The 550,667-nt window shown below is 39.6% G+C and overlaps 12 protein-coding genes and 2 long non-coding RNA genes across 38 annotated transcripts in view; 7 read left to right on the top strand and 7 right to left on the bottom strand.

Annotated features, from left to right (window-relative positions):
* The first annotated feature begins 17,405 nt into the window (after nt 1-17,405).
* Nucleotides 17,406-137,040, top strand: LOC146695331 (ankyrin-3-like). Of its 18 annotated transcripts, XM_085477399.1 has the most exons (51): nt 17,406-17,697; nt 17,860-18,289; nt 77,013-77,114; nt 77,384-77,482; nt 79,672-79,770; nt 80,166-80,264; nt 81,617-81,802; nt 83,796-83,894; nt 85,171-85,269; nt 85,449-85,547; nt 86,128-86,325; nt 86,845-86,943; nt 87,116-87,214; nt 87,297-87,395; nt 87,493-87,690; nt 88,888-88,986; nt 90,595-90,693; nt 92,352-92,549; nt 92,799-92,897; nt 93,544-93,642; nt 93,760-93,858; nt 93,970-94,065; nt 96,019-96,091; nt 96,229-96,285; nt 99,990-100,113; nt 101,402-101,413; nt 103,512-103,614; nt 104,410-104,460; nt 104,999-105,108; nt 105,935-105,967; nt 106,844-107,068; nt 107,184-107,338; nt 108,017-108,228; nt 108,429-108,636; nt 109,837-109,933; nt 110,926-111,154; nt 111,267-111,392; nt 112,392-112,514; nt 113,052-113,078; nt 114,820-114,901; nt 116,172-123,425; nt 124,239-124,313; nt 124,690-124,821; nt 125,235-125,378; nt 129,552-130,983; nt 131,087-131,249; nt 131,553-131,630; nt 131,979-132,062; nt 132,176-132,289; nt 133,210-133,301; nt 134,952-137,040. In XM_085477399.1, the coding sequence occupies exons 2-50, from the start codon at nt 18,221-18,223 to the stop codon at nt 133,279-133,281; spliced, it is 14,028 nt and encodes a 4,675-aa protein (XP_085333525.1). In that variant the 5' UTR covers nt 17,406-17,697; nt 17,860-18,220; the 3' UTR covers nt 133,282-133,301; nt 134,952-137,040. The 18 variants fall into 18 exon arrangements, with proteins under 18 accessions (XP_085333525.1, XP_085333534.1, XP_085333533.1 ...); XM_085477407.1 differs by lacking the exons at nt 17,406-17,697; nt 17,860-18,289 and adding an exon at nt 43,467-48,245 and having other exon boundaries at nt 116,172-121,970; XM_085477406.1 differs by lacking the exons at nt 17,406-17,697; nt 17,860-18,289 and adding an exon at nt 44,223-48,245 and having other exon boundaries at nt 125,235-125,315; nt 130,896-130,983.
* A 2,392-nt stretch (nt 137,041-139,432) lies between these two features.
* On the top strand, nt 139,433-158,599 carry LOC146695330 (coiled-coil domain-containing protein 6-like). Its single transcript, XM_085477390.1, has 9 exons — nt 139,433-139,787; nt 140,885-141,034; nt 142,920-143,048; nt 143,634-143,737; nt 144,908-145,068; nt 148,992-149,148; nt 151,153-151,253; nt 152,447-152,568; nt 157,425-158,599. The coding sequence occupies exons 1-9, from the start codon at nt 139,533-139,535 to the stop codon at nt 157,626-157,628; spliced, it is 1,383 nt and encodes a 460-aa protein (XP_085333516.1). The 5' UTR covers nt 139,433-139,532; the 3' UTR covers nt 157,629-158,599.
* A 3,810-nt stretch (nt 158,600-162,409) lies between these two features.
* Nucleotides 162,410-170,098, top strand: LOC146695328 (monocarboxylate transporter 9-like). Of its 3 annotated transcripts, none has more exons than XM_085477389.1 (6): nt 162,410-162,751; nt 163,946-164,195; nt 165,961-166,104; nt 167,034-167,129; nt 167,578-168,456; nt 168,641-170,098. In XM_085477389.1, the coding sequence occupies exons 2-6, from the start codon at nt 164,003-164,005 to the stop codon at nt 168,823-168,825; spliced, it is 1,497 nt and encodes a 498-aa protein (XP_085333515.1). In that variant the 5' UTR covers nt 162,410-162,751; nt 163,946-164,002; the 3' UTR covers nt 168,826-170,098. The 3 variants fall into 3 exon arrangements, with proteins under 3 accessions (XP_085333515.1, XP_085333513.1, XP_085333514.1); XM_085477387.1 differs by lacking the exon at nt 162,410-162,751 and adding an exon at nt 162,953-163,216; XM_085477388.1 differs by lacking the exon at nt 162,410-162,751 and adding an exon at nt 163,700-163,825.
* Nucleotides 164,728-167,092, bottom strand: LOC146695329 (uncharacterized). Its single transcript, XR_014923567.1, has 3 exons — nt 167,029-167,092; nt 165,912-166,087; nt 164,728-165,586 (listed from the first exon to the last, which is right to left on the bottom strand). It is a non-coding gene; the product is annotated as an uncharacterized LOC146695329 (long non-coding RNA).
* A 292-nt stretch (nt 170,099-170,390) lies between the features above and the next one.
* LOC146695327 (protein FAM13A-like) lies at nt 170,391-190,601 on the top strand. Of its 5 annotated transcripts, none has more exons than XM_085477382.1 (22): nt 170,409-170,461; nt 170,572-170,692; nt 171,456-171,657; nt 171,792-172,001; nt 172,866-173,046; nt 175,614-175,779; nt 176,238-176,356; nt 181,527-181,565; nt 182,496-182,717; nt 183,029-183,143; nt 183,289-183,374; nt 184,063-184,135; nt 186,279-186,471; nt 187,083-187,332; nt 187,585-187,717; nt 187,957-188,038; nt 188,540-188,739; nt 188,847-188,930; nt 189,062-189,163; nt 189,454-189,671; nt 189,840-189,941; nt 190,403-190,601. In XM_085477382.1, the coding sequence occupies exons 2-22, from the start codon at nt 170,663-170,665 to the stop codon at nt 190,527-190,529; spliced, it is 2,934 nt and encodes a 977-aa protein (XP_085333508.1). In that variant the 5' UTR covers nt 170,409-170,461; nt 170,572-170,662; the 3' UTR covers nt 190,530-190,601. The 5 variants fall into 5 exon arrangements, with proteins under 5 accessions (XP_085333510.1, XP_085333507.1, XP_085333512.1 ...); XM_085477383.1 differs by having other exon boundaries at nt 170,435-170,451; XM_085477384.1 differs by having other exon boundaries at nt 170,391-170,692; nt 184,078-184,135.
* LOC146695326 (phytanoyl-CoA hydroxylase-interacting protein-like) lies at nt 189,983-206,581 on the bottom strand. Its single transcript, XM_085477391.1, has 5 exons — nt 205,778-206,581; nt 197,946-198,142; nt 196,377-196,551; nt 194,289-194,406; nt 189,983-192,852 (listed from the first exon to the last, which is right to left on the bottom strand). The coding sequence occupies exons 1-5, from the start codon at nt 205,881-205,883 to the stop codon at nt 192,309-192,311; spliced, it is 1,140 nt and encodes a 379-aa protein (XP_085333517.1). The 5' UTR covers nt 205,884-206,581; the 3' UTR covers nt 189,983-192,308.
* Nucleotides 206,582-213,127: 6,546 nt separating this feature from the next.
* On the bottom strand, nt 213,128-269,378 carry bicc1a (BicC family RNA binding protein 1a). The gene is made up of 21 exons (XM_085477380.1): nt 268,905-269,378; nt 253,352-253,398; nt 244,019-244,088; nt 240,414-240,493; nt 239,217-239,375; nt 237,877-237,930; nt 232,598-232,780; nt 229,230-229,481; nt 227,532-227,663; nt 223,940-224,144; nt 222,157-222,318; nt 221,761-221,933; nt 221,516-221,657; nt 219,579-219,732; nt 218,254-218,413; nt 218,097-218,136; nt 217,719-217,873; nt 217,367-217,529; nt 216,887-217,050; nt 216,466-216,565; nt 213,128-215,153 (listed from the first exon to the last, which is right to left on the bottom strand). The coding sequence occupies exons 1-21, from the start codon at nt 269,095-269,097 to the stop codon at nt 215,026-215,028; spliced, it is 2,916 nt and encodes a 971-aa protein (XP_085333506.1). The 5' UTR covers nt 269,098-269,378; the 3' UTR covers nt 213,128-215,025.
* A 1,455-nt stretch (nt 269,379-270,833) lies between these two features.
* Nucleotides 270,834-277,493, bottom strand: LOC146695324 (ubiquitin-conjugating enzyme E2 D4-like). Its single transcript, XM_085477379.1, has 7 exons — nt 277,310-277,493; nt 276,684-276,747; nt 276,535-276,566; nt 275,716-275,793; nt 275,374-275,479; nt 271,810-271,903; nt 270,834-271,730 (listed from the first exon to the last, which is right to left on the bottom strand). The coding sequence occupies exons 1-7, from the start codon at nt 277,331-277,333 to the stop codon at nt 271,685-271,687; spliced, it is 444 nt and encodes a 147-aa protein (XP_085333505.1). The 5' UTR covers nt 277,334-277,493; the 3' UTR covers nt 270,834-271,684.
* A 2,780-nt stretch (nt 277,494-280,273) lies between these two features.
* rgs7a (regulator of G protein signaling 7a) lies at nt 280,274-336,996 on the top strand. Of its 2 annotated transcripts, none has more exons than XM_085477378.1 (18): nt 280,274-280,518; nt 281,421-281,539; nt 307,925-308,021; nt 317,655-317,705; nt 324,377-324,483; nt 326,270-326,321; nt 327,313-327,377; nt 327,706-327,782; nt 328,003-328,084; nt 329,818-329,892; nt 330,048-330,146; nt 330,373-330,434; nt 330,817-330,927; nt 331,029-331,154; nt 334,121-334,307; nt 334,617-334,706; nt 335,847-335,883; nt 336,132-336,996. In XM_085477378.1, the coding sequence occupies exons 2-17, from the start codon at nt 281,462-281,464 to the stop codon at nt 335,865-335,867; spliced, it is 1,380 nt and encodes a 459-aa protein (XP_085333504.1). In that variant the 5' UTR covers nt 280,274-280,518; nt 281,421-281,461; the 3' UTR covers nt 335,868-335,883; nt 336,132-336,996. The 2 variants fall into 2 exon arrangements, with proteins under 2 accessions (XP_085333504.1, XP_085333503.1); XM_085477377.1 differs by having other exon boundaries at nt 336,127-336,996.
* Nucleotides 336,997-337,901: 905 nt separating this feature from the next.
* On the top strand, nt 337,902-344,587 carry grem2a (gremlin 2, DAN family BMP antagonist a). Its single transcript, XM_085477376.1, has 2 exons — nt 337,902-338,257; nt 343,285-344,587. The coding sequence occupies exon 2, from the start codon at nt 343,286-343,288 to the stop codon at nt 343,862-343,864; it is 579 nt and encodes a 192-aa protein (XP_085333502.1). The 5' UTR covers nt 337,902-338,257; nt 343,285; the 3' UTR covers nt 343,865-344,587.
* A 36-nt stretch (nt 344,588-344,623) lies between these two features.
* fmn2a (formin 2a) lies at nt 344,624-381,410 on the bottom strand. The gene is made up of 17 exons (XM_085477375.1): nt 379,190-381,410; nt 377,005-377,168; nt 373,624-373,776; nt 371,686-372,518; nt 371,027-371,168; nt 366,398-366,485; nt 361,537-361,598; nt 356,776-356,867; nt 356,555-356,684; nt 356,309-356,455; nt 355,648-355,707; nt 354,855-354,975; nt 351,491-351,583; nt 348,240-348,291; nt 347,082-347,231; nt 345,991-346,072; nt 344,624-345,748 (listed from the first exon to the last, which is right to left on the bottom strand). Exons 1-17 carry the CDS (start codon nt 381,408-381,410, stop codon nt 345,722-345,724), a joined length of 4,617 nt encoding a protein of 1,538 aa, XP_085333501.1. The 3' UTR covers nt 344,624-345,721.
* A 5,090-nt stretch (nt 381,411-386,500) lies between these two features.
* On the bottom strand, nt 386,501-465,777 carry chrm3a (cholinergic receptor, muscarinic 3a). Its single transcript, XM_085477374.1, has 3 exons — nt 465,556-465,777; nt 440,827-440,941; nt 386,501-389,687 (listed from the first exon to the last, which is right to left on the bottom strand). Exon 3 carries the CDS (start codon nt 389,666-389,668, stop codon nt 387,725-387,727), a length of 1,944 nt encoding a protein of 647 aa, XP_085333500.1. The 5' UTR covers nt 389,669-389,687; nt 440,827-440,941; nt 465,556-465,777; the 3' UTR covers nt 386,501-387,724.
* A 30,474-nt stretch (nt 465,778-496,251) lies between these two features.
* ryr2b (ryanodine receptor 2b (cardiac)) overlaps nt 496,252-550,667 on the bottom strand; it is an 82,750-nt gene continuing 28,334 nt past the window's right edge. Inside the window, exons 27-104 of the mRNA XM_085477372.1 lie at nt 550,044-550,218; nt 549,720-549,928; nt 549,406-549,598; nt 548,964-549,096; nt 548,724-548,838; nt 548,395-548,555; nt 548,038-548,197; nt 546,865-546,951; nt 546,439-546,665; nt 546,063-546,276; nt 545,345-545,959; nt 544,996-545,196; nt 544,736-544,847; nt 544,482-544,622; nt 542,597-542,873; nt 542,383-542,497; nt 542,049-542,181; nt 541,737-541,840; nt 541,331-541,466; nt 540,407-540,593; nt 540,069-540,177; nt 539,114-539,234; nt 538,676-538,845; nt 538,338-538,558; nt 537,586-537,676; nt 537,366-537,506; nt 536,210-536,373; nt 535,937-536,015; nt 535,701-535,790; nt 534,293-534,430; nt 534,123-534,200; nt 533,963-534,038; nt 533,707-533,830; nt 533,232-533,347; nt 532,571-532,647; nt 531,586-531,701; nt 531,333-531,382; nt 531,170-531,230; nt 530,520-530,767; nt 530,007-530,088; nt 529,570-529,700; nt 529,172-529,486; nt 528,833-529,070; nt 528,376-528,463; nt 528,176-528,262; nt 527,869-528,030; nt 527,687-527,749; nt 524,843-524,968; nt 523,660-523,772; nt 522,535-522,631; nt 521,348-521,478; nt 520,516-520,567; nt 520,099-520,149; nt 518,955-519,054; nt 518,514-518,593; nt 517,655-517,731; nt 517,422-517,495; nt 517,113-517,193; nt 516,815-516,903; nt 516,427-516,555; nt 515,974-516,078; nt 515,639-515,720; nt 514,276-515,552; nt 514,045-514,106; nt 513,431-513,572; nt 513,193-513,279; nt 512,740-512,952; nt 512,455-512,585; nt 511,074-511,116; nt 508,141-508,277; nt 506,207-506,267; nt 505,717-505,863; nt 505,369-505,503; nt 504,284-504,440; nt 504,092-504,156; nt 500,863-500,963; nt 498,838-498,889; nt 496,252-496,788 (exon numbers count right to left, since the gene is read on the bottom strand). Of these exons, the coding sequence (XP_085333498.1) occupies nt 496,693-496,788; nt 498,838-498,889; nt 500,863-500,963; nt 504,092-504,156; nt 504,284-504,440; nt 505,369-505,503; nt 505,717-505,863; nt 506,207-506,267; nt 508,141-508,277; nt 511,074-511,116; nt 512,455-512,585; nt 512,740-512,952; nt 513,193-513,279; nt 513,431-513,572; nt 514,045-514,106; nt 514,276-515,552; nt 515,639-515,720; nt 515,974-516,078; nt 516,427-516,555; nt 516,815-516,903; nt 517,113-517,193; nt 517,422-517,495; nt 517,655-517,731; nt 518,514-518,593; nt 518,955-519,054; nt 520,099-520,149; nt 520,516-520,567; nt 521,348-521,478; nt 522,535-522,631; nt 523,660-523,772; nt 524,843-524,968; nt 527,687-527,749; nt 527,869-528,030; nt 528,176-528,262; nt 528,376-528,463; nt 528,833-529,070; nt 529,172-529,486; nt 529,570-529,700; nt 530,007-530,088; nt 530,520-530,767; nt 531,170-531,230; nt 531,333-531,382; nt 531,586-531,701; nt 532,571-532,647; nt 533,232-533,347; nt 533,707-533,830; nt 533,963-534,038; nt 534,123-534,200; nt 534,293-534,430; nt 535,701-535,790; nt 535,937-536,015; nt 536,210-536,373; nt 537,366-537,506; nt 537,586-537,676; nt 538,338-538,558; nt 538,676-538,845; nt 539,114-539,234; nt 540,069-540,177; nt 540,407-540,593; nt 541,331-541,466; nt 541,737-541,840; nt 542,049-542,181; nt 542,383-542,497; nt 542,597-542,873; nt 544,482-544,622; nt 544,736-544,847; nt 544,996-545,196; nt 545,345-545,959; nt 546,063-546,276; nt 546,439-546,665; nt 546,865-546,951; nt 548,038-548,197; nt 548,395-548,555; nt 548,724-548,838; nt 548,964-549,096; nt 549,406-549,598; nt 549,720-549,928; nt 550,044-550,218 (11,424 nt within the window). The 3' untranslated portion in view covers nt 496,252-496,692. The remainder of the gene's footprint in view (nt 496,789-498,837; nt 498,890-500,862; nt 500,964-504,091; nt 504,157-504,283; nt 504,441-505,368; nt 505,504-505,716; nt 505,864-506,206; nt 506,268-508,140; nt 508,278-511,073; nt 511,117-512,454; nt 512,586-512,739; nt 512,953-513,192; nt 513,280-513,430; nt 513,573-514,044; nt 514,107-514,275; nt 515,553-515,638; nt 515,721-515,973; nt 516,079-516,426; nt 516,556-516,814; nt 516,904-517,112; nt 517,194-517,421; nt 517,496-517,654; nt 517,732-518,513; nt 518,594-518,954; nt 519,055-520,098; nt 520,150-520,515; nt 520,568-521,347; nt 521,479-522,534; nt 522,632-523,659; nt 523,773-524,842; nt 524,969-527,686; nt 527,750-527,868; nt 528,031-528,175; nt 528,263-528,375; nt 528,464-528,832; nt 529,071-529,171; nt 529,487-529,569; nt 529,701-530,006; nt 530,089-530,519; nt 530,768-531,169; nt 531,231-531,332; nt 531,383-531,585; nt 531,702-532,570; nt 532,648-533,231; nt 533,348-533,706; nt 533,831-533,962; nt 534,039-534,122; nt 534,201-534,292; nt 534,431-535,700; nt 535,791-535,936; nt 536,016-536,209; nt 536,374-537,365; nt 537,507-537,585; nt 537,677-538,337; nt 538,559-538,675; nt 538,846-539,113; nt 539,235-540,068; nt 540,178-540,406; nt 540,594-541,330; nt 541,467-541,736; nt 541,841-542,048; nt 542,182-542,382; nt 542,498-542,596; nt 542,874-544,481; nt 544,623-544,735; nt 544,848-544,995; nt 545,197-545,344; nt 545,960-546,062; nt 546,277-546,438; nt 546,666-546,864; nt 546,952-548,037; nt 548,198-548,394; nt 548,556-548,723; nt 548,839-548,963; nt 549,097-549,405; nt 549,599-549,719; nt 549,929-550,043; nt 550,219-550,667) is intronic.
* On the top strand, nt 506,591-507,581 carry LOC146695319 (uncharacterized). Its single transcript, XR_014923566.1, has 2 exons — nt 506,591-507,319; nt 507,405-507,581. It is a non-coding gene; the product is annotated as an uncharacterized LOC146695319 (long non-coding RNA).

Raw genomic sequence — 550,667 nt, 5'->3', positions numbered from 1 at the left:
GAAGAGGGTCTGAAATCTCTTGATCAAACTAATTTTAGTCATGTAATTCACATGAAACCTTATACATCACATTTCAGGATAAAGTGCAGGTGATAACGAAAGTACGCCCTCAGGTCCTTACAAGATCTTAAAATTAGGTCATTCCAACCACAGATGGACAGCAACACATGGCATAGCAGTGTGTGGAAAACTGAGTACATCCTCAATGCTTTCACAGTAATTACAAGGGTAAGTAGCAGCCAGGTGCTGCTAATCAAATCCACTTGATTAGGTGATCATCACAAATGTAAGCACCTCTATAAAGGTACAAGTTTTGGCAGTTTGCTGGCCTGGACCATTCAGGTGTGTGTTGATACTGTATCAAGAAGGAAAGACATTAGCAGTAATCTTACAGAAGACATTTTTGCTGCCCATCAGTGTGCGAGTTTGCAAACAATTTAAAGTCAGTCATTCTAGGATGGCAAAGATTACATAGAGGTGGAACATTCAAGACATTTACCAATCTTTTCAGGAGTGGATGTCCCAGAAAAGGTCAGATCAGGTAATGCTTATAGAAACTGAAACTACCACAGAAACAACTGAAAGAGAATCTGGGTTTTGCATTGTCATAGTCAGTCCAGACCTCAATCAGTGCTATGGTGGGACCTTAAGAGAGCTGTGCATGAATGCCCATAAACCTCAGTGAACCGAAGCAACTGTATTTTGGCCTAGTTTTTTGTTTAATAATGTAATATGTGGTTTTAGAGCCTGATGAGGACCAGATAATATTTTTATTAAGTGTAGGAAGTAGAGATGGCACGATACCACTTTTTTATGTCCGATACCGATACCGATATCATAAATTTGGATATCTGCCGATACCGATATGAATCCGATATAGTGTTTTTTAATCAACAAAACTGTTTTTTAAATATCTTGCTGCATTTTGTATAAGTTCATACTCAAGTTTAAAACAACAACTACACTAAAGCTATTCTGTTATACCTGTATGCAAAAAAAAATATTTCATAGTTCAGCAATACTGATCAATCTAATAAACTTAAACCTACACCATCCTCCCTATTCTGGTATTTTAAAGAGTACTTAGCATAAATATTAAGCAACCTAACTAATAGGGTTCCAACTCCCAGCAACAACAAAAATAAAAAAATAAAAAATAGGGAACCACCCCTCACGCTCCACCTCATGATGCTTAATCGACGTAATCAACCTTAATTTGATGCAGTGTGAAAAAAAATGCACAGAAATCAATTATTTTTCAAGAAATATTAAATAGATTCAACATCTTTCTTCAACAAAATTGCAGACTGCACAGATGGTACCTTCCCAAAGGGAAAAAGTACTATAGCTTACTAGGGTATATATATTAGACTTAATAGTTACTATATACAGTAATTGACTTCTATTCATTTTACATCAAATTAAAACTTTGGGTGTCAGATAATTATTTATTAAAAGCTCGACATTTTAAATGAGAATAAGAAAGAAAAGTATGTCTTTGTGCCCCCTTTTCCCTGTTAATGCCCTATCGGCCCCCCTGGCTAAACTTTGCTAGATCCGCCCCTGCACAGTTACCAGCGTCAGCTACGTAGAAAAAGATCCTGGAGTAGAAAGTAATATTAAATACATTCTAACAATAGCTGATCAAGCTTAAACGTGCTGCTGTTGTTCAGCCGCTGGTTTACTCTTTCTGGTGCAAAGTGGGCCAAAAACAAACTAGAGACACGGACTCGCGACAGAAAAGCCGATCAGCTGATCGTTAAGCAGTTTCATGATTGAAGTAGCAGCAGGAGAGGCAGTCGCTCCATATATCGCTTGTTAAGCTTAACGCAGGAATGCTTTACATTCAGAGATGGACTTACACACTTGCTTTACTTCTCTCGGGATAACTTTGTCGGAGATGAAATGCTGGGTTGCTAGCGAAGCTCCAAATGCTATCCAGACCACCGACAGGTCCCGCATGCCACAGCCGCTCTATCACGTGATGCATACTGCTCTGACGTGCTAACGTTCTGAGGTGAGTTATGGCGTGTTGCAAGTTTTGTGAGGTGCTTTCGTGATATTTAATGGATCGATTACATTTTTTATTTTTCTCCGATATCTGATCCAGTAATTTAGGTCAGTATCGGACCGATACCGATACGTAATATCGGATCGGTCCATCTCTAGTAGGAAGCTTAAAATTGAGAGACTGCGTACTCTATTTTTCACACGACTGTTTGCTGAGCGTCTTGATGCTCTTGTCACAATGAACAAGCACAGTGTGTGCAAAGACTGGACTGTGCTGAACGTGTAAACTCAGACCCTCCAGGTGGTGCTGGAAAAATGTGAAACTTATGAAATAGATTGACAAGTACATCACAAAACAAAACAAAAAACATGAAATACACAAATATTCACATAGATGTGTAGCTGAAGTGCAATGAGTTTCATTACTAACTTCAGTTTTCGCTCCTTCAGCAACATATGCAGGGTATTTTGCATATGCATATGCAGTTTGACCAACCCACAGGATGACAATGCAGTTGCTGGAGCCATGCCACTAGCATAACTGAAAAACAAAGTACAGTATAGACTAAATTTTCTTTAATGGGATGCCCATAGTTGTCCCACTTCTTATTACCATTGCAAATTTTAAAATCCAGTCACTGCTTTTATGAGATCTGATCTTTTTGGGCGAGTGAAATAAAGGGATTATTATTTTTAATGTAAAACTGAAATAAACCAAAATGTAAATAGTAATAATATTGTCAAGTCATGGCTGAATGAAACGTAGCTTTAAAATTTTTTAATATTTAATACACTACAAGCATGAAATCTCAAAATTAGACATTTTTTTCAGAGTATTGCTGGTCCCTTTTTCACATCTGTCTGCAGGAGTACTCGGACACTGTGATCACGTCACTGTTGGGACTACGATAACACAGAGCTCACAGTGTTCTTTCAGTCATGTTTAAACACAAAGAGACCCCCTCCCCATCTTCCGTTTTTAGTCTGTGCTGATTCACAACGGTCTGGAGCCAGCCAGCTCTGGAAGCTTGTCTCCATGGAGACAAGGGTAGGAAGGAGAGTGATGATGTTGCTGGCAGAACAGCAGTACCGAATCAACCATGTGTTACAATGTGTGTTTGTGTGTGGATGTGTGGTATACAGGAGACAAACAGACAGATTAGATTTTTTTTTCTTTTCAAAAGAAGGGTAATTTTATTGTCTAGCACTACGTGCCAAGGTGGCTTTTTTTCTGTAGCATTTAGAGGATCATGATGCTTCAAATCCGAGGTAAAAGACAAGCAGCTTGTATTGATAAGCAGTGCCATGCTCAGATGTGATTGACAGTACAGGTTATGACAAGCAGAGAGTGCAACCAACTTCATCTGACACAGATATTCTCACATTTTCAGATTATAGATAGCAACGCGTAAAAAAGACACACTTACAGAATGGCTCTCGAATGAAATGCCAAGAAAAGAAAAGGTTTGGCCTCATCTTTCATCTCCTTTAAATTGAATATTGGTAGACACACTGATTAAGTTGGGACAGTTAATAATAGTGTTCAGACCAGCCTATAGAAAAGGTGGAATCAAGACTTTGCATGTGGCTAAAGTAATTTCTCATCTGAACTCTAAACCACTAATTATGTAAATATCACATGCCATAAGTTCGCCATTGAACTCAGAGTTGGAGTGATGACAGTGATGATGATGTAGTTGCACAAGTAGCTGGTGAGTCAACATTAAAAGCGGCACAGGCTTTGACACTGAAAACACTGTTTTGGTGACCTACTGTGAACCCATCTAACTAAAATTAAGCTCAAAGCTTAATATGCCATTGTTATAGAGAGATGTTAATGGAAATTTTGTGTGGAGCGGAGGAGGACAGTGAGGGGAAGAGTGGTTAGTCATTGTTTGGTGCATGTTTATGGGACACAAGTGAATGGCTTTCATTTGCAAATGAAAATGGAGAAACTGGTTAATAGCACGAATATCTGTAACATAAATGTTACTTCTGCGTTCCATCGTTTTTGCATTTCACATCTTGAGTTATATATGCACGAAATGTTACATTATGGTGAAGCGCCTTCAGATTTGCAGCTTTATTGTTAAAATATGTAAATCTGTTTGCTTTCTGAAAGCAAAAGAGAACACTCAGAGCATGCAACTCTCACGGAAGGGCAAGGGCTATGCTAACTTTGATGTTTTTTGATGTTTTTATTACAATATGATGACATCTGTTTGTTAAGGCATCATTGTGACGTTGTAACGGTGGTTTTCCGAAGTTTTTTTTTTTAAGGACACCTTGGTAACCCTCCTGAGACCTAATATATTGTTGTGTGGTTTGAAGACAATCCATTAAAAATTGTGGGTAAGATAAAGTTAAGATAGAGTTTCACATTTGGATGTGCAGTGCAGGGGGAAAGAGGTCCACCAAAGCAAGTGAGATGGCAGGTAAAAAAACAAAAAACAAAACAAGAGACCACTTGGTTCCATGTATAGTGTTTTGACCTGTATGGATGCATGTTCGTATTTGCTAATATTATCACTTCTACAAAGTCCATAAAGACCAACTTAACCCAAGTTAATAAAAGCAGATGCTGGCCTGCAGGTAGAAGGGGGATTCTGCACATTTGTAACTCAGATGCAGTGTTTTTATTTTCAATAAATCAGTGTGATAGTGCCAAGATGGATAACACATTTTTACAACGTCCCCTGTGGTCATGAGGTATATGCACTGTCAAGACTGTGTATTAATGGACTCAAGACAAATGAAAAGTACAAGTTTAACAGAGAAAACTGTGCTTAACAGAGAAATAGAAAGTACCATGCAGGCTGGAGAAAATATACAAGCCCACCAGGTAACAGACTGAGCATGACACTTGAAAGGAGTGTTGCATTGTAAGTAGGATATATCTATTTAATTTTTTACATCTTTTTTAAAAAAAAACTTTAACGTCTTTTTTTGAGTTTTTGAGTTTTATTTGACAAAAGTGATGCCAAATATGTTCAAAGAGAGGCTGAATGACACATGGGAAATTGCCAGGATGAGCTATAAGTAAGCCTTATAATAATTAGCATTAGTCAGAAGTGCAGGGTAGTTTGTGGTCACAGTGTTGGCAGATAATAGGCTAGTCCTGTGAATGCTAGTGTTTTGTTTCGCTGTTGTTAATCTATTGAGAAACAAAAGCCTTAGTGCTGTAAATTGCAGCAGTGTCTCAGTTGTAAATCTATGCTAATGCTAACTCTAGATAATTTTGTATTCACTACATTTTCAAAATGCCTACAGATAGAATAACTGCTAGTAGCATAAAGTAAATAGTAGACATTTAACTACTACTTTAACAGACTTGAATATTGTATGTGTGTGTGTGATTAACAAAAAAAGGGGGAGAAAAGGTTTAATTAGCTCAAAGGCATTACAATCTTTGGGCATTCAAATAGTTGCAGGCATGCAAGAACAGCCCAGTTTCCATATATTTAGGTTTCTCAATACTAATACTTATCTTGGTTTCTGAAATTAAGATATAATGTTTGCATGATAAATAAACCATTTCATATACATGGGATACTCATATCCCACGTATGAAATGGGATATGAAGTCACACATCATTAAACACAATAATGATGTTAGACTGCTTAATTTACTCACCTTCAAATTAATTTTGTTCTAACTCAAAAACAATATCATTTTTCAGTTAGTTTAGGATATACACTGTGAGTACTTCTATTAATGAAGCCACTGAGATGCCAAGTTGGGCACTTTACTGAGATTCTGAAATCAACCTTCCTTTGTGAATGCTGATTTTATTAAAGCAAACAGGAATGACAGTAGTCATGAAGCAAGAGTGATGAGATAGTAAACAGAAAATATTTGAGCCCTACTCACCCTCTCCCCTGCATGCCAGGGAGTGACCAGGTAGGTAATGTGAAACCACACTCATTGTGCCCACTACTGCAGACTGATATCACCATAGTGACAAATGAAGCTCAAAACAATAAAAGGAAAAAAACCTAATACAATACAATCCGTATTTTGATATTGATTTAAATGGTCCTGTTTGTGATGCGAAACGTATGTAGTTGCACCAGTGTTTTTAAAACTAAAATCATGTTTAAAGATTCTTACCACATACTATAAGTGAGTTGTTATTACAGAAGCAGTTACTTTGACTCTGTTGAGCCTCTAACTCCCTGTTTGCCAAAGTGAGCATGTGTAGAGTTCTTAGCACAGCAACACAACTTGCCAAAGGGCCGCTGAGCGAGGGAACACAGCAGAATAAATTATGATGATACTAACCAAGGAAACAATGACTGACGTTTCCAGCTGGAGGGGTAACAGACTTCTAGTATAAACAGATTTCTGAACAGCCCAGTTCAATGTGGAACATACTGCTGTAGTGGCCTCAGGGGGAAACAGATTATACTTTAATGTACATTAAAATTCGTGTCTCATGTTTATAACACCTAAACAGCAGTCATTAACAAAGATATGAGTTACAAGTTGTCACTCCTAGGTTGAAATAAAGACCAAAGTACATCTTTTTGTGCGAGGGCTAGCTCACTTTTATCCTCTCATCACCTCACTATAAGTGCTACATTTGTTTTCACTCTCTGTGCCCTCCTTGGAAATGAGAGCACTTTCCATCCAGTTGTCCATCTCCTGGGAAGGCCATCCAGACATTAATGGACCATTTAAGCAGGTAAATGTAATTTCATGCTGATTCAAACAAAGTTACACTGTCTAAAGCTGTAATGGCATGTAATGCCGCTGCGTGCTGAGTCATAGAGATAAGCGTACAATGCTCCGATCCTAATGTAGTTTGAGCTTGCCATGACTCAGCTGTTATTATGGTCGAGTAAAACGAACCACAGAGCAGCACTGATTATCAGCTTTGTTTTGAACCACAACTGATCATTCATGTGACAGCAGATTAAAGCTATAAATCAGCAGATACATCCATCTAATAACAATAAATCTAATAACTATAATTAAGTTGTGCCAATTTTGGCCTTGTGGGTTTCTTTTTCATTGCATAGCGATTTTCTGTGAGCTATGGGGTAATTTATTTTTGACAAGAACGTAAGAAATACAAACAAAAATAATGTTATTAAAGATTTACTGGTGGTTTTCAGATAAATGTTTAGTCTCAACACTGTAAATCCTCCATTTAATGAGGTGTTTTTGTAGTTTAGTCAGAACTCCAAGCACAGCTTGATCTAACCTTTTGTTTCACTACATAGACAACAAAGATGAACAGCTGAGAAACTGGGTCAAAGAAGAAAGGTCATCTGGAACAATGGGAACTTGGCAAAGTAAATCCCTCATCACAACTACGGCACCTTAATTACTTGATTATTTTTTATTTTCAAGGTACAAAGTGTTACTTTTGGTATTTTTGTGAAACTGAGTAGAGTTGACGTGGAAGATAAACACAATTACAGGCCAAAGAAGGAGAGCGATGACAGTTTGAATTATAGATACTTTCCACGCTAACCTTAATTACATGAATGCAAGACAAAAACATATCAACACTTGAAGTTTAAAGTAAACCTGACTTCCATATCAGCCTGAGTAGTTTTTCTTTTGAGAGACATCATCAGTCATACTTGAGCACAGACACGCTATCGCGATCACAGAGGCACTTGTTTTTTTTGTCAAAGCCCTCTGGCAGTAGTTAACATTTCAGTGCTCCGTGGCTGTTTTAAGGGGATTCCTGTACAAGTTTCTTCAGGTTTCATCATACGTCAGAAAGAGCTGAAATGAAAGGAATTTGATTTTTTTTGCAGTCAAAAACAAAACACAGACAAAAAATACATGTTGAACCTCACCTGTAATAATTGCACTGTTATTGCTTTGCTCTGGGAATGGCCACTTTATCACGATTATAGTTCCTGTCATGGCAGAAGAATAGAAGAATTCTACCGTCTGCCTGTTTTTGTACTTTAAGTAACTCCCTTCTTTTGCTCTGCTCCTCCATAGCAACCTCAGCACACTGAGACTGGATTGACTGGAGAGATCGGGCAACCTCTGGACATTGCTGTGTCAGCAACAGCGAGGCAAGTGTAGACTCTCAGCATATCTACCATTCACACTGTGCTTGCTAGATATAGGCCAAGATGGATACACAATTTTCTCATAAGCCTTCTCTCTCACTGATACACATAGAGAAAGGGAAGATGAATACAGATATTTTCATTTGCATATGCGGCATATAAATGTATGCAGAGACACGGGGAAAGCCTGTCTCTGCAGCCCGGCTATAAACGTGCAAGACACCTCAAGAGGAAAATCAAAATGCTAAAATCAATAGCGGCCTCTTTGTCATGTTTGCATTGCAGGCAGCATTAATTTTCACAGAAGGCAGCCACCTGTGATGGGAGTGTTTGGCATGAAAAACACTATAATGAAAAATACAATACAACATCATTGATGGTTTTTCCTTGAATACGGCAAGCTGAAAGCACAATGAGTCTCTGCCAATTAAAAGACGTCATATTTATTTACTCTACAATCATAGGTTTCTATGAGCTCTGCGGTGTTTGCAGACTGGATTAAATGACTATGAGAAGGCAGTTCATTTGAATACACCTCCAACAAGAGAAACTTTTCCAAAATGTTAGAAATAATTACGCCGAATGTGAATTTCTCCTAAAAACATATGCATATTTCCAGGTGATAAATATCACTATAAACTAAAATAATTATAGGCATCATTCGTCCCGCGTGTCTATTTGGGGAGCTCAATCACATAAACCAAACTGAGGATTTTTAGATAGTTTCCGATGTGGACTACTGTCTGTTGGGTGCTACATGTTAAGTAAAATCAACTCTGGACAATGTCTTGACCTGATTCCTCCCACAATGTCTGCGATTGAATTGTGACAACAGCAAAACGCGAAAAGCAAAAATGATAATGAAACAGTATGTTGCCTAAATTTGGTGAAAAAAGTGACCAAATTGTTCCCCTTTCCTCTGCTTCCTTCTCATTCTCTTCTCAAATCACAATAAATCCTTATAAATTATAAATAAATGAAAGGTTCACTAAGTTGTAGCTCTGCTAAAGACAATCCAGTTGCTTGCTCTGCTCACTTGTTTATTTACATTATTTAGTAATGCAATTCACACCACAAACATTATAACCACCAGTAAAAGAGGAGCCCTCAATCCCCACACCTCTTTATCAGTCAGGGTGCACCTGTCTGGACCTGACCTGATTACTGAGGAAAGTAGGTCTGAATTTAACACTCATTGTTGTCAGACTACCCGAAAGGACAAAAGTAAAAACGAGCCCCTCACTCTTCCGTCTACAGCTTGGATACAGTTTCTGGCACCTATATTCTTGTCTTTGAAAGAGACGACATGTGGACAGTTTTGTAGATAGGTTGAATATTTGCTTTGTTTAAACCGTAGAACTTGACTGGAGTTATTGTAGGGTGCTTATTCGTTGAAGTAGATGCATGTGTATGTACACCTAGGTGCCCATTAAACACTTTATCCATGTTGGTGTGTGTGAGATGTGTTGATGTTTGACAAGTTTGTTATAGACCACAACTAGCTTGCTGGTATTGATTTAGATCATTTATATCTAATTGACTGACTAATTTAAAAATGCAATATCTGGGCTGCTCCTTTCTAGTTCTTAGAACAGTCCTCTGTTAGTTTTTTGAGGTAGTTCCCACAAGCACCAGACAAGGAACTAGCTGCCAGAAAGGAAACATAGCCCAGATAATAACATAATAACAATATGCTTCTATGGTGATTAACTGACAAAACAGATTTAAAAATTAGCTTTTAAGGTCTTGGTATAGGTGTTGTTAAGGTCTTGAAAAAGATTTTTTGTGCTGCAGGCACAGTTTGCTGCAAAAGGACAAGAGCTTAAAAGTTATTGTCATAATGTTAACCTTAATTCAAGATATTGGTTTCTCATACTGAAATGTGAGTTGAGATGATATAGACGGGGTCATAAATGAATGGATACTAAACATGACGCTATACATTGGAGGCTTGTTTTCATGGAAGGAGCAGCAACCAGCAGCAAACGTAATGATTGATTTTTTGCGAAGCATTGCTTAATTTGTATGGAGCTCTTCTCTTTGTGAGCCTGGGATAGGAACCCCCTGTAGAGCTGTCTGTCAGGCCCTATCTGGCCTCTGCATACAGCACATCGATCAGTGACGTTCAATTCAAAGCATGATGGATTTGAGAAGACACTTAAATGCAGTTGCTTGCAGCGTAGTTACATTTCAGTAGCTTACATGTCTGAATTACTGCTGTGGTCAAGCTTATGCCTGAGAGATGCATGGTCAATAACAGAGCCTAAGCCATGTCAGTGGCTCAAGCAATGGTTGGGTAAATGCTGCAATGTTAGCCTGTCGTCCATTCAGCCCCTCTGTTCCAACTGAAATATCCCTATAGCTTTTGGGTAGATTGCTATAAATTGTTCGTAAGCATTCATGATCCCCGGAGGATGAATTATGTTCACTGTGATGAACACCTGACACTACTTGCCAACATTAATTTTCTGTTTTTAAATTTATATGAAATGTCTTAAAAGCTATTTGATGGAAAGCCAATGCTTCTGGTCAATCATGATGTCTCCAGAGATCTCCATGGATTTATCGCTGTGTACTAAAATTGATGGGATTCCCAAGAGTCTCCAGTATCCACTTTTTGTTTAATTAAAGTGGCTAAGGGCAATATTTGCGTAGAATCCTGGTCTACTTGTCTTTTTGCAATCACACAGGAAAATTAATTGCAGTAATGTGGTGACGTAGAAACTCAATAATCTTTTCTCAACTTCAAGGCAAGTGACTAAAGGAACTACCATTGACAGCTCAGGACATGACTGATTGATTGACACATGACAGCATAGTAAGTATATTCTGTTATTACCTTGGCAACTGTAGCCTGGAATTTTAGGTAACAATCAAGCATGAACATAGACAGCTGCCGAAGCGATACAAGAGATTTGATTTGTGTGTGGATGCAGTTTTAGTGTTTTGATTCTTAAACTTTCCCACAGGGCCACTAGCATAGCTGTAAACTCTATAGATACTAAAGGGACTTCAGACACAGCCATACACTCAGACAAAAACTGGTTCATCCCAAAGACAAAACTCCCAAACACGAACTTATCAACGTAGTGTATGCTGTACAGTGCAGTGATGAATGCTCAGACCTCTGCATTGGAGAGATCAAACAGTCACTTCATAAACGCATGGCACAACATAGAAGAGCCACATCGATGGGACTCGGCTGTCCATCTGCATCTAAAGGACAATGGTCACTCTTTTGAGGATGGCAATGTTCACATTTTGGACAGAAAAGACAGATGGTTTGAATGAGGAGTGAAAGAAGCCATCTATGTCCACTGTGAACGACCATCTTTGAACAGAGGCGGTGGCTTACGACCAGAGATGGGCAGTAATGCGTTACAAGTAACACGTTACTGTATTCCGATTACTTTTTTAAGTAACGAGTAAAGTAAGGGATTACTATTGCAAAAAAGGTAATTAGATTACTGTTACTTTCCCGTAAGCACGCTGCATTACTGCGTTACTAAAACCATGATTTTTTTGCAAGAGTGTCTCATGACAATGACGTAAGCGAGTGCGACGTCCGTGGCAACAGCTGTGTGCAGATCAAGAATGGATAATATATCGAGTGCGGGAGAGAGTATGAGCGTGCAGCGTTTAAAGCGTGGAAGTACTGACCTTACTTTGAGTTTGATTCCGTAAAAAGTGACAAAAACATTAGCGTCCGCTGTTCACTGCGTGGGAAGAAAACTTATTTTTACAGCGAAAAAACCCCTTAACTTCCGAGCAAGGACCGAGTGCGCTGCCACGGAATGGGAAATTCACAGACAAACTTGCGGATTCTTCCAATGACCGCCGCAGCACACCTGCACCAGGGCAAACCTCCGCCTGCTATACAGGTGAAAATAGAGCAACAGGACCTCTGAGTCTTTGATTTTATTTATTTTCTGCTGTATTTCACTTTCAAAGTAACGGGATTACTTTTTGGGGGAAGTAATCAGTAATTAGTTACTGATTACTTTTTTCAAGTAACTTGACCAACACTGCTTACGACACCAACTGTGCCATCCATAAACCAGTTTTGAGATCCCTTCCCAGACGCTTTAATGCCCACTCACATTCTGGGCCATTTGACCTCAGTAAATCACATGATAGGGTCTGCAGGTTTCTCAGTGGGTTCACCTGAAATCTTGGCTGATTGCGACCCATACCCGTTTTCACACCTTGGCTAGTGTGATCAGGTAGAGGATCAATAGGGGGTCCATGACCCTCTTGGGGACACTCCCACAGGGCTTAAAATCTGAGACTCTCAATTGCTCTTAGAACTGAAGAAGCTTCTTGGATGAGAAGTGAAACGTCTTCAAGAAACCTAAAGAAGTCCAGACGCTTTTGTTTCCAAGCTCCTTAGACTGTGGTGACTCAGAACCTTCACAGACATACTAAAGGGACATTCAAACAGGAAGCATTTTCCTCTCTACGCATTGCTTTGCTGCTGCCTACTGACACCAGTTGCTTAGGTAACCATTTAATATATTTATATTCTTTGCTGTCACTGGTAGCTGCTTCAGTTGCTCAATGCAAAGTTGAGAAAAATTTAATTCAAGACCCATGCAGGTTTGTTTGTTTGTTTGTCTTTTTACCCTAATGAAAAAAAATGTCAGCAACATTTGGGCACTTCATCTACCCAAGGGGCCAAAATTAGGGTATAACTGTAACATCTGCTCTTTCCAGGAACAGTTTAATAACTGCGCGGTCACTGGGTGCCACGTTGCTGGGAATCGCTTCCTTTACACCAAGATACAGTTCCCAAAGCTATATGTGTTTATATTTTCATAACTGTTTTGTAGCTTTTGTTTCAGTTTCTCCGCATTGCCATGATGTTGAAACATCCTAGTATTTCTGCATCTCTCACTTCGGATGTCTCAAAGCAATAAGAGCAAAATTAGATTTCCTGGCATCACTTCATGTGTTCACTGTATGTGTAAGATCAAAGTCACAGTAATGACAAATCTAACTGCAGCCAAAAGATCACAGTCTGTGACATTGTCTGCACTTTGCCTCAAGGACAGGACACAGATGTGATCGGTAGATTGTTAATTGCCCAGTAAATATTGTTAGAGCCATATTTTTTTTTAAAAAAGGCTGAAGCATATTGTCTTTTAATGCATAAACAAACACTTTTTTTCTCCAAATAACTGTCACATAATCCTTTTTTATTAGTGCAGATTATGATATTAGTATGGAATAGTGAAATCTGCTACACCAGTCTCACAGCAAAATATGTATTATTGCTCCACAGGGAAGATATAGTCGTACCAGTGTTATTAACATTTTTTTAGACTTAGTTTTGTATTCAGTGTTGCATTTACTGTTTAGGTTTTTGCAGTTGCTGTGTGGTAATCGTTGCCTCTTTGTACCATTTTCACACTGTTTTCTGTTTAGTAGATTTAGGCATCAAAACATCTTGTTCTGGTTTATGCATGACATATTAATGCAAGACATATATCTGGCTTAGTTTGAAATAAACTCTTTGACAGGATTAATTATATATTGCAAAACTCCAACAAATTTCCATTTGTCTGCATTGCAAGGGTGAAGATCCATACCCCAAAAATGCAAAAACTAAATTAAAAAAAAAAGTTGCTGAATATTATACTGCACAGTCCTCCATTCCCTAAATATTACTAGTATTATTTTCTATATACTCACTGTTTTCTTCACTTTCTAGTTGCTAGCAGCTCATTAGGGTTTTACAACAACATGGTGACTATAAACAGTTTAATATGGATTGGTAATCAAGATGACTGTGATTGATAGCCCTAGAGATAACCTACTTACTATAGTAGAGATAACCTAGTGAGTGTCCTTACAGTGATAACCTGCGTGCGCTTGGACCATGCACGTATTCAGATACACACATCTGACTAGGAGTATATAAAGAATAATTACTCCACAAGGTAACAGAGGTGGATAAATGCAATAAGTGCATGCTAAAACAAATGGTGTTGATTAGTGAACATGGGGAGAAAAGGACCACCTTCTGTCATCAGCTGGTTATATTACAAGCTGTATCTCTTCCTCTCTTTACTTCTCCTGCCTCTCTTTCCAGACAGTGTACTGGGGATGTTTTGAGACATTTGGAGAGGATGTGACTTATTTAGTTGATTACTGCAAGGAGAGGAATATGTCTTTTGATATGGAAATCACACATCCCTTCCAAACTCGTATTACTCCATGCCTAAAAAGCACAGCAGGAATTGTGCATATGTTTAGAAGTTACATCAGCAGTTACAGGCACTAAAGAAGCTGAGCTAAGTGTGTCCTTAAATCAATTTCCAAGATTTGTCAGGCTGACATATGGCAATATATAAGCAAAAAGCTTAAAAAACAAAAATTAAAAACATTATATATATAAGATCTAGGCTTGTCATTTTACTGTGATGTTCTTATATGAATTTTATTGTTTTATTTTATTGTGAAACTGAGTATTTTTCCAGTGTGGTGTCTATATCCTGCTTTTAAGACAGAGAAAAAGATGTAAATAATTTACCATTTCTGTATGAATTTGTAGTGTTTCCCAGTGCAATCTGTGGAGCTTATAAATCGTAATAAATCCCTTGCTGATGGGGCTGCCTCCTGGCAATCAATAATAACCTCTGCTGGCAGACAGTCAGTGGAACCACGCCCTGCAACACACACACATGCACACAGACCAGCAGACAAATGCTTCTGCTGTAAGCATCCACATGTGCTCACATTCCCATCAGCTTTATTACATATACACATTAAAGTGAGGTTAGAGTGAAGAGAACATACCCGGCTACAGATTAAAGTGTGAAGCGCTGTGTAATCCTTCTCTCCTCTCACTCCGAGGACTGGAAGTTGTACATGGGGGATGCTAGAGTGATAAAAGGATGACAGAGAGGAGGAGGATGGTCTTGACTTGAGGACATCATATGTCACTGGTGAGAAAGCAAATAATCCAGTGTGAGCTCTCTCTGTGGCATTTAGGATATCTTTATTGAAAGTGACTCCTTATTCAAGATTCAGTCCAAATATTGCAAAGACTCCAGGAAAAAAAATTCACAGCTCTTTTTGATAAAATTTAATCTGACATTGGCTGCTTTTTCCACTATTTTTTTCATTTGTATCTGGCCACCTTCAGAGGATTTTTTAAAGACACTTGACAACTATGAATCATTCAAGCATAATAAAGGCCCCTAACTTAAAGGATGAGTCAGTGTTATGTCTACAGAAGACAGACAGCTTAGCAAATAACCTATTTTGAGGCTTTTTGCTACTAGCAGCCTGTCGTAAAAACATCTTATTTGGTCCCATTTCTTTAGTTGAATTTATGAAAATTGCCAAGGATAAGACATTTTATTTCGATAGGTATAAAATAGAATTTTGGCAGCAAAAAGGTGATTCTCAGAGAGCTTATATCACCGTGGTGTACTGTCTGTATGCCAAAGTACACAAGAACTGGACTGAAAATCAGTGGCACCATATCTTATGGAGTCCAAATTTGAAATTTTTGGCTAAAACCATCATCAGTATGTATGAAGGAGGTCATGAGAGCAGTACAACAGTAAGTCCTTACAGTTTGGAGCTGAATTTCACCCAGTGGTGTTGTGGATCTTTTCAAAATTGATGAAATTACAAATGGAGAAAAGTATCATAAGATTTTGATCCACGATGGATAGAAAAGATAGCTAGAAAGAAAAGCTTTGAATGTCCTTCAAGAAGCTTGGAGAACTATTCCTGAAGACTATTTAAAGAAACTACAAGAACGCTTACAGGTCCTAAGGTTTTCACACCTGCAACGTTTAGTCCATTTAACTTAAACTGTGGGTCATTTTCCCACTTGGTGAGACTCACTTGGGATGCAAACCAACACAACCTTTGGATGATGATCTCAGTCCAGTTCCAAACAAACTCCGGAGTGGTTTGTGACATTACTGAGCTAAACACCTTCCCTTAGCCATGTGTGCTCTCCATTCTGGGATGCAGCAGATGGGCAAAGGTCACTACAAGCTAGCAACTACATGTGAAATAAGAGTCAATTCTCAGTGTTTTCCTATTGTCTAGAACACAGTACCTTCTTCCTGTATTTACTTTTGATGCTTCCACCCAGACACATCTGGCAAATAAGCGAACTGAACAGTTTGTAGCTTTTTACTGAACATGTATGTTTGTACATGTTTGAGAAATTCACGATCAATATATCAAGACATTTCCACAGTACTAAGTAAGATAATTGATGAATAGCACATTCATTTTCTTTCAATTAGACTGAAATTTAACTAAACTTAAATTAGACTTAATGATATTAATGGCTTAATAATCAGCAACTCAGAGATTGCCCTCTAACTCTGTGATGTTATTATAGCCTGACCTGTATTGAAAAGAATAGCAATTAGGAACAGCTGATCTTTTTCTATGTTGTGTTTATATATTTAAAATTCAAGATATTTGACTGTATATATAAATATAAAAATATAGTGTGTGTGTGTGTGTGTGTGTGTGTGTGTGTGTGTGTGTGTGTGTGTGTGTGTGTTTTCAACTGAGTCATGTTTTTACATGGTTTCACTGTTGGTGAACAGCGTGATTGTGCTTGTCAGGAACAGGAGAGAGAAAGAGCTGGTTAACAGCAATATACACCCCAGAATAAAGAACCTGTTGTTTAGGGGGCAATCGTAGCAATCCCTGCCTCTCTGTGCCTCTGTCGGCTGCTCATTTGCTTTTTCATTTGTTCTTTCATTCTTTCTATGCCTCCCTGGTTTCACTGTTCCTCTGATATCACATTGTTTTTTCACCCTCCCTACCTTCCTCATTTCCCACTGTCAGTTTCTCTCTCCTCTCTGCGTCTCACCCTCCACTCACCCCACCCCTCCTTCTGATCTCTCATTCTGTGACACCCAGGGTTTTTTGTTCCCATTTTCTCCCCTTTTCTGTGATTCACTTTCTCTCCCCCTGCCTCATTAGCTGGATGCTTCATTGGTGGAGCGCTGTAGCTTGTTGAAGCCGAAAAAGGCGTGGTCTTCATGTCTTTTTGAAGTCTGTCTATGCCGAATCGTTACACGGATATTTCAGTGGTTACTGGTTGAATATTTTTTGGATTATGTCAAGCTTGCGTGCATATCTGTATACTTGTTTTTCCTGTCTCGTGCACACATTTTTATGCGCACACCTTAACTCAACCAGTCAGTCTGTCAGACAGTCAGGGCTTGGTACAGTTCTGTTCTGTTCCAGTTTCCAGTAAGCTGATCCTGTTGGCAAAGGCTAGTGGGAGACTTCCTTTTCTGGAAGGACCTGATGCATCGTGTTAATGATCCTCTCTCTCTTCCACCCTATTTCTTTCTCCCTCTCTCTCTCTCTCCCCGTCTCTCTGCTGGCCTGTTCGAGGAGAGTCTCATTTCATATTACAACGTCTGGGCAGGGAGCGACAGCAGAGATCATCCAGCCGGCAGAGTGAAGTGGATCACACCCCCTTTTCAACCTATTGCTCTCTCTCTCTTTCTCACACTTTTTTTACTCTCGTCTTTCTCCTACTTTACGCCTTAATCACTGTTTTTTTGTCTTTTCTTTTTCTGTCTCTCTTCCCATGTAGCATTTTTGTGTGTCTTTGCCTCTTTCTGAAAGTGTGCCTCTAGACTCCACGCTCAGGTAGGCAGCACGACACCAAGTCAGGAATACACTCCTTCAGTCTACTTCTCTATCTATCTTTTCTTTCTTCTTGCATCACATATATCAACATCCTCCACCTCTTCATCTTCCTTCTCCATCTCTATTTCTCCACTTTCCTCCTGCCTCCACACCCTGCCTCAGAGCGCGTTGGAGAGAGTCGCCAATTGCGCACAGAGAAGGCAGCAAGTGGGAGTGGACCTCAGTGAACGTGCTTGCAAGTGTGTGCGAGTGTTTGTGAACGTGGAGAGGAAGAGGAGAGAAGAAGAAGAGGGGGGGGAGGAGGAGGGAGTGAGCATCAGCACAGTCCTCCCAGTCTCTCCTCGCTTCACGCACACTCCCACTTTGCATGGAACAGTCCTTCTTTCACTGCTTCTAAATGGACATTTCTGTGGCAGCGTTTAAGCAGTGAAGACAGCAGCTGCTGCCACTCTACTCCATGAGCTCCTACATGCTGGATTAAAAAAAGTGAAGAGAGGGGAAGAACAGTGGGAGATCTCTGAATATGAGTGAGGAAGCTAAGGAGAAAGCAGGCGGCGGGAAAGGAGCCCATCGCAAGAAGAAAGGCAAAAAGGTATGAGAGAGGAAGCGGTTTCTTTGTCTTGGTGTGCCTGGCTTGTCACTGGATCATTTGCTTTAGGCTTAGCTAATTTTTTCATGTGGAAGTAAAAGGTGGCTGGATGAGGTGAGATTATGGGTGAGGTTCATGAACCAATTGCAAACGGAAAGTAAAGGTGTGTCTAACCACGTTGTTGAAAACGATCTTTTTTCTAGAGCAGATTTTTTCAGATGTTTAAGACTGAATATTATGTTAATTCTCCCATGAAGTGCTCACAGATTTATTTATTTTTCTACTGTCTACGACTCTGTCACGAGAGAGAAATGTTTGTTTAGCCTTACCTGGAATGCTTCCAAAGCCAACTGAAATGCGCCTGTCAGTCATTGGTTATAACCCTGACGTTGCAACTGGTCTGTCTGGTTGTTTTGCTGTGGCTGAGGGAACAGTTGTATGTAAAGTGCAGAGAGAATGTGTGTTATGGAAGAAAGGGGATGTCCTCAGGGGTTAGGGTGGGGGCAGTATAATGCACGGATTGCACAGGCATCTGTCGTAAAGCCAAACTCCTTCACAGCTGTGTATGTGCGTGTCTTTGTGTTACCGTGTGAATGTGTGTTTATCTGAGAGACATCTACGTAGTCATCCTGTTATGATCCGCTGAAGTAGCTATTATGGTTTTTGATTGAAGGTGTTCACCACAGAAACAGGTCGTGACTTATGAAATGTCGGTAAGTTTGTTTGCGCACATGTGTATACTTATCTTTGATTTTCCGCTTGTGGTTGGCAGTTAAATATCTTCAGTGTGTCTGTTGGTGGTGGAACCATTATTAAAACACTTCTCTCTTCTTTGCTTCCCATGCTGGTGTGTTAATGTTAGTAGCCTATGATGAATATGTTCTGGCACTGAAAGCAAGTGATCAGTGCAGAATACACACTTCGGGGCACCAAACACACAAATTGTTTTCCAGATTGTTTGAGCTGCTTCAGAGCTAATACAAGATCTGAGGTAGCCCCCAAGATCAGGGATGTAACAGAGAAGAGCTACAGCAGATTTTAGCTATACGTTTTACACAGTGAGCGTGCCTGTTGTTGAGAAGAAATGTATTCTGTGCTTCTCATTAAATAATTTATAGCTGCTGTAATATGTACCACCCTCAGTGGTAAAGCTGTCAGTCTGGCTACTCATGAATAGCGAGAGACACAATTTTCAAATTGCAGACTTCAGTAAATACAGTAGTGTTGAATGTAGAGAAATGGCATTTATCTATAAAATCGTGTATGGTTTAATGGTTACAAATTTGAATTACATATGGTAATACATCTTCACGAGGGCTAAAATGATAATTCTATTCGTTCTTATGGAAGCAAAACGTTACATTCTGCTGGGAAAGATGAGGCCTAGCATTCATGCAGATGTTAATTTGACAGTATCACAAGACCACCCGACTCCCCATCCCCCTGCCAATGGCAATGGCATTCCCTGACGGCAGTGGCCTGCCTCAACAGGAGACTCTGCCCCACCACACTGCAAAAACTGTTGAGGATCGGCTGGAGAAACACAACAGGAGCCCAAGGCTTTGACCTGGCCTTCAAACTTCAGATTCCAATCCAATTAAACATCAACCGGATGTGCTGGAACAGGCCATGTCTATGGAGGCCCCACCAGGACCCAAAGTACCTGCTTCCTGTGTCTGGGGGTCAGACACTACATGTTCGAACATGTTGATGTCCTAGCACATCAAAGCTGCTTTGGTGGCAAAAAGAGAAGATACAAAATATTAGGCAAATAGTTAAATGTTGTGTCTCAGTAGTGTGCCACAAGGTCTAAGGAAACATTAGTGATTATATTGTCAAACAGCCTCCCATGACATTTTCTGGAGGGCAAGAGGATCACTATCATCAGTAATGTTGCAAATGAGGGTTTTGCTTTTAATATCACCAGATACATACAGAATACATCATTTATATTACATAGAAACTGTGTCTCAGCTGAATAAGTTCAAGAATATCAGTTATTCAAATGAGCCTCACAAATACATGATGGGCTACACTCTTCTTCTTCACACGGAGAAATTGTGATTTTAAGCAAAATCGTAAATATCAGTTTGGAATATGCAAATATAAGGAAGAGTCTCCATCTCCAACTCCATTTCACAACGGATTAAGATAAAGCGCGTTTGGTTAAATTCACCAATAGGATTATGAGCGAGGCCTTAAGTTCTCTGTTGACATATTTTCCCCAACAAGACTCAGTCCATTATCTCTCTCACACAAGCTCCAGACTGCAGCCATGCAGCTGAAAACTGCACACCAAAAGAAGAATGCATATTAATGCTTTTTACATATGTATGCTGTTTAGTCGTTCTGCGAGCACGTGTGCAAGTGTGTGTTCGTTGGCTGTGCGTTTCTCTGCGTGAGCATGCGAACGCCAGATAAATATGCCAGATGTGTTAATGATTGTAGCCATGGCAACCAGTCTCTCTTCTAAGCAAAAGATGTCGAGGGTGAGAGCAGAGAGAGAGGAGCGAGGAGAGTGAGTGAAGAGGGGGTGGACTGGTGAACTTGGTGGCCAGAACAGAATTTATTTTTCATGAGGCAGCTGCTGTGACGGGTGAAGCTCAAGGATACAATCAAACATCTTTTGACTCAAGGTCCCCCGACTTACAGTGGGGCAAAAAAGTATTTAGTCAGCCACCGATTGTGCAAGTTCCCCCACTTAAAATGATGACAGAGGTCAGTAATTTGCACCAGAGGTACACTTCAACTGTGAGAGACAGAATGTGAAAAAAAAAATCCATGAATCCACATGGTAGGATTTGTAAAGAATTTATTCGTAAATCAGGGTGGAAAATAAGTATTTGGTCAATAACAAAAATACAACTCAATACTTTGTAACATAACCTTTGTTGGCAATAACAGAGGTCAAACGTTTACTATAGGTCTTTACCAGGTTTGCACACACAGTAGCTGGTATTTTGGCCCATTCCTCCATGCAGATCTTCTTGAGAGCAGTGATGTTTTGGGGCTGTCGCCGAGCAACACGGACTTTCAACTCCCGCCACAGATTTTCTATGGGGTTGAGGTCTGGAGACTGGCTAGGCCACTCCAGGACTTTCAAATGCTTCTTACGGAGCCACTCCTTTGTTGCCCGGGCGGTGTGTTTTGGATCATTGTCATGTTGGAAGACCCAGCCTCATTTCATCTTCAAAGTTCTCACTGATGGAAGGAGGTTTTGGCTCAAAATCTCACGATACATGGCCCCATTCATTCTGTCCTTAACACGGATCAGTCGTCCTGTCCCCTTGGCAGAAAAACAGCCCCATAGCATGATGTTTCCACCCCCATGCTTCACAGTAGGTATGGTGTTCTTGGGATGCAACTCGGTATTCTTCTTCCTCCAAACACGACGAGTTGAGTTTATACCAAAAAGTTCTACTTTGGTTTCATCTGACCACATGACATTCTCCCAATCCTCTGCTGTATCATCCATGTGCTCTCTGGCAAACTTCAGACGGGCCTGGACATGCACTGGCTTCAGCAGCGGAACACGTCTGGCACTGCGGGATTTGATTCCCTGCCGTTGTAGTGTGTTACTGATGGTGACCTTTGTTACTTTGGTCCCAGCTCTCTGCAGGTCATTCACCAGGTCCCCCCGTGTGGTTCTGGGATCTTTGCTCACCGTTCTCATGATCATTTTGACCCCACGGGATGAGATCTTGCGTGGAGCCCCAGATCGAGGGAGATTATCAGTGGTCTTGTATGTCTTCCATTTTCTGATGATTGCTCCCACAGTTGATTTTTTCACACCAAGCTGCTTGCCTATTGTAGATTCACTCTTCCCAGTCTGGTGCAGGTCTACAATACTTTTCCTGGTGTCCTTCGAAAGCTCTTTGGTCTTGGCCATGGCGGAGTTTGGAGTCTGACTGTTTGAGGCTGTGGACAGGTGTCTTTTATACAGATGATGAGTTCAAACAGGTGCCATTCATACAGGTAACGAGTGGGGGACAGAAAAGCTTCTTACAGAAGACGTTACAGGTCTGTGAGAGCCAGAGATTTTCCTTGTTTGAGGTGACCAAATACTTATTTTCCACCCTGATTTACGTATAAATTCTTTACAAATCCTACCATGTGGATTCATGGATTTTTTTTCACATTCTGTCTCTCACAGTTGAAGTGTACCTCTGGTGCAAATTACTGACCTCTGTCATCATTTTAGGTGGGGGAACTTGCACAATCGGTGGCTGACTAAATACTTTTTTGCCCCACTGTATACTGATTATGACAGGAGTCGTGAATCAACCCCAGATTCAGTGTGGTGTTTAGGGGCTTTTTCCCCCCTGATTGTTTTTACTTATCTGGGTGTATGTGGGTGTGTGTTTAAGTGTAGCATGTCTGGTGTGTGCGCTGAATATTTGTCAGCATGTTAGTGTAGCACTTTGATGTTCCTCCAAGTGCTCTATGATCTCAGAGAGGCTTAATGATAAGAATTCGATGTAGTGATAGAGATAATGAGGTTTACATAACATAAGCACACACAGTATTAAAAGGAATTCAGTGGCAAACATTTCCAGCACAAGGAAGCTGCTGGGTGTATGCGCGCACGGCGGGCGTGCACATGTGCACGCACACGCTCGTAATTGGACATCTGGTTTGAAGCGCTGTGTTGAGTTATCGTGTAGTTAGTTTAGCTGCTTAAACTACACATAGAAGGATTTTCTTATGCAGGAAATAAGGAAGAAAGATTTGCTGTGAGATAAAAAAGACCCCAGAGGACTTATATAGAAGTATGTCCCTTTCAGAATCCTAAAAAAACTAAAACTAAACTCAATAAAATTAAAAAAAGAAAGAAAGAAAATGATGAAAATACCCTTTTTAATCAGATTTTTTAGGCACAGACTTTGTACAGGTTACTTAAGGAACTGGTGTGGTTCGCAGTTAAAATTCAGATGTTTTGCAGTTTATGAATTAAAGCAGGGGTGCTAAGGATATCTGTGCATTTTGCCCACAGCAGTGGCTTCTCCATATAAATCTCCTCAGAAAAGTAAACATAACATTACATAAGAAATGTTCACGCTGAACTGAAGAAGCACCACAGTATGGGGTTATACCATCCAAAAATAAACTGCCTTAACTGCAAGATGTACTCTGTGTTTACACTTCCTGATGATTGTGTAAGGATCCATGGTGTTTCTGTCAGAAAAAACCTAAGGAGAGCTGCTCCTGTCAAAGCTTCTGACAGTCCAACATGCTGACAAGTGGAGACAGCTGAGAAGGTATCGGTATCACCGAAACACAAAATTTTGTCACAAACAAGCCGCTGCTGTTGATCAAATTTCCCCACTGTCAGTATATTCTGTCTCTGCTCCTCGCTGTGTATTTCATTCTCACAACGCAACCACAAGTGGCAGTAAGAGTTCATTCACTTGTTGCTATATCTTTTTGAAATGAAAGCTTTTAGGGCTGTAGCTGAAGCTTTCGTTGTGATATAGAAAAAGTAATGAGGACTTCAGCTCAATTTCTACCATCCTTCCACTTTGCACTGGGCTGCAAACATCCCCCTTTTGTCTCGCCTCTGTTGTCTTGTTTCTAATGAGACAGCCAGTCGGCCAGGCAGCAAAGCTCGGGCAGCTCTGTTCTTTGTCTTGGATGGAAAAACCCTGCCAGAGACAGAGAGCCCCGCGTCTGGAGGACTGGTGAAATAAGCCGTTCTGTGACAGTGCCTTCAAAGAGAAATTGCACATCACATCCCCCAGATAACAGCAGAGCACTGGTGAATGTGCTGATGGAAGATGTGAAGCGCGCGTGTGTGTGTGTGTGTGTGTGTGTGTGTGTGTGTGTGTGTGTGTGTGTGTGTGTGTGTGTGTGTGTGTGTGTGTGTGTGTGTGTGTGTGGAGACTAACGGAGAGCAAACAAAGTGCTGCTTTTGTTTTTCAGATTACACTAATGGACTTGGCACAGATAAAATCCTTAAAGAGGTGAAGGTTATGCTTCGTGGGTTTGGGAGAAAGTATGTGGTGAAAATTTAGAGGAAATACAAGTAAATACTGTATAATGCTTCTGTAAATAGAGGTGAGCTGGTTCATTTTTGGATTATGAATTAGTCACTTAGTCATATCTAAACAAAAAGCTAATGATTGTCCTTTCCCTGCTCTGCACCTATGGGAAGATTTGCTGTTTCTGTCACACATAATTAGACCCTAAACTGAATGTTTAGGGTCAGAATTTGGCTTTTGGATGGTATGAATAGAAAAATACTGAAAAGACGTGACACTGGAGTTCATTCTAACAGAGATGATTTACTGCCTACTAGCATTTTATTAATAATTATTAGATTAATCACAAAACAGCCAATGCCAAAATGACTTGCATATCAAAAATATAGCTAAGACTGAATGTTGAATTATATTCAGTTTTGCTGAAGTATTATATTATGTTTGTTCCAAAAGGTTTTTCAGTGGCGCACACACAGAAAACCCAAGAAAAATCTACTGAACCTGAATATTGATATTGGTATTGGGCCAAAAAACATGAGGTTCTTCATCACTTCACCTCCTTGGCATTCCTTGCTTTTGCTGTATATTCTAGGTGCAGCATAGAAATGTGATGACTTATATATAAAACCACACACACACAAACACACGTGCTGTTGGACTGTGGAGGTGTGCGCATGTGTGGTCCCTCGGTAGCTTTATAAATGTATGCATGCATGTGTGTAGGTGGGTGTATTCCTACCATTTCTGTGTGAATGTGTGTTTGGTTAGGTAGGCGTCACAGAGCCCGGGCACAGCTGTGCGCCCTGGGGAGAGGACAGTGGGATCAGCCTGTCAGAGTTCCATCACTTTCAGATGTGCTGTCTCTGGTCCTCTGTTTCCATTGAGGGAAGAAGAAAAGGATGTGGAGGAAAAGAGAGCAAAACCATGAAAGAGGGCAGCTATTGAGGATAGAGGAGATGGTGAAATAGAAGTGAGAGTGAGGTGTGAGCAGATGGAGTGACAGAGAAAAAGATGGAAAGGAAAGGGATAAGGAAGTACGGAGGAGGCATGCTCCTCTGTCAGTCCATTGTTCTGGAGCACTCCCTTAATCCCCAAACTGCTTCGCCGGAGGTTTGAAAGGGCATTATGTTATATCAGGAGTAGTTGTCCAATAATCAAGCTTCACAAAGTGTCTACCACCACAGTTTTCCACTGTCTCAAGTAGATGTGAAAAATATATTCATAAGCATAAGGAAAGCAAAACAATCGCGCCCACATTACAGCGATGGCACAGGTGGGTGAAGGTGAGAATATGCGTTTAAATAGAGACGTTCAGGAAGACTTTTTTCATTACCCCCCTTTTTTAAATGATTTAATGTTTGTTGTCATCTCCTCACCTGTTATAACTTCAGATCTGGCCTATTGGAATCTATCTTTGTCTTTAACCACGATTAACAAGCTGAACAAAGTTTAGCATAGCTTAGCCCTTATGAATCCAGCATAAATATGTGATTTGCTGTTTATTTGGTTGAGTCACTGACTGTTTAAAAGGCTGACCAGTTGTATGACTACAGTTTTAATCACATAATCATAAGTCAGCTTTCTGAGGCAGCTGTCAGTGTCAAAGAAATGCTTAAACTGACCTAAGTACATGCAAAAACAGCACACACACACACAGACTACGGATACAGATGGCCTTGGCCAGGTAGCAAGGCTGCTGAACCAGACCCAATTAACAAAAAAGGGACTTACAAGAGCTTGCCACTTTTCACTCTGTGTATCCGTCCCCCACACAAACCTCTCTCATCACCCCTCCTCCATCAACAAAAGCAAGCAATTTGAAAAAATGCCCTCGTTATTTTTTTTTTTTTTACGTCTGTCAGCGAGAGTGAATCAATATCAGTGAGTGCTCAGTGCAATTTTAAAAGAGTTTCTCTTCCCGCAAGAAATAGCAAGAGCCCGTGTTGTGCTGTAATCTCATATCGGAGCGCTTCTTATTACACACATGTGAAAACCTGGCTGTAATTATTAAAAAACAACCAGCCCTTAGTCAGAAAATTAAACTTCAGATCTCTGAATATTCTTTGGGGTGTGCTTTTAATCAAAAGACAGCAAAAATAATGACTTGCAGCAAAATTTGAATGTAAAAACACCCAACATTTTGAACCTGGGCTGCTTGGTGACCCAGACTGCAGTTGCTTTCAGACGTAGACAGTGCAATAATACATGTTTTCATATCCACTCTACTGGTATTTTCCTCTGCTGGCAGTCACAGTTCCCTGAACTCCGGAGCCAATTCCGTTCCCCACAGCTCCGTCCGGAAGGCTCTTTACATCTTACTCAGTTGTGCTCCTTCCATTCCTCTTTCCCGTCTTTTCTGTCTCCTTCAAAAGGCTCCACAATACGAGTCAGTCGTGGAAAACAGCAGAGGAAAAAGATGGTTGAATGCAGAGTTTCACTGTCAGATTTAGACACCTCTTTTATCAAGTTCGGGATCCTCCTTAAGCCTCTCCTGGCCCAGTGTTGCCATGGCAACTGTTAAATGCAACAGCACGGGATAACAAAAGCTTTTGTTCCATACCAAAAGCAATAACAGTGGTTTATGCTCACGGTATTGTCTGCCGACCCTGTAGTGACCGCTTCATTCTCCCACCTTTTTTCTCAGTTATTTGACATCAGTGGTTTTTACTATGGCACTGAATGAAAACAGATTAAAGTCCCTCGACTTTATTTTTAGTCCATATTCAAAAGACGTGAGTCACAGATTCTCTGGTTGTTAATTGTTCTGCACAGAAAAAAAATTGCACTACCGAAACTGATGTATGAGTTGTTAATAGGGTTTTGGTCATGATGCAGGGAATAACGACTGACAAAGATCACACTATTCCCACACTAATTCCCACAGTGAAGCAGCAGGGAAAAGTGTCATGTGATGTAAATTCCTGTTTATTATTTGATGTGCAGACTGATTGTGTTTATTCGCATAGCAAGCTGTCGTGGGTGCAAACAGATTTTAGTTTCAGATTTCAGAGCAGTGGCCCCACCGTGACCTGGACGGTGCCGTTGACAGTTACAGTACAGTGTTTGTAAGTGAAAGGACTTATTAAACACAATTTAATGAAACGGGAGAAGTAGGGGTCTGCGTACCTCTCCGTTCCTTTGGTTCTCAGGTGTTGTTTATTTAAATCGGATGATGTATTCTAGGATCAGGAATACATCCACAGTGGAGGCAAGCCAGATGGCTCACCCATGCTTCCTCCGTGGGATGGAAAATGACAGCTTGCTGGTGAATAAAATAGGTAAAGGAAATGAAAAGGGAAATGTGAGCAGATAGCTGCAGACTCTCTTAAAACTGTCATGTGCCAGGACCCTTCTGCTGTCTCTCTGCTTGAAGTTGCACTTAACAGCAGGATCTGGCTTCCACTGAAATTCAAATGTCTAACAGATAGCCACAAAACAGAGGCTGTGTTTTCAAATGTAGAGCAGATTGCCAGTTTAGCACTATTCATGCTAAGCTGTTTGGAAATCCAGGTGAGAGAGACGTCTAGAGACTTCTTTCTGTGTTATTACAGATGATTTTCATGGTGTAGCATTAGTGTTTTTAGTAGCAAGTTTTAGGCTATTCTGGCTTCTATAAATGTTGCTGGTTGTTTTGTTACTCTTTGATAGATATATAATTGCTGGCTCAATTATGATGCATTTTATTCTAGGAGCAAAGTGCAATGTCCTGTACCGCATCAAAGTTGAAAAGAGGCGGCTGAGAGGGATGGCGAGTGCAGAAAGTGCAACACTTTCCCTCGGGAGTTCACAGCCTGAGTCCTTCGGTGCTTATGATTAGTGAGCAAACACACTTTGTTTGAGGTTAAGAAAAGATTTTGGTTTCCTTTAAAGTGAGAATGTGCCTCACACTTCATGTCACTGTTGACTTTCTGAATATTAAGGTGACGTGGTTTTTCTGGGTCTGAGAGAAGAGCTTTGTTGAAATTAATCAGAATCATAGTGAGATAACATGTTGCCTTGAAAGGTTTAATTTACTTAAAATAGTGAGCCATTGTTCTGGACTTCTTGTCAAGCACCCATCCTGCTGAGAAACAGTAATTTTCTTTTCAGGGTCAATGAAATTTTGAATAACATTTGTCATTAAACCTCTGGTGGTAAATTTTGCAGGAGCAGTGGGATTTTCATCAGCCTTCAGTGGGGATTCCATAATGCTACAATTCCCTTATTCATAATTTTATGGTTTTCCCATGCTGTCTGGTGGGCTCTTGGATCGGCATAGGGAGGAGGTGCGGGGGTGGACTGAGGTATGCCAACTGGGGGGAGAGAGACCATGTTAAATGCGCCCATTTTTAGATTTCAGGTCAGGATTGACAGCAGCAAAATGTGAGCCCAAAGCAACACCACCTGAGCCAGATGGCTCGATAGCATTGGAAGGCAAGATTAGGCAGACAGAAACAGAGAAGGTGGAAGAATATGCAGAATGAGAGGCAGTAGAGGATCAGGAAAATGACATTTTTAAAAAAGAGTGAGGCGTAGAGATTCACGACAGGTGAAACCAAAAGGGAATTCTGTGATGTTGAGCAAAGGAAGGAACCTGTAGGAGAAGTGCACGGGGTTATAAATGTTTATAAGCGGATGTACACATGTACACCTAAAATAAACACCTACAGGCATGTATGAGATCTACATTTCCAGGGGCTTCAGTGACAGAGATGGCGCCACAGAGTTTTCTCTTTTACAGTATTATGTAACCCAAGAAATCATCCCCTCTCTTCTGTAGTAAAACTGTGACATTTGTCAGCTTTCAGTGCAGGAACAAAAATGTTAACCTCATCTATTCTCCAACTCTGCCTTCTGCTCTCTGTTTCTCATACTGCTATAGAGCTGAGGGGTCAGACACATGGAATTGGCTACATATTTTTATTGATAACTCAGTTATTGGTCTGTTGAAGAACAGACCCATCTTATTTTGAGTTGCTGATGTTCTGTGCTTAAGGGATGCAGCAAATGCCTGTTTTTTCTTTTTTTATTAGTCTGGCTCAGCTTTTGACCATTTCTTTTTGGACTTTTCCTTTTGACTTTGGATTTTGTGATCTAATCTTTTGCTGATGCAAACAGACATTATTAAGTTATTAATAATGAGAAAATTGTTACGCTGACAGCCTTCAGTGTATCTCTTACTGCATCCATCCATTGCATCATAAATTTTCCACATCAGTGACTTTAACGAGAAGCCGGCAATGGTTATATGCGCTTCACCACATTCCAAAACACTCACAAAAACACACCTCCTAAGATGTTATTGCCGTTTTTTACAAACAGCCGTGAGGCAAAGGCCCATTACATTAAAAAGCTGCGTGCCATTGGGCGTGTCTCATATTTTCTTCCAAGCCATCAAGTCTGTATGATGGCTGAAGGCTATCATCGCCACATTTTTGAAAGTACTGTCAGATGATTTGCATGAACCTTTAATAATGAATTGACTGAAGGCGATAATAGCTTCCTGATAACTGCCAAACAACAATTCCTGACATCAAGAACTTTGTCAGGAAGTTGGGTTCAAACTATTGCTGCTATGCACACTGACAAGTATATCAGAGTGCCTTAAAAGCTTCGCTTTCTTTCTCTATTTAATGTGAGGTGTTTTCTTCTCTGGGTATGCTTTAAATTTTAGTTTTCTCCCCTGCAAGGCATCGCTTTAAAATGGATGGTTACCTGGAAGAGAGAGGAAATTATAGATTTTGAAATTGGGCATTGATTATAGCCACAGTGAAAAGTGCCTTCTAGACACAGTTGTCATTGTTGTATACACATACAGTAGCTGAAATGTGTTTACCTGACTTGCAGTAAGCTGAGGCACGAAAAGTAGCATTGCCTAAGGCTTTGATGAAGCACGTGGGAGTCGTACAGTGATAACACGTGATTTTTATACCTTTCAGTATTGCTTTGTGTGTTTGTTGCCCCAGTGGTTGCAGAAGGTTGATGGGTGAGTTGTTTATTGCTAACAGTGACAGGGTTTCTCCTGCCCTGTGGTCAGTGTCAGCACACACACAATGTGACAACCTCCAGCTGTGAGGGTGTGAGTCTGCTAATGAGATACCCTTTCGACCTGCCTGTGTAGATCTTTGTGTGTGTGTGCATTTATTTGTTAGTGGAATAACCAGAACAACAACCATCGACATCTTACATGAAGCGCTACAGAGATCATTTTGTCATTTGCTGCCACATCACAATAATAATGATGCACATACATTATTCCTCCTCCAAGGTGAGAGCTGAGGCTGGGGAATATGTGTCAGTGCTGTTTGTCTGCAAGCTCGATAAAACAAAACCCATAAAGATTAATCTCATGAACCTTTTCGGAGAGGTGCCATTGGAAGAATACATTTAATCCTGGTGTGGGTCCTGAGGATTTTTTGAGGTGGCCTTTGTAGAAAAGTTCTCAGTTAGGCTGTGGAAATAAGAACTGTTGTAATAACATAATACAGAAAAAGTCATAATTAAAGCTCAAGAAGAATACTTTTTTTTTATTATTGCTGTTATTACAGCATGTGCAAGATATTGGTAGGAAATTTATGTTTTCTTGTGAATATTTTTATCCCCAGATGGAAACCATTATTGTATTCAGTAATTAGGAAGCTATCACCAGGAGCTAGCCCTAACTGGGATGGATTTGTACAAATATAAGCAAAGCTGCAGGTGAAACTCAATGAATTTCTGGTCATGTAGAGCAGCGGTCCCCAACCTTTTTTGCGCCACGGACCGGTTTATGCCCAACAATATTTTCACGGACCGGCCTTTAAGGTGTCGCGGATAAATACAACAAAATAAAACTAGTACCGGTACCGAAAAAAAGAAGATTTATTCATAACACACGTGAAAAGACCCAGGAAAGCCGAGTTAACGATAAAAACGCTAACAAAATAACGCTGAAAACCAATAAAAACCCTGAAAACCATACATTTCACACCTGAGCCTCAACTCTCGCGGCCCGGTACCAAACGACTCACGGACCAGTAACGGTCCGAAGCCCGGGGGTTGGGGACCGCTGATGTAGCACATTGATAACTAAATGAGCATAAAATGTCACACTTTTCCTTTAAAGTTATTTCCTACAACTCTTTCTTTCTTTTTCTTTTAATTTTTTTTGGGAAAATCAGTTTTGAAAAAAAATTGAACATATATATGTACATATTTTAAATCCATCAGTTTGATGTGATGATCCCACTGAAATAGCCTCTTTCCATATCCATGCACAGGGAGTGAAAATGAATTCCCCCTGTCTCTCATTGATTTAATGTGATTAATTTAAGTAGGCAGTAAATGAAGGGAGGGGAGGAGGAAAGTGGACAGTATGGTGAAGATACAGACTAAGAATGTGAGGATGATGTGAGGGAAAGAGGATGCTGAGGGAGTAGGGAGTGGAGAGGAGGGCTCCGTCATGAATAAATCACTGCTGAGATCTCCTTGCTGTCTAGCCCAGTGTAGACCAGTATCCTTTCATAGTTATAGCTCATCCCAGATGGCCTAGTTTACCCACAGAGAATAAGCCAAGTCGTAATTTACCAGCTGGGGATTTCTTATGATTGCTTCATCCATCATCAATTACCCAGCTCAAGTGAAGTATGAAAGGAAACAGTGTGGGCATCCCCCACTGTTTAATATTACCTGCATAAACAGAAAAAAAATGTTTGAAGGACAATAGATGTAGAAATTAAAGTCTTGTTTAGAAATTACAATGGATCCATTATGTGTACCCGAATCTTAAAAATGTAGTACCTTTCTAAAAATCACTGCCTTCTTTGATGCAGTCGCAGAGGAGGGTGTTATGTAAAAGCGAGTGGGAAGACGAGATCAGGGCCCAAAAAAACTGAGTCAAAATTACTCAAATGATGAAGTCTTGTCAGCTCAGTACAGTACCGCACACCCATACACAGTAATGGAGTTGTAAGGGAAGAAAAGGAACAATTTCCTGCCTCACTGTCATTAAACAATGGAGACATCCTCCTCGCTGGCCAGGACAGTAAGGGACTGAGTAAGTCTGGTAAGACCTATGTTCCACAATGGCTGTGACTGTGGAGAATCATTATGGATTGTGTGTGTCTGTGTGTTTCTTGTTTACAGGGATGTGTGAAAGACACAACGTGTTTTTTTTCTGTAGAGGAAGGAGTTTGTCACTAAAGCCTTTGTCTCTGGTAACTGACACCATCCTTAACATACACAAATCCAAATTTAACGCAAACATGCAATCCAGGATCATTCACTTAACATTCAACGCTATTTTACTTCTGCTTCAAGTTCTGGGCTTTATGTAGACACAAATCTCTCTTTTAGGTTTTATATATACTTTATTTGCCAATGCACCTTTCTTTAAGCTAACTTAACCAGAAGTAGTGCTTCACTAAAAATATAACTGGCCCAAGAAGAAACTGAACTTCAGTGTACAGTAAATCTACTTTGTAACACGTAGGAGGAGAAAGAAGTGGGTTAGGTTTAAAATCAAATAAAAAAAGGCATAATTAGGTGGGACTTTCCTTAGTGTACGAAAGCAGTGACGCTTTCATATTTGTAGAAGATGTTACTTTATTTTCTGGTAAAACTGTATCAATGCCGACCATCAAAATGTAGCAGGATGCTAAAAGAGGAATCAATTTGTAGAAAAAGCTGAAATCTTTGGTGGTGGGTCATAGTGCTCTTAGTCTGTATTTTATGCACAGATGGCTGATTTGGAGACAGCCTGCCTTAGAAACCTTAAATCAAAAAACAGTCTACTTATGGCTGTTAAGGCCCAATAATAAAAATGCAACATGGAAAAGACAGATTATAATACAGCTAGATACAAAACCAACACTAGGCATCTTTTATATAATTTAAGTACAATGAGGGTACTTGTAATCAGCTGTGCTACATAAATAAAATTGCCATTCCCATTTTTCATTACCCCATTTTGGGGTCTTCTTCCTCGTTTGATTATTTTGGAAATATAGAAGTATCATCACTGTGACCAAAGCTTAATTATTTTTCAAAGTTTTCAAAGGTCAAAGAGATGCAAAGAGATGATGTTAGTTAACACGTCTCTCCTTTATATTTACATCGTGCAGTGCGATTTACTATGCATTAATTGCACCATCTGGTATGTCTGACACAGACTGAATTAGGACTTTATTAGGACTCTCCTCCACAGTGTGACATGCCATGTAGGGTGGTTGTTCTCGCACCTGCCATCTATAGGCTCTTTTGCTTGACTCAGTCATCAGCTAGTCAGGAACTTGACTTACAGTGCTGGATTACATCCCTGTATGTAAAACATGAAGCTTGACGCATCCTCTTAAGCAACTGACATCTGAAGCGAGTCTCTAGGGTTCCCTGTGCGCCCTACTTCATTCGTCCAGATGGCAAAAAATTTTAAAAATGTATTACTTACCCAAAAAGTGTGGCCAAAGAGACATTTTAAGCTGCGGATTTTAATTATCAACATATCATATCAGCTGATCCTCTGTATTACCGTAGGCAATGAGAATACGCTGCAGGAAGTCTTTTTTTAAATCCCAAAATGTCACCATCCAAATGATTAGCACCGCTGTAATTCTCCAGTATGAGACCATCTACAGAGGGTGTTCTAAAACGTCCAATACATTTCAGAGAAAATATCATTTCCTAACTGAATATGACAGCTAATTGTCTTCTTTACCAGCAGAGTCACAGTTAGAATAGTATAGAGACAGCATTAGCATTGATTCTATATAAGCCTGTGACTGGGAAGTGCTGCAGAAATGTGGCGGCCAGTGCTGTAGACAGGGCCAAATAAAGTTAACATGACTTCTGCTCCACTTTGAAAATCAGCACTAGGAAATAAATGATAAATCACCAAAAAGAAAAAGAAAATTTAGACCAAGACAGAGAGATGTCCTTCTTGTGGCTCTTTTGGATATATTATATCCTTTTGGGGATGTTTTATCTCGCTTGCAGGGATTTTCTCTAATTTCATCTGGGATAAGACAGGAGAAGGTGAAGGATCTGTGTTCAACAGTGATACTTTACCTTACAATAGCGGCTAATTGGAGCTGTCAAGATGCTGATAATCTGTATTCGAGTATGCCATTCAAAAAGGAACTGCACAAACTCAACATTTCTAAGAGAGATGATTAAAGGATGTGTGTGTGTGTGTGTGTGTGTGTGTGTGTGTGTGTTAGTACATTTGGCAGAGAGAATGAAAAGAATTATGCAGCTAGCGAGTGAAAAGGGCAAACCCAGTAGCAGTTTGTCTGACAGAAAGTGTAATGAAATTGATTGGTAATTCGAGAATTCTCCTGGGCTCTCTTGACTTGTCTTTGAACAGTTTGGGAAGCTTTAGTTTTGCTGCTAAAGAAAAGGCTAAGATTTTTGATTAAACCTTGCAGATCCAAGGAGCAGACTATGACATTTTATTGTGATATCTTCAAGCAGAAGAAGCTTTAAGTGACCAAATTTTAACAGTAAGTTCTGTATAGAACTTTTAATCAGTTCATTTATTATCTTGCCTGCTTTAATCAATATTCATCTGCCCGTTCACCCACCCATCCATGATTTGTCATCTCTCAGATCAAAGGAGAACCTTCAACCTTGATGCATTCTCTGACTCTGACTCGGTGCAATAAAACATTATCAGCTGTCTGACCTCCTTTTCTTCTCACACTTTCTACCTCCTGTTGTACCTGTTTCCTCACTCTTCCCTCTTCAGTTTCCTCCATTTCTGTCAGTGTGCTTGTTTATTGCAGCTGGTTCATAGGGGCTGGAATGAACTGGGAAAACCGGAAGCAATGTAGAAATTTTGACTAAGAACTCAAATAACACACACACAGACAGACGCACTGTCTTGGCATCAAAGCTCTTGTCATTCTCTGCCAGCTGATAAGCCACGTCTCTGGGCAGGAAGGATAGCAAGGCAGAGGCAGAAGATGAGGTGAGCAACATAAGGTTGGAGAGAAAATGTGAATCAGACAGATCAGTGGTAACAGGCAGGCAGATAGGTCCATCACTGTGGATCATCTGTCTGTCTGAGCTTGAAAATGGTGTCACAGAAATGTGACCACACTTTAACAAGGACCCCTGTGTGACTGTGTGTGTATACCCCAACTTAAGCATCAGCCACTCCCTGCAGGACAAGGTGCCCAAAGTGCCCAATTTGTTGATATGGTGTCCAGAGCCTGGTCTGTATAGATCCTGAACCACATCACCAAAGATTCACAGAATCAGCTGCAAATGTTCCCATGCCAGATACCACAGAGTATGCATTCATAAGTCCTGTGTCCACACCACAAAGGATCACAGCTCTTCTGGAACAAAGAATAATGGTTTTAATGTTGCTGCTGACCGGTATATGCTTGTTACCGAATGTGTCTTATAGAAAATCCATCTGGATTTCAATAGGCTCAAGCATGTAATACTACAGCTTCTAATGTTGCATTGCTAAATGCTAAGAAATAACATTAACAACAATGGTGCAGTTCAGATTAAAAGGATGGCGTTTCCTGCTGTTGCTGAGGAAAGAGCTCTTTCTGGCTCTCTGTGTCGCTGTCTCATTCGCTCACCTTCACTGTCTGGGTCAGTTGCTGATACTTTATCATCTGCAAAGCATTCATCTCCATGTGTCCCTATAACAGCAGCATGAAACATGAAACAAAACACAAAATGGATTCAAATTCACTAATATTTGAACTAAAATGTGTGGTTTAGATATATGGCCTGTCATTTCCTTGCTTACAAATTTTTTTTTAATGAACGTCACAGTACAGCCACTGTTTGCATTTGCTTGACAGCAAGCTATTTCTCGCTTTTGTGGCTGCAAAGTTTAATAAACACTGTCTTTGTGTGTTTATAGCAGTTTACAGACGCTCTTTGTCGAAGTGTAACAGTTTCTTTATGGGAGCTATAACAGTCATGAGGACAGCCTATGTGTAATTAAGGCCAAAATGTATTTAAGTGGGTTATAATGTGAAGCATCTTTCTAAAACAAATTTCTGTAGGCTTAAAACGGGATTATAATGGCAGGCGGCACAGCCTTAAAGTAGATAAATATGCCAGATGCTGTTACATCTGACATATTTTTTTATCCAGGCAAAAGCCCGAGTTCTCTATGTTTGCTTTTAAGGCATAATTACAGACAAACAAGAACAGCAGGAGGCACCAGGTGTACACTGAGATGTTCTACTCAGAATTTGTAGCGTATAAATAGCGCTTTGATTTTGGTGGGTGTGAAAATCTCTGAAATTCCAGTAGCATGTTCCAGACGCATGTTTTTCTCCTTGTGACAGTCTCTTCGCAGCTCCCTTGTGTCTGAACGTTTCGCTCCTTGTTTCCATGGAGACCAAAAGAGGTGTGGAGAATCCTGAAACCCTTCTGTGGTCTCTGGCTTTGTCATACGTGCTGCCAGCCACTGCCTCTCACCTTTAATAGCCCTTCGTGCGCAGCTTCTTTGCAAAGGCATGATTACTAGACGATGCTTGTTAGAAAGAACGGGTGATTGTTTCGGTTAACCCCCATATTTAGTGGCCACAGTGATATTTTTTAGGATTTAAAACATCTAAACTAGCAAATATTATACTGTTAAGTCACAATTTGTCATGTTCAGACTTTAAATAGGATTCTCTGAGACAAAGATGCTGCTTGAACAATTAATCCAATGAAAATTCCCACTGCTCAGTGATACTGCTGCACACTCGACCCTCATTTTCATCTGAATTATGACAATAACTTTCTATCCTTTCTGTTCTCTTGCACAATGGCATTGACCTGTTCTATTGTCTGTGGGCTTGTGTCCTCCTTTTCAGCACTGAGCTCATTTGTTGATCTCTTAACTAGATTAGCATTTGTCTGATTAACTCCCTGTAACCCCTGCTGCCGCTTGTCGCTCAAGTGAGTTGGGCAAAGCTTCGCGCTGTTACTGTCCCCTCTCTGGTCGTTTCGTAGCCTCCCATTTGCTTTCACCTCTTTCGCACCTGGTGAACTTGCAATGTCAGGCAGAGGGATTAACTGAAGATGCACAGAGCTGGAAGGGTGAGTTTAATAACAGTCACATGGGTTTGTGTGTTTACCTACATGTCAGTAATTGTCTTCATGAAGGCTGGCCTACTTACCAAACAACAGCGTGTCTAACACCAGAGCTGACAGAGCTGTTGATTAACTAATTGAAGTACAGTGCTTACCAATTTATCTGCTAGTTGGATGACTCAGTTTGGATCTTGCCCACAGCCTTGTAAAAATGCATTGTCATAGTCTCCCTTTACTTTTATTTGTCCTTTATTTTTGCCCAGCAGTATGTTGGGATTATTAGTTTGCATACTTCTTAAAGTCTAAGCTAAAACATCGCATCAGTTGGAGTGCTGTGAAGTCTCCTGTGCCACCGGGAGCTTGACATTTTCAGCTTTATTGTTGTTCTTAATTAAACAACACACAGTCGGTTTTCAGAAGTATTTATACTGAACACAGCTTCCTATTGTATATTATTAACCTTTAAGATACAGATTGATAGAGGATCCATTTTCCCCTTTGACCTATCACCTTTTCATTCTGGACCCACACTGAGCTACTATGACAGGTTGGACTATAGGAACCAAAAGGTGAGGACAAAATATAAAGGGGGTTGGGGGAAGCGAGTCACAGTGGGGGTTTTGAGACAGAAAGATACACGCATGGCCAGACAAATTTGGCTTGCAAGCCATGAAGTTGAGGTGACAGCCATCGTGTGGGGACTGGGGACAATGGGCTGAGGGAGAATTGTATCTCTGTGTATGGTTTTTGCAGCAACACTCCCCACACTGTGCAATCACTCAGACCATCTACTGAAGTGACAGTTCAGGAAATTTCCACTGATGTGGCACTGGGGCCCCAGCTGTCATGTCGGAGCAGCGAGGACGGGTTGGGTGGGGCGAAATGAGTAGGGGAGAGAGCGGAGTTGGATGTTGCTTATCAGACTTGGCAAGATTTTGCAGCTTTATGGCTTATGGGAGAGAACGCTGATACGTTTCTGTCTTCCTTTCTTTCTCCGTCTTTGTGCGTTATTGCTTTCAGTGATAGAGCGAATGATAGCCTCTCTTTTGTGTTGGCAGCACAAGACTCATCTCGCAGAATGACACTGGTTTTGTGTTCAGCTACCTAAGATGAGATAAATGATGCTTGCTTTCAGATCCACATGAATGAAATCACATTGAAACCTGGCGCTCTGGTTGATTGGTTAGAAGTGAACGTTATCATATGCTTTGTGAAAGGACATGACATTTACACTGCCTCTGTCTTGTCCCGTCCTTAGGATCCCAACCATCCAGGGAGTGCTTGCGTGTGTTTATGCATCGTGATCATTGCTAAAGTGTGAGGAAGATGAGGTGATTGGATGTAGACTTTGTTTGTGTTGTATGTACTGCTAAGTATGCTTGCACATGTAACGTGCTGAGTTTGCTGCTCGGCTTTCACTTGGCAAACACGATTAGCTGATTTACATCCAATTAAAACTTCAATAAGCTCTGTCCATAACCTTTCCATGCTGTCTAATTTCCAGATACAATATCAGACAGCGTGTCGACCTTTTGGCATCACTAATACAAGGAGTGTAGGGGAGCTATATTTCCATTACTGTCTGGATAGCAAACATCTCTGGCTTAGAGTTAGCCTCTTCTTTTCAGTGACTGAAAATGAAGCCTGCAAGTGATAAAACGCCTTAGCTGTTACTAGGGCAGAGGGTACTACTGGAAAGTCTGGGCATACTTCCAGTTTGTTCCAGTAGACTTTATTTCTCTTTTCACCCTACATGTGTATATTTTGATAAGAAACATGTCCAGAAAGTAGCTCTAATTAAATAGAACAGTGACAGTGAAAATGCTGGTGGCTCTGTCTGATAGCCTTGAAGAGTATATACTACCTATCGAAAAGCTGCATTGACATTGCAGTTTCATTATCACTGCAAAACCGTCGTCGTTGCAAGATACACTTGGATTCATTTCTGGTTTATTTTATTATTATGTATTTAATTCTTTATTGGGACACTAGTAATTTGCAGTAAATATATCAAAGGTGGAAAAATACAGTAACTTAAGGCTGTAAACATTCAAGTTGTAGTTGACCTTTCTTTTGAAAAGACAAGCAACAGGACCAGAGTGTGCAAATGTATTTGTCTGTGCTTGGCCCTGTGTGCACTCACACAGCAAGACAAGACTTTGGGGTTTGCTAGGTCCACCAGTTCTTTCCAGGTGGTTGCTTTGTGTGTTTGTGTGTGTATGTGTGGTGATACTTTGATATGGGTTCGGCGTACTGCGTGAGAGTGAGCGAGGCTCCCCAGGCACAGCGCTTCTCGGGACATCTCTATGATCCCATCATGACAGGGAAACTCGACACTGGGGAAGATATTCCACTGCCTAGCAGCTCGGGGAGTTACAAGGCAGCACAAACACACTCCTGCAGTTCCAGTAACAGGGTCTGGTGAGGTTACGCCTGCACAAACACGCAGGGCTTAACACACTCCTGATCTTTGCCACTTCAGCACAGAATCCTGCGTATAGAAGTATCCAAAACTGCACGCAGATGCCATGCAAACGATATTTAGACATGCCCTGTACATGTGTATGTGCGTGCATGTGCGTATAGGTACATTTGCAGAGTCGCCCTAGGATTGCTCTAATGAACACTCCCATTGCTGAGCGGACAGTGAGATGATTGGCACAGAGAAGGCATTACACCAGCACTTTCAGGCATATGGCATGTAGACCCACTGATGGGCACACACATATGGTGCTGGTGGCTTCTGCCGCTTCACATGAGAGGAAGGCACTGTGCTCGCCTTTGATCAGACTCCAAATAACAGAGAACAGCACATAAAGTACAGCTCCAAAAAAAATCTATGTTTGGGTTGCATCATTTTACCTCATTATTTAAAAGTATATATATAATAATGCCTTCTTCCCTTCTCCCTTTCTTTATGAGTTCACAATCCCAGGTTATATTAAGAAAATTTCAAAAGTTTTCATTGTATTGTACTGTCTTCCTGTATAATTTGTAGTTCTTTTACAAACTTGTCAAATTGCACAAAAAGCACAGATGTCTCATAGAAAAGTTAATTGTGTGTAAACCTATACACTAAAACTATAGATGTGTTCCACATTTTGTTAATTTGTAACAATTTTTTTTAATTTTAGGGATATATTTGTTATTGTTTCATCTGATAGTGTAATATCATTGTAATACATATTTTTATCTCTTTATGTTGTTGATGAGAAGTGTGTCTGCAGTTGTAAATTTGTATTCTGGACCAAAAACATCTGATCCACATATAGCACACTGGCAGCAGCTGTAGCTCAGGGGGTATTGCTGGTTGGCTTCCATTCAAAAGGTTGATGGTTTGATCCCTGGCTCCTCCCTGCATGCCTAAATGTCCTTAGGCAAGACCCTATATTGCTCCCTATGCATCTATCTGTATGAATGTGTGTGAATGAGGCGTGTTGTAAAAAGTATTTTCAATGCTCAGTTAGATTAGAAAAACACTTTAAGTACCAGCCTGTTTACTATTTATATCTGAGCATTACAATAACAGTCATATAAAGGCTGAATTTCAGAGTCATAATTGCACTACACAGTGAGAGAAAACAACACATCCTCTCAAAAATCTATTCTGCCTAGAATACTTCTGTATAAACCATATTTGCTTTCACTACAACATTAGCTGTTACATTTTTAAAGGAAACTGTTTCATTCTTTAATATCCTCCTAGTTCTCGTCAGCAACGTCAACCTCCAGTTACCATGGCAGCTTTTGTTTTTTAGATGTTTCTTTTGTGTGTGAAGCCCCTGGAATATCCCACCACTTCGCCCACCAGAGACTTCCTGAGGATTTCTGACTATAACTGTTCAAGGACTAGAAGCTATTTCCCCTAATCTTATATGTGATCAACTGGAGAAACAAGGTCATGACCCACTGGACCATTTTCCTCTATATCCAGCCATCAAGAGGTTGCCACCGGTGGATACATTTAAAGTCTCATTTAATTTAACAGAGAGGAGAATTTTACAGCTTTGCAGCATAAATGATTAGCTGTTCTTTATCAGCACTCAGTGTTTGCATTTGACCCATTCTGAAAATCAGAAGCAGTGGAGAACAATGACCCTCTTATTAAAAGGCACCAGTGCTAACCACTGAGCCATCATTTTTCCTATGTAAACATTTAACATGTTTTAAAATGTTTATGCAGCCTGCGTGGTGGCGTGTGTCAAATTGCGCATAAATCTTTGGGAGTAAAAAATGAAGTATCAATAAAGTTTGAAAACTGTGCTCACATGTGATGCATTTTGCTTGACTTCAACACTAAAGCGGTAAAGAACTCTAAACTCAATCCTGCTTTGATTTGCACTTGACTGGCTTCTCCTGAGTGGCAACAGCTTATGAGGCCCATGGGTGTTGTAGCATTTAGAGCTGTCTGCCATGCCAAAAGGGTCAGTCCTTTGTTGCTCCATTAAAAATAATGGCAAAAATGAAAAAAAATAAAGGGGGTTTACAGAAGGAAGAAAAGCTTTCCTCTAAACCAGCAGGCCCGCTAACTTTGTAACTGTTTTCACCTGCTTCTCTTTGTCAGAGTAAGTCAGGGGAAAGAAACTGTCAGCAAATAACACCTTCATTTTTGTTGCCTTTCCTTTTTTCCATTGTTCTTCCGTTATGTTCAGGATATGAAAATAAAAGCTGGACAATATATCGCTAATGCTTACAATTAAAAACCACTCAGGCTGGATTATAATGGCTGCCAACAGGAAATGGTGTTTTATTAATGCCCTAATTGAAATTTCTGCGTAACCACAAACATAATCATTCTGCCCACAACAGATTTCCAGGACAACGAAATACAGTGAGGCTTACTGTAAATATGCAATAAAGCTTTTAGAATTAATGGAATAGAAACACGTGCTGGGAAAAATGTTACTTTCTTTTTTTCTTTTCTTTTTCTTTTTAGAAATATCGTGACTTTTAAATCAGTGCCTTGCATAGTTTGTATTACTGTTTGTGCAAAGGCAACCAGTCCAGTTCACGTTGCATACGATTAAAAAGCTGCCCGATGGCCTTGTGCCTTGGTGAAATTACATATTGTTGTACAATATGCTGATGAAAACGCCACCTTTGAATAAGAATACACTGAACGTGATTGCGCAAGTGTATTACTCTTACCAGCAGACCGTGAAATTGTTTATTCTTCTGCTGCCATTCCTGTGTAAAACAGAGAGGGGTTCACTTCCCCCTGCTGCACAACTGTCACAGTCAGACCACCACTTGTTTCGGCCAAGAAATTAACTCCCCATTGACTGACGGAAATTCCTAATCAAACAGTCAACTGTGTTTGCTCGTCTTGTTATTTACATACCCGTCTAAAAATTATTGCAATAGCCTGGAGCTTGAGAAAGAAAAACTATTGAAATGATTTATTAATTTTTCTCCCTTCTCCTCATACTGACATGTGTTTACTCCACAGCACTTCCTTCATGGTGGAATGTAGATTAAGTAGCATGGATGTAAGCCGTTTTTCCAGTATTTTCACATTGTTCTCGGGTAGCTGCTTTGGTTTTCAAATGCTTTGCTGCTCTACAGAGTCATGTGTAATCTGGAGACCTATAACTGATGGGCTTTGAATGCACACTGCTGCCGCTAGTGTAATAGAAACATAAATGCACTCACTTTTGTTTGTGTGAAATTTCCACTTCCCCGAGTGGTTTATCCTGGGGTGACATGATGTTCCACATCACCTCCTTTCATCTTTTTTTGTGCTGGAGAAGCAAAGAGCGTGTGTAATCCAGTGGACAGCAGATACACTGCCTGCATGAATCCTCATTTTTTTTAAAAACATTTTTTTGTGAGGATCTACTTTTGCATTGTGAGCATAATATCAGTGTTTTTTTTGTTGTTGATTCATTTGTAATGTGACTGTAACCTGTTAACATGACTGACATTATCTGCATTTGTAAATTAATTTAGTGCACAGCTCCCTTGTTTCTTGTCTTTCTACCTGTCACTGAATATGAATCAAAAAATTCCACAGTTTGAAAGACATACCTCCCTCCTTTTAATGTAATTTAACGATTTAAGACCCCCACCTCAAAGCCTCTGTGTGTGTGCAAACACAGCGTGTGTTAGCATGCCTATCACCTCCGCTCTGAATGTCTGTCTGCCCCTCAGTGGGGAAACCATGCAATAACATTTTGGTCTGGTTTGAAGGGGACTGCTTGGTCGTGACACACATTTAGGTAGGTTATTGGTAGCTAACTGGGTTAAAGCGCGTGTCTCATGGCACATTTGCTTATCCGGAGGGGAGACATTAGAATAATTTAGATGACAGAATAGCGGAACGAGAAAGGTATTAAGGGGAGGGAGAAAAATAGATGGTATGCAAAAAAGCTTGTGCATATGTGTGTGTGAGTAAAACCTAGTTTTGTGTTGACATGCAAATGATGAGGGTTAAAAAAATAAAACTCACCAAAACAACTACAAATCGCCTTCAGCTATGGCCGTAAATACACCCACTTAAGTATGACTGCAATACCGCTGGATATAAAGTGAGACTTGAGTAATTTGTTTACGTTCTACATATCCCGAAGGAATTGATGATTTTTCCTTTGGTTGTACTTGTTTCCATCCCTGCATTTTGGTGTTTTTTCACCTCTCTGTTCTTGTAGACTGTTACTTCATCCATTATTTTTCCTTTATTTCTGTTCTGTGGTTTTATGTCATGGCGTTTTAAAACACAATACCTTCTTTTCAATCCCCACCACCTCTACTCAGTACTTCCCCCCCCATGTTAGCCTTCAGGCCAAGTGTAGGTGGTATTTCTCTGTGTGGGTAGATCTATTTCTTGTCAGTCTGTGCCACTTGCCATTTGACCTTGCATTCTTTTCCTCTGCCCTTTTTCTTATTCCTGGAGGCATTTCCAGACCAACAAACAATGATTTCTTCCCAGCTGGAGCACAGCACAGGGAAGAGTATTTTGCACAGATGGATGTTATGGTCTTATATGAGCTGAATAAGGTTCTGTTATTTTATATGTAAAAGTCTTAAGCACAGAGGCAAAATCTTAAATCTTTAATGGCTGCGGTAGATTGAGAGAACAGGTGAAATTTGTTCATGTGTTGTAAATAGTAGGCAGCTATAGTGATTTCTTTATATATCCCTGAATATGTGGGTGCTTTTCAATCTTATCAAATTTTTATGATGTCAAATTTGCATTGCCTATGTTTTCTAAACAAAAACTCATTTTTAAAATGTCCTGTACTGCCTGATGAACTGTTAATGCAGTTGACCACTAGATGGCAGCAGAGTACAATGTATGTGTGCAGTCTGACTGGTCAAAATAAGCTCATACATTTTTTTTTTCTTTTTTCCAAAACCTCCAATCGGATGCAGATCATACATCACGTGCGAATTGGTTTAGTCAGTCTGACGAATATATATGAAAAATGGCGTGTAAAATAAGTATAAAATCACCAGTGCAAAGAAACACTTAATTTATATTTGGGTCACAAGTAATTACCTATTACACGGCCTGGTTAAAAGGGGCAGTAAAACCATTCATGTGGCTGGAGAAAGCGTCACCTTCCTCCCTCTTTTATTGTGTCGGTGTAATTATCTATTCTGTAACCTCAATGTGACTTCTCCAGCTGAGATACTCTGGATCCTGTCTGGGCTTCTGCCTGTTTTTGTTTATGTGTTAGGGTGCACTGTTGTCACTGGAGAGATCAAAGAGGCCACTGGGAGTCACGCTGTGATTGGACAAGCTGTATTCAGCTTGGGAGCTGCATAGGATACAGAGGCTCAGGACAAGGCAGCCTACCCCGGATATAACAACATGCTTTCAGGAATATCTGAAGAATACCGGTTACTATTGCTGCTTGTAGAATGATACTACAATAATGCGAAGAATAATGTTAATTAAGAATGATATTTATTCCAAAGTATTCCTTCACAAAGACCTTTGTCAATCAACAGCACAGACACAAATAAATTTGCTTTATTCTGATAAAAGACTTAGATGAGCACACAATATTAACATTTCTCTCTGAAACTGGATTAGACCATTAGCATTTCAGGAATGTTTAAGTACTGTGTCTCCATTGTGCCAATTCATGAACTTGCAGCTCTCCTAATAGCCACCAATTTAAAATTACCACCATAATAATGGACTAATTTAACGTTTATGTCTTCTGTAGCATGCTTAAACATTTTGTATGCAGTGTATTCTTCATTTTGTGTGTGATTTATCACTCTAGTGGTCTTTTTTTTATTTGGCCTGGCTTTATGTTTATGGCATGGTGCCTGAAGAACAGTGGAAAACGTCCAATAATCGTCCACTTCTAGAGTTCACCGGCCACCAGCCAACTCCACTCTATTGTAGTAGTTGTTATTTCCCTTTGCCTCCAAAATGCTGGTGTCTGAAATATAGGACACCTTGGCAGTAGCTTTTACTACAAGTACAACTGTGGGAGAGTGCACTCTTCTCTTGGCTATTAAAGTGCGATTAGGGTATTATTGATGAATGAATTGTGGAAAAAAAGGGGTTTTAGAACTGGCAGGTACTAAATGTATTTTTTTACACAGTTAATTTTTTTTAATTTTACATTTCTCTTTGGACAAAGGATTTTCTTTTCTTTCCACTCGGGTGATTTGTATATCATGTGCACATATGCCTCCATACATACACATGCACACATGTACCCACCCGCTTGCTCCCTCCCTTTCTAATCCCTCGTCTTACCTCTCCACACTCCTTATCCATCCATCCTGTCCTCCCCTGAGCCATCCCATTGGCCCTCACCTAGCAACCGCATGATAATTTGGCATAATGTGACACCCCCTGATGCATTATGGGGGCTGTAAGTCAGCTTCAGCCCCCCTTTTTGCTGTTGGCTGGCGTTTGTGGTTGAAAAGAAAGAAAAATGAAGTGGTGAGGATGAATAGATTTCTGCGGGAAAGAAAAGGGAATTTCACGCTCATATCGTTACATGACTGGTGTCCACCAGCTAAACCCGCTGTGTCTCCCAGGAGGGTTGTTCTCCTCTTTCACTAACAGCGGCGCCCGATCATCTCCTTTCCTATCCCCCACTTTTCCCCATATGGTTCCATGTTCAGTCCATACAGTTAGAGCTGTGAATGAACACAGAATTTGTTGAAAGCAGACAGGCATGTGATAAGGCATCCTCTTGGTGTCGACAGGACCCAACCAGACTCATGATTGCCTCTGACACGCAGGCAGGAAGGGAAAGAAATACAAAGATGGCTGCCGCATGCTCCATCTGCCTCCACGATGCCATGTGTGACGTGAGCGTGGTGGTTGTGAAGGACATTCTAAACAAGACGTTTTTTCCCCATTCTTCAGTCACCAAAATCAAACAGGGTCTTTTTTTTCTTTTTCTATGCAGATCTTCTTTACTGTCGCTCTGTCCTCCTCCTCCTCCTCCTCTCTGTTTTCAACAAAGACCCGAGAGATTTGGTGAAACAAAAGCTCCCCTGGTCCTGTTTGACCTCTCCATCATGATGTCAATGATCCCAGATGGGTTGACCACACAGAAGTTAGGGAAGCACAGGATTGAGGACTCATAAATCTTGGAAGCAGGCACTTACTTGTTAGATTTTGGATGTGTGCATTTATTAAATTATTCATTCATTTACTAAATCATTTATAATTCTGTGCAGATTAGTTAATTTACTTAATGGATGACTGGATTATTATTTCTTGCAATTTTGTGTCAGTCAAGAACATTGTTACAGTCTTCCTTGTGCATACATGTGTATGGTTGTGTGGTTGCATGAGCGTGGGGGTTGAAGTGTGTGAGCATCAGTCATTTACTCTCTCTTCCCTCCTGCATTGGCTCTACGTGTGTCCTCTGCATGTTCTACCATCCATTACTTGATCACCTCCAACTGGTAATGCGTGTATATATGTGTGATAGTAGATAAATGCTGTTTAAACACACACGCGCATACACACACACACACACACACACACACACACACACACACACGTATATAGATATATCTATATAAATACACACTCACCCATTCTGCTGTTGCTTCCTGCCACCATTTCCTCTCCTCTCCTTTCCTAGCCAATGTCTTTGCTTCATTCATGCACTCATATCTACTCACACACAGTTTATCTCTGTTGCGCACACACAGACACACACACAAGCGCCCTGTGGTGGAGCACCAGTTGAGGTACTGTACAACAGCAGCAACCAGAGCACAGAGACAGAGAAAGAAAGTGAAAGAAAAAGGGACAGAAAAAAAGAAGGAAAGATTTAAAAGAAACCATTAAAAAAAAAAGAGTGCGGTTACCATGGTAACCCCCACCCCCCCACACACACACCCTCCCTCCACTTCCATTCTCTCTCTCGCTCTCTCTCTCTCCTTTCTCCTCCCTCCCTCCACCTCTGTGCTGGTGATGCTCGTGTCTCTTTTCTCTCCATCCGGTTCGTCCTCACCTCTCCTGGACGTGCTCCTCTCACACTGCCAACGGATGACACACGAGGAGGAGGAGGAGGAAGAGGTGACGAGGAGAAGCTGCTGTCTCTTTTCTCCCAGCTTTCCATCACTTTAAAAAAAAGAAAGAAAGAAAGAGAGACCAGACCAGAGCAACAACCAAAAGAAAGGACACATAGGATATATATACATACATACAAAAGAAAAAGAAACCCTACTCTTCTCCATTCTCCTTTTCAAGGAGGGCATTTTTCTTCCCTTTCCCCCCCTTTCCTTTTCTACCCCGATTTTTTCCTCTGAGATCCTGGTTTTGTCAAATTATAGCCCCTGAACTTCTCTGGGATTTCAGGTGAGGCACGCGTGTGTAGTGTGTGGTGCTTCTTCGTTGTTTTTTTTTATTACCTATCATGGCTCACGCGGCCTCCCAATTGAAGAAGAATCGGGGGGAAGTGGATGTGAATGCAATAGAGGACGAGAAGGAGAAGCGGAGGAAGAGCAGGAGAACAGCATCCCGGGAACAAAAGAGAAAGGTAAAAGAGACGAGGGCTGGCTTGGCTGGCTGGTGGCTTCATCTGCTTTGCTCCACTAGCGTCGCTGGACCGTGACTCTGTGTGTATGAGCAAGTAGATGTGGACGTTTACCTCAGCTTGACTGATTAAATGAGCTTGGAGGTCTCGCATACATTCATTCATTCATTCATTCATTCACGTGTTCATATAAATCCAGATGTGGAGATTCTCTTGCTGTATCTCTTTACTCTGGTCGTGCTGTCCAATTCAAACAGCATCTGTAACTCTGTACTTTAAATGCATGTGTGATGGAGTCAGTGTTTATTGCCTCTATGCATTCTAAAGTGTATCTGAGTATGTGGGCATACATGACAGCGGAAAGTCAAAGATAATTACACCTGCTTGCGATTATGATCTTAGCTACCTGCCTCTGAATGAGGTAAACTCACCATGGACTTGTGCCTTTTGTTTTCTTATCCCATTCCAACTCTTTATGAGTCATATTGTCTGTCTTTAGTAAAACTACACCACACAAGGCTCCTTTAAACAATTCCATATCCATCCTTCCTCGTTTTAGTGAAGAACGGGCATTATGCAGAGTCAGGTTGTTGAGACTTTTTTATTTCTATCAAATTAAGTTTCAAGGAGCGTGAGGTGATGATTGCATGTTTTTAAAAAAAAATGCTATTAAATGGAGCAAACCCAGGCCAAGGTGCAAACCTCTCACATAGATGCACTTGACCACTGTATTGTAAATATAAATGATTACTTTAGTGAGTTTTTTAGGTTCTTGCATGTGCATGTCTGTGTTTGTACTTGGATGCACAGACAGCCATGTATAATGCATACATATCTGATTTATTGATGACAAAGCTTTTCATTTGAGAGAGGAGGAACAGAAATGCACGTGGGGTCTCCCTCCTCTTCCTCCTCTCGTACATGTTAAGTTCTTTACTTTGGAGACACTCATGCAAAAACTAAGGAGAACACAAGGAACTTATGAGCTGCTTCTGTTGAGAAAAAAACACAAAATCAGCAATGAATTCTCTGTCTGTCTGACCAGAACAGAGTTTAGAGAAAGCATGTATTTTCATTCTGCGTATTAATGCCAGGAGATTTGACCGTGAGAGATCAATTCAATAACAGTGACATTTACTGTACTTTGCGCCCATGGGTGCCTGGTTTTGAATTATGCTGCTGGCAACGTTATTTGACCTTAGCATAAACAAGAAGTGAGCTAGCATGGCCCAATCTTCTCTAAACAAACAACAAAACAAAGATTCTTGAGTTCAAGTGAGTTGGTGGAGTTCTTTGGAGCCAAATGTGTTTTAAGACTGTGCTCATGTCTGTTGGAGCGCTTTTTTTACTTTCTCCTGTGTTTGTGTGGCAAACTTATATGTGTCTGCAATGCTGATCTGTATTGGAGGTTTTATGGTCCTTATGAAGGGTCATGTTTCTTAGAAGAGAACAAGAGACAGAGATGGAGAGGAGAGAAGAGGAGAGGGTTGTATTGATTGGATTGTGCACAGCACCATCCATGAGAGTAATCAGCTTTTTCTTCTCGGCCTGCCCTGCGTCCTTCTCTCTGTCCTCACACCGATCTACTCTTCATTTCTCTGTCTGTCACTCTGTGTTCCTTTGTAGGGCTTTTTTTTTGCGTGTTTGTCTTTTGTCTTCTCCCTTTTTGGCTTGGTCTCTCTTATTCACATCATCCTGTCCAATCACGTATGGCTCTGTGACTTTTTTATTATTTGTTGTTTGGCTCACACTGCTAGCTTTTAATAATACTCTGTGACAAAACAAAGTCAAACACTAAAGTTAATTTGTTTGTCAGATGGTGAACTGTGGGCCGCTGCTGTCAGTCGCTCGCTCTCCCACACTTTACACAGTAGCTGCATTTCAAAATACACACACCGGGTGCTCTTATGTTTTCATTCCTATGGCTTTACTCCATGGCTGCCCTTGCTTGTGCATTGGTTAGTCTTGCTGGTGGCCTTCCAACTCTCGCTGTGTCTCATAATATAGACCAGGAGTTATCAGAGTCACAGACAGACATAACAAAAGAGTGACACATTCAGAAAAATGTGATAAAAGGGCATTACAGTCAGAGACAAAAATGAGAAAGAATAACAGAGAAGAAAATTAAAACCGTGATAATTTGCGCACAATGTATTTGAATTTTTTCCATCCCTTTAATGTTGTTAATGTTGTAATTGAACTTTTTTAGAAGCCATGGAGCCCAACTCAAGAAATCTCGCATCATTTCAAAGTTATGTTGTTATTTTCTCTTTATTATTCTGCCTGAAAACCCTTTATTTCTGTCTGCATCATATTGTAGTAAACGCATATGTGCTTGCTTAGGCGCAAATTGTGCAACAGAGTGTTTTGAGTCACTCCTTTCCCAGCCCTACCAATGCTATATTTAGTTAGCAGAGCAAGTACAAAACACTTTTAAATGCAGAGTGGATGCTTCGCTTTTTTTTGCATTAGTCACCAAGCAGGTGGATGACTGTATGTGTCATGAAATGCAGCAGAATGTTTTGAAATTCATACTTAATTTATGTTGCATCGATATTTATTAACTTTTCAAGTTGCATTCTCATACCACTTACTGTGATTGCTGGGGTTTCCTGTCTTGTTTGAAGTAATGTCGTATTATAACCCAGTGTGAAGTTCATTCAAGCATAGGCTGTGCCCTTAACCACTTCTTTGTTCATTTGATCACTACTTCCTAAATGCACCCAGTAAACTAAGCTTTTGGACATGTATTAATTATTCATTTGTGTTGATTTGAGCTAAGCAATTCTCATTTCGTCACCTGCAAAATGCAACTGGATTGTTGCGGAAAGGTCATTGTTGCATATGCCTTATCACTTAAGCCATCTTAACTTGTGTTAGTTATGTAAATCGCCAGGAAAGCATCATGGGAGGATGGAGGAGATGGAGTTTCTAGTGAGATGTTACGTGTGTGTTTGCATAAGAGCTTAATTTTCATGTGTTGTGTGACAGTTTCAGTGGAATCGGTGAAAACTTGGTCGCTGCAGTGGTCACTTTAATGGGAAACCCCCATTACGGTGTTACAGAAATGCTTCAAGCTGCTGTACTTCTAATGACATTATCTAGAGCCAGGAGCCCCCAATGGATTCCCAGAGAGAGAAAGGGAGAGAGCTAAGCAAAGCATGGGTTTCTTACTGTCCCAGTTTTGCACACCATTCCAGTACCCAGAATATGCATTGGTATGGTACTTGTTATTCTTCTTCCAAGGTTTATTTGGGTCACTTGGTCCTGTTTTGATAATGCTTCACCTTCAGTTGAAGTGTTGTGCCTATTTTATAGTTTTGTGCCTTTGTGCTTTGACTGTGTGTCGTTGAAGCCTCGTACTGCACCATTGTGTCTGTTACATTGAGAATGCTTTTACTCTTTGATCCACTTAAGTCTGTCCTCCACATCGGAGGTAAAGTTTGTGATTCATCACTATCATCACTGTTCATTAGGAGGTATAAATCTCGATAATAAGAGTGATGAATCTAAATAAGGGCTATGGGATGAGAGCCTGAGGGTAAGTTGGAGTGCTGAAATTGGATTCCAGCCCTGTGCTTCAGTGCAAGCTCATGGCAACAGTGGCAAGGCATGATTCTGTCCAGCCCCTGGAGCAAAAATAAACAACGGCGTAAAAAAAATCCTCAGGGGAACGTAATATTGGTGGAAATTAAGACAAATTTATCTCTTCGTTTTCTCTATTTTTTCTTTCCTACTTTATTGTATAACGTCCCTGCCATCGCTTTGGATGAAACAAAGCCGACACGCGTATTGCTCGCCTTCTCCTTCCCCTCCTCCTCTCCCCACCATCCCCTGAAAGATGGAGGTTAATGAATTCAGCGCCCATGCATGCCTCAGCTAATTGCACTGGCATTGGGAACTCCTCCCAGTATTACAAAACGTTTTCACCATCAAGATGGCCATCGACTGGACAATTGACAGACCTGGATTTAGGAAAGGCTGCTAAGCTTCAGTAATATAATGTATTATGTGCAACTATGTTTATCACGAAATCTGTTTTTTTTTTTAGTTTGTAGTATAAGTACTACACTGTTTGCAGGACACATTGCATGAGTGTGTGTGCATGTGTGCTTGTCTCAGAGAGGCAGTGGTCACCTGGTCTTAATGTCCAATATTTATATTGAACGAAACATCACGCTCTTGACTAGGGATGGGTATCGTTTAGGTTTTATCCGATACCGGTGCCAAATCGGTACTTTTGAAATGGTGCCAGTGCTCAAACGGTGCTCAAACCGGTGCTTAAAGAATGGAGAACACAAAATTGGTCCAAAAACCTCTCATGTTCAGCTGTTTTTTTGTAAAAAGATAACAATGTTAGCCTTTTCTGCAGCTATGGGGCATATATGGTATCACTCTTGGCTGGAAGCAGTGCTTAAACAATGGAAAAAACACAAACTTTGTCCAAAACCTCTCATGTTTAACTGTTTTCCACTTTTTCTTTGGTCATTTTAGCCTTTTTGGCCAGGGTGAAGGGAGTATCTGCCATCAAACAAGAAGACAGCCGCATGTAGCTATGATGATGTTTGCTAGTTCACCTTACATGCATTAATGTAATAACGTGGTTAGCCTACTCAACGTAAATTACACACGGACAACATTAAGCTACTCACGCAGAGAAGAACGGCTGCTGCTGCCACCATCATCCGTCATCATTTCTGCTACACTGGCAGGGCTAGGGGCCAGGACTCTCCTCTTCGTGTTTTTGGGGGATGTTGCATAACAGGCACCACACCCGCAGTAGATGTGCTCGGTGTGAGGTCTCGCAGCAAGCTATCATACGGCGCATTTCTGGGCTTTAAAAACAAACGCTATGCGTCGCCGGGTGTTTCATCGGATTTGAGGTGTTACCTCCTTTGACAGTATCACAGTATCAGCTTAAAGCACTTGTTGCAGGCTGCTGAGTTTGCATCTTTTGCTGTGAAGTACAGCCAGACTTTTGACCGCTTCGCATTGGGCATTTTTAATCTGTAGCTCTGCTCTAAAAGAACGCACGTACCTGGACCCGCCTACTATCATCGGAAACGTAAAATGATTGGCTAGAAGTGTATCACAGCTCAGGAAAAAAAAGCACCGAAATAAAGCACCGAAATGTGCGCTGCTTTTCGGTCTGGTTACTACCGTTTATGTCAGAACCGGTGCACCGGTACCCATCCCTACTCTTGACTGTACACGTACATATATATATATAGTAGCTTATATGCACTGACACTCTGAAAGGGACAGACATAGTTCAGTGAGACTTTCACTAAATACCTTGAAATTCTGTAAAAGCTGTGCCTTTTGATATGAGATTCCTACGTTGTCTCTGCTGGCATGAAAATAAGAAAAAACCATAAAAGATACTTTTAAAAAAACTAGAAAATCTGTTTGCTGGGACTTGATGAATCATATTTATTTAGTACCTCTTTGTATAGTTGATTTAGCTGGAGGTAGGTGAGTTGAATTCCTGTGCTGGTTTCTGATTGTTCACGGAAAAGTTGCACTAACGCTGTTTGATATTCACTGCAGTTTTATCAATAAGCATACCAACAATTTAGCTTTTTCTACCAGCTGTCTACTTCTTTGATAAATACAGTTTGCAGTAGGGCATACTCTGGTCCGCTTAACCAGTCTGATGTCTTTCTACATCAAATCAAATTTCATTCAGATGTGAGAAGGAACAACATTTCCTGAATCTTGACAGTGTGGCTGTGTGATGTTATGCATTCACATGTAGATCCTAGTATAGTAGCATAGAGTTCCATCAGTACACTGTAATCCTCACTCCTGCGTTTCACATGTCCGGAAACGTGATGGATTCCTCCAGCATTCAACGCGGCGTTCTTACTCTACTGTATCCTGCTATTGTTCTACATTAGCTTGAGTCTCTAAGGGAAAATGAGAGCATGTAATAAGGATTGTTCTAATTATTGATCCACCACTCTGAGGGTCCTCACTGAAAACAGCTGCTGGGGGATGGGGTGTGTGTGCGTGATTGTGTGTCCACATGTAAGAGAGAGAGTGGTGGTGAAGGGGTTTGTTAGGGAGCGCTTGTAATGGGAAACCAGTGTATGTGGGAATTTGTTTGTCCTGCCAACAGGGGAGAAAAAAAATCATGTTTTCTAGTTGTGTCTGTGTATAACTCCTAAGTGTCTTTTTGTTTTATGTGCAGCAGGTGATTTGGTTTTTATGGAAGATCAAAAATGATGACATGCTTGTAAAAGCCAGGTGGATGCTGACCATGGTGTGTGTGTGTATGTGTGTGTGTAGAAGAAGAGTGTTTGTCTATGAAGAATCATAGAGGAAAAAATCACCAGCAGGGGTTATAGAGGTAGAAGAAGAGTGGTAGAGATAAGGACTAATAGATCAAATGAGAGTAAGCGGGTGTGATGGAAAGGAGCGCAAGAGATTAGGAGAAATGGAGAGAATTAGAGAGGCAAGGAGTGAGAAATGATAGAGAGGGAGCGTGATCATAAGCCTAAAGGTCATTTGAAGGTCATTGTTGTCTTTTTTGCCACTCTTCCACTCCATGTATGTGAAAATCTCATAATACGGAGGCTTGTGGGTTCCCCAAAAGAGAACTGCTTATGTTATATCATGCAATATATGGTTTTAGAGAATAAGAAAGTGGTTAATTGTATTTAGAAATGAAAGAAATTTCTGCGTTAAGGACAATTTTTGTTGGTTTTTTTATACATCAGTTGGTCACAATATTAAAAACCTATTTAATATTGTGCAGGTCACCCTAGTGCAGTCAGAACAGTTTTGTTCTATTGGGGCACGGACTCTGCATTACAGTGATCCCTCGCTAAAATGCGGTTCAGTTTTCGCGGCCTCGCTGGTTCGCGGATGGGTTTTTTTGGAGCAATTTTTCAAGCTGTTTTTTTTTTTTTTTTTTTTTTTACAGCGCATTGTGTTCTGCATCCTGATTGGCTGTAGACCACTGTCAATCAATCTCGTGCTGTGTCTCCTGTCTCCTGCGTTCAGCTTGTCAAATTTACATAAATCTTCGAATGCTAGCAGTGTGACACTGAAGTGCTGTACTGTACTGTATGTGACAAACACAACAATGTCGACTAAACGTTTTGTAACATCTAAAGGGAACAACGGGCGCCTTTGGTTTCATTCTATAATACTGGACTTTTTTTTCCTACAAAGTTTTTAACTCTGAGAGTGTTTAAACAAGAGAGAAGTGTGAAAATGTGCATGCCTGTCTGAGATCAGATTTGCTGGTTGTACAGGGTTGGACATGATTAGCAACAATAAACAGACAGGCTGTGCTGTTTAAACCATTCTCAGTTGGTGCAAAGGGGTCCAAAGTGTGCCTTGAAACTATCCCACACACCACCAGCCTAAAGTATTGATACTAAGCAGGATATATCTATGCCAAATTCTGAGACTCATCAGGTCAGGCAGTGTTTTCCAATCTCCTGATGTTAAAAAAGAGGTGCACCCAGTGTGCTTTTCTGTTGCTGTAGCCCATCTGCTTCCAGGATTGACATTCAGTTTGACATCCAGAGATGCTCGCCTGTATACTTATGCTTGCAACAAGTGATTATTTGAGTTTCTGAGTCATGTAAAACACCTTTCTTCAGCAGGTCATCTTGACCATATCTAAATGTCTAAATGCGTTGAGTTGCTGCCTTGTGATTGGCTGATGAGATATTTGTTTTAACAAGCAATCGAACAGATATGCTTGACAAAGTGGCTGGCGATTGTAGTTACAGTGCTGAATGGTATGTAAAGGGAGGAGGGGTAAAGAGAAAAGAAAAGAGAGCAGAGGCTTGATAACGTAAGGACAGAGAGCGACATAAAGAGAGGGGGAGCAGGTGTTTGTGGCGATAAAGAGAGAAAAGAGAGAAGGGGGCAACCTGAAGCTGGCTATAAGAGAAAAAAGATCAGGGATAAGTGGATGAATTAGAGTTGGTGTTTGAAAGGGAGGAGAGAACTCAAACAGTGTGCACACATAATCTGACAGTGACTGATTAGATCTCCTTGTCTTTCAGCTACTGATAGTGTATTGCTTTTAAAAAGCATGATGCTACCTGCAGGCTCTAGCTCTTTTTTCATCCATTTGATGTATATGTCTGTCTCGGGGTCACTTGCAGCTTACTGTTCACTGAAGCACTATTGTGCATGAGTGTGTGTGAGTCGAAGAGGGGGAAGAGGGAAAGAAATGACGCCCCCACTCTTACAACATCACACTTATTAAACCCCTGCTGTGCGTCAGTGCCAGACCTCCTCCATCAGCTCTTAAATGCGCCAAATGGTGTGTCATGTGTGCGTTTGTGCATGTATAGCAGGTGCTCCTCATGCATTCGCTGATAAAGCTTACCCGTAGTGCTGTCTAGATTTCCTACATGTCTTGCAAACACCCACACACGCACACTCACACAAACGCTATTTACCCTTGGGACTCACGCCTGTATGGCTTGATAATTACTTTCATTTGCTCGCCCCCACCTGCACCACCACCCTGTTCCCCTGTCCTCTACTTAACCACCTGCCACTCCACCATAACATGCAGAGATAACTGGAATCATGCGACCATCACTTTTGTTGTCTGGCTTGATTTTATGAGTCAAGCCAAGCTCAGCAGAGATAATACTGAGAACCCCCCTCCCCTCCCCCCACACAAAGAAAAGGCTACCCTAATTAATACCCTAATCTCATATCTTATCAATAGTCCTGGATGCGTCATCCAGTCTTTTTACATTTTCTACCCCTAAAAACATCTGCACCTGGCCAAGGACAGGAGCATGTGGTCCTGGCTGGAGGAAATGGGCTGTGTTAGGACAGATCGATGGTAATCACACCTCCACACAGTTAGGTCTCTCACATGGAGTAGGGAGAGAGGGAGAAAAGGGGGTAGGGGTAAAAAGGGAAAGCAGGAGGTTAGGGGTGTATCAAGGGTCCCTTTGGGAACAGAAAAACGCCTTGATTCATGATTAGTGAAAAAATATCCACCCCACCCCTATCCCCTCCACCCATTCCAACTCCCAAACATGCATGCAGCCTACTTTCTGAACAAGCTCCAACCTCACTGATTGAATTGTTTTAGCAAGCTGATTTTGCTGTACATACCTAAGCTGCTCTGGTGGTGGTGTGCTGTATTTCGTCTTTGAAATGTGTAATATTGCCCTCTGTAGAACAGTAAAACAGTCCTGCGATGTCTAACTAAGAGACTCAACTTCAACACTGGCTCTTAAAACCACTTTGTCACAGTATAGACGCGGCATTTTTGTGTACTTTTAGCGCTGAGGGAAAGACTCCATTCCACCTTAAATCAGGTAATTTAGTGTGAAAAGGTTGCAGTGTGATCTTAGCATGGGGATTCTGAATTTTCACACAGTGTATGTGGTCTCGAGTGTACTGTGCAGTATAGTGAGATATAAAAGAAGCAGTTAAATGATCACTTTTGTCATCTCTTGGTTTTAAAACAACCTTGTGCAAATTGTAATCCAGCATAATGACAGCTGATGGGAAAAGGTTCATTGTAGCTCCAAGCTGGGATTGGTATTCTTTTACTGGTTATGTGCCAGATCACTGGAAAAACAGACCTTTAGACAGGGAGCATTACACATAAACACACACAGAAGTCTTTGGCTGCATGTTTTTATTAACAGTTGTGTGCACAGCCAGGATAGAGGCAAAGCATTCTGTCTACTTAATTTTGATAGTGAATTATTCACAGGCAGCTTTGCCAAACATGTTTGCACTCTGTTATCAGTGAAGACTCCCAGCATATTGCAGATTGGATATGTGATTTATCATCCCCACGAAGACTATCTGCTCTGAAAGATGACTAAGGCAGCACAAATTCTAACTAATAAAAGCACTGGATTTTGCCATAGAATACCTAAACGACAGCTTTAGAAAGGTCAGAGAAGGTTACACAGAATCCAAGTTGTACCCAGTTGTACTATGTCTGAAATTCAAGGATGTGGCTGGAACAGATCGCAAAAAGAGTGGATTCATATCATGCCTATATTTGTGCTCGCCCTCCCCCAAATGTCCTCAATTTCAAGCCCAGAGTCTACTGATTTTTTTCCCCTCTCTTTCATATTTTTTCTCTGTCCTCCTGTCCTCCCTTCTCGTCCTTTCCCTGGTTGTTCCTGTAGGTAACCAGAGAAGGGAATCAATGCCTGGGTGGCAGTTGTAAGCAAAAAAGTCTGGCTCTGTTATGACCTCCTATCTGAGCTAACATATTGGTCATCATTGCGGGACTATATTCTCATAAATTATGCGTTTAAGTCATTCATAAATGTTTAAAAAATTAGTTTGGGCCAGACTTTCAATATTTACAATAGGATTTGCTTTGGACTTATCTTTTAAGGTGTAGTACATTATAGTTATAGAGCAGGAGGGCATATTCTAGTTTATAGCTTTTATTAAAGTGGGCTTACATTTAAGATCAGCTTGAGCATCACAAAAGTCCTTTATTTAAAATTATTATATGGACTTACACATCCCTGTTTTTAAAGGCCCTTTGAAAGAATTAGTATGCTGCCTTAAATGGTGTTTTACTAGGATAGTTAGAAAATTGGTGCTCCAAGGGGCATTGTCTGTACACGTTGTGATGTAGATTTACTTGTGTGTCTCCAGGACTGATGCTGTGCTCTGTCTCTGTGTGTCTTTCAAATCCATCAGCCTACTACAGATCTATCGCTAACACTGTACAGCCAGGGCTAAAACAGGAAATGAGAAGAGTAGAACATTGAAACAAGAGCAGTAATAAATTACTAACCTATAAAAAAGAATCCATGGTTATAGATTCACAAATGTCAGTATATATGGGTGATTTAATTCCCTTTTTCTTAAACTAAATTGAATTGTGTTTAGGACAAGTGGTCCCCCATGTCTGTCATCTTATACAGTTTATCAAGTTATCAAGAAAATATTCCATAAGTGTTGTAGTAATGAAAATAACTCAGCTCCAACCTGAAAGAGATGTTAAACCTAAAGCAGTAATGAAGACTGTTCTTGAACTGATGATGACGATGGAACTTCATCTCTGTTGTATCACCTTTCACCTCATGCAATCATTTCATTACCAACACGTGAGCCGCCCTATTCCAGACATAACTGAGTCAATGCAGTGTCTCGAATTCACTGCGTTTGAAATCAGTTTGCTTTACAATTTCCGATTGCACAGCTAGCATGTTATTTTAACTCTCACCCTCTTCTTCCTCCTCTGCTGGTGGTCCTTTCTCCTTCGTTTCACTACAGCTCCTTTCACAAACACCCTGCGTGTTGAAAATAGATCAGCCCTACAGCAACTTCTAGCAATCTCCCTTGATGATGTGTATTGCCGCGTTGACAGTCTCACATCAGATATTTTTGGTTGTGTTTCTAGTTGTTATTTCAAATGCAGCTTGAGTCACAGACAACCCAAGTTCTGTATGCACTGTGTGTCATCTGTGAGCCCACCCAGTAGTCTCCTACCTGAAGGACAGTGAAAAGCATTACCCAGAGCTTTGTCACATTGTTACTGTTTTAGAACAAACGTACTGGGGCATTTATATGTAGAACTTTTTGTTTTTATTAGAAATATTTTGTTATATTTTATAACTTTTTAATATACTGTATTATTTAATTTCATTTAGTTAGTTACTATGACAATATAATTTCATCTGGAATTAATAAAGTACTCTTATTGTTATTCTGAAAGTACAACTTCAACTGTGAACTTTCATCATCCTGCCATCACTGTTGTGCTAAACCAGTAAGTTAAGCAGAAAGGTCAGATATTTGCTGTCAGACTGTGTATGCTGTACTTTGGTGGCTCAAGCTTGTTTGTAAGGTTTCCTTTTGCTTCAGTTGGTCACATTCACATTGGACTTTTGAAGTAACTTGATTTGCAGCTGCTGCATGCCACACTTTTTTTTCTTGATTTCCACATTCGTTTTTTAGGTGAGGGAGATGAAGCACTAGAAGAGACCCTAGAGGGGCCTTTTCTAAATTTATTTAGGGCTCCTCGAGGAACCATTTTAAGGCGGGAGGTGTTCTGCCCCTCTGCAACACTTCTTGCAGTGGCAGTGCGAAGCTCTTTTTGTGTTGTCTGGGCTTAAAGGCTACACCCGATGAGGTGCAATTAGTCATAACTTCGGTCAGCATGGAGGAGCATGATCATTCTTCTGGTGATTTATATATCAAGAATGATTGTTCAGTTCATCAAAACCTAATCAACAGATTAATCAACTATAAAAAATATCCACAGGTTATTTTAAGGAATCATATATCGCAGAATTTGAAAAAGGGAAGTGCTAAATCATTGTCCTGTTTATATAATTGCAGTTTGCTATCTGACAGACTGAAGGCTTGATCTGATACACTGAGACGGAGCAGTACGCGTCAGGTTGCTGTTAGTGGTGCTGCTGACTAGGTTGCTGTCACCATGTGCATTTGTGTGTGTGTGTGTGTGTGTGTGTGTGTGTTGCTGACTGGGATGCTGTCAGCTGTGTGTCAGCCATCTCGACACCTATAGTGCACTTTTAACTTTTTTTTGGGACCTTCCCTCTTGATGCCCAAATGTCCACCTCAGCTGAAGAAGGGCACGCACACATACACACACATACACACACATTCACACACAAGTTGCTGAAGTGACCAATTATAAGAAGTGTTGGAACTAAGCAGGAATGACACAGTCTAGAGAACAACAGGAAAAAAGCTGTGCTTGTTCTTCCTTTTAAAGGGTCAGCATGTGAAACGTGTAATTTTTAAGCCCAACTTGATTATATCCTACAACGTGTTGATTTAAATTTGATTTAAAGCTCTTTTAGCTGTTATTGATTAGTCTGTTGACAGTAAACTAGTAAAGAGTAAAACAGCTGCGCAGAGTCTGTCATCACATTACGTTTTGGCAGAATTAAGATTAAACACTTTGATTCAATCTCACCGTGACTCTAATAATGTTATGAGTCAGGCGCAGGCCATTTTACAATTGGTGCAGCGGGAAGCTGTCCCGCAAATGGATGATTGAATTGGTGAAGAGTAGAGAAGCATGTTTATGCATCTCAGTTTTTAAAAAATATGGATTTTTTTGTGTGTATTCTATTATTCTATTATAGAATTAGCAATACCTTCTGTTTGTTTGAGAACTGCTGATTGATGTTACAAAGAGGAGACACTTCATAGTGAGCTGAGTTATGGGTGGAGACTGCTCAGTTGCATTCTCCTCATAGGAGCACATACGACACTTAACCTAGTGAACATCAATTTGTCTGCTACGACTCTAGGAATGGATTAAGGAGTCCAAACAGTCAGCCAACATGTAGGGAGTTGCAAACATATCCTTAACTGAAATAACCTCAGTTACTTACGTAAACGCTCGCAAATGGAAGTTTAGTATTTCAGCTTGTTTGAAACACTTCAAATTTGTTTCTTTTCCTTTTATTGGCCAGTCTCAGGTTTGTGTTTGTGTTTGTAACTCAGCCCAGATATCCAACATTCAGCTGCCTCTCCACTGCTGATGTTGAAACTGGTGTTTTTTGGGTACCATTTGTAATCAAGCTGCCAGATAGGCACCTGTGAGGTGTCTGTTTCTCTACCTCATGACTTTGATGTACTTTACCTGCTGCTTAGTTTTGCACACCAACGTCTCTCTCTAGTTAGAGCCAGTTTGTGATGTTCTGTCAGGGTAGTAGTACTTGCAGTTGTGTGAAATCTTAAGGGTTTTTTTTTTAAGTTGCTTTGTTTATTTTGTGTTGTTTCCTGACATGGAATGGTTTTGTTTTTGTTGATTAAGAACAATGTGGAAAGTTGAGCTTTTTTAAGACTTGAATCAAATCCACAGATACTGATGCTCTGGACACTTTCAGAGTTATTAAACTTTTTTTTTCTGGACAAGAACAGGACATCTCTGCTAGCCTGAGTTAACAGATTATAAAACAGAAACAGTACAAAAGGAGAGATAAGACAAGGGTGCTGAAAAAAATGAAGTAAAATTAAGCATAGCAGATCTGAATCCACCAGGGACAGAACGATGTTGCAGAGAGCAGGAGGACTCTCGACTCACTCTGTGTGTGTGTGTGTGTGTGTGTGTGTGTGTGTGTGTGTGTGTGTGTGTGTGTGTGTGTGTTGTAGAGAGAGTAAGAGTGAACGTGTATACTGCTCTGTTGGCTGCTACAGCAATGCTGACTGTCCCTATCAGTCAAGGTTATGTCTTATTATAGGTCATTAGTCTCTCTGCTCAGCTGTGACCTTGGCGGTACCTGCAGGAGCATGTATATACACCATAGTAGTCAAAAAGCTGTGTGTGTGTGTGTCTCTAAGTGTTGTTTATGTATGTGTACCTAGGCTGCAGCCTTGATGAGCACTGAGTTCTGGCTATCCGTGTGATAGATGAGTGGACACACGGGGTCACAGAGGGTTAGCTAACACACCCATATGCGGGGGGCAGGGAATGGATGTCACTCACAGATTTAGTGCTACAGGACTGATGCTGGTCTAAAGTAAAAGTGCTGCCACCCACAATAAAAAAAATGTCTGCTGTGCAGGACAATAGCTTGTGTTCTAACTGCCAACAGACATTTACTGGTTGCTTTTCTTTTCCCATTCTGACAGTTACACTGAGACACGCAGACCACAACTGGCTATATCATCAAATTCTAACACACCTATTAGACTCATTTTTGTGGATTTAAAGAAATAATCCAGGAGTTTACGTGCCATAAAATAGTCTGGCACATACACTCCCACAAAACCACAACACTTTTACACTTTTTTATTTATGTCTTTCTTGTGTATTTGGTATTCTAATATCTGAAAAAAGGCAAAGCTTGGCAGTACTTAGTACATAGTACATAGTACAATCCATGGGTCTAACCACATATAATGGAAATATACAATATTATATTACTCATCAGAATTACAATTTTCATACACATTTTAATCCTCTGAGGGCCCAAGATCAGTGTGGTAGTTTAGTTCAGAGCTTGTTCCAAAATCGATGCTGTGCCGGTTGATTAGATATTTAATTTAGTATAATTTACCACTGTTCCACTTGTAGCTTGCTCTGACGGTGAACTGTGTTTTGGATGTTGTATAGAATCAGATTGGACATAACTGATCTAAAGCCAGTCTTATTTAATGGACTGAATAAATGTGAGTTTAGGAACTCTGAGATGCTGAAATGCATCGAATGTCCCGTGCTAAACAGCACAGATGTTAGAGACTCTGCTCATAAGCATAGCCAGCATTAAATAGCAGACAGCATCAGAGAGAGAGATTTTACATTTGGGGTTTTTTTTGAAGGTCACATGATATGTCTTTACATGGCATTGTTTGTGTGCACTGACATCTGCTGGTGTTATTAATTTAAATCAGTTGCTCTATGCAGAGACGCTTGGATTGCTATTCCAGCGCTCGGTCCACTTGTCAAAGCCTTTACAGTCTTTTGGTTTCCAGGATTAGCCTTTACTATTATTGTGATGAGTTTTAAATAAAACTAAATATAATTTAGAGTGTGCAAATTGTTTAAAATGCTTTTTGCTCTTAAAGAAATCAAGACGTTTCTGTGTATTAGTGTGTCCTTTGAGAAATGGACCACTTCAGGGTAACAAAACACAGGTGAATTTCTCTACACAACACACTCACATTGCCTGTCTTGTTGCCATGTTCAGGGAGCACTGCTATTAAGGATTTGGGCCTTACCATTCAACAGCCTATTACTTTGTGTTGCCTGAGGGGCAGCTGGCTGTTTCAGCACCTAATAGCCTTCTGTTTGCCAGAAAGAAATGCCAGGATATTATTCCAGTGTAAGAAACAGAATGTGTTACAGCTTCTGTATTTGCAGAAAAGAGTAGATATTTAAAAGGTATAAATGAAGGATAATCAGTTGTATTGGTGAGCAGGATGATGGGCAAATCCAGTGTAAATCCATGTTCACGCTCATATTTTTTCACATCACTTTGTTTCTTTCCTCTTCTCCTCGGTCAGAAATCCTTGGCCTCGTGTCAAAGGGGCGATCATGGAGAATTAGATTATAGTCCCGTAATTTTGACAATTTCTACTGAGCAATTCATGCTCGTGTATGTGTTTAGTTTAAGTGCTTGTTTGCACATGTGCGACTGTCTAACTGCATGCTTGTTTGTGTGCGCACTGTGTGGAGACTGGGGGGGCTCAGAGGGGACAGATGGCTCATGGTCTGTTCTCGTCTGGTGCTCTCTGTCTGCCAAAGATCAGGCAAAAACAGGTACAGCACTCTGTTTTTTTCAGCCCTGCACCGACAGGGGAAAAGCAGGACTTTTTATTCTTCCTGTTTTATAGATAGCTTTATGAGCTCTCATAATGTTACGGTCAAAACTACAGAAATGACATTTACAGCAGATTTTGTTGTACCTCAGTGTCAGACAATGAACGCATGATTTTCTTCTGTGGCTCTTTAATGTGGTAAATGTTTAGCTGGAAGACTGTAGCATACTTTTTGACTGGCACGTGTTTGTATTCCATCTTCCAGACTCTAAGACTTTAATAATTTATCAGGGGGATTTCTGAATTTGCTCTGCTGGGTTTTCTTAGTTCAAAGACATCTTGACTAAGTGTGTCCTGCATCAGACCGTACCCCCCTTTTTTACACGCTGTATTATTTGACTTTGAAATAACAGCTGTTTGCCACAGTGCAAGCAAGAAAATGAGCAAGAAAAGATTTTTAAATGATAAAAGTTATGCAAAAGGTTTACCATGCCAATGAGTACACGTTAACATACCAGCTGTGCATTTTGCTCAGTGATGGACAATTCACATCTTATTGATCTTTCTCAGCCATCATAGCCATTTGTGATAATGGGGATGGGGAGTTTTTATACTTGGCTTTTCCTCTTTTCCTATTTAAAGCCTTGGAAAGACCCTCTTGGTCTTCTGCAGGGGCCTTGGAGACGTATAACATAAATACATCTTATACAGAGACACACTGGCTGCACACGAAAACATAAAGATATTTTTCATACTTACCTATAGTACTTCAATTTGTTAACAAGATCAGCTAATTCCAATGTTTTTGAAGACCACTTGAACATCATAACCCATGAAGACTGAGACAAAGAAACATTAAAGGCCTCAAGCGTTTTCTAAAGTCAGAGGTTTTAAACAAACAGGATGTTGGAAAGATAAATGCACAAAAAAAACTGGCAACAAATCATACTACCTTAAAACTTGATTACATAACTCTGAATGTCATCTTGAATTCAGTTTCACCGTGTCCTGTTAAATTTAGGACTAGATGCCAGATGGGCATTTAGTGTCTGACACTATCCAGAGTACTTTCAGTTATTGTAGCAGAGCTGTGGTGCTGGGCTAGTTGAGCTAATGTGGAATTTACAAGGTGCATAGATGCTATAGTTAGCTTGCTGCTTACATACTAAGGCTAGGATTGTAAACCAAAGAAGCTCATTCCCTTTTTGACCTCAAGAATGAAATTGAGGAAGCTCAGTGAAGCAAGGGAGTAAAGATTTTCACTAACGATGTGTGCAGTTGATGAAGTGAGATCAGGAGCCTCTGTTCATCTTCCTTTTCCTCCAGATCATTGGTAGTAGCTTAAACAGTCCTTATAAACTGACACAGAGGAAAAAAAGCCAATTCTCTATTCAGACTAATCATGTCAGTTCAGGCTGCTCAATTTTATATATGCATGTTTCTCATTTACATTTTCTCCTCAGATCTTTCTTTTTGAGCGTTTTGTGAGTCATCACATTTGGGACTGTAAGCTTTTGTCTTTTTCAGGTCTTTTACAGCCGAGCTTCTTTCATGTGTTACCCCCACACACACTTTCAAATGTATTTATTTATAAGTCACATGTACCTTTTTCTCTAGTCCATATAAAGACACACACAGATGCACACACTAAAAGTTATTGCAGTTTCAGCTCCCACAGCTCATTACCTGCTGTTCAGCCAGGACTGGGTCTTACACTCATTACAGTCCATCTACCGGTTAGTCATTTGCATTTTTATGTCACATTTTTATGTCACAAAGAAAGGAAACTCACTCACATGAAAATGTGACTGTAGAGGACTGCCCCTTTTTAAACACAAAAGGTCTGTTAAAGTGGTTATGGGTTTATTGTTTCTTTCAAATTGCTTAACTTCTCACCAAGTGCACATGATAGGTTATTGAAATTAACATGTTGAAAACATGCAGTGATGAGTCCAAAAACCATTAGTCCTTGTGAGCAGCAAAATCACTCAGTGGTTAGTAGCAGCCTTACCTCAGAGTAAGGAGGTCTTGGGTCTAAATCTGCGCAGTGCTGCAAAGCTCGAGACTTCTAATTCCTGGTTAAAAACATTTCTCAACGCCAGAATAGTGTATCAATGGGGAAGCATCTTGTCACAGTTCACTCCAAACAAAATCTCTGACTGATGCATTGTTCTCTAACTGAACAACACAAACAAGGAATCTAAATGAATTTACGAATGCATTTCTACATTTTAACTTGTCCTTCTTCTGGATGTGTATTCTATCCACCAAAACACTGTTGGTGTTGACGATGCTTAGCTAATTCCACAGTGAGGTTTGCGATTCTTTGCACAGTTGTCATGCAGGAGACTGCCCACCAGAGTCCAGTGTTTGACTGCTCAGCAGAGTCTTCTGCAGGTCACACTGAGGTTAGAGATGGTGAGCTGAGGGAAAAAGAGGAGTTGTCTCTGAATTAAAGCCAGACTCTGATATGTTGTTTAATTTTCTTTGCCCTTTTAGCCCAGAGCCCTTTTTATCTGCCCAAAGTCTGTTTCCTCCTCGTGCCTGTGCGCAGCACCGTGTGACCATCGATCTTCTGGAGCCTGTTTTAGGATGACTTTTTGGCGCGACAGCTATCGATCGAGTATGGTGCACTTGTGTGTAGATTTAGCTATACAGGTGAAATCCAATGCGACATTATGATGTCACCCATGTCAGTGTCAGCGTTACTGGCCCTAGACAGCAGGGAGACAGGACATTTCATGTCATGTGCAACAGTAGTACTAACAGTAACATGATAATAGGTGATAGAAATGTTTTAATTACCTACACACGGCTGCAGCAGAATCAAAGGAAATACTGACACTTGATTATAAAATGTATTAAGTCAAATATTAAATGTATTAATCAGATATTTTTAAGATGATTTACTCCGGTCTGTACTAGTTTTTAAAAGCTAGATTATATTAGCCACGCTGCATAGTTGTAGTTGAAGCTTACTTATTGAGTGGTTCACCTACTTTCCATGTTCTCCTTTCCTTCTCCTACTCTCCTTTCTCCCCCTCCTTGCTGCCTTCCCAGCTTTCTCCCTCACTTCCCCTCCTAACCTCCCTCCCTAATGGTTTCATGTCCCAGGTGACACAGGGGAGCTGTGCCCTTGAGCACGCTTCACGCAGCAGGAGCATTAAATATCTGTGTATGTGCGCGTGTGTGTGCTTGTGGGGGTGTGTGAGATGTAAATTTTCAAAAGACTTTTAAGTATACACCCTGGAATAATGAAAGTGTGATATTTTATAGCCTCTGTGAGGTAGCTCAGTTCTCGTAAGTGTTTGTAAACTGGAAAGGAAAGCTGGGCAACAATTTGCAAAGACGTTTATTTTCTAGTACGACAAAAACCTCCAAGAACTGTTCGAGTACAGTGTGCTGAGCTGTATATCATGCTGGTAATTTTATTTGAAAATAGTTTGTCAATTGGATTTTCAGAAAATGCACTGCCATGTTATTACTGCAGGGTGGCAGAATATTTTTCCTCCCAAAACTTTTATCTCTGATTAAAGTAACGTGTTTACGTCCTGTTTAGATTTTAAGTAAGTGAAAGAAAGGTTGAAAAATTTACAGATTAACAATACTGTGAATTTAAATTAAAATAAAGTAAATAAAATAGATTCTGATCATCCTTTTTTTGCTGTGACGTATGGTTCTGCACTATACAAGGAAAAACCCTGACGTCACTATGTGTGTGTGTGAAGGTGAATAAATGGTGGAAGACATATTGGTTCTCTGTTTCTTGCAATTAATTTATGTTATTTTTTATTTCAAAGAATACGATTTAAAATAACACACACTAAAATACCACACAAATGCCACCAGAATATTAAATATGTGTGTATATATATATATATATATATAGTTTGTTTTTTTCCAAGTAAAATACTAAACCAGTGGCTGTGATTGCTGGCAGCCGCTACCAGTCGTGAGTGCCAGAAAAGATAATTTTCCATAAGTAGGCCCGACTCTCTTCCCCTTCTGTTGTGACCTCCCCCGTAACCATGGTAACCATGCCTTTTCCAAGGAAGGCTGCTTATTGCAGCGTTACTGTGAAGGGACCTGTGATCCACCAATCACATGTTCAGCTCGCCACTTCTGGTCCAGAGCATCTGTCACTCCCTCTGCCACTTCTCACGTGCACTAGTCTCCCTCTCTCTCTCTCTGCATTTAAATTTCCCTGACTCCCGCTGATTGTCCCCAACTCTCTTTATCTGTCGTCTGGCAGTTTATAGAGCTGGAAAATACCCAGAATGCAGTGGTGTTATTCATCCGGAATAGTAACAGAATGCACTGGCCTTTGCTGAGAGATGGAGTGCATGTGACTGACTATTCTGTCTGTGTTTACATCAGTGTCTGTGATACTCTCTGCTGCCAGGAGAGTCCCCAGTAAGAAAATAACAATTTATTGTCAAAATCTTACATGCAACGTATTAGGGATTTTCCATATGCTGGCATTTAACCACAGTATTTATTTAGATAATCTTTGGATTAGATTATCTTCCACTGAAAATAGTATTAGTAATATGTATTTTGGGGGGGTTTTATGCTCATGCTGGATTTTCTAAAAGCATAAAAACATTATTTTGTTTTACTTTTGAGCTTCAGTTCAGATGTGTTTATTTTACTTTTATAGCATCTTTTAACAACAGCACTGATCTCAAAGCACTTTAAATTTCTATAACCACGGTCTTTTCGCCCTTCGTTTCCTGTGTAGTTAACCGGTTGTGTATCTCATTTTCCCCATGCCATGGCCCTGCATTCCCACTTTAAATTTTTTTTACTTGATGATTTTCTTTCTATACTATGTACACAAAAGAAGCTTCATTCTCATTAAAGGAAATACTCTATTTTATCTATATGAGGGATGACACAAGATGCCCACTCACTGTGAATTTCCTGGACATTTCCCTGCATTATTCCCACATGGGTGCAGTTGGATTTTATACCAAGGAGCTGGCAGAGTGAAGTTAGTTTAATGTCCAATCTGACTGATCTAGACATTTGCATTTTCACGTACAGCTGTATCAGGTAGTGTCAGTGAGAGGTTCGGGGCTACAGTGCACAGTGTAGCACAGGAAATGGGACAAAAGGGCTAAGAAGAAAAAGAGAGAGAGAGATAAAAACCACCTAATCAATGGTGTTTTGGGGTCTTTTCATGCTGTTTGTTGACATTAAAAAGATACATGTTGATATGTAGTGTTATAATGGCTATTATCACATTGTCTTTCTGCTTTATCGACTGCAAATGTGCAGTTGGAGCAATGGACCAATCTTTTAGCTTTATAAACATGCAACTGAAAGCTATGTGAAAGCATAACAGCAGCGGGTGGTCTTGGAAGATGAATGATCAGATTGCATGCCACCCACAGGTGCAATAATCCTGGATAAAATATACACCTCACTAGTTATGCTGGATGTTATGCTTAACTTGCTCATACAGATAGTGATCAGATCCAGCTCTTCATGTAGAGCAGTGAGTTCACTTGGTTGCTGTCTTACTGTGTGGGGGGATTATCCAGCAGAATCTGCGAGGAGAAGTGGGGCGTGCCTGCTGAGGGGTGAGAGGTGGAGAGACAGAGGGTGTCCCTAATACTGACGGAAAAGCTCCTAATCCTCTGTTAAAATATCCCCATTGACCGTTGGGGGTGCCCCTCGGATCCACCTGCCCCTAGGATAGTGTGTGGTGTTATTGTTGTTGTTGTCTGTTGTTATTGGAATTATAAACCCCATAAACCACCCCCAGTAGGCACGCAAAGTCTCACTGCTGCTAGCTCCCATGTTCTCAGATCCCCCTGGCTCATTTTACACAACTAGGTAGAGCCGCCCCAGCCGGGACATTAACTCACAACACTCAAACTGGTCTTTTGTTAGGGGAAAATAGCTGATAAGCAGGATGACAATAAAAAGCCGTGTGCTGGCAGACCCTGTGTGAGGCAGGGAGAGTGAACCAGAGAGAATGAGTGGGAGGGAAAGAGGGCAAGTGGGTGGGATAACAAGAGGGGTTGAGGGGGGGTGGCATTTTAGCGAAAGTATTTGTTTCAGCTGCTATTTTCAGTTTGGCCCATGTCCATCATTGACTACCCAACCTTGGATATCAAGATAACGGTAGCAACCCCCACCTACCTACCCTGAGAGTAAATGAAGGTGAGAAAGAAAAGGAAGGAGGCAGAGAGGGAGGGAGAAGCCTCAGCTATTATGGTAAGTCAGGGTGCTCTTCCTGCACACTCCCTGATTTGAAGGTGCTTTCTGGGGCAGGGGCCAGCTTCTGTGAGGCAGCAGGGATTTACTCTTGTTGACATTTGATAAAAAAGACACCAAGAGGGGACAGGGAGGGAGAGAGGCAGCAGAGGGGATTTGGCATGTGTCCTTTCTACAGCGTGAAAGACTACGAGATGTTCAGTGCTTTGTTTACTCGCTACAGCAGTGCTGTGTAGACCTCCTCTCTAGTTTTTCCTCCTGACATCAATTTCCTTTACCCTCTGCAATACGTCTTCAGCTTCCCTCCATCCCTTTGTCTGGTGTGTGGGGCATCAACCAGGCAGAAGAAGGGGCTGCCTCCAATTACTCGTATGCTAGCACTTCTTAGTTTAAAAAAAATCCTTTGTTAACTGAACAAGTTGCACCTTGCTCTTTCCTCTGAGTGGATAGGATGGATGGTCAGGAGGCTGAGATAAGGGCAGGACTAACTAACGGACTGACTTAGCAAATGACTGCTTGGCTGGCTGGCCACTCTGAGCTCAGGTTTCACTGCTTGTCATTCTGAGGAGAGAGAGAAAGAGGGAAATAAAGTGATCATGGCGGTGGAGGAGGGTGCTGTCTTCCTAACCCAAGTGAGTAGTGCTAGAATTTCTGCCTGGATTAATTTGATTTATTTTGCAGTTTTGTTTATTGACTCACTCAGAGGTTAATATTGTGAATTTAGAACCATTTTGTGAACCATTAGAATGGTACTGGTCTCATGTCATTCATTTGTACTAGGCTGTGGCTGCGTATGAACATGGAAAGTCAACTGATCTTAATGAACAGAGCTTGAAGTGACTGTGTGATTGTTTGATCCTGCATGGCAATACTAGATCATGTTTTTGACTGGACTGATATTTGCCCATACAAATTGTACACATCCAAAATGTAGGTAAGTAAATATGTGAGTTCAGCTGAAACTTTTATTGAATTACTGTAGTGTGATAATATTCTCAGTAAAGCTGTTTCATTGTTGAACGCTCTGGATTAATGAATTTTTTCCAAAGTGATTTACTTTAGTTACTTGCTCATTCATTCATTCATTCATTCTTTTGCTTTCTAAGTCACACAGTGTCTCACTGCCGCTTAGCCTAAAAGCTTTATTAGAACCACTTGTCTGCGCCATGTGCTGATGGCTGTAAAGAAGATTAAAAAAATGTCACATCTCTTCATATAGATATCATGTTATCACTTAACATCCATGTCTCTAAAAGGTTTAATTAAGATTTTCTGGTGTGAGCTTGTTGACAGTGAAATGATGGATTAATCAGCAGCAGCTTTTCTGTATTTTGCATGGAGAAAAAGAAAGAAGTCAAGTTTCCATGGGGAAATAAGCAAGGCTGGGGATTTGGGAAGTTTGGCTATTTAGAGCTGAGAGGAATGGATGTTGTGGTTGCTGAGATGAGGTTCTTTGGCACTCATAGAAGATGTGGCCTGTTACTCAATGCCCCTGACTCTCTGCTTGTAGAGCTCTGTGAGTTTTGTGTTGTCAGGAGAGCAGGGGATAAAATCAAACAATACAGCTGCTGCTGGTCTGGCTCTCCTCTTCTAAGCTCCCTCAGTTCACACAGCGCCTACAGCGATGACATCAACGCGTGTGTGTCTACATTGTTTTTATCTGTGGTGCAGCGGTTAGTTCTGTCCCCTCATGCTATGAAAGGTCCTGATTTGAAGCACAGCTGGGGTCCTGCTTTGTGGAATTTGCACATGCCCACTTGGGTTTGTTTCAGGTACATGCGTGTTTTTAGACTCCACAGTCCAAAAACATGCATGTTAGGCTCATTAGTGATTCTAAATTGACTTCGGATGACTGGTATTTAAAGTGTATATAATAAAGCGCTATATGAATGCGTGGTTAAATGCGGCTTGTAGTCTAAAGTGCTTTGGATGGTCAGTAAGATTAGAAAAGTGCTATATAAATGCTGTTCCACTCAGTGTGCGAGCTTCTGCTTTGTTGTGAGCTTGGTATATAGTGCCAAGCTGACATCATTGTAGTCTGGAAAGACAGGATATCAGTTCTTTATACTAAGTACCTTCTATCCAGATAGACTATCACTGCGTTGATGTCATGAAGCGAAAAGGTGCCAATTACAGATTCAGCAAAAATGAAAACAAACAGCAGCAGCAACGGGTCGTGAAGTTCAAATTCAAGAAGTGAATGATGTGACCCACCCAAAATCTGACCGTTATGCCTTTACTAGCGTCTTGAGGCGACTTTTGTTGTGATTTGGCGCTATATAAATAAAATTGAATTGAATTGAATTGAACTTAATTTCATCCTTTTGTGTCATACTGTAATGCTAATTTTATTCTAATAGCTGGATATCAGATTTGCCTTTGGAAGGAAAGAAAACTCCAAGAACAACAAAAAAAAGAAAACAGATCTATTTTCTTTATCCAAAAATGTTACTGTGAGTAGATTCTCATTTTCCAAGTTTATTGTGGGAGAGTAGCATTTGTTGACACCACACATGCATTGTTACCAGCTTACAGTATATATCATGTGAGCAAAAACAGGGAATGTTTACTAGATATTTGAAATCTGTACTATCAAAATTTCAGTAGGGATTGTGCTTTGTTCCCATGCTTCCCTTTTTTGAAGAGGCAGATTGAACCTTTAAGGGTTTGTTCTTCTTCAAAGAGCGTATCCACTCTATGAAACAGGTGCTGTAGTGTTATCAAACACATGCATTTTGGTTCATCAAATGCCAGCACAAAGGCCTAGCTGCTTTTTATTCACATTTCTTTTTCTTCATTTTAAAGAGCATCTGCAGGCAGTGGCGACAGGGCTCTATTAATTTTTAACCCATATGGTTAATTCTCATTTTTATAGCATCTTACCTGAAAGTTAGCTCAATTTTTGACTCTTTCAGATGTTAATTTGGAGTGATGGCATAATTTCAGGCTTTTTTCGTTAGCACTTGTGTGCCAGATTTCGCTCTCGTCCTCTACTTTCTATCTAACATGAGATTAATGCTTTCCTTCAGGCTTAACCTAGTCTTTAATGGCCCCATTTTCTTTGAACCTCTGATCTGTGGAGGCTTAATAATATTTCTCTTACTAATCTCATACCCAGTCGTGTGTAATACTTCATTCACAAAGACTCCAAGATCCCTCATGTTAGACATAGATGGGGATGGCTGTGGGGCTGGACGTTTTGGTCACTGTATTAAGGGATAAACTGAAATCAGTAATAATGTAGATATGGATGTGGACTACTTAATCTGTTGCGAGAAGCAAAGACCACCATGTGATATTTAAAAGACTATGCAAGTTGTCATAGAAACACGTAAAAGCTCTTAATAAAGTAACTTTTCTGTAATGAAGTTTATATATTTTTTCTGTCTCATCTGCTGCCAACCAGTCATCCCTCATTTAATATCTGTATTAAACGATTAAAGGCTGCATTAGATATCATGTTCGACCTAGGTAATATTTGATGGTGTAAATCAAGCAGCAGTATTGGTGCATGCTGTCTTTCCACAGCAGTGTGACCTTTGCATTTCCATGTCAGGGGGTTTCAGAGCGGTCACGCATTTGGTTGCACTCAAGAGCTCATACATGGGTCAGACATTGCAGAGCATGCTTCACAGTGAGGACACATGGCAGTTAGTAGGAAACATCTTAGTTGGTGGGAAACACAAACATATGCTGCACAGATATTATAGTATGTGGAGAGACTTCAGTAAGTCAATAAAAAGGCAATACCCATTTAAGTTTTGGCAAATAAACATTTTATATGTTTCCTTCCCATCTTCGATATTGTTCAGAACCACTATAGTTAAAATTAGATTATTTCCATATGCAGTAATTTCCACTTTGTGATGTGACATGCCACTCTTTAAGTGTATAGTGATAACAGACATGACGCTGATTAAGACAGAAACAGCATGAAAGGACGAGTTGGGTTGGAAGTGAGTTGCAAAGAGCAGCTTTAAAGCATCTTAAATAGTATGAACTCTATGAGAACTACCCATAGGATGCATAAAAGAGTGTCTGATGAGCAAGTTGATGTAATCTGGAACTGAAGACAGATGATCTACAGGATTGTGGAATGTGCTCGACTTCAAGGCCTGCCTGAATTTATGCTGTGTTTAATTCTGCGGCGGAAAAATGTGTATGATGTTTTTTGGAGGGGAAAACGACATCATGGTGTTGCTTTTTTTATTTTTACAGCCCCCCTTCAATATTTAATATCAATATTTTCTCACCATTCCTGCATAGCCAGCACTTCTCACTGTAAAGAAGGTTGAAAACAAATGAAACGTAGACCTAACAGAAGACAGAAAATAAAAATGATGACAAGAAAGAGGGTGGCTGCTGACTGTGGCTGGGCCACAGGTTATCATGAAAGATCTACTCACTGTATTATGCTGAATTTTAAGTAAAGGTTATGCTTAATTTTAAGTTAATTGCTGTGGAGATTGTTTACATTACATCACGTTGTTTATAAAGCTATTTGGAGGTATTTCTCTGAAGAAGATCCAGAGCATAGCACTAGATGTTTAAAGGCTTTCAGTATCACAGCCCGGTACAATTCAGCAGTGCTAATGCTAAGTAATGCTAAGATAATCACAGCCACACACACTGATAGAGCATCAATCTTAAGAAAGAATCTCAAGCTTTTATTATGCCTCTTTAGACCTTTGAGACATTTATAATATTACCTCTGCACATGCATTTGATAAAGTTAAGAGCTGAATTTTTCTTTAATTGTTCTCGGTGCATGGCTCATTTTTGCTGTTTACTTATCATGCTGGTTCGGTACCACGCATGACTTTTTCTCAAGGCCACAAGAGCAGAAATATCATTAGTGATTCAGTGCTATCACACATTCCTCAGAGGGTTGGGGCTATGGAAAAAGGAAGGAGAAATCTCTAGATGTGGCTGCAGATATATAAGTTTTAGCTTAATGGTTTCTTGTAATCTTGTAATCAGGAAATGACTCGGGTTCCAGTTAACACTGCCTCATTTGTATTTAATTTGTTTGTCCACACATGTGTGCAAGAGCACAAACAGAAATATTTTCCTCTCAAACTTTTATACAGACTAGTGGAACAATCTAATACTGGTGTCTTGTTCCCTCACATTTTGGCAAAGGGTCAGATCCCTCTATGCTCGTCAGAGTTATTTCTGGACAAGCACAGTGGAGGGGGAGGCAGAGAATACAACATTGGATAACCACTTGTACCGTTGCCCTGCTGCGTTTATCCTACATGTCTCTGGATGCAAGCTAAATTTAGCAAGTCTGGGCTTTTGATAAATCAGGGGAATTTGGTTTTGTGCCCCTGTTATGAAGCAGCATATCACAGCATCTCTCCCTCCTGCTCTCAGCAGCACCAGTGCTGAGTTTTACAAAATGCTCTTTGCAAGGCTGCTGCGAAGAAGGGAGACAAAATGTGCAGAGTTTGCTGTGTGTCATTTTATGTCAGACCTAATGTCCTCTGAGGTAACATGAACACAGAAAAGAAACTACCTTCGTCTCTTCTATTTTCTTTTTTTTTTAAGCTTTCTCCTTCTCCTTCTCTTTTTCTTTCTTCTCTCTTCCTCCTTTCCATCTCGCTCCCTCCCTTTCTTTTCTTCTCTACACGCACATGCTCACCACATTTGTTATGGGGCAAAAAAAAAAAAATGCTTGCCTCATCATTATATTTTGGTGTGCAAAGCCCTATTTCTGTAGTGAAATAAAGGACAGCTGAGCAGAACAGCGGATGCTCTGCTTCTCATAGCACGGCAACGTAGAGTCATAACTGCTTTGCTGGTGGACAGAAAACATCTCAGAGGAAAAGAGGAGGTCTCTGTGGCAGCTGTAACGACCACCCGGTCACTGAACTTCTTTCACTGGGGAATCATGGACATTTGGATTTAACAAAGCTGCAATAACATTTCGGTGGGATCTGATGGATGATGAAGGATGATGTGAATTGTCGGGAAGATATGCTTGGGCTCTCTCATTTCTCATGGATTTACTTCTTGAAATGTTTGTGTTTTCTCGCTTTGAAGCACAAGTAGACTTTTTTTTGTTCGCAGTGTAAAAATGAACACATTGCATCTGTGGATATTAGCTTTGTTTTTTTGCCAAGATAAGATGTTTTTGGATGTCTGAGAAATTATGACAGAGTTCTACCTGGTACAGTAATGCACATGCTTTGTTCTACTGTGGGCTTAAAGATGTGTTATGTTTAAATCAAGACAGTGCTTAATTCGTCTCTCTTTGTTCTTGCTCTCTCTCTCATCTGCCTCTCGTGCCCTCTTTCGCTCTCTTTGTTTCCTCCTCCTCTTAAGTCTGATAGCAATGCCAGTTACCTACGAGCTGCCCGGGCAGGGAACCTCGAAAAAGTCCTTGACTACCTCAAGTCTGGGGTTGAGATTAACATTTGCAATCAAGTAAGTTTTTACCATTTAAACTGTCATGTCCTTATGCATGCTCATCGATTTTAGAATTAAAGAAGCATGTTAGGGTACGCATTAAGCTGCAATGCTTCCCAAGCTAAATTTAAGAGGACTACAAGATTCATGTATAACTTAATAAACACTATCTTACCATAAATAAAACATAGATGATTTTAGCCAACGTATCATTGACAATCAAACGTAATCTCATATTATCTCATCATGCATAAGACCCCTAACTCCTATAAATGTTTCCTTCCTAGAATGGTCTAAATGCTCTTCATCTGGCCTCCAAGGAGGGACATGTAGAGGTTGTTGCTGAGCTGCTGAAGCTCGGAGCCACTGTGGACGCAGCCACAAAGGTAAGACCAACTCCATCAGGTATAATGGAAGACTATATTTGGACCGAGCGCGGATCATGGCATCTCTGTAGGATTAAACAGTATGCAGAATCAGTACGACGAAGTGTGCAGCCTTTGTTAGTGTTTGATACTGGATCAATATTTAATGACGTCTATGGGGACTACTGCTGGAAGCAGACAAGGTAATTAGCCATACGAAAATAATAGAATGTGTGCTAGAATGAAGCAAAAGAGTGTGTTGCAAGAATTGTATGTATTAAACATATAGATAAGTAAAACCAGTTGTAGTGTTATTTTATGTATTGTAAAAACATGCATATATTTTAATAAGACAGGTTTTTGCTATGGACGCATCTCAATTCTGATCTAAAAGGAGTTCAGAGGAAGAGCCACTGAAAATGTTTTCCATATTTCTCCCCTGAAGCCTTTTACTGCCATTTAGTGGTCTGGCTCAGCCTCTGGGCCCCAGGCCACATGCCTAGTGCTGACATAAACATAAGACACAATAAAATATTCAAGATCAAGGAAAAAATCTTCCCAATTAAAATATTTCTGTATTGTGACCTGGAGGATGCTCGAGGATTAGTTTGATATGCCTGTGTCTGCTTGCATCCTAATGCCGATCAGTTTCCTCTTTAAGCAGCCAGAGGAGGCAACGCTATCGAGGATTCTTGTTTAGCAACAGCGTCTCTGTTTGATTCTAGTTATTGTTCATTAGCCCCTCCAACAGTGCTGCTCTCACTGTGGGAGAGTTAAACAAGAAGTCCTGTGTTCACTAATAGTCAGTGATACAATAACTGATCTTTTGAGCTGTAGTGGCATCGCTGCACTGGATTACATGAACTTAAATACGTGTCTTTAAAATGGTATTCATAGTGTTTGTTTAGCCAAAAATATTTGAGGGTTCTCAGCATGAAGGAATTTAAGGAGTATTTTTCTAATCATTTTTTAAAATAAGGCCAAGATCTTCACCTGCCTTTATCTGTGTGTTTTCAGTGCTCAAATGTACACTGTGAAAACATTGGCACATTTTTTCAAGCACAGGAGTTGGTATTTTTGCAAAGCTAAATAATGTAACTTGTCAGTTAGCTTCAAATAGTGCAGCCAGCACTTCTTTAACACTGCTGTTTAAGTGTTACCACTCATAAAGGCTACGATAGATCTGAATGAACACGATTCCAAACAAAAGCTGAAACGTTTGGCCTCAAACATGTAGTATTGTACTAATGTTGTGTCTCGTTAGACACATATGAATATATAAATATCTCTTCTCCCTATATATAATATATATCTCTATATATTTGTGCAACTTTTTTTTCATTTACAATTTTGATGGATATAGCTATGACATTTCTATATCTAGTGCGTAGAAAGAAGCTTTTCAATTTCTTTTACTGCATTTCTTGTGATTTATTTTGTTACTATGGCCTAATTACTTATATTTTGATGTATAGCAAGTTGAAATGCTCCAAAAAAAGGCCATTACAGCATGTAATAAAGGTATAAACATAAGTACAATTAGCCTGTCAACAATAATAAGGTGACTAAATGAATATTAAAATAAAGTGACAGCGTATCAAAACACAGATATTTTATAAATCTGTCAAAAAAAAATCATAGTGAAATAGAAGAAATCAGAGTTTCAACCATTAAACTAATTTTTGTATTCAGCAGTGCTTGCAAATAACTGTAATTTGGCATCTTTGGCAGCTTTGAGTGGTGGTGTAATAAACAAAAAGAAACTTGTCTGTTTGTTAGGAGCCATGGCTATCAGATTTCCCTGCTCCTGTATGCGCTATACGTGACTGATCGCTATTGTGCAAAAGAACCTTGTGATCAACTAGCATCAGGATCATGTGGCCATGAATCAGGCTGAGGGTCGACTCTGCCCTCACAAGGAACTGCACAGGTTCTTAAAAAGTCTCCACTAGTTTTATTTACCGGCGGGATAGGAAGTGACACATTGTTGGCACTGCATGCAGGGGGATGCCAGAGCTGGAATGCCAGCAGTACAAGCATGTGATCTGTGTAAGGGGATTCACAGGTGCACGTAGATACTGACGTGGATATATGAAGAGCATAGTGGCAATCAGTCACATTCACACATGCACACATACACACAAGCAAAACAGTGGGACAGGTGGGCCAGAGCTTAACACGCATTCCTTTGGTTGTTCCGTGTAATCCAGAAAGGAAACACTGCTCTGCACATAGCGTCGCTGGCTGGCCAAACGGAAGTCGTCAAAGAGCTGGTCACTAATGGAGCCAATGTCAACGCACAATCTCAGGTGGGATATACTCGAAATGCCTGCAAGTCAATGTCAAAATGACAGCAAGGTCTTGGTGGTCTGGCTTTAGGGTAGGTATAATTACACTGCTGTTGAGATGATCTATATCAGATAGTCGCTGACATACAGGGAGAAATCCTCACTGACAGAAACTGGCATAATGCCAACTAGGCCTCTGCCTCTTCAGGAAACTGCTTGTCCTTGCATTTCACATTTAACTCTATTAGATCGAAGCGAGAGAAAATATTCAGCCAGCTTCTTTCTCTCTGATAATGTCCAAAATAAAAAAGCAAGCAGAGGAAAAACTCTTTACCTTCAGACCACTGGAACATGTTTTGTTAAGATATACTCAGTGTGTAAAAGATTGTGTGTCTTTTGGTTCATGTTGTGTGCAGAATGGCTTCACTCCTCTGTACATGGCAGCCCAGGAGAATCACCTGGAGGTGGTGCGGTTCCTTCTGGAGAACAGCGCCAGCCAGAGTATCGCCACTGAGGTACTGTACGTGTGTGTGTGTGTGTGTGTTTCTTGTGCTCACATGTGTGTCCATTTCTCTGTAGTATGTATCCGTGCATTTTCTATGCCACTGTCGTATCTAAGGTTTTTTTATCTGTTGTACTAACCACCTCCATCTCCTCTCCTCCTTTGTTTCCTTCCCTTCCTCCCTTTTTCCTCCACCCCCCACCCCCCCATTTTGCCTCAGTCTCCATCGGTGTCTTCATCTTTTTGTCTCCTTTTTCACTTTCCTGTTTCTGTCTATTTCTCATCTTTTTTGTCTCACATGATCCCTCTCTTATCTTTCCCCTATTCTCCTCTGCCTGCCCCACCTCCTCTCCTCCTTCCTCATCTCTTTATGAGGGACTAGGCAGAACTTCATTGATTGGTAGTGTACGGAGGAGGTAGAGTGACCTTGAGCGGGTCACTGATGAGGTCTGCTCTGCTCCCTGCCTCCTCTCTACAGCTGCTGTTACTGCTCTGATTAACGTTGCTTAGTCTGTGGAACACACGTACACTTTCCAGTCACAGCACGTTCACACAAACACACGTGCACATACGCAGATGATACAATACCCAGTGTACCCTGTCGTCTGCAAGTTTACATTTATGGGCACGCATGCACAGTATCTACTCAAACATGATATAAGGTAATATACAGGCTGGTGACAAATTAAAGGAAGTGCCTTAGCACTTCCCCCAGGAGGGTTCAAACCCAATTTTCCAATTAAATAGTCCCTTGTTTAGTATTTTGATGATGGCGATGGAGAGCACTGCACTGTCAGTCTATAACCTCCCATCAGTGTTCAGCTGGGCTGAGTCACCCCTCATCTTGAAAGAGGCTTATCAGGACAGGAAAAAATGTGTGTATATATATATGTGTGTGTGTGTGTGTGTGTGTGTGTGTGTGTGTGTGTGTGTGTGTGTGTGTGTGTGTGTGCACACTTCTGCCCACACATACTGAGACATGCAGTATCAAAAACACAGTAAAATAAAATGGCAGAGCTTTTGGCTGAATTATGTATCATAAGAGCAATGTGAGTGGGAAATGCTGAAGATGTGAGCTGGAAATGTACAGTAACTTCTACATTATATGAAGTTATAATTAATTCTAAATGCTCCTCTAGGTCAAGCTGCCTCTATATCTTTATGAAAACACATCACTGTTATTGACATAGTTAACCTAGTTGCTTATTATAATAATTAATACCTTCAAATAATGTGAGCAGCCTAGATTCATCATTGCCTATAAAACTATTAAAAATCATTTTGCTTTTTATAAGCTGCGTTTAATTTGCTCTCATCATCCACGCCATCCAGCATTGGTTACTCATTTCTTCCCCTCCTTCGCAGGATGGCTTTACCCCTCTGGCAGTGGCCCTCCAGCAGGGCCATGACCAGGTGGTCTCCCTGCTATTGGAGAACGATACAAAGGGCAAGGTGCGCCTGCCTGCCCTGCACATTGCTGCACGCAAGGATGACACCAAGGCCGCGGCCCTGCTCCTGCAGAACGACCACAACGCAGACGTCGAGTCCAAGGTGAGCAAAAACGCTGATGCAGCCCATCTTTGGTAGTGAATGATCAGTTGATCTCTTTCTTTTTGCCTATTTGATTATTTGTTTTTAACACTGATTTCTTTGGTTTTCTTGATTGTCTTTTTTTTCCTGCTGCCTTTTCTCTTTATTGTTTGAATTTGTTGTTGATGCTCTTTCTTTCGGAAAAGAAGCAGAAGTACATTCATGTTTGTTTTTTGGCCAGTTTTATCTCTGAAAAGATTTGAGTTTGAGAATATCCTTCTCATTCTTAAAATCAAACTTCAAGTAAGAGCGCAGTCTGCACACCGAAACTTTTCTGCCGTAGATTATTTTTCACTGAGCTGCCTCTCCCTCTTCTGCTCCTCCACTTCATGTGAGTGAAGGCCCTTTTTAATTTGTTTTTTTTTCTCACTAATTGCCCGTTCTCTCCTCTCTTGGCTGACTCTGTAGATGATGGTGAATAGAACAACAGAGGTACACCTCTACTCTGTACATTATGTAGTGTTCATCCTATTCATAAAAACTCTGAAAACAACAACGACAATCACTTCAGTGCCCCTGACTTGATGCAGTAGTGTTTCTGCAGCCCTCTGTCACTCCCCCTTTTCCATTTTAGCTCAGTACTGCCTTCTTCCTTTTCATTGCTTCATCAATCTAGTGGATATATCTGGTCATTGAGAAAATCAGAGCTAAAGCGCATGCTTCACAAATACTGATTTAATAAATCTGAGGCTAAAGGCTTGGGTATCAAGGTTTTCCTTGATTCTAATGGTTTCATGGTGTCCAAAGCTGAAGTGTCTTATTTTTGGAAATCCCTTGTCACTGTTTAAAATATGTTGTCTTAATGTGTCCTGACTAAGTCCCTCCATGAAACTGATTAGCATGATAACCAGTGTACGCATGAAAAATGGTTATCATTCATTTGAAACCAGCAGTTTGTCCATAACTTGCATGGCAGTCTAATTCCCTTTACACTCTAAAGAACCCCTGCATTCTAGCATTAGTCAGGCTCTCTAATTTGTTTACTGGTGTATCCTTTATTGAGCTCTAGTACATCCAATATTCAACACTCACACCTAAAGCATTTTGCATGGGACCAAAGTAACAAGCTAGTGTGACACTGCGTCTGTGGTAACATTGGCCCCTTTTTTAAACCAAAACCAGGTGGCCACCTTCTGTGCGTGCCTGTTTTGGTTGGCATTGTCTGTGGTTTTGGCAGGCTCTGATATGATTCATCCAAAAATGGCTTTGATTTCAGACTTATGCATTGCGTTAAACAAATGTGTACTCAGATAGAAGAAAGACACTGTAATCTGTTTTATATGAATAGTGTGTTTTTTCAAGGCAGATATAAATCATTTTAATTTTGGTGAACTTTGTGGTACGATTTCTCAGTTCAGGATATCGGTGGGGACACGTGTCTGAATTACTGATTGACTTTTGGCTCTTTGAAATTAAAATTCCAGCAGTTGGATTGTTTAATGTAAGACATAAGGTCACAGATATTTTCCAGTGTCTTTTAGTTGCTCCGACAGCTAATCCAGGAGTTATATCAGGATACATCTCTCATTGAAGATGTTAACAAATGGAGATTAAGTTCATTTGCAGGGTGATTATTTGCAGCTAAAAATATCAGAATGCTGTAAATAGAATTAAACAGATTTACACCAGTTAGCTCTTGAGCTTTCAAATCAAGTTGTATATTACACTCATATCTTTGTAATTAGTTTTTTGTCAGTTAAATGTAAAATTGTTATATTTTAGTTGGGCCCATGTTTGATTCTAACAGTTTTAGAAAAAATAGACTTTTTCTGCAACTGTTAGAAAAGTCAGGTGTCAGTGTAGCAGTGTGCAACCAGTGTGTCCTTGTTTGATGTAGTGGGACTTTGTAAAGCCAGATGTTTGATCTTGTGTGAATGTTGCTCCACTGTTTTTTTAACATAGTGTGTCTATTTGTCTGTCTGCACGTGTGTTGTTGCATTTCTTCAATCCTCAGAGTGGTTTCACCCCCCTCCACATCGCAGCACATTATGGCAACATTAATGTGGCCACGCTTTTGCTGAACCGCGGGGCTGCTGTGGACTTCATGGCTCGGGTGAGTTTCTACTGCCCTCTGCTGGTTGGGAAAGGTGTAACCATTACACACAATAAATATGAATATGGTATACGGGTATATTTAATGGATTAAAAAAAAACTATGAAACGGTAAAACAAAGGTATAGCTTAGCTTTTATGGCAGAGGAAAATCACTTTGATTTCCCAAACATCTGTCACATTTATGCTCCTTGAAAGCAAAAGCAAAGAATAAACTTATATTTTGCATGTAAACCCTTCAGCAAAATAGGATGGACTGAAAATATTGGTGTCAAATGTGGGTTTTTTTTTTTTTACATGAATTCTGTTTGTGGACTTTTCATTGATAGGCGAATGCATATTTTGTTTACTCAAGGGAAAAAAACAACAGTGAAACCCAAACCACCCACACACAAACTTTAATGTCAAGTCAAGTAGAGTTTTATTGTCAACCCAACAATATACACTCAAGTATACAGTGGGACGAAATATCATCCTCTTGGATCAAAGGTCAAAATGTAAAAATCAAAATGAAATAAATTCAAATATGCATTTATACAACTATACAGAAATAAGATAAACTAAGAATAAATACAACAGTACTGGACTTGAATAGAAGAGAATGAATGAATAGAAAATAATGAGAATGAATATAAATAAATACAATAGTACACATACAGAATAGTGCAAGTATTGGAAGTAATGTTGGTACGATGAAGCCTAATGTATTTGTGTTCATTCCCATAAATATATAGGTATTCAGTGGTAAAGAGAAAGAGATTCCTGGATTAATAAAGACCCTCATGAAATGGGAGATTTTTTAGAACAATGGGACATTTGTTATATATGTATCTGTTATGTTATTCTCAGACTGAATTCATATTTTTTTGAGATATGATTAAATATAAAGACCTGGAAGAGATTTTATGTGACATATACAGAGTAATCTCAGTGATGTTGTCTTAGAAAATGGGTTTCCATATTAGATGTTTACTAATCAGAGTGATCAGTGGCCTATAATTGAATCAGCTAGTGTGTGAAGCGGTGTTTGTGTTTGTGCTGCTTTTATACTGATTACAGGTAAGGTCCAGAAAATTATCCACCAGCAGTGGTGGATGGTTAAACAATGGAGCTGGCTTACAGCTGTTTGCTTGAGAGCAACAAAGCATTACAGTTTGTTGCAGACTAGTCAATTTCATGACGAGTTTCTAATGAATTAATTCTGTCTAATTGTAGATATGTTTAAATGCATAATGTGAGAGCAGAAGCGTCTAAGAGTTTTCCACTTTTTCACTTAGAATGACATCACACCGCTTCATGTGGCCGCAAAAAGGGGCAACAGCAATATGGTAAAGTTGCTGCTGGACAGAGGGGCCAAAATTGATGCAAAGACCAAGGTAAGACTTTTTTCACAATTAGAAAGGCACTTGAGGCTGAAATATATGTTTTTTAGACTTACAGAAGTTTTTGTCTGTAGCAGTATTTGATTTTGCACAAACGGAAGTTTATTAAAATTATTTTACAGTAAAATGCAAATTTAAAAAAGTGTTTCATTTTGTTATTTTGTTCTTTTAAGGACGGTCTGACACCTCTTCATTGTGGGGCACGGAGCGGACACGAGCAGGTGGTAGAAATTCTTCTGGACAGAGGAGCTCCTATACTGTCCAAGACCAAGGTAGTTACTTGGATGATCAATTCAGGAGATGCTGCTAAGCTCAGAATAGGGAAGGAAAGAAAGTTCACAAACACATGACATCTTTTTCATTAAGTTAAATATAAAACAGACCAGAATAGATCACTATACACGATGTTAATAACACTGGAATACCTTTGTTTTCAAAATCAGCTCTCCTAACCACTCGGAGCTATTTAAATAATTGTCATCCACTCACATAGCAGGTCTGTTGTTGTTGCTGTAGTGTTGTCGCATTGTCTCCATAACATCTGTGCGACCTCTCCAGAACAGCCTGTCTCCGCTGCCTTCGCAGCCCTACAGTTTGACCGCGCAGGACGACCAGTGTAACAAAATAGACATTGTTGTAATGGCCTCGTTATAACAATGCTTCTGTAACCTTCTCAGCAACTTCCTTCGCAGTCTTTCTGTGCAGCGCATGGCCGCGTCCTAACTTACTGTGTCTGTCTGTCCATCTGTCTATGTGTCCGTCTGCGTGTGTGTTTGTCGCTCTCTTTCTTTGTCTGGCTCTCTCTTTCTCTCCCCTTTTCTCTCTTTCTTTCCCTGTCTCGGCCCTCTATAGAACGGCCTATCGCCTCTCCACATGGCCACTCAGGGGGACCACCTGAACTGCGTCCAGCTCCTGCTCCAGCACGACGTGCCCGTGGATGACGTCACCAATGACTACCTTACGGCGCTGCACGTTGCTGCCCACTGCGGTCACTATAAGGTGGCCAAGCTCATTGTGGACAAGAAGGCCAACCCAAATGCCAAGGCTCTGGTAGGGATAAAGCCGTACAAGGGGTGTTAAGAATGGGGGTGCAAAACAGAAAAGTCACGTGATCGTGACAAAAAAATCACGTTCAAGAAATACTGAAATGTTGATGTTGGTAGGTGTTAGTCACCAAAAGTTTTGCTTTTATGATTAATATTATACTCATAGAAAAAATAAATGGTTTGGTTTGGGTAGTGCAGAAGTCTTAGCACTATAATATAAAGTTTTACTGTGTCTGTCTATTTTCTGATAGTTTTGTCTGTGTTGGATATTTTGTTGTTGTTGTTGTTGTTTTTTAATGATATGGACTATTTTTGTGTGAAATAAATAGATATGTGCTGATACGAATGTTTAAAACAGGACTGAAAACAGGTTTATTCCTCATATTTACCTTTTCTTTACCACACATTTGCATCCTGGCACATCTCAGCATTCACTCATTTGCACATGTTTAGAGGCTGTGGGGAGTTTCTCAGTGATCGTACTGGAATACCAGCCTTAGCTTTACACTTTCTCTTCATGCAGAATGGTTTCACTCCGCTTCATATCGCCTGCAAGAAGAACAGAGTCAAGGTGATGGAGCTGTTGCTTAAACATGGAGCGTCTATCCAGGCTGTCACAGAGGTAATAGAGCATACTGGAACACCTTTACTCTTCTGTACCATTTAATACATAATAATTACTTGGAATTGATCTTATTGTTGTTTGGTTTTGATGTTCAGGATAAAACTTGGTTGCTGATTTGGTCTTTAGTGTTTTAATGTTTCATGTTGATCATCGTATCTATTATCTGCAGTCCGGCTTGACGCCCATTCATGTGGCAGCCTTTATGGGCCATGAAAACATTGTCCATGCGCTGACGCACCACGGAGCTTCGCCCAACACCACCAATGTGGTAAGTAGACTAATTTTAATGTACTACATGTCGATACAGATTAGCAAATCTCCCTTTTGCCAACAACCTTTGTATCTTCCAGCGAGGAGAGACAGCTCTCCACATGGCAGCCAGGGCAGGCCAGGCAGACGTAGTCCGATACCTGCTAAAGAACGGAGCCAAGGTGGAGACCAAGTCCAAGGTTAGAACACAGAGCGTCATTATCAATCACTGTGTCAAGGAGAAAACAAAAAGGGATACAGAACTGGGCCAAAAAGTCACTTCCCCTCTCTTTGCAGGATGACCAGACAGCGCTGCACATATCCAGTCGGCTGGGGAAGGTCGACATTGTCCAGCAGCTGCTGCATTGCGGTGCGTCTGCCAATGCTGCCACCACCTCAGGCTACACCCCCCTTCACCTGGCTGCCCGCGAAGGACACCATGATGTTGCTGCCATGCTCCTGGACAATGGTGCCTCACTCTCATCTGCAACAAAGGTATGTCTTGTGGAAGATTAAGCATTATATTGCAATGTAGATAATGTTCCCATTTTCCAGTATCTCCACTAGTAGGCATGGTTTTGTTTCGAGTGGCCTCCAAGGTTCTTGTCATATGAAATAAATGCCTAAATACGTCCTTCTCCCAGCAAAAGAATTCATAGTCTAAGCATACTAAACTGACTAAACTGACACACAGATCTGACTAATTGCATAAAAGTGCATTGCTCAAAGTATAAAATGGGTGTGGAAGATGTGAGTGTGATATGTTTCTGTGGACTGTCTTTGAAGGTGACTTCTGTTAGCAGAGCAGATTAATGAAGGGTAAACCCCATGGTGGGCTCTTACTTCCTCACACACACACATATAGCATCTTTTGGGACTTTACCTTAGTCGGCTTTTCAAGCAAATGATATCATATCTGTGTGAAAACAGAAAATTTGTGCCATCGAGCAGATTAATTGACCCCTTTTAGGTGTTTATAAAGCAGATTAAATGAATAGAAATTTAAAAACTGGCACGATTACTAGCTATCCCACAAATGAGGTCAAGTGTTTCAGAGAAAATGGGAATCTGTGGAGTCCCACATTCCTCTGGAAAATATGATCTAATGTCTTTAAATATCTTTGCAGACACACAGGAAGGAAGCCAAGTGATCACACTGGCAAATCAAACCCAGCATCACAGCAAAACGTGTAATAGACATGCATTTGCCTCAAGAGATAGTAAAGACCTTTGCCTTACTTTCTCAGTGTAATGAACCCCTATGGAGAGAAAATTACTCATGCACAGACAATACTCATTTGTAAGTAATTTTGCATTTGAGTCTTGTTAATAAAGTGAATCCCTCCTAATTTAAATATGGCTAAAATATAACTTTATTGAAAATGTTTTCACAATGTTGAACTTTTTAACCTATTTGGACTGCAATGTTCGGTGTCCTGTGTCTTATGAAGGAAAGAGATGTTACTCTTAAGATCAAACTTTCTGTTTTGTTCAGTCTGAATAACACAAAATCTTTGCTGCTGCTGTTTTGTTTTCATTTGTGACTTGAGCACTGAAAGACAGTGAGAAACTATGTTGCTTAAGGAAAAGCTCGATCCCACACCAGCCAAGTGGGACCTAAAATAATGCAAATATTCACTTCCTGTTTAAATACCCTCACTACTCCCTGCTCTCCCTTTTTTGGCCCAACAGAAAGGATTCAGTCCCCTCCATGTGGCAGCAAAGTATGGCAAGATGGAGGTAGCCAGTTTGCTCCTACAGAAGGGAGCTGCACCTGATGCTGCTGGAAAGGTGAGATGTCTGAAAAGGCGGAGAGTTTCTTGAGTATAAATTTAAGAAACAGAAAAAGATGACCTGTTTAAGACGAGCAGGCAGGTTCAGCAAGGAAATGACAGACAGCAAAAGTGCAGTATAAACCTGAAATTCCTAATTTCATGTCCTCATCTCTAAGATAGTCAGCAGGGCTGTGTTGTGTTTTCTGAGCTGCAGCTGGCCCAGATGCTGGGAGGTAGTAGTGTGGTGGAAGCAAGCTGAGGTCTGATCACAGTGCGACACATCAAACAGATGCTTGTCCTGTTGCAAAAACCTTGTAGGCAGATTTCTTTTATTCCACTGAGAGAGACTTAAATAGCTGAGACCTGCTGGCACTAGTCGTATGTGCATCTTTGCCACCATCTGAAAGCGTTTAACATAAAGACTGTCAGATATGATAATGAAACTTCCACAGTGTCTGGTGGTGTCATGCTAAAATCTGCCTCAGTGTCAGATACACAAAGAAGAAAATCAGGTCGTTATTATTATAATACATTTTATATCAAGATGAAAATAAAGACTTTAAGATATTATATGGTTTTTTTTATATCTTTTGGTAGAAATAATGAGTATGTCACATCATATGCCGCCCTGTTTGATCACTCTGCGTGTGCGTTTTGATGAGAAAACATTGTAAAACACTTTTAGAGCCTAAGATTATAAGGTACTCCATATATACAGACCATTATTTACACAATGCCTCCATCATCTAACTCTTATAGAAAGTATTAAGACAATGACATGACCTTGAAACTCTCTTTATGGAAGGTTGTTGTTAGTGAGCCACACTGTGTGGAGGCCTGGTTGGGCATTCACCTTCTGTGGGACACGTCCTATGAAAGAGTAATTGCGAGCACGGTTTTGGGGTTTAACATGAGTGATGCAGACCCTTTAATCTCCCACTTGTGTCGATGGATACACTGAGAAATCTTGTCTCAAAATATATAATTTGAACAACTAGTGGCAGATAAGCACATGCTTTTGGTTAAAAAAAATTATTAGATTCAGTTTTCTGATCACATTTTAAAATAATAACTAGACCTTGCTGCTTCTGCTGTTGGTAAACTAATACTAATCCTTCTTCTGCTGCTATAAAAATAATGCTTTAGTCACATCTTTGCTGGCCAGTGAAAAGTGTGTATCTTCAGTTTTGGTGCTTTTGCACACTTGAGATGACTTTAGCATGTTTTGACATGGCTATTGAATTCCAAATCAAAATACTGTAGCCGTTGTAGATAAGTGCTGCAAAGTCAACATTTTGAAGATACATTGAAATCTATCAGCAGGCCAGCAGGAAAATTCTCTCACTCAGTTTCCTAATAATGCCATCTACCTTTAGCGCATGAAGTTAGAGCTCTAACCGTCTCCTATACTTTGTATCTTTCATCGGTTCGATGCCCATCTCTAAAAATTTCTTAACACAGTTTTAATTTGGCTCTTTCATTTTACTTGTCAGCGTGTCTGTGCTTGGGTGTGGTCGGTGATCTTCTAATCCCGTGTTGTGTTGCATGCCTGTGTGTATGTGTTCCTGTGTGTGTGTGGATGTGTCTCTGCATTTGTACGTGTGTGTGTGTGTGGGTGTTTTAGAGTGGGCTAACTCCTCTGCATGTAGCTGCTCACTACGATAATCAGAGAGTGGCACTGCTGCTGCTGGATCAGGGAGCTTCCCCACACGCTGCCGCCAAGGTATCCACACAGACACATATCAATACACGTGTTAAGAGGAACTCACCTGGCTTATCACTTACGTAACATCCCATTAATAATGATTTATGTGTAATATTCATCCGTGTGAATGTGGATCTAATGCTCGCCCATTTCCTCCATCCGTTTCATCATTTATCAGTGAAAGTGTGAGTTTTATTTTGTGCTCAGTCAAGTCTTACAAACCACCTGACCAGCCTGAAATGAGGTCATGCTGGCAGCAGATTTGAGTTGCTGGTTTGCTACATATTGCAAGCAATATACTGTGTTTCTCCTAAAAAGAAGAAATGTAATTACTCCAGAGTCAGTAATAGTGCCAAACCACTAAAATTTCCTTTTTTTTTTTGTCTGTTCAAGAGTTGAGAAAATGATGTATTCCCAATAAAACCTAAAAAAAAAGCTGTTAAGTTAGACAGACAAACATAAGTGGTCAAGTCATGGTTTGTCTCCTGCCAGGCTTTAAGAGTCTGTCGAAACCGCAGAACGAGTGTGAGCAAAAAGCCAGAACCAACCAAAAATGTGGCAGGAAATGCCTGTTTTGCCTGGACTGTCAAGTGACATGCCACAAAGGGAGACCAAAGCTTGCAAAGCCACTTTGGTCCATCCTAGCTCTCTTTCTCTCCCTTAATCTGCGTCTGTCTAAATTTATTCCTTTGCCTTTCTTGTCGCCTTCCCACACTCATTCTGTCCTGCCTTCTTCCTTTCTCTCTTTCTTTCTCAAATTGTTTTTCATTTGGCTGGGTTCTAAAGTTAGTGTGCTTGATCTAATTTAAGTGCTTTTGGAAACAAATCAATCAGTGTGTACAAGAGGAGTTGTATAGAGGCGCTAACACAGATACACGAGTAGGGTTACTATTGCAGTTATTGCTGCAATAGTTCCCTGCAGTACCATAATCTGTGCTCCGTGTGTGATGTTTTTCTACTTAGTGATGGAGATAGAAAAAAATGGATTTTGACTTGAAGTATAAGTCTTGCTTTACACAGTGTAGTAAATTAAATCAAAGAAGGAAGCCAAGTTAGGCTCTGTAAATAGAGGCTCTTCCCTCTTCCAGACTCACCTTATCCTTTTACTCACTCTCATTTGAGCTAGAATTACCTTCTCCCTTGCAGACCTCAAGGCTACCCAGAGGTTTGAATGTAGCCCTCCTGCTACTTTGTAATGTTTTCTCTCAGGTCCTCTCCTCCACAGTAGCAAAAAGGAGGAAGCCAGGGTGGTGACTGTTCACGTTTAAGTTGCACTCCTGTTTCTACACTTTGTCTCTAGCACTTTCACTGTTGTGAATGTGTGTAACAGCTGAGGTCAACCTTCTGTCTGAGGTTTTCCCATCAGTTTTACCTGTGATACGTTAGGCTGGCCACACTAGCCTCATGACTGTCAATAAGTTGAAAGACCCTTGTGCTGTAAGTTTGTTTTCATGACAAACTGGATTATACGTCCTGATGCAAAGTTACAACATTTTTAATCAAAGCTGTATCCTGATTTTCAGCTGCATCTATCATGTAATAGATCTTTAGTTTTGTAGATAAAATGAAAATTACTTTTAGACACACCCTTCAGCCCTGCCCATAGTTTAAGTTTTACAACCATAGAAGAGCTCGGTCCAGCCTCCTAACCTCTACGCCTCTCTTGCGGACCTTAGAACGGCTACATGCCCCTTCATATCGCTGCCAAGAAGAACCAAATGGAAATTGGGACCACACTGCTGGAGTACGGTGCAGACACCAATGCAGTGACGCGGCAAGGCATCAGCCCAATTCACCTTGCAGCACAGGAGGGCAACGTGGATCTGGTGTCACTGCTGCTGACCAAGAACGCTAATGTCAACGTGTGCAACAAGGTAGAATCTGTCACATAGCTCTAGTATTTATACAGGAACTACTACAAATGTAATTAAGCTTACACATGTATATGGCCCACAATCCTTCTTACCCAGTAGACAAACACTTGTCATGATTTTTGCCATAACACATTAGACTTCTCAAACAAGTTTTCTGAAAAACACCCTACTTTTCATTCTTCTTCTGCACACCCACCCTAATAAATGTAATTGTGGATTTGCATGTTTTTCTCCTTTTTTCATATACAGAGCGGACTAACACCACTCCACTTAGCAGCTCAGGAGGACAAGGTCAATGTTGCTGAAGTCCTTCTCAATCATGGGGCTGATGTCAACCCACAAACAAAGGTACAGCTTTCTCAGATGACTTCTTGCACACATGGGAAAACTGTAAATACTTGAGTAGGCAGGTTTGCTGCATATTTATACTTTTTTAACTTCCATCAGTTAATTTGCTTTATGTGCTTATCCTGATTTTCCTCTTTAGCTTAACACGCTCATACACTCACTTGTCTGCCGACATCTCAGTTGCTGCATAAATAAAGGATTGTTACCTGAGTAGAAGGTGATCATGTTGTTATGGATGCAGCAAACACATTCATGCACATAATCACGTTCACTAAGAGCTGCAGTAGCTAAAGGTTGGGCTAACACAAGGTTATTTGTGGTGTGTTTGTGCTGACAGGACAGTTGTTTACAGCAAAGAGGTTATTCACCCACTGATCTCCATGATACACAAATACATAATTCATAGAGCAGATGAAATACGATGCAGTTTTAATTTAGGATTTAGAGAAATCCCATTATGTGAGAGGATTTATATATTTGCCTGGTAAATTTTACACTTAAAATATAAACTTTCCAAAATTCAGGCCAGCTCTCTAGTAAACTGTGATGTAACAAATTATAGTCTGCAGTAGGCACTTGTGAGTAATTTTCCGTCCTGTTTTAATTGAATTGTCTGTGCCTCTTCTGCCATCATTTGTCATTCCAGATGGGTTACACTCCGCTGCATGTAGCTTGCCACTATGGAAATGCAAAGATGGCAAACTTCCTGCTGCACAACCATGCCAGAGTCAATGGCAAAACCAAGGTAGACACACAGAATCACACACATACAGTCTTGTATCGCTGAAGACCTTCCTGCAATCCTGCAGTGTATTTGCATCTTTCCTGGACAAACTGATTGTGTTTGTCTGGCTGTGCTTAGAACGGGTACACTCCTCTACACCAAGCTGCTCAGCAGGGCCACACCCACATCATCAACCTGCTGCTTCAGAACGGGGCCTCGGCCAACGAACTCACTGTGGTTAGTACGCAAACACACGGGCTAGACAGCAGAGCTTAAGTTTGAGGAAATACTGAATGCTTTTTTCCTTTCTGTGTGTAACTTCCTCTGTGTGTTTTTGTCACTGGTAAGAATGGGAACACTGCCCTATCCATTGCCCGCCGTCTTGGTTACATCTCTGTTGTTGACACTCTGAGGCCTGTGACTGATGAAAACTTGGCCACTATGGTAAGACACTGACTTCTTGTCAATGCCATCTCACATGCTTTAAGACATACAATCTTAAGACATATAATTACTTCATACATCAACTGATGGATATTTTGTGTAACTTGACAGCTGGGCAAAGATTCTGTGCTTCTTATTGAAAGGTTTTAATATATGTTTTCTTTTTTTGGGTGTGTGAGACTGTGTGATTTTTATTGATGATTCAGCTTCATTAGTTTAAATAATAAACTGACAGCTATCACATTTTAGCAAATTAACATGAGCAAATCTCATTTTCCAGACACTGAAGGGTAAACTTCTATGTTTTATTTTCTTAGCAGCCATTTATTTTTATTAGGGTATTAACTATGTGGAAATCAGCTTTGTCACTCTGTGATACTTTACATTTTCATGCAGTTTCTGGTTTTAATTGTTGGTGCATTAAAGGATTTTCTGATATGTAAGATTTCAGAGTTGATTCCAATGCTTTTTGGGCTCTGACATCAGGAAAAACAAGAATATCGGAACTAAAAGTTGTACAGTGCATTAGAAATAGTATCACTTTGGTTGTTTGTTGGATTAGGAAGGTTGTGTTTTGCTTAAAAGCGAACATTAGAAATAAGGTTTTTTATTTGTCTGTGAAACTACTAGTGTTTTCTTACCGAGCAGCTAGCTCATTGCCAAAAATAAACCGTGGCCGTGGACAGCCAGCAGCACACTGTAAGTGGAGTTAAGGTGTGAATACTGCAAATGAGCTTGCAAGTCAGTCTGTCACGCTGTGTCACATGTGTGAAGTTGTCCTGCTTAAGAGAAAGGGACGGCTCAGATTGGAGCTTAAGGATTCCCCTCGTATAGCCAACGTTACTAACAGCAATACTAACAGCTGACCCTAATGATCAGATGAGTGAGGTACAGAAAGACAGGCAGTGATGTAGAAGTGATGAAGAAGTGACAAGCGTGTGAGGGGGACAGTGAGTGAAGAGCCAGGAAAAGGGGTCATTGAGGATCCAGCACAATCAGCAGGAAAGTGTATTCGTCATAAATGCTTCAAACCACAGGAGTGTGAATAAAAGATCAAGGTCATCTCCTCACACCTCAGTGTGCCTGATCTATTATTCACCGTACACAGACCTCTGCTGTTGTTTTATGTTGCTCTTAAGCCTACATCTGCAGCCTTTGGAACATTTGCTGATCGCTTATCTGGGTCAAGATGGCCTTCAGAAATACAGTATGGCTACTTCCTGGAGCCCAGTCTAAGGCCCAAATAAGGAAATATATGTGAAGCTTTCACTTTATTTGCAACTTATATCCTGAAGTTGACACCAGCTGACTACATTTATCAGAGCTTCAGCTGATAAAATATTTAAAGAGTGGGTAATAATCAAGATCATCTTTTCTTATGTTCCCTTTGCTGTCACGCATAAACTGACTTTCAAAATATCAACAACAATGTCACTATCAGTACTTTCTTTTAATATGTAGCAATGTGAAAGGCAGTGATTTCAAGTGATTATGTGACATATCATAATTTAAGAAAATCCATTTGTAACTGCTTAAAAAAACAGGTGAGGAATATACTAAGGGGGAACAACTAAGCTGTAGTGCCTCTTCACCTCACTGTACAATACCTTGTGCAATACTTTTTGTAAATAGTCAACAGTGCAATAGACTCAATACTTGAAATGTGCAATTCACTTGTATTTTTATTTTTTATTCCTATTTATTCTATTTATCCCCTTTGTATATTTTATTTATATTTGTCTCTGTATTTATATATGTGTGTGTGTGTGTGTGTATATATATATATATATATATATATATATATATATATATATATATAACAATTCTGTAACTGTAACTTCGGTCGTTGCTGTGCTTTTTGGAAGTCGAATTTCCCAGAGGAACCCACCCGAGGGATTAATAAAGTTCTATCTTATCTTATCTTATCTTATCTTATTTTTTTTGAATTTCCAGAGTGCATCCGAAAAGCATAAAATCAATGTCCCTGAGACCATGAATGAATTCCTCGATATGTCAGATGATGAAGGTATGTAAAAAAATGTTTTTAAATTTTATCACTGAGGCCTAAAATCAATGAAAGTGCATAATTCCCATATACTGTGTGCTAAGTGATGTCATTCTCATTAACGTGCATGTTTCACTGTATGTGTATCCAAAACACAGTCCAGGCCAATGTGCCAGAAACTCTCAGTGAGGAGTCTTTGTCAGATGTTGACGAAGGTATCGGTTTGAATCCTCTCTTCTATTTTTTGCTTCTTTTCCTTTAATACAACAGAGCTGCCTTGCCTAGAACTAACAGTGTCGCCTTTGCTGTACTGCTGTTCTGCTTTGCTGTTCATGGTAATGGGAACGTTTTCAAAGGAACTTACTCACTGACCAGAATACACACTGTCCACTCAAACTAAATGCTGTGGTTATTCTTTAGTTATTATGTTGTTAAGGCTCCATGGGTTGTGCATATATACTGTTTTATTGTATTTATTATCTTTCCTTAGTCTTTAATCATGCAGACAAACAATAAAGTCCAGCTGTAGCCATTTTATTTGACACAAAATTGTGTAGCTGTGAAAAAATGAAAGCAAAATCAATGTGACACACATCAAAATGCAGAGTTGGAATATGAAGAGGCCGGCATACATCGTGTCAAATCATTTTTCAATGTATGTAAAATTCAAGTTTCATAGTTTGCAGCAGAGTAGCTGCTTCAGGACTGCAGGCCAATGTTCTGCCAAGTTTATGGTACAGAGGACCGTCCACTCAGTCCTCTGTCCTTTGTTTTGGAACTACACAGCCAAGATTCTTGCAAAATTGATGAGCTCGTTCACAGGCTGTTGCTCGGGGGATGTTGGTCAAGGGGTGTGGAGTTTCTGTGTGAGGCGATACAGCTAGAATCAACAAGTATACACGCATATCAGGTTTTAGGAGATGAGTTTGTTCTGAAGATCCTCACATAGGAAATATAGTGCCCATGACTTAATGTCCCCCACATAAACGGTTTATACCATGCATGTATTTCATCAGCGTTGTACTTCTGTGGCCTTGATAATCACTTTGCCCAATAGCACCACCAGACTGGCTTCAGACAGCAGTTGTATTCAGGTCTGCACTCCTTCATTTTCTATAGGATGCTGTTGTTTTGCTCTATGTGGGTTTGTGTTAAAGAAGTAGCAGGAGTAAATGGAGACTTTCTTCAACTTGTTTTAATCCTACATGAGGGAAGCCAATCCTATTAAGCTGCAGGCTGGAGTGACTCTAACAGCTCCCCGTGGTTGCTGTTGTGTGTGTGTGTTTTCTTGTGTGTTATTGTGACCTGCCTTATGACTTCTATACATGACTACAGCCACTAATCTATAGAGAATAACTTAAATCTTTGATTTTCTCTGTTAGCGTCATAGTATAGATTTCTATAATTCCTATGGCATTGGCCTGCAATAGTTTCATTACTGCAGTTAACCGTTGCTGCTTTGCTTGCATTCTCTTACTCTTGTGCAAGTTGTAGTCACTGTGTGCAACACAGAGACAGAAGAGCTAGACAGAGAAATGTTGCTCAAAAGATTAAAAATTGCAAAATTATGTGGTTATTTCGTCATTATTGTAGCCCCACTCCCACTTTGACACACAGCCAAACTCCCTCTAGGATTTCCATCACAGAGGAAGAATAAAACCTCAGTGAAAGTTTCAAATGCTGACGTTCCCAGGCATTTGCTCAAACGACCTGTCAGCTGACTGTGCTCTCCACAGAGCGGTAAACACTTCCACCGCGGCCCCTGTTGACACTCTTCAACTGGAGTTTGTTGTGGATGTTGCTGAGCCAGAGACGCACTGTCTCTCTCTCGCTTTAAATCCAATGAGATGAGCTTTTTTTTGAGCCGCCTGCAAGAGATTTAACCCCGGTGTGGCCACCGATGTCAGGTGGCTTAGACTTAGGCTATTTTATGTTTCCTCGTGTCCTTTTTGTGCAACAAGGAGACGCAAAACTTGGAGAGGTTCTAATCTACATTATTTTCGCAACGAAAGCAGCAGGGATGTGCGCACGGGCAAAGAAACACGCAAGTTGGTTGGAGTGGAGTTAAGTGTTTGAGGTGACGAGAGGGCAGCTTTTTCCACCAGCACCAGAAGCATTGAATGGACTTCTTGATAGTCTTAAACTTTCTGCAGTTTTTACACCGTGGGCGTTTTGTGGCGTTTTAGAGAAACAGAAATTACCGCCGAAACACGAACAGAGCTGTAATCGATATGGCTGCGGTGGACAAAGGTAAGTCGCTCGGGGGGTTTAAAAGAAGTTTCAATAGCCGGTGCAATTACTAAGCCACAGAGAATTGATCGAGAGACAGAAAGTAAGAAAGTGAGAGTTACTGAGCGCCAATGTGAAATTGTCACTATAACATGTGGTTATTATTTTTTCCGTTTTTACTGATTTTACGTAGTTTTTATTGTGTGAATTATAATCAACATCCTTTTTATATTTGTGAACAGTTTTTGTTTTTTCTTCTTCTTAGAGGGACGGAAAAGGCAGGCTTTGTTTTTTTTTTTGGTTTGTTTTTTGGGCGGGGGGATTCAGAATATGCTTTAAAATATAGGCTAGAACAGGAGGGTGTTTGTGTGTGTGTGTCGGGGTGTAAGTGGTGGAAAACTGAGCTTGAATGGGACTGCCACACTTTATTCTTAACAGCGAGCAGTCGATCCCTTTCCAGGTCTGTGAAGTCAGACAGAAATATCTGTGAAACGCAGGAAGTCGGATTATCCGCTCTGCCACAACAATAAAAGATATCGTTATGCGTTCAATAACACTTCATATTGTTAGCTTCATAGCATAATTGCCTAAGTCATTTGACTAAGTCAATGACTTAGGCACTTATGCTATGAAGCTAAACAGACAGGAAGCGATATTATAATCGATATTTCTCTGTCCCAGTGTTTTAAAATTAAGGTGCACAAGATTTCAAAATTATACTAAATACACAGAGATTATTTATTAGTTAAAATATTTCTTTAGTATAATTAAAATATTGCGATATGTCTTCGAAAATCTTGCATCTTTTATCAATTTCCTTGCTTCACCTGAGAGAACATGTTCACAGTATTCTTTGTAAGAGTAGCTGATGAACATTATAATTGTAATTTATGAAGTGTAAACATAGGGAGTAAACAGGTTTAATTTTTTTCTTTGTCTTTAGTTTTGACTAAAGATAATTTCATTTATAACCCTTCCACCACTGGTTTTATTTTGAAATCTGACACCGGAAACGCTGCCATCCCTTGTCCTCTTGCTTGACACTGGTGGTGGTGTGTGATCGGAGTGCGGCAGTATTGAAGGTAGGGGGAGGGGCTGCGGTGAAGGAGCAGAGTGTTGCAGGCAGGACAGAGCTGGACATGAGGGAGAAGGGGAAACACTGTAGCCGCCCCGGCGGCTTCATTGACCGGCGTGTCATCGTTCACCGGTCCGCCGATCGAGGTGCGGTGCGGTTATGCACTTTCTCCTTATTCTTTGCTTATTGTGCTGAGGCTTTGGTAGCTATAAAACCTTCTGCTTTGACTCTTCTGAAACGAGCTGCGTTTGATTTTACAGGAGAGCTCTAGATATACCGCAAAGTGTCTTTGCTGCTGCCTCTTTCTCTTTTAATATTAGTCTCACCTCTAAAGTCCAGCATAGGCGCTGCTGAGTGTTCCAGCTTCATGTTGTTGGTGTGCCACAAATGAAAAGAATAGACTGAAAGAAAGAAAAGTTGCAGTGAGATAGTCTGGGTTGATTTAAAGGCAGAGGGATGCTGATAATTAGCCAAGGCCCTCTCTAAGTAGTCTAATCAAATAAAAAAGAGGCTGGTGTCGGCTTGTTTTTCTTTGCTGGGTGCCGCATCGTCTCTCTTGCCCTGATTAGCTTTTGAAGTTAACAGGAGGGTTTTCTGATTTCGTCCCTTCACTAGGTGAGGATGCAATGACTGGGGATACAGACAAATACCTGCGGCCTCAGGACCTCAAAGAGTTGGGGGATGACTCTCTCCCTCATGAGGGGTACATGGGTTTCAGCATAGGAGCCCGCTCAGCCAGGTAGGCACCTGCCATTTTTATATATATGCACATTAAAACTAATGATGTACTTCACAGTGTGACATCATCTTTGCGATATTTGCAGTGGTCACCCTAAATCCACAGATTTATAATGCCATAGTTGATATGACATATATTGTTCTTGTTGCTCTTGAATAGTTTAATGCACAGCCCCCTCCACCGAGCACACACACATGCATACATATGCAACATAAACACATATAGGCTCACACACAATAACACAGCATAATGGAAGTCACCAGAAAGCGCAGCTGGGAAGTTGCCATCTAATGATTCAACCTGACTAAATGATTCAGCGTTTTGCGTGACCCTGTTTGAAACTCGGGCAAAAAAAAATGTACAAAGAGCTAGCAAGCTTTGATACCTTTGATGCTCTGGGCGAACAGCTGCGTGTCGGTGTAGCTACACTTTCACATAGTGGACAAAGGATGTCGTGGAAAAATGGCAGGCGCCAATGAAAACACTCCGGTGGTGTGTTGTGCAGCCCCACAGTGTGTATTGTAACCGCACTGACAGATGGCAGATGGCACTGTGATGGCTGGATTGATAAAAACAACGTCACACTGACTGTGACAGGAAGCTGCTAACATCAGCAGGGCAAGGCAAACAAGGGAAACACTGGAGGGATTCCACGTGAACGACTTTGTTTTGATGGGCTGATCCTGGAAAAAGTTTTGACAGAGAGATAATACGTTGAATTATGCAAAATGTTAGTTTGAAAGAACTATTTTGTACAATGATACAGCGAGGAGCACATGCAAGCTTAAAAGCTGTGCTCACCTTTCTATTTCAGAGTTTTATTACATTATTATTACACTGACTTCTCCTTATAAATGATCAAGTCCTTCCATAGTTTCCATAGAACTTTCTTCCTCTGCAAACTACAGACACATATACTAAAATCTGCATATACATATACATACATTGCACATACACTTTGTTAAGCTGACTGTTTTTGCAGGAGTGCGGAAATGTATAAAATAATGTATTGATCAGTGAATGTGTGATGCTGAGCAAGTTCTTTTCTTTCCCTTACCTTTTCATTTATGACATTGACATTGCATGGTCTGCTTTTTGAGTGGGCTGGATACACGCAAACACCTTCTCATGTAAAACGGGAAAAATTCGCTCAACCTTGTCGTAGTGTGCCACCAAAAGCACAGCATCAATGTCACATCACGCTTGAACGTCTTCAAAATGCTTTGCTTTTCACTCTGCTATTTTGTTCTTTTTTTCTTGTTTTCTTGCATCCTGTCTCTCATTCTAGCCCTAGAATCAGGTAAGAAAAGAGTAGTAGTTGTGGTACCAGTAGTAGTAGGTAAAAGATCTGTGAATGGTGTCTCTTCCCTGTGACCCTGTGAACTACTTTTTAACCCCAATCCAACACTCATAAGACTCTAACTCAAACCACCAGTCATTCATTGGACATTGGTGTCATCCAGTGTTGGTGTTTCTCTGTTCGTGGTAGCGTATTTGACCCATTTGCTGTTACGTGTTGTATTTTTAGATCATCATCATCATCCCTCCACTTTTTAAATCATACCTCTTAGTGAAATCTGTGTCTATTGTTTTGATGTAGGTGTGCAAAAGAGACAGTTTTGCTGGACATAAGAAAATATAAGCAGCTGTTTTGCGGATCTTTCAGTTTTGAGTTGTGTGGAGTAATCTACTAATGTTTTGATGTGGCTTCTTCTTATGTGGCACCTTATATTTTTTTGGAGTGTCTCTGAGTGTAACTTCCAGGGATCGGACACATCATTGGATTAATAATTTGTTGACATAATTGGAGGTGTCCCACAAGTATTCGGCATGATTCCTGCTGTTCAATTCTGGTTTGCAGAGATGGAAACTTTGCATTCGAACACAGCAGCACTCACGTGGATATACTATGACTCAGTTGCCTACAGTTGCCTCTCTGAGTCCACAAAAATCCCTTCGACTCAGTGCTTAAAAGTCTTTAGTTGAGTGGATGAACTGATAAACTTCACAGTATTGTTAAAGCATCGTGACTCAGGAAATGAGAAAGCAGAGAGAGAAGGAGATCATTATGGAGAAGGATGACACGCAGAAGTGAAAAGCTGACTACAGGGAGGACATAAAAGGGAATGAGCAAGAATGAAAACACAGAAGGAAAAGAAGAAGCGCTGATGTTTTTGGGGGGAGAATGAGAAAGAGGAGGAAGCTGTAAAAAACAAACATGTTCTGGGTGAGAACAGAGTAGGGGGGGGATAGCGCGGCGCTGCCTTGCCAGCGAGTCCATTCAGCCCGCACAGAGTTGCTTGGTAACTTCGATGCCGGGGTAGGCAGGCTCTGCTGAATAAAGGGCTTCTCTCTGTGCTGAATAGCGTGCCCACTCAAACACGCTGAGCTCTGCATTTTCTCCCCCTCACTCACCCACTCTCCCCCTTTTGCACTCACGCACGGCGCATCAATACACACATACAGTATACCCTCTGAGAAACGAAGGCAGAGTTTTCAGCTTTGTTCACAGCTGAAGCTGCGTATCCTACACAAACAACAACAACAACAACAACGCACCTTTCACGTATGATATTTAAGTGCTTCTTCGCACACACACAAAAATATATGTTTTAGGTAAGCGTTTAGTCACCGCACATCAAATGAATATTTCACATCTTCTGCAATGATCAAATCGCTGTAAAAGGAGCACAAGAAAGAAGCCCGAAATGAATCTGCAGCACTGCACTGAGCTGAAGAGGCAGCAAAAATAGGCACACATCACCACACACAGCCATAAAGCAGACTGCAGCAAGATAGATAGAAAAGACCTGCTTCCCTTCTTGTATTTTGCTCCTTTGAAACAGGTCTAGGTCAGCTAATCTTAGAATAAAGGAAGGTGAGCTTTTGAGCTTGAGTCGGATTTAAAAGTTGAAATATCTTTGAGTGAATCTTGTTCCTTTTCCTGTCATTGATGACGTCTGCACAGAATTGAACACTTTAAGCTCTTATCTGCCAACCAGGTGCATATAAGTACAGTCTGCTATTCTGTCATACGTCATCATTCAGGCAGACGTAGTTACACTAGTGCTCATGACAGACGTATAGACAGAGCTGTCTTTTTTCCTTTCAGGCCGCCTACTTCTCCTCTTCCTCTTTCCCTCTATCTCTTAATGCAAAAAACTGACCTCACTCTCATTTCCATCTCTGAATAACGTGCTGCAATATCTTATCCCTGTTCAAATGCAGACTCTTCTGCTTCTCTATTTTCCCCATATTACTTTTGGACTCTCTGTCCAGTAAGTGAAACCCCTGGAGGTTACATGTAGTAATGGATTCCTTGCTTTTTGTTTTATGCCGTGTCCCCCTGCCCGTCACTTGTTGTTGCCCGCGGCACTGGGTTGCATGGTAACATGTAGCCTCCGCTCCTTCAGTTCGGATAGGTCCAACACGCTCAACCGGAGCTCCTTTGCACGAGACAGTATGATGATTGAAGAGATTCTGGCTCCTACAAAAGACACGGTAAGTTTCCTTTCTTTCGACACTATTTCCAAGCCTTCTGTCACCTTCTATCCACATTTTCTTCTTTGCTTTTTGTTGTAATTGTTGTCTTTCCTGATTAAAACACAAATTGGATAGATTAAAGGCAGAATCAGAGTAGCTTCATTCATCTTGCACAAGGGTCATAACAGAAGAAGTGTTAATGCCATGCCTGCTTTTGCCAAAGTGCTGAGAGTGAGCATATAGCACCTTGATGAAAGCTTTATTCAAACCCATGAGCTTTGAGCCCCCCACCTCCAGCTTCCTGAGGGAAAACTGCAGTGCTCTGCAGCGCTCATCTGTCATTACGTTGTTTATGTTGGTCTGTAGCAATAAAAGAACCTGTAACTCTTTTCCTGAAATTATTGTTAATATTTGTTTCAGCATCACCCAAGATCCCAAACAAAACTTAACGATATTTTGTAGTTGTCTTGAATTAGAAAAGCAGATGTTTTGGAAATCATTTGACTATTTAACAACACTACTTTACTGTCTTATGTCAGAGAGCTTCCTGGTAAATTGGTGCTGTATTAACCTGTAAATATTATGTATATGAGATTATGTTTGCTTTGAATTATCTGCGTTTTGATGAGTGAAGTTTCAGTTACAGTCACCTATTGAATGTAGATGCTAGAATCAAGATGTATTCAAGGAGTCAAAATTGTTTTCCTCAGTGGAGCACAAATCCTGCAGTGAAGCACGGCACCATAAATTAATTTGTGTGGGCCATCTAGTACCTATAATGCGACTGCTGAACTGTTTTTCTTCTTCCCTAAGCTTCAGAGTGTCTGTAAAGACATTTCCTACTTGGTTGACCCACTCAATAAGGTATAAATGTCGTTGGATGTCTGACTCATTCGTCGGTTTTGTTATTTTTCATTCGCAGTGGTTCAGCTTCCATTTCTCTCAAGTTTTGCTTTTCCGTATATTTGTTTGTTTTGGGTCTTTGCCATAAGTCATTCCCATGCTCCTTTCAGTGTACGAGAGTTCCAAGATTCCGTGTTCACATCCTTCTTCTTTTATTAAAGCTGATCTTTAGTTTCAAGTTTCTCAGTCATCATAATTATATAGTATCATCTTTTATTTATGCGCCTCAAGTGCCTTTGTGTCCTGGCTGTTGTAAGACCATGGACAGTGATGGAAAACATTGGTGAAATAGAAGCTGTAAATGTAATCAGCCCATATCTATCATTGCAGTGAGTGATAATTTGTTCACTTTTTGTCATCTTGCACCTTGTTCCTTTTGTCTGGATCCATTAGTCAGTTTTGCAAATCTGCTGTCAGTTTTCTTTGTCATCCTTTTTCTTCTTAACCCATTCTTTACTTTCTGTGCTCTTTTCCGTGTCTTTGGATCTTCCTCAACCAGCACCTTGCTGTGACCAGAGATTACAGTTCGGAGTGTATGAGACGCTACAGCTGGACTCCTGACACTATGGATCACAGCCACAACACTGTGTCTAGTCCAATTCACTCTGGGTAAGAACAGCTGCACTCTCATCCAGCCTGGGAAGATGTTTCCCAGCATGCATACACTTACAGTACATGTGAAACGACACACATACTGCATGTGCATTCATATAACTATTTGCAGAAATCACACATTTTATATGCTTACTGCACGCAAATGTTTCACTGTCTTTTGCTCTCCCCCAAAGAGTCAATATTCAGCAAACTCTGCAGCACTGATGCAGACAAGGTGCAGGGCTGTGGGATTTCTGCAGTGCTGCTACTGTACACATTACATTAAAGCAACAAGACACACTTCACCCTCTAAAACTCTTGAGTTCCCCCATGTTCACTGCCGTCATTCTATTTTTATCATTACGGAAACAAACCGCATACTTTGTGAGCTCATGGTACAGTGGCTCATGTGTTTCACTTAGATAAACCGATGCGTCTTTTACATACTTTGAATATACGACATCATAAAGTGTTAAGATCTGCTCAGAATAGAGCGTGCTGTCTTTGCACAGAACTTGCACATAACTGAAAATATCTTTGGTGTTACTGAGAATTTAAATAGTGGGATCTATCATTTTAAGTTTTGGATCTTTCTTTCTATTTATGACACATTATTTTACCTTCAAAGCGTGCCTGTTTATTTAAATATTACTGTGTTCATTGTCATTTTGTCCTCATTTTTTTGTCCTTATTTTTACTGCATCCCTTGTTTTTTCACCTTTTTAGTCTTCTTTCATCTCGAGTAGTCATTAGAGATCCCACCAGTGATTATGGAACTGCTACTAAAACTAGGTTCTGGGGGTTTGCCTCCTGCATTGTCTCCCATGTGTTTATTTTGCAGCTTCTCCTCCCCGCTCCCTCAGTATGACTCCAGGTGATGACTGAGTTTGCTGCTCTCACCCATGATGGCGCAGTGATGTCACTCGCTCCTCCACCTCTGTCTCCCTCTCATCTCGTCACTGTCTCTTCCCTCTCCCGTCTGTGCCTTTGTCATCTGTGTGGTCTGGTGTTTCATTTGCACTGCTTAGATCTTAGAAGTTTGTAGTCGACATGTTTGGGACTCCTTCTTTATTGTGCTATTCCTTACTCTCTCATTACACATAAAAAATAACACCTCAGTCTTCTGACAAAATATACAGGGATTTTACTGTTTGCAACATGCTTAGCAAGCAACACTTATGGGGAGAAAATTCAATGTGTGGCTTTAAATTAAAGCTGCACAGGCAGGTTTGTATGCCTACCCAAAACTTACTCCGTCTTCTTATTTGTGTAATTTGGTGTATTTGTGGGACGCCACAACGTGCTCTTGATTTGAAGAATACCGATCGTATCGACCCAAGTTGAAACATTAGTTCTGGTGTTTAATATTTGACCACTTAATGCTGCTTTACAGGGGCTGAATCTTTGGCACGTGCTCACTTACAGCCTCAGTCCTGGAAACTAAACTTTCTACAACTTCATTAGCAACCAGTTTAGTTTCACACAGTGTTTAGTTCCCTAAACTGAGGCAGGTGAAGGTGAGAACAGCCAAGTTTCAGAACTCAAAGCATCGTTTTTCTCCTCTCTATCGTCCTGTCTCTTCCTCTTTCTCTGTTTTTGTTACTTTCTGTCTTTTCCTTCACTTTATTTTGGTGTACGGTGATCACAGCATGGGAATCGTCCTCCCCACTTGTGTCCGTAGCTTTAGTCTATCTTTCTCTTTTGTCGTTGTTTTGTTTCCTACTCTGAAATGTTCTTCTTCATCTGGCAGGTTCTTGGTCAGTTTCATGGTGGATGCCCGTGGTGGTTCCATGAGGGGCAGCCGCCACAATGGCATGCGCATCATCATCCCTCCCAGGAAATGCACGGCACCCACACGTATTACTTGTCGCCTGGCTAAAAGACACAAACTGGCCTATCCTCCACCCATGGTAGAGGGTGAGGGGCTGGTCAGCCGACTGGTGGAGGTCGGACCTGCTGGGGCTCAGTTCCTTGGGTAGGTTTTGGGTTTTTTTGTAGTAGGCTAGGAGACAAATCAAAGGTTTTTTCTTCTTTCTTTCTTAGATTGTGCACCAATTTAACGAAGATTCTTATGCTCTGTTTCCTCAAAGTCCTGTGATTGTGGAGATCCCTCATTTTGGTTCAATGCGGGGGAAAGAGAGGGAGTTGATCGTGTTGAGGAGTGATAATGGTGACACGTGGAAGGAGCACCAGTCTGACATTAGACCAGAAGACCTCACAGAGCTGCTTTCTGGAATGGATGAAGGTAACAGGAAGGTTATTTGGTGTGCTCCACATTTTATCAACCATCGTTGGGCTTTTTTGTGTGGAGTTTGCATGTTCTGCATGGGTTCTCTCTGGGTACTCTGGCTTCCTCCTGGAGTCTCAAGACATGCAGTTAGTGGAGTTAGGTTAATTGGTGATTCTGAATTGGATGTAGGCATGAATGTGAGTGTGAATGGCTTTCTGACTGTCTGTGTTAGCCTGTCCTTGGTCTTGCCTGCCTCTCAACCTATGACAGAACCCGGAAGTGGATGAGCAGAAGATGGATAGATATTTATTTGAAAAGCAAATTGCTTTTGGATGCATTGAGTTCCATGTACAGTGAACAGCTATCATCTGATTACTACGGCATAAAACTTTCTGCGTTCCTGTCTTTGTTTGCCAATGGAGATTAATTGAAAGAGCTCATAAAAATCTAATGATCACAGATGATTTGGTGCATTCAGTCCTATTTTTGCTTTTTTATGGGCTGATTACCTGTAAGCTGACAAAGCCTGCAGAAATACCATTGATCAACTCAAACTACAAATGGAAATTACACAAACAGATATACTGCATATCTGTTGCAAATATCTGTTTATGAGTGCAAAAGTACACAAACACATATATAAATATATATTTATGTGTGTGTGTGTGTGAAATTCTTCTTCTCATCTTGCAGAGATGGATAGTCCTGCCGAGTTGGAGAAGAAGCGTATTTGCCGCATCGTCACTGGAGATTTTCCACAGTATTTTGCTGTGGTGTCGCGGATTAAGCAGGAATCTAATCATATGGGTCCTGATGGAGGGGTACTTTCTAGCAGTACTGTTCCCATGGTCCAGGCCTCATTCCCCCCAGGAGCTCTCACCAAGAAGATCCGTGTTGGCCTGCAGGTACAGTAGGACTCCTAATGCCCACTTAAGTTTGGTCTGTATGATGACGGTGCACTGATTTGTTTCTTTACCTTACCATTCATTTTAACTGCTTAGATCCCTTAATTTGTTAGAATATTTTAAAATTGCCTGATTTGGCAGTAATCTGAGTTTAATGGCCAAATATTTTTTTCTGTACATCTTCCTGGCCTTCTGTTTAGGCCCAGCCTGTGCCAGATGACATGGTGAGGGCAGTCCTTGGCAACAGAGCCACCTTCAGCCCCATTGTCACTGTAGAGCCGAGGAGAAGAAAATTCCACAAGCCGATCACTATGACGATCCCTGTCCCACCTAGATCGGCAGAAGGCCATCCCATCGGCCATCGAGGCGAATCGGCACCCTGCCTGCGTCTCCTCTGCAGCATCACAGGCAAGCCGACCTGTGTATTAGTAGAGCATGACAATACTCTTGTGGTACCTCTATGCAAACAGCTTTTGCAGAATTAACATTTATTTCCAAGATTCCTTAAAAGATATCTTGACAGTCATTACATTTCTTATTTTTGTTTTAAAATGTTTTTACTATTATATAGCACTGTGCAAAAGTCTTGAGCCACCCATCATCAATTCTGTTTTGCTTCCAAAAAACAGACTTTTTTAAAGTGTCTTGAGCAACAATTCTCAATTTTGAAGTTTTTCTTTGGAAATTGGCTATATTTTAATTAGTTTTCAGTCCAGTCCGTTTACCTTGGCATTTTCTGAGGATGTGTTGTGTTTGTCAAGCCACTTAACACTGCCCTAAATATGAATCATTTAAGTAGAGAAAAGGCACTTGGCAGGCCTAAAAAATGTCAAGCACTCATTCACAGTACTCAATATGTACAGACAAAATGAGGAGAGAGATTCAACAGTGAGTGTTTATGGCTATTTGTAAAACCTAGTGGAGGCTTTGTCATGGATTGGGGCTGTATTTCAGCCAGTGGTGTTGGGAATCCTGTCAAAATTGATGGAATTATGAATGCAGAAAGATTCACTATGCGATACCATCTTTTTGGGAGCATGAGATTGATCTTAAACACATCACCAATGCAGTAAAATCATACCTGATTAGACAAACACACAGTGGAACCCTCTCAGTCATGGATGGGTCTCCCCAGAGCCAGGACCACAACATTGTTGAAGCAGTGTGTGATTATTGGAACAAAGAGCAGCCAGCATCCAACGAAGAGCTTTGAATGTCCTTCAAGGATCCTGGAGAACTTTTCCTGAAAGCTAATTAAAGAAGAATAAAGGTGTTCATAACAAATACTGACTTTCAAGCTTATTAGAATTGTGAAAACTCTGTTTTTGCCTTATCTACTTTGTTTCCATTTACGTTTTCACATGTCAGTACACCTATTTTCCATTTTTCGAGGAATATATACAAAATGAAATAATAAACCTAAGGAGTAGCTTTAGACTTTTGCACAGCACTGTACAAATCATTATGAGTCGAATAGTCTGATCAGTTCTACTATGATAGTAAAAAAATGCAGAGCTAAGAAGATAAAAGAACAGCGATTACGTAAGCTAAAAACTGCCCATGCTGAAAAGGCAGTGAGCTAAATTTTTGTCCCTGTTTTTAATGCAGGAGGAACCTCCCCTGCGCAGTGGGAGGACATCACAGGAACCACACCACTGTCCTTTGTAACTGACTGCGTTTCCTTCACCACAAATGTTTCGGCCAGGTGAGACACACTCGTATGTTATACACACGGCAAATCAGAACTGGACCACTGCATATATAAATATACCGATGCCCAAGCTGTCAGTCAATCGTCATGAAATGATCTTGCTGACAAACAGACAGGCAAACAAATGGCGCCCGTGTTATACCTCTGACTTGAATGATCTAAATCTCTAAATTTTGATTAATTGGACTAATTATGGAGTGAAACTGTTACATTTGTGGAGGGAGAATATAGTACATTGAGCCCTAGAAACAGGTGTAACTTTCTTTATTAATAATAAATAATAATGACTAGATGTATCAATAATAAAGGTAGTAGGTTAAAGTATGGTTGGTTCAGTGTATATTTATCAATATCAAATATCAGTGTATATTTTATATTTTCTGGAGACCTTGATAATAAAAGCAGTTAGTTGCAGGTCTAGTCTCACCTCAGTGGAAGTCCCAACAAGTAACCCAAGAGAGTTTAACTCTCTTCCAGAAAACATTGTTGTGAGCTTCAAAATATTGACAGTGTATTTGCAGAAGTCGGCAGTGAATGCCCAAATATACCACGAGATAAAAGCTCAAAAATGCAACCAGTTAGTTGACAGAATCCCGAGTTCCCCTCTGATAGAGTTACACTCAGTTACACATTTAACTGTGTGGTGCAAAGTCAGTAAACCACAGATTGTTGAGGTATGCTGTTAAACTGACCTCAGCAAGTGAACCTTTCAGTTACATCACGCAAAGTCATGATTTTCCATCCTAACTTGATTTAAATCATGCGGTGAGTGTGTAGCCTGATACTAACAGAGCACCCTTTGGTACTCTATAATTAGATTACTGCACAAATATCATGTGTCTTTTTGCATCCTTCAGAGAAATAGCCACATTTGTTTGATCACTTAGATTATTATTTAGAATGACTGTTACACACCTGTGAGAAGATTCATACAAAATTGCTTTATTTATTTACTTTTTGTGTCGCCTCGGATCTTTCCCCCTCAGGTTTTGGCTCGCAGACTGTCACCAGATTCCTGAGACGGTGAGTCTAGCGTCTCAGTTATACCGGGAGCTGATCTGCGTGCCGTACCTGGCCAAATTTGTGGTGTTCGCCAAGATGAATGATGCTGTTGAGGCTCGGCTGCGCTGCTTCTGCATGACGGACGACAAAGTGGACAAGACCCTCGAGCAGCAGGAGAACTTTGAGGAGGTGGCCCGCAGCAAAGATATTGAGGTGGGATGCAAACAAATGTTCTGCAGTAAGAGAGTCTAATAAAAACTGCACTGACAGATAAAATAAAACAATGTGCTGTGATTCTATATTTTTGGATAATGGATTTCTGTAGGTTCTTGAGGGCAAACCGATCTACGTGGATTGTTATGGCAATCTTTCCCCTCTTGCCAAAAGCGGGCAGCAGCTGGTATTTAACTTCTTCTCCTTCAAGGAAAACAGACTTCCTTTCAACGTAAAGGTATAGGATGTGTTCTTCCTGTCACACTCTCTGTTAGCATTTACTGTAGCCTCCTTTATACAGGTGCATTTCAGTAACAGCTCTCCTTTCCTTCAGTCTGCATTAATTATCTCATGTTCTGCACATGCTTATGTACATGTACATGCTTATAAGTGGATTATATTTTTCCCTGTTATATCTTTACTTGTATATAAAAACACTGCAATAGGTTGAGGTAGGGCTGTTCGATATAACGATATATATTGGATGACGATATAAAAACGTCTATCGTTTCATTTTATGCTATCGTTTGTTTCGTGGTGTTGCAAAATAAACTGTTTACTGCAATATTTTTTCATCGTTTTGATGGTCACTGTGGTGGCTATATTAATTTCTTAAAGTTCTCTCTTTCTCTTACATTTAATATAACCACACTACAGACAGACAAGCGTTTGTTTTTATGCGTTGTCGTTAGCAACAACGACGGTAAAACCACCGTGTGTCCGCTTGTTCCACATAAACCTTTCACAATAAAGCTCAAGATCCTGTTGAGACTTTTCAAAATAAACGGAATCACGTGAAAGATGCAGAGTGTTTACGGATGAGAAGCAAAAAAGAGCCGTCAGGTGCTAAAAAAATAAACCTTAGACTCAAATGTTAGAACAGGCTTTTCCCCGCAGCACGCCGTGTAATAAATACTCACAAAGAAAACGGTGGCCGTTACAACTTATGTCTAAAATGTATAGTTTCATGCATCGGTTAAAACACGCGACTCCAGGTACACAATGCCCAGCTGGAAATACTTCACGCAAGTCGAGCTGCCCGAGATTCACAGAATTTACAGAAAATGTTACATTTTTGTGATTTATATCGTTATCGGACGATAGATGTCTTAATATCGGGATATGAGATTTTGGTCATATCGCACAGCCCTAGGTTAAGGTGCAATGATAATTACTCCTGGAATTAAGAAGAAATGCATTTAGGTTTTGTTGAACAAGTGTTTACTGTCTTCTGCAGATCAGAGACATGGGCCAAGAACCATGTGGGCGCCTCTCCTTCCTGAGAGAGCCAAAAACCACAAAAGGCCTTCCACAGACTGCCATATGCAATTTGAATATCACACTGCCAACCCACAAGAAGGTACGATTTCCATGATTAAACTGTTGATTGTTTTAGGCCACGTCATATCATCTACATGTAAATGAACCAGTTGAAGAACAACAAACACTGTCCTCCCGAGACCAAGAGAAATCTTTGAAGCTCACCTGGTCTAGAAGTGACTGCCTGCTCCTTGTGTCTTTTATTAATGTTAAAGCCTGTGCCAGTCATAAGACCCCACAACGTACACATTGCAGCCACACATGCACATCATGCTTTGCTTTAGTGCCTGGCTCTCTGTGGGTACATAAAAATTATGCCAAAAAAACAACAAAACAATACTTTGTTTGTTTGTTGTGGTGTTGATTGATCACAAGAAACTGTATTTCCTTTGCTTTTGCTTTTGTTTATTTTGCTGTGTGTATTTATTAATCCCATAGATTTTTGATGCTTTTTGTTGTTTTTGCTGCTCCATTTTCATCCCCTGAGTTTTATTTTCACCTCCCGCTCACTATAACGTCCCTGCTCTCCATTGTGTCATCTCTCTCCTCTCCTGCAATGCATCTTGGAATACCACAGGATATGGAGTCTGATCCTGATGATGAGGTAAACAAATTCTTCATCATCACACGAAGCCGCTTCTTCTTTGTCGTCCTTTCTGTTGGCTTTACTGCAGAGAACGTTGTAAATATGCGTTTTGCAAATACCTTACCTCAGTTCTGTACCTAAATGTGGAAGATGCTTCTGAGCGCACGTTTTTACACAGCCGTGTCAATCCTGACCCTGCAGTGCATGAGTGGAAATGGCAATTGTTTTAATCTGCAAGGATTTATTTATCGTTGTCTCCATCCCAAGTCCAGTGGAGCCAGTTGCTGTATAACATCTCGGCTTGTTTTTCATCACTATCTTATTTTTCATACATGTTAAACAGGACTTCGTCATTACTATAAACATATAGAGACTTTGGTATATTTTGTCAGCCAGACATGTAACCCTAACTTTTATTATTTGTCCACTTAGGCTACGTCCACACGTACACGGGCATTTTTGAAAACGGAGATTTTCCGTTTTCGTTTTATAAAATAATCCCGTCCACACGTAAACGAAAAAATGATGGAAAATGCTGCTAGGAACATGCCAAAGCAACAGGTGGCGATATATTCCTAACTGTGTAGAAATGTTGGCCAATCAGAAGTCTAGAAGCCTCGGTGGGAGATGGTAAACAAAGCTGGGGCATAGAAGCAGAACCGAGTCGTATGTGTGGAGGGACAATAACTGTGTGTGTATGTGTAAGCATTTAAACACTGCAGACAGTAAAATTAACAGTAACAGTCTACCTCCATTGTAGAAATTCATTTCACCGAAACATTAACGTGGCGCACAGTGTGACATCAAGAAAGGCGCACACCTTTGACGCTGCATTTTCTCCGTTTTCCTCATCCACACGTAAATGCAAAAACGGAGTTTTCAAAAATATCCACCCTGGCAGGCGTTTTTAAAAACGAAAACGCCGTTTACATGTGGACGAAAGGTGCAAACGCATAGAAAAATCTCAGTTTTCAAAAATACCCGGGTACGTGTGGACGTAGCCTTAGTCGTTGGTTTTTTGTATTGGGGTTTCTCGTATTTTTTGTCCTTTTCCTTGGCTTTTCTGTAACAATAGTACTAACTCTCTCCATTGCATGGCAAAACATTTATGGAAGAGGATTCCAACAATAAACGTTTATTTCAACAAGAGTGTGATATTGGAATAGTTAAGGTTCGGCAAACAAGTTCATTAGGATTTGCAAAAAACTGTAGTCATAGTTTCAAAAACTTAGGCTGTTTGTCTGCAAAGAATAAACACACTGCACTCACTTTTGTGAGTTACCCAACTCTTTACAAAGGCTACATTTCACACTAGTTATTGCTTTTACACTAAAAATTGGCATCAGATTAGATTTTAAATCATGAAATGCATATTTGTTAAATATGAACATTTGGAGAACCTATTGATACCAACACTGACACAGTTATTATTATTGACGTTTTAAGATTTACCATGATGTGAAGATGAGAAGAAATTTATTCAATATACCATACTTAACTGTAAGTTGCACCAATTACTAGTGCAGGGATTACATGCAAATCATATATCGTTTACAGTTTTTTGAAGACACATAACTGTAGTGCCTCCCTGTGCAAGTACTAACAGCATGCACTGGTAGACTAAAAAAGCAGGTTTATTTCCTTGCACTATAACTTCTAAATTAACAAGTTAACAAAAATATTTATTTCTGTTAGTTTCAAGCACATTTTACTTCATTTTTATGTTGAAGCATCTTTTGTTCTTTTTTGTTTGTTTCAGACTGAAAAGCCAGAGCGACGTCATACCTTTGCCTCCTTAGCTTTGCGTAAGCGCTACAGCTATTTGACCGACCCAGCAGCGAGTGAGTTTCCCATTTTTACCTACGTGAAATTTTTAATTGGTTTCAGATATTTATGTTATTTTAATCAGTTTTAGTGTCTGAAAGGTCCCATGATATAGTTTACATATTTCTACCTCTCATTTACATATAATATAGAACCCTGACAAAACATGTCCATCAAGCATTTATTCCTACCACCCAACACATACTCTTTTATCATCTTTCATTCTGCAAACATTTGCATGGTTTCCTGTGTGTCATGCTTTGCTTACCCACCCCATGTTGACAAAATGTCTCCCTGTTTTGACTGCTATGTTATTGTCACTGGTGTCAATGTCTGTTCGTGTATCATTTGAACAGAAATGTTTTAATTCATGTTGAATAAAAATATTATTTTGAATTGTTCTCATTCTTTCAGCAGCCATTTCACTCTTTTATTGGCTTTATGATTGCGTGCGGCTGTGTATATTAACATGAAATAGGTTGCACTTTACATGAACTTTCTTCCCCCCACAGTGACTCTTTTAGAGCACAAGATTTGATTTAAAAACAATTTTTTTTCCTTTAATTAAATCTTGGAATACCTTTTCTCACAGATATTATGTTTTAGGGCCGGAGCTCTTTCTTCTCGATCCACTATCTTTGCTTTATTTTAATATGTCTAAACTTGTCTTTCTGACAATTTTGTGAAAAGTGTTAGGATTATTTAATAGTATACTTAGCTAGAGATAAAATTGTGACCATTTAAATAAATCTTTCATTGCAGGTCACATTTTTTTGTAAAGTGCAACCTCATATTTTATTTTAAGTTGTGACCAAAATATTAAGGTGATATTTTTTTTATTAATAATATACACTTGTGGGGTCACCTGGCATTGAAAATGTACTAAATGAAAAGAGAAAGACCTTTTAATCAAAGATACACAGTAAAAGGCAGTGTTGTTAGGAGCAAATAGATTAAGCATATCAAAAGTCAATGGAATTGCATATTTTTGGTTATCATGACCTTTTTGTCACATCTATCATATCAAGCATTTTTGTTTTTGTTTTTTGTTTGTTTTGTTTATTTTTTCCAAGATCCATTCTCTTTTGAGTGTATTTATTCTCATTGCTCATCATCATTGTAATATGGGCCTTTTACATTTCAAGTGTAAAATTATGCCTTTGAGAGTAATGCCCTTTCTGACTGACTCAAATTTCTCTTTCTGGTTTTTATGTTTTATTTCAAATTATTTTATGTTGGATTTTATTTTTACTTCCTTATTGCTTTTGGTTTAAATTACTGTTGAAGAAACAACTGATCGAAGCTCGCCGAGAACACAGCCTTCTAGCTACCCTCACAAACCTGTCTTTTCAACGAGACCTTATCAGGCGTGGTCGCCTGTTCCTGTCGCCGTCCCTGGCCAAGCCAAGTCTGGGTTTGGCTCCCTCTCCAGTTCGTCATCCAACACGCCCTCTGCCTCTCCATTAAAGTCTGTCTGGTCCATCAACTCTGCCTCCCCCATCAAGACAAACATCCCTGGATCACCTGCCTCTTCTGTAAAGTCAGTTAGTGACATAGCCTCTCCCATCCGATCTTACAGAACCATCTCCTCTCCTATAAAAACGGTAGTCCAGCAAGCTCAGTACCCCGTCCAGGTCAGCCCCAGTCCCCTTTCTTCACCGGGCAAAAGTGCCCCAGATCCTCTGTCTATGAAAGGATTGGCAGCATTGTCTGCTAGAACCTCCCCTTTAACTGTCCCTGAAAGAGGGAGCACTCTTCTTGAAAGATCATCTATGGGCATGACCCCACCAAGCTCTCCCAAATCTTCTCTGAGTATGTTCAGTTCATCCCTGCCATATAAGACTGTTATGGGAGGATCTAGTGGCACTGCATCATCCTCATCACCTATAAAAACTGTACCTGGTCTCTCTTCTGTGCGTTCCTTTGCCTCTGATGTCACAAGCCCTGCAAGAAACCTGTTTTCGTCCCTTTCATCACCACTGAAATCCAACTCCTCCCCAAGTGCTGCAGCTTTGATTAATGGAAGTGTCTCGCCCACACAGTACCGTTCTTCATCCCCAACATCTCTTCTCTCCAGCAGTCTGCAAGAAAGGATACAAGCAACCACCAATGCTGCAACCACAAGTGTCAATGCAGCATTTGATGAAGTTGAAAAAACATTCAATTCTTGCTCTGCAGGCTATGGCACCCTGAAGTCCATGTCTTCTTCTGCGTCTTCCTCATATCAGTCCATTAGATCATCAGCTTCTAATTCCCTGTATCCCTCACTAAGATCCCCCACTAATGTTACCACTGCTGTAACGTCTAGTACAATGACTGTTCCAGTGTACTCTGTTATTAATGTGCTGCCAGAACACCAGTTTAAAAAGTTACCTGAGGTGTCAAAGTCAGCTGCTGCTCTTCTATCCCCAAGGAAGACTGTGCCAGTTGAGGTAAATGCTCAGTTGCAGTCTTCCTTTGCCAAAACGCTTTCCCCTATCAAAGCTCCCTTTTCTGCTGGCCTCAAGTCAAATACCACATCACCACTGTCATCTAGTCAAGAGATTCTGAAGGACGTAGCTGAAATGAAGGAGGACTTGATTCGAATGTCAGCCATTTTGCAGACAGACCCAAATTCCATAGCAAATAAAGGATTTCAGTCTGATTCTCCCAGAGAGGCTAAGATAGAAGATGAGGAGCCATATCGGATTGTGGAGAAAGTAAAGCAAGACTTGGTAAAAGTCAGTGAAATCCTCACTAAAGATGGTGTGAAGGATGGTAGGGTTTCCCTGACCAGGGATTCATTGGATGACATACATTTCTCGAAAGTACAAGTTGAACAACCGCCAAGCAACTGGAGCTATCCTCCAAGATATGAGACAGTGGTCCCTCAAGCCAAATCGAAAACAATTCCTGATCGAGATTTCAATCTGTCCAAAGTGGTTGACTACCTGGCCACTGATGTGGGCAGCAGCTCTTTCTCTAAAATGTATGATACAAAGCATAAAGCAGATGAGGGCAAAAGAGAAGAAGATGGGAAAGAGAAGCAGAAACGTGTTTTAAAACCCACCATAGCAGTTCAGGAGCATAAGCTCAAAATGCCTCCAACAAACATGAGGTCTTCTTCTTCTGACAAGGAGATCAGTAAAATAGCTGATACGCTTTTTGGAGCAGATACTGTGCTAGAATCCCCTGATGATATCTCACATGAACAAGATAAAAGCCCTCTCTCAGACAGTGGCTTTGAGACCAGAAGTGAAAGAACACCCTCTGCCCCTCAAAGTGCCGAAGGCATGGGCCCCAAAGCCCTTTTTCAGGATATCCCAGTTCCACCAGTGATCACTGAGACTAGAACTGAGGTTGTCCATGTCATCAGGAGTTATGAGTCTCCAGAGGACAACAAACAACCTGCAATGGAGGATGCTCACCCAGTAAGATATATTGATTCAGATGCTAAAGGGCATCAAAATCAAACTACGTCAACTGCAGACCAGAATAAATGCTATTCAATTAAAGTCAGCCCTGACGAAGATCCCATGGGGAAAGGGATGAGGGTAAAGGAGGAAACTCATATCACTACCACCACCAGGATGGTGTACCACAAACCACCTGGCAAAGAATCAGCATCTGAGAGGTGTGAGGAGACGATGTCTGTGCATGACATAATGAAGGCATTTCAGTCAGGCAAAGACCCTTCTAGAGAGCTGGCTGGACTGTTTGAACACAAGTCAAACAATGAGGAAACATCTCAGAGAGTCCTCGAGGATCTCAACTCCAAGCCTAAAGTTGAAAGAATAATTGAGGTTCATATTGAAAAGGGCAATAAAACAGAACCAACAGAAGTCATCATCAGAGAGACAAAAAACCATGCAGAGAAGGAAATGTACTACTATCCAGGGAATAGACAAGATGAGGAAGAGACCGAGGAGTCTCTCCCAGTGTACCTTGACTCCCCAAGAGTGAACACACCCATGTCCCAGGAAGAAGACAGTCGCCCTAATTCAGCCCAGCTCATGACAGATGACTCTTACAAAACTCTAAAGCTACTTAGCCAACAGTCTGTTGAGTACAATGAGGATGAGTCATCAGAACTTAGAGGGGAGTCTTACAATTTTGCAGAGAAAATGCTACTCTCTGAGAAATTTGACCAATCTCATTCTGACACAGAAGAATATTTGAGAGATAGGTCTCGCTTCTGCTCACCAGATAGAAGCAGTCACAGTGAGGGTAGATCAGTTGGGCCAAGGACAGAGTATGTCTTTAGGTCAACAAGAAACGTCTTTGATAAATCTGGACGGATGGCCAATGTTGATGACAACTTTGACAAACTGACACTTTTGCAATATTCATCTGAGCCTGGTAGCCCCAAGCAGTCTGTTTGGATGCGTGTGTCAGATGACACGCAGAATAAAGAGAGAGAACAGCTTATATATGAGGACAGGGTGGACAGAACTGTAAAAGAGGCAGAGGAAAAGCTAAGTGAGGTGTCTCAGTTCTTCCGTGATAAAACAGAACAGCTCAATGATGAGTTGTCATCTCCAGAGAAGAAATCTCGTAGACCAGACTTCAGAGAATCACGGTCAGGGCCCAGCTCTACACACAGCAGTCCAGAAAGATCAGCTTATAGGAGTGGGAGTAGTGGGGAAGAGTGGAGCAGGGAAAGGCTTCGAGGCAGGTTCACCTCCAGTGACAGGAAATGTGCCAGTTTACCAAGCAGTCCAGAAAGGAGAGTATTGTTACAGTATTGTGATTCCGACTCAAGAAGACAAGGTGATGGTAAATCACAGGTAACTACAGGTGAAAGCCCTAAACCTTTTCAGATGTCTTCCTCCAAAGTCAGTGCAGTGAGGCTAAAGTTTGAGCAAGAGGCTCAAAGGCAAGATCGGAATCCTCAGGGTGTCCAGAATTCAAATCCCCCTATCAGAAAGCTCCAGGAAAGTAAGCTTCCTGTTTACCAGGTATTTGCTGGTTCAGGTGTCCCAAAAACAGGAGATGGTGTGGGAAATCAGAGGAGTTGTCAAGAGAGTGAAACAAATAAGTTCTCACCCAAGCATGAGACTAGTGGAAAAAATCAAGAAGAGAGCAAGTTATTCAGAACATGGGAGAACCAGGGGTATGGAAACTATAAACCTCAATCTCCCAAACTATCTAATTCATTAATCCATGATTCTATGAAAGGCAGCAATAATAGTGATTCCCAAAGACAAGAAACAACAAAAAAAATAATCTACACAGAATTTGTTGTCCGAGAAAGTCCAACCAGCAACGATAGTCTAAAAAAAAACTCGGAATCACAAATTCCTGTAAGAAAGCCATCTAATTTCTCAGAAAATCAGAAATCTCCCCCTTTAAAATCTGATACCCCTATTGAACCATTTGAGAGGGCAGGGTCTCATAGTTCAGCTCGAAATCGGGTACACAGTAGCTCTGAATCCAACAAGTCTACCCGTGGATCATCATTAGGAAAATCCACAGATTCATCAGAGGGTAGCCAGTCAAATGTAGTGTGTAATGGTGTTGATAGTGACCAAGTAGAATATTTGGATCAAGTAACTCCTGTAGTTGTAACTGAGGGTTTTAAAGATATTAAGCCCTTGCCTGTTTATGTCAGCATCCAAGTAGGAAAGCAGTATGAGAAAGAGACAGCTTCGGGTCAGCTGGGAACATACAAAAAGATAGTAAGCCATGAGAGTAGGACAGTGCATGAAACCAGGGGTGCATTTTACTCTGTCAAACAAAAGCAGTTGCCATCGCCTCAAGGAAGTCCAGAAGATGACACTCTAGAACAAGTGACTTTCATGGAAAGCTCTGGGAAAAGTCCTGTTACCCCTGAGACTCCCAGCTCAGAGGAAATGAGCCTGACCTCCAGAACGCCAGACTCTGTGATAGGCTTCATGCCTGGCATGCCAAGTCCTATCCCAGAGGAGTCTGAGGAGGAAGAAGGAAAGACCTTCATCTACAAAGAGCCCTCAAAGGAAAAACCTAAGCCAGCTTCCCCAGAGAATAAAAAGCAGGATGGAGAGAGACAAAGGTCAAAGGACAAAAGAGTGGCTTATATAGAGTTTCCACCACCTCCTCCTATAGAAGCAGAACAGTCCAATCCAGAGAAAAGGGGTTCATGTGCTTCTTCCTCAGAGACAGAGATGATGGAGGTTAACCTGCAAGAGGAACATGATAGACACCTCTTAGCTGAGCCAGTCATCAGGGTCCAGCCTCCATCCCCTATTCCCCCTGGAGCTGATAACAGTGACTCTAGCGATGATGAGTCCGTGTTTCATCCCATCCCACTCAAAAAGTATACATTTAAAATGAAGGAAGAAGGAGAGAAACGTCCAAAACCCAAAAAATCTGAGAAAAATGGAGATAAGGACTCTGGGATTAATGGTGTAGTAAAGGGAGAGGAGGCTGATTTTGAGCAAAATGGCAATGATCAGTCAATCACTGACTGCTCAATAGCGACCACTGCTGAGTTCTCTCATGACACAGATGCAACTGAAATTGACTCTTTAGATGGGTATGACCTTCAGGATGAGGATGATGGACTGAGTGAAGATCCAAAAACATCTAGTCTGTCTAATGATGGAAAAACAGCGGGTGCATTTAGCCAGTCCAAGCTTGAAGTGATAGAGGAAGAGAAATGTGAGGAAGGGGGAGATGGAAAGACTAAAATCAGTGCATCTTCTCTGCAAAGTAGTGGGGATGAAAAAGATTACACCCTTGAAGGAAGACATCCAGATAGACAGGGCTTTGGAGAAAACTACTTTGGCTATCAACTTGAAGAGGAGCTGAATTCACCCTTTAAAACAGTGGCCACCAAAGGTCTGGACTTTGACCCCTGGTCCACAAAAGGGGTTGATAATGAAGGGGTTTTTGAGTCCAAATCAAAAGATGATGACCCAAAACCCTACGGCTTATCAGTGGAGGACTCACAGGCTACAACTCCTGACACAACCCCTGCTCGAACACCAACTGATGAGAGCACACCGACTAGTGAGCCTAACCCTTTCCCTTTCCACGAAGGGAAGATGTTTGAGATGACCCGCAGTGGTGCTATTGACATGAGCAAGCGGGACTTTGTTGAAGAGAGGCTTCAGTTTTTCCAGATTGGTGAGCATTCCTCTGACCCTAAAACAGGGGAAAAGGGGCGAGGGGGCAAGATCCTGGGGGTACTTTCCTCTCAATCAAAAACAGGGGAGAGGGCCACTGTAGATGGAAAGGTGAAGGTTATAGATACTACCACAGACAGCAGCACTACACCAACAACACCAGCAGCAACTACAGCAAAATGCAGTCCTGCACAGCCTCGCAGTGACACTGGCTATGCTGGTACTGATGCCCCCATCTGTGAAGCCATAGCTGAAACTGCCTCGTCTTGCACAATCACAGCCTCTAAGGTTGATTCGAAATTACGTACTCCTATTAAGATGGGCATAGCTGCCTCTATAACTGTGAAAAAAGACTCAGGGGATCTCACTGATTGTAAAGCTGAGATATCTGAGGGCCAGCTGGTGCCAGAATACATTAGTATAGAGGGGCAGTCTACAGACAGCAAGTCTAGCAGCCGCACTTCGCCCAGATTAGAAAGAAGAGATTACCCCTCTGAAAACTGCAACAACAATAATAACCTTGAGTCCTCCAATGTACAGGCCAACTACATACAGTGTGGCAGTGTGGTGTTTAATTTGCAGTCCTCTTCTGAACCCACCCTCCAAAAAGCTAGTCGGATAGAAACGCTTTGCTGTAGGGAATTAGAAGAAAGAGTGGAAGTACACAGCAGTAGTCAGGTGCAGGAGGAGAAAAATGAAACAGTTAAAGAAAATGAAGTAAAGCAGCCCAAGTCAAGACTTCCAGTTAAAGCATCAGGGTGGTCATTTCACACGCAGGGAACAGCCATAGGTAAACAGAAGCCGAAACAAGCAGTGAAAGTTGAGGTTAAAAAAAGAGGCGAGCCAGCCATAGCCAAAGTAGAGCCCAGGTCTAGGATACCAATAAAGGATGTTAAAAAGAGCAGCCCTGCTACTACAGCTAGCTCAGTTGTTTCAGTTCGGGTTACCTCACAGCCAACGAGGGCACTGGCCACAGAGAGAGCAGCCATACAGTTGCCCTCAAGGCTTCCACTGAAGGACAGGCATCAGATCAGCAGTGTCGCAATTGAGGGAGTATGTAGACCAGACAGACAGGAAAACCCTAGTGAGCTTTGTAAGCGCACCATCGAATACTTTAAAGACATTAGCGGGGAGACGCTAAAGTTGGTGGACCGCCTGTCAGACGAGGAGAAAAAGACGCAGACAGAGCAGTCGGAGGAAGACAGCACCTCCCGGAGCACCTCTCTGTCGGACGCCTCCCAGCCTTCCCAGCCCTCCCAGCCCTCCCGCTCATCCAGGTCTGGTAGAGGTTCGAGGGCTGAGGCCGGGGCCGCGTCCGTAAGGGCAAAGGTGGCGACGACGGACAGGGCCTCCGGCAGTGAGAGGAGCAGGAGGAGTAGGCGGACTGGTGGGAGGAAGGAGGGCAGTCAGGGACTCACAGGGTCTCGAACGCCTCCCATCGCGGAGATCAAGCCTAGTTTGTAAAATTTTCACACTATGTTTAAAATACATCTATATATTTCTATATTTCACTTGTAGTTGCATGACATCGTTGTGATTGTTTAATGGATTGACTGGAATGCCTGTGGCGTGTTTACATATTCCCTTCAGAATAGTAGCTGTCATTTAAATTTCTTTTTCATTGATGTACTGTGTACTGTATTGTCCGTGTCGCAATATTCTCTTTCTTCTGTTCTCCTCTTTTGACCCCGTTTACCTTCCATAGTTAGAGTCAGCATGCCAGTAGTAGTGACTGGTCACTGGCACAACCAGTCACTTGTTTTACAAATCCTGGTCTGTCTCTGTCTGTCTGTCTGTGCAGGGTTGTTACTGAGTTATTGTGGTAGTTTGTTTTTACAGACTATTTCATGCAGCTGTCATTTAAACTAACTAGTGTTGGCAAAGAACACACAAAAGCGTCTTCGCATGTTAACATTTTAGATTCTAACATAGACCTTTCCACTGTAGATTTTTAGAAGTCTGTTGTTGAGAGTCATGTTATGCTTTGTTTTGTCACAGAGAACCACTTACTATGTAGACACATTTATGTTCCCCATAGCGTCTCTAGTATGAAATATCCTTTCCTTGCCATCTTGTGGAAATGATTCCAGTAATATGGTAGCCATAGTAATCAAAATATTTGTATCACAGCTGTAACTAATGCTGATAATCATGACTAATAAGTGGCCAGGAAAGGAAAATTATACACATGTATTTTTCTTTTACATTAGCGTGTAAGTGTAGAAAAATGTTATTGGTATTAATGAATCAATGTCTTCTATCTTGCCAGGTCCCCAAAGTCCTTGTGAGCGAACGGACTTGCGCATGGCTATAGTTGCAGATCACTTGGGACTCAGTTGGACAGGTTATAACCACTGCTTTATTTATTTCTCAAGCCCCCGAGCCTTGTTATTTACTGCCACCTTCAGGCTGACTGTCACCCAGAGCCTCTGATACTATACGCTGTTATAATGTAGCGTTAAGATACCAGGTTTAAAAGCCTTAAAAAGGAGAGGAATTTTAAATAATTTTAAATAAAGTGATGGATCAGTTAATGCTAAAAACTTTTTTTTTTTTTTTTTTTTTTTAAACAACAGGATTTTTTTAATCATTTTTATTGTGTATTTGTATTTATGTTTCCACTGTACATAAAATGATGGACAATTTGTTTATGGATAGTGCAAAAGAAAAACACTGAAGTTTGAGTATTCATGTTAGACTTGGTTTTTGTGTCTGAACAGAGCTGGCTCGGGAGATGAACTTCACAGTGGATGAGATCAATCACATTAGACTAGAGAACCCGAACTCTCTGACAGCACAGAGCTTCATGCTTCTTAAGAAATGGGTCAGTCGGGAAGGGAAAAACGCCACAAGTAAGATTATTTTTTATGTCTATACATCTTTCTTTTTACTTACTCTTGTTTTTGTTTCCATTCTTTTTCAGTCATTCTGCTGTTGATTTACTCCTGAAAGTTCTTTTCAATTTTTCAATTCAATTCACTTCAATTCAGTTTTTTTTATATAGCACCAAATCACAACAATAGTTGCCTCAGGGTACTTTATATTGTCTGGTAAAGTCATATATTGTCATTCCTTATTATCGCCCCTCACTGAGGTTTTCTGCTTTCTTTTTTGTTATTCTTTTCTCTTTTCTTTTGAAAAATCATCCAGATGCTCTAAAATATATTTGCTTAAAAATTGGTTTCGCTATGACTAATCCAAACGTCTGCATAATTACATTTGCTCAAATTCCTGTTTTACTGTTTTAATGTCTCTTCTTCCTCAGCGGATGCCTTAACTGCAGTGCTGACCAAAGTCAATCGGATGGATATTGTGACTTTGCTGGAGGGGCCAATATTTGACTATGGTAACATTTCAGGCACAAGATGTTTTGCCGATGATAACGCTGTTTTCCGGGATCAGGCTGATGGTAAAGTTTAGCTTTGTCTAGCTGACCTCTTACCTCTCCCTGCTACCTTCTTTTTCTTGTGGCAATGCATGGATCACATATGTATCATACTAGTGAAACCAAAACCACAAGTGGTGATTTACACTCGGATTTAGAATTTGTGTGAACAGCTGGGTCTTACCATTCCTCAAAGACGTTCCTTTTGATTCTACAATATATTTGACACTGAAATTTCTGCTTTACATTTCAATTTCATTTTAATATTTAGTTTAAATGAAAACTTTTTTATATAGCACTTTATTACTTGCACTGATTTTAATTGGCTTCTGTTAAATTAACTCTCATTAAAATTAGATTACGCTCAGGGTAAATACTCTGCAAATCACTGCTGTATCCAGTTGTCACAGAAGATTAATATACATTGTTAATTTCCACTTCAAGTGCATGCTGCATGTTAACTATTGCTTTGAATGTTTTTCAGTGTGTGACTTATACAGAAATAATATAACCCTATAGTTTGCTTTTCTCTGCTGACTTAGTTTAGCTCTCCTAGTTCTCCTCCAGTTCCTCAGAGCCTTCCTTGGATAGATGAGAGAATGTCTTCCTCTGTGAAACCAGACTGCCTCTTCCTCCTCCTTCTGTTCCTCCTGCCTCCCATCAACTCCCACCAGCAGTATCCACTGCTGATAACAGCACATAACTGCTCTTAACAAATGTAAAGTCATGTGTTGGCAAAATCCTCATATGCCTGCTCCTTATCCACCCATATTATTCACTCGTCCTGTTGTGCAAGCATGTTTCACTGGGTTTAATGTAGTTTTTGTTTCTTTTTATCTCTCTTATTTTGTATCTTACCTTATTCCTTTCCCATAGTTTGCATAATTATCCCCTTAACTTCCGGAGGCCCTGAAGCAGCTTTCATCCTGCAAACACCCAGTCCTTTCTTTCCAACACCAACCCCAACACCTCCACCCACTCCCCTTACACCTTCAGCAGCGCTTTACTGTCACCCCTTCCCTCCACGCCGCTCGCCAAGTTATGAGTCGTCCATTTTGCTCAAAGACTTGGCACCTTCAGCTCCATTTCAGCCGGCAGAGTTCGACGTTTTCACCTCTCCCCATGCATGTCCCATCCCTCAGTGTCCCAATACTGACCCTCGTCAATTCCCGGCCTTTCCTTTCTCTCCCCTTACTTCTTCCCCAATCCCTCTTATTACCTCACCTTTACCTTCTTCACCTGCTCCTCATTCACCATCACCCTTTCTTTCTTCTGCTATATCTGTCCCAACATCTCCCACATCTGCTCCAGCTTCCCCCAGACTCAGCATACCTACTCTGGACCTTTTGCAAGCACTATCAGTCACTTGTCAAACTGGTGATACCTTCAAACCTACAACAACTCCGCCCAACCTCACCCTTGCACCCTGCGCTATGTCTCCTAGCCATTCTCAGCCTATCACCATACCTGTGTCAGCCATCCACTCTACAGCCCCAGGCACAGTCCCTCCTTCTGTCACTGCCTCCTCAAGCAAAGAGTCCCTAGTGACCCAGCTGGCCTCCTCTTTCCGCCCAGTGTCCCCACTTTCCATGTCTACCCTCCCTCCCATCTCTCCTTCAGGATCACGTTGTCCTAGCCCAAGTCCTTCTTCCCCGCCTCTCCGCTCATTGTCTCCCTGTCCTGTTTGTCAGTGTACTTGTGCACCCTCAGTCAATCCACCTCCCACTCAAACCCGCATCGATCCTTCTAATATGGAAATATACCTTTAGCATTTGCTATCCTTTATCTTGTTCTCCTTCCACTCCATGCTTCTTCCTACTAAAAACTCTCATCTGTCGTCTATCCCATGTGAGCATGTAACAGACCACCTTGGTAAATATTAGCCACATCACACACTATAAGGCCTCATGTCAGTAATAGTTCCCACTTTTAATATCTTACCTCACTGACAAAATCTTTCAAATAAGAGCAACTTCGACCAGCATTTGTGATTACTACTTATAAAATACTTCTTTATATATAGTAGGTTTAATATTAACCTAATCAGCCATAACATCAAAACCACCTGACTAATATTGTGGAGGTCCCAGTATTACAATCAGACAGCTCTAAACCATCAGGAGATCAACATGAAGCCTGTATTAGTGTCTTGTTCTGTCCAGATTGGACTTTTTCCAGGGCATCTCACTGATGTAGTTTTGTTAATTTTGAAGTTCATATCAACCTTTAGATTAATATTTTCCAGTAGAATATTGACTTCATCTCTCACAATACTTTTAATGTTGTGGCTGATCTGGTACAGTTAAATGTATGCATTCATTTTATTTTATTTATCTAGTATCCAGCCATCCTACCATCTTCCATCTTATACAAACACGCACACTGGATATTACAAATATGACATCTCTCATTTAATGGTTTCTCATTATTTTTGCTAGTTCCTACATTGTAGATACATACTGAAGACAAATATATGAAGCAATATATATGAAATTATGTAGCAAAGAAGAAATTGATAATTAAGCCTAAATATGTCTTATATTTTAGATTCCTCAAAGTAGCCCCCCTTTGCTTTGTTGGCAGCGCTGCAAACCCTTGGCCTTCTCTCAGTGAGCTTCATGATGTAGTCACCTGAAATGGTTTTCACTTCACAGGTCTGCCTTGTTAGGTTTCATTTGTGGGATTTCTTATCTTCTTAATGGGTTTGGGAACATCAGTTTTGTTATGCAGAAGTCAGGTTGGTACACCTGACAGCCCTATTTGACACCTGTTAGAATTCATATTATGGAAAGACCCAATTAGCTAAGTAAAGAGAAACAACAGTTCATCATTACTTTAAGAACTAAAGGTCAGGCAGTCTGAAAAATTGCTAAAATGTATCTGTCCCCAAGTCCAGTTGCAAAAACCATCAAGTGCTACGACAAAAGTGGCTCACATGAGGACTGCCCCAGGTAAGGAAGACCAAGAGTCACCTCTGCTGCTGAGGATAAATTCATCCATGTCACCAACCTCAGAAATTGGAAGTTAACAGCACCTGAGATTGGAGCTCAGATATATAGCACACAGAGTTCCAGTAGCAGACACATCTGTACCATACATCAGCTGTTCAGAGGAGACTTCGTGAATCAGGCCTTTATGGTCAAATAGCTGCTAAGAAACCACTACTAAGGAAAAGCAACAATCAGAAGAGATTTGTTTGGGCCAAGAAACACAAGGAATGGACATTAGACCAGTGGAAATCTGTGCTTTGGTCTGATGAGTCCAGATTTGAAATCTTTGGTTCTATGTGCCGTGTCTTGGTGCGGCACAGAAAAGGTGAACGGATGGTCTCTGCATGCATGGTTCCAACTGTGAAGCATGGACAAGGAGGTGTAATGGTGTGGGGGTGCTTTGCTGGTGGCATTGTTGGAGACTTATTCAAAATTGAAGGCACACTGAACCAGCATGGCTACCACAGCATCCTTCAGCGAGATGCCATCCCATCCGGTTTGCGTTTAGTTGGACCGTCATTTATTTTTCAACAGGACAATGATCCCAAACACACCTTCAGGCTGTTTAAAGGTATTTGACCAAGAAGGAGAGTGATGGAGCACTGCAACAGATGGCCTGGCCTCTACAGTCACTTGACCTAAACTCAGTCGAGATGGTTTGGGATGAAATGGACTGATGATCTCTGGGAACTCCTTCAAGACTGTTTGAAAACCATTTCAGGTGACTACCTCATGAAGCTCATCGAGAGAATCCCAAGAGCGTGCAAAGCAGTAATCTGTGCAAAGGGTGGCTATTTTGAAGAATCTAAAATATAAAACATGTTTTGAGTTATTTCACACTTTTTTTGTTTACTGCATAAGTCCATGTGTGTTCATTCATAGTGTTGATGCCTTCAGTGAGAATCTATAATTTAAATAGTCATGAAAATAAAAAAAACACAAACCTTCTGACAATTTTTAAATTGTTAGAAGGTTCAATAAATGCTCCATTAAAAAAAAATTCTGGCAATTAGTTCATGCTTCAGGCTTTAAAGGGTTAAATGTATCCTTATCCTAGGTAACGGTTGTCTGGATACATGCTTTACATTTCATTCTCTGTGCTATTGTCCATGTCATGTGGTGTTATGGTGTGTTTTCGGGTGTTAAATTGTTTGTGTTATGCTTTGGTGTGTGTATGTCTGTACATTTTTCATCCTGTCACCTACAGATTATCAGAGCATTCTAGTGGAGCTGCAGTCCCCCGCCACACTGCACTCTGATCCCTACTTCCTGGAGTCTGACCTCCCCGTCACTCCCAATCCTTCCCTTGCACACCACCAACAACAGCACCATTACCCAGAACCAGACACACCTTTGCTTGCTGACACCCAGCCTCAGCCCTTGCCTTGGAGTTCAGAGTTAGAGCCCAGTAACAGAGAGCCAGAAAGCCCCCCTAGGAGCCCCCCTAGACCCTGTGAGCTCACCCTATCTGTCCCAGTATTTGAACTTCCTGATCCTATTCCCTATAAGCCAAGAAAGCCCCACATTGCCCTGAATGATCAGCTGCTATTGAGCGAGGAGGAGGACCGATCTTTTCAAGAAATGGAGCCGATCCACAGGCCCAGGTCACGGTCCTTTCCCACGATGTGTGAATTAGATGTTGATATGGCATACACCACATCTTCCCCTTCATTATCATCAATTTCATCGATAACCCCTTCATCACCAGAGAGAGCACAAATTGGAGATGGAAGAGTGCAGCTGGATCCCTTTAATGGGGTAAAACAGGATGTTTGTTTGAAAAGAGGTGAAAAGGAAGTGACAGAAGAATTAGGGAAGGTTGTTGAAGTGGCTGCAGCAGAGTTGGAAGAGGGAAGTGCATTAGTGGAAAAGTGGGTAGAGCGAGACTTAATTGAAAATGTGGAAAGAAAATGTGAGATGATAACAAAAGATAGGTCTAAACTAACAGAGGAAAATTTGGTGGAACAGAAAGAGGGGTTTGAAGAGGAAGAGGAACATTTAGTGAGTAACCAGCAGGATAATATTCATGATGGGAATGAGGGGACAGCCTATGTTATGGAAGTGGTGAGAGATGTACAGCTGTTAAACGAGCAGTATGACCTGCCAGGAAATGAGCATGAAATGGAAAAAGCTTGTGCCACATTTGAAGCAGATAGCAGAAAAGTTGATGGAGATGCTGAGAAAGTTTTCTGTAAGGGTGATAGAATAGATGATACACATGAAGATATGCAGTTTAAGGATTCGACGTTGTGTGGCAGTGAAAAGGATATTTGCAGTACATCACAACAGGACGTCGAGGACCAGACTGTAGTCCGCCTCTCCCCTCAGGCCTGGGATGAGGCACTTGAGGAACTTCAGCCCAATGAAGAAGATGAGGAGGAGGAGGAGGATAAAGAGATCAAAGAAGAAGCATTAGGGTCTTTGTTGGAGGAGGTGAAGAACAAAGGTGGCTCAGAGGAAAAGGAGGAGAACGAAGAGATGACCAAGTCCAGGATTCAGGAGCTTTGTGATCACGTTGAACATGCAGAACAAGACCTTTGTTCACTTTCAGGTTGGCACAGCGATTCATCCAGTGTCAATGTGGAACCACCAACGCCAGGACGCAGTGTCAGCTCAGACTTGCTCGACAGACGAGAAAGGTAAAATCTTTTTTTTTTTAAGTACAATGCTCAAATAGAATCACAAAATAACAATCTCTCAGACCACTTATTTGGTGTGTTGTTTTGTTTGTTTTTCCAACAGCCAAGAGAACTCTAGTGACTCCATCACCTCCTCATCTAGAGGAGAATCAGGGAGGTCCCGACAGAACGGCGACAACTCAAAGCACTCACCTCAGGACGGCTCATCTGAATCATCAAATGGCAGAAAAGAGGAGGGAACACTAATGTCAGAGAAAAAAGTCCAGGTAATACTAAAGACTGTTGTACCTGTAACAATGAGGGATGAAATCTTTGTTTATTTTCTGTACTAAAGTCCTATACTGCCTTCTAATTCTACAGGAGAAATACATAGCACATCTTACGCTAAAGAAAACTAAACTTCTCTATTATTCTAAAGTTGTCTTTCCTGATTCAGCCAACTATGGAGTTGAGGTGCATAAAGGACAACAACAAAAATGTTTCAACCTGTAACTGTCCTACACATGTGCTTCTTTTTTCCACTTGACTCCCTCTGTTGTGTAACGTTTGTATAAAACCTCCCTCCACAGCGAGTTAGTGTAGATTCCGGTTCAGAGGAAGAACAGACAGTAACCACCAGAATCTTCAGACGCCGTCTAATTTTAAAGGTACACTGAAAGCCTGAAGCAGGTGCTGAGCTGGGTCGTGGTTTGGTTTGGTTTAGACTGGTCAGTCTGCTGTGATACGTAATAGTCTTGCTTGGTATAATGGTGGTTTATTCTATTTGTGTGTATGTGTGTGTCTAGATATGACTGTGCATATGTTTGTTTACAAGCTCTACTGACCCTGTCACAGTTCATAAATGAAAACTAATCCATCCTCTTTCTGTCAGGGTTATTATTCTCACTGGTGTTTTGTTTCAGTGTGGTGATGGTGATGGATTATTTTTAATCGTGTGTGAAGTGCTCAGGAAGTTGGCAAGCTTTTATTCACGTGCTAACCACAAATACCTACAGGGAGAAGAAGCAAAGAATATCCCAGGTGAGACCATGACAGAGGAACACTATATGGACCAAGATGGTAACCTCATCAGTAGAAAAGTAATGTATACTTTAATTCCCATTTCCTATCCAGCTCTGAAATAATACCCATCATAGGGATGGTGTTTTTATACAATCAGGCACCATCAGATCTTTTCTTCTGCCTTGAGCAGGTCATAAGGAAGGTTATTCGCCGGGTGTCTACTCCCACACCAGAAAACCAAGGAGGTGACAGGTGGCACAAAGACCTTCACCACAGTCCCATTCTGCAAGAAGATGCATCAGAGGTCGCATGAAGATCCAATTAATCTACCATCTAGATGGGTTTCCTTTGATATGCTGTTATTCTCCTGTCACAAGACATCAGTCTAAGAACTACTTGGGTGGGAGGTTAACAGCAAAAACAATTTTTAGGCTTAAAGCTGCATTTGACAGTGAATCACAGTGGGTCTGAAACAAAAGAAAATAACATTATAACTCATCTAAATAAGAAATTTGCAGTCACGGGCCACAATTCTGAGTCTCACTTTAAAAATTAAAGGCTCTTCTGAACCTTAAAGATTATTTAAGTGAAGTGTTAAGAGCAAAACTGAGATTAAGAAAGTAACACGTGGTAAAAGGTGCAGCTTTAAGTCAAAGAGGGAGGGAGGCAATTAGATTTAATCATCTTTTACTCCAGTGAATTCAGTGAAGTTAATTCCTGTTAACACTGGATTAACTGGTTTGAGATGACTATTATCTCCATAGTGGGCAAATATATACAAATATCATATGAACTGCAACCTTGCATGTTGTGTTTTAACAGTGTGTGGTGTCTGTTTTGTTTGCATAACAAAGAAGATGCTGACTGCAGTTCTCCTGACTGTGTGGTGCTAATGGTCTTTTATAATGGTCTTTTAAAGCATTTAGCCAATTAGTCAAGAGTATGACTAATGAGTGCTAAGGAAACTCAATCAGCTCCTTTTGTTTCCAGCTCTGTCCATAATGGCATAATTATTCTTTTTCCAGGTGTCTACTTGGTGTGTGGTTTAAGTCCTAATTATAACTCTTGCGATGATGCTATTACTAACATTTGAGTTTTGCTTCTTCTTTCTCTTATTTTGATGTTTCAGGTGTGTTTTTGGTTGCAGTGAGGTTTTTTTGTGTCTTTTTCTATCAGAAGATAAGAATACCATGTCTTATGTATACTTCTATGTGTGTTTTCCAGCAGGGAGAGGGGTCAAGGAATAGCAGGCGGAAAGATGATAGAAGATCAGGGGATAAAAAGCACCACTCATAGGGATGGTTACTCTCTTCCAGGTACAGTAGTTTACTTTCTCACCTTAACACAGTCATCATAGTCCCCAGGCTTTAACTACTGTACATGTTGTACATATCCGTTGTTGTTCACTGACTTCCCACTAACTGAAGTCAGGGGCATTGAATAGCACCTAGTACCACCTAATGCCTTCACTTTTGTATTAGTGTATTCTGTGTTTTTATTTCTAGGCTTTACAGATTTTAAACTTTGAACAGAGCAAACTATCATTTTAGGCACCAAAAGTAACCTACCTCTCAATTAACCTACCGGTATACCTTTTATTTATTAATAAATGTAGTACAAAGTAATCAGTCGTGTTCAGTGTAACCACGTTTTACTATTAAGCTAGTAAATAGCAGATTTTGTTTGTTTCTTTTTTAATAGTTAACTATAAAGATGTCTTGTCGAGAGATACAGTCCTGTGAAAAACAAAGTACACCTGTACTGCTTTTGAAAGAAGGAAGAAGGTAAATAGCAGCCAGTTGCTGCTAATCAAATGCAGTTGATCAACTGATCATAAGTAAGTTGGATGTGCCGTTAAGAGAAAGCCTGTCTTGTCTAAACAGAACAAGACACCACAGTTTAGGTTGTTGCATCTGAAGAAACCAGAAAGACTTAATGTGCAATGTCCTTTGGACAGTCAAGACCAAAGTGGAGATGTTTGGTTGTATTGCACAGACCCATATTTGGCAACAATCAAAAGCAGCACATCAGTACTAACGCTTGATACCAGCTGTCAAAGCGGAAGGGGGGTGATTTGGATTTGTTTTGCAGGCACAGGACCTGGGCACCTTACTGTCATTGGGTTGACCATGAACTCTGTATACCAGAGTCTCTGTATACCCTAGAGTCAAAAGCTTGGCTCAAATCATGCAAAAGGAGAATGATCCTGAAGAAAACTAGCAATTTTTTTTTACATACTCTCAATAAATACTATACTTTACATACTCTACAGCATCACATTTGGGAACCTCTGAAGCTGCTCAAACGTTTGCACAGTGCTGCACATGAGATGCCTGTATCCACAGTATTAAAGTAAATGAAATCATCAATTTAGTCAGATAGTTCAAACTCAAAGCAAAGAAGAAACTGGCATGAGCTTGGTTATCCCCTGGCAGATTTTCTGTCCTCTGCGTTCCCTCAGTGTGAATGAATAGAAAACATTTACAAAGGGAACAGGGTTGAGGGTCACTACACACCTCAGCATTATATTGCCCCGCTAAAACCCTCCACGCCTTTTCTTTGTCCACTAAATCCCCAACTCACAACAGCTTTGTCCCATCCAAAAAGAGTTTGTTATCCCACTGGCCAGACTGTTAATCCCTACTGCTGCTCACCCGTATGTTTGCGGTGAATCATTCCATCTGCGCAGAAATGGGATGGCACTGCCATGAAGTCTGCCAAAGAGTTTCTATGGTAACAGAGGTCACCATAACAACCCACGTACCATCAGGTCTTGTTAATGTGTTGTCATTTTGTCATACAAAGGAATGAAACACTTAAGAAAAACATTGTACACGTTACACCCTTTGAATTCAGTTTAATACTCAATATTAGGCAATGCACTGTCAGTTGTAATGTATTGTATGAGCTTCAAGAGGGTGACAGTAAATGTGCTGCAATATGCAACGTACTGTTTTGTCTTCCAGATACAGAGGAACCAAGTTCAACGTTTCCTGGGAACAAGTGTTCAGAGGGCTAAGACTTCAGGTTCGAGGACTTAAAGCAAGGTCCAGTGTGCCACTATCTGCTCTAAATAAATGGCTTTCACATGAAAGGAGTCAACCCTTCTGACTTGCGCATGAGCATGAAAAACTCACTCCCTGTCAATTAAAGGACCAAGAAGTTCTCACTTTCTGACTGTGGTGGACCAGTGGACAATGATCCTGCTTCCTGTTTTGTGTGAAACAATACGTGCCATCGGTCCACTGGTGTTGTGAGAGCTTTTTGGAGGAGCGTCGTTTGTTGCGAAAAACGACAGAGACTCCATTACTGACAACCACACAGGTGCAACTGTGACCAAAGATGGCACAAGAGCTCAATGCACATGGTGGGTGAAAAGAATGAGGTAGTTACAATAACACACACAAGAAAAATCGAATGGACACTTCTAATCCAACTTCAACACTCGCCTTATAGTTTTTTCTTGAACCCATTGTTGTCAGGATGTAAATTGTTTGGAGGTTTTTTTCCTTCCTTTTTAAAACTTAAACACAACTAACACAAAAGCTTTTTTTTCCTGTATATAAAATTCTAATGTGTATAATTCTTTTAAATCGAATGGACAAGTTGCTGGTTGCGAACGCACTGAGGAGAGTGACCTTTTCAAGTGCTTTCAAAATTTACTGAAACGATTTCACTTTTAAAGATTTGAGTGTAACTTCACGGGTTCTTGTATAATTAATTACTAGAACAGGTATAATGTTTGTACATGAAAAAGCTGGTTTGATTTTAACAGAAGAAATTTCCAGAAAAAAATCTAATTTCTGTAATTCCCAAAGTGGGAATGGATCTAATCCTGCAAAAAAAAGGAGCCTTTCAGAGTACTCATATTTTCATGCATGCTGTTCACATTATTTTAATTACAATTTTTACAGGTTTGCAAAACACTGTATTCAAATGAATCCCTTTATCACTATACACATATAGCCCTGACGTTTGTCACCGATTTTATATTTCAAATTGAAAAAGGATACCATTAAAGCTTTTATCATGTTGGGGTGAGGATGAAAAAAAATCTCTAGCTTCTTGAGGATGTGATGTCTTGTCTGTCTGTGTAAAACTGGAGGGCAGCTTCTGTTACAGGAACGAAGTAATCAGAATGTAAATGCTAGTAGGCTGGCTCGCTGTAAAATTATACTTGTATTGTGCATATTGGCTATAAGGTTTAGGAGTCTCTGTACACTGTAAGACTGTTTGTAAACATTTAGCAGTGTTTCAGTTTGGTTTTCTAATGGCTGCTGTGGTATTAAAGGAAAACTGGGGCATTTCACTTTGGATTCTTTGGTGAAGTATTTCCTTAATTTAAAACCTACTCACATTAAGGACACATAAAGACATTGTTTGATTGTAGCTCCAAATAGCATATTGTATGACAAAACACTGGATGGTCAGAACCAGTTATTTAAGCATTAAATAAATTGTGTTTTAACTCTGAAACTGTGTGATCTCTTTAGGCTTGAGAGTCTGTATATGCAGTGTCGAATAGAATTGTTTTCACTAGCTCACTGACAAAGTTTTATTTTACACACTTTACATGACATTAGGAATTTATGTATCAGTTTTCATTAGATGCCCATGTAGTTAAAGTGTGGTGTTCTACTGCTGCGATGGCTCAGTATGCTGATGTCTATGCTGTGGACATGAAAACTATGTAACTTTTTTTTTTTCAGCTTTTTTGGGTGGGAGTATTAAAGGAAGTCAGATAGGGTGCTGTACCACATCCCCTTGTACTACTATGTCAATCAGGGGGTAGAGGATACTTTGATATGGTTGAAGTATCAATTTTGTTAATTTTCTTTGATATGTGTTTTCACCTGAGCAGATTTTTTGATGTACAATTCTTACTAACAGAGTGAAGCCATTGAAATATAACTATTCTAGCACTTTGGTTATTCAAGGTCTTTTAGAGGCTATAACAGCAATGATGCCATCACAAATGTTTCAAACGTCTTTAAAAAAAATCAACCTAAAAACTCCAAAAAAAAAAATACAATAAAATGCAGTGATTTTGCAGTACAGTTGTTTCTCTTCTTATCTTTGTGTCCTTGAATGTTTTTTCTTTAATTATTATTATTATGTAAGTTGCACAATGGCAGTGATCAGTAGTGATGTCGTGGGAGTTACTGCCAAAATTATGTGTTTCTCCTCACCTAAGTGTCCTTGAGCGCCAGGCAGCAACACTTCCAGCTGATGGAAAAAATGTAAACTATACCGTAGACATTTCATAGCACCATCTCTCATGCCTTAGCCTTATGATTTTTTTAACATAATAAAGCTCAAGTTCAATATTGGATGCCAAAGATGGTAAGATAATGCAGTAGCAATAACATTAACACATGTTAGTTCCTACATTAAAACACAATAAAGGTAAAATGAGTAACACTGATGATTTTCTTACAGTGCAATTCATATGGATCTTACTTTGTAACAATATTTAGTTTGATGTACCACTCGTCTAAATGCTGTTGAAGACCGGGCACATCCCAGTCCCTGAAGGTAATGGCCACAGCAAAAAACCTGCAAGCCCAGAGGTTCTTTGTCAGTACCCTGTTTGGACAGACCTGTTTTGGCATGTGAGGAAACCACACATTCGTAGGCAGATGGTTTTAATGTTGTTGCTAAAAGACATAAATGCCAGTGAGTTTGTCCAGTAAGCATGATCATCTTTAATACGTGGTGGAACACAAAAGAAAAACACTGTGCCGCCTACTGATTCATTAGTGTTTAAAGCAGTTCTTCCCACATCATCCTGTGACCATGACTACAGTTGCAAGATTATCCCAAGAAAACGCACAACCTGCTACACCTACTTTATGCTTCTTTGATTTAAAGATGAGCATTGTTTAAAATAATCCACAGATTACATTAGACACCACTGCTGTGGAGCAAGCTGAAAAATCAACCCCCCTCTTTGTAATGAAATGTGACACAGAACCTGGAGCTTCCATGTATCTGGGATGACATTCGCCTTTTTTGGGGGGGGGGGCTTTATAAAAACCTGTTTGGGTACAATTAGGTCTCTCGTCCACTGCATACTGGCTAATTCTTCTCTGGATCTTCAGCGATGGATCCACAATGGAGGATTTCCATTGCAGAATATAGCAAATTCTCTCATTGGAAAAAATGACCTTCACCTTACATTTAAATTTTTAAATTTTTGTTCACTATCTGAGTTGACTAACTCTCACCATGGACTTATTGTGTGAGGGCATTTTGGCTGGTGGGAGGACGTGGGTCTCCGCTTTGCTGTGTGTATCTGTAGAATGGGCATAACAGGTTTGTTTTAGTTTGTAGTGTTGGCTTGGCAATTTTCCCTTAAAATAAACATGAGCAACACTGACAATGTAAGGCATGATTGGTCTGTATGGACCATTTTCTGAAAGCCTGAACATAAAAAGATGTATACGGTGCTGTGAAAAAATCTTTGCCCCATTCCTGAATTCTTATCTTTTTGCACAATCCTCACACTTAAGTGTTTCAGAAAATCAAACAGATTTTAATGTTAAAAAGATAACCTGAGTGAACACAAAATGCAGTTATTAAACGATGATTTCATTTATTAAGGAGCTACAGAAACTCAAAGACGCAGGCAAAACAAAGTCATTGCCATCTATCAGTCTGGAAATGTTCACAATGCCATTTCTAAGGTTTGGGACTCCATTGAACCACAGTGAGAGCTGACATCCACAGATAGAGAAAACTTGGGACAGTAGTGCATCTTCCCAGGAATTGGGCAAATTACCAGAATTTGCCGAATCGATGACTCAACCATGTCATCATAAAAGAACCAGAACACCACCTAAGGAACTTCTGGAAGGTCTGTATCTCATTACAACTCTACCAGAAAATCCAGAAGGAGAATGTCTGGCCATCAGTCCATGCACTTGCACATGCACTTGGGTTATACAGAAGAACAATGATCCAAAATACACCAGCAAGTCCACCTCTTAATGGCTCCAAAAAACACAATGAGAGTTTTGGAGCAACCTAGTCAAAATCTGGAATTAAATCTGATCGAGATACTTCGGCACTACTCTGGTTATCTTTGTCTAATATTAAAGCATATTTGATGATCTGAAACATGTAAGAGTGAAAAATATACAAAAAGAAAGAAGTCCAGAAGGCCGGGAAATATTATTTCACAGTATTGTATAAAATGAGCATAATGTCATATTGTCAACACAACAGCTGACAAGTAAACACTGTATAAGTAGGGTTATACAGTGTTTACTTGAAGGATGTTGTCGTGTTAGGCATAAAACGTGGTTTAGGGTGCGGTGTTGTGTCTTAAGTTTCCCATTTTGCTGGCAATCCTGTCTCGGATTGGGTTTCCAAAGATGCATTTCATGTTATGGGTGTATTAGGTAGTACTGGAGACATCCTGCTGGGGGTGCTATACCGTTAGGCGGGTGCAAGGTCACGCAGTGTACCATTCTGCTGTCTGCGCTCCTCAAACGCTGCAGCTGCCGTCGTCTTCTCTTCTCCACCACACACACCGTCGCACAGCCATGGCGGACAGCGCAAGCGAGAGCGACACCGATGGAGCGGGGAGCAGCTCCGCCACCCCGATGTCGTCCTCCGCTTCAAATTCGGGGAAACCGAGCATAGTCATTTCACAGTTTCGTTTGGAGGAACTGACCAACCGACTGGCCTCGTTACAGCAGGAGAATAAAGTTCTTAAAATTGAGCTGGAAACATTTAAACTCAAGTGCAAAGCCCTGCAGGAGGAGAATCGGGACCTCCGCAAAGCTAGCGTCACCATTGTGAGTAATGTTAGCTAGCTAACTAGCGAGATGCTATCCCCACCCCGTTTGCTGTTTTGCATTTGACAGAGTAAGTTAGCGCTAGCGAGTGTTGTTTGATAAAAGCTGAATGAGTGCTACGTGGAAATGTTACCTGAATTCGGCCCTAATTCTTTGCTGTTATGTTAGCCCTATTAACATTAGCTACCTGCTAATTTAGCCAGCGGGACAACGTCTGCTAGATGGTCGAGCTGCGATATCTTGCTACTTTGCTTTGTGTTATTTTGTGTTGCTAATCGTGGCTAACGTTAGATGAACTGCTAACGTCAACCAGAAAAAAACGTCAAAAAATTGGGTGGGCACCTCACGATGCGAGTTAACAGATTGATTGTAGATGTGTGGTCAGCTGATTACTCACTGCTCGGCATTGTCACCACGCTATGGCCAACATGGATATGGTAACTGAGTGAAAATAAATAGCCCACCAGAAGCCTTGGCACCGACTGATGCGTCATATTTCTTCATGCTCGGTTAATCAGTCCTAGCTTCATAAAAATGTGTAACCGATCTGCTTGATAGATGGGGAAATATGTAGGCCAAACTTAGCGAGCTAGCTAAATGCCACGCTCTAAATGTCTGCAAACCCAACCACACTTTCACACTGTCCACCCTCTGTGTAAATTTGTGAAGCTTAACTAGCTGTTTGGCTTTTATAATCCGCGCTGTTTTTCATAACGGCCAACGAAGCAGAATTTATTTTTGAGGTCAGGAGAGATAAGGGATGGGTGAATTTGAGAGTGGCAAGGACGCATGTATCACAAGCAGTGTAATGCTAGCTGTCCCAACACATTTCTTTATCCGCCCCCCCAGCCCATGTTTCTCTCAGTCACCCATTGCTGCAATATCTCTTGAGTCATTTGAAAGAATTATGCTTCCTCTTTGGCTGGCAAGCATCACTGCAGCAGTCTTTAGTTGATTGGTGCATGTTTCCCCTCACTGTCAGTAAGTTATAGTTTAATCAGGATAAAGGTGAAAACAGTGTGATGTGCCAGAAGCAAGAGTTTATGTCACTGATATCTCTTCTGTCGCTGTGTCTTTTTGTGTTTTCTGTCCCACAGCAAGCGAGAGCCGAACAGGAGGAAGAATTTATCAGTAACACCTTGTTCAAGAAAATCCAGGCTCTTCAGAAGGAGAAGGAAACCTTGGCAGTCAACTATGAGAAGGAGGAAGAATTCCTCACCAATGAACTGTCAAGGAAACTCATGCAAGTGAGTGATAGAAACAAGATTGGATGGGGAGGTGCACACTTTTAACGCACATTTTGGAGTTCTTTACGCCACACAGAGTGGAGAATAGTGTAACATTAGTTTAAAGTTTTCCCCTGTTATCTTACTGATCACAAACGTCAGTGTGGTATATCGTTTCTTCATGCTGTGTTATGCAAATTTCTTAAGTATTGTTGCTCTTGTTCACGATGTGCGGGGTGCTTGTCTATGCACACAGCAGCTAGTGCATTATCATCAACTGCAATTCTACTTGCCTGAAGCCTGGAAAAGCTCAAGATGACTTCACTGCAGCTGCTAGCACGTCTAAATGACTCTCAAATTACTCTCCTCCTGTTGTCGGTTATTTGGTTCAGTCTGTTTTCCACATCGTATTTTCCCAACTACAGAGCATATAGCACTCGCTCTCATATTTTGAATAGATAGCTGTAGGGTGACTAATGGTTTGTTGATATCTAAAGAAGTAGGGCTGTGAAAGAGATGCATGCAAATGTCTTAGCAAAACCCGCTTAAGGTCATACAGATCTACTTATTTGGGCTTTTTTTATATTCCTATCTTAGAATTTAACATGCAACAGACTTGTATCTACTTATGTCGGTAGATTAGTTGCTTAAAAATTGGGGCGACAGATGGAAAAATCAACTGAATATCAAAACTTATAATACTGAGCATGCAAATGACTCTACGCAGAAGCATTTTTGGGACAAATTTTGTTTTATTTGGGTTTTCCCAGCCATTAGTTTTGCTCCACTTTTTAGCTGCATTGTCTGTATTTGAATAACCCAACAACACAAGCACCCCAGCCCTGATTTTAAACTTGTGCCTTGTATATTAAACATTCACATGACAATAGTCTGTGCTGAATATTATCTATTATCTTGTAAATACACCAAAAAACACCCCTGATAATGTAAAATTGAGACCTTAAAGGTGTACTGGGCTGCATACTCCTAATATCCCACCCTCTTCATTTTTGTTGATGGTACTGAAAACAACATTACCTATTTTAAAGGAAGCCGATGAAACTCTCTATTTTCCTCTAATACTTATTATTAGTGCACATGATACTAAACAGAGTCCCATCCAACATTGCCTTTGTTCTGGTGCCAGTCAGAAAGAGCCTCTGCTTACAGAAGAGCCTAGTAGAATATAATCTCTCTCCAAGGACTTCATAGTCTGGCATTTATTCTTGAGTCTGTTTATAATGTTCACACAGTATAAAGGGTTGGCTTGCTTTAATAAAATAGTTTCTAGTGTTAACTGAAGCAAGGCACCTTATTAAAACAAAATGGTTAGTTTTAATTAGGAAAAAATGCCTGCACTTTGGGTGGGGCACAACTTGGTAACCTGGTTTTGCATCCAGGATACTGCAGAGCACTCGACTCTCCATGAATGGAGTCATTGTAAGTTTAAACAGACTGATGTTTTGAGGTTTTCTAGTTATTTTTCTCAACAGCATGATGGAAATGGTTATATTTCCCTCTCCATTTTTTTCCTTTAAGTGAATTTGCATCTCTTTCCCCATAATGAGTAATCAGTTATATAATTCATCACAGAGCTGTCCCATTTTGAATCAGCACTGAGCCACACCCTTTTTCATGCTGGTGAACTGCCAAAAGTGATTACTTGGGTTGCCAAAACATTATTTTATATTGTCTGTTCTTCTGGGGAGTTTACCCTGAAACCAGTGGAATTGTCTAATGACGCTGTCTTTTATTATTATTTCATTGTATAAGCCGTGGTCATCTCTGTGGTCATCAAACAGCTTTTACATGTCTCATTGTGAGTTTGTTTTTCTCCGCTCCCTTTTTACTCATCTGTTTCTTCTCTTCATCTGTCAATGCACTGCTCTCTCCTTTTAAATTTTAGCTCCAGCATGAGAAGGCTGAGTTGGAGCAGCATTTGGAGCAGGAGCAGGAGTTCCAGGTTAACAAGCTCATGAAAAAGATCAAGAAAATGGAGAACGAAACCATTTCAAAGCAGCTAACCCTGGAACAGGTATGCTTATTATGGTAAAATGGGAAAGAATTGCTCATCCAGTGCAGTGCAGCCTATCCTTAAACTTCCATTTGTTCAGTCGCCATGGTAGAGTGAGATGCAAAAAATCTCAACGTCGTTTTTCTTCCCACTGAATTTTAAGTGGAAAGAACATTTTGGTCTGTGGCTGGGTCAAACCTGCTGAAGCCACCGCATAATGTCTCCATGCCCTGACAGGAGATGTGCAGGCATTCGTTGTTGGTACTCGCTTATTAACGTGTCAGATTGATGCAGTGCGATGCCACTGTGCATCTTGGCCAGATACAAATAGAACCAAAAGTTATTTCACCTTAAAATCTGCCTCAGCTTCTTAAAGACACCAATCTTAGCAATAAAATACAAATATTTACGTTCTTAAACTACTTTAAAAAATCATTATGATATGTCATAATGCCATATGCTTCTAAGTTTTAGAATACAAACTCTGAACTGAGATCTTGGATTTGCGATACAGTGTTTTTGTACACAATCCTGAATGCTTGTGAATGCATTTCAACTTCAAGGTTTCTCTTTCTGCCACACTCTGCTTTATCTTTCGTTTTTCAGTTGAGGCGGGAGAAGATCGACCTTGAGAACACATTAGAGCAGGAACAAGAAGCTTTGGTCAACCGACTGTGGAAGCGAATGGACAAACTGGAGGCTGAGAAAAGGTGATGAGACATACTGTGCTTCTTTTTCTTTGGCCATATACATAATGATTAGATTAATTGTGGCCAAAGTTCAAAACGATGAGGTAAACATTTTAAAACTGACTCAGCTGAATACTTCCAAAAGAAGCTTCCAAAGTTTTTCATCTTTTATGACAAGCTAACATCGGCTTATCTTGGATTTCTTTATATGGTCTTCTATTCAGCGGGCAGATGAGTTTCCTTTGCTCTTTCCTGACAGTAAACGAATGCTTCAGTTTACTTTATTGTTGCCAACTTAGTTGCAACTCTTTTCCAGAAAGTGCCTTGTAGCACATGACACTTTTCTTTTTTTTAAAAGCACACAGCTCTTCTCTTGCTCTTCTCTTGCTCTTCTGCTGTTGGTGAGAGGAGAGTGTCAAGAGAGAGAGCGACACAAGCAAGTTTATTTTCCATTTCCAGCATGAACAGAAACAAATGTAGAATCACGAGAAACGTTGTTTACATACAATGATGATTGAGTTAACCGACCAGTGAGCATAAACGTGTGGGTGAAATGTCACTAAGTCATAACAGTTGCGTGTTTCTTTTTCCAATTGTTTGTTTTTTAAAAATTTCAAGACTTTTCTTTTGGAAAAACTGCCAAAATGGTAAGGTACGCTAAATATGCCATGAACTTGATGGTTTTAGCCCAATATCTTTAAAAAGAAAAGGCCAACTACAAACTGAAATGATAGTATTAAATGGAGGGAAAAAGACTTTTACTTTTCATTTTTGACTAAATTAATTTATACATTTACTAATGGGTTAAGTACTTGTTATATGAAAGAAATATATTTGTTTGCATTGTTTTATTTTATAGTTAGCATAAAAATGTGCCAGTGTACCTTTTATATTCATTGCTTGTCTGTGTAACACAAAAAAGTAATTAGTTTATTAATTTTAACTTAAACATTAAAATCAAATAAACAGCAATAAGTAACTTTTCTTTTAAATTGCGGTTTTATGACAAATAACAGTAAGCTGAACTATTAATTATCTGTTTATATATGTAATTGGGCATTTATGCAAAATTAACTTAAAGGTTATACATCTAATTTCGTTTTTTTTTAATACAAATAATAATAAATAGAACATTTTGAATAATAATAATAATCCTGTGTTTTGTTTTGTTTTTCCAATTTTCCAAACTAGAATCCTTCAGGAGAAGCTGGACCAGCCTGTGTCGGCTCCACCATCTCCAAGAGATGTTTCCATGGAAATCGACTCACCAGAGAACATGATGCGGCATATCCGCTTCCTGAAGAATGAGGTGGAGAGGCTTAAGAAGAGCTTGCGCACCACTGAGCTGCAGCGTAAGTGGCCACTCAACTTGTCACATGATCAGAAGGAAAGTCAGTCTGAAGGGAGAGATGCCCTCAAGTGTTGATTAAGGAAGTGGTTGGTAAAATTGATTCTCGGATAAGTGCTTGTGCGTGTTCACTTGGAAAAAACAGGATCCTCTCTAGCCTGGTGCCTCCATACTCATATTTCTGTAGATATGTTCTAATGCAATATACAGTCATGTTACATCATTATTTACTGGTCATATTACACTGGATGGAAAGCAGAAAAAGAAAGGAATGGAGCTGTACACTGTTAGAAAACAAAAAAAAAAATTCAACTTTATTGTCATTGCACATGTCATAGGTACAGGGCAACGAAATGCAAGACACTAAGAAAGGTTGTAATCCATAATCGATTCCTTCTTTTGAAATGGTTAACCTGAACTCTGTTCTTAATCTAGTTGACTCTCGTTATTTTGCCCCAAAAGGAAGCAGTGTTACAAGTGCTTACATGTGCCCTTCCTTTTATTAAAAGAAAAAGAAAATATTGGTGACTGACAACCTGTCAGAATATTACCATGAACATGTTTAATGGATGGATGTTTTCCAGATGCCACATTTTGAAGCCATAGAGTTAGTGTTCCGGTCACACCCAAAAAATATGATCACTGGATTACTTGGTTATGGTTCACGGTGATCTGACCCAGCCTTCACGGAAAGCTTTATCAAAGAGGAAGGTTTTGCATCTCGCTCAAATTTAGAGAGGGTTTTTGTCTGTATGTATACTGTGAAAAGTATTGGTCCCATCACAGAACCCTGTCGAATTCCATGACTAACTGCTGACTCGTGATATCGTCATTATCACTTAGTTTATAATTATAGGGAGTAGAGCAGGGCGATATGACCAAAAATATTTATCACGATATACATTTGAAAATTTGCAATAACGATATAACTGACGATATAATTGGCACTAGACAAAATACTTTACAACTCCTCAACTTTATTAGTGCAAAAAGCCATCAATGTATTTTCACTTAAACAAGCAGCTTTTTTATGTGCATTAAAGTTATATAAAAAATTAACAAATGCAAATTCCTTGCTGACAGTTTAACCAAAAGGCATTTCCAGTGGAAATTGGCCGACATATCCTCAGCATAACCATGTATAATATCCACAAAACTTAAAAAGAGGTTATACACACACAATACGGTAATAGTATGTTGAAGCACAGTACGTATCACTCCGCGAGGCTCCTGTCTACGATAGCCGTAATGCTCCGACAATCCATCAAGCAGTGCGGCTTCGTAGTTTAGCAAAGTCGTACTGAAACATTTGACAGATTTTCGAGCACTGTGTACCACATAAAATCGTTTCCAGGTCAGTAAACACAACCAGAATTCATACATAAGGCACACGGGATTATAAGGGGCACTGTCGATTTTCAGAAAAATCAAAGGATTGATTTTAAGTGTGCCGTATTTTCCAAAACACATGGTAATAACGACGGCCCGCTAGCATGCGCTACCAAAAATAGTGCTTTGTTGTGTATCTGACGGACGAAAGCCAAACCAGTTCCACAACACTGAAGTTGCAGCATTTTTACAAAACAATTCTGGTTCATCCGTTTCATTCAACGATCCACTTTCGCTCTTCTCATTCTGCGTCGCCGCCACGTGCGTATGTAAACAAAGGCACTGCGCATGCGCGTTTTACCCATATTCTATCGCGATATTTCATTTTCTTATTGTTGCCCAACATTACACTGGTATTACTGTGAACGGTATGATATAGCCCAGCCCTAATAGGGGAGCAGTAGGAAAACTGTGAGCAGTTAATCACAATCCAAATGATGCATGTAAAAATGCAACCAGACCTCGGATCTTGTCTCACACAAAATGATCTTGTGGATTGTTATTTTCTTCTTTATACATAACTGCTTGTGGCTGGAGTGATCTGGTGGTTTAATAGAGGCAGCCTTGGGCATTAGAGCATTTGATTTATTTATTTTTTTCCTAGGATGTGGAGTAATACTAGAGCACTGCATTTGGTTGCAGACATTGATAACAGCTTGTTTTACGGCTTATTTAAAAAGTACCAACACTACATGCGATATAAGATTTTTTTCATATCACGATATGTTTTTTTCATTTCAGGCGATAACGATATATATCACGATATAAGCCAAATAGCTATATTTGTAAGATTTAAATGTGCCGTTGCTCACAAGTAAAATGTGAAATAATCAGCAGCTTGTTTTGATTTAAATATTTATTTCCCATAATAAGTTCAACAGGGCAGATGTACATAAAATGAGGTTCCAGTTTCAGATAAATAAAGGCAAATATTACAAACTACACAAAAGGTAGCTGCTAAAGCGTTTAAGTTTCAAAGTAGAACAAACAAAACAGACTACTAAATTGTCAGTTCCACTTAGAAACAAAATATTAATTCTAAAAATAAATCTTAGTTTATTTTACAGAAGAAGAGACAAAATTGACTAACTTATATAATATTGCTTTGGAAGCGCTGTCTGAGAGACATGTTTATGTCCAGGGAGTTGGTAACGAGGTTCCATTACCTTAATTAGCTGCTTGAATCCTTCATTGTTGACCGTGTTTATTGGTAGCATGTCTTTAGCAAGACAGTAAGCTATGGCATTCGTTATGTTGCTATGTCTCTTAGCTTTTTTGACGCTGGAGAAAGCCGACTCAATTGACTGTTGCTGCTTCACAGGGATTCCCCTGGTTGTTTTTGATGACGAATTAGCGCTTTCAGTCAGAGATTGAGCGTGCTCCTAGTGAGTGGCACTGCTTCAGGTGATAAAAAAGGTTTGCTGTATTTCCAGACTTTGTGGGAACATGCTTTCGGCACAATTTACAGTGCGCGTTACTCTGTTTTTTTTGTCAGACTTCAGATAGCCGAAATACCTCCACACTACAGAACTTCTCTGGCCTTTCCTTTCGACAATCTCTCCGGCATTGCAACCGTCATCTGTGTTCTCTTTGGTAACCTGGTCACCCAAGCTCTCGGTTGATTTTTCTCTAGTCGGCACGCTCATTTCCTCCATTACCCGGCCGGCACGGCGGCTGGATGCTTCCCAAACAAATACACATGTGTGCCTTGGCACTTGAGCTGTACGTAACAAGTCACGTGACGTGACGCTGCGGCTGTGATTGGTTCGGCTCTGCGCCGCTTTTCTTATTGGCTATTCATTTTTTTTTTGGTTTTTTTTTTTTATAAGAGGAAGAGAGAGAGAGAGAGATGAGGTCTATCGCAATAGTGTCATTTTTCTATCGAGAAAAAGTTATTTCGCAATACATATTGTTATCGTTCTATCGCCCAGCTCTAGTTAATGCCAGAGGAGGTTTGGACCTCTGCTGTTGAGTCAGCAGAGCTTTGGGAGCCTTTAGGTTCTGTGTGCTTCAGTATTTGGTGACATTGTACAACTTTACTTGGTCTGCCGCTTTGAGCCCGAGTCGCTGTGGTTCTTAAACACTTCCGCTTTATTATAACACCACTTACAGTTAGACATTTGATTTCTATACACCTGTAGCAATGAGACTGAAAGCCCAGGTTTTCCATATTTTTTTTTTGTTTTTCAGAAAGCAAGAAGTGATAAAGATTGATCATTGTGGCTATGGTTTGATTTTGCCACTAGGTGGGGATGTCAGACCAGCCTTAAACACGTGCTCCCAAAGCTAAGCCAAGTGACAAGACACCAGAAATACTGAAGCTTGTTGCTTGCATTACTCTTAGTTGAGATTGTTTTGGACCTACTTTCACTTTTTTCCTAAAATGACAACAATGTATTACACAAGAAAACCAGGTTACATTCACAGCTCTTAAAGAGAGGGTATTATGTTATGCTAGGAGTAGTGCAGGTGTAATTTGTGTTATTGTATAGTAATAGTGCGATTCTGTCAAGTTTAAATCCCAATGTTCACTTTCAGATACAGAGAAACGTGCCCAGTATATAGAGGAGGAGCGACACATGAGGGAGGAGAACATCCGGCTGCAGAGAAAGCTTCAGAGAGAAATGGAGCGCAGGGAGGCCCTGTGTAGACAACTGTCGGAGAGTGAATCCAGTCTGGAGATGGATGATGAGAGGTAGGTGCAACAAACATAGAAAGATGATCAAAAAGTTCACAATAATACACAAAGTCATACATACCAGCAAATAAAGAGAAAATGGAAAAGAGTTAAATGGATTGAACTATACACTGGAGCTCGATGTTTCTTAGAGGCATTTGGCTTCACTGGGCATTTATACTGCTGACATAGCCAGCTGGATAAAGGGACCTGTGAGAATCAAAAGATGAGGGCACAAAAGTAGGGCAAATGCAAATGACAAAAGGCGTGTTTGCCACAACGGCACACAACAATTGGTCTTCCAGTAGGCAGTCATTGTTGCTGTTAAAAAGGCCTGCTTGTGATAAAGCAAGGTGACAACATGGTGTCTGGTAACTTTTTGGCTGGCTGTCAGACACAAAAAACACAGAGCTTAAATCAGTTCCGCATTCCTTGGTGTTTCATCTTAATTGTAAAAAAATGCTTCTTTTTTTTTCCTAATGAATGTTTAACATTGACCTGCAGATTCAGGTCATGCTATCGCTGCCACGTTTACTTCTGATACATGTAGAAAAGTCAAAATAATTAGCAGTAGCTTTGTTTGGTTTGGAAAGACCTGCGCTTTCTTGATGAAACTTAAAAGAAACCAAATTTTGGCTTAAATGGTCCTTACAGACTTCCTTCTGTTTGTGAGTGAATGGTCCATTTGAACTTTGTGCAATCCTTTCTACTCCTGGGACCAATTAACCTTCAGACACAAGTTGTACCACATGGTCCTTCTTTTTATTCAGAAGTGAAAACAAGACCAAGTAGTTTGGGGTGGCTTCAAGGTTTATGTTTACTAAAACAAAACAAACACTGTTGCACTTCACTGAGTATGGGGTCATCCACCAGATTTTTGTTTTTTAAACATACCAACTCTTCCTACTATTGCTGATCAAATTGGCTCATTGTGTATGATTAAACATAACCAAATACAGATTCCACTGGTTTAATGCTTTCAGTTAAATCAGTTTAGTAGCATGTTGAAAGACAAAGTTGTTTACAACATTAAATCAACTTTCTGCATTTTGTCTCCTTCCGCAGTGGCAAGATGGTGTAAAACAAACCCCCACCATTTTCCCAGAACTAGAAATTGTAATGTTTAAGAAAAACAAATGTATGTAAAACACTATCCAGTTCAAGTTTCTTTATTGTTGTGTACCTGGTTCAGGCCTCTGTATCAGATGCATGGGTGTCACTCATCTTTCAAGTCGGAGTGCAAGGATCACACAGCTAACTTTTTTTTAAAGTTAGTTACACTTTAATGTTATTAAAGTGTAACTAAAAACAAAACAAAAAAAAGAGAGAAAATAATTATAACTTAAAAAATATTTATAGAGCAAATATCCTTGCATATGCCCTACACGAGCATAAAAGATTCAAACTCACTCTGAAACTAATAAAAAATATACATTTTCAAAAAATTAAAAGCTAAACTGAAATGAGCAAACCTAGAGAAACTAAACCAAATGAAAAATAAGGGTCAGAACTAAATAAAAAATAAAATCTAATTTGAAAACACAAAATTGTAATAACTGATGTGCTTCCAGTACCTCTGAATGTTAGTTGTTGCATACAAAAGCTGAGGAGGAAGAAGAAAACAGGGCTCTAAATAGCTTTAGTATATGGCCATTTCAAAGAAGCAGCATATGGCAGTAAAATCTCAGTTTATATTAAATCTTCCTGATTATCAGTAAAAACTTTTGTTAATTTTAGGAAAAAGCTTTTTTCTGCATGCACAGGATGCTCCTTTGATCACACTCAGACGTCGACATCAGTATCTTCTCCTTAGGAACTTGAAAATGTATCGTGTTTTTCTCCCATACAAAATAAGCCAAATTGAGCACTTTCAGAAGCCCACTTTGAGTAGCCATACAGAAGCTTTTCACATTGCATCTCAAGGAGTAACTGTCATCATTGATGTAGCACTTTTTGCCTGTTTAACACATTACAATATGCTTGGATTGCTTTTTGCATTACAAAAATATGTCGTACTTTTAGGTACTTCAATGAGATGTCTGCACAGGGTCTGCGAGCCAGGACCGTGTCCAGTCCCATCCCTTACACTCCCTCTCCTAGCTCCAGCCGACCAATATCACCAGGTAGGTAAAAACACAACAATAAACGGCCTTTGATAGCGATTAATACAACTTTTTGCCAGACAGCAAGCTTTATCTTTGTTCCAGCTTTTATCTTAAAATCTTGTAGGTACTCTGTCAAATCAAGACCACACAATTACAGCTTAATTGTCACACTGCATTTTATATAAGCTTCGTGCTCAGGTAGAACTTTGCTGCTCACTGTGAGCCTGACAGGCCATGATGTGGGGTTTACACTGAATACTATCTAGAAGTCCGCAGAGCTTTCGTTTTTGTTTTTTTCCCCCTGATGAAAAAAAGATGATAAATAAAGACTAAAATCATAATGACATGTATTGAAGCCTTGAAAATGAAAATATTCTGGAGAGACGAGATCCAAGCAGAGCTAAATGGTCTAGAAAGTCAGACAAGCACATTTGCCCTGCCCTGGGAAAGAGTACAGCTTTTTTTGGTTTTGTTTGTTTTGAAAATGTGATAAAATGTCAATGTTTGGGAGAAAGAAAAGAGCAAGACGTATAGACACATTTCACATTTGATGTCAATGAAAATAAGACTCTTAGTGAACATGTGGAGCAGCTAAAAACACAAACATTCTCATCCTACACTTTATTTTATTAAACTTAATCAAATTTAGATTTTGTCTACTACAATCCTATTTTGTCGACTAAAATGAGACTTAAACTAAATGTCAGAAAACTGAAATGAAGTCAAAATCTGCTCTCAAATTTAACACTGGTGGATACGCTCCTAGCTTACTGATCTTGGCACTATAGGTAATTTAGTAAAGATTATTATTGGATAAATGACCATTTGCAAAAGTATAAAAAGTACAGGAAAAAATAGAAGAATAAAATAATAATTGTTAGTATAATAAAAGGGAGAGCACCATCATATTTCAGTCACCCTTACTCTCTTTAGGCACAGACCTAATGCTAAAAATAGTGCAGAAAAAAATTAACATTCATTTCTGGTCTGCGTACTAGTTTATGATACAATAAGGTATGATATCAAAGTAAATATTTGGTCAATGATAAAACAGTCATCCTGTGCCGGGACACTGCCAGCCACAAAGAACTTCCCTCTTATATCGACGTAATCTTGGAGTGAGTATTGAGGAGGAAAATGAAAGTGTCTAGAATTGATGTTAACTTTTAATAAAATGTCTTTCTCCCTCTGGCTGTCTCATTTTCTTACAGGTCTCTCATATGGCACCCACACAGTTGGCTTCACTCCTCCAGCTACACTGTCCAGAGCTGCCATTTCCCACTACAACACCCCCGCCCTGCACGTCCACGGAGGCTCCTCTCATGCCGTAGCAGTAAGTGACACCACCCACATCATCTTTTAGAAAATTATTGAGAATTCACACGTTTTTGTTTTATTTTATATATTTATTTATTTTTTAAACCAGATTTCCGGCAGGTTTCTCAATTAATCATCAAACAAAATTTCTGACCAATAAACTCAAAACTAGTTGCTCTGTAAAGGAGTAAACAATTGACAATAAAAATAATAGGTGTATAACCTTTCGTATTATAAAATTATTTCAGTTTTATGGGGGTATAAAGATGTTTTCCAGTTCAAGTACATAGAAATGATCAACAAGTTTAATGATTAAAAGTTGTGTTAATTGTGACTTCATAAGAGCAGCAGTTTGCTCTGAGTCAGCATGATCTTTGAACTATATTTAATCAGTGAGCTGCGTCCATTAAATGAACCTTAAATGAGGACACCCACGTGGAGACATGTACTGCCTGTTGTTTTGTTAAATTTACTGCCCTGTCTATATTTTTTAATGTCAAGGCTAGCTCTATTGATAATACAGTACTCTTCAGCATGGTGGATCTTTAATGCAACAACGACTATGACGTTAACTGTCACTTTTCAGTGGTTATTTAAAGGTCTAACCTGTTTACACTCCCATGTCATGACTTTCAGATATTACAGTCCTTAAAATGAGTATAAGTAGGAGGAATAAAACTGTGTGTGTCCACCAGTATTCACTCAGTAGAGGAGTCTAGATTTTGACTCTCAAAGAATACTGGCTTCTGCAAACATTGTTTGTATTGTTGGCATCAATACTAGAACTTACTTAGCATAACTCGTAAATGTCCTAAGTTCCAATTAGCTGTGTGTCCATCTCTTCAGCACACTGATAACTAAAACAACACTGACTTATCTATTTATATTTATTAATAAGATATAGATATGTTTAGTAATATTTTACACCAGGGGCATGGTTTGAACCTGTTTCTATTATGCCTCCTATCCAAAAGAGCATCACAAAGTCATAAAATATATAAATATCTCACCAGTGTTTCCCCTGACATTACCTTGGCAAGGCTGGTTTTGATGAAAATATCATTAACTATAATACTGCTATAGTAGTTATACTGTGGAAGTTTTATTTAAAGCAGAATCATTTCATAATTTAAAAGTGAAAGTAAGAAGAAATGTGGATTCGGTTTGGGGTAATAATGTGTGGTGCACACAGCGCTGTTCTGATAGTAGTAATGTGTGTGTGTGTATATAGAGTTGTTACATAAACAAACGGATGTCATAATCCTTATCAACTAAAGTGGGAAATGAGCTGGGGTGTGTAAATTGTGACAGACTGCTCACAAAGTGAATGATTACTGTTAGGTTTGTATGTCTGTTTACAAAAAAGTACTCGAATTAAGTTCAGCCACCCTGTTGATTCAGTAGTGATATTTGACCTCGAGAACACAATGATTAGAGCAGGGCGATATGGCCAAAAATATTTATCACGATATATATTTGAAAATTTGCGATAACGATATAACCGACGATATAATTGATGCGAGACAAAATACAACTCCACAACATTACTAGCGCAAAAAGACAACCTTCCATTTATTTTCACTTAAACAAGAAGCTGGTTTTTATGTACATTAAAGCTTTATAAAAATGTAACAGTGCAAATGCAAATTCCTTGCTGAAAGTTTAACCAAAAGGCATTTCCAGTAGAAATGGGCTGACATATCCTGAGCATAACCATGTATAATATCCACTGAAGTTAAAAAGAGGTGCTTTGCAACATTAAACTGCAGTGTGCAGTACGCATTTTTCGGACCATAAGGTGCACGGGATTATAAGGCACATTAAGCGAAACAAAGCAGTCAGATAAATCAAACTTTATTAAACTCATTCTTCTTGCTTCCTCCACTTCTGTACCATTGATTCATTAATGTTGAATTCTCTGGCAGCTGCTCTATTCCCATGTTGTTGCAGTATAGTAATGACTAACCTCGTATTGTGGATGGATTATCTCAGTTGTTCTCCTGACTGAAGTTTGGTCCGTTTACAGCATCCTGCCATGCGATTACATTTGTCTCTAACCATGAAGAACCTTCACGTTAACTTTTATAAGTGGAAAAGTGTTAGTGTTCGTCCTCCAGCTTCACTGTTTATGTTATGCTAACATAGCTGTGTCGCTAGCGATCACGTAGCACATCATTATATACCAGCTAGCCCAACTTCAGTAACCCTACAAACGTCACTGCTGTTTAGTTTCCTGTCTTCATTTATGTTGGAAGTGATAGCAGAGCTGTACGTTTGATTTTTTCAGAAATCTCTCAGTCAGAACATGCAATATCATGCTTAGGTAACTAGCGAAACTAGCGAGCTAACTTCCGCTAGCTTCCTGCTAACTTCTAACTCCGTTAAATGTAATAACTTTTGTTTTCATGGATGCCTGGAAGTTAAACTTTATAGTTACACCTGGTAAAGCAGCAATGCTGATCGTTTTATTAAAGATGAAAGAATTTAGACAGTTTTTAACTCTAAGTGATGCTGCAGTGTTGTTTGACCTGAAGTATACGGAGTTTAGGACCCAGATTACTCCCAGATTTAAGAGCATCTTAGTCCGACAAATACGACAATAACGACGGCCGCTTGCATGTTCTGCAAAAAAATGTGCTTTGTTGTGTATCTGACGGACAAACACCAAACCAGTTCCACATCATGGAAGTTGCACCATTTTTACAAACCAATTCTGGTTCATCTGTTTCACTCAACAATCGGCCATGTGCGTATGAAAACAAAGGCACTGCGCATGCGCGTTTTACTCCCATTCTATCGCGATATTTCATTTTCCTATCGTTGCCTAACATTATACCGGTATTACCGTGAACGATATAATATGGCCCAGCCCTAACAATGATGATACAAAATTGCCATCAACAATCCCCTCGATGATTGTAAACATTGTCTGCCGTACACACACACACACACACACGCTATGTACCAGTTGTTGTATTAAGTATGGAGTTAGCATTGTGCATGTTTGTGTGGTTTATTTTTAGGACTTAAGCTAATGATGATACATAATACTCTACCTCACACAAGAGGAGATGTGAGGGAGAGTAGTCTCGAGCAGTGGCACACAACAGGTCTGCCCTTCCTACCTTAGGCTGGACATTCCCAGTCGAAGCCCCCGTTTAATACACGCAATCTGCCAGTCTCACCATCAAGAGACTGGGATGCAGTACGCTGAGCTTATTTGACTACAGAAAACTGCTGGCAGACAGTGGAGACATAGTTCGGTGTGGTGGACACTGAATCACATACTGGCGCCAGATGAAATTCACAGCTGGGACCAGTTGATTCCCAGGCTGCCCTGCTCCCAGAAAGAATATCCAGGCTATTTGCAAATATGCTTCTTCCAGACTGGCCTTAATTAGTAACACAGACCACTACATCACATCTGGGCAGATCTGCTGTCCAGGCATGCTCATTACAAAGATTGGGCTATTATGGAGTAGATGCGGATCACTTAAAGAGAAAAGGCATCTTCAGTCATTCATGCACTGTTTGCCCCAGGGCATGTCAGAGTTCATGCTTGCCCATTGTATTGATGGTATTTTCTTCACTGGCTTTTTCTTCATCTGAAGAACAGCAGCAGCACATGTTGCATCCTGTTTATGCTTGACAAATTTATGCAGAACTAAGAGTTTATGGAGAAGTGATCAACTTTTCATTTTCTAGGGTACGTTATTACAAACCTACAGCTCTCACACTGGATTATGAAGGCATTTGGTTTATCCTGTCCAGGTCAGGGTCTGTGTTTTCCAGTGGACCTGCAAGCTAATTCCACATGGGGTCTGTTACTCAGGTGTGAAGTAGGTTTCAATCAAGAAAATCCACGCACTTGCAGGCTTATGCTCTGCCCTTCACATTTGTCCTGTTTTATAAACTTCCAGTTTACAAAATGGGATAAAAACTGGAAAGCAGCTCAGGTAATACTCAGTTCTTGGTCTTCGCTTGAACTTTTTAAGATTGTTGGAGATAAGCTCTTCTGGCAATATGGGAGCCTCCATATTTCAAAGTGAGAAGTAAAATGCTAGGAATGATAGTTTTGGGTTACTTGCGTAACCCTGGTCCTCAGAATAACATGCCTGAGATGTCTCCCCAGACTGTCTGACTATTGCAACGGGCATTAAAGTTTGGCATAATGGGATGGTTTAGACTTAAATCCTTCTGAGGAACAGGCAGGGAGGCATAAGACTGAGTGAGACTGCTCTGAGAAGGGTTGTGCCATGCTGGTACAGTGTTATAGTTATTACCTGGATTAAAAATGTATGTAGGGGGCGTCTTTTTTTTTTTTTATTAAACTTTCCTCCTGATTGTTGGATCTCATTTATACCTCTCTCCTAGCATTCTCCCTGTTTCATAACCTAAATGAATTTACTTTCTGTTCTTCTATGTGGATGTTACAAACCACTGTCTCCATTTAGCCCCTACAAGAATTTTTAGGGAAATGACTGGCTGGGAAATCAGAACCTCGAAAAGATTACTTTTTTTCCGTTTATTCCATTTGTCAGTTTAGAATTGCTGTTATCAGGTCTTGATGAACAGCTCAGTAGGGGAAACATGTAATCTTGGCATTCATGATCTTTTTCCTGCAGTCGTTTGTAACTCTGGGAGCACAGTCCCACAAAAAGAGTTGATATTTTCACAATTACCCTCCTTGGCTATGTCTGGGAACAATTAAACGCATAAACTTTTTAAAAATGTATTGATAAAACAAAATTTCTCCGAATGTCTGTTTGCCATAAACTCTATTTTCTGCATGACATTTTTAGAATTCTGTCATCTGGTTGTGATTTACAAGCAATCTGTGTTTATTCGTTTCTTTCTCCTTTTGTCAAACAGCGGCCTTCCCCAAGAAGAAGCACCAGCCCTGACAAATTCAAACGTCCAACACCCCCACCCTCCCCCAACACACACTCAGGGGCCCAACAGGCTCAGCCTCCGCTACCCCCGCCAGCTCAACCCATGGTCCAATCCATGTCCTCCCCGGCAGCCATGTCACAGCACGCATCAACAGCGCAGCAGCAGCCTCCCTCCCAGCCTTAAAGCCACACACACAGTCTCTGTCTTTGCGCGTGAGCGCGCCCACTGAATGCCACGATGCTAATGCAGCAGCTTCCATCATTACCAGCTCTGGAAGTGAAGTTTCTTACTCTGTACCAACTCAACAAAAGACGCAGCTTCAAAAGTTTTGGAGGGAAAAGAAACAAGATAGCTACTCGCCTTCAGTGAGGCTATCTGCCTGCCAAATCTTCATGTGGCGTTACTTAACTTCTCTTAAAAGGAATGGATAATTGAAAAATAATCACTTCTGGGATTTGTAGGATAATTATCTGTTCCACCTTTTGTCTTGTACATGTTTTTTTTTTCTTTGCTTGGGACTTTAGCTGGTTGGAATTGTTGTTGTGGCGCTTCTAAGATAGCACAAACAGCACATACAGTATGTTTCATGGTTATGTTTTACGATAGGTTGGATGTTTCGATCGATCGATGGATGGATGTATGGCTAGAGAGTTGGATGGCTAAATAGATGGATGTGGTCAATTATTTTCATGCCTATAATATGACACTTGATTGCAGTAATGTCCTCCACTCCAGATCACCCTCTGTCATTAAAGCAGTGTAAAACAGTTTACCACAACCCCAAATTTAACGTGGCTTTGATTAGGTCAACAAAACGGTGTCATAGAAGAGTGCTAGGAGTTTCTCCATTATAATAGGGCATTGATCAAACGGTGCTTGCAGCACAGGTATTTTAGTTTGTGTAAGCATTCAAAGATCTGCTGCTCCTATGTTAAAATGAAAAGGAAAAAAAGCATCAACGAGGATGGACGCATAAACCACAGATAAATGTCGCCTTTTGAGGTGTTTGAAAATATAGTCTGAGGTGTTACAACTTAGTCATGTACTCAGTCTCTTCTCTGATCTTCTCTCTCTGGTGTATTTCTGAAAGCTTCTGTCATCCTTATGGATATTCCCATCAGAAAAAAAAAACAATGCTCTTTACACTAAATATACATACTGCGAAAACATTCTAAATGAATGGTACTGTTGAACTAAATTTCTATGTATGATTAAAGCTCTTGAGATGACAACTTCTGTTTTAATTGTGAATTTTATGAATATCGTTTGATACTCCGTTGTAATGTAATAACTGTGGGTGTAAAACTGATAAGCAAACCTGGAAGACAATCTTTTTTTCTTTTTTTTTTTCTTTTTCACTTTCACACCTGCGATTTGATGCACTTGCTTAATTTAACAAAACATTTCAACAGGCTCAAAAATGCATCATCTTTTTGTGTATTTAACTTCACTGGAATGTTTCACTGTGGTAGTTATGAGAGTCTGACAAATCTCTGAAGTAGTTGATGGAAAATGTTTGTGCCTTAAATAAACTGCACCAACAAAGCTCACAACCTGGAACAGTAGAAACATTTTTATATTTTTTTTATATTCACCATTTAACATTATAGGGCAGTATGCGTTTATGAGCACAGGTAGGTACACTTCAACACAGGTAAGACTGCTAAGGGTTAATGTCTTACCAAAAATGGCTCAGTGAATATGATAGATTGCTGTAAAAGTTTGCAAAGGCTGACATTGTTCCCCCCTCTACAGACACCAGCAGGTCAGCTGCCACTTACTCAGTCTCCCACAGTGGATTTACGGTACACTTATAGTTCCTAGAGGATATAATGACTGGTGATTCCCCAACTTCCTCTAGTGTGTCACTATGAGGGTGACTCTTGAAATGTCCCCAGAGAAATGCGTGGATAAACATGGCTATTTATGTTTAACGGCAGAATAATAAATCCTAAAGACTGCTGTGGTCCTCTGACAACTTTGCTATTCTGCTAAAACAACACTCCCTCTGATATGATGCTCTTAAACTCTGTGCTTATCGGGATTATTTATAGTGATCTTTAGAGGACTGAACTTGTGAACATGATATCAAATTGATAAAAAATGAACTTCTAAATCTACCTGTTAAATATGTTCAAATTTTAACTGCTATTTCAGTCTGATATTAAAATGGTTGGTAGATCAGCAATTTGCGTGGCCAGCCATGCTGCTAACTACAAATTGAAATAAAGATCTTTTATCCTAAGATGTTAATCTGTTGCAACAACCACATCATGTGATGTCCTCTTGTATAGATCTGCTGACACTCCACTGCGCCAGTGTCTGATTTTCATTTCCTACTACACATGGTTCTAACCGGTTTCAACTGGATGGAGACCGGAGGAGTGGTTTCCATAAATCAGTCATTCCAGGATCATTTAACACGGTAAACCTTTGTAATGTGGGTGCAATAACCTGGCGTGGGAAGAGAACAGGACAAGGATGACAGCCTGCAAAACACATTAGACTTCCATTAGGTCTCCGCATGTAACTCTTCCTGTTCGCACATACACTCAGCTTAATCTCACCAAAATCAAAATACACATCTCATCCTAAGAGTGACATAAGTATATCTTTATTTGAAGGCTTGCTGAGAGTTCTGGCACAACTAAAGTGGATCCTGTGTTTTTCTACTGTGGTGCGGTGTTCTCACTTACTGCTAAAGCCAGCAACCTGAACTAATCCAAGCATGAATCCGTACTGGAAGCTCAGGGTGGCAATGCTGGGTGTTAAAGTGGCCTTTAACCTCTGCAGCTTTATGGAGCTAGAATGGCCAAACCACCCAAGATTTATCCAGACTGCGGGGTGGCGCTGTGTGCTTACACCTGCCAAGCCTCTTACGGAAAGGCACAGCGGGCCGCTGAATCTCAGGTGTCATAAAAGTGTTAGATAAAAAGACAAGCTATTAAACTAAAGTCAGCACACATAAATCTCACGGGAACGTGTGAGTATACTAAATGAGCTTTGGGTGAGTAATGTGAGCATAATGTCTCAATGAGACTATTTTCAAAATACATTTCTTTATATTTGAATATGGGATATACATTACAAGACATTACTTGTAAAGAACAAAATGATTGCTCAAGCCCACACACAGTGTTTGGGGTTAATCCACAGATCTCAGTGTTAATAATTTTTTATGTCTGGAGTGACAGCTGAAGTATAAAATGATTTTTTTTTTTTTTTAAAGCAGCTGAAATTGTGTTTAATCCTAATTTCAAACCTTACATGGCATGTGTCTCAAATTTAGTTGGTGAAGAAATGTTATTTTACCGTGTGGAGCAACAATTAGGGATCGCAAAAGGCACAACTGTTTATTTTAGGCTTAGCATTGATTTTGCAATGCTAGTCGAGGCATTTAAGGTCTAACAGCAAGTTATAAGTCAAAACACACATGGAGCTTATCAAACATAATGATCCGCAGTGTGAAATACCTTGGATTACAGACGAGGAAAATAGGCCTGTAATTATTCAGGTCAACCTCCAAACTGAGGAATTACTAAACACCTGGGCGTAGACGCAGGTGATTTTCTCTAGTAGTTTTTACAAATAAATTTATATGCTCTGTGATCTCAGGTTGGCTGAACTGTTATCTTTGATGTTGTACATGAAGTTGCAAGATTAAACATGTTTGCAAAGCTTCAAGCATATAACAATCATGTGAAGATTTATGCAAATTTCACTCTCATTATTACTGTGGCATCAAACAAGTATTGAAAACCAAACTTACTTTACTGCTATTTGAAGTTTGCAAAACATAAAGCTTAAAATTTAAGATCGGTGGATCTTAGATGGATTTTAACCCAGTGGAATTAATAGTCCATATATGGAACCTGGGAATGTTTGAATGCATCAACATCAATTCTAGTTTCAGTCAGTAGTGCTTAAAGTGTGCCATAGCCACTCTGTAATCCACTCCCCAAACAACCTCAAATTCCTAGCTCTGTCTGTGACATGCACTACATCTAGTTGAAACTGGTTTGGAGCAACATGTCAGTGTAATGTGACTGTAAAGTACAATTAATTCTGTCTCCCTTTTTCTTTTTTACACTTAGTTTTTCAGGCAGAAGGGGATTATGGAGCCTAAATCTTTTCAGTAAGACCCCTTTTGGCAGCAGACCTCAGCTCTGGGAAAAGCATCAAAGATCCTCAAGAATTTTGAGTTCATTCAGTGTGCAAACCTGTTTTACCTCTCCTTTCTTCCTCTCCTCTCCCATTCTACTCTGCTTCCCACCATCACGCCCACTATTCATTGGTGACTTGGTTTCACAATGTTACTGACCTGAGGTTAAGAATGGGGACAAACAACATGGATATGATATAACTTTATGATGCTACAAAAGAATGATTATAGCAATTAATCTCCTTGCTGTCCTTCTATGTATATATGTAATGTATGGATTAAATTAAAAGTCAAAATTTCCTGAGACACCCTATGTTTAAAAAAATGTCTGGTTGTTGTTGTTGTTGTTGTTGTTTTCTTTTGTTTTGGGGATAGAACAAGATTTAGGGGAGATAAAGCCTATATAAGCTCTTATTTTTTTATTTTTTTATAAACACACTTTTTTTATAAAGTGAAACTTTTTTTTTTTCAAGTAAATCCCAAACTCTGATATTGTGTCTTCTCTTTATAAATCAGTGGGGATGCTGCTAATATTCGTTGTTCCCTTGATTACCATAAACAAAATCACTAGCACTACAATCTCATGCATATGAGTGGTTTGTGGTTCACACATGTATGTTTTTCTCCGGCTTCATTTAAACCTAATAAAGAGATTCTCTTTAGTGTGTTGGATACCCTCGGATACCATGTTACCTGCATGGTAGCTCTCTATGATGCAGCTCGTTTTTACTAGTATTCGTTATGATTTTAAACAGACTCCAGTTATTTCCAGCGATGTGGTGACAGATTATGATTTGGCTCAAGTTTTGTACATGCATTGCTTTAACCTGCGCTCACCGGGAAGATGACTCCACTCGCGTCCTGCTGATGCAACCGGTTCGGACTGGACTGATGGAAATATTAATGATGACACCAGAGGGAAAGAAACCATACTCTCAGACCGATTTGTTAGTACAAGAACCCCAAACTTTCAGCTTGATCAGTCAGACTCAGATGAAAGCAGTATATTTCTTTCTACGTGTTTATATTGTTATTTTATAGCTACCGTTAGTTATCGTCATTATTACGCTTTCTCATTGCTTCAAAGACCAGCTTTACAAAAACAGATCCTTCATTTGTCCCCTATGACCCGGAGAGCTTCCAGGTAAACAGCTTTGTGCATGTGCATTTTGAATACTTGCTTGTTTTACACGAAGCAGGAGAAAAACATACACGTCTGAACCACAAACCACATCCGCCGCATCGCTAAGAGCCGTTCTGTCTGTCTTCTGCGCTCCAGGCGCGCAAGCGAAAGCAGCGCTTTTTCTGTTGTAGATGCGTTCAAGCTGCCGCTGGACCAGCAAGAACAGCTTTGAACCGGTTTGGTCGCCGGCTGCAAAGCAGGATGCACAATGAAACACTGTTGATGCAGTGCGTTTTCTGGTGAAGGAACCCCTATAGTCCAGCTCAAAAAACAGAAAGAGTGTGCGATGCCTTCATTTTTATTTGCTTTGTAGCGATACGAGGTGTTTTATTTTATTTTTTTAACAAGGAAAACATCCTAACATGGAAAGTTCCCGCAGAGCGCGCAGTTAGGCAGGCGCCTGCAGCTGTATTTGTATATGCTGAGGTGAGTGCCGCATGTATTGTTTTTTAACAACATTAAAAAACGCGTGTCTTTTTGCAGTGAATCAAAGATATATGGCTACAAAACGTCGTCACTTTTTTATTTTCACAAGTGTTGGTCAATGGCAGTGTTAGCGTATGGCTATATCCATAAACTGTAAGCAGCTTTTTTGGTTCCTATTTGCTTTACATTTATATTAAAGATGCCTTCTTTGGCTGAATTGTATTTACTGTAAACATGTAAATACATGCTTTGTAAACATACAGATCTGACATATCTGAAGCTTCGCACTAACTTTCCCCTTAGTGACGCAAAAATAAAGTGCGGTAGTTATGATCAGCGGTCTTAAAATCTTGGGTAAGAACAGAAGAGAAACCTCTTCTATAGCCATCTGAGCTGAGTTGAAGGGAAGGTTGAAGGTGAAATGCTTTTTTTCTTTCTTTTTTTTTTAAACTTTCTCCTCCTTCGAGGTGTGGTTAAAGAGAAAGGCTCAAAAGGGCCAGTTGACTCTGAGTAAGTTGCAGTCAGTCTGTGTTTAAGACCTGACACAGGTGGCCTCCCTGTTTGGCCAGGCCAGGTGCCGCAACAGCCTTCCCCAGATTAAGGCTTGAAGTAAGTGGTTTTTGTAGGTCAGGTCTAAAAATATCATCCAGGGATGAGCACTCTTTTTTTTTTTGTTTCAATTTTGCTGTAAAAATTTAATTGTATTGTTTGTTTCTATGTTCTTACCAGGAACACCACCTCCAGAAGCCATAACAGATCCCAGAGCGCAGCAATAACATCAGCATCATGGCTTCAAAAGTGCTCGATGGAGGCTGGGGATGGGCGATTGTTGCGGCTTCCTTCATGGCCCAGTTCCTTGCTTATGGATCACCCCAGTCTGTGGGTGTACTCTACCCTGAGTGGCTCCATACATACCAGCAAGGCAAGGGCTTGACTGCCTGGGTGGGCTCCCTTGTTTCTGGAGTGGGACTAATAGCCAGTGAGTAACACACATTGTAATGGCATACTATACTTCAGTATACTTTAATATACTTCATATTGGGGTAGAAGAAGTAAACTCATTAGCAGAGATTTCTCAGTCCGAGGTTGATTTTCATTATCTGATGATTTATTGGTAAGCAGTAAATTGATGTTACCATAACATTTGGATATTTTTACTTGCTGTTAACAGTATCTTAACCTCTCTGAGTTAGAGAGGTTAAGATATCATATGTGATTTGTGGTAAATGTAAAGCACTAAATCCTCACCTTTATACCTGTCTTCCTACAATTTCCTTCCCAGTTATGTACCATAAGATGTCCCTGATAACAAATGAGACATAACACCTGCTCAAAGTCTGAAGGCTGAATTATGTAAGGGGGCAATTGAACTAAAGTAAGAATGGGGTATATTGGATGTGCCAGTTTTTAATATAAAAACGTATTTATTTGAAGGATTAAGCCAGTTGTCACGGCTGCGGGGGGCAGACGTGTGGTGAGTGTGAGGGAGGACCCAGACGCTGGCATTGGCTTAGATGTGGCGAGCTTTATTAACATACAGTGGAGGCACAAACAGAAACACGGTGAACAAAATAAAACCTAAAGGTGACCTAAACTGGGAATGGCTAACAAAACGAACCTGAACTGACGACTCTGGAGAAAAGCAGGGAAGAAACACAGCAACGACTAGCAACGGACATGAGTGAACACACACTATAAATACACAGAAGGGAACGAGGAAACTACACACAGGAGGGAGGCACAGCTGATCGTGATTGACAAGACGAGAGGGGAAACGCAAACTGAATACACTGGCATAAGACACAGACTTTCACAATAAAACAGGAAACTAAAAAAGTAACATTTTACTTTTACTTGGAGCAGATTTGATGTGATGTAATGGAATGGGATCACTTGCTTCTTAATCTGACCAAAGACAAAGGAAAACAAAGATAAGTTGAGGCGAAAATACAGATACTATATATATATATATATATAAGCTTTATTGAACCCAAATATAAAAAGAGAGAAGCAAAGGTGCCTGAAAGTAAACGACCATGGCTACTGGAGTATGAATGTAAAATATGAATACAAAATATATTCATCCTCCTTAGCCTTTCAGTCATTTCTGAAAGATATCATATATAGAGTACAAAGTATGCTCCACAGCAGTTAAGCAAAAGAATTAGTGATATAGGCCTTGGTTGACATTGTTGTATAAACCAAAGCTTATCTTCCAGCCTTGCTTCTTGCTGTCTTTTTCTAAGGAATGAGGTAAAAATCATGCCTGGATCTACCCCAAAGGGTGGCCAATCTCTGGACACATGTCCCAGCCGTCAGCCTGTTTCAGCACTGCAGTTTCTGCTGTACAATGGCCAAGTCTTCCTCCTGCTTAGAGAAGCAATCAGCAAATTGTACATAAGTAAAGCAGTCTGAATGGGTATGGCAGAGTGAAAAAAAATCACTGTGTACTAAATTTCAGAATTGCTCTCAGTATAGTATATACAGTTTGTTGCTCTATTTGTAAAAGGTGATTAAAAATACATGTTAAATATTAGCCAGGTAAAATTGCAATAAGGTTGGGATTAAATAAAACTGGAACTAAACTAAGTGATGAACTTTGTGAGAGATGTGAGAATCCTTCAGGCAGGTTGCCAGTTTAAACCTAATGTGATGTGTCAGTGTCATGCTTTGTGAGTGAGATGAGATTTCTGACCATCACTTTTTTTCTGCCTCTGTGTCTCTTTCTGCCATTGCTCCTTCAGGTCCTATCTGCAGCGCCTGCGTGGACAACTTTGGCGCTCGCCCTGTGACCATCTTCAGTGGTGTAATGGTGGCTGGCGGCCTGATGCTCAGTGCCTTTGCTCCAAATGTTGAATTCCTTATGTTTTCCTATGGGATTGTGGTCGGTAAGGAAACACTTTATAATCACACTGAATGACATCCTCTTTTGTGTTTTATGCTATACTTGGCAGTGCTTCAAGAACACCTGAGATTTATTCACCTGACCGTCGTTAAGACAGTCGGCTATGGAGTTCAGTCTTGTCAGTGCGCAAAACGTTTTTTATGTTTCTTCGATCATTGATGTAGACTAAGCTTGTTTTCTTCTAACATATGAAAATCCTGTAACACATTATATAATCATTTGGAGCAAACAGGGGCACATGGCCTTGTTGAACTGTTTCGCACCATTAAATGCTGATGATCAGTTGGGTATTAATGATTATCACTGGCACTGAGAATTAGTGGACAAGACATACAGTAGTGTGGCGTAAGAGTTGTTTGATATTGCTTGTTGACAGAAAAACAACATTATAGGTTAGCCACATTCCTGTATGACCTTTTACTGCCTTTGTGGCCTCATCAGTATGCACTTGTGCCCAACACCACCTGTTATTGCACCTCAAGTGACAGCCCCGCTATACTTAATCCTGGGTATCCATCGCAGGATTAAATAGTTCCTTTAGCGAGTCAGCGCTAGAGGTCAGAGGCCATGCATCTTTGAAAGCAGTCATTTATTTTTAGAGTGGTCCTTAGAATGCTGACTGTAGCTGTAAAAGCGGTTTACTGCTCACTGTATCCTTTGTTTTGCTGAGGATATCTGATGCACAGTGTCCTCTGAACTTAAGGCTTCATGCTGCTTGTATAAAGCAGTGAGTTCAAGTTTACAGCAATATTGTTTAACTAAAATCTACAAAACATACTTTAAAAATTGTGATTAAAATGTAGTTGTTCTCTACTCATTAAGCAGTCGTATTCATGTGCCATTGCATCCCCATTCTTGTTTATTTTTCATGTTTTACGTGACATTTGCGTTTTCTTCTTTCTCTTACCATAGGCCTGGGTTGTGGTCTGGTCTATGCAGCCACCTTGACAATCACCTGTCAGTATTTTGACAAGAGACGCGGCCTCGCCCTTGGCATTGTCACCACAGGTACTGCTGCCTTCCTCTGACCTGAGGGCTATGGGTGCAAACCAGGTCTCCAAGCTCACTTCTTTCATGTTTGCGCTGCTGGGAACCTTAGGAAGCTGAGGTAAACATCAGTAGAGTAGCAAAGTCAGAGTGGTCTGTGGGGTAGGGAAGAGGACTGATGACCAGCAACCAGATGTGGTTTGGCAGTCGAAATTGGTAAATAGTTGAACAAAATGTTGTGAAACTACTTGACATAGTTACATTTTAAAGATTATTAGTAACATCCAAGTCTTATTTTTAAAGTGAGTCTAGCAATGATTTAGAACTACAGAGCCATCTCAACACAGAGCCGTCGTTCTGGTTGTCAGTTACACTTTAAAGTTAGTGGATGATAAGGCGCAATGGCTTTAAGTTGTATCGATTGATGTGTTATTGTATTACTCATTCCATTTCTCCTTTTCTCACCCAGGCACAAGCGTTGGAGCATTCATCTACGCCACTGCTCAGAATGAGCTCATCATGTTGTATGGCTTGCATGGTTGCCTCCTTATCATTGGAGCTTTAGCACTAAACCTCATGGCTTGTGCTGGCTTCATGAGGCCCCTCAATATGCCTGGGTACTACCTCAAACAGAAGGCCGCCCTCGAGCGCAACACAGAAGAGCAGATTTTTGAAAAGCCCCAATTGGGAGACCTGAAGATGACTGCAGGTTCTACTACAGCTACTCCAGAGAAAACACTGGGTGTGAAGGAATTGCTCATTACCATTGATGCCAAGGACTTGGCCATTCAGACTATGAAGAAAAAAGGCAGCTTCTTTTCTGGGTTTGATATCATAAAGGTCATCAAAGAGAAACGGCAGGCTTACTCCAAGTACATCCACTCCATGTCTGAGATCCTGCAGGACCAAGTGATGGTGGCTTTCTGTATCGGTGTCTTCATGTTTAGTTTAGGTGCATTCCCACCTGCGCTCTTCATTGAGGATGTGGCACAGAGTCAAGGACTCATTGAAGAAGTTAGTCTAATTCCTTTGGTATCAATAGGGGCCATTGCAGCTTGCGTAGGTAAACTAGGGCTAGGTATCCTGGTGGACATCAGGTGGATCAACAGCATCTATCTCTATGCCTTCACCATGTTTGCAGGAGGTGTGGCACTGCTCATTATTCCTCTCACTAACAGTTATGTAGGACTGCAGATCCTGTCTGCCATTGTGGGTTTCGCCAATGGAAACTGGTCTCTCACCTCCTACATTACCACTAGGATTGTTGGCTTGGAAAAGCTGACACAAGCCCACGGCATCGTCATGTTCTTTGGAGGATTTGGGATCATACTTGGGCCCCCTGTTGTAGGTAAGTTGTAATTATTCTATTTTGTGCTAATATAAAAACCTGGTGTAGCTTTTAGAGACGTTTCAAAAATCAAAATCTTACAGGAAATTGCAAAAGGCCTGTTAACTTCAGGAAATGACTCACTGCTGTGTCTGCAAGGAATCCCTCTCTGCTCACAGTTTCTGTTTTTCTCATCACTTTCTAGGGTGGTTCTTTGACTGGACACAGTCATATGACCTGGCGTTCTACTTTAGTGGGAGCTTTGTGTTGCTGGGAGCATTCCTTCTCACTCTGCTCACCCTTCCCTGCTGTAACGGGAAGCACCCCGAGAATGACAAACCGGAGGTCCTTTATAGCAGCAGCTGTGACAAAGTTGCTTCAGTAGCCTGAGTCTGAACACCTTTCACAAGATTTCAGATATTATTCAGCAACTTTCTTTGAACTCCTAGAAGAATATTTTTGTTTTGACTGTACAGGGGTCACCCACTTATTTCTGGTGCCAGATATTAATACACCAAAATTATTAAATAGAGGCCATTTCTCTGTGCTTGGCCCAGTTTCTCAGGTTAAATCACACACTGCAGATCTCTTTTGAAGATTTGATTCTGATGCCTGTGTCGACTTTTATTACTGCCTCATTTTACGAGGTAAACTGAACAACATTGTTCAAATTTGAAACACTGATACTCACTTTATTGTTAGTCTGAAAAATAAAGACAAGGTGCCATTCATAACGCTGGTAAAACAAATCTTTGTAAATTTGTTCTGTGTTATTTTAGCGTGATGACAAACATATATAACTTTTTTTTTCATGATTACTTAACTATAATACTGTTATATCTTACCAAAGCATCCGTAATAGTCAATACCTGTCAACACATAATGCCTGTTGGAACAATGATAAAGCCTTTGTTTTACATGATTTTTAAAGTGCATTCACTTAATTTATACACATACCTCTTTTTTTCTGAATCAGACAGAAGTAGACGAAGTCATTCTGATTCAAAAATATGTAAGCACAAGAAGGAGATCCCATTGTTTTTCCAACAATAGCAGCATGTTGATTCTCTTTCTGGTGTGATTATTATGAACTCTGCTGGCATATTCGCCTGACCAGGCTGGTCCTTTTCATTTTCATGTTTTGTCTGTCTATGTTTATGTGTACATTCTGTCTGTCAGTGTTCACACAGGCATGTTTGTACATGAACACAGGTTGTGTGTTTGTATTATTTGACCTTGTTTTTTTGTAATACAGCAGGTTTGTCCTTTGTGCGTGTGCCATTTATATGCACAAATCAGCCATAGAGCTGTAAAAATGTTTTTGCTTAATTTGATGTCATCATAATTGTAATGAATACATTGCAATAGGCTTTTTTTGGTCACTTGAATGTTGGTGAATAGATCACTACAAATGCCCTTGATGTTTCTTAACAGTAAGTTGGGACTAGGGTTTGCTTAATTTGCCTTTTATATTTGTAGAGGGTACTCATAGAGCATGGGTTAGGTCCTGTTTATATGGATGAGACTGTAAGATTTGGCCACTATTATTATTATTTTTTTATTCCATTATTATACTATTTATGTTGTTTGTTTATGTCTTTATTTCTGTTCATTTAAACAGAATTTTTAATTTAAAAGTGTCAATAAAAAAATTCAGATTAATGGTATTGAGTCTTTACATTTTTGTCGAAATAACTTTAATCCCTAGTACAAAGTAAACATGTCCTTGGTCATGTTTTTCTGCATTTGCCTGGAACACTTAAGGTAAAAATAAATAATAACATAATAAAACATCTTGATATATATTTTTCCACTTAAGCTCCTCTACAAATAAAATGATCTGGTGGCAATTTGGGATACAATTCCGACACCGAGCATCTAACCTACAGTAAAGTAAGCTACAGCATCCTGGTCCTGAAGGGCTCGACTTCTCCTTACCACACGTCACCATGGTTACACTTGTGTCACGTGACTAGCAACCTAAACAATATTTTCCAGGGGGGAGCTAACGTAACGGTGAGAAGAAGTACGCTAACTACTCAATTTTAACAACAGCATTCCCCATCCGTTGTACACCTCGCACACTGGGATGTGAGGGCCATGGCAGTAATTAGTCTTCGTACGTCGGGCTTTCAGATAGTTTCAGAGAGCGGATCATCATGTCGAGGAGGGAAAAACCTGTCTACATTTCAAAAAAGGAGAACTGCCCCGGTTCGCTGAGCTGAAAATGGGAGCCAGTGCTTCATTATCGCTCTGTGTAAGTTTCGCCTGAGGTCTTATTCCACTTTTCGGTATTCTCGACATGTTCGTTGTTAGTCCGAGAAACACTCGAAGTTCAATATATGTACCTCCACACAAAACTTCTTATAACCTGGAAACATTTAGTTAATGTTAACCGATATATCTAAGTTAACGTTTATTCCTGGAGGTCTCGTTATATCCAGGAAAAATGGCATTTTCTCCCGAGAGAGTGTGCAGTTTTAATGCTAAACAGCTAGCGTTTTCGCAACCTAGTCAAACAACTCACAGGTAATGAAGCAGAGATGGGGAGGTTTTCAGGATGTCCGCAGGACCTGGCTACTCTTAACCCTTTAAAGCCCAGCGTGTCGGATTTGATACATATGTTTTTGTGAGTTTTTGAGACTTCTACATCATTAGCGCGACTTTTTTTTAATCTTCAAAAAATGATATAAATTGCATGACACATTTTTAATGACTAAATTGCAAAAATATGGCTTATGTAGCAAATGTGATAAAATGTGATACAAATTAAAACTCATATATCTATATATATATAAATGCAGATTAAAATTTGATATATTTTTATATATTTTGTCTAAAGGGTCAACAAACACACCAATATCAAAAAATTAAAGATTCGGGTAGTTATTTCATGGTTCAGGTTTTAAAGGGTCAAAAGAGAAAAGAAAATACAGAGAGAAAACCCCCAACTGTGGTTATTGACTATAATAAAAAACTTTGACTGAGTCAGCTGCATTGTGCCTCCTCTTGTCATGCAGAGCGACATGTCTTCAGTGAGAATTGTGAGGCCCAGCGCCAAGATCAGTCCAGAGCCCTTCATTCCCACCCTGGTTACGGAGCCTGAAGAGGCACCCAGGTGTGTGTTTGGTGTTGCTTTGGAAACACTGAGAGAGGAAGGGCAGATGGTCTGTGGAATACCCCTTGTGTTAAGAGACATGGTGGATTACTTGGATAGGAATGGTAATTGCTCTACCCCCCCCCACACACACACACACACACCCTTTTCAGTCTCACCTTATTCCTCATTTCTTCCTTGCTTTTTCTTGCAACATCACCTGAATGTGCACTTAACTAACTCTCTTTCCTCATTGCAGGAATACAGCATAGAGGTCTGTTCCGTCTGTGTGGGTCAGTGGTGCGAACCAGGCAGCTGAGGCAGCGGTGGGACAGTGGTGAGAGGGTTGACCTGGACCATGAGGCAGATGTCCCTACTGTAGCATCTCTACTAAAACTCTTCCTTCGGGAGCTCCCTGTTCCTCTCATTCCTGAGCCTCAGCGCAAACAGCTGGTTCTGTTCATAACAGGTAATGCCAATTAGGTGGTATCACATTTTATTAACTCTAAGGTAAAATATGGTTGCATTGAAATTGGTAGTATTATTGTTAGTCCTGATGCAAGCAAGGCTGAGCTCAGTCAATATGTTAATGCGCATCTTGATCCCATTTTAACACATCAAGCTTTCTTTAAAAAGCTGGAAAGGAAATTTGGCGTGGCTGAGAAGCTACCTGCTGCTATCAAGCCTCACTGAAATATCCTTTTAAAATATTCTACAAAAAAAGTTTAAATTTCACACAAAATTGGAGTATGACATACAAGGAAAGCATGTTCTATAAGTTTTTTTTTCTTTAGATTTTGTACCGTGACCTACATTATACTGAAGCATGATAACAAATCCAAATATACAGCAGAGTAACTAGCGATGGAACTAATGTACCTGTACCAGATCAGTGGCCTGATCTTAAAAGTCAGCCTGGGAACATGTGAAAAAACATGAGCAGCTATGATGCTTTTAAATCCAGAGAAAACAGTGCAAAAACCTCACCATTAAGTACCAAAACATGTATATGCAAATGCACTTTGGAAACTTTATCTATAAACTGCTAGGTAAAACTATCTTAATCTATCTTATATTTATGTAGATTCATTCTGCTTTGTATCAGCACTTCAAGCTGTTGGTGGCTATTGTACTCTGAGTAAGAAATTAATTATTTACTCGGTAAAATGACACCCCTGTTAACAGTGCCTATGCCAAAGAACTAGAGACACAAGTGATGTTAAAAAACTATTCAGTATGAATTCTCATGCAAATTTATATATGTTTATAAGATATAAACTCTTTAAGTCTGAAATGTACATGTTATTGTATTTTGTGTTTTTCTTATTTTTAGGATACACAGATGAGGAGGAGATGAACCAAAGTCTGAGAGAAAAACTATCCCAAATCCCTGATGACAACTTCAATATTTTGTCTTACCTCATCTGCTTTCTATCCAGAGTGGCCACTCACAGCCAGTCAAACCACATGCCTGTGGAAAATCTGGCAACCATCTTTGGACCTTGTATGTTTCAGTAAGTTGCAGTTATTAATGCCACATTCAAATCCTCACCAAAGCTACAGCGTGACATAAACACTTAAGCAGAGAGTTTAGTGACTCAAAATTGTATGTTCTGCCATGCCTAAAAGTTTTGGTTTTAACATTTCGTTTTGAAGAGGTTTGTGGTTCTAGTTTCTCTTCATTTTCACAAAACACTGGCTTTTTGTCATGATGGCAACCTACAACATGTCAGCAGCAGTTCAGATGCCTCAGTGGCTTTATGTGTCTTTTGCATGGAGCTGGGTTGGTCCCTTTAAGGAAATGGGTGTGAACTGGGGTTAATAATGCAGAATATGTCACATAAAGATACAGACAGGGGTCATCAGGATTTTGCCGGTTGTTTCTCCCTTCCTGTTTACAGAAGTCAGCCATCACTGTAAACAAGCACAAACTCTAGGGAGCAAAAGTGTAAAGTTAGACTTTTCTTGCTTGAGTTTTCATCGCAATTATAATTGGTCAGCATCTTTTAAACAGTTCCTCCATCCTTTAAACTCTCAGTTTTGCCTTTTTTCTGCTGTAACAGTTAACGTCATGTCAGTGGAATGTGGTGTTAGTCATAAAGTTCTGGATTTGTGGGGAAAATATCTGGTGATTATAGGCTGAGTACAAAGAGTTGGTTAGGGTGTGTGGAGTTGGCAGCAGTGGTTTGGAAAAAAAAAATGGAGGCGGGTTTGAAATGGTTGGTAGTCTTGGAGAGCTGCAAAATGTTCGGTGCTGTTTTGCTTCTGACCTGAGATCTGAGAGGAGTGGATTGAATGAAAAACATTAGGGGATGAAAGACTGCAAAAAGATGTTCAAAAGTGATTACTTTGTTAAAAAAAGTAGCTTCTGGTTTTTGATTGTTTCTTGGTTTTGACTGACATGCATTATTATGAGCGCCTGCCACTTTAACTTTTATATATGTCATTTAAACCTGTTCCTTTCCTTGGAGGTGTCAGTTATGTAATGTGTCTGACATACTTCTTCCATGCTGACCTATCAGCCATCGACTCAAGTCAAAGTTTATTTATATAGCACATTTAAAAGACTAGTGTACATCAAAGTGCTTCACAATAAAACCGCAGTGTGGGCAGAACAAAGAACAAATAGTACAATTATACTTAAAATTGCATTTGCCGAATGAAAGCCAAACTAATTTGTTTTAAAAGCTAAGTTAAACAAGTGTGTTTTTAAACGGGATTTGAACTATTGAATTGATTCCGAAGTATGGGTTTCGACTGGGAGATTATTCCAGAGCCTGGGGCAGCGATGGCAAATGCACGGTCCCCTCTGGTTTTTAAATGAGACCTTGGTTGCATTAGGAGCAGTTGGCTGGATCTTAGTGCTCTCTTTGGGTGTAGCTTGCCATCACCAGTGTGTGAATGTCTGTGTGAATGGGTGGATGACTGAATGTGTAAAGCGCTTTGGGGTCCTTAGGGACTAGTAAAGCGCTATACCAATACAGGCTATTTACCATTTGTACAGCTCAAGGAGATCAGTTAAGTAGCTAGGGGCCAGGTTATTTAGAATTTTAAAAGTGAGCAGAAGGATTTTGAAATCAATTCGATATTTGACGGGAAGCCAGTGTAGGTTAGCAAGGACAGGGGTGATGTGCTCATGCTTTCTAGTGCCGGTTAAGAGGCGTGCTGCCGCATTTTGGACTAATTGCAGGTACTGAAGGAGGGAGAGTTGGAGGCCCAGGTAAAGAGAGTTGCAATAGTCCAATCTACAAGTGATGAAGGCATGGATACGTTTTTTGAGTTCTTTATGTGGTAAATAGGGCTTAGCTTTGGAAATTTGGCGTAATTGATAAAAGCTGGTTTTTAGCACAGTAGATACTCTTTTTAATTTAAAAGAAATATCCATAAGCACTCCGAGGTTTCTGGCAGAATGAGAAAGTGTATATCCAGCGTTTGATGGTTCAATGGTCGAAGATTCAAAAGAGTTTGACGATCATAGGAAATTAGTGCAAAAACATCCGGGAAGCATACATAAAGTAAAACGGCAAGCAGTAGGCGGAGCTTGGGGAGACGAAGCAATGTATGTATTGCATTGTAATCTTGTTCCCATATAGGCCATGTGGACTTACGTCTATTATTACATAGCCAAATTTTCACACTCACTTCATACGGGATGAACTTTTTGCTGTTGTTTACACTGAAGAAAAACTGAAATGTAGCTGTCAACAATAACACTGAAATGCAATTGCAGCATAATGTAAACATGTCAAGACATTCTATTTTATTCTCAAGTGGGGTTTCCACACTGTACAGGATTATCTGAAATGTAATTTAAGCAGATGTTTCCAAAGCCAAAGTGAAATTTCATAGTTGTTTACTGATGTTGTTTTTGTCACTGGGCAATGTCAATGCTGGGTGCATAGAGCCCCCTTATGCACTCAATTTATCTCAGTTTACTGATGCTAATTTCCACCACTAGATGGGGCCCATTTCCAATATGTTTACAACATGTAATGGAAGACATTTACAATTCACAGTGCATCATACAGTATGTATGTATTGCGTTATGATCTTGTTCCCTTTTCTCTTTTTTGTTTTCCAGTGTTGCAGAAGGACCCAGGATGCTGGAGGAGCAAAGTGTATGCAATGCCCTGTTGCTCCATCTCCTCAGGCATGCAAAGGCTCTCCTTCCAGCCCCAGCCGTGGGCTCCTCAATTGCCTCAACCTCACCTCCTCCTCCTGTCCTCTCTGCTCTTTCACACTTTGAGGTGAATCCAGTTTTTTTTTTAAACTAGATGTATGCATCTATTTTGAATTAATGTTACAGCTCTTTCCATCAAATATAGCAGTTTTACATGGTAGTGTTAGTTATTACCAGCCTTTTAGCTCATGATATTCAGTGTGTGTCACATTATGAATAGTCTGTCTGTTTCTTCAGAAGACGTTCTTTAATTTTACAGATATTTTTAATACATTTTGTGGGCCATAGGCAGTAACATTATTCATCCGTTTTTATCATATATTATTTATTGTATGTTATGCATTAAACTGAAAGTAGGATTTATTGCCGCTCTATTACAGTAAAACCTTTGTTGTGACGTTTCAGCTGACTTGGAAGCAGTTAAAACTGCAGAATCTTGTGTAGTAAATGCAGAAGATTCCTTCAATGGTTTGTAGTCTGTCTCTAGTGGTGTGTTTGTGTGTTTACTGTTGATGTCCTTGCTAGGTCCGACCCAGCAGCTGTTACTCAGACCACAGCAGCGTCCCCAGGTTTGGGGTGGAGAATGCCGTGTCATCAACCAGTCCTGCTAACCAGACAGTACGGCTGCAGACTCACCTCAAAAGGTACTGTCCCCTAGCACTAATGTATTTGAAATTTTATAGATAGATAGATAGATAGATAGATAGATAGATAGATAGATAGATAGATAGATAGATAGATAGATAGATTTCCCTTTAGGTCTTTTTAAGGCAAGAAACCTGTGAGCTTCAGAGCAGCACCTTCTTACAGTAACTTTGTCAACCAATATTTGTGTTCTGTTACTTGTCCAGCTTGACCCATTTGACCTTTCAGTCTAATGGACAGTAAAAATAGTACCAAATTTATTTTCTCCCAGAGAGACTCTACATATTTCTTTTTCAGTTGTGAATGTTTGTTGCTGCAAGCTTGTAAATGGAAGTTCTGTTTGAAGCACATTTTGTTCTTGCCATTTTAGGCATAAATGCTAGTAGCTGTTTACCCTGTGATGAAGCAACGATGTTATCAGATGACATCAGGCTCATGACGACTAAAGGAAAAATTCAATATTACATCAAGATCACAGCCATATATCAAAATGATCAGATTGTTCTTACATTACCAACTTGTGTCAATTTAAAAAGCAGGCATCAGTAGCTGGGCAGCTACAGTACGAGGCATGAAATATACATTTTTTTGTACGTGTCATTTTCAGGTTGGATGTAGAGGAGTTGGTAGCAAAGACCTCAGTCCATTTCCACAACTCATGTTGATGCACAAAAGTCATGCCTGTCTAGCTGCCGATATGTTTTATTAAGATTTGTTTTATTTACCTTAAGACAGAATAAGCTGAACTTGTCTGAGATATTGGTCCATGCATTCATTTCAAGCAGATTAGACTCTACTCTGTTTGCTAAATTATTCAAATTTCACTAGGGCACCTTTAGCTTGTTCAGAATGCAGAAGCCTCACTTTATTGACTCACAGTTCAACACAGAATTACCTTAAAAATCGTTCTGTTAGTTCATAAAGGTCTCAGTGGTTTAGCCCCACCACTAAATTGCTGATTTGCTGGGTGCCTATAACCCAGTTAGACCTCTCAAATCACCAGGTATAGATCTTTTAACTGTTTCCAGAATTAGATCTAAGGGTTCTGAGGGTTTTAGTTACTGTGGCCAAGGTCTTCAAAACAAGCTGCCTGTTGACCTGAGGTCGGTAACAAATATGCCTGCTTTCAAAATCAGACTCAAAACCTTTTTATTCTCACAGGTTACATCTAATAACTGTGTTGTTTTTATTGCCTTAAGACATTGTAGGGATATATAGTTTTGTTTATGTTTTTATCTTTTATGATAAGCACATGCAGTGAAATGTGCTACATAAATAAAATTGACACCGACATTGTATATATAATGTAGATTCAATGTGGAGTTCTTATCTAAGAATCAACCACCCTGTGTTTATTTGTTATCTCATAATTTTATATAATCATCTACTGATTCAGAGCTGCAAGATCTGTCACCAACAAGCTTCGAGAAGATTGTCAAAGCTTCCAAGACAGTTTTATGTGTTCTCGCTGCATCTGAGTGTTTGTTTAGCTCTAATAGGGCAAACAAATATCAATAATTTTTCATCAACAGCTTCCCACTCTCATCTGTTCTTCAGGCAGAAATGTTGAATCATTCCAACTGTCTTTCTAGTTTAAATATATTGAAATCAAAGGTACACAGCATTATCTTTTTATTAGTTTCATTTCTGTAGGTAAATAGGAGTCGGGTTAAATATCTACAATACGGTAACAAGAAGTGAAACTGTGTTTAGCTCATTTATTTGTTTCCTAACTTAAGAGTAGCAGCACATTGTCTCCTCCATTTCTCCTCGTTTCAGAAATGCCTAATTTTTGTTTTGCATGCATAAACAAGAAGGGATCATATTTATTTTTTGCATCTGCACATGCCAGACTGGTATCTGTCGCTGGGAGAGAGGCCTGGCATTTGCCTGCTGTGCTGTCTTGCCATGTCTTGACCTTGGTGCAGTCCCGCTCTAATTATATCTCCAAAGGGTTTCATTTCAAAACAGGTGTCCATTCTGACTTTTTCCAATTACATAAGATGATATTATAAATATACTGAATGATTCTAAGAAAAAGTATCATGTCTTTAAGTCAGCGCATTGCAGTCATATTTTTCAGTCTTTCATCCATTTTCTTCCGCTTATCCGAGGCCCAGTTGCAGGGGAAGCGGCCTAAGGAGAGAAGCCCAGAGCTCACTGTCCTTGGCCACCTCCAGCTTGTCTGGGGGAGCACAAAGGGGCTCTCTCCAGTGTGTCCTGGGTCTGCCCCTGGGCCTCCTTCCCGTGGGACATGCCGAGAACAACTCATCCAGTAGGCACCCAGGAGATGTCAGATGCCTGAACCTCCTCAACTGTCTCCCTTCGATGTGGAGGTGTAGTGGCTCTACTCCAAACCACTCCTGGATGGCCGAACTCCTCACCCTATCTCTAAGGGAGAGGCCAGCCACCTTTCTGAGAAAGCTCATTTCCACCACTTGTATCCACAATCTTGTTCTTTCGGTCACTACTCTAGCTCGTGACCATAGGTGAGGGTAGGGATGTAGACTGACTGGTAAATTGAGCACTTTGCTTTTACGCTTAGCTCTCTCTTCACCACGATGGACCAGTACAGAATTCGGATCACTTCAGCCGCAGCACCAATTCATCTCTCGATCTCTTGCTCCCCTCTCCCCTTTATTTGTGAACAAGGGCCCGAGATACTTAAACTCTTCCACTTGGGGTAGTAACTCATCTCTGACCTGGAGGGGACACTCCATCCTTTTCCAGCTAAAGAACATGGCCTAGTTGGAGCACACCCTCTGGTCCCCCTTCTTAAAGATGGGAACCATCTTAATGTATCGACATCCCTGTGTTTGAACATGGTGTGGATAAACTGTGGTTTGTACAGAAGTTCAATAACAGAATACCGCTTGGGTTTAGATCTGGTAGGCCGTTCCTCCCAATAATGACCCCTCCAGGTTTCAATGTAGAGCAGGGCGATATGGCCAAAAATATTTATCACGATATATATTTGAAAATTTGCGATAACGATATAACCAACGATATAATTGATGCGAGACAAAATACAACTCCACAACATTACTAGCGCAAAAAGACAACCTATCATTTATTTTCACTTAAACAAGAAGCTGGTTTTTATGTACATTAAAGCTTTATAAAAATGTAACAGTGCAAATGCAAATTCCTTGCTGAAAGTTTAACCAAAAGGCATTTCCAGTAGAAATGGGCTGACATAAGAGGTGCTTTGCAACATTAAACTGTAGTGTGCAGTACGTATTTTTCGGACCATAGGGTGCCCAGGATTATAAGGCACATTAAGCGAAACAAAGCAGTCAGATAAATCAAACTTTATTAAACTCATTCTTCTTGCTTCCTCCACTTCTGTACCATTGATTCATTAATGTTGAATTCTCTGGCAGCTGCTCTATTCCCATGTTGTTGCAGTATATGACTAACCTCGTATTGTGGATGGATTATCTCAGTTGTTCTCCTGACTGAAGATTGGTCCTTTTACAGCATCCTGCCATGCGATTGCATTTGTCTCTAACCATGAGGAACCTTAACGTTAACTTTTATAAGTGGAAAAGTGTTAGTGTTCGTCCTCCAGCTTCACTGTTTATGTTATGCTAACATAGCTGTGTCGCTAGCGATCACGTAGCACATTATTATATACCAGCTAGCCCAACTTCAGTAACCCTACAAACGTCACTGCTGTTTAGTTTCCTGTCTTCATTTATGTTGGAAGTGATAGCAGAGCTGTACGTTTGATTTTTTTCAGAAATCTCTCAGTCAGAACATGCAATATCATGCTTAGGTAACTAGCGAAACTAGCGAGCTAACTTCCGCTAGCTTCCTGCTAACTTCTAACTCCGTTAAATGTAATACATTTTGTTTTCATGGATGCCTGGAAGTTAAACTTCATAGTTACACCTGGTAAAGCAGCAATGCTGATCGTTTTATTAAAGATGAAAGAATTTAGACAGTTTTTAACTCTTAGTGATGCTGCAGTGTTTGTTTGACCTGAGGAATACGGAGTTTAGGACCCAGATTACTCCCAGATTTAAGTCGTGTATCTGACGGACAAACACCAAACCAGTTCCACATCACTGAAGTTGCACCATTTTTACAAACCAATTCTGGTTCATCAGTTTCACTCAACAATCGGCCATGTGCGTATGAAAACAAAGGCACTGCGCATGCGCGTTTTACTCATATTCTATCGCGATATTTCATTTTCCTATCGTTGCCTAACATTATACCGGTATTACCGTGAACGGTATAATATGGCCCAGCCCTATTTCAATGTCATTGCCCACATGACTATTTAAGTTTTCTGGTAAGGCGATGGAGTCCCTAGGTGGGGCACGCTCAAACGTCCCACCCAGGGACTCCAAGAAGGCCAGGTATTCTAAACTGTCATTCAGCACATAAGATAGCATCCCCCAAACAGACCATCTCAAAGGCTGCCAGAGGCCCGACCTGACGGCGCAGGGGAAAAACCCTCTCATCTACTGGGAAAAACTCCAAAGTACAGGCAGCAAACTGAGGGGAAAATAAAATTCCCACCTGAACAGGTCCTTGCAGGGCACCCATGACATAGATAAGGAACTCATAAAATTCTCATAAAACTCTCATTTTCAGGTTCAAGTTTCAAGTTTTTTTTGTGTAATAGGATTTTTATTGGCCAATGAATTATCTTCCTTATTGAGTCATGTTTTTTTTTTTTTTTTGTTAAATATTTATTGTGTAATTGATGTGTTTAGGCATGATTTTAAGTACCCCCCATTTGCGACCTTGTATCTATTTTTGTTAGTTTGTGTTGCCTTTCGGCTCTTAGCATCTCTGGCCTACTTCCACCCACTGCTGTGCCAGAACTGGCACTGCTGACCCTGAATATGACTAAGTGTTTCTGTCTGGGAGCTCAAATTTCTGTCTGTGCACAGCTGAATGCTGAGGTGTGTTTGTGTGTATGCATTCTTGTTTGTGTGTATGAGCCTGGGTACCCATGATGGGTCAGTTCTCTGGCTCTGGGTGCTACTTTTTTATCATTTAGCACCCATCATCTGTGCTCTCTTTTCTTTATGTCTTTGACTTTCTCCATCCACCCAAAGCAGCAAACTGTTTGGTAAACTGTCTGGTAAACTGCATAATGTTGTAAGTTAATCGGCTTTGGCAGAATATGTTTTCTTGTCTCATCTGCTTCAGCATCAGGGACAACAACCATGGATCTACAGTCTTCTGCAAGTGAGTGAGTTCATGCAAGGTAGCTTTAGAGCCAGTGGACAGATGTATTTGCTTTGCAGCAGCGATCATTCATCCATAAAAAGGTTATGAGGCTGCTGGTATCACTCAAAGCAGAAGTCTAGTCACAGATAACCTGACGAATTTGTGTGTTTTAGGGTTTTGTTAACATTATTTGGTGATTTGGTGTTGTCTGCAGTTTTCTGATAGCTGTTGTTTCTGCTGTTCACTAGCTTCTGTTAATATAGTGGATGTTTAAAAAAGGGAAACTTGAAGCATAATTCATTTGGGTAAATCAGTTGTGCTTGTTTTTGCTGAGGGCAGCTCATCAGAGTTTTATGAGACATGTCGTTTGTTTTTTCGATTTTACTCCTGTGAATGCAAAATGATATACTTTAGTTTATTTTTCCTTGATTTAACAATGCGTTTTATTTTATTTTGTACCCTACAGATTTTTTTTTTATTTGTTCTTTGCTGTCTTTAAGTGTATTAAAGAGTCCCTGCATTTTAATGTGCTAGACTGAAAATTGGCACATTGTTAATATATCTTTTACTATTGCCTAGATAAGAAATTAACCATGAGAAAAATTATTAAAAGTTGCCTTCCTGTAAAAATGCCTGCTATCAATTTAGTTATTCCTTCTCTACGGGAACATTTGCATTGTGTTTTTTTAGCTAGACCATTTGTTCTTCTACAGCGGATTGTTCTGTTAGTACCATTTTAGATGAAAATGTTCACCAAGCCTTTGGTAAAAAATTCTGTATTTTAACTTCATCAAGGTTTCTAGCTCCAAAATATCTGCTCTTGTTGCTTCTTCATGAAATCATTACTTAAAATGTATTAACACTTTAAATAGGGTGCCTCATTAGAAAGTGTTTTCTGTCTCGCCTCATCTTCTCTTCGTGTGAACTCTTCTCTCTGTCTCTTCATAGTACTGACACACCGGTGCAGGGCTGTGAAAACAGCTTTGACGTCAGCACTGACATTCAGAAGCTGATTGCAGACCAGGAGGTTCTGGAGCAGAAGAGTGAAAGTGTGGAGGCAGGCGGTGTGCTCTCCTGCCCCACTGACCCAGGGCCAGGGCAACATCCACCGAACAGACCATCTCAAAGCACACAGGGGGAGCTGCCAGAGATGGAGTGTACCACCCTGGGGTGAGTATATCTGTCTACCCATTTTCTACCCAGAGATTATGGTGCTTATATAGCACTCTTCTACTCTAACTTTAACAGAGGATTCGAAGCGCTTTTTACAGGCCACATTCACCACATTTATTCATTCAGAGCCACAACAAAGTGCACTCTGATTAATGTATCAAGGGCAATTTGGAGTTCAGTATCTTGCCTGAGGACTATTTGACAAGGTCACATCAACATTATGTCTGGTCATATTATCACAAGAAGATAAAAAAATATATATTTAGTTTCTCCCATCAGCCTTCTCAACCATTTCTCTTTATCAACAGAACCTTATCACAGGTGGAGGTGTCCTCCATAGCAAAGAAAGAAGACATGTATGAAGTAGACATGGTCAAAGATGGAAAGGTCCTTTCCTCATCTCTCAATGATGACTGTTCTGCGGTGTGTATTGTTTTTTTTTTTCACATTTTATCACAAGTTTGCTTTATTTCTCCTTTTTTATTGATTTCTACTGTTTAGTAACAGCATTATAAAAGCTCACTAGGTGTCTATAACGTTGCATGACTTGGACTAAACTGCATTTCAGGCTTCTGCAGACACAGGCCACCTGTCATCTATTTCAGAGAATGAAACACAGAGCAATGCCCAAACACTGAAGCAGCCCACAGAGAGGTGAGAGGAAGGTTTCTTCATGCACATAACAGAAGATGATTTTTTTTCCCAGCTGTGGTATTCATTTATTTATTTTTTTATTTGCTTTGTATGCCTTATAGCCCTGTTTGATTATGAGGCATGGCAGATGGCAAAAACATTTAAGTCAAAGTGAAACTGCAAATTTCAGACTCCTCCCAATCGAATTTTAACATTATTCTAAAAATCAGAGAGAAATAAGATCTACATTAGTAGTCTTTGTGTGATCGTTAATGTTACATGATTCTATAATAGTTTTTTCCCCTTTGTACTGCTCCTTGGTTCGTCTTAGCTCAGCTCATCTCCAAGCTCTGCAGTCAGTTTAGAAATGGGTTATGGGAACAGTGTCCTGCTCACAGTCATGGTTTTGATATGATTCCAGTCTAAATAACACTGACACGCCACAGGGGCTCACGTGGAACAGACCGTCTAGCTGGATGTGACTGACCTACTATAGTGGCAAGCTGAATTTTTGTTTACAGATAGGTCATTGCTGTTATGTCCCACTGATGTCAGACATGAATAACCCATGGCCCTAATGGCATTGCCAGCTAACCCTCTGGCCACAGAGCAGCAGATCTGTATTGATTATAACAGACAAAGCATTAAATTGGCGGCCATGTATTTATTTCATGTATTTATTTCAGTTGTATTTGCCTTTTGTTGACAGAATTTTCTTTTGCAGCGTCTCTTTCACCTCTTTCACCAAGGCAGAAGACAAAACCACAGTGTCTGAATGGAAGGTAAATATGGCTCTTTAAACATTATAGCTACCCTCTCCAAATAATTTCCACATTCTCCTTTAAACTCTTTTTTTTTTTACACTAGTACGACTGTTCTGTGACAGCTAGGCCAGTCTGCACAAAAGTGAATATATTTATAATGCACGTTTAGAACATCCAGAGTGATTTACAAAGCTAGAAAAAGGGAAGCCCTGGGCTGAAGGCTAGCTTAATGTAGTGCACTAAAAAAACGAGAGAGAGACAGAGAAAGAAGGAACGAATGAGAGAAAGCCTTGAAGTTCAGGTGGATTGTCTAAGATTTTAGATCAAAATCAAACTGTAAAAGTGATCTCTCATACCAGATAAATATGAAGGGAAGCACCCAAAGTAGTTAACGTAGTCATCTGAGCAGTAGCTAAATACTGAATACCCTCACAATGCCCCTTTTTAGATTTGGAGGTCACACAGCTGGATGATGGTGATTACAGTTTTGGAATTGCTATCTGTTAAAATCTGTTAAAATTTTTGATTACAAAGTCATCTTAACTTTTTTCACAGAAACTATTCAAACTATTAATGAAATAAGTCTGTGTGGTGATCAAAAATAACTGGAGAGCTATTTTTTATGTCTCTATTATGTATCATTATAATTGAAAATTTTCCACATCGGTAAGTGTGTGGTTGCCCACATTGATATGTGTCAGTAAGTAGGCTTTGGGAAGGGGATATTAACATTGGTTAAGCTCTTTGTTCCTTCAGAGGGGAAAAGGAGGAGGAGGATGTAACGGTTCTCCTGACAGGCATCATGATTGCAGAGGGAGAAACACAAGAAATGACGCAAGTTCTCCTCCCTCATGGTCTTTATAGATACATAAGTCAACACTACTTATGTCACCAGGATGAGTGATGCTGCAATCGATTGTGCTTGTGTGTATGTATGTGGAAGAGGATGGATGGATGGATATATATATATATATATATATATATACACATATATATATACATACATACATAGGAGCAAGGTTTCGTGACTGTGGGTTCTCTGGTTTAGTAATGATAGCCTCACTTCTGCCCCTCCCTTACATCCTTCCACCTCCTCTGTGACGCACAAAGCCTTGTATTTAATTTTTTCAAATTTTGTTTTATGAATGAACAACCAAGGAGGTGTAGAAATAAGAAGCCAATCCTGTATCTGCTGCTGTTAATGATATTGATGATGGGGGTGGTGCAGTTACAAATCTATTATTTTTTTTCACTCTGCATATCAGCATCAGAATTCACTGCGTATGCACCCACTTGCACACACTCACCGAGGCAAACGGCTTCGTGACTCCCCGCAGCTCCATTAAACAGACTCCTTGCTTCGGCTTGACGTTGCTGTGGAAACACCTCGTCATATATTGAACCGCTCTCTTTTCTTGCACACACGCCCCCACATCGCACGCAATGACTGAAGAGGTATTCCTGCCACCCCTATTCTTCCGTGCATGATGAATAATCCATGTGGAGGCAGATCAGCAGCAGAAGTGTTGGGAATGCCGGTTTGAAGGAAAACCATGTGGATTTAGGGATGTGATATCTTTTCTGGGGGCTTGCCATATTATCATACACTGCCCACAAACAGGCGGATCAGGTGATCTGGGAATCACGGTGACACAGTTAATGGAATTACTGTGTATTGCTCATCAGAGATCCCACGCTGTATGCTGGTGCATATTAGGAATCTGACTGACAAAGGGATTCGTATCTTGCGGGTTGACTGCTGACAAGCTTGTAGTTGCTCACAGAGCTGAGGGGGGTGACCGCAGTGGGAATTCGATATTTTTTCTTCTCTTAAATGTGTTTCTTGTAGCGATTATTTGCAGTAACCTTTCATAACTACAAGGAAATCTAAAGACTTGTGTTCTTTTCCTCGTACGTCAAACAAGCAGCCTGCTTATAAAGCTGTATTCTGCGTTTTGACTCATACCTTTTTCAGGAAGACGACAAAACCACTCTTCTCACCTCATCTTGCAAATCTTTACCGAGCCACACTCTGGACCAGAAGAGAGTGAAGAGATTTTGAAAGGACTGCTCAAGATTCCTGAGCATGATGTGAAACGCTTCTTTTTCTCTATCCTGTCCTACCTGCATCCTTGAAGCTATGTTTTGCTTCTGCTTCCAGAGCCCCTCTCTAAAGCTGCAAGCCCTGGAGGCTGACTTGGGACCTCCCTTAGCATCAGGAGACCCTGAACCTCAGGATAACTTACCTGCTCAGCAACAGCCTCTGTCTAATGAATCGCAAAGGCTGAATTTGACCCACAGCCTGCCATTAGCGCCTTCTCAGGAACAGCAGACAGTCGACTCATCACCGCCTGGTAAGACAAGAACAATGACGATGCTGTTACAATGAAATAGTAATAATGATTTTTTAGCTTCCAGTATAAACACTGCACTGGCACTGAAGAGCAAAGCTGACATGATTTGTAAACATTAAAAAAACTTTAAAGTTTCAGCTTTGTGAGATAATGGGTTTTATTTTATATGTACTAAACTTGCAGCTCTACCTATGGTATATAATTCAGTCTCAGTTTTCTTTCATTTATTTTGCTCATTAAAGCTGTTGTAATGTTGCTGTCAATAATTGTTGGCCACAAAGTATGAGCTTGATTATTTAGAGCTGGGTGTATCTTTCCTTGGTAAGTTAGGTAACTAAGGTAATATTGTTGCATCACTCTACAGCTGCTGGTGTCCGTGGTTTTTTATTTCTGTTATTTTCATCCTTTTGTTTGGGCTAAACATTGTTAAAAACATGTATTTCTTTTCTTTTCGCATAAAGATTATAACAGCTACACGAATAATCTTGTTTTACTGATTTGTCACAAACAGATAAATTAAGATTTTGCAAATTAAGATAGGATTTTAGCCTAGCTTTAATTTTAATAAACATAAAATTATCATTTTACTTCACTCTTGCTCTCTCCTACAGCACACACCCCGTCCCCGCAGCTGTCAGATTCCAGTCCTGTCCATTCCACTTCTGCTTATTTAGAGGAACTTTCTGGAGAGGATACACTACCGAGCCCATCAGGCCCTCACGCCAGCCCACTCCTTTCCCGTTTTACGATGACTGACTGTCCAGTTCCCTCGCCACGTTGCCCCAACCTCAGCCACAGCCAACGCTACAATCTAGACCCCGACACAGCTCCATCTCCACCCTGCTCACAGCACATACGCATGTAAGACGACTTCTTTGCCACTGACATTTGTAGCTCATAAATGGAATCCTCTCATGTTATGCTCTTGCTGTAGGTTAAAAATGAAAAGCAATTTGGAAATGTTTTTTGTTATTCATAATTAATGCTAATACCTTACAAAATCATACTGGCTGTTATATTTTGTGATATTTAACTACACCCTTTGAGTCCTTATTGCGTGGACCAATGTGCAGATGTAGAGTTAAATTGGGCATATGTTCTTCTTGTCTCAAGGGCTCGCTGCAGTGTCCTTACAGAGCGAGACGAGGGCACCGTGTCCATCTCAGCTCTCAACAGGCACATCCACACGCTGAGGAAGAGGATCAGGCATTTTGAGGAGTGTTTTGAACAGGAGAAGCATTATAAGGTTTGGCAGTGAATCAGACTTGCTTCATCAGGGTGCTGTAAAGATATTTAAGTTCTAAACTGTTGCTGCTAAGGATGAATTACTCCCTCTGCTGGAACATTGGTAGCATAATGGTTTGTTAGACAATGAGGAACAAGCTGGTGATAATGATTACTTTGAAAAAACACTTACTTGGTATCCAGTGCAACAGACTGGCCACTGTTATGTGAGATATCGTTTTCTGTTGTTTTTTTTTCCAGCCAGCACACAATGACAAGACAGCACATCCAGAGGTGGCCAGACTGATGAAGGAGCTCATCAGGTGTCGCAAGCAGCTTAAAGGTCAGTTATATAACCAAAAACATTCGCAAGTAAATTATTTTAAAAACTGCAGCGGGGAAAGAAGTTTCGTAAGTGGTTCGATTATCGGAGCTACATTGAAGCCTGAGCTGAAAATATGTACCTGTAAGCTAAACAACTAATTTTGAAACGTTGACTTAAATGTTGCATATACCATGAATGTAAATGTCAGTAATGTAGGAGATAACCCATATGTAATAATTAATTAACTGAAATGAAAAGAGAGATGTTTATAGAAATTAGTAGGCTGAAATGTCATTTTAAAATGAAATGGTAGCAGAGAAATTATTATCTTTAACCTCCTAAGACCCGAACTCTTCCATTGCCTGCATTTTTTATTTCTCTTTGATATTTGGGCATATTGGGAGCTGATGAATGTAAAAACAAAGAATCACCAGATTTTTTTTAACTTAATTTTTGTTTCTAAGAAAAATGAGAACCACATATGAGGATATTTGTTTAAATTCCTGCTCTTTCCTGTAGAGCTGAAGCTAAGGCAGTCAAAAGAAGCTGAAACATGCAGGGGCAATACAGACAAACAGGAGGCAGTACCGACAGGAACTGAGCTCCAGCAGCTGAACAACAACAGCAACGCCAAGCCAAACGTAGAGGAAACGGTGAACATTATAACAAACAGGCTGAAGGAAAGACGGCAAGAGCTGGGCCTGCCCGACAGCATTAAGGTTGATTTTGCAGAATTGTTTGTACCATTAACACAAATATAGCAATACAAGTTTGGACGTTAGATGTTCTAAGAGTTTATTAGTTTTCACTACTCCCGTATGTACAGGAGATGTCCCCTTTCCAGATGAGTATGGAGAAGACCAGCATGCAGAAGTGTTTGTTGTACTTCGAGAGTCTTCACGGACGGCCGGTAAGACAAGCTTGGATGAATGCTCTTTGTTTTGATTCTTTTGAGAAGTAGTTTTATTTATTTTTATAAATATCTTTCTAGTCTGGTGAAAATCTATCTTAACGTTTTTCTTTCTTCATCTCTGTTGTCAGAGCACCAAGCAGGAGCGAACTTTGATGAAACCTTTCTACGATCGCTACCGTCTTCTCAAACAGCTGATTTCTTCCTCAGCCACAGTAAACATTACAACCATTGTGAGTCAACATTCAGTTGATTTTTTGTTTGTTGAAAGAGAGATAATACCAATGATGCTGAATTTTTAAGAAGAAAGGTTAAACTCAGACTACATCTGGCTGAATAGAACAGCTGCACAATAATATTATGAAACTTCTCTTTATAATATTAAGAGATATAAACAATAATAATGATTTATAGAAAGTCAGCTGGTTTTATCTATCCATCTCTTAACTTTCAGAACTGGACCATTGAAAATCGTTGGATTTACCTCTCTCTTTACCTTTCTCTTTCTTCTTTATCTGCACAGGAGGAAGAGGAGGGCTCTGATGACGAGCATCCCAAACAGAGAAGCCCCAGGCAGCAGCCGCCGCTGTGGTTAAAACCCTCCATGTGCGTGTCTTTAGAGGAGTTGCAGTGTCCGCCCTCCCTAGAAATGTCTGAATCGCCTCTGGTATCGCCGCTGGAAGAAGTGAAGGTTCTCCACCCGCAGATTATCACTATGGCAACACTACATGAAGCTTCCAGGTAAAAAAAAAAAAAAAAAACCCGATTTGCTCAGTCATGTTTTAAAGAAAGATAAAGATGGTTCGCATTTGTTTTTCTTTGATCAGCTTGTCTTTAGTTGTGGTTTATTTATTTAAACACAATCCAGATGATATAAAAAGTTGATGAATTGGTTCTTTCTTAATGCAGACCAGAATTACTCGATCACCTCAGGCTGACTCGATCAGAAAAGCGGAGGGTTCACCAAGCGCTTCGAGAGTTTGAGGACCAATTCTATGCACAGACTGGCAGGTAACACACCATGAAGCACATACGTACGTAACACATCAAGAGTACTTGGCTTTTGAATTTTATTTTGTCTTTTACTAAACTTGGAACATTTGGTTTTCAACAATGCCTTGTGAAAAAAAAAAAAAAGAAAGAAAGAAAAACATCCACAAAAGAAATTCCATTGTTATGGTACGACAGTGTAATGCACACTCATGTAACATTAATCCAGCACACAGAGCTCAGGAAAGACAGATGTTTGCTCTGAATTGTACACAGTACTGTACATGTTAGTCCTCCAAAGTTAATGCAGTAAGTCTTTTTTTTTTTTTTTTCTAATTACAATACACACTGTACAAAGCTATCTGAGTAAGGCAACATAGGGACCATCAACCAGTTATGGAAGCTGCTGCAAGTTGTTTGGAAACTACAAACTAAAGTTTGCTTTTCATTTGCATCTTCCATCCTCCGTATATCATTAACAGGGCATGTCAGAAGGAGGACCGTGGACCAATGGCGGAGGAGTACTGCCAGTATAAGAACCTTAAAGCGAAGCTCCGTCTACTGGAAGCCCTGCTTAGTAAACAACAGGACTCAACCAAGACAAGTTGAGTTACTCACAGTGGGACCTTTTTCTCTAACTTAACAGGACTCGATCATTTCTGAAATAAATCAGGTCGTGAAGCCGGTGGTTCTGGTCTTGTTTCATGCCATGCTCATTATGTAGATGCACTTTACATGAAGGAAAAAGTGATGGAAATTGGTGACAATCTAAAATGCGGGGTCACTGCAGTCCCAAGAAGACATCCCTTATTATTCATGACCCATCTTATTATAAACCTGATGTAGCAAGCTTATGTTATGTAGCACAAATCTATGTCAAGAATGAAGCGCTGTAATAACTTGATGTTAGTTACACTGGAGTCATTTTAAGATTATGTATTATATGGCACTTTTTGTTATTCACTTTTTCCCCCTTGCCAAAACACTATTTGACACCTGTGTCCAGGGTTAATGTGGAAAATGCATTTAAAAGTGCTGTGTTGGTAGAAACGCGTAAGCTTAAATGCAGTCAATGAGACAATCCTGCAGTGTTTGTGCATGTCCGTTTTTAGTCCTACATTGTGCTATGATATGTATTAAGAATTACATAGTTGAGCTATATTGTAACTTTTGAATTTGCGTGTTCACCTTGGAAAAATGTGAATTTTGGTGAACATCATAGTGCAAGTTATACAGTACCTGCTGTCGAATTTGTGTTTACCCCCATTTTTGCCTATATGAAGTTTATCCCCCCTAAATGCCGTTGTTGACAATGATCAGAGCTTTTAACATTGTGCACTTCTGGTTTATATAGTTTTCTATATATCTATATATAATATATGAATGTATCAATAAAAATAAATATTTTTTCACATTTATTCTAATAAACACAGTTTAAGGTTCCACTTTCTTTCTTTGCACTAACTACAACGAAATAAGAATGACTGTTGCAGAAAAGGTTGCTATGACAGAGGTACTGACAGCTTTCAAACTCATGCTGCACAGAACTGCATCATGCTTTTCTTTTTTTTTTTTTTTTTTAAAAACAAATAGTTCACTCTTGGTCATCAAAGACTCGGTGAATACACATTTCAGAGGCTGTTGCATTAGTACGGTTAAGATTCCACAGCGGTTTTATGTCTGGTTTTTAATACCTTTGGTATAAATCAAGATGACTATCGATGCTGCAGCCCTAGAAAATTGTAGTACCAGTCCATGCCACTAGGAGGAGGTAAAAACAATTTGTCAACTGTTCAATGACAATCAAACATCGTAAAAAATGACAATAAAATAAGACAATGTAATCAGAAAAAAGAAATTGTCCACACACACAGTGGGCAGTTAACAGTATATCTATAAGAGCAAGGCATAGGCCAATAAAGTATGGGACAACTGATTTGAGAAACAACAGGAAATTGAAATGAAGCAGCCCATGTTTGTTAGTACAGTTAAAGGGTTTTGTAAGTGTGACTTGCCGGATGAGTAGATGGATCTGTGTCGTCGGTGTCCCAGGTTTACATATTTCAGTCTGCTGACTCCTAAGATATCTTTATGTGTTTCTGTTTTCAACATTAGGATAACCCACCCTCAGATGAGTAGACAATGGTGCAGGTGTCAGAGTGGTGTACCTTCGTCTTTTTCTCCACTCTTCTTTGGGAATGATGGTCTTTTGAGAGTACAGAGCAGTGTCAGAGATATGTTGGTGTTAGCCTACTAAATCTGCTTCATGCATGTGTTGGTCTGCTTCATCAGTACATGTGGACTTCCTTTGTGTGAGTAGAGGTCAGTTACTCACTCCCCCCCCCCCCTCCTACGCTCTTTTTCCTTTTAAACATTCTGCTGTTTCCCCTAGCGTCCCACGCTGATGTTGCAGGTCTTGCAGCTGGGATCCTTCTTGGCATTTACTGTGGAGAGACTCATCAGCTGGTGCCCACTGATCTCTGCCACTGTGCCCAAGGATAGGTCTACAGGCTCTGTGTAGATCACCTCCAAGATGACATCTTGGGCGTGGTGAAACACCAAACCACCATCACCCTCTTCAACCTGCTTGCAGGTAAGGAAACGGTTGTTGGTAATGTCGAGCAAAGGAAGCCTCTGCTTACAAAACTCATCACCCCTTGAGCCTTTCGGTGCTAGAACCAGAATCACATAGTGGTAGGCTGTATACATACAGTAGAAGTCTCCAAAGTACAGGTTGGTGTCAGGGTTGAAGAGCGCATCAGCCCGCACCTCAAAGCGATGGCGACCATACGGGGAATCCTGCGGGGGCTTGCCAGTGTTGAACTCTGTGTTGCAGCTGAAAAAGATGCCCTCCAGCTTACCACTGATGGGAGAGCCATGGCTGCCACTGTTGTCTTTAATAGAGGGCAGCATCCGGTTTTCTTGCGCCTCCCTGAAGTTTGCAAACAAAGGAATGAAATCTGTTTTATTCTGTTTTTGCATTTCTCTGGCAATCAAAGTAGTTTTTGTAAATACTGGAGAGAGTGGCACCAGGTTTTAATTTGGAAATGAAAGAGCAATTTTCTGGAATTTGTAACACATGGGAAATAAACTGAATGCGTAAGATGCAAAACATCTTGAATACTGAGCCTCATAATACAAAAAGTTTTATAGTAATCACATTTAGCTTAGTCCAGTTTGTGTCATTGGAATCCCGGGGGTGAAAATATTCCAATGAGCTGTTTGGTTTTTTTCATTATGACAAACTGCTATAAAACAAAAGCAGCTTTCAGATTAACAACTGAACATTCAAAGCATCTGTGGCAGCTGCATACACTTTCTTCTCCACAGAGGGAATCTGAGCAGCAAAGTCCCAATAATGGAACTGTAATTATTACGGCAATTCATACAGCTATCACTCCAGAGGTTCTTATTATATCCATATTTCAAGCTTTGTCATGGGCTTTATGGACTATTCAGCTCCAACCACAAGTGTTAAGAGCCTCATGTGAGCGGTACTGTCAGTACTCTTACTCGCCACATGATGACGCAGTTTAACAGGCGCACGGTACACTGTAGCAGCTACAACTCAGCAAAAGGGAGATGACTATCCAGATGACATCATGCTGTGTAGCACCAACAAAAGACTGCCCACAAGCTGTGGCTTTAGTACAGAGACTGTGCTTTGTTAAGCTGTGAGCATTACCTCTGAAGGACAGGGTGATAGGAGAGAAAACAGTCACTCCGTTAAAAGGAGGAGAAAAGAGGCCAAAAGTGGAAGAAAATTCACTCACATGAAACGAGATAAAAATCAGTTCACTCTAGCTGCACAATGCTTCAGTGAACAGTAGTAGACCACTCCAGAGATATCCCTTCTTTTCCTGTCATACTCGTGTTATTTTTGTTTTTCTTTTGACTACATTCCCGAACAACTGCCAGCTATTGTCTGTCAGCTACATGGAGCTTTCAAACAAATCAAAGTGTAGAAGAAAGACCTGGCTTTTCGTTTGATGTGCATGCATAGCATTGTTTACTGGGGGGAAAAATGGCTGGCTGCTCGAGTACTTATTTCTGCAGATTCATAAACCAATGCAGCTGAATCTGGTTTTGTTTTGCTTTAGCAGCTGAAGAGCAACACATTTTTCTGATACCATGTTACCCACATGCTTGTAAACTGTATTGTATAAAACATGACCAGAAAGGAGTGAGCCGGAGAAGTTTGCTAGAAATGTGTGTTGCAGTGAGCCATGCAAGTTGGCAGATGTGTTAACCCAACAATATAACAGCCAACTCTTTAGATACAGAATGACATGGAAGCTCAGTTAGGTCCAGGCTTTAACTTCTTTCTTTGTAATGTAATAAAGAAGAAAATCATAAAGTTATGCCCACCTGGCATGATCAAAGTACTCTTTATTCTGGTTTCTGTAGAAGACAGAGAAAGGCAGCATCCGCCCAGCAATGACCTCCGCCTTCTCCAGCAGCTGGTTTAGATGCACTGTGGAGTAATCTGGAGAAAGAAACATTTTTGTAAAAATGATTTCTACAAAAGCAGATTAGAAATCTGTATACATGCTATCAGCATTTTGTCATTAATGCCATTAGTATTAGTAAATGTAAACATTAAAAAAACAAAACGAGACCCACTAGAAGCACCGGTTAGGATGAAATATGAACCATGCATTAAGGATCCTGGCATTTTTCCATCTTTAACTTTTCCATTTAGATATGACTCAGCATGAAGCCCAAAAACATTTTCGATAAATGGATGTACTCAACGGGGAGTGGACTTTCTCCAAAGCATATAAAAAAAAATCATGAATGCATTTTCCCCATGGCTATTTTCCCACAGGCACCAAACACATCACCACAGGTAACCGGTTAAAATTCTCAGTACCTTGAATGAAAATGAAAGAAGACATCCGCTTTATCCTGACACTGTAAATGTTTAATGTCAAAAAGGCTGACTTTTATATAGATTGATGGAGCACAAAGCCGCAGCTTTCTACGTGCAGAGGAAAAATGCATTTGACATCGAACTTGTCAAAACACATGTTCGACTGGTTTTGGTGACAGGACGTGCATCTCGTGCCGGGCTCAACAGCTTCATTTAGCATTCTCCTTCTTCAGCTTCTTACTGTGACACAGCTCACACTCTTCACTTGCCTGTCATTCTTCTTCAGATTTAAACTGCCTCTCCTCATCTATTTTATTTGATTGTATAGCTGTTCTACAGGCACTGATAGTCCACCTGTTTGGTCCAGACTGAAATATTTCAGCTGTTAGATAGATTGTCCTAAAATAATGTCTTGATATTACAGTTGCCAGAAGATAAAGCTTACTAATTTTAGTAATTCTATTAATTTTTTAAGATTGGATTTTTGATGGACTTTACAGAATGTTATGTTTTATATTTTCCCATCATCAGGTTATAATATCTCTTTGTCCAATACTTTGATTACATATACTAAACTGGTTATGGACAAATCAAGTGTGTGATCATGAATAAGTTGTATAGTTTTAATGTTTTATTTGGGAATAGAATGGTGTGTATGTGTGAGTTTGGTGATGGAGTTTTTATTATGAATGAATTATGAATTTTTTATGAATTATGTCTATTTTTTTATGTTTTATGGACAACAGATGGAAATTAGCCCTTGGCTTTAATCTGATATGTTTACATTCATGTAATTTTTTTTTTTACATGTATGTTCATTAACATGCACTGTCCTAAATAAAATAAAAACAAATAAATAAAAATAAACTAAAACTACACTAAGAATGAAAACTAGAAGTGAAAACACATTTTAGTTAAATAAAAAATAAAAACTAGAAAAAACTAAAAACTTTTGAAAAAAATGTAAACTAACAATTTTGTGAACTTTGACAACTAATTAAAGTAAAATAAAAATGCAGAGGAAATTAGGTCTAGTGCCCTACTTTTTTAGTAAGTATTATTTTAGTATGGATTAAAAACAAAAAGTCACAAGGAGATAAAAATAAAGACTAATTAGAAAATAAAAAAACTATAATAAATAACTCTGCTCTGCTATCATGAGTGTTGACGCTCAAGTTATTTGGCACTTCAAAGTGTAGAGAAAGTGAGATGCAACAATCACCCTAAACTGGAATTGGACATCATTAACCCCAGTGATGTCCCTCCTCATCCACCCATGCCATACCTCCCTTCCCCCATCCTGGTCCCCAGACAATGACGTTGAACTCCGAGACCTCTGCATCAGGAGATAAACAGCACAGCTCCTCTCAGCCCTTCTTTGTTATAATCCTTTCCTTCCACTCCGTATATTAGCTTCCCTCTTACCTTCTCCCTCATTAATGCTCTAGCCTTTACTCCATTGTACTCTTCTCTCTTCCATTATCGTTCTCTATAATTAACTCAGGCTCACCCAAAATTAAAGCCAAGACTGATGTCACATATCTTAGAAGTGCATGCATTCATCAAAGCACCATATTCCTCACCAGCAGTGCAGAATTCAATAATTTCGCTCCACTCAGACACGGAGTAGTCCCCATCAGCCTGTTTTGATGCAGTCTGGACAGCCACTGTGTACTCTGTGCGTGGGCTCAGGAACCAGTGGCCCCGGACCGTCATGGGCAGGGGTACTGCCTTGGCCACCAGTTTGGTAGGAACATCCTGGAGGGATGGAAGGAGTAAAAGAGGACAGAGTGGAATGGAAAAAGTGAGTGAGTGTTGGCAGGAAGGAATTAGTCAGAAAGAAACTCCTTATAAAGACACTTGTAGCCACACACATAGATATATTACCCTATGTTACTGGCTGCAGGTAGCAGCCACGGCTTCTCATTTGTGTAAATGTAAACTATACACTTCACCCCCAACAACAACCCCCCACAACCCAAAACTCGGTGGGCCATAGCAGCTCATTGATTGGACCAAGAGCCCCTGCCTAGCAACAGAGTCAGCCCATCAACCCACCGACACTGCTCCTGCGCCAAAATCAAAACATTAGTATGGGGTCGCCTGCTACTCCAGAGCAGAAAGGAGAAACACTCAGTGACACAGCCCCAGCAGTGTGAGGAGGCTGATGACACAAGTCGGTAAGATTATCAAACCAGACTCTTGACTGCGTCGCGAACGAGCTGGCAGAGAAGGCTGTGAGAGCGGTACTAGCCTTTCAGAGCTCAAAGTGGCAGCTGACCGTGGATTCTTTGAACAAAACCACCTTGAAATGAGTTCATCTTGCCTCAAGCATGAAAAGGTAAGGTCGTCTTGAGGTAAAACAGTGTCAACACTAATCATTTCTGTTTACAAAGATCAATAATTAGCATTACACTAGATGTTTAGAGCACGGCAACATCTATCTAAAGCACTACTGACAGTATGATAATTAAGGTGAAAAGCTCATTCTTCTGTCAGAAGTAGAAGAAATGTAGAATTAACTGAAGTTTCATCAAAAACATCAAATTGAGCAGAGTTTTTTTTCTAAGCCACAGGTTTCTCAGAAAATTTGAATTTAATACTATAATTTAATTAACTGTTCATAAAATATGAATAGATTTAGGTTTATGGCAGATTATAGAGTATAATTATTAAACAAGAATAATAATGGAAATGTACAGCAGTGGTTTAATATATTTTAATAACTGTTGTGCAAAGTATTGCCTGTATTCATGCAGAACTATACAGCTGTTGCTTTCCTTTGTGCTGGCAAAAATATGAATATACTGCTTTTGTGCAACATGTGTAACAGCTGTCTTATATTGCTCATAGTTGCTGTTGCACACCTCTGGCCCGGAGACCTGCTTTTAAAAAAGGATTCAACCGAAAGGAAACTATTAGCTGGTTAAATAATAAAATGTAAAATTGCTTTTTTAAAAATCATTTGGTTAAAGATACTCTCTTTGCTCTCTTCTCTTTCCCCCTCATCCCTCAGCCGGTCGTAGCAGATGGCTGTGCTGTGCCTGGAGTTTTTCCCTTTCTGCTGAAATTCAATATTTGCTGCCTTTGCTATAACAATAGCACTGAAATCTTTAAATGGTATTTATGCGCCTCCCTTACTTGAGCATTACCTTGTGTTTGAACTTGTTTGAGTTTTTGTTCTCCTTCTTGTTCAGGTCAATGAAATAGTGCGTGATGCGCTCCTTGCTGCGTGCCTCCATGTCCCAGCAGATCTTGAAAGAGTCACAGGTGATGTTGCTAATCTTGATGTTCTGAGGAACTGGGAGCTCCTCCATCTCAGAGATGCTGCCGTCCTGGGATTTACTTCCTGCACAGTCCAGGAGAGGAAAAAAAAGACACCATAATGAAACGATGTGGTTCAAATTTAGTCTAGAAATCCTCTGAATAAACATCAGGTTCTGGTTTACATTTTATACAATAATAGTTGTGTCTCCTAGCACTTAAATTATTTGATGATCTATGTCTGAAGACACATTGACCAGTGACAAATCATCATTATAACCGCATCAAGTCATCAGTACACCTTTAAACCTAACTTACTCCCGCTATACCTAAACATATAGCAGGAATTATTCCACTGGCAGCACATTGGGTAATATAGCCACCATGTCACAGTCACACACAAAAACCTGCTGCGTTACTGACTGCCATATACAGTGTGTTTCCATGGCAACACATCAGTCCCTCTACACATGTACACCTATCAGCTCTCCAGAACATATGCGCCATTAAATATTTTAAATGCTTGAATCCCCTCTCGTCTTGGCACAGATTGGTCTGTTTATGATCAGTTTTAAGGATAAAACACAGCTGTCACAGTGCAGGCCCTGCACATAAGCCCAGAACCATAACATTTAAAATGCCAGTGAATGTCAGAGGAGCTTTTTTCTTTCCTCCATTATGTCAATTTCCAAATCTATGTTTGTTATCTTGTGCACTATTAGACTCACTTTACATGACTAAAAGCGATCCTTAAATATCTTATTTATCCATCTTTGTTTTTCTGACTGGCTGCCCCTTTGGAAACAAAAGATTCCAGCAGGTGGGTGTGGCTTCTGTGCTCTGGGAAATAAGGAAAATGCAATTCTGGTTTAAGCTACATGCTACATTTTCATACCCAGTACCTAGTGTATTTGACTAAGACAAAAAGCTTCCATTGCTCTCATTCAAAGAAATGAATAAATCTCAATTTTATCTGAGCTGCATAGATGTCACGCACTATAGGCCACTGTAACATGTAGCAAAGGCTTTCTACCCAAAGTGCACAGAGAGGCTAATGAAATGTCAAAACCGGGTTGAATAAGAGCTTTGTAAGATTAGGATGAATATAGACTTTGCGTCACACTATGGGACGCCCACTTGGCACGGCAACAATGTGTTTTCTGTGTATGCTCTGGGGTCTAAACAAGAGTGAGTAAAATTCAAGAATGCGGTGTTTGGGAGTGATTCGAAACATGGTTGGATTCAATACAGTGTCAACAATGCAGAACCAGTGAAGCATAAAAAACTATCTCTGTTCATCAAATGAGAGGGAGCGAGATAAAAGACTAATCCTATAATTGGTAGTGTGGACACTCCTGCCTCACCTCCATACAACACTAGCAGTAGAGCATCAGTAGACTGATTCATTTTAAGAACCTTTTTTACCTTCTAAAATCATGACTTCTGACCAATTTAGAAAAAAAAAAAAATCCATTAGGAGGCACATTTATGTCCTTCATCACCACATTAAATCACACCAGACCAGACCCCCTACTTACTTTTGTCCTAATCACTAGTTTCTAATCACAACTAGCTGATTACCATCATCTTCGATTTAAAAAGACCTCCTGTTACACACTTGGGCAAAACTGTTGCTCATTTTAATTAAAAAGTAACACATGTTGTGGACTTTAGTGCAAGGACCTTTGCATGACTAAGTTATTGCATTTGGACATAACATTTATTATCTCTACCAACATGTCATGACCCGGACTTTTTTGGGACCTATGGGAAAAGGATCCTGCATATGTAAATATGTAAAGATACCAGATGTTAAATCATAACCCGATCCAGCATGACTGACTGTACGATCATGCTTGGCCCTACTGCGCTTCTTTGATTTGTGAAACCACCTCATCCTATTGCTTTTAAAGTCCATCTCATTATACTTAAACACACTGAGCTGATAGGTTTGGCTCAGACCAGACAGAGAGAGTGAACGGAAGACGTGACGACGCGGACCTTTGACAGAAAACGCTCCACCGAGTCCGCACAGAGCAGACAGTGATGTAAGCACATGAAGCTTACATAAAGTCCCACCTGAGACTTTGTTTGCTGACCTTTAACAGATTCAAGAAAACTACCAGGCCTGTTGTCATTCTCTGACATTCATGTCAGCAAAAGATGAAATATACCCCAAAGGAAGTGAAACAATGGCAAGGATTTCTTATAGATTTTCAAATGTAAAATGAAGCCTGCTTATAAAAATACTGTGCAAATAAACAATTCTCTAATTCTGGCCACCTTCAGTATACAACTGTAAACATTAACCGACATCAAACATCAAAGATGGAAAACCTGCTAGCTCACTCGCTGTGTTGTGCGGAGTAGGTTGCTTGTCCTCTGCTCCCTAAATTGTTAATGTCAACATTGATGTTTTCACTAAAAACTAGACCCCATGCAGGTCTTTGCCCTCCCATCTCTCTGCAACTCCACAATACTCATTTACCTCGTTTACTCTAATGCTCTCCTAATTAACCTGCAGATGAAGAGCATTATACTGAGGCAGTGAAGCTTTCCAAATGCAGTCAGAAATCACCTACAGAACACTATTGAGGCAACTCAGTCACAGTAAAGGTTGTGCTATTAGGGAAAACAAGCTCTGAAAGCTGAAGGGAAAAGGAAATGGTACTAATGTGAAGAGCTATAGACATATATACAGACAATTGACAGGTTAAAAGGAGAAAGAGGTGAAGTTTGGCTTTGAATTGGTTAGGTTGAAGAGTGACGTGTGCAAAATATACAAAAACAAAAAACCCCAAAAGAGGCTAAAATGAATAAATGATATCTAACTGATACCAGCTAATCTAGCTAATCTTGTGTTCACCAGCTTTGTCAGAGCCAGTGTTAAGCTCAGGTCTGAATCCTCTGGGGCTGCAAGAGCACAAGACGAATGATGAAGAACACCAAACGGGATGAAGGTCAGGCGGTAAGGGAGAAAGCAGAACCTTTCATGGCTTTGCTCAGGAAGACTAAAACCTCCCTCCTTTTTAAATTAACGTGCTATGTTTGACGCCAGTGTTCATTTTGCTGAATCATAATTTTTAACACAATATACTGTAATAAGCCGCTGTTATTTTCTGTCGATTTACTCCATTTCCTTATGCTGTTTATTAGGAGGGGGCGAAATTTTGCTTGATCTTTATCAAGCAAGACAAGAGTCTGTTTTGGAGCAAATGCTTGAGAGCTTATGAGCACAGATTACTCATGCTGTGCACATATGCACCGGGAGTTCAAAATAACATGCAAGATCTGTAGATGCACAGCAGAGCACCAAAGAGCAGGCCACGGAAATATCGGCCCTATAGAAAAAACAAAAACAATCTTAAAAGATGAAAAGCCTCAGACGAGTTTAAGAAATGGACCATATTGGTTATTGCCCTTTTACTGTGCAAACAGTCTAACGCCACAGGGAAAAGCAATAGTGCAGAAGGATCAATATAAATCTTGTTAACATGCATACATGGAGCCATCCTAATGGCTCTTTATGGTGGGATTTGTTCCAGTCACACCTGCCTCCAAATTATAAATTACTTGTTGGCACTCTTTACCAGCAAGAGGAAAGTGATTTGATTTCCATTTAGACCATTTAAGCAATGTAAATGAACTCTCTTGGTGGTTGGAGTTTCCATGATGTGAGACTACATTATGCTTCCATTTGAAACTTCTTGAATTCAAAACAAATAAACTTTCAATCAAGTTTAATGATAAAAAAAACAACAACACATTTCTGAGCACTGTATGTCGGATTATTGTTTCTGAGTGCACAAGTAGGTACTCAGACAGACAAGCCTCCTACATTTTAAGTTGCAGTGCTCGATGTAAAATTGATCTGCAGACATGAGCAACACAACAGACACTAGGCATAGATGCTTGCAAAAAAAAGAAAAGAAAAAAAAAATCACGCCTTTGTTCTTCTCAATGCACAGGCTAGACCGGGACAGAGATCATGCTGGGAGTGAGAGAAGCCGCCAACGGAAAAACATCTTTCTCTCAGAGTGAGTTAAACAATGCCCCGTTCATCAGGTTACGCAGTCTATGTTCCACCTTTTAGACATCAGTAAGCCCCCGAACACCAAACAAAGATGAGTAACGATAATTTAATAATGCAGTCTTTAGTTAAGTAGGTTCAAAATCAACAAAATCAATACAGAGGGTTTTTTTTTTAAAGACTTTTCAGACACCAGAATGAATCATCAGTGCTCATTTGCACAAAATATGAATCTCCAAATCTCAGACTTGTGTTTTTTTACATTTCATGTTTTGAGTTTCTGCAGCGAGGGATTTTTGTATACCAGCAGTGAAAAAAGAAAGAAAAATAAGCATAAATGTTTGCAGTGGCTTTTCAAGGTCAGACGCCACTGTTATCAATGATGCTTTGAAGCATCTCGTAGAGCGGTCAAGTGCAAGTGAATATGTTACACGGTCAATAAGTGACTGCATAATATGTACCTCCAACTCTTGCCAGCACAGTCATGAGACACAACTGCTCACAGTGAACACAGCCAAACTAAAATGCCAGCTTACTCAGATGACGCTGTATGACATAAGGCAGACCTGCTGTTGTATCATGTTGATACATACTGGATAGGCTTTTCCGTGTGTCCACAGAGTATTTTTTAATCACAGGAGTCTATAGCCATTTTCGCAGATGTGAATGACTGGAGCCACGCACCAAAATTAATTTAAATGGATGGCTGCACCGTTCGAGTGAGTGTGTGTAGGAGAAAAGGCCATAGAGAAATGGCTCTGCAGAAGTGTTTTGGATAGAAATTGTTAGTGGATGTAGCTTTGATTCCAAGAATATGTCTGTATGACCACAAGGAGCATCGCTACTTTCACTCATTGACTCCAGCCCTGCTCGACTGTGACACAGCATGTTTGAGCTAATAAAAAATGAACATAATGAAACTTTATATCTTTGTTCCTATTTTCAATTGATCATTTTAGCATTCTGAAATTTACTGTTAGCAGTAAACACGTGACTGGTGATAATGTCAGTAATTTCAAAAAGGGTTTGTCAGCTGTTGGAATAAGAAAACAAAATTCAGTTGATTGAGCTAGAAAAAAAAAAGAAATTGCTTGATTTAGGAGGACAACAGCTATCTTTATAAAGACTTTCAGTCCTTCACTGCCAGCTTGATCTCAGAACAATTTCATGATGTTCTCAGGTCCACTGTCAAGGGATTAAAAATGCATCCATGTATTGACTTATCAGTGCACCTGTCCATTCTGGAAATGCGCATGCTAGTATGTTACCGCTGTTTCAGAGAGATTTCAAAGAGCACAGTCACACTGCTTAGTTGCATTAATAGCAGCCATCCATCATGGCAACTTCATCACATCAGCGGGTACGGCACAAAGGCCATGTGAGACATGCAGCGTGGATTTGATTACGTTCTGCAAATGCGTATTAACTGTGGATATAAAATCAAAATGGTGGTCCTTGTCAGCCTTACAGGGGTTGGTGACAAATTTATCCAGCACAGCATCGGGGGAGCGATCCACCAGCAGACAAACTCTGCTCACATGAGCTGATGCTGTGACTTGTACTACTCTTCATTCTCAGCAAAACTTGCCCCACACCCACCTACTCATGTCACAGCCCCATCACTAAACTGAACCATTAACACCCCGTCTAAAACTGGACACACAGAAACGACTTGTGTCCGACCATTCCTTTTGTGCACTGAAATTCCCAAACAGTCTTCACTGTGTTGGAGAGTGCCCTTTCCCACAGACAGTAAGCCTACTGAAGCTATATGCACCCATCTGCTGGGTCAGCATAGGCATAGAAGCCTCTCATCTGATAATAAAATATTAATGATTTGGAAGATAAATTTAGAAAGCTGTGGAACAGTGAAATGAATGCGGACCTTGATAAAAATGTACGCATTGATTGGATAAGATAACAATCCATTTCCAGGAAAGGTAAGAGCGAGTGATCCAGTCTTTTAGAAAGGGTGTGGCTGGGACAGTGCAAACTATATAATATAATATAATATAATATAATATAATATAATATAATATAATATAATATAATATGAGGCTCAGGTGATAAAATTCAGAGACTGGGAAAAATCTACAAACCATTCTTAAAAAAGAAAGAAAGTTATCCAAACAAGCTGAAATCTGTAGTTTTACAGATGTGCTCCACCTTAATGTGGCAACACTAAATATTTATGGGAGTATGAAGATAATCTGCACAAAAATCCATACATAAATTGTTTTTTCCTAATCTCTTCATGAAGTTCAAGTTTTGTCCACAGTACTCGGGGCGTTTGTTCCTATCAGACACATTATAAACAGTTTCAACTAACCCATTGACAATACTTGTACAAGAACAACTACTTGTCCTGAAGAATTCGCACAGAAGGTGGACATTGTCACTGTGTTGCTTCATAAACAGAGTATGTGGGTGTCTCAAGGACACACACAGATAATATTTACACTGAGTAGCCTTCTTGGAAACTAAGAAAGTGGCTGTTTTGGCTCAGCAGTAAACCTGCAGCACAGAAAGCACAAAGGCTAGCATCGCGTATATACCGTTTAGAATCAGCTCTAAGGGGTATACACTCTGGCAGCTAAAAGATTTTACAGTGACCGAGGAGACTTAATAAAGATACATCACTGACACCTTGGATGCCCTAACCAGCCTGTGTACACATACAAATCAATCTGGCATAGAAACTTATGAAGAAAAAAAATGAACCCAATTACACAATGAAAAGGTGTGATCATATTTCATGTGAATTAATTTCCAATCTTAATTAAGAGGCACCTCTGTGAGCAGGAGTCTTGACGCAGATGTGGAATTAGCGCTGTGTAATTGCACTGATGGGTGTGTAGGGCTGCACCGCCTGAGAACACATGTGGGTGCAGCCATGTTTCTGCCTCTCATTCTCTCCTGATGATGACTTGCCTTTTTTCTTTCCCCACCATTCAATTCGCGTCGGGGTTAAGCCTCTTCGTGCAGCTACTTGTCAATTTTCGCATTACAAGCCTGGTTTATGAAGCCTCGTTTTCTATGATGGGAATAGTTTCAGCTCTTCGTTTAATGATAAATATTCGGAAAACTTTTGATTCGAAGAAGTGAGCCACAGACAACACACAGCACGGGCGCAGCTGGAAGACTTGATGAATTATAAACGTGAGCGCAGGGGAGACTTTTATGGGAACTGGGGGTGGGATAGCAACTAAAGAGCGTCTCGTTTGTAATTATAAAATTTGCAGGATGACATGCAGTAAGTGAGCATACATGGGAAAAGGCAGCTCCTTTGGAAGATGGAAGAGAATTAGCGATTAAAGGCGGGGTGGCAGCCGGCCTCTGTCCATGTCTGTGGTGCTGAAATCAAGACACTCATCATTTAGACTAAGATTCCTGCCTCCAAGTTAAGCAGTACACATTCATTTTGAGCCAAGACCTTATTGCCACTGTAAAGACGCTCAGCTATTCCGAGCACGCACAAGCGCACCATCCATTCATCCATCCGAGGAACCAGCGGAGCCAGCTGCCCCTATTACTGCCACACAATAAGGGTACATACAGCACGCAGAGACAAACACTGACAAACTGACTGCATGCCTGCAGCGACTCCGAAACTAACAAAGCGGCCTAATGCACTGGCGTTATGCGGAGATATGTCAGCACCCCAGTGAGAAGCAGACAATCCCCCCTTACCATCTCGTTCGCATAACTGTATGGCGTCCAAGCTTAGGTCCTTGATCATCCCCTCGCAGGGACTTAATGGACTGCTGATGTTGTGCGCCAAACCTGGTACCTCCATCTCTGCAGAAGAGCCTGGATGTTGTTAGTAGTTTAAATTTCGTCCACGGGTTTTGCACAGCAGAAGGCGTCCGTCCGCGGTCGTTAAGGGGTGGGAAAAGAAAGAGAAAGAGAGACTGGTGTCCAGTCAGTCGCTCGCAGCTCTCCTCTGTCTCTCTGGGGTGGTGCGGCTATTGGCGCGTCAGCGGAATCGTCACGGGCGCGAGCAGCACACGCCGCCAGTTGCAAAATGAGGCATGGCAGCTTTTGCGGGGATCCGTGAACGTATATCACTGTATGTATTTATCTTGTTTCACACGCTGCCAAAAGCAGAAGAAGCTTCTGAGCCTTCAGAGCCACAAGTGTGCGCGCGCCCGTCCTGTATGTTACGCCGCCGCGGGACAGTTGAGCATGAATAGTTCAGCAGATTAGCGCAGAGACGTTCTGGAAATACAATGGCTTCTTATGTAACCAGATTAGCTCGGCGTTCCTTTTCCACGTTAGGTCCCTCATCTAAACGGTCCACGCGCTCCCGTTCGTCCCCATTTCACGTTTAACGTCATCCCCAACGAGGCTCTCACATGTCCTTATTTGGTGAGGTGTAGTCCCCTTTTTGTGCAGGAGCGCAGGTGCAAGTGGTCCAGGCGGTAATGAGCAGTGGGACGACTCTGACATGCTGCAGGACATAACGAATGACCAGGCTTACCTCTGCTTTTCCATTTAGGTGACGAATCCTCTCGCTCTTTAGACATGTTGGCGCATAATAACATATCATAGCCAGAAAACCACACTTTATACTGGGTGTGGGTGTGTAATTATCTCCATTAGACCTCTACACCCTTTTTTATCAGTGCCTCCCAGGAACAGGAAGGTCAAGTGCAGGCGTAGACCACACTGTGGCTAAGCAAGGCTTCAGGCTGCCTTTAATAACAGCATTTGATTATACAGAAGTTGTGGCTCATCATCATGGAGTCATTCTCATTCGTATATCTCCTAAAGCAGTCTTCCCTCGTCTCCATGCTCCACATGGGAGCATCAGACTGAGGAGGTGTCACTTTCTATTTGTTTTTGTTCAAGTGTTATACAAGAAGCCCGGAGGAGAGGCCAGAGTGCTTATCTAGTCAGCGGACAACGGATTCTGCAGCTGCGTCTATTCCCCCTCTTGAGTCATGGTGCTTAAAACCACAAAAAGAGGGAGGGAGTGCAGTGAACCGTATAGAGGAGAGTCACCCTAACTCTTCTGGGGAAACACACTGTCACAGCATCATCATCATCATCTCTGAAGTTGAGACAGACAAGAAAAATTGTAGATTAACAAAACTAAAAAGGGGGAAATAATAATAATGTTTGATTTGCCTGCAGGAAAGTAATTGGCTTGCGTTTTCATGCAGCTTGAAGGATTAAAAAAATGGGGTTGTGGCGGGCAGGCAAATTAAAGTCCTGATAAGCTCATAATCACTATGGCATTCAGATTCAATAGGAAACATATAAGGCGCACCACTAAAGCCTTGAACATATTCCACGCTTGGATTCCACTAAGGCTCACATTTCCTGCCAGGGATACACAGTGCATTTAAGGTAAAGGTCAGCATCCTGATCACTCCCTGCAAACACACTGCAGTGTTCTGGGGAGAAGATGCTGCCACATTCACCTTAAAAATTTAAATTGGAGTTATTTTTAGTATGCCTTTAAGTGGATGAAAGCCATGCGTAACATTATATATTTGCTATATGACATGACTTGACAGTTGCCCCCCAGCTGTGTAAAGAGCATTACAGTGACATCCATGGATTAACAACACTGCATTTGTTTAAATGCCCCCCACACCCCACTGGTTTCAGAAACCAGATCATTGAAAGTCCATGTGCAGTGACTAAATCATAAACAAAAACAAGTAGAGCACACCTAATAGCCCTAAATGCACAAGCTTCAAAAAGCCTAATTGCTATATGTCATCATCAATTTCCCTTTGTTGCCCTGTCTCCCTCCCCCCACACCTCTTATGTCCCTCCACTGCCTGCTGTGCTGATCTGCTTTGAGAGAGGAGGAGCAGGATGGGGAGGGGGAGGGATGAGGCTGACCAGTTCTGGAGGATTCCTTCTCATTCTACCTCCATCCATCCTTTCCGCCACGCCATCTCTCCACCCACCAATATCCCCTACAGGGTGAGTCGTCCTGTGTTAGCATCAGTGTTTCCAGTAGAGCTGCAGGAGGATGAAAGAAGGCAGTGTAACACACACACACACACACACACACACACACACACACACACACACACACACACACACACACACACACACACACACACACAGCCAAATCTTTTCCCCTTTCTTGTTCCTTTACTAACATTCTTCCTTTAATACTTTTGCCTCTTCAGTTCTACTTTGTCAATTGTCTACCATTTTTTCTTCTCATTTGTTTTCTCATTTTTCTGCTCCACTCCAAATCTTGCAGTGCCATGCAGTGTATGTTTGTGTGTGCACACTATAGGCCATAGTGTACACTGTATTGGCAGTCCACTCTCATTTGCTCCCTCTGCTGTGTTTAGAGGCCAAGTGAACACACAGTGGCAGATGGAGAAATAGCGGGGAGAAAGGTGCAGTGAGAAAACAGATCAAATAGGTGTGAAGATTTTGAAGTGATAAAGAAGGCGGAGCGACCCATATGCAGACGTCTCTATAATTATATTTAATGCCTCTGCATCTTTTGGCATCTCTTACACAGCCGCATACACACAGTCTCAGAGGTCAGTTAAGAGGCAGAATATGGAGTGCATGGGCAGACCATTTTACATTTGCAGAAAACAATACCAAGTCACCACTGTGTGTGTGTGTGTGTCACATCATACCACAAAGACATTTATCTGGCGTTTCAGGACAGCAAATGAAGCATGTCATTGATTTACAGTGTGAAGTCTGGCCTCAGTGTAGCTGCAGCTTGATTGATAATGGATCTGTGCTTATGCGTTTTCTCCGGGGGCCCAGTTCAATTCCACTTTATCTAAGATTATATGAAATTCAAATGAAGTTCATTTATACGCCGAAAGGCCACAATGAAATCAGGGGAGACCAATTAAAAGCCGGGTCCAAATGTTATTAATAAAATGAATTAATTGGGTGTGCAATGCAGGATAAGCATGAAGGAAAATAAGCTTATTTGTTTTGCTGGAGAGCTTCGCATGAGGAGGATAAACATGTATAGCTGCAGAGCTAGAGGCTCATTAACTATAGCTTAACACAAAGACTGGAAACAGGGAGGAGCAGCTTTCCTCCCTCTGACTGAAGAAAGAAAAACCCACCTATCATTGTCTATAATGCTCACAAATGCAGTCATATTATTTTGTTAATTTAACCAACTATGCCCATATTTCAAGGCATGATTGTTTTTTGACTTTCACATTATTATGCCAATGTTTCAGCTTGTTAGTTGTCTTTTTATTTCTGTTTGTATGGAATAAAGCGTAAACAAATGAGCATAAATGTGTTGTTTACTGAGGTGCTGCCAAGTGGGTTGGTTGTGCTTTGTTATCAATGCTTTCCAGGAATGACAGTTTACAACCTTTAAGTGAACCAAACTAAAAAAACATAACAGAAATGATATTTGTATATCAAGACTAATATCACAAAATGCTTTACAACAAAATACTAAAAACTTAAAATGTTCAAAAATAGATTTTTTAAATTGGTGAAAAACAGGAAAACTTTGACAGACCTTCATAAATCCTGGAGACCTGTTGCTCAAGACCACTTCAAAAAATACAATTTAGTCTGGCTTCTTAAAGCAAAGTAGAAAGAAATGTTCTTGTGACCGTTTTCAACATCGGTGATGCAGATGCTCTGACATACGGGTCACTTTATATGATGGAGAATGAGCTCACAGAAAAAGAGCTAGACTTATCAGGCACCGTGAGCATAATGTCCACTGGATAAGAGCCAGGTATGGTGAGATAGCAACCGAGTCACAGCTACTCTAATTTACACCTTTCCTGCAGAGGCAAGCTGCCCATGAGAACAATATGTGAAGCTGTGGACTCTGGTCTTTTGACGGGGATGCTGCCAGGATGCTGAATAAATGCAGGGTTGGTTAGTGATAACAAAAAAAAAAAAATACTTCTTTCTCTGCAATTTAGCTGTCCCTCTCTCACCCTGTCTCTCACAATAGCACATGAAATTGAAATTAGCCACGCTGGGCAAAGGGAATGATTGCCGACTGTGCTGCACACACAACTACCCATAGTGCAATTGAAAAGACTCTGAAATTTTGCAACTACTAGCTTTTCTCTAGAGCTCTAATATCCTTTATGAGATTAAATGTAGGTGAATTTGTTTCTGCCGAATCCAGATACATTCTCTTCATGATGGGACCATTTTCTTAGATAAGACCTAGATTTAATTATAGGTGTGATCCGTTTGTCATGTCAGCAATTGGCAGCAGACAGCAAAAGGAATGTTTTCATAACATCCTTCCTACACATTACCCCGTGAGTTTCTCACTTGTACATACCAGTATTTACATCCCATTCAATATTGTGATGTTATAGAAACCACAGGTGCTTTACAGACCATAGTTCAGTGGCACCACCTGTTAAAGGGCTCATTTGAGATGGATGAGTGACTCCCTCTGTCTATGTGGCAAACAGCTGAACATTAATTTGCTGCCATAATCAGAAGAGAGGCCTGGAGATGGTTTTTTTTTTGAGCAATAAAATAAAAACGACTGAAAACCGAATCACTTTCCATATGTCAGGTAAAATACAGCACTTTGGGAATATGCAAACAGCCACAGGCAAACGCATCATTTTCTTTCAAGTTTGAACATTTTCCAAACTAACTTCAAAATTACAGCTATGATATGTATTAGAGGTGGCGAATGACAATGTGCTGTGCTGCAAAGAGTCTCTCACGAATAAAATGCTATTTTTATCATTTCTTTACATTTTATAATCTGTTGCTGAGTAACCATTTTCCACGCTTTACTTGGGAAATGTCATTTTCAGTGACAATACTGCCCCCTTGAGGTTTTCCCTCTGCAAAGCAAAAACAGTTTTTCTAATCTTCTCATATTAACCAAGAAGCATCATCACTGCTGAATTTGTGACCGAGATCTCACAAAAACCCATATTTTATTTCACGGATGTGAACAGTTTTCTGGCAGTTAGTCGTGCAGAAATGTATTATTTGCAGTACTTTCATGCAAAACAAAGAAAATAAATTCTCTCCCCATACTACAGTAGCCTGTTTATAAGGAGAGAAGACAACTTTAAATTTCTTCTCAAGTGTGTCTTGTACTGCAAATCCTCATTGGTCATAGATTCATTTTGTTGGATTAAGCAGATGCTGTGCAGGTTAGACATCATGTAAGCACATTACCCTCAAACTGCAGTATGCAAATGTGTTTTTGAATGTGTCTTTAAACAGACACACCAAGTGATTGCAGAATAGTGCAGAAGGATTACCTTCAATTCAATTTATATAGCTCCAAATCACAACAACAGTCACTTCAGTGAAAGCACTTGGTGACAGTGTGAAGGAAAAACTCCCTTTTAACAGGAAAAATAACTTGAGCAGAACCAGGCTCAGGGAAGGGCAGCCATCTGTCATGCTGGGTGTGAGGAGTGGGAGACTGTGTGGAAGAGAGCCAGAGAATAATTAATGATGTAATGCAAAGTGGTGGATAAACAGAGTGAAAAGAGCTGATCAAAGAAGAAAGACTTGATGCACGATGGGAAGCCCCAATGGGCCTAGACTAATGCAGCATAACCTGAGGGTTCAGCGTCACCTAAACCAGGCCTAACTTTTTTTAGCCTAATTTTAACTAACTTCTGCTGGTCAAAATTACAAATAAAGTATGTATCCAAGGCGGATGAGTAAAACTCCTTTTTGTCAACATAAATCTCTTAATACAAGATAAAGAAGTGCAATTTCTTTATCTTTCTTTATAAGGAAGAAAAATTTTCCCCAAAGCCTTCCAGTGTGCTGGATTGGAGTCTTTGCAAGGTCGATTCTGGCCCTCGGGCTCCACGTTTAACAGCCCTTTTCTAGAAATACTGCACTGATACTGTGCGCCTGGACAGCCTGGTCGCTTCAGACTTGAGAAAGTTTCAAAACTCGACATTTCTGTGTTATGTGGGAAACAAAACCAAAAGGCGCTTTTGTTTGCATACATTTATTACCTTCATAATATCATTTGAATGTTCGAACAAACATTTTTTTGCCTGCTTGACAGATTCTCTGAAAAGTTTATATCTGTACTACAATACAGTTAGAATAACAACAGCATCAACAGATGCCACAGTGAACAGAGCGTTGACCACATGGCAATGTTTATGCACGAATCCATCTTAGGAATATGGTGCAGAATTGTACGTTTCTCACGCAAAAACAATGACTGTAAAAATGAAAAGTTGTACAAAAGTTATGTTATACATCATTTCCTTAGTGGTTTACATTTACATTATAAATGTACCATTTGATTGCAGTACAAAGATTCCTTCAAATAAATCCCTTTGGGAATATTAATATGACTAATACAACAAATCAAAGACATAATTGTGAAACTATTCAATCAAGGGCAAAGACTAGGCAAGCTAGCAGTAAACCTTTTGACTTGGTGAGTCCCTTTACTGATCTGTGATCAAGCTGCAATAACATGCATCATCAAGGCAATATATATAAATTTGAAACATTCACTTGATGAGACAAGAACCTCTATTGCCCTCCGAGCAAACACATCCAAAAAAAAGTGAAGGATGAAAACAAATGTCTGCTAGGCAGGAACACGAGTCACAGCACTGGGAGAATCAGTGCTCAACATTATTTATCTATTTTCTTTTTAAATGTAGTACCATGTGGAGCAAAAGCAGCTCCGGGTTTCCTTGTAGAATAAAGAATCCCTTTCTACATTAAGCTTTAGCCTTCTTCATCTTCTTTAAGACTTCAAAAAAACAAAACAAAAACAATAAAAAACAAAACAAAAACAAGAATTTACCTGGTTTGCATAAGCAACCATGTCAGAATATCACTTAGTGTAGTGTTACTAACTTGACAACCACATTGAGAATGGCTCAAGTCAGATAGGATAGGATGCGAGATAGGACGGAAAAGTGGTTAAAAATGAGGGTTTTAAATCGCTGTAAATTAAAACAAAAAAGTGATAAATGATCAACTACTTTGAAACGATACGAGGATTGCTGCTGCTGTCTGTCATAATTAAATCTGCTGAGATAAACGTTTACGCACTTGCAGTGATAATTTTTCAGAAGTGTCTTGTACATACTTTAAGAGTTTATACAGGTCTTGTTCATTTAAACTAAGAATATTACTCAGTCTTAGCTTTTAAACCTACTGTACTGCAAATATAAACAAAAAGGAAAAATGACTTCACAAAGAGGCTTTGAATTGCACTTGAAAAACGCTCTCATCATTGGAAGATGGATGTTCTTGTAGTTTAAATGCTCAGACATATTTTAAGAACATTACACAAAAAAACATTTGAGTTATCCAAAGTTAATGAACTGCTGGAAAAAAGGATGTTTTCCTTTTCAAAAAACACATGACTGAACATAATCCAGGGCTACAGAGCAAACACAAGCTCTGGTGATAAACACTGCCGCTGCATGCATAATTCTGTTACTTTATTAAACACTGCTTAACCAGGTTTTGGGGATATTAGATTACATGACTGATAGTAGAAAATACCAGATTTTTATTTGTTTTCATCTTAGATCTCGCAGTACTTCTGGTGACCTTAGTTCTCTATTTGTGTCTCGCAGAACTATTAATATGAGACCATGTTGGCTGTGGGAAAACTGGTTCTTTGTGTGATGGCACTTCCTGTCTGGAAAGTAAGGTCAGAACAAAATATTAGTGTTCTTAACGAAATTTCTTCCTGCTGAAAAAAAATGAGTTATGGATATTGGCACGTTTCACTATTAAAGGCAAGGCCTTGTTCTGTTAACAGGCCTCCTCTCCTTGCTCTAGCTGAAACTCTAAGCTAACAGAAAGATAAAAAAAAGTTTCAGATACACAGTAGACCAGATTGGGAGATTTAAGGCACATGGAAGGGGCCACAGAGAGGCCATGACTGGCAAAAAAGATAAAACAAAAGACCAAGTACTATAAACACAGAAGAAAAACCACAGAAAATTGCCTGTTGACACAATCAAAGAGGCCTACAAAGCTTTGCCTAACTGTCTCACATCTCTGCTGCTGTCTAATGGCACAGCCATGTTATGGCTCCAGAGACTAAAGGGCAGGAAATAAAACTAAAACTTACAAGCAAACTAATTACAAAAAACAAAACAAAATAATCATAGACACTCATTCATGAAAATATAAAAAAATACATATGTAAACCGATTACCAATAAACATTCCACTCATTTGCCTAAGATGGTAATAAAAACTAAAAAATAAAATCATAATGCAAAATGAATACAAAATACTTATTTTTGTCTCGTCTAGAAAGAGAAACTGATGCTCAACACAAACACTGATCTCGGAGGAATGTCCACCAATCGAAACACTGAAGGAGTTATGTGTTAAAGTTGATCAAGTCACCGCTTAGGTGCGCTGACCTATTATTACTTCATTTGGTGCTGTGCTAATGTCACTGGTTAAGTGCTTACTTTTGGCTTGGTAGAAAATGCATCTGTGCTTTAAGTCAATAAAAAAATGCATAGTTTCATTTCAATCTAAGGAATAAGGCTCTCACAGGCAAAAATCTAGTATTATTAAAGTGCATGTCACTGATACAAGAGCATAATACAAATGCAGGTAGTACCAATGTGTAAAATGATGTACTAATCATTCTGCCTGTTCCCTTGAACAAAAAGTGGACAGAAATACTGGACAGAACCAAAACCACACCCTTCATATATAAATGCTCAACAAGAGACTAGTGGATTTATAAGGCAATAACACTGAACTTCATGTATCTGAGAAATCCCTTTTTTTGTTGTTGTTGGCACTTCAGGTAAAACTATGGCTTTTAAAAAAAAAAGTATTTATAAATGCGCTATATGGCAATGCAACTTTGCGAACAGTCTCAATTCAGCTGAAGCTGAAAAAGGGTAAACAACCACTGAAACCTAGACGCCACTCTAAGATGCTGGACTCTGGTCTTCTTTATGGACGGTTCTCCGATGACTGGAGCTCTGGAGGCGCCTACCATCGCCCACTGACGCTGGCCATCTCAGCGTGAAACTGGCGGGAGAGGCGGCCGCTTGCCCCCCCTTCCAGGAAGGAGGACCTGATGGGTGGCTCAAATAGTTTCCTCCGGTTCTTGTTTAGTTCTGTGGGCAGGAAAAAAAAAAAAAAAAAGATAACCGCAAAACATCAGGAGCAGCAAAGGTGATACAAACATAGTGTTTAATGTGGGGTAACTTCCATTGTTGCGATGGGAATTGCAGCAAATCAAAGTAAAAATAAATAAAACCGTGGAGAATGTTGCCATGTCTCTGCAGCCTTCACTGATCTACAGTGACAAGAAAATTGGATTCAAAGCACTACAGAATTGCTCAGATCAACAAAACCCCTCTTTGTGTCCATCTGTTTTTACACAGCAGTTTGGACAAAATGATTTCATAAAAATGTCTCAAGAACACCCTGGCATCTCTCAGTTATTCATATGATAGCCGCAGTCTGTCGGTGCCAGCATAAACCTTCAGTATGATTACTGGAGGCAGGCAGCTCGCTCCAGCAGCTCTTTTTACTGGCACACCAGCAGGAAGTTAAAACCTGGATTGCCTTGACTGGTATTCTATCTTTTTATGAGAAGCAAAAACACAGAAAGACAGACAGAGATGCGCAATATGCAGTTTTCAAGCTCTAGAGTCGGTCAGCGGAGATGAAAGTTGACCTCGACTTGGCTGAGGCGACAGGCAGCAAAACCGATCCTGGCCTTGGATCCCTCTGCTTCCTTAATAATCATAGTGCTGACCTCCACATTTCCCCTCATTGCCCTCGCTGTCAACCCTGACTCTGGTCAGACGTTTGTGAACTGAACATTTAAACAATAACCATGACAGGAAGCTCATGATCCCAACACAGACATGATTAACTCGTGCAGGCTATTATAATGTCAGTAATGAAGTGTGACACCCACCACATTCACATTAGATCAAGTGTAACAACAGGGAAGAGTCTGCATCAGCATGAGACAGGCAGCTGGAGCAGCTGGGAAAATACCGAAACACTCATCAGAGAAGAATTTGCTTGAATCCCATTTATTGCTGCTGCTGCAAATTACTGCAGCATGTCCTCTCAGAAATCTGACCAGTTTAACTTCTATTCTGGCTTGCTGACAACAAGAACCACCTATGAACTTTGAGATATGAACTTATTATTTATCTTTTGGACTGCTGGGATCCACTCAGACAAAACAATAAACATAAAAAAACCATTAATGAAACTGCCTTCAGCAAAGGTGAGCTGGCAGAATGAAGCTCGTGCTGGTACGAGTGATTATCGGCACAGGAAAAGACCAACGTGGGTATCTCTGCGTTGTTATGCAAATGTTTTATTTGCAGTGTCATGCAGCTGACAGCACAGAGAAAGATAAAATGCAACAAGAGAATGCTCTTTCTGAATTTTTTTTTTCCATACCCGAGATGGCGAGCAGCATTTTCCTACGGGCACCAAAGGTGGTGATTCCCAGTTCCTTCAGGTCCTGGTCTGTGAGTGTCAGGAATGTCTGGAGGTCAATCTAGAAGCAGCAACGAGCCAGTTTAACAACCTTAATCTAGAAAAGATCTTCAAACATAAATGTCAAGACTAATGGTCATGTACATAATATCCTCCCTGCCATGCAAGCAGTAATATTTGATGTACGAATGCAATTCTACAGCTTGTTAAGGAAAAATTAATTAAACTATGAATGTAACATAGCAACAACAAATAATGACAGGGATATTTCACTTTGGACAGAAGTAATGGTCTGGCACACCCACACGTCCACCCCTACAGTTAAACCAGGGAAGACGATGAAAGCTTGTGCGATAAAAACTTGGTTCAGAATCAGGATTACCTCTTGTTGCTGGAAGACGTCCGTGTACTTCCCCAAGCCCAGTTTGCTGAAAAGCTCGGGCAGGTCTGAGCCTTTCAGAGACGAATTCAGGCTGCAGCCGTTTGTGCCCGTTACTGATGAAATAGAGTCCATGTAGTTGCTGCTGCTGAGGAAATGTTCTGCAGCTACAAGACAGTTTAAAAAGAGACATTTCTTTCATTCAGTCAGGTAATGAAACAATGTTTAACTTAAAGAGATGAAAATTTGGACCATTTTGACTGAGACCATCTGTTCTGCAGATTAACTAGACTGGCAGCTTCACTAGACTTTAACGTGCCAACCCTGAGTGCTATATTGAGTATATTACTCTTACAAGCAAAACCATCAAATTCAGAGGCAAGAGTGCTCACAATGACATTTTAAATCTTTATTTTGTTCTCTTTCATTTCATTGTTAATCAGCATCATTATTTGAAGACAAAAACAACAAAAATTTACTGACCAGATTTGTTCTGTTTCCTCTTTGGACTGCTGACGGCTGAGGCGAACTCTGTGTGGCTTGCTAGGCCGTTGCTGGTGGCGTTCCTCTCACGCCAGTTGTCAGAGTCACTCCCGTTCCCCACGCCTTCCCGGCTGCTGGATCGAGACAACGACAGTGGGGAACCCTGAGGACCAAAAAGAAACAAGTTCAGACTGAATTCTGTACATCCCAATACAGAACACAAACGTCTGTCTACTAAAACAACAGTCAGGCAAATAATGTTTCTTATAATATACACAACATCAGTACATGCTAAGATATTGAACATATTGATCACGATAATGAAAGTTAAACACTTTCATTTCTGTCTGACCTCGTATGTCGTGCTCATGCTGGGTTTGTATGAGACGTGATTGGCTCTCCTTAGCTCCTTGATAGTCTCAGCTGGCATGGACTTTGAGAAGCCCAGACCACTCCAGGTGTTGGTCGGAGTGCGCACCTCAGTCACTACTGGCTTCTTCAACATAGCTGTGCGAATACAGAAAAGCAGTGATGCAAATATGTTTCTATAAAAGAATTATATAATTCTTTTATAGAAACACTAAATATTATATAATTATATAATATTTAGTGTGAAGATGTTTTTGTGGCTAAAGAAATAAATGTAATTTTTTTTAAGGGGACTAAATTATATGTCACACTGCTAATGACACTGATTGCACTATTTGATGGCACAAAAATGTCAACTCACCTTTAGTTGCCAGTAGCTTTTTCTGTTCATAGTCAAAAGCCTGTAAAATTCAACAGATGGTTAAAGCCAATAAAACCATGGCCTCTCTTTCCATGTTAGCTGTGTGTGTGTGTGTGTGTGTGTGTGTGTGTGTGTGTGTGTGTGTGTGTGTGTGTACCTGCATGTTGGCAAAGGAGGTCTGAGGTGCCAATCGGATTCTCTCCCTCTCGTTCAGTTGTGCTGCCCTTTCAGCTGCCCGCTCACTCCCCGGTGCCCTCTTATCTGCCACAGGACTGTCTGATGAGCTGGACTCCGTGTCCGAGAGGAGACAGTCAGAACTGTTGGAATTAAAACAGGCACTGTATCAGTAAATAACCTTTCTTCAGCTCATCCTTTGCTGACGTGATCACTCAGGGCCTTTAGTAACTAGCATCTCCATTATCCCTTTTCCACTAGTATCTACTCAGCTCGACTTGCCTCGGTTTTAAGGATTTTCCATTTTTGGCACCAGGTACTTTTTTAGTACTTACTCAGCCGGGGTTCTAAGTACAAAAAAACCCAACAACACAGCGGTTTAACAAAAAGCGGCTGAGCCTTAACGGCCTCCGTTATTCTATTACGTTTGTGTCGCATACCAATGACATCATGTGACTTTGCTATTACAACCTGAGTCACATAAGGTGCCTGACTCAATTCTAATAGAAAACGACTGAAACCGAGTAAAGCTGAGTCGTGTCTAGCAGCTACTCGTGGAAAAGTGCTCGCTCTCATGAATGCTGATGTATATTCGAATTTGTAGCAGCAGAGTACAGTTTTTTGACTCTAGTAATTTTGCATGAATCACAATTCAACACACAATGCTCCCTTTCATGCAACTTTCTTCTGACTGGCTGTCTCTCTCAAACAAAAAATATGAAGATCAGCTGGGTGGGGTTTCTGTGCTCACACAGCCAGAGCTGCGCACTTGAGATAACCATGTTAAAGATATCTCTTCTGACTGACATCAAACAGAGCCAAACCGCTAAACAGCTAAGCAGTTAAAACAGTCTGAAGCCTGAGCTTTCAGCTCAAAGGGGATTACTTGCACATTTGCAGACCTCATTATTTCAAACTTTGGCCATGTTTGATATTAACATCACAACTGTCAGAGCATCTATACGGAAAAAAACAAGGGAAAGTTGATGGATCCCACTGCACCATTTCAAAAACAGCTGACGTACTGGGATTATTATAAACATAGAGTTAGCCATCATAATAACAATGCTGTCCAGTATAATGTGTATAACGTACCACAGCTGGTTGCTCCAGTTTGGGATAGTCTGTGACTTTATGCATTATTATTGTCTAAAAATAAAAATGATCCCATTTTTTCTGGGCTTATCTTAATGTCTATAAAGATCAATATTTAAAGAATACTATCAAACTTTAGGAGCATGATCTGTAAAAGATTTTGGAAGAGATGCTAAAAAGTAACAACAGAAGTCATAAATGATTCAGACATACTGTAGATGAGAGTTCTTGGTGCCCTGCAGGAGCTCCACAGCCTGTCGTTTTCCTGATGATGTCTTACATGACGCCAGCATCTGTTTCAACTCACTTCCATTAGCGGAGTGCGAGGGGCTTCTGGGCATGCCCACTTCTACAAATGTGTCAGAGCCTGAAGGAATAAACACGGACAAATGGTGAATATTCTCTTTTTTCTGTGCAGACAAAATACACATAATGACAACAATAGCTGTAATACCTTAGGTTTCATCAATTTCAATTTATACCATAACACAGCCTGCACTCAGAAGTGACTGGGTCATTCAGTATGAATGAGTATGTTTAGCTTGTGAGCATATGTACTGCATGTGTGCATGCATTCAAGTGTGACAGGTCTCACTTGAATTCTAGATTAATTAAAAACACACCAGCTGTGATTATAGTGCTTTTTCATCCACTTCTCTGCTTTTAACCCGACAAGGACCTGCTCTGTGCAACAGGATGTGCACGTGTGAGTATACATGGGTCGCATACTGTAAAATAATATGATGTCAGCCACTTAAACGAAGTTCTCTGGGGTTTAATGTTTGAACAATATCCCCAGACACCTTCAACTGACACAGCGGAGTTAAGCTGTACGAGGCAAGCCAGCGCAAACACATTCTGGGACACAGGAGGTGGTAAGGGAGGGAGAGGAAAACTTAACTGGACACACCGCGTCGGGGGAGGACAAACTTTAAAAACAGCGGGGAAAAACGAGACGCGTGAGAGTGAAGGTTTGAGGGGAAAACCGCGAGTGTAAGACACAGAGGAAACGAGGGCCTTTCCGAACCGCGAGGAGACCAGCAGTTAATCTGTCTCCGCTCCAGTGAATGTAGTCAGAAAGCGTATGAGGTTAGGAGGACAGTATAGAGAAGTAAAACGTGGGTACAATAAAGGTATTTTCCTCAAAGTGGGTTTAAGGGTTGCATAAATCTCAAGTGGAAAATCCTGATTTGGACATTTATGTTAAGTCTGCAAAGCTAAGGTCCAACAAACCTGAGCTGAAAGTTTTAACAGCTCAAACATTTTGTCAGTCCAAGGCTGTAACAACACATAAATCATAAGACTTTGTTTATTATAAATGACTCACCACAAAAAGTGCGCAGTTGTGAATAAGTGCACACTTTCAAAATGACTTTTTAGCCAAGTTAAATGTTTTAATTAAAAACGGTGAAGATACGAATGAAAAACGTTCATAAAAATCTGTACATCACCTCCAGGCCTTTACATTAAGAAAACCCAGGTGGCCGCCTTTGAGCAAGCACTTAGTGACAGTGGGAAGGAAAAACTCCCCTTTAACAGGAAGAAACCCCTGGAAGAACCAGGCTCAGGGAGGGGAGAGGGGCGTTAACTTGAGACAAACCAAACCAATCACATGACCTCCTTGGCAGAGAGAATTAATCTTATATTATTCTCAATAGCCATTTTATATAGTACACAGTCATACACCACTTTGTTAGGTACACCTCTTCAGTTGCTTGTTACTTGTATCACATAACAGCAACTCAATGCATTTAGGTACACATGGTCAAAAGGACCTTAAGAAGTTCAAACTGTTTAAACAATGGTGAAGAAATGTGACTCTAATGATGTGTTACTTACTCCATCTCAAGTGTTTATTGAGAATAGTCTGAGAGAGGAAATAAACAATAAGCAGCAGATCACTGGGTGAAAATGTCTTAATGATGCCAGAGGAAAATGGCCAGGAGTGCTTGGATCTGATCCGAAACAAACAGTAACACCAAAATTGGACAATATGTAATTGGAAAAACTTTGCCTGCTCTGATGAGACTCAATATCTGCTGCAGTATTAAGACGGTAATGTCTGAGTTAGGTGTAAATGTGAAAGCATGGATCCAGCCACAAATCACATGTGTTCAGTGACAAGGACACTGCAATGATTTGAGGAATACCTTCGTCCGGGCTGGACTTGCTTGACCGTGGTTCTGATGGACTGTGGCCACTGGCTTCCTGGACTGAGTCACATGGAGCTGGACTCAAGACATTTTCTGCAATTGACGCCGTTGTTATCCTCCCATACACTGAGCCAGAGTGCTATACATGTGCATGCCCACACAAAAAATAAAAAATAATTATTATCACAGTCATTCAAAACGTAGAGCGAGGTGATACAATATAAAGTTGGTAAGGGCCCAACCTTGACATGTCCATTCAGGGTGCACTCAGGGACCCCGTTGGGCTGCTTGTCTATGGGAGCGAGGCCAGGTGGAGGAGATGGTGTGTTCGGTGTATAACTTGGCACACCGGACAGCAGGATGCTGCTCAGGGTGGCCTGAGTGGCAGGATGCAGCATCAGCTGAGACGAGAAGCCTTAAGTTTCCAAAATATCAAAGTAATAAGAAAAATGTTACAGGGCTTTTTGTCATGTAATACATTACCTGAATTACCAAAAATTAAAATAAAGATTGAGACATTTGTAAGGATTTTACTCTTTCACGTCAAGCATGCATCAAGACACATAATTTGTGAATAAAAAATAAATTAATTAAATACAGATTTACCATAAGAGCTACTGGCAGTACTATATACAAACCTTGGGTGCTGGTGAGTGAACTTGGCCAGAGGGAGGGGGAAGGAGTGGGGTTACTGGGGCTTGGGGTCTGCAGAGGGCTCATGGAGGAGTTCAAGCTGTTCAGCACAGCGTTTGGGGCAGCAGAATTGGGGAGAGAGTGTGATGCTGTTGCACCCAGGAAGGCTAAAGGGTAACCAAAAGAAATTAGGAAAGAAAGGAGAAGACAGTATATGAATAGATCAGTGGTGGTCCTGTCAAAGTGCATTTTTTTAAGCTAATCATAAGTTGCACTAAGAAAAAAAAAAAAATCTTGGTCTTCCAGCTATTTAACTGGAATTCCATCAAACTGCCATCAACCCAACAGCAAATGAGAGCAAGAATTTCTTAAATTTCTACAAGGTCATGGATGCATAAGTACACGTCTAGTGTGTCCTCATACCCAATAAAACTATGGTATCGAGAACACCAACAATGTGGTGCTTGGTGTCTTAACCCAAACGCAGTGTATGAAAACAGAAAGAAGCAGGTCTGTGGCTTTAACAAGGGGCTACTTTGGCTCCAGGAATAAGGCCAGGGATTCTTCTGGCACACTGGTCTGTAATCTGAAGAAGAAAAGCATGTAGCAATTACTAAAGGCCAGGATGTGGCCGTCCACAGCTTCACCCGGGGCCCCTGAGTTTAAATGAAACAGCAAAAAAAGATTTCTACTGTACGGGCACTCTCCTGGCACACTGAGCTTTTTTGCAGCCAATCTTTAATCTCATTTTCTAGGGGGGACAATCCAATCATAAACTGAACACATGCTCATCAAAACTAACAGAAGATATGCTAAAACATTTGTGCTAGGTTTTCCAAAATTATAACAAAAATAAACCCATTATCTCAGAAAATTCTCAGCACAAATACATACTCAACATCTTGACTATCACATATGGTCCAAGTCAGTGGTAGGAGAAAATAAACACATTCCAGTAATGTAATGCAGATTTGCTGTGGTTACCATTTGATGACATACTGCATTTATATTTAAATTTCTAACAGATAACAGATCTACTGCCAGCTAGTGCTTACAGGAATGAGCCACTTCCTGTCAGCTTATCCTATCTGCCTTTCTGACTGCCTCTGATATATAAATCATGTCCCAAATTCCATGTTTTTTTTTGTTTGTTTTTTAAACAGACTGAATCTCCAAATTTTTTTATGAGAAGAATGCAAAAATCTGATAACTGTGACTAAAGATTTGTTATACACTGCACGCACTCTTACAACCAATTGAAAGTCATCCATGGAAACAAAAATGTCCCCTAATCTCAACAGTTCTGGACTCTGTTGGGCTCAGATGTTGAGGTCAGCGCTGCAGACAAACTCCTACGCGATAAGAACCGTTCATCATCCTGTGATTCATAAACTCATAAATTATTCAAAGTGCTGCAACTACATGTGTACCGAGGTTATTTTCTGATGGTTGACTGATCAAAGATGTGCAGATTTGGACTTGCGTCCACACAGCTCCTGCTGTAAAGGTCATATAGAGATGCAGTGAGTCACCAGCTGTGATTTATGTAAAGGGGGATTGTGTTTTTCAATTCAGTAAACCAATGAAAATTCTAAAAGAGACTACTTTGTGTTACACGCTTGGGAATGACACTGATTCATGAAGATATTAGTTCTTCTATCATGATACAATTGAATCTGTTGCATTTTGTGCACGAAATAAAAAGGTAACATCTTATTCACCCTCCCCCAATCATAGAGAAAGATATTCTTTAGCATTATTTCTTAGCAAGTTAAACATTGTCATTACCAAGATTACTCAGCCCCAGGCCAGCTGAGGCCAGGATGTCCAGGCCAACAGGGCAGATGAGAGATGGGGATGGACCATTAGTGCCAGCATTCAGTGCCACAGGGGGTGAGGAAGACACCACTCCATTGCTCTCGAGACCCAAGAGGAATTTTCGGGCTTCGTACATGTTGACTGCATTCCTCTCCACACTCTTCACTATCACAGACTGGGAGAGATCGAGAGAGAAGGAAGAGGCGATGAGAAACCGGTGAAAACGGGAACAAGTGGGATGGACATGGAAATAAACAGGAAACTAGGAGGCAGAAGAGAAAAGCAAGAGGAGCAGCAAGGGAGAGATAGGGTAGGGAATGTTGGTACCATAGATAGGGAGTGAAAGGGAGGCTGAGGGAGAAGACAAACATAAAATGTGAGGAAGGAAGAGGGAATTAAGGGTAGATTAGAAGGATAAACATTGAGGCAGTGTGGGAGAGAGAAGGAGACGGGGGAGGAACGACAGTGAGAGAGACAGTGTTTCTTGATCAACATATCTGTCTGATATGAGAGAAGAAAATAAGAGACTGTAAAAAGAACAGAAAAACACAAAATTCACAATCAGATTTGGAATCATTGAAAGAAATGACTGGAAACCTTGCTTTATTCGATCTTACCAAACATCAAATATAAATCAAAGTGCTGACTTTTTGCATTTTGCCAAAATTGAGCTTCTGAATTTTTTTTTTTCAATCAGCGGTGAATATCCCTGACACACGTGCACACCCTCCTCTACAGGACTGCCAAAGTGATTGAAGCAGACAGGCTGTGGCACCCATTTGGACCGGCCTTTTGGATTATTTCTGTCACCTCATTAAAATGTTTAAGTGAAGGGTTCTTAAGAGGATCTGGGCTGGGTCGGTGTTTATACTGGCACTTCCACACCGGTCCCCGCAGGCCCGTCTGGTTTGGGCATTGAGCCCTGACTCAGGGTGGGACGTAGGCACCTTGATGAGCAGGTCAGGTTGAGGCCAAACAGTGAAATATGACTAGGAATACTACGTGTACAACAGCAGACTATTATAAACATTAGATCAATTGTATATACAAAAAAGGCGTGCCAAAGATTGAGTAACAGATTTCACTAATAGAAGCTACATTTAATTAAAGGTCATTGAACTTAACTCCAAATTTCTACCTAATTTACCAAGAATGAAGCCACTTACTTTTTGTTATGCTTCAGCTTTTCCTACTAAAAAAAAACAGAGTGGCCCTGTCCAGCAGATGAAACATGCATGGCAGGCTGTGCAGAGGAGAGACTGCGATTCCCCACTGTGGCAGATGCCGACTTGCCAAAACCCTTCACTGTGTTGGTACAGGGATCCAGTTTTTCCCTTTCTAAGTTTTAGCAGTGATGAAAGACAAGGCAATCCATAATTTACTTCAATGTCATGCTGTCATTTGATGGAAAGTAACTGAAATGGAACAGTGGCTTATTTGTTTCTCGAGCAGTCGTTTTTTTCCCCTTCTCTGATGCTGCATTTGAACAAGTAGGACAGCAGCTGTCTTTTTCCTATGGGAGAAAAGGACACATTTTCATCGAAACTTTAATGTTTACTGGATGTTTGGCTTTTTTTAATGTAGTCTATTATACATGTTGTGATTTCTTAAGATAAGACCACTGTGGAAACTGAGTGTAGTATATGCCAGATGCTTGAATCAATTATGAGACTGGCTGAAGGTTAAGGCATTCATCCACTTTGTTACTCGTTCAATTAGTTCAGGTTTGCAGTGGGTGGGGGGTGGGGGGGTGTAGAGTGCATTGAAGCTGCCGCAGGGCAAGGCATGAGTTACACCCTGTGCAGGTTGCCAGTCCATCACAACCCCACACGCTCACACGAATACCTACGGCCACCTTAGAAAAACAAGTTAATTTAACAAGCGTGTCTTTGAACTGTGCACGGAAACCAGAGCACCTGGAGGAAACCCACGCAGGCACTGCGAGAACACGCAAACTCCACACAAAGAGTCCAACAAACCGGGAGATCGAAACTCAGAACGTTCTTGCTATAATTTTTTATCATTGCTGTAACATGCTGGCACTGTGTAACATTTATTCATGTAAGCAAGTGGTTCTTTTCTGTGTGCTTCATTTTCAGAATCTACATCTACTCTGTGTGCAACTATATGAGCAGCAAACAGCTGGGATGGAATATTTCCTCTCTTTAGTTAAGTAAATACATTACTCTTATTTGGTTATTTTGCCTGGTAGGAGCTCTGTAACGGTCAATACCAGTGCACAGCTAGTGTTACAGAGGAGGACACTCAACACTGTGTCTGTACGCTGCCTCCTAAAGTAATCATTACTCTGTCAAGTACATATTACAGTCCCAAGTGTAAAATGCATAAAGAAGAAAAATTAGCTCCTTTTAAAAACAAAAAGAACCCCCCAAACCTATTTTTTCTTTGAGAAGAAGAAAAATTGAGAAGTATAAAACCTGGTAACTAAAAGTTGACAGCAGAATAAATACACTGTAATAACACGGGGCACTTTCTTTAGTCTACGATGTTCATAATATTATAGAAATGTGGTCCAGTTTCCTATGGGTGCCTGTTTTAGTCCTCAAAAAATGAGCATTTCTTGTACTTTATCCAGCCACTGATCACTTTTTAGCCAGTGTCTTGTTATGCTCTTTTTACATACAACAGTCAAAACTGTGAAGGGATATATTTAAGGAGCTGCTGTGGTTCAGTTCATCTCCTAATTGGAAGGTTGCTCCCGATGCAGCCGTCAGAGTGTGAATGTGATAGAAAGCACATAGAATAACTTGCTTGTATGAATGTGTGTGTAAATATATCCTCTAGAAATATGATTTTTAATGCCACTGGAAATGTTGAAGCATGATCCTGGATACACAATCTCTCCTAGTTAAAAAAAAGGAAACAAATAACTATTTAATTTAAACAACACTAGGAGCTTCTCATTTAAGCTTATAATAAAAATGATGTGTTTGCATGCAAACATTTGCTAACTGCCACTACATTCGAAGTAAATCTGATAATAACAATATTCTTGATTTTGATGTGGGTCTTTGTTTATTTTGAAAGCACATCTAGAAAAGTGGACTGTGAGCTAAATGGACTAAAGCCAGCTTAATAAGCCATAGATGATGCAGCATTTGGAACTGTTTCTATGTTCTTTATGGTGCGATAACACTATACTGTTAATATGACTATAGAGGATACAAAGAGTCGTCCCCCCCCCCCCAAAAAAACCAAACAAAACAAAAATGGCTCATCGCGATCAATTTAAAAAACACAATGTACACACAATATGCATCCTCTAAAAAACCAAAGAATGGTTTTAAACCCATTCTTTGGATTTGCTGCCATGAAACCACAGAGATTAACCACATGATGATGCTCAAGGCAAGATCAGGGGTTTACTAAGGTCATTAGGTTTCAGCACTTTGTGACAATCCATTGAAACAGTTAAAATATTTTGGTTTGGATAGAAGTAGCTGTAGCTTAAAGACTAAATTGCCTTTCTCAAAGCCAAGTCAGTACCAGTGCCTGAAATCCCAACTTTCCGTGCCGTGTGAGTGTGGGCTTGAAGTCATACCTTGCTGGGCTGTTTTGGCTTTGGTTTGATACTGATGAAGACATCCAGCTGCTCCATTAGCGCTGTGATACACTGGGGCTCCACCTCAATATCCTCTTTAATGTCAAACATTAATACCAGAGGCAAACAGCCCTGTGGAGCAAAGACAAAATAAATACATATTTGTAATAAACGTTCATTTTCTTATGTCAGCTGCACACCAATCTCTTTGAAAAGCTTTCAAGTTTGCACTGGTGCTCCAGTAATATAAGCCGTTTCTCAATAGTAGTATACCATTTGTAGAGCAAGTTGGTCATACCAATAAATACAAGATTCAGTGCTGGATTCATCCCACACTGAGTTTGGGAAATTCCGCCAACAGCAATCTGTTTTGCATGATCACCACCACAAGCACCACAGACATCTATATTTTGGGCTGAGAGCTGGACAGTGCTCCTATTGTGAGTGGGTGTAATTAGCAGCAGAGAGCAGAGCCAGACTGGCTCTGACGGGGCTTGAGATTGGAGCTATAATCTATAGTCTGGCTATGAGAAGCCAAATCACACAGTTCACTACCGCGAGGAGGCCTCTCCCACTCCTGTATGCCTATTCTGCATCTAGTTTACAGCACCTCACCTAGCCCTTTTTATGCCCTTTGTTCATTTCTACGATCCTCTCCCACTCATTGCTTTTTGTTTCTCCTCTCTTCTCCATCTCATCTCTTATTAATCTTTTTTTTTTTTTTTTTAATTCTTTACTCTTCACCAGTGTAAGACACTTAAGAAGCTCCTTCTTGTGTGTCCCATTTCAATTCCAAAAGAAAGTCATGTTTGGTCACTGAAACAACTCTGGCATTTGCTAAATGTCTTTGGGGCCAACTGGGAGACCGCAGACAAAGAGAAGGCAGCTCTTGCAGAATTACTGCCCCACATTATGGATGTCCAAACAGAAAGCCAAAGCTGTTTACAGCTGAGATGTCATATACACACCAGCTCAGCCGAAGCCAACAGTAATTAAACAGCCATCACTTTTACACATATCTGAAACAGACCTCTGATTATACTCCTAAGTAATTTAAGATTCGGGTAGCCTCAGCGGTCATGGGAAACAAGACAAGAATGACCGCTGAGCATTTTAACCAAGTGAAATTTAAATATGAAGTGCTATCTTTGGTCCAAACTTTAACGTAATCTTTGAATTACAGTCAGGTTGATATCCAGTCCACTAGAATCTACCACAGAAAGCAGGTCAACCCATTACCATGAGGATCTTCTTCTTTTTTTAAGGCATAGAAAGGACATAAAGAAGTCAAGCCAAACTAATTGTGTCCATCTTACATGCAGGTATGTAGCAGCTATGAACCATGTGTGCTAACCTTGAGTCGGTTACAGATTCTTGTTTATCTGACAGACATTTCAGCAGCTCGACTAGAGCCAAGCAAATCTCTCCCAAGGCTATTCAAAACCCTCAAGGCAATCGTGGTTTACTTCCTAACTCACATCTGAAAACCCATGCATCATTCACACATACCATGATGATACTGATGAAACAGTGGCATCCATTCTAGCTACCACACAGTATGTGGAATCTGTACATGTAAGAATATAACGCAAATGCCATCTCTTAACCACAAAAACAAAGTTGGAAGGGGCTGGCTTAGCAGTTTAGCATTCTTTTTTTCAGTTGTCAATAAATTAAACACACACTGAAGATGAATACCATGAGGTACTGCCGTGCCAAGCACACAGATTCGATGGTGCCCTGAATGTAGACTGTAGATTTCTTCTGGGGGCTGTTGGGATCAGGGAAGTGGATCTGAGCTCCCGTCCTTTGGGTGATGTGCTTGATGTTGCTGCCATTGCGTCCCTTCATGAAGAGGTGGTGCTGCGGTGCGATGTCCAGGTGGGTGGTCAATGAGATAGTGCTAGCCAGGCTACCGGCCAGGTGCTCCAGTAGCAGAGCTGTACCTCTCTGAACAGGGATTACAAAAGAAAACATATTTTAGCATATTTTATCTCACAGGATAATCACCAATTAGATTTAAAAGTAAAAACACAAAAAACAAACCATTTTTCACAGGATTCTCTGCAGTCGTGTGCAAAAATAAGCAAATCCCATGCTTTACACAATAACAAAGAGTTTTGCCCCACTCTTCTTTACAGTGCTTTTTCAGTTCACAGCTTGCAGATATTCTTTAACTCACAGCCTTCTTAAAAGGTCCTGCCACAGCATGTCAGACATTCTGATATAGATTTTTTGGTGTACTTGGAATAACTGCTCTGTTGCGCGACCCAATTTCAGCCAAGCTTTAGCCGTTAGACAGATGGCCTCACATTTGACCCTAGAATACTCTGCTGTACAGGGGAGTTCATGGTTGACTCGATGACTGCAATGTGCCCAGTTCCTGTAGCTGCAAAACCAGCCCAAATCGTCACCCCTCCACCACAATCCTTGACAGACGGTATGGCGTGTTTGTGTTGACCAGCCGGTTTTGATCAAATGTGGCGCTCTGCATTTTAGTTAGACATGTCCACTTTGGAGATCACGTCTCATCTGTCCAAAGAACATTCTTCCAGAAGTCTTGTTGTTTGTTCAGATGAAATGCTGCAAACCTAAGCTGCACTGCCATGTTTTCTTTAAAGAGAAAAGGCTTTCTCTTGGCAAGCCTCCCAAATAAGCCATACTTGTTCAGCGTTTTTCCTAATTGGACTGTCATGAACTTTAACATGCTAACTGAGGCACGTCGTCTCAGATGTAGCTCTTGGGTATTTTGCAATTTCTTTGAGCATTGTACAGGACATTGTCCCGTGAAAACTCTTCGCATGACTGCTAAGGCAACTGAAAAACAGCAAAATGTTCCCTGCTGTAAATTGTTATGCATGATAGCCATCTGATCATTCTTTGAGATTTAGCTCTTTTAATGGATTTCATCTTAGTCTTCCTATGAATGGCTCCTCTTAAGGGCACGGAGTCACATAAGATTTAGATCAGAGACAACCTGTGAAATTATACAGAGCAATTCATAGGTTATACTAATACTTCAATAATGTACATTTCATAGTGTTGGCATCCACAGTCTCAATGAACCAAGCAGCCAACTTGTTCAACTTGTTCAGCATGTGTTAATGTGTTGATGTTAAGCACCACTTGGATTTTGAGTGTGCCTTGGTGCTATTAGCTTATGTACAGAAACATTTGTGTATATTAAGTGCAGTCATTACAAAAAACAAACAAAAAAAACAACTATTCTGTCTATGATAGCAAGTTATCAAATTACTGTTTAGTATTCAATCCATAATACAAAGACACTTAGCGAAGCCATGAATCCTCTCATGAGGAACCGCCAATAAATGTTTGACTGTGGCCTTTGATAACTTCTAAATAAACGCAAATCCATTCATCGATTTAACTTTTCAGGCAGGAATATTAAATAATGCATCTCATTTTGGATGCATACTCGTTGCAAGAGAACAATATTTTTGCCAAGAATACAAGACTATAACTAGCAATTTGCATTTTTTAAATATGAATATAAAACAGTGCATATTAAATAAAGTAAAGATGTGATGAATTGTTAGTCTTGAAAAGAAAAAAGATAAGCGAACAAGAGGCTAAAACAACATTTCATTTTAAGCAGTATCCAGGCCAGATTACAAAGTAATTGTTTCACAGAGCAGTAAAGCAAAGCTGGTGCTTTCTCAGAGAAAGCACCAGTGTTTTCTATATAACCAATGAAAATTATTGCTTTTTTTTTTTTTTTTTAAACTGTGCTGGCCATCTTAACAGTCTCATTCTTTGCAGTCTCTGCAAGCCATCACTTGGCCTTGTAAAGTATGTCATTTCCCCTCTTCTACAGGAATCTGCACACTGTGGCCAACATAAGACAACAATCCATAGAGCACCTTTAAGAATTGCCAAAACCACTAAGGGTCTCACGCCACCACACAACATAGCATACAGCTTTCATCTGGCATTCTTCCCAGTCCTGACTGACCCCTCAGACCTACCGCAAACTCAGGGGCAATGTTTCTGCATATGAACACATGTGCTGTACATAGGAACACACAAATGGACACAAGCATACAAATCCAAATAAAAGTGCACTGGCACTGATGAATAAATGAACGCAGAAATGCACATATGCAAAACGCAACTGTTGGCAAACTAAAATTAACTCCATGTTGTTAACTAAAGCTTGGTAGTGGGGTGGGGGAATGGTGGCTATGATTTGTTTGGCAGAGATTTATGAGAAACCTTCCTGGCACTATCCTAAGCCAGATGCCTGTTGAGGAAATACATCTCTGTATGTTTATATATAGGAAACATACAGTATGATTACGAACATACACAAGCAGCAGAAAAAAACTGCAAGAAACTCAGAGACTAATTTAAAGTACAGTTTCATTTGAGGGGAGCTTGTGGACTTGCTGATACAGTAGTGGGACACAGTCTCCCCTGCAGTGGAGAGCTAAACTAGCAGCCGTCCAGTTTGAGTGACCAAAAATCTCTCAGCACTCTCTTGCCCCTGTGGTGCCGAATGTAATGAAGCAGTTTATATGAGAAAAGTGAGGCATGCCGAAAGTGTTGGTGGGCCTTAACGCGTGGCTCAGGAAACCCTTTTTTTGGGCGCGTGGTTCAACATGTAAATGGATTCACTAAAATATTACAGAACTGAAATGACTGAGAAGGAGTACAGAGGTCAGAGTTCAAGCATATTTTACAGGACACACAAGGGCTGTTTGGCCTTTCCATAATTTTGCCACAAAGTAAAAAGGTGACGTTACAGAGTTTAAATTATTAATACAGCTGGTGCAGTATTAGGAAATGCTTAAAACAGACTAATGAGTCAACAGCTAAATATTCACTGGTTCCTGGCTATAAAATGTAAGCATTTGCTGGTTTCATGCATTTCATGTTTTACAATGTCGTACTTTTTTATCGCTTTAGTCTGTGGAAAGTTGTAATGTGCATTTTTTACTCCATAATTTTCTTATTAATTAGTAACAAAAAGCCTTGACCATCTGTTTCACACAACCCTCAAATGCCACAGACCATTCGTCACTTCTAAACCGTGAGATCCTTCTTACCTTGAGTGCGTTGGCATTATTCTGTGAGCCGCGAACAACACCTGTGGCTCTATAGAGACGTGTCGGGGGCTTGAAGGAGACTGTGAGGTTGTAGGTCTGCGAGATGTGCTGCACAGTGGGCGAGCTGGGGTCAGACTGCATGATTGCAGGGAGCTCGAAAGACAGCACAAGAGGTAGCAGCTCCTGTAACGTGACGGGACAGGTGGAAGGAGGAGGAGGACAGAGGAAGGGAAGGTATTAACAGTAAGCGACAACCATCGTCTTTGAACATGTGGAAGCATAGTGATGGCGGCTGAAATGCTGCAGAGTGTTGGAGCTTATTATTAAACTGTTATGGCTTCTGTAGGAAAAAATATAAAACATGTGGAACCAGATTTTTTTCCCCCCTCTTCAAAAAAAATTATGACAGAAAGAACATAACAGCCGGTGTCAAAACATTAGTGACTTACACCGATTAAGTAAAAACGCATAAGGAAAAGGGGGATTTCTTCACATACTGAAGACTTATGTGAATTGACACACAGCCATAACAATCCTTCATTTAACAGAAGGTGGCAACACTTGGTATGTAAATCTGTCAGGCCAAATAAATAAATCTGGGGAAGGTAGTCAAAATGAAGTGGAGTAGCACCGGCAGCAAAAAGAAGGGAAAAAAAAAAAAAAAAAAAGAATAGAAAAAAAGACAACGTCTGCAAGCAGCAAAATGCTACAGGGTCAAAAAAAAAAAAAAAAAAAAAAACATAAAAAAAAAAGAAATAAAATTCTTCATCATTTTATCATTATGGCTACACGAAAACATCCAACTCTGGTTTAAAATTTAAAACATTAGTGGTCCATGGCCTGTTCCCTCTCATACATTAATTCTCATACATCAAGTCACTGAATTAAACCACAGGACCAGCAACAGATAACAGTTCCTGTCATTTGTGTCACAGCCTTCATTCAAAGAGAATAGATGCTGACAACTTTACTTTATGCATACACATGCTTATATATACACACACACACAAGAGAGATAAATCACACAGGCACACCCTTATACAGAAAAACTGAAGGGAATGCACATATACACACTCATAAAGACAATGAACACACACACGCACACACTTATCCAAACACTGACTCTTGGGCAGAGCGCCACTATGGTTTTGGCTGCCAGTGAAGGGCAAGCAGCATGAATTGCTCTGACCAAAGAAATGCATCCCTGATCAGTCCCATATGCGCTTGGCCTTACATTTATATCACGTTTCAGCACTCGCTCTCCGAGGGTTCGAGAAATTTAGGTCAGCACTGAGGGAAATGCAAGGGAGGACAAGCAGACCAGCAGGAGTCGAGAACTGAATGAAGAATAGGCTGATTTTCACGGCGGAGCTGAGTTCAGCTTTTTTCAAAAAGGACAGCTTGGCAAATATGGGTTTCACATGTATTCAAACAGAAAGTGCTGTTCAAAGGCCTCACTTGTCCTGACATAAGGGTGAGGGATGAAGAAAAATGAAAATATCTTTGAGGTAACGCAACTAGCTAGACCTTTCATCACCTACCTGCCAGCTCCATCTCCGAAATCCACATTAAATCCCCCAAGAATCCATCACCTCAACAACTGGCTTGTTACAGAGTCAAACAGATCTCCACCCAAGAAGGCATCAGAAGTACGGCAGACCTTGTAGGTCCACTGCGGTGTGTCTGAATGATTAAGGGACATGATTCTCCCTTAGCTGCATTGCTAATGCAGGAACAAACCAGCCACTTCTGGTTTTAGAAGACGACTGGGGAGGATGTGGTCTAATGCCCACACAGAAGATAGTACTCTGTCTAACTAGCAACCATAACTGTAGGAGTTATGTAGGAGGACAAGAAACTGAGGTAAACTCTCTAACCTCATGCATTTTACTGTGGAATTTTTCAATTTCAACACAACTTAAAAAAGAAAAAGATTCGAAATAACCGTCGAGTCCACTTTTTTCCCCCTCCCTCAAGATCGATGCCACTCGGCATGCACTGGATGATGAGGGTGAGCCTAGAAATGCATCTTAGGTTATCTTAACAATTAACTTTTAAGAAATTAGACAAGCTCTGGCACTTAGTGGGCTTTAGAAAACGTGGAGGACAGTTTTCCTTTATATTTTAACAGATCCAGGGTGATGAATTATCTGCTGACTTCACACCAAATGTAGGGAAAGAAAAAAAAAAAAGAAAAAGATTAGCCCTTCAATAATCAGTCTGAGTGTGTTTACACACCTGGCTTGTTTTGTCTGGACCTTCTGACTTTTGAGTTTAATCCAAGCCAGAATTACTGATGTGAAACTGAAAAGATAAACACTGGTGCAACAAAAATACTTGATACCAGAAAAACTTAATCATGGTTCGTTTTTCCCCCCTTTTCCCCCTCTCTACTGTGATTTTTTTTTTTTTAAATATTGATCCAACTTTCTGACCAAGTGAAAGAAGTATGGCAGACTGTCAGAGCTGGAAATGGAAAAATGAACCACAGGAGCACCGGGGAGGAGATTATGAAAATATAAACAATATAAAAAGTCAAATGGCTAAAACTAAATTAAAATGTAGACACTTCGAGATATTTTCAGAGGGGATAAGAGGCGGGACAGGGCGAGGTGTTGAGAGGGGAAAAACTCCACCTCAAGATAAAGTTACTACAGTAGCAGTTTAACACATTATAAAAGATGTCAACAAAACTAAATCAAGCCATTGATTTGTCTCCAGGCAAACAGGGATACAGCTTCTGATGGCACGTCCAAGGCTTTGTATAAATATTCTGTTTGGTGAGATGGAATCCAAGTCGGTGATGACTACAGGACGCAGGTATACCACGTAAACATCTAAAGTATGTTGACATTTTCAGTGTGACGCTAACGCTGACCAGATGAAATGTATACAATGTTAGGCGATCTGTACTGTGCCCGTCTGTTTGAGTAGCGTGACTGCTCTGCCACGGTGCAGTCAAGCGAACCGTGCCCTAATCTGCTTTAAGAAGTGGGCGCATGTAGCCTGATCGCTAATCATGCCCGAGCACAAACTATAACACTCCTTCATCGACAGCTGCCTTAAACTGGATGTCAAATTTATAACACTGTTGACAGCACATACAATATGTTTGGCTATTCCAGGACTAGGTAAGTATCAAGGTTTCCACTGAAAGACACCAAGCTGACAGACAGGAGAGGAAACTCTTATTATTCAGCTCACTTGTCCGCTGACTGAGTCTTCTCTCGAGGACACAAAACTCTTTGTGGTTCTTTGTACAACACTGGTATGGTTCGGTTTGATTATTCTTTTCCCCTCATCCATAGCAAAGAAAGCAGATGATCTGGGATTTGATTTGTTGCTTATGAAAACACCCATTAAACATGGAGAGATATGGGTACATGCATGCAGACATTTGCCAGTACGCACTGCAACAACATCCAGCGTGACCTTGTCTTCCTGTCTTTTCCCTCCAGCACACACTCACTCTGTCTTTCTCAAAAGCACACATCGCCATGTTAGTTTTGGTCAGTTCATAGCAGAGGAATGTGCTCACTTTAGACAACTGCTGTGGTGTTGAAATACAGTAAAAGTCTAAAGATGTAGTAGGTCACACAAGCACACGAGGTCTTTTTGCTCTCAGAGATGAAGCTGAAGGTTGGGCTTCCCGTCAGAATGAAACTGAAGATGGAAAAAATGCTAGAAAATGGGTTTGAGATAGACTTGCCAGAGGGAGCGTTGCTCATGCTTTTATTTTACAATTGTTCTTGGGAAGTGGACTGGGAATAAGTAGGGAATGGTGCTTGTGGCTTAGACGAAGTGTTGAAACTATGCCTGGGCCACATATTTACCTACTGTAAAGGTTGGAGCTTTTCCACTGAAGGATTAGGTGCGCGACTTGACTCGACTGTCCTAATTTTGACATTTTCTTGAGCATGGTCATGATTTACACATTTTCAAATGTCCTTTAGAATATTCTTTAAAATCTAGTTTATGTGACTATTTCTTGTCTTAAACTTTTGTCCTTAATTATTTTAACTTCATGTAAGGTAAGGTAAGGTAACTTTATTTATACCTAAAGGCAAGGTAAATTTGCTTTACAGAAAAATGACAGCATTTGACATCCCTTTAAAAACACACATACCTAGTAAATATATAAAACTCACTGTGACACATACTTTAATATTTCGAATCAAAAACAGTTCTTATTTAATTCAGTGACAGCAACGGGGACAAAGCTATTTTTATAACGCTTTGTCCTGCATCTTGGAAATAGAAACCTCCGTCCTGAGGGAAGAAGCTGAAATTCACCCCTTAGAGGATGGGAACCATTTTTAAGGATTGATAAAGCCATCCTCTGTACCTGCTTAGAGTACAGGGAGGCTAAACAAGACTGTGGCTCACCTATCAGACGACTGGACCATCTCACTATCTGATTTAGAGAGTTTTTCTCTGTGACAGAGGTCTGACCAAACCATGCCACCAAACAAAAGGATAAAACAGACTCAATAAAAGAACGATAAAACAAAGTTAAAATTTTTTGGTCAATGTGGAAATGAACAAGTTTCCTAAGGCAATAAAGGTGCTGGTGACCCTTTTTACAAACTGATTTGCAATTTTGATCAAAGTTCAGTTAATTTTGATCGAATAACAAGTAATTATCGAATAGTACTGGACATGCTGGTGCTGGTAAGCACAGTATTTCAGATGACACAAGCTGGAGAGACCAAGTTGACCAGAGGATCAAGACATGGACACTTGGATACTGCAGTCCAGCTGAAATTTTGCCTGGTCAAATGTACTCCGGTGGAGCAGCCAAAGGCAAAGGAAAACAGGAAACGGCATAGGTGGAGGTAAATTTAGGGCAATACTCTTATTATTTGTTATACATCGTTTCAAACACACACTCGTACTTGCAGTTGCTGTTACTTAGTACGGCTGAGCAAAATCCTTCATTCTCACCATTGTTTTTTACATCATGAGAAATCAACATTTCCCAATCAACAACTCAATCCTACAGTCAAGTGGGATGGATTAGGCAGCCTTGTGATTTTCTGTTAAAAACAGTCCAATCTGGCTGAACTCTGCACTACAAAATAACACTGAAATCTATTCTTAAAGAAATTGGTCAGCACTAAAATCAGCGGCAACTTTCAGAAATGTAAACTGAGCACAGTCGGTCTGCTCCACGGAGGTTAAAAGTGCAAATTTAACAGTCTGCAGGGAATGTGCCTTTGATACTCAAAATTATGGGTGGAGTATCCCTCAAAGACAAACGTGGCTGAATTCCAACTTACCCTTATTTTTACTCGAGCTGCCTCCACCCCGCCTGGCTGCCCTGCGATGGACACCTGTTCATAATAAAAAGTAAATGATGTAAATCAGTCATCCAGTTCCCCCGCACTCCAAGATAAATACAAGACTAAGGTACTTTGCATACGGTTTCATGTAATTGTGACATCTTTGCAGGCAATGTTTTGAACCGTGTCATGAATCTGCTCGACTCAATGATGCAATTCACTGTGAATGTAAAAACAACCGTGCAAATTTAACCAAGTAATTTTTAAGCATAACCACCAAAAAGAGAGGCCAGATTAACTAAATTTAAAGACTAATGAAAAGGGTGATAAATGATCTCATTAGCTTTTTCTGTTCTGATCCTCGTTCCTCACTCTAAAGACGATTCAGCAGCGCTATCCATGAAAGACCTTAAGCACGGTACACAGCTACAGTGCCAAAACAAATATAAAGTTTAAGTGTTGCTGTCAAAAGAAAAAATTAAATCAACACAAAGCAGGTCACTCTAATTCACCTCTGCTACATGAAGAAAATCTTCAAATATACACTTGCACTGTAGATTTTAACATAAAAAAGCTTTGCTTAAGTGTGATTCAACAATATCCTGAAGCTCATCAGCTTTACTGAGAATCAAAAGTAGCCCCTTCATTGAGTTTTACAGTAATGTACCATGTGCTCATCAATAAAACTGTACTGTCAATATGCCTGCCCTCTCAAAGGCTCTGATGCAGACTGAAAGCTTTTGATACTGGAGAACAGACACAGCTTAAAGGGCCTAAAAGGAGAGTGTTGCTGCTTATCAGCCCATACTTGCATCATCAGACTGGAGGGGATTGAGCAATGCACAAAATACAGAGTTCTGAGGGGAGTAGCTTAACCATCTACATCTGGAATAAGTGCAAACTGTTTTATGCAAAGCCCACAGAGAAACCGTAAGAGTAAGGTGAGTAGACCTTTGAAAATAAAGAACTTGTCAGTTCTTTCATACACAGGTGTAGAGCAGATATCTAATGCTTGGACCTCTCCTCAACTCCTCTTACTATACTTTAATGGTAATTACAGCAGGATCCTAGTGCTATTCTAGTGAGGCCAGCCAAAACATACTAGCTTCCTCTGAGCTGGCCAATCAAAACACTCGAGTGAACCAACTCTCTGCAACCTGTCCAGACTGAGACCCCGTGACAGCTAGTAAATGGATTGGAGGGCTGCATACACAGATCAAAGAGTTATTTAGAACCTGAAACCTAAGAAAATCTGTTTTTAAGGGATGATGGTAGGAAACACTCTGGGCAGCAGAATGCAAAGCAGTGATCCAAGACATTAAAGAAAAGGTTCAAACCTGGTTGCTTTTCTCTGCCTGGTTGTTCCTGTTAGAGTCTGGGAAATGGATGTGACACCCCGTCTCCTCCATCACCCTCTTGATGTTGTTGCCTCCTTTGCCAATAACGTGTGAATGCTCTGTGTGGGAAACATCCATCTTCAGAGTCACCCTGTTACTCTAATGAGAAGAAAGAATGATAGTGGTTGAGAAGATGACTGATAACCCTTGAAAAATATCAGTGAGGTGAGAAAAGTACAGAACATTGTACATAAACTAAAGGAAAAAAGCAAAACAAAACTGCATTTACAGCTTTGAACGAATGAAGATATTTCTAGTAAATACACCCATCCGGCCCATGGGTAAAGCAACCATCTGGTACATACTGTGGAGTTTATAGTCTCCCCGAGCTACAACTGTGTGTTCAACAAAAAACAAACAAGCTAATAGACCTCTCGCTTTTTTGGTGAGGTTTTAATTTCTTTTAGTTGTATTTATAGATTGCCAATTACCAGCAATATTCGAGGCATTTTAAGACACTGTAAAGTAAATACCTTACAATATTAAACAACAAAGAGGTCCAAGATTCCCTGATTCCCCTGCTATTTCTCTGATTGTAAATCCTGGTTCACTGAAAGGCCTGTTGAACATGCCATCTAAACAGTCACAAAGTCATTACTTTTACAATTTTCCACTCTTTAAAAAACACACTCACATGCTGCACTCATTTAGAACAGAATCAAAGCAACAAAATATGCTGTTTATTAAAAAAAATGAATAAAGCAAATAAAAATTCTGAAATAATTCTGTGTATTCCAGGGGGGGGGGGAAAAAAAGGCCTTTTCGTGACAAAACCATATAAAATGCTATAAACAATGCCAGTTGGGTGCAGCTCTTCCGTGTGGGTTGCTGTACAAAGTGCACAAGCGACCTCTTGCCCCTAGGGTGTGCTAGAGCCCAGTCACCCAACTATGCGAATTCTTTTGCTGTCATGGCAACGGAGCCTGCATGCACACACTGCAAAACTGAGAAACTCAAGACTTGAGTGTTGGGATTGATTAGTGGAAAGTTGATTGCTGTCAGTGGGAGAGTTCAGGTGAAATAAACCTGATAACAGATGAGTGAAAAACACCTTCAGCAGGAAACAGAAGACTGAGAGCTGCCCGTTTACACACAAAGGACGTTTTTTAATCACTGTGATGAAGGTGTTTTCTTTACCTTTGTATCGAGGACAGACATTATTCGGTCTTTGGCTTCCCTTACATTCTCCCTCTTCCCGCACACCTTGATGTGTGGATCTGGCAAGGAAAGAAGAGACGGGCAGACGTTAAAAACGAGGCGGATGGCATGTGTTTAACGTCTGTAGAAGTATGCTATGTGCGTGCGTGACTTGGTGCTGACAATGAGCAGAGGCAGAATGCGACAAGTTCAATCCAAATATGACACAAAAAGTCTCCACTTGTCAACAAATTACAGTGCGTCAGACAAAAGCTGTGTGACAGTAATTACTGCTTTTATATCTGCCGAGTCTCATTTTTATTGGCAAGCAAATGCCATGTGGTGATTGGGGAAGAGGAGCACCTCTGGAATTACATTCAGGCAATCTCAAAAAACTGTGAGCTGTTAAAAACAAAAAAAAACAAATCTTGAGCTGCAATTTTGCCTAAATAGAAGACAGACACCCTCACCTTCTCTTTTCTGAACCTCATTCTGTCAACCTCCTTCAGCTTCTTTCTCAAATACTGCTAAAGATCACTGACTGTATTCTGGTGTTTATTAGCAGTCACTCCAAGACCCAGTAGTGTTTACCCTAATGCAAACTAGTGATAAACGCACCACTTTGAAGCATTTAAAATTTCTGAGTAAATACACTCAGCAACCACAAAAGGATCGCGCAAGAAATATCCAAGCAGTGAATAAACTGTGCCTCCTCAGCTTCTCAGCACAAACACTGCATAGCTAAACTTTTCACAGCTAATGGTTTTGTCTGCGCAGCATTGGGTAAGAATACATCTGGCACTGCTGCATGCAGGACCCCTGGAGAATGCAAACGCAAAAACACAAATATGTGCGTGTGTGTTCACGTGCACACATTCATGTACTACACGTCCACGGTCCATCGCCCACGTGTTAACTGTACCGAGCAGCAGGAAGTCCACAAAGCCCCTTCCAGGAACACTCCTAACCATGCACACACAAACACAGGATCACAGATGTACAGCGTAGTCCTCAGACAGGACTTGTTGAAGCAGATTTATTGTTACAAAGTCACCGGGACCTTAGAGAAACTCGTACTAGCGTGTTTAGTCTTCCAAGGAGCTTAGGAGTGAAAAGTCCTGCATGGGTCAGATATGAGAAGCATAGAAAAGAAAACAGTCAGGGTAGTTTCTTTTTTGTATTTACAAAGGAAGCAAATGTTATTAGTTTGATATGCATCAACAAACAAGCACAGATCTTGTTGAGAGCGCCAAAAGGGTCGGACAACCTCAAGACTCCAAAAGATGCTGCATCACAGGAGGGAGGAACAACAGCTCACAGATTGTTTGCGGGTTAAGAACTCACAAAAAAAAAAAGCTGAAGTCAGACAGGAAAACAAAACAGAGAAAAAAAAAAAAAAAAAAACAAGCACAAAGAGTGGTCAGAGATCTATCACAGCCTCAGCACTGTTCCAGGGAATTTTCCCATCATTCTGCTGTCGTGAACAACAGAAATCACTCAACTTCCTCCTGTAACCGTTAGAGGGAGTATGGCCCTTTCAGTGTCCCCACTCCAACCTGCACAGCACATCTGGCAAACATTAGCCAGCCTAAATGAGTGCCGCAGTCGTGATGCAGAACACCCCCGCATTTTTGAAGTGGTGTGTGCTCTGTGCTTTTTCTCCACCCCCCATTTTGTATTTGATGAATGATTGTTGAATATATATGTATAAAAAAAACAAAACACCTTAAGTCCTAATTTGGCACGCACAACACCTATGAAAACAAACAAAAACAAGAGTAGACCTGTAGCTGCGAAAGGTGAATGTTTTCAGTCACACAGATTTTTATTGTTCCACTTGACAGAGAAGAAACCTTTTGACCCAGAGCTCTGGCCTGGCAAAGCTGAAGCATTTTTCCAGCGAAGGACTGCATTAGAAAATACCACACAAATGAAGAGAATTAAAATCCTGTTGACTTAGCGTTCCTCATTCAAAACATCTGCGGAAACAGTGAAACACAACTGGCAACTGGAAGTAGCTTTAAAACAATTATCCGTAATGGAAAAAAAACACAAAAAAATGATACTTTCTGAGACGCCAATAAACCAACACTGACCACTCCGGTGTCCTTAAATTGCTACACGTACGTGTCTTGTGCATGAGCGATATGGCTCCTCATTATGATAAACTGCAGGCTAGGTGCTGATGACGGCTTGTCCCAGAGGCTACCAACTTGCCTTATCGCACCTATGCAGGCGGTAGAGATGGCTAGTTGCAGGTGATGAATGAAACAGCAGAGCTGGCATTTTGATGAAGTGCGGCTCGCCATACGCAGAGGTTACAAAACATACAGATCCCCTCACATCTGCTGCTATCCCACCGAGTGTAATCAATTCCAGACTGCACATGAAAATTCCAGGGAAACAAGGAAAGCTAATGCTATTAAAGAGTGTGATTTTAGATAAAAATAACGGAACATAATCTGCTCCGTCATCTTCTGTCAAGAGCAGAGCAGGTGAGTTTTGTGTTGGACTAATTTTGTGTTCAATAAAAGGTGGATAAAATCTGTGTTTCTTCGTTTCCTGAAGTTTACAGAATGGCTGATGTGGTAAGTGAAATGAACTCTATTTTGCTGTGTTGTCCCTTCCTCTTCCCTCAATTCCAGGATCCAGGTGGTTAAAGCAGATGGGCAGTTTCAACCCCCCCCCAAAAAATGCATAAGATAACCAAGTGATTATATAACACTCTTACCCTCTGCTGCTTTCGGTTTACGCAACACCGGGGGAAAATCTAACATCATGCGTCAAAAACGTACATTTTTTTTTGTACACATCATCATTCCCAGGTGCCGTCAAAGGCAGGTTTTCTGAATGAACTAATACTTGGGGTGAATGGATAGTTGTGTGCGAATGAACTGCGTAGAACCTACAGCTGATTAAACAGCCAGAGGAAAAAGTGTTTAATATTCTGATGTGTTTGCGTCAACTTTTTATCCATAAAGAATGAGTGAGGAAGTTACATAATGTCACTGGATTGCACATCTGGCTTGAAGATGCGCATTGTTTTCCTCAGGAGAACTGCTAAAGTGGGCATCGCTACACCAACTCCTCACCCTCCCCTCTCCTCAATCCTGGCCTCACTCCCTCCCGGAAGAGCCTTAAATAACCGTGATAATGTTTTATTGGTAACAGAGCACTGGAACAACTTGGGCAATAAATGCGTGGGCAACCAACTCCCACCCCTCCACCTCTGCAGCAAAAATCTGAAAAAAATTCCTCCATGAAGATGAGGTTACTGCCTTGCGAGGGACAGAAAACATGCAATGCTTTCATCTTTTCAATTAAATTTTTAATAACCAATGCTAGTGCAATCTTGAAATACTCCCCTTTTTGTCCATCCGACCCCACCGAGTTTGCAAAGAACATTTTTCTGGTTACAACAAACTGACTCATAACCATTAACCTTTTTTTATTAGTTTTTTCAGATGGAAAACCAAAACAAAGTTAACATATAGAGCTCGTCATATCCATACATCCTATAGGCTCAACATTAAGCCCCCCAAAAGTAAGTTACACACAAGCAACAGTATAGGAAGAGTTTGGTATAAAAAGCGGGGAAACCTCACCTTTTTTTGACTTTGCTCCAATTTTCAGTTTAGAAGGCCAGGCAATCTGCGTTTGGGTCTCATCCATGATCTGAAACAGAATGAAGGAGAGCTGGCATTAGATTTTCACAGATATCAGTACTGGTTGTGTATTAGCAGACAAAAAAACCTACTAAATTAGAACTTTGAGACTTCTGTCTTGGCAGTAATTACAATAGTTTTACAGCAACATACTGAACTAAACTTCTAAGTTTGTAAATGTGTTTTTCAGATTTATTTCTAATTATACTATTATATAGATCACTGTGAGACACTATGTGGATTTTTGGAGATTTTAATTAGATCAGCTGTATTAGCAAGCACTAATTTGGGTGACTTTGAAAACACGAGGAGTTGTGACTGCGTTCAATTAAAAACTGCTCAGATTCTGATCAACACACACACACACACACACACACACACACGATTAAACTTATAGGTCACTTAGCTTTGCAATGCATAACATGCCTAGCAATCCTTTGGTCATGGCATTCAAATGAATGCTACTTTGACATGCACCTAGCAGACAAATAGACAAAGCAGGCTAATGCATCCTACGACTCCATAGAAACTCCTTAGGAACATGCCAATAAAGCATAAAAATCCTCTGCTAATGTTGTGGTGGCAGACAGCACTAGGATACCCTCAAAAGTCCCTGATTATATCCATGCATCAATGGATGAAGGCTGTTTTGGCAGCAAGCGTGGAAAATAGGCAATATCAATGTATGATGATCGATATCTATCTATCTATCTATCTATCACTGGAGAAGGGGGGACAGCAGGTAGCAAAAGAAAGTACAATGAGCTGTCAAGAGGCTGCCAGCATTCACTCCTATTTTTTTTCTCCACCAGGAGGAAGTTACCTTGCTTGGCCTCCTGCCTACAAATCTATAACGGCTGCCTTTTGAACTGCCAGTCGTGAGAAGTACTTGATATTAATGGAGGGGGAAAAAAAGAAAAAAAAAGAAAGAAAATCAGATGTGTCTCCTAATGGCTTTGTCCTCAATGTGCTCCATCCTTGTTTTCAGAAATGTCCTGTGGTCTTATGTTTGTTTTAATACTTTCCAGGGGTTTGTGTTTTCGGGATGGAGAAGATATGAAATTCCCTGTTTCAGCTACGTGATCAAGCACCAGAGGCCCGCTTCAACACATTACATGAGCAGGGGCTGCCACTTAATATTCCTTAGTGGTCCAGTGCATTAAGCCATAAGCCACATATTGTAATTCAAATGGGAGAAAGGGTGCATTAAGATCCATCAGTGCTCCCTAGTCAAATTAGATGTTAGGCTTATTAGTACTGCTACAACTATTCACAGCTTTCATTGTCCCCTCAAAGATTATTAAATTATATCTGCCAGTTCTTTTTTTTTTTTTTAAAAAGACAAAAGTACAGCTTGTATTGCTAACTGAGGCACAAATCAGAAAGGGAAGCTCATAAACTCCTGTCTGCTTTTCTACATGTTGAAGGGTTTTTCTTGAAATCATCAACAACATAGTTTGACAGCTTATCCACAGCCAGTCACACACACCTGTAAAACAGAGCCAGCTTCCACAGGCCTGATGTGTGTTTCACTTTACGCTACAGCTGAGCTGTATATTCTAAGCCGATGAGGGTTGACGGCCCCTTTCAGGCCTCACTGATTTCCTACACCTTCACACATAAAAATGTAAAAACCTAGTACCCTGAAGTCAGAATTTTAACTTTTATTAAGCAATGGCATCTATGGGTTTATTTTATAGGCTCCTTTTAAAGGTAAGTAAATTTCCTCTCACAAGTGTCTGCATTCCTCCAGAAAAACAAAACAAACTCAATAAAAACTTACTGATGTATTGTTATATTCTTCCCTCCCTCTTAAACTCTTGACCCAAGTTGCATATCTTTTTAGAATTATCATCATCTAAGGGTAAAAAAATTAAGCTTTCAGTCCTCCTTGTGATTTATCCGTCTCGTGGTTCTGCGATTACTTGCAGTGTCTACTGAGTGAAATGTACATGTTGTGCAATGAAAATAAAGGCAAATTCTTCTCAGATAATCTTGCTCAACTATTTCTGTAAGGAATTTATTCTGGTATCATTAAAGGGACTAAGCTGGAAACAGATCCGGCCTTTAGCGTGCTGCTAATGATCACCCATTACTGTCTTACTGGAGACCTCCCCATTCCTCTTTGATGCAGGATTTTTTACAAGTGCTGCAACAACATTATCCATGTATTCACTCAAAATGGTTTTACACAGATTGTAAGTCAAGCCTGAAACCAAAATCTGACAAGTTTTATGTTAGTGAGTTTCAAACTAGCCTCGGGCACAAGCAGCTAATCTACAACATGACACCCACCCACTGACGTCTGGTATATGTGAGAAAGGACAATAAATCACAAACACCCCTGTAGCTGAATGCAAACTTTTCTTCGCAGTCTGAATCACATGCTCACACCAGCTGGATGCATCACAAGCAGCATTAAAGGACATTCTGTTCCCGGCGATAAAGACAAATTCTCCCTTAACTTTTTCCTTTAATTTTAAAAGTTTTTTTTGTAACTTCTGCTCTTACAAATCACTCTCCTGTGGCAATGACACGCATGTCTGGATTTGTCATGAAGGCCTTTAATTTAAAAGCACATATGAAAGAAACATAAGACTGCAGCAAGCTCCCAGAGGTAACAGAAACTGCAGTGGCAATGGTGGAACTAAAGCCAGATGACTGATAGCGAGTAAAATGACACTGTAAATGGAAATGTACTTTTCACTCTCTTAAAGCTACACAGAAACTACAATGGAGCACAGAAAATAAGCAAAGTAGAAGGCTTACGATTTAAAAAAAACAAAAGACATTATGGCTTATACCCTAACTTTTTCTGTAAAAAGGGCTTTGTTCAGAGAAAACTGTTTCCTGTCCAGCGTTGCTGTTCTTGGCAGGGTCCTGCAGATGGGACTGATTTCTGGCAGACCACACACCATTTTAAAGGGTGGATGGTGTTTATTTATGAAGGGGCTAGCAAATGCCTCTCAAATGGGTGAAGATATTTGCACAAATTTAAGTAACCTATATATTTACCATTCCAGCCACTCTATTCTGCCACCCTAGCCTTTCTGAAATCAATACAAAAATGACTGTGGCTCCAACAACATTTCATGGCACGACCTTGACATGATCAGCTCTTAGTGGTTTGCAGCTGTGCGTGCAGATGTGTGCGTAACATAACACAGGATATCATTAAGTAAATGTCCTCAAAGATGGCACATCCATTTAAAACACGTGACTGCGTTAGTATGTATTGCACAGCAGCAGTCGACAGTGTAGAGGCATGTTTCCTGGATCTCGCTGCAATGGTGCAGCTGTTGATTCAGCTGGAATATGTGCGATTGTGTGTGTGTTTGCGGGGATGACAGAGGGTTTCTGGGGGGAGGTGTCAGAGTTACGAGACTGAGAAAACAGCAGAGCTCGAAGATGACAGCACTGACTGAACCGTTCCCGTGAGGCTCAACAGTCATAGCTGAGTTCATGTTAACAGAGTGCTAAGTTGCAGCACCGTAACTCCTCTGGGCAACACATACACACGCAGACACACACACACTTTAATGGATGACGCATGATAATTCAAACTGCTTGACTGAACACAAACATTTGTTTATGTATGTTTTGATGCCACTCATACTGACCTAGTTATTTCAACGTCTCACAGACGTATGCCAACCAAATATTTCACCCTGACAGTCTTAATTTTTCAGGTTTTTTCCTTGTCAGCGCAGCGGAATACAAAATGCGTCAGTGTAAATGAAATGAATTACATCTGGCATCAGATGTAGAGAACACTGGCACTTAAATATCCTGCTTGGCATTATTTAGAGAACCACAACCTCTGGGATGGAGACAGAAGCAGGACTGGGGAGGAACTGGATAGAGGTTCAAAAGGCTTCTCTTGACTCAAATCCACTCAAAGCTCTTCTGTGGTGCGTGGCGTTATCGTCTTTTGTTGCCCCACGACTAAACCTCTACACACCTCTCCATAGAGCTTAGAGTGATGCAACACTTCCAACAGTTTACAGCGTAAAAGTTTTTACTGCATAACAATATGATAAACTGTTCACTGACGCACGCTTTCTGTTAAACAATCAAGTATATTATTTGGAGAGAAATCCCCTGCTTACACCAGAATGATAACAAGGAAACATTAATGGATTAATAGAGTGCAAAGACCTAATAACATTGGAACAACAGCAGGGAAGAGGCAGAAAGAGACGTGCGAGAGGGGAAAAACATGAGTGAGTGATGCCAAAAACAGGCTGAAAAGAGAAAAGGGACATAGCTGGTAAGATTCCCTCACAGGAGCTGCAGGGAACTTCACATGGCTAACTTCACGGCTGGCGCACCCTCCTGTTGTCCAACATTGTCTGCCATCTTCTCTACTATTTTACTGACAACATGAAGAGGGTGGACTGTTTTGGACTCTATGACAAAAAGTTGCTCTGAGCTCAAAGGAAGTCCAGCAGACAGTGAGTAAGAGGGTTTGATCAACTGCAGCAGGCAGGCTTGGGAAGAAAGTGCGGGGGTGGATCATTTTGTGCTGCTCTTGCCAGAGACTGAACTCTAAAAATCTCAACTGCTGAGGCAACTACAAAATCTAATTCCCAACACCCAAAGTGTAAGAATGTGTGCGTCAAAAATGACTATATGCTTTCTTATGTGTGAGAGAGACTTTCTTCGTATGTGCCTTATTAGTCCCACTGAGTGTGTGTGGTTCATGGGTGTGTTGGAAGGGCAGGAAGCGGTCCAACTAAGAGTTTCCATTTTCATCAACTTCAAGGTATTTCACACACCTCATCCATTTTCTTTCAACAATCCACAGTTACACCGTGTGTTTATTTTCCCAACTCAAATTGGGCATGTATGGTGATCACGCTATCAGAGGGGAAACTATATAGAGCTGTCCAAATGGAAATTCTACAATAAAAACATGACTTTAGCACTTTACTGCTTCTTACCAGACTGCCAACTCAAACAGCTGCATACTAATTTTTAATTGTCAATTTAACCTCTAGTAACCACTGTTTCTTTGAACAAGCTGTGACAATATTCAAGTCAAGGACTTTTAAAGTCATGGCTGGCAAAGTCAATACACCACCAGGCGTATTTTGCCAGACCTGCTTTGAGGTAGACATCTAGACTGCATATCCTAAACACTGCCGTTCTATCCAAGCCAAAAGAAGTGAAGGAAGAACTAGAGTGCATTATATCGAGAGTCCTTGTTAAAATTCCGACGAGGGAAATCTTAAGGCGCCTGGTTTGCATTACTTGGTTTTTGAAAACTGCTTCAGGGACAGTTAAATTGCCTCCTTCTTTGACATTTAACTCCGATTCCTAACCTCCAAAACCAAATACGGAAAATAGACAAAGGAGGAATGCTAAAGCAGACCGCTGTCCATCATTTATTTCATTACAGCCCATTAACATAGTATAGAGGGAGATTTAATATAATGAGGAAGCTGAGTTTTAAACAAAAATCAATCCACTTGAGATAAATTAAGGAAACCACAATATACTTCAATATACACTTTGAATTTTCATGTCAGATCTTACAATTTGGGTCAACTGTTGTCAGTGTGATTAGACTGTATGCAATGACCAATCTCGATTACGTTTGAGACAGTTTCTTTTATATACCGACTCAAATGCTGCACAAATCGACATACCACTCCATTAATCATAGTTATGTACAGCATTTGGTGTTTTTTTTTTTTTTTTTTTTAACAACAGCTGACTATAACACACAGTAATGATACAATGTGTTGCAGAAGCCTCGTTATTCATTTCATGCAATGTGTCTAATAACTGAGAAGTGCAACCTCTGTATCTGCAGATGATGCTTCAGGTGTTAACTTTGCAAAGTACGTTTTAATACAGTCAGAGTCTCGGTTAATTTTTTTTTTCTTTCCAACTTGCTTACATAAAACGTCATTGTGTAATTTAATGCTTGAACTTATACAGGTCTACTCAGTCTTGCACTTCAAGTTGCTAAAATACCCCTTTGGAAAAGTTGCATTCACTTCAAAGCCAAAGGCACCACTCTGCCAAGACCTTAGGGACATCAGATCTCTACATGCAAGACTGTTGATCTGCTGCTTTTAGAACTGAAGCACAGACGGAAAAGACATAACCCAACATCTTTTTTTTTTTTAGAAAAATAAAAAGCTATAAATGCTTTGTCGCAATGACTCTTGTTTTAGGGTCTGATGACAGACAATTTTTACTCCCAAAACATGAGTTGAAACATAGCTCTGCCCGACACAATGTTGTGATCTTAGTCAGCATCTGCACAGTCTTTTCTCTTGTGACATATGCATGCAGACAGGTTGTGGAAAATCTATAAATTTAAGCCGTAAGCTGAAGTTTTAGTATTGTGAATTGTTGATCAATAGAATTTTGTTTTATTTTAATTACTTTTAATATCATTTTACATAATTCTTAACATGAGGGGGACAAAGAGTAAATCAATCAGCTTTAAAGTCAATATTGGGTATGATCGCCTTTGGTTTAGGTAAGCTTTCTAATAATTTATGCAAAGAGTCTTAACAAAAAGTTTTCTGGGCTTATTAAAGGACGTTCAAAGCTCTTTTTTGGATGTTGGCTGCCTTCCCCCCCCCCAATCGCTATCAGGATAATCCTACACTGCTTCTGTAATGTTCTAAGATAACGTGGTATGTAGCAGCTTTATCACTATTTCTCTTCCTTTTTGACAACCACCCATTTGTTGAGACATTTCTGATAGGGCTTCAACAAATATTAGATTTATCTACTGAAGGTCCACATGCATCCATCAGGTCCTGTATCATGTATCATTGTCCTTCACTTGTCCAGTTCCCTCATCTTTAATTAACAATACAGTGCAGAGATATACCAAGTTTGTGGATGATTGCTTGTTGGGAATCACCTTATCTTTAGCATTTTTCATAAATTCAGCTGAAGAAGTGGGAACAATTTACATGTTTTTGTGAGAGGCTGCTAGTAACAAAATGCCCGAAGATGCAATTTAAAATTGGTTCTTTGCTAAGTTGCTCGTTATATGTTAGTGTCCCCAGTCTTTGTTGTGGTCTTTCATTTTTTTGGAAGCAAACACATGTGTCCCTCACGTTTTTCTGTGTCATTCCAATAGTTTGGGCAATCTCCCTCCAGGAATTAGCTGACATCTGTGAGTCCTTATATTGAGGCTATGATTATTACTCTCTCACTGATAATCAAAAACTGCAGGACAAAAAGCAGCAGTGACAATAATTGTGGGCTGTGTCAACGCCCAATCTAGTTAATTTTCCAGGGAGTTTACAGTTGCATCATAGGTTATGGTGTAGAGTTTCCTACGGGTTTGTGGTTAGAACGTAGCCACTGTGTAGATTTAACATCCATATAGCCATTCTCTTCTGCTTATCCTTGTCAGGGTCGCTGTAGCCTATCCCAGCTACCATAGGTCGAGAGCTGGGTACACTCTGGACAGATCGCTGTTAGATACCTAACCCAACTAACTGCATGTCTTTGGACTGTGGGAGAAAGCTGGGGTACCCGGAGAGAACGGGGAGACCAGAGAATCATAAATCCCCTGTAAAGCCTGAATAAAAGAAGATTCCACTATAAATTCTCAGGTTCAAATACTGGACTGAAAGCAGCCAACGTCAAAAAAAAAAGAAAAAAAAGGTTAAGGCTTTCAGAAAGCCAAGACCAGACTCCCTAAAACCACCGCAAAGTTGACCTCGTCCTGAAACAACAGCAGCAAAGGCAATGTCATTTCTTGAAGATGTTATGCTGCTAAAATTAGATAAATTAGTTGAAAATTAAGTAAGATCTGACTGTAAAAAGATTTAAGAGATTTTGTTGGTTTTATAAATGATTTAGATAATTTCATTAAATATCACAAAGCCGCTAGAGGCAAGTGTTGGTGTGATTTGTTGATGCGTGAACACATTATCAACAGTTAACAGTGAAAGTTTAACATCTCATCCACAACTGCCTCTAATCACCGGTCCTGCAGCCTGTCGTCCAGCATCCTCACTGCTTCGCCTCAGTCTGTAGATATTCACCTCCGCAGCTCCAAAACTTTTCTGCTCTTGATTTCACTCTTTATTTGCGCAATTTGTTCCCCACACTCTGGACTCTCTGCAGTTCCCCTGCTGCTCTATAAAGCCAACAACTCGCCCGGTTCTCCACACGTTCGGTCACACACTCCGTGCTCTGAGTGGCTCTGCTTCAGCTCAAACTCCCATACATGACACGTTTGGCCCTGCAGTAACTACTACTCTGCACTACAGCAGGCATCATATCAAAAAGTGTATAAATAGTAAATGTTGCTAGGCAACCGGGCATGTACAATATTGTTTTACATTAATTTCTATTGGGTCTAAATTACCTCCTCATTTGTTCTAGGTATAAACGGTTATGTTTATTTATTTATTATTTTTTCATTTTTATTTCACACATCCTAAAATTCACTATTTGCTATATTTTAACCAATTTCGATATTTTCTTTAAATGCCACGGAGTGAAAATGACCCCCTTCGTGGTTCTACTGCTAACAGAGTGCAAGAAAGTCTGAAATTAGGGGTGGCTCAAAACTTTTGCACCATACTGTATCTCAGTAACTCAACCAACTCAGTCTACTTTGATTAGTCTTTTGTTAATTTTTCATGGTGATCAAGTTTGCATTGCCAAGCCCTTGTCAGGATAGGTTCCAGAAATAAAACCAGGAGAAAGTCACATTACTGAATAGTCAGAAATGGTTTCACTTGAGAGTTTGCAATTAATAAACAATTGTACTGGTATGAAAGAGCATCAATTAATAAAGAACTGAGCTATACAGCCACAGTGTCATACTTGACTGTTCCCCAAGTACCAGTACGAGAATGTGAGCAAGTTGTCACCCATTCAGAAATATTTAAACTCACTGAGCCAAATCCTCGTTTCATTGAATGTAGTGAAGCTTGAGGACATTTCATTAAATTGCTCACACAGAAAAGTCAGTGATGCACTGCTTGGCCGGATTAGGGTTTCTAAACTTTAGATAAGCTGGTATATTATGGTACATTATGTAACTGAGAAAGCCCCCCCCCCACCCAGTGTTGTGTCAGCTGTGTTATAGTATCAGAGCCCTGGAGTGGTTTAACGTCAGTGTAGTTCCATTGTTTTTATTTGTTTACATTTGTAATTAGGACTGACTGAAGGAGCACCTGAGCATCTGCTCCATTACCAATGAGTGAAGTGCTGCTCAGTGGGCTTGAAAACAACCCAGAGACAAAGCACACATTATCCAAGTGCAGACTACACACTCACCTTCTGAAAGAAATCCTCCCCACCGTTGACTCTCCCCTCAGAGGCAGCTAGAGTGAGACAGAGGAAAGAGAAATATAAATTCATCAAAACCACACAGTCACTCAGTTTTTAAATGTACAATCCAGCCTAACACAGCCAAATCACACACAGATTATCCAGTTCTCAAAATGTTACCGTATCTGCACTCAGTAAAGTGTTTATGGTGGATCTCCATTTCTTTGCATATTGCGTTTGGCATGCATAGCGATACTGCTGATTTGCAAGAATGGTATAAAAATGTTCCAAGCAATTTTCTATAATCCTAGAGATTGGACACAGCTTCCGTGTAACAAATTGATGGATACAGTGAAAATATTTGGGCATTTTACAGTAGCCATTAATGGAGCATTTCATACCACACTTGGATTGACTGATGTTGGTTTTGCACTTCTTAAAATAACATTCACACTTACGACTTTTGTCTGTCAGCATACTGTAAATGCCTGGCCTTGGAAATGGTACATGACAACTTTAAAATTCCCAAACATTGGGTGTAAACAGACTAAGGACTTAGAGAAGCAGTGGTGTTTGACTTAAAGTAAATTTCCAAGCAGGTGAAAATGCCAAGAAACTCCCTTAGCTGATACAGTAAGCAGGAGAGAAGCACAGAGCCAACCACCAGAGCAAGTCAGGCCTGAAGTCTCTCCAGCACATCTGCAAGTCCTCCAAGCTGTGGCAAGTTCTGTTAATGCAAAATACATATCTCCTATCCAAGGAGAATTCTCATGTTCCTGTCATTTGGGAATACAGGGAGAGTTTAATGATGCATTTCGGTCAACGTTCTCAAGATGGATCTGCTGCAGTCTGTGTAAATCTGGGTCAGAAACATCTGCAGCGGTAGAGTTGCCGTGACTTACAGTTCAGTCAAAAACGCTGACCTCGGTGCAATGACAACAAAAGTGTCCGAAACATTTCAACATTTATTTCTGAATGGACAGCTGAAGTATAATGTATTCAAAAAGTGACTTTGCAGTTTTGAACATTAGAACCAAATTGAATAACTAAAAAAAATGTATGGTAAACTTATCGCACAGTAAATATCGCTGTCTAGACTGTTGGGCTTTAGAAAACCATAATGGTAATCATTTATGATGAGTTATAATGAATCAAGAACGTAACTGCAACTAAATGGAGCTCTAAACCTATTACGTCAAAAAAGAAAAGCAAGCAACCATATGGTGAATGCCCTCTGAGCCCCGTTGAGTTTTATGTAAAATTTCCTCAAACCTATAAAAGCTGGCCCATTAAAAAAAACAAAAGAAAAAAGCCCATTACAGATTGTACACGGTGCAAACAGTATTATATGATGATAATCCCACTGTGAAATTAGGGTGTGGAAAGGATTGTTGAAGCTTTCCTATCCACACCACATTTTAAAAGACAGATAATTAAAATTCACTAAGCACTGCATCCTTTTCACCACCCCAATACACTGATAACATGAATATTAGCTCATCATTGCATCCAAAAGCACAAAAAAGTGGATTAGAAACTTGTGAGTCTGAATCTGGAGAGTCTGATTTAAGCGAGCTTATGTCCATGACCATTCTTCCTGCTTTGGAAACCGATCGGAAAAAAATTCCATCTGTTAACACTCTTATGCAACAACAACATTAACAACTGTCACGAAAGGGAAAATAAGCATCTTGTTGAATCAATGCTGGATGTCTCTTCAGCTGCGTTAAGAGCCTCTGATAGCGGATGCTCATAATGACAGCGTCAGCATTCTGCTGTGCTTAATCTGATAACAGACGAGACTAATAAGGGTGAACAGGATGGCGGGGGGCTGTGACGAGCTGTAAACACTGGTATGGACTAAAAGCTGTTTTGCATTGATGTAATTTCTCTTGTAATTTGTATTAATTTTGGGAATGCAAATATTTTACAAATCAGTATTTGATTCTTTAGAGAAGGTATTTGTCAGGTAAAACACACAAAATACTTGGCCGCTGCTTGCCAAATGCAAAATTGTTTTTGCTTTACTTTATCTCACATCATATACTTTATTTTCGTGACTGTCATGCATCCTAGGCGGGAATTTTAAGACGGGCACTGTGGTGGTATAGTGATTAGCATCGTTCCTCACACAAAGAAAGTCCTGGGTTTAAATCCTGCCAGCCAGTTGCTGTTTTTTCCTTGTGTGGTTAGCTCTCAAAGGCATGCATGGGTTAGGATAATTGGCAATTCTAAATTGAGATGTAAATGGTTGGTGTTTTTCCCTCTCTGTGTTATCCTTGCGATAAACCAGTGACCTACCCAGGGTATACCCCATAGGATTTCTCCCCCCATGACAAACAACTGATAAAGCATAAAATGTCATGAGTGTCAATTTGAGCTACAGTTACAACTATGCGGCTACCAAATACAAAACAACGTGTTCCGTATTCACAGAACTCCCAGAATATTTAGTTTATCTCAGTGAACGTAGGTTTAAGTGTTTTCATCCAGTATTTGCTTTAGTATAGAACTGCTCCGACTTGAAAGCTCAGTTTTGTAGGTGGTCTGAAGTTCCAAGATTATGAAAGACCCCGCTACCGTGTCACTTCCTGTAAGAACTAAGACAAACCAAAAGGAAAACAGCAGCGTCGGTTTTCCCCCATGTCTACTGAAAAATAAAAGCAACACACTGTCTATCAGAGTAGACCAGCTGTTCTTTTATCATCTCATCTCCTCTTATCTTGCCTATATGTGACAAAATAGTGACACAAGTACAGGTTAAGCCAACCAAAAGGTAACTTACAATATTATTCTACTTGGTAATAATTTTCTATGTTGGAATGTGTGTTGTAACCCAACTGGAGTCAAGGAGATGATGTGATTATATTTGGCTCCATATAGCCAAATAAGGTGGTAAAGTTGCACAAAATGCTTGAAGAAGCAGGAAAACATCAAATACCTATCCACTCACTGATTTTAAACAAGTCAAACTCTTGGTCAGCTGTATGACATTTTCACATACATTTTCACATATTCAAATAAGACAATGCATTTTTAAATGAATGAACCAAATGGGGGAAAAAAAATGTGAAGAAGTTGCCGTGGTGCCTTGAAGCCACTGTTATGAATTAGCAGTACACAAACTAAACTGAAGTGAGGAAAATTACATTTATTTCACTGATAACTCGCAAAAGCAAAGACTCCAACTCCATCTTTGGCATAAATGAGGAGCTAAATGGAATTTGGTATGGGACAAGATTGAAAACACGAGCCATGTGCAAAAAGCAAAACATCCTGTTGCCATATGTGTAAACTGGCCGTGGGAGAATCCAAGGCAGAGACAGACTGTTTGATGAGTTCCAGTGTATATAATTTTTTATAACTTGTTTGAGAAAAAAAGAAAAAAAAAGAAGTAATTATAGCAGCTTTGGAGGTGGGATTCGGGAAAAGGGTGCCTTGGGTCTTGAGAGCTCTTTGCAAATGTAAAGCAAATTAGATCCCAGGATCTGCAGGTAACGTCTTGATCATGCTCAATCATCCAGGTAAGCAAATCCCCAAAAGTTGGTTCTATTATTCTGTTAATCTGGACGTATTGTTTTCCAGTGAGAGCTGACTGCAGGTTTTCCCAATCTTACAAACAGTACATTTGCATAATGACAGAAACTAGCAACACTGAAGGAACGATGGGCTGGGAGATCATTAATATGCAAATTCTCATGACCATTGATCAACAACTCAAATCAAAGCTGAAAAAGATCACCACGAGTTTTAAAACGAGTGTGCGGTACCACCAGCAGTGTCTGATCTAATGACCTTAAAGCCCGAGAAGATGAATGTGGTTTCAACAGGTCAGATAAATATTGAGGAGCTTGACCATGTAGGGCCCTAAAGGTTAGAACTAAAATTTTAAAATGAAACCTAAAATTTACAGGTAACCAGTGAAGGGAGGCCAAGATTGGAGTGATATGCGATCTTCTCTTGGTGCCTGTTAAGAGACGTGCTGCAGCATTCTGCACAGTCTGAAGACTATTTAAGGCTGATTTGTTAAAACAAGTAAAAAGGCCATTACAGTAGTCTAAACGAGAAGAAATAAAAGCATGAATAATCATCTCAAGTTCAAGCTTTGATACCATTAGTCTGAGTTTAGAAATATTCCGTAAATGATAAAAACAGTTTGTTTGTGTGTTTGTGTGTCTACAAACCGATAGCACAACTTTGACCTGAATGGGATGTGTAACAGGAAAAAAGAATTTGCTGTCCAAAAGTCCAAAAAGAACAATAAAGCAAATTTATTTTTGGTCGGCGACCACAAAAGCAAAAGCCACAGCTTTTTGGAGTGATGGGCTCTACACAGAAGAATCAAAGGATTGCTTGGCTACAATAACATTATACGTGTTTTTCTTGTTTTGCCTTAAGGCACAGTAGACCTACATAGATTTTTATGTTTTTATCTTTTATGTTAAGGAAAAAGAGCTAATGTGTAATTAAATGTGCCATATAAATAAAAAGGCAACAGCCATATGTTTGGTGAACATCAAAGAAGTCTTTTCATACTAGCTGTGAAGCACGGAAGCCTAAATGTTATGGTTTAGGTTGTCTTGCAGCCTCGTAGATAGAGGGCTGAGTCAACTTTGAATTCATATAAAACATTACTTGAAGAAAAATGTGAAGACATCTGTTTGAAGCCGAACATGCAGCGGAAATATCAATGGGGTAATAATCCTTAGCTCAGGAGTAAATCCACCAAGGATGTGCTTAAAAAAGAAGAAGAAACACAGGGTGGCCTAGTTAAAGAATCCCAGTGAAGTATTGTTTTTTGGAAGAACATTACATGCATCAATGTTTTTGTTGTTATCTTTAGGTACTGCGTCAAAGATGGTCAAAAGGAATGTACTTTTTTTTTTTTTTAATCAATCACTACTGATTAGAATAAAATACCAGCCTCATCAAAAAAAAAAAAAAAAAAAAAAAAAAATTGCTCACATGAACATTAAGTTAAGTGACTGAAAGGCTGCCTCTCTACTGCCCTATGAAAGACCGGGATTATTTTCTCTGTTTTAATGCAGTGAATGGAATTTGCACTCATTATTGTTGAGTTTGAGACTTAAAATTCAGAAAACCAATAAATTCACCCTCTCAGCTTCAAAACAATCATGTGATGATTTGCCAATAATATAAAATTAGAAGGGAAAATAATGACCAGAGAGATCCTTTGGATTTAGCTTTGCCCTGTTTTTCAAAGAACTGACAGGCCTTTCACCACACACACACACACACACACACACACACACACACAGACACACACAAAACAAAACTGCAGAACTCATGCCTCTGTACTTAGATAACCAAGAAGCCTGTTATTTTCACCAACAGAGAAAACCAATTTAAATTATCAGCTTTCCTTTGGACAAATTAAATGAATATTTGCATGAGAGCTGAAAAACAGAATATATCCAGATTTTAAAATACATTTTACCAGTATATACAATTCCAGACTCATACCAAAGAGACTTCCATTTCTCAAATGCATTAGATCCATAGTTTTGTTCCTACCCAGGTTACACAAGGACAATGCAATGCTCCTCCTTCCCAGCAATGTGTACTGTAAAGCCATCACAGCTGAAAAATGAGCCAAAGGCCCTGAGCACAGTTCACATTTTGCAATGGATTATGTCCTCTGATGTATTTTTGAAAATATGGTACAAATAATGTGACACTAACTTAAAGCAACAAACTCGATTGTATTAATTTGAGAAAATAGACATAATAGTTGTAGTTAATCAGATCCACACTCTCCAACGCTTTCTGTATAATTATTTAATATAACTAATCACTGTCATTGCACCAACAAAAAAAACAAAAAAAAAAACTATACAGGCCTAATAGCGGGCAGATGGAGTAAGGTCTGGTATCCATTATTTTGTGGAAAGAGCAACTTTCTGGGAGATTCCGCTGTTTTGACGTTGAAGGAATGTAAACAGTGTTGATTTCTACAGTTCTGGCTTCATTCCACACACAACAATCAAGCAAACAATAGAGACATAGGGCTCAATAAATCAAATAAAAATATATTTTTGACGTTAATATTTTCACCCTTGGACAGTTTCAGTTTTATGCTACACTGGTTTAACGGAAAATCTGACACATGAGCTCAAGTTCTTTTTTTGTGTTTTTTGTTAAAGCCAAGTCACAACTCTCCCAATAACTAGAGTACAAAAATTTCATGGCAAGGATTAAAGTAATTATCTATTTAGGCTGAATGTGTCAAAATCAATTATTTAATACCAACTAAATAACAAAGCAGGAGTTTGTACACCTGGGGCTCGCTATCTAAACAATTTGTATGGATAAAAACTATTTGTTTACATTTTCCCCCGACACATAAACTAAATGTGACGTAAGCATGTGTGGACTGCATGTGTTCTTTGAACCACGTGTACACATTTTCTTAAGAATGTCAAGCTTGATAAGATGCAGATGAAAAATTAGCTGAGACATATTATAAGAGTCTTCTTATTATGCCCAGGCTTTTGTTTGTATGTTGATAGGTGGTTGCTAGGCAACTTGATCTCATATTATATGCATACTTCAGGTTTTGTGGAAATACATTGCAAATTACTAATGTGAAATTTAAATCATACAGTGCTTTTATAAGATGATGTTGGTGCAAAAACAGTGCTACCGCCACTACTATTCTTTAATGTGGTTTCATTTGCCATAAATAGGAGTGCAAATTTCTCAAACTAAGTACAAGATCACTGGGATTTACAAAGAGGATCATGCATACACATGCTTTTCTAAAATCTGACATGTGCACATTTGCTTTTCTGCTTTCATGGTTGTCTGACTAAAACACACAGTTTTAGTCATGAAACTACACACGGCACTTTGCCTCTGGTCTCTGGTATTTGCACTGTGCAAGATTTAGCAATCAAAGGCCTTAATGTGAAAGGATTTCTTTGAAGACAAAATCTTTTTAAATTGCAAAAATCAAAGAGAGGCACCACCTAAATCTCTAAACTGCAGGGCTGCTTAGAAACCTCTGTAGGTATTGTACTTGCACTAACCACAGAGGACTTAAGGTGAAACTTGGAACATTTGCAGAAAAGTCTACGTTAGCATTAAGCTAAGAAAAGACGTGGTGAACTTCATAACAACAAGTCAAACCTAGGAAAGGTTTGACATCTTAGCATACCAAAACTAAAGACATGGATTAATATGAAAGCCAGATTTATAAACCGTTCCATGCTCGCAGGAAAACAACAAGCTTGCAAAAACTACAATTCCCACATTTTATGAAAACGAGGATGTTTTTACAGCAGCTTTCTAATGTCCCTCCCCACAGTCAGAGCGGCAGTTCTCAGCTGATTTAACATGGAGCTAATGAGAGGGCCTGAGAAAGCTATTGCAAACCACAAATGCACGTGCAATGCTTGTTAACACATGAACACGTGTATTTTTTAAGCATTATAGAGAATTTCTTCAGGCCTGGCTAGGACTGCATGGTTTAAAAACTTTAATACCACTTCATAGAATATCTTAGTCGTTAATACTTTGACTTAAGAAGGTGACATTTTAATTATATCATATTTAAAAATAATGCAAATTACATGAGAAAGTCTGTGATATGTATAAATTGATCTTGGGTTGTGAGCTGACCTATTTGATCTACCATGAACTCCTTTAGCCCCAAATGTTGACTTAGTTTTTTCCCCTTTTTTAAAAGTTGAAAATATTAATTTCATGTAAATGGACACAAGTCAGCACAGATGAGACCACACTGATGATAAGCCATGCTCAGAGACACGACTCATCAATCTACACTGTGATCATTACACAAACTGATGCGAGACTCTGTTACACACTATAATTTAAATCCCCTCCAAAGTAGTTAAATGATAAATAACACAATCAATAATGTTGAGTGAGGTTGTCTTTCGGTAATTAGAGCTGCTCACAACCAGCAAGTCTGAATATCTTGCATGAAAGCCAGTTTCTACAAGTGTAATACCACACAGCTGACAAGTACCTGGCAGTAAAAGGTTGAGAGATTTAAATGAAAACAGACAAAACCCAACACTCGAGTCTCCCTGTAAACTGCTCTGGAATATTTTTGGCAAGATGGCATCTACATAGCACCTGAGACTCATTTCTCGTTTCTCTACAACAGTATCTGATTACCATTTCAGGATTAGGAAACTGTAAGAATACAACAGAGCCAAGGGTTTTGTTTTATGTGAGCTTATCTAAACTGACAGAGAAGCATTCTCAGCTTTTAACATGGACATTTGTAAAATAAAAATACAATTTAAAAAAAAGCCCTGGAAGACAGAATCTGTTTAGTTAGAGACAATTATGCTTCCTACTGCAATCCTCCTTTTAGAACGAATCAGTTCTGCCATTTACTGATCGTACGAGGATAACTGTTAACCTAACAGACACTTTTTGAAAATTTAGTTCACATTTGTTAGGGCTACTTGGAAAGCAATTTGGGATTCCATCTGCTAAACTTTGCCAATTTTGCCACTGGGGGCAACAACCAGCATTTTGGTGCATCCGGTGTAGCTAAGACAGTCTATCAGATATCGGGTTCAAGACTGTTCTGGTACAGGCCATTGCTTACAAAAGCAGCTGAAATGAGAAAACTGTTCCCACTTGTGTTCCACACACAGTTTACCTGCATACAACCAAAACCTGCTCAAACATGATGGAAACCATAATGTGTCCAATGCTCAAACTATTGTCCTTTGCATACAAATATTGCACATTTGTGTGTGGATATTCATTTAGGGATTTACTTGGGAAGTGACCTGTGAAAACAGCTGTCAACTGAGATTTCATGCTCTGTCATCTAAAGTCCAACATTAGCTTTGAGCACAAAACAATCAACACTATAGATTTCCCTTGATTTGGGTTGAGGATTGCATAATTCTAGGTATTGTGATAACAATGACAAAGCAGTAATCAACCATTACTCAAAATCAAGAAGTCTGTCTTGATGCTTTTATAGCGCTGTTACATTTATAGCTTTGAAAAAACACCATCAATATCCACAAAGCTGAACACCTGTTATTGTATTCCTACGGTGAGAAGTCGTCACTCTCAGTCTCTCAAAACAGCCCAACTCCTACTGGGTTGCCAAGCAACTATGCTATCAAATACACCCGCTAAGTGCCAGATGTCGCTGTCTGACAATGATAAAAGCCTATTGGAGAAAGACTACTCACTGACCCCAGGGGCACAAGAATGGACAGCACAGAAAATTTTCAGAACAGCCTTAAAGCACCTTTAAAAAATAAATACAATTAAAAATATATATCTATCCATAAACACCTAGACTATTTCTACATCATATTAGCAGCGAGATTTATTTACACTCAAGCATCCTGGGTAGTAGGGTCAACCAGTCCAGTATCAAGCTGTTCTCGATAACATGTCTGCGTTATGACCTCCCTTGTGTGAATACTGCCAAGTGATTACATAATGCTGTACATTCCTGGTGCCTGGTATCTACTGTGTTAGATCCCCCATGGAGCATAGGGAGTTATTCTCATTTAACAGGCTGAGAGCTCCTCTGTAAACATTACACTGGACTGTTAAGAAATCGCTTGACATGTCCTGTTCATCAGCATTGCAACCGTAGAAAAGCACATTTTTTCCTTGTATAGATGCAGAAAATCCTTAGATGCATGCATGCAACAATTCTTCAAATTTTCTGTGTTATCTAGGCTAATGCGATCAATCAGAATAGTGTGCGCATTATTAAACAGTTCAAAGAAAAACATAATGAAATCAATGACATTGGCTAACCTTAAAATAAAGGGAGAAGGACTGCTCCCCCCCAGCTATTCTCTTTTGTTCATGCAATGAGTATTCTGGCAAAGGGAAGAACCAGATCGAAAAGGTGCCCTTATTAAAATTAATTTAAAAAAAAAAAGTTTTCCCCCCAATCAAGGCAAGTGGAGAAAAGGCAGGCTGTACTGGATGTTGAATGAGGAGAGAGAACAACAAGCCAAAACCCAAGGTTCTCCATAGATAAACAATGAAAGCTCTAGGGGGAGTGGTTAAGGGCTGGGTGGGGTGCGCGTGCGTGCACATTTATGCGAGTGTGGTGAGCGCACATGAGCGCAGGATAAGTCGGGGGTGCCCCACATGAAACATTTCTAAAATAGCAACCGCAAACCAGACAGAATGTAAATCTGCACTTTGAAAAGAGTTGAAGAAAGAGAGGTTTGAGGGACGAAGAAAAACAGGTATTCATTTCAGCCCATTTACAGTTCCAGGAGCATAGAATTGGGTCACAGCACTCCAGCTCCACTTGGACTGTTGAAATAAGACTCCTGGTTTTATTTTCTTGAGTAATGAATTACAGGTTTTTCCACCGACTGAAGCTCAATTATATTACAGCTCCTGAAAGCCTCATCATGCCCAGGATGAAGGAATTCAACGCGTAAGCAAAGTCGAATAGAATTGTTTAATTGTATCAGCATGTTTCAGTAAAATCTGCAAAACCCAGGAGAAAACGGGAGAGAGGAAATGTGGCAAACTGCAACCAGGCAATATCCAGTCAAGAGTAAAACCAGCAGGCAAATGAACTTAATCATTTATACTGCTGAACTGTATTTGCTGATGTGTGTTTGAATACAATAAATGATTCAGTGATTAAAGTGCTCTAAAAATGCAATATACACATATTCTTTCAGTGCATGTCTTCTTTTTAATAAGTCAGGCAACTTTTGCTGCACAGAACATATCGTGTAGTGTTTAGTGGTGCATTTTCAGACATGAAACATACAGTATTGCCTGTATACTCCTCTCCATATCTGGCGATTTACAATTTTAGTGTCATGAATTCTTCTTAAAAAACTATTTTTGATCATTTCTTACAATCTTTCCATTTATAGCCTAAAAATTCTCCAACTTCTTAGAAAATGGTTGAAAATCATCATTGATTGCCCTTTTAGCAAACTGTTGTTGGGACAACAGCCAGCACCCATCCCATCCTTCTCCATTGTTTTTGCAGTGTGACAGTACATAAAAAGTATTTATATGAACAAAAACGGTCATCTCAGTTCTTCCATCAGTTGATCACTGGGGATTTAAACTCTCTCATAACTCAAACTTCAATCATAGTGAAGTCTTTTTAGGTCTAATAAGGCAAAACCGATTCCAATAGAGAGAAGAGTACATCTATTCTGCTGGCACATTTACAAGTATAACACATTTTTATTGAATTACATTCAAAATCTGTTTTAAAGATCACAATAGCTCTGAGAAACAGATGACTAACTCATCAGAGCAAAAAAAGAAGGATTTTTACATTCAGACATATGGGATTTTCCTTCTCTTGCGCTGGCCCTGCACATATTTTCCATTCATGACTGAAATGTTTTCAAAAGTTGGACTGTGTAAGGCTTCTCCATCTTTACTTTCACTTTAGACTAGGTAAATATTGTGGTGCTTAATGGCTAGCAATTCAGTCCCTGGCTCTTCCACATCGTGAGACGCCCTTAGCAAGATGCTGAACTGAAGTTGTTCCCGACAGCAGGTGACATCTTTGGACGGCACCGCTGTGCAATTTTGGGTGGACGAGTGAGGCAAAGTGTTGCAAACAGCTAATGTCATGCCTTAGATTATCAAAGTTCAGTTATTTTAAATGAATCATGCAGCTAAACTATAGAGTTTCTGATGTGTGATTTGCCTGCGTTTGGTTGGGTTTGAAGGTTAAAGTGAGGATCGTGTCTTAGTATGAGATAAAGACTTGGGGAAAGTCCAACAACTCTACAGTGGATGTGATGGAAGCTGCAACACCAGAGCACTGTTTGAATACTCAAGAGGGAGCAATAAAAGGGGAGAACAAGAGAAAGCCTGCAGCACATTCCCCAAAAGACACTCACTTCCTGCCTGCGAGTCTTACCCAGCATCCAGGAGGAAGAGGAGGTTAAGCGCCCGCCCACACACACACAGACACACAAACCTACACCTCATCATTTAGATATAGAAACAAGCCACTAAATGTCTATTCTACCATTTAGAATTTCTACACTGCTTAAAAATAAAACGTTTTCATTCCGTCCCACAAATTCAAAAATTGTGAACTAGTACCAGTATCTTCAGATCCCCTAGTGTCTAAAATAACTTCATTATAATGCTGAAAATAATTGAAAATTCTCTCAGTGTCATATGCAGCGGTTTTTCCATTTAGAAATAAGCCTAACCAATAGTGTGTGGTTTAGAAGCAGGAAAACAAATTAGTTCAGTGACGAAAATGATTCACTTAGTCTAATTGCAGGCTGCTGTCGCAGTTACTCAGCAAACATGTTGTTAGGATGTGTATAAACAGTGGCCCACCAGGAGCCAAAATTCACTCACAAACACAGCTTAACTCTAATCATTAGTAGTCTAAATGATCCAGAGCTCTTACAGTTGAGCCATGCATATTAGAGCACATAGGTAATACATGTGTGAAAACTCACGGAAAATCATGTTGCACTTACAGATGCATTCAATTTTGATACGGTAATTGGAGTTGGAAACAAATGTTACCTCTTTCCCACACTTGCCCCCAGTTTCTTAGTTTCGTGAGTTTGAATAGCGATGTAATAGGCACAAAAGTTCTCTTACACTGTTCCCTGCCCACACAAGACCATCCCTCTGTTAATGTCTCCAAGCCATTAACTTGGGAGTTCTATTTGCGGGTGCCAAGAGTACAACAGTAAATCCAGATAGCTGTTAGGGTGAGATTTTGTTGTCACTTTACACTCTATTTACTGATCTAAGCCCAGGAACCTGTGTCCCTGCCAATGCGAGAGACAGTAAATTTGTAATTGAAAAGCCGTTAATAATTTCCATTTTCTCCTGAAGCAAACTGTGCCAGAACAGGGGGATAGTAAAATGCGGCTGATTCGAACAGCAGGTTAAGTGTGTATCATGGGATTCTGTTTCAGTGCAAAGTCGTGGAGACGTGCTGGTGACTCACCAACATCTTTTAATGGGCACAGAGGGCTACTGGGTCACTTTTATTCACCAGAATTTATGCAACCCCTGACTAAAGGGCTCTCAGTAGGTTGATGTCCTTCTCTGACCCCTTACCTGTATGTTCTAAATAAAGCTAGGTTTCATACTGAGAAATCATTTGGAAGCCAATAAAAGCAAATACACTTGTAATATAAAGCTACAGAGGGTCATATCCCATACCGGTGAATAAAATGCTTGGAGTTGAAACAATAGATTAAATGTACCGTATGAAAGCTTACTATATATATTATTCATTGCTGTTTCAGACTGGAATCTTTGAATTAAACATGATGAATATTTAACCACATGGTACGCAGGCAAGTGGTCATCTCTCATCTGCCTCAAATCCTCCCATCAGTTTCCCTGAAGATTAGTTGTGAATGCAGTTTCCAAGCAGTACTGTAAAAGTTTTCCATGTCTTTAAAGAAATGAAATAAAATAAAATGTATGCCAGCTGCTTACATATAATCTGTATTTTAACAAAGCAAAAATGCAAACAGTGCAGGAACATTACCTGAATCTGGCAAAAAAAAAAAGAAAAAAAAGAAAAAAGAATAGGTTATTGCATGATTTGACCCACAGCTCTTTCTCTGGGGTCAAAAACACTTAATTTTCCAAGAAAGAAGCCAGAGATACCTCACAGACAATAAAACACTGGGTAAAAATACACTGGAGCTCCCATAAAATGATTTCACTATGCTCCAAAACTCTGGCCTACAGAACATGATGTACCACATCAAAATCTACAGTCTATCCAATCAAAACACAGCCAGATGTTAGAATGCTCTGACCAAACGGGATGACGACAAAGGGGATGTGAATTTACACCTACTGAGCAAATAAATAAATAATAATAATTTTTAAAAAATGAGAATATATGATCATGTAGGCTTAAACAAACTTTTGAACTTTTTCTATCCTAATGAATCGTCTGCAATGTTCTGCACACGCTTGGATTGCAAAATGTTTACTGCAAGATAACCAAGGTAGCTATGAGGAGACCTCAGATCTCGGCTTCAGATCAAAACCAGTGAAAATAACTGTTAAAGCACTGTGGTATTTAAACCTGCACCTACAGCTGACTATAAAGATCAAGAGTGGATCCCAACAGCCTTTCCTACTCTGCATCCTAGCTGCAATGTCAACATGTGCAGCGTCAGCCATGATGTCATAAAAGAGCAACTGGGAAACAAGAGGTTGGCAAAGATAAAAATCTGACAAACTGTACAGATTACATACGGCATACGCACACGCAGACACACTGCATGACGTGGCGTGCGGTGTGTCCGGAACACTCGGATTTAGGGCCAGCCTCTAGCAAAGTTGTTTTCCTGGAAGAGCTGGGGATGACATGGAGCACTGAGGAATGTACAGAGCAGTTAGGCAGCAGCAAGGACTTTCTCAAGAGGGAACTACGTGTGTGCATGTGTATGTCTGTGTTTTTAGTATAAGGGATGGACTTCAAAACCTGCCTCTTTTCAGAGCCTAGTTCCAGTTAGGACAGCTCAGACTAAACCGATGAACCGCATTCCCCAAGTTAAAGTCTTAAAAAAATATTAAGCAATAGTCATTACTGCTGTCAACACACACGATATAGTGTCCTTGACAGCGTTTCAACATGATTATGACTGATAATATTCCTCCTAAAGTCTTGTTTGGCTGCTCATCAGATCCAAGTCACTGCCTTCCTGTGGAAATGATAAAGAATCCAGCCCACTTATGTAATGCTCTAATATTCCACACTCCAGCGTTTTGAAATCTGTGATAAATTACATCAACCTTTTGAGTTTCCAGGGACCTCTTAACTCTTAACTGAGTCTGACTGGGCCTCTCTTTACAAGCCTGTCATCGCTTGTTTAAGTGTTCATTGTCACTTGCACGTCATTAGGAGAGATCCCACTTTTAACTTTTCATCAGGATTCTGTTGTATTGAAGACAGAATGGATCACACAGTGTGATGCAATTACAGCTGTTGCTACTGGATTTGTTTAACGGCTTATGGTAACTAATCAACTTCCAGTTTATTATTTTCTAAAAGTCAAGCAAAGGTTTTGCATCATGCAGACTATTTTGCAAAGAGCCAGACACTCAGTTTACTCTACAAACAAATGCAGACTGCAGTAGTTGCTGCAGCGACAGCCTGTGGCTGGAGCACGCAACTACCCAAAAAAAAAATACCTCCAATGATGGTTAACCGACTTCTTCGACCTTCTGTTTGTTAAGGTGCAAAAATTAAGAAATGTGGACGTCCATTTTTCCAGGGCTGCCCACAGCTTCTGAGTGGTTAGCTATTACGCTGTTTTCTTATGTCCACGCCATTAATTGGAAGTCAATAGCTAATTGGCGCGGCCCATTTGACTTAATTGATTTTTCTCGGATTAAGCAAATGACACGCTCAAATTCCCCGAATAAGAGGCCTGAAATTTAAACAACTTCGAAAAAGTTTGATTATATGAGTCTAAAATAAACAAAGGGCCGGGCGAAAGCTGCTTCGGGATGCAAGGCATCGTTCGTTTAAATGTTTAAACTATCTAACTTTGCACATGGCTAATTTTATTACCTAATAACATGACTTCCAGCTTTTTACGGTCCACCCGAAACCTCTCCTCAGTCCACTCCGGGTCTGGCAGCGAGTGAGGGCCGCTGAGATCTTCCTCTGAGCCCGGCAGAGGAGAGTCTGCGCTGCGCTCGCTGTTGGAGCCCTGGTCCGACTGCTGCAAGTATCCGCTTAAAGCGTCGCACTGGGCAGCCATTGTGCTGCACGGAAACTTCTCCAGCGGCCACTGCGTTTAACTCAAAGTTAAGTCGAGTAGCAGGAAAGCGCCGTTACTTCTGCTACTTTTTATTCCGTCACTTCGAGTCGTTGTGGAAGCTCATCTCAACGCAGTTGTGACCTTCCTCTGCAGTTTTCTTTAAGCTCCTTCCTTTCCCCCCATTAGGCAGGCTTCTAAAAATAGGCAGGCGCACACGGAACCACTCGCTATAGGTTGTCTGGCGAGTTAACGGACGGCTACAGTACACGCACCAAACATACCAAGCAACTCCTCAGGAAAGTTTCACGTGTCATCCAGCAAAAAAAAGCGGGACTCCTCCCAGAAACTTTTCTCGAGGATCTATACCTCCCCCTGGGTTCCTGAGAAGTTCCCCAAACTTGAATATGTGAGAGTTTTTGGTTTTGATTTGTGTTTATGCTCGTAAGGGCACAACTTGTATGTCTCATTTATGGGAAACTGTTGAGGGATTATATTGCCATTTATAGCCACGGAAATCATAGTTATTATGAGTCCAAAATTATACTAAATTACCAGCAGACGTGACAATCAAGTCTCTATAAATAATTAGACACAAAGACAGCTTTGACGTGTGTATAAACCAATTTTGCTGTGACTTTTCCCCCTCCAAACAGCCCTAGGCAAACTATCTATTGGTTTATAGAGGAAACACTAGAGTGGGAAAGGGAAGTAATACAGGAAAGAGAAAACAAAACAAAAGGGAGTGTAGAGGTCACTCAGTAATGCCAGCTATGGACATCCAGAGTTATTCATATTCACTGATCTCAGAGGTTTGTCCTCTACAACAGGAACAGCATTGCTAATCTTTATTTTGATTTAAATGTAAGGTGCCACTTAACGCTGTGCTTGCCAGCCAATTCAGACATAACAAACCTCCATGTTAACAACCCTAATGTGGCAGATGGAGCTTTTATCACACTGCAAACTAACCATGTAGCCGCAGGACCACGGTTCTTGGCCTAATTCGTTTTCCAACTTCTTCCTGAGATCTGGGATTAAAAGTGGTAATTATTAAGTACCTGACAATTTAATTTTAGTCTTATGAGAGAAGTTTTAACTGCATTTCTAAAAATGCAGATGAGCTTTGACATCTGTTCCCTTGAGCTAAACTTTCAAAAAATTCTGTCAAGGGTAAAGCAACCACCTGAATGTCCTACATGCTTATTTAAATGGTCAGGAAAAAAAACACTAGGATGCTTGTTTCTTGGCAGGCTGTAAGAGTTATTAAGACCAAGACAATCCAGTTCAGGGTTGTGGAGGGTTGAAGGTGGGTGGGGGGCTGGAGCCTCTCTAACACAGAGACAGACAACCATTCACACCTACAGCCAGTTTCACTGGATTCAAGCACAGGACGTTGTTAGTGTGAGACAACAGTACGAGTAGTCTTCTTTAGACTATTAGTAAATCCAATAGTCTGAAAAAGTCACATCAAATATTGCTTTGATGTTTTATCAGCTTACTGTGCAACTATTAGGTTTTCTTAAAAACAACCTTTAACATCCAGAACAATACAAAATGAGAAAACAAAGTCTGAATTATTTTTCATTGGAGGAATGTTGTATTTACTGCAGACTAAAACCAGACTACATCATCCATGCAGAATATGTTTATGGTAAATAAAGTAAAAATGCACAAAGAAAGCCATTTATATCATTATAGTTACTGACATATGCACAAACTGTGCTTTTCTCTCTTGATCCATTGGCAAAAATTGCTTTATTTTAAAATGCAGCAAGATTTAAATCATTGACAGAGAGGCTCACACTTTATGATAAAACTTCTAAGTGGTTTGCAAATTGAAGCCATTTTGTGAAAGCAGTGGTTATAAAATAGTGTAATAACAGCTGGGCAAACATGCTTGAGTTCGATTTTAAACAGGAAGTGCTCCACTTATATGGAGACACGAGCTTCATCAGCACAAAGGAAGGAGCAGAGGTGATGGTAATGGGTGGTCTGATTTCAATTGACAGAACAGGCCTCATTTTCAGTTCATAGCCAGAGCAACACTCCATAATAGCCACTATCCACACAATTAACCATTTAGCAAATGGGCCTGAATTAAATGTAACACAAACACGAATATTAAATTATCCACCAGAAATGTTTGGCAAGTAAAAAGTAAAGACTGCCACCTAGTGGTCAGGTTTATGACACCAAGACTTGGTTGTAGAAATGAAGAGTTATCACTGAACCATTTTCAGTTTAGTTGTGAGTACTCCTGAGAAACAATTATAAATTCACTTTTTGCATAATATTTTAATGCAAAAAAATCATGAAAAATAAATTCAGTATCATTCCATACAGCAAAAATGTAAAAGAACCTCCCCAAACTTCCATCTCATATCTAATAATAATAATAATAATAATGCCAATTTAAGAGAATAAAATAAAATAAACACTAAAAGCAGTTAAGTCAAGTAAGGTCTGGGTAGAGAAAGTGCTTCAAGCATGTCAAACACCTCAATTAGAACCAGTGAGGATAAAGCAATTAAACAGTCATATTCTGAGGTGTTGAGGGATGCGTCTTTGCAGCTGGAACATCAGTCCTTCACATTGCATACCTTTGGGTCCATTCCCTGGCAATTTTGTTGTACCTAAAGAGAAAGAAAATCATGTTAAGAGAACTGTGCACTTGTGTAATTGTGTTTTCTTAACAATCGGCTTTGTACTTACTTTTGTCTGTCTGATTTATAAATATGCGCGATGTCAGGGACTAGGGGATCATCTGGATTTGGGTCACAAAGCAGTGAGCATATGGATAATAAAACTGTTGAAACAAAGACACATAAGAAAATAAATGGATTAATTTAATTTAATTAAATCACCATGGTCACTTTAAGAAAGTTTATTTTCATTTTTTCAAGCTCCTCATATACACAAGAATAACTCTAAATTTGAAATACAAATAAATGAGCTTTGATTTGATGTACACTGACATCAAAATCCTGTTAGTGTAGGTCTTTAGTAAGTGTATTTAAACATAAAACATGCATTTGATATTTTTCTGACAGAAGTGCACAGAGTGCAGAGGTCACATTTCTGGATAATCAACCCTAAAAAAATCCTATTACCCATTTTCCTAAGGGCTAGAAATCATTTACTTGGAAGACTCCAGACTTCGTGACAAGACAGCGGATTGCTTCAATGCAACTGTGTGCATTATAATGCATTATGCTCATCTTTGAAATTCCCACCTCATGTTATGTTTTACCCAGCATTTCAATTAACTGTTAATTATATTGATTTATTTAAAAAGTTTCATTTCCTGTGATTTCAAAATAAAACGGATGCAAAACAGATACAGATCTGACATGGCACTGCTGTAATTTATCCATCCACACTGATACATTTACATTTTCAAATAACACTGCTGCAAACTCGTTACCATTGTTTATATCTGATAAGGCACATCTGTATGGAGACAGCAGTGGCATGAAAAAAAAATCCTATATTTAATTGCACAACATTTACTAGCATAGACAACAGGGTCAGTACTGACGGCCACCATCGTCCCTGTACCCAAATCCTCCACCATCTCCTCATTGAACGACTGGCGACCTGTAGCCCTGACCCCCATCGTAAGCAAATGCTTCGAGAAGCTGGTCAGGGACTTCATCTGCTCTGCACTACCCGACTCACTGGACCCTCTACAGTTCGCATACCGCCACAACAGGTCCACTGATGATGCCATAGCCCTGACACTACATATTGCCCTGTCACACCTGGAGAAGAGAGACACGTATGTGAGAATGCTGTTTGTAGATTACAGCTCAGCATTCAATACCATCGTTCCCTCGAAGCTGGACAGGAAACTGCAGGATCTAGGACTGAGCAGCTCCCTCTGCAGCTGGATCCTTAGCTTCCTGTCTGACAGACGCCAGGTGGTCAGACTAGGCAGCATCACCTCATCCCCCATCACACTGAACACTGGTGCTCCACAGGGGTGTGTACTGAGCCCTCTCCTGTACTCACTCTACACTTACGACTGCACGGCCACTAACAACTCCAACATCATTGTGAAGTTTGTGGACGACACTACAGTGGTGGGTCTTATCACCAACGGTGATGAGACGGCTTACAGGGAGGAGGTCAGCGCCCTGACCCACTGGTGTCAAGACAACCATCTCACCCTCAACGTCGCAAAGACAAAGGAGTTGATAGTGGACTTCCGGAGGTGCAGAGAAGTACACACCCCCATCACCATCAACAGCGCTGCTGTGGAGAGAGTGAGCAGCTTCCGGTTCCTTGGAGTACATCTGGCTGAGGATCTTACGTGGTCAGTACACACAAACAAAACAGTGAAGAAGGCCCAGCAGCGCCTCTTCTTTCTCAGGAGACTGAAAAGATTCGGCATGAGCCCCCGCATCCTCAGGACCTTCTATCACTGTGCCATTGAGAGCATCCTCACTGGATGCATCACCACCTGGTATGGCAACAGCACCGCCTACAACTGCAAAGCTCTCCAGCGAGTAGTTCGGTGCTCTGAACGGATAATTGGAGGTGAGCTTCCCTCCCTCCAAGACATCTACAGGAAGCGGTGCCTGAGGAAAGCGGGGAGGATCATCAAGGACTCCAGTCACCCCAGCCATAAACTGTTCAGACTGCTTCCATCAGGAAGGAGGCTCTGCAGCATCCGGTCCCGTACCAGCAGACTGAGAGACAGCTTTTTCCATCAGGCCATCAGACTGCTGAACACGTCATAGACACCTCAGCTTCACTACTGGAACTTTAACATTATGCACTCCATACTGTACAGTAATGCCACTGTTTTGCACATGTCTCACTCTGTATATTTTATTTTATTTATTTTATATATTCTATTCATTGTTTACTCTATTTAATTTGTAAAATATGTGTACACACACACACACACACACACACACACACACACACACACACACACACACACACACACACACACACACACACACACACACACACGTAGAAAAATATTTAGTATACACATCCAGAAATGCATATACTATTATATATTGTACATATATTTATTAGTTTCAGATGTAGCCATTCTTGTATTTTGCTTGTTTACATTATTGTATTTTGCACAACTCTGTTGCTTGTGAAGCTCGCACACAAGAATTTCACTCACATGTGCTGTACCAATGTACCTGCACATGTGATGTGACAATAAAAAGTGATTTGATTTGATTTGACTATGATTAGTTATCCATGCTAACTACTAGTAATCAATAGACGTCTTTGTTTCCTTCTCTAGACTGCATAAGAGTCGGGATCGCCATGAAGTCATCGACAGGTTAATCAAGTTCCTTTGTGAAGCTACAAGATGAATGTTTTTGTTGTTGCAGAAAGGTGGATCTGACTAACTACATGCCAATGAGAAAACCCTGGTTTATCCTCCTTTATAAATCTTTATATTTACCAAAATTAAAAAAAACAACTTTTATGTTTTATTTATATAGTATAACCTGAAAACTGCAAAGTATTGTATAGCAAAGCATGGGAACTGAGGGCTGTTTTTTTGTGGATTAAAAGTGCCTTAAATGCAAGTTTAAGGCGCTTTGGAGTTGTTCAGTTTTTAGAACTGGAAACTACAGCCATCTTTTACACCATTTTTTTTCATGCGAAGGATGACGACGAATTAGGGCAGGACAGGTAGTAAGTAGCTGCTGTCCTTACTTCAGCTGGAGCACAAGGTCACAGGTAGTGATGAGTGGCTCGGGAGGAGCATGTGTTTTAAACGGCCAAGAAAACCTTGGCATACAGGAGGACATCTCTCTTAAAAAAAGCATGTAAGTGTCAGAATGATTAAGACTTATACTGTCATTGCTCGTATCAAACAGGTAGACCATCTTTAAATAATTTAAACATGGCATCGTTGCTTGGCATCAGGAATTGCCTTGCTGAATTTGTATTAGTCATATGGTAAAGGTAGGCGTATACCCCTTTTCACTGAATCCGATGTATGCGCTGAGATGCTGTTAAGTAACGTGCAGACTCCAGCTACTGGGTGTAATATAAGCACAAGTGAAGATAATAATGCTGGAATCCAGTTATAAGAGCAAGAGCAGATATCCTGAGTGCACATGAATTTCTAAACTAAAACTGCTTGTCCATGCTAAAACACAAAACAGGATGAACAGTTAATCCAAATCTCTCAGTTTTAGGGGTCCTTAAAAACCAGAGTACAAGTAAATGTATCAAATACAACGAATCATAAATCCATGTCCATAAAATGAATGTGGACATGGATTTGGTTACCTTTTGATACTGTAAGTGCAGGTGACCACTGTGACCTCAAGATGTCAAGGCAAATGCTACCATTGCTGTTTATGTTTGGGTGATAGATTTTCGTAGTAAAGGCAACCTGTAAATAAAAGCAAAGCACAAATGTGCAAAATTAGCTATAATTTAAAAAACAAATACTGTAATAACAGTATTTTTATTTAAAAGATACCATTCATTTTCTGAATACAACTGGATCTAATAACAATATACAATATTCATTAATCATTTACTCTATACAGTGACAAAAATAGTGTTATCGGTATAGTATAGTGTAGTACTTCTGAGACAATTAGTCTCAAGAACAAATACACTTACCTTTGGTGGTTTAAAGGGATAGTCAGTGGGGAAATGCACAGAAAGGAAGAAAACTCCTCCATGATATGGGCTATCATTCTGAAATAAAGTAGAAAACTGGTTTAAAGTCATACCCAACACTTCTTTCTTAATTACAGGGATATAGTCACCGGCGATACTATCACTATATCTTACCACAATATCACAGTAATGTCATGATCCTTGATGATCAAACAATTATAAGAGCAAAAAGCAGGCATTGTGTATATATCGGCAAAACTAGTTGGAGCAGACTAGTGTCAGGGGGTTCCCCTGCCTCTCGTCCTATGATAGCGGGGATAGGCTCCATTCCCATGTGATCCTGATAAGGATAATTGGAAGAGAATGGATTGATAAAACTGGAAAGCCTTCAATTTTCTATCCCTGTTTACTGATTTATGCCCCCAGAGAGTTTTGTCACAAGAAGCTATTCAACTTTTGCTTCCTTCACCCTTGGTATTTTAAAAAGTCTCTCCATTTAAAACAACAACAACTATGAAATAGTGACTCTATCGACTCAAACTCACATGAGGATGCACTTTAAAGTGACTACATGTTTCAAAAGAATTTCGACACTTGCCATCAGTGTATCGATAATGTGTTGCATGAGAGATACAATATATGGCCTCAATAATGACCTGGCCTTCAGTGAATAGCATCAGGATAGAGTGTGCCAGTCTGTGCTGGCCATAAAGAACAGAAAGGGCTGTAAACTCCACATAAAACACTATTGTCTAGAGATCCAGAAGCAGCTTGGTTTAAAAAGAAAATGTCCAGGAATCATATCCAGAAAAAGCTCACCGGTCCTGTGATGGTAGCTTGCCAGTGAAACACTAAAGAAAACAACGATAAAGAAACAGCATGTGAGCATACAACACAGTCCCAAAAGACACAACTAAACTTTGAGACATGACTAAAAAGTAGCAAAATTAACCAAAAGTCACACTTACTGTCTTCCCCAACAGGTCCAGCAGAACATGAAGCTGGAGGGTCCCTCTGTAGGTCATTTAACTCCTGAAAAAAATCAACAGTTTTAGAGTTTGTCAGCGTGTGCACTGATTAAGAAGCAACACAAGCGTTACATTTTGTTAGACTGTATATTAATGTGGGCAAACTACCCTCTAAATCTAACAAAACCACGACTACAACCGGCAGCGGGTTTGGATTTAGGCTAATAAACCTGCAAAAATGCACAACATGTCACACGATAAAGCCCCGGCCCTTTCTCAAATACTTGATCCTAAAGAGGTTTATCAGTCTCTTCAACACGGCGACAGGCAGACACCCAACAATAGCATAACTTAAATATCACAAAAGAAAAGCCTGGCTGAAAAAAAACAGAAGGATTGTTATTCCATTTCTGTACCTGTATTGGCTCAAATGACTTGCAGACGGTAAAAAAGAAATACTGACAATTGTTCATTGCGAATTTAAAAACATTATAAAACACTGATAACGCTAGCAAATATGCTGTAAGACAACTGACTCGCTACCGTTAAAGCTATGTTTCCGCATCGCTCCGACCTGTACACCGTACATCAAACAAATTATGTAAAAAAACGATTATTTTCTTTACCTTCTGTATTCTCTTCAGAGCCATGGCTAGTCTTTTAGATCGTTTGACAGACGATAGATATTAACTTTGACAGCTGTCAGCACCAACTACGCTCACTTTCTGCCGACTCGGTGTTATCTGTTTTGACAAACTGATTGCCTCTATTGTTTCCGCGTTTTTGTTGAAGAACGGACCGGTGCATTGTGGGGGTTGGAGTTTTTAGTCAAGCCACTTAAAGGGACCGTTCACCGAGGAACAAATCATCCTTTAAAATTGACTCTTCCAAGAAATTAGTGAACAATTAACTTAGCAAACTTACTACTACACCTTATGTATTCTTTCTTTACTGATATTATGCAGCGGTTTATAACAACTGATTACGTATTTTAATACAGTTAAAAAAATAAAACTTTACATGCTTTCATATTTTTTAACTGTACATAATTTCAGATGAGATTAATAAAGTATTCTGATGCTTTTGGTGTCTAACTTGACAAATAAACAGCTTGCTACTTTGTTGTTAAAGGATATGTTTGACATGAAGGTGCTTAAGTATGTCATTTACTGCAAGTGGGGTTCTTTCTTTTTGAAAATTACCTTGATATTACAACTTAATGTCTGATTTTTGGGGAACATGTTTGAAACTGAACACACACAAACCTATTTGGAGCTAGTCAGAACTCACTATGATGTAAGTTTCACTGAACACTTAAGGATATCTTGGGACTCTGTTGATTACAACCAAACAATAAAGCATTGGAGTGTTGATCAGGGAAATAAATTATATAATCAGTAGCATGACATATTGTTCTATTAAAACCTTGCACATCAAGATATTTGTATTGTTTTTTTTGTTTTTGTTTTTTTACGAATTAGATAGTATTAAATCATAGAATATTAAAACATAAAACTTATTTGTATAACATAGAATAGGAAAGTAACAAAATAGCAGAAGATATTATCAAACAATCACGATGTGGAGCAGACTTTCTGCTTTACTTCAAAGGATTTTATGAAAAATATTTTTGAAAATACAACCATTTTGATACATGGTAATCTATATAGGATGTATACATAGTTTACATACTACAGAGATTAAAAATAAATTAGACAAACTAACATAATTTTCTGTTTTTTTAAAAGCCCATTGCTGTTACTGTTTGCACTCTGAAGCACTGTCCAATCAGTTTTGCAACATTTGGCTGGATCTGAGCAGAAAGTATAGCACTGTACACTTTACTATACACCCTGCTTCTTCTATTATCAGTCACATCATAAATAAACACTAGTGACCTGTCGAGCTGACACATGCCATAACAGTAAAAGTCTGCACTTCAATCACATCTTATTATCTTATTATTGTTATAAACAAAACAAAAAAAGATGTAATTATCAGCTTATTATGACACCTACATTTCTAACACTTACTGTAGTCCTGGGGTTCAAGGCTTAGTGACTTTTTTCCCCCTAAATCACTAATAAGATGAAAGTGATTTGTAGTTTAAAGTACTTTAACTGGTCAGTAAGACTAAAAAAGTGCAAAATGACACTAAGGGCAAGTCGGAGCCAAAATTGTAACCGAACCCCCACCCAACCCAGGGGAAAAAATTATATATATAAATTTAGGGTCCATGAAAGATTATAAAGAAGCAATTAAAGAAACGCAAAGCCATGAGAAAATATGACATCACTTACCTCATTATCAGGTTTGAAAACCCGTTATTCAATTCAATTTTAGATTCAGTTTTACTTACATAGCATCCAATTCACAGCAACAGTCACCTGGAGGCGCCTGTTACCTCTACAAAGTTGCTATAGCAGCATACCGATGACTGTAGCACATTTTTCACAAATCTGCAGCTCACAGGAAAACAGGGAATGGACTGGATGTTTGGCCAACCTTGTAGAGTGGTTGATTCCTACGAGAGCAAAGAAGGAAGGACTGTAGAGAGATAAGCATACAGTTACATACACTAGGAGAAAGGGCACATCTGTCATCTTTCACGCCTGGATTGTTGCATACCACAAAGCCACAGAGTGCATTTATTTATTCATTATCACTGCAGCACTGGACATGCCCAGTCATATAAATTTATTGCCGGTATATCCCAGTTCTTACACTTGCAGTGTTATAAAATACAAACGGTGAATTTGACTGAAACGCCATATCTTATTATCGTTTAAAGCCGTACTGCATACCCTCAGCTATTCGTTTTGGTGAGAGAAATACTCATCCGCTTCTTTGGGCAGAACAGACAGATTTCCAAAGGTATTGTAAAAATGAATGTTGGCCTAAAATTAAGCTGACCTCGACGTTTGCGTATACATCATTCTCCCCAAACAAGCACAAGATTTGTTCAAGATTTGTTTGACTTTTGGTTTCGCCAGCTCGTCTTTCAGTTTATTTTTATACTGTATGAACTTTAAAATGTCAACAAAAACGTAGGCGTTACCTAAAGACTTAAAATGTTCTTTAGTAGTCCAAGTTTATTGTTTATTGCCAGTAAAAGTGACAGTATAAAGAGAAAGTAGTTAGACTATTTATTTGGTATTGGAATATAAGTAGTGAGACTTTAATATAAATGTAACGTAATTCAGGATGGTTTCATTTACCTCACAACAACGCTTCATGGTACACTTGTGATGTATCATAAGGCATATTACTACGTCAGCGCTGTATAATTCTTGTGTTTACTGCAGGGCTAAATGGTATTTGTTCAGTTGTTCATATTCAGTTGGGACAACAGCTAAACGAGTTTCTTCTTATGGCACAGAAAATTGTAGTGTCCTCTCATGACCTTTGCTATAGATTGCAGTTGTATCAATATTAATAAGCTATCGGTTTAAGATGTCTTGTCCTGGTTTTCGCAATGAGCATTTCGCTGCAGTGCATAGCAGTACAATCTTAGCTTGAAAAAATAATAGCTGTATGTCTCCAAAACGGGTTGTAATTTATTCCTCACACGCGATTGGTCATAGATCGATGCGCGCTCTCGACGCTCCGGGGTGGCGCACCCGTGATTCTGAGCACCGCTTGGAAAAGAGGAGATGAGAGACTGAGACAGAGAGCTGTACCACACCAAGTGTCCGCCGAATGTCTGCCTCCTCACGTTGCCAATGAATACCCCTCGCATTCCTATGTCTGCCAGTTGACATACTGAAAGCAAAGGACAAGGCTTCCATCCCTGCAAGGATTCAGGAGTCCTACAGCGGGCTGCGTGTTTTTTCAGGTAAGCGCCCCCCTTCTCCTCCCGTGACCGACGTCGCTGTGTTTTCTGTGTATTTAAGCGGCGTCCAAGAAGATAAGGGACGCGGGCGTTTAGCAGTAGCTGTCCAAGGTGCTTAAACGGGCAGTGGCTTGTGGTAAGAAAAGCCCGATATAGTAAAGCCAACGGCTTCATGTTAAGAGCGTGTTACATGACTTCGCTGTTCGTGTTGCAGTCTAAACCTCCCAAGGATGTCGTGTGGGTGTCGTAAAGGGAAGAAAGAATGATGAAGCTGTAATGTGCATACCATATCCATTACATTTGCACAGTCTTGCACATTTTGACTATGGCTACTACATCCGAATGCACGTATCCAGGCTGCATTGTAGAGTAGACTGCCTCCTCCAGGGACCGTGTGTTGTTTTACTGCATTTACCACTGCCAAGGTCTATAATTCACCTTATCTTGCTATTGCAACCTTAGGATGCATCCGTAGTATGTGCCATGTAGGGCGTGAGAGAACTCTCCGATGTAAACAAACGGTCAAAGGTGATTGCCGTTTTAGACTGTGCTGCACAGCGAATTCATCTGAGGCAAGAGTGACAGTAGGCTAGTCCTTCCATTTACCTATCATTGCTTTTCAAGTTGAACTTTTGTCCCATTCAGTAGGAATGTGTACTGTACCAGTAGCCACACTTTGTGTTAAAGCAACCGCCTTTTTCTTAAAAATGTCCTTGTCAAGACCTTGTGAAATGTCAAAACACGTAGCCAAACTGGAGCAATGAACATCTGTTCCCTTTTGAAGTATCAAATACACTGAAACATGATGCAGACCACAGGCGTGTAAATTGCTCTCTTTTGGCAAAGTCACGTTTAGGCTTCGTTGTTCTTCTGACGTGCCAAAATATCCATTCTGTCCACAACAGGAGCACCTGACATTTCCTCTGGCAGATTTACTAGCTGGATCATGGCACAGACCAACAGCAGTGGGCAGGGGACCAATGGGGTAGCAGATGAGTCCCCCAACATGATAGTGTACAGAAAGGTAAGGCAGCTGCTATTTTTAGTCTGCATGTGTGAGGGAGATCGTAAGCATGTGTGTCTCTCTTGCATCAATTTACTCAACGACGAGCCATGCAGTGGCAGTTGCTAGCACTAATGGCAAGGCAATGTTTTTGTGGTATGGCTGGTCTAGGATTGAGATGTTACAAATGCTTAATGAGAACACTGAGAGTTCATTCAGTTATTCTCTCACAACATACATGAAGTCAAGTGTACAATAATACTTGTTATTGCATACACACTGGAGCTTTTTCTTTTTTTTTTTTTTAAACAAACTTACATTCATTTAAAAAAGAAAAAGAAAAAAGGAAGCCCAGGGTTTTAATCCGCAGCACTGGTGTATTTCCCTACTCATTGTGCTACTACAGTCAACACTTGGGAGAGGGTTTGGAGTGAACTGTCACACTGTTGAGACATCTTGATCCAGCACTGCTTAGCCATTAAACAGTTACATGAAATCATAATAATCTGCAGGCAAGGTAACATGTTTGTTTTGAGAATTGAGTTACCGTTTCTTAGAGAAACTCTGACACTTATATTATATTGCATCACACAAATATGAAAGGTTATGTGCACTGCTCCTTGGGTGCACTGATTTAGATACAATGTTTCCTTTGCTTTGAACAGAAACAGTAAGGCTAGATATAAGATTAACCTACAAATAAGCCATTTAGAAAATTGCTTTTGCTACCACCAGGAGAGGATTCTGTTCCCTGGTGGCACTGCCATTGCCTAATAGCTGGATTTTTCTGATGTTTTTCTGCTAAACATTGCTGTATATGTAAGCAAAATCCAATGCTTAATATGTAAGTGCTGCTGGATTTTAACTCACAGTGACCTGCAAATTGATTAAACATATACAACAACAGTGGCTTGTTTCACTTTGCTCTCTCAGATGCAGCAGTGAAGTGATAATTTTCTCATCTTACTTGTGGATGACTCAACCATGGAGTGAATGTCTTTATTTCATTCTATTCACCCATCAGCAAATGCTGTTCTATCTGCAATAGCCTCTGCACACCATGGAAAGGATACGCTTAGCATGGTGTCATGGATTGACGGTCTTTTATAGCACTCACAGCGTGCAAGGCAATATTACTGCCAGTGTGGGTGAAGACTTGCTGGATGTGGTGCGATGTTTGCAGCAGGAAGGAGCGCTTTGTTATTTAGGAACTTCCCAAAGTAAGATGACAGACTCAGAAGCTAGATTGTTCATTAAACAGGCCAAATATTGAGGGCAATTGAGATGGATGGGTGCATGCGTCTAGTTTTGTCAGTTCAGTCTGTGGCGACAGGGGAAGAAGTCTGTCATTAAATTTCATTTCAACATGGCAGAGTATCACAATATGCCAATGCATGGAAAACTAGCCACATCCTGATTTGTGCATCAAATATTGATTGATTTGAGGTCTTTCCATCTATTTAGTTCCATGTGATGTTGTTTCAGTTCTCTTGATATTGATCTGTTTCTTTGATTATACTCTGATGTTTCTGTGACATAGGCAACCTTAGTGTGTGTCTTCACTTGGGACCTTTTACTATAAATTCAGCAACTAAACTTTGTGTTTTTTAGAACTATCTCTTTTTTTTTTCAACATAATGAGGGAAGACTAATTTCAGACCACTCTGTTTTATTTATTTATTTTGGCCAGACCGATATCTTAGTCATAAAGCTTCTTCACTTCACACCACTTGACCACACATGGTCACAGTTTGCTTTTGTACATCAACTGACCTAGATACTCTGCAGAATGAAAGGCTGTGGTGAAGCCAGGAAGGACGAAGTCCTGTTTCTAGAGTGGGTTTAACACAAACTGGAACTGGAGGAGCACTGTCTGTATAGACATGCGGATAATGCCAGGATGAACAGGCGCCCTAAATGCTTTTCAGATGGAGATGACTTGGCAGAGGTGTTGCAACCCACACTGAGAGGGCAACACTGAGATGAGCTAAATTCTCAAGTGGAAAACATTTTATTCTCCATTTTCCTCCGCAGACTTCTTCTACATCCATCTCATAAATACATAATAAAAACTCTTAATAAAATCTTGATTGTAAGCAACTGGCCACGTCTGCTTGACAGTTGCTAGTAGTGTATGTGGAATGATTATGTAATTGAGCAGAGGGAGTTTTATGCTTGATGACAGGAGATAGTGGTTTGATAGTCAGTCCACAGGGAGCATAACTATATCCTTTTTTATTCTCTGAATCTTTCTCTCTGGCACATCCGCCCCTCCACTCCTGTCATTAGCATCTAATGAAAATGGATGGTTGAGCCGAGGTGTTGACCTGCTCATTGTGGAGATGTGTGCAGAGATGCCTGTTTTCTTCAAGGACGCATGCACTTAAACGCCTTGCTTAGATGCATGCATGGATGTGCTGAAAATTGAAAAACATGCACACAGAAATACTTGCAGAAATACAAGCACAAACACGTGCAGCTGGCTTTTTGATAAACTGATTTATTGGCAACAGCAACTCTGAAATTTTACACAACCACTGCTTGCATGTAAAGCTAACACTACGTAAAATGTCCCCAGTTTATCAGAAATGCCAATGAAATGTTTAATCAATAGAGTCAATAAATAATAAATTAATGCTATGTGTGGAACCTTGCGTATAATAGCCTCTTTAATGTCTTGCTGCTCAAACATAAAACAATCGAGGCCAATATCATGAAGTGTTCCTGGGTTTTCTCAATATGTGTATTTTCATTTCTGCTCACATGTGCACGACATAAATGATACTCTGATGTGTGTGTGAGCATGTGTGTATTCTTTATGTAGGGCAAATGTTGCTAAGAGAGAGTTCTGAATTTTTTATGCGAGCCTAAAACAGCTCTGGTTCACAGCCACTCGGTATGAGGAGGGAACATTATCTCTCATCAGCTCGAGCTTTGTGTGTGTTTGTGTCTTCGTATGTGTGTGTGACTATGTATGTGAAATCTCTATCTATCTATCTATCTATCTATCTATCTATCTATCTATCTATCTATCTATCTATCTATCTATCTATCTATCTATCTATCTATCTATCTATCTATCTATCTATCAACTGAGGGTGAAATGAAATAAATGGTTAATATTACATAAGTTTTGCAGTATACTGAAGCCTGATCTTGTCTCTGTTGTGCTGTATCTGACAGCTGAGGCACCAGCTCACTCTTATTTACATCTAAGCTGCCGATGGGTATCCAGTAATTGTTCTTCCAGCAGCCAGTTTGGCTTCTATTGCTGTGCAGAGCCGCCAAGTCTCTACTGTATTTTTCTGTCTTTTTTCTAACATTAAGCACATGCAGCTCTCACTTTTTTTAACCTTTAGCCGATAAATTTTATACTCTGCTGCCTGTGTCTCTGCCTATGTTAAGACTGTGTCACTTAAAAAGTAATTAGCATTTAGTAAAACGTGGTGGTTTTTGCAAGGTTACTGCAACACAGTAAAAGGACTTTTATATTGGGCTCCAAGAACATCCGTTGGATGCTTATCTGCGTTCTGTTTTATGTATAGTTCAGATCATCACACAACAGAGTCATACCACTGGTTTCATATCACATAACCAAATACCACATGATGTGTCACGGTTATATTTTTGATCAACATTTATGTAGCAAATACCAAACTGTGCTTTTCTGTTTTAGACCACTTCCAAAATAGCGTTAGCCTATAACAGATGATAAAATTGCTTTTCTTGTCAAATAATAGTTACATCAAAAATTATTGTGAATATTTCTTTACAAGTGTATTTATGCACTTTCTCACTGTTTTATGCTTCAGAGATTTCTGTCATTTACACTTTGCGATAGCGCGTTGATGCCGCACTGCACTTAGTGAGCCTCGGTGGTGAAGTAAAGAACAAACAGAAATGACAAATAGGGCAAAGATATTAGTGCGTGCTATCGATTTGTCAATTGATTAAGTGCTTGTATACGAGAGATCATTTTGCAAGAACAAGACAATCCTTCTGTTCTGCATCACAGCACCACAATAGTAATAGAGCAGTGTTACATGATGCAGAACTGCATCCATTATTAACCCTCTCGAGGTGTTGGCCACTGTTTTTATGTTACTGCTGTCTCAGATGTGTCGAACAGGAACAAAATCAGGAGCATAATATCCAACAAAGTGACTGATGAGTATGCATGATGCTTTGGATAATTTCAAATACTACATGTAAAACACATTTAGATTTTTTTTTCAACAATAGGTGTGTTTTATCAGGTCTATCTGATTTCTTCAAAATTATAACCCAGAGTGCCAGGTAACAAACAAAGGCATACATATTAAAATTTGGTTTAGAGAGCTGAAAATTCATTTCCTGCCTGGAACGCATTTTTCAATTTCATTCTAAGCTGCATGTGTTAAACCTGCCCTATATCAGCATGCCCTGTTATCAATACAATTTCCCAACCATCCTACATTGTTCATGAGTCATAAAGCAGAGGGAACTGAATACATTTTCAGCATTTTCTCACTTAAGAGCTAGATTGAAGGGTTCTTATACTGCCTGTCTCTCTCAGGCTGCAATCAAAAGATCACTAAGACCGGGGAACGAGCGAAGGGGGGGTGGGGGGATGGGGGGTGAGGTGGGATGATCTATAATTGCCAGATCAGAGAGAAATCTTTGTGTGTGAAGTAGGGCTCTTCGTATGTCAGCTTGCCAACCAGGCAATTTCTCTTCCTGTGTTTGAAAACACATGTTCTTTTTTCCAAAAATTGTTGAGGAAACGTGTGGGTGTTTGGCCCCCACTTTAGGGGGGAGAAATGACATTTATGGCTTTGTATATCAAACTAATCAATTCTCCTGTATTTGCTGAAGTCTGTAAATAAAAGGTAATTACAGGTGCTGGCAGTTGCTACAGTTGGTGGTAGAGTAGTTTTATTATCTTATTGTCCAACCGGAAGCTAATCCACAAAGCCATGTTGTGGATGGTGAAACCTCCTACTGTACATCCAACAAACACCAGAAGTAACTGCTGGATTATGTGAATAGTTCATTCTCCCTAAGCAAACTTTTGTTTGTTAAGGAGACGTGTCATAAATAATCACAAAGGCGCACAGAGGATATATATCCATATTGGTGGCAATATCACGGCTTGTATTTTGTCTCTTATGCCATACGAGTTCTCATAAAAGTTCTTTGCAACTGGTCAACATTTTTAGTTACAGTTTTTCTCAGTTGCTTTGGTGCATTTCTCACAACAGAATTGATCTCTGCACCACTACTAAGGCTCTTCTCAAAACAATTAGTGCAAACTGCAAAACATGGTGGATAACTTGCAAAAGTGAGTCACTTCATCAAAAAGAAAAGTCAGTTGTTCAAAATAAGTAGTCAATGCTTCAAAAGCAAGTCCCTTAATCAAAACAGATAATACATTCATCAAAAGCAAGTACTTATATCAATCAAAGTGTCAGGGCTGTCACAATTACAAGTCATTACACCAGCACCTTTGGTCACAAAATCAAATGGTTTGAACATGTTCTCATTGTGACGGATTTCTTTGTAGGTGCTTCCCAATGACATGTCAAGTCTGGACAGCATGCATGGCATGTTGAAAACCATAAATTGTAAAGGAAAATCAAGACACTCCATATGCACTCTTGATAATATTTAATTGAAACTGTTCACAGCATTGTGCAAACTGGGGAAATACAGTAAATCAAACATTTTACAGCAAACATAAACTCACTTAGACAGTAAACCTCACTCCAGTGGTTATGAAACAAAAAAACAAAACTGAAAAACAGACACTGCTGCATATCAATCATTGATATCTAGACGCTCCCGTCTGTCTGCCCACATATTTGCATCAACATCACAGCGAATGTCAGCTCTATCGATGCATCGGGGAAAGTATCTTCTGGAGTGTCAACTCCACTCTCTGCAGGACTCTGCTGTGATGTCATCACAAGCTGCATCCATAGCTGCTAGCAGGGTCATTTGGGTATGTGGATGCCTGTCATATACCTTCCACCTCCAGGAAGAGAAAAACTCCTCAATTGGATTTAGGAATGGAGTGTAAGGAGGAAGAAACTCCATAAGTATCCTGTCGTGTGCTGCAAACCACTGCCCGACTACAGCAGAGTGATGGAAGCTAACATTATCCCAAACCACTACATACATTGTCCGATTGTCACCAGGATCATCCCTTTCATTTTGTGGGATTAGGTCCCTATAAAGAGCGTCCAGAAAAGCCAACCGGTGTTGTGTATTGTATGCACCAATACGAGGAATATGGGTGTGAACGCCATTTTCTGAGATTGCTGCACACATTGTAATATTTCCTCCTCGTTGGCCTGGGACATCAATGGTGGCTATTTCTCCAATGTGATTTCGTTCACGCCTTTTGCAAGATTGAATCCCGCTTCGTCAAGATATACAAACGTGTGCAGGGGTTTCATGGAAACTCCTTAAAAATAGGGTTTTCAAAATGGGTGTACAAAGTGTTTGACAAGATGTTCAACAATTTTGAGTGCACTGACACAAGCAATGAAATGAAGACTATTAGTTGTAAGGACAATGACTATTCAGCCGGTACAAGTATAAATAATTGTGACATTCATGATAAAAGAAAGGAGATAGTGATGAATAGCAAGTCAAAAGTGACCATTCTTTAGATATTTGTACTTACTCAACTGCTTCATGTCCAAAGGCATTTGCCTTTGGACGCAATGAACATGAAACCGCCACAAGGTTGTGCCAAAACGACTACATGTTGTGGAGGTTGAACTAACTGTTGTGCAAAGTTTAATTCTGTTGTGAGAAATGCACCAAAGCAACTGAGAAAAACTGTATTAAACTGGTCCATATAATAATGTTGATAATATTGAAAAAATCCTGAAAAGGCTTGAAAAGGATAAATGGCAAAGAGGAATAGGAAAGAACTGAGGAAGGATGGATGGATTTGTGAGGCAGAAGCTGTTTGATAACATCCTCGAACAGAGAGTGACACAGAATCACATAGGCACCTCTACAACAGAGGACTCTCAAGGTGGTGGACTTTCCCACCCTCCAGAATCCCCTGAAGCAGACATTAATCTGGTAGAGACCATGATGGTCCCAAGCCTTGTGAGTTCAAGCTGTTGGCTCCAGCCCCAGTATTGCCCACAACCAGAGCTCAGAGGCAATGTAAGTGTAAGAGAGAAGCCAAATAAGCTGAAGGACCATCGTACCATTTGGAACCATTGCTGAGCCAAATTATACGAGGCTCTGGAGGGAAAGATTTAAGTTCAGTGGTGCTTCCATAGCTGGTCGATAGCACAAATTCACACCATTGTGGCAAAATTGAAAAATAAGCAATGTAAACTAATGAAGAGTTTAATTTTTTAGGCTGGTAGGGTGCCTAATTGTGATTAGTGGACATGGAGATTTATTTTCATATAAATATTTAATGTAAATGTAATGAAATATTTGACTCTGTGTCAGCAGTGGCTTTGTGAGGCTCATAACAAGTCATTTCAAAGCATGAAATGATGATATTTATGAATTGTATCAATGTCATATCATTTAGAGTTAAAAAGTAGCGTGTGATGCCTCTTGAATGACGTACTTTGTTTTAGTCAAAGCTACAAACTAAGGCTTTTTTGAAATCATGAAATTGCTTTGCAATATAAAGTAATACTGGGTTTAAGCTTTGTACTTGCCTGTTCTAATAAACAAAACACTAAAAGCAAAAAAATGTCAGTAATAAAAAATGAGACTGGGTACACTGTGTGAAATGCACAAACTCACTTTTCTGGGAGGATTTAGAGTGAGGATGTTAGATTTTTACAATCTTTACAATCTCAGCTAAAGAAAGCCAATCTTTTCCAGAAAATCAATCTTCTCATTTTACTTTGGCAACAAAGAAACTTTTGCTTTTGGTGTAGGTGACCTGGCTGAGGGCACAGAATGTTCCTGGGTGTCCAATATCAAAGGTCTATATTTCTTACAACCTTAAACCATCCAAATCAGAGTTTTTGGCACTGTAGAGAAAGGCTGCTAGTCAGCATGAATAGCTATCACATATAAATTAAAAAAGATATTATTGCAATCACAAAGCTGTATTTGCTACCTAACATTTAATTTGATGCGAGGTGATGGTTTTTAAAGCACTGCAAAGATCAGTGAGCAGAAACTTAGGCCCATCTTGCTCTAAGCGGTCCTCTCTGTATACGTCTGCCACAGCTGGAGTCTTTAGGCCTGTCTGTTAGGGTTATATAATGGTCCAAGGAAGCCTGGGCATTAAGATAGCGGTTGACTCAGGCAGTGCTTCTGTCTCGTCATTTAATTCCAGCTCAACATTTAGATACAGATTACAGGAGTGCCCCAGAGTTGTAAATTAATTCACTGCCATCTCTGGTGTGATGGGTTTAATGGGGCCAGAGAGAAAATAAAAACAGAAGGCTAAAATGTAGGACATAACAATGAAGCTGACATCTGAATTCTTTGATTTCGCTACAGTCACAGTGTGTCTGTCTGTCCATCTGAAACCTCTGCATGTCCGTCCTTTCTTCTTGTTTGTATTTGTGCCCCTCCTCTCTCGACCCTCCATCGCTACAAACACCATCTGTAAACGGTTTCCATGCAGTCTCTACTTCTAACGCACTCACCGGTTGTTTCTGCTGAAGGCTCACTCCTTCCCACTCACCGTCTACTATGTATAAATTCCCAGATTGCATCTCTGATGTATAAAAGCTGGTTATATATTTTGCTCTAAAATCTCTTAACTGTGAGATGCATTTAGTGTACAATACTTGATGATTCATTATCAACCGATTAAGGGCAGGGCTACTGCATTTTCTTTATTTCCTGTTGTTTTAAACGACAGATAACACAGAGTAGTTGTTTTATAATATGCTAGTTTATTTTTTGTGGTTTGGATATAGTTTTGGGACTTTATCATTTTTCTGGACATCATATTTATTATGTGATACTTGAACCGGAACACCATTAACTAATCACTCTTAGCTGCTTTTTTTTGTAAATGTCATTGTGTCCCAAATCACCCACTAAAGTATTCAGCAGAAACATAATAAAATCATGTGAGGAATGCTATTTTCAAACAGTATATACTTCATAGCAGCCTCAAATCATTGCCAAAGCAAAAATCATATTTGCTCATCAAGAGAGTTAAAAAGTAAACAGAAACAAGAACATATTTTCTGTATTACCTTACTTCTCTACTGTGTATTTTGGCAGCTTGAAGTCAAAGTGAAGGCGGTCTTCAAAAATATTCTTGCACTTTCTCTGTCTTCTCTGTCTGTGTAAACTTGTGAAAACATTTCTCTCAGTCCCAACTTTTTTTTTTTTATATCCCAGTTTCCATCTCTGGCTCTGGTGTTCACACTTTGCCCTCTCATTTCTGTTTCTTTCATTCCCATCTCCCCCTTCTGTCTCCCCTCCCACTCTCAGGCCCTCTTTTGTTCAGATTCAGGTCTTTGATGTTTCTCATATACTCCACCATTTCAAACTAAGTTTCTATCTTTGTCTTTCTCATACGGTCCCTGACACACATGTGCACTCTCACCCCTTGTCCACCGACAGCACCGCACGTAAAACATCCCTCCACCTCTGCCTCTCTGTCCCCTTCTCTTACATCCCTCGCCTCTCTTTGAAGTCATCTGAACCCTAGTCAGAGCCCAAGCCAATCCAGTCAGCTTTTATCCTCACAAAGAGAAAAAGAGAGAAATGTATTTAGACCCTGGTGGAGCACAGTCATCGCTCCTCCTGTGTGAAGTGATTCACTCGTGACTCATAGCTTTATTGGGAACTCTCTCTAAACAAACAACCATTGGATGTGGCATTTTCATCCAAATTGACTGGAACTGTAACTGAGAGTGCCGGTCTGATTGTCCCCCTGCAGCTTGGTGCCCCTCTCAACAATAAGGAGTCGTTCTCCCAGAAGCGGTCATGTCTCAGTGATTAGCTTGCTATGACTGAGTGCCAGTGCGGAAATCCAATAATAAAAGTCAAGCAGCAATTGTTCCAAAGGGTACATAGTCATATATTTGAGACATACATTTTAATTCGCCTAACAGACAGGAACACACCTTAGTTTAAAGCTGCGCAGATCTGAGCTCATCAGACACACACACACTCCCTAAGCTCGCAGGTGTTTGCACGCTGAGAAGCTTCCACCTGCAACCTCGTGATGCTTCCAGCGTCACATCATTAGTTCAGCTTAGCAGGCACAGTTATCCACAGCACAGCCTAGTCTACAAAGCTCCGGCGCCATCTTGACTCAAGCTGCTGATGTTTTTTGGTTTTTTTTTTACATTTCTGTAAAAAGTAACCAACTAATGATTTGCATCTGTGTTGTGTATTTTAAACTTTTACCTTATAGCCAACATATCACAACTGCCATCATGTGACACACCAATACTTTGCTCAGTCCTCAGCTTTCCTAGCATTATGTAGCTATATGTGAGGTTTAATAAACTTAGCCTACTGGCCATACATATTTTATCAAATTGTAGATGCACTTCAAGTAATTATCCAGCTACAAAATATTAGGCGGCAAATTACAATCTACATGCAAGAAAATTGCCCCTATTAGTTTTGTAATAACAGCATATTTTCTAATAACAGTAATGTAAACAATAATAATCTAAGAAATTCTAAGAGTGCTGCCGATTGAAATGCATATGAATGTGCACATTTCGATTTACCTTTTATTTGAGCTATTTTAGCCAAGCAGAATGAATTTCTGGTTGTCAGTGGTGGTCTGAAGGTCTACCACATACTCAGTGGAATTTCTTAATAACTATTTAATGGATGACATTAAATTTTGAGCAAAAAATAATGATGTTTTCATTAAATTCAGGTTTACCCTCACTGATCTACCTGTGTTTAGTTGTCAAATAGTGTCTGCTAGTGTGCTGATAGCATCTGGGTTAAAGCACAGGTTCACACCGCTTCTAAAGCAATGCTACACTTTGTTCTTTCTACACCTTATATTACCAACTAACTTACTAACCAACACCCAATTTCTTCCATTAGGCATTCCTATCTGGATCATCATCATTTTAATAATTTGATTCTTAGACACTGACCCCTAACAGTGTCTCATCTGCTAATTGAGATGACGTTCCTGGACAATGCTCTGGGAATTGATGTGCTTTCTCCTGCCCTCTGTTTTGTTTCTGCTGTGGTAGCTAGTGGCTGTTCAGATCAGATCCCCATGACAACCACACCAGCAGTCTGTCAAATGCTATTATCTCGAGCACTTCAACAATGTGTCCAGCGCAAAGTGACAGGACATGAGTTTGTATGTGTGTGTATGTTTGCTTTTCGGTGCCTTTGCCATTCCACGTGTACGGGCAAAACATTCATACACTTTTAGAGTCCTGCACAGTCCATGAAAGCCTGCAGTGTTGTTTGTGTATCAGCTGCATTTTTCACCAAAATCCTTTCCTTTTGTGAGTACATGAATAAAAGGGGGACAATAGACGCAACTGAGTACATTTTTTTCAAGAGCATGACTAGCATACTTTTATTTTCTGCCACTTATAGTTAAAACTCTGCTACATTTCTGTAGTAAATATTATAACTTGTGTTTTACTGGATTACATTTAGCTGAAAATCTGTCCATGCAGTTATGTAATTGTAAAGTTCATGGCAGCTAAGGGCCATACAATGCACCTAAATATAACAGCAATTCAGCTCAATTTACGCTGTTTTTCTTTTTAACATATGTTCAGAAATCAGTGTTTTTATAAAGAAATAGATCCTGCTGACTGCCTGCACATGGAGCAAGGCGATTGCCATGTAATTTGGTAGCTTATTTGATTTTTCTTTAAAAGAAGACAGTGCATTTAGTGTTTTTCATTCAGCTTTTTTATGTGTGTCAGCCTTTATTTTATGTATCTCTGCATGTCATCTTTCAGTCTTTAGGTTAAACGTGTAATTTTATATGCACCATGTGGTAACAAACTAATTTACATGTTAAGCAAACAATTTACTAGCTACACAAAAGCAGTTAAGCCAATATAAGTGAAGATCATTTACACTTAGCAACAATAACTATTCACCAAAGCCCTGTCACAATCTTATGATGCAGAACTGTTATTTGCCCCCAACAGACGTGAGTGATTTCATAACAAATTGACGTCTCACAATAACACGGATTTCTGTTCACCAACTAATAACTTGAAAGTAATAATAGATGCATTATGCTTATTTTGTACATATGCATTGACTAATGGCAATATATTTTGCAAACCTCTAGAATATTAGCTCCAGCTCCTTTCAGGTCCCCACTTGAGACCACGGTTGTAAAGGAATTAGATTTAGATGTGTATGGTTATTATGTCACAGCTAATAACCAGTCAGATTGCTTGATTCAATTAATGATTTGGACTGGCCTTTATCTCAGGCGTTCTCTCGCTCTCCTTCACACACGCTACACATTGGACCACGTTATCATGTACATGTTGATGACAAGCCATGAATAAGGCAATGGAAGAGTTTGAAATTGATACCATAAGAACAGCTACTAAAAATCTCTAACTCGTTTGAATCCCAGTGACCTTAATCTCAAGGTCAGAGGTCGCATTTTCTAAAAATCTTGTGAATGTGATAACTCAAGAAGGACGTCATCTAGGATTTTCAATTTACTAAAATCGTGAATGAATTTGAATCTCAGTGACCTTGATGTTAAGGTCAGAGGTCAGAGGTTACGTTTTCTGAAAATCTTGTGAATGTGATAAATGAAAACAAGACGATGTAGGACTTTTTCACTGGTACCATAGGTGTGATTACTAGGAGGCTGATAGGTAGCACTGGCGGTCGCATGTATTTTAAAAAGATCTATTGCATGCTGTTATTGCTACTTTTTCTTGATAAAAGCAGCAATAACAGCATCCTTTCTCCTTTACTGATAACAGAACACAGCGTATATCATATTTTCTCTTTTTCACACAGTCTGTGAATCAGTGTTTACATATTGACATAACAATGTCTGTGCTGGACAAAAGAGAATTTTTTTTATTATAACTTTAAGCGGAAGGAAAAAAGACCAGGTCAGATTTAACAAGGCATTTGGATATCAAGGGAACTGTTCCTTGCACTGGACTGACTTGATTTGTTGATGTTTAGCTTGCCTTAGCCTGTGCCACTGGAGCCTAGTGTGTACATGAATAAGCTGGTATTGGAACAAGTGAGAGGATATGTCAGGGTGTGGATGACAAGGTTTGGCATTAAGGCAGCTGTCCTGCATGAATGTATCAACTGAGGCATTTTTTTCTGTGTTCTTGTTTGCAGCATCCCTTTTCGTGCACTTATCTGAAAACTTGACTACATCAACGCCAATTCTCATACATTACCTGGCAGTGGTAAAGTTTTAATGTTACCTCATTTTGATTCTTTGATTTCTTTGGATTCGTTTAGGTTCCACAGCATATCTCTTTCTGCCTGTCCACACTAATGGTTTGTACCTGATGATAGTTTGAAATCCTCAACAAAGCCTATCATCTACAATCTTCATTGCTTAATAGTTCAAGTGTTGCTTGCGTCAAACAGTCTGCCCTTATTGGTTTATTGCCTATCCTGACTGGTGTGTCCTCTGAAGTGTGGATGTGTGTGTCCTGTCAGACACCCAGCCCTTGTCTTGTCTCTGTTCTGCAGACAGGAGAAGGCAGAAGAATGTCAGCCTGCCAGTATCCAGCTGCTTCTCTCTTATTGGTATTCGAGGCACATAGAGCCGTCCTGAGTGTCTGTTGCACGTGCCAAGGAGGAATGTGGGAAATGAGGGGATAGAGGGAGAGGGGGTGATGCCTCTTCTCTCTCATGTTATCTAGACCTAAAAATAGAAAGCATCCTCCCTTCTTTTCTATTCCCAGCGCAGTTCTGTTTCCATACCCAGCCTCCCTTCCTGCTTCCCCTTCTCTGTTTTTCTCTCATCCCTTTCCTCTTTTTTTCCCCTTGTCCTTCTGTTTAGTCTAAACATGATCCCTGGAGCTCAGACTCCATAAGTGGACCCTGTTAATGGCTTTCCTTGATGAAGAAGGGGCGATTTCATTTAACACTACCAAATTCTCATGGCCAGACCGTCCTGTTTAATCGTCAAAATTAAAAGCAAGATTATTAAATGCACCTAAGTATGAATTTTCTTATTGCCAAGAATTGCTAATTTTTTACCACAAAGAAGTGCTGGAATCACAGCAACGTCTAGTAAAACCTATTGTAAACCAATTTAAAAGCTATTGTTATTATTTTACCAAAACATAGCTTTGTATATGTAATTGTGTTAGGCTGATCAGTAATGCTTTAGTCTTGGAAAACTTTTGCACAGTCAATCTGAAAGTAATGCAGCTTTCTTCTTCATTTATCTGCTAATTTATGATAGCACACAGTTGCTGTTTAAGTGATGAAATCATGGTAGGTGGGCAGGAGGGATATTGGGTTTCAGTGGATTATGTTCTAGCACATGCCTAACCTTGGCTTAGTCATCGCGCCCACTGCCCGCCCACTAAGAAGATGAGAGTGAGAGAGAGACAGTAAGAGTGCGAGTTAGAGAGAGAGCGAGGCCTTGCCCCGGAACACTATCCCACCACCATCCAGGAACACCGTGTTGTAGTAGATTCAGAGACAAACAGAAAGAAAACTGAGTAAACTGAATAGTACAGAAAAGTGAAGACGGTTGAGCTAATAACTCAAAAGCAACGCATAACAGTGATGAGATTAAGGAAAACATTAACTAGAGTAAAAACTGAAGTAATACTGCACTGGTGTGTAACCCTGGGGTCAGTTCTACTGGAAAAATGCTGAAGCTTAAGTTTGTCGCTTATGAGCAAATAAAAGTGCAAGCTGTTTTATAGTAAGGTCGCCACTAACTGACCGAGATGTTACGCCAGCCTACAACAAAATCAATACTACCACTAATGCTAAAATTAGCATGCTGCTATAATTACTGCTGCCAGTGTGGCTGCCAGTGTAACTTTATTCACTACTACAGCAAAAAAACAAGATACAGGGAATCACTTTGTAGCTTTTTATTGCATTAAATGTTATTTTAACGGACAATTAGTGAAGGTACTGTAGCATAACTTCCCAACTTTCTCAGTTTAGAAGTATACTGATGTCTACATGAAGGATATTAGCCAAAAACAGCAAATTTGCAGGTAGTAATGCTAAAACACTGAGCTGCACAGCTGATAATCGTCTGATGTTTATACTGATTTGAACTCCTTTAATATAAATATGTTTATTTAACTGTGACAGATAAGTAGAGACAGTTATAATAATAACACATCATTAGAAATATTGGTAAAGTTCCTTGTATGGTTTTATGCTTAGATACTGTAATAACTTCTGAATTATTTGATTTTAAGCTAACAACCTTAAAATCAACAACAGTCACATCCTTCAAGCATCAGTTACAGCAATGGTAAAATTAAAAATTTATATTTCATTGTGAAAAAGTCATGACATGGAACTTTAGTGTGCCCTGAAACCTAAGTATGTATTGTGGTCTTTCTGGAATTTTACATTATTCTAAAAATGTGCTCTGTTTACTTAAAGCATGAGATGGCAGAAACCCTGCTGGCGGACAAAGGACTGCATTAAGTGTAGCAATGTCAAAGGAAGAAAGGCATCACTGGCTGCTTGTCTCTTATCCCTCATTCAATGTGCATCTCTTTCTCTCTAGTAGATGGTCGTCGCTTCGGGAGGGAGATGTTGAGGAGTCAAGGAAAATACTAAAGATCTTTCTATAGCCATATGCAAGAGACAGTTTTTGGGAAGGAAAGAGGCCATGACTTGTAAACACACAGAAGTAAGAAGTAAAACACTGTAGAAGTAAATGAAAATACTTTGCAGAAGGGAATTATGAATGCAAGTGTCAGCTGGCAACCATCTGGAAAGCATTCAAATTTAAATCTTGATAATACCATCTGTCCATCAAACCAGATGACAAAACAGAAACGGGTGCTTCTGTTGCTGTATAGGAATGCTTTGGCTATGAGTTTTACACTTCCAGTAAGGAAGGAAAGAGTGAAGAAGTAGTACATTAAATAGATTTGATGATATAGACAGATGGTCATGCTTTTATTAAACAAAATGCCTGTGCTACTTTAGTTTCATGGAATGGCAACTTTAACAGGTAGACCAAATTTCTTAACCCTCCAAAATTATGCATATTATTACTTTTTAAAATTATCCACACTTTTACTTTGCTCAGTGTGGCCATGGATAGATTAGCTTGACAAATAACAAAAAGGTTACAGCGTACACCATGCGATTCGCAATTCTCTCTTTCACTCAAAGACCTCCTACACCTGATTAGAGGAAAGCACCACTTACTGTGATGTTATTTAAACCTGGGAATATCTACTGAAGTTGGTTTCTGAGTATCCTACAGTGTTTCCCTTGGGTCGAGTGCTTTGGGACGTGGGTTCTTGGCGGTGGCATTTTCTTCCTGTGCCTGCATGAGTTCTCTCCAGTTGCTCCAGTTTCCTCCCACACTTCAAAGACGTGTTAGGTTAATTGGTGATTCTAAATTAGCTGTAGGTGTGGATGTCAGCATGAGTGTTTGTTTGTCTCTGTATGTGAGCCTGACTTTGGACTGGCAGCCTGTCCTGGGAGTACCCCTACCTGTCATCTAATGCTGAGATGTGCTCCAGCCACCTGCCACCCAAGGTGGATAAGCAAAGGGATACATGATGTAAGCAACACTTGTTCATTTTGTGAGTAAAAAGAATGAAATGACACCTCAAAAGCACCTTTTATTGGAGTTTTGGAAGCCAACTATAAGAAAAAGGCTATATTAAAATTGATTTGTAGTACACCCCTCACATGTTAACCATTGTGTGTAGATGTCATCATGATGGCAAGACATATAAATAATAATGGCTTGATTGCTTAAGTTGTGGGTGTGACACTAAAGTGGTCCTAAAACATGCTATTTTCTTTTTGCACGTTTTCCAGTCTTGTCAAGAAAAAAGTGATTTAAGCTATTTTAAAACAAACTCGAAGGTTTGCTGAGAAGATGTTTGTCATTTAGAACATGAAATGAATCATACAAAGTGGACTTGCAGTCACTCCTTGAATGGATTAAAGCAGGATTTATGCACTGTCTGATGCATGTCAAATGGCTGGATCGTGCCAGAACGCCCCCCTCCCTTTGCTCGCCCCCCTGTGTCGCATAGTGGGTGTCTGTGTCACCCATTATCTGTAAACTTCTGTAATTGACAATTCAATTCACTCCCACTTCATGGCATAATTCACCACTTGGGTAGTTGTGAGGGAAAAAAAAGAAAATCAGAAAATACCTTTTATCCTAGCTTTCATTTTTCATTTATTTTAAACAGTTGGCTTTTCTTTTTTCACTTTTCATTACCCAAAGCAACATTATCAGTGCAAATGAAATTCCTCACAGTTGTTTTTAATTGATATGCAAATATAACATTAGAGAGAAACATTAGAAAAGTTGACTGTGCGGTAAAGTTTCTTTAGTTTTGACCTTTTCTGTTACTGCATATTCAAATGTGTTTCTGCGAACAGGGACGTCCTGCCTGTGGTTTCACATGGTTATGCTGATGTGCAGGTGGTGGTAACATGCTTGCATACGACAATGCACCTGCAAGACACAGAAGAGGAAGGCAGCTAGTTAGTAACCTTGTAAACAATAGTAAAAAAAAAACAAAAAACCAACCTATATAGTAAATATGGACCTGCAGAGTTCAACACGCTTATTAAACTTTAAGTACCCAAACACATGCACACATTTTGCTTTCACTCTGCACTCAAGATCACTCTGCAGGGCACATTTAAGCATGGCACAATGCAGAATTCAAGTGATTTGATTTAGTTCAATCCACTGAGTCATAATGAATTATTCACAGTGTTATCCTTTTAAACAAAATTTGGCTTACTACTAGCGCTCTGAACAGAAAAGGTACTATATTTAAGCACACAGAAGCCATCACAGCACGCCACTCAGGTAGCCTTAAGTCGATAACACCACATAGGGAATCAAAGATCTGCTTGTTTGCTTGCAAACAACAGTCTCACTTTCATCCATTAGCAAATCAAACTAAATCAGATCAAGCCGTTAAAAGGCTCCCTGTCGCACCCCAAGGAGCATTTCAATACTCAGGTGAAATCTTTGTGTACAACAACCATTTGTAAACACCCAAACAAATCAAAGTATGTTTTAAGAAAGCTGTCTGTGCGTCACTGTCGACCAGGGTTTGCTCATGATAATACTGCCGCTGTAAAGACGAGCTTTCACAATGGCCCGAGGTTTTTCTTATCACGGTTCTCATAATGGAAAAAAATGGACAAAGCTGTACACCACCAAATGGCACATTTTGATACACATTAATATTAGAAGTGACAACAGAAACCGAGCAGGAATAATTCTCATTTCATTTCATAAACACTGCAACAGCAAATGGCAATGCATTTTGCTCTGAGCTTGGCATCCTCCACTTCTCTGCATTGTGTGTTCTGCAGATTTTATTGCCGATAATACACAGCGAAGAATAAAGAAGGCAGAGGAAACAAATGTTCAGCGCTAGAGAACATTCGAAAGTGGGAAGGAGTGAAGGGACATTTGAGGAAACAGATGCTCACATATGACTGATGGCTCAATGGAGCCTGATTGTGTACACAGAGACAGAGCTGTATTGATGAATACAACCGAAAGCAAAGCTTATCAAGCACCAAACTCCAGATGTTGTTAAATGACTAATCAGTGATTTGCAGAATCTGCCTTACAGAGAACAGAAATTTACCTTCAGCTCGGATTAATTGCCTTCACCCCAGGCAGTGTTCTCACCTGGGCATCTGTTCCTCATGCTATGTGATCTTGGCCTGCTGTGAAACAGACTGTTGTTCATGCTCCATGTGAAATCTCCCATCAACACGCCTATGAAAATTGAAGGGATGACTGAATAAAGAAAGATAGGCAAGGGAAAATAAAAATGTAAAATAGGCATTAGAAAGAAACCTAAGACAAGGGCTGAGAAAATATTTAAAACTGAATGAAATTCAAATCAGGCTGCTTTATGCAAGATTAGAGTGAGCAAAGCAAACCCAACATGACCATCTGTTACCAGTGCAGAGAATTTAGCTTTGTTGGGGTGTCTCCCTGTTTTTCTTGGATTACATATTAGGGCTTTTCCACTTTATAACCCTAAATGTTTGATGATAGATGTGATCTTTTTCTCTGTGGGTGGCACATAGTGCTAGAATAATTACTCCATTTAGACAGTTAGCGAAAAAAATATCAATCATTTCTGTGGTCTCTTTTCTTAAGCAAAATTATTCATTGATGATGTGTAGTAACACTGCAATGCTAGTAAACAAATATTGAATTCTGCATATTAGCGAGACAATTCCCGAGCCTTTCTGCTTTAATAAATACAAAAATGTTAAATTGCCTATGTGCACCGAATAAATAAAATCTATTATTTTGGACATGTTTTATTGATCATGCTTTTACTGAACTGTCCACACATTAATATGAGTGAATAGTGGGTATCAATGCAATGGCTGTTCTTTTGTATTGCATTTTAGGCAGTCCTTTGCGGTGTTTTTATTGTACATGTTCATAACACAGTGATGAGTAAACCACAATGACGATTCTTTGATTTCTCTATTTTAAGGCAGTATAAACTGTTTTGTTTTGTTGGTCAAAAAATAAAATAAATACAAAAACTCAGTGGTTGCCACCATATTACTCAACAGCTCTGCTGGTAAGCGGGCAAACATTTACCTCGAATGAATAACTGAGGACGTTGTATATAAGTTTATAATGACGTTAACAGTTTTGTAAGCAATAATGAAACAACAATTTACCATACCGCCAAAAAAGCTGTGGAATTACAAATAACAACAAAGACATAACTGCAATGTTTCATGCAAAGTGCATTCGCCTTTGTCCACCACATGCACTCTTTCCCCATCCTCCGTCTTTCTTTCTCTCTGAATGAGTGGTGGCAGTGCGCCAAAGTTGTCTTTGTGATAGCGGTCCCAGACTGTGTTGCTGTGGTAACTCATATGGTAACCTCAGAGAAACTTAAGATTCATTGCATCTATTCAACAACCTTGGCAGCACCAGCTCAATAACTTTCCTCACCTATCTGCTGGGTCTTTTTTGTTTTTTGAATGCCCAAATGGTGTGCTGCTGCTGCTGCAGTGTAAAGCTTTTTACTAACTTTGTTTGCATTGAACCACAACAATGTTTTGTCCTTGTCAGTTGATGCTTCCCATTGCTATTTTTTGTAATCTTAAAAAAGTTTCACTTGTCTTTGAGAAACTGTTTACAGCACACTGCCTACATGTTCTTATCCTCCACATGGGATTTGTACATTCATTCGGTGTATAAATGCATCAACCTGTCCAGGAGAGTTGATCCGTTTCTATTGACAACTTTGAGAGGTTTTTCTTTGTGAAATACTGAGCTTATTTAAAAAAAAATCCAAATAAATAAATAAAAGGAAAGAAAATGTGAACGTGAGCATTTTGGTTCCAAGTGATAAAATCATTAAGATAATGCCTTTTGACCTTGGACCTACTGTATTGTTACATGTTGGAGTTTTTGTAAACTACTGCTGCTTGTGGAGGGAAAAAATAGAACTGTTATCTCTGAGCCTCCACCACAGGTTCTGCCTCATTCATGGATCAAAGGACTTCAGTTCAGAAGGAAATGAGATCAACCAACTGCAGAGATTGTTTTATCTAGTAGACCTGTCATGCTATATAGCCACAGGTTCATTTCAGTCTGCTCTCCTGCCGCCTTGGGCAGCCAGACTCTGACTGGGTAATCCACCTGTTTTGATGCTGCGCTTAAAATAAAATAATCCCCAACTTCTGTGTTCATAAGCTTTAATAATGTCTGTTGTGCATATCTCTGAATTCTCTGTGAGCATACGGTCTTGCAATATGATTGATAATTGTTGTGTGCGCTGTGTGACATGTAATGATGAGAATGCCTGTGCAGTGTGTACGAATGCAACGTCTCATGATGTGAAAGTGATGTACTTCAGAGGAATCGTTCCTTGTCCTCAGATAACACTGTCAAGATAATACTATTCAACTCGTGCAACTGGTGCAGCAAGAGTCACCCATCACAACAGGGACAGCAAGACCAAGAGGAGAAAAAGAAGAATAGGAGTGGTTTTAATGTCCTCAGCAGCACAGCTAGGAAGCTAGTAATTTTATTGTTTAATGTAAAGTTTATATGGGTAATAATGTTCCCATTAAGAATGTCTCTGCATTGAGTGCAGAGGTTTAAATCTAGGTCAACCTCTAGATGAATAGCAATCATGTGTTAAAGTGTGAAACCACTTCTTGCAGCCTATAGGTTGTACAATAATCCAAAAATGAGTGAACTGTGACTCATATTTGGAAAATTTGCTTCAAATGTTAAGATGATAGTTGCTGACAGCAATTTTCAAGCCGTGTTTGTTAATTCCCACAGGGGTACCTCATCCCTCCAAAATGCATCCAGTCACTGAACTGTAAAACGGTTCAAAACACCTAGACCAAATTGTTTTACAGTTACATGTAGGTAAGAATTCCAAGGTTCACTTGATAAACCTTGTTGTAAAAGTTGTTGCTGTTGCTGTTTCTATAAATGAACGGTGAACATTCCCCATCACGACAGCAAAACAGCTTTTTAAAAATTTCTTAAGACATTCAATAACATAGCTTAATGGACACCTTGCTGATGTGCTTACTATATAACCTTTTTAATCAATGATTCTTTTATTTACTTGCTATTCTTAGGAATAGCCCATCTCATAAGTGCGCTTGCTGCATTTAAGAGAGGCTAAAAGAAATCTAAGAGGGCAGCATTGATTTACAAACCTAGTTTGAAATGTTTTTTGCTGAAAATGGTGCTTCAAAACATTCTGATTGCACCCTGAGTACCCTCCGTGATAGTCTTTGAAGTGCTTGAAGCCCTGTGCTGAAGCTCAGTATGTGCTTATATCCGGAGCTTTGTTAGTCACTTCATACGTACTGAGTCCTGTGCCATCATTATTCAATGATTCACACTGTGCAGCCAAAACACTCACTCTTATCTGTTAAGAGGCTGCAGAGACACAGTCAGACAGCTCTGGGTGGGTGGATGGGTGGGGGACAGAGAAAGAGAGAGATAGAGAGGCTCTTGCTCCCCCTCCTTCTCTCTTGTGGAAACGACTTCCGTCTCTTCCTCGCAACATCGCAACATGAAGCCTGAGAGCATCCCGACTCCAAGAGCTTTAGATCCTGAATATTCACGCTGGTGGCATTTTACCATGTGTAGGCGGTTTGCAGAGATAGGAGGGAGAGTGTGTGAAGTATTGATCAATGTTGCTGTTGTCCTTGTTTGCTCTGTGGCTCACAGTACCATCCAACTTTTAGAGAAAGGTAGACTGAGACAGGTTGCCACTGTAAAGTACAATTGTTCCAAAGGGATGAACTAAATGCATTTTGGATTAATTTAGAAAGATTTTCTAAATCAAGCCTGAACATTGTACCAAATCTACTTAAAATCTACTTAAAAGCACAGAGAATGACATTGAGCATTTTGTTATTCTACAGTCCCACTAGACATGACCAAAATTATTGCAACTATATGTGCAATATACTTGCAATCTTCTTGCCTTTGAAATGGTTGCTTTGGAGACAGGGAGCAAGTCTGTAACCACTCGCAGTCAGTTGCTGTCTTCAAAGCGAATTTGTTGCATCAAGGCGGCGACATCTCGATGTAACATGGAGTCAGTCCGCTATTAGTTTATGACCGAATGGGGTCAAGATAGCAGTTACATGAAATATATGTGTCATAATAAAAAATTAACTGTTTATAAATTTATTGATAAAATTGTGAAAATTGTAACTCCATCGTAGTTTGTTTGCATTCATAGTCCAGCCACAAGCTCCTAGATTTGACAGAAATACTGACATTGTTACTATTGTGTAATTACTACACAAATAGTGATGTAGTGACTGCTCCAGTCTCTGAATGTTAAAAATAAATTCAATAAAGTCTCCAATTTTTCTTAGTCAGCTAGATATTCCACCATTTCTATCAGTTTACTTTACCTGTTTTTGATTTAGACATTCACATCCTTAAATTTCCAAATAACCAGTAGTCATGAAAGAGGAATACAAGTAGTGAAAGTTACTGATTGCAGCATTGACCATTAAAATAAAATATTATTTCTCAGATTAGAATGTGGGGTATTGGACTGTGGACTCCTTTAGGGGAGAAGATCGGCATGCAATTGGTGTAACATTGCTATTTATACAAACTCGTCTGGTGTCCCAGATATTATTCACATGTGAGAATAACTAAAATCCAACAACAAACAACAGAAATTCAAGGAGGATTGCCAGAAGCAGTTCAGGTAGAGCTTTTTTTTTTAATTAAAGCTAAGATCTTGTTAATGTGTGAGAGATTAAAGATGTTTTTAGAACTGTATTTTAGTGCTACAGGTAATTCACATGGTACTGTGGGAGCAAGAGATTAACAAAATAGACAAAAATATGCATTTCACCCGGTTTTTATTTTTATTTCCATTTCTAGGTGTCTAGGTCCAGACTAATCTGTCAGCTCTTTAATATTTGCACGTGCTCTGTCATTCTCAGTTCGCTTGTAATCACTAATTTTGATCATTTTCATCTTCAGAATTTTAGCCATGGGTCTTTATCGTATAATTATACATTCACAGCCGGCTCATGAACTGTCAAACAAAAAAGTCGTTAACATAGCTTGTGCATAATCAAAACAGTTTCTTTCTCACTGATATGGCCAAGAAATTCATTTTCACCTAAACAAAACCCACATCTATATGAAATGCAGTTGTATTTATTCATATTGTGTTGAATTTCCCTCATGAGCTGAGCTGATAAGTCATACTGTATGTGTGTTATATAAAAGATGGAGAGGAAATTAAATTGAAGGAGATGAGCGATGAAGTCAGACCTGCAAGAACAACACAACCCTTCAGTGTAGCGCACAGTTATTGTCATGTCAAAACACCAAACACAAAGTTAGATTTGCTTGAATACAAAAAAACCCACTGAAAATAAATTACAGTGAAACACCTGTACGAAACATAGCACTTTGGAGCTTTCACTTGCCGCATAGTTTTTGGGAAAAAGACAATAGCAGCAAAATATATTTAACTTAAGGTACTCCTTCATATCCACTGAGAAGGACAACGTCATCTCATAGGATATGCATAAACAACTGGTGTTTTCACTACCTGTGCCTGTGTGGGCGGGTAAGTTAGAAGCAAAAAAGACAACGGTAAGAATCACAACAGTATAAAACATGCGTTTAACAGTAGCATTTTAGCTTTTTTGATGCCTCCATGCAGTTTTTTTGTTTTTTGGAGCCAGAAGTGAACCATATTCATAAACTGAATAGGGGTGCTTTTGCAAAGACACACTTATTGGCCAGTTAGTGCTAACTACTGGGCTAAGATGATACTAGAATTCAATTCTAGTTTAATTGTTTAATTCTAAACAAACATCTTGGACAGTCTGTACAACAAAACAAGCCATAATATTAATCAGATAATCCACTAAATTAGACACATAGAGCACACACATAGTGAAGAGGTGCAATTTAATGATTAATGAATTTCATGACCTATAAATGTGAAAGCATTTTTTTACCATGCTGAACCATGCATTTTGATCCTGTAAAGTTGGATATTTTAACAGGAGTCTATGACTTTTTTTTTTTTTTTGTGTCCCGTTTGGATCTTTAGCCATCAGAATTGTTGTCTTAAGGCCAAGAAAGATGCCAAGCGGATTTATTTTACCAAGTGGATCATCATGGCCTTGCCATATTGGTCCATTTGATTGACCTTTATTATAATTATGAATTTATTTTATTTTCAGTTGCTACAAACGGGACAGACATGACTGGGGGATAGGACAGGGAGAAAGAATGAAGGAAAGAGAGGGAGAGAAAGAAAACCAAAGGGGAGAAGAGACGGTGAGAAGGGGGGGAAGAAAGAAAAAAACAAACAAACAAAAAAACAAAACACCTGGGTCACCTGTATGGAGAAAAAAAACAGAAGAGAAAGCAAACAACAAAGAGCAACATAATAAAAAAAACAGCACCATCACAATAAACTAGCTAGCAGTAGATATCAGTAGATACTAAATAATAAACGATATTGTGCAGCACGCAAGATAGACAGCGCACAATGTGCTTTGAGGCAGCAGCCAAGAAAGCTGTAGTCTGCGTCTGTGAATACCCGTGTGTACACCTGCGTGCATACCAACAGGAGTCTATGACTATTGGCTCAACGACTAGAAAATTAGCAGTTTTTGGTGCTTCTGGCTTGACTGTTCAGCTTGGAAGTCTACTGCTTGATTAAAATAAACTTTTTATAAAAAATTAAGTCCATCATTTATTAAAATGCAAAATTCTTAATTAAAATCTAAAACGTTATCGGTAAAAAAAAGTCATGTACGCTGCATATCTTCCTGTTTGCAGTATTACTGCGATATAGTTACAATATAGGTTTGCAGTCATCCATGTCATGGTAGTCGAGAGAGGTTGAAAAAAGTCGCAGCTTTTTAATGCAATCACACTATTCATACATTTTACAAATAATGCCATTATTAAATAGTAGAGTTAAAGTGGACAAACCTTGATAGAATCACTACAACTGAGGTTTGTGTGGTGGGTGGACCAAATAAAATCTGTTGATTTCTACGTACATATTTTCCATGTGTATATTTTTACACTGAGGGAAGAGTTTAGGGAGGTAGCTTGGCATCCAATTGTGGTGACGCGTCAGCACTATGCTCTGCTCTGCTTTGCTCCCTTCTGGGTGTTCTTGGAAACATGTCTGCCTTGTGTTGCCCTGCCAGGCCCTCGAGACGACTCCCAGTGCATTTCCATCTTTGCCATGTGTGCAAATGTTTGTGTGTTTGCATGTGTGCCAGTATGTGGCTGTACACCTGTTTTTGTCATTTTAACTTAATGTTAATGCCGAAGACAATACAATATATTTTACAGTACTGATACTATTTCTAATGTTTGTCTCTGTTCTGCCCAGTTCATGTATGTGGTGGTTTGAGTATATAAATATAATGCAATGGATAATAATAATAAAAATTCACTGCTAGAACTCCAAAATTCAATAGAGACTGCAGAATCCAATAAGTGCAGCTTACTGGTGCTTTTATGTGACAAATGACACACATCAGAGAGATTTGTCAAAGGAGAGGCAGAAATCTGACAGCTGTGATGGTTAGTCACTAACTTTCTCGCCTTACTCTCTGTCCCCTGGAGACGTGGCTGAACCACACAGAAACATGTTTGTATCTGTTGTACCTCTTTCTCTCTTGCACACACACAACCTCCACTTACTTATACAAGTTCACAGAAAGTACTCACTCTCCCTTCTCTTCCACTGTCCCTGTCTTGTGCAGATGGAGGAGGTAATAGCACGCATGCAGGATGAGAAAAATGGCATCCCCATCAGAACAGTGAAAAGTTTTCTAACCAAGATTCCCAGTGTTTTTTCAGGTGAGTTTTCTCTTCTCTTCTCTTCTCTTCTTTTCTTTTCCATTTATTGACTCAGACTCACCTGTTTTTTGGTCTTGAGATGCAGGCAAGATGCGATAAGCAATATAACTATTGCTTAAAAATGTTTTCATTAACACTGGCTGTTTTTGTGATCTGAATGCACTGTTTGGTTTTGCTAGAAGTCTCAGAGGTTTTGTGCATACAACCAACAGTGACATGTGAAGAGATCTAAAAAATGTTTTAACAGTGAGCAGAAATAAATGAACACAAGCACATAAATTTAAATCGCTAACTTAAGCAAGAAACACCTGAAATATCAATGGATATTTCGGGCTTGAAAAAAGGAACTAGCAGTCATCACATGACAAGTCTTCCATACAGAGCATGCAGCTGTATTGATTAATTTTAGATCTGGCCTATATAATTGCATAATTCTGTATAAAATATGCAAACAGCACAGCTAGCAAGCAGCTTTACCAGTTACATCTGCAGGAATGGAACAGAACTGCAACATATGGTGACAAGTTCTGTTGCTCTGCATGATTGCATACAACCTGATTTTCAATAAATGTGGGATAATGTGTGTGACAGGCAGGGGTGGAAGTAACGAATTACAAATACTCACGTTACTGTAATTAAGTAAATTTTTTGGGTACTTGTACTTTTACGAGTAATTTTTCAAGTGTGTAATTTTACTCATACTTGAGTACAACTTACACCATGTAATCTACTTCGCTACTTATAAAATCAAAAGTCACTACTGAGTACGCCCACAATTTGAATTAATATTCAAACCTTTCGTCTGCATTTTTGCAGCCAATAAGGCCGTGCAATCGCAACCGCGCCAATTTAAGACGTAAGCAAAGAATAAACTCCGCTGCAGCAGCAGGCACAGGTGTCTGGAGGTGCTAAATGGTGGAGTATAAACTACTTTATAGACGAAAGATTTGGAGACAAAGAAGCCAAAATGGAGACAGAGGACAACACTGTCAACCATGAAAACGACGTAGAAAAGACGGAGGACGCGTGCCCATACCTGGAGGAATTTTTCGTGTACAGAGGAAGAAAAGGAGACAGCGTCCAGATGCAGTGCAAACTTTGTTTGACCTCTACAGTCATTTCAGCTTACAAGACTTCAGCATCTAATCTAAAAAAACACATTGAGGTAAGAGGTTTTACAACTATACGTGTATGATATTGCTTTCTTATTTTTCATGTGTGTTAAGGTTACTAGTTTGGCTAAGATATTGTCACCGCCATTGGTTAGCCTGATATTAAAATAAGACGGAGCTAGCTAATGTGCGTGTGTGCATGCATAACTGAGCTACAATTCGTAGGAATGTTTTAGCTTATTATTTGGATAACCACCGTCATTACAATAAATTAAACTTGTAGTCATTTAAAACTCACAGGCCTACAATCAGCTGGCCTATTTAAAAAAACAAACAAACAAAAAAACAAACAAACTTGAACACAGTGCTGAGCTGCATCTCAAATTAATCTTCCAGCTCTCAGCTGACATGTACCAGAGCCCGATTGATGGATCAGTTGATCAGTATCATTGGCCTGATATAGGTCTATCATAGTGACATGGCTCTTAATCAGTAGGGTTATATGTTTCCCAATATGATATCTTTTTTTTAAAGAACATAATGTGGATTGGTTTTATTTGTTAGCTGTATGGGCAGCATTTTTGTGTATGTGATCCCTTTTCTTAAATTAGATTTGCTAGATACACATATTTTGCTCTCTTAGTATTTTTAGGACCTGACTAATACTGAAAACTTTAGGGTGATACTGATAAAAAGGAGTTAAAAATTTAGATACTGATACATTGGTCGATACTCTTTTTACAGATAGTATACATATTACAGAACTTAGAATGTATACAGAAATTCATGTTTTTTGCAATGATCGTTCAAAATTGGTTTACACTTGTGAATAAATACAGCAATATATTTGCAAGATTTGACCAATTCACCACTCTTTTATACTATGCTCAACAATCAAAGATTAGCTCAAGTCTAGTTGAATAATGTTTTAAAAATGTGTTTTCTTTTAGTGTTAATCACAGTGATGTTATGAAGTAATGTATGAACCTGACATATGATAATATTTATCTCTACAGAGGAAACATCCATCGAAGACTGAGCAGTACAATATCACTGTGGCATCAACATCTCGACAGCGAAAGACCACAGCCACACCAAACAAGCTCTCAGCAAATACACAAGCCAAGTTACCAGACCTGATGTTGAGAGCTGCAAACAAACATGTTCCACAAGCAACTGTTGACAAGCTTGTCATCAATTTCATATGTGAGGGTCTACAGCCATTTGCAGTGGTAGAACAGCCATCTTTCAAAGAATTGGTTACCACATTACAACCTCAAGCCAAAGTCATCTCCAGACCCACTGTCCGTGCCAGAATCTGTGAAGCTGCTGATCACATGAAGATGACTTTGGTTGCAGAATTGGATAAAGTCAAATTTGTTGCTACCACTACTGATTGTTGGTCAGCTCATCAGAAAAGTTACCTTGGAGTCACATGCCATTGGATAGAGGAAGCGTCCCTGGAAAGAAGATCTGCAGCACTAGCATGCAAAAGATTGAGAGGGTCTCACACATTTGACATGCTTGCTGGTGCGCTTGATGATATCCATTGCCAATACAAGATTAGAGGCAAAGTTGTAAGAACCACAACTGATAGTGGATCCAACTTTGTCAAGGCCTTCCACATGTTTGGGGCACAAAATGATGCAGATGAAGATGAAGATGAAGCAGACCCAGAAACTATTGACCTGACTGACCATAGGGACTACCATGAGGCAAGTGCAATTCTTGATGAAGACTCTGGTTTGGAGTATCAACTTCCGCCTCATCAGCGATGTGCATGTCACCTGCTAAACCTTGTGGCAACAACTGATGCTGCCCTAGCAGAGAGCATGAATGAAACCTACAAGAGGCTCTCCCGTGCAACCTTTGCAAAATGCCAGGCCATTTGGAACAAAACTGGCCGATCTCATTTGGCTAATGAAGTGGTAGAGGACAAGTGTGAGCTACAGATCATTCGTCCCAATGCAACACGATGGAATTCAACCTACCTTGCCATTGAAAAGATAATACGCATCATTGATGAGAAGGGGGAAGATGCCATCAGGAGCATTTGTGAGGAGTTCAAGGTGAAAATGTGAGTAAAATTGGACACCTACCAATATGGTTTCAAATTTTGTGAATTTTCCTTAATGGATGGTTAAAAACGTGAGCAGACTCTTAATATTAAATCAGAATATCCCTATTATAGTCATGGTGGGTTTTGTTGTTGTGTCTTACAGGTTGAGTCCTGCAGAAGTTGCATTCCTAAGGGAGTACTGTACCACCATGAAGCCACTGGTGAAAGCTTCAAACATCCTTCAGTCTGAGTCCACTTCCTTTATGGGATGGCTCCTGCCAGTAATCCAACAACTACTGTCCAAACTTAGCAGGCTGGAGACATCAAGCAAGACATGCGTGCCACTCATCAGAGCCCTGCAAAATGGCCTTCAAAAGCGTTTTGGAGCGATGATGGAGGATCCAGAGTTGGCTGCAGCTGCAGTCCTCTTACCCAAGTTCAAGACTTCCTGGACTGACAGAGCAGATGTAACAGAGGCTGGTAAGGATTCATGTGATCCCATTTTTGTGTATTTTTACATTTGAACACATGCTTAAGTGAGCATTTCACCTAATACATTGTAAGTTATTGATGGTCTGTCCTGAATACTAAACAATCCTTTTTGAGAATTTGCCGATTTTAAATTTGTGTTCAGGAATAATCACTGAAATTTAAATAACAAAATTGTGTTATCTACTTGCAATTACAGCCTTGACATACATCAAACAACATCAAACAACATCTTGAAACGACAGAGCATGAGAGTGAGGATCAGCAAAGAGAGTCATCTGATGAAGATGAATTCTTCTCCAGACCAATCTCCAGAAGGCTGCAAAGTGCAGTTGAGCTTGATGGTTATCTTGCTTGTGCCACAGACACCATGGAGCTGCTGCACTCCTTCTCAGCCATCAAAAACCTCTCTCTTAAACTGAACACAGCTCTGCCTGCTTCTGCTGCGTGTGAACGACTTTTTAGCTGTGCTGGTCTACTCTTCACTGCCAAACGAAGTCGGATTGCCTCTGTTAATTTAGAAAACCAGCTCTTGCTGAAACTGAACAAAAGGTTCAGAAAGTAAAGTGTGAAAGAAATGCTAAGACTTTAAGACACTTACCTGCCTGTTGTTCAGTGTATGGGGAAAAGTTTAAATGGTTCTACGCATGTTCAGAAACATTTTTGTCATTGTTTTAACAAACAAAATTCCTCCTTTTATATCTACATTTATTTACAAAACAAGTTACCTTTCTATACCTTGTTCATCTGAAAAATGTGCTTTGAACATAAATATTTATACTGGTGAATCGAGTTGAATGCCTGCTATTGACAACAGAATAAAACATCAGTCTGTTAAAAAGTAATTAATACTCTGAGTAGTTTTTGAGAACAGTACTTTGTACTTTTACTCAAGTATTTTTTTAACACCAGTACTTTTACTTGTAATTGAGTACAATTTAACCAGTGTAACAGTACTTGTACTTGAGTACAAATTTTGAGTACTCTTTCCACCTCTGGTGACAGGATAAAGGACCCACGCACACAGTGTTGCATGTTGTAAGGTATTTATTTACAGTGTATCCCACATCTCTGTGCAGCTTTCCAGCTGCGTCCCTGTGCTCTGCAAACCACACACAGCTCCCCCGTCAGGTCCTGGCGTCCTACTCAAATAGGGAAAGCATGATTAGACAATGGTCATCAGCTGTTCTGGTCAGCCTCCTCTGAATCCACACCTTGCAAGTGAGAGAGGAAGTCAGCCATGACTACGGACCACCTTGAACAAAAGGCTGGAGAGCCAGATACCACCGGGTGATCTAGACGTTGGCATCCTTCATGCGATGGAGCCACTGTAGCCGGGCGTGATCCGAACAGAGGCTGAAATGGCAGTCCAGGAGGTAATAGCGAAGAGAGTCAACAGCTCACTCTTTTTCTACTGTACTGTACCTGGCCTCCTGCTCTGACAAATCGTGCTGATGTATAGAGCAGGGCGGTCAATCCCCCCTTATCTCCTGGGACAAAGCTGCCCCCAGCCCCAGCCCAGGGAGGGAAAAGTTAGGAGTGTAGAGCAAGAATTCTTTACCTGCAAGAATGCTGCCTGGCACTGCTCCAAATCTGGAACACCCTTTTGGGTGAGATCAGTCAAGGGGCTGGTCAGGTCTGTGAAGCTGGACACAAAACTGGGCGTGGTAAAGTGGATAAACCAGCCCCAAGAACCGCCTCACCTGTTTTTTGGTCTTGAGATGCAGGCAGGATGCGATAGGAGTCGTTTTACCCATATGTTGACACACCTGCCCGCCTCCCAAATGGTACCCCAGATACTGTACCTCCCTCTGTCCAACCATACACTCCTTCTGGTTTGCCGTGAACCCCGCCTGCCTCACGGACTCCAGTACCGTGGCCACACGCTGCACATGCTCCGCCTAGGTGTCACTGTGGATGATGACATCATCCAAGTAGGAGCAGCACCCGGTCCATGAGGCACTGGAAGGTGGGTGGGGCTCAGAACAAATTGAGCAGAAGTGTCTCATATTGGTACAAACCATATGGAGTGGAGAAGGGCGTTTTTTTTCCTTGGACTCTGCAGACAAGGGAATCTGCCAGTACCCCTGGTTAAATCCAGTGTTGTGAAAAAAATGAGCATTGTCTAACCGGTCCAGGAGCAACCTGTGGGATTGGGTAGGTATCAAACACTTCATTCACCTTGCGGTATCAACAGAGAACTGTATAGAACCACCTTTCTTCACCACAAGAACTATGGGGCTACTCCACGCACTCTGTCTTCTCTTACTCCCAGTTATACCATTTCAGCAAATTCCCCCTGAACAATTTGCCTCTTATGTGCAGGTAACCTGCAGGGCTGTGAATGCACCGTCATGCCAGAGTGCATTTCAAAATGGTGCTCTGTGAGAAGGGTATGACTGGGCAGGGGAGAGAACACATCTTCAAATCACTGTTGCAATGCAGCAACATCTGCTCTCTGGGCCTGTGTGAAATGGTTATCATAATCGGGTAGGCAGGAATGGTGGAATTTGGCCCCTCAATCCTCATCTCTGTATTTAACCAGGCTCACCAGAGAAGTGGTTTCTTGGGCTTGGGGCATATTCTCTTGTGATAACCTCCCCAGTGTGTATAGCTCAGCTCTTAGGTCTAGAGCGTATTGAATCTTAGCTGGGCATGGACATTCATGCCAGTTTTCTTTAATCAGGTCTTATTCAGTCTTATTAAGTCTTATTCAGTCACTCCACCAGCCCTTCAGTCTGAGGGTGGTAGGTGCTGGTCCAAACAGGTTTAATGTCCAGTAATTCATATGGCTCTTTTAGTGTGCGAGACATGAACGATGGCATAGGTGAAAGGTTGGTCCTTATAATTCCCAGGTGGGAATCCCAGTGGTTGACTACCACCTGGCAGACATCTTTGAAGCTGTTCCTCGCTGCTGCAGTCAAGCTGAGAACTGCTGCCGGGGTTTTGCAAGAAAGCACCTGGAGCAACCTCATCACCCACTCCTCCTTTAGCCAGAAACATGCCTCCGCTGTGGCCTGAAAGACCTTGTCGAAGGTCTGTGGGTCATCTCCCTCCCCCATGCTGTGAAAGGACGTCACTGTGGCCGGTGCTGGTGAGGAACCAGCTCAGGCAACTCTCTGCAACACTTTTGTCTGGTGTCCAGACTGGTCCCACAGCTGTTCCAATCGACGGTGATGCACCGCTGCCTGCTCTCGATGCATCGCCATCACTGCTCTCCTGCAGATGAGCTACAAACCACACCCCAGCACAATGTGTAAAATGTAAACAAAAACAGGATTAAATTATTTCTAAGTCAATAAAACAAAATAATATTATTTTGTCAGTGATATGGCAACAAAAATAATACAATAATAACATTTTGAATATTGAAGCTAAAACATTTGTATGTTCAGTTTTAATGCTGAACAGGGGCATATTTATCACTGTATCCCCTGATTCTTTTATCCATATCCTGCAAGTGTCTCCACTGAAGACTCCAGACTGTAGTTTTTATAGTTACTGCTTGAGTTTTTAATGCATTGATGCCTGAGGACCAGAAGATCAAAGCAATTCACTACTGTTTTTTGACCTTGTCCCTTACAGGGATGTCTGTGGATTTTCTGATTCTTGTGATTGGATAATAAAATGAAATCCTCAAAGTGTTTCTTTATGTTGAAAAATGCAGTCCTTGTATTGTTGAACTATTTGCCCTTTGGCTTTCATAGAAGGGTGAAAAGGTAAATCGATTGCATTGTTATAGCATCACAGACAATTCAAAGTCTTTTATACCGCAAGCCAAAAATTCACCCCTTGATGTATACATCCACACAGGACTTTTTCTATCAAACACTTACACAACAATGATACATAAAGAAAGTTTTCAGGACCTAAAAATCAATGTTTTCTGTTTTTACTGGCATTTCCCCCCATTTTTCTGTGTTGTGCATGATACCTACTCCAATAGATTGTGCCACTATTTCATACCAAGATGCTTGATATGTCTGTGATACAAGAGGTCTGTGTGTGTGTGTGTGTGTGTGTGTGTGTGTGTGTGTGTGTGTGTGTGTGTGTGTGTGTGTGTGTGTGTTTTCAGTGTGTTTTTGCTGTATTGCATTTATATTTTTAAGTGAGCAACAGAGCCATGGCTTACAAAATGTCTGGCTGCTGGTGAAAATATTTCTATAGATGCTCAGAAATGTCATATCACAGAGGTCAATAAACACTTCATATTTCTGTTTTTTTTTTCAAAGCGATGTTATGGCATGAACCATTTACAGTTCATTCAAAAGCCTGAGTATAATTTTGTCCTTTATTTATCCTTAATTGTTATTATTATTAATATTATTGTTATTATTATTGTTTATTCTTTATTTAAGTATCAGCTTTATGTTGATTTTATGATTTTATTTTGTGTAGAAGATATTTTCCTTTACATTACAGTGTAAAATTATTTTTACAGCTTTTAATAATAATAATAATAATAATAATAATAATAATAATAATAACACAATACAATAGTACAGTTTCATACTGTATATAAATTAAGATAGATTTTCTTTCTATTATGTATAAGCATTAATGGTCAGCTGTTAATGCAACTGTGTGCTGTAGTATTTAAACAATACTTCATATATAATTTATTTTAAGAATAACATGGTGATTGACAATAGACAACTTCAGCTTTTGCTGGTTTTTCATGTTATTGACTTATTCTGAGGCATGCATGCATTTGTACCCACACACACACACACACACACACACACACACACACACACACACACACACACACACACACACACACACACACAGAAGAGTACAGACCAATCTATGGTCATGATGTTAATTAATTCAGAGAACAGCCTTGTCAGAGGATTATCTTACACATCTCATTTAAGCTCTCTCTTTGAAAGTGGGTCAGAGTTGGTAGTGTGAAAATGAGGTTGTATTAATGATGTTAATCCATGGAAAATCTCATCTGGTTATGGGGCTCCAAAACGCAAAGGGGTGCAAGACAAAATGAAGACAGACTGAGAGGGAGCTCGATGGACAGAGATACAGCCACGGGGCTCGAATGTCTCCCTGCATGAATTCCCTCATGTCTCCATTTCACACCTTTTTTTCCCTGCCGTCTGTGGCTTTCGTCTGCACACACACACCTTCACCTGTCAGTATGACAGACAGTAATAATAGCTTGCAAAATATATATTTAACCAAAGTGCCAAAGTCACATGGTGCGCAGTGGTGTGAAAATGCCTGGGGACGGAGGATGCTGTTCTAAGATTTGAATGTGATTCATTTTCAGGTGGAGAAGAGGCTAAATAGCATCCATCATGTAAAATGTTTCTCCATTCCAGAAAAATGGCAAAAGGAATACACAAATCATCTGCAAACCACAAGCATTACTCAGATGTTTCAGTTGTTGATGATAGTTTGTTTAAAATAGGGCCACAGCATCTTCCTCCTAATTCTTCTCAGGTTTTTGCTTTTGTGCTCTCGTTTAAACCCTCTTTCACTGTTTAGACAATATTCTGATCTGTTCTCATTTTAGATCCTGCCACGCATGTCACAATCTGTATAAGACGCTTCAAGTCAGATAGATTATTTTAATATACTACAAAATATAGGCGTCATTATCCAATTGTATCTCTCTCTGGTCATTTATATTTATGGACGTCACACAAAAAGAGCCAGCTTGGAGAGGTACACAGAAAAAAAAATGGTAATGGATCACCTTTTACCCACCTACATGGTGCAAGGTTGTCGAATTTCCCAGAGGAACCCACCCGAGGGATTAATAAAGTTCTATCTTATCTTATCTTATCTTAAGGTGAGAGGAATTGGTATGCACTGTGATGATGAGGAGGGTTGACTAGGGTTAAGAGTTTCATTGTTTTCCCTTTCATTTGCATCTCCTGCAAAATGTGCTCCAGCACAGCGTGAGCATATTAGATATGTAAGTGAGTCATATGTATATGCTTTTTTCTATTTTAGGTTCTGATATTGTACAGTGGATGATGAAGAATCTGGACATTGAAGATCAAGGTAAAAGCCAAACACTGAAATGCTTATTACTGGTGTATGTATAACACCGAAGTTGCCCTTTTGACATCAGGGTCAGCAAATAGATCGGCAGTAGTGGACAGCTTGTGAAAGCAATTTATCACATGTTTTCCACAATTTGTGCCAATATTAAAGTTGACCTATTGTGCTTTATATATAGACACTGTAACATTGTATTATTGGAAAACATTGAGTGTATGTAACCTCAAGTAACCCCAATAATCCAGCGCTCAGTTTCGCAAAGCTGTTTCTGCTCTTTGCTCTGTATGATATCCCTAATGTGAACACACACAGACGTGCTGTTCATATATTTTCTTTGTAAAGCAGAGCCAATCAGAAGAAAGCAAGCTTAAAGGAAGAAAGAAAGGACTGAAAGGACACTGGATTAACTGAGAGGTTTTGCAAATGCACTGAATTAAAAGAACAAGATTAAAATATTGTTACTAACAAAATTGTGGCATATTTTTACTGGAGCCACTTTGCTAAAATCTAAATAAATACAGCCACTAATGCACTTCCATTTTCATTTCCCAAACATCAGTTTTCTCAAATGGCCCAATTAATACTAAAAATACGAAATTTCAGGATGGCATCATTACAACTGTTTATACCATTCCTCGTGTTTGATGGTGGCGTAAATGAGAGGACAAGTGCTGGTTAGATGCTGAATAACTTGAATCCAGATGTGTTGTCACTTAGCTCTAAAATAAGGAGTAACACTTCACTTACTTGCCATTTTGAAACCTATGTACCATATCATATTACAGTAGGTAAAAGTCAGTTTGTTTTCTTTTTTAATCTAGTCTTTTTGTGTCCTTCAGCTGGTTTGATTTTAGCGCAGTATAAAAATGTAGAACTGGACTGCCTTGAAAGAGCTGCCGAATGATTAGTCGAGCCTCTCATTGCACATAATATGACTCAAAAGTGGGCAGGATGAACTGTGACAAATATGGGAAGTTAAAACCAAGTGTCTTTTGAGAGTTTCTTGTGTATCTGATCGTGTCTGTGCAATGTAGGTGTTTCTACTTGGATATTGGACTGGTTATGTGCGTGGGTGTACATTTCAGTCTACTCTAGTGGTTGCCTCAGTATTGTACAATCAGTTCATACAGTAATTGTGACTCATCAACTCACAGTTCCTCTGTGTGTATGTAAGGATCTACCTGTTTTATGAGCTGTGCATGTTGATATCATAAAGGTTGTTATGCATGTATTTAAACTGGTGTGTGGGTGGTGGGGCGACGGTTGATGCAGCATATTTATGATTTCATGTGCATAATGAAAGAGTTTTGAGACAAGTGGACAGTTTGTCCTTGTGTGATTTTTTTTTCATTTCCATTTTCGTTTTAATTATGCCGAGGAAAATACCAGTCTCTGAGTTTTTATATTTGCTCAAAAAAGATTACGACTGCGTTATTATTTCTGCATTGCATCTAAGGCATCTGTAATATGCTTAAGAATGCTTAATGCGATGCATTGGAACAAATATCCACTCTGTTGGATTGTGACAAAAATCTGGCAATAGTTTTTATGTCATTACATCTACAATACTCAAAATACTTTGTTGTGAGATTCATTTTGATGAAATTTATCCAAAACTGGGTTTTTATTTATTTATTTATTTTTAACAAGGAAGAGTCTAAAAACATGTGTCGACAGATGTTTTTGTCATCTAGGACAACTTTTTTTAATCTGCCCATTTTGCTTTTTGCAGCACAGGTGCTGTTATTTGCCCTGTGGTAAACACAGTGTTGTGTATAACTAAATGACTTTAGCACAGAGCAACTCCTTGTGGGGCTGACAAACAGCAAAGTGAAATGCAATTAATTTGGCTCACAGCATGATAGCAGCAAGTTTATTATGTAAAAGAGCTTGTATCAAAGTTGACTGAGGCTGTAGAGCTCTTTTGCTAAATGAACGCCACAGATAATATACTGCTGCAGCCCAGAAGAACTCATTATCATCCTATTTGGCCGTGTCTATAGTCTCCAGTCTTATTTTGATTCAATTTGGCATTGGATTAGATAAGAGAAATCCTTGCCTCAAAAGTTCTTGACAAAAGTTTTTGATGTCTCAGCATAAGGTATTGCACAAGAAGCTCCTGACAATAGCACAGTGATTATACTTTGCATCATCATTCGCTGAGTTTTAGAAAACTATTGATTTGTTTAGCATATGAACTGCTGGCAGTAACTGCTTACCACGTTTGTCATATTCTGCAGTTCTGCTCATGAAGGGGACTGGACGTATAAGGGAAAAAATGTGAACGAGGCGCCACTGGCTGACATGATCAGCAACCTTAACATTTTGTAGGTCAATCATTTTCTGAAAGCAGACTAAAGGCAGAAAGATCGTAGAGCAAAGCACCAGCTAAACATGGTTATAGTCCCCGGAGAGGATACAAAGCATCTGCTGATGCCTATGGGTCAAAAGACTTGAGGCAGTGCTTGACTGCAATGGATTTTCCACACTATATTAAATTTATAGCAAAGGGTTTTTAATGCTTTGACCCACTTTGATTACAGGTTCAAAAGTAATCCACTTGCTTGCTGGCTGTACATCTGTGGTAAAAGAGAAAACACAAACAGCCTGCAGCAAATTCAGTGTAAGTGAAATTCACTAAAATGTCATTTAAAACATCCAATATTGCTGCCAAAACACCTCTGAAACAGACCTGGGCAGGCAGGGCCTCCTTGAATCCCACTTGTTCATGATGAGGGTCTGGTCAGGGAGGGTGGAGGTGGTTGCACACTTTGGGCTCTTTGTTGCTGTGGGTATGCAACAATGCTTCCGTGGATTGTGCATATTAAAGTGACAACATGTAAATACCAGGGCCCAATGGTTTTTTTGTACTGGAACGAAATGATCAATGCTACACACGTCACCTGTCAGTGGTTTCAGTATTGTGGCTGATAAGTGCACAGTTTTAAAAATTAAGTTTTGTTATATCCTACAGCTCACGGAGATGAACCCCACATTGTTTGCTATGTTCAAAATTGCCAAAAGCATAATGGGAACCATGCTGGGAAAATCTCAAAATAAATTCATCCCAAAGGGGGGAAGAGAATCAAGGGAGAGTATTTATGAAACGACATATTCCCTGTTGGTACTATTGATACACTCTGTGCTATGACTTAACTTTGCTATATTATCCTTTTGATTAGGTCATAAGGGTCACAAAAATGTAATCAGCTCCAGTGAGTGTGGTCTGCTGCTCTTCTGACCTCTGACCTGCTTATGAATGAATCATTAATGGCATTAAACAGGCCTTGAGTGTGGTCAAATAAAATAGACTTGTGTTGTAGCTGAAATGAATTATATGACTCTATAAAGCTTTTAAATATACATAAAGTCTATAAACTGTAGATTAATTATCTAATACATTAAAATGAAAATAAAAAAACACGTATAAATACAATGACAAACAATTGATCACAATATACACTGTATAAATTAATCTTGTTTAGTAGGTCACTATGGGGATCATCTAACCATATAAATACACACATCACAGTCACCAGACCACAACAGAGCATCAAGACAAATCAGTCAAGTTGTCAGGGAGTGTGCACCTGCGTGTTATTAAAGGTGTGAATTACATATGAAGGAGCATCTAATCTGCTCAGTGGAACAGGGAACAGTAAAGTGACCTCTGAGGGAGGACATGTGGCTCATCAGAACAGCGGGAAGAGGGTGCCTAAGGTTCTGATTAAAGATCCTGGTCTTCTCTGTCAACCTTCTTCAAACCTCCTTCTCATCAGGCTCAAGAGTCACTCCTGCAGTAGAGCACTAGAGTCAAGTTTTTCAGCCTACTGAAATCACCCATTTGCACACTTCTGTGCTGACATACACATGAATACAGTTTATACCTCCATTGTTTGTGGGACAGTGTTATTTTACTAATCCTTGTATTAGTTCAGTTGTGCATGAATCCATTGAGTGCTCCTCCTCGAATGATTGAAAGTGTGTATTTAATTGACTTAAAATACATATTTACTTTAATTGAAATTGACTTTATGTAAAAGCACTTTGGTGTGCTAGTCTTTTAGTTCACTGCTTTCGGGGCTGAGCCTCCTGACACTATGTATTTAAGCACATTTGAGTAACTTAGATTAAAAATAAATTCTTTATTCAGATCTTAGACTTTTATAATCTTTGTTTTTCCTATGAAATATTAAATAGTTTTAATTTTAATGAAGCCAAATAAGAGCCTTTTCTGAGAATTATTTACTTTCCTTCCACAATTTCTAAGAGAGACACTGTTTCACTTCAGCAGCTCATACGTTATAAGCCACAAATACAAAATCTCTGTGTTTGTCTTTAGATAAAGCTCAGGTGGAAAAGTACTCCCACACTCCACATGGCAGGGCTCCAAACTAGTGGGGTTTTGGCACATATGATGAAATCAAAGGGTGTTTTCTCTCTGGACTGTAAGCCTGGCCTTTTTTGACAGTTTGACTAATTCTAATCCAAGGTTTAGTCACCTATAAAGCTTATGTTATGTTAAAAGGAAGCCAGAAGCTCCCTTGCTGCCGGGACTTAACTTTATACAGTAGAATCCTGTCAGAAAAACTAGAAATAAATAAGATTGGTTATGTTTTAATGCATGAAAAACCTTCATTTGATTGAACTGACATTTTCAGATTTATTCTTTTTTCCTAATAACACTGCACACTGTTTGCAAATGCTTAGATGAAATAAATCTGCACCGCACATGTATTTTGTGTGCATTTTCACCTTTGTGTGGATTTTTCAACAGACTCAAATGAGAACAAATTAACTCAGTTGCTGAAATATAAGAGACATCAAGCTCTAATTGCATGTCCACGAGGTCATTTTTCATGCTGTGCTGACCTTATTGCCATCTGACATTCATTCTGTCTTAGATAAATACCCAAACAAACATTCTGTATAAAGGTTAAGTAAAGAAATTCAGGAATAACTTGATTTTTCCATGTAGTAAATGTTAATACCGCTATTATGTTAAATATGTCACTATCTCCTTTAGAGTTTATATATAGCCGATACAGAGGGAGGGATTTGTTTATAAGTAAACAGGTTTAAATAACTAATGAGTCATAATTTATTAATAAAAGGAGCCCAGTCACAGACAAACACATGCATACACATAAACATCCTGACCTCTGAAAGCGGTGACAGCCACCTCAGTGACAAAGAAAAAGCCAATCTATATTTATCACTCACTCACAAACACCCAGTGTGTGTGTTAGAGTGAGAAAGCAGACATGTGCATATTTTATGGTGCATACAGTAAGCTCCTGCTGTAGCGTTCGTAGCTCTGGCAATTTAGACAATGTTAAACATTTCTATCTTTTCATCTCTCACTTTATCCGTGTGGTAGGACAGCTTACTTGGCAGAAACAGTCAAGGGCAACACTGTATGAAAAACTATTCATAATGAACCAAATATGGCAGTATCAAAAGAAAGCCATCAGCCCAAAACACAAACTGTGACTGATAGATGTCGACACCACAAAGGACTTTCAGGTTTAGAACAGCAGGGAGGAACTGATAGCAGATGATACACACTTGATGTTGATTACATGTTTTCATTATCTGATGGCTTTAAATCAGGGACAGTCAGCCATGTGCTGTGGAGTGCCAGAGGTAAGCAGGTTTTCACTCCAGCTAAGCACAACATTGATTTGACTGATGAGTTACACTTCTCAAGCTTAAGGTGGGCTAATCAGTGAGACCTCCTGCAGAGCTGTTTGGATGCAATGGAGGTCTTTCTATCTCTGTGTGATAGCAGTGCAGAGTGTAGTAAAGCAACTGCTCCTAGTTTATGTTCATTTTAGCAATATTGTGAAGGATGAATTTGCACCTTGGGATGAATGGTGAATAACGTTAATTAGCTGGGGATACAAATAAAAAGAAAAACACATGCTGGGCCAATATCTGTGATGAGGAGGTATTGATTGCAGCGTAATCAGAGAATCTTCTTTTTAATGAAAAACTAAGATCTCCAAGCAGGTTTACCTTTAATGTCTCTGTATAATTAAATAAAGCAAATAAATTAGAATTTAAATTAAAGCAAGCGTTTGACATTTTTAAAAATGTGTTTTTCTAGCAACTTAAATGGAAGGCTAAAACCAACAGCTGGATAGCTTAGTTTAGTGTGAGACCCACTAAATAGAGACACATCTAGCCCATCCTTATCCATTGTTAAGCTCAACCAGCAGTGTATTTAAAACTCACACAGTACATTTACTATCATGTATTAGTCTGTTATGTCTTTGGACAAAATGTGCAAACAATGTATATGTGAATTTTTTATGATTTGAACAATAAAAAAAAAGATCTTGTTGTTTTTTTATTTGACGCTACTATTTGGCTGTTGTGTGACTGTCTCATATCGTCTACCCAAAGGAAAGAAAATTATATCTTGTTTCCTTCACAGAAATCTTAACAGTCATCTCAACAGTGTTGTGAAGCTTGCTATGATGCTCTTTGTTTAGAAACACAATCTCATTACTGCATTTCTTGGCAAAAACATGCTGCTACTAGTGTGTATGTTTTATGTGCATGAAAGCACATTAACATGTGTTGGTATCTGGTACTACTGGGAAAAAAACTGGAAAAAAGGAGCGCATCAAGATGTAAATAGTCTTTTTATCTGTGTTTTCTCCCAGTGGAGGCTCTTCATCTGGGAACTCTGATGGCTGCACATGGTTACTTCTTCCCCATCTCTGACCACGTCCTCACTCTCAAAGACGATGGCACTTTCTATAGGTTTCAGGTAAGAATGTTAATGTTTAATTCCTCATTATATAGAATGATTTTATTTTTATTATACATCTGTCCGACTCTGTCAGCATTGCTTAATCAAGGGAATATTTAATCCTATTTTTTAAATATTTAACATTTTAAGTTTGCTAGAGTCAAGGACTTTTAGAGTCAATAGATTATTCTGTTCTTTCTTTTCATCCACTTTTTGATTAGGGCCATCAAATACTGTGAACATAAGGTGTTGCAATTCATTAATTAATTAAAAATGAGGAAACTGGACAAAAGAAGTGGCAGGGTGGAAAATATTCACTGCAGATGAAAAGTATTTGAAAGTCATCATGTTCGTCTTTAAGAAATAGGGAAAAAAATCCAACAAAGGCTGGACACAGAACCTGGGAGATGCATGTGGCTGTCAAGAAGCAATTTTAAGGAAAGGAGACAGAGAAAAAGATGGATGCATGCCAAATTACACAAGAACTAAAAATCACTGGCAACATGTCTCATAGAGCAATGAATCCATATTTGCATTTCAGAGAGTGGTGTTGGAGATCTTGTCGAAATTGATGGAATTATGAACGCAGAAAAGTACTTTCAGATTTTATCGGTCTGGAAAGAAGCTTTGACTTTGACTATGTTATTTAGCATGACAGTGATCCTAACTACACAGTCCCAATAGAGTAAAAGAATATCTGGATAAAAAACACACACAATGGAACACTATCAGTCATGGATTGGCCTCTTCATAGCCCGGACCGCAAGATTAGTGAAGCAGTGTGGAATCATCTTCACAGAGAACATAACAAAAGGAAGCCAAGATCCAAAGAGCTTTGAATATCCTTCAAGAAGTCTGGAAACCTATTCCTGAAGACTACTCAAATAAATTACAAGAGTGCTTGCCTATAAGAGTTTAAGCTGTTTTAAAGGATAAATGCCACACCAAATACTGAATTTAAGCTCATTAGCACTGTACAAAAATATTTTTTCTTGCTATACTGTATTTCCATGTATGTTTTCTCATTTTGCTAAACCACTGCACTCGTTTTCCTAGAAGAATATAAAAAATGAGGGGTGGCTAAGAGCCTTGCACAGTGCTACACGCAGATCGTTTTAATAAAAAAGTCATGTTAAATGATAACATTTATGCAGGATGGCAGCAAAAGAACAAAAAAATGGACAAAATTGTTTCAAATGATATTTCAAATCATCTATTGGAGTTGAAATAAAATGTTCATTCCCATATGAAGTATGAAGTATACTTAGTTCAATTACATATGAAGTAAGTAAACCAGGAGGTCCTGAACACAATTCATACTAGTTCATGAATGGGGAGGGGAGTGCTCCATTCATGAACTAGTACTCCAAACATCAGTACACAGACTGACAGTTTTACTGATTTTCCACCAAGTGAGTTCCCCCAAGTGTGCTGCACAGCAACTAACAAGAGTAAATCAATGCCTAAGGTTGTTTGTGTTAGTACCCTTTACTTTGCCTTTTGTATGTAATCACTTTTCATCTGGTGCCAGTCCATACAATGCTGCCCAAGGAGGGCGAGCTCTCATGCTGGTCTGCTCTAAGCACTCTCTGAAAGAAGCTTATGTGCTTTAGACATTATGCCAAACCCATTATACAACAAAATATTTTATTGTGACAGATGCAGGGCTGGGACCACATGCCCACCCAAAGTAACATAGCAGTACACTTTGATTTCGAAACACCATGTGGTTAGTTGTACATTATCAAAGCTGCAAGGTCTTTTTTTAAAGTTTTGTTTCTTAATGACTCGTTTTTCCCTTCAGACTCCGTACTTTTGGCCATCAAACTGCTGGGAACCAGAAAACACAGACTATGGTGAGAGCCATTCTGTTGTAGTCATATTTGAACTTCCACTGTGTATGTGCGTGTTTGTGTGTGTATAGAGAAGACTAATGAGACAGGCTGTTTGTATATTGCATAAACTGTAGCTGACATGTTATTAATGCTGATTTTTACAGAGGTTAAAAAGATGAAACGCAAGTGTTGCAACAGTGTCTCCATGTTAGATGTGATAAAAAGGATCAGATTTAGTTTTTACACTAACGCTTGGCCAACAGTTAGAATCAGGTAATGCTTTCTATTTTACACATTTATTTTTTTCAGTGTTTTCCAACTAAAGTTAATTGTGTCTACCTCAGTCATACTCTGACTGAGGCAGTCTGATTACTGTGAAGGAAAACAGGAATGCCTTGATATGCATGCACCTGTTGTGCACAGTTGGCTGAGCATTTTAATGGTGATACAGGGATGAGCTTTTCATTGTTACAGCCAAGCAGAGTGGAGATAAAGCTTTCATAATGCCAAAAATGGGTTGCTGAATAGCTGCATCCTTGCAGGTCGTTCATTTGTTGTTTGAATTGTAGAAGGGGAAAGGGGCTAATGCTCACAGTGGGAATAATCCTGGGAGTGTTAGAGGAAGTCAGTGTCTCAGATGCAGCAACTGATTCACTTGAATGATGCCCCTTAATGAAAACACTCTAATGGCATAATGAAGCTTGCACATTATGGTCAGTTAACAAAGAGATGAAGGGATGATGATAGTACAGGAAGACATCAAAAGTCAGGCGTGCACACACCTTCAAACACACAAGCACCAGCAGTTGCAGGCACACACACACACACACACACACACACACACACACACACACACACACACACATCATAGTAAATGACCTTTGTGATTTGCAGTCCAGTCTAAATGTGCAGTTGGGAGGATTAACTGAATCAACGCAGGGCCACTTAAGGCTGTTAAAACGAAGCTGAGATCCTGTTCTCCCTTTATTACCATTCTCTTTGTCTCTCTCAGCTGTTTACCTCTGCAAAAGAACAATGCAAAATAAAGCACGTCTGGAGCTTGCAGACTATGAAGCGGTAAGTGAAGAAGGTCTTTTAGTGTCAGCACTCCTTTCTATCTGTGCTCTTCCTGTATTAGCACTGCTTTCTTACCTTTTGGTTCATACTGACAGTAACAACATTTGTTTTTCCATGTGTCATTGTATAATTTGCAGCTCTCTTTCAACAAAGCTATTAAATGAATCACTGGTTTAGTCATTATCTGCGTCTTTTTCTTTCATATCAGAGCAGGAGTCATTAAAGATTGTATCCAGTTGTGCACTGTACACAGCATGCGCGATAAACATAATCAGCCTGGATTCCTACAAAGCTTAGTTTTCCTGCTTCTTCTTTGTTTTACTTACAGGAGAGCTTAGCAAGGCTACAGAGAGCTTTCGCCAGGAAATGGGAGTTCATTTTTATGCAAGCAGAAGCACAAGCAAAGTAGGTTTCTATAAGAACCACACACGCATTGAGCCATTATAAGTGAGTTCTCTTACAGACTCGTTATGTCGTGATTAAACGTCCCTGTAATTACCAGTGCACAACTTCACAGATGGATTGCACATTAAACATGTGATGAAGTAAATGGCTCATAAATGTTTTAGATTAATCTACACACTCTGTCAGAACTGTTCCCTGAATTCTATCTTTTCCCTCCCAGAGTGGACAAGAAAAGAGACAAAATTGAGAGAAAAATTCTTGACAGTCAGGAAAGAGCATTCTGGGACGTGCACAGACCAGTGGTGAGTAAAATTATGATGGTATTGTCATAATCACCTCTGCTGTTACTAATAGCATTGTTTTGCTGACTTTACTAGCATCATCCTACTAGTTCTCGTAAAAGTGAATAATGCTGAAATAATTATTTCACAATGACCACAGTCTAAATGAACAATTACCCAGAATGGTACATTTAGTTTTTGTGAGTTATGTATTGTCTTTTTTATAGATATCACATAACACTGTGATTAATAAATTGTTTCATAAATGTTATGCAATTATAAGCTTTAAGCACTTAATAGATGACAGAATTTATATATGAGCTTTATATGGTTCCTGTAACATTTAAAGAGTGTAAATAGCTGAACGCTCTGCAAATACCCCGGCGTGTATTTGCCTTGGCCATACACATGAAATGCCACATCAATAACTGTCACAACACATCAGCTTCACCGCTGCTCTTTACCTTGTTCCTGCACACTTGCTTAGCATTAGCATTTAGTTTCCCCTTGAGGTTTAAGGGTCTCCTCTGCTGTATTCCTGAAAGCCACTGCTCCACGGTTAATTGGGAAATAACAAGTTCAATTTATGCGTCCTCGGAGCAACATAATCAATATTAATTCAAATTTCACAGTGACACCATCAAGCTCTGTTCTTCTGGAAGAAACCTAGATTAGACTACTTGCTCAATCAGCCAGTATTTGCACTCTAAGATTCTAATTTCCTGCTGGTTTCCATGTTTTCCTAGAATTGGCACATTCCATGTTTAAATAACCAGCATCTGACACATTGTCCTTGAGACTTCCAGCAAATCCAGCTCATTCTCACTTCCAACTTGTCACATACTGATGCTTGGTCAGGACCCGCAGGCATCACATTTTAACGCACATAGTATCCTTTAGCATCATTTTCAAAGTGCGGGGTACTTGGTGAGATTTTAAGATGCCCCTGTCTGAGTTAGATGACATGAGACTGCAGGCAAATGTCCTCTGTTGGTGTTGTCTCTATTGTGGACTATGTAACCTTGGCAAAGAAACGAAGCTTGCTGCAGATGTGAAAGATTTGTAATGGGAACTGGGGAGAATTTGTTGGCTAAGCGTATTTGAAAAATGACACAGTACTGAGCAAAAGTTTTAGGTAGGTGAGAAAAAATGCTGTAAACAAAGAATGCTTTCAAAAATGGAAGTGTTAATCATTTATTTTAATCATCATGAACAAAAGAGAAAGGTAAATCAAATCAATATTTGGTGTGGCCACCCTTTGCCTTCAAAACAGTTCTTCACACAGTTTTCGAAAGAAAACAGAAGAAGAAAGCAGGTTGTTCCAAAACTTTCGGAGAACTAACCACAGATTTTCTGTGGATGTAGGCTTCCTCACATCCTTCTGTCTCTTCATGTAATCCCAGACACGCTTGATGAAGTTGAGATCAGGGCTCTGTGGGGGCCATACCATCACTTCCACCACTTCTTTTTCCTTTTGAAAATATTTGGCTGTAGTTTGGGGTCGTTGTCCTGCTGCAGGACACATTTGGGGCCAATAAACAATCATTTATATTTCTGTCTCTGTTTCACACCTGCCTAAAACATTTGCACAGTACCGACACCTTTACTAATTGTGGCATCGAGCTAGAGTACACTGTGATATAGAGTACATAACTGTGTTCTAAGAGTCTAAGCTCAAGGAAGAGTATAATCAGCTAAAAATGTAATCACAAGCTGGATTTCTCATGATTTCCTGATTTTCATTTTTTTCACAGCCTGGATGTGTCAATACAACAGAAGTTGACATAAAGAAGTCCTCAAGAATGAAAAATCCCCACAAAACTAGAAAGGTACTTAAGAGCTTTCTACTCTTACCTGATTATAATGTTACTTATTTGTATGTATATATTACAAGTATGAATGCAAACAGTTTCATATTGCCATGCTTTGCTTGTTTGCAGCATTAAGGCTACTTATATTGATGCTTACGTTTTTATTTTATTAGTCTGTGTATGGGCTGCAGAATGATATCCGTACCCACAGCCCAACCCACACCCCAGCTCCAGAGGCCAAGCAGCCTACAGAAGAAGAACTGCAGGAACAGGTTAGACCTACAGGTGGCAGTAGAGGATTTGTGATTTTGTCAATGATAGTGCTTCAATTGGACTTGGTATTTTACTACAGCCATATTATTTCTGTATCCAGTTAATTGCACTGAGCACCTTTTAAATATAAAGCATAACTTGAAATGTCATATCAGTATGACTGAAAATGAATGAATGAATTCATGGAGACTGCTGTCTACTCATTGTTCCCCGCTGTGGTTTCAGATCACCTTTTGGCAATTGCAATTAGACAGGCATCGACTGAAAATGTCCAAAGTGGCAGAGAGGTGAGCGATGTTCTTTGTGTCTTTATTCAGTTTAGCCATCGATCTGTTTATTGAGCCTTTAAACAGCCTAACACAGCTGGGAATTAAGAACTAAGATGACCTTGAGCAGTGTTTAAGCCCAGACAATGCCTTCAGCTGTCATCAGCGTACAGAGATCCAGATACCTGATCCTGTACAAAGTGTCTGTTTGTCATTCCTTTCTAAAAAGAGAGATATGTTCAGGAAAGACTTCTAAATCCTTGTGTCCAAGTAGTGAGCCAATCCCTCTTGTCAAACTCTACATTTCATTTCATTTATAGTATTTGCTCCCAAGGGAATTTACCTTCTCTTTCTGTCAGGTAAAGCTAACAAATAAACCACCCATTCTTGTTTTAAAAAACAGTTTGTTGGGCTATACGGAGCAGTATCTTGAATACGACCCCTTCCTCACGCCACCAGACCCATCTAACCCTTGGATCTCAGATGACGCCACACTCTGGGAGCTTGAAGCCAGGTGGGTACAGAAAACCACAAATGCTAAACGTTATTCCCAAGTGTTTCTATAGCACATATTGATCTGTGAAAACGTGTTGTACTTTTTGTGTCCTCCTCCAGTAAGGAGCCAGGCCAGCAGAGGGTAAAGAGGTGGGCTTTTGGCATTGACGAGGTTCTCAAAGATCCTGTTGGGAGAGAGCAGTTCCTAAAGTTCCTGGAGTCTGAGTTCAGCTCAGAGAATCTCAGGTACATCATGAAAAAGTTCTTTCTATAGAGCAGCATGCCCATATACAGTACATGCATTATACCAGTATTGCACTGTCTACCATATTACATTAGAAATGTCCTCATCTTAGCTGAAATATTAATATAAATATAAAATATATTAACATGTTTGACTGGATGTTAAAGCACTTTGTATCACAGCCAACCATGAGTAAAAAATATTAAACAGCTGCTTTACCACCGTTGCTCTGCATTCAGTGAAACATTTATAGCATCTGTCTATAACTATCCAAAATTTAGATATGGTTGTCATCCAAGGGCAGCTACTTTACTTAAAGATCAACAGTTGTGGAAGGAGTACTAAGAAAATACAAAAAGATAATAATGCATCAGCAGATCAGTGTAGCTGGTTGAGATAGATTTTATTTTAACAATGATAAAAATATATCATTTGGAATTTAATCAAAGTTTGTTATAATTTATAAAATGAACCGGTGCTTGATATTGAGTCTAAATCTCCAAAGCAACCAGAAACTACTTCTGTGAAAAGAAATGTTTTGACTCTGCAGTGTAGCCTAGTATAAAAATAATAATACCTCAAAAACACACTTTAGTAGGTATAACCTAATCGCTTAAGCGCTCATAAACTCAAACATGTGATGAGCCATTCACAAGACAACAACTTAAGGTATGTACACACTGCTGATTGGAATTCAGAAAAATATGTGATTTAAGTGCCTTTGAAGGTGGTGTGGTTGTTGGGACCAGACAGGCTGGTCTGAGTATTTCACAAACTGTTGATTTTCCTGCACAGCCATCTGTAGGGTTTACGAAGAGTGGCCTGAAAAAGAAAAAAAATCCAGTGAGCCAAAGGTTAAGATTTGTTTGTTGATGCCACAGGTCTGGGGAGAATGGCCACACTGATTCCACAGAAAAAGAAAGGAACAGTAACTCAAATACTCACTTGTTATAACCAAATTACGCAGCAAATGGGCAGCAACATCAGAGGACCACACCGGCTGCCCTTCCTGTCAGCTAAGAACAGGAAACTGAGATTACATATCAAACAGGCTGACCAAAATTGCACAGTAGAAGATTGGAAAAATATTCTCTGGTTTGATAAGAATAAGGTGTAAACAATATGAAAGTGTGAATTCATCCTGCCTTGCACGCTGTGTTGCGGGAGTATTTTCTTGGCACACTTTGGCCCCCTTAGTATCAATTGATCATTGTTTAAAACTACAGCTGACCTGACTGTCATGGCCATCCCTTTATGACCACAGCACACCCATCTTCTGATGGCTGCTGCCAGCAGGATAACGCACCATGTGACAAAACTAAAATGACCTCAAAGTGGTTTCTTGAACTCAGTCAGCCTCCTGAGTCACCAGGTCACAATTCAACAGAGCACCTTTGGGATGTGACTGAATGGGAGATTCACGTCATGAATGTGCAGCCGACAAATCTGTAGGAATGTTTTGATGCTATCATGTCAATATAGACCAAAATCTCTGAGATATGTTGTCAGCACTGTGTTGAATCTGTGCCACAAACTGTTAAGCCAGCTGTAAAGGTAAAACATGTAGGTTGGGCCTAGTCTGAACTCATGATCCCACTCCATACAATGGGAATATATGAATAAATTTGCTGCCATGAGTGACGGTTGAGAATGCTCTCCTTCTCTAGCTGCACATACATTAAAAGCAATATGAAACACAGGAATCACAAAGTACATGTCAATATGATTATCCTGAGATGAATCTTTCTTTGATGGTAGACATGATCAACAACGACTTGAGTGGCTTTTTACTAGGTGTACAAATGACTCATAATAATAGGTGCATTTTCATATCAGCAGCAACATGTTGTTACTGTGATTGCTATTACTGGAGTCAATACTTCTTCCCCTGTGTAAGGCATTTTGGAGAGTAATTATAAAATGTGTATAGTAATGGTAATGTTTTCAAAGCAGGGATAGCTGGTGGGTGCATCACTTAAAATATGCACACTGTCACAGTGGGCAGAATATCAGAGCCACGTACAAGCAGCTAAATGTAGTGTAATTGTGTGCAGAGTGGCTCCTTTGCTCCCTACATGCTTGATTTGTTGCTGCCCAAAGTTAATAATTAGGTCAGTTTAATTAAACTCTCAGTTTTTACTCTCCTGGAAATTAACACGTCCACCACTAGCAAGCACGCAAGCACTGTCATTCATAAATATTTTAACCTCTATCCACCTGGGGTTTTTAAATTAAAATGGTTTCCTGCTGATATAATTTCCACTTTTACAATCTGTCTCTGTTGAAGTCTCCCCGGAAAGTTCAGAAATCCATTATAGTCCAGTCACATTCCTTAACACGTGTTACATTTTCTTTCTTTTGTGTGATGACAGAATGATGGAGCAAATTCATTAATATAAAAGGTAAAAACTGGAAAAGGGGTGCCCTCAAAGGAATTACCAACTTATTATTGAAGATGATTTTTTTAAACTAATGCCTAGATACCAAAAGCTGCAGATGTCATGGTTTTAATCATCTGACAACCTAGTGCACATTACGCCAAATTAGGGTCTCGAGTTAAAATACCATTTGACTCCACATGAGCATTTGGTCAGCTGAGTTGCATACTCATCTGCTTCTATTGCAAACAATGACTTTCTGAGACGGTCCAATGACACATTTTTAAATTACCCCAAGGATGATTTCTTGCCCTGTATTCCTTAATTCATAACTCAGTAATACTTTAAAAAAAAGCAAACAAATAAGTAAAAAATTGTCACTGCATATCTGACGAAATACACACTGATACAAACCGATCTATCACAAGCTAATATCTGCCAATAGTCCAATAAAACAAAATTAGTTGACCAGGCTCAGTTGTCCGCGGTCACAACGGACAGCATGCAAAATTAGTCCATTGTGGAATTGATGTGGACTGCGAGTAATTATCCCTTCATTGGTTTGAAGTAGTTGTGACTTTGGTTTGCAGATTCTGGCTAGCAGTCCAGGAACTAAAGAAGCGTCCAATTAGAGAAGTTCCAACCAGAGTCCAGGAGATCTGGCAAGAGTTTTTGGCCCCAGGGGCACCCAGTGCCATCAATGTGGATTCAAAGAGCTACGACAAAACCACCCAGAATGTCAAAGATCCTGGACGCTACGCCTTCGAGGATGCACAGGTGAATGGTTGCCCAAAAGGAAATGATGAAGAGATGTTAAATAATAGCCACGGCTGTTTAGTTTGTGTTGCACAATGTAGAGAGGAATAGGAACATTCAGCCTGTCACTGGGACTTGGACAGTGATCAAACTAGTGCTGAGTGTACCTGACAGACCAATGAGATATTTACTCTTAGCAGTTTACAAACCACAGTCTTGGGGATCAGTGAAAGATTTTTTTTGATTTGGTTTTAGTACAAGTGTTATTTGTGTCTGACTTCATACTCGTGCTTTTGTTCATCATTCTCACATTATGTGTTTCTTCACCAGGAACACATCTACAAGTTGATGAAGAGTGATTCTTACAGCCGTTTCATCCGTTCCAGTGCCTACCAGGAATTACTACAGGCCAAGAAGAAGGTAACAAAATCAAATAAACCATAAAGCTTGGCTAAAAACATTTGATAAATTAGTTAGTGAGAAAATAAGATGAGAGAAGTACATGTAGATGACATTACGTGACACTCTATTTGGATTTGAACTGACTCTGCTGACTTGCTGATGCTGAAATAAGCCCTTCTAGCAACCAAAGTCACACCTTTTCAAAGTCTGTTAAATTACATTTTATCCCATTCCCAGTAATCCCCTTGCATAAAAACAAGTCTGCAACTTGCTTTTACACTTACCTGTAGTATCATACAGTGTATTCTGCTACAGGAGTAATGTTGATATTTATTTGTTCACTAAGGGACAAAAATCAAGAAATTGACAATTATATTGTTATTGACTTATCACAGTAAAGTTAACTCAGCAGCAGACAGATTTGGAACAATACAGGAATCACAGTGGATTTGGATTTCCCATGCCTTATTGCTTTAGCAGCCTGGTGCATTTCAGACTCCAAGTAGCTTCTTGAAATTACATATTTGTTTTTAGACAAAATGATGTTAAATTCAGTTGTTAAGTCTATGTCTCCCAAACCAAAGTGCAAACCAGTTCAAACCAAAAAAAGTTGCAAATAAAATCGGACCGCTGCAAACAATAACAGGCAAAGCGGATTTGTACAATATATTAATGGAGTCTCTTTCAGGTGTATTTGATGGAGGAGCTGATCAGGACTCTTGTCAGGCTTGTAGAAACTCTTATGAATACAGAAAAATGGGATGTCATACCATGCAGAATATTTCAGCATTACACAAGCGCATCCACGTGGTTAAAAACCTACCCTGTCTCACACCTCCTACTCTTTATCAGCCCATCTATCTGGCAAATAAAATTTCAGTATTGTATTAATGTTTTTTTTTTTAAAAGAAAAAACTGTTAAACCTACATCAATTTTGGGGCGTATGTTGTGTTAGTTCTTCTTTTTGATTGACTATGATGTGAAAGTAGTATGTTTTACATGATGGCAGAATATTCTTTTTTATGCCAGCTAAAATTAAACGAAGCCTGCATATTTTGTTGATCTAGCGATTCTTACATATGTGTAATTTGTTTAGTGACCTATGAATCCACAAACTAAAGTCACCTCAAATATGTGTTTTTTTTTTGTCTCAACAGAAAAGTAAGAACTTATTCTGAAGGGTCTTACTCCCAGGTAATGTCCAATGATACCATATCATCTTCATGTACTACATTTGGTTGTTGTTATTTAATTCTTGTCAGCATGTTGTGATTGCTACTCTACTTAAATGTTGTGCTAAATTCTACCATTGAATGTAATACAAAATGTGCAATTCCTGCACTAAGTGTGTTGTTAAAATACTGTGTATTTCTTCTTCCCTTCTTCCACCTTATTCCCTATTTTCATTCTTTTCTGTCTTCTTATCTCTTCTCCCAGCGCAGGGGAAACCACTGGCATCCAAGAGGTTGACCAGTTGTGTGCCATCATGCTAAAATCAATGCCAACTCTCTCTCTCTCTCTCTCTCTGGGACATGGAGAGGGGAACCATTTCATCTCTTCATCCTCATTGTCTGTCATCTGCTCTTGGCCCAGCCGGATGATGAGCCAAGCCTTCTGTTCATCTGTTGTCCACAGGATGTTGCATGTCCATGGAGGGGATGTTCCTTCTTCTCTCTCCACTTTCAATACCTGATATATTTCCAGTATTCTCAGAAAGGAGGCACTGCTGGACTTGAGGGGACACTGACAGACAGTCAAGATGAAAAAATAAAAAAATGACACTGAAGAAAGTTATACCCAGTGTTCCAGTTCTTTCCATCATAAATGCTGGATCGGAACCTCCCTCCTGTCTCTCACTTCCAGCTGAAACAAATGATGTCAGAGAGAAAAAAAAACAAAAAACAAAAGAAAAAAATGTAGAAAAATATAAAATGACAGCTTAAACTGATAAATCTAACCAATGTCATTGCTTTACATGATCTGAGATCACAGATACTTTGTCACGCTATGGGAAGTGTTGTGCAGAATGAATATACAATATATATATACATATATATATTATGATTAATATTATTATTTATGGTGCATTTATTTTTGCTTTGCATTATTTTATTGCACTACAAATAACTAGCACATATGATTTTCATTGCTCCTGTAAAGTCACATTCAGATTTACATAAAAAAATGCTGTCTCCTGTCTTGCGTAGAACATAATTCTTTGTTATTCTCTCCTGCATTTATTTTTATACCATATTTAAAGACACTTTTACTTACTTGTATTATTAAAGTTGGCCCTCTATCTGTTAATATGGCCTAGGTCTGATTTTTTCTTTTCCTGTATACACACAATTTTAGAATTAAATATTCATTCATTCAAATATTCATCAGTTTTAATATAATCCAACGGGTTTATGCACTTTTGTTTTCTGCCACTAGATGGGGGTAAACTATTTCCCATCGGTTAAAAAAAACAACAGTTTTCAACACAGATCAGCAAAATGAGCTACGGTACTCTGCAGACAAATGGAGTTTTGTCATGCAAAAGTGTCATCATCCTCCGGTTTGCTGAAAGGGTTATTGTTCAAACTCTGCCCATCTGAGGTTTTGCACGGTCTGTTGATGTTTCAGCTCTTTGATGGCAGAAGTGACAGTCAGAGTTTTCAGTCTTTGTGCCCAGTGGTCAGCATAGCCAGAGCCGCAAAAGAGACAAACATCATTGTCTCGGTTGCATCAAGGAATGTGAACCGTGGCATTTTTTTTTTCAAAGCATGCTGTTAGTGCATGCACAGATGATTTATGGATTGGAGGTTACGGGTTTCGTTTTGATGTGGTGATTTGCCAATAAGAAAGGATAATTTAGGGGGTTTTAGGCAACCATTGTTTCTCTTATCCACTTTCCAAATCTCATCCACTTCCTTAAAAGTAAAGTGCCATTAACTGTCAAATTCAAGGTGAGGAAATGAAAACTTACGATGGAAAAATAAGATAAGGCAAAATCTGTCATCTTAGATTTGCCTATTATGGATGAGTAGGGATTCATATATAAATATATATATATATATTCAGAATATTAAAGGCCAGACAGAAATAAACAGCCTGTCTCTCCTAGATGTAAGTGAAAGAAATGAAGCTTGATTTGATTCACACAATAGCAAGGACCAATAGGAAAAACCCTCCCATTCTTGAGGAGGGAAAGGGGTGGTGGGGATTCAAACTAAGGCAGGCTTTACAGTGACTCAAACACGCTCAAAGACAGACTGCAGACAGTCTCCACGACACTAAGATATGGGCTTACTGTGACTGCAGTCTGGAGCTTATTTTCTTAATCTAAAAGCCAAAAAGAGAACATTAGACTCAGAGAGAAAGACGTTGCCCAAGAGGATGGGAAACTGAGCACGTCCCAAACTTTAAGAAGGGAAGAAGAGGAGCAAGAACAAGCCTGAGGATACCGCAGATTATGTTGCCATGGAAACCGAAACTTGGAAGCGGACGCAAGGACCACTGAAGGTGGACGATCTCCCTTGAATGCATCGTCGACACATCACTGTCCCGCTGCACACATAAAAAGGTATGCGAACCATACATTACATTTCGATAGCACTGACTTTATACCATATTGAATGCCTCAAGACTCAAAAAAGCGCTTCAGCAGATGATTTTACATATAATCTTTCATAACGCATGGCTTGCACTAATTTGAAATTATTAACATTAAGTTCAAGAAAGTTTTCGATATTAGATAATACACACGGGCAGCTATGGTATCCCATTGTAATGTCCGTTTTACACGGAAATATAATGATACGTTATTTAAAGGCGCACAGCTTTGCAGCACATAAGAGGAAATGTGACCGTGTACGTGAACGCGCCATGTAGTCTAGCGTTTGGATTTCCCAGAGAGAAGAGAAACTGTCTGAGTGCTGGTTCATCATATCCCACGTGAGTTTCTGACTGACTGACTCAGTGCGTCTCTGAGTGACTAAGTGCAGAACCATGTAATTGGAACGGCGGTAGTTGTACAGCTATTTAGTATAATGTCCCAGCACTGATGGTTTGATTCCCACTGGGGCCACCCATTGTAAAAATATACACCTTCAAGGCGTTGAAAGGTGTTCTGGATAAAAGTGTCTGCTAAATTACTATAATTAGTGGCTGGAGGTTCCAAGTAATTAGTGTTGTGAGTGAGAGAATTAGTGAGTGATGACAGCCTGTTGTACTTTTCTTCTTAGTGAGCTTAAGAGGCAGTTTAGCCTTTCCAGTGAATATGAGACTGAGACATAATGATCTTAATGAACACTATGTGTAGTAAGACCATTTATGTTACTACAATAGCCTGTGGGTGCTGAATAATCTCTACTCTTTTCTTTTCCTCCCTGTTCAGTTGCACAAGTTTATATTCCCTTACGTGTTCTCTTTGTGTTGTGTGCGCTGATACCTCTCCAAGTTGGTTTGAGAACATATGTGTGCATGTGTGTGCGTGTCCCTACAGTATGCGTGCGGGGAATGGTGGGGAGTTTGCCTTCTGATCCTGCTTACGGCTCTGGTGACTGCACCACCTTGTACAATCTGCTCTGATGTCAAAGAGGATTTAGCACACAGACACATTGTAATTTCTTAAGCAACAGAAACCACGTCATTGTGAGTCTCTGGAGATAGTAGCACTGGCATTTGATAGCAAACTTTAGTAACACGGTTAACGTGTCAAGTTTGCACTTATTATATGTAAACAGGAACTTCCCGCTGATGCTGAGGAACGTGAATTAAAACTGTGGAGTAAAACTGCAGTTTTGGCCTGTTGTGGCACATTTTTCAGTTGAAAGCAAACTTTGATATGCCAACAAATCATGAGAGTCTTCAAGAGTAACCATCCTATTACACAGTGGCCTTCTGGTGTAGCAGGCCACAGTAACTCACCAAACATTGCTCAAAGTCAGAGAACTTACATCCTAGTGAAGATCCTAAAGTGGTGCTCATTGGATAAAGAATACTTTTATTTCATATATCATAAAAATATAATAAAGTTTTCCAGCTTGAAATACCTTAAACAAGCTGACACAGATTATAAATGTAAGAATGTGAAACAAAGCTATTAAAGAGGAAACAAAAGGAGAAAAACATTTTGTTTAAGTGTAAATGGAAGGTGGTGTTAATCGCTGTAGCTTATAACGTCTGCAGTGACAACTAGTGTACTATCACAGGATTTCTAATTGGCCTTCATCCCCACTAAAGCACTTTATGTTGCTGAGGCGAAGAAGTTGTCTTACATTCTTGCCAGTACTTAGCTTGGAAAGCATTATATCTGGGCTGCTAGTCATTATCAAGACGGATTGTGGTGACAAATGGCTACCCGAACTGCCTAAAGCGGCTTCCTGGCGATGTTGGCGTTAGACACATTTACACAGCAAAGCCCCTAAAAAGAGCCCCCCAACCCCCAGCTGTTAATGAACCAACAGTGAAGCGTAGTTTGGGAAAATGCAATCCGCAAATGCAGATAATGACATGGTTCCTCTTTGTGTAATTGGCTCCGAGTGAAAACATTTAATTTACCTCTCTTTCCCTTTTTCTCTCTCTCTCTTTGCATCCTGTGTATGTGCGTTTGACTCTGTATGTGTGTCTCTGTGTGTGTGATTACACACACATGTGTGGCCACACATGGGTGCATATGCGTGCGCGTGTGCGTGTGTGGCTACCCGTGTGTGTTTGAGGTTTGAGCTGCACGGTGAATTAAATGCAGTTCTACTGTAATTAACTGCACTTACCAGTCTATGTATGAGACTTTCTGACGCACCAATAATTGAGGCATCAGGTTTTGTTTGTTTTAACCTGCCTTTGAAGACGTGCTGGGAAGATGTTTCGCATGGTTTAGTGGAAGTACATCTGTGTGTACAAATTTGAAAGCCTTGGAAAGGATTCTCCTTTCTTCATTCAATTATTTAACAACTGGATATTTGAAATCTTCAGATATTTAGCTGCCAGGCTGGCGATTTTCATGAATAATTTTGTTTTTCATTTGACTTCAAGATTTGAAAAAAAAGGCCCATTGTTATCCAGACAGAAAACATTACCATGGTATTATCATGCCATTCTGAAAAACAAAACATAACAAGTTCCCACTGATGATAATAGCTGTTTTCCAAAAAGCTTGTGTCTAGCTCAGCAGTCTCTCTGGTATTTGTGTCTGGCATTTGTAATTTCATTAGAGGTTTGAATTTTGGAACCAAGGTCTGCCACAGTTCAGTGAAGCATATTCAAAGTATTTGTGGTTCTGGTAAAACATAAAGCTGTGTTTGTGGACAATATTAGTGTTTAGCAGACACAAAGATTGTGCTCAGTTCTGTCCCAGCATTAACACTCAAAACCACAGTCGCCTCCTGCCTCTAGGACTGTGTGATGATCGGTGCTGTGTGTCCAAGAATAAAAATCACAAGAGTGACAAAAAAAGAAAGAAAAAGCTCACAAGGAGGGATGAAGTTATATTTTTCATGAACCCCAAGTAGTGTTGGTTTTGTTTCCCGGTGTGTCATGAGTCCAGAAACCCCAACGAGTCTGCAACCCCCTCTCCCCCCCCCCATCTTCTATCCCCAACCACTAACCATCTACCTCAGACTCCCCCAAAAGCCCCTGAATCGTTACCCCAAAACCACAATTTGTCTTGCAGAGAGATTGATGGGTATAGCTCAGCAGGGCCACTACTCTAACACCAGCTGAGTTTGGGGGTGGAGAGGAAGCGCAGTTGCTGACTGTATAGGTCATTTGTCATGCCCTGTGTACACAGTCAGTCAGGTCATCCCTCCCCAGCCCCAAGAGCTATCCAGACTGTAGATCACTGGAGTCACATGGCGCTACATAAGAAAATGATAGAGGGAAAATGGGAAAACAAGAGCCTGGACACAAAAGCAGAGCATGTGACCCTGATCAGGGGTTTGTGCACTTCAACTCCCAGTCAGCAGGAATAAGATGGAGCAGGTAAAGACAAATGAGACTGTCCTTAAGTGGAAGGTAGTTCACTAAAAGATGAAGTGGGGTCAATATTCTCTGATAGAGCAGGTGGGGGAAAGACAGTGGGATTGTTTACTTTAGTTATTCTAACCTTATGGTGGGTGAGCGTAGGGGAGTATATATATGGTCTGTATGTGTGCAAAAATGTACATCTCTAGAAGAACCACAGACATTATTTGGATGTCCAGTTCCCGATTTGGATATGATTTAGGTGCCAAAATCATAATTTCCTGTGTAAGAACTGGCTTAAATGTGTGTCATCTGGACACACATTGTTACTTCAGCCATATAATTGATCTAGTTCCTTAGCAGACTGTACACAGATGTCTTAAGAAAAAAGCAAAGCAAACCCAAACTATAACAAAAAAAAAACCCTTTAAAAAATTCATCAGATTAGATTTGAACAAGAAAAAAATTAACAGTACACTCCATTTTCTGTGCTTAACTAACTGCAACGTATGGCTTTATTTATTTTTTAATAAAAAAAAAAATTCATACTTTATATCTGGTAGATGGACTAACAGCTGCTGTCTAGCTTATGGCAAGTGCTGCTGGGACAGTGATATACAGACTCGAGTGCTCATGCTGCTCAGACAGAGCTGCCATGACCTCAGGGTCAAGGGCAGAAAAAAACAAGGCAAAAAACAAAGTGGATTATGATAAAGTAATTTGTTCCATGTCAGAGTGAGTTGCAGGTTCAGGAAAGGAACAAAGAGAACATACGAGCAGAGCAAAGAAGAGTCTGCGAATAGTAGCAGCCAATGGCCTTGAGGCCGTTTGGTTCTCTGTCAGAATTTCTAAGTTGGTGTCATGCAATGCTTGTCAAGAGCAACATCTGCTGAAAAGATGCTTGAGTGATGGTCAAAAATGTGCTGGCGCAAATACTGACAGCTTGCACACGGGCGCGTACTCCGTTTTGACTCAAAGAGGAATCATTTCTCCAGATCATACCATCTCTATGGTGCTGGCATTGTACAAAAGGCACTGGTGATTATGGACAATATAGGCCCATAATCACTCTCACTTTAGTTTTCTTCACGTATATCACCAAAGAGTAGATGAGTGAACTGTACGGCTCTCCGACTCTTTCCCTAATAACATGCAGATGGGCCTCTCTAATGCCTGTTTACATATCTGCGGCATAGTTCATGACTAAAGTAAGCAAAGCCCTAATTATTTTACCCAGCGACGGGACCAATAAAATCAACTTCCCCTTCTCGTTATGGGTGTTTAAGTGTATCCTTTGATGGCAGGGCTTTATTTATTTTTGGAAGAGTTGCGTAGCCGAGAGGAAAGCAAATAGAAGTAATGACACAGAGATGCTGACAAATGGGGGCCCTGGTGATGGATTCATTTCCTCAATGATGCCTGGAAGGCTAAACTGCAAAGGTGGCTCAACAGGAAAGAGCATTCTCACAGTTGCAAGCATAATTGGCAACATTAGTATCATGTAAGCATTTGTGTGACTGTCATGTTTCATCTCATACTACCTAAACGTGTTACACCAGCTTTAGTGTAAATGTCCAGATTCTGTTTGTGCAGATGTCTTTCTCCGTCTATTCGCTACATTGTATAGTAATGTATCTCTCTTTGCAGAATGCTGTGGAGAATAACTATCCCTGTCATACTGGCTGGGGTGCTCTGCATCACTGCAGAGACCAAAAAGTCCCGTCCTCAGGGAGCCATCCCATCTCCATACAAGTCCAAAGGAAACCTGTCTGCGGACCGTCACCATCGATTGCTTCAGCAGAAACCAGAGGTGCTATCCTCTAGCCGGGAAGCCTTGGTTGTGACAGAGCGCCGTTACCTCCGCAGAGACTGGTGCAAGACCCAACCTCTTCGTCAGACAATCAGTGAGGAGGGCTGCCGCAGCCGCACTGTGGTCAACCGTTTTTGCTATGGCCAGTGTAACTCATTCTACATACCACGGCATATGGGTCCAAGCTCGAGTCAGGGACAGAGTCGAGGCCAAACCTCAGGCTCGGGAAGAAAAAACCACAACAAAGCCCAGGAGCCATTTCAGTCCTGCTCCTTCTGTAGGCCACATCGCATCACACAGCTCACAGTGCAGCTAGACTGCCCAGACCTGCAGCCCCCTTTCAGACACCGCAAGGTGCAGAGAGTCAAACAGTGTCGCTGCATGTCTGTGGATGTGAGCGGCCATGGGAAACTGTGAAGGGGGACTTAAAGGTCTTTCGAATTTGGAATGACATCATTTATGTGCTGTCAGAGGCAGAAATTCACAAACTTAGCCAAACAAGGACTGGCTTCAAGAGGAACTGTTCTGCATCGTGTTGTACAAAGAATGGCTTGTCTTGCAACAAAATGAAACATGGAACTAGAAATACACAAAAGCTCAACAATGATTTAATTAGAGAGTAGCAGCCATGTTCATATGCCAGTGACGTTAAAAAGGAAAAAAAAAAAAAGAATAAATCAAGTGGCTGTGTAGAGACAGTGATAATAAAGCTGTTGGTGTTTAACAATGGACATTTTTTTAGTTGTAGCATTTCAAAAATATCACATCTACCTAAAGGAGTCAAGAAAGTACCTCTTAAAAATGACAGAACATTATGGACACTGAGGATGGCCAAGCAAAAGGAAGTGCATTAAAGTAATGTCCAACTGTATAATTAGTGCAACCAATTAAAACAGTCTTTGTAAAATGTGTATCTATAGGTGGTTCTACAATCTTAGACAGCTTGTCAGTATCTTTTTTGTTGTCGTGTTTCACAAGTATTCTGTTACCCTTTTTGTTTTGTATTAACATGATGATGTCAAAGAAAAGATGAAACAATTCACACCATCCACCTGCTTGGATACAAACCTGATTGTATACTGTACATTTTCCACAAATATACTAGCCAGGAGACAAAAAATAAAGAAAAAAAAAACTGCAGCATGTGTAATGGAGTTGCAATGCAATGTATACAATATATACACGTGTGTTTTAAGTATGTAAAAATATATTAAATCTATTTCATATAAAACAAAGTGATGTGTAGTGTGCATATAATTTGCCATATGATAAACAGAAATTGATCACCAATAACAGAATTTTTATCACAAAAATCAGGGTAATGTCTTTTATTCAATAAATATATATTTATATTATTTTTAATGGTCAGATGTATTCAGTCAAAACACAGTGCTGGTATTGTACATTAAAACCACATCACATGATTCTACTGCTGATTTAGCCAATGGATATTCACACTCTTTCACATAACACAAAAGGTAAAACTATCTGCATAGGATTTTGCTTGAAAGAAAGCATATTTACATTAATGTTGAAAAGAACAATAGTGGGGATTTATCAGATCACATGACTTAGAAAGACATGACCATTTAAATAAAAAACACTAAAAGATGAGGTGCTGTATGTAAAACACGTAGAATTCGCAGTTGAAACGCACCAGATGAAAATCTTGAAAGGAGTAAATTAGTTATTTTTCAGGCCATGTAAACAGACTTTTCTTCCTTGTAGGTATCATTGAATCACAATTGATGCATCTCAAAAATAAGCTTTGTTCAACTCATTTAAAGTCTCCACTATGCAATAAGGCACCATATAGAAATATTATAAAATCCTGTGCTTTTCACCATCAAGGGAGATGTGAACAACGTGTTAATGGTTTTTCTAGAAACTGAGGGTTGGAAACGGCAATAAAAAATGGCTACATATTATGTATACTGATAAAGCTTGAACATAGTGTCACCAAAAAACAAAACAGAAAAAGAACACCAAGTATTTATAGCAAATTTTCATGCAACTTGAATTCAGTAATCAGCTTAGGGATGCCTTTTTATAACACAGACTCGTTTCATTTTGTGAAATGGTGGGTAAGGACATTAGCTTTAATCCCAAGTTTAAACGATACACTTTGAACCAGCTCACACTCGACAGCCCTAAACCAATTGAAAACAAATACTGGGAGCAAATAAACGCTAAAAATGACTGATGACTCGTGTCAGATTGTACAAACACAGCTTGTGCAATAGGCTAGGTGATGATAATTTTCCATTGTCTGCTTCAGATCTTCTTACCCAACTTTGCTTTCTGTGGAAAAAAAAAAGACAAGAAAAAAGTGTGAGTTATTTACAGCTGGAAGCACTGGCGCTCCGCTCTAAAATGTTACTATAAGAGCCAGGATTGTTGTTTCTTAAAACACTGACAAGCATTTGCGAGCAATTGGGTCTGTTAGGTGAAAGAAAAAGGCAGGTACTGCTAGAATTACAGTAAATAAATAGAAAACAGATGACTCCATACAGTAATAAGAAAAAGTAAAATGTTATGCATACTATTCCAGTTGCATGTTTGGGTGTCACATTGTAGGAAGCCTTCTGCCTGGCCTGTTTAAAAGACTCCTCTGCCATTTTGACCCTAAAAAAAAAAAAGGAGAAATAAATGCCAATCATGTGATAAAGATGTTAAGAGCAATTAATTAGCTGCATAGAGCTACACAGAGTCACTAAAATTCACCATTACACCATCAAAAAAGAAAAATGTAGTATAGTGCTAAAGATTTCAGGTTTATACCATCCAAGTTGTGGTCATGGGGCATTTAAACACAAGGATTTTGGTTTGACAGGAGGCCAGACCTTCTACTCTGAAATGATTCACTCTAGTTTACTATAGCAAGGAGAGGGCCAGAAATGTCACTACTCATTTGCTCTTTAAAAAGAAAAATGATTAACATGCTGGCATTGAGTGAGTAGAGCAGTTTATACTAGCAGACTCGCCTGTTGTCTCTACCCATTACATGTTCAATGCATGGTAGTGCTGCATCTTTGCATGCCCATACAGGCAGAAGTGAGGATTACCATCTACTGTTCCACATATGGCAAAGGACAAAGAGTTAATGCTTTCAAATTAGTTTTTATTCTTTCCTACTGAACAAGCAAAGACTATGACATTGGACCTCGCTTACAAATACTATCACAAGTCAATCTTCATTGGAAATAATGGACCAATTTGCTTTTTGTTGACATATGCAGCTATATCTTCATATTTATCAAACCACTGGAAGCTAACTGGATGATGCATGTGTTTTTTTTTCGTTGCTGGGGTAAGGACAAAGATTTGGGTCATTTGCCCTCTTTCCCTTCATGAATTTGAATGAATCTGATAGGATCTTCAGTGAACATGAGATGCACTGCATGTTATTAATGGTTTGGAAACTCAAGCTTGGGGAAAATTCAAAATGAAGGAGCACTAGGCACATCTGTTATCACATTTTAAGGCTCCCAATCAGAGAAAATAAGAAAAAAAATGGACTGATATCTCAGCAATACTCCATTTTTAGTCAAAAGTTTTAAGCGTCCTATCAGAGGGATTTATCCGTATCATGGAAAATGTCACATTGTGGAACAGGAATCTTCATATGGCTCACCGCTCTTGTAAGATCAGCTTATTCTGCTTCTTCCACTGGTCTTTAAAATCTGTGGAAAACTCATGCCAAATGGAGAAGAATGTGTGGGGAGAGACTTCTTTCTCTCCTGCCTTCGGTTTGACTGAGAAGGATACACTCAACTCCAAGAAACTGAGGACCGAGAAGAAAAACATTACTTCAAGACCAAAACATTACAACACGAGATTACAGAAAACTATACCAATTATTGTGAAACTTGGCAGTCCTACGCAGATATGCAAAATATGATAGCTAATCTTGGAATAATGTGCTTTTTGGAGATTTAATAGTAGAGTAACTAAAAAAAAAAAAAAGAATAAAAACAATAATGACCGTGCATTTCAACGAAAAAAAAAATGCTATTAGTGCTGCAAAAGCAAGAAAATCTGACTTAACCAAAATGATGAATTTTGCTGTATCGCTCCTTTTCCTTATCCATATGAACCTCTTTTGTATGTTTGTGTATACATACGTGCACATACTCTATTGGTGTGTAAGCATGAGTGATAAAAGACAAAGGAGCCAAAGACAGATCTTGCAAAAAGAAAGTGTGCATAGAGCAGCGGATGACATACACTAAGGTGTTAAATGTGGCAGCAATTTTGAGTGGATTAATATCGTGGACAGGTTGGGGTCTCTTTGTTTGGAGTGTGCTATAGGAACACATTCCAAGCCAGCAGTAACAGAAGCCTGGAGCCATGGCTGTCTACTCTCGCTCCACTTAGATAAACAACATAGACACTGCATAGGGGGCCTCCCGTCTACTGAAGGCCTGGCATGACGGCCTGCACCTTCCATGTAATTGAAGGAACCAGGAGTCATAAATATTGACAAAGCTGCAAGATTATATTTCTTCACTGCAGCGAGAGTATATCACTTTAAACTGTGTTGGATTGCATTATACCTTACTTTCAAATTCACAACTACAATCACTGCTTTGAAACTTAAAAGACGACCAAATGTAAATCCAGGAAATAAAATGCAAAGTAACATTTATTTTTTGAGCAAAGATATGTAGGAAAAGGTTTTTAAACACACACACACACACACACACACACACACACACACACACACACACACACACACACACACACACACACACACACACACACACACACACACACACACTACTCTTCTTACATCTTCTGAGTTTCTGCTAGCTGGTTCTCCTGCATTTCCAGTTCAGTTTTGGCTGTGAAAGAGTAAGAAAAAAAAATTATGCATTTGCAAATAGACGGATTTTGCATTTCCCTTAAAAGACAGCTCTTTCATTTATAGTGTGTTTTGTATATACCAGGAGATTCAAGATGTCACCATTACTTAACTCAAAAGTCCTGCTCAGGGTCAACATCGAGCCATGACATTATTGAGTGTTGGATTGTATGCTGTTGCACAACTGACAAATGAGTAGTGGCGATTGCAGAACAAGTGCTTCTTTGTGTAATATTACTTCAAATGGAGACAGATGACTGTGTTCACGTTTGTGTGAGGTGTGAGGGAGTAGTTGGACATCATGGTGCACATTAGCAAGCAGTTCCAGCAGACCACAACACTTATCTTGGGGTGCCATCGGGATCATTTTGACTGCGTTATAAATTATGATATGAACGAAAAGCAGTCAAATGTGACAGCCTTGGTTAGACAAGCATCGCAGGTTAGTACTCCTCAAATTTCAGATCCAAGGGCTGATTTTTCATCTCATTTTTTTCAATATATCAGCAGTTGTAGAGTCGATCCAGCTGTGTTTTGTTGGTCTATATCTTCACTATGGTGCTGTATAACTGTCAAAAGGCTAGGCATTAAATTCTTGCCCAGATAACATCTCTTTTCCCTCAAGGTCAGTAATGTGTAACCTGCTGTCTTAAACTGTCAAATGATCAGAAATGACCTATGGCCTGCAAATAGCTTTGTGAGACAGATGACAGTAGATGGAACAGAGAATCTTTCCTGGCACAAACCCGTGTGCTGCTTTTACCCAGTTGAATATCTGCTTGCTTTGTGTAATTGAAGCCAGAACCACATCTAAAGATCTCAGACAAACCTGCTGAGAGGAGCTCTATGCATTATCATTCTAAAGTGCTAAATCACTCTGCAGCCTACAATCTTGCCCGTCACTGCAGATTGTCCATCAAAAATGATAACAAATTGATGAGAAATATGAAGTTATGCAACAACATTTTAAAAAAATTAATATAAAATATAATATATAATAGACTGTTAAATAACCTTTATCATGCCGAATGATTTAGTATCAAGTCTATATAGTTTGCTCTTTTCTAATAATCTTATTGTGATGTTGTTAAGATATTGTGATATTATGGGAGAGAATCAAACAAAAGAGGAAAACTTAAAAAAAAGGTTATTTAAAGATATAAAACATCAGCATTGTTGCACAACATCAACATGTCTATCTAAAGTCAATATTTCTTTTTTCCATAATGTGCTATGCATTGATATTTAAAAGTTTATTTAACATTCTTGGCTTATTTGCTTTGATTTCTTAGGTTGCAGTTAGTAGAAAATGTAGCAAGAGTATGCCATCAGTCATACTAGTAATCTTTACATTCATCAGAAACAGATTATCACATGGCCGGTGCTCTCTTGCTAGTCATATTGACTCCATCAAAGGCCTGCATGCATGAGAATTTGTGAAGTGAGTGGAGAAAATGGAGCTAGACCAAACAGCCAAGCTCCAACAAGTCCGCTCCCACTGTTATTCTGTGGTTAGTTGCATGGTCAGAAAATAAACAAAAGCGGTTTAAACTGTGGAGCCAGAAACGGTTTAACCCCAGGCTTTTTAGAAATTACAGAAATAACAAAAATAAGACATTTGGCTGTTGTTTCTTTTTTCACTGCTGCAGTGGAAGAACCTCAAGAATCCCGTCTGGAGCCTTGTGAGTCACATGTCCATGTTACAGTGCTTACATTCTGGTCTCAGAGGAAAAACCTCATCATTTGCATCAAAGAGAGAGCCCCCATATTTCTCTCAAACGCACAGAGAGAGGAACGGAGATGGGGAGAGGTGGAAATGGGAGAGATGCTTTCATCTGCAGACTTCCTTTAAAATGGACAGTGAGCATTACTGCTGAAGCACATATGCTATGTATTAGACTCTCATTTGAATACAAAAGCAGTTGGAAAGAGGCCTGCAAGTTGGGTCCTTCAGGAAGATTGGTCACAGTCAACTGAATGTACCCAGGGTCAAAGCCAGTGCTACATAAATAATGACTATTGGTTTGTTTTTCTAAAACAAGTGTTTAAAAAAAAAATCCAGTAAGTCTTACACATTTGAAGTAGACTGCAATAATCTAATATTGCTGCATGCAGATGTTAGATTACAGATAAAAGCTCAACTTCATGACATCTGGTGAATATGACAAATAAACACGATTATATTTTGGGTAGATTTTGATGCTATTTAAACAAAAATGCAGTAGCTTTTTCCTGTTGACTGAAAATTTGCAGCTCACAAATTTTATTATCACAGCCACGGTACTCAGAGGCCAAACCCTTTGTTGTTTTCATCCAAATACCTCTAGGGCAAAGTATCATTATTCCAGTCAAATTCCTCTACATCTGAGTGCACAAATAAAGACCAAGTAATATTCAAAGTCTACTTAATGAAAAAGATAATTTTCCAAAGTCTGTTTTACGCCACATTATACAGTTCTCCTCTTGGCAGTCAATTTACAGCAAGAAGCTACATGACAAGTTCAAATTTAGACTTTTTTCCCCCCTTTGAGTCAGAGCAAGAGTGCTTCATTTTATTAGGCAGAGATCACGATTAAAAAAACCCTAAACTGACTCCAAGTGCAGTCATGATCTTTCAAAACAGATAGGCAAACTTGAAACAACATCAGTGAATTATTCAATACACCCTGAAATAAACAGAGGTCCCTATGGAAACTACACTGACTGAGTCTTTGTGTGTGTATAGCAACTGTAAAACGGTATGAAACAGATCTTAAATGTGTTTGCAGGCATGGACAACTTGCATCATTCTGATGGATGAGCTGCGTCACATAGGCTCACACAAATCATTAAATTAAAGCATGCACTCTTAAAGTAGTAAATTATTTCTATGGAAAGGTCTGATACTTAACATGCAAATTCAGCTGCAGATCTGGCAAGGATTTTCAGCAGAAGAACAGTGTTTATGGAACTCCAAATACACTACAGTGACTATGTTTAAAGTAATGAAGGAACATATTAGTGCAGTGGTGTGGATTGTCAGTAATAGACGGCTATGGTACAGATACAAAGATACATCAAGCTTTTGATACAAAGATCCAAACATTGCAGTTCATTGTTGAGTTTAATATTTAAATAGAATTCACTGACAGTCGAGTCAAGTAGACTGTAGACAAAATCATATTCAGTTGTTTTCTCACCTCGATTGAGAAATTCATCCATCTTGTCCTTGAATGGTTGCAGGTTCTCTTCAGAGGACAATTTGCAAACTTTCTCCGTTTCAGCAGAGCATGCTGAAATAACAAAAGATTAGAAGATAAGGGGGGTGGGGGAGTCTTCCAGAACAGAAATATTTTATCCACCATTGGCGCTTTAATTATCTGCAGTGCTCTTTAACCTAGCTGAGCTTGCTTTAATAAATCTCTACTGAATTTTTGCTGAATAAGTGTCTGCAAAGACATAATAACCCATAATGACTAATAAGTTAGCCCTAGCAACCAGGAAGGCCTGCGGTCTGATCCCAGGAGAAACTTATTGTTACGCTCGATCTGCAAGCATAACAGATACACAAGCTCAGCTCAAGGCCTTAGAGGTGGAGAGGCCATGAGACGCTTAAGGGAACAACGAGGTCGGGACTGGGCAAGTGGTAATTCATCGACCATATGGTGCCTCAGCCAAAAAGGCAAAGCAAGCTCTCTCTCCACTGCATTACTTGCTGATGTCCTTTGGGCCAGCCAAGGCCATTTCTACGCCGCCTACCTATCGGAAAACCCCTCTGGGAACTGTCATCGAAGCCCATGTCTGCTAGAGCACTCAGCTACCTCTGCTAGGTAATGAAGAGGTCTGCAGGTATAGCATGTGATGATGTATTTATGTATGGCCAGTATGTGCCACAGCCACTGGGGTCGAAAGTCAGTTTCCCCTGTGAGCAACTCCATCTTTATGAATTGCAAATAATGAACAGCCTAAAGAATCATTACAGCAGAGAAAAAACAATATTTGGCAATACGTTTTAGGCGTCTGATTGGTTTAGCAGCAAAAACACATAAAACATGATAGAGAACAGACCAGGTTTAGGGAATAGTCGATCAGGCTGCAAGTACACACTCACGTGCATCATTTTGCTCAAAGATACACTTTAAAAAAAATAAAAATAAAAAAATCACCTCTAGAGCAAGAATAATGAAAATGAGCATTTTCTAAATGCTGCATAAATTAAGATGTTTTTCACTCAGCCAGTGAGTTTGGCTTGTCATTATCAAATATCCAAACCTTTTCCTGTGATCTTAATGTGTAGTGACATAACATTAATACAGTTCTCCATTATCCTATTTTACTTTGTGTTTTTGCGTTCCCACTTAAGAGTTATTGTTCCACAAACTCCATGGTTTGTGGAATTATCACATAACCCCCTTTTTCTTGATTCAAGTTCATTCTGTGCTGACTTTTTAAATTTTAAATATAAAAAGCAAAACTAAAGGACAAGATCCAGAGCTGGTAAATGAAGCCAAGGCAAAGTGGGGGGGGAAAAAAACAAAAAACAAAAACGTGACTCTTTACTGCACCAAAAAGCATATTCTAGACCAGTTTTGCCCCTGATAACAACATGAAATAGGGTGAATATTTTTCTTCCACCTCGACTTCTTAATCAGGGGCATGACCTTTTTGACTGACAGGCCTCTCACAAACAGCTCGAGATTAAGCTGGACTTCTTCACTGTGCGTATCTGGTGCATGTGGAGCATTTTTAATGTATTATCTAAACACTAAGGCTTAGGTGAGTGAAATTCTGGTGTTTTTTTCCACTTAGCACTAATCAGCCAATGTGGTTGCACCTATGCAGTTTATGAATACAGCTTGCTAACAAGGGTAGCTAGCCTTAGCTGATAAATTAGCATTCCAACTCTTAGCAACTTCTAGGTCTAATAATAATAATAATAATAATGATAATAATAATAATTTGTGTCACCAAAACACTATTGTTGAGGATTAAATGCTGACCCTGTGTGAAAAACATGATTAATAAAGGTCATTACTAACCATGTTACATGTAGTTTCCCCAGTTGCATCCAGATTCTTTTACTATTGTAATGCATGCAGAATGTGGTTGGGTATTTGATTGCTGAAACAAGTAAGTTCTTTCCTGAAAAATGGGTCATCTGGATGGTTAATGTTTCTCCTAATACGGTATATATTAATCAGCCTTAATCAAATCTTTGCAGATCAGAGAAGTATCCATACCATGTTCACTAATGCACCCCTACAGTATCACAAAAGCTTGCTTTTGAGCTATGCACTGAGACGAATCAGAATCAGAATCAGAATACTTTATTGATCCCTGGGGGAAATTATTTAAGCTAGGCAGTCCCCTGACACTTGAGTCCTGAAGACCAGCATCTATAATTTTCAGTTGATTATGAGTCACAGGACAGTTTTCCACATTGCCTGAGTCCATTTTAAAATGTTTGGGTAAAGAGTTGGCACCAGTGATTCATCATCATGTTTAAAAATGTTTTTTCCTTGTATGGTGGTTTTAGTTAACTGTGTTTATTGACAATATATTTTGTAAGTGATTTTGAGCTGGTGTGCTGATTTCCACTATAGAATTGAGGCTGTATTTAATCCAGTGAGGCCAGAGTATCTGACTTTTTTTCAATACTTGTTTAAGTCTTCCTAAAACAGTCTTACTGTTCTTTTTAAGTTAAGAAATTTAATTCCTAAATGGCTTAACTATTTATCCATGCAGTGTATCACAGAGTAATAATCCCTTTATGTCTTTGCATCTGAAAAACTTACTAGTATGCCTTTTATATAGCCAGCTATGTTATTACTCTAATTAACAGTGGGTTCTTCAACTAGTTGTCGAACAACCCACACCACCCCATCTCTTAAAACATGTCACGAGTAACAAATTTAAAATGAGCACATATTCCTAAAATAGCATTTGTCTTTCTATTGTTTTCAGTTTAACGCAGGATTTAAATGACTTGCACATCATTTCATTGTGTTTTTATTTTATGTTTTACACAGTGGTCCAACTTTTTTGGAAACGTGATTATGAATAGCTGCAGTTATCTTCTGAATAGTCTCATATTTGTATTTTTGAGTTCCAGGACAATGAGGAGAGCCTGAACAGACTCTCTCAGTAGTAGAAGTTCCTTGACCTTTCCCTGTCTATATTTCTCTTTCTCGTTCATGACGACAATAAAGGTACGCCAGGTCCAACATGAGTCTACATCTGACAAGTAACATCTGCTTCCAGTTAGCTTGTCTGTACAACAAACAGATGCTATCTCAATGTTGACTGGCCTGTGCAATCCACACATGACCATAGCTGGTCAGGTCTGGAAAATTATTTTGCATTATGCAAGCAACACTTAAATTCATACATTTTTTTTTATCATATGCTGCATAAATATCAATGCAGTGTCATTTTAAACATGCTATAAGACTTGCAGTAATTACAGAACAACCAAGTTTACAACCTTGTAAGCATTTTGTAAATACTGTGTTTAGGATGTGCCCACAAGAAGGAAAACTATGGAATGTAAGTTTATCACTGTACCATTAAGGTCTTTCCTCAACTTGCGGAGATCTCTTTGAAAGTCCTCAAACTTCATCTGGGAAGCCTGGAAAAGGTCCAGGGGCTCAGGCAGAGGGTAGACGCATGTCTCTTTGCCAGCATCCTGGTTAAAGACAACACACATACGTGTGCAAAAACACACACACTGCAATGTCAAAATCAATCTTTCTCAAATGGAAGAGGGCCTCTCTATACTTTACACACAAGGCAAGATTTAAATAAATGTCTTGAGGGACCGACATGTACTTATCAGCAGTTCAGACATGCCAGAGAAGATGTCTAAAACTACAGCAGATAATGACCATTAAGCCGGGGTCACAAAGCACATGTCAATTCTCCTCATCAGCATTAGTGACAGGTCATAATGAGTGCTACAGCCATGTCATGCAGGTTGATTTTGGCAAGCTGCACTACTGAGTTCATCTCATCTGGAGAACCTAATTATTTACACTAGCGCTGCTTTGGATGCTGTGCCAATGAACAGACTGCAGGTTTGAACGAAGCCAGACCAAAGCAGAGTAGGAGCGGGAGATGAAGAGTGAAAGACAGAAAGAGAAGTATAAGAGAGAGCCCGGGAAAGCAAGAGAGGGAGGGAGAGGTAGAGAGAGATTTGTTTCTGCCGTAAATGAGGAAAGGGAAAATAAATAATTTGATAAAGGATAAGCCATGGTATCCTCTGGCAAGAGAGGAGATGAAAAGAGAGCTCTGGAAGGATTTCTAAGCAAATCAGACTAAAACAGAAAAGTGATTCGAATAAACAGGAACCAAAACATACCTCATCAAAGTGCCTTAAATAGTAAGCAACAATGTAGGACAAAAGACTCTGGGAGTTATCCTGAAAGAAAGAGAAAGATCCAAATAAATAAACCAAGATCCCTTTATTTATTAATTTAATCATTTTGGAGCAGGACGTTTTAATTTGTGCAGGGCAAACAAGAATGGAGACAGCAGCCTTAGAAGTTAGGAATAAATCATGACATTGGAAGAGTACTACAACAAAACAACTGTGCTTGGCTGGCCGTCATAACTTAAGAGTTGGTGGAAAGTTTGATGTTCTTTATGGATACCTTACTCTGTCCGCCACTACAAAAACACAAACCATTGCGTCCTTATATGGCAGTGCCAAGGGCACTCCGAGTCTGCTGTGATATTGAATCAGAGCAAACACGATTGCTTCTCCTCAAAATCTGCCCAGCTATGGTCATAAGGCTTGACCCCTTGGAGAGAATACCTTTGAAACCCTGTGTCCCATTTTAAAACTATTATTTTCCTATTTATATTTTACTGCGTAATGTGAATTAAACAAAGCTAGACAGACCTCTCTTCTATACATTTTTTTTCTCCCCCACTTCTAATCCAGTCCTTTCCAGGTTTGTTGTGAATTACACATCTGCAGTTGCAAAGTAAGTGATGTTTGCTTTTACTCCAGTACTCACACTGCTTTTAACGTCCTTCAGTTTTGGCAGAATGTCCAAGGTGAAGCCGTCAGCCTGCCCTCGAGACCGATTTCCTCCGTTCATAAAATTGCCAAAAGCCAGCACCAGGCCGAGCACCTGCAATACGGCCTCACTACTCTGGAGAGTCTGAGGTGAACACACCACACAGACACGCAAGATGAAGATATGAAGGCTAAACCGAGTGACATGAAATAAAACAAACTGAGAAGAAGGCCAGTGGCTCACCTTGCACACTTTCTGAAGGATTTCAATTTTGCGGAGGATTGAAGTGATACATTCATGGAAGGTTGACTGAAAAAGGATGCAGAACACCCTTTCTGAGAAATTGGAGATTTGTGATAGCTGGAACAGAAACCTGACGAAGGACAAGACCAGTCAACTTAAACCATATATTTAATAGCAAGACATTGAACAGACTTAGTTTAGAGGGTGTATTTAGTTCTTACTGTTCTGGCTTGTCTAGTGGTTTGGCATCTTCCTTGCCTTTGGCAGATTTAATGTGCTTTTTAATGCTGTCCATCTCATCATCTTGAGCTCTCTGTCAAAAGAAAGTACACATTAAGTTGAAATAGAAATTGGTTACAGTTATGACGCTGACAAAAGGTTATTTTATTTTACTTAAACCTAAACTAAGCTAGCCAAAACACAAAGTGCCTCTACAAAAGCCTCGAGTCATCACTCATTTCTTGATACTGTGACAGGAAAATGCACTGGCACCATCTTTAGGATCATTGTCATTGCTGAAAATTGAAGCTGTTGTCAATCACATGCTTTCCAGATGGCATCGTATGATGGATCAAAATCTGAGGGTAATTATCAGTGTTCATAATTTCATAAATTTTGACAAGATCTTCAACAGTGCTAGCTGTAATGCAGCCCTAAACCATGACAGCACCATGTTTTCTTCAGTGTTGTACTCTCCTGACCTTATTCAAACATTTTGATGATTTTAACCAAAATTTTCAATTTTGATTCATCACTCCATGAGACCTGTTGTCAGCTCTTGTGCAGTTTGCATACCTCAGCCTTTTCTCCCTGTTTCTCTTTCCTAAGAATGGCTTCTTGACAACCAGACTGAGACCATTTCTGATGAGGCTGCAGAAAAGTAGATGCATCAACTGAAGTTCCAGATCAGTTTCTCAGATCCTGTGTCAAGTCTTTGGCGAATATTTATTTTTGACTGTTTCTTAATTAGATGACTTTCAGATGAAGTTTATCTGCTCTACAGTTTTTTTTTTCCAGGCCTGTTTCTTTAGACCTGCCACTTTTGTGTCCTGAACTTTTAAATTTGTAAGCTAATACTACTTTGTGAATCAAGTTGTTGGTAGAAAATTTTTAGAAATGCTGGTTTCAAACTGTGTTAACATTGGCATTACTGTAGATTCAACTAAAGAAGTGAGAACAATTAGTTTTTGTCTAAGCCGTTAGTTGTTGTTTTTTTGTTTGTTTGTTTTTAAAGTGGCTCACTGGAAGGAAAATATAAACAAATGAGGGTCGACTCAAGACTTTTGCACAGCTTGATTACAAGAGAACATGCATGGATATTGCTGAAACATATCTGTGTATGTATTTCCTTTATTTTGGTAAGGATCAAGGGTAGCGGTGTCACAGTCAGGAAACCAAAATTTAAAGAAAAAAACTAAAGAAGAAAATCTGTGAAAAACCACATCTGTAAGAGAAATGGGTGGGACACTGACAGCACAGGAAACAGTATTAAGTGCTTTATAAAATAATTTGTTTGGATATTACTTGAATCACTTTTATCCTCTGAGTCACACCCAGCACTCCAAAGTGGTGAAAACATACATTCAAATTAAAGTCCATCCCTTGGAAATAGTGAGCCTTTTTGTAATAGCTGAAAAAATACACATTAGAAGGAGTTATACTTGGACATGTTCCCAAAACAGCATGTGAATGTTGAATGATTTTTGAACAAAAATATCAATAGATGCTTCTTAGACGTAGTTTTGCAAAAATAATTGTACTGGTGTTTTTTCATTCCCCCCCCCCATTTGTCTCTGATATCAGCTCACTGAAACTTTTGAATGCTCATCCATGCAAAAATTTGTTGCAAGGTGTTTAGAGGTTTTCTTGCACTTCAAACCCTGCAACATTTCAGTTGGATTGAAGTCTTTATTTGCGTGTCTTAGGCCATTCACAACCCCCTACCCTCCCTAATTTTCTTCCCTTTTGATGTCTGGAAGCTTTATCTCAAGTGTAAAAGAATTCTCAAATTATGTTTTGTACATAAACTCAACCATATGCCAGCCTATACAGTATAGGTTTCACAAATGCTAAAAGTATTGCCTTCAGCCAGACTACATTCCTGACTATTATCCTGCTGCCAGGCTCTGGACCACAGTTTTATACAAGGTGGTTTAAAAAAAAGCAAGCCAAAAATGCCCCTTCGTTTCACAAGAGGCAAAGACAATAGATCTTAATGTGTCTGACGCAGAGGGGCAAAACAATAAAACCATCTCCAGGAAGAAAATGTAAACTCTCTCTTAGTCCCTCCAGAGCCCTTAGACCCCCAAAGTCTGAGTCTCAGCAATCTGGCCTCATCCTCTGTTTCTCTCCATCCTACTCTGGGGTTTGGCCTCGGCATGGATCCTTGGAAAACATCAAACACCAGCATCAAACGCACGAAGGGCCAGATTAGTATTCTGCACACCGCTGCCTTCTGTCGGTGAGGGCAAGCTCTCCTTCGCCTTCTCTCGAGATGTTTTCAAGTGTAAATATATTTAACACAAAGCAGATCCTTTTCAAAGGGCAGCAGTGGAGCCCAGCAGTGTTTGGTGTAATTGGGGACAAGTAGGCATTAGCGTGTGATCTTTGAATTGCTAGGGCATGTTGTGGTGGTGGTTAGCATGAGAAATACAGTCCCATGTGGAATATCAAATGCAAAGTACAGTAGGATGATATTTGTGATGCCAGAATACTAGAGGTAGCCAAATGGTATTCATTACGCAAGTTTCTAGTACAGGGCTAAACAGAGCCAGACAGGCCTTAATCACTATTTATGTCACTCAGTTTTCAATGAAACTACATTTATGAGATACTTTGTACCTTGAGCTGCCAAATAATCGACCCCAAATGACAAGTTACATTGTGTAATGATATGTAAACTATATCTAGTCTTTTTTCAGAGCAATACCATGCAAAATGGGGTTTGAGGTGATCATATCTTGTTTAAAAGTTTAGGAGAGTCTGACTCACTGACCTCTCTGTTATCTACTACCAGCTGAAAGAAGTCTGAACTTGAGACAACTAGTCTGGGGCCAGATTATGGCTTGATATTAGAGGGTAGGGAGCAGTGTCCCGCTATCACTGTGACCCCTTTAATGACATTGGCTTTTTGTTCAAAGAACAGGAGTGGCTATAATCTGGAGCTCATAGACTTAGCGACTCTGTGTGCATCTGTCTTTATCCTCATACTGTACACTACGTGCAAATTTGTGTGGGTCAACATGTTTGTTTGTGAGCATGTTTGTGTGGGTGAGAGAAACAGAGAGTGAGGCAGAGAAGGCTGATCTAGCTCCTAGCACAGTGAGTGAGGGTGTAACCATTAGAAGCCCCTCACATTCCTAAAGACAGGCTGACTGTGCTGCCAACTGTGGTTTAGGGGGCTGGAGACCCACAGACAGGATGGAGTCTCGCAATACAAAAGAGAAACAATTTGGCTCTGCGACTCAATAACATAGCCTTAGGCCATAAGGGGGAGAAGCAGAGGGAGAGGGCTTGAAGTCTTGGGGTGACTGGAGAGGTTAGAAGACTTTTGATCCTGAGTTATGACACATTGGTTCATAACTACAGCTTGTCTCAAGCCACAGTCTCATTCCCATGATCAACATTATTAATATGCCTCTGGCAGCCAAAGGTCTAGGCCTCTCCTGTGTAGTTGTGCCAAAAAGTAATTCACAGGAATTTCACAGCATCTTAAAAATGTATCACAGTTGAAATGTGGAAAACATACTCATTTTCATGTTCTATTATTTACTGACCCGACTTCGAATGGTCCCTGAACCATTTCTACTGGGGCTGGGGAGATTTCCTATCAGACGAGCTTGATGAATATGTATTTACTCTATAAATGGAAGTCTTCACAGCCAAAATGGAGACATATTGGAAGTACTGATGACAGTTCTGTAATTCTTTGCTAATATTATATGATTTACCTTGGCAAAGCTCACTGTAGTTGGCTCTTTTTTAAAACCACATCGAAGCTCTGACACAAATCCTGGAGTTTCTCAACTATCATTTCCTTTGCACATGGGCATTACAAAAGTTGAGTCAATCAGATCCAGAGTGTAGAAAACATGTTTACTACGTAAAAGCTTTGGTTCCCTTCCAGGGCAGCAGACAGACCTACACATGACTGACGCTGTCGCCAAACAGCACACATACCAGTACAGTTTGTGGCTTGCCTGTTTGTTTTAGTATCTAATGCACATTTCCTCAGTTCACCCCTTTCAAGTGGAACATGGAATAAGACTTAGATAGAGAAATACGTTTGCAGTAAAGTGGCATCTCTGAAATGTTGCTACACAATAATGTAATTACAGATTTTTTTTCACCCCTACAATTTAAACAAAAGTTCAGCCTTTGATAATGTTGGAAAGATATATTTTGATGAATGACATTTGGTGTTTTGTGGTTTACCCTCAGTCAAGTGAAAAATAAAACAACACTAACATGTGATGATTTCTTTTTTGCCATTTTGTTGATATCACTGCTTTATGAGTCTTCTTGGGTTTCATTCTATAATGGAATGATTGCTTGTTATTGATATATGGCATGAAATGTGCAACAATAAATCATTCTATTTGTCACTAGCAAGCTGTTCCAAACTCATACTTTTACTGCAAACCACACAGGAAAAGAAAAAAGATCAAGGTTTTCCCTGTGCGAATGCTGCCATCAACATCAGCCTGAGCTGTCGGTGGAGTTGCTTTGTATAATTTTCCTGGGCTGGTTGCTCAACATTGTGTATTTATGCGATTCTGGATTGGCAGGAAAGTTCCCAAATGTATTTCAGCTTGGGAAATTGCCTTTTCACTAGTCTATTGACTCATTGAAAACCACTGTCCGCATGATCCTTTATCATCCTTCCTTTAAAGTAAAAACATTTGCAAAGAAAAATGTTATTATATTATTTTTGTGACCATATAAAATAGCTTTGATTCCAAAGTCTTTGTTGTTATACTCACATTTTCATAGAGGGCTTGCAGAGTCTCCAGATCAACAACAGTATTGTCCATATTTAGAACGGCTGTGGATGGAAAGAGAGGGTGACATGGTTAATGTTAATGTTAACACTAAAGCATATCATGACATTCTTTTACCTTGAATGAACACCATTAACAAGTCAGAAATCAAACTAACACAAACAGACCGACAATTTCATAATCTCTAGTTTATACAGTGGTTCTTTTTTTGAAACAACAACTACAAACAAAGGTAGAATACCATTTCCTGCCGGGGCTGAAGGTGCCATGAAACAAGGACAAAAATGATCTCATGCCCACAAAAAGTGACACGTCGTATGCTTTAAGCTGCACAGTTATCAGTTCTCATGACGATAGCATGCAAGGAGCCATAAACTAAAACATAAATATGGAGGTCTTAGAAACCTGTCAAAGGTACAAAGATCTGTGTTTGAACTCCTGTGTTTGAATTCCTGGTGTCGCCTTTTTGTCTCGGCGCGAGGACCTGGCGCCCTCGAGCATTAATCCTTTGAAAGTAAATGTTTAAAGACAAACAGAGCCCGGGGGTCTGTGGTGTTGAGGCTGAGGTGTTGCTGTACGCACAATCACCCAGTGCAGTGCTTGACACCTATATGTGTATTTCACCATGCTGCAGGGGCCCAAAATCACTCACAATATTTTGATCTGTTGATTGCTGCTGAGGTACAGGGGTGAAGGCTAGGGTCACAGAGGCTAAAGCAACTTTGAATCAGAGTTTGCTTAGATAATGAATACAGAAGGATGTTTTAAGGCTTTTACAGCACAGCTGAAAAATAAGATCAAAGAAAATGATAACAAATATAAAACTAAAGGATGGTCAAGCATGTGGAAATAGTCTGATATCACTTTCTCTCTGTAGGCAGTTCTGTTGCCTTTTTAATCTCGTCACTCTTCTTCTACAAGTGCAAATCAACTCCTTTTTTTTTTTAGTTCTTCGCTGTCACTTCCTGACCTCTTCACACACTGTTTCTTCCAAACCCGCCACAAAGAAACTGCCCTTTTCCATTTCTCCCACTCGTTTCTTTTAACCATTTGGTTTTCATTACTATCCAAACCAGTCTGGCTGGCTTATTTGACTGGAGACTGTTTTTTTTTAGGAGAAAACCATATCGTCACGGTGACACAGGACCTCTTCTAACTGAAATCCAGACCCATCTGCCCAGGTCTATCCTGACTATCACATTTGACCCAAACATGGCGCCGGTAACCGCCATCTCTGACGGAGGCTGGTGGTCTAAAACTTCTCAGGAACGCCGACAGTGCACGGAAGTGTCCTATGAAAAATGCAGAGTGTGGGCCAAGTCTGAAAACAAACAACAACAGCTGTGAGGAAAAAACAAAAAAATGTCTAGACTTCTCACTGAGCAATTGCGCCGTCATAAAACTGACACAATCTAAATCAATGACTCAGAAGTTGTTTTTCTTCATGTCAGAGATCTCAGATTTACAAAGACTTTGCTAGTCATTGACCAAAATCACGAAACCAACAGGAAACGAAACTAATTCACTACACTGACAGGAACAATTACAAAGTTTGGGCAAATTAATCTCTCTTTGGTAAACAAATCGTCCTTTGATTCTTTAATTATCTTAAACCTCTAATAGCACAAGGGAACATTAGATCATGTCCGGAATGGGAAAACATTAGCATAGTTATTATACAGACTTTGGGGGTTTGTTATTTAAGGGAAATTGAGTATTTTAAGGCTATAATTATTATAATTATTCAGACCTAAAAATCAGTCAAACACATTGTATAACACAGCACATATATACGCTCAAAAACACATTCAGGATTATTTTCTTTCTGCACAGAAGATGGCCCACTGTTATGTCAGAACAAGTAGATAATACTTGAAAGTAGTCCACCAAATCACTGAGATGTCCTTTCTCTCATCTCCTAGTGACATAGTGAAGTTTCCAATCAGTGCTAATTATGTAGTAGTGCAAAACTGTCCTAACATAGGAGATAAATACCAGTACTGATGAGCGTGGCCCTCTCTTGCCCTTCCAATCTTACCTAAAATGGATGCACCAAAGACTAACATCGAGACCAGAAATGCAGAACAACATTTAGTTCCACCAGATTCTTTAAAGATGCTGCAGATAAAACGCTCCCAGAGAGCAACTGTTTATTGCTACATTGCTGGTTTGTGTGGCACACATTTATTTTGATGTAACCTAACCATATGTCTTGTTCGTGAGGAGTTAAGGTTTGAAGCTAACGTAAATGCTTTACTGAGAGAAGATTGAATAGGATGGGGAGATGACGAGAAGTGTTTAGACACAGATGAGCAAAGACTGGAGAGCAATCAGAGAGTAACTAAAACAGGAAGACCATCTGTAGCCATCATCATCTCCAAAATGACTTCACTTTAACAAAGCCGCTTAGACAAGATGGTGACAACTCATCCGACAGAGTGTCTCTGTGAAACACGATGTGCATGTTAGATGGGGAGAGAATATGCAAAATGAAAGAGAAAAGAAACAGATGAGAAGAGAGATGCCTTTCAGCAGTATAACTTGTGATAACACCAAACACTGGAATAGCTTTGGTAAAAACAAATCCAATAACATTCTAACTTCATGGCAGACTAAAAAAGAGAAAAGATCTATACAATGGGGTTTGCTTATGTTCAGTGTGCAGAATTATTTCTTTTTTAGAGATGATATGGTATCAAAATGCTGCTTTTGTACGCTTTTGATAGAAATTCACTTTTGTTTGGAAGTTAGCATCTTCCCAACACACCTGGGGATGACGGTGTACTACCTTCAAACAGAGGAAGGAACCATCCTCGTGGCACATAAATAAAAGCATCTCTGGCTGCTCTCAGGCACAGTGGTGTTTTAAGCTCAAAGCCAATATCAGCAAGTAGTATTTACAACACTACAAACACAATAATGTTCAGCAGGTGAAAAGTTTACCACATTTCTTATTATTTTTACTTTGATTTTATTACTTTTATTTGACTGTGCTGTCTGTTTATCTTTTTAATCTTGTTTCTTTAAACAATTTCTTAACAGGTGTTTAACCCCCACAGTAGTTTTTATGTAAAAACAAAAGTTATATGCTATGCAGTATTTTACTTTCATTCATTAATCTGTTTTCACTAGAAATTACATGGGGTACGCTCCTGTTGTTTTTTTTTGTTTTTGTTTTTTTTAAATGTGCTGTATAATAAAAACAGAGACAAATAGCATGTTGACTAGATCCTTACCATACTAACATTTGCCAATTAACACAAAGACACAACCTGATGGGTTATAAAAGTATCTGGTCATGATCAGAAGTAGTGGATGTTTTATAATTCTGGTTTGATGTTGTCAGAAGAATGAGGTTCAAAAATGTTTCACTGGCAACTTTTACAACTGCTCGTTAATGTAGTTGTCTAATGAGCCAAACACATGGCAGCAACTCATGTGCATTTATACATGTAGGCGTGGTCAAGATAGCTCGCTGAAGTACAAATCACGCATCAGAATTGGGAAGAAAGGTGATTTAATATGGTATCATTGTTGTTACCAGATGGAGTGGTCTTAGTATTTCAGAAATTGCTGATATACTGGGATTCTACACGTACAACCATCTGTAAAATTGCAGGGAATTATGAAGTTGTGTCAAGTCTCAGTTACCTAGAAGATACTAGTATGCTAGATACTAGTATCAGAAGGCAAAAGCATCTCTACATTCTGACCATGCTGAACCTTGAAGCAGATGGACTACAGAACCAGAAACCACACTGGGTACCATTCAGCTAAGAACAGGAAACTGAACCTACATTTTGCATAGGCTCACCAAAATTGGGGGAAAAAAAAGATCGTCTCGTGATGAGTATGGTCAAAATTTGTCATAAAAAAACGTGAAAACATGGATCCATCCTGCCTTGTGTTAACAATTCAGCTTGTTATTGGTGGTGTAATGCTCTGGAGGATGTTTTTTTCAGACACACGGGGCCTCTTAGTACCCAGTGCACATGATTTAAATGCTACAACCTACTTTGTTGCTAAGCATGTCCACTCCTTTATGACCATAGTGTACCCATCTTCTCCTGGTTACTTTCATCAAGATAATGTGCTCTAACGCTCAAATCACCTAAAAATGGCTTCTTGAACATAAAAGCGATCTCGCTGTACTTAAATAGCATCCTGAGTAACCAGCTTTGAATCCAATAGAGTACTTCTGGGATGTTGTGGAACGAGAGAGTCACATCATTGTGTAGTGCCATCTTATCAAAATGGACCAAAATCTCTAAGGAGTGTTTCCAGCACCTAGTTGAATCTATGCCACAAAGAATTAAGGCAGTCCTGAAAGCAAAAGAGTGTCCGACCCAGTACTTACTGTGTAGTGAATGTATCAAATTTAATAAAAGTTGTTTAGCCATGTCACCCAAAATCACAGACGTTAAAAATAGAACTACAGCAAAAGTCAAGACATCACCAAAATCCATGGAATTAACCTGCACAAGATACCAGCTAATTTAAAAAGTGTCAGCTAAAATTAAGTTGTGAATTAAATGACTGAATGACAGGCAAATGAATGAGATTTCCCATCCCTGGAGTAAAACAGACCATGGCTATTAAAAAGATCAATAGCATGCCTTCATATGCGCAAAACAGCGGCACACCGAATGTGCAACTGTGTATGTTTTGGAAAATGTTAGCAGTACCACCTTTTCAGAAACTGCTACATATTCTTCATTGTTGAGACACAATAAATTGCTTTCACAGTTTTGCCATCTGAAGAAACTTTGTGACAGATGATAACAAAAGTGCTACACCTCTATACCAGCTAAAGCACTCGTCATGAACATGTGACAAGACTTACCATTCTCTATGTCCTTCATATCAAGATGAATGCTAGACATGAGGATACCTACAGCCTGTGAACGCTTGTTGCTTAAGAGCTTCACCACCTAGAAGATAATGACATGAAGAGAAAAAAAAAATCTTAACATCGTACAGGCTCATTAACCATAAACTTCATTACAAACAGAACATAACAGAACGGTGGTTTCTGTTTGACAGGTGAGGTGGAGAGAAAGATCCTCCTGCAATGTAATATGTAGATTTTAATTTAACCATAGGGGTCAATTTGAAATGAGCTAAACGCCATAATTAGGCTTGAAGATGATTAACGACCTTTCAAAAACACTAGAAGGTAAATCTTGCTGTCTATAATATTAACATGTCAACCTGAGGGACAGTGAGAGACGTGCACAGTTCATGTATATTGTATAAATATATATTATTTGTTAAAACTATATACTAATAAAGGGCTTTTGAATTACAAAGACAATATTTTAATAGAAATAATCTGTTCTCTATCATTTTCCTTCTGTGGGAGGAAAACTTCATCATTATTGATCAGCACACACTGAGAAAATTATAGCTATGGAGTTACATTGTGTTGACAGATTTTTTTCAAGTCTCCACATACACTGTCATCCAGTTACACAATCAAAACCTTACAGATCAGTAAAAACACAAAAGGCTTATTATTCTGACTCAAGTAGTGCAACTGATGAAACAGAAAACTGACTTTTTGTTTAAATTACACATTTTTTAAGGGGGCTAAAAGGTAAAGTTTAGAAAGTATTATCTGCACAATGCCATGGAGATTAAAACTGCTCAAAAAGCTGCAAACGTTAACAGTTTAATAATAGTCTGCCTCCGACAAACAGTCAGGAGTTAAATATCAAGCCAGTGTTGTTATTACGCATAAAAACTGCATCCAAGGGGACCATTATAAGCCACAGCTCTCCTGAGTAAGCAGAAGTGTGCACTGGGTTGCAAAGTGGTGAAGGGACAGGACAGGAAACCCGTAGCCTACTGTGATCCAGACAGAATGCTTCCATCTAAACCAGATCACACAGACCACAGACCTCTTAAACACACAGGAAGTTATATCACCAAACCCCAACTGTCTGTGTTCCCCAGCCCAACCACAGCTTTGAGAAACATGCCGATCGAGATATGATGCTGAGTGACTTTCACAGTAAGTCTGTGATATTTTAGTGTAAGGTAACAGCGTCATTGCAGTGAATAAGTCATCAGTAAAGCCTTATATGCTGAAATATACAACAGAGCCTCAGGTATATTTGGTATATTAGGTATACTTAATAAACTGAAATATTAATCAGATATGATGCTTTCAACATCTAATCAGAGTCCTCAGACTCTGATACCATTAATAACCCATGTAAGAAGCAATCACCTGTAGATGATATCAAGAGCATTGTGGCGGCTCTGATTAGTGTTGCACCTGTGTTTTGACCGACATTAATTTGCTCGCTGATCTTCTGCTAACCTACTCCATCTTACAACTTGAACCCCACGCCACATCCTCTGCCATTGGCAATTTCCTATCTTACAATTATTATATTAAATAAAAAAGTAATCTTGATACTCAAAGCTCAAGATTTTCTGGTGACCAACAAAAAAATAAATAAATAAAATAAAACAAACAAATAAATAAATAAATATCTATTTTTAAAAATCAGCACTGAGAAAATAACTCCAGCCCAATTCTTTCCTCCAAGAAATAATGGAAAATGTTGCTTTTAAACTTCTCATCGTTCTCAAATATAAATGATAATAATAATAACAATAATATCAACTTTGTATAGTCCCTTTCAAGAAACCCGAGGATGCAAATAAGCAAAAGTATAAAAATAGACAAAAGGCTAAAGGTGGAGGGCTTTGTTAAAGAAGTGAGTTTTGATAAATTCTTAAAAGACTCCAGTGATGGGGCATTGTGAAGCTCAGATTGGAGAAAGTTAAAGAGGATGAGGGCTGCCAAAGTGAAGCCTCTTTTCCCAAATGTACCTAGGTTGATGTGGGGGACAGAAAGTGGACCCGTGGCTGAGGACCGTAGCATTAGAGACCGTGTGTATTGTTGCAGCAGGCCAGACAGGTACTGAGGGGCCAAAGAGTTGAGGGATTTGTAAGTGAGAAGATGGATCTTATAAGTAATGCGTGACTTGACCAGGAGCCAGTGGAGATTTATGAGGGTGAAGTGTGTGTGTGTGTGTGTGTGTGTGTGTGTGTGTGTGTGTGTGTGTGTGTGTCGGAGGGTCCCAGAGCTTAGTGTGTGAGAAATGAGAAAAGATGCCCATAGAAGTATCTATGATACTGACCAAAATAGAGGTCGGGGTAGGGTCACATACCAGTTGTTTGGAAGGTAATGCTGCTCTAAAAGTTAACTTACAGAAGCATAAACGCCTCAGCGTGTATCATAATGTTTAAATAAAGATAGGTTTCAATTTTTTAAATATTGTTCATTTTCATTTCTAACGACGTTTAACTTTTTTAAATAAAAAAAATCTTGGAGTTGATCTCTTGTTAACAAAACAAAATAGTTTTTGGTTGTTAAATGTTAATAAGATAAACACTTTTTTCATAAATGTCATATATCAATAATTTATATATATTTTTATTTTCTCTACCCTAGACTTCAAATCTCTTAAGATGAAAAACAGAGCATTGGAAACATGCAGTTCATCATCTTCAGTCTTAAACAGATGTAAACCACATATTATAATTCATATTCATAACTTTCACTCCATATCTCTAGTACATCATATAAAAAGGTCAGAAGCAAGGCTGCTCCCTCTGAAACCTCTCTGCAGGTACAAAGGTTAACAGTTGACACTGTGTAATAGCAGTAAATCTTCCCATCTACTGTAATACTTATGCCAGCAGAGGAGTACTGACGTCAAAGCTGCTCTCTAGTGGTAGTCCTGAGGAGGATGCTTGTCCCCTCTCATCAGCAAAATAGTTGCACTCACAACACACAGGGGGATGCAAATAGCTGAACCAGTAGGAGATGTAATATGTTGAAGGTTAACTGCAATTTTGGTTCAGTCACAGTTCTATGTTTTTGCTGTTGCTGAATCACCATGGCTGTGTTGGAGATCATCCACAGAGATGATTGGGGGAATTCGACACACACCTAAGTAAGTTTGCTTCCCGTCACAATTAGGGGGGAAAAAAAGAGATATTTCATAATGTGGTAATAAACATATCCAGAGCGGTGTCAATTAGAGTGTCGTAGTAATGCTACAGTAACAGTAATAGTACATCTAGCAATGACTTGCTGGACTTATTTATAACTAAAATTTTAACTATTCAAGGAAAAAATATTAACAGGTGTCCTACAGATGTATCATTACACACAACACCTGTAATAAATGCTCTTTCCAAGTTAGATCCTATTCATACAAGGCTGTCAAAGAAGTCTCACCATTAATCAGTGCTCCCAAAAGGTCGATTCTGTTCATCTGCACACAGCGTTTTGAGTGAGAGAAACGAAGAAGTCATCCAACTGACTTCTTCAGTTGCGAGACCGTTGCTCTGCTGGATCTAAGCTACACCATACAGTACTTTAGCGTGAAAGTTCACATTTATTCTGCTACAGCAACATTCATGACTACTTCTGTGAGACAGACACACTTTTGATGTAAATATAAAATCTATAGCTGTGTAATTATGGAGTACTCTACAGTTAGACAGTACTTCCTATGGACTTTGAAGATTCAAATTTGAAATGATGAAAACCAAGATGGGGAAATATAAACCGTAGAAGAAGAAGCTTTTTGTCAAGAGTAAAGCTGTTCAACATTTGTTCTAGTTGTACTTTCAATCAACTAGAAACCTTTTGGAAGAAAGTTTTAGATTTTGGTGTCAAATTCCAATTGATCCCTTCCCATAACTTAAGAATATTTCCCGCCAGTGTCTATGCTTGGGACCAACATATCATTTCAGCAGAAACTGCCTGGTGATTCTACAGGGCCTCAATTAGAGGGGTGAAACTTCCTTCCCCTGTGCAACATTATTTGTGTTTTAGATACATAATTTAGCTGAATAGTACATTATCATAAAACTCTTAACCAAAAGAGCCTTAAATTGTAGATCAAATGTTTGCCTTGCTGATTGATGGAGTGACATAAAGGACACTTGGGAGGGAAACAGTCTGACTATTAAACTCAGTCATACAGAAAGCACAATGGGAGGAACCACATCATGAAATACAACTCCCACGCTTCTCACTCCCTCCCGGTTTCCCCTCTCCCCTTCCCACTCCCTCTCTCTCCGAGCAGTCATCACCGTCGTGAGGTTTCCTCACCGCACGCGAGACATTGGCTTGATGCCACTGGATGGTCACAAGGGGAGTCGGGTGGGAGCCAGAGCTCACACCACATAATAACTGTCTGGCTGTTGCATTTCCTTCTGTCACTCAAAGTAAATGGGAGACAACAGTGATGAGAAATGGAAAGGAACAGCCATCACTGGAGTAAAAGTGCGAACAGGAAAGCCCTGAAGAAAGCCAAACGTAGTGACCCCAAGGGGGAGAAGCAAAAACATGCATGCATAAATATACAAATACACACACACTTGCCTAAGCAAATATATCAGTATATATGCAAACACATGAGCGTAACACAACATATCATACCTGCTTGGCCTTCGACTTGCTGATTGTGTCTGAAATTGGCTTCTTCTTCTCCTTGACAGTGCTTTTGGAAAATAGCTCCACAAATTCTTCAAAATCCACAGTTGGTTCCTCAATTTTCTCCCACACCAGTGAGACAGTATGTCTAAAGATGGAGGGGGAGGAATTATTTACAGTGTAAGTAGGAGAGCCATTTTTTTGATTGACAGCAAAGTAGAACTTCATAGTGTAATTTGTGTTTTTTTAAAGGCATGTTTTTGCCCTCTGCAGTTCTACAAGTACTAATTTGTTATTTTTTGGAGAATAAAAATCCAAAATCAATTACTGCCAAAATCATTAGCCACCAAATGGCATTTATAATTCTGGGTTGAGTTCCTCACTTGCTCGTAAAGCAAGCTCTCCATTTCTAGAGGTTTGTTCCACCACAGTTTTCCAAGCCTTAATAAGGAAAGAAAACCTGGTTCAAGTCATTTCTCTGCTGACCACAATGCCTGGCTTGCATCACTTTCATTTTCCACAAAGCTAGCATGTCTATTGCAGTCACAGCATGTGGTCGATCTTTATCTTAAGTGGACAAGCTTCCTCTCAAATCTCTACTGTTCAGAGAATACCTTTGTGCAAATGATCCATATCTATCTTCACTTTCTACAGCATATCCTTACTTTTTAGCATGCAGCTGTATGCGGGTCCAGTAGAGTGGCTTCATTGGCTTGGGGGGTTCTATCATAGCCTTGGCAGGGTCAGCTTCCTGGATCATCATGGAAGGCATGGGGCCTGGTGGTGGTGGGGGCCCAAAGCCAGGAGGTGGGGGTGGAGGAGGGGGGCCCATTCCTGGAGGAGGGGGTGGTGGGGGAGGGCCCATGCCTGGTGGTGGAGGAGGTGGTGGGGGTGGAGGTCCGAAACCAGGCAGGGGTGGAGGAGGTGGTGGAGCTCCGGTACCTGATGGAAGGGGCGGTGGTGGTGGGGGTGGGAAACAAGGTCCAAGCCTGGGTAAGGGTGGGGGTGGTGGTGGAGGTGGCGGTGGAGGTGCAGTGGAACCCCCTGGTAAAGGTGGTGGTGGTGGTGGTTGGGACATAACCCCAGAGACTGTAGGGGGAGGAAGACCTGACTGGATGTTGCTCTGCTGCCTCTGCTGGCAAGTGCAGGCAAAGCCTTCTGAAGATTTGACGATGGAGGGTGAAATGGAGGACGGCGTGCTGCTAGACCGCCCATTCAAAGGCACATCAAACTTAAATCCCTCTTCCACAGGCGAGGTCTGGGTAGACACCTCCTGGCTCATCTTCCCCAATCGTCCTTCTTTTATCTGTGAGGCCTTGTGGTGACCATTGCCCAGAGCTCCCATATTATCCCTGATGCCCTTTGCCAGGGAGGCCTGCTGGCCTTGCAACACAGCTATCTTAATCCGCAGGTCATCAATGGTCCTCTCCAGCAGTGGGATGAGACTGCTTTCATCCTCAGAGGATGACTGACCTGACTTCAACTTGCTGCATTCTGTCTGTCAGTGAACCAAATAAACACATACATAAATAAATTGCATAAATATAATATATTATTAATATATTATTAAATCTTAGGCACATTATCATTCGATTACATAAACAGTGAGGGAAAAAAAAAGTGTCACAACTCAGGCAGCTTAGTGACAGAATTATGAGGTTAAGAAGGGTCAACCAAGTCCCTCATGTCTAGACTCTGTCAGACCTCTGGCTCCACATTGGTTAGAATAGGGATGAGGGGATACCAGAGATTTGACCCCAGAGACAGTGAGTCTCAGTAGGCCTCACATGAGGAGGGTTTTGTCTGCTAGTACACATTCTCCAGTTGTAGTCGCCTTGTTGAATTGCGAGGAGAATATTTAGACAGTATGGTCCTCTATTTATTTATTTATTTTTTACTTTTCTAGGAAACGGGGGAGGATTCGTGTGTTTGTTTCACAGTACTTTCAACACAAGCCTGACCTCTGGTGGCCAAGGAAAAACTCACAGCTAAATTCATGTGGGTAATAATATTACAGATTTAAAATACAGGTCAAATATATATGTATCAGATACAAAGTTCAGTAATTATATCTTTCCATGTTTGTCACTCCTGCACAGACTAAACGGGTTTCTATCCCTCGGTATTCATTTCTTTGCTGTTTTGCACACTAAAATTCAATTTTTCCATTGTTCATTTTTAAAGCAGTTTAACACATCCTGTATATATGTTTTTGTACCAAAGGTGTTAAATACAGAAAATAGAAATTCAAGAAGGAACAGCAAAATATTATAATCAAGCTTAGTCTCTTCTAGATTTTTACTCAACTGTGTGCACCATTTTCAAGTCTTTTGTGTGCGTTTGGTTTATAATCATGAATGATATTACAATGGCAATTTTTAAAAAGGCTATATTGGGTAAATGTTACCTTTCAGACACACGCATATGCAGTGAATATATCAGTCAGCAAGAAACAAACTTCGACTTTGTAAAGAGGAGACATTTGAATTTAATCTAATAAAGATGTTAAGTTTATGTTTTCAGAGCATACACTTTCCTTTCTGTGCAGGCAGGATGAAAAACAGTTGTCAGATATTTAACACTAAAGAGAAGACTTAACCAACCTGAACGTGTGGAGCACCTGGTGTTTTGGCTGATGATTGATGGAAAGAGGATCTCAAGCTCTGTACCCTGCCTGTGGTTGCCCCTCCATAGAGTTCCCAAAGGTAAGGAGACACTGGCAAGCCTACAGATGCCCAGGTGTACAGCTGCTCTTCCTGAACACAAGTTATAAATGCAGAAAGTTTATAATATCAGACACAAGGTCAGTAAGGTAAAAGATAAAAGGTCAGTAAACACAGAAGTATTAAAAGCACTACTGTTGAACATCTAGGAAACATGTTTCTTAATATTCCTGTTAAATGTCAAAAAAGCTCTCAGTCTAGTCACAGCTGCCGGTAGTTTGTCAGTCTCCATGGCAAATAAAAACGCTAAGCTACAATTGACTCTCTTACTGTTCAAATATGGTTTCTGGTCATGGTGAAAATGCTTAATCCTCTAAATGTACAACAAGGCATGCTCCATAAATATATTTAATCACTTTAGACAAAGAGCAGCTGGAGGCTACTGAAATTAAATACATTTGTATTTATATTATTTAACAGTATTTATTTCAATGACTCTTCAGTCAACACCCAACACAATGATGGCTACCCTAAAACAACTCTTAAAGAGGCTCAGATTAAAGGTACTCAACAATGTGAGGGTAAATATGAGTCAAGTGCTTGCTTTCTGCCTTGCAAACATGGAGTTGTACAAATTATTCCACTTTTTCCTTTTCTTTTTTTAAAAGTTTGATATTTTAGAGCATTCAGGTGCTTTCCATTTTCTCATTCCAAGTATGTATCATTACAAAACCTACCACAACTCTATTTTTCATACTAGTATAAGTGAAATAGCAAGGCTATGAACAGATAGATCGCACTCTACTTTTTTTTGCCAATCTTATGAGAGCATAAATGGCAACTCTTTTCAGAAGTGCCCCTATACTGCAGTATATTAATATTGTATGTCAGCATTAGCTGGTCACTGTGGTAACCTGACCTGCAGAGCGAGATCGATGTAAACTCTTGCAACGACAACAGAAATTTATCAACTAAGCAATGTTTTGCCAAGCACAAAGGACAGCATATGTTCAGAGTTCTTAGACACTCATTATTATCAAGCCCCATTTTTGTGATGAATGAGGCTGATTGGAGTATATAATTCAGGGCATATGCTGAACAAGAAACACGAAAGTGATACATTTGCTGTCTCCACCAAATTGGATGCAATGCCATATTTAGGTAGAACGGTGGAGGGCAAACAGGAGATGAAAGAATGAAGTAAAAGGAAAGAGAGGTGTAGAAAGAAAAAAACAAAGTCGGTGCAGTAAATAACTGATTTCAAGATGAAGAGCAACTTTAAAAGGGAAAGAGCATAATGGTCTGATATATTAAGGGGCTTAAGTGAAAAGGTTCCAGAACAGCAAAGACAGACTGATGATTTAATTTCAAAAGGAGATTAGCTTTAAGATAGAAAGCCCTAAAAAATGAAATCTGCACTCTGAATGACAACAACAAAGGTTATTCATGGTCAGGCTGAATAATACATGACTCCAGGCCAAGCCTCAGACTGAAGAAGTATGCAGAGCAGGGACAATTCTGTCCAATCCTGACATGGTGAGCTTTTTGCTCAGGAAGAGCAGCCTGAGCCCAAGGCACGTGGAGTTGTTACATAACACGGTCAGCAGATGGTCTACACAAGCACAAATGTATGTGTGCGCACATTTATGTGCATTTGTGGGACTGAATGAATGTCAGAGGCAATAATAATCCAGCTATGCAAGGAAAAGCCTTAGCGTGGATGTCTCATGCTGTCCTTTTGTATGTGTCCACAAGTGTCTTTAACATACTGATGCAACAGTGAATTGTTTGAAGATTAAAAAGAAAAAAAAGAAAAGGTCTGTTTGTTTGTGGCCTACTTTGACCATGCAGCATGCAAACAGATGACAGTTTGTATTCCAGAGATTTGCATTTATGTTAATAAATCAGCTTAAGAGCTTGCACTGTCAGGCGAGTAATCTTGCTTTTGTCTGTGTGGAAGTCTACTGAACCTTTATGTGCGTATGAGTAAATACAACATATGTCCACACATGTGCATCAGCAGGAGATGTTCCAATGCGCAAAATCCAAAGCTAATCTGACCTGACTGTTTGTTTTTAGACAGATAAAAAAAGACCAAGAATTTACATCAACTATATTTGCTTTGTTATTATGTGTTCATACAGCAGTGCTTTGAGCTGAAAATATAAATTTTGAAAATTATTAAATCAAATTAAATTATTTTTTATATAAATTTTAAAAAATTACAATTAAAATGGTCTAGCTATGTCATAGATGATAAGATGTTACACTGGAAGTGAAAAACCTGGATAGCAATAGTCAGGAGAATTAACACCATTAAAATTTATCTTCTCGGGTGAATATATGTAGAAAATTTAACAGCAATCCATCCACTGGTTGTTGGGAAATGTCACTGAAAGAGCCAACCTCATGGCGTCACTAGAGGCTCAGCAAAGCCAGTGGAGTTCATTCCCTGCCATGACATAAGACTGAGGCATAAATGTCTGTATACATTATGCTGAACAACTCAATGTGATATCCATGAAGCTGCACAGTTAGCGAGGTTTAAAAAAATCTTTTTCTTTTTAAGTCATCAGAGTGTTTATCAGTGGATGACTTGATGACTTATTTTATGATTGTCATTTTGTAGCAACATAAAGACACTGAACAGGCCTATATTTTCAAAGAGCTGATGTGCTGATAAATATGTTGCAGTTTAAATTGTACATCAAGTTACACGTATTTTACAGCTTCATTTGCATGCAAGGAGCTGCAAGGAGTCATGACAGAAAAATTGCTCCAGCAGTAGCTGTGATAAAATCTGCAGGCATGTGCAATTAGGTCAGAGCAAAGCTTTACTGGAGTGGAAAATAAAAGATTCATGAAATCAACTTCCGCATAGTCACCCTCTCTACATACACCACTGCTCTTCAGGTAATGAAATCTCTCAGATGAATCATAGTCAGACAATAAATACAGAAACACACACCATGCATTCATTCTCTCTACTGCACATAAGAGTAACTCAGTGATTTATCTCATTAACACATGCTTTTTATATGCATCCCAGCCCATGTTATACTATCTTTAGACAGTGGTTTGTTATGAAAGTAGAAAAGTTAGAAATATGAAACACAGCTGCCCAGCTTTGAGGGGTTATTTCCGTCCCCACAAAAACCCTAAGTCTAATTATTTTAGAGCTATTCTAATGTGGATCGAGCATTTTAAAGTGTAAAGTGTTTTAAAGCTAAACTATATATTTGTTTAAAAATGAACCTACCCCTGAATATGTGGTCAGTTTTTAGAATAAGTACTAAGTGTAAGTGAAGAGAAAGGTCTTACATTAAAAACTGGTGACACAGTACTGTCACCAAGGAGCTCTGCACGCCCGTTGCTGAAGGGGTGCAGGAGACCCTGGACAAGCATTCGTTGACACAGTTCTTTCACATCCTCTTCAGAGGACCCATCTACTTGATGCATACACAGCCTGTCCAAAAGAGCGCGACCTGAGAAAAGAAAAGACAGACACTGCAAGAACAAAACAGAGGGATACAGAGCTCCGTTTTCAAGACTAGAGGAGGATGCTCAGATGAATTTGAACAGACACATTTTTAAAATTTATTTTTAGATATATATTTGGTAAGTTGAGAAAAATTGTGTAGTTAGACACCTCATGTCAGTCTGACCAAAGAATGTAAAAGACATTTTTCATTTTAGGATGTGATAATTAAACACCTACACTTGTAAACTCTATTCACACCATTTACACGTGGGTGAAAAGAGAGGTGGTGCTGATTGTGAAGTGCAGATTGTGAAGTGCAAAGAACTATCAAATTGCAGAAAAAGAAAAGTTTTGGAATAGCTTGAAAAAAAAAAAATCTAAAAGGTGGGCTAAAGCTGACAGCATGGTTACAAAATGTATAAATTCTACTTCTTGAATAAAATACAGAAAATAAAGTAGGCTGTCCGCATGTTTGTAAAGTAAGTTTGACCTGTGAGAAATGTAGTAATGTATCAAAATCTCTATACTTCATAAGGAATGACATATTTTCTTGAAAATGAAATTAATGTCAGGAATTATGTGGAGTTTGAAGGGTGGTGGGGGATATCAACAATGTGACAGCAGAGGACTGTTGAGCCCAAAACAACACACAGCTACAGCAGGAAGACCAATTCTAAAACAGGGTGATTTCTTTTAACCATGTGATACAGGGGACAGTGTCAAATCAATTAAAAGCCATGACATGACTCATGCTCCTGTAGATTTGTTTTTATCCGTCAGTGGGAATTTGTCGTCACTTGTTCAAACATTAAGCTGGAGTTTTCTGTGGTTTCCCATCTTTGTTCTCATTGCTTCCACTCCTTCTTAAGGGTACATGTGACCTGTAAACCTCGCTGCACTGATTGGTATCACATGCAATGGTAAACTAGTTAGAGACTGAGTATTTGTGAGCATAAACGGGACAAAAAAGTGCCACACAGGCACAAAAATGTTCATTTTATATGGATTCAGATCATTATGTACTTCTGTTGTTTGGAGCGAGTTCACCTGACGCAAACAGAAATTGATTTAACATCATGACTTATTTTTGTCTTGCAGAAAAACTGTCACATGAGTTTAACATCCACTGTGTTTGTATATGCGTGTGCTTCTTATCTAAGCCAGTGGAATCAGAGGATGACATAGCCGTGGGTGGGTGGCAGCATTGTCATTCGGTCCTCTGATTTACGAGCACAGGCAAAGACAGGAGACAACAGCTAAGCTCTTGAAAGGCTCCACAATAGTAAGGAGGACAGAGTGGCATTGTTTTATTAGAGTGAGACAACGCATCTCAAAGACACCCCATGGTTTTATTATGGTTTTCATTAAGTATTGTATTTTAAAATAATAACCTTAGTATTTCTAGTGTACTTACTTATATAAAGTGCAATTTGTAAGTAATTAAACTTACTAGGCAATTACTATAATCATTGGTTGTGTAATGGCCTAATCTCCAATAGGGTATGAGCCAAACAAATAGGAGTGGCATCCAATCCATTAAGACTTCTTCAGTAGGAATAAATTATGAAATAACTAAAATATTTAAATGAAATGCTTCATTATTGTCTTCCTGATACTTTGGTGCCAATGTGATAGCAGAATAATCACAAAACGAATAGAATTAAAAAGTCAAGCTATTGATATTCTGTGTTTTTCTCTATGTTTTTCTTTACTTTTTCTTTGTATTGCAAAACATGTAGTTCATCCCTTTGTGGCATTGATTTAGATTGTAGATGCAAACAAAAAAAACTGACATTAATCAAATTGTCTTGTAGCTCACTTTCACACAGGTCTCTCTGAGAAATGCCATTCAGAATGAGTGCAGTGAGGCTAATAGATTATGGGGCATTTAAAAGAGAAGACAGCTACACTAAATTGGCACCTATGTTTTGGGAGGAAGGTTATTATTCTCTCTTTACCTTCTTTTAAAGTTTTTTTTGAAACCTGTTTTGATTGCTCACTTCAGTTGTTTAATATATCACTCACCAGAGAAGACATCCAGGTAGGGTACTGGAGCAGCAGACGTCTGCTTTCCATAGTGTGCTCTCCTAGAGCCCAGCGTCCAGTAAGTCCCACCTGTGTAACTCTTCTCTGTGGTCTCCTGATCTGGAAATTTGGCCCCATCATCATGTCTTACACTAAGCTCATCAACCTCAGACGACCAGTCTGCAGACACACTGTGCGGCCCAGCTATGGAGCAGGACCTCTGCTTGCGTCTCCTAAACCCTTGGACCTTGTTGGATTCCAGTGATCCACTGATGGGATCTGTTTTCCGAGGCACGTGAGGGCTGGTAATGGGGGAGCCAACTGGAGAGGTGAGCTGCCTGGTGGTGGTCTTAATATAGGAAGGGTGGACAGGCGGGTAGAATTTGACAGTGGAGGGGGAGTTGGATGATCTTCGTCTAGGCTGAAAAACAGGGGGACTGTCTATTATCAGGTGGCTAATAGACAGACTATTTTTTCTCCTTTCTAGAGACAGAAAGTCCCGCCCACCACTTTCTTCATCCTCCCTCTCAACAGACAGGTCCATGCTGCTTGCACTTTTTTGAGTACCAGTTGGCCCTGTCCCTACCATTATGGAATCTAAATGGTCACATGATGTGTTTTTGCCAAGTACAGCCTGACTACCTTGACCCTGATGTGGAGTCAAAAACAGGCTCTCCAGTTCATCCTGGGGCTCCTCAGCACTTTCATATGAGGTGGTGGTGGCTGTAGTGTCTTGAAAGCTATAAGTGCTGTTAGTTTTTGGAAAAAGGCTGCCACTGCTTCTCTCTGTGTCTGGAGCAGAAGATGAAGGACCACTCTCACTCAGAGACCCTGGACCAGATGAAATTCTTGATATAGATATGTCACTCCTTTCATTCTCCAGTCTCTTACACTTATCATTCAGTTCTTGAGGTACACTTTCACTAACAAGAGGTGGGGAGAAACAGTCTTCATCCAGATTAAATAGTTGGTGAGATATTCCAGTCTCAGGAACTTTGCTCCCCTCCAAAGTTGACATATTGTTACCAGACACTTCAGATAAGTGTCTGGTAACAATTTCACTGGCAACACCTTGGTCTCTCATGGCCTGCTGGATATCAGAGAGCAGGTCTTCACTTTCAGTCGCTGAGTGAAAACTGTAGAGTTCAGCATCTGACCCTGAACTTGTCTTCCGGCCAGTCTCATCGCCCATAGATTCGTGGCTGTCTGCAGTTAAATGGGTTAGATCCCCCTCAACATCTGACAGCATGCCCATCTCATCAGCTGACAGGCTTTTCTCTGCACCAGACTCGACCCCTGCTTTGCCAACATGTGCTGATCTCCCATCTTCCAACATATCATCCTTAGACAACCCTTTCACCTTGGATAAACTCTTCCTGATCTTCATTCCAGAAAACACAGAACCCTTTGACTCAGACTTTGATTTCTTCTTACCACCATGTTCTCCTGCTCCTTTATTTGTTTTATTGTAGGACTTTTTGGATTTTTTGTCCACTTCTCGCTCCTCTGCCTCACCATCACAAGAAACATCCCCTGTTGGTCCACCGCTGGCTCCTCCTTTCTTCTGCTTTGCTTCCTGGTTCCCCATGTTCCTGAGTAGACGAACACCTTTGGCTAATAGGCCATGATGCTGGGGTCGAGATTGGGCATGCTCGGTTTCCTCATGAGCTTCTGCTGCCGCCGGTCCTCTGTTGGTCAGAGCCCTTTCAGAGCCAGCTAATCCCTGCTGTCTGCCCACCACAGTTAACGGCAGCTGTGAGGATGATGCTGGCTCCCCCAGCACTGCTGAGGCTGATGATGAAAGGAGGAGGAGACTGGCAGTGACAGCCACGGGCTCACTACCACTCACTGCTCCCTCTCCCCCCCTTTCCAGCTCAGCCTCTCTCACATTCTGAGCCTTTCTCTCTTTTTGCTCCTCCTTTCTATCCCCATCTGCTTCTGCATTCTCAGCTGCCTTGCATAACGGGCTGCTGGTTGAGCGAGCAAGTCGGTGATGCTGGGGGGTTTGCTGCCCCGGTCCATTTTCAACTGGAGGAGAATGAAAGAGCTTAGGACTGTGTGGCTGATGCTCTAAAATACACTGCTGTTGATTAAGAAGAGAGTGTTGCTGTTTACGGAGGATATTGGTAACACTGCTCTTCCGCCGGCCTTTGAACGTGGTAGTGAAGAAACTCTCTTTTAGAAAGGGGACTTGGGTCTCCACCGTCTTTATGGTTTGCATCCTGCTCGCTTTGGTTTCATCCAAGAGAACGCCTGTCTACAAAGGGAGAAGAACAAATTCACACTGATTTACTTTATATTTACGCTTAGCTTAAAAATAGCAAAAGGGAGGCAATATGCTCTGAGATGAGTCATAATGCCTGATTGGCAACAGCTTAATTTTTCAGCATGAAAATTATGCCAAACACACCACCAATGCAGTAAAGGCCTGCCTAGATTAAAAAACAAACAAACAACAACAACAACAAAACAAGTAAACATAAAAAAACCCAAAACAAAACAGTGGACTATTACTAGTCATGGACTGACCTCCCTAGATCCTGAACCTCAACATGATTGAAGCATCACTGGGTCATTTTGACTGAACAAATCAAAGGGCAGTGAACATCCAAGTTGAACAGATACAACTTAAGTCTATTGTTTTCATGAGATGCTGACAATTTTGTATATAATCACCTCAATTATTTTCTCTAATTTCCATTTCAAGGTACAGCTATGATAATCTAAGGAGCTTGGGGGGAAAAAAAGCAACTAGAATTCGTTAAGTTTCTTGAAGATGTTTCACCTCTCGTCTGAGGAGCTTCTTCAGTTCTAAGACCAATCAGTGGAGTCCCAGATTTGTCATCTTCAAGAAATGTAAAGAAGCCTAGTCTTTTTTTCTTTCCAGGCTTGAACCACAACTCATTTCTTTTGATTTTGCTTTCAATGAATCAGACTCTCTTAGAATTTTTCAAAGTGTTCTTGAGCAACAGTTCTTTCTGGGGGTCTTTCATAGGGTATTGGTTGCTTTTTCACTCGTTTTCAGTCCAGTAATTTTACCTGACCGTTTTAAGATGAATGTGTTTTTACTCTGTTAAGCCACTTTACAACAACTTATCAATCATTCAAACACACCTAACTTGGATCAATTAAAAGAAGGCTTGCCTAAGACAGCTCAGACTTCATTGAAGAATAAAAATCAGACCAAATATTCATTTTCAAGCTTGTTAGGCAGTCTCTGGTTTTTGACTTATCAATTTTTAATTGCTGCATGAATTTATCATCTTCCTAGCAAAACATAGAGAAATGTGGGCTCTCAAGACTTTTGCACAGTATTGTAGATCAGACAGGTCACTCGAGATCTCCAATTTTCCCCACACACAGATATACTGTATAACAAACAGCTAAATACTCATGTCATACTGCGCATCCCAGTGGAAGTAGTTAATCAAAGAGTCAGTTTAATGTGGCTGCCGAGTTACGGGAAATTATCTACATGTTGGAGAATATCTGGTGAAAAGATTATGATTTTAGCTTTCTCAAATCCAAATATTTACTGTTTAACTGAATGCATTGGTGTTGGATTTTTTTGTCACTTTTTAGCAGTGTATGGCTAAAAAAAAAATCCCACATCTACCGATCAAGAAAATAAATTAAAATCAGACACTTATTATGGATTAAGTCAAAGTGTAGGTATATGGTGGTTTGTCCACAACTTACAAGCTTATGATTGATTGGTGATAAATATTGCCTGTGCAGTTACAGGCAAGTTATTGTGTCCACATTTTTATGTCCAAATGGATTCTTCTTGTTTGTTCATTAGCTTGTATCAACACATGCCTGAAGACTGATTAACCTCTATGTGTAGTAAATTTAACATTTATCCTTCTAGCACCAATTATAAAGATCCCTTTTCTAACCATAAAAGATAAAAATTAGAACAAGGTTTCAACTTACAACATTCCGTTTAGGCAAAATGAAACAGTGTAAAATGAAAAAACAAGATAAATGCTATGACTTTTATAAAGATTTTCAAATATGAAAGATGTCATACTTGCCTGACTGGTGGATTCTCCTTGGTGGTTTAGTACTGACTGAAGAAAACAACACAAATGGGTGTTTGTCTTCTTCTATGAGCCGCTCCTTAGCCATGGGTCACATGAAGTCTGTATTTTCCTCATCACATGTCTAGTCACTGTGGCCATCTCTCATTAGCTCTGTGGAGACTCTCCTTACTAACTTCATCAGGACTCATGATGGGAACACACACAGCTATGTAACAGTTAAATAACACTATTATATTAAAATAAATCTGAAGTTAGACACTCAATGCTAATCTCAACTTCATTTCAGACAGCAATACAAGACTCCATTTTAATGGCAAATTAGAATAAAAACACACACACATTCAGTTGAGTCGATCAGTAGCTGTTAGTCTTGGCTGATGCACTGTGGTGCCACTTTTAAGTCTATGCCCTCATTTAGCAAATGAGCTTCAGCTGTTTTCTCCCTACATAAGCTGTTACCAGACAGGTCAGTGACCTCAATCCTAACTGAGACAACATGTTTCCTATGATAACAAATAATTAATATTATAATTGAGTTTTAAAAAGCTGGAAGATTAGAGCTAAATACAGAATAATATAAATACATTTTCAAGGGTTGGTAGAGGAATAAAACTCTCAAAATCACTGCGTATAATTCTGCCTCAAAAGATAAAAGAACACGCATATTCCACTTTTGCATCAGATCCACAGAAAGCCAAAAATGTGCCAGATAGTTCGTACAAAAGTTAACTCAGTGCCATGTCTGTAGGGATGTACAGCTGTCAAAATGTTACTTCTAAAAAAGAAAAGAAATTATTGATTTGATGCAGTTTTACTTACAAGTTGGAGCAAAAAAAAAAAAGTTATATAACAGTATTTCTTCGTTCTATGCTACAAACTTTTTGCAGTGTTCAAGAGTAATACCAGGAATTTTCACAGACTCTCTAAACCCTGTCTGCTTCTTTGAGCTTTCACTTTTGGTCATACTTGTTGGGATTAGTAACCAAACTTTTCTGAGCAGTGCCACTTTAGCTTGACTACATATCCAGGGAGGTACTCACATTCCATCTTGCATGTCGTTTAAGTCCCTTCCTGCACTAAACAGGCAGCCGAGGGTTATGCCATCCACTTCCTCATTGAGAGTAGCTGTTTTATTCAGTTTTCTGGACATTTTTAAGTATTGAGGAATGCTACAAAACATTTTATTTAAGGTCATCTGAAGTTTAAAATAGCAAGGAATAAACCTAATCAACCTAAACAAATGACAGTGGCCATATAAAAACAAAATGTTCAAATACTTAGACATGATAGCATACAGGTTGTAGCAACGTTTGTTGGGAAAAATACAACAAAATGACTGTTCATTGGTAAGGCTGTGCTTTACAACTTGTGGAAATTTTGTTGGTTAAAAGGGAAAAAATAAACTGGATATTTTAAACTACCAGGTTGGCATGACATGACAGCATTGCACAGTTCCTGCAGATTTCTTGTCTATGATATGAACTGTACTGTTCCACCAAATCCCAAAGGTGCTCACATCTTGGAATCACATCTTGTGACTGTGCAGGGCATTTGAGTACAGTGAAGTTATTGTCATCTTCAAGAAGCCAGTCTGAAATTGAGTGGCCATAAAAAGATGGACATAGTCAGCAGCTGAACTGCTGATAACAGGCAGGGCTAATCCAAAATCCGACCAGGTCATCCAAATGTTGCAACTGCAATCGAGGTTCATCAGACCAGGTGACAGTCTTACAATATTCTATTTTGGCTAATTTTGGTGAGGTCTTACAAATTGTAGCGTCAGTTTCCTGTTCTTAGTTGAGAGGAGTTGTCTTTTGAGTTTGATGTGCATTCAGATATTCTTTTCTGGATACCTTGGTTCTAATGAGAGGTGAATTGAGTTTCTGTTGCATTCCTGTCAGCTATAAGTATTCTGGGCATTCTTCTCTTACCTCTGACAAAAATACGTTATTGTCACTTAGAGAACTGCTGGTCACTGGATGTCATCATTTTTTTTGGACCATTCACCTCCAACTCCAACAGATGCTTGTGTGTGAAAATCCCTGGATCAAACCTGCATCTGGATCAAATACTCAAACCCACCAATCTGGCACCAACAACCATGAAGTCCCTTTAGTTACCTTTCTTCCCCATTCTGTTGCTCAGTTTGAGCTTTAGCGGGTCATCTTTAACATCTTTAAATGCACAGAGTTGGCTGACTTGATCTTTGCATTACCAAGCAGATGTCCCTAATGTAGTGGCTAGTGATTATAGTATTATAGCACCAATTATATTGTAACTGTATTTTTTTTTTATTTTTTTTTTAGCTCTGATTACAGAATATTATGGATAAATTCATGCAACCCACATTATATATTGCTTTAAACTGATCTGGTTGGATGTTAAGAAACTGCATTATTGAAAATGTGTTAAATATGAACGTGAGGCAGAGCAACACTCAACAAATGATTCATTTTAAGTGAAACTATTCTATGTAACAAAGGTGAAACACCCTAAATTACACAGTGGCAAAAAGACAAAAAATCAAAACAAATAAAGTAATTATAGACAAAAGGTTTTTTTATTTTTTTATTGGCTTAAAATATGAGTATGATTGGCATACTTAAAATGTAACAAACTGTTGTGTTCACAATGTTGGCAGTTTACATTCCCAATACAGTACAAAAAATCCCTCATTTATCGATGAAGAATGTATTCTGACCCTATACCGTGGCTCCACACTGTAGTGGTTTACACTAATAAGCAAAAGATCCCCAGTTTGTTTCTGGAAGAAGATACAAATTCCTCAGGGGCTGCATCAGAAAGGGCATTCAGCATAAAAATCTACCAGATCAAATACAAAGAGCCACCCCTTGTGGTGACCCCTTGTGAATAAGGGAGCAGCCAAAAGTAGCTTTCTGTATTATAGCATTGTGCTGAAAACGAATGAAATATTCACCGATGGCAGGTACAGGATTTTTTTTAAACATTTCTTTGCATACAGCAAATAAGCCAAAGTCATGTCATCATTTCCAATATAATACGATCTAGCCATTAATTTGTATGCTAGTTGTTGTAGCACATTTCTTTTTACCATATTAAAATTATTTTATGATGATTATTTGTACTCAGAACAACTTTATACTGCTCCGCATTGAACCTTCCCTCTAAAGTACAAGTGAATTTAAACACCTCAGTGTAGCTTTTCTTGAATTTGTCACCTGTTTTCATTTAAAATTTAGATAAATTTTTTTAGATTGAATTAATATATATATATATATATATATATATATATATATATATATATATATATATATATATATATTTCAGATTTTGATACTGCAGTGTGGAAGTTAAACTGTTAACAGCTTGAGCAACAGATCTTTTTGTACACCACTAGAGGTCGCCATTGTTCCACTATATCAAAGATTGCCATCCTTTTACAAAAGAGTTGTTAGATGTGAAATTTTGTGGAAATTCAAAAGATAACGTAAGATCAAAACACACTTTTTTAAACAAATGGACATATTTGTGTGTGAGTGTGTTTGTGTGTGTACAATCTTTGTGTATCATATTCAGAAATATCCAAATGTACACAAACGGAATATAATTACTGTATAATCATTACTTGACAGAAAATTGCAAGTACATAAAATACAACCATTGTACTTATTATCTCCACCATACAAACCACAACAATCACATTGAACACAACAGCAGTTCACTGACTGTGGTGCCACACAAAATATTCACAACTCAGTTCGTCAAAAGGATCATTTTCAGACTGGCTCAAAATCTCTAGAAAACCAAAAACCAAAATCACAAAAATAACAGTTTTCTGTCGACTGTATGGACAAAATTTAAGAACTTTTTATATTTCATTAAAGACACTGACAAAGGAGCACATGTAGAAACGCAATGTGCCGAACCTTTAATAAAACTGCATACCAGTCAAAAAGATGGCTGGGCAAATTAATAAAATGTAGAAGCCTGTGAACATTTTTTTTAATATATATATATAGTTTTATTTAAAATGCAAATCCACTCTGAATGTTACAGAGCAAACTACCCACAGAGAGAAATGATCAGAAAAGTGTAATCCCCAACTCTGTGACAACATCCTCTCTATTTGCATCAATTGCACTTCAGTATTTCTCCTGCAATTTGTTTTTTAAGCCCTTTTCGAGTATTGTCCACTCACTTCACTTTCTTGCTGCTGTACTTGCATGAAATGATAAAAAGTTCTTCAAGGACAGTCACAACCTTCATGTCTGAACCTCACCTTACGCAAACCTTCACACACATATACGGCTTTGCTTAATGGATGCACCAACACAAGCACATACTGCAAAACCACCACATCGGGTTGCTGTGTTTGACATAGCAGAATAAAACATTAAAGATCTCTAGATAAAGAAACTCCACAGAAACAATTAAATGTATGTTTCTTTCTTTTCTTTCTGTGTTACATTTTTGATTTCTGTTACAAGCAATCTTAACTTTCCGTCCTTTACGTAGACTCCCTGGGAATTCTCCTGTGAAAGACCACTGAAGAATGCCTTTGCTGAAACTGCTGCTTCCTCCTTTTTTTCTGGTCCCAGCGGCACAACAGTATCATCTTAAATGTTGTACGAAAAGTCTTGTTGCACAGGGCGTAACACATGGGGTTGACTGTGCTGTTGACGTAGCATAGCCAGTAACCTACTGCCCACAGAGTTTCTGGGATGCAAGTTTTACAGAAAGCATTGATGAGCACCATGATGTTGTAAGGTGTCCATGTGATGATGAATGCAAAGAGGATGGCACTGAGAGTTTGAGCTGCCTTCTTCTCTTTTACCAAGGACATCCGCTTCCTTTTGGTGATCTGAGTCCGGGCTCGGGCAGCGAAACGCTTTGCCAGAGCTGCCTCCTTGAAGGACATTGGACCTGAGGGGGACTTAGTGGTTGTGCTGGTAGTAGTACTGTCAGAGGCAGTGGTAGTGGTTACTGGGGTACCATCCAGAGACCTATGGTTAGAAGTAGCCTGGATGGAAGACAATGATTGAATTTTGCGTGAGCAGAAGCGTTGGTGGTAGCTATTTTCTGAACTGTTTTGCCCTTCCGGAGTAACAGTGGCTATTGTGTTTGGAGCTACTGATGAAAGACTGTCTCGATTATACTCTGCTGCTCTAAGGGGATCCTCCTCTGAGGCTCCATCCAGATCCTCACATGAGGTTAGCTGGGAGTTAACAGCAGCTTTTATGCCAGGAAGGCTAAGAACAATGGAGAAAATAGCATGACTTTGTGGAATCATATCTCTACCTCCACAGTCCTCATCTTCTGAAGACCCAGACTGGTCCAAAGAGACTGCAGCATCATTGTTGTTCCAGCTGTCACTGCTACTCTGATCTGGATCACCATCTCCCTGTCGCATACTACCAGGTCTCCAAGAGCGAACACCGGGCCAGCAGTGGAAGCGGCCTACCAGTTCCCGACATGTGCTCTTTCTCCTAGAGAGCCTGGTCAACTCATAGCTGCTGCAGCTTCTAGAACTTCCTGTCTGATGGACAAAACGGGCTCTTTCGCCCCCACCGTTTACACCTCTTGCTCCTATTCCACCCGAGCCCTGCAACCCAGCTAGCTCTTTTGAACGATTCTGGGTCTCCTTGTAAATGCGCCAGTAGAGAACACTCATTATTGTCACAGGTAGGTAGAATGCCGCCATGGCTGTGCAGAAGGTTATAATAGGCTGTGAAAGGAACTGAATGTAGCATTCCCCTGAGGGCACTGTCCTTTTACCCTCAAGAAACTGCCATAGCAGGATGGCCGGAGCCCACAGGACAAGAGAAACAAACCAGGCTAAGCCTATCATGATCCCAGCTCGCCTTGTGGTCCGTTTGGCCCGGTAGGTCAAAGGCCTAGTAATTGAAAAGTAGCGGTCAAAGCTGATGACCAGTAGGTTCATAACAGATGCATTGCTTGCCACGTAGTCTATAGCCAGCCACAGGTCGCATGCCCAGTTGCCCATGGCCCAGTAGCCCATCACAAGATAAGCTGTGTAGAGGTTCATGGAGATGACCCCTATGATGAGGTCAGCCACAGCTAAGCTCAACAGGAAATAGTTGTTGACTGTCTTTAGTTGGCGATTAACCTTGAAGGATACTACTACCAGGATGTTCCCAATGACCGTGACCAGTGACAGCATGCCAGTCAATAAGACAATGAGGACAACCTGCCACACAGCGTGGCCACCCAAGGGATCAGGGGCTGCCGTTGCAGTCCCATTTTGGGGTTCTAATGTGGAGTTTAAGAGCTTGCTGATAGAAGAGGAATTATCATCCATAGCATGATAAACCACGGGCGTTCCTCCAGTTCCTCCTTGATAGGGTGCATTGGACTGTGAGTAGGCTGCAGCCAATGGTGGTAGAGTGCTGGCAGTCAGGAAAAGACCAGGATCTGTGCTGTTGGAGCTCATTGTTATGTTCTGGCATATTCTAAAGAGAAAGATAGTAAAGGGAGGTAGGAAGGGACATAGAGAGGAGGGGAAAGGGGCACAAAAGGGAAAATAGACAAGTGTAAAAGAAAAGAGTGGCAGAAAGAACAAAATTTGAGAAGGTAGCTGATATTCCTATTCATATCCACTAGGTGAGGCTACAAACCCATTCTACAAAACTGGGTGTTTGGCTAGCCAAAGATGTTTGGATGTTTCCTTTAAAACAGTCACCCTTAATTTTATTTGCGCACAATCTTTGTGTACACTTTAAATGCTACAAGCAATACATATCAAATTATACCTTGATGCTGAATTAACATAGGTAGATGGTCAACAATGATAGTAAGAGTGCAATCAGAGCTGTTTCTTATGAGACCCAATAAAATTGCAGATATATTTAACTTAGACACGGGTAATGCATTTTCACGTTGTTGCCTAGTCTGTGTTAAAACTAAACACTACATCACATTAGACCCTTGTACCTGATGGTTTTCTGCTTACAGACCATAAATGGAGTTAGCACAGTGGTTACATTCAAAATTTAACACTCATATATGTCGCTAGTCTACAAAGGGAAACCGTTTTGTGATAATGGCAATTTTATATTTAAGTCTGGTAAAAGTTATAACAAGTAGGGATTTGAATAAAGCAGGAGGAATGAACTTTAGGAGATATTCTGGCACCTTTTCCCTGTCTGAGCAGCGATTTTTTTTCCTGCTCGCTAATTAGACATCAGCATTGATCTGGTCTTCCAAAAGCCCTCTAAGAAAGAAAAGATAGATCCTAGATAGATAAAGCTATCAACAGACAAAACCTAATGGTGAAACATGGAGAAAAGAGCACCAGAGGAGCTAATGCCGCCGTAGTCACAAAGAATATGTGAATATGCACTGTTTTTAGTTCAATTCAAGATGACTTTGCAATAAAAGGGCAAACATTAAATGAAAGATCCAGCTGTTTTTGTCAAAGCAGTTACTGATAATTGGGTAACGAGATGAAGACCTCCAATTTCTAAACCAGCATGTTCTATTCTCTTCGAGTTTCGCTGAGCAATAACGCACAACTGCTGAGGTGAATGGATTGAGATGCATGCTTTTTAAATTACTGGCAAATCAGTTTGGACTTACAGCTAGGGATTCAGATAGTTTACACATGTGTCTGATGATACAAACATCAAATAGCACATATGAAAACTGTAGCTTTTTGTTGCCTGACAAGTGTAGTAATCAATACTCAGTACACAGCTGTGATTATACAGAGTGCCGCACATTACCCCCGCTTGCTTTTTATTGTGAAAGCCATGGGAGTAGTGTTTTCTTCTGCTGACATTTACAACAATGTTTCAACAAGGAAAAACATATTACCCCTTACCACCAAATCCACATGCCTATAGACACTATGTACACAAATATATAAGCACGAATATAGCAGTTGTATAATGTTTAAAGTGACAATCGTGCACACAGTATTCATCCCACAGGGAAAGGTATTTGAAGCCGAGTGCTGTACCTGTGCCTACACAGAATCTCAGACCTCCCACAGAGCTGTTAAAGAACCCCAGTAGCCAACAGCGTCTCATAGCCATTTGTGACACCGAGAGCCGCACACCGCTACTACTATTATGAAAAAGCTCCCTGCTGTCTTTGCTGTGGACACGCATCACTTCATCCATGCTCATCCATGGATAGAATGCCGTCATGTTTCACTCATATACGCTTTACGTGACAGTGCAGGGCATATCATTTTCACCGAAAGGCATCGTGTGCACCATATTTGCATAGAAATTTGCAGTATGCACAGATTCACACATTAAATTTAGCAATGTAATAAATTACAGCAGGCTATATGAAAAGCAAAAGCAGCCAAATACAAAAACAACAATGCCTTTGAGGGGGGAAAAAAACTTTCCTAGAGTTGGCAAACTTTTAACATTTTACAAATTAAATTGTACTGGGCATGTATGCAATGTGTTACTAATGCAAAATAAATAACATTTAACTTTACTTACCAGTGCAAAATGTGTTTGTTTGGCGATCACAGCAATATATTGACTAAATTTCTGTTTCTATTTCTATGCCATGTCTCTTTTTGAGAGTTACACAATAAATCAGTGTTGGCACTGATGGGTCTGCAAGCCCCTCGTCACACTGACACAACAGTGTACATAATCCTTCAATCACACTAATAGGAGAAATTTATGGCTATCTAATTGGATATGCAGTCAATTATACAGCATAGATGTGTACAGTGTGTGTATATATATATATATATATATATATATATATATATATATATATCAGAGAGAGAGAGTATTGTGTGTTTATTAATACTCAGCTTTCCTGTGCAACAATAAACCAATGTTCAGATGATAATTCTGTCTGATATCAGGCAATTGTCTTACAGAACAAACATAATTATGAACGGAACAATTATGTTTTGTTGTTGCCTCCGATTGCATTAGTTATTTACCACAAATTTACATCTACATTCTGCTGGGAGCAAAATAAGTGAGAGTGGTTTTTATGTTTGTTTTCCTCTCAAAAAATATAATCACCCCTCTTCAAATGAAAAATGTATGAGCCAGACGACAGTATCCTTTTCCAACATAGGTGGGCTAAAACTCTGCCAACAGCTGCCATTACAGAGAAGCCATTATACTGTATTTGTCTTGTTTTCTCCAAGTCAACGTTAAGCTCTATGTCTTAAGTTTGACTCCAGGGCACGTAGGTGTGATAGCTTCAGGTACAAAGGAAGATCGATACTCGTTTACTGAGGTGCAACACAACTTGTTCCCTGACATTTTCAGGCATTTGTCCCAGCAGGGTTTGACAGCGCAATCCAAGTTGGGTCCAAGAATCCATCTAAATGATTGGATGACTAATATACGGCCATTTCAGCTTACTATTTTTAGCATAGTAGTGATATGGCCAAAAACTATTTCCACCAAGGATGAGTCACACTGACAAGCACTTTTAATGAAGGTTAAAGCTGCTGTAATTTGAATTTTGGTCACTCTGGCCCCAGAAGTGCCTAGATTTTTAACTTTAATAACTTGAACACACACCACAAAAATGCAAATAAAATACTGACAAACAAAGCAGAACCAGACACAACCTCTTCTTCAAAATAAAAGAGACACTGGCAAAGAAAACCAAGATTACTCAAGCTGTCACACATTTCAATTTTAACAGAGCCACTACAGTCAAAATGCATACATATTCAGCCAGCCCGACAGCAGTAACCAATAGTTTTGTGATAACAATCACTGGCTGGGCAGCACTGCATTGTCATATAGTTTGCAGATTTCTGCCTTGTGAAGAAGAAGGCAGACATCAAGAGCGACTCAGAACTTCAAACACAGATACAGTATTCATCAATTATCTTAACCGCTTGTCCAAATTCATGGCTGTAGGGGGCTCTCACTGGAGATGAGAAAGGGTCTGGACTGGCTGCCAGTCTATCACAGGACAAGCACAGAGAGACAGACAACCACACACACACACACACACATTTGAACCTATAGACAATTTGGATCACAAGATAACCTAAGACACATGTGTTTGGACTAAGTGCGTGAGTGTTGGGAGTCAGGGTACCTGCAGGGACCTGACACACGGACAAGGAGAACATGAAAAGTCCACACAGAAAGGCAGCAGCAAGCCAGCAGGTTCAAACCCAAAACCTTGTTGCTGTGAGACATCACTGCTACCACTGCAGAGACACATTAACCATGTACTAAAAGCCACAACTTCAATTAAATCTCATGAGGCTGTTTCATTTTGAGAACAATTCCTAAATCATTAAAAAAAAATTGTGCTGTCCCACAAAGTGGGATTGTGAGATATTACATAACGAGAACATGATGGTAAGTAGTGTCCAAAAACTAACTGCTCTGTGAATTTTAACTATCGTATATGGTGCAGTAAACTTGTGAATAAAGACTAGAATATTGTCACACAAATATAGTATTTTACACTTGATATTGCTTCACCTAACAATAACAATTCACAGCTCCATTTCCTAAAATTAGAATTAAAGAAAGGAGCATCTCAAACATATGCCAAAATTCTAAATGTTTTGGCATTGACAAAAAAAAAGTTAGCTCTACAATGCAGTCTGTAGTTACTATGGTCTATAGTTTGCTCTACTGTGCATGTGTAGACCAAATCTCAGCTTGATGAGTCACACTGAGATGCTCACAGTCACTACCACATATGGGAAACATGTAATGGTCTTACATACCTATAGAGATCAATGGTTTCCTTGGAGATATTGTGAACAACATTTACAGTATGGGTCATACAACCCACAAAAGACTCTGACTTTTGGTAACCCAAGTAGTAATCAGATAACTTGGGAATACGCTCACCTCTGCAAGGATATTGTGCCATGCAGCACAATTAAATACGAGTGCTCCATATATCTCTAAAAGTGAACCTGAAGCATTTTTTTCCACACATGAAGTTACTTTCGCTGTATACAAAGCACAAGTCTGTTATTCTTCACCACCTCAGATATGGTGAAACATCAGAGGCACTCTGACATAAACACCCAATTTTCCAACGACATTATAGGGGAAGCATTTACTTTCTTAGTTTTTAAGAAAGACAGTCATCTATTAATTATAATTTCAAACAAAGCTCAATAGCACCGTTGTTCATGAAAAGTATTAAGCCAAGGCTTGATGTAAAAAACTTAATTTAATACATTCAGACATAACAGACACTAATAAATCACACAGAATGTTTTTGTGATAGTAAATGGCATGTTTCCTGTTAAATTGAGTAACTGTACTAAGCTAAATAGAAAATAACAATATAATTGTATTATTTTATTTATATATAATTGTGTTTTGGCATGGAACAACAGTGGAAACTGGCCTTGTTCCTCCTGAAAAGGGATGTTGTGGTGGCACAGGATGAGCTAAAGCCATCACAAGCTGGAGAGCAGGGGGTTGCTGCCAGAAGATGGTGGCTAGGGTTGAGAAACAGCGCAAGGCCATCTGTCAGGTACTCACTGCTGACAAAAAGAAGCATTTAGTGCTTCCTTGGCAACAAACAGACTTGCTGGGAGTCCATGAGCAATACTCTCAAGTCAACTCTGAAGTTCACAGATTTTTAGTCTGGCATATCTTTAATCTGTTAAATAGCTTCGAACTGTTGCTGAAACTGTACCTGTGGACAGGTACAGTTTCAGCAACAAATTACACGTCCTCCTCCACAGGTTCTGCCCTACCTGATTTTAATCGGGCATGGTTTTTCCTTCACCATGACACACCACCTTCACCTTGTGATACCTTGGAGCTGTAGTCTGGAGACTTCTCACAATACTCACACCCAAAAAAAATAATATTTACTTTAAGTGCTTTAAATCTGTACATCTCAGTAAATCTGTTGACAAGGATTTAGATTTAGTGACAAAAGAAAATGCAGTTACCTCTTATTGACCTCAGCATCAGTGAATATTTCCTACTGCTTGTGTGCTTTGTTTGTTAAGATATATGAAACTGCTGACTGACAAAGCCTCCCAGCTTCTAGGCTGCTAATATCTTTTGAGTATCTCAGACATGTTGATCCCTCCAGCTGTTTTTTAAAGCAAATATGTGTTTCTGGATTTAATAATATTATGCACATTATTTACTATGAGAGTGTCAGACACTCTGCCAGCGCTGTGTGCCTTTTCTCAGGAGCTGTGAGTCAGATAAGGACACGCTCGATTTCACAAATGTTTCTGTAATTTATTGGAGGCACGTGACAAGAAACACTGTTTATACTGTAAATCTTTTACGACAAGAAATATCCCTCTCATAAGCGGCAAGCTATTCATTCCTTATCACATGTGAGAGATTCCTCGCACCCGAGTAGCAAACATTATGAATGTGCAGGGGAGATAAGATAAATTAAAAAGGATGAAAATGAATGTAGAGTTTATTGAAGGATTACCAGACCCTTTCAATAGTATCAGTTATTTAGGTTACATGTGCTACATTTTACTTTGGGAGACATATCTGGACATCATATCGTGGGCATTCATGGGCTGAGTGAAGCTTCTAAAAATCCCAGTTTGTGAAAACACTTCATTAGTTTAATAAATGCAGGTTAAACCTCTACCATGTAAGGAGAAATACACAAAGAACCTTTCTCTAAGCTCAGGCTCATTAAGATAGATCGAAAAAAGGTGAAATACTGCCAAGTGGTCTGACAATGTAAAATTTTGTATAGACCCTTTTTCAATTTATAGATGTTGTGTATGTTTACGTTTTGGAGCAAATACCTATTTTGCAGGAAAAGCATCACATTTTTCAGTAAGATAATGCCAAACCATGTAAACCAGGTATCTAAGATAAAGTAAGCAACATGTTGCCCTAAAACTACAACTGTGCTATCAAAAGAAGAGTTAACAGGTCTCTGCTTCAAGTTTTTTTTAAATGTTTTTCATCAAATTATTTCACCTTTGGATGTATTGTCTTTATATTTTTATGTGTTTAAAAACATCATATAATATTTGTAAAATGTCTTTGTGCAGCCATTTGCACAAAGACATTTGTAGAAACTTTAATGGCAAACCACTTAATGGTGATATATGTTTCAGTCTGGACCAAAGTGTCAGCGCAGCAGACAAGCATTTCCATGCGTAGGACCGCTTTGTTATCCTAAAACTCCTGATCGTAGCTAAAAAGCACCAGAGTACATCAGGTTCTAGCTGAGCAAAGCACTCTTGAGTCTACTTATATTGCACATTTTCCAGCATGTAGCCCAGCCCATAGAAGGAAGAGAGTTTTTAATTGAATAATTGTTTGTACATTAGCAGAAGTCTAAGCGTTTTAGTCATTAAGTGCAAATCTTGCTCTTCAAGTGAAAAATGTAAATACTAATGTTATCAGTGTAAACTCCTGACTGCATAACAGAAAACCAGGAGTGTCTGTACAACTGAAGAAATCCTGTCAGTTTCCTAACACCAGGAAGCAGCTCAGCATAATTGTTCTGCCCTAACCTTGTTTAGTCTCCTTTATGACTGTGGGCAGCCAGGAGATCTGCTTTTATTGAGGTGTTTTTTTGTTGTTGTTGGGTTTTTTTGCCGAAATCCAGATTACTGCACAACAGTGTCTGAGTTCTGCTTACACTGGCACCACAAGCCATAAACAGATTGCAGTTTGACAGGAGCTTATCCTGATAAAATAATAACGTGAGGAAGTGAAATAATTGTGTGAGTGGTTTTGCATAGTGCCATTATAACAGGATATTCAATTCAATCTTATTTATATAGTGTCAAATCACAACAACAACTGCCTCAAGACGGTTTCTATATTAAAGTAAAGACCCAACAAAAACCCCTGGGAAACCCCTAAAAATCAGATGATGCTGTATGAGCAAGCACTTTAGCGACAGTGGAAAGGAAAAACTCCCTTTTAACAGAAAGAAACCTCTGACAAAACCAGGTTCACAGAGGTGTGGCCATCAGCAGTGACCAGTTGGGGCTGGTTGAAAAATCAATCACTCAGTGTTAAACATGGCTTAGAAAGTCTGACTGATAAGAAGATCCGTGGGCTACTTGTTCCTTGTGAAACCAGTGAAAAACTGTGGGTGGTGTCAATCAAAAAAGACAGGCTACATACAGTATGTTCTTGATGCTTTACATCTTATATTGTGCAAATATGCAGAAATAATAAGGAAACTGCCTCAATACGAACTTCACTAGAAATTATGATATTTCCCTTATCTGACCCGTCATTTTTGTGATCAAACCACCCAAACTTTAACTAAAGCCAGTTTAAAAAGGAGTGATTTCTTTTACTGATTTGTAAGTTTCAGAGGACACTAATTAGTGAAAATATCCTTTTGACAGAGACAGGATTAGAAAGTACTGAAAATAAAGGTGTTGTTGTAGATAGCAACCACACAGTCGATTTTGTCCTTTTAAGAAACTAATGGTTACAAAATTGTAAAAGCCAAAACTGTTTGGATATGCAGTCTTACTGAATGCATTAAATGAATGAAGGAAGTCATTTTTGTTGTTATATTCCTCAGCTGTTGTATGAGAGTATCTGTGTGAGGAGAAAAATCTCCACGTGGAAAGAGAGGCTGGATGTTGTTATGCTCCTGACCTGTGCTACAGGCTCATGGGATTTCACACACATCCTCACCTCTGCGGTGGGTCTCTGTTGCTTTTTGACAGCCTCTGTAACAAGCTGCTGGAACTCTTTAGACATGGCACTCTTAGACACTTGGACATGCTTGCGTAGTATGTGTGTATGTGAAAGCAAGAGGCAGGAACAATGTAGAAAGGCAAACTACAGACAGTAGAAGAACAGCTCCGGAATATGTCAAACCAAAGGGCTTCAGGATGACTGCAGGGGGAATGCTGTAAGTTAACCTTTCTTTCATTGTTGTCATAAATCTAAAACTGGATGAGAGCCAAAGCATACCTTTTGTGTGTTTTAAAAACAAAAGTAAAGATACCGTCACTGAAATTAGGGTGAGTTTTATGGAAGATTTTGGAGTGGGACACTGGAAAAAAATTTGCTTGTGCATTAAATTTGCCACAGTGACAGCTAGCTCCTAACAATTCCCGCAATCTAAACTATGAAGTACCTCGCTTTGTTTTTTTGCAAGGCTGATACCAAGCCTGACCCACTGCCTCACACCTCAAGCCTGCACTTCAGTGCAACCCTACACAGATGCTATACACATGTAACTAATAGGCTATTGCGAACACTCCTTAAAAGGAAGTGCAACCATCTGCCTATTGAACAGGCACTTGAAAGAGACAGCTAGGGAGAAAAAGCACACACTCTCCTCGATGTAAACATGCTTTAGCAGGAAGAGAGGGGTCTTTAAATGCTGAAGGCAGAAATTTTGGGTTGTGCAGGGGTACAAGAAGGGGAGGTGAAAGGGCCTTGCAATGTGCAAGGAGATGTTAAGTAGTCACACCTCCTAGCGAGTGCAAGTTGGAAAGAAGTGGGATATTATGCGGCAGAGGCAGAACAAAAGACAGCTCCCAATTCAGGGTGGCTGGATGTCAGATGATAGAGACCCATCACCTTCTTCAGTTGAAAAAAACCAAACATGGGATTAAATAATTATGTCCGTTAAGTATATGGCTTAAAGGAGGAAGTAGTGCAAGTGCTGTTACAGACACATGAAAGCCTTTGGAAGGAGGGTGCACTGCATGCATCTTGTTACGCCACACAAAACTCACGGATCTGCACTCTTTCTTTGCAGACATGCGTGCATGACAGAAGCACACCCAAAGAACCGTTGACTCTATCACTCACTGTGTTTCACTTTCACCAAACTACTTATAGGCATACAAACACAAGCATTGTCAGTTGGCAATGCTCAAACACTTGAGGGGCCACTGAGTCAACAAGGTGATTACAAGGATATCTTGAAAATGATCCAAGTACTGTATCGGCACAAAGAGGTGTGCTGCTGACAGGACTGGTTATAATACAGTACAAACACTTCTGCTGGCGGATGTAGACAGGCTTGCACAGACAGTTAACAAAGCACTAAACGTATTACAAACATGAACACTCACAGGGATGTGGACACACACACACACATACATACAGGCACACACGCACACAATCTCATGTCTCTGTTGCTCCTCTGCCTCATTCACTTAAACATTGCAGACCCAGCCTCCTCACCCCTTCCCGCCCTCTCTGCCTGTTTCTTTCCACACACTTGACAGTGGGTGTATCCTATTTCATTCAATAATATCAACCCAGGTGACATGACTGTACCTGGCACTGGTGCCTGAAATAGCTTTTAAATTTGATTCCTTAAATTCTCTAGGGAAGTCACAGTAGTCTCAGCTGTCTCTCAGTATCAAAAGCCTATTTCTTTGTTAACCTCTTGCAGATGAAACCAAACCCGATGTGTATATCTGGAGAGACAGACTTGATTAAAAAAAACAACAAACAAACACAAAAAACTCTCAAATAAATACACACAAGCATCATGGGTAGTTTTGTACATTTGGTTGGGTTTTTTCCCCTACAATTTACAAATGCCCCTAAACGTGTCTCATGCAAGAAATCCATCATTGAGATTGTATTTACATACCATAGCTTGGTGTCAAGGTTAACATTAAGGTTTAGGTAAGGTTTAAGGTTAAGCACTTAGTTTACATAGTTAAGGTTTAGCTATGGATGGAATGCACTGTGTCAATAAATGCCCTCGCAAAGATAGCACTGAAAATGAAAAGTGTTTTTTTTTTTTTAGTTGTTGTTGTTGTTGCTTCTCTGCTTCACTGTATCTGTTAGTCATTCTTCCCCATACTCACAAAATGGAGAACAGCAGTCAAATAGGAGAAACACTCAAAAGACCGGGAAGAGAAAACAACCTCTATCCAAAATATGAAAACCACACAATTTGCTTTCAGGACATTGGATGAACACTTATCGATATATGCAAAGGACAGACACACACATAGAGATTCTTTGATCAGTTAAAGAAATTAATTGGCAGTCATTTGAGTGTGAGAATCTGAAGATCTGTGGTTCATCCCTATTCAATCTCCAAGGTGGGCAAGATGATGAACCTCAAGTTGGCCCAATAGCAGCCATGTGTAAGGAAAGGACTTACGACAAAATACACTTATTAAGAAAGTATGTGTCTGTGTCCACAGTATGTCTTTTGAAAAGACAGTATAAATGTAGTCCATTTACTTTTCAGCATACTGTAACTAACCCTCCACTTCCACAATCAGAAGTTTGATCACCTCCTTCAGCCCCTGATTTCTCATCATTGTGTGAATGTGCATTGACAGGGTTATATGAATGTGTGCTTGAATGTGTGAATATGGTGGGTTGTCTAAAGCTCTTTTGAGTGTCTGATAAGAAGAAACAAAGGTATTACATAAATTCATCATTTAATGTCAAAGAAAAAAAAATAGGTTAGATGAATGTATATGTGTATATGAAATGAAAAAAACAGTTTTAGACAGTGGAGGATTCTATACAAAGTCCCTCTTAAGTTGTGGGTGCACATGAAACAAGTGCAAATTCACTCTAGCTAGTGTAAAAAAGCATTAGAGGCATATCCATGTAAATTATAAATAATTGAAATGTGAAGCTGTTAGACACACATTCATAAACAAGCAAGGAAATTTAAAAGCAGCGGCCTGGAAGATGAAAAAGCTGTCCTTGGTAAGTTCTGCAAAGCAGTCAGCCTAAGATGTCACACGAGACACAAGAGAAGTAATAGATGGCTGCATGGGCCAGATAAGCACAGACTGCAACTGTGCAGTAAAGCAAAAAAAAAAAGGAACAAAAACTGAACATGAAATCACCATAAAGAAATAAACAAGAGTGCTTCTGTTGCAACGTCAGTCCTAAGCCACATATCTATTATAGACACACTAGTCAATGTTATAAAACTGTACTATATTTAGATTAAAAAAAAGTATGCGGCCCTGTGCAATCTCTAGTCAGAAAAGGGAAAGGAAGACAAAAAAGACAATACAGCACCATACAAGGTTTACAGTTGTTCCATAATATGATAAACTCACATACTGAGGACAGAGACACCTTGAGAGCTTTAACTCTGAAACATCCTCACTGCGTGCTATTGGCCGAGTGTCACAACAAAGATTATAGCCTACAATTATGCTTTATATTGAGTGCTTGCTGGCTAATGAACCATGAATGCTAATAGTGACAGACAAGAGATGGACCGGCCACAGAGACAGCTGGCTTTTGCCACCGAGGCTTCCAATTATTGGTCTGTCAGAAAACATCCAACAACAAGAGGGAGACACGTGAAATAGTGTATTCAAAAGTGTTATGTGGCAAGTATAATAATAGGGTTGGTTTAAAAAGAAGCCAGAGATCGAACAGTGATGGACTAGCAAATATATTCGAGTCGGATAATCAATTTAACAAGGGCTTCTTGTCTTCTCGGATTCTCAGAACCAACTACGTAGCACATGAGACACATTCTGAAATTAGCATAATGAGGCAAGCTACTGTGCTAATGCACATATGGACTAATATCTTGAACAATAAAACTGCTAGCATTTATGGGGGGCCCTGCATCTAGTGAATGATGATCTGTGGGATGTAATAGTTCCCATCCGGCATACTGACAGAAACATTATGAGGATGGAGAGTGATGAGATCCTCATAAGCCTCCAGTACTGTATGGAGCCATGCTGAGAGGAAAAAGACTCTCTTTGACTCCTTTTGCACTTACAACACAGCTAATATGAGTGGGAGCCCTCACTGTGAGACACAAGACAGACCACAACACAATATTATATAAGTGGCTGAGCCATAAAAATCATACTCAGGCGATAATAAAATGATATCTGAGAAGATATTTTCCTGATCTCGTTTTGCTTCTTCGGGTGCCTTCATGTGTTTTATAATACTGTCTAGAAACCCAAATCTTAAGGCTTAGATACTAGATACTGTGTATAAAATCACTTATACTGTGCATGCAATGACATAACAAATCATCCTTTTTCCGAACAGCAACCCTCTGGTATGTTTCAAAAAATTAGGCATGACTTGAGGAGTGTCATTTGTCATGATGACATTACACCTGCAGTGTTACAGTGAAATTCCAAATACTCTTTGCCAGAGTGCTTGCTGTGTAAATCACAATGTTTATTGATACTCCGCTGCTGGACTCATCAGAATACGCACTAAAATCAGCGAAACATCAGTAACTCTGCTGACGTTCTGCAGAAAACCTTGCTGAACAATGGGGTTTTTAAATTTCTGTTAAATTCGTTTATTACCCCTGTGAAAGAAGTCACATTTTTTCCCAGTACATGTGCAGCCATACAATAATGTTAAGTCAACTCTTCCTTGCTGCAATAGCAATAATGAAGTTTGCTGGGTTTTCTCTTTTGAACTTCCTCTTTTTTAATCAGCTGGACCATTTTTCTCAACCGTTAGGCTCTTGTGTGTATCTTTGCAGATGTCAACCCCAAAGAATGAGGCTCAGAGGCCCTTAAACTTATTTAAACAGTGCTGAGAGCAAGTATATTACTCAGTGCTCTGGTTAGTAGCAGAAGATAAACACCATAACCACTCCAGTGTCTTGGTAATTTCCGAGAACTATGATACAAAGGTTGTAGCCACTTTTTTAGCCTTAAACTTTAATATATATACTCATACCAATCAGAAGAGCCCCACTGGTGTACATTCTCTCTCATTATCTAATCCTCTGTACAGAATTTCTTCCTGTAGGCTAACAACTTTATCTCCTGCTTTTCAATTATAAGTGTTTAGAGGGAGAAAACTAGAAAGACAGAAGGGCTCAGAGAGAAGAAGTTAGACATATAAAAAGCAGGAGCTCAGAAAGATACAGCAGGAAGGAAAATCCCACAGTGGCCTGGATTCGACTGATATAATTCACTATATCTCTTTCTGTTTTTCTGTTATGTTATCTTGTAGTTGAGCTTCACAAGCTGTGACGGAAGCCCCACCAGTGGGCCACAGAGCTGCTGCAGGTGGGGCATAGACAACCTTAGACAACCATGTCAAACTTTATAACATTCAACTCACATCCTTATACAGTGTTAATGATTGAATTGTTGGATCTGGGGCATGAATGTTTCCCATTTCTAGAATGAGGCGCGCAAGAAAAAGTTTGTACTCTGCAAAAAAAAGTCTGACTTGGTGATCATCCATAAACAGCAACATGTATCTAATGAATTTTAGATTTAAGGGTCATCTACAACATGTATTTCCTGCAGGCATTTCTAAATACTTTAGTATATGGCTATGATTCTTCTGCAAATGAAAGCACAAAACTGTAATAAAGTCTTGGCTTGCTGAAGATGCAGGTCAATGAATGAATGTGGGAAAACACTAGCAAAACACCTACATTAAACATCAACTTGTTGACACACAGGAGCTGAGATGAATCCATCATACGTAGTCTTCTCAGTAAACTGACGTCAAACTTGCTGCATGGCTTTGAGTCAGAATCTTTTGAATAATTAGTCAAATAGAAACGCCAGATAACTACTGTGATATTCAAACATTTAAGGTAATAATATTTAAAGCAATTATATAAATAATAATAATAAATAATATAATTAATAATTAAGTTAAAGTAAGAAATTGCAAAAATGAAGGGGTGATTGAATAATTTGTGAATGAGCGGCTGACAGTCACCTTTGTTTGAACCAATGAACGTCATTAGCATTGTTCATTGGATCAGCTGACGATCAGCTGCTGGGTGCACATGAGTTGGAGTACACGTCCTGCCTGAACAAACACTACGCTTCACTGACTTACTTCATCTATTCTTCTTTCATGTCCCAAAATGGCCAGAATCATTCACTCACACTGAAAACTCACAGTGAACTGCTACACGTGCTAACAAAAACCTCAAATAAGAAGACTTTTATCTCGTTCACACACGCACGCAAAAAAATTGGGAGGGTCAAAGTGTGATTTTTTGGAGAATAACTTGGGTAGAATAAAGTTTGATTGAGGTCGATTTTAAAGTGTTCAAACTTGAAACAGGTTCCTTCATGCTGATTAACTATTATGCTGCTGTGTGAGTGAACTGCTGTACAGCAACATCAATAAAAGCTTTGGTGTTAGAAAACAGTACACTTTATTGCTTGGTTGTTATGGACACAGAGACGTTAAACCAGGAATCACAATTTAAATCCACATCCGGGACCTGTCATTGTAATGGATGCATATTGGCCCACTGACTTGTTTATCTACGTGACACAATGCTACTCTTTTCATGCCTCGTTTATCGAGGGCAACACTGTGTAAACACGGCTCAAACTTATGATACAATAGACCTCGCAAATAAATGGTGCTTTTTTTCTCACCTACAAACTCTTCTGCTCTGTTGTGCAGTAATCCGTGCCTTTATTTCATCATGCACGAATTATTGCTGCTCACTTTTTTCGCTGCTCAAGCTCTGCCAGCCCAAAGGCAATACCACATAAAATAAGACAAGCTTCCCTGCAACAGCTTCCCCTGAAATTTCAAATTGATTTTAAGATCTAACAGTTTTGTAAAGCCAAATGAGGCCTGTGCTCAGCTTACATCACTGACCATTTGACCTCCTACTCACTTGAGCAGTAAATTTGTTTCAAGATTCATCCTGTAACCTAAAAGCAAGCACACTTTCACTGTAAGAGCTGCCAGAGAACGTGTAGGTCAGGGTCAACATTCAAGTCTTTGCTTTAAAAAATGAGTTTTATTATCTTTGCCTTGTCTTCTACACATGGACAAACTTTATCCTTGGCCAAACAAATATCTGCATAAATTGCGAAAGTTTTCAACCACAGAATAGTGTGTTTCTTTTAGAATACGTTTCTTTATTCATTATTTCGGTGAGAATGATTCATAGCGTGTCATGACTTTCCACTAATGAGAAGGTCTACTATTTTTCAACTGTGCTATTTACTTTTGTTTTTTCTTTTCCATTAAACAAATTGGCAGATTCACTTTTCACTGTTATGGTGGAGTTAAATTTAGAGCCTAACCAAAAATACCATATTTGGCTCCTTGTGTCTGTCAGCTTTGTGGACATTTAATGAATACTTTTAAAGAAGCACTCTCCCTTTCTGTCTCTGTGGGTGGACAGAATGAGGGTATTTCGTAAATGCAATATTGCTGGCTGACGCATGCTGCATCCACATTGAAAGTAAAGCTCTGATTTGCCACCTGTATGCATGCAGTCTATTCTGAACCCAAGAGGTTTTTAGTCAGTAGCGGCTTTTTTGAGCCCAACCGTATCATTAAGCCATGTGTATGTGTGCAGCTAATAGATGCTGCAAAATACATACTTACAGTATAACTGTCTGTGCTGATATGCAAGCACTCTACATACAACCCAACTATTAGTTAAGGCAATACTTGTGTGGCTTACATGCACAATAAGACTTGCTGTAGTTATTTGACGGTGTGTTCTGTATTGCTTTATATTGCCAAGTTATAAAACTGGCATTTTGGAGATTAAACATTAAACTTTATACCACTATAATACAACGACAATGCTGGTGTGGAGATATGACCAAAGACACTTTAATTTTAGTAAGCAAGGAACACAATGTACCTTCTACCGTGGTTTCATTTTATGTGGACGAGAGAGAGTATTTGAAGTCAAAATCTGCATTTGGCATCCTTAAGTTTTAATGTATCAGCACCATTTTCTTAATTAATTTGTCAAACAGTAATGCAGTAGAAAAAGCTCCCTAGACTGCGTGGAATCAAAAGGGGAACGCTGACAGCTTGCCTTAGTGGACAACAAAAGAAACGTAGGCTGGTGTGAAATGACAATACTGCCGATATTTACACTTTCTCACATCTCTCCCTCACTTAGGCATGCATATAATAATTAGACTTAAGATAAGTGCCTTTTTTTTTTGTTCAAATTGTTGGGAATTTTGACATGCAACATCTGAAATATGTAATTGTCACTCAGGAGGGAATTTGTTTCTCAAAAGTAACCTTTTTTGGGTATTATTCAGATGGTGCTAAGCATGCTCAGACAGCAGCATGACCCAAGTATGTGCTAACTTACTGAGAAATAACCACAAAAGCAATCAGAATGCTTTTTTCTAAACAAAATCCCTGTATTTCTGCATGTTGTGAGCATACAGTAATAAATGCTCAGAAGCTGCCTTCAGAGAGGCACACTTAGTACAAGAACGCCTGTGACAATTAACCACCACCTCTGGTGTTTCTCTGTTTTATGTGTGAATCCGTCACCTCTAAATACACCACTGACTGGCAAGGATACAAGTCACAGTCTGCGAGTTTACAGTTAACTTTCCTTGTGAATGTCTTTTTTAAAAATTGCTGCGTGATAACTGCTTTCATGTTATGCACTGAAGATATGCCGCCATGCCTGGTGCTCGCATCATTTTAAACACCAAATTCGTTAACTGCAATCGGAGAAACAACAAAAATTGTCAAGTTTATGCACGAATCATTTCACATGAATCGTAAACAGTATTAGTGACATATCAGTGGAAAGATGTGCAATGCAGTGAAAGTTAGAGATAAATGTGACAAACTTTGAAGTATTAATAATCTTCTAGTGTGAGTGTCGACGTGTGCTTTAACTCACAACTTTTTTGGGGGGGGGGGCCTCGGAGATGAAGCATCACTTCTCATTTGATCCATCGAACTTAAATTCATTACGTTAATGGCGAGAGATACATTTATGATGCTGCTCTTCAATCTGCTATATAATTTTTTTCCACATACAGAAGCCTGCTCCAAAGAACTGTAATGCAGAGATCAGGCATTTTGTAGTGTAGCTTTTCTTGGACTATTTCCAGAATATTGTGGTACTATAAAAGACTCTCTTGTTCCCAGAGGATGAAGACTCATCCATCATACAGGCATTATATTAGCCCATGAGCAAGATGCATTACAGCTGATGTGAAGTTACCACTGAAATATGAACACACTAAGGGGTTGATGGAACCCACAGTAGACTTGTAGGATTTTATGTAATTAGAGGTCGAACTACTTCACCCTTTAGGTGGTCATCTGCTATAGTCCTTGTCACAAAAATAGAAAACTTAAACTAGAACTTCAAATTATGTTTTGCGTGTTGTCGAGCATGACCTAACCTGATGTCAGTGTACACTTAAACTAACACTGGCTGAGTACATGTTGCACTGCAAGTTAAAGTCGATGGGGAATTTTTTTTATCTCCTTACTCGTTTTCTACCTGAGAGCGAGCAAGCTGATCATAATCGATACTATTATTTCATGTTTTTAAACTTACCTTTTCCCCAAGTACATATAGTGCAAGACTTTGTTGATATGGATTCTGAAAGCACAGATTTCTACCAAGGACAAGAGTCCAATAATCTGACAAAGTGTAGATTGAATATATCAAAGTCTTGCTGAGATATGACTCCACTTCTGTGTATCAGCTTTGCTATCAATTTTAATTGGCTGTCAGAAATGAACACCTTTAAAAGCACAAATTCTCTAACAGTAAGTCAGAAAAAAGATCTGTACCAATTTCAGCAGGCAAAAATGCAATTTGATGTCCCTGAGTTCTCAGATAAATCCTGCAGTACCTCATTTGGGGAAAATTGATGGAAATTGTAATAATATTAACAAAACATATTTCACAAATTATTATCCCGATGGAACAGCAAAGCCTGCAAAATTTGATGGAGGAGTCAGACTGCATGTATTCAGAGTTTCTTTAATAATGGACTAAATATTTATCCAACTAAAAATAAATACTATAAATTCAAATAGTTGTGATTTAATATATTATGTCAATCACATACTATTTGACATAATGACCACTAACAATTCCTAACAAATTAAACTGATCTATTGTTTAATTAGCACAGCATTCCTGAAGTACTGCACATCAGCTATTCGCTTGCCATCCTCCTTCATGCCTGCTTAGAGAGTTACCATGCAACAGTTCAGTGCTTAGAGAAAATTGACTTCAACAGTGTTGAAGCTGTCATATCTTCCAGTACTAATGAAAAGATGGCAAGTAGTTTTTTTTTTCCAAGGCTTTCACTTCCTCTTTACTTTTGTTTAGATCCTGCGCTGCACAGTATATATAGTCCACGGCTTGAACAAACATGTCAGTCACACTGGAAATGTAGTAAAACATGTCAAATAAAACATTCATATTGACTTACTAAGCTGTGGCTGGAAAATTGTCTGTTATTATAGTACATTTTTTTCAGGTTTCTACCGAGCTGTTGGCTCAGCTTGCAAAGTAAAAAATGAAAAAGTTCTTTAATAATCGTCAATGATAAAAACAAATAATGAATAATCCCAGTGACTTTGATTCTTTCCTTTTTTTCTTACAGTTCTTCTTCTAAGTTTAGTCATCCTCTGTGCTCTGCTTCTTTTAAAGGAAATCCAGCTGGTAACACCATAGCTCAGTAGAAAATGCACACCTCTCGCACATATTCATTGTACACTTTCTTCAGTCCCCTTAAAGCTTTACTCTAGCTCATCCTTCAATCACCCCTTTCCTGTCTCCCTCCTCAGACTCTGACACTCCATTTCTTTGTTGCCTTCAGTAGTTTAGGGATTTGTTGCACAGATATCACTGGGCTACTCGGAGGCTTAAATGACAAAGGGACCAGGCTGGATGAGATTTCATTGATCAGACACAGGCTACTATAGTGGATTCTTGTGATTGGGTTCGTGGTTTGGCTGTGGACAGCATCAAGCCGTCTAATATTGCATATCACATTCTTAAAGACTCTCCCTCACCTCCTCCATTATCACAAGCCGTCTGCACAGTGTTTGGGTTACGAGCTGAGACCCAGTCAGAAAAGAATGATCTTAAATGCCATTTGTGCAGACACTGAACACTATTCAACACCTCGAAAATGATTGTTTTCAGGATTTCAGTATGTATTGAGTGCTTTTTGTTTGCAAGAAGAAAAACAAACCCTGTATCCAAATGTCAATCACACTGTGTGTTTGGTTGGTACAAATGATATTTCCTGTCTTGATACAGACTGACTTTACTCGAGTCCACACAAAGAACTAAAAAGGTCACTTTAATCGCTGTAACTAGTTTCAAAGCACTCGAAATGATATTATATGTTAGCCATAAACTACACATTCTTTACCCTCAAGTCTTTTATATTTGTACTATAGATATCTTATTTCTAAGCATTTATTAATGTGCACATAAATGACACTTCATTTATGTGCACTTTAATGCATTTGAAGTTTAAAAAGTATATCTACACAAAGCCACACCAATTTGTTCACCAGGGTAAGTGATGGTGACGTTGTGAGTTTGAATCCCCTGTGTAATGAATGATAAACAGTAAATAAATATAGTGGTATTGGGATAGTGGTGAACTGCCTTCTAGGCAGCTGAGCCAGGTTTGATTCCCTGCCATCACAGAGCATAAAGATATCCAAGGCATGAGATGCAGGAGGTCTTTCTAGCACATCCTGTGTTTACAGTATTGTATAAATGGCAGTGTTTGTTCCTTGTTTTTGCATCTGAAGGTTTAGCTGCTCAGCACTTTCATTATAGACTGTATAATGAAAAAAAGGCTACTAATTCTGATTCCGTGGGACGGTGATGAAATCATCTTAACAAAATTCATTCCTTTAAGACAAAAATTATATGATAAAAACAAAGTAAGACAAATGCTCGGTAGACCACAGTTCCAGGGCTGTTCAACACACTTCACCTTTGACTGACCTCAGCTCTACTCATCACCTATAACTTAGTGAAAGAGAAGACAGTGCTAATCAAGCAGATTTCTATGGAAGCACAAGTCAAAATTCTGGGCTATTATCTCAGAATTCTGACTCACTAATTCGACTTACTAACAGGAAATTGAGAAAATAACTTAAAATTTTGAGTTAGTAAGTCAAAATTCTGGGATAACAATCAAAATAATGGGGTTTTTTTTTCAATATTGAAAATGATCTTCCACAGCTCTCTTGTAGAAGCTAATTCAAAATGCCTTTAGCACTAAATCAAGATACTTTAAGGCCAGTTTGTGAAAAAAAAAGCACAACAAGTTCTATACTGTATGTTACACGTTCATTTCAGCAGATGGTGATCCAAAGGTTGTAATCCAGTTACCTCGACCGAATGAGTTCGGCTAGATAAACACAGGAAAATGTTTGTCTGTGTGTTTGCCCCAGTTCACCATATGTAAATATTGTCAAAGTGTTGCTCTTCCGACTGACGTGGAAAGAACATCACATACAATTCTAACATCTCCTTTGCTTATCAAAAAAAGTACAAATGGCAACATAACATTTTACAAACTGTAAAAGAACATTTCAATACGTGCACAGAAAGCTGCTTGAAGATTATTTAATAGTTAAATACTAATGTCAGCATCCCACGATGCTGATGCAGGTAAACTGTGTTCTATAGCCACTGTGATAGTTCAGTGTGTGCTATTTGCTGATTGGCCCAAAACAAAAAGTAAAGCTGAGGTTTACAGGAATGTCATTAGCTCAGCAGGTATTTGAAGCATGTACTGATTCTAGATTTCATCTCAGACCACCAGTGGTACAGCTTGAGAGACAAATTGACCAAACATCCTAATCTTCCACAGTTACCACAGTTTATGCATGAGATTAAAAAAAATCTTTATATTATTCACTAAAGGAAAATGACTTCATTAAATAATGAGCATTTTTTGAAACATACACTAACTAACATGATTCTGTGCCTTTTCTAGAAGAAACAGTTTGAGTACTCCCACTTAGGACACTGTTCACCTCTTCTGTATTATTTTAGGTAACTGAACTACAGGTTAATGCACGTTTCTTAGAAAGATTAGCAGATTATGTGCACTCTGGAAACAAATCCCATTATTTATTTATTGTTTTTGGATAGTTACATTTTGCAAATTTACTGTTTTATTTCAAGAGATTTAGCATCACATGTGGGCATAAGTCATTAACCCTCACATGTGGTGCAAAGTCCATTAATAGCCACTTGATGACAGCTATGTTCTTGTCCTTTAGGAGAAACACATTACTGTGATGGCTGTAGACTTCATGTGGTGAGAGCAAATGTTGTTTACTAAATATTTTCTGTTTGGGAGGAATAATTGTTGTTGATTTTTTCCTCTACCTGAAATTGGACTTTGAAATTCTTTTTCTAGTGGACTTTGCTGAGACGCTAAGTGCTCTATATTAGCATTTAATCTCCTGGAAAACTTCAAATATCCCTTAATTGAGGATAATGCATGTTGGCTTGTTACTGAGTGAAAGCAGCAAGGCTTGTCTCTTTTAATAATAAGTGAAAGCTAATAGTGGGTGTGAAAACTGAACAGCAGAAGTAGAATTAAAAGATAAGTTAGCAAAAACTAATTTGATGATGCCTTCAAGATGATGCAAGTTGGATGTAATTTCTAAGAGGTTTTAGCAAACTACATGGGGGTAACTGGAGTCAAATCAAGGCAGAGAGGAAAGTATCCATGATTGTCATTAGCTGAGAGTGTCATACATAAAAAAGAATCTCAGTTAAGTAGGTCTTATTAAATAACTGCATTCGATTGTGCAGACAAGCAACGGGAAAAATATAGGTATTCTCTGTTTCTCTTTCCAGAGTTTCACAGTAGGGTGTTTTCTTTTTAACCAAATGGCAAAATCAGCACAGTAATTTCTAGTCAGATAATAAATCACCACTACCCTAGAGACATATGCAACACAGAATCCATAATGGATAGCCATGCTGTTAAAATGTGAAAAGGCACAGTTTGGAAGGAGACAATTCAGCACCATAGTGTTTGCCAGAAGGCATTTTGCCCATATGAAAGTGCCCATTATCATGAAAAATAATCTTTAGGGAAATAGGTGATTTAAAACTATGTTGCCCAGGGTGATGACAATCATAACACAGAGAGTGAAAAAAAAAAAAAAATCACAGAACACAGTGTGTGACACAAACATATAATACACAAACTATGTGTAAACAGAATCTGTTTAACCGAACGTAGAGGGAAGAGATAAACAGACAAAAAAAGCAAAAGTGCAAACAGGTTGCAGCAGCTGAAGACAGAAATATTAGGAAATAGAGGATGCCAGTGAAAATACAAGCAGATAACGAGGCGTGACATTAGGATGTGAGAGGCAAAAAAAGGGAGGTCAAGGTAAGAGGAAAAATATCAGTACATAAAAACTAGTTATGACCTATAATGGACTGAGGTGATTATGTGGTTGTAACATTTGACAAGGCAGGTGGAGTTGTGGGAGCTGAAGTGCAGGATAGTGTGTTGAGGTGGAAAAGGCAGGCAATGTATCATCTCTTCTGGGGTAAATTGTGTGTGACTGCTTTGCGTGTCCATCATTTCTCTCTATGGTCTAATTACAGCCGGTTCCACCTGGCTACACCATTCTGTCCTCTTCAGAGCAGAGTGATGGTAAGCTATAGCCAAGATATATATATATATATGTGTGTGTGTGTGTGTGTGTGTGTGTGTGTGTGTGTGTGTAGCCTAGGCGGAGTAGTCGAACGCAGATCCACTGAGCGCTCAACACAGACAGCATTGTCAGAAGAAAAGTTGATAAAATAAATAAAAAAATTGTATTGTTTGATACATACAGTGGGGCAAAAAAGTATTTAGTCAGCCACCGATTGTGCAAGTTCCCCCACTTAAAATGATGACAGAGTTCAGTAATTTGCACCAGAGGTACACTTCAACTGTGAGAGACAGAATGTGAAAAAAAAATCCATGAATCCACATGGTAGGATTTGTAAAGAATTTATTCGTAAATCAGGGTGGAAAATAAGTATTTGGTCAATAACAAAAATACAACTCAACACTTTGTAACATAACCTTTGTTGGCAATAACAGAGGTCAAACGTTTACCATAGGTCTTTACCAGGTTTGCACACACAGTAGCTGGTATTTTGGCCCATTCCTCCATGCAGATCTTCTCGAGAGCAGTGATGTTTTGGGGCTGTCGCCGAGCAACACGGACTTTCAACTCCCGCCACAGATTTTCTATGGGGTTGAGGTCTGGAGACTGGCTAGGCCACTCCAGGACTTTCAAATGCTTCTTACGGAGCCACTCCTTTGTTGCCCGGGCGGTGTGTTTTAGATCATTGTCATGTTGGAAGACCCAGCCTCGTTTCATCTTCAAAGTTCTCACTGATGGAAGGAGGTTTTGGCTCAAAATCTCACGATACATGGCCCCATTCATTCTGTCCTTAACACGGATCAGTCATCCTGTCCCCTTGGCAGAAAAACAGCCCCATAGCATGATGTTTCCACCCCCATGCTTCACAGTAGGTATGGTGTTCTTGGGATGCAACTCAGTATTCTTCTTCCTCCAAACACGACGAGTTGAGTTTATACCAAAAAGTTCTACTTTGGTTTCATCTGACCACATGACATTCTCCCAATCCTCTGCTGTATCATCCATGTGCTCTCTGGCAAACTTCAGACGGGCCTGGACATGCGCTGGCTTCAGCAGCGGAACACGTCTGGCACTGCGGGATTTGATTCCCTGCCGTTGTAGTGTGTTACTGATGGTGACCTTTGTTACTTCGGTCCCAGCTCTCTGCAGGTCATTCACCAGGTCCCCCCGTGTGGTTCTGGGATCTTTGCTCACCATTCTCATGATCATTTTGACCCCACGGGATGAGATCTTGCGTGGAGCCCCAGACCGAGGGAGATTATCAGTGGTCTTGTATGTCTTCCATTTTCTGATGATTGCTCCCACAGTTGATTTTTTCACACCAAGCTTCTTGCCTATTGTAGATTCACTCTTCCCAGTCTGGTGCAGGTCTACAATACTTTTCCTGGTGTCCTTCGAAAGCTCTTTGGTCTTGGCCATGGCGGAGTTTGGAGTCTGACTGTTTGAGGCTGTGGACAGGTGTCTTTTATACAGATGATGAGTTCAAACAGGTGCCATTCATACAGGTAACGAGTGGGGGACAGAAAAGCTTCTTACAGAAGACGTTACAGGTCTGTGAGAGCCAGAGATTTTCCTTGTTTGAGGTGACCAAATACTTATTTTCCACCCTAATTTACGAATAAATTCTTTACAAATCCTACCATGTGCATTCATGGATTTTTTTTTCACATTCTGTCTCTCACAGTTGAAGTGTACCTCTGGTGCAAATTACTGACCTCTGTCATCATTTTAAGTGGGGGAACTTGCACAATCGGTGGCTGACTAAATACTTTTTTGCCCCACTGTAGTTGCAATTTGGCGCTATATAAACAAAACTGAACTGAAATTACCTAAATCTAAAAGGCAGAAGCAGAAGTACACCACATGATTCAACACGTTGAAGAATTCCTTTTCTGTATGACTTTATAAGCCACTCTTCTTTACAAAATTGGCTCAGCTCATTGAGGTTTGCAGGCTTTCATTTATCCAGAGCGTTTTTAGCATCGACCGCATGTCAGTCGAGTTAAGGTCTGGGCTTTGACTGGGTCAGTGCAACACCATGTTTCTTTTCCTCTGCTGTGTTTGGAATTATTGTCCCGTTGCAAGTCCCAGTTTTGGCTGTCAGACAGACAGCCTCCCATTTGACACAAGAATAATTTAGTATACAGAGGAGTTCATATTTAACTCACTGACTGTAATGTGCCCAAATCTTTGGTTGCAAAACAAGCCCAAATCAATGTGCTTGACAGTTGCTATGAAGTCTTTGTGCTGAGATGCTGAGTTTGGTTTTTGTTTGCTATGTCTGTATTCTGATCAAATATCTCCACTTTTGTCCCATCTGTCCAAAGGACATTGTCCCAGGAGTCTTGTCAGTCAAGCCTTTCCTGTCTTAATAAGGACTGAATTTACTCTAGTGCACACATAGAACATCGAAGGTCACTTTAATTGCTGTAGCTTTAGTTCACTCCTGGAACGATTGGCGTCTTCCCCTTTTTCCAGTTGTGAATTATCTTTCTTACTGTAGGTTGACAGACTTCCCAAATTGATTGGCAGCAACAACTGCTACCCTAAAATCATTGCTTTTCCTGTCATTTATTTAACAATATATATACTACCTTCTTTGGATTTACAGCTCAAAATAGCACATCCTCTGTGTAGCAGCTCTATCCCGCTCTTCTGCCAATTTGGGAAAGTTTACAATACAGTGATTCCTGCTAACACAGTTATCCAAAAACATTTTTATATTTGGCACACATACAGGTTAGTCCTCATCCTCAAAGCCTTTGAAACATCTACAAGTTTTAAGAAGAACAACGGTGTGTAATAATAGAATAAATGATCTTGAAATGATCATGGATGGACTAACTGACCCTGTGCTGCAATACATCCGTGATCAACTACTCCTGCAGGGCAGACTTATTTATGTTTTTTTTTTAGCTTAGACCCGGGGGGTGGGGGTTGCATTTATTTTCAGCCCATTTTAAGCCCACAATGACCAGGAAGCACAACAGGAAATCTCAGCTCTGATGTCAGTTATCCATTATCTGCTAAATGTAATGGAAATCCTGAAACATTGGCCCTTGCCCCCAGACACTAAGTCAATATTACATGGGTTTTCATGATGTCATACTGTTGACTACTTGGGGGCTGTCTAACAATGAATATCTTGTCAGTACAGCAATTGGCCTTAGCAAGCTGTCACTTCAATAAACCTCCCACCGCTATAACGTGATCCGGTAATTTCTTTCAATGAAAATCATTATCTATCACTTTGTGAGCATAAGCGTGTTCTGATAGCCGACCCTTTGTCAAACATCAGCAGTTTCCTTTAAAATATCCTTGAGATGTAGCAGAACAGCTCCTAAGATGTGTCTTAATGAATGTCCCTGACTTCTGGATTTATTAAAAGGAATGCTCCTTTCTTTTTCGTTCAAAATAATGAAGGAGACAGAACCTGAATAATAGAACTGTGAGTCTCACGTCTTCAAGCAACAGAGTTTTACCTTCAACTTTTACTTCATCATTATCCCTGAAACTCATTTTAAACCTGTCATTCAGAGTCATTCAAAATATCTTTAGAAAAAGAAAATCATTAGAAGAGAGAGAAAAGTCGTCTCCATTGGTGTAAAAAGGTGATGTCTTTGAAGTGCTGAGGATAAAGAAAAACAGCAGTGACAAAAAAAAAATCACCAGCTCTGTCGTCATGTTTATGCTCGTAAACAGATTCAGAAAGGTTGAACTGAGAAAATACAGAGCCAACCAGCCAGTGTGAGAAATTGTGGCACACATTTGCATCTACAAATATGGTGAAAAATAATTAGTCATTACAATAGCTTATTATTTTCAGACTTTAAGCCTAATTGCACGACAGGGGACGATACCCAGAATTACCCTGTCTTTTGTGGGCTCATTAGCAAGAGGTGTTCATTTCTGTAGTCTATAAACCCCTGCCACCTGAAGTGAATGACAAGTGATCCACATCAAAATGCATGGCGAAGATTTGCGTGACATTACAGAGGCTTTGGCAAGCACTTCAAAATAATAATCACTTATTATAAATCTTGACAGTTATGACTGAGTATACCGATTAAAACAGTGACAGCTGACAGCCTTTTAAAATGTAGCAAAAGCTCTAATTTAATGAGACAAGTACATGTATATCGCATACTTCATAATCTGTCTAAATCGCTTTGTCAGTTACAATTTACAGCATAAAGTATATGCATCAAGCAAGCCTCGTTCTGTAATCCTCTGAGAATAACGCACAACAGGCAGAAGAGACAATATAAATGAAAAATGACAGGCATGAAGCTTTCCAACTGTAGCTACCACAGGCATCTATCAGAGGAGGCATATGCCAATAAATCTAAGAGCATCCTTTTCGAACACAGGGAGCAGTTTAATCAGGAGACACGCTTACAAGCAGCGCAGCGATACAACCGTCTACCTGCAGACACTTCTGTGACAGAAAACTTTTTAACTGTCTTCAAGACTTTGGCATGCAGGGTACCTTCCTGGGAGTGACAGCTAAGTAGTGAACACCACAACACTGCGTCACGTTTCAGCACTCCCAGTCACTCAGCTAGAACAAGGCAGGACTTCCCTAAAAGTGAGCCAGCCTTCGCAGCATGCTATAACTTCAAATTCAGACTGAGACCTTTCTAAAGCACTAGATAGAAGCTACTTTTATGAAAGAGAAAATCCATTAAGACAGCTAGACTTCCTTTGAGAACTCAGCAGTCATGCGAGGCAGAGCTACAGAGAGTCAGTAGACTACAACTTAAGACCATTATACAGGTTATATTATGACTCTTTCATGCTGACTATCAGAGGCTATCACCGTTTGTCAGCTGGTGGTTGCTATGTAAGTCTTTTTGCACATTTAGTATAATAAAATCAGTGTGAGGTGAACATGTATTTAAGGTGTCGAGGACGGGCTTAGATAACGTTTCATACGAGGGATGAAATAGAGTTCTGGCTGTGGGAGGTGAGACAACAGAATCAAGTAAGCATTTTATAACCCAAGCACCTCGACTAATGAAATACTCCCAAGTGACACATTTATTGCTGCAAACCTTAAATTATCCTTGGAGCCATTTGGAAGTCAGATTTCCGGCCGGCCTGAGAGAATAAGGGCATATTTTATAGCCTTCTCCTCCGCTTGCCCACTTGGGAACTGAATTCGGTGATATTACACAGCGCATGCGATCTGTATTAAGTTTGCTAACAAACAAATGGCAAGCTATTTTTGGCTACTAGGTCAGGTATCGGTTACACTGGTGTCCTGGTGTTGTGATTGTGTTAGCACACTGAGTGACTTTGCTATGTAAAGGATCAGAGCGTGTGCACACAACAGAGCCATTTACTGCTCGTAGCAAACCTCAGTTTGCTGTGAAAGATGTCTCTTTGGCGTACTCATATCTGAACTATGCCAAGCTCTGACCACCCAGACAGAGTAAAAATGTGGCTTCTGTTGCATTCCTGTGAGAGTGATAAAATAATAAACAGTAAAAATTTAAATCTATGTTGCTAAACACTGTGAAAAATGCTTATTAAGGATTGCATTATTTGCAAAAGACCAATCCACTGCTGTTTGCAAGACACAAAGTAAACCAACAACAAGCTAACAGGTCAGATTTGTTGATGTTTGAATCCCATTTGAATTTTGGTAGTAATACAGGCTGTGTAAGACATAGAGGATCAACCCTCAAGAAGGGGGGAGAGGAGGAAGCGAGGCTGTTACTGTGTCACTGAAACAGGCACGTCAAACTATCGAGCTGCAACTATCTGCTCGAGTCCAATTAATTCTGTCAGAACCGCAGTTGCTAAATAGAATTCCATTTTTAGTGTCATTGTTCACCCACCATGTCTCAGTGCTTTTGTCACAAAATGACAAAAACTCAAAGACAGATGGCTGTAGATTTTATTAACTATGCATACTTTATCAATTAGTCTTTCTCTGCAACAGTCACTTGGACAGAGGACAGCTGCATCTCTTCCAGCAATACCACATTCTCATTTTCCCCCCTCTTAGCTGTCTTCCAATGAACCCACACTTCCTTTAAATACATCTTCCTTTTTCGCTTTCTTTCTTTTAGCGTCATCAATCTCAATCTCTCATCCTCAGTTCTCTCTTGATCTGCCCCCTGCTTTTCCACCAACCAACCCCATTCTGTCTGTGCCTGTTACTCTTCCATTTCTGCACAGACTAGTGAAATATCACAGCTTTTAATGACTTTTTGGTTTTGTATGTTTGCACTTCTCTGTAGTTACGCTGACAGTTGAAGTGTGGTCCATCACAGTAGAACAAAAGACGTACCTATATTGGGAGCATGTTAGGATAAGTGCATCTGATTTCAGATATTTTGATATGATAATAATGCAAAAGTGAGTTTGCACTTCTGGGGAAAACTTTTTAGTACTTGTGACTCTTCTATCACTGTAAATTAATCTGGGTTTAATTAGAGAAATATGATATGCTGTATATATGAATTACCATTCAGTAAATCAGCACAGCCTGAGTGTTAAATACTGAGAAGTATTTGCCATTCATGCCTATCTCTGTGTTTTCCCAAGCACAAATTTGTAAGCATGGTTCAGTGGGCACTCTAAGACACTGCCCTTTGTTGTCCTAGTCAAGTCATTAACATCATGTCACTAGGAGGTGTCTGTGACAATGGCTACACACAGACCTATCAGATTTCACATCAGATCAAAGCTCATTGTCTCTGCTTTTGTGTCGGCGGAGGTGCAGCTGCAGCATCAGCTATGCGCTATTCACCGCTGCAGATCTTGCTGAAAAAGAGTTTTTCTGTCTTATTGCGTTCAATTTTGTGGAGTGACACATTGCAGGGAAAGCAGGGTAAATGCACAGCAAACCAGTGCAACCAAGAAATCATGACAGAAATCCATTAGTCTGTTAGCTGTGCAGGTTGTTTCACTGATAATAAGTTAGACTGATTGCATTTTGCCAGGGAATTTACTTTTGATATTGCAGGCTTCACTAAAGTGAATATATCATTGTAAGGCAAAGTCTTGCTGCTGAGCTATAACGAATTCTTTTTCAAGCACGTACAAGCAAGGAAGGACTTTTCACTTTCACTTACACTTGAAAAGACCAACACGCTATTTATCACTGCAGATAAAAAGTGCAAAAGGTCAACAAATTAAGCTTGAGGAAATTAAGGCAAACTCTGACCTGTTTTGCAAAGAAGATCGCATTATCAACAAGGTTTTCATTTCCTAAAGGGCCAAAAAAAACAGGAAAACTCAGCAGACGAGCAGTTTCAGCAAGTTTCTGAGCCGTGAGAAGTGACTCATCAGTCTCAGTTACAAATCTAATTTTCATCCTTCCTTGACAGACTAGGCTTCTATTTTTTCTGAAACTGTCTCTAAAAAAATAAAATACAATTTGTCTATTTATTTTTACTCAAGTTTCATAACTATTATTTACATATACATAACATAAAATAAGCAATAATAATAATAAAAAACACATAAAATAACAGCTATTTTTCCTCAATCTTCGAGCAACTGAATCAGACCTTGTTGAAAGTCATACATAAACTGTTGTAGCTGTTCAAGGGGGAGGCTAATAATGCAGTTTTTATGATAGCAATGTAACACGTTCTAAAGTGACCACTGAAAATGAAATACATTGTTTTCTAAAATTTCTTTCAGAGATGTGCTGAAGGGGAAGCATAACGTAGCATATTTTCAGTGTTGTGGAACACTGTTACACTGATAATACAGTCAAATTTTATGAAAAACAAATCACCAGTGTGGAAAATAGCATCAGCTGTAACATGCAAAAATCTTTTTTCCTTTACATTTTATAGCTCCATGAGACTTGTGCAATCATATCCTCTCACAGTATGCATAGAACGACTCATCATAAAGGTCACGGGGGTGAAGAAAATCTATTTGGGGTTCATTCAGGGTAAATCTCTCATACACCAGCCAATGATTTTGGTAACTTAGCAACTTTATAGATGAACTGCATGCTACTCAACAGTCTCCACTGGATCTTCACTTTATCAGCTTGCATCCATTTGAGAACTCTTTCCTCTCAACAGCCTCCACATCAGCATTAAACTGCAGGATTCCATGCCCTTATTGGATGCTGAACAAAAGCACACTTCCTAGGCCTATAATGCTGATGGAAGGCTTTCTGTGCCATCTGCCAGCCATGTGAATTTGTGAGTGTTGATGCAAGTGCATCCGTAGGGTTATTTCTAACTAAACAGGGTGTGCTGTACGCTCTGTATAGGCAGGAAGGAGGAAGAAAAACAGAGAGGAAACAGTAATGAGCTCAGCTAGAGAGAGAGAGTGACACCAAGAGCTGGTGAAGCATGATGATAATTGGGGGACATAACTTGAGGTTGGAATGAGAAGTAATCCATACTACTGTTTACATCTTAGATTTCAAATTAAATCATATTAAATTAGCAGAATTCTGGAAGGATAAGGGTTTTGTTCTTCCTTTCTTTTTTTCAGCGCAACAGTACTTTAAACTGTTCATGAATATTCAGACCCTATCCAGCTTGAACTGACCTCAGTCTCACTGGGTGAGAAGTGAAATGCTGAAAAGCAGATGTGTTTGACTGGGCATAAAAATCCACTTTAACACAATGTTAGCTTTTGCAAATAAAGCGGGGAAGCACTTGCCGACAATTCTAATGCTGAGTAGACTTTTGATTTGAGGTCTTTTAAGGTTAATATATTGGTGGAGCTCTGTTAGCTATGTCCCCAGAGAAAATTTGAAACTAAAAGAATTAAGCTAAAGAAATCTGTGACTAACATAGGACCCTCAGGAAAGAGAGAGATTTTTTTTCTTTTTTACTGCCTATGGGGAATGGGTTGAATCAACGAAGTGTCATTAATTCCATGACAGGGTGGTATTCTTGGCTCCAATAATTCGTAAGGGAAATGGCTGTGAGCATTACGGCACCGCACAAATCACACTGGCAGTTATCTCAGCTGATAGACAGGAGCAGCCGTGCCTGAATGTTCCTAAGAACTGAACAAGAGACTGTACATAGGGAGTGAAGGTCAATTAAAGTCACACTGTTTAAAGCTGGTCAAAAAACTGACGAGTGCCCTTGTCCCGCACCCACCTTCTGTAGTTCACATAAACAAAGGCAGAATGATGACAGCACAATGCGACTGACACTGTTAAAGCATTGAATAGCATATTGGCCAACAAAAATAAGGAGGAAAGATGTGCTTAGTTTTCACAACTGGTGGTTGGCATAACAATCATAGCAATTATTGTTATTACTGACTGTGTTGATTAGTTTCTGGATTATTATGTGGACTGTTCAATTATAACCAACCACAAATTTATTATGGCATAAGATGAAGAAAATCTAACTAAAATCTAACTAAGAGTAACAAATAATAAATCCTATCAGACAACCTATTTTCAATAGATATGGAACAATCATGGAGAGGGGCTGGCGACATTTAGCATGAAAACAGCCAATTGAGGCATTTTTGACCTGGAAAATGTGTATGGAGCTGTAATGAACCCATTAACATCACTAATAGATCTAAATAAAAAAAGGAAGAAATATGTAATAATATGTACAGCTATACTTGAGCCGTGTGTTTGTGCAAATGAATATTCCAAGTAGATGATTTTCATGAATAATTAAACATTTAAAAAGCCAGTTTCTAGTCTAGCCACAGATCAAGCATACCAGTAACCCAGCAGTGATGGCGATGACAGCAAATCTATTCAGGCGCTTTTAAAGTTTCCATTTTCCTCTGATAACTTTGATTTGTTTGTGGAATCCATAGGCAGGTATTCTATGGCATTATTTTTGTGCCACTATTCTGAGCACAAGTAAAAGAAATTTGAGCGTAAGTAAAAAAAAAAAAAATTACATTTTTTTTTGCAGGTGCAAGTGTTGCATTTTGAGGAGAAATTTAATTCGAGCGAAGAAAAGCTAAATTTGTGGGAACAAAACTCATTGCTGCATGCAAAAAATGTATTTCAGTGTTTGCTATTATCCACACACACACACACAATAGCAGCCCTTCTTGCTCAGTTTTTGCATTTGCGCTCGCTCGCAACGTGTTGCTTGCGCTCTCAACATTTCTGCCCGTGCGCGCTCAACTCTTTCTGTACACCGTTATATTTGTGCCACAAAACCAGCCAATCACAGACTTGGATGCAAAAAAATCTGATTGGCTGTTTTCGTCTCCAATCAGCTCGAAAGACGAAATGCAACATCCCAGAATCCATTTCGTCCAAAGCTCAAACGAGACAGTGGCGGAGTAACACAGAATGGCGGAGTTTGAAATATTACTCTTTCTGGGTCACAAAATAAACTTTTAAGATATTTTGAAGAATTTAAGAATGGTGCTGTGTAAACTTCAAATATCTGCTCGATTTATCAAGACATCACATATTTGCACAAGTGCTCTAATGTTTTCTAATGATCTAATGATCTAATGATCAGCAAAGAGAATCCTTGTAGATCCTAATTTAATACATTTTTAACAAAATACTAATAAAAAAGGAAAAAACATATACAAATACAGCAGGATAAAATACGTTGCATACTGCAGAACCCAGCCCTTCCATCTTCACTAACTCAAGTTTAGTTTCTCTCTCGCACTGTCAAATTACTGGAATTCCAATTACTTACAAAATTCTTTGCAAATGAAAAGTGAAAATTGGACATGCATTATAGTTTATTTATTTATTTGGCTTCAGGCAAAATAGAGAAATTCTCCCTCTGTTGCTTTATCAATGTTTGGAGACATGGGGAGAGACACTCAGCGTGTGCAATCGCTTGTGCACCCACACACTAGCGGATGCCTCATAAACCAAGGCAGCTTAAGAGCCTATGGGAGCTCAGGCATAACACTTTCCATGCATACAGTTTGGAGAGAGAGGTAATGAGTTGAATTACTTTACTAAATGGAGGGGCCTGGTGCTCTGGTGTATAAAACTGTGGAGAGGTGACCTCATGGGCCCCAGCATTTTACTCTTTTGACTCACCCTGATGATGGAGAAGATTTAACTGGGATTTTATCAACAAGTTTAAAGAGACACAATTAAAAAAAAAAATACAAATGCAAATTAGATTTTCTCAAGTTAAAGATCAATGTGTGGTGTTAAAAATGTATAGATTTTTTTTTAAAGGCACACACAATTACCCAGAAAATTTAGAGCATTTTATCCACTTCAGAAATGATGGACAACTGCCTGGCAGGGGAATAGATAGCTGGAAGCATTAACTTTGTAAGGTACATAATCATGCAAGGGACTGTCTTTCTGTAAAATCAAAGCTTTGTAAGTCACTTTAAAGAGTCGCATTAAGGTTTTAAACACAGCTTGACAAGATGGATGGAAAGTTAAACATGCAAGTTAATTGCTGTGAGCCAGAAAGACAGGTGATTCATCAACATAGATGTAGATAACATGACACAGTGGGCAGCAGACTAATTTACCAAGATCAATCACCCTGAGTCTCAAGCATGTAGCAAATTTCAGATTAAATTGTGTGTGTGAGAGACAGAGGGAAAAACTGGAACTTAATCATGTCCCTCACAAAAGCTAAATAATGAGTAATGGCAAATTACTTAAAACATTAAGCCTAATAGGTCGTACATGAGAAAATCTCTCAGGGTGATTATGTTAATGAGAGCAGATTTCCTTTCTCAGATGCTTCAAAGTAAAGCCAACACAGGTGGATTGATATTCCTGCTCAGAGCCAGTCAAAACAAAGAGGGCTGGAGGGTTAATGTGAGGCCAGTTGCACTCAGTGTGTATGTGCGCAAGTGCCTGTGCTCGTGTGTTTATCCGAACGTTTCTCTGTCTGTGTGTGCATTTTTCATCAGGGTGAGATCCAAGTGCCTGCAGATGCTGGTGCCATTTGCTCCCCTGACAATCAAAGGCCACTGCAGAATGGCAGTTCCTCAGAGACCTGATTTACAGGCAGTTTACCTGTATGCCACTATTACTGGAATGTGCAATATGCTCTACCCCTGTGGCAGAAAATTGACATGAAGGGAATTTTTTTTTCCACAGGGAGGCAAGGACAGAAAAATACTATAAGCACCTATTCTGTTTGGTCTTGAAATATGTCACAGGACACATTGCTTGTGAGCATAGACATTGTTGTTGATCATTGTCTTCCACATTTTACCTACTATAAACACATACTCTTTCCTGTGCAAGAGATTGGCATTTGAATACAGTTTAGAAATGTCGAAATGCATCAGTGACATTATGAGCTAGAATACAGTACAGAGCGGTAACTGTTAAGTTTATATATACTGCTCAAGTGAGAAGATACAAGCCAAAACTAGTACTGAAAATGGGCTTGATATGAAGACAGGATTACACAGTGATGTGAAAAAAGAAAGTTTTTGCAGTCAAAAATCCAGTACACCTTAGGTACTAGTAGGATAACTAGTAGACAGGTCCTGCAAATCAAATGCAACTGATTAACTGTCTTTCAGCAAGTGTTACAGCCTCAATAAATCCAAAAGGTTTTGGCAGTTTTCTGGTCTGGAGCATTCGGATGTATGTGAAGACAATGCCATAACCTTCCCACAAGTGGAGATTGCAGAAAATTCACCTCAAGGTCAGAACATGCAATGGTCAGAGAAAATGCAAAAACTCCAAAAGCTACATTTTAAACTCTATAGGCCTCAGTTAGCAAGGCAAACGTTACACTTCGCAACGGTACACTTAGAAAAAGACTCAATAAGTATGAGTTGCTTGGAAGAGTTGTCAGGAGAAAGCTTCTTCTATCTAAAATCAATATAGCAGCACAACTTAGGTTTGCCAATTTACATCTGAAGAAGTCCCAAGACTTTTAGAACAATGTCCTTAGGAAAGTTCAAAGAGGAAATGTTTGGTCACAATGTGGCTCACATTTGTCAAAATCTAAACACAGCACAATCATCTCACCTCACATCAACTGTCAAGCACAGTGGTGGAGGGATGATGGTGTGGGCTTGCTTTGCACCTGGATAGAACTTGATAGTCCTGATCAATGTCCTGCTTCATGTCATGCAACAGGACAATGATCCCAAGCACACCACAGCAGAATGGCTAATGAAAGATTTACAATAGCTCAGCCAAACTCCAGACTGTAATGTTGTGGTGGAACCTTAAGAGAGCTTTACATAAATGAATGACTGTAACTTTGAAATGATTAGTACAAATAATTTAAAATGAAAAAAACAAAACAAAAAACCAGACAGTGATATTGCAGATAAATGCTATCAAATCTTTCCAGATAGTGTTTTCTTCAAGTATGTATTCAAAAATAGATATAGTATTATACATTTATCATTATAGAGGTCAATTGAGACTCTGCAGGGAAAATGGCTTTTTTAAAGGGCAGACATTTTGTTAAATTAAGTGACCGCAGGTAAGGCACCTCTAACATACAAGGTTAATGGAAAAAACATCAGCACAACGAAGCAGCTACTGGAGTCAGAGTTATCTGCACTTTTTCACACCAGTGAACCTCCTTTTCCAATAAGAAGATTGAGATACTGACACAATATTTGACATTTACACTCATCAACTTGTTGCCCAATGGATCACAGCAAAGGCCACTTAATTTCAGCACATATGACATATAGGCCAAACAGTATTTTCTTTTTCATTCGCGTTATTACAAATTATATCTTATCAGCAGATATGCCCCTTGACTGAAGGCATTTGCCAGTATCCATCCCTCTCAAGGAGCTTTTTTTTTTTTTTTTGCTCTGTTATATTTCAAAGCATTGACTCAAAACCAGCAATAAATAAAAAAGAGAAACTAAGAGAATGACAGCAGTACAATAAATGGCCTAAATGTACGTCATGGAGAAATGCATCCGTCCCAATTGCATTGCTGATTCTGGCACAGATTAGCATAGCCTGTAAAGAATTGCTGATATCACTAAAACAGGCTATACTAATTAAAGCCAGAATCATCAATTCAGATCTTCAGACACCTTGACCCCTAAAAATGGAAGAGAGGTTTGGTTCCAAGTGAGGCTGAGGTTGGAAACAAATCAAACGTTAGCATCGGAAAGTGAATAAATGGAGGATAAAAGAAAAGCACACAAGGAATTGGATGTTTTAGTGGTATAAAAATATAGAGAATAACAACTTCAAAGTTAAAGGTGACAATGTGCCCTCATCACATAAAATAAAAAGATTCTTAGCTTCTGTCCTGTCAAGGAAAAAGGGGAATTAAACATTTTTTTAATATGCTTTTGCCCCTGTGAGTTTTCAACAGATGGTAAATTTCAGCTTAGAGCAGCACAGAGGTGGAGAAAAAGACTGCTCAACAGGAATGAAGGTCCCTTGTTCTATAGGCAGTCATTATCAAACAGAAGTCATAATTTGGTGCGGCAGCAATTCCGATACTGGGAATTATACCGCACAAAATGCATAAAACAGAACTAGATTGTTAACGATACCCTTCATAAAATGGATGGCCTGGCAAAACAGAAATAAAGGGAGTGTAAGGGGAACAGAAACAGAAAAATTCAATCCAAGGAAAAAGTTAGGAAGTTCCAAATGAAAACAGTGCTGGGTTTTTAGATTTGCAGAATATAAATTTTATTTTCAGACCTCTGCTTAACTCAAGAATACCAAGAGTAAACTAAGCAAAATCAAAGCTGAATTTCCTTAACAGCTGAACAGAACAATGAACAGGCTGATATGGCACCTTCGAATGATGAAGGTGCTATATCGGCTTTGACTCTGAGACTTAAATGACAAACAGATGGCATTCCTTGTGTTCGGTTTGGATTTCTCTTTGAAACCTTTGACAATCGCAGTGCTATGTTCTGCCAGCTAGTCAACCTCCCCTTCTGTTCCTCAGTTATGACATTTAATAATGGTCAGACAATGTTCCTGCAGAATATTATGTCACAATAAAGTTGACCTTTGACCTTGTCACTTCATAAAAATTATGAAGTGACAGATTTTTGTGAGGCAGTAGTGACCATGACCTCTGACCCCTAAAATCGGATTATTTCTTTATTTAAGTGACGTTTTTTTTAAACATTGGGAAATATGAACTTCCAGACATACCATGGCTGTAACACACCATGTTAAAATGTGTGGGAGACATAATAAAATTTAATTTAATTTAATTTTAAATAAAATTTGGCATATGAACACTGCTTCTTTCCTTCTTCCTTCTTCACTGGTATTAGTTTAAGTCTGTTGAGCATTTGACAAGGAGTTAAGTGCTAATGGAAAAGGTGCCAAATTGGCACTCAAAATATTTTGCTCAGAAGTTTCAACTTTTTCCATCTATCGGCTTAGATAATGTGGAAGATGAAATAATTCCTCATCATAATGATACAAAGCCGGGAAGGAAACAGGGTAAGGTTTACTGATTCATCACCATGGCGCTACAATGCATACCTAGATTTCTATCACTGATGAGAAGAGGAAACATTCCTAAGGGGTTGTGTAAACCAAATAACTAAACTCCTAAGACACAAGTTCAAAAGAGAAAAGGGAAGAAAAAAAGTGCTCATTTTGACAATTCTATTTACCCTTAATTAGTAATTTCAGAGATGCTGGAAGTTCATATTTGGACCGATAAGAAACATTGCTGTTTGAAACCTGCTCAGTTATTTCCTTCTTTTTTTGCCAAAAAAGTTATGAAGACAAGTGGATTACAAAGAAATATAAACTCAAGCACAAATATAAATTATGGATCCTACTTTTTTCATTTATGCGTAGCTTACACACAGCAGCCCATTTCCATTCACATTGAGTCAAACACTGTTGTTATCACAGTCGCTGGTGCCTGGTTTAAGGCAACAGGGAGTTTCACTCCAAAACTATCACAAAGAGATCTTGGCAAAAGACTCCTTTGCATCCCATTTAAAAAGCTGCATTTTTGCACTTTTAATGATCCGAAGTCCCATATTTTACTGCCTAGACAGCCTAGTGAGAAACATAAAGCTCAAAAACACGACATGAACCACAAGTGTCCTGGATGACAAACCTGTAACTTACTTCACTGCTGCTGCTACAGCCTCCTAATTTGGACTTGCTCGCTCGAAGATGATCATTATCCTTGGCGTCTTACATTGCCAGTGTTTCAAGGCACCAACACAAATGGATGTGCATATCTCTTTGATACCAGCAGCATACGACAAAATAGCAGTATTTGTCACCCTGGGATGAGAGCATGCTGGGAGATGAAAAATATCTGGACTGAAATGGTTGAATAACCAACCAAAAGGTCAGGTTGTTGAAGTAGGTGTGATTCCATGCTGTTGTGTTGCTGGTAATAACACTTATGCTTACTTGGCAGTTGTACTGATCTAGCAGCAGAAATCTAAGACATGATCAAACATACATCGCCAGGTCACATACTGTACACATCCCAGCAGGCATAGCATCTGTAAAGACCATCACTATAATTAGGGAAACAGAGGACAAAGTGTAATGCTTAATATTGTCAAGTGAGTTAATCTCTCTTATGTTGCAGTCTGGTGTTGCTTCCAGCTGACGTCACGGAGAAGCTTACTCAGTACTAAGAAAATAATGTCATCCCACAGCTGGGCTTATACGGTACCATCAACACATCCTTTATTTTATTTTCATCACTGTGGTGTGTTCATGCTACAGATGCCAATAAAATTGTGGTAATGGAATTTTAGACCATCTAGTTCAGGGTTCTGCGTAGCATTTGTAATTTACAATTGCCAGGTAATGTTTCAAATGTTTCAAACAGCTTAACACTAAACACAATTGGTTTCTGTGCAGTTTACAAGATAGAAATGCAGCCTCTGTACCAATGACAAGTGTGACAAGTTCACTCACAAAGACAGAGAGAAAAATATGAAAGACAAAAGAGGAAGATGAGAGATTATTTTCAAAGGTATTGACAGCTAACTTACATATGGTAACTGGGAAATTTAAAGCTTAGGTAAGGTTAATATTTTCTGCACGCTGCACTGCTACATTGGATTGGATTCACCTATCTGCCAGATTCCACTTTGACTTCTGATATTAATGAAGATAAACACTTGGTTAGAAAAAATAATCCAAATTGATTAAGAAGGAAAATCTAATTGAAACTCAGAAACTCACCTTTTTCGTCTCCCAAATACATTCCGGCAGTGTGCATCAACAAACTGTATTGCCCTGTTCCACTCAGTAGTTTTTACTGTTAAAACCACTTCCAATGTGAATGAAGTAATTCTCACCCAGTACAAGTGCCCTTTAAACTGCTTTTAAAATGGTTGCTGTGTGTGCATAAAAATATACTTGTGCCACAGGAGAAATGATAGAGAGATACATCTGGACACTGTCTCCAGTAGGTACGGGAGTCTGTGTGCTCTGGCTACTGAAATGGGAAGAATCATAAAGGCTTTAAGCTTTGTGTAAAGAGAACAAGGGGAAAACAGGACAAGGAGTTTCTGAAAAAGAAATCACCTTATAAAAAATTTCTCAAGTTTCATTCAGTTTGATAATACTTGTACTGTTTCCCCTTTAATTTTGACAGAATGGGCAGAAAAAAGAGTGGGTGGATATGACAAAAGAAAAGAGGACAGCTGTGCTGCTGTCAATTAACCAAAACTTATATACCTCACAAAAAGGTATTTAAATACTGATGAAAACCTTCTTAAAACTGATCCTCAGACTTTTTAATATATTATATCCATTATTTTATTACAAACTACATGTGCTGCAGTAACAAATAACTACAGCTGACCAAATACTAGGAGCATGCAAGGGACATTTCTTCCACACTAAAGTTCAAGATTGTTCAGATAAAAGTCAAAGGAGCTTGCAAAGAAAAGCGTCTGGACTTCTTTAAGTTACTTGAAGACGTTTCACCTCTCATCCGAGAAGCTTCTTCAGTTCTAAGGTCAAATGGTGGAGAGTCTCAGATATAAATGTGGTGTATGCTGTACAGTGCAGTGAGGAATGCCCAGACCTCTACACTGGAGAGACCAAACAGCCACTTCACAAGCGCATGGCACAACACAGAAGAGCCACCTCCACAGGACAAGACTCAGCAGTCCATCTGCATCTTAAGGATAAAGGACACTCTTTCGAGGATGCCAATGTGCACATTTTGGACAGAGAGGACAGATGGTTTGAAAGAGGAGTGAAAGAAGCCATCTATGTCCACTGTGAGCGACCATCTTTGAACAGAGGCGGGGGTTTACGACACCAACTCTCTGCCATCTATAATCCAGTTTTGAGATCCCTTCCCAGACGCCTTAACGCCCACTCACATCCTGGGCCATCTGATCTCAGGAATTCGCATGATAAGGTGGGGCCAGGTTTCACAATGAACACACCCGAAACTCTGGCTGATTGGGACCCACACCCAGTTTCACACCTTGGCTCAGGCGATTAGAGGATCATCAGGGGGTCCTTTTGTCCCTCTGTGGGGGGATACTCCCACTAGGTTTATATCTGGGACTCTCCACCATTTGACCTTAGAACTGAAGAAGCTTCTCGGATGAGAGGTGAAACGTCTTCAAGTAACTTAAAGAAGTCCAGACGCTTTTCTTTGCAAGCTCCTTTGACTACGATGACCTGGATGACTGAGAACCTTCACAGGCATGTTCAGATAAAAGTGTCGTTTTGGTATGTTTCCTTTTCTAGTCTAGTCAGTACAGGAGATAAGAAACATTTTTCAAAAAGTAAAAGACGCACATAAAATAGCTCAGACTTTCACAGAAAGCTGGTGGGTATTGGAAAGGAAAACTGTGAGGACAGCTGTGACACTTTGTATTAAACTTCATACTTGAAGGACGCTCTTCTTTGGATGTTGGCTGCCCTTTTTTCCTTTCTCAGTCAAAATTATCCTTAAATTTCCTAGATAATGTTTAGGTCCAGGCTCTTGGGAGGCCAGTCCATGACAAATAGTGTTTGATTGTGTGTGTGTTTTTTATCCAGTCTTGATTTACTGCAATGACAGTGTGTTTAGTATCATTGTCAAGCTGATAAATGAAGCTGTTGCCAATCAGATGCTTTCCAGATGGTATTGCCCGTTGGTTTAAAATATGACTGTATTTTTCTGTGTTAATCATTCCTGGTATCTTGAAATGATTCCCAACACCACTGGCTGAAATTCAGCCAAAACCATTACAGAGCTTCCACTGTGTTTTACAGATGGCTGTAGAGACTTACTGTTGTATCTCTCTCCTCACCTCCACTGTACAAAGGTTTGAACAAAAATTTCTAATTTGGATTCATTACTTTATAAGATCCATTGCCACTGATTTCCAGTCCACTTCTTGTGTAATTTGGCCATCCTCGGCATTTTCTCTCAGTTTCCCTTTCTGAAGAAAGAGTTCTTGACAGTCATCCTTGCACTGAGACCATTTCCGTGGAGGCTTTGGCTAACAGTTGATCGATCAATAGAGGGCTCAGATGGATCTCTTAGGTCCTGTGGCAGGTCTTTTGTATTTTTTTTATGAAGGACATAACTTTCAAATACTGTTCACCTGCTACTAAAAGTTCTAGTTTCTAGGCCTGGTCCTTCTTCTTTTGTTCTTCACTTGCCAATATACACCATGCTGAAATATGCCATTTTCATCTTTGAGAATGCTCTTTTAATTTTAGAACACATTTTATACTCTCAGTAAAAAATGCTGCATGTTACGTGCAGACTCACCACTGGTCCATATCTTGAGTTATGTCTTTTTTTATACTCGAATGGACGGTGTTGTGTGTTCTTAATGACCACTGATAAGTGGCTCAACAAAAACAGTTAAAAACAGCATTCTTCTGAAAAAGGTCACGTAGAAGGACTGAATAGAAATTAACTGAAAAAGCACCCGATGTCTAAAGAGAAACTTCAAAAGACCGTCCGAGAAACACAAGAATATCTGGCTATTTGGAAGCCAGAAGGCAAAGAAATTAGAGGTGGCTCGAGCCTTTTTGCACACTACTGTACCTCCATGAAATGTACTGAGCGAGAGTATAGCTGTAAGACAAGTAATATAAGGCTTAGGGTAACAAGAAGGTGATAATGAAATCTTTTTATCTAATGGAAAAAGTGCCTGAAAATCATAATAACCAGCCAAACAGCTTCTAAACAGGTTTACAAGATTATTGAAGGCATAAGACTTGAGATCTTTTTGAAATAGAAAAAAACACTACACTGAAATCACAAATCTCTGTGGGGCAAACATATTGACAGAAAGAGGCAGTAATTGGAGCCAAAGCTGGATTTGGACAAAGCAATCAGTGAATGAAGTGGTAAAGTGCAGGAATGGGACTTGGCTAAAGGGTTATGCAATATGGCTGGAAACCATGCTAGGTGCCATAATTGACTAAAACCTCAGTGGATGAGTTACTGGGTTAGGGTTAGGCAATAAACATAATAGGAGATAAAAAAAACATCACATGCATCCAAAAAAAAGAAGCCAATCACTCTGCTGTAGTACACTTAACTGGGAATGATACAGCACTCAGGCTCAACATGCACCTCTAAGCCTTTGCTTATGTACCATGCCAGCTTCTTTAATCTGTCCCCTGGGGCTTCACCTCATACCAACAGGGACACTCCATCTCAGTGTCCTCTAAAGCAGACAATACATATAACCCAAATATGTGTTGGGTTTTTATGTTTGCTTTCTTGTTTTTACTATATTGTGGTCTGGTTTAATACGTTCTGATTAATTAATAATAACATCTTTTTCAGTTACCTTTCTCACTCACTATGCGTTAATAGACCTCTCGGGCTCTTCCTTCGCTTTCCGCTACCAGTCACCGCAGATAGCTGCCCCTCCCTGAGCCTGGTTCTGCCGGAGGTTTCTTCCTGTTAAAACTGAGTTTTTCCTTCACACTTTTTCCAAAGTGCTTGCTCATAGGGGGTCACATGATTGTTGGGTTTTTCTCTGTATGTATTATTGTAGGGTCTACCTTACAATATAAAGCGCCTTGAGGCGACTGTTGTTGTGATTTGGCGTTGTATAAATACAACTGAAAATTTAATTGAACATAAAAATGCAGAGTAAGTATTCCAGTGCATATATACAAAGTGACAGGTAAATAGTAGAAATTAAAAAAGCAGTTTCCATGCTTCTGTTGCAACATGATTTAGCAGAGTTATTGTGTTTCTCCAGTGATGTGATTGGTATTTGACTTTCAGTGTTGGGGACAAAAAGGCTGGCGAAGTCCTTTCCAAGCTGTCCGGTCCCAAGAGAGCCAATTTCAAAAACAGCACTTTGAAATGTATCGGATCATTATTTAAATTGAATTTTATAATGTTTGAAGTATTGTAGTACAGAGCCCACTAGCTAATGAAGTCCCAATGGAATGGTTTCCCTAACTATAATTCACCTTTTGTTCTCACAAATGCTTCATCAGTTCCCCAGATCAAGTTAGGATATGCAACAACACATGGTGGATAGATTACGCCAGAAACGAAATAAATATATATAGTGTGGCTTCAAAAATGGAATCAATGGTACATTTTCGTAAAGATAATTGATTGATATGCTATACAACAAACAGAAATAACCAAATAATTCATTTATTACATATTAAATAATTACGAATTAATTATTTAATATGTTCTGTCATTTATCTTAAGGATTTCTTGTAGAGCATATATTGGTGAAGCAATAATTACTGCTCAGGTCTTATGACAAAGGACATTGCCTGCGAATAAAGTTAAAAACAATGAAACAATCCAACTTTTGTAAATTCTTTTGCTAGAAAACTGATTTTGTCAGGTGACCAGTTAGTATAGGGTACATATCTGAAGCTTTCTTGAATTTCAATGAAGCTTTTTTTTTTTTTAATCCCCCAGTGACCTTTTAAATTACTAGTTTTGGATAAACAAAACTCAAAGCACTTTAAACCATAGTGATTACAATCTGCCACCATAGATTGTGCATGTCCAATAAAATCTAACAAAGAGACAAATGGCTGAGATGGATGAAATGAAACAAACTGAGACAAACACATTACTTTAGACAGGTAATGATATTCTAAGAAATGAGGTGACAGAAATGGTTTATCTGTGCCTTCCTACACAGTCACAAATGTGTTTGTCCATATCTCTTGTATAACCACGTCCATGCCTCCTGTTACTCCAAACCCAAATTAAATGCACGCTGACTGAATCCTATCCAGTGCTTGAGTGCTTTTAACCACATTTGCTGTTGGAACCACCCTCACAGATGTGCTGCTTGGTGACAAACCCACTGTAAACCCACTGAACTCTTCATAGCATTTACACTGCATGCATGCACCATTTCATTAGTGATAAATGAGCCTTGCCTTTGGCCAATTAATGCTTTTTTTAATGTTTGCTTGATTTTTCATGTTTTTTGGGGTGTTTTTTGTCTGTGTTTATTTCACTTATAGCGATTGCATGGATTGTAGCCTGAGGTATCTACTGTCAAATGAATGCAAGTCTGATATCAATCATTGCTTCAGTGAGAGACCAGATTTCCATTAAGAGTCAACCTCACCCAAGGCTACATCATTTGATGCAAACTTTTCAGGAGAAGATGAGGTTATATTTTATCAGAAAAAGTTCTGCAGCACTATGCACCAAATAAATAATATTATCACAACCTATCATCCCTATGTAATTTATACTCAGGGGTTGGACTTCATTACTTTTATAGTTTTTTTATCATATTCTTTTTTAATTTTTTGTCTTTATTTACAAAACAACAAGACTTACTCAAGATCTTTTCTAATGTCAGGTCACAAGCTACTGTAATTCAAAGGTTTTATCACCAGTTTGAAGTCAGTGAATAGTTAAAGCAGCACATACATAGTTAAAATAATACACTGATGATAAAGGAACTGGTACTTATATAGCATGTTTTTTACTCTGAGCAATAGGCTTTCGACTACAACCCCCGTTTACACTTTTATACAGCACTTTTTTATTGTGACACACACACACACCAGGAGCAACTTGGGGATCAATATCTCGCACTACTGATACTTCAACATGAAGACCGAACAAGCTTATTATTATAATGCGACCTACCTAAAATGCTACTTCCTTAGCATTTTTTTGCAGAAGTGTTTGCTATTAGCAAAGAATAAATAACAGAAATAATTATCACTAATGTAACTTGAGACCACACAACCGAAATACCAGCCTCTCCACTTATGAATCCAACACAAATATTCATTTCATTTGTCAAGTGACAGCCTGTCGCCCTCTTTGTGACACTTGTACTTTGCCTTTAACAATATTTTTGGGGTTCTTTTTTTAAAAGCAAATCTTGATCCAATTAAATCACACGCATACTGCTTTTCCCAAGCAATGCTGCCTATTCACATTGCACATTATTAAGCATCACATTTATTATTGTACATCTAAGTATTGGTAGCAGCATTTGTGTTTTTGCATTGTGGTTGTTGTCATCTGCTAAATGTCATTATTATTACAGCTGATTATTTTTTACTGTCTTGTGTGTGCTGATATTTTGTTTTTGCAGATAATAACTTACAGATGTTGAGCAACTGCCACTGAGGACTGCTACCCTACATGGGCCTTCACAAAAGCAAAGTGTCTTGATTGTGCATCTAAATTAAGATCAAGCGCACTTCACCATCATTTTTAGATGGGTAGTTTAAATTTAGTAGTCTACAGAGATTTCAACGATTAGATATATTTTTTCAAATTTGGACAAATAGTTTTGAATAATCATCTTGTCATAGTTGTTATAATAGCCCACAAAAATGCCAAAACCAAAAATATATTGATCCTATTAACAAGCACCAACTGTGTTTTAATCAGCAGCTGAAAACATTTAGCAACAAAGCTGGTAAGTTTAAATGTTTTAATGAATTGCATGATTGTTAGTAACTGGTTGGTAATAAAATTTGGTGTCACTAGGATTTAAAAATTCATTATGACCTTATATTGTATTGCAATGCAGTTGGTCTGAGAAAGATAATGGGATCGGCTTTCAGGTTTTTGAAGGTCTAGGCTGTGACAGGAGACTTCAGCCAATCACAGGTCTTTTCAGATTGAATTAGCTGAGTGCATGAATAATAATTTACCCAGGAAAGGCTCGGTTTTTGTAGTTCCGCCTTTGTACGCCACAACAGTTGACTTTAAATCGCACACAATCCAGATGTGATCGAAGTGACGACTTTCAGCTTTTATTCAAAGTGTTTTAATTGCATTTTTATTAACTGTTCAGGAATTAAAGTCAGTTTTATCCATGGCTATTAGACTCATATTAATGTAGCTCCTCAGGCAGGACTAATCAGAGCCTTCCCAGGCAGGCTTGCAGGATAATACCGGATCATGCTGTTTTGATTGACTGGAAGAAAGAGTTCTCCTACCACTTCATTATACCCCTTTACCTCATGAGAAGTCATCTGCACACATGATTTCTTTTAACTAAAATCTACAAGAGGTGACACTTTTGATAAACTAGAAAATAAGAACTCAAGTAGCAGATGTGGGGGGCTGTACTTTGTGGAAATGATGCTTTGAGCTAAATTCTACCATCAGCATGGTACTGTAACATTCTCATAGTCAGCTATGAGCATCTGTACACCACCACACATGGGTTTTAAATCAAACCACTAAGATGTGATTGAAGTGCAACCTTCCAGCTTTAATTCAAGATGTTTTACAAAACTTCTGCAGCTGTTTAGGAATTGGAAAAAATGTTATACAGGGAGTGCAGAATTATTAGGCAAATGAGTATTTTGTCCACATCATCCTCTTCATGCATGTTGTCTTACTCCAAGCTGTATAGGCTCGAAAGCCTACTACCAATTAAGCATATTAGGTGATGTGCATCTCTGTAATGAGAAGGGGTGTGGTCTAATGACATCAACACCCTATATCAGGTGTGCATAATTATTAGGCAACGTCCTTTCCTTTGGCAAAATGGGTCAAAAGAAGGACTTGACAGGCTCAGAAAAGTCAAAAATAGTGAGATATCTTGCAGAGGGATGCAGCAGTCTCAGAATTGCAAAGCTTCTGAAGCGTGATCATCAACCAATTAAGCGTTTCATTCAAAATAGTCAACAGGGTCGCAAGAAGCGTGTGGAAAAACCAAGGTGCAAAATAACTGCCCATGAACTGAGAAAAGTCAAGCGTGCAGCTGCCAAGATGCCACTTGCCACCAGTTTGACCATATTTCAGAGCTGCAACATCACTGGAGCCAAAGTAAGAAAGGCTGAAAGACGACCACCACTGAACAAGACACACAAGCTGAAATGTCAAGACTGGGCCAAGAAATATCTCAAGACTGGTTTTTCTAAGGTTTTATGGACTGATGAAATGAGAGTGAGTCTTGATGGGCCAGATGGATGGGCCCGTGGCTGGATTGGTAAAGGGCAGAGAGCTCCAGTCCGACTCAGACACCAGCAAGGTGGAGGTGGAGTACTGGAGCTCAACTCCCAGTCCTACTGCCAGTTTCTGGAAGACACCTTCTTCAAGCAGTGGTACAGGAAGAAGTCTGCATCCTTCAAGAAAAACATGATTTTCATGCAGGACAATGCTCCATCACACGCGTCCAAGTACTCCACAGTGTGGCTGGCAAGAAAGGGTATAAAAGAAGAAAAACTAATGACATGGCCACCTTGTTCACCTGATCTGAACCCCATTGAGAACCTGTGGTCCATCATCAAATGTGAGATTTACAAGGAGGGAAAACAGTACACCTCTCTGAACAGTGTCTGGGAGGCTGTGGTTGCTGCTGCACGCAATGTTGATGGTGAACAGATCAAAACACCGACAGAATCCATGGATGGCAGGCTTTTGAGTGTCCTTGCAAAGAAAGGTGGCTATATTGGTCGCTGATTTGTTTTTGTTTTGTTTTTGAATGTCAGAAATGTATATTTGTGAATGTGGAGATGTTATATTGGTTTCACTGGTAAAAATAAATAATTGAAATGGGTATATATAAGGCTAGGCAGCGCCTGTATCACCTACGACAACTGAGGAAGTTCAGGGTCTCTCCAAAGATCCTCAGGATTTTCTATACAGGCGCTGTGGAGAGCATCCTCACACAGAACATGACATCGTGGTTTGGGAACAGCTGTGTGAAGGACCAAAAAGCTCTCCAGAGAGTGATCCGTACAGCAGAACGCTGCTGCAGGATTGCTCTCCCCCCGCTTCAGGACACCTACACCAGGAGATGCCGGACTAGAGCAGCGCAGATACTGAAGGACCCGTCCCATCCTGGCAACAAACTGTTCCAACTTCTGCAATCTGGTAGAAGGTTCCGCATCTTCCGGGCAAGGACAGAGAGACTCAAGAGGAGCTTCTATCCCCAAGCCATCCGTGCCCTAAACACACACACCCGCCCTCTCACAGAATTCACCTGCTTGCTGCTACTACTGCACATTCACCCAATGTATGTGTATATATATATATATACATATATATATATATATATATATATATATATATATATATATATATATATATATATATATATATATATATATATAATGTTCTTCCTCTACACACACACACACACACACCAATTTTTTTGCACATGTCGAGGAGCGTGTCAGGCTACATTTCACTGTGTGTTATACTTGTATAACTATGCATGTGACAAATAAAGAACCTTGAACCTTGAACCTATATTTGTTTTTTGTTAAGTTGCCTAATAATTATGCACAATATTAGTCACCTGCACACACAGATATCCCCCTAAAATAGCTAAAACTAAAAACAAACTAAAAACTACTTCCAAAAACATTCAGCTTTGATATTAATGAGTTTTTTGGGTTCATTGAGAACATGGTTGTTGTTCAATAATAAAATTATTCCTCAAAAATACAACTTGCCTAATAATTCTGCACTCCCTGTACATAGTGGCCCATTTTCAGAATTGCCTTTTATATTTTATCACTACAATTTTAAATATGAGTCCCAAGTAGATGTTGGTGCAAGTGAGGAAGGCCTTCATTAGGCTGAAAGAAAAAAAACGACAACAAATTTAAACAAATCAGATAAATACCAAAAATTTTAGGCATAGCCAAATCAATAACTTGGTAAATTCTTAAAAAGAATGAACGCACTGGCCAACTCCGCAATACCAAAAAGCCCAAAAAACCAAAGAAGGCAACCACAGTAGAAAATAACAGAATTATTTTATGGTTAAGTAAAACTAATTTACAACATCTAATCAAGTCAAAGGGAAGGGGAACTCCAGGGGAAGTAGGAACGTCCTTGTCAGAGTGAGCAATAAAGAGGCACCTTCGTGAATGTAAATACAGAGTTTACAACAAGCAGCAAACCACTGGTTATACTCAAGGAAAAGAAAGACATTTCTGAAAAGAAATCTCTGGGCAGATTAACTTGTACCAGAATGAAGGGAAGAGATCGAGGAAGACACAAACTGCTTGTGATCCAAAGCATACCACAATATCTGTCAAACATAATCGAGGCAATGTTATGGCATGGGCATGTATGGCTGCCAGTGGAAGCGGGTCACTAGTGTCTATTAATGCTGTTACTATTGATAGAAGCAGCAGGATGAATCTTGGAGTGTAGAGGGCTATACTCTCTCCTCAGATTCAGACAAATGTTGCAAAACTGATCAGACAGCATTTCACAGTGCAAATAGTGATAATGACCCAAAGCATAGTGACAGTTAGTTAGTTTTGAGCCTCTAAAAACAGGAGACTATGCATAAAGTGGCTCTAATGAATAAACAGTGAATGCAGGTCTTTTTTGTAAAACCCCATGAATTAAAGCTAACGGCTAAACACTAGTGTACAGAGGCAAAACTACAAAAATTCTGTCTCTGTTCAACAAATTATAGACCTAACTGTATAATAAGTTCACACAGGAAGTGAGACCACTGGTGAAATGGGTTGAGTAGAGGGCTGCCAAAAGAATAAGTATAAGCCATATGGCTATGCTCATTTGCTCAGAAGGACTTAAAACGCTCAGGGGGAGGAAAGAGCTGCAGGAGGAGTGCTCACACACACTAATACAACCTGCATTGTGTCTCTTTTTCTAAATGATACTAAAAGAAAAAACAGATTTAGTCATAAAAGAAAAATATACAATTTTAATTGGGAAATGACATTTTTTTTGCACTTAAACCTTTTTTGCAGACCAAAAGGAACAATTGTAAGCATAGCTCATTCAATCAGCGCTTTATGGTGCTAGAAAAAAAATCAACAAAAAAACCATAAATCCATGCTGAGCTTTTTTCCTAAAAAGGTAGTAAATATAAAACTGTACAATTTTTTTATGTCTTCTGTTTTAGAGGACTTCATTTAAATGTCTAAAACAAACTTTTGCATTAAGCAGCAGGTCAGCTAACACGGGGGGAAGATGGTGTCATGGGCCAACAGGAGATTCTCTCACTTTTAACTCACCAAATAATTTGTGGAGGTGAAATTCCTGGAGGTCACCTTTCAGCAGAGTGCCTTTTGGTGTCCATGCTGTGTACTGGGGGTGCACGATTATCCTCCTCCAGCCGGATCATGGCGTCTGGAAGGCAGACAGGGAGCAGGGGGCAGAAATAAGGACAGGAAACAAGATAATGTGTTAAAAACACACGTGTCCAAATTAGGAAGTGAAACACGTATAGCACGTCTTGTAGCTTTTCATCTGAAGGTCAATCATTAACAGGTGGATAGTCTGTAATATTAATTTCAGTTCGGTCACAAATGACCAGTATTTGTCTCCAGAAATTAAACATTTCAGCTTTAAAAATAAAGCCAAATGTCTTTATTCTGTAACTAAGCATATAACGCAGCCAAATAGCTCATATTGCCCTCCAAAATAGCTTGACATCCCCTGCAATGCTAAAATATTTCTTTATGTTTTATTTATGCAATATGTTACAATCAAGGATCTACTCAAATTGTGTGGCTACCATTCCCCACTGGATAATATCTGTCAAAGGGAAGAATGGCATGTCTTCATGTCTAGGGAAGTGTTCATGCCTTATATAGTCTTGGTCTAGTAGAGTTGCTTGCTGTACATAACTGGATCTAGCCACAGGCTAAGGAAGCAGACCTTCTGAGAGCTCATTAAAACAGTCTTCAAGTGAATGTACTATAAAAGAATGAGCTTGCCATTACAAATAATCAGAAGTAATGGAGCGGTTCCCACACTGAAAAAACATTTATTAAAAACGGAAGTCATAGCTGGCTTGGATGAGTAAATGAAAAAGGGTTACGGAGAGGAAGAAGGCCAAGGCACGGGCTTGATACTAATATTCAAACAATTCACAAACACCTCCAGCATTGTGAAATAAATGAGCATACCGGTCTCATTTTCGTGTTACATACAAATTACACCTCAAAGGTCAATCGAGGAAATATTTCCTTTCTAATGGGAAGTTGCATGACATTTCTAAGCAAGGACGACTCTCTACAGTGACTTCTTTTTTTAGTAACACTGACATTTTCAGTGGCTGCATGAGCACTAAAGTGAAAACAGGCAAATTTAAATACAAATGAACAACTGTTTTGTAGGATTTAAAATGAGACATTTTAACAACATGGAGTATTTCATCCTAATACCAATGACCGTGCTTGGCCTATCTGCTTCACAGTTTAGCAGAGTCTGCAGAGGCGTTCTCAAGTGAGACCGAACGAGACAATTACCATTTTCAAGTTTCCACTTTAAATCTGTAACAAGACTTGATCTGAGTCTCAGTTTATAAGAAATACCCAATGAATGAGGGGGCTTTTCCCACAATAATGTGAAATGGTAATTATTCAGATATGAGAATGTCGACGTACAATAGCTCATTAGTACTCTGTTACAGAGATGTTTTATACGGTACATGTGAAGGGCACTGCTTTAAAGTAACAGATAAAAGGTCAAGTAATTATATAAGTTTTAGTTCATAGTTTGAATTAAAACTGTTCTGAAGGAGGAAACTGAATCGTTCATGTTCAAAATGCAACTGTGGGCCCTTTGAAAAGAAGCTCATGTTGTATTGGAGATTGAGCATTCATACACCAGGCGCAGGCATTAATCGCCAAATAGAATAAAAAAACCTGACAACATTTTTCCTGATCTCTGCTCTCTGGTCTTGTTGTGTTGCTCCAGCTGGTTAAAAAAAAAATGTAACCGACTTAGCATTAGTTCACGATTCAAACACGAGAAATATATGAGCTTGAAAATACAAAGTTGACGTGCATTTCGTTAAACAGTTGCAAGAAAACATGTGCAGCAGTCAGCAATCAAAAGTTCACCGCATATTGTCCAAAAAATTATGTGAGAAAATGTAATTACAAACCCAGACATGTCAATTCATTTTTATCTCCCAAGTATTAGAGTACTATAGTATCAGTACTATATGTCCATGCTACAGTATCAGAGCTGTGATTTTAGCCAGCAGATAAGTGTTTGGGGTGGTGTTTAGCACTGTTGCCTCGCAGCAAGAAAGTCCTGAATTTCGCTCAACTCCACCATTCTTTTCAGTTACTTAGTCACTTCCTCCCACAGTACAAAGACATGCAGTAGTTGGGTTAGGTTAATACCTATAGTAGCAGCCCCCCCCCTCAAAGTCTCATATCTCTCTTTTTCCAAAACTGAGCCTCTTATCTCACCCAGCTTTGGTCCAATATAAATCTACAAGCAGCCCTCTTCAATTTTATTGGCCAAAAATCCATTCATATCACTTTTCACTGAATGTTTATCCTAAACTATGAGAGCAGAAAAGTGAGAACAACTGCACAGGCCCTAGTAAAACTGCCCTTGATTAATGTGTTTTAGGATTTATATTTAAGTCAAATAGTCAGTGTTGGGTTAATTCAAGAGCCTCAAGTTTTGCTGGGGCATGATAGAAAATAGGGTTCAAACTTCACTAAAGAAAAAAAAATGTTTACTCTACTGCGATAAATGCTACAAATGACTCAGTTTCTGCATGCAAGGGTCTGCAAGAGCCTCAGTGAGCGTGTTATAAATGTATGGAGGAGTATATATTGTCTTCAGCTGTAACACTGCATATGGGAATGTGTAGGAGCAAAGCAGTTTGTATGAATGTGCCTGTGAGAGTGGCAGAAACATAGACATCCACAGAAAGACAGAAAGAAACAGTCTGTTTCTTATGGTTGAACTGCAGTTGAGATTCAGCCAAGGTCATCCTCTTACTTATGACATACATGGAGCCAGACTGAGCCTCTCACTTGGACGCTCTCCATCTGCTCCCACTGATAAGACTGGCTACTTCATGAGCAGCAGACAGACACTACCGCTCTGTATTGTGTATTATATACAGCGGTAATGTCATTAAACCACATTAAGGTTGTCTTAGCTTGCCATAAAGATGATAGACAACATACACATGGTATATAGTGTGTGCTAGTATAAGCATAGTATAGATGTTTATCTTCCTAAAAAGTCCACTTTATAATATTTAAAATGCACTGGGATTTAAATGTGGGGTAGATGAGCTACTGCAAGGACAATACTCCTAAGTTAAAAGAGCTGTCATGCCACAAAGGTGGACACGGATCATCTGTTAATTGGTTTATGCATATGAACTGGAAAACTAATTTGTAGGCCATCAAAGACGGCTGAAAACGGCTTAACCAAAATAATAAGACCTTAACTGGACTATGCAGACTGCACACATTCCACACACTTTTCCTCAGTGTCTTCTGAAACTCATAGTTACAAGTTTAATATGTGTGCAGCTGGCTGGCCAGCAGAGCTGCTCTGCCTTCTCCCGATCAACACTCAGTCACCACTTTGTGAGCTAAAGCTTGCTTTAAAATTTATGAGAGGGGAAGAAAAAGAAAATCTTTCTGACATATCAGTGAGGACAATGAGGATTTTTTTGTAAGCCTTCTGTTTTCTGTGCTCAGAGAAGCACACGAATTCCAGATTGGCTTTGTGAAGGACAGCAGCAGCCCCAACAGTAATACTGTATGGGTGAGACATTAATGCCTAAAGAGATTAGAGAGGCGCCGTTGTGGCAGTCTTTAAAAAAAATGCATGATAGTGATAATAGATATCCGCGTTTAAGAAAGCTGCAATAAACTAATAGGGAGTCAAATTCACAGCACTGTGAGGAAGTTTTGTTTTACACACGCTGAACATAAATATGATTGGCAGTCTTCTGTCAGTTGTCTTTCCATGACACATCAAACAAATAACAGATTGTTAAATCGGGCTAACAAGCAAAAAGGTTCCTATGTCAAACCACAGAAACCTTGACAGCAGCCTGACCACAGGCACAATGTTTTCTTCATTAAAATTTCACACTGTTAAAATGAGTGAAATTGTGAACCATCTGCTTAAACACTGTCATGTCCTCACGCGAACACATACAGTGGTCTTGTAAAGGGCTACATTCAAAACTTCAAACAAATGGCTAAAATCCAGGCAAGCTTCCCTGACGGCAAAAGGTCCACAGGCTGATCACCATAACTACAGCTGATGATCTCAACATGCGATGCTTCCTGTTAAATGAGCCTTAGCCCATGGAGGTGGACCAATTGGCAGGAAATGAGAACAAATTGATTGGGAAACAGATGGAAGAGAAGCAGCCACTATAAAGCCCATGAGGCTTTAAAGGAAGGAAAGAGTTGAGGGTTGGAAATGAAAATGAGGCAGAGAGACTGAGAACTGAGAGCAAACAGCATGAAATAAAGGGCAGATAAAATGAACTACGGGACATAACTTTTAAAAGCTTGGAAGAGAATAAAGAGATTCCACGTTGAAATCAGAGAACTTAAACCTGAGATCTAAATTGGTTTCACTTCATTCACTGAGAGCAAAAAGTAAAACTTTCAACTGTGGCGTTTGCTTTTCTGTCAGTGACACATTTTGAACACATTGCATGTGATCTGCTTCGTGAAGTTAAAAATATTGCAAATTGTCTGCATGATAGATATTTGCTGTGTATTGCTTCCAGGAAACAAGACATTGAACAAGGCCTTGAAAATTTGCCAAGGCATTCTCACTCTCGCACGTTTGTTAAATCTTCTTCTCTCTGAAGTGGTCCACACCGAGACAATATCTACACCGTCAGAGCCAATTTTTAGACTGATTTAAGAGTCATTCAATTTTTGTTTTCAGATTAATCAGCAGTGATGGCAGAACAGGTCTTTGCGACCTTCCAAAAAACCGCATGAATGTGAGACAGTTAAGCTCTTTAGAGGCACAATCTGTGATCCAAATATAAACTCAAAGGTCAGTACCACGAAATCTCAAAAGGAAAGCTGCCACACACTCTCATGTCAAAAGACAACAAGACTTAAGCATTTGTGATGTTTGGACTGGCACATTTTCGCTTTAAGAATAATAAAAAGTAAAGTAAAAAAAAAACCACTGCGAATTTCACCACTATGCCAGTATTAACTATATGTCAATACATTGGGATCAGCATAATAACAGCATAATGCATATCATTTAATGCTACATGTATAAACACAACAACCAGCATAAAGGGGTAATCTGCGACTTGCCATGAGTTACTGTTACGACCGATAAAGGATTTTTATTATCAATGCCGATATTTTGATATATCTGCCAATAATTGTTTCTGTCAGTCCCAAACAACACAAACAGATTTCCTTAAGAAATATATTGCGGATTATTTGCTTATATATCAGCTGGTTGTTGTGTTTGTAACGTTCCAAACTCATATTGCCAACAGTGAAGTTGGAGAGTGCCCTCTAGTGGACAAATTATCCAACATCAACACTCATAACACAGTTGAAGGGTGTTTCTCCTGTCTCTACTTTTTAAATTTTAATTTGTGGGCTTTTATAAATGCCGATACTGATATAGCAGTGCATAGCTAATAGGGCTGCACAATTAATCGTTAGAAAATCGCGATCTCAATTCATACTTATGTGTGATCTCATTTCCAAATGACAACGATTTTTTTTTTTTTTTAAGAAAAAAAGATGACGATTGTACCGCATTTTGATCCGGGACATAATCTGCATGAAAACAAGCGCTCACTCTTCCTGCTCAGCAAATGACAAGGGCGGAGCCTTATACCACGTGATACAGAAGCCAGCTGGCAGGGGAAAAAACGGAGAGACGAAGCTGTAAGGCCAAGAAAGTGACAGGAGAAAATCCGTCCCGGTCAACCACCCAAACATCAATAACGGGAACAGCGCTTCCCTATACCCGTCGAACTCCCGCAGGCACAAAGAAATTACAGAGGCTATCACTTATCACCTGACCAAAGATATGGCTCCCATCAACACTGTGCAAAGCGAGGGATGTATGAAAATGATACTGCGGTCAACACCCTAGACCAGGGCTGCCCAATCCCAGTCCTCGAGAGCTACTATCCTGCAGCTTTTAGATGCATCCCTACTCCAACACAGCTGAATCAAATGAATGGCTTGTTATCAGGCCTTTGCCAAACACGATGGCATGCTGAAGAGGTAATCAAACCATTTGATTCAGCTGTGTTGGAGTAGGGATGCATCTAAAAGCTGCAGGACGGTAGCTCTCGAGGACCGGGATTGGGCACCCCTGCCCTAGACAAACGCTACACAGTGCCATCCCGCAACTATTTTTCAAATGTTGCACTACCTGTTCTATACACGCAGTGTCGAGCAACGGTGGAGGTGGAATTACAAGCAGTACAACATTTTGCTTCAAGGACAAAATGTGAGACATTTATTGTTTTGTTATGTTTATTTATTGTTTTTATGTTCTGTCGCAACTGTTACGAAGTTGATGTGCAGTTAATAAGTGCAATAAATATTTATATTGGAAAAGAAAATCGTGAGAGAATCGTGATCTCAATTCTAAGCCAAAAAAATCATGATTCTCATTTTATGCAAAATCGTGCAGCCCTAATAGCTAATATCGGCCAACATATTGGGCTCTACTGACAATAAAACAAAAATAATGCTAGGAAAATCTGTTTATGTTTTGTGTGTTTGAAAGAAGAAAAAGAATCAGCTGATCGATCTAATTTTTAAAATCACCAGATCTCGAGCAGGCCCCTCCTTGTTTTTACAGGCTTAGTACTGGCTTGTGGTCGTAGCAAGCAAAAGAGACATACATTGTGTTTGTGTTTAAAATGCACAAACAATCAGCTCTGCAGTGGCGATAGTGAATACACAAACAAACGTTTTGATGAATAACAATGTATGTTTGTTTACTCCACAGGGTACTTGGAATTTTCTTTGGCCTTTGCTTTTGAGACAGGTTTTTCAGCAAAGTTACATATACTGAAACCATAGCTGATTTCACATGCAGTAAATAGGTTTTGAAATACCCTGAAATACCTGCTGGGCTGATAAAGCTTCTATGCTGAATGGCAAGTCTAATACAGAAAAAAACCATTAATGACTATCCCTTTGAACTGAAACTAACAAATACACAGAGAAACCTGCACTTTCAAGTGTTTATTTAGATGAATTCTATCATTCAGGGTCAGTGGATTAAAACCTCTGGCTCTCTATATAAGTTATAAAGCAGCATACTGAAGAAAACCCATGTAAGAGTTATACCAAGTAAAGAAAAATCCTACTACATTAAGAGATTTAGAACTAATAAAAAGGAGGAAAAAAATAAAATTTTTCAGGAATGTGCCACTTCACTGTGAATTACCTCTAACTTGAACTAAGCCTCTGTACTAGAGGATAATTCATGCCATTATGCCATGCATTTAGATGTGCTCCTATTAACAGCCTATTGATCCTGGCGATGTAGACAGTGTCAGATAATGACAGGTCTAACCCAAGCCAAGTCAAATTACAGGCAAATGTATTCATATTAAGCACTTTAAATAAACAGGCTGTTTGCAAAGTGTATGAGTCATCAGTGGAAGGATGGGACTTGCATGGGTTGAGGGTATTTATCTGCCCAGAGTGTGAATTAAAAAATCCAATCCCGGTCTCCACATCATTAACCCTTAGTAGCTGCTATGACCTTAGATGTTCATTTGATCTTAACATGTTTTGGTGAGTGTCGGAGTGGAATGGGATGAGGCTGTGTGTCTATGTGATGGGGAGTGGGGGGGGGGGGAGGGGGGGGGTGACCCTTTGATGTTGTAATGCAAAATTTCTTTTATCTCTCGTGGAGCGTTTGAGACAGGCAGGCTGTCCAAAAACTCAATTAGAAATACTGTGAATGTGTGCTGACAGCATAAGAGGAGGCGTGAGGCACAGAGGTGTGAAGGATACAGGGAAAAAATAAATGTAACTATTAGTCCAAATGGGACCACTAACTGAGCAACACAGACCTAAAAAGTTGATTTTTTTTAAATATAAAATCTGGTCAATTTAACTACAGAGAAGGAAAAAAGAAAATCCTAGAGTTTGGTAGCAAAATGTCCAAAGAACAAACCAATTTTCTGTTTATGACTGACTCAGAATGTATAGCATCCAGCTGGTGTACAAGTAAACTTTTCACCGACATTCAAGTTAATGGATAGCATTGCCTTTGATGGATAGCGGAATGCAGCTTGCTTGACAAATGATGGGTATCCTTGCTGCACAGAGTGAAATTCTTAAACCCATTCATCCAGCCACCATCCAGGGCTTCATCATCACAAATACCACAAAGATAAAGCATAAAAGAATTCAGAATCCCCAAAGCTCAAAGCTCTTAGCATGCTCAATCAGCCAGAACTGTGTGGGTTGTTGGTACTTCCCTGATGAAGTACACTACCATAACTTAGAAAGAAGGTGGGAAAAAAGAGGGAATGGAAATAAGGATGAGGATGGAATGAATGGCAGGGAGAAGAAGAGGCGGAATATGTGGCTGCATGTTTTCCCCATCTATTTGCTGTGTATATGAACAGGACTGGCAGACCTATCTACATTCTTTTATGACACTGAAAAGATCCACTGCAGCTTAGGTGAGAAGGGAGGAAAGCAGAGAGTAGAGGAGGTGGGGAGGAAAAGAAGCAGAGGCACGGCTTTTTACATTAGGCTTTTCATCTCTCTTCTGCCATCGGTCATCAGAAATGGGAGAACACTGACTCCCAAACACTGTGCTTCATTCCAATTCCATTTAGCTCACAACTGTTTGAGAAAGAGGGCTATATTACAATGTCCCGAAAGGCACAAAAAGAATTATTCATGCACAAAGGAATTTAACTGCATTGTTCCATCGCCAGTACCAACAAAAGGATATTCTAGGATTTCAAATGAAGATGGTCATCCATCAGACAAAGGCTATTTCTAATATTCATCTTTCTGTACCAGTGATAGTCATGAAATACTTCCTGTGGAGTGTCATGAAATAAATAAATAAATACCTAAATAAAGGAAAGAGGTGAAAAATGTGGTTAAGAGGCCGGTGCCGCAACATCAGGAGAAACACACTGTTAAATCTGGCCCCCTTGATCCGTTTAATCAGAGCGCACTCAGTGTCTCCCACAAGCACACACACAAAAAAATATACTCTGTTCTCATACATCTGTGAGACTTACTGGGTGACTTCTTAATATGTTAGGCCATAACTAAGCATGTATAATGCCGAGAAGTGTTTGTGTGTGCAAGAAGTCACTTCAGAGAGAATGATATGTTTACCTTGCATTTAGAAATCATGGGAAAAAAGCATCTTTAGGCCATTTGTTTGTTTTTTCACAAGTTATTTGTCCAGTTTGACCTTTTAATGCTGCACAAACAGTAAGTCATAAACAGTAATGGGGACCCCCAAGATCTTCATAGTGAAATTGAGCTATAACAGAAAAGAGATCTGAGCTTTATTTTCGGAGCGTTTAAAGTGAAGATCCAATAAAATGCTGTGCAGAGGGAGAAAGAGAGGACTTAAAATAAAATAAGAAACGGAATAAAAAAGGTAATAAAAATGTAATAAACTGTAAAACACAACTTTATAATAGTCCTGAATAGTAAAAGGCATGGCATTATTTTCTAGTATGTTTATGACATCACCAGATAACAGAACAACAACTTTGTCCTCTTTTTCTTGACTGCTCATAACGAGGCTCCTACTGAGGCTGTTGGCTTGTGGCTGCACCTGCACCACTGAAAGGGACCGGCTCATAACGAGACATACGTGAGCATGATCGGCTGACCATTGCGTCTCTAGTTATGACAGCCAAAACTTCTCCATAGATGGACAGGTAATGATTTTGCTCCAGTGCTCCAGTCAGGCAGTCTCAAAGGAAAAAATATCAATCAGATTATTTTGATAAAGACACTTTTTTTGATCCAGTGGCATTTGATTAACAGCTAATCTGGATATTTCTGTCTTTGATGTGCAGTTTGTACAAATCTGGATTTATTCTTTACGCAGTTGGTTTGGCTAAACCATAGACTGTATAAAGCAAACATGACATTACCAGTCCGATTTTAAAGGCCGGATGATAAAAACTTGGCTCTGTAATGTTGAATTTTTGGAGCTAAAAGTGACCATATATGGATGAGAGGGTAGAGCTCTACCCGCTCAAGTTATCAACTAATGTGGTTAACAAACTACACACTGACCATATGAGTGCATCACACAGGGCAAATATAACTACTAAATGGTGCTATGTAACATACTAATTAAATACTAGAATGTCACTAATAAAAGCTGTTGCGCAAATGCAATACAATACAATTAACGACAGGCAGGAGCAATTATTTGCCAGATAACTGCATTAGAAATTTTCCAGAAAGCACCAACACCACAGAGAAGTCTATTTCAGTGACTTGAATTAGCTAAGGCAAAGCACGAGGCACAGCTGCAGGCTACAACCACCCATGCTGGAATCCATCTATCAATCAAAGTGACCACATCTCTAACCCTTCAAAGCTAAATGTATTATAGTTAATATATGGCCAATACCATGACTTCTTTCCCCACCCCTCCACCAAAAAAAAAAAAAAAAACTAAATAAAGTGCACAAAGGATTTTAAATTATTTCATGATTCAGGCTTTAAAATGCTAATATTAAAAACTGGAGCCCTTAATGAATTTGAATGGGCAAGTCATTAAAAATATCCCCCACTGTACAGTTTATTAAAGAGGATAAATTAGCTATAGAAACTAACATTGTTCCAGGCTGTAAACATGATGGTTTACATCGCAGTCTTGACTTGTTTTTGGAGTCAGCTGCAGATTTTTACCATTTTGAATTTTTCACCTCTGCTTATCCTGCTTTAGCAAAAGCTAAGCATTTTAGCCATTTATCAATTACTTTCAGTTATTTGAATTATAGTTTCAATTTTTTAAGTAATTGTTCACACGTTTCTGCATTCTTTGTCTTAGTTGCAAAAATAGAATTCAAATCTTGATTTTCTTTTGACTTCGCTGAGGCACAAAAACCCTCTTACCCCCAAACACAAATAGAAGTAATCTCTTAGATACAAATATCTATGTGGTAGCTGCTCTATAACATGTAGGGTGTTCGGTGTTTTAGGGAATGCTTTGTTTAAAAAATAGGTAAATAAAAATGAAGCACTATCACCCACCAGGAGAGAGAATCGTTTGTTGTTCAAAGTCTGAAAATACCTGCAGCACAGATAAATACAATGTTGGGAATAATGAGAGGCAATAAAATTACAAAAATGCAAAATACAATCAAAACAAAACGCATTAGAGAGAACAGCGTAACAACCTTATTAACGCAACACAAACTGATTCACAGTTTGCTGTTTAGAATGACAGCGGCGTTTGTTCCTTCCTCGCTCTGCTGGATCAAGAGTTAATTTTGCTTTGAGCGACTGTGAGCGGCAAGTGACAGCGGCGAATTAATGGTTCGTTATACTCAGTGTAAGCAAATGGCGAGCCAGTGATGGAGCAAAATGGATTTGCGCACACATCCGACGCCAACCATGACATCTCTTCAAGTATTCCAAAACAGTCAGACACTCATGAAGAAGAATTTAAAAGCAGCACTGGTTTGTGAAACCGCGGGACTTTTTCAAAGCACATGCGGAAAGCTACTTCTGAAGAAATCTGAAACCTAAAGAAAAACTCAAACACTCATAATCATTCATCATAAATGTGATACATTGCTCACTCAAACTTGAGCTAAATGAATTTTCCACTTTCTTTTCATTCAGGGCAGTCGCTTGAATCAACATGACACCTTGCACTTGCCATGTGTTCAGAGGTGCAAGATCAAGTAAAAAAAAAAAAAGTTAAGACGCTGTTGGCACTGTGGGATGGCTGGTTTTGGAAAGGGTGTCATTAAATTTTGATAGACCATGTCAAAAATATTTTGCTAGCTTGGGATTAATAGAAAGAAAATTGCACAATTGCAGAACGTGTTGTACATGCAAATCCCATTAAGAGACACGCTGCTGGTTTTACTGATGTGTTTTGGGATCAGTTTGTTTCTATCACACGATTATAATACAGAAGCTCTTTTTAGGTTCACACACATGAGACTACAAAACTCTTAATCTCCTGTGTCCACGGATCACCTCAGGGTGAAATTCAGCCAGGCATCGCAGATTAGAGTCCATCTATTCTAGTTGCTACTTCAAGGAGAGTTCACAAATATTATATCTTCTATTCCTTGTACCTTTTACTTACATATATATTCGTATTTATAAATGCAAGTATGTGTACTTGTGTATATATTGTTTTTTTCTGTATATGTCTGAAATAAAGATACAACACAATACAATACAATCTCTGCCATGATCCAAAAAAGAGCATGTGTGAGTTATCAAATGGGAAAATGTAAATCTCCAGTACACCATACCATCTTTTTTTTCCTTATGTATTCTAAATAGCTTAATATAAAGGGTGGCACATGACGGTAGCTCTTTCAATCTTTCACAACTCCGGGGGCAAAAAGTTTAAAAATACACAGCCACATTCAGGCAAGACTTATGACCAGGAGCCAGTGATGTGTAGAGGTCTTATGGATGTACACCAGGCTATTTGCATGTGTCATTCTGATGGATGAAGCACAAGCAGAGATCAAATGACCCTGCTGCTCAGACAAGTGTTGTGTTAAGTTGGGCCACATCCTGTCCCTTGCACTGTTGCTTTCATTGAGTGTGAACACGCTCATACCATTACAGCAGCGAGACCTGCTAGTGGTGCTGAGGGATGGTGCCTTTGCACAGAGGAACTGGGAAGAGTGGGGATCAATGTGAAATGTGCATGAAAGATAAGAAGAAGAAGTACATGCTGTAAGTCTGTGAACCAGAAAAATAAGCCAGGAAAAGGATGCCCCCAGTAGCACTCTAGGAGTAAATAAATTCAGTGATTATTAAGAGATGAGGGGTTTTTATTCCACTCCCTAAATTCCTCTGAATTATGCAACTATGAAAAAATACTGTGACACGAAGATCTCCAAAGACTAAAGATAGCACAACAGAGGTAAATAAAATAACGAAGAGCTAAGCAAGAGATTTATTAAAAACAGCCCCAAAAATTTCCTAATAAGTGCACACTCTCAAAGCAGTGACTCAGCAACGCTACGACACACTAAAACTTTCTTTTCTGACTCGCCGGACACTTACTACTTTTATCACCCGTGGCATATTGTTAGCTCAAAAGCAGAGACAGAAACATAGTAATTATTTCTTTTGAGGTATTACATTGTTGCCATTCCAGTAGCGGGGAAGTAATGATAACAAACTTACATAACTTAACAGAAAATGTTTATGCTTTGGCAGCAGTCATGTTTTCAAATTTGTTCTGCAAAACAAAGAAAAGTGACTGCAGCTCCAGGGGAAGAATGTCTTGCCTTGGATGCAAACATCTGCCCCATGAATTGTCATTTCATTTTTTCCATGGCTCTTTGAACCATAAGGACACAAAGGGAATTCTTCTTGAAGCTCTCACTCTCTCTTACACCCAAATAAAGTAAGATTCAATGAATTTGTTTGGTTAGGCCATTTTAGTCCCGTCAAGCACTTGCACTGTACTCTGCAGACACGCATTAATAAAAGTACACACTACAGCCTTGTGCAGGAGAGTCGAGAAGTTGATACACTGTGTGACAGATCTCTACAAGATGCATTAAAGTTTAATACTGCTTGAATCAGCACATGCTCTCAAAAGTTGCAGGGCTGCACATTTTCCTGTACTAAGATAATTATTCTGTAAACCGGAGCATCCAAAACATCTGCCCGGACAATCTGTTTCACATAAATAACCTGATTAGAACACAACTTTGTTTTAAGCATTTTGACAGATTTCGCATTTCACCCTTCGGCTGCTCTTAGACACATTCAGCGGTGAGACAAATAAATCTTGCTTTAGACACCTGGTGCTGCAAAGACTGAAAGAGTCAAAACACATGAGGAATTTCAACTGTCTACAGAGTCTCAAGCTCTCAGTATTCCTGCATTGTTAATGTTACTGTTCACTAACAAAGCATTACAGCACAGGCCAAGTGGTTTAAATCCCAATTGTACCCAGCCACTAGCAATTAAAACACATAGGTCTGGCAGTAATGTGATTAACTTTCTTCACATTAGCACAGGATAGTTCTTGGAAGTGAAACTCGGAATTAAGAAGGAGCCCAAACACTGGATTGTGAACAATGTAAATAACCTCTGCCACATCCTGATTATGATATATGGAAAGCAAAGCACTCTGCTCAAACTCCTGTCCAAAGCTGAGACACAATAAACGGGGTCATTACCAAACCAGGGAAATTACTCAGACTGTGTTTCACTTGCGCTCCAAAGAACGGTCGATCATTGTTAACTTATTATATCACCTCAGATCCTGATAGCCAAAGTACAAATAATAAACAGAGAGACAGCAAAGAGGTCACAGGGGTATCCATCTCCCCTGGAGATTAAGGATTAAGCAGGATGCGACTGATGTAACGACAGGAGCTTTAGGAAAAAGATGACTGCAAACTCTTAACTGCCCCCTTCGTGGCTCAGTTGAAAATGAGATTTAATGAGATTATTTTAAAGAGCTTTAGTGAGACTAATCTGGATAAAAAAGAGCTGTTAAGTAAACATGAACAGCAAGAAAGAACAAAAAGGTGGCTCCGCCTGGAAGAAAACTTCAGGAGTGCTCGGGGTCATCGACAATATGTCGCCGTTTTAATGAAATATGTGAACTCTCGAAAGAAGAACTGCAACAACTCACCCTACCAGCAGAATGCCTTCTGTTATCGCGCTTCCAATAGTTTATTATTTTATTATTATTCAAAGCTACGTGCACAATTATATTTTAATTAATAGTATTTAACAAATTGCTGTATGGCAGAATAATTTATTTGCAGAAAAAATAAACAGTGCCAGTGTAAACATAATTGTTTAAGTCAGTAGATCTCAGTAAGCGCACAGAGCAACTCCTACTCCTATAGTTGTCTGTATCTGCCAAAGTAACACTTGCTACAATAAAGTCTGCTGCATTTCTTCCAAAATATAAATATGAATTAAACGATCATACAAGTCCTGAATCTTTTGCGTTAATCACAACAAACAAACACACATTCACAGTGTTGTGATCGCAATCAGCAGCAGGACAGCATCTCCTCCGCTCCACTGGTAGTGTGTAAACAGAAAACAGAAGGGGGTAAACCAGTGAAACAAACTTCAAATGAAGGAAGATGTAAGCCAACATTTTTTGGATTGACTTTTAAACGTGCTGTTTGATAGCTTGCTAACTCATCCAAAGGTAACGTTGCCTGCCCTTCGTGTTTTCGACCAGCTTCAGTCACGCAGTTGAGACGGAGGCAGCATGATACGTGTGAAGATATGTGCGATTTGTTTTGAATGTGAGAAAAGTTCATCTATATGAGAGCAAATATTTGGCTGTAATAAAGAATGGCTGAGATGCAATGTCATGCCAAAAAGGCAACGGCAAATCTGCACTGTGCCTCCTAATCTATATGAACACAACATCAGCTGTGCTCCTTCATCCTGCTCAGCGCAAACAGGTTTGTTTGAAGCAGCAAAATTCCCAAACTAAAACCAAAGATGGCGCCTTCCTTTGTGCTTTTGCCAGCCCCGCTACACCGCTACACAAGCCCATAGTGTCCTTTGTCTTCTCTGTTGCCTCTTTCATTTGAAGAGATTTAAACTGAACTCATGCCAGGAATCCAGATGTATAAATCAACCGTGATTCAACCATTGAATTTTCATGTTTACACTATTTTTTAGCTGACAGAATATTGATAAATAATCAACTCCTGCAAGTCCACTGTGTTGCCTCTGTATGTAATAAATATGTTCGCCCTAGGTTATGATTACATTTCATAGAAACACAGAGGGTACCAAGCCAATAAACAGTTTCCTTTTTTAATACCAACATTACCCTGCCAAAAAACTTGTATGGAGACTCGCTCTGCAGTTCCATCAATCCTCTGTTGTTCCTGGCCTGCTCATCATCCTAAAGACACCACTAAATTTAATGTACTATGGCTGTCTGGCGCTCCCTCACATCACTTCATTTCTGTAAGACCTCTAGAATCTGTGGAACTTGAAATTAGATCCAAGGCTACACAAATAATGTTCCAACTCTTCTGTGGCAAAAATGTTTGATAAGGTGTGTGCCCAGTGTTTGCTATTGCCAAGGGTGTCCACAGCTGATAAAGGCCCAAAAAAACAGACGACTGCTCCTAAAGCCTTGTCCAGTGATTCATGTCATTGCACTTCTCCAACAAAGCTTTCATGTCATGCCAAGTTACACACATTCCTGCAATGGCCTTGAGATTATTATCACTTTGCTAAGTGGAAGTAATCCCCAGGTAGATGTTAAAGAGTTATACTGCACCATCCACAAAAGGTAGAGGAGTGAAAATACCAGCAAGGGCAAGTAGGCTTTCCCTGATCCACACTAAATCAGTACTGTTGCTCTCTATTACCTTCTGAAGAAAAAAAAACACAAAGGTAAAGCTTACATTTTTATTTTTTCACTAAACTTTAGTGGCTGTGCATTCAAGAAAAATCTGTTGGGGCTACTGAAATTGATGCAATGCAATGTCTTATGATACTAAAAGAAAATGTATTGCTTTTCCTTTTTTTAAAAAAATTAGGGTCACCCTGTAGTAACCCTTGAAGCTCTTTTCTGACAAGGTTTGCATCAGAAGTTTTTTTCTTTTACCATTCTAATAGTCAAACCATGTCTTTAAAGATATATATTGAGGTATCAAAACTTGTCATTAATGGGGGGAAAGTTTAGAAAAAACATCTCCAATATAAATGACTCACCGAAAAGTTAAACCAATACTTCCTACCCTATTGCACTTTTAGTCTGTTTTGCTTTTGTCCTTTCCAGCTCATAGCCAGCAGGATGGGGTTGAACGCCCACAGACTATGTTGGTGTTTGATCATTTAAACTCACCACAAATCGTTTCTTCCAAAGGTCATTATCTTGCTGCTGGATAAATCCCTGTCTTTCTACTTTTGAAACATGCTTTTTTTTACCATTCTGAAAGCAATATATAGTACTCATTTCAGTGCCATATTATCCTAATATTGCAGACAAAGGGCGCAGTAGCACAGTTTGTTCCAACGCTGACTCTGTAATCAACTAAAGTGGAAGCACTTGTAGGAATCATTTGCATTAACTTTTAGGCTTATTTGACTTCCCTCGCTTCAGGAAAGGATGTGCGCTACTTTCCATTAAGAAGAAGGTGAAATCCCCATAAAGCATTGCACATCTGTGTCCCTCTTCTCTAATTCCAGCTTCAGCTTTCAACTTGTCCAATAAGAATAACTCACCATGGAGTACAAAATAATAAAGTATCGAACCAAACACTTCTTAAGCAGCTCGCTGACAGTAAAACAAATTGGCAAAAGTCTAAGGAAACAAATACAAATACGCTTTTGTTGCTTTGGAGTCAAATGCCAAAATGCCTGAAGGCTGAGGGCCTTGTTGGCTTCAATTAATTCCCCTCTACAGAGTTTAGCCCAAGGGCATGCTATACATTTTGCCCTACCCTCGAACAAGTTCTGCAACTGACTGTTTCTTATTTAAATGCCAATCAACCAGACGAAAAAGGTAGATTCAAAGACAGGCACTGGATCAAGCACCTTTCAAAAATGGCATAAATTGCCACTCTTAGACCTGCTTCAGGGGAAACATAAAGAAGTGTCATGAAGAGCGTTTCATTTGACTTGACTTTGAGCACAACATTTTTAACTTTAACGTTTGGTGCAAACTCCAAGGAATGATAATACTGAGACGGGTGTAAAGCTACACCAGAGGCAACATAATCATCAGCTGAAGTGCAGTTAAAAAAGGGCAAATTAATGAGTAACAAAAACTGGTGTGTATGTAATAACCGTAACACAACATTTGATCCATAAAGCATGACTGCAGCATCTGCTCAAATTCTTGATGGATGGAGAAGAACAGATGATTTCATGACAAGCTGCATAAACAGAACAGAAGTTCAACACTCAGTTTGAGGAAAACTATTAACACATTCTTCTTCTTCTTTTTCTAGAAAATTGTTTAATAGCCCATAGTATCATATCTATGCAATCAAAACTATACAAAAATCAACCAGAGTTAGAAAGTCTATTCAAATTGACACTACTCTTAAAAATCACAACATCAAGATGAACACAGGTGCAGGATTTTAAGAAATGCTGTTGATCACCGTGTGACCTTTTTAAAACTTTTTTTGCCACTGTCTGTTTTTATGCCACATGTTGCTCCTTGAGTAGTTTTTATGAGTTCAACTTTGGTAGAAGATCATCCGCCTTGTTTTAATTGCACAACAGGTGTTAAATGAAAGAGAAAAACCAAGGTACATCATAGATGTAACGCAGCTTAAGACACATTCTGATGGATGAATGAAGATGAAACACATCTGAGTTACAACCCCAATTTCAAAAAAGTTCTGACACTGTGTAAAATGTAAATCAAAACATAATGCAATGATATGCAAATCCAATAAACCCATATATTTTGCACAATAGACATGGAAAACATATCAGATGTTTTAAATGTTCCATTTTCAGAAAGAAAAATGGTCATTTTGAACTTAAAGAAAAAAAAGTTTTGACAGGGCCACATTTACCACTGTGTAGCATCCCTTCTTCATTTAACATCCATCTGTAAACATCTGGGAACTGAAGAGACCAGTTGGCGATGTTTGGAAATTGTCTGATAAGGGCTCAACAGCCTTGTGTCTTTCTTGTATTATGTTTTGTTTTATAATGTGCCAAATGTTTTCAGCTGGTGAAAGATATGAAATGAAGGCAGACCAATTCAGCACCTCATCTACTACAAAGCCACATGGTGTAGTAGATGCAGTATATAGTTTAGCATTGTCTTGCTGAAATATGCAAGGTCTTCCCTGAAAAAGCATTCAAGCTGAGTGCCTTGCAAACAATTTGATTCACTTAATATGAGCCTCAAGAGCTGGATTACAAAAGCAAGAGAGAGACTGACAGAGACAAACAACTGGATAAAACACAAATGAAAAAGTGCAGCAGGCATTTTTTCAGTTGTAATGTGCTAAAACATTTCATGGTGAAATCCTAAAAAGAACTTACTTACTGATAAAGTCTGACAAACTCATCTTGACAGGAACCAAATCACAAAGCATGGTCTCATCTAACTTTGTGTTGGAATGATTAGACTTTAAACGCTCTCCATCTACTTTTAAATTAGGAGATCCATGTTGTGACATGTTGTGCTTTCTCTGACATCATCTCTGATAATGAAAAGGCATCATTACAATTTCCAGAAATACGAGTGCCTGAGCATATTACGTGATATATAAGACTAGAAGAATTAATAAGGCATTTTTTGTTGTACCACATGTTTCTCTTTACTTACATCTCTCACAAAAAAAAAATATTCACACTGAATCATATAGATTAGCCTTATTACATAAGTGTTTTAATAGCATGTGTAAATCATCCGCTTATTATTATGTATAATAGCATTACTTCAACCCCAGCATGCCATTAGTAGCTTATCATTGTCGTGGGGGGGTGGTCTTAAGGTAACGATAGGGGAATGATAGAAGAAGTGGTCGTGTTGGTGCATTCAAATGCACTTGTTTCATTCCAGCCCAGCATGAGTTTTACTTTTTCACAGCAGACATTTGGACTTGTCACAGTAGGAAAAGCACAGGTGACTCAGTTCCATTATCTGTCTCAGTAAGCGATGGGACAGGTAAAGCAGCAATTCACCTGTGTTTTCTCTAGTGTGACAAGTCAAAATGTCTGCAAAAAGTCAATTTTACTCTAATTTTTTTTCATGTGTTGTGCTACAACTGTGTGATTGTGTCTTTTGCGCCGTGTTTGTGCATGGTGCAGCAGGGTGGAGCAGACAGATAAGTGCAGAGCAACTTGATGTTACTGTACTATAAGTGCAGTAAAAACTGCTGAGGGACGGGAAGCTAGAACTGCCTGGTCCATTAGCAGATGACCCTTTTGGCTCTATAGGACAAATATTTGTACGTTTATGAGAAAGGAAATAAAAGTGTCCAACTTCCTACGGTCTTTTGCCTCTGAGAGCACAGTCAAACTCCGTTTTTATCTGTAAAGAACAACAAAATAAAAGCAATTGCAATTAAAGTAGGAAAAGCACTGGATTGTGACACAGTGAGTGGTATTCCCGCAGTCTGAAAAATTGTATAAAATACCCTGCTGACAGAAATCATTGTCACTTTGTAATCATACTCCATAACAGCAAGCTGTGTAGTACATAGTGCCGCCTTAATGATGAGAAGTAGCGTTCTTCGGCATGTCAGACAATATGTTTGATAAGCCTGAACATTTAAGGTGGTAATTTTGACAATTTACACCATCATATGTAGGTTTTTTAGATCTTTTGATAAAAAATAGACAATGAGTGCTGCATTGTCTGGAAAATGCGAGAGGGCGTGGTCTTTGAAAAATCCAGCGGTGTGGGGAACAAAAGAGAAATGATCAAAGAAAGCTACCTTTAAAACATCCAGGCACTCTTTTGTGTAATAGAAAAATGCACTGTCTCTTACGATTATTGAATACACTATCTCTGAGTTTTGTTGTGTTCCTCAAAGTTTAAGCATTTCACATTTTTTCCTTTCATTCTTCTAACTGACACGTACTCCTCATACATCAAAGCATTTCACATTTTTTCCTTTCATTCTTCTAACTGACACGTACTCCTCATACATCAAAGCATTTCACTCAAAATCACACGTATCACGAATCTGCTCTCTAAATGAGTCTTGCATTTGTTTATCTCAGAGTTATTAGCTGTTGAGCATTATGAAACTGAAGCTAAAACAAATGTGTAAACAGAGGATAATTGCCATCTTATTAACACTTGAAAATGGAAATACCAATCCCCACATAAAATTTTATTAGTTGGCAAACCAGACTTTAATAGGATGACTAACCATTGGGCTCACATCAGCTCAAATGAGCATAGGGAGCGTATTGTTGATTCGGTCTGCGTATACTTCAATGTTCACGAGCTACTGCAAAACCGTTCTGCAGTGAGGAAACGAAAGACCGCTGTATGTTAGAGTTTCATTTACAAAGCAATTTTTACTGTAATCAATACCATGTGAAAGCATATTAACTCAGAATAATAAACAAGGCCTCAATGGCAACAACATTAATTGGAACAAAGGGACATGTGATGAGAGTTTGAGTCCGTGTGAATTCAAACATCCGTCATTGTCAGAATTTCTCCTTTTCTGTACCAGTCACAACTCTCCAACATTTGAACTGGGCCACTTGTTGTTTGCAGCTTTTGACTCACAGCGTACACATCGCTCTGGCACTCTATTACTGGCTGTTGTCGTGTTCCTAATCTATTGTTCTCACTCCCTATGCGTACAGTAAAGCGATCCTTTGCCTTGAATGTATCCCGCAGGACCTCCCCAGAAAATGATGGAGGATAACTAGTTATTGACTTATCTGACAGGAACTGGCAGAAAGCAGACATAAGAGAGCAATCATATATTAGTCATGAATATGAATTCCCTCAAGTGAGGTTTTGCTTTGTGAAGAGAGTCAGAGGGTATAAAAGAGGCAGTGACATATTACAGAGGAAGTAAACGAAAAATTCAGAGAAAAGTTGAGTGCATCATAGCACGTTTGCAAACATTTGCAAACAAGTATGAAAACACTCTACTGTACCGCACAACTACCAAGTGACTCTCAGAGCAATATTTACAGCTGACACATTCACCTGTAAACCTAAAGACAACACAAACTATCTGCACTCTAGCTCTATAAACCACTCTTCTTTTCCTGGCTAATGCCCGACACTTGAACTATTCCTCACCTGCATTATCCTGAGTTAGGTGTGTATAGTTGTGTGCTGAACATGCACAATATCCTAAGGTAAACATACAGCAGCATTTTTGCCAGGCCTTAAGTGAGGCACTTTATTGCCACCAACTATAAAGAGCTGTCAAATAAACGCTAGGTTAAAAATATGCTTTTTGCATTAGGTGCCAATATAACTGCAGCGCAGCCCTAAAATAAATAAATATATATACATATATACATATATATGTATGTGTATATATACATATATATATATATATATATATATATATATATATATATATATATATATATATATATACACACACACACACACACACATATATATATATATATATATATTTCTGCTTTAAATGTCAAAGATGTCAAGCTGCCTGTTAGGTATCTGAAGCCAGTGTCTTCCCAGCATTGAGTCTCTGAAGCAAAACAGGCGCTATGAACCTGGGACAACAACAGTAGCTGCCCAGAGAGAGCAGAGACAAAGACAAACAGGCAAAGCACTCACCTCATAAGGCTTTACCGTAATCACACCCTGCAGCAGCCCATCTACCCACAGGAGGAACAAGGGGGGATGCAAGAAGGAGTGCAAATCTGTTTATGGATAAGATAACTGAGCATGCACTGATTGACACCCTTCTATCTGAAGCTGAAAACGCCGGTCCCATCGGTTTCAGTGATTACCAGAAGCACACAGTTTTGCCCAGGGAGCCTCTCAAACTGAGACATTTAAAGGCCAGCTACAAGGAATTTGTGTTATTGTTTTAATAATTGAACTGAGATGGAAAAGTTTCTGCCCATGTGCTGTCTAAAGATAGACACTGTTCTTTGCTCTGTTGTGGTCTGTGTGGCTGTGAAAGTGGATTAAACAGGCTTTAACATCAAGACGAGCTCTAATGAAACCCAATGGGGGAGTTAGCCAGTCTGTTTGGCCAGCTGATTCCTGTAAAATACCCATCACTGTCTCCTATTTTCTGCTCTAAAAGTAGCCTGGTGGTGCCAGTCAAAGTACACTGCAGCCTCAGGGTTTTACTCTTGTACTGATGCCTTTGTCTGAATCATAAATTATTTATTTCATCTAGTATTCTGCATTCTTGTGTTTGTTTGTTTGGAGGAATGTTGTTTCACCTCACTGTGTACTGTTAAATTGTATATGGTTGAAGTGACAATAAAGCCAACTTGACTTGACTTGATTTGACTTGTTTTTCATGCAGCCTGTCATTTTTTAATACATATGCACCACTGTCTGTGCCAGTCATTGCTTAAAACATCTGGCACACTTTAATGAACAACTGAAATGGATTAGATGGGGATTTGTGTAGAAATCTGCCGCTTTTGTTGTATGGATTTGTGCAGCATATTTACAGTTTTGTTACAGGAAGTCGCAGCCTGGGTTACTGTTTCCCGTGTTGATTCTACGCTTGAGGTATTGCCAAACAGGCATAAACGAAGCATTGATTTTATCATTAAACTCTCAAAAAGTAAATCCAAGCCACTCCTTCTAATGATCAAACTTAGTGGAGGGAAACAGTTTGACTTTTGCTTACCAACGATAGAAGACTATCACCTCACATCAGTCCTATAAATACTTGTAATACCTCACATCTTATTTTTTATATCAGTAGATATCAACAAGTTTGGAACCTACGGTATGAGCAGAACAACAGGAGTAGAAGATAAAAGCTAAGACATTTTCATGTTCTTTAGAGCCATCTAGACCTGTCGCCAGGATCAGTAGTACTGTCCTCCACCCACAGCCTATTTGGAAAAGTCATAATGATGATCAATACAACAGTAGCACCGTCCACAACAAAACCATCGATCAAGAGAGGAAAGCCTGAAAAAAATATTAGTCAACCAATATTGACCGGGCCGCAAACAATACATCACACAGTGAAAGCTCTATTGCTGTTCACCTTCTCTCTCATGTGTCTTTTTTCTCTTTTGTGAATGTCCTCGCTGCATTTCTCAACAAAGGAGGCAATGGAAAGTCATAATCATCGCAACACATTCCTGTTCACCCTTTAACAGACTTGTCACCGACCCAGCATTCAGCACAATACGGAACCTGACGCACTGTTCCCTAACAATGGTTTTGTTGATATATAGATATAAAAAACATGCTGGTAGTGTTGATATGTGCAACGTATTAAAACTATCGAGGTTTACAAAAACTGTAAAGGAATCACAGAGTGTATAGGAGTCTGTCATTTCTTTACAGCTACTGTGTTGTCAAACTCACATTCTGGTTTGTGTGATGAATAACTGCTGCAGTGGACTAAAAGAAAAATATTTGCACTATGGCACAGATGCCATTGCCTCTGTTCTTACTCATTATCCAGTGTAAAGTCAAATGTTCCCTCACTGAGAGGGAACATTCCTTCACATTGCCATCTATGGACATCATAAATAAACAGTCATTCGAGTTAATAAATGCCTTCCAATTGCCATATAATAATGCTATTAATTTGCTTCCCGGACCACAGCAATACAGAAACAAATTCTTTATATTAGGAAAGCAAATAATGTGAATGTGCCACAAGACGAAGAACACGCTGCGCATTAAGGACGACCTCTTTTGGTGAAAATGTGCTTCTTTTTGGAGATTTTTGTCGAACTTCTGGTAATTCAAGATTTTGCTCATGATAGGAATTTATGATTTTCAACTTTACTAAAGCATAACGCTTCAGAAGCCACGTCGTCTTTTTACAGGACAGACGTGAAGAGCGCGAAGGGTTGGGCATGGATGCTGAGCCGGCGGACGGCAGTGGCACTTGTTTTCTCAAACTTGCATCAAAACAAAAGCAGATCTCAATCGAACCCGCATTGCTATCCTGTATATAATGTGTTCGCTTTGGAAACAAGCGCATGTAATTTTATTCAGATTTTCCGGAACTTCAAAGTGAAGCGTTTTGGGACGAAAAACGCGGCACAATAAAGCAGCTGTAAATCGTTTGTGGGGGTGTAAAAATATACTTTTCTTGACAAAATATTTCCCAAACTTTCGCTTTTTGTCTTATGCACACCTACCTCACATCGTTTGCGGATGCGTGCGCGGTCAAAAGCGGCAGAAGTAGATGAGGAAAAGACAATCCAGGGAAACTTGTCACGCGTCCATGTTTGGCATATCAGCAGTACGGCAGTCCAATCTAATCACATCTGAAGCGCTAACGGTACTAAGCTAATGGGGCTCGGCACCTTCTACTGTCACCGAGACGTGGATTGGGCGGCGATGTCAGGAGCACCGCGGGATCTCCAAGGGCGCACGGAGAGTCACTGCGGCGGGATTGGTCAGAGGAGCCGTGACGCACCGGCAGGTGGCACACCCGTGGAATAAAAGAAGTCCATATTCATTCATAGACAATAGCTCTGGGGAGCCGGAGGAAGTCATTGCACACAGCGGCAGATTAGACTGACAAATCTGTAAAAGTCATACCCGATTCCACACAGTCAGGTTTCTCACTGCTTCAGCTACGTTTGCCCAACTGCAGACGGTGTCATGGCCAAAGCTTCAAGCTTTTGAGTTCACACAAAATATTTCATATTTCCTATATTACGAGCAATGATATACATTCTTTTTGGTATTATTTTTGTAAATAAAATATACAAATAAAAATATCTCCAGTTTGTTTATTGTAGCCTTCCATCGATGCTTACACATAAAAACAGATAGAAAACCTTTGGATGTGTTCAATAAGAGCTGAAATGTCCACTCACTTGTTTATTATTTCACCCAATGTAAGAAAAAAAACAAGGCAAGTGGAAACAGTGTCTGTTTTGACACTGAGCGTAATTAAGGGAGCCAAAGCAAATGTTTTAATTTTTTTATATATAAACACAAATAAGAAGTGAGTGGTAATCCTTGGAGGAATGTGGAAGCCAATTACGCCTGGCTGCAGGGACTTGTGGAATGAAACCTCAGAGCTTCCTGCTCAGACTCACTGCAGACTCTCGGCCCACATTTCCTGTTCCCAGTGCGCGGGCAATATTTCTATGAAAATATAGAATGGGTAGAGAGATGAATAGGATATTGTGCTGGATACCTCCAACATGTTACAGTTCTCTCATCATCCTAATGCCTTGTAGGCTATATGACACTGTCTGCGTGTGCTTTCCCATCAGCACCTCGTTTGCACCCTGCGAGTGCCGAACCAATTCTTTCAATCTGGATGCTGGCGTATATGTGTGTAACGGCTTACATAATGTTGTGTCTGTTGTAAGGAGATGCAAGGGATGGCTTAGACAGCTGCTGATGTAGTAAGCCTGTGGTGGTGTTCACGTTGGATGTGCCGTGTACTCGCCTGTGACCTCACAGACTGGTTAATCTGTGGGTATTAAAAGAATCTTGGATAATTTATAGAGATTCAAAGCAGAAAACCAAAAGCTATATAATGAAGTTAGAATAGGGACAAATATTGATAGAAAAGATTTTATTTCAGTATTGTCTACACCAGGCCAAAGGAGCAAACATTTCAAATGAAGGTTGCAAATTACATCTGGGACATTGGGAATAACCTACACCGCAATGATCACTGCATAGATTACTTACCTAAAGTGTAAAAAGCATGTAATAGAAAAAAAGTGTCAGAACTCCCCAGGTAAAATTCATATTTGGTCTTGTGTCATAATTTTTTTTCCAAGTCATACATAATAATAATAATAATAATAATAATAATAATAATAAAAGTAAAGAGATGCCAGTCTGTGGTTCTAGTCCAGTACATCTAGCATAAGAGTTTTGATAAACACAAACTCTAAGCTGAGCCTCAACATTCACCATCGTGCAATTTCACACTGTCTGATTCCTCAAGAACTGCATGAGCACACTGATAACAAAGTTACTGTAGGCCACTGGTCTACAGACACAGTTTTCACTTCATAATGGTCTCTTTCATTCAAGTCAAAGGTATCAACAAAATCCCCGAGTACTCAGAAATAATAGGGAAATACATTTTTACCTGCATGGTAACTGAACAAATCTATAGCTTTTACTGAAAAAGCAAGGTTCTGTATGCAAAGGTTAGGCAAAAAAATGTCTGAGGGGAAGTGAATAAAATATGGAGAAAACGGACTGAAAAGGTTTGCCAACAAAGTTCACTGCAGGGTAAAAAGTGGTAAAAACTGCAAGGTGTATTCAGAAAAAAACAAAAGTGTTTTTGTTTGTGACTGCACAATGAACCTGTAAAAAATATATGGTGAGGTTACTACAAATACTTGTGGTTTATTTTTCAGAAATAAAATTCAAATCTAAATTGTTAAAAAAAATCCTGTTTGGATGAATAATGCAAATAAATATGCATCGCATTCAGTAACCGTCTGCAAACACAAATTGATGACAAGCTGGATTTAGATTTTCATAGATTTTCTTTAACAAAATAATATTGAAACATAGCTGCCTGCCTAGAAGCAAATCTAATTTCTTCATTGATGGGTACTGAGACAGAAAACGCTCAGAGCTTTCTGCACAAAAAAGGTTACACCCAGAGTGATAACTAAAGTATGAAAATAACTCAAAAAAATCAATGTGAATGATGAAACCATTCTCACAACAAGAGAAAGACCTTAGGGGTAGTAATCTCAACCCTCAATGCCCCTAAATGAAAAGTGTGTGTTAGTGTTAATTCAAGCTCAAAACTAATCAATCAAAACTAAACCAATTCATCCATTTCACAAATCTCAGGTAACTCTACATTCGACCTATCCAGTCATGTCTTTTTATGTGAAAGAAGCCGCCTTAACAGTCAAGGTCAAGAGTTTTGCTCATATACTAAACTTCAACATCTCTGGTCAGAGTATTCCCGTGCTAGTCTAACATTCTGAGTATTTCAGAAATTGTTGATCTAGTTTCCCACCCCGTCATCTCTAGGTTTACAAAGAATGAAAAAGAGAAAATATCCAGTGAGCAGGAGTTATTTTGTGTTAGAAAGTTAGGACTAACTGAAATAACCACTTGTTATAATCAAGTTATGCAGAAGAGGATCTCAGACAGACATTTGAAGTAGAAGACCTAGCAGCAAAAGACCACAAACGGTGCCACTAAGAACAGGAAACAGGAGGGCTCACTAAAAGTGGACAACATACGATTTGAAAAACTGTTGCCTGATCTGATGAGTCAAGATTTCTGCTGCAATATTCAGATGGTAGGCTCAGAATGTGGTGTAACCGAGAAGAAAGCATGGATCCATCCTGCCTTGTATCAGTAGTTTAGGCTGATTTTAGTGGTGTAATGAATCTCGGTACACTTTTGGTCCCTTAGCTGGTAGTATTATTGTAGGGGCTTTACCTTAGGATGGATAAAGCAACCTTGAGGTGAACGTTTTTGTGATTTGGCGCCATATAAATAAAACTGGATTGCATTTTTTCAGGGCCACAGCCTACCTGAGTTCATTTTGCTGACCCTGACCATCTCTTTATGAGACAGGGTACCCATAACTGTCACTGTCACAAAGCTCAAATCGTCTCAAACTGGTTTGGTTTCTTGACCATGACAGTGAGTTTGCTGTACTCCAAAGGCCCGGTCATCAAAATGAACAAACTGCAGTCTCTATAATTGCAAAAATCCTTTATAGAATGGGAAAAGCAAAGATAATAATACAAATCTGGATCATAATTAAAAGTTTGGGTGGCTAAAACAAAGTTATGCTTCATATGGAAAACAGATGAAGAATTATTTCATGTGTGTTCATAGTCATAGTCTGAGTCGGCAAAAACAGAAAAAAAGCAGTTAAATGGCCTGTATTTGGCCTGTATTTGTATAGCGCTTTTACTAGTCCCTAAGGACCCCAAAGCGCTTTACACATCCAGTCATCCACCCATTCACACACTGGTGATGGCAAGCTACATTGTAGCCACAGCCACCCTGGGGCGCACTGACAGAGGCGAGGCTGCCGAACACTGGCGCCACAGGGTCCTCTGACCACCACCAGTAGGCAACGGGTGAAGTGTCTTGCCCAAGGACACAACGACCGAGACTGTCTAAGCCGGGGCTCGAACTGGCAACCTTCTGATTACAAGGCGAACTCCCAACTCTTGAGCCACGATCGCGTTTAAATGGACAAAAAAAGGGGGCTTGGGACGGAATGGGTAGAATCACTTTCATTTTAATAATTTGTCTTTCGGGGCCTCGTAGATAAAAATTAGAACAATGTCACAGCATGAAAACAGCATGCATCACTGCTTCAAATCACAAAGTGTTTCAGGATCCACGCTTGGAGTTATTCTCGGTGATACTCGGCACAAAATATTGCCTGTCTGATCTTACGTTTCTAATTTCACAGCATGAGTAATTTTCACTAATGATTACAGCTCAGACAAACTGATATAAAGGTTTAAAACCTCATGTTGGCAAATATTTCTGGAAAACACATAAACAAATTACCACCTCTAAGAGATAATTATCTCAACATTTTTTCCCATACAGTTTCTTTGAATATGTAAACAAGCAGCATGTACAGAAAGAAAACTGATTACTATGCATTCCCATATTTTGATGCTGGGCGCTGGTGGTGATGATGTGATGAATAACACAAGTCTTTGATTTAATGGAGGGCTTTTTGATTTAGAATGCATGTTTTTTGGGGGGGGGAAATAATTAGAAGCTAACAGCCCGGGGATGATTTTTCTGTGTGTGGTTTCTGTGTATATGTAACCATGTCCTTTCATGACATGTGCAATGAGATTCTGGCATCAGAATACAAATGAAGTGTTGAATTATCCACCAATCCCAGCTTCACAATGATCCCCCTCTTTTCTCTCCTCTCCTCTCCAACTTCAACTTTTGTTTAGGTTTTTGGACACATTCAGTCCAGCATTTTCCCTTTTATAGGCATCTTGACATCCCTCTCTTCACATGAATAAAAAGTCTAATCCTCTCCCTCTGCCCAAAGAATTCTGTATTTTTCTTGGAATTTTAGCAGTAACCTTAATCATACCACGACTTGTCATCTCTGCTGTCACCCTTGTCCTTTAACAAGTTGTCAGCAGAATATGTAAGTAAGCCCAGTCTCTCTCTGTCTCCCTGCAGAATGTATTTCACAACACGCCATCCCATGCCAAAGATCTAACAATCAAGACAAACCTAACATACCCTTTGAGCAAGGATTTGACGACAGTAGGGAGAAAATTTCTCCCTTTTAAAAGGGCAAAAACCTCTGGGAGAACCAGAGGAGGGAGACCATCTGCCCCGACTGCTTGGGTGAGAGGAGGGCACTGACAGAAAAGATGAGCAGTGAGAAACAGTAAACAAAATAAAGGAGCCACAGAAGCTCTTCAAAGTAAAGATGGTTAGGCAAAATATCTTGCTAGATATTCCTCATTACCAAGCTATGCGTACTTTAAAACCCTTTGTGCAATCTCAGACGATCAGAAATTTATTCCAAACTTAACCAGCAATTGCTGTGCATCCAAAGGTTTGAATTTCAGCCTGAATGATTCCGTTATAAAGGAAACCATGGAGAGGGCAATCAGCCAGTAATCACTCAGAGGTCAACAGCCTGTGGTTAGAGCTTGTGTCATCTTCTGACAAAGCGTAATCAAAATCCAGTCGAGCTTAGTAGATAGAAAGTGCTTCTTTCAGACTAGAGGGGTGACACATGCTGACTAAAGGCTGGAGTCAATCATCATTACACTCAGCTCTGATTTAGTAGTCGGTTAGGTTAGATTCAACCTGGCACCAAAGTTGGAGACACTATCAGAACAGTTGTCTGAGATAAAACAGAAAAAAATGTGATTACCACCAGAATCACCACTTAAAAACTGACTAATATTTAAGATAAAAAAAATAGTTCCTTATTTCATCCAGCTGACTTGGTATAAAGTAGCATCTTCACTGGATCCATTGAAAAAATAACATTTCTCTTTTACTTTAGCATAAAGCTGATTATAATTTTGATTGTATTTGTTGAAACATAATAATAATACATATACTACTAATGAAAATACATAATAATAAATAGAGCACTATGCAAAAGAGTCGTTCCTCGTTTCTTTATATTTTGCCAGGAACATTTGGAATAAAAGCAATGATTTATTGAAAGATATGCAAATATAAGTCGAAATACAATACATGAGGCAAAAACCGAGTTTACACAATTCTAATCAGCTTGAATTTCAGTCTTTGGTATGCTTTCCTTTATTCCTATTTATTTCCTTTATTGTTAGCTGTGTTGTTGTTCCATGCTCTGTTAAGATGATCCCACACTGCTTCAGTAAAGTTTAATGTCCGGGCTCTGGGGGAGGCCAATCCATAATTGAAAGTGGGGGTTTTTCTGTCTAGGTTTGCTTTTACTGCATTGGCAATGAAGCTGTTGCCGCTCACACACTTTAAAGAAGGTACTGAATGATCAAAATCTTTCTGTGTTCACAATTCCAACAATTTCGACAAGATCCCCACAGATTTTGCCACTGATGTTTAGCCCAGGTCTTGTGTAATTTGGCACATCTCAGACTTTTCTCCCTGTTTCTCCGACAGCCACCCTTCAACTGAGACCATTTCTGCAGAGGCTTTAGTGAACAGAAGCTGGATCGCTGAAAGGCTAGTTGCATCTACCAGGTTCAATGTCAGGTCTTGGCTGGATTTCTTGTTTTTTCTTAGAAGATGGCTTTCAGATACTGTTCATCTACTGTAAATAGTTTGTTTCACTGCCACATCTTCAGATTTTTCTGTCAGATCCCTCATAATTTTTTAATAACACACTGTACACCGTGTTGAGTTGTGGCAACTGCCTGGCTAATTCTTTTAACATTGTTGGTCACAAATTCTATTTTTTCCCCGTCAAACAGTTATGCTTGGCATTTTTTTATAGGTTCAACCACAGAAATTGGACACGTTGCTAGCAACAAAGATACCATTTAAAATTGGTTCTTTCTGTGTATGTTTTCTGTTGGGTGTGTATTTTCTGTTATGTGTAGACACAACACTTGTTCATCCCTTGAGTTAAGTGCCTTTTTCATTCTCGAATGATTCATATGTCAGTGTTAAATGGCTCAACAAACAAATAAAAAAGCACTCCTCGTGAATATGATCGGGTACAAGGGCTGGACTGAAAAATGAGAGCAAAAGTATTCATTGTCCAAAGAAACACTCTGAAAGACCTTCAGAAAGCCTGGAGAAGTACTGCTATTAAAGAACAGTTTTCCTTCAAAGTAAATATTTTACCGTGCCATAATACATCAGAACTTCTATTTTCCATTCCCATTTATAGCCAGGTGCACTTCTTAAACATATCCACACCATTCACTGACATATCCGCCCCATCGTATCAAAGCAAAGCTTTAGTGATGTAGTATTGCACATCTATAAAGCTTTGGTTTGCAAAAGAATATGAAAATGGAAGCAGCAGAGGGCAGGTCATACTGACTGCGTGACCCTTCACATAATCCAGCTTGATTACCATCTTTCACTTCAAGTTTTGCTTCACAAATAAGTACATTTTATACAAAAAATTAGTATAACCTTAGTGGGATCGCAGTCATATTATCAAAGTCTTTCTTTCAGACTAAAGAAAGTTTGTGCAGAACCCCAGAATATGTTATAAACTAAGTGGTGCCTCCTATAACAAAGAAATTTATCTTCACGTGTAAGATTAGTAAAGCCTCTTTAAAATTCAAGCAACAGTGAGATTGCTTCTGCTTCAACTGCATGTTTTGTCAGTGTCAGGCTCAAGGTGAAGAAGCTGTCAGCATTGTATCATTGTAATGCATGTTACACAGTGTCCTTCACAAAATCCCTCATATTCTCCAACGCTATTATATGAAATTTTAAATGACTGCTAGAGTGAACCGAGGAGCTTCAACAAACATCAGTGAGACGCAGCGTAAACAAATGACTCTGCAAGTTAACACATTGTGTCACCCTAGACTTTCCTGTTTCGCCTTGTTTCTCCATGTCCCATCTATCAGCAGTCAGAAGCCACTCTGTCAGAACAAAGTCAGATTATCGAGGGTTTTAATTACCCCAAAGGAGTAAGCTAATTAATTATCGCTATTACTGGTATGGAACATCCCTTTAGATAAAGAACCCGAATGTAATTATTAATCTTTTGACCCCTTTCTCTTTTTCCTCAGTAAGCCCGTCAGTAAGTATACTGTCAACACACTACAAAATGCAGCTGAAAGTCAAAATCACAGCAGAGTTTTACATTGAATCGTATTTATTCCCATTCTGTGTCTCACAAGCACACCAGGGATAGACTGAAGCTTTTCCATGCTTGAGATAACTTAACAGCATGGCTCGGAGCTTCGACAGACCCAGTTGGACTAATTCCTCCTTGAGCCACTACAGGGCTTTCCCCACATCCAACAATACAATGCCAAAGTGCATGAATCACTTGTTTGTATCAGTATGCAATAGACCAACCACTTGCTCACCATATGCCGCTTTGTCTGTCCTCCCAAAGTCCCAGCTCTTCTCATTTTCTGTGATTTACCAACTGTGCACCTGGCTAGTCAAATACTGATCTCCCAATATTCATAAAAGAAAGAAATTCAATCGGGGTTTTACAGTTCAAAATCCGAGCACTCATGGGGCGTGTGTGTCTGCGTGATAAGGAATGAGAGTGTAACAGCGAAAAAAAACAAATGATAGAAAAACAAGAAATGAATGAATGAATTTCCATGGAGCACAATTTCTGCTTTTTGAACCCTTATATGTACTGGATAACAGCTTAATCTCAAAGGCCAAAGTAACTGAGCTTGTCCTTTTTGTCTTTCGAGCAGATTCTTGGCTTGACTACTTATTCTGAATTGGACATCCAGACGTCCAGATGTTAAAAATCCCAAAGAGATCTAAGGGATGGGAGAAATAATCAAGATAAGCAAAGGCGAATAAAGGGATGAATGCTATGACGAATTAGTACGCATGCTGCCTGGCCATATATACAGCGCATGCCTGCCTGCATGTCTACCTTTGAGCACCCCAGATTTACTCTTTCTATCTCTTTGAGCACCAACCTTCTGAACAAAGAGCACATCTGGTCCTGGTTGTTAGACTCATATTAGCTCCTCATGCAGGACTAATCAGAGCCATCCCAGTCAGGCTTGCAGGATAATACTGGATCACACTGTTTTGATTGACTGGGAGAAAGAGTTCTCCTACCAGTTCATAATGTCTCTTTACCTCATGAGGGGATATTTGCACACATGATTTATTCGAACTAAAATCTACAAGAGGTGAGATGTGACACTTTTGATATACGAGATAATAACAGCTCAACTAGCAGCTGTGGGGGTGTTGTACTTTCAAACATTGATTATTTGAGCTAAATTTTACCCTCAGCATGGTAACATTTTCATAGTGAGCTATTAACCCAGGCTAGTTGGCGTTAAGCACTTTTTACATAGTAAGTTTACATGCAACCAAGACAGTATCACTATATTAGTTTCAGTTATTTGCACAGAAATAGGAATATGAGGCAAAAAATAATGCTAAAATGTGACATGATGCAGTTAGATAAGATAAGATAAGATAAGATAGAACTTTATTAATCCCTCGGGTGGGTTCCTCTGGGAAATTCGACTTCCAAAAAAAAAGCACAGCAACGACCAAAGTTACAGTTACAGAATTGTTATATATATATATACACACACACACACACACACACACACACACACACACACACACACACACACACACACACACACACACACATATAAATACAGAGACAAATATAAATAAAATATACAAAGGGGATAAATAGAATAAATAGGAATAAAAATAAAAATACAAGTGAATTGCACATTTCAAGTATTGAGTCTATTGCACTGTTGACTATTTACAAAAAGTATTGCACAAGGTATTGTACAGTGAGGTGAAGAGGCACTACAGCTTAGTTGTTCCCCCCTCCTTTGTCCTCCTCTCTCCCCTCCCTCTCCCCTCCAGAGAGGAGTTAAACAGTCTGATGGCGTGTGGGACAAAGGAGTTTTTAAGTCTGTTAGTTCTTGTCTTGGGGAGAAGCAACCTGTCACTGAACAGACTCTTCTGATTGTTTATGGCCGTGTGCAGAGGATGCCCAGCATTGTTCATAATGTCCAGCAGTTTCTTTAGTGTCCTTTTCTCTGCCACTGTCACCAGAGTGTCCAGCTTCATGCCGACCACAGAGCCAGCCTTCCTGATCAGTTTCTCCAGCCTGGATGAGTCCTTCTTTGCTGTGCTGCTCCCCCAGCACACCACAGCATAGAAAAGTACTCCAGCAACCACTGACTGGTAAAACATCCTCAGGAGCTTCCTGCAGATGTTAAAAGACCTCAGCCTCCTGAGGAAGTACAGTCGGCTTTGGGCTTTTTTATACAGGTGCTCTGTGTTGCATGACCAGTCCAGTTTATTGTCCACCCACAGCCCGAGGTACTTGTACTTGTTGACCACCTCCACCTCCTCCCCCTCTATCTGAACCGGCAGTGGACCTTCTCTGGACCTCCCGAAGTCCACAACCAGTTCCTTAGTCTTTGAGGTGTTGAGTTGCAGGTGGTTTGTGTGACTCCATGCGACAAAGTTCCTCACCAGACTTCTGTACTCCTCTTCCTGATCATCCCAGATACACCCCATGATGGCCGTGTCATCTGCAAACTTCTGAATATGGCATAATTCAGAGTTGTAGCAGAAGTCAGAGGTGTACAGGGTGAAGAGAAGAGGGGACAGCATAGACGCATAAGTTGTGCAAACATTCAGTTTTCAGTAAATGGCTTTAACAGCAGTATTGCAATAACTGTTTAGGAATAACAAACATTTTACACACTCAAAGACTCAAAAGTAATTTGACAATTGACTGGCATGGAGTTTTATGGCCAGTTAAAATATCTGGAATTAATTCAAAGTGTTGAATTTGCATTTGGTTGTTGTTCACTGGAACTTTCAATATGGGGCCCAAAAGATGGCATGTCAATGCAACTTAAGGAAGTTATCATCAGGCTGCAAAAATACAATAAACCTAGAGAAAACAACTAAATTAGGAGTCACCTACTTCCTCAGACTTTTTCTAATTGTACTGACATGAACTTCAACATTTAACATGCTAAGAGAGGCCAGTAGAGTCTGAGATATAGCTCTTGGGTTTTTTGTATGGCCTGACAAAACTAAACTGCTAAATTTTTTGCTTTTATAGAGGTGCTCATACTTGCTGAGGATCTGTTAATCAAGTGCATTTGATTAGCAGCTTACCCACTTATTTCCTACAGAGCAGTTACGGTGTATTTAGTTTTTCACAGGACTGTAAACATACTAAAAACATATATTAGAAAGAGCATTAGACCATCTAATCACTTTTAATCATCCAGAAATGATTTTCTAAGGATTTAAAACGGGTTAAAGTATTATGCATTGCTCTGTTCTACTAGTCTTTAATTATGGTTTTCAGCAGTTTAATGGCTGGGACAAATGATGGCTTCAGGCTGTTTGTTTTGCACTTTGGCACCCTGGGTTTTCTGATGGCAAAGATTCATATTCAGAGAAGTGGGGATGTTGGGAGACGGCCATGATTCTTATTGCTTGTTGTATAACTGCATGTTCATACTGGGTTTGGATGAACATGCCCTAGAAGAAAAGTTAGGGGATCATCAATTTTATTACAGTTTAGCTTGGCAGGCCAGGAACTGTGGCACAAAAGAAAGATTCAGCAAATTGCCAAAGTCATGGGGATACATACATTTCACTAGACAACTGTTTGCACAAATCCATACATTTGGACGATTTTGCTTTTAGTAGTGGGTGAGTAATATGAAATGCAACTCAGGCAAAAATATATCTCATACCTGTTTTTACTTAGGCATCACAGGCAACATAAACAAACCTGTAAGTTTTTGACATTAAAATAGAGACTATTTGTCATATCCCCCAGAGTAACATAACAGAGTGGAAAACAAGAGGAAACAAAATAAGCTATTCTTAATCTACACACTAGCACGCTTGAACTTTATTTCTTGCTAGTGTATGGAAACTCAAATATTCACTTTTCATGTTTTGACCCATTTGAACATTTTAAATGCCATCAGATGTCTCCCTCCTTCAATATTTGAAAATAAGTATCAAGCATTTCATGCGCGCTTTACTTAAGATACAGAGATCTGAAAAAAAAAAGATTTGAAAAGCTCCAACCAAAATTAATTAAGGAAGTAGACGAGATGTAAAATGTTCTAAGCAGACATATCTGCCTTCAATCGGCGTTTGCTCCACGCGCATCTTCTGAGCTGGACTTCAATTAAGTACTGATACTTTTCACATCTCTCAGGTAAACAAACTTTCCCTTTGGCTGCACCTTTCTTACAAAAATCCTGCATCACAAAGTGACGTTAAATGTGTTTCTGTGTGCGTGTTTTTATCTCTTGGTGGGGACTCCAGCAAGTCAGCAATGACTAAAAATGTACCAAAAAAGTACTCATATGAAGGGTTGCGTGTGTGCATTGGTCTGGGTGTGTGTTCTTAAATACCATTTTGCCACTGTGCCATGATCCTGATGTGTATATGATCACACCTCTGTGTTATTGGTTCCGCATCGAGCACTGCCAAGATGCTGCCGCCACTGAGAAGACTTACACAGCATGTAGCGCAGGTGCAAATAACATCTGGGAGGACGAGTGCCCACAAGGAGAGACGGCAAGAAAGGCAAACAGAGGACGAGACAGAAATAGGTTCAGTTGCCCACACAATCATGCATGAAAAAAATAGTTCCTTATTTCATCCAGCTGACTTGGTATAAAGTAGCATCTTCACTGGATCCATTGAAAAAATAACATTTCTCTTTTACTTTAGCATAAAGCTGATTATAATTTTGATTGTATTTGTTGAAACATAATAATAATACATATACTACTAATGAAAATACATAATAATAAATAGAGCACTATGCAAAAGAGTCGTTCCTCGTTTCTTTATATTTTGCCAGGAACATTTGGAATAAAAGCAATGATTTATTGAAAGATATGCAAATATAAGTCGAAATACAATACATGAGGCAAAAACCGAGTTTACACAATTCTAATCAGCTTGAATTTCAGTCTTTGGTATGCTTTCCTTTATTCCTATTTATTTCCTTTATTGTTAGCTGTGTTGTTGTTCCATGCTCTGTTAAGATGATCCCACACTGCTTCAGTAAAGTTTAATGTCCGGGCTCTGGGGGAGGCCAATCCATAATTGAAAGTGGGGGTTTTTCTGTCTAGGTTTGCTTTTACTGCATTGGCAATGAAGCTGTTGCCGCTCACACACTTTAAAGAAGGTACTGAATGATCAAAATCTTTCTGTGTTCACAATTCCAACAATTTCGACAAGATCCCCACAGATTTTGCCACTGATGTTTAGCCCAGGTCTTGTGTAATTTGGCACATCTCAGACTTTTCTCCCTGTTTCTCCGACAGCCACCCTTCAACTGAGACCATTTCTGCAGAGGCTTTAGTGAACAGAAGCTGGATCGCTGAAAGGCTAGTTGCATCTACCAGGTTCAATGTCAGGTCTTGGCTGGATTTCTTGTTTTTTCTTAGAAGATGGCTTTCAGATACTGTTCATCTACTGTAAATAGTTTGTTTCACTGCCACATCTTCAGATTTTTCTGTCAGATCCCTCATAATTTTTTAATAACACACTGTACACCGTGTTGAGTTGTGGCAACTGCCTGGCTAATTCTTTTAACATTGTTGGTCACAAATTCTATTTTTTCCCCGTCAAACAGTTATGCTTGGCATTTTTTTATAGGTTCAACCACAGAAATTGGACACGTTGCTAGCAACAAAGATACCATTTAAAATCGGTTCTTTCTGTGTATGTTTTCTGTTGGGTGTGTATTTTCTGTTATGTGTAGACACAACACTTGTTCATCCCTTGAGTTAAGTGCCTTTTTCATTCTCGAATGATTCATATGTCAGTGTTAAATGGCTCAACAAACAAATAAAAAAGCACTCCTCGTGAATATGATCGGGTACAAGGGCTGGACTGAAAAATGAGAGCAAAAGTATTCATTGTCCAAAGAAACACTCTGAAAGACCTTCAGAAAGCCTGGAGAAGTACTGCTATTAAAGAACAGTTTTCCTTCAAAGTAAATATTTTACCGTGCCATAATACATCAGAACTTCTATTTTCCATTCCCATTTATAGCCAGGTGCACTTCTTAAACATATCCACACCATTCACTGACATATCCGCCCCATCGTATCAAAGCAAAGCTTTAGTGATGTAGTATTGCACATCTATAAAGCTTTGGTTTGCAAAAGAATATGAAAATGGAAGCAGCAGAGGGCAGGTCATACTGACTGCGTGACCCTTCACATAATCCAGCTTGATTACCATCTTTCACTTCAAGTTTTGCTTCACAAATAAGTACATTTTATACAAAAAATTAGTATAACCTTAGTGGGATCGCAGTCATATTATCAAAGTCTTTCTTTCAGACTAAAGAAAGTTTGTGCAGAACCCCAGAATATGTTATAAACTAAGTGGTGCCTCCTATAACAAAGAAATTTATCTTCACGTGTAAGATTAGTAAAGCCTCTTTAAAATTCAATTAGAATTCACAGCGGTCCTGTATTTGTGATATCACTTCAAAATCAATTTAATTTCTCTTCTTTAATACTTTAAATAGAAACAGACCAGTGCACAGATATTTAAATTAAGTTCAAATGGCCACTTCTGAATACTTATAGCTGCGCACCGCTTATGCATGCTAATGAAACCTTTTCCCACACACATAATTAAGTTTACCTTTCACGGCACTTTAGCCTCTTAAGTTTAAAGATTCATACTCAGCCTTCAAATCCCAAAGTCCCAAATAACATCTATTATTCGATTTTATATGATGAGCTTCAGTCATAAACTACTTCTTAAAACGGATATTTTAATCCATAACACATTTATAAAATGATGGAATGATAGTACAACAAATATTTGAGCTTAAACATAATTCAGTCCAATAAAACGCCACCATAAATTCTGGTCTTAAAAACAGCTGTTATCTTTGGTCACCAAATATTGTCCAAGTGTCATTGTTGAGAACTGCACTTGAAAAAATGTGGTGCGCTTTGTAGTTTGTCTGGGGTCGACTTCACATAAAAAGTTGGCTTTAATGTTGAACTGCATGAGCAAAACCGTTCTTATTATTATTGCTCCCTCTTTAACAAACAGCTCATGCATGGGATTAAAATTAATTTCCCACTACTGTAAACACCACTGAGCCAAGTTTCAAAAACATCAAATTATAAAGCTACCTAATTGAACGACTCTCAAATAGTTGTGTGCGCACCCTTCTGTGAGTCTGTGTGTGTGCGCGCCTTAAGTAAACAGAACAGCATGAACAGGCAGGATGAAATGTTTGTGTTGCTTGTTAGAAAAGACGATGAAGGGTTGTGACGTGTTGGCTGCTCGCTCTAAATTGGGCCAGGTGAGGAACTAATTAGTGCTCCGTAGAACAGTTAAAATCCCCCTACCCTCCTGTGCCAATCATCATAATGCAATTTCAGTTGACAGATTAAGCCAAATTTATGGAGACAATTAAAAGAACTAAAATCAGAAACTAGGTTTGCCCCCCTCCCCCTCCTCCCTTTGTTTCTATTCAGAGTTTCAAGTGTTGATGACGATATGTGTCTTTGTTTTTTGTTTTGCTTTTTCAGAAAGAGAGAAATCAAATGAATAAAACTTTATCTCAGTCACTCCCTGTGATATGAATCCTTGCACCATCCACTTACACAGACAGAGGAGCAAAAGGAGCAAAAGCAGAGGGGGGGGGACACAGTTGAGGGAACTACAATTGGGTCCAGAAAAATTGAATTGGAGATGAGCAGCTGCAGGTCAAGGTAACTGAACAATCCCAATGACAAAGTAAGTGTCTGTCTACCTACTCTGAAGCTTATTTACGCCGTACAAAGGACCTAGATAAGAGACAGAGTGAAGTGTGTTTGTGCATGTCCATGAGGGAGTGTGCAGGTGAAAGAAAGAGAGTTTGTAGAAGTATGGAGCCGGAAGGGAATAGATCCTATTAGAAAGGAAAGCTGACAATGAAAAGCAAGTGTTTAGAACAGATAATAACAGGAATCAATAAACGTCTGAATGCTGGTGTGGAAGAGCCACAGTCAGATAAAGAACTCCTATCAGAAAAGACAACACCGCTAACTGGACCTACCACTGTGTGACTACCAATCTTCAGGCACTTCTTGAAAATGCAGCTCCTCTTTGTCTGTATGGCAAAATAAATGTTTACAATTTTGAAACTTTGGCTTACATTTTCCATGCTTTGCTAGAAGAAAGCTAGGGTCTGATATTGTGGCCAGGGCTATGTACCTACTTACTTGGGGTTCGTTTTGCTATGGTGGATTTGAACTACTCTTTGATTGATGGATTGACAAAGAAATTAGACACAAGCATGTTTGCCCTCCTCTTATTACTTGGTGGTTCTCTGGTTCTTTCACCACCAACGGGAAAAAACTGCAGTCTGTACAGGGAGTGCAGAATTATTAGGCAAGTTGTATTTTTGAGGAATAATTTTATTATTGAACAACAACCATGTTCTCAATGAAGCCAAAAAACTCATTAATATCAAAGCTGAATGTTTTTGGAAGTAGTTTTTAGTTTTAGCTATTTTAGGGGGATATCTGTGTGTGCAGGTGACTATTACTGTGCATAATTATTAGGCAACTTAACAAAAAACAAATATATACCCATTTCAATTATTTATTTTTACCAGTGACACCAATATAACATCTCCACATTCACAAATATACATTTCTGACATTCAAAAACAAAACAAAAACAAATCAGCGACCAATATAGCCACCTTTCTTTGCAAGGACACTCAAAAGCCTGCCATCCATGGATTCTGTCAGTGTTTTGATCTGTTCACCATCAACATTGCGTGCAGCAGCAACCACAGCCTCCCAGACACTGTTCAGAGAGGTGTACTGTTTTCCCTCCTTGTAAATCTCACATTTGATGATGGACCACAGGTTCTCAATGGGGTTCAGATCAGGTGAACAAGGAGGCCATGTCATTAGTTTTTCTTCTTTTATACCCTTTCTTGCCAGCCACGCTGTGGAGTACTTGGATGCGTGTGATGGAGCATTGTCCTGCATGGAAATCATGTTTTTCTTGAAGGATGCAGACTTCTTCCTGTACCACTGCTTGAAGAAGGTGTCTTCCAGAAACTGGCAGTAGGACTGGGAGTTGAGCTTGACTCCATCCTCAACCTGAAAAGGCCCCACAAGCTCATCTTTGATGATACCAGCCCAAACCAGTACTCCACCTCCACCTTGCTGGTGTCTGAGTCGGACTGGAGCTCTCTGCCCTTTACCAATCCAGCCACGGGCCCATCCATCTGGCCCATCAAGACTCACTCTCATTTCATCAGTCCATAAAACCTTAGAAAAACCAGTCTTGAGATATTTCTTGGCCCAGTCTTGACGTTTCAGCTTGTGTGTCTTGTTCAGTGGTGGTCGTCTTTCAGCCTTTCTTACTTTGGCTCCAGTGATGTTGCAGCTCTGAAATATGGCCAAACTGGTGGCAAGTGGCATCTTGGCAGCTGCACGCTTGACTTTTCTCAGTTCATGAGCAGTTATTTTGCGCCTTGGCTTTTCCACACGCTTCTTGCGACCCTGTTGACTATTTTGAATGAAACGCTTGATTGTTCGATGATCACGCATCAGAAGCTTTGCAATTTTGAGACTGCTGCATCCCTCTGCAAGATATCTCACTATTTTTGACTTTTCTGAGCCTGTCAAGTCCTTCTTTTGACCCATTTTGCCAAAGGAAAGGACGTTGCCTAATAATTATGCACACCTGATATAGGGTGTTGATGTCATTAGACCACACCCCTTCTCATTACAGAGATGCACATCATCTAATATGCTTAATTGGTAGTAGGCTTTCGAGCCTATACAGCTTGGAGTAAGACAACATGCATGAAGAGGATGATGTGGACAAAATACTCATTTGCCTAATAATTCTGCACTCCCTGTATAGTGCTTTGTAGCCATCTGACCCAACCAGTCACGACAGATGCCTGCCCCTCCCTAAACCTGGTGCTACCAGAGATTTCTTCTCTTGAAAAGGGACCCACTGTCACCAAAGTGCTTGCTTGTTGGGAGTTTCTCTGTATTATTGGAAGGGTTTTACCTGACAATATTAAATGCCTTGAGGTGACTGTTGTTGTGATTTGGAGCTACATAAATAAAATTGGATTGAATTAAATAAATAACAATATAATGACTATAGACTATGTATAAAAGACATACACACCGCCTGGGTTTGAAGAGTGAAGCCAGTGTCAAATAGCATTCTTTCCAATACCAAAGGAGCCATCCTTTGGTATTGGAAAGAATTTCAAGATAAGCTAATAAAGCAGTGCTTGCTTTAGTCGTGACTGTATGAGTGTGCATCAACACCAAGATAATGACAGACAAAAAGCTCAGCTCTGAGCTTTAACCCAGGAGTCCACAATCTAATAGTTGATGCTACGTCCTTTTCTATACAGTCTACTTCAGCGATACAGCTTTCAGCTGGCATATGAAAGATGTGACCCTGGTACACATTTTCCCTGCTAACAACATATTGAACTGTCATTGTCAGCATGCTGCCTGTTTAGCTCAAAGCACAAAACACAGTCTTACTGAACCAGACTGATGGCTTTAGACTCCAGACATTTAGGAGGATTTAACTTAAGCACCTTACAGTGAAATTGAGTGTGTGTATTCGAATACTGTACCTTCAGTACTCTATTTACTCTCTGCTTCTGCGTTTGCTGATATTACATACTGAGGTGAGATTTTCCTCCATAAGCCCCCCGAAGTTTTGTTTAATGTCACGGCACAGTTTCCTTATGTTCTTTTATTGCAGTGTTGTTTGCTGTTTGCTGCATGTGTTTGTGTGTGTTTGCGTGTGTTTTAGCGAATGTTAAAAAAAAGAAAAAGTAAAAAAACAAGATCTTCGACTTTAATCATTGTTATCGTCCAAACAATAATGATTGTGGCTCTCTCCCTTCCCTCCCAGCAAAATGAATTGTTTTCTTTTTCTGACTTTGATGAATGAATAGGTTATACCACACAGGATTTTTGTAAAGAAAACAAGCAGACTAAATCTGAATACATCTCTGCCTGCGGCTGGACTTCCAGAGGACTAAGCTCTGCATGTTCAAAAAGCAAGATAAGTCCCTCTTTGGCTTGATTTCTAGTTGAAACCAAAGGGGGAAATTAGCATTTTATTTTCCTGGACTAAATATGGCAAAAAGTCGACTCTTGCAGAAAGAAAGGGAGATGACCAGAATACAAATTTGGCAGCTGGCACTACAGCATGTCTCTCCTAATCTACGGAGCCAAAGGGATTACTGGGGAGCAATGTCCCAGCATTTTAACCTGACATATTCACAGACTGTTCCACTCAGTCTATCTGTCTGACACACTCTTTCTCTCCTTCTCTGACCGTAGGCAACACCTCATTCCTCATTTCTCATGCGGAGTGGATAGAGACAGACAGACTACCTAACTGGCAGGAAGAGACAGACTAAGCTAGCAGCTACAACTCTCTGAATACAGTGAGTCCAATGATGACAACACATTTTTATCATAGTCACACAATGTTTTTGGAGTTTTACACATAATATCCCTGAAAAGGACCTCGGGGCAAAAAACAGAAATTGCTACCATCCTCTTTCCAAACTCTATTAGTATTGTGGACCTTCAGAGTCTTACTCTTCATAAATCCCCCCTAGAAGGACAAATATTGAAAAAGGAATAGCTTTAGGCAATTGCTTAAACACTGAGGTTGCTGGTCTGAAACACTGAAATACAGTTTCTGTCACTGTACCTCATGAGAGTCCACAATGTTACAAGTACATGTGGTAGTTTGGATCACAGGAAGGTAGCGTCTCAAGCGCTCAAATACATTTTACTGAAGCAAATTTGCAAACGGTTTAGTATTTTGTATCACACAGATCCCATGCTCAGAAATGTTTTGGTTATTATCAAACGGTACAGACACTCTGACTTGTGCCTTGCATGCTAACAACAAGTGCACTCTTCCCTTTAATCTACATGCATTTAAGTGAGACTCAAATGCAAAAAATTACCATCTATAATTGTGGGTGATTCTGCTGGATTTATCAAGGTTCATGCAATTTGCAAGGGTCAGTTTCATTTGGGAAACGCTCTGCCTTCGAAGTAGATGGTGATTTGCACACTTACATTATATTAAAGCAAGGCTCTAATAAGGAAGAGTGAACATTTTATTTCAATTTGTTCCACAGAAATGCCAGTGTCAGAAAATTACACTCACAATCTGTGATCTTAGCATACTGAAAAGGAACATAAACAAGCATACAAGTTGCTCATTACAGTCAATTTTAAATGCTGCTTTGATAAAACATCTAGTCTTTTCATTCTCTTAGGTGTTGTATCATTTCTACTGCAACCATTATGTTTTCACATAAACTGCCTCTCTTGCTAAATTATAAATTATACATTTTAGTTGCGTAATTAAATGACTAAATTATTCTATTGCAACTAGTTTTGGATATATTTTTCATTGTGCTGATATCTATTCTACCAAGGGATGCTTGGTACACTAAATACCACATATTATATACAAAGATGTCACTGTTCCTGTCAGATATACTGCTATCAAAGGTCAACCCTAACATTTTATTTTCTCATTTATAATATTAATCTTGGCCTAAATGTGGTGGTATTGAAAACAAAGCTGCTGCACATTGAGCGCTATCTTTATAAAAGTTTCCAATTTCAATCGATCCTACCTGACATTGATCATTTACTTCTTTATGTCATTATGAATCTTGCTGACTAACAAGTAACTAACTAACTAATTTGGTTTCCCTGGGTCTTTTCCCGGTGTTATGAATAAATTTTCGTTTTTTGGTACCGGTACTGGTTTTGTTTTGTTGTATTTATCCGCGACACCTTAAAGGCCGGTCTGTGAAAATATTGTCGGACATAAATGGTCCGTGGCGCAAAAAAGGTTGGAGACCGCTGTCTTAGATGATTATAATTTAGCATTTTACTTTTAAAGAATTTTTATGAATCCTTGGTAATACTACAGTACGACATAGCCACAATGAAAAAATGCCAACTGGCACATTCTTATATTAACTGAGCATTACTCAGTGAAATAAAGTCCCAGTCACACTGGCCCATATGGTCGGCCACCCCTCAACTGTGTATTTGTCAGCTATCGAGTGACACCTGCTAGGTGAAATCGATCATAAAGAGATACACTATGCTGAATGAAAGAAGAAAACTATGGGTAACCACGGCAATCTACTAGAGCAAGGTTTTTGTGCAGCAGCTTTTGCTGAGCAACCTCGAGCAACCACTTACCAACTGCTGTGAAACACACATTTTTCACTAGTGACCAGAAGTTGCCTGTAGGTTGCTGACCTACTCTAGGGCTGTATGGCTGAGATTTGAGGGGAAGACCAAACAACATGTCATTAAATTAATGCAAAAGTGAAACATAAAGCTGTACAGGATCAGTTATGTCCATTATTTTGGCCCAGTATAAAAACAATACAGCTAGATGATAACAACAGCAAATAACAGCAGGAAGGGCACACAGGAGTAGCATCCATCCATCCAAATCACAAGGCAAAACAATGAGTTTAAAGCCAGGAGTCTCTACAGGCCACACAGACACACACACGGCCTAATCAAGGGGCAAAAGTGTTCAGATGAGATCAACCACGACAATGATTTGAACTTATGAAATGTGACTTTAGTTGTTTAGTTATATAAGTGGTCACACGTGTTTGGAGGGGCTGATGAAGCATTGATTTCTTTTCATATGAGATCAGCGTAAAAACGTTCAGCTGTAATGCAGTAACTGATCACCGTGAAATTAGGCTAATATTAGTGCAATTAGTGACCCATCATATAATATAAACTTACACAGTATTTAGACAGATACTGCTCAATTAGATTAGAAGGAAACAAAGTAAAAGTAAACAAACCAGAGAAATATAAATCTTATATACCTGCTGGATTTTCTGGAGGTGACAACTACAAATCAAATGCAACATCTCATTGAAATGAGTCTGAACTCTCACCCCTGAGGAAATCATTGAAGATTAGTGTCACGCAGTAACCAAGTCACGTCTGTTTGGGATCACTGATAACATCTCCAAGAAAATCCCCCACCAGCCACTTCTCCTGGCATGCAAAAGGATTTCTCTGCGATATTGACACAGAAGCATACTTGTCTTTGTGACTGCATGCAAGAGACTATAAGATTGTTTTCTTTCTGATTTCTCTTACGGCAAACAACCATGGCAGGTATGTGCAGCCAACATCAACATGATGAAAGAAAACTGAGGAACTATGCTGGCATGCAGATATCAACACTGCTCGGCACTTTCACAGAAGGATTTTGCACGTTTAGTATTAATTATTCTGGCTTATGAAAGGTTTGTTATTGCCATCGACAATATGTCACATGAATCAATATCAGTCATTTACTGGACATGTACCTGGTGCATGCAAACTTAAGGATGAAATCTGTGCATGTGGGTATAGTTTGCTGCTAAACTAATGATGACTGTGTGCACATGCGGGCTTCCCTTGGCAACATTTAGTTCATTTAAGGAGACAAGAAACATGTCCAGTTGCCAGCAGTCAGTCCTCTCACACTCATATTTCCCTTCATTCAGCTGCCATAAAAGGCGGCCAAAGCCATCTGCCACCAAGTACCATGCCATGCCCAGGTAGGGCAGAATTGGTGCAGTTATCATTTATTTCCAGGCTGTGAGAAATCATATGTTCTGAATAGGGGTTGTGACATTTCTAAGCAAAATGGAAGTCCTGGAGCTGTCTTCTGCATGGATGTTGTGTTATCAGGCAGGAGCCCATGTATTACATTTAAAAGACTTCTTAAACCAACCTGGGTTCACTGGTGCTGAAGGTCTTTATGTTTTTTCTTTTTATGATATGTTGTTCAATGAATCAATGTAATCAATGAATGAGGTTTCCAGTGTGAAAAAAGAGGATTTTTTCAGATGGCTCATTTTGTTGTCAGGTTTATTACTGTATCTGGTATGAGAATATGAACTGGGATGCAGGATTGTGGATAAAACACTAGAGAAAATAGAAAATAAGATAAAAAAAAAAAATTGATCATAGGCAGTACAGAATGTGCTCATCCTGTGGTTTTAAGGAGTTAAAATGAAGCTATTAGTCATTTGATAAAAAATTAATTAGCAAAAAATCACATTCAGAAGTCATGTTGTAACTTATTTAAAATACATCACAGAAAAATCACAATATCACCAAACCACAAGGAACCCCGAAAGACTATTTCAACCAGAATCCAATATAGTGTTAGCTTTGCAAAAAGGAAAGCCAATATTATGAGATTAGTTTTGGCAAAAAGGTAAAAGGAAATTAAAGCCAGTGAAGAAGAACAAGCAGATATATAGTACTGAATGAATAATAGCTGACCAAAGAGGAAAAACTATAAGACACTGTGCATATTATGTGTTGTGTGGCTGGTATTTTATGAGCGTGCATATTTTATTTTTCAACTGCCCAAAATACAGCTTGAAATGAGTTACGATGTAGGTCAGCTAACATGAGATACCCAGTGATCCAGTGCTTTAACACAAACAGGCAATCTGTAACATGCATCACACAGAAAAGATTTTTCTCAATTAAAGTATTCATAGTGGATACATGGGAGAAACTTATTTGTAATATAGTCAGAGCAATTATAGTCATTATTACAAATAACTAATTAAAACGAACAGTTTCCTAGGCTTTTTTTTCCTAGGCAAAAATTGAGATGCGAGTCCATGTGAGTGTGTTTTCATTAGGGAAGACACACTCCCACACTACACACTTGCATATAAGCTAACAAAACAGCTGAGCAGGCAGATGTCCAGACAGCTGTGAACACAAAAACAGTTTTAATAACTCTTTCTTTCAAACCAAGCCAGCCTTGAGACTCTCCATTAAAGTCTTTAGAAAGTGAATCGTTAATAATTGGCTTCAGGTTAGTCTTCCTATTTATAAGTGATCTAAATTTCCTTGTAAGTCCTACCAATACACAAGTGCTCCTCAAAGTTCAGTTTTCAAAATGCACATAATTCCACTTGGCTGGAAAATGGGCCATTTCCCCAACCGCCTGAGCTTACCTTTGAGTGAGCCAATTTGCCAGTTTCAATTATTAAAGGCAGCACCTGTCTCTTTTCAAATTTCAGTGGCTCAGATCACTGTGCGAACGGCACTGCAGAGACAAAAAATCTACGCTGCGTGCACATTTTAAAGTAAAGTCGCTGGAATGAAATAAGATGTTGGTGTGATACGGGATTCAGAGGGGAGTGACGCAAACCTCATGCGCCATGAAATACACTCATCACCAGCCCTTTTCTGTCCCTTTGCCTTACTAAACTGTTTTCAGTAATTGGCTTTTTCTTGGCATGAAGTTGTCCAATCTAAATGGTAATTTGGAAGGCCCGCCTCTTGTCAGTGGCAATGCTTGTTTACTGGAGGACAGCTAATACGAAAATTAGAGTTGTAATGAGAAGGCAGGGATCTGTCTTTCTGTCAGGAGACAATGCATTTCAAAACTGACAATCTGGTCTGGAGCACTTCATGTGATAAACCACACACAGCCTAAGGCACCGCAGCTGTAATCCAAGACAGATATCCCAACTAAACTAAAATATCTACTCATTTTTCATTTTATCAGTGAAGTGCAGTCAGTGCCATCTACACGTTTACCTGAATTTTCCTTAAGCGCTTTTGGTGTTAGTCCACACTCCAAACATGTGCAAAGCAGTTTTACTGAAGTCTCCAAAGCGTCCAGGAGTATAAATTTCCATTCTCTTTGTATTAGCTCTGATGGATGCGACCTGTCCGAGACGGTTCCCTGCCTCGCTCCAAACAGATGCTGGGATAAAAATGAGTCCTCCTTAAATTTAAATCAAAACTAATGGAGTGAAGCGTGGCAATAAATCTATGCACTGGACTAAAAATGAGCAGAGACAAAAAGATTTCCTTTCAAATCATGTTATTTTCATGCAATATCCTAGTGTTTAATTTATACCTTATGTAGCTTTAATGCATTCATTACAGTGATTTTAATAAACTGCCAATTAGGGCAACTTGAATATATACCTGCATATACAGCAGGTCAAATGTCTCTGTTGAGAAAATGCATAGCAGATCATCCTTAAAATTTTCAAAGGCACAGACATCTGAGAACATAATCTTCAATCATCTCATTTCCTTCGTTATTTCTGGTTTCACAACCTTGCAAGGTCTACATTTTTTTAATCTTTACCTTAAGAAGTATATTTAAGGATGGAAATCTGGAAAGAAAGAAAAAAGTCCAAAAAGGGAGGTGCATGCTTTGTAGTGTATTATGCTGCTGTAGGTTATTTTTCTGGTCAATTTAAGAACTAATTCTGTGAGTAAATGGCACTTTAATAATGCTCCAAAGCCTGAAAACGCACTAATGGAGTTGCATATGACCAGAAGGGCAAATAATTTTCCTGATGCACAAAATTGTTGTAGCAGGTACTTAATCTGCCACCATCAGAATTGAATTTAATGCAGCCACTGGTACTGTAGCTTAGTGGTTTTACTTAAGGCATTTATGAGGCTGCATTCAATTACATGTGCCAGAAACGCCACTTCAGACAAAGTTAGGTTTTGTAAGATCCTCACTATTGTTGGCTTCCCTCATAACAATCAAGTTTACAGAGCTATCCAAATGCAACATCTGTGTGTGTTTTTTAACAAAGACAAGTTGTTTCAAAATCCCCATTTTATCTGAAAGATATCATTGGATCGTTTTTGGATATGCACAAGTTTGTTTGGCTACAGTTACACAACCTGGTGGTTTAATTAACAAAAACCTGAGTGAGTCAACATGTGCCATTAGGCTGAGTTCTGGTGCAGCACTTTTCAGATCAGAGGTTGTCTTGATGACTTCAAATAGCTGTAAATATTTATTTGAAGTTATTTCATAGAGTCAAGATTCTGTGAATAGCAGATATTAGTGATAACGAGACACAAATTGGTGTGACAGCACTGGCATGGGGAAAAATTGTAAAGAAGAAAATATCCGATAATACCGGGTTAGTCTATAAGAGCTGTGCTTATCTAAAGTCTCTATCCCTAAAAGAAAAACGAAAAAAAACTACCATTATTGTTTATGCATGGCCCAAACTCAACCCTTGCTTCTCCCTAAGAAGCCCTCATCCACAGCACAGCAGCAGCCAGGCATCAAGTGATTTCCAAACTAAAAAGGGACTGAACAAAGAAAGCCACTATGGAAGAGTGTCTAGTGATGTCAGCATAAAAAAATATATAATAGCTTATGTTTATCTAAAAAGCTCTCAGATAAACATCGAACAGTCGTCGCATAAGATTTATTTGAGAGGATGAAACTGGCTGTTTGTACCTCAAAAATATGCAATTTAAACAAATACAACAGATTTGGTCCTAAAACTCCACATAAACGTATTTAGAGTTTTAGGACTCTAAATAAACATGTAAAAAAAATAAAAATAAGAGGACTGCCGTGTATTACGATAAAAAAGAGAATTGCAACACACATTGCTGTGTGTGAAACAGTTGCAGATAAGAGCTCCAAAAATGAAATCAGAGGCAGTAACACACACACAAAAAAAGAGTCGCATCTCATATTTAATTCAGGGTTCTTGGCCTCAGGTATGAGTAAATTCACAGCTCCATTCTCTCCCCCACTTTCTTTTCTCTTGTCATCTTTTATTGATTTATAACTCTCAGATTACATCTCCATGATATATCTGGGTGCAGAGGCACCACATCCCAAACCAGTATCTGAGGCAACATTCAGAATAATCCAGCCTCGTACCTCAGATTCATATCATATCATTTTACAATGTTTTATGAATACATTTTTGTTGCATGCCAATCTTAAACCATCTGGTCAGGAGACTCCTTACTGTTGGCTGTACATACTGAACCAGAATGTGTTTGAATTATGCAAACCTGAAGGCTATGAATAATAGATCCATACCATTGATTTCATGCCCTAAATTCTTCCTAAAAATGTCATGAGGTCAGATTAATATTAATATTATTTCTATGTCACTGACAGACCCATTGGCTTTGTTATGTGCTGTATGACACCAGCGACAGCTGCTTTCAATTTTTATTATGCAGCAAAAATGTAGATGTAACAAAAGGTTGATTGAACATAGGAAGACAATTCATGCACTTAAGGCTCAGCTTACTGTATATACTCAAGCATATGTAAACAGTTACAAGCAACATGTTAAAAAAAATGCAAATGTAATATTAGCAGGAAAAGACATAACTGAGCAAGTTGTCCCCTCTGCAGGTAGAAGCTGCTTCAACTCTGTTATGTTCTGAATAAAAAAAAGTAACAACTCTTTTACTGCCGGCACATTTTGGTCTGACAGAAATTCATGAAGTTACCAAAAAGTTTCAGTTTGCACTTTCAAATTAAAAAAAAAAAAACTATTGTGGAAAGGAAATGTCTTTCCCTGGTGCATGACATGAATCTCAAAAAGTGTGTGTAACTGTCTGGTATTCAATGCTTTGCAAAAGTCTCAAGCTACCCCTCATTTCCTTTATATCTTGCTAGTAAAATGGGAAATAGGTGCAGCGGCATGTGCAAACATACAGTTAAGTCCATATATATTTGGACACTGACAAAAGTTTTTTCTTTACCGTTTACTGAAATATATTCCAATTATAGTTATAGAATGGATATGGAAGTAATGTGTAGACCATCACCTTTCATTTGGGGGTAACAATATTTAAATTGGATATTGCTTGCATTTGTAAGGTTGTTTGGTTTGTTTGTTTTTTCATTTAAAATTCATTGTGGTAATGTACAGAACCAATATGAGGGGAAAAAAGTTGTCCCTGTCCAAATACTTATGGAGCCAATTAAAATGCAAAAACATTATATGAGGCAAAAACAGCTCAAAAGACAATATTTGGTATCCACCGTTTAACACAGCCTGAGCATACTTAGGCAAGCTTTCCTGTAATTTATTTAAGTAGTCTACAGGAATAATTGAAGGAAATCCACAGCTCGTCTTTGGATATTGGTTGCCTCATCCAGAAATTCTGACAACAATCTGAACTAGAAATTTCAAATTTAGATTCACCACTGCATAAAACCTATTGCATCTAATTTTCAGTCTAGTTCTTGTACAATTTGACATACCTTAGTCTTTTGTCCCCATTACCCGTCCTATAGAAAGGCATCTCAACAGCCACCCTTCCACTGAGACCATTTCTGATCAACTGAAGGGTCAGATGCATCTCTATGTCAGGTCTTTGCTGGATTTTTTCACGACATGACATTCAGCTAGTGTTCATCTGGTTATTACCATGTATTACCATTTTCATACAAAAATGATAATTCAGTTTTGTATCTGCATGGGTAACCCAACTTTATCAAGTTAGTTTCAAGTTCATTCTCAGTTAAGTACCTGAGTTTTGTCATGTCATGCCACAGGATTAGTATACTACTGTTCATTCAATGTAGACTCTAAATGATGCTCCATAACCTAAACTGCATCCAGACCTGAAAGACCTGGCATTACTCAACCACAGGATGGAAAGATTAAAGACTAGAAGGGGAAGCTTGGCAGCTCCAAAAAAAACATCAATCTTATCCACAATATCTTTTAATCAGGCATATGTGGCAATTATACAATAAACAGTATGTTTAATTTGCGTTGTTTTGATGGAATCAGACTCCCTCCTTCAAGTACACGGTGTACTAGTAAATCAACTGTTGGAAGGTTTCTTATGAAATTGGACCTCATGTCTCCTGCAAATCTGTGGCGTGAAAGAGGAGTTGGATGTCTGTGGGTTTGGTGTTTAGACGGCATGATTGATTTTTATACTCACTAGAAGACGGTATCTTTCCAAATTAAATAAGCTTTTGATTAGTGGTTTTTTCCACATTCCTCGACCTCTGGTCTTTGGCTAATGTGGCAACAGATTAAATAAGTACAGTCTTCCTGTAGTGTAGAAGTGACACGATCTTAAAGACCCCCCTCACCTTGTTGAAATGTCAGTGTGGTGTTTGCATGTGCTGCTAGAAGACATATCTTGACGGGGATGACTTAGCCAATGCCATGAGCATTTACACCATGGATGTGTCTGAATCAAACATGGATTCAAACAGGTTTCTTCTTTTGGAAATCCTGGCTAATGAACATGTCACATTCAGATGTGTTAGGGCTTCCTTTTTCCAGGGCTGGCAATCGAGAACGTTTTCTTTATGTTTAAAATACCAACACGTTATCAGCTGCTTGAAAAATTCAAGATTAGAATTCTTACCCTGTACAGTTCACTCTTCTTCAAAATCAGATCTTCTGCTTCTATCATATATTTGTCAAACATTACAACACGCCATCGAGATGCACCAAATTACAGGTTTAAACAGACTCTTGTAAGCAGTAAGCATTGTTTAATATATCAATGTTATATCGCCAGTCACAGCCAGTCGTGGTTTGATGTTGAATGGCAGTCCATAGAATCTGTTACAAAGTAATCATCAGAACAATAACAGACATAGCAGCTCCCAATCCATCACAATTCACTGATTACTGTAATTTGTGAGGTACAGAAAGAAAGTGACAAGTTCTGGTACCATCGGTTGGGTGCTCTGTACAAACCAATGACATTTGCAATTTATTGAGAAGTCAATCATATCCAGAATATTACAACTGCATGGTCAGCAGTAACCATGGCTATAAAAAAAAAGCATGAAAATATAGCATGACACAGAATTGGCGAGCACTGGGATATTTGCGTTGTGCACGTAAAGGTTGTGCTGTGAAAAGGACCCATAAAACTAAGAATGGCCAGACTACAACTCACACTTGAGTCATTTATATACATCTACAGTTACATGGAAATTCTGTCACAGTTGTTGCATGTTGAACTTTCCTTTTTCCTCTCACATTTATCCCTTTGCTTTAATCCCTGGCTCTTCCAAGTTACATGTTGAAGTATCATTGAGCAAGCTACTGAACCTTAAGTTGTCCTCAACGCATTGGGGCCTGAGTGTGTAAATGTTAGGTTAAAAGTGCTTCGAGACAGAAAAATGTATATGTGTTTAGAAAAGAAACCATTTGCAACTGTTGTTTTTTTTAACAAATTAAAATTAATTAATGAATTAAATTATAAATAAATAAATATTGAGTACTTGCTACTATTTTTTGACACAAACAGCACAAGTTTCCCACCTTTTTCACAATATTTGAACAATACTGTGCCATGGTCATGACTCAAAAACAGCCAGAATCCATAGCAGCAGTACATCTGTTCGACTCAGTGTGACCTTTGCATAATGAGGACAATATCTGTAGGTGGCACTCCAACTCCTGTCATCCTGTTGTTAACCTCAGCATGATTTAACAGTTTAACAAAACTCAGCACACTCTTTTAGTCATTGAGTTATACCCACGAACTCCCTCAGGACTTTTCGGCCATCAGAGACGGGTATCAGAAATATTGTTTTGACCTGAATGGCGAGAGATCTGCTAGCGTGCTACACCACAGCTGACAATGATGGTGGGAAAGAGCTCGATACAAGGAATTGCAGGGGAACAGAAGGAACGCGGGAGGGGGGAACAGCAAAGAGCGAAGGGTAAGGATCCTGGAGAGATGAGCACAACAGACAAGACAAGAGAGCCACAAGAAACAGAGGAGAGTAAAAAGAGCAAATGCCAGAGGGAGAGTGTTTATATGGATGTCACAGGAGGAAGGAATGGGAGGCTCTGATTAGAAAAACAAATCAATTTATTTAGAAAACATGACACACATCCAGCAAGAAAAAAAATGCCTCAAACTGAATTTCGATTGCCAGCTTTGACTGTGACAGATAATGATTTATGAAACAGAAAAAGCCTCATTACTACAGATGCTGCTGCAGTCTTAACAAACCACTCAAATGAATAGCTTCCTCCCACAGGACTGCTAATACATGCATCACACACTAATGTTGTATGAGAACATAAACAAGTGGTTCTCAATCTTTTGGTTCCAATTAATTTTGTAAAATAAATGAAATACTTGATTGTGAGAGAAAGAAAATGCCAAAATCTAAAATTAATACTATAGAAACACACAGAGAACTGAAGGCAAATTAGCAACTCCAAAGGCATAAATCGAGACAGATTTTGTCTTGTGACACTAGGGAGGCTTTAGACCTCTCAGGTTATTTCATACCAGTTGATCCTCATATTGCTTACGGAAACAGTCTCCCACAGGAAAGAATTCCCAGCAACGCTCCTGGTACATTTTCCACACATAAGATTCCTGGCAAGGTCAACAGAGTAGCAATTTATCAAAAAGTCATTAATTTCATCATGAACACATTCTTTGACAGTGAGCTAATTAGAAAAATAAAATGAAGTTAGCAGGCTCCATTTCTTTTATGTTTGCTTGTACCATGCCAGAGAAATAGATACATGCTCCATCTATGAGTACAGACAGCCATGTACAGTAAGAGCTGTCACTGTTGGGTTTATCACCTTACTTGGGGGAATTCCTCGACATTTTCTTCTGCCTTTGTGCCCATGGATGTAAAGTAGGCACGCTCTCATCTTCCTTGTTAGTAGTGCAAGATGGTGAAATTGAGGAACACATTTTTTTTGTGTGCAGAAGTCAGGGGAGGAGGAGTGCTATCTTAAGAGAAATTACCTTAAGAGACATTTCAGCTATCAGCTCCAATGGGAGTTTTACTAGATCATTTAACACCTGGGTTTTTAATGACTAGATGGATATAGATGGTCCTGAAGACATATTATGTAATTGAATTGATTAAACTAAAAAAGAAAACATAAACACTTTGTTAACTTATCAGATAAGCCTATAGATTGCTGTCAAATAAAGATTCATTTCCTCACTTACTGCCTCAATCATGTGCATGTCAGTAATCCATGGAAACGTGACAGGTTTGAGTCACATGACTCATATCTAAAAGCCCTAAAACAAAGGATGTGGAAAAAAAACCCTCTCTTTGAAGCCTTTGTGACTCAATGAGAGAGAGGGCATGAGGTAAGGTTATTAGGGAGTTTTCCATGTACTGGGACTGAAATGTAGCCTGTTCAACTGTACAACAGGCTGTAGGAGCTTCTGCTCCTTAAATAGTACATACCACAAGGGGATTGGGGGACCAGGCATTCCCGTTCAGGGGCCATGCATAACCCTTGGTTATCACTGGGGAATGGAGGATTGTATGGTCCAGCTGCAACACTTCATCTTTATGCCAAAGCTGCCACAGCTCCTCTACCAGCAGCTGCATCATGATTAAGAACCATGTTTTCACATTCTGGGGCCACCAGGATGACTACTAGTTTCTCCATTTTAAGTACTTTCACCCTGGCTGGGGAAAGCTTTGATTTCATGGTGGCTAAGTTCATGTGCACACTCAGGAAAATGGCTGAATAGGTAACAAGAAGAAAGTTCGTCTTTTATGGTAAAATCTAGCGCACATTAGGATGCAAGACTACTGGCATCCTGGAGTGTTTATTTTGTTATGTGCGCAGACAAGTCTAAAACCTTTCACTTTTTTTGACTAGGTGACTGTAATGGCCATTGGGAGCAAGAAGTTTCCACTTGCATTCTTTAGCAGACAAGTAGATGAAGAAAATCAGAGCAAGGCTGAAAGTCATGTGCATGGTAGAGACAGTGCTAAAGGGGTCGGTGTGGAAAACAAGGGTGTAAAAGAAAATCTTCAAGACTGCGCATGTGCCAGGATTTCTAATCAATAGTGACAGCTCTTAGAGGACATAGCCTACGAGAAAGAAATATTTTTCCACCAAGCAGCTCCTCTTTCAAGCAATATCTGAGAAGAACAATATGCTGAAAGAATATACCCAGTATATCTAGGAATAAGTCCCAGAACCCATTTGATTTGAAATGCCCCAAGTTCAAAATGTTTCAGGTGGATTAAATCAATGTAGTTTTCTTTGACTGTGAGCAATTGTGCCATGAAACTGTAAAGATTTACCTTTTTAAAACATGCCACTAATTGCACAATGTTTTGTGCTTAAGTGGAGATGTATTCATAATGGCAATATCTAGCATGTATATTGTTATAAAATATGCGTGCCAGGAGTGATAAGGCTTTTGAGAGACAGTGTGAATGCATATTCTTGTCCTAGTTGAAAAGGTTACACCACAGCTCTGTCATTATCATGGTAAATGTGTGAAATAACAGGTCACTGAGACACGAAGGGAGTATTTTTGGAAAGCTATACTTTGGGATTTGATCTTGTCAAAATAGTGTAATTGTTTAGGAAATTTAAAAGTGCACATCTAGTTCTTTGGTTTGATCATGCTATAAAAAGACGACAATTATACCTGCCCCGTGTGTTCCGTCTCATCCTTGTTAATAAGGTACATCAGAAAAAATCTGCAAAGACACAGAAGGGGGAGTTATGCAACAAGTTTCAAATCTTTCAAACCACCAATGATTTCATTTGGTTCTGTGAAAACTTAAATTAACAAGCTGTTCATGTAGTAGTCAAGTAGAAGGATTATGATGATTACGAATGTAAATTGGATTTCAAATGCAGAAATATAACCAGCAATGTCAACCTGACAATCAGGTTAAAATTACCTTTAATACTTGCAATTATTTGATGATTGACAAGCAAGAAATAATGAAATCTAATGATCCTTTGGTTTATTAAATTATGAGTAATGATGCTACAGCCTATAGACCTTTATCAGGTGAGCCAAAAATGTCAAATGAGGCACGACTGTACATACATATTCATGAGCAAAGAAGAGTCCATCAATCAAGGGATGCAAACACATCCTGCTAGATCCATACTAATCAGTCTCAAAAGCGCTTGCCACAGGCAATTATTGACATGGCAACAATGTACAATGCAATGACACCTTCAAAGTAACCATTTTTACTTCTAGCAGAAAAGGTTCCTTCATGTTATGCTGAAAAGCAGTGAAAAAGACAAAATGATAATCATTTTGTAACCATGACAACTTAATAAGCTTGAGTGGGGTTATTGTTTTCTGCCTTTAATACCTTCTATTACACACATTTTCTTATTTTTATTAGCGTTTCATCCTATTGTACTTATTGTGGTACTCTTGAGCATTTCAATTAGCAGTCTGTGTATGTAAATGACTATGGCTTTCTTAATGTAATACATACAGCTTTACATAGGTGTCTTATAATATACAGATAAACTGTGTTCTTGGTGGATACAGAGTTTGGTCAAATGCATGTATTTTTAGGTTAGGAGGTGTTTTGATTCTTACTGGACTGTCATTACACATATCACAATAAAATGATTAACAAAGCACAGAGACACTCACAGACCACTTTATTACATATATTTTGCTAGCACCAGGTTGAATCCTTTTTGCCTTTTTCATGGCATGGGTTTAACAAGGTGCTGGAAACAATCCTCAGAAATGTTGGTCTAATCTGTTGCTGCAGATTTTTCAGCTGTACATTAGTAATTCAAATCTCCTCTTCCACCACATCTCATTGGTACTCTAATGGAGATATGGGGACTGTGGAGCTACAGTGAGGAAACCTGTCTGAGATTATTTGAAATGTGTGACATGGTGCATGAACTTGCTCTAATCAGCCATCAGAAAATGTACACTGTGGTTATAAAGGGATGGCTGTGGTCAACAAAACTCAAATAGGCTGGGATGTTTAAATTATGTTCAGATGATACTAAGAAAATATTGCTCATACCATTACAACACCACCATCACCAGCCTGATACATTGTTATGAGGTAGGATGTATACGTATCTAATGCTGTTAATGCCAAATTCTGATCATGCCATCTGTGTGGTTGTGTGGAAAACCCAGGCCAGCCTGTCTGGCTCTAACGGCAGAACCAGAAAATAATTTACTGAAAATCATCTTTTTTCTCCATTGCGATGCTCAGTTTTACCTTCAGCAAGTCATTGCGACCATGTCTGCGTGCCCAAATTCACTGAGTTGCTGGAATGTCATTGGCTGATTAGTTATTTGCATTAACAAGCAGTTGAACAGGTATACCTAACAAAGTGGCCATTGAGTATAAGTGAAAAATAGAACTTAAAGACAATGGTTTGAATCTGAATTGCAAGCTGTGGTAAACAAAGTTTTATACTGAGAGCTAAACTTGAGAAAGGAGATGAACTTATAGCAATGATTTATGGAGACATACAGATACACAGCCAAGTGTGTTAATTAGATTTATAATGTTTGCATTTTATAACTGTTCAGTGGTGACAAAGCATGCATAAAACTTACAAATGTAAACATGACCAATGCGTAAGAACTTAGTTTTAATATTTCTAAAATTAGGTCGAGTTGATATCAAACCCAGGCATAAAACCAGCGCTTTGATGAACTCACAGATAGTTGGCCAGGTTGTGCTCCTGAAGCGTGTGAGTCTCAAAGCCATGAGGAACCGTATCAAAGTATTCACTTCCCATTCCACATATAAAACATTTGGTCTGCAGGAAGAGAAAGTAAAATGCAATGGTTCATGAAACAGATTTGGACAAACATGATGTTCCCCAGACTAAATTAGAAAGACCAGAAGCCCGTTGTTTTAGTGCTCTGTGATTCAAATGTGGTATTTAGCCTGCTAGCACAACAATCTGACACCTTTTTTTTCTTAAACAAATGCACTGAGAGGACACCCACATAAGGAAAATACAAGTAAGAAGAGAAACCTAATATTCCTTTTGCAAGCCACTGTGCAACACTTCGGGGATACTGAAAGTTGATTCTGATCATCTGACCGTAGCTTTCCCAGCCTTGTAAAGAGGACAGTTGTATAATGATTAAAACTCAAATGAGCCATGAGCAGCTGAACACACAAAGAGTTGGGAAATGGTCGCAATCACAGCATTAGAAGATGTAGTCTTAGGGTTTTCACATAAATGCCCTCCTTGACTCCCCACTCAAACCATGCGTTCCTCCCTGTCCAGGATGTGTACATCCTTGTAACTGAAAAAGCGGTCACCAGTCTTTAGGTGTAAACAGACAGCAGAGTCCTGGCCTGATGAGTAAGGTCTTCTGTGTTCTGCCATCTGCTAAGCCAGTGGCTTTCTTGATATATAATAGCAGTCCTCTCGTTACTTAAATGCGTACACTATATTGTTTCATTTGTGTCAGGGGACCCAATCATCGACACATACCAATTTTTGGCTTGTTTGGGGGTTTGAATGTCACAAAGACAAAGTGTTTAAAAAAAAAAGAAAGATGCTTTGGGAAAACCAAAGAACCTGTTTGTGCTGTGACAGTGATTGAAAAGAAGCAATAACGAAATGTGTGTTTTGAGTTTAATGCATTTTAGGTCATTTCTATTTATGGCAAATAATGGTGGAATGGAGCTCAACCTGATTTATCATTGCTGAGAGCAGCAGAGCTTAATACCCCTATAATACAACATCTGGAAAAGCAGGTGTAAAATCTGTGACACTGTTTTTTATTTTGTGACACAATGACAAATATAACATATACAGTAGAAAGCAAGAACACATTAGACGAAGATGTCGGAAAAACTGTCACAAGCCTATACCGAATTAACACAATGTATCGCTATTTTTAACAGTTTCACAGCCCCAGCTTGCATCTGCTCTATTCAGCCTTCAGCAATCTGTAAAATATTTTATTTTTGCTTGAATTTCTTCTGAATGTTTTGCAGTCAGCTGAACCACAGCTCTTTACTATATTTTATGTTGTTATTGTTTTCTCTGTGAATGTGGAATGGCAGATGCTGACTTAAATGTTAATGACAATAACAACTATATGAGTACACTCTTTTCAGACAGTAGCTCACCAGTTTTGTCAGACTAAGTGTACTACCCTGTTTCCTCAGTCTGGTAATCAAAGGTCTAGTTTTCGATTACTTGGCTGCCTCTCCTGCACCTTTGGGCTTTTTTGCTTCCTTCTAGTGTCAGACTGTCTTTCTAACTTTATGTCTTTTTTTAGGTTCTGATTCTCATGGTTTGTTAAAGCCTTATAGATATACCAGTGAGGGTTTTAGCCTGGCTCCCTGGTTCACTGGGTTCAGCAAAATAACCCTAACAAATAACTATTCTTTAAATAACAAACAGTGCATTTCCATTTGTTTTTCTACTCCTTCTAGCTTCTATGTATGGGCACATGAGCATTCAAACATGAGAGAAACAAGACTGAAAGACTGAAAACAACAAATGCATATTTTATGAATACTTTATTATTTTTTAATCAACAATTTGTTTTTGTCAGACTAGAGTTTCTGTGCTGACAAGTCACTAATCATTCAAGAGAAAGAGATAATGGTACCCTCTCATTAGTGCTAATGGTACATTTGTTTCCTGTGAAACAAGCCCCATAACTGAATGTACTTCCTTTATGTAATTGTATGTGTGTATGTGTGCAGTTTGTTTGCTCCCACATACTTAAGTTACAGCTGAAGTCTGTACTATGAAACAGGATTTCATCTTATCCAGGTAACTTCAGGATTAACCAGAGTTTTCTGTACTATGAAATGCTGTTTCACCACCTACTGACCAATCGAGTCTTCAGAAAACAACTGATTTGAGGCCTGAGGGATCCTTGATCTCTCAGACTTCTATGCACAGATAGTAGGATGGTCTAAAGTTTTTCAACAACATCTGAAGCCTTTGTGTTTCATAAATATTATATTACTATATTGTTTTATATGCTTTAAAACATGATTTGTATGTTTTAACCTTATGCTAAAGTCTACATTTGAATTCTGATATATATATATATATATTCATTATTCTGAGACCATTAAAGGATGCAGCTGAAAGAACAAAAAGTAAAACAAAAAAATTAAATACTAGATTACTTGTCCTAATTGTAGAGCTATTAAACTGATAAGTCTGTCAACTTACACAGTTGGCATTTTTCCCCACTTTCCTTTCTGGCTTCAAATAGGCTAGACTTTGTTAATATACTAGATCTTTTACAGTCTTCCTGTCCAAAGCACCAAAAGCATACACACATTCATGCAGCACTTCTAATACTAAACAACTGTGCAGCACTTTTCCTCTCACACACACTGCTTTGTGTGCAGAAGCTGTCATGTTTCGTCAGTATTATTTGCTTAACCTCTTGATATTTTTTCCATATTATTGCTTTATCCTCATTTCCAAAAACCAGGAACTCTGCTGCCAGAATACTTATCCATCTATGTTTTTGAGATGCTGCCAGTGCCACAAAGAGAGGAAACCTGAGTTAATAACCAGCTTTGTGTGACCACTTATTCTGATTGCTGGTGTTAAGGTAAGTGAATCCAGGTAAAAGAAAGACACTCTAGGCATGTTGAAATCGCTTCATAGTACCAAACCCTGGTATCAAACTTAGCCACAGAAGCTGCTGCTACATAAACATGGTGCAAAGGACAATATAAAGCTTTTATAGGACATTTATATCTCACAATGCTGGATTATGTATTGTTGGAAATTGATTTTGCTCAAAATATGGAAACAAACAAAAGAAATTGTGGTTGCTTACTGCAATATAATGCGTATATTAATAACAAGTGGGGGTTTTTTTAATAACAGGGCTATCACCAATAGAAATATACTGTGAATGTGTGAGACAAAGTGTCAAATCTCACCTCCATATCCTCCTTCACCTGTTCCTGTTGGTCACGAAGCTCTCCAAAGGCATCAATTATCAAGCCTAAGAGCAACATCATGAGCTTTTTCAGTACATGTTGATGCATGATAAATTCTTTATTTCCAGTTAATTTTAAGTTGCAAAACAAATTCACCGTGTGTGTGTGTTTGTGTGCGTGTGTGTGTCTTACCCTGGATAATGGCCAGGAGGATGACAATGACAAAGAAGAAAAACGTAATATCAAAGACAATCCGTTCCACCTCAAACTCATCTCCAGCAGGATCCTCGATCTCATCGCCAATTCCACCGCCTGCACGCACTCCCACATACATGTGGAACATGTAACACTAAAATAAATAAATAAATATTCTGTATGAGGATCAGAGCACTTCTCCCTCAATTTATTCCTCCCTTTAACTTTGCTAGTGGTGTGAAGTATTGAAGAATACTTGTTAATATTGAAGCTCAATAAAGAATTTATTCTCTGCATTTTCATCCCTCTATTCATGTTTGTTGCTATTGGGGAGAAAAAATATTAAACTGCCATTACTTCTACATTTTTAAACAATAGTGCAAGTTTTGTTTCTCATCAATCTTCTCAGACATGTATTCCCCTTCGGGGAGTATAAGGCAAGACAGATTAACATTCAAGTTGTCTAGCAAGGGCTACACTGTGCTTTAACTGCCAAGGACAATATTTTCCACAAGGAATTTGAACAAAATCTAAATATCAAAGATTTTTCCATACAAGTCTTCTGCTTTGGATTCATACGCTTTCATTGTACTCATCTTTAAAATGGTACGGCAATGACTGTAGAGCGATTGATACAACAGCACGGTGAGTGAGACTGAGGGTTTACCGTAATATCCCTCACCTCCTATATTAACAGGGCTTCATTCAAATGCTTTTACTTCCCATCCGCCTGCATATGTGAGTGACAGTGGAGTCCATATTAGAATAGAGCAGGCAGTGGGGTGTTAATATTTTGAGTGGCCAAACAAAGGGCTGTGCTGAGGCTTCGGGGGCTGTTTTCTCTCAAAGTGTCCATCATTTTATAGAAAAAAAAACTTGATGGAATAAGACATGAGGCTGTTTTCATTTGAACAATAGGGATCCCTGTCAGAACCTTCCTCTACCTCTCTCACTGTGCAGGTAGAAAAGGAGGTGGGTGGCTGTGTTTGCATTATAAAGATAAGCACAAAAAGATAGCGACGGTGATAAGAGGCAGATATATGTGGAGGGAGAGTGTGTGTCAATATGCACATTAAACTCACAGTAAGCATGTCATTGCACTTCATGTCTTGGATGTCCTTGTCATCACTTTTGTTGTAGAACTTTCTGAAGAAGTTGAAGGCTACAACGGTGTAGAGGTACACCACAACAGCCAAGAGGCCCACGGTAAGGATCAACTGACAAGCACACATACATAATTAGAAAATGACAGACAGAGGCAGACGGGCTTTAATACACTACTTCTTCTTTAATACACAACTCAATATAACCTCACAAGGTGAAAGCAAACATCGGATGCATTGTAGCTGCACCCATGAACACACATGGAAACTGATGGAGAGAGAATTAAAGACAGATCCACGCAGATATGCAAATGCACAAACACACACCTGTTTGCCATTATGTGTGACAGAGGAGAGGATGGTACGAAGTGTCTTGAAACCCATAGCGATATCCAAAAGGTGGGCAGCAAAGAAGAAGTTGTTATAATGTCCCAGAAACGACATGGTCATGTACCATGCCAAGTACAAGAAGGACTGTAAGTGCACACACGAGCACAACCAAACATAAGAAACACAACCAATATAGATTACAAGGACAGATAAAGAGACAAATGTGTATTTTAGATAAGTCGAATAAAAAGGATATTAACATCTCCTCCTCTGCTGTACGCCCAATTTTATCAAAACAAATCGTAGCGTGGTAGAATGACAGATTAACAAAAGAGGAATAGGCCATAAAATATCGGATACGTTTTACAACCACTGCCTGGTAACATTAACCAAATAGTTAACATAAATTGCAGGCTGTAACACCTTTTCTTTGGCTTATAACCAAACTGAGCAAAAGTCATAAACTATTAGATGCAATCCAACTTACATTGTCAGTGAAAACTACACCTAGTTTCCAGACCTGATACTTCATGTCAATGGAGTTGCATCTGAAAAAAAATATGATATGATTAATTAATAAAAAAAATAATTGATAGACAATAACAAGAACAATTAAACAAGGTCAAAATGTTAGTGATTTAGATCAGAGCCTTGACCTACTGTGTTTTTATATTTTTAAAAACAGTCTCAGTTATGGGGCTTTTTCTTAGAATATTATGTTCTTCCTCAAGTACAGCATAATGTTCTAGGACCTTTTTTTACCTGTTACATAACATATACACACAGACACAGACACACACGCACACAATGTTCGCAGAACCATTATTAAAAATGCCACGGGCTATTAATAATCATTTGCCTGTGCCACCGGAGGGGCAGCAGTGCCGCCGCCACTGGAGCAGTGGCAGGCCCCCAGAACCGTTTTTCTGCTGTTGCCGGACCCGTGGCTGCCCGCCGGAGCTGCAATGTCGCCACCATTGGACTCGAGGTAGGCCCCCTGAACTCTTTTGTTATGTTGATGGGCCGCCTGAGACTGTTTTGTGGCATTTTTTCTTTTTGTTGCTCCGCTGCGGGATGCGCGGTCGGACTCTGGGACTGTGACCATGGGGGGGTTGTTTTCTTTGGGGGTTTTTGCTTGTTTTGGTTCTGCCCTCCGTCCTGGACCTCCCGCCGCCCGCCCTGGGTTGGTTGTGCTGTTTTTGGTTTGTGTTTTTGGGTCGTCGGGTGCCGACCCTTTGAGGGGGGGTACTGTCACGGACCCGGCTCTGGAGGACTCGGGGGTCCGTGACCAGTTTTGACTGTTGTTATTGTTGTTAGTATTATTATTATTTGGTGATGTGTGCTTTCTCCACAATGCTGTGTTAGTCTGTGTCCCACTCGTATGTATAGGCAGGGTGTGGGTGTATACGTGTGTATGTCTGCGGGTGTGGCTGGAGGATGGAGCACAGCCACCTGCAGGCCTGATAGGTGTGGCCCTGCGAAGGACTGGCCACACCTGAAGTTCCTGCCACACCTGTTGGTGATCAGGGCTCGTCGGGGGAGCTACTTAGGAGAGTGTTGGAGCTCCCACCGGCGCGGGATCATTGAGTTATCGTACCAAGTTAGTGTGTCAGCATATGTCTGTGTTGTTCGTATATGCCCGCCGAGGGTTAGTGTTGACGGCTGCCTCTATGGTTTCCCTGCAGGAGGAAGAGTGGTCCAGAAAGGCAGCACGCACGGGGTGTGCGGAAACACAACAGCGGGGAGCACGAGCACGAGCACAGACGTCGGAGGGAAGCACGCACACGGGGTTCAAGGGAGCAACGGGGAGTTATTGTGTTTACAGTTTTTCACTGTGAATAAAGAGCACTGTTTGCATCGCAGAGTCTGTGTTTTGGGTCCTCCTTTCCCCACATCCCCACGGTCTGCCAGCCAGACCGTGACAGCCTGAAATGTTATTTTACTAACAAGGCCCACACAAGAGCCAAACATAACAGTAAATAAACCCAGACTGTTAATGTATTTCACCAGAGACCCATTTTGTAGTCCAATTCACTTCCACAGTAAAATGCATTAGAAAATGGGCTGTATCGATTTCATATTTAAATTTTTCTATGTCATTCCCAGACAGCCTGTATACTAGCTATCCTCCAGATAAGTAGCTGCATTATTGCGATCACTGCAAGCTTCTTTGTGTACAGCTGCCTACCTAATCCATATTATGGAGGCCTGTCAGGAAAGAATTATTTGTATTTATTAAAATGCATATACAATATAGAAAATGAGACTGTGTTCTTGCATGCATTAAACCTTTCTATAGCAATGTCATAAATAACGAAAAACTACACCATAATTTTGTCTGAAATTACACGCAGAGCTACATAAATGACACATTGGACCCATGAATCTTTTTAAGAATGCACAATTGCAAACTCTACTCACAGAGCACTCCAGGCAGCATCTCTCTTGAGCCTCTTCTTTGTTTTTGTTTCAGAATTAAGGTCTAAAGCAGCCTTGTCCAGACCTAGGAGTTCACTTATCTTCTCGCAGCCATAAAAGTCACCGTACTTATCCATCACCTGAACAGGGAAGAAGACATGTTTGCATCGTGACGCAAGCAATGTGTTCTTCAGTGTATCGTCACATGAATTACACAAGACAATGATAAATGGTATTTGGAGTAATACTGAATTCTGCATAGTCTAAGTGTAACGAAACAAAGATTGTCAGACACTTGTGTTGCAAATGTTTTGGGGGTGTTTTTGTTTAGTTTTGCTTGTTTGGACAGTTGTGTGAATGACTGGCACAAACACTGGTTTTAAAGTAATCAACACATTTGTGTTGATGCAGACTTTACCATTTACCTTCCTGATAGAATGCACAGGCGTTGCATCTTGGTTTAAAAATATTGACTTAGGCTCATGACAAATACATGAGTTTCAACTTTATGTGACTGAATCTATTAAAATAAGAGCCAAGCTTTATTATAAAGCCCATTTGCCATTACAAACCCAGGCACTCTGAAGTCTGGCAAGCAATATCACAAACCTTCTAACCATCTATTTTACTGCAAGTTCTTAAAATGATGCAATCAAGGGTATTAAATGCAATGTGGGAGTGCCAGGTGTATTTTATGTAGACCAACTGTCCATGAAGTGGCAAAAAGCCAAAACCAAAGTCAAAGTGCTTTAATGAAATTCAAAGTCAAAACACTACTTTCCAGTCCTGACATTTTCTTCTTTAAATGAAGGTGTTTGTGCAAAAATTACTTAATAAATTATTAATTACGCCTTACAACCAGGTGCCTATCATAAAACTTGCAGTGTATAGGCAAGGGCCACATTGCAGTGCAGAACAATTTAACAAAAAGCAAGCTTTAGTAGCAGACTACATAGTCCAAAAATGCATACTTCAATAGGTAAACAAAAATTACAAGGAGCTCACTGAGAGTAGCAGACAGAGAACGACTCAACAAGGACAAAATGGAACACATTTCTATGCTGTATATACACAGAAGACTGACTACTCCCGAGAGAAGAGTGAAAACAATCAGGGAGTCAGGGGAAGACAGACAGGAAGCAAAACTAGCACACAACCCTCAAAGGATAAACTCAAAACCAAATAAAACACAAATCAAAAACAGCAGTAACACTAGAACAGCACAGAAATCATGACAAGAACCAGAACTCAGGAATGTCAAACAAGAATCAGAAGAACTAAGCCACTAAGTTTAACCTAATAGGATGATATTGAAACCATGAATATGAAACCAAGACCCAAGCGAATAAGTATTAGAATATCAGTAATGCCTAACAGAAATCCAAACATTAAACTACAACTTAACAAAACCCGAGAGCCACAGCAGTCGCTGTGAGAACCCGTCATATCTATTTTTTTTGTTCAAATATACACTGCCAGGAAAATGCAATATACAGTACTGCTGTGAAATAAAATCAATACTTCCAAATATCCCTTCAGAAGCTGATGAGTACTACCATAAATACTAGCTGGATGTGTCTATGAAACCATATCACCAAAACAAAATGGCAAACCTATACTCATTCAAGTGTAAAGCACAAGTGATACAGTGAAATAAAGTTGTTGCTAACACTGTTCCTAACAAATCACTTCAAATGAGAGGGGAACAGCAGCATGTTCCAAACACTGAAGACTTTAAATATTTAAATAACTGCTTCCCCTGATAAAATGATCAGTGAATGTAGTTTGATGCAGCACACAAGGCCAGATTTAATAAGTCATCCGCATAAAGTGAGGCTGCAATCGCAAGAATGTGCCAATAAGAGTGGAGCAAATTAGCAGCGCCAAAATAACACAGTACATTAATAAAGTGTACACATCTGTTTCTATTGAAATTACTGTTACTGCCGCACATGCATGAATGTGTGGGGTCTTTTTTCCTGCGTGCTACAGGCATTTACTCAAATCAAATAAAGCCATCTGACTCTAATCTGCCTGTACAAAAAACAAATACTGTATTCAAAATGTTGATCTGCATTCATTGACACCTTAACAACATTAAGACTTAGACACAAGTCTAACATGTGTGAGATCTGATGGTAGTGCTGCAGAGATCCGTGTGGATACTTTTGAGCAAAGATAGGTTTTCAATAATATTTCTGTGTATAAATGTGACTAAAAACCAAACACAGCAAAATGAAATACTCGCTATAAAACTCGACTTTGCTGCTGATAATACATCTATGGCTTGCAGGCCTCTTGAACTAGGCAACTAATCCTTCTCCTCCTCCTTACACTCTACATTCAGTTCTGCTCCGCTACCAAAAAAAGAAAAAGCAGAAGCACCAGAAAAATATGGGACACTGGTCATTCAGGGTAAGTACCTGCAAACCTTAGTAAATCACATTTGGATGATTGATTTAGATACTGTCCTCCCTAAATTCTGCACTCAGAAAGGGAAAATCCTAAGGCCAGCCAAGAAAGTAATGTGTATGTGTCTCTTTAGTAAATCTCAAAAGTAGTTATTTTAATCCCAAAGGAGGTAATCCCAAACCCTTAGTAAAGCCCCCAGTAGCTTTCCTACCAGTGCATTACAAGTTGAATTTCTATGAGTCACATTAAGTGTTCCTAAATTGGGGGGGAAAGACCAAAAAGGGCTTTCTTAAAGCAGACAATGACAATGATCTCCTTTTTTAAACTACAGAGACATAATCAATGAGAAGGCTGAAGGTGTTGCACTGTCTATTGAGGCAAGAAAATCATTTTGGTATTTTACAGGGAAATAATGACACCTGTGATGAAACGGTAAATGTCATTATGTTTCTTAATGCAATGTAACTACATGGAATATGCACATAATTATATAAATGCATAAGCACTTTTAGACCAGACCTTACCTTTCTCTTCACAAATTTATCCCAGTAATTGCTTGGAAATGATCTGAAAACATAAAGAGTAAGAGACTCATTCATATGGGAGGAACAGAAACTGTAACATTTACTGAAGCAACATTGAGTGAAAAATTTCAGCCTGCCACTTCAATATGTATACACTCACCAGCCACCTCATTAGTTACACCTTGCTAGAAACATGTTAGGCCCTATTCTGCCTTCAGAACTGCTTTAATTTACAGGTGCTGGAAACATTCCCTAGAGATTGTGGACTATATTGACAGCACAGGGTCATGCAGTTCCTACAGATTTGTCAGCTGCACATGCATGATGCAAATCTTTCATTCCACCATATCCCAGAGGTATCCTATTGGATTGGCATTTGGTGACCATGGAGGCCATTTGAGTACAGTGAACTCATTGCCATGTTCAAGACACCAGCTGGAGATGTTAACTTTGTGACATTGTACATTATCGAGCTGGAAGCAGCCATCAGAAGATGGGCACACTGTGGTCATAAAGGGATAGATATGGTCAACAACAACACTAAGGTAGGCTGTGGTGTGGAAATTATAATGTTGATAATAAGGGCCCCAAAGGGTGCCAGCAAAATTACAGTCACAGCATTACACCATCAGCAACCAGAACCCTTGATACAAGGTCGGATGCAGCTATGCTTTTATGTTGTTTACACCAAATTCTGACCCCACCATTCAGATCTAGCAGCAGAAATCAAGACTCATCGCACCGGCCGACATATTTCCAATCTCCTATCGTCTAATTTGGTGAGCCTCTGTTTATTGTATCCTCAGTTTCCTGTTTTTAGCTGATAAAAGTGTCACCCAGTGTGGTCTGCTACTCTAGCCCATCTGCTTCAAGGTTTGACATATTGTGCTTTCAGACATGATACTGAGTAGTTATTTGAGTTATTGTTGCCTTCCTATCAGCTCAAAGCAGTGTGGGCATATTCCCCTGACCTTAGACATCAACATGGCATTTTCACCCAAAGATCTGTCGCTCACTGGATATTTGCCCTTTTCTCTGTAAACCCCAGTTGGAAAATCCCAGTAGATTAGCAGTTTTCTGAAATACTCAGACTAGTCCACCAAAAACAATGCCACTTAAATCACCTTTGTCCCTCATTCTGGTGCTCAGTTTGAAATTCACCAAGTCGTATTGATCATGTCCTCATGGCTGTTGCCATGTGATTGGCTGATTTGATATTTGGCTTAAAGCCAAGTCAGTCAAGCCTACCTAATGAAAAGTCCAGCAAGTACTAGGTGTCAGTAGCAGGTTTCTTAGATTTGAAGTACAAAACAGGCTGTTATTTGATTTTTCCATTACTTTATGAATAAAAATGATATTAAAACACAAGTCATGAACATACGGGGTGTTAATTGCCAGTCGGTCCCATTGGCCTTTGATGTCTTCCTCAGGAGGCTGTTTTGTCACATAGAGTCCATCAAACTCCAGCCTTCGTGCCACTTCCTTCTCACGTTTGAAGATTACTAATGGTACCTTTCAATCAAATGCACTACAATAGTCACTATATTCTTTGAATAAGTACACCAGTAATACACTAACAAAACATTCAAGTTAATAATTTACTTCATGGCTCTTGACAGGTAAAAAGTGGTTATATAAAGTGAAAGAAGTTCTTAAACTGGTATACCTTGAGGCAGTAATAACCAATAATACAACAGAAGGAGATGATTGTGTGTGCTACAGCCAGGAAATTGAGAGAGGGCTCCATGTATCCACTGTTTTCTTCAAGTACAAAATACACTATGCCCTCGCTGTTGTTGTCAGCATCAGAGTTCAGTTCTTCACCGTAAACAGATGTGGTCATTCCTTCCTCTTCTTTCAGGGTAGGAAACGGTGTTACCTTGGGTAGACAGTAGACCAAATATATAATACTTAAGACAAAGTTGACTTTTTTTGACAAAATATTAAAAACCATCTTTTTTAATATAAGAAATTCAATGTTGTTAAAGTAAAGCATCGACCGAGACTACCCAGTTTGACTCCCTGGGCTTCACAGCATGAAGTAGCAAATAATGGGCAAAAAAAATATGGACAAAACACACAACAGCACAAAATACTTGTCTCATTAGCACATTCCCACCTTGTAGAACAGAAGGACGAAATTGATTGCAAAGGTGATAAAAAGAGCCAGCAAGCGCAGATTATAAAAGTTCCTTGCAAAATAGTTCTGGAAAAAAGAAACAGAAAAAAATCTGAGGTGTGTGGCCTTTATATTTATGTGACTGTGGAGGAAAACTGACGTGGGTGTAAGGATGCATCCTTATCTACATTGTACTCATACATTCACAGCCATGTGTGTCTCTGTGTGTGCATATTACCAGCAGGCTCTTGTTATGAGTGCCAATTGTCTCCCAAAGGGCAGATTGTTGGCTCTGTGGTTCTTTTAACTTATTTGAGAATCTCTTGGCTCTCCCCCTTGCCTTTGCTTTCTCATTTCCAATTTTCTTCTCAGACTTCTCTCTGCAAATAATCCATACGCAAACAGAGGGAAAGTCAAACAACCTTACTTTGACCAATATCTGGGATGATGAAAGCAGAATTTTGCCTGTGAAGATTTCAAACTTTTGATGTTAAATGTGATCTTAACCTTTGCTTTAAGCCCACATGAAAAGTCAGTGGTTTTTATATTTGAATGGCAGTGGCTCAACAGTGTAGTGGTCAGCATGTTTGCATAAGACCCAAGATTTTAGACCAGAGGGACACACAAATTCAGCCTCAGGGAATCAAATCAAATAAAACATGCAGGTCCATCTGTTGTTGTAACCCCTTGAGAGTTAAGGGAGCAGCCAGAAGGAGCAGCCTGTCATTTAGCAAAATATTTTTTATTGGTTTTAAACACACATTTTAGCGACTGTAACACTTAAAGTGTTATTGAGAAGTTAAAGAAAATCCCTCTTTGAGAACCAAATAAGAAAGCATGCAAGAGACTCACTCTGTGTTCATTTTTGTGTCTTCATTTTTATCCTCTGTGGTTGTGTGATCCTTAATTTGCTGCTTGTAAAATTCATTAAGAATCAAAGTTTAATATGAAGCTCAAACAGTATCAAAGTATTACAAATCAATGAAGCTTAGGACAAGTCCACACAGATGAAAAACCTTGGGAAAAATAAAATGTACTGAGCCACGAACATTAAATAAAACATTCTGAATGTAATTTTCATACCGTTATCTGATGCTTCTCAAAATCAGAGGAAGCACTGGTCCTGGAACTTGTGCTGAACAGGTCATCCAGACTGGCAGTGAGGTCTTGTGCTACAAGTTTGTATCGACCTTCCTCTTTCTTTAGTTTGAGGCCAAAAATGCTTGACAGTACATCCACCTCTCTGGGGGAGGTCACAGCTCCCATCTGCCCAATCTCCCTCAATTCTCTGTGGGACGAAAAACTGGCAGAGTACCTCCTCGGCTGATCCACACCACTTGGCACCTCTGTGACCTCATCAAGAGTTGGTTCAAGGATACCGCCAAGCAAGTCAGATATCCTAATCCTTTTGGCTCCCTCTATGAGCCCACCACTCACAAAAGCAATATACAGCACGTATAAGATGCTGTGAAATAAAACATAAATGGACCGTACCTGAGCCATACAAATGAATCGGATGAATAGAGCAGCCGACATGAGGATATCCTTCAGGGTCATCTTCATCAGTGTCTTTAGGTTTGTCAGAGAAAGTAGAGTTGAGAGAAATAGCCACCAATGAATCATGAAAAACATTCCCTGATTGCCCAGGCGTCGTTTATCCTCGACTTGTTTCCCAGTATTTCTTTCTCCGGTGTTAGAGCCAGATATCTGAGCTGCAAGCTGCATCTCAAAAATGGTGTCCTCACAGAAATTGACAAACATTTCCATTTTCTCTCTCTCTGCACCCTCGTTGACAACATCAAAAATGAACTGCCTCTTCGACTCTTTAACCTGTGGCTTCTCCCACTGTGTACGGCTATATTCGCTGATCTCAAAGTAGACGCGTTCGAAGCGCTTCCCACTGCCGAGGATCTCTATGCGTCCTAGACTGGGCTGAAAGTAAGTCAAAACACTTTCTGCCAGTTCCAAGAATGTCTTTAGTCTTGAATCGTTGGGCATGTGTTCTGACAAGTTGGTGAGGAGAACGGTGATGCTGAAGCCAATGTCTTTTGCTGGCTCATGGAAGCGATCCACAAAGGCCTCATAGTTCACAATTTCACCATCATTAGTCTCCATGCACGAAAGCAAGAAGTGGATCTCAGCCTGCGAGAGATGCTTGCAGTTTTCCATGGCTTTCTGGAAGTCCTTCCTGGATATGCTTCCCTGACGATCAGGATCATGTTCTCTGAAGGCTTCTGAGGAGGTGAGGTCTTTAAGTTTGAGGAACATGTCAAAAAACTTGAGAATCATTTCCACGTTGCCTGACGATTCCACCAACATATCCACCATTTGCTTTCCAGTAGTTCCATTGACAACATTACCTGCATGAGGCACAGGAATGTCCTTACTTAATGATAAATGGTAACTTATTACTATCACAAACTGCAAAACAACAGAAGATATTTACCTTCTAACATGGAAAGCAAAAACACAACCATATCTTTCTGTAAATCCATGAGCTCCTTTAGAAGCTCTATTTGCCTTGAATCCTGTATGTGCAGAAAATATATTCATAGTTAAATTTTCATAAGTTGTACTACTGATTTCACATATTACACTGTGCACGAGTGGGCACATTATCAGAGGACAGTTTTATATTAAAAATAAATCTGAACTAAAAATGATGACTGCGGGGGTAGAAACCCTGCAGTACATGATCACCTAGAGCATTGTCAATTTTATGTCTTCTGAATTTTAAATGGAAACATGCATGGTCACTGTGAGTGGATTAATACACTGTACCTGAGAGAGCTTCATCTGCAGGTGCGCAAAGACATGGAGGAATCCCACAACAGCGTCCCAAAGACGGCTATGAGCTAGACTCTGCTGGTTCCCAGTACACGGACCCTGCATGCACACTCTGATAATATGAGCTGCTAGTAAAAGCAAAGTGAACTTATAGAGAAATAGACAGCTCTTTGCAGAAGCCCCCGGCTTGTGGATTTATGTAGAGTGTCTAGATTTAGACACTTTACATCTTACCCATCACAGAGTGCTATTACGAAGCAGTTTGATTGGTCCTAAATTAATTCTGCAGCATGACAAGAATTTGAAATATACAACCCCAAATTAACAGACTGCTGGGATCCTTAATTAAACATTTTAAAGACTACATTGTGGAACAAGTTCAAGTTTAATGAAGGCTACAGAGCTGGGCAATAAAATCACTATGGAATGTAATGGAAACAGACTTACCTGTATGTACTCAGTGAGAGTGTTGAAGACCTGTTTGGCCACTTCAATGGCCTTGGAGAAGTTGTGTTGACCTTGTGCATCAATCGCATCCTTACCTGAGTAGTACCAGTAGAAGTCACTGATGGACTCCTACAGTGTAGCAGAGGAAAATGTTTGTATTTCATGAGCACAACTAAAACGTTCTTTTAGAGACAAAACTATTGAAAAAGACAAAGAACAAATCCAATTCTACTATTGCACTCCAGCTAATTTAACTTTGCCTTATCTTTGGACACAGCTACTTGAAATTAAATCAATCAATCACTAAAACATTAGGCTCCACAAATGTGCCTTAAATGAAACACCAATACACAGCATTACAAATGAAAACTCATCACAGCGTGCCTACCTGTATCCTTAGTAAATAGTCTACAGTGGATATAATGATGTTGACAGTGGTGTTGTTGCCTGTTTGTGTTCTCAAGTAATTCTGGAAATCTAACACATAAGCAAAATATTATTAAAGTGGACAAATTGTTAAAAGTGAGCTTTGCATACATTAGGATTGGACAATATATATGTAGTACACAGCTGTTATAAGTCGCTGTTAAACTACAGTAATTTCCATCTATGTTTCTTCAATATATCAATATATTTTTGTGAACTCTTTGACAGAATGTAACTGGATACAGCAGAAAGCAATTAACCTGAGTTGTGTCCTTCACAGAGCAGCTGAAGGAAACGGAACAGGTCACAGGTTAGGTCTTTGTCAGGCATCACCTTTTCTCCTGGGAAAAAGATGGACAGAAAAAGGTGAGGGGAAAAAAAAAAAAGCAGAGGTCTAAGGTTCATAAACCGAGTAAGAGAATGTTCAAAGAATGAAGAGAACAGAAAATTAGGCCACTTTTGACTGTAAATTCAGAGTATGTTCAAGGCCATCGATCTCACAGCTGGCTCTTCTGCTGTGACATGGATTAATAGTAATAGATTTTTTTTTGCCTATTTGAATACAGTACCTGAGCTCTCGTCCGTGGCCATGCCTAATCCCTCTGCTTTGTTCTGCCTCTCAAAGGCATTCAGATCCAAAACACTGAACAGAAGAAAAGCAGGCACAACCACACAGAAAAAGAGCACAAGTAAAGCACTTGTACTCTTGCCTTTTTTATTTTAAATTAAATCAATCAGTATTTGAAACCTGCCAGCCTTTATAACATTTGACTTGATATCTAATTTTTCTACATTTACTCACCTGCATGACTGCATGAGCCCAGCCATGCTCTGAAAGAAGCCCACATCTCGCTTCTCTTTTAGATAATCCAGCATTTTCTATCAGACAAAAGCATCAAAGACAAGGTCTGATAAATGGACGATCTGATTTGAAACAGGGATAATTAGATTTATTACTGTGAGCATTGCTGCAGTAAGATGACAAAATTTGAAAAGGCTATGTTCTAATAAGGACAAATAATGACACGAGGGCACTTAGTTTAAACATTATTGTAGACCTATTTAACGTCCTGCAGTGAGACCAAAAAAAATCATTTTAATTTGCACAAACAGGCAAAAAAATTAGGACCACTCACAGATATATATGTATAATGTAAGCTCGGGTAAACACTCATAGTTCATATTGGTGGATGCAGGAGAAGTATGTAGATGTAAAGGCCTGCCCCAGCTTGTCAGGAACCAAATCACCATGATTAGATCTCTGAAATGGAAAGGCTTTCAAGGTGCCCATGGTCAGCACTGGGAATGCATACAACTTGCAGGATCTGTTGCCTTCTGGTCACATATTAAAAGGCACCATCAGAGATCACACATCCAGCAGGGCAGACACAGAGGACCAACAGGTCACAGTGTTTTGGCTGACTGGTGTATCATTAGATACTCGTTTACTTTAAACTGAGATCTTTGATAAAACAGTTTCTTCCCTAAGTTATTCCATCCATGGTAATCATTTGTTTTATTATATAAAAACCTGAACTCCTATTTAAAATGAAGAAATAGCGAATGTCACAGAAGGTATATATCAGATCTATTTTGTGAATGCCAAGAAAAAAAAAACCCATGTAAATAGTTTCAGGGGGAAAGCAATGAAATTACTGTACCTGCTGAACAGTGGCATTTCCTCCATTGAGAATAGCAATGCCTAACTTCAGTGTAGGGGCAATCATGGAGCCTATGGCACCTGAAATTAATCAAAAGAAAAGAAAAAGCATAGTACTGACTCCAAAGAATAACACTGCATGATGCACATTTGAAGAAAGGAGTGAAACACACTAAGCATCTACTCTCTTCACGTCAGTCTCAAGAAAATGAGCACTAAATCAATCAGAAAGAAAAAGATTACTTTCTCAGTTCCCTGCATGTGGGAATCTTTGCCGAGTATTCAGCTAACACAAATACTCTGACTTACTGCTGGCACATCTAAAGCAACAACATAATAAATTAGAAAGCAAAAGATTAATCTTAATATTTAAATTTCTATGATTTTAATATATTTTTCTATTACATTAAAATATTTTCTAATATTTGGATGTCTTTCCTACCTTTGCTGGCGCTGATAGTTTGCAGGACCATCTCAGAAGCTCCACGACAATGTAACCTGGCTTGCTGGTACAGCAACTTCTGTTTCTCCATCTCCTTCTCCTGAGGCAATGAAAAGATAATTCATGTTTTTATACACCATTTTATCAAATTGAATTTAACATAATGTTGACTATTAATAATCTATAACACTGTTCACAATAGAAATTGTAAAAACTAACTGTTAGGATGCCTGGGTCGTCGACCCAGGGTTTTTGAGTTTACGATATTATTTATACTGTCTAGTTTTTGGTTTCTTTAAGTTCTGTCTTATGGCTTAGGTCTCTGTCTTCTTTAGTTGCTCTGTCTCCCCTATCACCTGCATCCCCTTGTCTAGTTCGCGTCTATGTGTATCCTAAGTTCCTATATCCCCGTGTTCAGTCAGTGTTTGTGTCTGCCCTGTTCCCACGTCTCTGTTCCCTTTGTAGTGCCTGCATATGAGTCTGTGTCTTTGTTCAGTCTGTGTTATGTGTTTCCTGTTTTACTTTGAAAGTCCATGTCTGATGTTAATGTGTCTGGTTTTGCTTCCCCTTGTCTCGTTAGGCCTGATTTGCCCCAGCTGTGTTTCCCTCCTGTTACCCATTCCCTGATTGCTCCCTCTGTGTCAGGGGTGCCCAATCCCGGTCCTCGAGAGCTACCGTCCTGCAGCTTTTAGATGCATCCTTGTTCCCACACACCTGAATCAAATGAATGGCTTGTTATCAGGCCTTTGCCAAACATGATGGCATGCTGAAGAGATCAAACCATTTGATTCAGCTGTGTTGGAGTAGGGATGCATCTAAAAGCTGCAGGACGGTAGCTCTCGAGGACCGGGATTGGGCACCCCTGCTCTGTGTATTTAAGCCCTGTGTTTCTGTGTCCGTGTCGCGATCTACCGTTTATTTTGCTGTGTGTTTTGTCAATCCGCCGGTGTTAGTTTATTTTTGACCTTTTTCCCCAGTTATGTTATGTTTGAGTTCAGCATTAAAGCTGTTTTGGTTTAAGTTCTGTCTCCGGAGTCTGCACCTTGGGTCCTATTCCTGTCTGCACACAGCCGACACCTAACACTAACAAGTTAAGCCTCTAACAAAAATTCTAAGCAAGGGATATTAAACACAAGTCGCTTACTTCAAAGCTTTCCACCTCCTGCTCTTTCTCTTCGCCCTCTCTGCTACAACTCTTGAAAAGCAAACACATAAAGCAGGGTGGTGATGTGAAAAGATGTAGAAAATACAAGTAAGTGGATACAAAAGAAACACCTAGTTCATAAATTCACAGCACCTTGCTTTGATATGTGTTGCATGCGCTATTCACCAAAAAACAAAAGAATGAAAGTAATTAAAAGCCACATTGTGCATTTTGTTTCTCTCTAATTTATTGCTATAATTTTAGGAGCTGGCGAATGTTGTTCAAGAAGAAAATTCAAAATACTATGATAGTACAATGTCATATATGTAACGTTACAGGCAGTTACACTGCATGCTTTTGTAAAGGACTTCAAGACATGAACAGAGATTTGGACACTACTAATGAGTGTTCTATTACCTTGGCCATAATAGCAGCATAGGGCTTATAGAGACTGTCAATTCCATCCTTACTGTGAACAAAGGAAACAAATGAGACATGATTAGTGTGTATCAAAGTATGCACAAGTTCAAGTTCATTCAAAACCCCTTACACTGTTGAAGGCACTACTACCTTTAAACACCTTATGCGGACACAGTTAATGCCCAAGTCTACCCAGTGGCATTGAACATGTTTATTGACCTTAACAGACAACACCTGGATACTAACTAATCTGATTAAATCTCTGCAGTGACTTTACAAATGGGAATGCTCCTCCACCAAGGTTTTTTGCAAAGACATGATGCCAAAGTGTTCATTTATGTTCATGTTATGAGTTTCTGCAGGAATATCAGAAATATATCTTAATTGTACTGGTGGATAAGATCACACATTAAGAAAAAGAGCATTTATGACATTATAGGAATACTTATTTCAGTTACTTTTCAACAAGAATTTTAACCACTGCTTGCAACAAGAAAGGTTTTTTCCCCCCATTCACAACATCTGTGGCAAAAAATATATGCTTTGAATATTCCACTGAAACTGCAGCTTAAAATGTATTGATGTAAAAGATACACATTATTTGCAACATCAAGCAGAACGCATTTATGCAAAAATTAAAGCCCTGGAAAAAGCAGAAACATATTCCACATTCCAAGCTTTCAGAGATCAGTGGCCACAGATGTTGGACAAAAATATCATGCTTCTGGTCAATTCAATGTTGGCTTTCTGGCTGATGAGTTTGACTAATAATAGTTGTGCTGACTGGAAATGTTATTGCAAGTGATTCTTTTATGATAAGCACACACACCTGCTTTCTGTCAGGGCGCTTCGACTGAAGAGTGTAATGAGTTGTAGGAGAGGATCGATTGGTTTGGCACCTTCCTTCACATCCTTTTCTTCCCCTCTTCCACCTACATACAGTTCCATTACTCCCCTCTTCTGCAAGCCAGAAATAAAAGAATAAAGGAACTAACATCTCTTAATCTCACAGCCTGGCTGTGCACAGCAGACTGAGGTTTACACCTGGCTGCTTTGTTATTTATTTGGAAATTCTACTAAAAAGACATATGAAAGCAAAAGGTCTTAATGGATTACATTTTTTTTAATAAAACAAATGTTTAAAGTGATAATAAGATGGCAACACAATAATGAGTGCACAATGTCACATCCCACCTACTTTTTATGCCAGAAAGTGGGCAGTTTAGTGAGTGTAAAAATATTGTACAATAGTATTAGTGTTTAATTTCGATTCAGTACAACAGTGTAGGTGGGATTTTTGTGCAGCCTGAAATTCCTCACAGTCTTAAGCTGATTTTGAGCAAAAAATGTTTGTTTTACACGATACGTGTTTTGTTGGCAAAACAGAAGGTACTGTACTAACATCATATGCCAAGAAGAATATATCTAATTATATGCACACGAAAAGTTCAGTTTTTAGAGGCACTGAACCCCATAACAATCTCTGTTTGAGCATCCCCCAGACCCATTGCTAGCAGATTGTCAGAGCTACTCACAGTTTGCATGTAAGATCCCGACCCGTCTGCAAACGCTCGCCAACTAATAACCAAGTGGTAGTGAAACTTCAAAGTACAAAATGCTGCCACTGCAACCAAAACCTTCTAGCAGCTGTGCAGCACCATATACCTGTTTAATAACAGTTCAAACTAGCCACTGCTTGCAACCTGAGGAAATCATATATCAACCAGCTAGAGAACCCATATTTTTCCTTAGCAAATGCTGGCAACAAGGTGTCATCGACCAGTCTGTTGGCCTATCTGACTGGTGCCTTAGGCAATCTGCAGTAAAACTTCATGTAAGAATAGTTCATCAAAATCAATTTAGAGCCACATTTCACTTAATTAAAAACAATAAATCTGTGTTGAATCAATTCATGTCTCATCTGGTACCCTTTAAGAACATAGGCCTGTTACACAATCTTCCTCTACATTATTTTAAACTTTTACTAATGCCAGCAGGGCCACCTTCTCCACTCACAGCTAAATTCTCCACAAGTGTCTCTTCAAAGCTGTGCTCCTCAGCAGATATCCAGGATTTATTGTAGGCTTGAAGAAACAGGTTAACAGCTCGATGCCTAGAGACGAAAATTAAAAGGATGACAAAAAGAGAAGACTTATCTTTTTGAAGTAGAAGGAAGGAAACACAGGAAAAAAAAATATAAAGATATTTCTTCTCTGGTAACATAAGTGACAAACCCACAATCACAAGATCGGCCTGCCTTAAATCATACACTGCTTTATTAATGTTTTTCAAACTGGGACTGACGTAGAGAGCAAAAGAGAGAAATTCTATAACCAAAAACAAATTTCAATATATTTTTTCATCTCCCAATGGAGCACAAGCTGTTCACACAGTTGTCAGATAGTGAGACTCAAACCACAGAAATCCAGAGCAACAATCCAGGAAGCTGGTAACTTTGTTACTGTTGTGGCACTCTTATTGTCAAAGGGCTAGAAGTGGATTGTGATAACCTGGTAGCCAACTATCAAATGAGTGGGCGTGCTACTACATTGCAGTCTCACACTTTATAAATTATATAAAAACACCACATGAGCAGGTGATAGTACTCAGTGGTGAAGCTGTCAGTATCATCTGTGGACTGTTAAGCTAAGCAACAAAGTAAGCATTTTCTGCAGTGAGGAGGCTCTTGGGGAAAAGTGAGAATAGGTTTAAAATGACAGTGTCTGTCCTACAGGTATTTGAGAAGATTTGGTCAGCTTTCAGTCAATTGTGGCTTGTGTAATGGAATATGAGCTTCTATACAAAAGAGGATACCCTGTAGAAAACCTAAAAGAGGACTGACTGACTGACTGACTGACTGACTGACTGCATGCATGCATACATGCATGCATACATACATGCATACATACATGCATGCATACATGCATACATACATGCATGCATACATGCATACATGCATACATACATGCATGCATACATGCATACATGCATACATGCATACATACATACATGCATACATTCATTTTACTAGGATGGGTGCTTAGCTTTTTGTCATTTGCCTAACCAATATGGCAGCTGATATACTTACTAAAGCAAAGCCAAGTATTTAGATAATCTTTTTTTATTATTATTATTATTTACCTGGGTAGGTTATAGAGTGGAGTCATTCTCAGGCAGGCCACCACTGCACGTTTCCTCTGTTTTGATAAAACTGTGTGTCTGGCAGGTTTTTTGTTTCTCAGTGGGTGTTCCACCTGAACACAAAACCATGGTGCACATGAACCTGGTGACCAGTACTAAGTACAAAGGACTATGCAATAGTAACTATTGTATAGGCTTAAATGGTTTAATTCAAACATTAAAAGACATATAAATAAATGAAATCAACAAAACAATCAACAGGTCACAAAATACTAAAATTAAAGTTTGGCTTGCAGAGAGACCACACCTGTATAATTTTGTGACTGCATCTCAGAGTTGTGACATCATGGGATTGAAAAAAAATCTGCTGAGCAGGATATATAAACAGATGTCTCCAAGACCACTTATTGTCATGATACACAAATACATACAGAGAGGTATATATCAAATAAAATAGTTCCAAGACACCAAACATAACTGAATCTCTGTCACACAGCAATCACGCAGTTAAGAATGAAAACACCTCAGCAAACGTTTCAATAACCTCATCATGGACATTAACACACTGTCGGGTAGAGTTGCATCTTCAACACTGCCCAGTCATCAATGTGAGACTTTCTACTAAAAGAGAGGTTTTGTTCAAGAATTAGTTTCTTCTATTCCCTTTCTATAAAACAAAAAAAGCATTTAAGTTCTCCACTTTTACTGAATTAACTATTCACATATAAAGATGAGGATTCCTGAGTCTGTCATCTTAATATGGTGTACAGGGAGAACGTAATTATGGTAAGTTCCCCATCCCACAAATGACATAGACGTTAGATATACAACACCATAGACAGCTTAAAAGTGTTGGTTTTGTTTGTTTTTTTGTGCGTTTCTTTGTTTTTTTTAAAAAACAGGATAAGGTAATATTAGTCTGTGTACAGTGGTCCCTCGCTATAACGCGGTTCAGTTTTTGCAGATTTCTTTTTGTGCAATTTTGCATGCTGTTATATTTTGTTTTGACAGTGCATTGTGTTCTGCGTCCTGATTGGCTGTAGACCATTGTCAATCAATCTCGTGCCATGTCTCCTGTACAGTACAGATTGCGTTCAGCTTGTCAAATTTACATTAAGGAAAGGACGGAGCCTTTACTCAGTGTCTTAATCAGCAACTTTTTCTATAGCATGGAAAAGCTCACCTGGTCAAGATAATAAAGGACTCGAGCTATTTCCATAATCCTGTCAACAGTCTTTTCTGCACCACTGATGGTCCCGGGTTGGTGTGAGAGCTCTGTAAGAATCTTCTGTCTTAAACTGTCTGATCCCTATAAAAAAAAAAAGAAAGAAAAAAAAAAGAAGATTAGCTCATTCATTTGTTTTGTTCCAAGGTGCTGGTAGTTATAACAGTTGTTGAACTTGTATATACTGACTAATAATAAAGACTCTGTATTCACAAATCATTATAAAAAAGAAAAAAGGATTTCAAAGACCGCTGGGAAAAACATTTACTCGAATTTCTGCTCTAAAAGTTGTTTATAATGACAAAGCAGAATTTTCCCATCACTAACTTATGAGTGAACACATTTATCAGTGATTCATGAATACAGAAATGCTGCATGCATATTTAGTACAGTGTGGCGAGTATGTCACATTCATGTCTCTGGTGAACAATGAGCCACTGCCTGAGATTAATAAAAAGACAGCTTTGGATTTTACAGGCTATGAAAGCATTCTCTGATTTAATTTCCCAGACACTTGTTGCACAAATTAAAAGTTACTCTGTACTCAAGCATATCGGTGAACATGATTAATTTCTTCAGAAAGTAGAAAAGATACGCTTGTAATTTGCAGTCTAAGGGCAGTCCAAAACACAAATTCACACAACTAATACATACTTCACTGATTAGGCATAACATTATGACCACCTGCCCAATATTGTGTTGGTCCCGCTTTTGCTGCTAAAACATCCCTGACTCGTCAAGGCATGGACTCTACCTCTGAACGTGTCCTGTGGTATTTGGCTCCAACATGTTAACAACAGATCCTTTAAGTCCAGTACGTTATGATGCGGGACCTTCATGGGTCAGACTTGTTGGTCCAACACATCACACAGACGGTCGATTGGACTGAGATCTGGGGAACTTGGAGGCCAAGTCAACACTTTAAACTCATTCCTGAACCAGTTTTTGTTTTTTGGGAGGGTGCATTATCATGCTGAAAGAGGCCACAGCCATCAGCTAATACTGTTTCTGTGAACGAGTGTGTATAGTCTGCAACACGTCAAAGTAACAGCCACATGGATTGCAGAAGGTTCCTCAGCAGAACCTTGCCCAAGCAACGCACTGCCTCAGCCAACTCGCTCTTTCTACAACAGTGGATCCTGGTGCCAGGTGTTCCCCAGGTAAGTGACGCAGATGCACCCTGCCATTACCTTTCAGCGGTGGACAGGGGTGACCTTGGACACCCTGACTGGTCAGCAGCTATGCAGCCCCATATACAAGTTACAATTCACTGTGTATTCTGACATCTTTCCATCAGAACCAGCATTACATTTTACAGCACTTGTGCTTGTCTGTTGGATTGGACCACATGTGCCTTGATTCCACATGTGCATCAATAAGCCTTGTCCGCCCATGGCTGGTTCACCACTTTACCTTCCTTGGATCATTCTTGATAGACACTGACCACTGCAGACCGGAAACACCCCACAAAAGCTGCAGTTTCGGAGATGCTCATACTTAGTGATCTAACCATCACAATTCACTCCTTGTCAAACCTGCTCAAAGCCTTACACTTTCCCATTTTTCCTGCTTCTAACACAACTTTGAGAACAAAATAATATAGCCCACCCACAAACAGGTGCCATGATGAAGAGATAATCAGTGTTATTCACTTCACTTGTCAGTGGTGACAGTGTTATGCCTGATTGGTGTATATCTGCTTATTGTTTTGTCTTGTCATCTGTCTAAAGCTTACTTCTGTTGGCCTGCTCATTCAGTGTTGGGAAGGTTACTTTTAAAATGTATTCCACTATAGATAACAGAATACATGGACCAAAATGTATTTTATATTCTGTTAAGTTACTCAATGAGAGTAACGTATTCTGAATACTTTGGAATATTTAATATATTGTCATGGTTTTTATAACTACATGAATGTACTATTGCTGTGTGATTTATTACTATTACTGAAGGCTACTTGCCATACCAATACCAACTAGATTTTTAAATCTAAATATAAAATGAGTAACAGTATGGTGGACATTAGGTAAGACTGCACTTTTTGCAGCGATCTCATATAGAAAACTATTTCTGTATCAGTAGTCCATCCGTCCATCCATCCATCCATTCACTTCCGTTAATCCTTTTCAGGGTCACGGGGGGCGCTGGAGCCTATCCCAGCTGTCTTAGGGTGAGAGGCAGGGTACACCCTGGACAGGTCGCCAGTCTGTTGCAGGGCTAACACATAGACAGAGACAACCATTTGCACTCACATTCACTCCCGCATTCACACCTATGGGCAATGTAGTGTTTCCAATTAACATATCCCCAATGGGAACAGTGTACCAGTAATATGTTTTCTTTTTGTCTGTTAATAATCATGTGGAACTGCACACGATTATTTGCAGCTATCAGGTTGTTAACGCCATCCATCAAGTCTAAAAACAGCATGTTAATGCGTGGAGATCCTGAAGGCTGCTGCTGGCACTGCTGGGTCTGTGTCCATTGTGTAAGTGACGCCACCAATATTAACACGGCGCTTACATTAGAGCCTCTTATCACGTGTTTTTTTGGGTTTCCAGCAATCAGAATCAGAAAAGCTGTTTTAATCCCAGATGGAAATTGAGTTAAAAATAAATAAATTAAAGTATGGGTCATACTCGAACCCGGGCCGGCTCATCAGGACTACATGCGGCATCCGGCAGTACATGTATTCTGTTACTCTCCAACGCTGCATACATTTGAGCCTTTTCAAATTTTGTACCCAAAGATAGTTATCTAAGATTATGGTGCTTAGTCAAATAAATTAAAGAAAACACCCACCTGATTCTGAAGATGCACAACACAATTGAAAATATGGTCTTGGATCTCATTCTCAGCGGTCTTCTGTGGAAAGCATGTAATTGCCCACATTAAGTATACTAAACAGTGTCAAATGTGCACAAGCACGTAATGAAGGATGTGAAAGGTGGAGGATTTTAGCATGGTCCACATTTCCAACTTACCTGAGAGAAGGCATTCTTAGCCAAGATGATGAGACTGTGATCGCTTGGAAAACAAACCCTGAGTCCCACAGGGGTCAGCCTCTTCATTAAAGCCACAATGAGAGAGGTGTTGATGGAATAACAACCCCTCTTCCTCCTCATCTTCCTCTTCTCATTGTCAAGCTGAGTATTGGGATATGAAAACAGGATTTTTTTCTTTACACTTAGTGGCAGCTGCAATTCTTCTGTGATTTCTACATATATTTTGTAAAGAGATGTACATCAGCACACATGTAATGGATGAGGTCAAATTGTAAATATGACCAACCTTGAATGTTTTGTCATTATTGGTCAAGAAAGACAAGTTGTTGATTTCATTTTGAACAACATAATTCTGTTCCTCCCATTTGAAATTCTGTTGCAGAGAACATAAGCGAAGACACGTGACAGTTAATGGACAAAATATTCACTGAGACGGCATTGGCATGAGAAAAACAAATAAATAAAAACACTGTGTATCATTCTCACATGGGATTTGGCCCAGAATATAAAGACCTCTGCCACCATGCTGAACAGCTGCTCAGCCTCAGGGTTCAGGTCTTTCAGCCACCTGGCTCTGAGATAAATTTGACAAAACACATTCACAACACAGAATTTGTAAAGCAAAAGCATATGCCTGAAATAATAACTAACATAACCTCGCAGTATCATCTTCTCAGTTTTTTGCAGTTAAAAATCAACGACTGGCTGTTGAATTCTTAACAACATTTGTTCTTTACCGTCTTTACAAAATAACAATGTGGTTCAAAAGGGAACTTCAGGGGCCATGAAATAATTAAAGTGGAGCTCAAGTCGATACAAAAAATAGCAAAATAAGTTTCACCTTTCATTGAGTCTATAAATACTTTACATTACTTCTGTTACTTCTAACTTTAGAAAAATAAGTATCCGCTCCTCCACATACAAGCACCTTCGAGTGTCTTACCGATGAGAATCCACAAATGGGATGAGGAGGGGAAAGAAGGCGTAGAGGTCTCGGACCAGCATAGCGAACTTTTCTTGTATCTGCAACTCCGCATCAGAGGTATCCCCGCCTTCTGCTTTCATCTGCTCCTCCTCTACCAACACACATTCTGTCCTCTTTCTCAGCTTCTCCATTAGTGGCAGGAAGTGGCTCTTTAACAGCTCAGGATGGGCTTTACATATGACTGGCTGAGAAAAAACTAAGAGATATAAATGACAGATGTTGGAAAATATGCATTACTGACTAATATGAAATAAGTATATCTAAACAACAAGCCACTATTGTCCACTACACAAGTACCTGCCAGCTGTTTCATCCAGTCACCCTGGCTAGCACCCACATGATTGTGGATGATACACAGGATGTTGCCAAGTAGGTCACTAGCATGCTTAGGAACGACAGAGGTACACACTGGCCTTTCTGGCTGGCCCTCAGGACCCAAGTTCCACCAGTGGGAAATGTAACTGCACAGCATGGGCAAAGTAACCTCTGCAACATGGATGTAGTGGGCCTGGTGAGCTCCAGCACCTGCCAGCTCCTCCACTTCCCTCAGCGCCTGTCCCAGAGAAGGTAGGAGGGGACACATGTCCTCCACCTGATCTGGCAATCCCTGGTCTAACAAAGATGGAAGGTTTTTAAGGTTCCCAAGAGACAGCAAATAACAATATAACAGGGTATAAAATGTGCCTGCATAATACCATTTATCTGAGTAGCAGTCATCATATTGTAGATGGAGTAAGGGTTGTTTTGGTTTAGATCGGGCTCCAGGAAACACACGGGTAAAGCTCCTGTCAAGGCTGCCAGACAAGCACCTGCTGCTGACCTATGCCTGTATAGAATGAGTTGTGCATATCAGGATATAGGCATGGGTGAATAATCGACAAATTTTAAAGTACGATATAATATTACAAATCGGGATTGCTAACATAAGTTTGCTTGAAAGCTGCTTTCTATGCATCTCAGGTTTAAACATCCTCTTCTATCTGGTAGCCTTTAACATTTATAACACCCTGAATACCCTGATGTTGTACCAACACTGTGTGGTTAATATAATAACTTCAATCATGAGATATAGGTACATTACACAAAAATTATTTAAGATATCATCTTGGAGACATCTGAAATCAAGCATTACCCCTCCATGTAGATGCTGCTACTGATTCCAAGAGCGTAGAGGCTGTTTAAGATCCTGTAGCAGGATACCTGTATACCACCAGCTGAAAAAACAAGGTGATGCATAAGTTTTCTTTCACAAACAACCACTGAACCCACAGTTTCGAAAGCATTCAGTCACTGAGAGGTGGATTAGCTGCATGCTTGCTGATTCAGGTAATGAATGATTCGTGAAAGGTCGGGATATTATTGGGAGAGACAGTATGCTCCTGCTGCTTTGTGGCCATGACCGAGGCACTGAATGAGAGCTGGTTTCAAGCTGAAGGGAGGGTGTACCCAAGTGATTTCAGGGGTGTGGAAACCAGCTGTGCATCCAACACCTGAAAACGTATGTGTGTTTCTCGTCATGCTGAGATGATAACTAAATGTATCTTAACAAGTGACATCTGCATGTTTCTGCATGCATTTTAGGATGTAAATGAAATAATACAATAACATGGCATTCCTACTTAACCACTATAATGGTAGTTCTTACCCAGGAGATCTACTCCATGGTTCTGGTTTCCAAGATGAAGGAAGAGAGAAGTGAGTGTAGGGAGAAGGATGGAGGTTGTGTAGTTGAGAACCTTGGCTACTCCTCTTGCCAGCTGACTCCTACTCTGAGGCAGCGAAACTAAGCTCTCAGAAAGAGTTTCCACAGTCATCTCTAAATCAGACGCCGCTGCCTTAAAAAAGGAATGCAGAGATGTCTGAATAGACTCTGGTGCTGACTTCATTAAAGTCCTATAATGAAAAAGTGGGAAAATAAATTATTTGAGTTGAAAAATATTCTACATTATTTTGTTATAGTATTGCAAAGGAGAAATATCCACTGAAGGTTTCCTACTGTGACACTTCTGGCTGGGAGTTAAATGGACTAAATCAGTTATCTATCAGCTAATCTATCCCTCAGACAAGTCTGAATGGCATCAACCTCTGCTGAGCCACAGCACTACTGTGCTTGCTTCACAGGCATTGTCCTCAGGGAGCAAAAGTGATATCAACCACAATTAGATAGCATCAATGCATCAGTGGCTCAATTACATCAGTCATCTCATCCTTAGACATGGTGGTGCAACGCTGATGCCACTGCAGGCAGAGCGAGAAGATCGATTTTGGCAGAGTGTGAAAGTGCCATCCAGTTACCTGGCATCAAGAGCCTGAGCCAAAACGTGGAGGGAGCTTGCAACTGACGAGGCTTCTCTTCCTGAAAAAACACATGCACACATTATATGTGAATTATGAGGATTAAAGCACAGATTAACACTTAATAAACAAATAAATGTTATGATGTCCACACTATCCTTACCAAAGACTGAGATCCTGTGTCTTACAAGCGCTGCAAGCTTACAAAAGAGGCTACATGTAAACAGAAAACACAAGGAAAATAATGAGAGAAGATGAATTGAAAATCGCAGGACACAAAATAAAAAGACAGAATATATTGAAGCTTTTTTCTGAAAAAATTCAAATATTTCTTTAAATAAATAAAAATGCACAAAATAGCTGAGAAATGATCAGATAAGAGTATAAAAAACAAGAACGCAAACTTTGTTTTGTACCATGCAATCATCTCCTTTTCCTTTCTCGAGGCATGGCTTCTATTATCACTCGAGGAAGTAGACAGGAAATATAGATGGTGGCTTTTAACATACTGTTCCAAAAGAGGAAGGATAACCTGTTGAACAGAGAAAAGGTCAATAATCATTTCATAAACCAACATCTATAACTAACAAACCCCTTAAATATCCTCTAAACAGTATGTGCTTGATGAGATCACATGCACGGTTTGCCTGTTTGGTCCTCTGCTCATGAAACCACACAGTGACAAAACTTAATAGAAAACTTTCTGTGGCTGCACAGTTACATCAAATATGTGTCTCTACTCTTGTTCAACACTAGATAAGTAAACATCCATGTGATCGGCCTAAAAGTCTGAACACCCTGTAATCATTACTAGAAGTTTCTTTAAAAAGAAGGAAAGAAAGCTTCCAGGGACTGAGCAAAGCCTTGTGCCTTTTTAACATGACTTTAATGACAGGCAGAGAAAGTATGATGAACTGGCAATTCACAGACAGATGAACAGCCAAACAGACACAGACTTGAGTGGCTGTGTGAGAGTGGGCTGTGTGGGAGGTGAAAGAAGCAGAGATGTGAGGCATGGCTGCTCACAGTCTTGGCTGACAAGGTCTGACTCTGGAGGTCCCATTGATGAAAAACGAACTCTTTTCATTTACTACCTCCTTAGAGCCAGAGCAGTGTAGGAAGCCTTAATCAATGTCCTGATGGCAATTGACACGCCCACGTAGATTTCCAAAATGGTTAAATAAATTACACAGCCCAAAGGGTTTTACTTAAAGGGGTTGCCTAAGGCAACCATCAAACAAAACTAATTAGATGGCATAAATGAAATAAGAAAAAAAAAAGTTAATGAGATGAAATAAAATAGCACTGGCAGAATTAGATTGGAAGGGGGTTAAATCAATGTCAGAAATTTTATCAGATGCTAGACTTTGTGTTTAAATATGCAGATTGGTTGATGCAAACCTTGTGAAAAAAAATGACTGGTTGCTCGTGTGGAGCCCTCTCTCCCTTAGACATCTGTCCTCTGGCTTGCATCACCTCTGAAGAAAAAAAAGACAAAATGAAAAATGAAAGGTAAAACTGTCAAGATAATACAGATAAGTTAAAAAAAAAGTGTTTCTATGTCACCTTCATGTAAGAAAGATAGGTTCACATACCCAAACTAGGCTGAACTATTCTGTAGTGGCTTGGTTTTCATAAGTACCTTTTTTCAACTTAAATAGCAGGAAACTAACTAGGCATATAATTCTTTTCTTTCTCAATTTTTTGCCAGATTTTTCAAGTAACCTATATTTGAAAACAGCATAATTAAACCAGAAATCCTGTTTTTGGTGTGCCACCCCTATGAAAAAATCCTGGAGGCAACTCTGTATGTGAGGGCATAAAAAGAGTGGACCAAAACTGCTCCACAATGACACGAGAGACTGATAAAGTCATACCAGAAACGATGGCTTCCCGTTATTGTTGCCAAAAGTGGTTTGACAAGCTATTAAGTTATGAGGTGTAGTTATTTTTCACAGGACAGCATATAGTGCTGTGAAAACTTCTCTTTAACATGTCGGTATATTGCAAAAATCTTTTATGTTTTTTTTTATCTTCTTTTTAATATACAACATTATCTTACCAAGCTTTAAAAGGTTCTCTTGGGCCTCCTCAGTGTGAGACAGGAGCCGCTGAAGCAGCGTGTATGCAAAGCAGTTGGCTATGGCTGGAAAGTCCATTTCCACTGACTTCCGATCTCTTTAGAACAAGAAATCAGATATGAGTTATGAAACACCACTACTAAAAGCAAGACTGAACTTTAATCATAAATACTTAATAATACAGAATTCTTTTATTTCAAGATTTTTATTTCAAAGATGCAAATGTTGCAGCAGGATGACAAAGAGGTAATACATTTATCTTACACATCGAGTTATTTCTGGTTGGGTTGTGACCTGTACTGGAAATTATTACAAAGAAAAAGGGCTGTGGACTGACTGCTACAGTGCCTCTAATCAACGGTGAGGGAGAAATGCCACTGTGACATGAAAATGGAGCACCTCATTCACACTGAATTGCATCGCCCTAGTGTAATCATAAGCGTATTCTGTACTCACCTCCACACAGTGTAGCCATTGAGCTGAAGGAACTTGAGGACATCCTGAGCTCTTTCTCTGAATTTAGCCTTCTCTTTGGCACTCAAGGTATCATAAGGTACAAGCAGCGAATGGCTACCTCCTCCTGAGAATAGATATGAGTGAAATGCATAGCACTTTTATTAGCTGTTCAGCTCTTCCTAAAATGAAGGGGGATGAGATAAGAGTAAGAGAAAAGAGAGGAGATTAACTAGATATTATCAACACTTAATGCCACCTTTACTCTCAAGTTCTAATTTCTTCATCTTAGCACAGGCATTGTGGTAGTTTTCAGCCAGCTGTTCAGCCATGGCCTGAAGATGAGATAAGAAAGAAGAAAATTAACATAACTGAATAATATGTCAACTGCCAGTTCTAATATCTAATCTTTAACTTACACATTGGTCCCATGATAAGGTGATGCAGCTCATGTCCACAGGTTTGGGGCTGAAGGTTGATGCGCCTTCAAATGACAGCTAGGACAAAAAACCGTCTTATTAATGGAATAAAAAGTTATTTGTAAGCAACGCTGCTTTAACAAGAACAAGCAGAACATGAGCACATATACCTGTCCAGACTGAGAGACCCTGCGTGTACATGGATGCATGCTAAAAGCATCTCCTTCTTTGGTCCTTTCTATGTTCCAGCCAAAGGCAAGCATAGTCTTTATTGTCTCTTTGATGGCCCAGCGGTACGCCTCCTTCTCCTGGAAAATCAGAAATATAGAAAAGGTTTAATGCAAAACTAAAAAAAGCAGGTATCAAGGGACAGCAGACTATTTAAATAGCTCAAGAACTTGTAACAGCCTGTCAATAAGTGCATATAGCCAGCCTACAAGTACCAGGCAGTGGTCCTAAAAGATGTCCAAATGGTACTGCACATAGCTGTCAAGGTTAAAAATCAGATCAAATATGCTTGAAAGTAAATGTTTAGTAGACTTGAAGATCACACTGTTCTGAAAAAATATTAACACTTTTAATGTGATTTATATACAGTACTGTATATGTAAATGAGATTTCTCATAAGATTATGACTCACTGTGTGTTGCACAATTTTAGCATTTTACAGTATGTACTAGGGTTGTGCCAGCAGACGATGATGTCATGGATTGAGGATGGTTTAAATTTAACGGCGACGGCTTATCCGTTTTATTTATTGTCCACACTGATGTATTAAAATAATATTTTCATTAATATGAGATTTTTAATAAATTTGATTATTTAAAGACTTAATTTTGCACCTCCACATATGATTGACATGTGCAGCACAAACATGTCTGGGCATGCATGGGCGTTCGCACACATGGCTGGACTTCTGTGTGCTGCGCTCCACGCAGGAGTGCAGCCGAGCTACCATATTTGATCAGAGGATATTTTTGACTGTTGAACTGTTTTCTTTACATTAGAACATCACATGACTTGGCCAGGACTCCCTTGCAAAAGAGGTTTTTAATCTCAATGGGACTTTTCCTGGTTAAATAAAGGTTAATAAATAATAAATAATGACTGCATTTGCAAAGACAGTCATTTATCTCGTCTCCTTAACTATTTGTTCCATCAGGCACATTGCCAGTGAAAAACTCCACTGTGCACCGAGGGCCGGAGGTGAAGAGCATAGGAGCACGAGGTGAGGTATGTTAAGTTAAAAAAATTAAAGAGACAGTAAATGTTATGCCTTAATAATTCTAAAGGTGTTCAGCTGATATCCTGCCACTTATGTTCAATAATTACAGCTGGCTAAATCAGTTGTTCAAACATGTCTTCATGCTGGAAGTGAGGAATAAATTGTAGTCTCCTCTACATCAGGTAAGGGGGGGTAACACTATGTTTGGACTGTGAAGAAAATCACTCATCACTACTTGACATTTGGTATGTATGCAATTGTCTCTGTACATCTAGGATATCACCACTTTCATTCCTGAAGAACACTTGAAGAACATCCACACATGCCATAAAAACTGACTACTTCATCTGTACCTTTTCAGCAAGAGCCCTGTACGGCTTGAGGCGAGGGTGAACTTTGGTGTTCTCACATAGGTGCTCTCCATGAACCCAGCCACTGACAAACTGGCAGAGAAAACACACAGATTTACTAAACAAAAAACGAAGAATAAATCAGGGACTCAGTATAGAGAGATGTTTTGACAAGGCAGAGAAAAATATGTATAAAGGTATTCTTATGATGACAGTCAGTCCAGACCAGGATATGATACCTTTTCCAGTGACCACTTTTCATGAGTATGCTCGGCATACTTGTTCACAACAAACTCCAGCCTCTCTGGCACTGACACACTAATGCAGAGACAGAAAAAATACATTATTAAGCCTTGATTAAAACTGCACATTAATCTCTGCGAATCATACTGTTTATATTCACAGAATACAACACTTGGTCTGCTAAATTACAGGTTACACTTCTGATTAGGCAGGTCATTTTCACACGATTCTCTTTTCAGTCATTCAAAAATATCCTTGGGGTATCTTACTTGGATGTATCTACAGGCTGGGGGTCAAAGTGTCCGTCTGTATCGATGGAGGTTATTTTCTCAATGTGCGACAAGCAGTTTTGTTCCATATGATCAGGAGGCAGGGCCATGGCCACTGCAGAGAGGCACTGCACACACGGACTCAATAACTGAAGTATCTGGGGCTTTAAAGTAGATAAAAAACAAAACAAATTAGACAAGAAGACAAGCTATCAAAAAGAGTAAAAACAATGATGCTGCGTGACATGCTCCTCACGCAGCATGTCACCTTATACTAGCGTCTTCCTTATTATTTTCATTGCCATTTAGGGGAACACTACATCAGGAGATCAGGTTATGGGAGGACAGCGAAGAACTAATTTTATATGAACTGCAATAATCGTGTTAACCAAAAACCCACCTATATATTTCAGAGCCTGTATTTAACACAGTTCATTCAATTAAAATTTAATAAGTTATGGATTTAGTTACTTGGGAAGTAAACATATGACTGCATACTCCTCCTGAAAAAGCATTTTAATATGCAAAGATTTGTCAGTGTCACATAACGCGAGCAATCAAAATCCCAACCAAGAAGTGCAATAAGCAGGGCAAGAGATATATTGTACACCCAAGCATGTACATTTGTACATATACAAGCCTTTTGTTGTGTAGTAATTTCAGCGAAAAACAACTTCATAGTTCTGTGCAGTGCTAATACTGTGCTCTGCTTCTGAGTCTGTTTGATGTCTGCTCCATGTGTGGGTGGTTTGACCTCATCAACTTATTTCTTTTGATGTTTTCCCGTTCTGCATCGTTCAGGTAAGTGTCTGGCAGACATATTTTACGTACATTATGCTGTTCACATTTCCAAACAGTCACTTTAAGAGTGGGAGGTTTCATACCAGGAAATGAAAAATTAACACCTTATCTCAAGTGTGTTACATCTTCCCCGATGCAGGCTCTCGTAGTACACTAAAGAAGCGCATGAGAAATGTATTTTGCCATTTTTCTTCGTAAGGAGGACAAGAAAAGATGAAGGATACATCATGAGATGAATTAGTTTGAAGAAAACCTTTTTTTCCACATTTAATGCAATTATTTTTGTGCTTAAGTACAAATTTAAAGTAATTATAAGCTCAAGTCAAAACTAACACACATAATCAGTTTAGTTTACCTTCTTGGCTAAAGCCTTGAACACCCCCCAGAACAACTTTGTAGACAGGTAGAGTTCTTCTTCAGATGCACAACCCTGCTCACCCTGCCTGCCAGACTGGGAGTAGTACTTCCACCTTTGCTCATAGTGACTGGTCAAGAGCTGATAGATGAAAGTCGTGATTAGTTAACAAAATTATTTTCATATTCAGTGTGTGGCAAGCCCAAATTTAATTATCCACCTTTAGAGGCATTTTGCTGTGGTCTGTCAGATGAAGGACATCAAAGACAAGCCGACGAAGGAGAGGCTGCATTATAGGTGGCTGGAGTTTACTGAGGACCAAGGGTTGCAGAATTAGTCACATAAACAGATTAATTCCACATCAGCCAACACAACAACCCTTCCCCTACACACACACATCCACACACTCACGCACAACGATATTTTTGACTGATTAGTACATCTCAGAAGGATGACATAACTCAGAAAATGCCATTAGCAAAATGTTAATAAATCCAATAATTAACATCACACTCTTGTTCATTTAATATGCCAATTATCTGGATTTGGAAAATGAGAATTCCCAGTGATTCATTATATATAATGAGTGGGAATAAGCTGTATCTGGATTGGTTAATATTTTGCTGTTGCTATTTTTTCAAACAGCAGCCTGACACTGATGTCAGCGGATATAGGAAGGAAATGTTGTAATAATTCCGAAATTAAGAGCCAAACATAGTGAAACCAGCTGTCAAACCATTTATTTCGGATATGTAGGTGAATCTAGTTTGGATGCTGTTGCAAATAAACCTCAATGACCCAAAAACTGAAAAATGCAATATTGAATTATGATACTCAAGGGAGGAACAACACTTCCCCTAAATATATAGCTCTCATTCAGAGAACCCCACCCATTTAATGCCATATTATATAGACTGTCACATTCTTTGACCTTGTCCTCTGTTTTTCATTCATACCAGCTGGACACCCTACCTGCACAAAGCCAACAGACAGTCTTCTGTAGTGTCTCTCTGAGCCTTGGTCAAGCTAAGAGCCCTCGAGAGGCGGTAGACTGCCTGAATGAGAGAATCAACCAGCAAGATGTGGTCCTCTAAATCATGGAAAAGAACTGAATATTTGGTGAGAAGGGGAAGAACAGCAGTACACAAGTATCTATTGACGGCCAGAGCCATATCAGTGGATCCTAGGTCAGCCTGCAAAGGGAAAAAAAGAGGTTTAACTTATGGGTGTGAAGTTTCCCCAGATTACATAAGAAGTGGTGGATGTTATAGAGTTTAATGGAAAACAAAAATTAATATTTCTCAGCTTACAGTGTCAAGAGAGACAGCTGCCTGAAGGTCAGGCAGAAAGCCAACTTCTAGAAGGTGGAGAAGAAAACTCTGACTCTCAACACCATAAACCCGATCCAGGAACAGCACCATTGCTGCTTTGTGGTCTGGGCAGAACACTGTAGATAGGTCAGGCTCAACCAATGCACCATCTGGAAAAGCAAGACAAGATTAGATCTGATGACCAAGGTCATATTAACATATTATGTACTTTACATCTACTGTGAAAACTATGTGGTCCCATCTCTCTGTGTGAAAGAATGGTTTGGGACTGTCTAATATCTGATAAGGCGCTTAGCCTCAGTTGCCTCCGTCCACCTCCACTATTTTTCCACAGCGATTGTGGAGTGAGGCATCAATGTCTAATGAGTTAGAAAAAAGCCACAGCTGCCAAAGTCTGGCCAATGTGGCCTATTCAACCTTTAGAGACTGAAGGGATTTGAAAGGAGATGCTGATGACTCCCTGAAGATCCTGAATAGGGATGAGAGACCTCAGAATGGCCCTGATACGGATTGCCTCTCCTTTGCCTCCTTGAATTAACTGTACAAAAATAAAATAGTCATTCAAGACATAATAACAACAACTTTCACAATACAAATTAATAAAATAACTGGTCATAAGTGTTACAAAATTTCAGTGTCATAACATATGATAACCTGTTTTTTAACCTCATACTGACTCGTCCTGTGAGTTACTTTCGATTTTATTTTTAAATTCACCTTTCAGTCAAAATTAACATGTATTTAATTTAAAAAAATAATTACTGGTGTTATTCACTGTCAATATATAAAAATACAGTTAAACTGACATTATTGCATTTAAATATCTTAATGTACTTTATCTAAAGAACATCAATGTGCCTTTGATGCACAAAAAGTCCCCTTCTTTTAATTCACCTGTGCACTTTGGCGCTATGTTTTCAGACACTTTCAGTCAGGTAGACACGCTCAAAATCTGATGGCTCGAGGAGCTGATGCAATGTTCACCATTTCATTTATTCACCCTGTTGAGGGTTTTCCAAATCAAGGCTGGGTACTCTATCATCAATATGAATAATAGGACCTGACCAGTAAATCTGTCTTTAATGGCTTATTGCAGTATACTGAATGTTGGCCAACAAGGGACAACAATCTCTATTAGAGTAAGTCCAAACTAGGTCTGAGAATATCTTTAAAACATTAAAAAACCTGTGACCAAGTGTGGGTTACATAATAAATATTAGGCAAAATGCAATGCAGCATCTAAAATGCACACTTTTGTCTGAGGTTTATTCTTTTAACAGAAGTTTGCAGACTCTCTTCATTAGGCTTTATTGGTTGAGACATGAGTAGATATTGATGTGGAAGAGCTGATGATAGCTAAGGGAACACTTACATGCATCTCCGGAGCACAGCGACCGAGCAAGTCAATAAGAGCTGAGTAGAAGGTCATGATGGCGTGCCCCATGTGAATGACATCATCATCGCTGTCTTGGACAACATCTCTATTACAGGACACAATCATAACAATCAAAAGCCTGCAATGACCTGATATTATCTATCACGGATTATCAACATATATTACTGGTGGCCTCTACAGATAGAAGCTAATGTGTACAGATTCTTTTGTTGCTTGTTACAGTTACTTCCACTGATTCTGGATTTACAATATTTCTAAGTCCATTTTAAATATTTTTTTTTTTAATTATGTGACTGCATATATCTGATACTGACAGCGCTCTGTTGGAATGATAATTGGTACAAGGGCCATCCATAGAAGGGTCTTCAGAGATCTTGATGGCTTCTTCCATGGCTGCTAAGAGACCATTTCCCCCATCACCTCGCAGCGCAGGGCCAAAACACTCAGGTCGACGAATCAATAGCCTCAACACCACATAAGCATTCTCCTCGACACTCTCACCTGTGACCAATCAACACACAGCTTTGATTTTTATTCTTCAATATCTGCCATAACAATAAATATATTAACAAAGACTCTCACAAAGAAAACTGATCAATTTAAACAGCTAGAGGATAAAAATGTTATATATCTTCTGTAGAGTGATATAAAACAATATACTGCACAACTCAAGTGCTGCACAGAGACGAGGTGAAGCTGTAAATACTGAGGAGCACTTGGTACAGAAAGCCATTGCCATTTGGCTGAACTGTCAACAGCCTCAAGGGCAATTTGAACAGATGACTTTTGGGCACCGCTTCAGACTAAGGAAAATCAATAGCAGAGTGAATTACCTCTAGTGCAAATACTGCAGCTTAATTAGGAGCGTGACATGTTGAAGCCTCTTGTTCCTTTTTAAATTAGCATTTTGCTCCTATCAACACTGTGTTTTAAGTTTCAGAAGCAATAAATGACCTGCATGCTCTGCAAATGAAATGTATATAAGAATTAAATGTATATTATACAGTATACTCTATTAGTATTAATTAAGCTTGCACTTTTTTTATTAAATTGGCAAGCTAAAAATTTTCGTGTGACAGATCAAATACCATAATCGAGCCAGCCAAATGTATGTAACGACTCACGTGTAACTTTGTTGCAAATATCAGGGTGACCTTTTAGTCCATGTTTTCATATTTAAAAAAAAAATACAGTATGAACAAATATACTAAAAATGAAAACTTAAATCTTTAATTTACCATTGCAGAAGACAGCAAAACGTAGAAAATCCAGATAACGCTCGCCCTCCACAGGGTTCCACCCTATATCGCAATAACCTTTTGCCACTAGCATTGGACAGCTCTGGAGACCACAGCCAGCAAGGCACAGAACCACCTGGAAAAAAGATAAGATTTATCAGCAATAAGTACTTATTTGCTCAAGCTGAATCTCTTTCTTAACATTATAGCTTTCTTAGAAACTGAACTTTAATATTATAAATATATTTATTATATTTAAGCTCCACTGTCTATATATAGTGCTGCATTTCCCCTGCACCTTGAATCATATTTATTAATTATACATTATTATTGACATGAAGGAAGCCAGTATACTGTCTACAGAATGACTAATGGACTGTAACATTTCTGGTCAATACAGAGTTACCTTCTCCAGGTCTGATTCCCTCAGTGATAAGGCCAATTCATTATTATCCATAACTGAAGCTGCAGCCACATCCAGAGGAGTGGATCCACGCATGGACGGTGAAGCTTTGCAAAAACAAAAAAACATAAAACAACTGAAACATGGGCTCAAACTCTCCATAATGCCAGGCTATTAGTATAAGGGCAAAACACAATAATGTATATCGGTGTAGTTTACTTCTATATATTTTCAGTAAACTACAATCAAAAATGTTTCAAGTTTGGTCTTTACAAAAGACCAGTGAGATTATATAGCAGAGAAACTGACATTTACCTAGCCCGACACTGCTGTTTTCCAATAAGTAGCTGAGGTGGTCAAACAAGGCTCCCTGATTGTGTCGGCTGATACGGCAAAAATAGCACAGGAATCGACAGCAGCTGGCAACCATCTTAGGAAAGGTAATCTCCTAGAAATAGTAAATTAAAACAAGCACACAGAGAAAGCAAACTGTAAAGGGGCAGACGCTGAGTGATTAGACTGAATCATGCAAATTAGCCACAAGAGAAATTAATTTGAACTCCAACCTTTAAACTAAAAATAAACATCTAAACTTTGATTTCATGTTTTTCCTCCACATTATTTCTATACATTTGAGCTATTTTCTCACCTTTATTTGCCCTTCTCCAAGAACATTGACCATCACCTCCATCACAGTCTCATGCATCGACAATGCCCTCATTAGGTTTGGATGTTGGTAGAAAACTTTATTATTCATGATATCTCTGTAGATGTTACCAAAAATGTAAGAAAACTTGTGGCACCACATGGTAATGGAAACTTGGACACTAATAAATTATACAAGAGCAACTAATCATTCTTACCCTAGTCGTCTGATCATCAACCTCTCTTCCTCTTTCCCCATGCGAACACTGAGGAGGGAGCGGATTTGGCCCAAGGAGGACAAGAGTGCCATGGTGTCCTCCAGTGACGACTGCTTGATGGTATAAGCTTTGAATAAGGGTCCTTCCATTAGGCCCCTGAGGCCCTGATACTGGCGGTGCAGCAATGAGAAGATAGCACTGACTAGTTCAGGGTCCTCAATCTCACTTTCTTGAGCCCAGTGCACCATTGTTTCAGAGATCATCTTTTTGAGGGACTCTGAAAGAGTAACACCAGGTGAGAAGCAGAGATAAAAGGACAGGCTCGAAATCCTATTATCTGTGTTTAAATGACAAATTGATTAATTGATGTGTGTGATATAGCAACACATTGGAAATGTCATTTATTAGGTAATAACAATTTTGTTATTATGTCACTTACAGTAAATATTGCATTGCCAGTGTTGGGGTACTGTGATAGTTTTACTTTGTCATGTTTTGTCATGTTTTTACTTGAGTTCTAAAGATTCATCAGTTATATGCATAGTGGACAGACACGCTTGCACTGCAATCAGGGGACTTCAGTTCACGTGCAGGAGAGAAAAGCAGTGGCGCAGTCTACAACTTATTAGAAGTGGAAAAATGAACACTTCTTTCATTTGTTGTGCACTAAAGGACAAAAACCCGTGGGTAAAGTGCAAACTGTATCTCGGTTATAAACACCTGCTGATAACACAATTCTTTGCAAGCATCTGCAAAGATAACACAAAGCTAGAGCAGAACCCAGACTCATGTTTAGGCAGAGTGTAAACCAGCCTCAGCCAAACATCCAGAGCTTGATCTAAACAAAAGCAGCGATGAACGATCAGCGTTGTAGAACTGTAGGCTTTATTTCTAGCTGGGAATGTTTGTAACCAATTTAAAATCTGCTAAAACCAGACTGCTCCCAGGTTTCCACATCATAGGGTCTCTTCCTGTCTCCCTGGCTTAATTCCTTTGAGCCTGTTTACCTCCTGCTACCAATGGCTATTCTGTTACTGGGCAGCATTATGAATGAAGCAGTTTAATCTCTAAGATTTTGTGGTTGTGGTAATGGTTAATGGCCTTTCTGATGCAGCTTATGTTAAATTACAAGCCAAATGGTCAAACTTATGAACCTTCCTTTTCTTTGATGTTTGACATTTTTGTAGAGACAAACCCTATTTGATGTAAACTTTGCTTTGAGACTTAACGTAGTCTAACATCAATCAATGACTCAATCAACAGCTTATAATAGTTTTTCGTGACTTTCTTCAGGTTAGTTTTTTTTTCTCTATTGTGTTTAAACTGGATGTGCTATAGACCTAGAAAGTGCATTTCTTGATGGCAAGCTACCCTTTCTATTTAATTCAACTAGAACTGACAACATTGTGGTAGAAAACACGATAGATATTTCCAGATTGCTGTGATGATGATTATGAAGAGGTCTTACGAAGCTGGTTTTCAACTTTGCTATCAGCTATGTATTCATACTTAAACATCATAAACACTTGAGGTTTATATAGTTAAATGGTAATTATGTGACAATGCCACAAACACGCCACATTACAGGGTAAAACAGGTGTAATTTAAGTTATGTGTCAAATTACTTTCTACAGGAAGCAACTGAGCAATAAGTTACTTATCACTTAAGTTATATGCAACACATTCATTCTATGCGTAATGACATCAAAACTAGGCATGGCCTAATATAACATCTCCTTCACCAACATTATGTTTGTATGGTTTGTTAGTAACCAAAAACATGCTGCTTGATCACAGGTGCAGTTAAATAAAATGACTTATAAAGGTGATAAAATGCAACAGGACAGCAAAATGTGCAAAGTAAGAAAAAACAACTTGTATTCACTGGGGCTATGTGAAGAACACCCGTCTATATCCATTGATGACTTATTACTGCCAAAGACTCTCGCCACAAGACAGAGAAGTCGTTCTTTTAGAGACATCTCTGCATCCTCTTCATCCTCTGAGGTGCTGGCCAAATCAATGCCTGTAGAATGACAACAGCATAAAATGGGATTTAATCAGTGCTTTCTTGGAGCGTTTTTATAATTCCCTAGCTCAATAAAAATTCAATCAGTCAAAGATAAGCTGTGTTCCAACCACAGTGTGTCTCGAGAAGGTGATGGAAGTCTTGAAGAAGCTCCTGGATTTCCACTGGACACGGAGAGTTCTCCTGCTGCGCATCTTCTCTGAAGGTCAGCAGCATATTGATCTTTAGTCAGGTGAGAGATTACAATATTTATAGACAATCAGCAAGTGTGTGTTACATGCTTTCTTCAGAGTTACAGCTACATTACATAAACCAATGCAAAACAAATGCTATAACTTTATCCTTTTAGTTAGTATTCATATCGTGCAACCTGCTCCTGTGGTGGTAACCGGAACTCCTTTGTCTTGCGAGCAGTGAGGGCAGCAGACATGTTGAGCGCCTGCATGACCTGGTTGTAGCGAAACCGCTGGTTCTCCTGCAGCTGGCCAACAAAGCTGTCGGAGAAAGCAATCACAGCTTCTACCCTGTGGCGAACCTGGCAGTCACACAGGTAGGATAGCAAGTGGCAGAGCTAGAAAAAGAAATAAAGCAGTCCTTCATGGCTAATTTTAAACAAACTTAAAGGATTCAAACAACACAGCACATGAAGCTAATCCCCAGTGACCCACAGAGAAGAAAGAGCATTATCAAAAAAAACATTTTTTTGCAGATTGGTTCACCTCAAGTTTGACAGCTTCTGGAAGCTTCATTTGAAGAAGTCCTTGTTTAACAGTGTAACTTTCTTCAGTGATCACTCCTTTCTGCTCTTCTTCATCATCACTAGTTTCTTCTTCCAACTTCCCTATGGGTGTTCCAGGCCTTGCAAATGCACCTTGCTCCATGAGTCTAAGAATCTTCCCTAAGTCTTCATCCCTACACACCCCCATAACCAAGAGGCTGTAGAAAAGTCTTAATAAAGGAACAAGCAAAAGTTCGAAATTGCCTCCTGCAGGATCCCTTACATCCTGACCCACAGCCCAAACTGCAGCAGTCAGCATCTCCACGGTAAGATTCTTTAAAACGTCCAGAGGGATTTCTGGGCTGTCTTTGCAGGCTATTTCCAGTGCACTAGCTCCTTCTATGCAATCGCTTCTGATAAAGCAAGGAGTTGAAAAATGCATCTGAGGTTTAAGGGATGTGCTACAGCTAGCACTTGGTATTCCCTCTGGAGGTTGTCTATCCCCACCATTAATAGGACTGGGATAAAGGGTGATTTCTCTGGTTTGGTCAGTCATAGGAACTATGTATTCATGGTTCATCATAAGACAGGCTGTGGTGTAGCTGCTGAGGAAAACCTTGAGGACAAAAACAATAAAATGTATTCAGATATTCTCCAAAGACCAGGACGTACTTATTCTTTTGTCAGTTAATGTTATCTAACCTCCAACAAGCAGTCACCTGAAAAAGCAGCTGATAAAATGCAGACCGGAGCAGGCCAGGGAGGTAGGGATCCTGAATAGCATAAAGAATCTGCGACTGGTCCACATGACTGCAGAGGGCATGGCAAACTCTGGTGTTGCCAAGAGCACATAAAGAGCAGTAGAGCAGGAGGGTATTGTTGTGAAAGGTCAAGAGGTCATCAAGCTCCGACAGTTCCAAAATGTCAACACACCTACATGAATAGCATCAAAAAGCAAATGCAACTTCACTGTTATTAACCCTAAATCTAATTAAAGCTTTTGCACCAACATCATTTGGAACAAAATTTCTTTATTTTCTTGAAAATATTTCTTTGTTCTTAAATCTGTAAAAGATCAAATCCTGTCTTCTTAACCTGTTTTCATCAGGAATGTGAAGGATCATGGCTTGTAAGGGCTCACGGCATTGAATTCTCCAGCCGTGACATTCATCTGGTTGATCAACCAACACTTTCAGTGCTCTGTCTGGTACTCTAGTCCATGAAGCAGGCCTCAGCCACTGGACCTGAACCCTAGGAGGACACTGAGGAGTGACATTCCTTGACTGGCTCCGAAGCAAACCTGAGGACAGTGGCATCACATTCTGGATTCGAGAAGAAGACAAATACAGGAAATTATGTCATACATGATACTTTTAGGATGGTATGAAAAACAAACTGAAGTTCAGGCTAACATCTTGCGTTGTAATTTATTACTCTTCAAATTTGTCCACAAAATAAGCAAAACCTGCTTAAAAAAATAAAAAGTATCTTAGCCAGGTTTAATAATGAAAAATGAATTACCTTGATGCGTCCCAGTTCAAACTGAAACATGTTTTTGGTGGTGGGTTTGACAAAAACAGCAGGAAAGAGCTTTGTACTTGCCTCCACCTGATTTGCAGGGAAACAGTTTATGCTCAGTTTAATAATGCAGTCCAACAACTTGCCTGTTACTGACATTATAACATTAGCAGCCCCACCCATATGGAAAAGATATATATAAATCTTATAAAGTTTGTATCTGTCTTGTGTGAAACTTGTATGAAAAGCATACAAGAGTTAAAACACATATAAGATCCCTTGAAGGATTATATAATGAAACTTGTATGTTTTGGATGCTTACTAAAAAAAATATATGAAAGTAATGAGAAAGTGGCCACTTTCATGAGTAAATCATATATGTTTTTACTATTTCTTTTCCATATGGGCAAGTTCAGTCCCAAGTGTTACATACATAGTAGGGCTGTGCGATATGACCAAAATCTCATGTCCCGACAATGATATATATATCACAAAAATGTTACATTTTCTGTAAATTCTGTAACTCTCGGGCAACTCGATATGCGTGAAGTCTTTTTTTCTAGCTAGTCGTGTACCTGGAGTCAAGTGTTTTGACCAATGCATGAAACTACATTTTTAGACATTTTCTTTGTGAGTATTTACACGGCGTGCTGCAGGGAAAAGCCTGTTCTAACGTTTGAGTCTAAGGTTTATTTTTTAGCACCTGACAGCTCGTTTTTGCTTCTCATCTGTAAACATTCTGCGTACTCTTTCACGTGATTCAGTTTATTTTGAAAAATCTCAACAGGATCTTCAGCTTTATTGTGAAAGGTTTATGTGGAAAATAAACAAGCAGACGGCGGAGCCACGCGATGGTTTTACCGTCGTTGTTGCTAACAACAACGCATAAAAACAGTCGCTTGTCCGTCCGTAGTGTGCTTATTTTAATCATAAGAGAAAGAGAGAACTTTAAGAAATTACAGTGACCATCAAAATGATGAAAAAATATTGCCGTAAACAGGTTATTTTGCGAAATCACGAAACAAACTATAGAGTAATATGAAATGATAGACGTTTTGATATCGTCATCCGATATATATCGTTATATCGAACAGTATGAGACATAATGCATAAAACTTAAATTTATTAAAGTAAAAAATACATTAAAAAAAACACACAGTTTGTTGTGTGACCTACTTGGTAGAAAGTGGCCATCTCCACTCCACTGGAGGTAAATGTAAGCAGACCAGTGGTTGTGTCAATCAAACAGCCAATTTCCAATCCTGTGCTTCTCCGACTCTGAGACAGGCCTGTTGCCTCTCCAGCACAGACCATATAGCATTTAGACCGCTTTACACTATGTAGACAGAGGGGTATTGTCTGTTTAATGGAAATTTACAGCACACTGCAATATAACACCTCTGCAGTAAATATAGTAATTACAGCAGATGAAGGATAATTATGAAAAAAACCCCAACTCTATTCAGTCAAAATTCAAAATTCTTGATACAGTCACCTAAAATACTAAATAAAACTGTTTTGTTGTTCACCAACCTTTCCTGGACTTTGCCACTGTCATCTCCAAGGGTGACAGTCACAGTGTGGACATTGTCAGTGTTAAATGTCATGTCATGCTGATGAAAGTCAGAGGTCACCCAGCCTACCCACACATTGAATGGCTCCTGGCCTGGAAGAACCCGCACTGAGTAGTAATACTGAAACAGAAAGGTTAGTTGGTGTCACTGTTTGGTATTTGCATCTTGCATTCAACAGTTTTATTGCGGCAGGTAATTATACGTGCTGGCAAAGAAGTGAAGCACACTGCATTACAATTAGTTTTGTATTGTGTATTTTCACATGATGACGAGAAGATAAAGCCTTACTCTGGAGCTCTGGATAAGGTGATCATAGTTATCCTTGTCGACTACAACGTCTTCGAGGAGCCGTGCAGATGAGTTACTGCTGACTAAGCCTGGTTTGGTCTTCTTCAGCATAAACCTTACAGACAAAGAAACGCAAATTAATTTCAGCAAAGCACAGTTATTGTGTTATTTTGCATTCAATTTTAAAGGAGATGGACCCTCATTCCATACTTTCTTCATTTTCCTTTCTCTACCACCTACCGCTGTTTCAGTCTTGATGTTTTGTCGTTACTATGATCTTTATAGTTGAGCTCATCTCTTGAACCAGCATAGCTGTGGGCTGACTTCATCAGCACCTCAAAGTCAGAGTCCACCTCCTCCTGCTCTTTCCTTTCTAAAAGGACAACAGGCATTAATTACAGCAGGGCCCCTGGGAGCTTAAGCAGGCTCATCAAGGTCATAATGGCAGAATATCAATAGCATAGACAGTGGATAATCTGGATAGCTGCAGCTATGCAAGTCACCCACACTAACTGTTTCTCCCAGTAGCCTAATAATAATAACAACAGATCTTGATTCAGGTCTAGAGATATTTGCTTGTTGAAATTATGTCAAACTAAACAGAGCTTTAATGTGGTCCGATGTAACATGTTCTCAAAAAAAGATTTCAAACTTGAACATACTGTATATAACATCAATAAACCTGAGCTTGGAGAGAGAGCACTGGAGGCCACAGGAAGCACCCCCCCTGGTGGGCTTCTGAGGACAGCAGCACATCCGACAGACATGCTGAGGCGATAATAGCCCATCTCACTTTCTCCACCATGGTGCGGTTGCATACACTGGGAGACCCTCAGGCTGGATAAGGAATCTGCTGAGCCACTGACTCTTGTAACCTTGAAAAAGATTTGAGCAAGGTTTTCAGGATCAGTGTTAACTGATCACCACTACTAGCAACTCTAGGTCATCAAGGTCTGTAGATGGGTGAAGGAAACCTTGTATATATGGTAAGTTTACCTGTAAATAGTGATCATCAGGTAGTATGGAGGTAAACTGCGGCTGTTTCCAACTCATCCACAGAGCTGGGTCTCTGGCCATGTTGATGGCAAAAGGTCTATACCCCTCCTGCAGGCCACACACAGTAAAGTATTGCAAAGAGCCTACTTGGCGTCCCAGATTCAGCCTCCCCACCTGGTTCACCCCAACACTAACCACAGGTAATAGGCCTGGAAGACACGGGAAGTGGCAATATAGTTTTCCGATATTAGACTTTTAAATAAAGGTATAGTAAAGCTATATCAAAATGCAGCAGAAAGTATAAAGCCAAAAACTTTTACAGACCATCTCTAATATCAAAGTCCTTGGCAGTCAGCTCCGATCCTCTGTCATTAAACAGCAGCTCTCCATTGAGCGTAACCATCATGGTGCATTCATCCATGTCCACCAAGCAACCCACCACATCACCTCTCAGCCATGGACGTCCCAGGGGCTCGCCACCCTGATGGTACCACTGAGCCTGAAAGCAACATTGAGTTAGAAGGAAAGAGACAAGTGCAAAAAGCCAAAGGCAAAAAAAAAAACAACCCAGAAGAGCCAATACAAGACATGTCATAAAGTATATTTTGCATGAGGTTACTGCTATCTATTTGAAGAGTTATCTAAAAACTCTACATTTTTTTAATAATCCATATACCACATGTTAGTACCAAAATATGATACGTATGGAAAACAAATCACTAAAAATTGGAACTGTTTGATCTTAATTAATCATATCAACACAGCTTTGGAGTAACTGAGACCTTCTGTGTTGGTCAACCAACAATATGAGGTCAGGAGTCACTGCAAGGATATGCAACTAACGTGACACAATATGCAGACATTAGAAGGTCCAAAAAAAGTAACTAATGTTTCAGTTTCTTTCAATAGATACTTGTCTGTGCCTACATATCTCCTTCTGTCTGCTCT

This window comes from Copadichromis virginalis, linkage group LG13 (assembly GCF_057382275.1).
Source record: "Copadichromis virginalis isolate Kocher_CV1m ecotype Utaka linkage group LG13, C_Virginalis_male_GT1.1, whole genome shotgun sequence".
NCBI classification, from domain to species: domain Eukaryota; kingdom Metazoa; phylum Chordata; class Actinopteri; order Cichliformes; family Cichlidae; genus Copadichromis; species Copadichromis virginalis.
Note: the sequence above shows the minus strand (reverse complement) of the source record. Positions and strands in the feature narration are given on the sequence as shown.

Bases quoted from the DNA above. Each gene is read 5' to 3' on its own strand.
- LOC146695331 (XM_085477392.1), top strand. From the start codon at position 48,123: ATGGCTCACGCGGCCTCCCAATTGAAGAAGAATCGGGGGGAAGTGGAT. The intron at 85,270-85,448 runs GTAAGACTTTTT...TGTTCTTTTAAG, and splicing joins AAATTGATGCAAAGACCAAG to GACGGTCTGACACCTCTTCA. The intron at 108,637-109,836 runs GCAAGCCGACCT...TTTTTAATGCAG, and splicing joins TCTCCTCTGCAGCATCACAG to GAGGAACCTCCCCTGCGCAG.
- LOC146695330 (XM_085477390.1), top strand. From the start codon at position 139,533: ATGGCGGACAGCGCAAGCGAGAGCGACACCGATGGAGCGGGGAGCAGC. The intron at 141,035-142,919 runs GTGAGTGATAGA...TTTAAATTTTAG, and splicing joins TGTCAAGGAAACTCATGCAA to CTCCAGCATGAGAAGGCTGA. The intron at 149,149-151,152 runs GTAGGTGCAACA...TCGTACTTTTAG, and splicing joins CTGGAGATGGATGATGAGAG to GTACTTCAATGAGATGTCTG.
- LOC146695328 (XM_085477389.1), top strand. From the start codon at position 164,003: ATGGCTTCAAAAGTGCTCGATGGAGGCTGGGGATGGGCGATTGTTGCG. The intron at 166,105-167,033 runs GTAAGGAAACAC...CTCTTACCATAG, and splicing joins TTCCTATGGGATTGTGGTCG to GCCTGGGTTGTGGTCTGGTC. The intron at 168,457-168,640 runs GTAAGTTGTAAT...ATCACTTTCTAG, and splicing joins ACTTGGGCCCCCTGTTGTAG to GGTGGTTCTTTGACTGGACA.
- LOC146695327 (XM_085477381.1), top strand. From the start codon at position 170,663: ATGGGAGCCAGTGCTTCATTATCGCTCTGT. The intron at 173,047-175,613 runs GTAAGTTGCAGT...TTTGTTTTCCAG, and splicing joins TTTGGACCTTGTATGTTTCA to TGTTGCAGAAGGACCCAGGA. The intron at 181,566-182,495 runs GTGAGTGAGTTC...GTCTCTTCATAG, and splicing joins GGATCTACAGTCTTCTGCAA to TACTGACACACCGGTGCAGG.
- LOC146695326 (XM_085477391.1), bottom strand. From the start codon at position 205,883: ATGGAGGTACCAGGTTTGGCGCACAACATCAGCAGTCCATTAAGTCCC. The intron at 196,552-197,945 runs GTAATGCTCAAG...CCATCCCTCCAG, and splicing joins CAAACAAGTTCAAACACAAG to GATGTTCCTACCAAACTGGT. The intron at 194,407-196,376 runs GTGAGGAATATG...TTCTTTCTCCAG, and splicing joins TATTGAATTCTGCACTGCTG to ATTACTCCACAGTGCATCTA.
- bicc1a (XM_085477380.1), bottom strand. From the start codon at position 269,097: ATGGCTGCCCAGTGCGACGCTTTAAGCGGATACTTGCAGCAGTCGGAC. The intron at 237,931-239,216 runs GTTTGAACCTTT...TATTATGAACAG, and splicing joins AGGCAGAGAAAAGCAACCAG to GTGTCCATCGCAGGGCAGCC. The intron at 229,482-232,597 runs GTAAGAAGGATC...ATCCCTGTTCAG, and splicing joins ATAATGCCAACGCACTCAAG to AGAGGTACAGCTCTGCTACT.
- LOC146695324 (XM_085477379.1), bottom strand. From the start codon at position 277,333: ATGGCTCTGAAGAGAATACAGAAG. The intron at 276,748-277,309 runs GTAAAGAAAATA...GATTTTTTTCAG, and splicing joins CTCTGAAGAGAATACAGAAG to GAGTTAAATGACCTACAGAG. The intron at 275,480-275,715 runs GTAAGTGTATTT...TTTTATTTACAG, and splicing joins ATCCCTTTAAACCACCAAAG to GTTGCCTTTACTACGAAAAT.
- rgs7a (XM_085477378.1), top strand. From the start codon at position 281,462: ATGGCACAGACCAACAGCAGTGGGCAGGGGACCAATGGGGTAGCAGAT. The intron at 327,378-327,705 runs GTAAGTGAAGAA...TTTTACTTACAG, and splicing joins AGCTTGCAGACTATGAAGCG to GAGAGCTTAGCAAGGCTACA. The intron at 334,707-335,846 runs GTAACAAAATCA...TTGTCTCAACAG, and splicing joins TACTACAGGCCAAGAAGAAG to AAAAGTAAGAACTTATTCTG.
- grem2a (XM_085477376.1), top strand. From the start codon at position 343,286: ATGCTGTGGAGAATAACTATCCCTGTCATACTGGCTGGGGTGCTCTGC.
- fmn2a (XM_085477375.1), bottom strand. From the start codon at position 381,410: ATGCAAACCATAAAGACGGTGGAGACCCAAGTCCCCTTTCTAAAAGAG. The intron at 371,169-371,685 runs GTAAGGATATGC...CTCCATCTTTAG, and splicing joins ATACAGCTGCATGCTAAAAA to ACATACTGTCTCACTGGTGT. The intron at 361,599-366,397 runs GTAAGTCTTGTC...TTCCATCCACAG, and splicing joins TATGAAGGACATAGAGAATG to CCGTTCTAAATATGGACAAT.
- chrm3a (XM_085477374.1), bottom strand. From the start codon at position 389,668: ATGAGCTCCAACAGCACAGATCCTGGTCTTTTCCTGACTGCCAGCACT.